We start from the raw sequence: 481,429 nt of genomic DNA, 5'->3' as shown, positions 1-481,429 counted from the left end.
ACTTTCCCAGTAGATCCAGAAAAAAAATGAAAAATAAATACACAAATACTGTTGTAATGTAAGCATTATGAAAATAAGTAATACTAATTAGGGTAATGGTAATTTAGCAATACTCCTGCTAGTGAAAGCTGTTTGTAAAGAGAGATTGTTTCTGGGTTGCGGGGTTTTAGTTCCGTTCTTTTCGCACAGTGCACATGTGCGTATAGCTCCCCCACCATGCACCGTGGTAGAAAAGACAGGAAGTAAAACCCCGCAACCCGAAAGCAACCTCTCTTTACAAACAGCTTTCCGTAGCGGGAGTATTGCTATATTACCATTATCCTAATTTGTATTAACTTATCTTTAAAATGCTCACATTACACACTTCTCCCCCTTTAAATTCCAACATTTCCCAAATGTAAATAAACTGGGAAACAAAAATCAGTGGTGTCATTATCTTGTGTACCTCTGAAACTTATACTAGTGTCTCAGTAACAGCTTACCAATACAAAACACCTGAAAAATGTGGCAGATCCAACATTCAGTCTAACAAAGGAAACTGTCCATTCAAATATTCAGTCTGTAAAGAGGTTTGTGAGGGTGCTGTGCTGCAACAGATGAAAATTATGAAATCTAAGTACAGGAGCTGTCTTACTGACAGACACCTCACAGACTGTCTATCTGTAGTTATGAGCCAAATTTCAGGGAACCAGCAGAAAGTATTCAGCCCCAGACATTACACTGAGTGCAACAGTCAATTTTTATTCATTTATTTTTCATGTTGAAATAAAATTAAATAATGAAACATAGACTTAAAGGTGTTGTAATGTGAGTATTATAAAAATAAGTAATTCTAATTAAGATAATGGTAATATAGCAATACTCCCACTACGGAAAGCTGTTTGTAAAGAGAGATTGTTTCTGGGTTGCAGTGTTTTGCTTCCGGTCTTTTCTGCCCAGTGCGCATGCGTGTGACTAAATGATTTAGTAGGTTGATCTTGCCTTTCACTAAGGCCGAGGTAGGGGATCTTGGGCTTAAAAAGGTTGGCGACGACTAAACTACAGGAATAAAATTTTGAGTAACATTCTATCATCTGAAATAATAATAAGCATACAACACAGAAACAGTCCCTTCAGCCCACCACCTAGTACCTATGTATACGCATCCCATTTAACAGCACTTTGTAGGCAGCCTACAATGCCTTATCTCATGCAGATGCTTCTTAAATGCTGGAAGTGTACCTGGCTCCAACTCCTGCTCTCTGGTTCTTGACATACTGCCATTGGGATAGCTTTCTTCCTTCTTCTGTCTATCAAATCTTATGCATCTCTGTCTGCCTCCACCAACCCACCCACACCATTTCTGTTCCAAGGTAAAAGAATTCCTTGCTCTTGTAGTCTGTAACCTGGCAAATGAAGTCATGCATTCTGAATGCCTTCTTCCTGTGCTGCTACCTTCAGTGATCCTTTGGCGTGTACTTGCTAATGCCTTTTGTTCCTTCAGTAGTCCATTCAATGTAAAATTTATGACCAGAGTATATACATGTCACCACATACAACCCTCAGGTTCTTATTTCCTGCAGGCATACTCAACAAATCTATAGAATAGTAACTAAACAGGATCAATGAAAGAGCAAAAGCATAGAAGACAACAAACTGTTGAAATGCAACTAAAATAAATAGCAATACATGATAAACACATGAAATAACAAGATAAAGAATTCTTGAGGTGAGATCATTGGTTGTGGGAACATCTGAATAGAAGAGTATAATCATCCCTCTTTTGTTCAGGAGCCTAATGGTTGAGGGGTAGTAACTGTTCCTGAACCTGGTGGTGCGAGTCCTGAGACACTTGTATTTCTACCTGAAGGCAGCAGCAAGAAAAGAGCATGGCCAGGGTGGTGAGGATCTTTGATGATAGATTCACATTTGACCCACTCCTCCAAAAACAAAAATCATGTCACGCTTCTCAGGATCTACCGTGCCCTACACAACTTATCAACTGAGTACTGTCACTTTGTAGCCCAAGAGTACACTCTTCTCCAGGGGTTCCCAACCTGGAGCCCACAGACCCTTCAGTTAATGGTTAGGGTCCTTGGCATAAAAAAAATTGGGATCTTCTGCTCTTCAAAATTAGTATCACCAATTTTCAGGTCATACCTCTCACATTCTCATCTAGATCACTGATTTATTGAACAAGCAGCAAGGATCCCAGCACTAAGCCCTGTGGTACACCACTGATCACAAAAGCTACCTAATTTGGGGCACAGTTTGAAATAGGGCAGGCATATTTAGCTACAGCAGAAAGAAACATCTGAGACAAAACTCACTAAAATGATGGCATCCTCGATTCACGTTTAAAACTTTTTCAGGGTCAAAGAAGTTGTTCAATAGCAATAATAATTTAGTAATCCACTAAAACTCAATGTGTTCATTCATGAGGGCTTCTCCAATATTTTTTAAAAGCAAAATAGCTTGTTTTGATTGAGTACAGTATCATGTTAAGTCACAGATACATAATTTAATGTCTACAAAATAAGCGACAATGCAGCCTCTAATGAACATTTCCAGACTTCCACTTAAGTTTGACGTAGTAAAGAGGCAAGCATTCTCAGCTTTCCTGTCCTTGCCACCATAGAAAGATGAAGTGAAAGTAAATTGCTACTGAAAATAACAAAAGTAAACTTTTAGATGATTGATTCACATAATTTTTGCAAGCATTTAATACTCCTCCATCTTGCTACCGCTTTTTCTTCTCAAGATACTCATATTTCCCATATCTTATGTTGTTGTTCTTATTCGCACCTTGTGGCATATAAGGTGGCCTTTTTGCTGTATCCATAGCATTTGGCTGTTTGTCCACAAGGCCAGGTTGCTAGGTCAATGCTCAACCCAACATGGATGGAATGCAAGGAGCTGCTGCGTTTGAACTTGGGACCATTTGCCTCAAAGTCCAGTGCTGATACCACTATTCCACTGGCCAGCTGATAGCTTATGGAGCTGGGTATTCATTTTTGTTTTGTAATACTCATGTGAATCACCTCAAGATGATTTACCACACCAAAGGCACAATACAAATATAGATAGTTGTTTTTACTCACCCTTCTGCTGGTTAACAAGCTAGTCAGAGTTTTCATGAGCAAAGCAAGCACATGATGCTCAATAGAAATAGATTGATAGTTAATTATTATCTTGGGATTGGCTGGACTTTTCAGCTCCAAACAAGCAGGTGTTTATAATGAGATTATTAAAAAATCATTATGCTTAATTAAAAATCTTGTAACATCTTTGAAACAGGTGCATTTGGGGCATCTGAAACAGTCCAACCAACAGTGCATTTCTGGAGAAACTGGAGATTAATTTGCATCAATAATTACCTTCAGGATATCACAGTATGTGCCTCTTCATTCCAAAAGTCTAAATGTTCTACAGCTGCTTATCATTTAATGGCATCAGACTCAAAAGACTAGGATGAGAGAAATTGTCCTGTGATTAGGCTGGGGATTGCTGGGCAGCTTGGCTTGAAGGACTGGATAGTGCTGGAAGGCCCTTTGAGCTATGCTGCCCCAGCAATCCTGATTAACCCTAACCTAATGGCCAATTAACCTACTCGGTGTGTCTTTGGAGTCTTTCAGAGAAAACCCACGCATTCCATCAGAGTTGAACTCAGAACTCCAGAATGCCCGAGCTGTAAGTACCTGCTTCTATCACCTCCCAGAGCGTGAGCCAGATTCTGACCAAACAGGGTGGGGGAAGGAGGGAACCTTCTTTAGGTCCTCTTCCACCCCCTCCAAACCGATTCTCTCAGTCTAGACATCTCGGCTATGGAGAAAAAGTTTCTACAATATGTATATGCCACCATAACCATAAATGGGTTTCTTCTTCCCAGCCCCCACCCCCAGCAAGGTAAACAACCCAAACATAACATGTCATAACTTGGGCAACTCATTATCTCCTCTGCACCCTCCCCAGCAATAGTATCCTACCTGTAATAGTGGTAACTGGACTGTATGTACTAAACTACGGCCTAACTAAAGTACCATAGTAGAAAATTGCACAACTTACTGAGCTCGTTTACTCTCTCCTCCCTCCTCCCTCCTCCCCCCCCAATGTCTTGGGAGTGGGACCACCTTCACGGGAACTGCAGTGATTCAAGAAGGCCTGTCATCATCATCGTCTCAACGCAATTGGAGATGGGCAACACATACTACATTTACCTTTGACACCCACAGTCCTCCAAACATTATTGATGAGACCAATATCAAGTAGGGGGAAAAATCTCACTGTAGTCTAGTCATTATTTGTAGGGCTATCTCTTGGTTTCTTTCTCATTTTCCTCATTTACGTCCCATAATTGAGAAGATATGCCATACCAACACACGCAGAATGCTGTTGGAACTCAGCAGGCCAGGCAGAATCTATTGGAAAAGAGTACAGTCGACCTTGCCGGCCGAGACCCTTCAGCAGGACGGCATCGGGTGAAAGCTGATTTGCGAGAATCTTTGTTTTGTTTTACCTACAGCAATTATAGAGATTTGCAGACAGGAGAAAAATCTGCCGAAACTGAAAAACGGAACACACACACATAATGCTGGAGGAGCTCAGCAGGTCAGGCAGCATCGATGGAAAAAGAGTAAACACTCTACGTTTCGGGCCGAGACCCTTCATTTACTCTTTCTATAGATGCTGCCTGGCCCGCTGAGTTCCTCCAGCGTTTTCTGTGCGTTGATAAAGATTTACATATTAATTACGTACAATCAGCAGCGCATACTGGCTCCCTCCCAATTTTCCGACTATATTTTGAAGATGGGGTGGGGTCCACTTTGCAATTCTCTTCACACCCACCGCGTCGGACAATGAGGGGCGTTGAGAACTCGTGGGGCATGAGGAGTCAGTAAGTATCTAATAAAATTCAAATGACACAAAAGACAGCTACAAAAATGACGTGGTGTTCCCTTTCACCCTTTCACTCCTGAATGCGTGCACAGAAGAGGTACAAACTCTCACCGAGAGGAGACTGACATTCGATTCAAGGTCCGATCAGAGCGGGCAATACAATGGCGCGAAATGCTTTTATTGTAACAAGGAAAACAAGCCCCCCAGCATACAACCACGATCTAAGCCTATTTAATGGCAGACCAAACCCTATAAACGTCAAATGAATCCTGAGACAATGTTTAATGGGTGGTGCCTGACTGGTTGAGATCCTCCAGCATTTTGCGTGCGTTGCACGATATTTAATTACTTTTTTTATGTACTTAAGCATTAGCTTGCACACTATCATCTGTCAATCTATGAGCTGCTATAACCATAGACTTCGACATTTATTTAAAATTCCTCTGAAAAATAAACAATAAACGTCGCTGTTGCCAGGGGCGACCATCGCTTAGGTTCAGCAATTGATCCAGTGAGATCATATTTATCGGGCTCCTGGACCACCTGTAATTCCGGGCTGGATTAATGGAAGCGTTCTCCTCCAGAAGGATCTCATTTGTTCTCTTCGCTGGACAGGATCTGCTGTAACGTCGGCAGCTATTAGAGTCATCGCAGCAAGTCAACGGGAGCACACGGCAGGTGTTAGAAAAATCCTGAAACAGCGCATTGTCAAACCCTGCCCTTTTAATTGTAACAGCGAGGAAGGGGGGGGGGGATGACAGACTAATTTTTATGTACTACCTCCAGAGAAAGTGCATCCCTACTGAGGGATGTTTGCTGCTGTGGGTTTGGTGTTTCTATATCGAAAGGATGAAGGTGGGTTATAAATAGAAAATACGGTTCTTCAGCAATACAATGAATCATCACTCCCTATCCTGCCTCCGTTACTCTTAATAATGTTCTTGGATGTTGACCTGGGTGGAGCATTGGCTGGGACGATAACGACGTAAGCGGCTTGGAAAAGGTTCATGTGTTTTTATGCCTCCTAAACTCAGTCAAAAAGAAATCTGCACGTCCTCGTGGTCTATTGTTTTTGGTCAGACATTCCGCCGTTCAAAATCCGAAATTAGACGCAAGTCTTGCGCATTATAATGAGGGAATTCACCTCCAATACGCGCCCCTCGGTCGCGCTGAAATGCAGATATGGGTTTCATGTTTAAGGAGCTTAGGTGTTGTTCATGTTTATGTATTTGTTTCGAAGACATAACCGTCATGATTTCACACCCACCGAAATAAAAAATGATTTTTTTAATATACTAATTACTTTTTTTTTATTTACCTTCCCCTTCGCCGTCGTTGCCAAGCCTAACGTCGAATGTTCTTTTCTGGAACGAGCTTAGCTTTCATTCAGGTTGCCATGGTAACCGAAGGGTTCGCCACTGTAGCACAGGATTATTTTTATCCTGAAATTCTTCAAAGGTTTTATTGGAGTTGTCACCATGGAGAGCAGAGCATGGGTACAGTAGAGGTGGAGAATTCCCCACAGGACAGAGAGAAAGGGGGATCAAAGGCTGCTCACATGAAGCTCCAGAGACCTCTCAGAATCGGGTTTAATATCGGCAGGCCTATGTCGTGAAATTTGTTATTTTGCAGCAGCAGTACCTTGCAATACATAGTAATAAAACTATAAATTACAATAAAAGTGTAAATTTTAAAAATAAATAATAGTGCAAAAAGAAGAGGGAAATACAGAATTGTTCATGGGTTCATTATCCATTCAGAAATCTGATGGTGGAGGGGAAGAAACTGTTTCTGAAGTGTATGTCTTCAGGTTGCTGTACCTCCTCCTCGACAGTAGCAATGAGAAGAGGGCATGTCCTTCATCATGAATGCCGCCTTTCTGAGGCATCACCTTTTGGAGGTTATGCACATACGGGAAGACATCAAAGCTTTCTGTTTCTTTCCGGACACCAGAAACCCAACCAGTTCCCCTCCACCACCACTCCCCTCCATCTACCAGAATTGTCCTCGGTCGTAATAATTTCTCCTTTAACTCCTCCCACTTCCTTCAAACAAAAGGTGTAGCCATGGGCACTCACATGGGTCACAGCTATGCTTGCCTTTTTGTCAATTACGTGGAACAGTCTATGTTCCAAGCCTACACTGGTGGCCGTCCCCCACTTTTCCTGTGCTACATCAATGACTGCATTGGTGCTGCTTCCTGCACCCATGTGAAACTCATCGACTTCATCTACTTTGCCTTCAAATGCCTTCAAATTTACCTTCTCCATTCCCAACACCTTCCTCCCCTTTCTTGATCTCTCTGTCTCTGTCTCTAGAGACAGGTTATCTACTGATGTCTATTATAAACCCATGGGCTCTCACAGCTACCTGGACTATACCTCTTCCCACCCTCCTACTTGTAAAAATACCATCCCCTTCTTTCAATTACTCTGTCTCTGCCACGTCTGCTTTCAGGATGAGGCTTTTTGTTCCAGAACGAAGGAAAAAGAAAGAAAGGGGCTTCCCTTCCTGCACCAGCAATGCTGCCCTCAACTGCATCTCTTCCATTTCACGCACAGCTGCAATAACTCCATTCTCCCGCCTCCCTACCAGGGATAGAGTTCCTCTTGTCCCACCTACCACCCCACCATTCTCCACAACTTCCGCCATCTCTAACGGGATCCCGCCACTAAGCACATCTTTCCCTCCCCCCACCCACTTTCTGCTTTTCCGCAGGGATCGTTCCCTGTGCAACTCCCTTGTCCATTTGTCCCTCCCCTCTAATCTCCCTCCTGACATTTAACCTTGCAAGTGGAACAAGTGCTACACCTGCCCCTACACCTCCTTCCTTAATACCATTCTGGGCCCTAAAAGGTCCTTCTAGGTGAGGCGACATTTCACCTGTGAGTCTGTTGGGGTCATATACTGTGTCCAATGCTCCCAGTGTGGCCTCTTGTATATTGGTGAGACTCGACATAGATTGCAGACTGCTTCACCGAGCACCTACACTTTATTTGCCAGAAAAAGCGGGAACCGTAGTGGCCTCTCATATTAATTCCACTTACCATTCCCATTCCGATATGTCAGTCCATGGCCTCCTCTACTGTCACAATGAAGCCACACTCAGGTTGGAGAAACACCTTATATTCCTTCAGGGTAGCCTCCAACCTGATGACATGAACATCGATTTAGAAACATAGAAAACTTACAGCACAATACAGGCCTTTCGGCCCACAAAGCTGTGCCAAACATGTCCTTACCTTAGAAATTACCTAGGGTTACCCATAGCCCTCTATTTTTCAAAGCTCCATATGCCTATCCAGGAGTCTCTTAAAAGACCCTATCGTGTCCACCTCCACCACCGTTGCCAGCAGCCCATTCCACGCACTCACCACTCTCTGCGTAAAAAACTTACCCCTGACATCTCCTCTGTATCTGCCTCCAAGGACCTTAAACCTGTGTCCTCTTGTAGCAACCATTTCAGCCCTGGGAAAAAGCTTCTGACTACCACATGATCAATGCCTCTCATCATCTTGTACACCTCTATCAGGTCACCTCTCACCTTCCGTCGCTCCAAGGAGAAAAGGCTGAGCTCACTCAATCTATTCTCATAAGACATGCTCCCCAATCCAGGCAACATCTTTGTAAATCTTCTCTGTGCCCTTTCTATAGTTTCCACATCCTTCCTGTCGTGAGGCAACTAGAAATGAGCACAGTACTCCAAGTGGGGTCTGACCAAGGTCCTATATAGCTGCAACATTAACTCTCGGCTCTTAGAATCAATCCCACAATTGATGTAGGCCAATGCCTTCCTAACCACAGAGTTAACATGCACAGCAGCTTTGAGTGTCCTATGGACAATCTCACACTCATCTGGGTTAAACTCCATCTCCCACTTCTCAGCCCAGTTTTGATCCTATCAGTGTCTTGCTGTAACCTTAGACAGCCCTCCACACTATCCACAACACTCCCAACCTTTGTGTCATCAGCAAATTCCACTTCTTCATCCATGTCATTTATAAAAATCATGAAGAGTAAAGGTCCCAGAACAGATCCCTGAAGCATACCACTGGTCACCGAACTCCATGCAGAATATGACCTGTCTACAACCACTCTTTGCCTTCTGTGGGCAAGCCAGTTCTGGACCCACAAAGCAATGTCCCCTTGGATCCCATGCCTCCTTATTTTCTCAATAAGCATTGCATGGGCTACCCTATCAAATGCCTTGCTGAAATCCATATACACTACATGTACTGCTCTATCTTCATCAATGTATTTAGTCACATCCTCAAAAAATTTAATCAGGCTTGTAAGGCACGACCTGCCTTTGACAAAGCCATGCTAACTATTCCTAATTGTATTATGCCTCTCCAAATATTCATAAATTCTACCTCTCAGGATCTTCTCCATCAACTTACCAACCACTGAAGTAAGACTCACTGGTCTTTAATTTCCTGGGCTATCTCTACTACCTTTCTTAAATAAGGGAAAACATCTACAACCCTCCAATCCTCCGGAAACTCTCCTGTCCCCATTGATGATGCAAATATCATCGCCAGAGACTCAGAAATCTCCTCCCTTGCCTCCCACAGGAGCCTGGGGTACATCTCATCCAGTCCCAGCGACTTATCCAACTTGATGCTTTCCAAAAGCTCCTGCACATCCTCTTTCTTAATATCTACATGCTCAAGCTTTTCAGTCCACTATAAGTCAAGGTCCTGTTCCGTAGTGAATACTGAAGCAAAGTATTCATTAAGTACCTCTACTATCTCCTCCGGTTCCATACACACTTTTCCACTGTCACACTTGATTGGTCCTATTCTCTCACGTCTTATCCTCTTGCTCTTCACACCTTCATCAATGTATTTAGTCACATCCTCAAAAAATTTAATCAGGCTTGTAAGGCACGACCTGCCTTTGACAAAGCCATGCTAACTATTCCTAATTGTATTATGCCTCTCCAAATATTCATAAATTCTACCTCTCAGGATCTTCTCCATCAACTTACCAACCACTGAAGTAAGACTCACTGGTCTTTAATTTCCTGGGCTATCTCTACTACCTTTCTTAAATGAGGGAAAACATCTACAACCCTCCAATTCTCCGGAAACTCTCCTGTCCCCATTGATGATGCAAATATCATCGCCAGAGACTCAGCAATCTCCTCCCTTGCCTCCCATAGGAGCCTGGGGTACATCTCATCCAGTCCCAGCGACTTACCCAACGATGCTTTCCAAAAGCTCCTGCACGTCCACCAAGGCCTTCTCATGGCCCCTTCCGACTCTGCTAATTTCATTCTTAAACTCCTTCCCGCTAGCCTTCTAATCTTCTAGATCTCCATCATTACCTAGTATTTTGAACCTTTCGTAAGCTTTTCTTCTTGACTAGATTTCTTGAATTTCTGGTAATGGCCCTCTCTGTCCCCCTTGCCTTCCCCACTCCCCATCACCTTTTCCCTCTCTCACCTTCTTACCTGCCGAAAACCTTTCTCTAGTGCTCCTCCCCCCTTTTCTGTCTTCCATGGCTTTCTGTCCTCTCCCATTATATTCCCCCTCTCCAGCCCTGTATCTCTTTCACCAATAAGCTTCCCATCTCTGTACTTCACACCTACCCTTCCTGGTTTCACCTATCGCCTTGTGTTTCTCCCTCCCTCCCCCTCACCTTTTAACTCTACTCCTCATCTCCTTTTTCTCCATTCCTGCTGAAGGGTGTCGTCCCGAGACGTTGACTGTTTACTCTTTTCCACTGATGCTGCCTGGCCTGCTGAGTTCCTCCAGCATTTTGTGTGTGTTGCCTGGATTTCCAGCACCTGCAGATTTTACCCTGTTTGCCTTTTGAAGGTTTCCTGGACGCTAGGGAGGCCAGTGCCCATGATGGAGCTGGCTGAGTCTACAGCTTATTGCAACTTTTTCCAGTCCAGTGCATTAGCTCCCCAATACCAGATGACAACGCAGCCAGTTAGAATACTCTCCAGGGTACATCTCTAGAAACTTGCAAGTGTTTTAGGTGACATACCAAAACTCCTCAAACTCCTAATGAAATATAGCAGCTGCCTTGCCTTCTCTGTAGCTGCAGGCGATATGTTGGGCCCAGGATAGATCTTCAGAGATGTTGACCCGCCCCCCCCCAGGAACTTGAAGCTGCTCACCCTTTCCACTTCTGATCTCCTGATGAGGACCAGTGTGTGTTCCCTCAGCTTAACCTTCCTGAAGTCCACAATCAATTCCTTGGTCTTACTGACACTGAGTGCAACACCACTCAACCAGCTGATCTATCTTGCCCCCTGTACACCTCCTCACCATCAGCTGAAGTTCTGCCAACAATAGTTATGTCATCGGCAAATTGATAGGCGGTGTTTGATCTGTGCCGAGCCACACAGTCGTGGGTGCAGAGGGAGTAGAGCAGTTGGCTAAGCAGGCATTCTTGAGATGCGCTAGTGTTGATTGTCAGTGAGGAGGAGATATTGTTTCTGATCCACACAGACTGTGGTAGCAGGCTTTGGAGCTTTTTGATTCGAACTGAGGGTATGATTGTGTCGAACACTGAGCTGTAGTCAATAAACAGTAGCCTGACGTAAGTATTACTATTGTCCAGGTGATCCAAGACCGAGTGGAGAGCCAGTGAGATTGCATTCGCTATTGACCTTTTGTGGCGATAGGCAAATCACAGTGGGTCCAGGTCCTTGCTTAGGCAGAAGTTGATTCTAGCAATGAGTAATCTGTCAAAGCACTTCATCACAGTAGATGCCAGGAGTGCCATTGGGCACTAGTCATTGAGGCATCTTACCCTGCTCTTCTTGGGCTTTGGTATGTCGTTCAACAGATGGGAAGTTCCTCATCTCCATTCTAAAAGGACACACCCTCTACTCTGAGGCTGTGCCCTCTGGTCTTAGACTCTCCCACCATAGGAAACTTCCTCTCCACATTCACTCTGTCAAAGTCTTTCACCATTTGATACGTTTCAATGAGGGCACTCCTCATTCTAATGACTTACTAGAATAATGACATAGTCTAGTGAATACAGGCCCAGAGCTATCAAATGCTCTTATGACAAGCCGTTCAATCCTGGAATCATTATCGTGAACCTTTGAACCCTTTCCAGTTTTAGCACATCCTTTCTAAGATAAGGGGCCCAAAATTGCTCACAATACCCCAAGTGAGGCCTTAACAGTGCTTTATAAAACCTCAGCATTACATCCTTGCCTTTATATTCGCATCCCCTTGAAATAAATGCTGACATTGCATTTGCCTTCTTAACCACAGACTCAAACTACAAATTAACATTTAGGGAATCCTGCACAAGGTGCCCCAAGTCCCTTTGCACCTTACATTTTTGAATTTTCTCTCCATTTAAAAAATAATCTATCCTTTCATTTTTTCTACCAAAGTGCATGACCGTACACTTCCCAACACTGTGTTCCATCTGCCACTTCTTTGCCTATTCTCCTAATATGTCTAAATCCTTCTGTAGCCTCTCTACTTCCTCAAAACTACCTGCCCCTCCACCTATCTTTGTAACGTTTGCAAACTTTGCAACAAAGCCATCAATTCCATCATCCAGGTCAGTAACATATAACATAAAGAAAAGTGGTCCCAGCACAGACCCCTGTGGAACACCACTAGTCACCAAGGGCCATTCAGAAAAGGCTCCCTTTATTCCCACTCTTTGCCTTTTGACAATCAACCACTGCTTTATCCATGCTAGAGTCTCTCCTCTGTCTATCCTGTTTATTATTTCTTCAAAGATTTCCAATAGATTTGTCAGGCAAGATTTTCTCTTGAGGAAACCATGCTGACTGTGGCCTATTTTATCATGCACCTCCAAGTACCCCGAAACCACCCACCCTCTTAACCATCAATTCCAACATCTTCCCTGCCACTGAGGTCAGATGAACCCACCCATAATTTCCTTTCTTCTGCTTCTCTTTCTTCTTGAAGAGTGGAGTGACATTTGCAATTTTCCAGTCTTCCAGAACCATTGCAGAATCTAGTGATTCTTGAAACATCATTACTAATGACTCCACAATCTCTTCAGCCACCATTTTCAGAACACTGGTGTGTAAACCATCTGGTCCTTGTGATTTATCTACCTTCAGATCTTTCAGTTTCTCAAGAACATTCTCCCTAGTAATGGCAACTACTACACCACGGACCCCTGACGTTCTGGAACTTCCTGCTAGTGTCTTCCACAGTGAAGACTGATAGAAAATACTCGTTAAGTTCATCCGCCATTTCCTTGTCACCCACTACTACCTCTCCAGCATATTTTTTCAATGGTCTGATACCCATTCTCAACTCTCTTTTACACTTTATGTATTTGAAGAAACTTCTGGTATCCTCTTTAATATTATTGGCTAGCTCACTTTCATATTCCATCTTTACCTTCTTAATGACTTTTTAGTTGCCTTCTGTTGGTTTTTAAAAGCTTCTCAATCCTCTAACTCTCCACTAATTTCTCTCTATTATATGCCCTCCCTTTGGCTTTTATGTTGGCTTTGACTTATTAGCCACTGTTGTGTCATCTTGCCTTTAGAATGCTTCTTCCTCTTTGGGATGTATATATCCCATTGCTTCCAAAAATTTCAGCCACTAACCCTGCCAGTGTTCTTTTCCAATCAATTTTGGCCAACTGCTTTCTGATGATTTTGTAATTCCCTTTACTCCACTATAATACTGATACATCTGACTTTAGCTTCTCCTTTTCAAATTTCACGGTGAATTTGATCATATTGTAATCACTTTCCCTTAAAGGTTCTTTTACCCTAAGCTCTCTAATCAATTCCAGTTCATTACAATCCAGACGAGCTGATCCCCCAGTGGGTTCAAGCACAAACTGCTCTAAAAAGCCATCTCATAACCATTCTAGAAATTTCCCCTCTTGGGATCCAGAACCAACCTGATTTTCTTAAACTACCTGCATATTGAAATCCCCCATGACTATTGTAATATTGCCCTTTTGGCATGCATTTTCTACCTCCCATTGTAATTTGTAGACCACATCCCTACCACTGTTTGAGGGTGAGTATATAACTCCTATCGGGGTCTTTTTACCTTTGCAGTTCCTTAGCTCTATCCACAATGGTTCAACACCTTCCAACTATATGTCACCACTTTCTAATGATTTGAAATGACAAAGATAGGGAAGGCATCATGATGCACTATTTCATGCCTGCTGATGATGGAGCCTAGCTCCTGCAGTGCCTGCCGATGTTGGCCTGAGTTAGAATGTACTCCGCCGCAAGGAAGACGGCAGAAAGCTCTCTCAGCAGATAAAAACGACAACATTTAACCACTAAATGTTCTAGTTCGGGTGAGCAGGACTGAGACAGAATCGCCACGTATGTGGGCTACAATGAGTTAATTATAAAGCATATTCCACCTCTTTTGCCACGAAAAGACTGAGCTGTCCCGTCTTTACGTGAATGTTGAAGTCATCGAGCCACAGCACTACATCCAAAACGTTGGGGGATAGCCATGTGTCCATGAAGCAAAGTACACAGCAGTACCTGATGTCCCTCCGGTACAACAATCTTGCTTTGAGGTCTTCAGTTTTATTTTCCAGAGGCTGTACATTCACCAGAAGGATAGTAGGAATTGTGTTTCAACCTTACTTGCAGCCTAACAAGCTTTTCTTGCTTCCTTCTTCTTAAAGAGGAATTGTACTTGCGACCTGAGTAAGGGAGCCATCTACTTAGCGTATTGACAGATTTTTAAAATATATTAAAATGATATTGCTTACTGGACAACCCATGGCTGTGACTGTGGATTCAGCTGTAGAAGTCCTGAATGGGAATATATGATGATTCCCATTGGAGCTACATGCTACATAAGAACATAAGAAATAAGAGCAGGAGTAGGCCATCTAGCCCATTGAGCCTGCTTTGCCGTTCAATGAGATCATACCTGGCCATGGACTCATCTCCACCTACCTGCCTTTCCCCATAACCCTCAATTCCCCTACTCTGCAAAAATCTATCCAACATGGTTGTAAATATATTTACTGAGGTAGCCTCCACTGCTTCATTGAGCAGAGAATTCCACAAATTCACCATCCTCAGGGAAAAGCATTTCCTCCTCATCTCCATCCTAAATCTATTCCCCTGAATCTTGAGGCTATGTCCCCCAGTTCTTGTCTCACCTACTAGTGGAAACAACTTTCCTGTCTCTATCTTATATATCCCATTCATAATTTTATATGTTTCTATAAGATCTCCTCTCATTCTTCTGAATTCCAGCGAGTACAGTCCCAGGCGACTCACTCTCAAGTCGCCCCTATTCGAAGACATCTATCAGAACAGACCTCTTATAGAACGGTGTCTGTAAAACGCTCCTCACAGCTCAGGCCCCATTGTGTTTGTCTCTTGAAGGAGCAGACATTTCCCAAGGCAGTTGCAGTCACGCTCAGCTGGTCACCTTCCCTATTCGGACATTGGAACATGAACACACAATGGCAGAGGGAATGCTCGGCTACTCCCCAGCTAACAAGAGACACGAGAGGCCCTCACACACATACACAAAGGCATGAATGTGAGGTTACCACAGCTGAGCAGTGGAGAATGGTCAAGGTTTCTTCATGCCATTAAGACAAAAATTAGCAGTATGAAAGAATATTCTGCATTTTATTTGATAAATGTAACTATAATATGCCCAATGAACCTGACAAAATGCAGGAAAACATATCATGGTTACAAGAGCTTTGCAGGTACTGGAAATCTTGAGGAACAGACATAAAATACTGGAGGAAGTCAGCAGATCAGGCAGCATCAGCCAGTGGAACATTTGTCCGCTCTTGGACTGCATTCCTTGGAGTCTAGAAGAATGAGGGGAGACCTCATAGAAACATTTCGAATGTTGAAAGGCATGGACAGAATGGATGTGGCAAAGTTGTTTCCCATGATGGGGTAGTCTAGTACAAGAGAGCATGACTTAAGGATTGAAGGGCGCCCATTCAGAACTGAGATGCGAAGAAATTTTTTTAGTCAGAGGGTGGTGAATCTATGGAATTTGTTGCCACGGGCGGCAGTGGAGGCCAAGTCATTGGGTATATTTAAGGCAGAGATTGATAGGTATCTGAGTAGCCAGGGCATCAAAAGTTATGGTGAGAAGGCGGGGGAGTGGGACTAAATGGGAGAATGGGTCAGCTCATGATAAAATGATGGAGCAGACTCGATGGGCCGAATGGCCGACTTCTGCTCCTTTGTCTTATGGTCATCTATGGAGGGGAATAAACAGTCAACGTCCTGTCCTGAAATATCAACTGCTTCCATAGTTGCTGCCTAACCTGCTGGGTCCCTCCAGCATTTTGTCTGTGTTGCTCAAAATCCGGGACAAAGCTGTCCACTTTATTGGAGCCCCACCCACCAGTTTGAACGCTAATTCTCTCCACCACCAGGCCAAATCAAGGTAGCAAGGTCCAGAGCGGATCAGGGTGGAGATTTAAGAGCAGGACCGAATCGGGAAGGACAACTACAGGCCGAATCCGGGCAGTGGGGTCCTGGCCCCAGAGCATGTCGAGGCGATTGAACCCGGTGTTTGGACATGGATTTAGGCGCCGGGCCGAATGGAAAAGGTCAGGGTGTCGGGGCCCGATGCGAGGGACAGGTCAGTTTGGATAGCTGTTCCATGACTTGGCCTGGTGATGAACTACGGGATTGTCTTTGCAGACTTCAGCTCAGAACGCTATATGCCCGTGGTCATTGTTTGCATGATGATTTCTTTCTCTCTGCACATTGGGTGTTCGACCATCTTCTTTACTATATGGGATCTTTTATTTTTTTATGGGTTCCTTTGTACGGGCCTGATGTGTTTTTTTTTTCTCTGCATATTGGGTGTTCGACGGCCTTTTTTTAATATGGGTTCTTTTGGATTTCTTTGTTTCATGACTGCCTATTAGGAGGTTGTATAATGTATAAATACTTTGATAATAAATGTACTTTGAACATTGATGCACTATCAGTTTCTCCAAAAGACTGGAAGTAGAGTAAATACTGAAAGGCTTTTATTAACAGTACAATGGATCCACGTCCATGCTGTATGTCTGTCCTGGACTGAGGGAGGAGCACTGGCACAATCGCCTTTATTCAGGGGTCTGTGGGAGGAGCCACAGGAGCAGTCAGCAGAGGGGCGTGTCCAGGCATGTCCAGACAGGTAACCCAGTTACAACCTATATACATGGTTTGCCACAAACATTGAAGACTAACAATTGCATGCACTCCAGCTGCTAGCTATAACTTCTGTGACAGCACTTCCAAAACCTATAATCTTCCTCACCAAGGAGGATAAGGAAGGGGACAACAGGAGTTATGATTGTTTCCTTCAGCATTTGGTGCAGTCACTTCTTCCCAAACGGATTTTAAAGTTGATATCAATTACTCGCAGGATTGCTGATGATTAGTAGGAAGGAAACGTGTCTGTAAATAATTGAAAAACAGGCACAAATCTCTGGGAGAACTCAGCAGCTCAGGCTGCTTCTATGAAGGGGAATAACCAAAGGTTCAGGCCAAGACCCCTGGTCAGGAAGAGAGAATGAACAGTTGGGTCTTGGCCCAAAACATCAACTGTTCATTCCCTTTCATTGACCCGGTGAGGTCCTCTAGCACAGGGGTTCACAAACTGGGGTCCACAGCCCCTCAGTTAATGGTAGGGGTCCATGGCATAAAAAAGGTTGGGAACCCCTTTCTAGCATTTTTTGTGCATTGCTCAAGATCTCCAGCATCTGCAGAATCTCTTGTGTTGTAGACGATCGATGACATCTGCTCTCTGGATAAGATTGCACTTGCAGAGTCTTGAGGGTGTGATGTGAGTGAAGCCCTCGATGTAACCCTTTTCTCCGAGGCCATTCTTTTGTTTGTGCGACGTGACAGGAAGGGAGGAAGAGTGGAAGGTTCCACTTACAGAGGAGCAGCTGCTGGTCGCGGGAGGTGGAGGAGGAGAGAAAAATGTCACTCGGAAAATGTCCTATCCACAAAATCACTTGGAAGAGTATTCTGTTGTGTCTTTCTAAGCAAAGAGAAATGTGCAGAGGGGTTCTACTTCTCTAAGGAGATGCTCTCCGGACCCTTAACCATCTTGGACTCATAACTGCAGAGCAGTGCCTGGATTGCACTGCAAGGAAAGGTAGGAGCATTGTTTCTGTTAACTTCTCTTCCTTTGGGCTTGTTGAAGCTGGGTGTGAGGAATTCACTAACGTGTTGCCTTTTGCAGTGAAACGGGCAGAAAGAAGCTCTCTACTTAAGTAGAGCTGAAGTTGTGACTCTCCCAGTGAGCAGCAGACGCTAAGACAAGTTGTCAAGGGTTGCGAGTATCCGGTGTGCAGTATACTCCCCCTAAGTTAAGACTTCCACAGGAGAATCTGGTGAGAAGTTTCACTCTGGAGTGTTCATCCACTCACTACACCAAACCAAAGTCTCAGGAAAAAGGTATCTAAGTACCTGGCAGGGTTGATAATCAGACCCATTGCCACCCTGAGCATTATGCAACAAAAAAATGAAGGTCATGAGTTGTTTCCGCTATAATATACCACTGGGCAGGTGTCACCTTTACAATGTGATAACAACGCTGCCTCAGCCTTTGTCAGAAGCTGGGAAGCAGGAGGGGAAGTACATAGAACAGCACAGCACAAGACAGGCCCTTCAGCCCACAATGTGGCTAACTAGCTAAAAAGAAGTAAACTTAAAAAACCCCCAAAAACTCATCCGTCCGACCTACACAATGTCCATTTCCCTCCATCTTCCTCATATTCATGTGTCCACCGAAACTCCCTTAAAAGCCTCTAATGTAATTGCCTCTACCACCATACCAGGTAGCACATTCCAGGCATCCATCACTCTGAGCAAAACACTTAACTCTCACATCCCCCTTGAACCTACCCCCAATCACCTTCAATGCATGCCCTCTGGTATGAGATATTTTTACTTTGGGGAAAAAGAAACTCCCTGTCTACTCTATCTATGTCTCTCAAAATCTTATAAACCTCTCATCAGCTTGCCCCTCAGCCTCCATCACTCCTAAGTAAACAACTAAGTAAATGAATGAGAACCCTTTTAAACTTCTAGTAAAGAAGCCGGGCTTAGAGAAAAGTGGGGGAAAGGATAAGACAGTACAAACAAAGGAAGATACAGCATTTGAAGCTCTTGTTGCTCTCCCTACTCCAGGCGAGTGGCCAGGTAGTGATTACAATAAACAAGGTACAAATCCATTCACAATTTCTCAGCGAATGATCAGCTTACACCTGCTTGCTGCAAGATCTGGACAGCATCAAGGAAAAGGCTGATAATATTCATAACTCTCATCCATGCCTTATTATCCATTCTGATATACACCTGGTATCTATAGTCTTGTCTTTCCAGTCCCTTCGGACTCCCTCTAAATGTTCAAGATGCGTGTCTTCCTCAGTATCCTCAGGTTTAGTGATTCCATCATTGATGACTATGTGCTCAGTACCCAAGGCCCTAACCTCAGGAATATCATTTCTAAATGTCTCTGCCTCATCTTACTCCATTTAAAACTCTCCATTGAAGAGGTCATCTCCCTAACATCACTGTTTGTGGTGTGAAGTTCAATCCTGAGAACTCTCACGTTAATCAGTTAAAGCTTCCATATTGTTACATGCTCATTATTATCATCATGTGCCATGTCGTATGACATCATCATTACGTGCCATGTCATGTGACATCAGTATTATGTTCCGTGTTGTGTGACGTGGGCAATCATGGTCTCCATGACCATGATGGTTCTTGGCAAGTTTTTTTACAGAAGTGCTTTGCCATTGCCTTCTTCTGGGCAGTGCCTCTACAAGATGGGTGACCCAGACATTATCAATACTGTTCAGAGATTGTCTGCCTGGCGTCAATGGTCGCATAACCAGGGCTTATGATGTGCACCAGCTGCTCATATGACTATGCACCACCTACTCCTATAGCTTGACCTGACACTGATCGGTGGGGGGGGCTAAGCAGGTGCTACACCTCGCCCAAGGGTAACCTGCAGGCTAGCGGAGGGAAGGAGCGCCTTACACCTCCTTTGGTAGAGTTGTATCTTCACCCCACCACCCACATAAATTGCTGGAGGAACTAAGCAGGTTAGGCAGCATCTATGGAGAGTAATAAACGGTTGGTGTTTCAGGCTGAGACCCTTCATCAGGACTGTGTTTCTCTGGATCTCCAGCATCTCCAGGATCTCTCGGTTTGTTTACGGGGTTGTTTCTTGTGCTTGCAGCATTTAGACTTGGCCAACATTGTGCGGCCTTGCCTGTGATCTCCTAAATGATGCCTGACCTCGAAAGAAAGGACACAAGGGCATATACAGTGCAAAATGAGATGGAGCACTTTCAAGGTGTAGCAGAAGTCTAAATCAGTTATTTAGTTCTTCAGGCAATTATTTTATTTGCTGAGATCTGCACAAGATGTGGCAGTTCATGCCTGCAGATTGAAATTCCCTTTGGTGCCCTGTTTGGGATTTTTCTGCTGCAGCGCAAGTTAATCATGTTATTTTGACTCCGTCCCAAGATATTTAGAAAGCATGATTGTGTTCCATATCTTTTTTTTTGATTGTGCAGTCTCTTTAGAGTGAAGCAATTTATAATAAAATCTTGCAGAATCAAAGTGCTTTCAGAAATCCATAAAAAAGGGGATTAAGATGAAATGACTGTTATAATCCATTGAAGAAGCAAGCAAGCTCTCACCGGGAATGTTCCCCTTGAATCAGCAGCATTGAACATATAATGCAGAAGCAGTGACACATTATATTGTGTGAGGAGACAGAGGAATGGAATTTTCCAAGTCAAGTGTAATGCACAAATGTCGTAGGAAAGCAGCATCTACCACCAGAGATCTTCAGCATCCTGGCCATGCTCCTTTCTCACTGCTGCCATCAGGTAGAAGGAACAAGAGCCTCAGGACTCACAACACCAGATTCAAGAACAGTTACAGCCCCTCAACTATCAGGCTGTTGAACAAAAGTGGATAATTACACTCATCTATTGATATGTTCCCACAACAAATGATCTCACTTTAAGGACTCTATCTTGATACTTAATGCTCTCATTATTTATTGCTATTTATTTATAGTTGCATTTCAACAGTTTGTTTTCTTCTACACTCTTGCTCTTTCATCGATCCTGTTTACAGTTACTATTCTACAGATTTGCTGAGTATGCCCGCAGGAAAAAGAATCTCAGACATGTATGTAGCCTGATAATAAATTTTACTTTGAACTTTGGGAGCTATAAATCCAAAGTAAGTTTTCTCCTCTCCTGCTCCAAACAATGATTCAATGGTTTGATTTAATATCAGAGAATGTATACAGTATACAACCTGAAATTCTTACTCTTTGCAGACTTCCACAAAACGGAGAAAAAAAACAACCAAAGAATGAATGACAAAAAATGTTAGAACCCCAAAGCCCCCCTCCCTCTCAGGCACAAGTAACAGCAAAAGCATCAAACCTCCCCAGATTTTCTCCAACAAAATGCATCAACCCCCCCCCACCCACCATGCAGCAATAGCAAAACCCCCCAGAGACCATATCTAGAGTCCACCAAAAACTACTGTCCATCCCAACACTTCGACATCTCGGAGAGGCTCCCTCTCTCTCTCACTAGAGCGGGAGAGAGAGAGAGAGAGAGAGAGATCACTCCTGCCACGACGAGAGGGGAGATCTCCGGCTCGCTGTTTCAAAGTTATGACCTGCTATGTCGTTTGTCTGAGGCCCCAGACTCAAAGAATAACAGACTCTCACTCACCATTGAGAGAGGGAGAATGCAGGGGTAATTTGGTGTAAGTAAACAAACCAATACAGTAAACGATAGATTCTTCAAGAAGTGCAGAAAAAGCCGAGGATTAACCTGGTGAGGTCTCTATGGAATCTCACGACTCAGCACTCTTGTTATGTTTGTAACTTCAAAACGTTAAACTAATGCAAAAGAGGACACAGGAGTCCAAAATGTGAGCCTAACTGAGTGTTTACTTTAAGCGAGGCGTGCACGTCACAAAGTAGTATGATGATGTATACAATTCATGCATCTTTACATATACCCATAACGAACTATATAAAGAACAAAGAGTGCTTAATCAAACAATACAAGATTACACAAATATTACTGAAATACACAACAATTCTAAATGGGGCTGATTTTTAACCTGCTCCTGAAGATGAAAAGGAAACAAAATTCGGTAAAAAAAATAATTAAAGTAAAAATCTACAAATTTATCTTCTAGTTCTTAAATTCCACTGCATTATGTCTATTTAAGTAAAGTGGTGATCTCCAAGCAAAGTGATGAGGGATGATAACACGACTGGGCTGCTCAGTAACGTGGCGGCTGGTCCAATGATTTACGGTGACAGTGATCACTGATCGAGGTTCGATTCCCGTCACTGTCTGAAGAAGTTTGTAGGTTCTCCACGTGACCGCATGCATTTCCTCCTCGTGCTCTATTTTCGTCCCACATTCCAAAGATGTACAGTGCTGTGTAAATGTCTCTGGCACATTCACGTATGTAACTAGAGTGTCTACGTCTTTTGCACTGTGCTGCATTTGTCAACATGGAGCGTAAAGTGAGTTGTAGATCTGGCAGGAGCAAAAGATGTTAGGAATGGCAAGGGCAGTGTGCCAGGGGAAGAGTGTGGGACAGTTGGCAGAGCAGGAGTGCCGGGGGCGGGGGGAGGATGTGGGTACAGATGCACCCAGCCCTGAGGCACCAGGCAAGGCCATTTGATCAAGTCTCAGAATTTCATCCTTGCTTTTATATTCTAGTCCTCTTGAAATAAATGCCAACATCGCATTTGCCTTCCTTATCACCAACTCAACCTGCAAATTAACCTTTAGGGAATCCTGCACAAGGACTCCCAAGTCCCTTTGCACCTCAGATTTTTGTATCTTCTCTCCATTTAGAAAACAGTCAACACTTTCATTTCTTCTACCAAAGTGCATGACATACACTTCCCAACACTATATTCCATCTGCCACTTCTTTGCCCATTCTCCTAATCTGTCTAAGTCCTGCTGTGGCCTCCCTATTTCCTCAAAACTACCTGCCCCTCCACCTATCTTCGTATCACCTGCAAACTTTGCAACAAAGCCAATCATCCAAATCATTGACATTTAAGGTAAAAAGAATCAATCCCAACACGGCCCTGTGGAACACCACTAGTCACCGCCAGCCAAACAGAAAAGGCTCCCTTTATCAGCCACTGTTTTATCCATGCTAGACTCTCTCCTCTAATACCATGAGCTTGTAGCTTGTTACGCAGCCTCATGTGTGGCACCTCGTCAAAGGCCTCTGAAAATCCAAGTACACAACATCAACCGATTCTCCTTTCTCTTTTTCTTCAAGAAATTCCAACAGATTTGTCAGACAAGATTTTCCCTTGAGGAAACCATGCTGAATACGGTCTGTTTTATTATGTGCCTCCAAGTACCCCCAAACCACATCCTCAACGATCAACTCCAACATCTTCCCAACCACTGAGGTCAGACTATCCCTGTAAACAGCCTAAGTGCTACACCTGCCCATTGTGTCTGTCTCCGAAATACTTACCCACTAAGAGATCATTTGCCTGACCAGGTTCATAGCTTATTACTTCAAGATGGTCTGTCTTCATATATGTCAGAAATCTTTCCTGGACACACCTAACAAACCCTACCCCATCTAAAACTTTTGCACTGAAGAGATGCCAATCCATATTAGGGAAGTTGAAGTCACCCATTACAACTACCCTGTTATTTTTCCAAAATCTACCTCCCAATCTATTCTTTGAAGTTCCTGTTGCAATTGGGGGCCCTATAGAACACTCCCAATAGAGTTATGGCTCCCTTCTTGTTCCTGACTTTCACACACACTGACTCTGTAGACAATCCCTCCAAGTTGTCCTCTCTTTCTGCAGCTGTAATGCTAACACTGATTAGCAATGCCACCCTTCACCTCTTTGACATCCCAGTCGCTGCCCATTTTGAAACATCTAAACCCTGGAACGTCCAGCAGCCCTTCCTGCCCTTGTGCCTGCCAAGTCTCTGGGATGGTCACAGCATCGTACCTCTATGTACTGACCCATTGCTCACCCTTGTTCCTGATCCTTCTTGCATTAAAGTAAAAACATTTTAACATCCCGCAGTCTGCATTTATGCCCTATCCACAGCCCATCCTTCCTCACAGTCTCTCTACAAAATTGCATCTACCTGTACACCAACTGCTCCATTATCTGAGCTCTCACTTTGGCTTCTACCCCTCAGCCAACCTGGCTTAAACCTTCCCCAACAGCTCTAGAAAGCCTGCTTGCAAAGACCATCAGTCCCCCTTAGTTTCAGGTGTAACCTGTCCCTTTTGCACGGGTCATACCTTCCCCAGAAGAGATCCAAGTGATTCACAAATCTGAAATCCGGCTCTCTTCAGCCACACATTTATCTGCCACGTCATTCTATTCTTACCCTCGCTGGTGCTGGTGCTTGAAAGATTGCTGCCTTCGAGCTCCTACTCTTATAGCTTCCTCCTCCGCTCTTCAGAAACTCTTCCTTTTCCCCTAGCTGTGTTGCTGGAATCAATATGTATCACAACCTCTGGCAGCTTACCTTCCCCCTTAAGAACGCTTTCCACCTGAACTGAGACGCCCCTTACTTTGGTCCCTGTGAGGCAACATCCGGGAGTCTCTCTTACGTCCACTGAATCTCCTGGCTATTCCCCTAACTATTGAATCTCCTATCACCACCGTTCCCTTCTCCTTCTCTTATGAGCTACAGTGCCAGAAACCCAGTCTCTGTGGCTTCCTCCTGGTAGGTCATCCCCTCCAACGGTATATAAGGAGGTGTACTAGTTATTGAGAGGAAAGGCCACAGGGGTACTTTGCACTATCTGTCTATTCCCTTTCCCTCTCTTGACGTTCACCCAGGAACCTGCCTCCTGCAACCTAGGGGCGACTGCCTTCCTGTAGTTCTTGCCTGTCTCCTCCCTTATTCTCCCAACTGATGCATAGATCAATCGGCTGCTGCCCCAGTTACCTCAGCAGAACAAGGCAGCGTGGAAATCTTGTGGATGGAGGAGAGAAAAGAGAGGGTGGATTAGTCCCTGCTCTGTATCAGGCAGTAACACAATACTCCTTTGCCGAGACAAGGGCGTTTCACTACAAAGCTCAGCGGTTAACTATCTGCAAATAAATTACTGGAAATCTACTACAGTATAATTCTTTCTTCATTGGCAATATTTGTGCTAAAATTCTATTTGCCAGGTTCAGAGCCTTTGATTTTTTTTTAGATTAAAATAAAGTATTGTAAATTTACTGATGTTTATGGGCATTTGCCTCACTGTGGCATAACATCAGTGAAGTATCTAATTGGACTGTCAAAATGCTTAACGAATGGGTGATTGGAAATTCATTGTTATTTAAGGTTCTCTTTGGTCCAGGGAAGTAAATGTAGCATAAATAATATGAACTGTTGATAAAAAGAACTCATTTACTGTTCTTAATTGCATTTACAGTGTGATCTTAATCGAAGTTTCAAAGTACATTTATTATCAAAGAATGTATAAATTATACAACCTTGAGATTTGTCTGCTTACAGGCAGCCACAGAGCAAGGAACCTGAAAGAACCCAATTAAAAAGACTAAAGACCAGCCCCCGCAGAGAAAGGGGGAAAAAAACAACAAATCATGCAATCAATAGAAGTGAGCAACAACATTCTAAACCAAAATAAATCCTTAGATCTGCACGCCGGGCAGTCCAGAGTAGGCCCAAAGCATTGGTATCAATTCATCATATCAGCAGCTGGGGCAGTCTTCATAGCGTCTGCACCATGGAGAGAGGAGTGAACATCACAGGACAGCGAGTGAAATTGGCTTCCGCCTCCGATCCCGACACCCTGTCCTTCCAGTCTACCTAGGGTGGCGTTTAAATTGTCCAAGCCGCAGCAAAACACACCGGGCCTAGACCACGCAATTTCTAGCCTTTTGAACTACCAGTAGGCTGTTGCACGCATTTGGTAACATCACCTTAAACAGGAAATTTAATGCAGTAAACCTTAATGTAGTAAACCAGCACACAATACATTTCTGTGCTATGAAATGATTTTTTCCCCGAATTAGTAAAAGAGGTTAAGAGAGGATGTCTAAAGGGTAATTGATGCACAAAATAATGAAGATGCTTAGCACCTGTTGGGAGGGATGTTGATGACCAGAACTTCTCATGGACGGTCAATGAGGGAGTGAATTGGTTACTCTCTTCCCAGATGCTGAGCACTTTCATCTAATCCTTTTTTGTTGATTTCAGTTTTCCAGTATCAGCAAGATTTTTGTTCTGTGGCACTGTGAAAGTGGTGGGTTTTATCATCATCATCAAACGCCATGTCATATGACATTCTTGGCAAATTTTTCTGTTGAAGTGGTTTGCCATTGACTTTTTCTGGGCAGTGTCTTTACAAGACGGGTGACCTCAGCCATTATCAATAATCTTCAGAGATTGTCTGCCTAGCGTCAATGGTCGCATAACCAGGATTTGTGATATGCACCAGCAGTTCTTACAACCTACCACCTCCTGCTCCCATGGCTTCATGACCCTGAACGAGGGGAGCTACATTGCCCAAGGCTGACCTGCAGGTTAGCGGAGGGAAGGAGCATCTTACACCTCCTTTCGTGGAGACTTATCTTCACCCATCACCCAATGGGTTTTTCAATGGCTTTAAAAGTGAGAATAGGATTGGATGGCATTCATTAGTCTCGCGAGACTATGGATCTGCGCCTGGAAAGTCTTGCTTCAGTCTCTCCAGGGTGTAGGCCTGGGCAAGGTTGTATGGAAGACCGGCAGTTGCCCAAGCAGCAAGCCTCCCCTCTCCATGACAGCGATGTTGTCCAAGCGAAGGGCAAGGGCTGATACAGCTTGGCACCAGTGTCGTTGCAGGAGTTGCCAGAACGAGGTTGTAAGCAACGTCGGACTGCCTTAGGGACTCCAGCTCCAGATTTGTCCTCAGGGTTTACTCCCGAAGCCTTTCCCATGAGTGGGTATGGCCGCAGGGCAGCGGAGGTTTGAAATCAGAGTTTTCCCTCTCTTAGATGGACTGCCTTCCCAGGCTGACGAGCTCCATCTACCCGAAGCGCTGGTTTTAAGGCGCCAGGACCCGTCTTCGCCCCTTCTCCTGTCAGTAGAAACAGTTCCACTAGACACGAGAAGGCCAGGAGTTGGACTAGGATTAATCCAGGAATAGGATTAATTAGGGAAGAAATTTTGGTGGGAGTTTGGTGCTAAAAACCTCGAGAGTGTGCGGGAGAAGGTGCAGAGTGCAATCAGGAGAAAAGGAGTGAAAACAAATCTGAATCAGTGTCAGACTCAAAGCAGATGCATAGAAAAAGGCAAGTCCATCTGTAGCATCTTACAATAATCCAATGCACCCCCAAACTGAAGACAATTTCACTTTTCCGCAAAGTGTGAGCACTCCTCCCACCTTCACAATTTTGCTGATCATTCCCATCCCACTCCATTTCCCATTCCCTACCCACTCTAGAGCTTATGGAGGTCCACTGGAAAACCCAGATACGTCACGTTTCAAGATGCACATCTCCTCAACCCTCCCCCCTCCTCAGAGAGCAAGGAACGCAAGTGAAAAGGGAAATTTATCCATCAAGTCTGATGCAACACACACACAGAGTGTTGGAGGAATTTAGCAGCATCTACGGAGGGGGAGAAACAATCAAAGATTCAGGTTAAGGTCCTTCATCAGGACTTCATCAAAACAAAAGCTCAATCTGGATGATTGTTTCTTACCCATACTGTAGCAGTTACTAGAAAACAAACCAAAAGCATGGAGAGAGTGAGCACGGGAATTGACACTGTGATGCACTTCCAAATAATTGAGTTCCGAGTCAAAAAATGTATGCTTGATCTTTTGTCATGAAACCAGCAAAGATGAATGATCTTCTAGCGATACTACAAATGAATGAAACTATTAAAATTTGCAATACTGTATAATGAATAAGAGTAAATAGCATAATTAAGCAGTCAATAAGAAAATATCATCCATGTCCCCGGCTGCCTCTAACTAAGCTAAACTAACTAGTGTGAATACATAACTATATTTACTTGCTCCTACCATTCCCCAACCCATGTGACAAATTACTATCACCCATAATAAATGCACAGCACAAAATACAATACAGACAGATAGAAAATAGATACCGGGGTCCTACACATAATTTATGCATTACATTGAAATTGTGCTTCATAAGATCATCTTTAAGGGAAATAAGTAACATAAACATAATGAACTTTCACCCCTAGTCAATCCATAATTCACTGTATGGAAAGAAATATTTATCAGAAAAATAGTAATTTTTTCAACTTTTCTGCCCTCCAAGCCACTATTTCCTTCTTGGAAAGTCTAATATAAGTTCCAGCTGAGAGGGGTTTGTTCAGGCTTCAGGAAGTTGGATCTGAGTATAAATTCAGTCAGAATGAGTGAAAGCTCCCGATATTTGGTGCCAATCAAGTTGAAGTTAACACCTTTTCTCATCACATTTACAAAAATGGCTGCTGTGGGAAATGGAGGCATCACATCACTAACATGGATTAGTTGCTATAGCTAGTGTTTTGTTGGCCTCAAACGTTTTCTTTTGTGCAACATGGAAGGAAGATTAGAAACCGTATAGTCAGTACCCTTGCTATATTTGTCAAGACAGGGCATTCTTCAGATAATCTGAGTGGTCATCTAAAGACTCATCACAATGGAGCATGAGACCTACTGAAGGGTCTTTCTGGGAAACATACTGCCCTGGAGGAACTTTGCCTCTTGTGCTCAGGTTTTACTTGCAACAGTCTGCTCAACAGCCATCGCCATGTGATTTTCAACACATTATCATTGGGGTGAATATTCATTGGATTTGTTCGTTCATTAAGTGCTGTGTCATATGATACGGGCAATCATGGCTGTTCTAATACCATGATTGTTCTTGGCAAATTTTTCTTTCGAAGTGGTTTGCCATTGCCTTCTTCTGGGCAGTGTCTTTACAAGACAGGTGACCCCAGCCATTATCAATACTCTTCAGAGATTGCCTACCTGGCGTCAGTGGTCGCATAACCAGGACTTGGGACCTGAACCAGCTGCTCATACAGCCATCCACCACCTGCTCCCATGGCTTCACGTGACCCTGATTGGGGTCCATGCAGGCATTATGCTTTGCCCAAGGGTGACCTTCAGTCTAGCAGAGGGAAGGAGCACTTCACACCGCCTTTGGTAGAGACATATCCCCACCCCACCACCCAGTCATTGGATTGGCAGGGTGAAAAAGATCTGGTTCCATGACCAAAAGCCTTGACTTTAAGAAGATTGTAATGTTCCTAGGGAATACTGAGTTCATACCCTGGAAATCTGAGTTGCCAATCTTGCCTTTCTTTCAATCCTGTCTCTCTGATGATAACATCATAATCCCATGTGCTAATCAATGTTGTAAGTTTATCTGCCTTACCAGTCAAACTCCTTACATTAAAATAGATTCAATTTGGTCTTCCATTTCATCCACGTGCCTTGCCAAAGCCATTTCTCTCTGCCTTCTGGACTAACTTCAGTTTTCCTTCAATGTGAATCTCTCATAACTATTTCTTTATTTCTACATTCCAGCAAAGAACTGTGTCAGTTTTGATGAAGCCATGGGAGAAGGTTCCTCTCCTCATCATGTTTTTAAAAGCAAAAGAGGGCTAGAAGAAAAGAACGTCACATTTAATAGTGATAGAAGGTATAATCTATTTGTTAAAAAAAATTAAATTCAAGGCTCTTGTCCATGGAACCAGAATTTTTTCACCCTGCTAATCCAATGAATGGGTGGTGGGGTGGAGATATGTCTCTACCAAAGGAGGTGTAAGGGACTCCTTCCTTCCACTAGGACAAGGTGGTTAGCCCCTGCTTATCCCCACAATCAGGGTCATGTGAAGCCATGGATGCAGGTTTTTCATTATGTTTTTAAAAGCAAAGGAGGCGCAGAAGAGAAGAAAATGATATTTAATGGTGATTGAAGGTATGATTTATTTGTTTAAAAAAATTGAATATGAACTACCGGAGCATTGCAATGTTTGTAAGGTAATCTTTGGATCAGGCATGATCCAGGTAAATGATGAAGCATGTGAGAGGGACACCTCTGTTATGACCCCTTCCATAATTTTCAATGATGATTTAAATCAACTGATTGATATTAATTAATCTGATTGATGAAAATTTGCAGATTTTCTCTTTTTTGTAAATGATGTTAATGTAAGTTTTCCCTTGGTTTATTCCACAGCTACCTCGAGATATTGTTAACGATTTTCCATAGACGTACATAAATGCTGTTAGAGTCAAACTTGCTGGGAAATGCTAATAGCTCTTGCATCAAGTATCACACTTCATGCCTGTAAGACAAATTAAGGCAGGGTTCCTTATGAACTCGTCTTTGGGTTTTTTGACATGTTCCAACATCGGAAACTAGGTGGTATCCAGCAGCAGGAGGTGAACTTCTTGCAAATTTCCCAGCACCCGTGTTGCAAGAACAGTGAATCTCTTTGCCAAATGAAGAGGAGCAGCTGAAAGGGGTTGCACAAGTATTGCAAACCACAAGGCTTTAAATTTATTGAGCTGTAGTGAATTTTTTTTTTAGTGGTTGTAAATGTTCCAAGTTTTTTTTTACTTCTTACATTTTAATAGGTTTTTTTTAAAGAAGAGTTCATTAATTTAATTTTAAAATATTTTGAATGCCAGAACCATTCAAGTACGTCTTTGACAAGTTTGACAGGGTGTAGCCTCACTGGTGGTCAAAGTCTTTTTAACTGTTTGGCAAATTAAGTTTGATTTGGTATGTCTACGTGATGACATTAGACTGCATAAAACCTGCTGCTATTCATTCAGGTTCATCCTTAACCTTGTAGGTAAATGTTTCGGGTCAGTGGGTATGATGGTGCAGTTAACTATCCTCAAAATTCCTGTTGACCTGTGAACAAAGTCACTAGAGAGAAGCGGCTGGTAGATATGAAGTAATCTTTTATTTGACAACATGAGACACATCAGGCATCATATTGACGCACACAAAATGCTGGAGGAACTCAGTAGGTCAGGCAGCATCTACGGAAAGGAGGAAACAGTCGACGGTTGGAGCTGAGACCCTTCATCAGGATTGGCCCAAAACACTGACTGTTTATTCCTTTCCATAGATGCCGCCTGATCTACTAAACTCCTCCAGAATTTTGTGTGGGTTGCCTTGGATTTCCAGCATCTGCAGATTTTCTTGTATTTGTGCGAGGCATCCTATTGAGACCTTTGCAGAGGAGGAGGCCTGTTTGACCCAACATTACATGACACTTTATATGCTAAAGATCAAAGGACAATTCTATAATTACAATGTATCTACAATGCTTCCTTTGAATTACATATAGTTTTCACACCTCCATCGCACCCACGCTCCAGACAATGATAAACAACATTGTCTGGTTTTTCAATTAACTGGCTTTTTCACAGATCTAGGAACCCATTGTCCAGAGCTGCAATTTTCAGATCTGAAGACTGGTTGCTGAAGTTAATGACTTGCTGTATACCCCAAGTCCAGAGTATGCTCTAACACTGCCAACATTATCTTGAACAATCAGAGTACTAATTATTGTTGACACAATGTTACATTATAGATAACATAGACACATGCTTCCAATTTCAGCCCATTGATTGCTTTATATTCAGTGTATAGCAATGTAAATTTACACCAAATATGGCTGGTATTGGAAAATTTATTAAGGAATAACCACAAATTTAAGACTTGTGAATAAATCTAGTTAACAATGCTAGGATATTTTTATGCGGAGACTAGTAAGTATGTGCAACCTGCTATCCCATTCACCTAATTTTGAAATAATGTAGGTATTCAAAAAGTAGTCAAAGTACGTTTTATTGTCAAAGTATATATGCAGCATACAACCCTGAAATTTGTCTTCTCCACAGACAGTTACAGAACAAAGAACACGTTCAAAGAAAAACACCAAACACCAAGCATTAAATCCTCCTCTCCAACCCAACACACAAAAAAAAACAAAAAAAGAGTGAAAAGCAAAAATGATAAACAGAAATTCGAAAGGCATACTTAGTACAGTTCTGCTCAATGTTCAATATCTCCAAGCTGCCCTGATTCAAAAATCATGGAGGAATATAGGAATAAAAGGATACACTGGATAGGTGCACTTCTTGTTAACCAGGGAATCAAAGATTCCAAGGAACAGCAAGAAAGTGTTGAGTCCAAGTTCAGATTAGCCAGGGATGACACAGTGTTGTAGCTGGTAGAGCTACTGCCTCGTGGCTTCCGGTGACCTGGATTTGATCCCAATTCCCAGTGCTGTCCGTGTGTGCTGCCCATGTCTGTCTTGTGACCGTGGATGGTTTACCGCATGTGGTTTCTTGCGGGTGCACTGGCTTATTTTAGAATCCCAAAGATATACAGGCTGGTAGGTTAACTTTCCACTGGAAATGTGCAGGTTAGTGGTAGAATCAGTGGGAAGTTGATTAAAAAGTGGGGAGAAGTTAAAAAAAAGACGTGGCTAAAGTGGAATTAGTGTAAATAGACAGTTAATGAGTGGGGTGGACTTGGAGGAGCGAAAGGCCTGTTTTTCTTTTTTCTTTCTTTTCTTCTCTCTCACACACATATCTATTGAAGGGTAGATCTGGCTAGATGGACCACAGGACATAATCTCTTATTTTTTATGCTTTTATTGTTGTGCATTTAACATTTAAATAATATTTGGATAATCTTGTATATATATTGATTGATTAAGCATCTTTATTCATGTAAATAATTCGTTACAGATTATATATATCATCATATTACCATGTGGTGGGTGGCGCCTCACTTAAACTGAAACATGAAGTTAGACCTGGTCCATATTTCTGGACTTCCATGTCTTGCTTTGAATTAGTTTAATGTTGTGAGGTTACAAAACATAACATTTATGGTGATAGAAGGCTTATATCAAGCATTCATTTCTTCAGGGTGCAAAGCCTGTTTTTCCATCCATTTTATGTAATCTTATGTCATTAATAATCAGTATCCCACTTTTGGGCCAGATCGTGGCGTAGTGGCATCAGCACTGGACTTCAAGGCAGAAGGTCCCGAGTTCAAACCCAGCCGGGTCCCAACCTGGGCAGCAGCAATATCTGTGTGGAAGGAAGGCCTGGCGATCTACTTCCGATTCTTGCCATGAAAACCCCATGGTCCATGAGGTCACGCGGAGTCGGACTTGACTGGACAACAATCCCTCTATTAATAATCATGCAAGTACTACAATAACAGTGATTGGACCATCAGATTTAGAGGTGTGAAGATAAATACGAATCTGTATTTCTGACAAACTGTTTAATATATGGAAATCATATGAAAAAGCAGTTGGCTATTACTGATTATCTCTTTCGATTCTGTGTCTTTTAATTTGAGACTGGAATTCAGCACTAAGGATGGCGGGGTGGAGATACCTCTCTACCAAAGGAGATGTAAGGTAATCCTTCTCACCGGTAGCCCAAAGGTCACCTTTTGGCAAGGTGTAGCACCTGCTTAGCCCCCGATCGGGTGAAGCCATGGGACTAGGTGTTGGATGGTCAAATGAGCAGCTGGTACATATCACAAGTCCTGGTTATGTGACCACTGGCACCAGGCAGACAACCTCTGGAGTATTGATAATGGCTTGGGTCACCCGTCTTGAAAAGACACTGCACAGAAGAAGGCAATGGCAAACCACTTCTGTAGAAAAATTTACCAAGAACAATCACGGTCATGGAAAGACTATGATCGTCTATGTCATACGACACAGCACATAATGATGATGATGAATGAATGAATTCAGCACACGCACTCCTGTTACTTTATGTCAAATCTAATCTAAAATAAAAATAATTGAACTATCTATTTCCTCCTACTCACTGGTGAACATTTTTTTCTTTCTCCTACCTATTTTCATTGCCTGCGTTCCTCTGTTTTATCACTTCATTGGCGAGGTATTCCCACAATGACAAAATATCATTGTCCTAACTCAATATCCCTTTTTATCTTCCCACAGTTGCCAGGCAATCTGTTAGTTCCAGCAACTTTCATTCATACTGTCTCTGCTGCTGATCAGGATGTGCTTAAACCCTTAGGAATGACTGAGCTGGAAATTGTAGAGAAATATTTCACACCCTCTTTATATTAATGTATCACACATGGAAGCATAATGTGACTCTAGCTGCCAGAGTTACTCATTCCAATCTTACCCTATTAGAGGTATTTTCTTCATTCAACCCATTTCTCCCCCACTTTCTCTACTACTGAAATCTAACTCATCTCAGACCTGAAAGATTAAGTCCATTCTTTTATCCACAAACCTTGCTCAATCAGCTAAGTGTTTCCAGAATTTTCAGTTTTTAATTCCGATGAAGCAGACAGAAATCAGTGGAATCTGATACAGTTTGTATATTTATAGGAAGAATACTTAAAATGTGATGTTGATTATGATGGAACACAATGGAAGTTTCATGCAGAGCATATAAAGTACAAAGCCTGTCCCCGATGGAGGGAATTCCTGTTATTGGAAAGAAATGGGTGATTACGACACACTAAAACTTTCCAAGGTGTTTCACAGGAGCTAAATCAAAAAGAAGTTGACATTGATTTATGTCTGTAGATACTAGACAGATGGTCAAAGAGAAGTTTTAGTTACGTCTCAAAGGAGATGAAAGATTTATGGAAGAAATTCCTGGAGTTTAAATTCAAGGCAGCTGATGGGACATCTGCAAATGTGGGAGCAATTAAAGTTCAGCCAGGACTTGGGGAGTGTAGAGATGTGAAAGGCTTGAATGCAGAAGAGTGTGACAACAGAATGAGATGAAGTTTTGAGATGTTGCTTCAGTGCATGCTGACAAATAGCAATGGTTGTACGTAGTTGTTCTTGTATTTATAGTTGAGATTTACGTGAACTCACCTCCAAGCAACCATAGCCTTCATTCACAACTGAACAGAAAGGATGATACAAACTGTTTACCAAGATTGTGGCATCACAGGTAAATAAAGAGAGCTTTTGGTAGAGATGTAGGCAGAGAAGGTAAAGGAAGGAAGTAGAATTAACCTAGTTATATTTCTGGCACTTATCCTTGTAAGCGGAACAAGTGCTACACATGCCCTTACACTTCCTCCCTCACCACCATTCAGGGCCCCAGACAGTCCTTCCAGGTGAGGCGACACTTCACCTGTGAGTCGGCTGGGGTGATATACTGTGTCGGGTGCTCCCGATGTGGCCTTCTATATATTGGTGAGACCCGACGCAGACTGGGAGACCGTTTCGCTGAACACCTACGCTCTGTCCGCCAGAGAAATCAGGATCTCCCAGTGGCCACACATTTCCCATTCTGACATGTCTATCCACGGCCTCCTCTACTGTAGAGATCAAGCCACACTCAGGTTGGAGGAACAACACGTTATATTCCGTCTGGGTAGCCTCCAACCTGATGGCATGAACATTGACTTCTCTAACTTCCGCTAATGCCCTGCCTCCCCCTCGTACCCCATCCGTTATTTATTTATTTATATACACACATTCTTTTTCTCTCTCTCCTTTTTCTCCCTCTGTCCCTCTCACTATACCTCTTGCCCATCCTCTGGGTTCCCTTCCCCCTTTTCTTTCTCCCTAGTCCTCCTGTCCCATGATCCTCTCGTATCCCCTTTGCCAATCACCTGTCCAGCTCTTGGCTCCATCCCTCCCCCTCCTGTCTTCTCCCATCATTTCGGATCTCCCCCACCCCCTCGCACTTTAAAATCTCTTGCTAGCTCTTTTTTCAGTTAGTCCTGACGAAGGGTCTCAGCCCGAAACGTCGACTGTACCTCTTGCTAGGGATGCTGCCTGGCCTGCTGCTTTCCCCAACAACTCTTATGTGTGTTGCTAGTTATATTTATATTTGCATTTGCACAGTTTGTTGTCTTCTGCACTCTGGTTGATCTTTTATTGATCTTGTTATAATTCCTATTCTATGGATTTGCTGAGTATGCCTGAAGGAAAATGAATAGGAGGGTTGTATATGGTGACATATGCAGTATGTACTTAGATAATAAAATTTACCTTGAACTTTGAAATCTAAATTGAAATTGAAAATGGTTGCATTGTGATTAGCATAAAGCTATGGAGTTCAACCCAGATAAGCGTGAAGTGGTTCATTTTGGTAGGTCAAATTTTGATATTAATGGTAAGACTCTTGGCAGTGTGGAGGATCTGAGAGATCTTGGGGTCTGTGTCCATAGGACACTCAAAGCTACTGCGCAGGTTGACAGTGTTGTTAAGAAGGCACTTGGTGTGCTGGCATTCATCAACCGTGGAATTGAGTTCAAGAGCCATGAGGTAATGTTACAGCTATATAAGACCTTGATCGGACCCCACTTGGAGTACTGTGTTCAGTTCTGATCACCTCGCTACGGGAAGGATGTGGATAGTATAGAGAGTGTGCAGAGCAGATTTACAAGGATGTTACCTGGATTGGAGGGCATACCTTATGAGAATGGGTTGAAACAAACTTGGCCTTTTCTCCTTGGAGCGACGGAGGATGAGAGGTGACCTGATAGAGGTGTATAAGATGATGAGGGGCATTGATCAGGTGGATAGCCAGAGACTTTTTCCCAGGGCTGAAATGGTTAACACTAGGGGGCATAGTGTTAAGGTGCTTTGAAATAGGTACTGAGGGGATGTCAGGCGTAGGTTTTTCAAACAGAAAGTGGTGGGTGTGTGGAATGCACTGCTGGCGATGGTGGTGGAGGTGGATACAATAGGGTCTTCTAAGAGCCTCTCAGATAGGTACATGGAGCTTAGAAAAAAGAGGGCTATATGCTAGGGAAATCCTCGACAGTTTCTAGAGTAGGTTACATGGTCGGCCGAAGGGCCTGTAATGCACTGTAGATTTCTATGTTCTTTGACAGCACCAGTGCCCTGGGTTCAATTCCCACCACTGCCTGTAAGGAGTTTGTTTGCTCTCCCTATGATGGTGTGGGTTTCCTCCCACAATCCAAAGACATAACGTTTAGCAGTTTAAATCATAAGGCATCCTTTCTTTTGGGTTACAACCTGCTTTGGTTGGCACCATGTGTAATGAAAAAGTTGGAGCTGGAAGATTTATTACACCCACCAGATTACTCAAATTTGATTAACTCCTCAAATTTGTCTGTTCCAAGAAATTCATCTTCATCTTGCACTTCCTTCAAGACATCATACAAGTCACAGTACTAACCAAGAAGTCTTTAACAGGACCAGTTCAAGTGAAGACCAGTATCAATGACAATGATCATTGTCCCTAAGCTTTTCCTCAGTCTTTCATGCTGTGATGTTTCACTTTATCTCCAACAGACTTTGTCTAGGAATCGAGTTCTTCTTCAGAACTGTTAGGAAAATGTTCAGCCACAGCTATGCTCCAGAACCAAAGTCAGTTAAACATCAGTAGTTGCAGTACTGCAGCCAAAATGCGGTATACACCTGATGCTTATGGTTGGAAGCCAAGCTCCAAGACATCAGCAACTCTTTATCAAGAGGATGGACCTTCCACTGGGCAACAAGAGCTTCACCAAACTGTCTCTTCTGCGTCGCTCTTCCTTCCAATAACAGGGATTCATAAGGACACACTGGAAAATGGGCATACCTCGAGTATGTAGAGTATGTCGACCAAATCCCATATTTACATAAGGAAGGCATAGTGATGAAATCTCCATTATGGTCAATGCACCAGGACAGCCTTTAGTTAATAGAGGAAAAGGTTATTTAAAGGTCAAAGCTCAGACCTGGCATAAAACCCCTGGTCTACAAGACAGCAGTAACTCCTGCCCTCTGAAATGCCTTTCATACCAGGATCTCCTGCAATGGGAACCTCAAAATGCTGGAAAAATGTCCCCAGACTAAGGGAATCAATATAAGGGTTCCCTCCCAGGCTACTATCTCCAGTATGAATCCCCAGAAACTCTCAGTTACCTGTGTTAGACTGGCAACATCGTCCGCATGCCCAGGGTGTTATTCCTGACTATTCCTGGCTCACTAGAGAAGAGGATTCAAGGATGATGTTCAAGATTCCCAGGAGAAGTGCGACAGCCCCATCAATTCCTGAGAGCCTCTGACCTATGACTGTTCAAAGTGAAGGAGAATTCAGATGGCTGTTAAACAGTCAATTCAAGATGACCACATGAGGAAGAGATGGGCTATGTAGGTTGCAGAATGAGCCCCCACTGCCCATTCAGGCAGTCACACCAAACCCCACCTGTGGAAGAGTTTGCAGTTTCCATATTGACCGCATCAATCACTTCAGACCTGAGAAAACAGGACTGAGAGCAGATCGTTATGGATCTTGAGACTCTGGTGCCTCTTAGCTACATTTTAATGGTCTCCTTCTGTGACTGTTCCATACCCAGCTAAAGCATGATCAATTTCATTTTCTTGTAATTTATCTTTTTATTGAATTCATCGTCAAACAAACATTTCCATAAGATGTATTTCAGATACTATACATATATATCGTATAATCATATTTGTCACAAATTTCCACATAATATTTATCTGATGTATACACTTATAGAAAGAAGAGGAAAGGAAGAACAATCGAAAGGAGAAAACTATGTACAAAGTAGGAAGTGATCTTTTTTTTACAACATATTCATTGACTTGTGAGAATAAAATCAGGCCTATGAAGTGTTATGTAGTTAAACCATTTTTTCCAGTATGAATAAAATTGTTCCAACTTATGATTAACAGATGCTATCATCTTCTCCGTTTTGTAAACGTCCATTGTAATTTCCATCCATGCATTTAAAGTTGGGCTCTCCTGTGATAACCATTTCCTGGTAAGAGTCTTTTTACCAGCCACCAGCAGTGCATTCATTAAATATTTATCTCTTTTCAACCATTCTTGAGGTATATACCCAAAATATATGGTCCTACTCTCTAAGGGTATTTCACATTTAAAGATGTCTTGTAGGGCATTGTGTATCCCACTCCAATAGTCTTTGATAACGGGGCATTCCCAGAAAATATGATAATGGTTTGCATTCTGATTTCCACAATTTCTCCAGCAAACCGGGAGGTTACTATCATAATGGGATTTCTGAGAGGGTGTAATAAAATATCTTTTCAAGGTTTTCCACCCGAACTCCCCCCATTTCTGTGAACTGGTACACTTCCATTGGTACCTCCATATTATTGTCCAGTCTTCCTCAGATATTATTATCCCTCCTTCCTTCTCCAATTTTGTTTTAATGTATGAAGTTGAATGTGTTTTAAGATTTGACAAACCCTTATACACGCTTGAAATTATTCTACTACCGTTGTCTGAATTATATGCTTTTCTAAACAGCTCTATCAGACATGCACTTGCCTTGGTTACATTTTTAACCGTCCTATTAACATACTGTTGCATCTGTAAATATTGATAAAAGTCTTGTTTTTCTAATAAGTGTTTCTCTTTGAGCATTTCAAAACTGAACTGTGTTCCTTCTTTCATTATATTGCAAATAGCTGTTATTCCTTTAGCTGTCCAGTCCTTAAATCTAGCATCCAGTTTATTTGGCATAAAATCTGAATCAATGCATACCATTTAAGAATTGCAATGTCTCTCTCTAGTTTATATTCTGTTATAATAGTTTTCCATATTTTAAGAGTCCATTTCACCGACGGGTTGTCAATATTTTTTATGTAACTTTGTAGGTTGTTATCAGCCAAAATTGCCTGTATGGGGATGGAAAGTATCCTCTCCTCAATGTTTTTCCATTGAGCGTCATATGATGGGTTGCCCCAGCATGTCACAGCTCTCAACTGTGCTGCAAAATAGTCTCTAAGAAAAGGTAGACCCCATCCTCCCTTTTCCTTGGCTAATTGCAAAGTTTTGAGATGAACCCTAGGCCTTTTACCTTGCCATATATATCTTGATAGTATCTTGTTCCATTCATTGAATTGATTTTGGTTAATCTCTACAGGTAAGGTCTGAAAGAGATATAGTAATCTGAGCAGTAGATTCATTTTAATAGATTCAATCCTTGAACTGAGACCAAGAAAAGGAATTAGGTTCCACCTTGTTATATCTTCCTTCATTTTTTTATATATAGGCTGATAATTGCATTCTGATAATTTTGCCAAATCTTTTGGCATAATGATCCCCAAATATTTGACGGACTCTGTTTGCTATGCCCAAAGATATCTACTTTCAATTTCTCTTGGTGGGCTATAGTTAAATGAACGTAGTTGGGTTTTATCTGTGTTGATCTTGTATCCTGATAATTGGCCATATTGTTCAAAGGATTGCATCAATTTAGGTAAAGAGTATCTTGGTTGCCCTAGATAGATCAAAATGTCATCTGCGTAACAGGCCAATTTATGCTCTGTCCCTTTAATAGTAATTCCCCTGATATCTTCATTTTGTCTGATGTATTGAGCTAATGGTTCCGGCTATAATGTGAAGAGTAGCGGTGACCATACACAACCCTGTCTCGTGCCCCTTTCTAGGGTAAAACTATTAGATAACTATCCATTGATTTTAATCCTGGCAGGGGTAGTAATAGGCAGGTGTGAAGGAATAAAAGATCAGAGTGGGGGATAGAGGTGGGGCTGCGGATTTTGTTCACTGGAAGGAGAAATCAATATTTATACCATCAGGTTGGAGGGTATCTAATTAGTTATTTCTGTGAAGTTCACTTGCTCAAATTTATAAAGTGGGCTGCTCTCTAAAAAGAGAAATTGACTGGTGGAATGATTTGTTTCATACAAGTACGTTTTAATGAAAGCAAAGTCAGTTCATTCCCCAGCATCCCCCTGGAGTTACAGCCAATGCTATTTTACTTGTGTTCTGATCACCCTCCAGGGCAAATACCAAGTTGTCTGGTGAGAGTGGGCCTCTTCACTTTCTCTCTCAACTTACCAAGGATGAAAAACATCTGGAACTACTAAGCACATACAGCAGACCACAGAGATCTTTGGAGCCTGTCCTGCAGATATTTCACGTCTCCATTTATCTCCTCTCACAGTTGCTGGGGTCTCATAAAACACGTTTTCCCCTGCTGGAAATAGACATCAGTGCCAGGGATGCCGGGGGTGACTCTGTGTCACTCTAACCATCCCCATACATTGTTTTGACTACTCAAAGCAAGGCTTCTTGAATGGCAAAGTATAAACAAGTCAGAGTAGTCTCCTGAGCAGAGACAGACTCGTAAAATTTTGTGGTTAGTGTCATGGACCAGATGCACAGTAATTAAATGGAACTCCTTCTGATTTATAAAACTCAGGAGATACTTAAATTTCCACTTTGATGCATGAGTTTCAAGGGCACTATGTGCCTGGGACAGCCCTGCTGGCTTATGAAAGTTGAGTGCACACTTCTTTATGTAGTGCATTTTTATTAAAGAAACATGATACAATGATGTAGCTATCCAGATAGAGTATCCATCACTGTCAGGATACAGTGATGCACACCTGATTACCACTGTGTCTGAGTTCAGCCAAAAAAAAGTAAGCTTATGACATGGAAGGTGGCCATTTTGAATCCATGTCAATTCACAGAGCAAACCTGTTCTGTCACCGAGTTTTCCTTTGACCTATTCTCCTCCCTTTCCCATTCGCTTTCCTCCTAATCCTCCCACCCACTCACACACAACGGGTAATGTACCGTAGCTAATAACCTATCAACCTGCACGGCTTGGGACCCGTGAGGAAACCAGAGCACCTCGGAGAAAACTGTGCCGTCAATGGGAGAACTTACAAAACTCCACACAGTCAGCACCTGGGGCTGGGATCGACCGTTCATCGCTGGGGCAGTAAAAAGTTCAAAGGTCAAAGTAAATGTTATTATTAAAGCACATATATGTCAATATATACAACCTGGGATTCATTTTCTTATGGGTATACTCAATAAATGTATAGAATAATAACTATAACAGAGTTGATGAAAGACTGCCCAACTAGTGCGTTCAGCCAGAGTGCAGAAGGCAACAAACTCTGCAAATGCAAAAAGAAAGAAGTAATAATAATAAATAAATAAGACATAAATATCGAGGACATGAGATGAAGAGTCCTTGAAAGTGAGTCCATTGGTTGTGGGAACACTTCAATGACAGGCAAGTGCAGTAAGTTATTTCCTTACTAGATACATCACTTGTCAGTCTTTACTGTCATTGCCAAGGTTATAATCCCAGTTGAAATGAGCTGCAGCTGTACAGGCACTGTAAATCCAAGGGAGGCAGAGTTAGAGACAAAAGCAATACTTAAAGGATGTCCGGGTGAGATGCATGACCCCAAAGCAGAGGGTTCCCAACTTGTGGTCCACGGACTTCATGGTATTGGTCCATGGCATAAAAAAAGTTGGGAAACCCTGATCTAAATCAATTATACTCCATTCTCTTAATCCGCAAGTGAAATACAAAGAGATAACCAGAGGAATATTATTCCCTTACTCATTTAAAATATAACATTTCTAAATTACAAAAAGGATTCCTTCACAGTCTACAGAAAATGTGGACCCAGGCAATGGCTTAATTGACACTCTGGGCCTGTACTCCCTGGAATTCAGAAGAATGAGGGGTGGCGTCATTGAAACCTACCGAATAGTGAAAGGCCCCAACAGGCTGGATGTGGGACAGGATGGTGGGAGAGACTAGGACCAGAGGACACAGCCTCAGAATAGAGGGGTGTCGTTTTAGAACAGAGAGGGGGAGGAATTTCTTTAGCCAGAGAGTGGTGAATCTGTGGAATTCATTGCTACATGACCCTGTGAGGGTCATGTTTTTTGACTTCTCCAGTGCGTTCAACACCATCCGCCCTTCTCTGCTGGGGGAGAAGCTGACAGCGATGCAGGTGGATGCTTCCCTGGTGTCATGGATTCTTGATTACCTGACTGGCAGACCACAGTACGTGTGCTTGCAACACTGTGTCCGACAGAGTGATCAGCAGCACTGAGGCTCCACAGTGGACTGTCTTGTCTCCCTTTCTCTTCACCATTTACACCTCAGACTTCAACTACTGCACAGAGTCTTGTCATCTTCAGAAGTTTTCGGATGACTCTGCCATAGTTGGATGCATCAGCAAGGGAGATGAGGCTGAGTACAGGGCTACGGTAGGAAACTTCGCCACATGGTGTGAGCAGAATTATCTGCAGCTTAATGTGAAAAAGACTAAGGAGCTGGTGGTAGACCTGAGGAGAGCTAAGGTACTGGTGACCCCTGTTTCCATCCAGGGGGTCAGTGTGGACATGGTGGAGGATTACAAATACCTGGGGATACGAATTGACAATAAACTGGACTGGTCAAAGAACACTGAGGCTGTCTACAAGAAGGGTCAGAGCCGTCTCTATTTCCTGGGAGACTGAGGTCCTTTAACATCTGCCGGATGATGCTGAGGATGTTCTACGAGTCTGTGGTGGCCAGTGCTATCATGTTTGCTGTTGTGTGCTGGAGCAGCAGGCTGAGGGTGGCAGACACCAACAGAATCAACAAACTTATTTGTAAGGCCAGTGATGTTGTGGGGATGGAACTGGACTCTCTCACGGTGGTGTCTGAAAAGAGGATGCTGTCTAAGTTGCATGCCATCTTGGTCAATGTCTCCCATCCACTACATAATGTATTGGGCGGGCACAGGAGTACATTCAGCGAGAGACTCATTCCACCGAGATGCAACACAGAGCGTCATAGGAAGTCATTCCTGCCTGTGGCCATCAAACTTTACAACTCCTCCCTTGGAGAGTCAGACACCCTGAGCCAATAGGCTGGTCCTGGAATTATTTCATAATTTACTGGCATAATTTACATATTACTATTTAACTATTTATGGTTCTATGACTATTTATTATTTATGGTGCAACTGTAACGAAAACCAATTTCCCCCGGGATCAATAAAGTATGACTATGACTATGACTAAGGTGGCTGTGGAGGCCTCATTGGGTGTAGTGAAGGCAGTGGTTGATGGATTCTTGATTGGTCAGGGCATGAAGGGATATGAGGAGGAGGCAGGATATTGGGGCTGACAGGGATAATGGATCAGCCATGATGAAATGGCAGAGTAGACGCAATGGACCAAATGACTTAATTCTGCTCCTATATCTTATGGTCTTCTGCTCTATGGTCATACACATTATGGAATTTCTCTTGGAATATGTGCAAGCTTCCTATAATGCAGGGCTCCCAATCGTTTTTATGCCATGGACCCCCACCAATAACTGAGGGGTCCATGGACCTCAGGTTGAGAATGCCTGCTAATGCTTGCTTGGGTCAGAAATAGGAAACAATTTGCATTTCTGTGCTTTTTTTGCGGCACAACTAGTAGAATTTCAGCCTCACGTCCCAGAGACTCAGGTTCATTCCTGACCTTGGGTACTGTCTCTGTGGAGTTCTCCGTGCATATTCTCCGTGCCACTAAATTCGGCAGGTGGACGATGGCGCTTAATGGAGGCTCCTTTGCTTGCATCTTTGGAATCAGCTCTATCTCTTTCTTTAATATCTTTTTTTTTCCTTTTCAGGGTTCTTTTGAAGACCCTGGCCTGGAGTCACACTCTGACTTCGATTCTTTGCGGGAATGGGACCCGCTCTTGGGGGCCTCACAACCGGCTGCGTTTCGATATGCCAAGGACGCGGTCTGGAAGATTAGCGCGCCTTCAGGGTGCCGGATTTTTGTGGCTCTGGAGGTGGACCGGTTCGAGGTCGGTGTTACAGTCTGGTGCGTCCTGGGAGACAGAAGATCGTAAGCAGCGAGCTGGCTGCTGGCTATGTGCCCAGAGACCTAAGTTCTTTGGGCACAGAGCTCGGAAAAAGCGACGCAATGGAATTTTAACACCATAAATCGACGAGTTCTTTTGTTACGTCTCCCCTCTCGCTGTGAAATGGTGACATCTCTTTTTCCCTTATTAGGGAGAGAGGGAGAGCCTGTGGTATGTCGAATACCGGGTGAACGAGTGTTGTTGGGGTACTGCAAGTCTGCGTCTTTATTGCTGCCATAAGAAATAGCAGCAGGGGTCGGCCATCTGGCCCATCGAGCCTGCCCCGCCATTCAATAAGATCATGGCTGATCTTTCCGTAAACTCAGCTCCACCTACCTGCCTTTTCCCCATAACCCTTAATTCCCTTACAATGTAAAAAGTTATCTAACTGTATCTTAAATATATCTAGTGAAGAAGCCTCAACTGCTTCCCTAGGCAGAGAATTCCACAGATTCACCACTGTCTGGGAAAAACAGTTTCTCCTCATCTCCATCCTAAATCTTCTCCCCTGAATCTTGAGGCAATGTCCCCTCACTCTAGTCTCACCTACCAATGGAAACAACTTTCCTACTTCTATCTTATCTATCCCTTTCAAAATTTTCTATGTTTTTATAAGATCCCTTCTCATTCTTCTGAACTCCAGAGAGTATAGTCCCAGGCGACTCAATCTCTCCTCATAGGTTAACCCCTTCATCTCTGGAATCAACCTGGTGAACCTCCTCTGCACTGCCTCCAAAGCCAGTATATCCTTCCTCAAGTATGGAGACCAGAACTGCACATAGTGTTGATGAACTCCAACCATGCTATCAACTTCAGAGGGTGATGGAGATGGGAGGCCATTGATGACCTATGCTCTACTGGGAGCTAAAGCCCAGGTAAGTAGGTTCATACCACTGGACCTGACATCTGAGGTCAAGAGAGTGGAACTGCCCCAGTGCAACGGATTTTCCACTTTAAAAAACTCTCCTGCAAATGTTTCCTTCCATGGTCGGATACAATAGACAACAACCACCATTGCAAATGGATGGTTGACAGTCAGCACAAGATGGCTGGCCAACTAGTCTGTATCTCTCTAAGACTATGACAGTGAGATTTGTTGGACTGAGCCCAGCCACAACGTTGACCTGTGGTAGAATGACCTCGGCCAATTGGGCTAAAGCAATAGTTTAAGAGTACAGGGTTGTTGTTCAACGTCTGTCTGCCCACGTCCCTTGTTTATCTGATAAAGCAAACAAAGGGTAATAAAATTAATGTGTTAAGTGGAAGCGAGACAAAGTGTGTTGACATGATTGAAAAGTGTGAGCAATAATCATGCAGAAATGTGCCTGACTTAATTGCAGAGAGATGGAGTATTCTGTGCTGTTACAACTGATGAGATCATGAAAAGAAGTGGTCTTTTCCAAGAAATGGAACAGAGGTTCTTTATAATTGATGGACCACCTTTGCTATTTATTCATGGGATGCAGGTGTCATCAGCGAGTCCAGCAGTTATATGTTACCACTGATAAGATGCTGGTGAAATTGTTTTGCAAATCTTGCCCAGTGTGTCACAATGGAGCACTGCCATGAGGAAACAGCACTCATTGTCAAGGACTACCACCATCCAGGCCATGCTCACCGCTGCTGTCAGGAAGGAGCTACAGGAGCCTTAGGGTCCACATCACCAAGTTCAGGAACGGTTATTACCTCTCGACCATCATGCTCCTGAACCAGCGTGGATAACTTCACTCACCCCCATATCACTGAACTGATTCTACAACCTATGGACCCACTTTCAAGGACTTAACTCTCATATTCCCAATATTATTTATTTACATGTTTGTTTGTTTGCTTTTTCCTTTCTTACTTTTTGTAGTTGCACAGTTTGTCTTCTTTTGCATATTGGTTCTCAGTCTTTGTAAGTAGCTTTTCATTGATTCCATTGTATTTCTTTATTCCACTGTGAATGCCTGTAAGAAAATGGATTTCAGGGTAGTTTGTGGTGACATATACATACTTTGATAGTAAATTCACTTTGAACTTTGTCAAGTGTAGACTTCCAGAATTGATCCACCTACAAAGAAATGGCAATTTGGTTTCTAGTCTGGATACTGTAAAACTTGGATGGGAGATTGTGGGTGGTGGCATGACAGGAGCCATATCTCCAGGTATATGGAATACTGATGCATGAGGGTATTAGAATCAGAATCAGGTTTATTATCACTGGTATGTGACGTGAAATTTGTTAACTTAGCAGCAGCAATACATAATATAGAAGAAAAAATAAATAAGTAAATCAATTATGGTATATGTATGTTGAATAGATTTTAAAATCATGCAAAAACAGAAATAATATATATTTAAAAAGTGAGGTAGTTTCTCGGATTCAATGTCCATTTAGGGATCGGATGGCAGAGAGGAAGAAGCTGTTCCTGAATTGCTGAGTGTGTGCCTTTAGGCTTCTGTGCCTCCTACCTGATGGTAACAGTGAGAAAAGGGCATGCCCTGGGTGCTGGAGGCTTTTAATAATGGACGCTGCCTTTCTGAGACACCGCTGCTTGAAGATACTTTGTGAGCTAGATGGAGCCAACTAAATTTATGACCCTTGGCAGCTTCTTTCGGCCCTGTGCAGTAGCCCCCTACCCCCATACCAGACAGTGATGCAGCCTGTCAGAGTGCTCTCCATGGTACATCTATAGAAGTTTTTGAGTGTATTTGTTGACATGCCAAGTCATTTCATACTCCTAATGAAGTATAGTCACTATCTTGCCTTCTTTATAGTTGCATCGATATGTTGGGACCAGGTTAGGTTCTCAGAGATCTTGACACCCAGGAATTTGAAACTGCTCACTCTCTCCACTTCTGATCCCTCTATGAGGATTGGTATGTGTTCCTTCATCTTATCCTTCCTGAAGTCCACAATCAGTTCCTTTATCTTATTGACGTTGAGTGCCAGGTTGTTGCTGCGACACCACTCCACTAGTTGGCATATCTCACTCCTGTACGCCCTCCCGTCACCACCTGAGATTCCACCAACAATGGTTGTCATCAGCAAATTTATAAATTGTATCTGAGCCATGCCTAGCCACACAGTCATGGGTATAGAGAGAATAGAGCAGTGCGCTAAGCACACAGCCCTGAGGTGCACCAGTGTTGATGGTCAGCGAGGAGGATATGTTATCACCAATCCACACAGATTGTGGTCTTCCAGTTAGGAAGTTGAGGATCCAATCGCAGAGGGAGGTACAGAGGCCCAGGCTCTGCAACTTATCAATCAGGGTTGTGGGAAGATTTTCCCACTTACTACCCCACAGAGAAGAGCAGTACAGAGGAAATCTGGGGGACATGGCAGCCAGAGATCCCCAAACGTGCCTTTGAGCATCCATTCCTTCCAAGAGCTTTGCAAATTGCATCTGATCACGCCTTGAGGTGCTCGACATGAGAGGTAACAAAGCTGAGGAGTTGTCAAGTTCCACCCCCGCCAAACCTGTCACATACCAGTCCTGCTGAATGTGATGAAGAGTTGATCACTAACCTTTTCGCTGTTGTCTTACTCAAAGCAATCAAAGATTTTTTTAAATATATATTTTATAGGTCCTCGGCACCATCAACAAAGCCAACGTTATCCATCCTAAATTACCTTTGCAAAGGTGGTGTGAGCTATAGATACCACATATGGACAGTGAGGAAGAAGGCAAGTATCTTTACCACATCTGTCCATTCATTTGTTATCCACCACAAACTAGACTTTGAGGACCTGGCTAGCACCATCTTCGTTGGGGCTATTAAGCCACTCTTATTGATAGACATTGAACTAGCCCACCGAGAGATCATTCTGTACCTTTGATTATCCTCTCCTTACAGTAGATTTCTACATTACGCAGGGCTACACATTCAGGTTCTGAATTCTTCTCATACTGACAAGAATCTAGATGCGGCAGAACTGGGGCGAGACGGGCAGAGACAAGGCGGAGCCTAGGCCCAACAGCGAGGGAGGACCTGAGGCTTGATCGATTTAGGTGCTGAGCCGAATTGGAAAGGTCAGGTACAGGCCAAATCGATGCAGCAGACCCCAGCTCTGAGAGTGAGGAACGACCCGGGGTTTGGACGAGTTAGGTGCAGGGCTGATTGAAAAGTTCAGGGTGGGGCCAGAGGCGAGGGACGGGCCGGTTCAGCTCACTGCTCCGCGAGGTTTACTCGTCTCTGCGCTGAACCGAGGCTGCGGCCTGCAACTAACGGGCTTCTGTGGACTCACTTTTATGAACTTCAGTTTTGAATGATATTTGCTGACTTTTATTGTTTGTCCAATTTGTTTTTTTTCTCTTCATGTTCATGTTCAGCAATCTTTTTTTTGTTTGTAATGGGTTCTATCGGGTTTCTTTGTTGTGTGACTGCCTGTAAGGAAATGAATCTCAGGGTTGTATGAAGTATACATACTTTGATCGTAAAGGTATTTTGAACTTTAAACTTTTACTTATGAGAAAGGTTTTGGATAATTCCTTTGATAACAATGGACACCAATGATTATGTTCTGTTCTGTGTTGACAGACAATGATGTTTAATCATTTGAGTCTATTCGGCATCAATTTTTTGGTTCTTTTTCAGTCCCACCCTCATTTCCATGTTATTGCCTATAATCTTGTAGCATGTTAATGGAGAGAATGCAGGAAATTGGGAATTCCAAAAATGTGTCAAGTTTTTTCAAGGTTCTATTCAGAGTCTTGGGTTGCAAAGTGGAGATACATCTCTACCAAAGGGGGTATAAGACACTTTTGCCCTCTACTAGCCTGCAGCTCATCCTTCGGCAAGCTATAGCACCTGCTTAGCACCCCACCCCCCAAACCAATTAGGTTTATGTGAAGCCATGGGAGCAGGTGGTGGATGGTCGTACGAGCAGCTGGTACACGTCACAAGTCCTGGTTACGCGACCACTGACGCCAGGCAGACAATCTCTGAAGAGTATTGATGATGGCTGGGGTCACCCATCTTGTAAAGACACTGCCCAGAAGACAGCAATGGCAAACCGCTTCTGAAGAAAAATCTGCCAAGAACCATCATGGTCTTGAGACTATGATCACTCATACGGCACAGAACATAATAACGAGTCTGTACGAGTCCATTACTATAGACGCATGGCCAAATAGGCTGTACAGTGAGGTTACACATTCACACATAGTTCATTTGTATCTAGAATTCATCCGTGACCAGACCAGTGGAATGTGTTTTGCAGACAGAGCATAATGTGATGTAATGGGACTATGCATGTACGGCCCCTCCACATGGGACTAAATTTCCAAATGTTGGGCTTCTGATAAAGCTCCGCATGAATTATTTTAATTAAGATGAAAGCCACGACAATCCAGCAATAGCACACAAGGCTGGATGCGAAACAGGATAAAGAAAATCTGTTGTATGAATCACAGTGGAGTAATTCTGCAATCTATAACCAAGATCCCTCTGCTGGTTCAAGTTTATGCATTGCAATTATTTTCAATGATAACTTAAGAACAGCAGACGTTTTAAATATAATTATGAGAGGCAGGAGGATAACTGCAGCTACTGGTGAGAAGCATTCTGCCAGCACAGCTGTTCTTCCGATTGTGTATTATAGAAAGTTTTATAGGGAACGAGACAATTAAAAAAATTGAATTGGCAAGGTCGATTGACTGACCTGATCTGACTTTGATTTAGTTAGTGCAGTGTAAGCAGTTCATCCTCCTTCTGAAGGAATTCAATGGTCAAGCAACATCTGTGGGGGCAGACGGATAGTTTCAGGTGAAGACCCCACATCAGGAATCGACCCCAAACATCATCCATCCCACTGCCTCCATCGATTTTGTTTGTTCCACTGAGTTCTTCTAGCAGCCTGCTCTTTGCTCTAGACCCCAGCTTCTGCTATCTCTCGTGGCTTTCATATCCTGATTATTGTGGAGTCGTGACTTACAGACCAGTCATTTGTTATGTGTTGTATGACGTGGACGATCATGGTCTCATGACCATGATTGTTCTTGGCAAATTTTCTGCAGAGGTGGTTTACCATTGCCTTCTGGGCAGTATCTTACAAGATGGGTGACCCCAGCTATTATCAATACTCTTCAGCGATTGTCTGATTGTATGCCTGGCACACACACACACACACACACACACACACTCAACTGAACACCACTCCACTCCCTTTGCAATTTTTGCTCATTTCTTTCTCAATTCCTGCTAAAACATTGTTTACATTGTTTACATTTACATTTACATCATTCATTATTATATTGTAATTTGTCCTTTACTGTGCCTATTGTCTTGTTTATTAATTATTGTACTGTCTTGCACTGTTTTATGCACTTTATGTAGTCCCGTGTAGGCCTGAAGTCGAATGTAGTTTTGTGTTGTTTCAGGTAGTCTAGTGTAGTTTTGTGTTGCTCAGGTAGTCTAGTGTAGTTTTGTGTTGTTTCACGTAGTCTAGTGTAGTTTTGTGTTGTTTCAGGTAGTCTAATGTAGTTTTGTGTTGTTTCACGTAGTCTAGTGTAGTTTTGTGTTGTTTCACGTAGTCTAGTGTAGTTTGTGTTGTTTCAGGTAGTCTAGTGTAGTTTTGTGTTGTTTCAGGTAGTCTAATGTAGTTTTGTGTTGTTTCACGTAGTCTAGTGTAGTTTTGTGTTCTTTCACGTAGTCTAGTGTAGTTTGTGTTGTTTCAGGTAGTCTAATGTAGTTTTGTGTTGTTTCAGGTAGTCTAATGTAGTTTTGTGTTGTTTCACGTAGTCTAGTGTAGTTTTGTGTTGTTCCGTGTTGTTTCATGTAGCACCATGGTCCTGGAGGATTGTTGTTTCGTTTTTACCGTATACTGTACCAGTAGTTATGGATGAAATGACAATAAAAGCAACTTGACTTGACTTGGCATCAGTGGTCACATAACCAGGACTTGTGATGTGCACCAACTGCTCATAAGACCATCCACCACCTGCTCCCATGGCTTCATAGGACCCTGATCGGGGGGCTAAGCAGGTGCTACACCTTGTGTCCAAGGGTGACCTGCAGGCTAGCGGAGGGAAGGAGTTTCTTACACCTCCTTTGGTAGAGACGCATCTCCACCCTGCCGCCCAATGTTTTACAGAGGAGGGTCTGTTAATAAATAATTTTGTCTTCTATGTACGCTTCAGTGAATGATTTGATGATTTGGAATCTGGTCTCTGGTTTCAAGTCTACAAGCCTTGTCTGTTCACTGTAAATCAATGGGCAATATTTGTCTCTTGATATTTTACCAAGTATTGTGCCCTGTGTCCGGGTGTACTCTCGAGACGCACTGTGTGAATGTTTGCTGCCAGTCACAATATCTAATTTGGTAAAATATACTGTAAATGTTGCCAGAGAGAATCAGGAAGTAAGCCACATGTCTTGGTAATGTCAACTGGACTATGTTTACTGAATGAAATCTATGCTAAAAACCTACTGAATGCATGTACTTTCTCAGTTATAATATTGCTGGTTTAGACTTTTACTTCCAGTTAAGTAAGAGGGCAGTGGTCAACAAGTATGTGTGGTCTAGATTTATATATATGTAGATTGGTCAATCTCATTGGCAAATTATGCATGGAAAGAGCGGTGGCAAAGTACGAGGGCAGGCAGTGGGGCAAGTAGCCGAGTGGAAAGAGTTGTTTGTCCAGCACTGGACTCATGGACAAATATGACAAGCTCTGACAGAAAAGCTGATGTGGAAGGAATAGACTCCATGCATTTCTGACCCGCTGAATCCGATGGTCATTTACTTTAATTGGTAAATTGGTAAATCAGTTTATTGTTGTCATGTGTACTGGGGTACAGTTCTCGGCTTGAAATGCCGGCTTTTTATTCACTGCCATTGATGCAGCCTGACCTGCTGAGTTCCTCCAGCATTTTGTGTGAGTTGCTTTGTTTTACATGTCATCCATACAGATGCGGTGACTAGTGGGGTACCGCAAGGCTCAGTGCTGGGACCCCAGTTGTTTACAATATATATTAATGACTTGGATGAGGGAATTAAATGCAGCATCTCCAAGTTTGCGGATGACACGAAGCTGGGCGGCAGTGTTAGCAGTGAGGAGGATGCTAAGAGGATGCAGGGTGACTTGGATAGGTTGGGTGAGTGGACAAACTCATGGCAGATGCAATTTAATGTGGATAAATGTGAAGTTATCCACTTTGGTGGCAAAAATAGGAAAACAGATTATTATCTGAATGGTGGCCGATTAGGAAAAGGGGAGGTGCAACGAGACCTGGGTGTCATTATACACCAGTCATTGAAAGTGGGCATGCAGGTACAGCAGGCGGTGAAAAAGGCGAATGGTATGCTGGCATTTATAGCGAGAAGATTCGAGTACAGGAGCAGGGAGGTACTACTGCAGTTGTACAAGGCCTTGGTGAGACCACACCTGGAGTATTGTGTGCAGTTTTGGTCCCCTAATCTGAGGAAAGACATCTTTGCCATAGAGGGAGTACAAAGAAGGTTCACTAGATTGATTCCTGGGATGGCAGGACTTTCATATGAAGAAAGACTGGATGAACTGGGCTTGTACTCGTTGGAATTTAGAAGATTGAGGGGGTATCTGATTGAAACGTATAAGATCCTAAAGGGATTGGACAGGCTAGATGTAGGAAGATTGTTCCCGATGTTGGGCAAGTCCAGAACGAGGGGTCACAGTTTGAGGATAGAGGGGAAGCCTTTTAGGACCGAGATTAGGAAAAACTTCTTCACACAGAGAGTGGTGAATCTGTGGAATTCTCTGTCACAGGAAACAGTTGAGGCCAGTTCATTGGCTATATTTAAGAGGGAGTTAGATATGGCCCTTGTGGCTACGGGGATCGGGGGTATGGAGGGAAGACTGGGGCGGGGTTCTGAGTTGGATGATCAGCCATGATCATAATAAATGGCGGTGCAGGCTCGACGGGCCGAATGGCCTACCCCTGCACCTATTTTCTATGTTTCTATGTTTCTATTACAAAAGTGCACTAAGTTTGTACAGAGGAAAATAGAATAGAATAGAGGTCTATTGTCTTTGCTCAAGACAACGAGATTGTACTGTTCCTCCAGTCTGTGCAAAACAGATACTTACAATGCATGTGGTGTGGCTTATTTTTTTAAAATCCCGTATTTACATGCAACAGGTAACATCGATAGTCCATAGCACTCAAAAGCCATTGGCATGCTGGGGTGCAGCATTACTCAGCCCTCCGGAAGAAGCTGCCTTTCAGTCTCACTGTCTTGGCTACGATGTCGCTGTGTCTTCTACCAGATGGCAGGAGATTGAACAGACAGTGTCTGGGATGGGATGGGTTTTTAATGATGTTACGAGCCGTAGTAATAGAATGCAAAATAAAATGTTGCAGTTACAGAGAAAGTGCAGTGCAGGCAAATAATAAGAATCAAGTCCATGAAAAAATAGATTGTGAGGTCAAGAATCCATCTTATCGGACTAGGTGTCCATTCAATATCCTTATTTCAGTGGGATAGAAACTGTCTTTGAGAAATAATGGACCCGGGCAACTTCTATAGGATAATCAAGAGCACTAACTAAACAATCTTCTATTACTTTGTTCAAAAGTTGACGAAAGACGTAGCATTCCATGTCAGGTTGACACCCAGTTCCTACTTATTCATGGGAACTCTGTCACTGATTTAATAACAGCTTCATTTCTAATTGTTTGATTTTCATTTTTGCTTTTGAATTGCACCCTTACTGAAATGGTATCACAATGTTGTTAACCTTACTTGTTTGATTTATTTTGTAATTAATTTGATGCATCACCGTCTAGTATGGGGTTGGGGGGGGCGCCATTGCACAGGATCAAAATAAGCTGCAGAAAGTTATGAACTCAACCAGCTCCATCATGGGGACCAGCCTCCCCATCATCCAGGACATCTTCAAGGGTGATACCTCAAAAAGATGGCGTCTATCGTCACCCAGGACATGTCCTCTTCTCATTGCTACCATCAGGAAGGAGATTCAGGAGCCTGAAGGCACACACTCAATGATTCAGGAACAGCTTCTTCCTCCCTGCCATCAGATTTCTGAATGAACCCAATGAACACTACCTCACTATTTTAAAAAAAAATTTTCTCATTTTGAACTAGTTATATTTTTTACTTTTTAAATATATATACTTCTTACTATAATTTAGTTTTTTATTATTCTGTATTGCTGCCACAAAACAACAAATATCATGACATATGCTGGTGATATTAAACCTGATTCTGATGATTGTACAGTACATGCAGAGTTGCATTGGATCAACGACTTGTATCAAATTTGAGCATCACAATTCAGCTTTATTATTTTCTTAGATACTGTAGCATCAGGAGAAAGTTGAATAAGGACTCACTGACATTACTTCTGCTACAGAACAATCAAATGGTTATATCGGGCTACGTGGGAAGATTTCAACCACTCCATGTGTGTCACATCATATCTGGCATTATCAAGCTAATGCTGAACGGAGCAGTGATCTAAAGCCAGAGGCAGAGAAACTGAACTAGACTCAAATGAGTTTAGATGAGATCAGACAAGCCACCACATGCATGAAAGCAAACTGATTATTTCATATTCTGTCTACAGTGCAAACCAGTGACTGCTAGTAACACGCAGGCTCTCAAATTTCACCTCTTCATTCTATCATTCAGGGACTCCAATAGAAAGGAAGTTATCTGATGTTATAAGCACATCACTGTTCCCACAGTAAGATGGGGGCATGGGATGGCATGGTACTTTTGATATTGTATACAATCACCATCTTTCCTTCTTTGGAGATGAAAGCAGTTCAATCAATGTTTCAAACCCTGTGGCTTTAGGAAAGAAAAATTGGTGCAATTTCTCCCATGACTCATGTTTTATTAACAAGGCAGCATGGTGATTGGCTGGCTTTAGAAGGCCATCGACAATCTGATAGATAGATATGCAAGTTATGCAATCAATAGAAGAGAAATTTATCTGCATTTCATTCACGTGAAGAGTTGCTGTAGTCAAAACGTTCAGCTTGCTTAAGATAAACCTAAATACAGTAATTACTAGTAAAAAAAATGTGCCAGCTCACTGTTAAACCAATCCAAAACCAATTTTGTTGTCCACTCTTTCTGTATTGCTTTCTTCAGATATTTCTCATAAACTGGAGCTCGTCCAAACCTTTGCCGACTGTATTTTCATGTTGTTTACTTTTCTATGTTGACTGCCAGATATGTGATGCCCAGATTTTATAATCTTCAGCCTTATTTTTAAAACTCGCACCCTTAAATTTCGGCTAATAGTACAATTACAAGACGCTGCATTCCTCTAATTCTGCTCTCTTATTCATCTGGTAAATGAACATTGCGTTGATGTTCCTTCTAAGAGAAGGCCCAGAACTGTACATAGGGCTAACTAAGGCTAATTTGGACTGCTGTATATGTTGTGTAAAAAACAATTATCACTGCAGGAATGGGAAAACGTGACCATCTCTATCTGGCGATTTCTGGTCACTCAGAAACAAAAATGAGGGAGAAATTTCAGCTGTTAGAGCTGGAGGAAAGATGAGTAGACCATAAAAAGTATAATATAATAGATTCCAGTAAATTGGGACATAATTGGGATCAGTACATTTTGGTCTGAGTAAGCGCCTGACCCAATGAAAGTTTCATGGAATTAGTTAAAAAGGTATAAAAAAGACGAAATGGGCAACAAATTCTGTATTCAAATGAAATACAGAACAAATTAGGACACTACTAATAGTACTACTGTACTATAAAACTGTATTAATTCTTAATAGTTATCAATGGAGGAACTTAACCAATGTACACAATAAATAAAATCAGCTCAGACACCTAATACAGATAATGTTCTGCTTTCAAACAATGATTGCATCCTCCAAATCTTCATTTTCTTCGTAACTTTTAAGATGAATGTTGATACTTCCAACTTCCATAGTTTCTAGCTTGTTGGAAGTAGTAAAATCCTTTCATTTTCACTCTGGGATATTACTGACATGTCCAAGCCTGAATGCCTGAAACTGCAATGAGCAAAGCAGATTGGAATTGTCTTACTGCTGATTTCTTGCCAACAATCAGTGACAAAAATCACTGCTTTTTGAACGCAAGCACACACAACTGACGCTATTTAAAAACTGTTTGCTCTAAGCACAGTGTAAAGTCTGATGGCCATACAGGTGCACATGACTGAGGCTGGTTAGGCACTTTGGCAACGGTTTCCTGTCTCAATTAAGCAGCATAGTGCCCCAAGTAAATTAAGGAAATCCCAGCAATTTTATCAATTAACTTTTGTTCTTTAAGAGTTGTCCCAAATAAGCAGATGTCACGGGTACAGCAACCTTAATGGCACTCTGGCCATCATAAATAAGCATCCAACAAGTTTTAGCGATCTATGTCGGGAGACTGAAACAGTAGAGCATATCCTTATTTCACGCCGGAAATTTGCACAGGGAAGGCAACAAATGTTACAACAATTTTGCAAAATAGGACTGGTAGAGAACAGTGTTAAAGGTTTATTGGAGTGTGGGGAGAGTGATCAGGGGAGGAAATGGTTGTTTAGTTTTTTAAGGGCGATGGGACTGGAAAGACGGCTTTAAAGCGAATGGACAATGAGGGACAATAAATCATGAAGATGGTAGTAATGCAACAGTGTGGATGCCAACTGCTGTAAAAACTCAAAGAAGAAGAAGAAGAAGCAGATGTCCCAATTAACCGATGGGCCAATTAACCAGAATCCACTGTATATTACATGGTGCGCTCACTTATTTCAACGCCACATAAGTTGCTGCCCCCACAATGAGGTTACAATCAATTTCTATGCCTAAGCTTACAGTAAGATGACAGCGTGCTTAGACACAGTGGCCATCTGGGTCCAAGGAAAGGTGTAATTGTTCATCTTCTACATCTTTTTCACAATCACAAGACACTGCTGGAAATTAAGAACACCAAGTCCTGCAGTCTACCCCACTGGTGAGTTGCTAGACAGCAGTGGAGTTAGACTTGACGCATGCCTGGAGAAGGCATCAGAGGTGGTGTGCATTCCTACGGATGGTGCAGGTGATTGTCTTGGACATTTTTGCTACGATCGCAAGACCCTGCTGAACATTGGTAATGCAGAATACTGCAAGTCTGTTTCACTGGTTCATTGGCAAGACCGACAGTGGGGGGAGATGCATTGCCTCGGTCATTGCGTGGAAAAGGACGTGTCGGGGGGGGTGATGTCGCCTGTGGTGGCCGCTGGAAAGGAGACACTGGAGCCAGCTGTGTGCCACTGGGCTGGGGTCTGGCCCCTCACCGGTGCAGATCTCCAGTGTTCACTCAGTGGAAGAAGAACTGGATTGCATTCTCTGCGGCTGCATTTGGGGGAGATGCCTGTTTGGCAGAAACATGGCTTCAGGAAAATAACCAGCTGGGGTGTCCAAGACTTCTGCACTGCACTGGAGTAATTTTATGTATTGCACCGTACTGCTGCCACAAAACAAAACCAGATTTCATGATGTATGTGAATGATGATAAACCTATTTCTGATCTGGGTCTCTATTGTGGACTGAGAGTGGGAAGGGGGCAGGAAGAGGGGAATCATGGTTGCGAAAAGGGGAAGGGAGAGGGGAGGGACTGGAAAGCACCAAGGATCAATAAACCAGTTGTAATGATCAATAAGCCAATTGTTTGGAATCAGTTAACCTTGCCTCGTGTCTCAGGGCTGGGGGTGCCCGCACCTGGCCCACCCCCTGCTCTGGCACTCAGCCTCCTGTGATGCTCCAGCCTTGCCATTTGAAGGTTCAAAGTACATTCATTATCACAGTATACAACCCCAAGGTTCACCTTCCCTCAGATAGCCACGAAACAACAAGACACTGTGGAACCCACTCAAAGAAAAACGTCAAATCCCCAACGCACAAATGGCAAGAAACGGGCGAGAAACACAATATAAGACATCAAACCACAAAGTCATTGAAATTGTCTAGGAATGTTGACTCTTTGCTCTTGCCAAATTTACATACTTGCTCTCTACTCCATGTTGACAAATATAGTACTTTGCAAAAGTCTTAGGGACCGCTAGCTATATATACATACACAGTACTGTACAAGTAATTGCTAGTGGGATAAAATTTTCCCTGAGAAACCAATCATGCTGTTTCACTGTCAATAATGGAGTGGGAGACTACTCTTTGTAGGTACAAACTGTACCTCTGTAAACACCGAGACTTGAAAGAACACTAAGCTCATTTCCTGAAACCACCGGTCAATCTTCTAGCCCTCCCCAAGCTCCCCCAGACACTGCCGTCCTCCCCCCTTATGTGAATTTCTTGAGAAGCCGAGCAGAATTTGTCATTTCATGTAATTGCCAATTAGTAACTTTCAGATAGTTCCCAATACACCACTGTGCAGAAGCTGACCTGAATCTCAACGGCAGAAAAATATAACCATTCTACCAAAACAAAAGTTATGAGTAGAAAGCAGAAAAAACTGCAGATGCTGGAAGTCCAAAATGAAAGCAGAAATTGCTGGAGTTCTCTACAGGTCAGGCTACTCTTGTGAAGAGAGCATCAGAGCAAACTAAAAGGGCGATTTCTTTTTTCTCTCCACAGATGCTGCCTGGCTTGCTGAGTAGATGTAGCATTTTCTGCTTTTGTTTGAGAAACCAACAGATATTCTGTGCAGACAGGACTGATGTGCAAGCCCAGTTAATCTAGGTTTGTTGATTGCAACTGTCAATGGAATGAATATTTCACAGCTGCTTTTGACTTAACCACAAATTGACTGAGACGTCAACTGTACTGCTCTTTAAATAAACATGATAAAAATAAGAAAACAGTGAGATTCCCTGGAATGAAAATGAATGATGGACAAACGTCTCCAGTAACAACAAACATTCAAACTACACTAAAAACAGAGATGGATTGCCCCAAAGGTTATGGCTTAATTCCAAGGGACTCTGGGATCACTGTATCCAGTGCTGGGATCCCTGTATGCAATGCCATGATCACTGTATCCAACACTGGGATCACTGTATCCAGCCAAAAACAGATCTGAGGAAATGATCTACATGGATAGATATTGAAAACAGCAATCCAAAATCAAACAAACTCTTAAAAGCTGTTATCTGAGTTGTTCTTGCTTACATTGCCATCCAGGGGTCGAGATAAATCCAGTCACATGGCACAGAGAGAAAACAAAAGACAAAGATTTTGTTAAGAAAAGTTTTATCTTCACAGGATACTAAACACAGTTTTTTTTTGGATAGCTTGGCAGCTGCTGAAATTAAATTCATTAAAGCGAAGTAACTCAAACCTCTTGGGATTGTGTTGCAATTAATTTTGTCTGTTTCCACTGGGGACGTGGAAAACTTCATGCTGATTGTTAGATTTGGTGTTATTAGCCAGTGAGGTGTTGCCGTGTGGGGTACTTCATTAGCAATGTGTGAGAAGTGAAAATAAAATCACAAACAGTTGGAATTAAGTCATGGGCAATATTGAAAAGTGTCTTTTTGTGGGGAGCAACCATTGTATTTTAGATCTGTAAAACTATACAGAGCTGCTGGTAATTTTGCTGCAGTATCCATATAGAAAAATCAAAATTAAAAACAATTTAGAGTTCAGTTAATTTCACTTATTTTACCAATTAATATTTAGGAAGCAAATATGACCCTCAATAGAGGTACCATATTAAAATGATGATGTAGTGTGACATATTTGTGTATTTTCACTGTCTGTTGGTAATTCAAACAATCATTTTCAAAATCTGTCAACAAATAAATCTGAATCAGAATCAGGTTTAAGGCATTTGTTGAGTAATTTGTTGTTATGTGGCAACAGTACATTGCAATACATATTAAAACTGTAAATTACAGTAAATATATATATTTTAAATACATATTTACGCGCAGAGGGGGAGCTGGGGGGGGGACTTTGGGGTTCTCATGTTTACTGTCATTCATTCTTTGAGGCACTTCTCTGTTTTCATGGATGTTTGTGAAGAAAAAGCATTTCAGGATGTATATTGTACATTAAATTTGACCTTTGAACCTTTGAAACGCTGGCCGTGGTGTAGCGGCATCAGCACTGGACTTCAAGGCGAGTGGTTCCAGGTTCGAATCCAGCTGGCTCCTTTCACGCTTTCCACCCATGGTGGGTTGAATGTTGTGCTAGCAACTTGGCTTTGTAAAAAAAAAACGACGAAGAAATGCTAAAGAAACAGCAAGGTTGCCCCCTGATGCACCACAAGGTGCAGAAAGGAACAACAATATATTATAAAAGTTCAATTAAAGAAGTAGTTCAAAAAGAGAAAAATAAAGTAGTGAGGTAGTGTTCATGGGTTCAATGTCCATTCACAAATCGGATGGCAGGGGGAAAGAAGCTATTCCTGAAATGTTGTGTGTGTGAAAATATCTGTCAGAATTTAACAGATAAAAGAGAAAACTTGACTCTTGGCAGAATATGTCTCCGAAGACGAAGGCCCCAAATCCTTGGCCTTGCCTATTGCCTGTTGCCGGGGCCGGGGTCGAAGCTCTCGGCAGAGATGGCGCTCGGTGCTTGGTGCCGGAGAGCTGGTCGGAGGCTCAGAGTTTTCGGACGGACTCGGAGTCGCACTATAGTTGGAAGCTTCCAGGATGCTGCATCGACAAGTTTGCGGCGCTGGAGGTTCACCGTCTGCGTGAGATGATGGGACTTTTGAGAGACTTTTTACCGTGCCATGGTCTGTTCTAATCAAATTACGGTATTGCTTTGCACTGTTGTAACTATATGTTATAATTATGTGGTTTTTGTTAGTTTTTAAGTCGGTTTGTCATGTGTTTCCGTGATATCATTCTGGAAAAACATTGTATCATTTCTTAATGCATGCATTACTAAATGACAATAAAAGAGGACTGCGTGTCCTCATAATCATAATAATCATATGTCTGATGAATAGTGAGCTGACTTCTCAGAATGCGGTGTGGCCCAATCTCAGTGACTTTCTGTGCTGCTGTGAATTGTGGGATCACTTTAGTAAACAAGAGACCCCAAACCCAAGCTCTCTCCAGCAGGGAGGCAAATATTGCCAACAATGCATATCAATAAACGACAAGGACTTTCAACACTGGTGCTCACAACACAAGGTGGTCCCCTGGGCTATCACTGGACAAGGAAGAATATTTTCTGTAAAAACAGAAAAATGTTGCAAGTACACAGGAGGTCAGGCAGCATTTGCAGAAAGAGAAACAGATCTGAGACTCTTTATCAGAATTAGGAAAGAGAGGAAACAAGTTGTTTTTAAGTTGCAGAAAATGTGAAGGACGATGGATAGGTTCAAGTGCAAGTCCAAATGGGTTCACAAGATAGTTAGAAGCAAGGTGGAATTGGCTATTCCCAATATTTACAGAAAGAAAGAGCAAAGTGTGCATAATCCATAAGACCGTAAGACATAGGAACAGAGAGGCCATTCAGCCCATTGAGTCTGCTCCACTATTTTATCATGGCTGATTTATTATTCCCCTCAACCCCATTCTCCTGCCTTCTCCCTGCAATCATTGTCACCTTTACTCATCAGGAACCTATCAACCTCTACTTTAATTACACACAATGACTTGGCCGCCACAGCTGTCTGTGGCAATGAATTCCACAAGTTCAGCACCCTCTAGCAAAAGAAATTTCTCCTCATCTCTGTTCCAAAGGAACACTCTTGTATTCAGAGGCTGTGCCTTCTGGCCCTAGATTCCTCCACTGTAGGAAACATTCTCTCCACATCCATTCTATCCAGGCTTTTTAACGTTCGAAAAGTTTCAATGAGATTCCCTCCCGCCCCGCCCAGTTCTTCAATGTTGAGTCCGGAAGGCTGCAATGTACTCAGACAGAAGATTGCATGTTATTAAGACTCCATTGGGTCCCCTTGTCAAAGCACAGGAGGCCGAAGGCAAAATGATCAGAATGAGAGTGAGTTATAGAATCGAGGTGGCAGGCAAGAGGAAGTTTAGGATCACTCCTGCAGATGCTCAGCATGCTGTCTGTGATTAGTTTCTCCAATGTAGCGGGGCCATATTGCGAACACCAAATGGAGTACACTGTTTTGCTGGAAATGCAAAAGGATTGCTGCTTCACCTGTTCGTGTCCTGAGGTGGATGGAAGGGAAAGGGTTAAAGAGCAGGTGTTTGAAGTCCTGTGGTTACACAGGAAAGTGTCATTGAATGAGATTAGTAGGAATGGGGGAGCAAACAATGGGTTTGCAAAGGGACTGACCCTCCAGATGCTGAATGGGGAGAGGAGTGGAATATGCATCTCCCTTCTGTTACTCTGGAACAGAAAGGACTAATCCGAGGTTTGATCGTTTTTAAGCAATGAGCCAGATTAGAAAGGTCAGAGCGTCAGGGCCGGAGGCGAGGGACGGGCCGGTTTGGCTCGCTGCTCCACGAGGTTTTCTCGTCTCTGCGCTGAACCAACACTGTGGTCTGCAGCTACCAGGCTACCGGGTCGGCTGCATTCAGGAACGAGCTTTGTGGCTACGGGCCCACTTCTGTGAGCTTCAGTTGTTTGCTTTTCCTGTTTGCATAATTTGTTTCTTTTTCTGCACATGGGGTGTTTGATTGTCTACGTTTTTTAAAGGGTTCTATTGGGTTTCATTGTCTTGTGGCTGCCTGTAAGGAGACGAATCTCAAGGTTGTATAATGTATATATACATTGATAATGAACGCACTTTGACCTGAAGTGCAGGAAAGGAGATAGTTAATTGACAGGCCTGTCAACCTGTAACCTGTGGAACTTTGACAAAGACACCACTCAGGATGATACCATTTTCAGTCAGAAAACTCAGCATCCTTAAAGAACAGAGTCAGTGGGGAAGAGATTAAAATTATGTACCTGCAGGGAACCTGAGGGAATGTGGTTGCAGGTAAAATGACTTACCTGCAGGACACCTGGAGGAATATGGTTATGTAAAATAGGGGAATCTGGAGGAACGTGGTCACAGGTAAACAAAATCACACTGGCTCAGCTATTATTGCTTGTTAACCTCTTCATGCCTTTATCAGCACAGAATGGCTTACTCTCAACCAAGATGGTGTCCACAGGGCCCAATAGCGCCAAGTAAGTGGAATTCTTGGGGGACCTAAAACTACACAGGGACTACAACGAATAGTGAGACCTCCGTCACTCAACTTGGATCTTGGATATTAGGCAGAAGGAGCAGGAATGTGACAGATCTGGGCAGAACTAACACTAGTCTCCAACGCTGTGGAAGAAATCCAGACGTACACCTTGCCCCACTCCAGAAGCTCTGGAAGCTGAGAAGACATGAGAGGAACAAACTGTCCTTGAGAGATTATTTACCTTAGTCCCCTTCAAAGTTCGAAGTACATTTATTATCAAGGGATGTGCACATTATACATTATCGGTGTGAATCCTCGGGGATTGCAGAGAGATCTTGATCAGCTGGAGAGTGAGCTTGAAGAATAGCAAATGGAGATGTTGTACTTTGGGAAGACAAATTAAGGCTGGAATCTCACTGTGAATGATAGAGCCCTGGTGAATGCTGTAAAGCAGAGGGACCAGGGCATGGTTCTTTTGAAGCGGTGTCACAGATAGAGAGGGTGGAGATAAAAGTTGTCGGCATACTGCCTTCCGTCAGTCAGGACAATGAGTAGGGAAGTTAAGATGTCATATTGTGGTTGCATAAGATGTTGACGAAGCCAGATTTGGAATGTTGTGCTCAGTTTTGGTCACCCTGATGCCATTAAGCTGGAAAAAGTTCAGAAAAGACTTACAGTGATATTGCCAGGACTCAAGGGACTGAGTTATAGGTTGAGCAGACTCGGACGTTACTTATTGGGGCATAGAAGAAAGAGGGGTGATCTCAAAAAGGTATACAAGATCACGAAGGGCATTGAAAGGGTGAATGCCCAGTGTTTTTCCCATGGTTGGGGATCCAATAACTTGAAGCCATAGGTTTAGTCATAGTCATAGTCATACTTTACTGATCCCGGGGGAAATTGGTTTTCGTTACAGTTGCACCATAAATAACTAAATAGTAATAAAACCATAAATAGTTAAATAGTAATATGTAAAATATGCCAGGAAATAAGTCCAGGACCAGCCTATTGGCTCAGGGTGTCTGACCCTCCAAGGGAGGAGTTGTAAAGTTTGATGGCCACAGGCAGGAATGACTTCCTATGACGCTCAGTGTTGCATCTCGGTGGAATGAGTCTCTGGCTGAATGTACTCCTGTGCCCACCCCGTACATTATGTAGTGGATGGGAGACATTGTCCAAGACGGCATGCAACTTGGACAGCATCCTCTTTTCAGACGTCAGAGAGACCAGTTCCACCCCCACAACATCACTGTCCTTACGAGTGAGTTTGTTGATTCTGTTGGTGTCTGCTACCCTTAGCCTGCTGCCCCAGCACACAACAGCAAACATGATCGCACTGGCCACCACAGACCCGTAGAACATCCTCATCATCATCCGGCAGATGTTAAAGGACCTCAGTCTCCTCAGGAAACAGAGGTGAGAGGGAAGAGATTTAGTAGGAGGGGACAACATTATCACCCAGAGGGAGGTCTGTTCATGGATTGAGCTGCTGGAGGAAGTGGTTGAAGCAGGTATATTAACATAATTTAAACAAGACATCCACTTATGTTTAAAGAGAGTATAACCACTAAAAGGTATAACAACTAAAAAAAAAGTGAATTAAAAAAACGTGTTGTCTGGAAAATCTATTTGTCTGGAACCACCATGCCAAAGTATTGGAACTTTACTGTACAGGTGACCACCACATTACAGCCATTTAGGTAACAGAAATTCACCCCACAGAGTTCACAGGTCACCTCCCAAAAACTTGAGCTGTGGAATGACATTAGCTTTTATGGAGCAACATACATCAAAGTTGCTGGTGAACGCAGCAGGCCAGGCAGCATCTATAGGAAGAGGCGCAGTCGACGTTTCAGGCCGAGACCCTTCGTCAGGACTAACTGAAGGAAGAGTGAGTAAGGGATTTGAAAGCTGGAGGGGGAGGGGGAGATGCAAAATGATAGGAGAAGACAGGAGGGGGAGGGATGGAGCCGAGAGCTGGACAGGTGATAGGCAGAAGGGGATACGAGAGGATCATGGGACAGGAGGTCCGGGAAGAAAGACGGGGGGGGGGGTGACCCAGAGGATGGGCAAGAGGTATATTCAGAGGGACAGAGGGAGAAAAAGGAGAGTGAGAGAAAGAATGTGTGCATTAAAAAGAGTAACAGATGGGGTACGAGGGGGAGGTGGGGCCTAGCGGAAGTTAGAGAAGTCAATGTTCATGCCATCAGGTTGGAGGCTACCCAGACGGAATATAAGGTGTTGTTCCTCCAACCTGAGTGTGGCTTCATCTTTACAGTAGAGGAGGCCGTGGATAGACATGTCAGAATGGGCATGGGATGTGGAATTAAAATGTGTGGCCACTGGGAGATCCTGCTTTCTCTGGCGGACAGAGCGTAGATGTTCAGCAAAGCGGTCTCCCAGTCTGCGTCGGGTCTCACCAATATATAAAAGGCCACATCGGGAGCACCGGACGCAGTATATCACCCCAGTCGACTCACAGGTGAAGTGATGCCTCACCTGGAAGGACTGTTTGGGGCCCTGAATGGTGGTAAGGGAGGAAGTGTAAGGGCATGTGTAGCACTTGTTCCGCTTACACGGATAAGTGCCAGGAGGGAGATCAGTGGGGAGGGATGGGGGGGACGAATGGACAAGGGAGTTGTGTAGGGAGCGATCCCTGCGGAATGCAGAGAGAGGCGGGGAGGGAAAGATATGCTTAGTGGTGGGATCCCGTTGGAGGTGGCGGAAGTTACGGAGAATAATATGTTGGACCCGGAGGCTGGTGGGGTGGTAGGTGAGGACCAGGGGAACCCTATTCCTAGTGGGGTGGTGGGAGGATGGAGTGAGAGCAGATGTACGTGAAATGGGGGAGATGCGTTTAAGAGCAGAGTTGATAGTGGAGGAAGGGAAGCCCCTTTCTTTAAAAAATGAAGACATCTCCCTCGTCCTAGAATGAAAAGCCTCATCCTGAGAGCAGATGCGGCGGAGACGGAGGAATTGCGAGAAGGGGATGGCGTTTTTGCAAGAGACAGGGTGAGAAGAGGAATAGTCCAGATAGTTGTGAGAGTCAGTAGGCTTATAGTAGACATCAGTGGATAAGCTGTCTCCAGAGACAGAGACAGAAAGATCTAGAAAGGGGAGGGAGGTGTCAGAAATGGACCAGGTAAACTTGAGGGCAGGGTGAAAGTTGGAGGCAAAGTTAATAAAGTTAACGAGTTCTGCATGCGTGCAGGAAGCAGCGCCAATGCAGTCGTCGATGTAGTGAAGGAAAAGTGGGGGACAGATACCAGAATAGGCACGGAACATAGATTGTTCCACAAACCCAACAAAAAGGCAGGCATAGCTAGGACCCATACGGGTGCCCATAGCTACACCTTTAGTTTGGAGGAAATGGGAGGAGCAAAAGGAGAAATTATTAAGAGTAAGGACTAATTCTGCTAGACGGTGCAGAGTGGTGGTAGAGGGGAACTGATTAGGTCTGGAATCCAAAAAGAAGCGTAGAGCTTTGAGACCTTCCTGATGGGGGATGGAAGTATATAGGGACTGGACATCCAAGGTGAAAATAAAGCGGTGGGGGCCAGGGAACTTAAAATCATCGAAAAGTTTAAGAGCGTGAGAAGTGTCACGAACATAGGTCGGAAGGGATTGAACAAGGGGTGATAAAACAGTGTCGAGGTATGCAGAAACGAGTTCGGTGGGGCAGGAGCAAGCTGAGACAATAGGTCGGCCAGGACAGGCAGGTTTGTGGATCTTGGGTAGGAGGTAGAAACGGGAAGTGCGGGGTGTGGGAACTATAAGGTTGGTAGCAGTGGATGGGAGATCCCCTGAGCGGATAAAGTCGTTGATAGTGTGGGAGACAATGGCCTGGTGCTCCTTAGTGGGGTCACGATCGAGGGGTAAATAAGAGGAGGTATCCGTGAGTTGTCGCTGTGCCTCGGCAAGGTAGAGGTCAGTACGCCAGACTACAACAGCACCCCCCTTATCAGCGGGTTTAATAATAATGTTAGGATTAGTGCGGAGGGAGTGGAGAGCAGAGCGTTCCGAAGGAGTGAGGTTGGAATGGGGACAAGGTGCGGTGAAGTCGAGACGGTTGATGTCCTGTCGGCAGTTGGCAATAAAGAGATCCAGAGCAGGCAGAAGACCAGAGCGGGGTGTCCATGAAGAAGAGGAGGGTTGAAGACGGGAGAAGGGGTCATCGGTGGGGGTGGAAGAGTCCTTGCCGAAGAAGTAGGCTCGGAGACGGAGACGGCGGAAGAAAAGTTCCGCATCATGGCGAACACGGAACTCGCTGAGGTGTGGGCGAAGGGGGGCAAACGTGAGGCCCTTACTGAGAACAGAGCGTTCTGCCTCCGACAGTTGAAGGTTGTAGCTATGGGCACCCGTATGGGTCCTAGCTATGCCTGCCTTTTTGTTGGGTTTGTGGAACAATCTATGTTCCGTGCCTATTCTGGTATCTGTCCCCCACTTTTCCTTCGCTACATCGACGACTGCATTGGCGCTGCTTCCTGCACGCATGCAGAACTCGTTAACTTTATTAACTTTGCCTCCAACTTTCACCCTGCCCTCAAGTTTACCTGGTCCATTTCTGACACCTCCCTCCCCTTTCTAGATCTTTCTGTCTCTGTCTCTGGAGACAGCTTATCCACTGATGTCTACTATAAGCCTACTGACTCTCACAACTATCTGGACTATTCCTCTTCTCACCCTGTCTCTTGCAAAAACGCCATCCCCTTCTCGCAATTCCTCCGTCTCCGCCGCATCTGCTCTCAGGATGAGGCTTTTCATTCTAGGACGAGGGAGATGTCTTCATTTTTTAAAGAAAGGGGCTTCCCTTCCTCCACTATCAACTCTGCTCTTAAACGCATCTCCCCCATTTCACGTACATCTGCTCTCACTCCATCCTCCCACCACCCCACTAGGAATAGGGTTCCCCTGGTCCTCACCTACCACCCCACCAGCCTCCGGGTCCAACATATTATTCTCCGTAACTTCCGCCACCTCCAACGGGATCCCACCACTAAGCATATCTTTCCCTCCCCGCCTCTCTCTGCATTCCGCAGGGATCGCTCCCTACACAACTCCCTTGTCCATTCATCCCCCCCATCCCTCCCCACTGATCTCCCTGCTGGCACTTATCCGTGTAAGCGGAACAAGTGCTACACATGCCCTTACACTTCCTCCCTTACCACCATTCAGGGCCCCAAACAGTCCTTCCAGGTGAGGCATCACTTCACCTGTGAGTCGACTGGGGTGATATACTGCGTCCGGTGCTCCCGATGTGGCCTTTTATATATTGGTGAGACCCGACGCAGACTGGGAGACCGCTTTGCTGAACATCTACGCTCTGTCCGCCAGAGAAAGCAGGATCTCCCAGTGGCCACACATTTTAATTCCACATCCCATGCCCATTCTGACATGTCTATCCACGGCCTCCTCTACTGTAAAGATGAAGCCACACTCAGGTTGGAGGAACAACACCTTATATTCCGTCTGGGTAGCCTCCAACCTGATGGCATGAACATTGACTTCTCTAACTTCCGCTAGGCCCCACCTCCCCCTCGTACCCCATCTGTTACTCTTTTTAATGCACACATTCTTTCTCTCACTCTCCTTTTTCTCCCTCTGTCCCTCTGAATATACCTCTTGCCCATCCTCTGGGTCACCCGCCCCCCCCCCCGTCTTTCTCCCTAGGCCTCCTGTCCCATGATCCTCTCGTATCCCCTTTTGCCAATCACCTGTCCAGCTCTCGGCTCTATCCCTCCCCCTCCTGTCTTCTCCTATCATTTTGCATCTCCCCCTCCCCCTCCAGCTTTCAAATCCCTTACTCACTCTTCCTTCAGTTAGTCCTGACGAAGGGTCTCGGCCTGAAACATCGACTGCGCCTCTTCCTATAGATGCTGCCTGGCCTGCTGCGTTCACCAGCAACTTTGATGTATGTTGCTTGAATTTCCAGCATCTGCAGAATTCCTGTTGTTTTTGTTTTTAGCTTTTATGGAGGTTAAGTTTATATAAGTAAATAAACAAACACAGAAGCTACTTTTTTTCACCTTGCATTTTTTTGACGTGTAGATGACGTGGTTTAGCATGCAGAAAAATTGTGAAAATGGACTACTTTCTAAGAAGGCAGCACCCATAGAGCAGGGGTGGGGGGTGGGGGGTGGAGGGTCAAATGCACTATCTATATAATTTATCATAAGTTCTATTGTAGGTTTGTGCAAATAAAACGAAGTGGGGCATTGTATCTTTAAGAAAGAAACATAACACGTTTTATTGGAGTCTGAAGCCCGAACACAAGGCGCGCTAAAAACTCTTTTTCATAAATACGTCATCACATCAGACCTGCCCCTTAAAGCAAACCCCAACTCAGTGTTGGTGGTTGTGAATTATGTATGTCTCCACCAATTAAATTACCCGACACTATTCTGCGTCACTACGGCAGCTGATTCAAAGTACAAAGTAGATTTATTATCAAAGTATGCATACATTATACAACCTTGAGATTCGTCTCCTTACAGGCAGCCACAAAACAAAGACATCCAAAAGAACCCATTAAAAAAAATAAACATCCAATGTGCAGGCAGAGAGAGGAAAAACAAATCTTGCAAATGATAAAACTAAGTAAATATTGAGTCCATAAACACTAAGCCCAGAGCAGATAATCAGACTGTGATCGTATTGCTTTGCAGGGTGACATTATTGCTTATTTTCCTACAATTTCTTAAACTCTGCCCTAATGCCTGCACGTATTGGTAATCGATAGCAGTCAGCTGTTGTCAGCCAAGATGCTTAGTTATAAATCTTTTAAACAAAGGAAGATGACGCTGGTTAAGGTAAACAAGAGGGTAAATGAGACTCTGGGGAGAAGAAATAAAATCGTTGCGGAACAGTTGCAAGGAGCTGATTGATAGGCAATCAATAGATGCATTCTGATACACAGCCTTCATCCTCTGTGGAGCTGAAAAATTCCAATCTCTAACCATAGCTTCATTTTACATTTAATAGCAAAGGTCTCAAATTAGGAATTATGATTCTCATCATCATCATTATGTGCTGTGTTGTATGACATGGATGATCATAGCCTTGACCATGATTGCTCTCAGCAAATCTTTCCTACAGAAGTGCTTTGTCATTCCCTTCTCCTGGGCAGTGTCTTTACAAGACGGGTGACTCTAGTTATTATCAATACTCTTCAGAGATCGTCTGCCTGGCGTCAGTGGTCGCATAACCAGGGCTTGTGATGTGCACCAGCTGCTCATACGACCATCCACCACCTGCTCCCATGGCTCCATATGGCCCTGATCAGGGGGGCTAAGCAGGTGCTACACCTTGCCCAAGGGTGACCTGCAGGCCGGCGGAGGGAAGGAGCGCCTTACACCTCCTTTGGTAGAGACGTATCTCCACCCCACCACCCAATCACAATCATCCTTCCCATTATAGTATTATTTATTCTCTCAATGATTTCAGAACAGTGCACCTGGGTGAAGTGAAAATCGTTCTGAATTATGAACACTCAGTACAAATGGAGAAATCCTTAACTGCTCCAAGTGTTCTCTTCGCATGATCCTCTGCAACATCACTTTCGATCTTCAATAATCTTTTCACAATCAATTTAATTGACATCACCTTCAGACAACAGTGTTCATCCTTACACCCTCACAGGACAGGCAGCATTACCGAAATGCCTTGTGTTAAGGCTTGATTTAAAGATGCTATATTTCAGGTTTTTTTGTTGTTTGCTTTTAAATTATAGTAGTGTTTTATATATGGCACCGTACTGCTGACACAAAACTATGAATTTTATGATATATGTCAATAAATCTGATTATGATTCTGAAGTTTATGCAAGCCGTGATGTCACTTGAGGTAGGGCTGCAGGATTTTTAATGTTCAAAGTTCAAAGTAAATTTATTATCAAAGTCCATGTTTGTCGCCATATACAACCCAGAGATTCATTTTCTTGTGGGCATTCTCATAAACCCACAGCAGAATAATAACCATAATAGAATCAATGAAAGACTGCACCAACTTGGGTGTTCTACCAGTGTGCAAAAGACAATAAATTCTGCAAGTACAAAGAGAAAGAAATATTAATAATAAATAAGTAAGCAATAAATATCAAGAACATGAAATGAAGAGTCCTTGACAGGAGTCCATTGGCTGGGGGGACATTTCAGTGATGGGGCAAGTGAAGTTGAGTGGAGTTACCTCCTCTGGTTCAAGAGGCTGATGGTTGAGGGGTACTAACTCTTCCTGAACCTGGTGGTGCGAGTCCTGAGGTTCTTGTACCTTCTGATGGCAGCGGCGAGAGGAGATCATGAGCTGGGCGGTGATGGTTCCTGATAATGTCCATCTGAATAAGGGTTATTTATGGTCTCATCTGCAGTCTGGCACCTCCCACTTTGTGGCAGCCTTCGAGCAGTGCGTTCTTAATGCTGTTCCCCATTGGGAAATATGGATTATATTATTTATTTGCGACTGGATTATTTTTGTGCTACCATAACTATATGTGCTGGGGGCAACTGGTGGGACTGTATTTCGCACCTTGGCCCTGCTGGAACACTGCTTCATATGGCTGAGGTCATGTGTATGGTTGAATGACATTTAAACTTGAACTTGGGCTTAGAAAGGATACAATTCCACCCATCTAATTCCATTTTCAGCAGGGGAAATAAGAGGAATATGAGGAGAAAGTCGATAATTTTAAAAGGTTATTAAGAAACCTTTTGATTTATACTCATATGAAAAATAAATATACAATATATTCTCAGGAAGAAAATAAGTGTAAACTTACCTCTCTTCAAACAGGGTAAATGCTCGACCACATCCCATCACAGGGACTATACTGCCACCTACTGCTCTGGATGATGATTCGCTTGATCCCTCCTGCAAAGGGAGGAATTGTTTCTGGCCTTCCTCAGAACTGGAGCAGATAGATTTACTGCAAGATGGAAAAAGATCACGTTGATTAATAGCTTAAGATATCTGACCTAAAAGGAGCAGGTAAAAAGCTGGCATTGGTTACACTGGCGGGAGGAACTCATAAGGAAGCTGTTATTCAAAACTCCGAAGGGGGAGAGATAAATTGTCCTTGATGATATGTTGAAGATTTCCTCCTGCAGGTCAGAGACTCAAATTTAAAGAGAGGTTTTGTGCATAAGATAATAGTTGTGTCACCAATTATCCTGGAGACAGGTTACATAGAAAGAAAACAATAATGGAAATGGGTTTTCCGAATTTAACAATAGAACATAGAAGAGTACAGCACAGGAACAGGCCATTTGGCCCATAATGTTGTGCTGTACTAGCTGAAAAGCAAGTCCAAAACTATTTCCTCCTACCTACAAAATGTCCATATCCCTCCATCTTCCTCACGTCCATGTGCTTATCCAAATGTCTCTTAAACGCCTCCAATGTACTGTAACACACATCAAAGTTGCTGGTGAACGCAGCAGGCCAGGCAGCATCTCTAGGAAGAGGTACAGTCGACATTTCAGGCCGAGACCCTTTGTCAGGACTAACTGAAGGAAGAGCTAGTAAGAGATTTGAAAGTGGGAGGGGGAGGGGAGATCCAAAATGATAGGAGAAGACAGGAGGAGGAGGGATGGAGCCAAGAGCTGGACAGTTGATTTGCAAAAGGGATACGAGAGGATCATGGGACAGGAGGCCCAGAGAGAAGGAAAGGGGGGGGGGAACCCAGAGGATGGGCAAGGGGTATAGTCAGAGGGACAGAAGGAGAAAAAGGAGAGAGAGGGAAAGAATGTGTGTATATAAATAAATAACGGATGGGGTACGAGGAGGAGGAGGGGCATTAGCGCCAACTCCCCCTAATGTACTGTATTTGCCTTTACCACCATACCAGGCACTGCATTCCGGTCATACATGACTCTGATTAAAAAAATTATCCCTCACATCTCCTCTCACCCTCAATGCATTCCCCCTGGTATTAGATGTTTCAACCCTGGGAAACAGATACTCTCTGTCCACTCTGTCTATGCCTCTCGTAATCCTATAAACCTCTATCAGATCTCCCGTCAGCCTCCGCCACTCCAGAAAACAACCCAAGTTTATCCAGCCTCTCGTGATAGCACGTGCCCTCTAAACCAGGCAGCATCCTGGTAAACCTCTTCTGTACCCTCTCCAAAGCCTCAATGTCCTTCCTATCGAGGGGCGACCAGAACTGTGTGCTGTATTTCAGATGTGGCCTAACCAGAGTTTTACAAAGTTGCAGAAAACCTCTTGACTTTTGAACTCAGTGCCTCAACTAGCAAAAGCAACCATTCCATAAGCCTTCTTAACCTGGGTAGCCACTTTCAATGAGCTATGCTTTAGTCTGTCATACGGACGTTTAATACCACAGATGCTGAAAAATTGAAATAAAACAGAATATTTTGAAATACTCAACAAATCAGGCAGCATATGCAGAGAGTGATACACAATCACATTTCAAGCCAATGACTTTTCTTCTGAACTGTTGAAATGCCCGATGAAAAGTATATTTCACTCTCCACAGATGCTACCTGACCTGCAGAGCATGTTCACCTTTCACTGATGGTTTGATCCTAAACAAAAACAAAATCTTATTTTTATGCACATAAGGGAAGATGTATGTTTATCAATTTACAAGAATTTAGGTCTCACTCAGCTGAAGGCAAAGTCACACTGAGGGGAGATCTGATAGAGGTTTATATGATTATGAGAGAGGTAGATAGAGTAGACAGGGAGTATCTGTTTGCTAGGGTTGAAATGTCTAATACAAGAGGGCATGCATTGAAGGTGAGAGGGGGTAGGTTCAAAGGGGGATGTGAGGAGTAAGTTTTTTATTCAGAGAGTGGTGGATAGCTGGAATGCACTGCCTGGTAAGGTGGGAGATACAAACACCTTGGAGGCTTTTAAGAGACATTTAGATAGGCACAGCAATGTAAGGAAGAGGAGTGATATGGACATGGTGTAAGTAGGAGGGATTAGGTTTTTTTTAAATTTACTTTTTAGCTGGTTCAGCACAACCCTGTGGGCTGAATGGCCTGTAATCCTACTGCACTGTTCTATGTTCTATTAGTCAGCAGAGCGGCAAATGCGACCTACAGGCATGTTGTTAAATCTTCCCATTCGGCAGAAGAGGTGGAGCCAAAAGGATTGTTGGGTGGGGGAAGAAGAGGAGGAATTAATCATTTAAAAATAGAGAGTGCAAGCCTAAATCACATCAGGTGCTGTTTTTAAGGTCATGGGCTTTGAGGTGTCCAAGAACCCCACCGTGGAAAGATGAGACGTAATTAATGTATTTAAACTTTACCGTGCCCATGGTCTGCTCTTTATCAAATTATGGTATTGCTTTGCGCTGTTGTAACTATATGTTATAATTATGTGGTTTTATCACTTTTAGTCTTGGTTTGTCCTGTGTTTTCTTATGATATCATTCTGGAGGAACGTTGTATCATTTTTAATGCATGCATTTCTAAATGACAATAAATGAGGACTGAGTGTCCTCATAATCTAATCTAATCTAAATCAGGCTCCCAGAATATTATAAGGGGCCTGCAGAGGTTTATCTGGGTGCTGAAAGCAGTTCGATGGAGGCCGGAACTGCTTGTTATACGAACTGAGCTCCAACACAGCTGATAGGCTGAGAGGGTTATCCCTGTTCCTGGCAACACCCTCTGACATTGCTGGCTCCCTCTGCCCCAAGCCCAGCTTTCTTCTTGCTGCCTTGACTGCGGAATACTTCATTCTCGCCACTAATCAGATCTCAAACCACACCCAAACGTTGTTGGGGACCATCCCCGGGGGTGGGGGGGTGGGGAGGCACCTGTTTGCAGCCTCTCAGCCGTCAGGTTGTTGGGCTGGAGGTGAATGAACCTATAAAACTCTGCAGGATTAACACAATTTTGGGCAGCTCTGGATTCCGTGGTTCTTTCTGAAGGCACTGACCGTCCAAAAACCCGGAGCCCTTATCCTGCTATCAAGAAGGCCGCTGAAGTGCAATCTTGTCACGAGTTTTGCTTCCTATACCAACATAAAATACAATGCAGTTCCAGATTCTGGACGTAATCTTGATGCCCAACAGGTTGGCCACCAGGGCCAAGGCTCCAGAAGTTTGTTCATTTAAATTAGTCAAACAGGCTTCAGGAGCCAATCAATTCAATGCATGTTTAAACTACCTCCTGGGACTCAATATCCCTTTGGAATAACTCAGGTATTTATAAAATCTCAAAATAAACCTATTTTGTAAAACAAATACAAGAAATACAAAACAGTATACTTTGAATAATAAAAGGGACCTTTTGTGGTCGGATGCTAGAATCTAGTGGAGTACCACAGGGTCGGTGTGGGGTCCTCTACTTTTCACATTATATGTTAATAATGGAATTGATGTCTTTGTGGACAAGTTTGGGGGTGATACAGAGACAGGCGGAGGGGCAGGTAGCTTTGAAAAAGCAAGGAGTGGGCGGAAGAACTTGGACAGGTTAGGAGAAGTGGCAGATGGAATACAGTGTGGGGATGTGTATGGTCATACACTTTGATAGAAGGAATAAATGCAGAGACTAGTTTCTAAAAGGTAAATGAATTCAGAAACCCGAGTTGCAAACAGGCTTGGGAGTCATAGTGCAGGATTCCCAAAAGGTTAACTTGCTGGTTGAGTTGGTGGTAAGGAGTGTTAGCATTCATTTCCAGAGAACTAGAATATAAAAGCAAGGATGCAATGCCGAATGAGGCTTTATAAGGCATTGGTCAGGCCACGTTTGGAGTATTGTGAGCAGATCTGGGCCCCAAATCCAAGAAAGAACATGATGGCATTGGAGAGAGTCCAGTGAAGGTTCACAACAATTATCCCAGGAATGAGAATTTTCAAATATTGAAATGCCTAGATATAGTGGGTGTGGAGAAGATGTTTCCTATGGAGTCTATGACCAGAAGTCACAGCCTCAGAATAATGAGGTGTCTATTTTAAAAAAAGAGATGAGGAGGAATTTCTTTAGCCTGAGAGAAGTGAATCTGTGGAATTCATTGCCACAGACAGCTGTGGAGGCCAAGTCATTGGGTATATTTAAAATGGAAGTTGATAGGTTCTTGATTAGTCAGGATGTCAAAGTTTATGAGGTGAAGGCAGGAGAATGGGGTTGAAAAGGATAATAAATTGGCCATGATCGAACAACAGAGCAGACCTGATGGACCTAACGGACTATCTCTGCTCCTATCTCTTATGGTCTTTTAGTCTTCTGAAAGGGTTAATGTATGGCAGCGTTTTATAGCTCTGGTTCTGTATTCATTGGAGCTTAGAAGAATGAGGGAGGATCTCATTGAAACCTATTGAATACGGAAAGGCCTAGGTAGAGTGGACATGGAAGGAATGTTTCCAATAGTGAGTGAGTCTAGGACCAGAGAGCACAGAACTTAGAATAGAAGGACACCCTTGTAGAACAGAAAAGAGGAGTAATTTCTTGAGCCAGAGAGTAGTGAATCTGTGGAAGTCATTGCCATAGACAGCTGAGGAGGCCAAGTTATTGGGTATATTTAAGATTGAGGTTGATAGGTTCTTGACTAGTAAGGTCATTAAATTTTACAGGGCCAGGGCAGGAAAGGGAAAATAAATCAGCCATGATTGACTGGCAGAGCAGACTCGATGGGCCAAAAGGTCTCATTCAGCTCCAATGTCTTATGGCTTCATGGTCTTATAGTAGATGGCCTTCTCACCATTCATTATATCGTGCCATCTATACACTCATGGCCCACTGCCTTGTGGGCAGCCTCGGGAGAGACGAAGGCTGCGGGAGTAAACCCAGACAGCAAATCTGGGGTGGAGCCCCTCCCTAAGCCGGTTGGACATCACCGAACATCCTTCTGGCAGCTTCAGCTGCTGCCAAACATATTGCTTCAGAAGCTTTCCTTTGGACTGTGCCAGTGAGGCCGAGAGGGGGACCTTGACGACTGGGCATCTCAGGATCTCCATGCCTTCCACCCAGGATTGACATCCATTGTTCTTTGACACAGACGAATGCCACAATCATCAGCGTCGTCCACTCATAATACAAGAAATTTACTAGATAAAATTCCTGAGTAGTAATAATGGAGGTAAGCATTCAATACACGCAACAGATTGAGTCTTTTTAATGCACAGAGAGGCGGGGGTTGCACTAATTACAATTGACTGGGTTAGTACTTGGTATCTGCGATGCTTCATTTTCTTTTGTAATTTTTCTTCTGACTTACTTGCCCCAATTGTTCCTGTTCAGATTGAAGGCATTGCTGACGAGGTCAATGTTTATCACCGTTTCCAAGCTGCCCTTGAGAAGCAGGCCGAGGATGCTCCAGAATCAAAGTCCTTCACTTGTTGCTTGAACTGAATTCAGAATGATAGTTTCCATTCCTGTGAGATTCAGAGATTGGCGTTCGCATTGTTCGTTGCTGTCTGTTAAATCCATTCATTGTCCACGCATCAGGTGGAATGATAAATCTTACCTTCTAAATTCCCTTGAACGGAAAAGCCTACAAAGAGTAGTGGATGCGGCCCAGTCCATCACGGGTAAAGCCCTCCCCACCATTGAGCACATCTACACAAAGCGTTGTTGCAGTGAAGCAGCATCCATCATCAGGGGCCTCCACCATCCAGGACATTCTCCCTTCTCGCTGCTGCCATCAGGAAGGAGGTACAGGAGCCTCAGGACCCGCACCAGCAGGTTCAGGAACAATTATTACCCCTCAACCATCAGACTCTGGAACTTCAGTCAATTTCATTTGCCCCATCATTGAAATGTTCCCTCAACCAATGGAATCACTTTCTCTTCACTTCATGCTCTCAAAATTTATTGTTTTCTTTATTTATGATTATTATTTCTTTATTTTAATACTTGCACAGTGTGTTGTCTTCTGCACTCTGATTGAATGCCCAAATTGGGAGGTTTATTATTGATTCTGTTACGGTTATTATTCTATAGACTTATGGAGTATACCCACAAGAAAATGAATCTCAAGGTTTATATGGTGACATCTATGTACTTTGATAATAAATTTACTTTGAACTTTAAATATCCTTAGTAGAACTTAAGTTTGAACAGTGTGCTAGTTTATTATCCAAGTCGATTGGTCATGAACAATAAAGGGAGCGACGAGCCCTGAGAACTGCTGGAGGGGATTTTATTTTGCTGGTGACAGATATGCCATGCCCTGGCAGTCCCATTTTAAACAGCAGTAACAATAATTTCTTTCATATTCTTTCCACTGCTGAGGTTATTCTGACTGAAAACTTCCTTGGGTAAACACTGCTGATCACCGCGTGCAGATGAAGAGATGGTTTTGGGAATTTTAAAGAAAAACTTTGGATTCCTTGCAGATAACAAAGAGTAGTTCATGTTGTAATTATAAGGAAGCCGGGCAGCTAATTTGATCTCAGCAAGCTCCCACAAACAGCGGCGTGGTGATCTATATTAACAATTCTAATTATAGAACAAATATTGAAAGCCCTCAATGGTTCTGGGGGGGGGGGCGGTGATGGGACCTCAAGATTACTTTATCCGCTGATCCTCATTGCCACACAAGCTACGCAACGATTACACGAAACACGATGATTTCACTTATGTTCTGGCTTAACAAACACATAAAATAAAGGATTTTATTTTTATTTATTGTTTATTTACTAATTGACACACTGAATGGAACAGGCCCTTCGAGCCACGCTGTCCAGCAATCCCCTGTAGCCTAATCACGGGACAATTTACAATGACCAATTAACCGACGTCTTTGGACTGTGGGAGGAAACCGGAACACCTGGAGGAAACCCACGCGGTCACAGGGAGAACATACAAACTCCTTACAGGCAGTGGTGGGATTTGAACCCTTATCGCTGGTTCTGTAAAGCGTCGTGTTAAGGTTGTTATAGCCAGGGGTGGTGGCGGACAAGCTCCCATTACCCACTAAATACTCCCAATGGTGTGAGCCTCAAATAGCCTCTGACAACCAAGTACTGCTCCAGGCCTTAGCTACAATTACTCCAAAAGACTGGAAGTAAGAAATTTGGCCTGTCCCCTAAAACCCTCACTAATTTTTATAGATGCACCATAGAAAGCATTCTTCTAGGGTGCATCACAACCTGGTATGGAAGTTGTCCTGTCCAAGACCGGAACAAGCTGCAGAAGATTGTGAACATCACATCACACATCACACAAACCAACCTTCTGTCCGTGGACTCACTTTACACCGCACGCTGTCGGAGCAGTGCTGCCGGGATAATCAAGGACACGACCCACCCAGCCAACACACTTTTCGTCCGTCTTCTCTTCAGGAGAAGGCTCAGCAGATTGAAGACTTGTACGGCCAGATTTGGGAACAGCTTCTTTCCAACTCTGATAAGACTGCTGAACGGATCTGGGCCGTACCCTCCAAATATCTGGACCTGCCTCTCGGTTTTTTTGCACTACCTTACTTCCCATTTTTCTATTTTCTATTTATGATTTATAATTTAAATCTTTAATAATTACTAATTTTAACTATTTTTAATATTTTTAATATTTGTAATCCAGGGAGTGGGAAGCGCAGAATCAAATATTGCTGTGATGTCTGTACATTCTAGTACCAATTGTCTGGCGACAATAAAGTATAAAGTATAGAATAAATACTGAAAGGCTTTTATTAACAGTAAATGGACCAACGTCCATGCTGAGTATCTGTCCTGGACTGAGGGAGGAGCAGTGACACAATCGCTTTTATTCAGGGGTCTGTGGGAGGAGCCACAGGAGCAGTCAGCAGAGGGACGTGTCCAGACAGGTAACCCAGTTACAACATATATACATGGTTTACCACACCCAGAAGAACTGTTTCTACTGACAGGAGAAGGGGCAAAAGTGGGTTACTGGCACCTTAAAACCAATCGCTTTGGGCAGATGGGGCTCGTCAGCCATGGTAGGCAGCTCATCAATGAGAAGGAAAACTCTGGTCTTAAACCTCCTCTGCCTGGTGGCTATACCCACACATGGGAAAGGCTTGGAGTAAATCCCAAGGGAAAAATCCAGAGCTGGAGTCCCTAAAGCAGTCTTACACTGAATTTGATGCAGGCTGGTACTCGTGCAATGCTGCTGGTGCCAAACTCTGGTGTTCCTTTAGGTTCAGCAAATGCATGGAGAGAGGGAGCTTGCTACGCAGGCAACAGCTTGCTCTCCATATTGTACTGCCCAGGCTTACATACTTAGACAGCTAGGGTGTAACACCCATGGTCAACCATGACCGACGGAGGCCTCATCATCACGTCTTAAGCACTACGCTACCATGTCACCTCTTTTTCTCAGTATTTTGCCAAGAAAACCACGCTGCCTGAATAACAAGTTCAATATCCATAGATAACTTCCTGAAGCCAGAACTTGTATAACAGAATTTGAGATCGGACCCATTTAGGCCAGTTCGCCTCCTGGCTGCACTCTTCAGTGTGCACGGTTGGAAACCATCCTTTCTAAATCAATACATTTATGTTGGCAGCACCGAGTGATGAGAAGTTCCTTCAAGAAAATTATACTTTGCTCTTCCAGTAGAAAAAAGTATCCAGTTAGAATAGCTCAGGTCTTTTAAAATCTCCAAAACAACCCAGGTTTATGAAAAGAAATGCAGAACTGTACAGGGCTTTTGTTAAATTTGTTGTATTTATCCAGTCTATTGCTTCATATTGTGTTAATATTAATGGGTAAAGCTCTCCCAACCATTGACAATTCTACATGAAACACCATTGCAGGAAAGTGGCGTCCATATCAAGGATGCCCACCACCCAGGGTCATGTTCTCTTCTTGCTGCTGCCATCAGAAAGAAGGTACAAGAGCCTCAGGACTCGCATCACCAGGCTCAGGAACCCTCAACCCTTGAGCACTTAAATCAAAGGGGATAACTTCACTGAAACTCAGTTGTCCCATCAGTGAAGTATTCCAGCAACTAATGGACTCACTTTCAAGAAATCTCCCTCTCATGTTCTCGATATTTATTGCTTAGTTATTTACTATTTGTCTTTTGGTATTTGCACAGTTTGTTGTTTTCTGCACTCTGGTCGAACGCCCAAGTTGGGCAGTCTTTCATTGATTATGTTATGGTTATTATTCTATAGATTTATTGAGTATGATCACAAGAAAATGAATCTCAAAGTTATATATGGAGACATGTATGTACTTTGTTAATAAATTTACCTTGAACTTTGAAGTCTATTAATTCACAATAGTCAAATAAGTATGTTCGATGTTCAAAGCATCAGTGTCAGTTATTCGACCTCTTTAAATAACCGCAGCCCTTCATGTCCCGTGGCAGCAGGAACTTAGATTAGATTAGATTATGAGGACACGCAGTCCTTTTTTATTGTCATTTAGTAATGCATGCATTAAGAAATGATAAAATGTTTTTCCAGAATGATATCACAGAAACACATGACAAACCGACTGAAAAACTGACAAAAAACACATAATTATAACGTATAGTTACAACAGTGCAAAACAATACTGTAATTTGATAAGAACAGACCATGGGCACGGTAAAAGTCTCAAAGTCTCTCGAAAGCCCCATCATCTCACACAGACGGTGAACCTCCAGCGCCGCAAACTTGCCGATGCAGCATCCTGGAAGCATCCGACCACAGTCCGACTGAGTCCATCCAAAAACTCCAAGCCTCCGACCAGCTCTCCGACACCGAGCACCGAGCACCGAGCACCATCTCTGCCGAGCACTGTGACCCCGGCCCCGGCAATAGGCAATAGGCAAAGCCAAGGATTTGGGGCCTTCCCCTCCGGAGATTCTCGATCGCACAGTAGCAGCGGCAGCGAAGCGGGCATTTCAGAGGTTTCTCCAGGTGTTCCTCCGTGCTTCTCACGGCTGTCTCCATCCATAGGTTGCAAATCTTTCCCCAAAACAGTGGCTGCTCCACGATTAGTGCATCCCTAAGCATGTTCTCCTGCAGCCTGGAAATTGCTGTTCACTTACAGACATTTCATCCCGCTGGAAGACCAATACGTTTCTGGCAGGCCGAAGAGAGAGTCGATGATCTTCCAGCAGCAAGCAATGTTTGTTCGAAAAGACAAAGGAATGGAAAGAAATGCTTATATGAACTGAACTGCAAAATGGACCCCTGAATTGTTCAGTAGTGAAAGAAATCCCCTCCACAAGCTCAGGGTATTTCAAAGCACCTCGTGGTCAATGAAATCGTGATAAATGGAGGTGATGCTGATATGCAGCAGTGAAGCTGACAGTTTGCACGCTTCAAGCCTTCTCAAGCAGGAGCAGAGAGACTGTGTTAGGGAATCAATGGGTCCAGAAATAAGTCCCCTGCTCCTGAAACAATACTACAAAGACTGTTGGAGCCTTCTGAGCAGACTGTGCACTAACAAGACAGTAGTTATCAGTTTGAGTTCTGCATGCAACCACCAGTCCCATTTTAGTTCACAAATCCATGCACTGAACACCATATTTTTCTTTAAGCAACACACATACAAAAATTGCTGGTGAACGCAGCAGGCCAAGCAGCATCTATTAGAAGAGGTACAGTCGATGTTTCAGGCCGAGACCCTTCGTCAGGACTAACTGAAAGAAGAGATAGTAAGAGATTTGAGACTGGAAGGGGGAGGGGGAGATTCTTTAAGCTATTTTTGCCAAATTTCCTGAGTATTATCAGAAGTCTAAGTGCATATCTGCAATATGCACATGTATTTTGCAACAAGAAAAGACTGAAACCCAATGTTTAGGCATTGATCTCGATCAGAATCAGAGTCAGATTTAATATCATTGACTCATATAGCGTGAAATTTTAATCTAAATGAGTTTTGATGCAAGGGCTAATTGATTCACTTACATAAAGCTCTGTTTACATAAAGACCTACTTACACAATGAACGCTGGCTGGTGGCGTAGTGACATCAGCGCTGGACTGCGGGGGGGGAGGTTCCGAAGTTCCGAAGTTCAAACCCAGCCGGCTCCCCCCGGCACGCTTTCCATCCATGCAGGGTTAAGAGCTGGTGATCTCTTGGTGAAAAAAAACTCACCTGGCAGAAGGCAATGTAAACCACTGCTGTAACTTGCCTCGTTAGTGAATTCCAACTGCGTCAGAACAGCGCGGGAGGATGTCGTCCACTACCTGGAAAAATTCCGGATGCGACCTACATTACTACATAATGACTTGTTCTGGGCCCACCATATAAATGTAATTGCAAGGAAAGCACAACAGCACCTGTACTTCCTCAGAAGTCTGGGGAGATTTGGCATGACACCTAAAACCTTGACAAACTTCTCTAGATGTGCAGTGGAGAGTGTATTGACTGGCTACATCATGGCCTGGTATGGGAACACCAATGCCTTTGAATGGAAAATCCTACAAAAGCTAGTGGATTCAGTCCAGTACGTCACGGGTAAAGCCCTCTCAACTATCGAACACACCCACATGAAACACTGTCGTCAGAAAGCAGCATCCATCATCAGAGTTCCTCACCACCCAGGCCAGGCTCTTTTCTCGCTGTTGCTATCTGATAGAAGGTACAAGAGCCTCAGGACTCACACCACCAGGTTCAAGAACAGTCACTACCCCTCAACCATCAGGCTCTGGAACAAAAGCTGATAACTACACTCATCAATTGAGATGCTCCCACAACCAATGAGCTCACTTTATGGACTCTGTATCTTGATATTTCATGTTCTTCCATTTCATTCTATTTCATACTCATTATTTATTGCCAGTTATTTATATGTGCATTTGCACAGTTTGTTATCTTCTGCACTCTGGTTGATCTTTCATTGATCCTGCTTACAGTTACTATTCTATAGATATGCTGCGTATGCCCGCAAGAAAATGAATCTCAGGGTTGTATGTGGTGACATGAATGTACTCTGGTAATAAATTCCATTTGAACTTTGAACTTTATCATACTTTAATTTCTTTAAATTTTAACATTCTAAATGACAGACAGATAACATGCTGAACTGCAAAATGAACTCCTGAATTATTCAATAGTGAAGTCCCAAAGCATAACCTTTTCCCTTTCTTCTTACTGACTCCTTTCTGATTACTTGAGTAAGTGAAACCCAGGGCAGTAAATCAGATCAAATAAAAGACATTTCTGAGCTGTCATCAACAGCAATATAGAGTTTGTGTGTGTTTAAAAGAGTTGCCTTTTTGCTGAGCACTTTCCACAGCTTTGGCAAGCGGCATAGTGATTTGCAACCAATAACTTTCTCAAGGTACGGAAGGTGTTGTTTAATATGCAGGTGACAGCTAAAGTGCACACAACACTGCCCACACAAAGCACTGGGATGAATTTCTAATTGAGCTGTTCTTTTGCCAATGGATGATGGATTAATGTTGGACATTGCACAAAGGGAATTCACTGTTCTTTGATAACAGTGTGCTATAAGGTCACCTGCACTCACCCAAACAGAGGAATAAGACCTTGGTTTATGGTCTTTTTCAAAAGATGTTTGTGTGTGTGTGTGTGTGTGTGTGTGTGTGTGTGTGTGGCTTGAATTCACATATTCCTAAATCAACCCTAAGCATAGGTCTGGTTTGCTCGATATATTGCACAAATTTTGGCTACACATGGACATTTTCCCAAGCTTTATACAGTTCCATTTGATTTGTAGAGTTTTTGATAATATGACAAATAGATGTCTTGATACAGGTAAGAAATTGTGAAGATGTCATCTTCCCCTTTATCTTCATCATCACTTTGACAGAAAATGTACAACAGGTGTACACTATCTGCAGTTTAGATTAGATTAGATTATGAGGACACGCAGTCCTCTTCTATTGTCATTTAGTAATGCATGCATTAAGAAATGATACAATGTTGTACAAGTTAGCTGTTTTTGTTCAAACCTCTCCCATCAAGATCCTACAGAAACACAAGCAAATCTGCAGATGCTGGAAATTCAGGCAACAAAAGGTGCTGTCTGGCCTGCCGCATTCCACCAGCATTTTGTGTGTGTTGCTTGAAGATCCTACAGGAGGTAGGTTAGGGAGTAGAATGGAATAAAGGCCCTTAGGATTCTTCCAACTTTCATTTGTGTTGTATTTGTGAGTTATCTCCACGGCATCCATTCCATAACTGAGTACTTTTGTCACACTGAACACATGTCCTATCAGATCTGAAACATCCATAGCAATAGCCTAGATGGGAAGTGAGTTCCAGATCGCCAGGACTATTTATCTAATGGAGAATTCGGTGATGCACCATGCTTTATTGACTCATATGAGTTCTGCAGGCTTCTGTGCACGGCTTTATATAACTTTAGCTTCTATAAATGATAGGCCTTTACCTTTAATCTACTTTCAAAATACTTAAGAGGTAAATAGGCGGAAGTGCAATTCCAAGCATTAGGGGCTCTGGGAGTGGTTCTATTTATCTTATTTATTGCATCTATCTGTCTATCTACCTATCCATCCATCCATCCATCTATCTATCTATCTATCTATTAATCTAACCACTTATCTATCTATGTATTAATTATATATTTATATAGAGATTTAATACAGTAACAGGCCCTTGCAGCCCAATTAACTTCTAACTGATATGTCTTTGCAATGTGGGAGGGAATCAGAGCTCCGGGAGGAAACCCATGAGGACACACAGAAAGCATAGAAACGCTTTACAGTCCGCAGTGGGAACTGAACCCAGTCTCTGGCACTGTAATAAATAGTGTTACGCTAACTGCTACTCTACTGTGCTGCCCTCCCCCCGAAGCTAATTTTATCACCATCTTCTTTGTCAAGAAGAAACTGTGAACATATCATAGAACCACTGCAGAGACCACTTGCACCCTGTGTGACCACGTTGGGCAGTGTGCAGCTCCTGCCTGTCGCTTGTTATGGACCTGTTTTGTGAAGTGTCTCTCTCTCTAACGGTGCCTGAAGCTCACTGCTCCACGACATCCAGTTCAGTTTGTGTCGCTTGGTGGATTTGTCCGCACTAGACAGGCAGAAAAACCACAAAGCTCGTGCACGCATGGCTGGTTCCAAGTCACAGCTCTCAGCTTTGTATGTTGTCGAATGGTTGCAGTAGGGTCGAAGCGGGTCACTGGGCTGAAGGGATACAGATATCTCAACTCCGCTGAGAAAATGCAGAAGAAACAGTCTGGTGTCAGGTTTGGTGGCCTGCCCAGCAGAGGTGATTGAGAAGGACAGAGTATCGATACAGGGATGAAATCCTAGGAGGGGACACAGGCATTGTTAAAAACTCCATAGATCAGGCTATTTGTTGTGTGCTGGCATTCATTTTGCACATAGTCACATCTAAAAATATTAACATAAGCTTTTTTTCCTTCATCCCCATTTTCCAACTTCGCATTACATTGTAATTCTTGGACTGCCATTAGGTAAAACGATAGTGAGTGATACCTGGTACAGTATCGTGCAAACATCTTAGGCACATGTAAAAAAAATCTATAAAGCTATCATGCTTTCAAAAATAATGAAATGAAAAGCTTCTAAATATCAAACAAGTTACTATGAATAGCAGCAAACAGTAAAAAAACTAAGTTAAATCAATACTTGGCGTGACCACCCTTTGCCTTTGACCCTGCTTCAGTTCTCTTTCACTATTGTGTAGTGTTTATATTAAAAAGAATCTGCTGGTAGATTGTTCCAAATACCTTGGAGAACTTGCCACAGTCTTCTGCAGTCTGTGGCTGCCCTGTTTGCTTCTGTTGCTCCTGGTAATCCCAGACAGCCTAAGTGTTGAGATCAGAGTTCTGTGGAGGCCAATGCCACCTGAAACCACATGAAAAATCAAGGGTGCCTAAGACTTTTGCACAGTACTCTATATTTCTGTTACAAGGTCAAACGAAGGGTGTTAAAATAATGTTGGAAATTGGTGTGTGAACATAGATACTTTCATAAAGTAACAGGGTATTTTATATGGGAACAAACTGGAAAGAAAATTTGATGACACCTGAACGACAAGGGAACAAAGCGATTCTGGATGACCAATAAGGTGTTTATTGAGAATCACTTAAACAGGTATTTTGGATGGGGTAGGGACAATACAAAGGTACATGAAGATGGGAAGACGCTCTTTGCAAAACAGGAAGAAACCAAAAGGCAGACATAGACAAGAAAGCCAGGGAAAGCATTCAGTTATGGGCCCCATATCTAAGAAAGGATGTGCTAGCATCAAAGAAGGTTCATGGGAGGTTTATGTGTAAATCCCAGGAAAGAAAGGGCTAACATTTGAGGAATGTTTGATGGCTCTGGGCCTGTACTCTCTGGAGTTTAGAAGAACAAGGGGATCTCATTGAAACCTATCGAATATTGAAAGGCCTAGATAGAGTGGGCATGCAGGGAATGTTTCCAATAGTGGGAGAGCCTAGGCCTCAGAGAAGAAGAGAAGTGATGAATTTCACTAGCCAGAGATGGTGTATCTGTGGAATTCATTGCCACAGAGAGTTGTGGTGGCCAAGTCATTGGGTAATTTGTAACAGAGGATGATGGGAGCTTTGTTAGTAAGGGCAGCAAAGGATATGGGTAGAAAGCAGGAGAATGGAGTTAAGAAGGAAATATATATCAGCCAGGATTGGATGGCAGAGCAGACTCAGTGGGCTAACAGGCCCAGTTCTGCTTCTGTGTTTTATGGTCTTAAAATCCAAATGGCTGCTTTACTAAATCCTTGCAGATCAAGAGATCTTTACCCTGTCTGTCCTGGGTGTAACTAGAAGCCAGCAATGTGATTGCATCTTGATGGCCTCCGAAATGACCACCTAGTTACTTGCCAATTAAAGACAGACCTTAAGTGCTGACCTTCCCGGCAACGTCCACGTCCTAGGGAGTGAATGAAAAACAAATAAATAATCACCGCCCAATCCCACAGCAGCCCAGCCTTGCAATATTGAAGTCTGCATTCCAAATGGACCAAAGTTCTAATCTGTGGTGCTTCCTCCTTTTTACCGTCCTCAGAACCATCTCCTTCAGTCACCAAACTTACCCAATATGCTCACATAGTCTATGCTTCAGCCAAAATCCAGTAGTGCATTCCACGTCCCCACAATTGTTGATGTAAAAAACGTTCTCCCTCTGATCCACGTCCTCAGTCCATTAAATGTAATTTTACTCGGAAACTAGATACAGTGAACAAGCAGAGACTAGAGGCCAAGAAAGGGAACAACGTTATAGTGAAAGGCATGGTTGCGAATGTGAGAAACATTAGGAATAAGGTTCTAAAGTGACTTGGCAGTGAAGAATTACGGTATAGCTGAAATAAATGAAATGTGCCACATCTCAGACAGTGTTAATGAATAGAATCTAAGGGTGCAGAGTGTTTAGAAAAGAAACAGTGCAGACAGGAAAGGCGGGAGTATGACCCCATACGTTAAGGAAACCTGAGACATCAGACAAGTTGAATATGAGGAGATTGAAAGCTATGAAATGAATTCCTTGATGAGAAGGGAATAAATCTAATGTAATGAGTATCTGGTTAGTGTTAAATGATAAATTTTTGCTTTATGACGTGATAAGAAGGATATGTGAACACAGAATATTTATTTAATGGGTGAATTCGATCAACCAGAAGTAGTTAATGCCCAGGTGGTTTTGGAGTCCGTGATAATAAACATAATGGTTGACCTAGAGTGGAAGACAATTCACTAGAGGCAAACACATCTTGATATGGTCGCAGTTAGTGACCCAGACAAGCTGTAAAGGAAAGAAATCACTGCGGAGGCGATAGATGCTGCAGCAGAAGCTAGATTTTAAAATAAAATGAAATGTTTAGACAAGGTGAATGGGACTGTGTGAGAGGAAGGGGGTTACTCAACAAGGGAAAATGAGATGATGAAGGATTAATGGTGAAATTAACAATGACGACGAAGGGGAATAAGCTGGCCGGTGGTGTAGAGGCATCTGCACCAGACTTCAAGGTGAGTGGTCCTTGGTTAATGTAAGGCTCCATGGCATAGAAAGAAAGTTGGGAAGCCTTGCCTTAGGGATCAGTACTGACACCAGTCGAGCTACTGCCTTATAAACACAAACACATTTGCAGATAATAGATAACTAAGCAGATGAAATGTAACTTTATCTGCTAAATCACTGATAGGAAGAGGAAAATCAAGGGGCAATCTCTGATTTCCGGGTGTCCAATGCTTCACTCATTGTCGTGGAGAGTGTAGCCATGAAACCAGTCAGCACGGATCATAAGAGCATCCACAATGGAGAAAGAGAATGGAGCCCAAACAGAAGGTCAGGTCTTTACCGGAGGGTGAAGGCCTGTTGGAGCGCGTATTCAAAGAATTATCTTTACCAGAGCTGCAAGTGTGGAGTCCTCCAGTGAAGGCCTCCATTGACTCTCCTCCAATGGACCATAAACACAAGAGATTCTGCACAGGCTGGAGATCCTGAGCAACACCCACTATGCTGGAGGAACTCAGCAGGTCAGGCAGCATCAATGGAGTGGAATAAACCAATGACGTTTCAGGGTGAGGTCCCTCATCAACCCTCATCATTCCCCTCCATAGATGCTGCCTGAACGGCTGAGTTCCTCCAACTTTTTGTGTGCTGCTCCAATGGACCAAATGTCTTGATATTCATTCTTTACAGTGCATGCTCAAAGGCTCCCTCGCTTCTTCTTCCGGGTGCTGTCAGGTCTCAGCAATTTTCCATCTCTGGGTTCTTTCAGGAGTTCATGAAAAAGTGAAAGACTTTGATTCTTCATGATAGTTTATTTTAATGTTTAAACAAAGGAACAGATACTCGGCAGACAGAGTAACGGTGATACAAAGCAGAAATTAAAGAGATTCAATATGGCACTTTTGAAAAAATGTAGCTTGTGTGTGTGTTGCTTTTGGAAAATCTATCACCTTCATACCGTAGATAACAGAATCCAATCAAAAGGCTACCCAATTATAACACCTGTACAATGTGCTAACACTTAGCCAATTAAAAAATGAAAATGCGTCAAACCATCATGTAACCTTTGTACCGCCGTCTGCCAGTAAGTGGGGCCGAACCATGACATAAATGCATGAATTTGTTAGCAAAAACTATGATTTTAGTTTTGCATTAATTCAACTAATACCTGATAAAAAGTGTAACTGATTCTAACAATGTCTAATTCTGAAAACACAATGCTCAGTTGCCCCGTGGGGGAACAGACTGATGACTCCTGGACTCTTGGATTTCTCCTATTGCTCCCAGGAAGACCCCCTCCAATGCAAACCCCCGTTGTGAAACAGAAGTTCCTCGTTGAGATCTGTTGCCTTCCAGTACTGCTGGGGGAATTCCCTTCCAGCTCCTGATTCTATGCACGGTTAACCTTTGCGTATTGTGTGCATAAGAAAACCATCAGCCAGAAAAAACTGGCACCAGTTCCCTGGGCAGTGCAATTTTGCACAACTTCTCAGTCAAGTTTGACGTTCCACTTCACTGTGACTTGCTGAGCTGAGGGAAGAGTTCAATGCTTTGAGATAGATCTTAATTAAGATGCTGAATCCAATGTCATTAAGCAGAGGAAAGAAAGTATAATACTTTTAGCCATCAGATTTTTACATCTAACTTCTCCAAGGATTTTACCATATTAGTTTCTTAATAAATATGGTACTGTGCAAAAGTCTTAGGCACATATATACAGCTAGGGTGCCTAAGACTTTTGCATGGTACCGTAGTAATCTCATGTATTGCACTGCACTGTTGCTGCAAAAAAGCAAAAAAAATTCATGATATATGTGAGTGATGATAAACCTGGTTCTGATATGGGCCTATATTGTGGACTGAGAAGGGGAAGGGGACAGGAGAGGGGAATCAGGGTCGGGAAAAGGGGAGGGAGCGGAAAGCACCAGAGAGACATTCTGTAGTGATCAATAAACCAATTGTTTGGAATCCAGTGACCTTGCCTGGTGTCTCAGGGCTGGGTGTGTCCGTACCCCACACCACCATCCACCCCTGGCACTCTTTCTCTGCCACCTGCCCCACACCCCTCCTGAGGCACTCCTCCCTCAGCATTCCCAACGTCCTTTGCTCCCGCCAGATTTACAAACTCGCTGTCCGCTCCACATTGACAAATACAGTACTGTGCAAAAGTGATAGGCACCCCAGCTACCTATATGTGTCCAAGACTTTTCTACAGGACTGTATATCATTGCAAAACCATCTGCATTACTCATAGCAGCAACGCAGAATGTTATCTGTTACGACAGCGATATCCCAACCATTTCTCTTTCTCTATGAAAATGTAGTCAACATGCTTTAGGTAAAATGATATGCAAAAGCCTTATAAATATCAGCACAAACCATTCCAAATAACCCACGGGAGGATTCCTGTGGGCAGCAGAGGATAAACACTACCAGTAAGTTACTTATCGATTTGTTGTTTCATGTCATTGTTTGAAAGCCTCTGAATTCTTCATTTCTCTGGAGGAATTAAGTTTAGGTAATGTTTCACATTTTAAAAAAACTTTCTTCTGAAATGGCATTATTAGTTTTGTTATGGCAATTTTTCACGAAGGTCTTCAAGACAGTTATTCTCACAGAAGCAGCCTGGGTGAGCTGAATTGCTCCAACCCAATTTAGACGCTTAAGTGAGTCTGAGAATTCTCTCACATCAGCTCCTCGTTCACTTTGCTTCGAAAAAATATACCGCTAGCAGGTAAATAATTAGGGTAAAAGATTTCCTCTTAAGTATGTCCAAGCCAAATTTGAAAATCTAGGAAAGTCAGACATTGGCGTGTATCTGCTCCTCAACTACACTCTTAATTTGAGCGCAGTGGCATGGCAATGCATGGGGGAGGCTTCCGAGACTCCCTGTCACACTCGCATAATGGTTTTGACAGACAGTGAGGTTCTCTGCTTGTGGATACCTTCAGCATTCTCAAAATACATATTAACACTCAGGATGTGTTAAAGCAAGGAAAGCATTGTTAAACCAATTTGTATTTTACATCTAAAATCACAAAATGTTCATGTCCTAGAAATGAATTCCAGCTTTAAAATGAACTCAGGTGAAAAGTTTTAAATAATTGAATTTCCCTCAGCCATCCATGTCTTTCATTCATTTGAACAGTAACTCTGCAGCTGAACATGATATAATGTGTAAAGATTCATTTTATACAATAGAGTGTAAAAGTCTTGGACACACGTAAATAGCTAGGGTGTTTAAGACTTTTGCACAGTATGCTAGTAATTTTATGCATTGCACTGTACTGCTGTCACAAAAAAAATCACATTTCATGATATATGTGAGTGATGATAAACTTGATTCTGATATGGCTCTCTATTGAGGATTGAGTGTAGGAAGGGGGCAGGGAGAAGAGAATCAGGGTTGGGAAAAGGGGAAAGGAGAGGGGAGGGAGCAGGAAGCACCAGAGTGATGTTCTGTAACGATCAATATACCAATTGTTTGGAATCAAATGAGTTTGCCTGGTGTCTCAAGGGTGGGTGTGTCTGCACCCGTGCCCGTCTCTGCCCCTGGCAATCCTTCTCTGCCACCTGATCTACACCCTTACCGCCCTCGCCATTCGGAACATCCTTTGCTCTCGCCAGGTTTACAGACTCACCGTCTGGCCAACGGGTTGGCCCAAATAAAGTAGCAGTCTTTGATATACAATCACAACCATGACCAAGAAAGCTTGTTCTTCAAGAGGCTAAAGAACTTTGGCATTTCCCCCGTCCACCCTTATTCTAAGCATTCTAAGTAGATGCATAAAAACTTATTGAGGCAAATTCTCTGTCTGTGACCACAAGAAACTGTAGAGAGTTGTGGACACAGCTCAGTTGGTAACAAAAGCAGCTTCCCCCCATGGACTCTACTTATATTACTCACTGCTTCAATAAAACAGCCAGCATAAAGACCCAACTTGCTCCAAATGTTCTCTCTTTTCTTCTCTTCCATTGAGCAGAAGACACGAAAGACTGAAAGCACATGCCATCAGGTTCAGGGACAGGCTGTTCTAACACTATTGAATGGATCCCTGGTACAATAAGATGGAATCTTGACCTCACAATCTACTTTGTTAGGAACCTTGTACAGGGTTGATAACCCTGCACTGCACTTTCTCTATAGTTGTTACACTTTATTCTGTATTATTATTGTTTTATCAAGTTCTACCTCAATGCACCACGTAATGATTTGATTTACCCGAAAAGCATGCGAGACAAGCTTTTCACTGTGAAAATAATGAACTAATTCTAATTCCATAATTCTAATTCCAGTTCCAACATTCACACCAACAAACACCGGGGTTATTTTCTTTCCATTTCAATAGGGGCTGAGAGCTGAAGAGAATGAGCTAGCTGATTGTACACATTGTGACAGATTTTCAGTTGCAATGGCTTCAGTAGAAAAGGGTATGTGATGAGCGAATGATTGACAGCTGTCAGTTTTCCGCATTCGCCAAAAAGAAAAGCACAAATCGCGTCACTTTCTCTAATGTTAACATTGCTAAGACACCACTCTGAAACATAAGCATTCATATTGTGCACAATTCTCAGATTTCCTTGCATTAAGAAATGTATCAGCATTCTGTTCTTGGGAGGAAAATGGCTCGAGGTTTGCAGTCTGCTTGTTCTTGTAAGTAGTTTTGGGCTGAATTGAGAATGGAAAAAGAAACAGGAGAAAATCTGCAGATGCAAGCAACACACACAAAATACTGGAGGAACTCAGCAGGCTAGGCAGCACCTATGGAAAAGAGTACAGTCGACGTTTCGGGCTAAGATCCTTCGGCAGGACTGGAGAAAAAAAAAGGAGTCAGAGTAAGAAAATGGGGGAGGGGAGGAAGAAATGCAAGGTGATTGGTGAAACCCGGAGTGGGGAGGGCCGAAGTAAAGAACAGGGAAGTTGATTGGTGAAAGAGGTGACGGGCTGGAGAAGGGGGAATCTGATAGGAGAGGACAGAAGGCCGTGGGAGAAAGAAAGGAAGGGGGAGGAGTACCGGAGAGAGGTGATAGGAGGTGATAGGAGGGCAAGGAGGTAAGGTGAGAGAAGGAAAAGGGAATGGGGAATGGTGAGGGGGTCATTACTGGAAGTTTGAGAATTCGATGTTCATGCCATCAGGTTGGAGGCTACCCAGGAGGAATATAAGGTGTTGCTCCTCCAACCTGAGTGTGGCCTCATCGCAACAGTAGAGGAGGCCGTGGACTGACATGTCAGAATGGGAATGGGACGTGGAATTAAAATGGGTGGCCACTGGGACATCTCTCTTTTCTCTGCTCGATGAAGTGGCCTCCCAATCTACGTCAGGTCTCACTGATATACATGAGGCCACACCGGGAGCATCAGATAAAGTAGATGAACCCAACAGATTCGCAGGTGAGGTGTCGCACATAACTTTTGTTTCCACGCAGCTGGAATAAAGATAGATGAGAAAAAGTTTACAAAGTGTAAAAGATTTTCTTTGTTGTATGTCTTCCATTAGACTCTCCAGTTAATAAATAAAATCAAAAGTATGTGATTTTTCAATTTTCATTCTAAATATTCGTAGTATGCTAATTACAAAAAAAAATTAAAGTCATGTAAAAATTTCCTGCGCAGAGTAATGGTTGGTCTGTACAGCTGTAACTAAAATTAGAGAGAACGTTGGTTGGCATTTAACCATTGCCCATTTGGCCTACCATTTGAAACCTAGTTCCTTTCTAGGAATGACTGTATTCCCTTCCTCTTTGCTGTGCTGGCACTAATGGTGATATGAATCAGCTTTGAGAGGACTTTTGTCAATCAAAAAGTCCGCTCTGTTTATGATTATTATCAATAACAATTGGATCACCTGTATTTTTTTCTCAACATACATATATTTATGCTTTTATTTTATCATTAGTATTTGCCAAACCACATGTGCTAAAGTACTATTTTAGCCTCAGAAAAATAAATTGGATGGTCCAGATGTCAAATCTGATGTATAGTGGAAGCAACGTTCTAGTTCAGTAAACACTTGGTGACAAACTGAGCGACCTGCCGTCAAGTGTGAAGGAGAGACTATTGTTCTAGGCAGACTCCAGATCATAGCAACAAGGATTATTAACCGCTTCAGATCCGTCATTAGAAAAAACTGGCGTGTGGGCTTTCCAGGAAAGACCAGGTATCCTTGCGTCTTAGACTTTTCAGCAGATAAACAGGCCCTCGGAGTTTTTGCATCTATCAAACAGCCATTTACACTAACCTTCATTTCTTCAACCCACATTCTCATTAACCACTACCACCACCCCCCCCCACCGACACCAGATTCAATAACTCATACACACACACACAACACCCAAAGGGCAGTTAATTGGAGCCGATTAACCAAGCATCAGCCTGTCTTTGGGATGGAAACTGGAGCACCTTGGGAAATGCCATGGAATTACAGGAAGAATCTACAAACTCCACACAGACAACATCAGAGATCAAGTTGAACCTGAGTTCCTGGAACAGTGAGGCTGCGTCTCTACTGAGCTGGACAACTAACCTAGAGGTGATTGCAGTCAAGGCTTTATTTATTTTGTCACTCTCCCCGAGTCTCAGTTCTGCATTGTAACCAGTCGCTGTGCTCCAAATTCTGGTCTGAACAATGTGAAGGACGGAAAAAGAAGCACGAGCACCGATCTTTGACGGTGGCATTCCCAGCAACGCACATTGTCAACAGAGTGCTCTCGTTCCTACCCACACCTTGTTTGGCACATCAGGCGGCAACTTTCCCATTTCTTCAGCGTTTGTCTGTTTTACGAGGCCGAGTTGCTAGATCGAAGCTCAACCCAGCAGGAATGCAGAGTACGCAAGGAGCTGGCCGGACTTGTTGTCCCAAAGTCCGGGCTCAGATACTACTACATCACTGTCATAGTGCTCTAAGTGTAGAGGGGAAAATGGTACTGAAGTTTTTATAATGTATTTGGCATTTTGTTGCTGACCTTCACATTTATTTGACAATAGACAATAGACAATAGGTGCAGGAGTAGGCCATTCACCCCTCAAGCCAGCACCACCATTCACTGTGATCATGGCTGATCATCCACAATCAGTATCCAGTTCCTGCCTTATCCCCATAACCTTTGATTCCGCTATCTTTAAGAACTCTATCCATCTCTTTCTTGAAAGCATCCAGAGACTTGGCCTCCACAGCCTTCTGGGGCAGAGCATTCCATATATCCACCACTCTCTGGGTGAAAAAATTTTTCCTCAACTCCGTTCTAAATGGCCTACCCCTTATTCTTAAACTGTGGCCTCTGGTTCTGGACTCACCCATCAATGGGAACATGCTTCCTGCCTCAAGGATGTCCAATCCCTTAATAATGTTATATGTTTCAATCAGATCTCCTCTCACCCTCCTAAATTTCAGTGTAGACAACCCCAGTCGCTCCAATCTTTCCACATATGACAGTCCCGCCATCCAGGGAATTAACCTCGTGAACCTGCGCTGCACTCCCTCAATAGCTAGAATGTCCTTCCTCAAATTTGGAGACCAAAACTGTTTTAACTTCCAGTGGGTTAAATCCCCAGAGACTATTTGCCTGTGTTAAGACTTTGTGTAAGGCAGCAAGAATTGCGACGGAATTGCTGCAACATTGTCCTCATCGTACTATGTGGGAACTGATGACCTGACTGAGACGCATTTATCACCAGGTGATGATCTCAGGAATCAGCCAAGAGAACGGCAGGCCGATGTACAGAATGTAAAGATTAGCAAGGAGCTATTCTGGGCCAAATCAACACTCATACCAGAATAGTTACAGTACATCGGCAGCGGCTACTTTTTGGAACGTGCTCAAGACACGGTCGCAGACGGAGCTGGTATCGCTGTCGCTGTTGGAGTGAACGATTCGGAGTGGAGTTTCGGTGCCCGTTCACCTCAGCCGAGTGTGAGGTTGGATCACTCCAAGTGCCGAGCCGATTTGGTGAGATAGAGAACGGCTTCGGGCTGTGCAATTCGGGTGTGTTGCCACACCGGGATCTGGGTCCTGGAGCAAGGCACCGCTCGGTGCCTGGGCTATTAAAGTGCTGGCCCAGATTCAATTTGAATCACAGCTTTGTTCTCCACACTAACTACACTACAGAAATTGGCCGAAAGTCAGTAAAGGATCTGTATAGAATGCAGGTGGCGGACTGGAGATAAATCTCTACCAAAGGAGGTGTCCCTTCGCCCCGCTGGCCTGCAGGTCACCCTTAGGCAAGGTGTAGCACCTGCTTAGCACCCCCACCCCCCACCCGATCAGGGTCACATGAAGCCATGGGAGAATGTGGTGGATGGTCATACGAACAGCCGGTGCGTATTGCTAGTCTTGGTTATGCGACCACTGACGCCAGGCTGAAGGGTATTGATAATGGCTGGGGTCACCTGTCTTGTAAAGGCGCTGCCCGGAAGAAGGCAATGGCAAAACACTGGGGAAAGAAAAATTTTCCAGGAACAAACATGGTGAAAGGCCATGATCGCCTACGTCATTGGGCATGGCCCATGATGATGATGATGATAACAGAATGCAAATCTGTCGTTTCCTTTTTAATCTAATAATTGCAGTATTTTAATGTTTCTTGATAAACTATAAGCACATAAGAAACGGGAGCAGGATTAAGCTAAGTGGCTGCTTGGACCGATTCAGCCACGGGATAAAATCATAGTTGATCAAGCTTTAGCTTCAGTACCGTTTCCTGCTCTCTCTCCCCACACAAACTGTTAAGCTCTATTGGCACACATGTTTCATCCACTCTATAAAGAATCCCAAAATTATGGTCACTTCATTTATTTTGGTCAAATTCCCCCATAGAGTCAGTAGTTTAACCACAGAGCACTTCATTAGAACAGCTACATTGGTGAGGAAATAGCAGATTGCAACCAATTACATTAAAAGATAAAGGATCACTAACACTCAAAGGGACATAATGATTAAAAGCTTCTGTCGGGAATAGGCAGAGCAATCTATTGCTCACAGGGATAATGTTTCCACAAGTCTCAGAGGAAACAAAGGGTTTGTTAATTAGATTGGTTTATAAGAGGTCCAAAAGTTATGTTAATAATCCAAATCAAGGAATTGAGTTTCTTTAAAAAAGAATAACTTTGGAGTTATTTGTAAAGGTGATTTCAGAGCTTGGTGAAAGGAGAAAGCTGCCTTTATCCAATCCTCTTGTGACGTTGGGATGAAATACCAGCCAGCTGTTGCTCAGCCTGTAAGTAAAGCTATTCACTTGTTAGAACTGCTAATGCAGCATCGGGTTACAGAACTAGGCCTCGATTACACTTGGGACCAGATTGAATCAGGTTTATGAGCATAATTCCAATGATGGCGACTGGGGGCTCCGATTCAATTAATATAATAAAATAAAGTAAATACCCAGTGGCAGTGCTGAAACGTCATGCGCCCTGTGGGCCTCGGCAGCCTGCCGTAGAGCACTGGACTTCCAGCTTTCTCGAGCATGTGGATTTGCTAATTGGTGCCTCAACAAGAGTCATTAAGCCCTTGTGCTTTCTGTTAAATCTTGTCAAGTTAATTGTGAGCGGCACGGGTTTTCTGCTTTCTATGATTATTTAATGTGGACTCCTGTTTAGCGTTTTTCACGGAGCCCTTGTGTTGAGAATGATTCGTCTCGCGGTGTTGCTCGGCAGAGCTCAGTCGTTGCTAGCGCTCACCCCGACAATGAAACATTAAAAAAAAGCATTTCTGCTCCACCAATTCCCTTAGAGAGAAGGAACTCTGTTATCCTTACCTAGTCAGGACAGTATGTGGCCCATGACTCATAGAGGTGCGGTGAACCCTGAATACTCCCTTGAATGGCCCGGGAAGTCCCTTCAGTTACACAAAATTGCAGTGAATTCTTTAAGAAAGGATCCATCATCCTCAGGGAATTCAGGACAGGAATTACTGTTTAGTCGCCAGCATATCTCTTGAGTATTGAAAAACTTACCATGCAGGAGGAAGCAATTCATTCATGCTCTCTGTGTTCACCTTTGGTAGGCCATTCTAGAGCAGGGGTTCCCAACCTTTCTTTTAAGCCACGGACCAATATCATTAAGCAAGGGGTCCAAGGACCCCACCTTCTGAACCCCTGTTCTACAGCTGTGCTCACTAGCTCATAATCTCAAAATCCCTAATTTTTCCCTGTTCAATATGCCTCAGCACTTCTTCCCTTTGGAATAGTCTTCCTCTTACTCACCTCTTCAAGAGTCCCTCCTTAGAAAACTGAACGAGGCAAGGAAGTGTTGGTGTGACCACTCTTACTGGTGCCCTTACTGCAGGGTTTAGTAAATTAACTGGAACTGAATTCCCGAGTTGCCCTGGTGGGATTTGAACTCATAAGCCTGGGTTAGTCTGTGCCCGCCGACAATGCTGCCCAGTCCCCGTTTAACATAGAGCAGTCCAGCACGGGAATGGGCCCTTTGGCTCACAATGTTGTGCTGAACCAGCTTAAGTCCAAAAAAACCCCAAAAACTAATCCCTCCAGCTGCATCACTGCCTGGTTCAGAAATTGCACCATCTCGGATAGCAAGATCCTGCAGCGGATAGTAAGGTCAGCTGAGAAGATCATCGGGGTCCCTCTTCCTGCCCTTACAGATATTTACACCACACGCTGCATCCGTAAAGCAAACAGTATTATGAAGGACCCCATGCACCCCTCATACAAACTCTTCTCCCTCCTGCCATCTGGAAAAAGGCACCGAAGTATTCAGGCTCTCACGACCAGACTTTGTAACAGTTTCTTCCCCCAAGTCGTCAGACTCCTCAATACCCAGAGCCTGGACTGACACCAACCTACTGCCCTCTACTGTGCCTATTGTCTTGTTTATTATTTATTGTAATGCCTGCACTGCTTTGTGCACTTTATGCAGTCCTGGGTAGGTCTGTAGTCTGGTGTAGTTTTTGTGTTGTTTTACATAGTTCAGTGTAGTTTTTGTATTGTTTCATGTAGCACCATGGTCCTGAAAAACGTTGTCTCATTTTTACTGTGTACTGTACCAGCAGTTATGGTCGAAATGACAATAAAAAGTGACCTGACTTGACTACACAATGTTCATATCCCTCCATCTTCCTTATACAGTATTCATGTGCCAATCCAAATGTCTCTTAAAAGCCTCTAATCTATTTGTCTCTACCACCATTCCAGGCATCCACCACTCTGAATAAAAACTTACCTCTCACATCCCCCTTTGAACCTATCCCCCTCTCACCTTCAATGCATGCCCTCTGGTATTAGGCATTTCTATCCTGAGAAAAAGACACTCCCTGTCTATTCTATTCCTGCCTCTCATAATCCTATAAACATCTCCCCTCAGCTTCTGGCGCACCGGAGAAAATAACCCAAGTTTGTCCAGCCTCTCATGATAGCACACGCCCTCTAAACCAGGCAGTATCCTGATAAACCTCTTCTGCACCCTCTCCAAAGCCTCAACTTCCTTCCTATAGCAGGGTGTCCAGTCCCATTTAATCAAGGACTTGCCATTGGCATGTCAATAGCACACAAGCCTCACTGCAGCGCAGAAGGAGTTGAAGTACTCAAAGGTGCCTGACAGAGTGGAATAAAGTACATTAGCTAAAGAAGACTGATCCTGGAGTGGTTCCTAGACCTGGAAAACATCGAATGGAAACACGAGAGAATCTGACAATGCTGGAAATCCAGAGCAACACCCACAAAATGCTGGAGGAACTCAGCAGGTCAGGCAGCATCTACAGAGAGGGATAAAGAGTCAACATTTCAGGTCGAGACCCTTCATCAGGACTGGTAATGAAGAGGGGTCCCAGCCCGAAATGCCAGCTCTTTACTCATCTCCATAGATGCTGCCTGACATGCTGAGTTCCTCCAGTATTTTGTGTGTGTTGACCCATCGAGTGGAACCTGTTTGGTAATTTCCCTTTGAACAAACATAAAACACCCATCTATGTGTCAGTGAGAGTTGAGACAGTGACATCATACGACATGTCCTTGGGGTGTAAAATGGGTAACCAGGGTTTACTTGAAGTGGGTGCAGGGGGGAATACAAAGTTCAAAGTTCAAAGTACATTTATTATCAAAGTATGTTTACATTGTACAACCTTGAGATTCATCTCCTAAAAGGCAGCCACAAAACAAAGAAACCAAAAAAAAAACATTAAAAAGACAGTCAGGCACCCAGTGTGCAAGGGAAAAAAACAATACATGCAAACAAATAGCATCCTGAACTGAAGTCCACAAAGAGTTTGTCCATGGACTCTCAGTTCAGTGCAGAGCCAAGTAAGTGCTACAGGGCGACGAGCTGAACCAGCCCGCGCCCCCCCCCCCCCCGTCTTGGGCTTCGACACCTTGACCTTTTCAACCTGGCCCAGCCCCTAAATCGTTGTCCAAACATCGGGTTCTGTTGTGTCAATACACTCTGGGGTCAGGACCCCGCCACCTCAATTTGAATTTGTGGAGGATGGATTGTAATGGGTAGTGAGGTCTAGCAAAGCCAAGAGCATTACATTCCTTATTGAAAATATAGTCATAGTCATTCTCAACTAATGCCAGTGCCTGGTATAATGTTTAAAAAGTCATATTGGTTCTTAAAATTATACATTCAAAGGATTCGAAGTATATTTATTACCACAGTATATATATATATATATATATACATACACACAACCTTGAGATTTGTCTGCTTATAGGCAGTCGCAAAGCAAGAAACCTGAAAGAACCCAATTAAAAATAAAAGACCAACACCCAATGGACAGAGAAAGAGGGGAAAAAACAAATCATGCAAACAATAAAAGCAAGCAACTTAATTCCGATCCAGATTGAGTCCATAGACCCAAGTCCCAGAGTAGCTGGAGTAGGCCCAAAGCCTTGGTCTCAGTTCATCATATAGCGAGGTGAATTCCCACGAATTTGGCAGACACAAAGCCAGAGCAGCCTCTCAGCCTCAGCGCTGGGGAGAGCAGAGTAAATCGTTCACAGAGCAGAACCCGTTGGGGCTCGACCGCTGCCTCCTGGCGTGTCATGTGCACACCAGGGAGTTTTTCAGAAACGGAAGCACGTAGTGTGAAAGGGGCAGTTTACACACATTTCAAGGAGTGTGTACATACAAAATTGAGACAGAGGCCATTTCCAGCGATTCACTGGAAAATAAATGAACTCATAATCCCAGACGTAAAGAATCCATCTGCTTCATTGAGTTGGTCATTTTTCTTTATTGGAATAATGTATTATATAATAATGTATTAATGGATGGTGTTCCACAACTCACAGGGGTAGACAGGACCTCAGTCCTGGGAACAGCACTGATAAAAATGGCGCATATTTTCTCCTTAGGATTATCTCTAATAATGTTATTTCTCCATAACTTGTCACTGGATATTTGATCCACTTTAATTTTATTCGTTATCTTCAGCCATTGTACTTGCCAAGGTTCCCACTTGCTTAAGGATCGTGTTGACCCATATTATATTGTTCAGATATCCTTTTTTTTTGGCTTTACATTTGCTCTGAACTGGTCTTGTGGAAGTGGAATTACTAATAGGCACATGAATGTGAAGTTACACTTGGAATTGCCTGCCTTTGGGCTTCCACTTGACCAATGTCAATTTACACTCATTAGCATTCACTGGACAGTAAAAGTCAGGAAGCATCATCAGGAAGCAACTCGGTCATGAAAAGCAAGTCCAATTCATACTGCATACGTCTTCCTAATATATGAAAATTAAAATTTTAAATTAAGCCATCTAATAATTCATCATACATATTAGTGAGAAGCATTTGGAAACCTGCAAATTTTCTGTTTTAAGGTGACATGCAAACCTCTCAAAACACATTCAATCAAGCTGAGATAAATTTTTTAATTTATTGCAGAGTAGGCTCTTCCTTCCCTTTGAGCCACATTGCCCAGCAACCCCTGATTTAACGCTAGCCTAATCACAGGACAATTTACAATGACGAATTAACCTATCAATCGGTAGGTCTTTGGACTGTGGGAGGAAACCAGAGCACCTGGAGGAAACTCACGTGGTCACGGTGAGAACGTACGAACTCCTTACAGACAGTGACGGAAATTCAACCCGGGCCGCTAGTTCTGCTTTTGGGATGGAACTTGCTCGGCCTCTCACCTCCGACCACTTCCCTCCCTCCCCTCCTACAGTCAGCGTTAAGCCTCTGTGTGAGGCCTCAGCACAGAGATTCAGGTCAAGTTAACCTCCGTGGATCTACAGAAAACAAGAACTTACAACGGAAAGCACAGACAGTTTACTATTAGCAACAATTCTGGTCTAGTAGCTCCATAAAATCTGTTCTCCTCTAGGAGGAACCTGAAAATATTGCACTCATCAAGTATTTATTTATTTATTAAGATAGAGCGTGACACTTTGAGCCACGTCGTCCAGCAACCCCCTGATTTAATCCTAGCCTAATCATGGGACAATATACAATGATGAATTAGCCTACCCTCTTTGGATTGTGGGAGGAAACCAGAGCACCCAGAGTAAACCTACACAGTCAAAGGGAGAACATACAAACTCCTTACAGACAGCGGTGGGAATTGAACCCGGGGTGTTGTGGCAATTTGCAAGTGGTGTTAGCTAAGGAACCTGAACTGCGCCTGACCGACCTCGAAATTTTATGCTGGATAGGCAATCGGATATTACAAAAAATAAAATCCTGCATCTCAATGGATTTCTTGAATTTTGTTATCTCCAGCCACTTTAAACAGACATTACTCACATTTAAGGGAATGTGTATACATGGATAGAGGCTGTTTCCGGGTGATTCACTGTGAAACAGATGAAGTCATAAAACTTTAGAATAATCCCAGACATAAAGAATCCATCTGCTTCATTGAGTTGGTCATTTCCCTGTATTAGAATAATGTGTGAGGGTTCATTTGGATTTCTTTGTTTTGTGGAGATTGTATAATGCAGTGGTCCCCAACCTCCAGGCCGTGAAGCATAAAGGGGTGCAGTGGTAGCCGGGACGCACACAGAACATCCTTAAGAAAAAAGCCGAAATAAACAAGCTAATTAATTAGGTGCCGCCCGGCACGTAAATGTCAGCCCAGATCAGAGGTGATTGCCGATTTCACTTGCTCTGCGTGATGTTCACTCCTCTTTCCAGGGCGCTGGAGTCTTTAGCTGTTCCATTGTTTGGTCAATTTAAACGCCAGCCCAGACAGGCTGAAAAGACAGGGCTGTCTGGATCGAGGTGACATGTTGAATCTACACAAACTTCTAATAAAGTATAGGCACTGCAGTGCTTTCTTTGTAATGACAGTGACGTGCTGGTCCCAGGACAGATCCTCTGACACTTTTCAGAGAGAGAAACGTTGATCCTTAAAGTTATTTACCCTCTCCACCTCAGTTCCTCTAAGGAAGACTGGCTTCTGGGCAGCACCTAATTAATTAGCTTGTTTATTTCGACTTTTTTCTTAAAGATGTGCTGGGTGCGCTCCGGCTACCGCTGCACCCCTGCATGCTTCGCGGCCAGGTATCGGTCTGTGGCCTGGAGGTTGGGGACCACTGGTATAATGTATACATACTTTAATAATAATTGTACTTTGAACTTTGAACTTTGTATTCTCTCTGCCTCTAATAAACCCAGGTTACCCGTTTTACCCCCCCCAAGGACACGTCATGTGATGTCACTGCTGCAACTCTTGTTGACATATCGATGGGTGTTTTATGGTCATCCAAAGGGAAGTTGCTGGGCAGGTTCCAGTCGTTTGGTCAACACACACAAAATGCTTGAGGAACTCAGCATGTCACATGGATGTTGCTGGGGAGTCAATCATTTATTACCCTGGGCATTGAATAGATGACGGATTAGCTTGGTTTTCCATTAAGGTTAATAATAACATGCTATTTGAAAGGACAGGGATAGATTAGGAACAGGAGTAGGGTACTCAACACTTCAACCCTACCCTGCATTTATTGAAGTTCAAAGTTCAAAGTACATTTATTATTGAGGAACATATATGTCACCATGTACAACCATTGTCTTGTGGGCATATGCAATAAATCTATAGAATAATAACCACAACAGAATCAATGAAAGACCACCCAACTTGGGTGTTCAACCAAAGTGCAGAAGACAACAAACTGTGCAAATACAAAAAGGAAGAAATAATAAATAAATAAATAAATAAACAAACAAACAAAAAGTACGGAGAACATGAGATGAAGAATCCTAGTAAGTGAGCCCATTGATTGTTGGAACACTTCAATGATGGGGGCGATGAAGTTGAGTAGACTTATCCCCTTTGGTTCAAGACCCCGATGGCTGAGGAGTGATAACTGTTCCTAAACCTGTTGGTGTGAGTCCTGAGGCTCCTGTACCTTCTTCTTGACGGCAGCAGCGAGAAGAGAACATGAGCTGGGTGGTGGGCGTCCTTCATGATGGATGCTGCTTTCCTGCAACAGTGCTCTGTGTAGACGTGCTCAATGGTGGGGAGGGCTTTCCCTGTGATGGACTGGTCCTTATCCATCACTTGTTGTAGAACTTCCCATTCAAGAGCGTTGATATTTTCATATCAGCCAAGATGATAGTTGATCTGACTGTAACCTCGTCTCTGGGCTCCTGTCCTTTCACACCTCCTTGCTTACCAAGAATGGGCCTGGCTCTGCCATTAATGTGTTCACAGTTTCTACTTCCACCACCTCTGTTTCAAATGGGCAGCCCCTTTCATTATTCCAGATTCTCCCACTAGAGGACGCAACCTTTCCACCTTCACTGTGTTCAAACCCTCCCTCCTCCCAAAATCCGATATGTTTTAATCCCATCCTCTCTTCCGGTTTGGTTTTCCAGTAGGTGCAAATGGAAGTGTTTGATATGAAGGAACCTCTCATTTGTACTGAGCTCCGCTCATTAACCCATTTACATCTAGGGTAAATTTAACGATCAATTTGTCCCCAACCTATGAAGTCTCACCCCCAGGTTCGAGACCGGAAGAAGCTGCAGAAGATCGTGAACACAGCCCAGCACATCACACAAACCAATCTTCCATCCTTGGACTCACTTTACATCGCACGCTGACAGAGCAGTACTGCCAGGATAATCAAGGACACGACCCACCCAGCCAACACACTTTTCGTCCCTCTTCCCTCCGGGAGAAGGCTCAGGAGCTTGAAGACTCGTACGGCCAGATTTGGGAACAGCTTCTTTCCAACTGTGATAAGACTACTCAATGGATCCTGACCCGGATCTGGGCCGTACCCTCCAAATATCCGGACCTGCCTCTCGGTTTTTTTGCACTACCTTACTTCCCATTTTTCTATTTTCTATTTATGATCTATAATTTAAATTTTTAATGTTTACTATCGATTTGTACTCCAGGGAGCACGAAGAGCAGAATCAAATATCGCTGTGATGATTGTACGCTCTAGTATCAATTGTTTGGCGACAGTAAAGTATAAAGTATAAAGTATAAAGTGATAGAATGTTTGCTCTGTCAATAATATCATCTTAAATATATCAATAGGTTCAAGGAGTTACTTTCCATCTCAGGCTAATGTCAAGCAGGCTTTAGATGATCTGAGCAATGGGATCAACATGCACGAAACAGCGCACTCTAACCCCTTCACCATCGTCTTGGGGGATTTTAACCCCTGAAAAATCACTAAGCAATTGCCACCAACAGATCATTTGCAATAGCAGAGGAAACAACACACTGGACCATTGCTACACTGCCATCAAGAAAGCCTACCATGCTATTCCACACCCTCACTTCGGGAAGTCTGATCACCTGGCTGTACTTCTACTCCCTGAGTATAGGCAGAGACTGAAGACTGCAGCACCAGTTGTGAGGACCAAGAAGGTACGGACAGGAGCACCTACAGGACTGCTTTGAATCAGTGGACTGGACTGTATTCAGGGATTCATCTTCGAACCAGCATGAGTATGCTGCAGTTGTTACTGACTTCATTAAAACCTGTGTGGATGAGTGTGTGCCCACAAAGACTTACTGTACATTCCCAAACCAAAAGCCGTGGATGAACCAGGAGGTATGTCATTTGTTGAAAAGCTAGATCTGTGGTATTCAAGTCTGGCAACCCAGGCCTGTACCAGAAAACCAGGTATGATTTGCTGAGGGCTATTTCAAGGGCAAAGAGACAATTTTGAATGAGGTTGGAAGCAACATTGGATGCATGGCTGGTCTGGCAGGGTCTGTAAGACATTACTTCCTACAAAGAGAAACCCAATAGCATGAATGGCAGCGATGCTTCACTACCAGATGAGCTCAGTGCCTTCTATGCACACTTTGAAAGGGAGAACACAACTACAGCTGTGAAGATCCCTGCTGCACCTGATGATCATGTGATCTCTGTCTCAGAGGCCGATGTTAGGCTGTCTTTAAAGAGAGTGAACCCTCACAAAGTGGAAGGTCCTGATGGAGTACCTGGTAAGGCTCTGAAAACCTGTGCCGACCAACTAGCGGGAGTATTCAAGGACATTTTCAACTTCTCACTGCTATGGGCGGAAGTTCCCATTTGCTTCAAAAAGGCAACAATTATACCAGTGCCAAAGAAGAATAATGTGAGTTGCCTTAATGACTATCACCCAATAGCACTCACATCGACAGTGATGAAATGCTTTGAGAGGTTGGTCATGACTAGACTGAACTCCTGCCTCAGCAAGGACCTGGACCCATTGCAATTTGCATATCGCCACAATAGGTCAATGGCAGATGCAATCTCAATGGCTCTCCACACGGTTTTAGACCACCTGGACAACACAAACACCAATGTCAGGATGCTGTTCGCTGACTATTGCTCAGCATTTAATACCATCATTCCCACAATCCTGATTGAGAAGTTGCAGAACCCGGGCCTCTGTACCTCCCTCTGAAATTGGATCCTTGACTTCCTAACCAGAAGACAACAATCTGTGTGGAATGGTGATAACATCTCCTCCTCGTTGACAATCAACATTGGCGCCCTCAGGGGTGTGTGCTTAGCCCCCTGTTCCACGTCCTCACTTCCGGAAGTCTGATCACTTCAGACTTCCAGAAGTGGTAACGACTTACTTAACAGTGGAATATTAAATATTGATTATGTTTACAGTGTGTGGTACAACTCATGCCTGAGATCATGAAAATGGCAGACTATCCAAGGACCAAGGATGGAAAGGTTGCTTCTTTAATGAGGCAATTCAGTGAATTACTGGTGGAAAAGTTCTCCGGGCAAAGCTGCTCCAATCTGACTGAGCTGGAGTTATTGACAGGCTAATAAAGGCTTGAGATGTCCCAGGAAGATCACTCACTACTACTGGAACGTTATTATCCCACTTTCAGCATCGGGCTGCTGCCCGGAGTAACCATTTGGTTACAGGTCGTGCTCGCTACTGTAGACCTAATGCTCAGCAGAAGATTATTCACGTGAGAAGGAGATTCTGGCTGGTGTTGAGATCAGGAGAAATAGCTGCACAACTAGCTTTGATATATGTGCATTCTGAGTGTGGAGCTCCTGACTGCTTGAGGAATTTTAAAGCACCTTGTGCAATAATGAAGGTTAACATACGGCACAGCAAAACAGATGTCAAATCTCTCTGGCTTTATCATGTCTCTACCGAATGATGATTCCCCCAGAGCGATTTTCATCCAAATATTGATTTTTTTCATTTCCTAATATCCTGTATACAAATGCTCTTGTTAAATTGTGTCATTTAAACCGTTAGAACTAGAATTATAGCAATAAAATGAGAAAGTCTTCAGAACAACCCACACAAAATGGTGGAGGAACTCAGCCAGTCAGGCTGCACCTACGGAAATGAATAAACAGTCAACGTTTCAGGCTGAGATCCTTCTTCAGGACTGAAAAGGAAGAGGGTAGCCTCCAACCTGACAGCATGAATATCAATTTCTCCTTCCAGTAACAAAAATCCCTCCTCCTCCCCTCTTCTTCTATTCCCCATTCTGGCCTTTTATCTCTTCTCTCCTGCCGATCACTTCCCCCTCGAGTCCACTCCTCCTTCCCTCTTCCTCTATTTCCCACTCTGGCCACTGAGCTCTTCTTACCTGCCTACCACTTCCCCCGGGATCCCTCCTCTTCACTCTCCTCTCCTATCAGATCCCTTCCTCTCCAGCCCTTTGTCTTTCCCACCCACCTGGTTTCACCTATCACCTTCCAGCTAGCCTCTCTTCAGTCCCCCCACCTTTTTATCTACCGCCATTTCCCTCCCTTTTCAGCGTTGATGAAGGGTCTCGGCCCGAAACATCGACTGTTTATTCATTTCCATAAATGTTGCCTGACCTGCTGAGTTCCTCCAGCATTTGGTGTGTGTTGCAGTTTTATCAACATGTTGCTCGTGGTGGACAGCAGTAGTACAGGGTATTAAAGTGCTCTAGGCATGCAACAGTAGCCTGTATAGTGGAATGATCTTTGTGTGTCTGCTGACACACAATAATGCTGTTGAGTACCAGCAACTGTTATTGTATGCCAGTGGGCACGTGGCCAAGTGGTTAAGGCATTTGACTAGCGATCTGAAGGTTGTGAGTTCGAGCCCCAGCCGAGGCAGCGTGTTGTGTCCTTGCTCTGTGACAACACCGGTGCCAAGCTGTATTGGCCCTTGCCCTTCCCTTGGACCGCATCGGTGTCGTGGAGAGGGGAGACTTGCAGCATGGGCAACTGCCGGTCTTCCATACAACCTTGCCCTGGAGAGTGAAGACTTTCCAGGCGCAGATCCATGGTCTTGTAAGACTAACAGATGCCTTTTTAACAGTAATCAGACCGGACGGACGGTGCACTACAGGTGATACTATCTGTATTTATGATACAACTGACATTGTATGCTATTACATACAGTAGTCAGACTGGACCGAGGGTATACTACAGGTGAAACTATCGTTATTGTTGGAAACCACTGTTTTTCTAAAAACTTTGTATAAGATGATTTAATGTAAGCCTGAAGTTGTATTTTAATCATTTGTACTTTTCAACAAGCACATGTATTTCTCACAGTATCTGGTGGGTCGTCCCCACTTACTGGCAGAAAACTGTATAGCAGCTGCAAACAAGAGAAAATCTGCAGATGCTGGAAATCCAGGCAACACACACCAAATGCTGGAGGAACTCAGCAGGCCAGGCAGCATCTGTGGAAAAGAGTACAGTCGATGTTTTGGGCCGAGATCCTTCAGCAGGACTGGAGAAAAGAAGATGAGGAGTCAGGGTTAGAAGGCAGAGGAGGAAGAAACACAAGGTGATAGGTGAAACCAGGAGGTGGGAGAAGGGTGAAGGAAAGAGCTTGGAATTGGATTGGTGAAAGAGATACAGAGCTGGAGAAGGGGGAATCTAATAGGAGAGGACAGATGGTCATGGAAGAAAGAGGAAGGCGATGGCGGGCAAGGCGATAAGGTGAGAGAGGGAAAAGGGGATGGGAAATAGAGAAGCCGGTGAGGTGTGCATTACTGGAAGTTCAAGAAATCGATAATCATGCCATTTGGTTGGTGGCTACCCGGACAGAATATTCCCACTCCTCCAACCTGAGTGTGGCCTCATCGCAACAGTAGAGGAAGCCATGGACTGACATGTCGGAATGGGAATGGGAAGTGGAACTAAAATGGGTGGCCACTGGGAGATCCTGCTTTTTCTGGCGGATGGAGCATAGGTACTCGGTGAGGTGGTCTCCCAGTCTACGCAACACACATCAAAGTTGCTGGTGAACGCAGCAGGCCAGGCAGCATCTCTAGGAAGAGGTATAGTCGACGTTTCGGGCCGAGATCCTTCGTCAGGACTAACTGAAAGAAGAGCTAGTAAGAGATTTGAAAGTGGGAGGGGGAGGGGAGATCCAAAATGATGGGAGAAGACAGGAGGGGGAGGGATGGAGCCAAGAGCTGGACAGGTGATAGGCAAAAGGGATACGAGAGGATCATGGGACAGGAGGTCCAGGGAGAAAGAAAGGGGGAGGGGGGTGAAAAACCCAGAGGATGGGCAAGGGGTATAGTCAGAGGGACAGAGGGAGAAAAAGGAGAGAGGGAGAAAGAATGTGTGTACATAAATAACGGATGGGGTACGAGGGGGAGGTGGGGCATTAGCGGAAGTTAGAGAAGCCAATGTTCATGCCATCAGGTTGGAGGTTACCCAGACGGAATATAAGGTGTTGTTCCTCCAGCCTGAGTGTGGCTTCATCTTTACAGTAGAGGAGGCCCAGTGAGGCGACACTTCACCTGTGAGTCGGCTGGGGTGATATACTACGTCCGGTGCTCCAGATGTGGCCTTCTATATATTGGTGAGACCCAACGCAGGCTGGGAGACCGCTTTGCTGAACACCTACGCTTTGTCCGCCAGAGAAAGCAGGATCTCCCAGTGGCCACACATTTTAATTCCACATCCCATTCCTATTCTGATATGTCTATCCACAGCCTCCTCTACTGTAAAGGTGAAGCCACACTCAGGTTGGAGGAACAACACCTTATGTTTCGTCTGGGTAGCCTCCAACCTGATGGCATGAACATTGACTTCTCTAACTTCCGCTAATGCCCCAACTCCCCCTCGTACCCCATCCATTATTTATTTATATACACACATTCTTTCTCTCTCTCTCATTTTTCTCCCTCTGTCTCTCTGACTATACCCCTTGCCCATCCTCTGGGTTTTTCCCCCCTCCCCCTTTTCCTTCTCCCTGGGCCTCTTGTCCCATGATCCTCTCATATCCCTTTTGCCAATCACCTGTCCAGCTCTTGGCGCCATCCCTCCTCGTCCTGTCTTCTCCTATCATTTTGGATCTCCTCCTCCCCCTCCCACTTTCAAATCTCTTACTAGCTCTTCTTTCAGTTAGTCCTGATGAAGGGTCTCGGCCCAAAACGTCGACAGTACCTCTTCCTAGAGATGCTGCCTGGCCTGCTGCGTTCACCAGCAAATTTGATGTGTGTTGCTTGCATTTCCAGCATCTTCAGAATTCCTCGTGTTTACATCTCCCAATCTATGTCGGGTCTCGCCGATATACAAGAGGCCACACTGGGAGCACCAGATACAATAGGTGACCCCAACAGACTCACAGGTGAAGTGTTGCCTCACCCAGAAGGACTGTTTAGGGCCCCGAATGGTAGTGAGGGAGGAGGAGTAGGGGCAGGTGTAGCACTAGTTCCGCTTGCAAGGATGACTGGCAACAGGGAGACCCATGGGGAGGGACGACTGGACAAGGGAGTCACATAGGGTGCGATCCCTGTAGAAAGCAGAAAGTGTGCGGGGGGGGAGGAGGGAAAGATGAGCTCGATGGTGGGATCCCGTCGGAGATGGCGGAAGTTATGGAGTTACAGTTGCATACACCGTTCTCATTTTTTACTGGCTAAGTATTAGTGCATTACCCACGTGACATAATTGTGCAACCAGCGACTGGTTTAGTCTATCTAACGAATTCTTTCCTCTCTCAATTACAAAAATGATCGATTTTTCAGAGGTGCCATCTTCGCCTCTTTTTCCTCTTTTATCCTCTCACTCTTTATTGTTCATTCACCTCTCTGCTTTGTTTCTCAGCTCTTTATTTAGTTTGCTTAGTATCTGTACTTTAAAATAAATGATAGTTAAGAACTTAAGACTCCTCACCATTCCTGACTTCTGGAAGAACCCTAAGGATCAGAAAATAAACAGAGATACAGCCGTGCTTATGATATTGTATAACTGATGTTGTATGCTATTACATACAGGAGACAGACTGGACCGAAGTTATACTACACGTGAATCTATTGGTATTTATGATATTGTACAACTGATGTTGTATACTATTACAAACAGGAGACACACTGGACCGAGGGTACACTACAGGTAAATCTATTGATATTTGTGATATTGTATACTATTACATACAGTAATCAGACTGGACCGAGGGTACACTACACATGAAGCTATTTGTATTTACGCTGTACCCTGCCAATAGTGTTCACACTCAGGCTGCATCGGAAAGTATTCTTTGGTTTAGTGAATACTTCACGATCGCGAGAAAATATCTGACCCTAATCACTGAGCATCTTCTCAGAAATATTTCAGTCAATGTCAAACTATAGTCAGCAATACGTACGGAGCCATAGGACACTAGGTCACAGGTGTAGTTAAACAGATCTCTTAGGATGGTGAAGACCAGCCTGGGTGAAGCTATATATCTGGAATGTTTTCCTTTAGTGTTGAGTAATTCACGTGTTCCTAAGAAGTTGAAGAAATCCAAATGTGATTGTCACTGTAAAATTCATAAAAGGCAGGAAGTGAGATTGTTGTATGTCTGATAACATTTATTTTTATACTGTCGCTTAGATACCATGATAAAAATTGAAATACACTTTAGTGTACATAACATGGATGCAGTGCAAAGTACCATATATTCCAGGGCCTGACTTTAGACAGAGTTATCACAGTGAAAGCAAACACACTTCATTTGAAAATTCTCAGCAAAAAGAAGCTCATTTGCTGTTTTTTTTTAACAAAACACTTTTATAAATAAAAAACTGGCAAACAGCACTTGGCCATAGCAGGTCACTGACTGGTGCTGATATAAAGACTTGTGTTCAGCACACGAGACCACTTTATAGAATAAGTACAAATCATGATACATTCACGAACTGCAAATATTGATGCCCACTATAGAGTGAACGTGTGTTTAAAAAAAAAGTCACGTTGACAAGTTATCGAAAATGCTTACAAAATCAAATTTAAGGCAGTATTGATCTACACGGGCCACTCCACCACCTCAGCATGTATACAGAATGCAAATATATACATATAAACAGAATCCTCACCTACATACAGTAGTTTCAACTGTAAAATACATGGACCAATTACTCTGATACGATCATGCACATCTTTGTAGCATGCACCAATATTTGATGTGACCTCACACTGTACAATATATTCAGAATATAACAGGATACACTGACTACTGTAAAATCTTTGCATTTAAATCACTTCAGCTGAGCTGTCGAGGGCAACGTAGAGCTAAAATCCAACGTACGAAATGTGCCACAAGAACGATGGCTTTAGTGCAATTAAACAGCAGCGATGGCATGGTATCTTGATCCTCTGTCACCGCATGCGGTTTTCCTCCCCACCCACCCCCTTTCCACTGCACCCCAGCCCACTCGTCCGCTGACATGGGTCACTGTCTGTCTGCAAGCGTCACTACGTCACGATGTACAACACTGGCGACTGGAGGCACGCTTCTTGGCATTCAAGCTTGAATTTTTTAAAAAGAAGTTAAGAAGATTGTCCACCCGCTCCTCAAGCTGTTTACAAGCCCGAGGTTTCTGTTTTTTTTTCCTAACTGCTCTATGTTTCCACTATCCTTAGCGACAATTAATCTGGTAGAACATGACTTAGTGCGAGGTTTGCTGGGTGTGGAAGTAATTGGTCGGGCTAACTCACGGTGGCCAGCCCTTGCTTCACGGTTTTTTAATGCTGCATTCAGCAAACATCTCGGAACAGACGGAGCCTGGGGGACCCTTGCAAAACGTGAGTGATAGAAACAAATCGAAGAGTTCTGAAGAACTGCAGTGCAGGGAGAGGCTTAACACAGGGGGAAAATCTACTTCACACCTATCCCAATGCAGTGGCAGTTCTTAAATGTATTTGTAATTTTGACAAAAAGTAATAAATTTGTTGGAGATTTACCAGCTTTGCTTCAGGAAATATATTTGATTCAGCTCCCGATGCATGACTGAGCACCTCTGGATGTTTTCTTACGTTGGTGTTGACACTCCCTGGTCCTAGAACTAGTACCATATCATGATACAGTATATATTAGATTTTTTTAGATTATGAGGACATGTAGTCCTCTTTTATTGTCATTTAGTAATGCATGCATTAAGAAATGATACATTATTTCCTCCAGTGTGATATCACAAAACACAGGACAAACCAAGACTGAAAAAACTGACAAAACCACATAATTATAACATATAGTTACAACAGTGCAGAATACCATAACTTGATGAAGAAGTCCATGAGCACAGTAAAAGTTCAAAGTTTCTCAAATGTCCCACATCTCACGCAGACAGGAGAAGGAAGAAAAACTCTCCCTGCCATGCCGACCACAGTCCGACTCCGAGTCATCCGAAAACTTCGAGCTCTGATCAGCTCTCCGACACCGAGTACTGAGCGCCATCTCTGTCCGAACAATTCGACCTCCTTCTCGGTCGCCAAAAGCAGGCAAGGCCGGGGATTTTGAGGCCTACCCTCTGAAAGATTCCCGACCACACAGTAACGACAGCAGCGAACGAGCGTTTCAGAAATTTCTCCAGATGTTCCTCTCTGCTTTCACGTCCATTCTCCATCAAATCAGAATTGTCCATGGCCCCTATTTAACAGATACGATATCATTTTTCACCGGAGGGTTGCGCACACGCGGCACGCCACCATCTTCTCCTCCTGCCTATTACGTTATAAATATACAATAACTATGTGGCACATGAATGACAGAAGTAAACTGAAGACTTCAAGAACTGCAGTGTAGGGAGAGGCTTAACAGAGTGGGGGGGAAGGAATATACATACATATATATATTTTATACATAGGGGGTGTGTGTATACATATATATATATATATATATATATATATGATATGGAGGATATAGTATATCCTATAACATATTATAACACTCTTACTATATTGGTTCCTTAAGGTTGTTATAGCTAGGGGTGATAATGGGGACAAGCTCTCACTACATATTAAATGCTCCCAATGGCGTGCACCTCAAATAGCCTCTGACAACCAAGTCCAGCTCTTGGCCTTCAACCTTGTTGTAGGGTTTTGGAGGGCTATGTTGGCTGGAGTCAAGGCTTTATGCTTTGGCACTTGGCAGAGTCACCAATGCCAGACAGGTCAAAGGGTAGAGGCTAGAACAAGAGTGGTCCACCGGTCCTCCAGGTTCGGGGGTTCAGCTCGGGGTTGGTAAAAAAACAAAACGGTTACGGAAACAGCAAATGAAGAATCCTAAAGGGACCTTCATTGCTGCTCTGAACGCTAGCGGTGTAACAAGCAAATGGGAGAAACAGCACCAGTGGTCAAAGTCCTCATCGATACAGTACATTAATATTCTTTTTCTTACTAAAAAGAAACTGGCCAGGCTTTTGATCTGAGGGAATAGTAATTACTTCCATACACAGTAACCAAGATGCAGCCTGAATACTACAGACAAGAGAATCTCAGGTTGGTGCAAATTTCCATCAATCCACAAGCAGACTATCTGGAAAGTAGACTAGATAATAAATCAGCAGAATACACTTAAGCAATTTGTTCATAAATCATTAAAAAGAAAAACACAGATGATGGTGTTTGCCCCATGGCATCTGCGGCTCCAAGACATCACTTCACTGCAATAATAACCTCCTGACAAAGGAAAACAGATCACAGCTCAGACTCCAGCTGGCAACAAAATACGTAATACTGCCGTATGCTGTGGTTCCACTGAACACGTTTACAGCGGTAGAGGGATGTGTTAAGCTGATGCTGGGGTCAGTGGAGCAGGCCCCACCTCAGCACTGAATCACTTTACAGACATTTATTACCGTTGACTTCCTATGTTAACAAAACAACTTTTCCTGCTCTTGCACTGCAAGGTGCCTTCCCTCAGCCTCATCACATTAATAATAGTTGAAATCTCCTTTATCCTTTTCCCCCAAAAGTTGCTTTGTTTGTGATAATGATCATCCTAGCCCAACAAGTGTCACTCATAGGCCTCTGCGTGCACGTTTTTCAATTGGCCGAGATAAATTGCACAATTTGTCCTCATTTAGATCCACAGCACCCCTAGACCCATCCGTGGCACACTGCACATAGTGCACACACTGATGTCTCATATCGGATAACAGGAAATGACTCAGGGAATGGACATCTCATTGGCCCACTTCTCTTTCTCTCTGCTTTCAAAAGCTTGATGAGCACGTTCCAGGTCTCGTACGATGTCCAGAAGCCTGGTCGCCACGGCCGTCCAGCGATCATGGAAGGAGCCCCTCGCGTCTATGCCAGCTGTTTGAGACAAGGTTTTGTTAGTTGTGAGTTTTCAGAGCAACCCAAATAAACACTTCCTCTTGATGTAAAGATAATCTTATGTTGTTGATGTTAATAAACATTTCGTAACTTTGAATTTTAAACCATGAAATATTCAACACCATAAGACTTAAGGAGCAGAATTAGGCTATTCAGCCCATCAACTCTGCTCTGCCATCCCATCATGGCTGATTTATTATCCCTCTCAACCCTATTCTCCTGTCTTCTCCCCGTAACCTTTGATAGCCTCACTAATCAAGAATCTATCAATCCCTGTTTTAAATATGCCCAATGACTGGGCCTTCATAGCCGTCTATGGCAAAGAATTGCAGAAATTCACCACCCCTAGCTAAAGCAATCTCTTTTCTAAAAGGATGTCCTCCTATTCTGAGGCTGTGCCCTCTGGTCTTAGACTCCTCCACTATAGGAGACATCTTATCCACATCCACTCTATCTAGGCCTTTCAATATTTGATAGATCCTTGATGAGTGTAGCACAAGACTATTCCACCAGGAAACTGGCACAGATTGGGACTATTCTTGCCTTTTCTGTTTGTTTCTTGAGAAACTGGAATCAGTTTAATATCAGAAGCTCTTCCCGAAACATTTGGTATGTCTTTCCTGGCTCCTATACTTCCTTCTTGATGGTAACAATGAGAAGAGAGCATGTCCTGGGCGATGGGGGCCCTTAATGATGGATGACACCTTTAGAGGCATCGAAGTTTGAAGATGAATTGGATGCTGGGGAGGCTGGTGCCCACGATGGAGCTGGCTGAGTTTACAACTCTCTGCGGTTTATTTCAATCCTCTGCAGCAGCCCCCTCCCCGTACCAGGCGGTGATGTAGCCAGTCAGAATGGTCTCCACGGTACATCTGGAGAAATTTGCAAGTGTTTTTGGTGACATACCAAATCTCCTTGAACTCCTAATGAAATATAGTCACTCATCAAACAAGAAACTTTCACAGTACTGAGTTTTTTTTTGCAAGTTACTCTTTCTAAAAACACTTCCTTTGAAATTGGGAGCATATGGATTTTTGAAGGAATGTGGTAGCCCCATTTTATTGTGTTATAAACTCTTTCCAAATATATTATGAATAACTTTACCATGTGTGGCTACGAGAGCACCCTTCTCCCTATACTTCATTTCTCAGTTCTCAGTCACCCCACAACCCACTGAAGAGTTTCCCCAGCTTCCCCATCGTCCTGACTCTGACTGAATCTCCCACCTGGCTGTGAGTCACTGCCCCCGAGCAATGGCCATCAGGAATGCAGTAGGGTCTGGGAAGAGAGAGCCTGCTGGGCTTTACCTGCCTCCTCTGCTCTCTGTTGACAACTTTAATGAGAAGAGCTCAACTCCCGCAATGAGACAGCCCACCACTGTCAAATGGCTGAAGGTGAACAAATAACTTGATGGAAAATTGGACTCTGTACGTGGTGCAATAAGAGTTTCCGAGATTTAACTGCAATAATGGCTTGACTCAGGGACTAACTTACTTCAGCATCTTTCCTCATCTTCCATTCTGTTCAAAGTAGCAATGTAGTATCCCTTATCAGTTCTGAGAACATATTAGATTTTTTTAAACAAACTGAGATATCATGGGCAGATTCAAAAGCATACACAGTACTCTGCAAAAGTCTTAAGCTCCATAGCTATACATAAATATGTATCTAAGACTTTTGCACAGTACTGTAGTAATTTTATATATTGCATCATACTGTTGCCGCAAAAAAGAAAAACAGATTTTATGACATATGTGAGTGATGATAAACCTGATTCTGCTATGGGTCTCTATTGTGGACTGAGAGTGGGAAGGGGGCAGGAACTGGGGATTCATGGTTGGGAAAAGAGGAATGGAGATGGAGAGAGGAGGGAGAGAGGAAGGGAGGGGGGAGAGGGAGATGGAGGGAGAGAGGGGGAGAGGGGGAGGGAGAGGGGAAGGGAGAGGGGAAGGGAGAGGGGAAGGGAGGGGGAGGAGAGGGAGAGGGAGAGGGGGAGGGAGAGGGGGAGGGGAGGGGGAGAGAGGGGAGGGAGAGTGGGAGGGGAGGGGGAGGGGAAGGGAGCGGGGAAGGGAGAGGGGAAGGGAGAGGGGAGAGGGGAAGGGAGAGGGGAAGAGAGGGGAGGGGAGGGGAAGAGAGGGGAAGATGGAGGGGGAGGAAGTGGAAACATTCTGTAATGACCAATAAACCAATTGTTTGGAACCAAATGATCTTGCCAGGTGTCGCAGGACTGGGTGTGTCTGCATCAGCGTCACCCCACCCCCCCACCCCGGTACTCCTTCTCTGCCGCCTGTCCTGCACCCCTCCCACAGTGCTCCACCCCTGCCATTCCTAACACCCTTTGCTCATGCCAGATTTACAAACTCACTCTCCGCTCCACGTTGAAAAATATAGTACTGTACAAAAGGCTTAGGGACCCTAGCTATATACATGTGCCCAAGATTTTTGCACAGTACTGTATATTATATTAGAGGAGGTTGTAAACCACTCCTGTGAGTTATGATATCATTAGGGCTCTCTACAAAATAGCCTGAACTTCAGTGTTTGCTGCTACATAAAGCCTTGATTGGTATTGGTATTGTCACAGGTATCAAGGTACATTGAAAAGCCTGTCTTGCATACTATTAATACAGATCAAACCATTACACAGAGCATTGAGCTAGAACGGGTAAAACAGTAACAATGCAGAACAAAGCTATCAAAATGGTGCAGTGCAGGTAAATGATAAAGTGGCAAGATTATAACGAGGTAGCTGGTGAGGCCAAGAGTCCATCTTATTGTACAATATGTCCATTCAAGGATTGGATTAGAGTGAGATAGAGGCTGTCCTTGAGCCTGGCAGTATGTGCTTTCAGGATTTTGTATCTTCTGCCTGAGGGGAGAAGGGAAACCGTCCTTATGCTGTCTGGTTTACTGAGGCAGCGAGAAGCATGGACAGAGTCTATAAAGGACACTCATGTCAGACCTCAGCTAAACTACTGTGAGCAATTCTGAGCGCCCCACCACAATAACTGGCCTGAGAGTCTGAGCTCCAAGTTCGCCAATTATGAGGAGAGTTCACAAAATATTTAAATGTAGAGGCTGGAATTTAAGGTGAAGAATTATTTCGTTGAAGATGCAAAAGGGATTGATAAACAAACAGAATATTGTAAAAAATATGGAACTCTCCTCTGCAAATGGCAGTCAATTGTTAATTAGTAGATAATTGTTAATAAATTATTAAGAGATTTGAGGAAAAGGCAGTTTTAAGATCTCACAGAACGGCTGAAAAGCTCCAGTTCCTATTTGCTTATAACATACGCACCTTTCACTCAACAGTATTATTAAAACATTTTTAATAACTCTCTACAATGAAAATAGTGTTCAGAATGGTGCTAGTAATTTACTAATCATAAGGCTTAATAATTTTAGAAAGCAGCTTTTTTTCTTGAAAATGTTTCCATTGTGTAAAAATTACTTTACCCTCGTTAATTCCATCACTGTCCATTCTTTCCTCCTGCTCCTTCGCTGTGTTTGAGTCTAAAGATTCAAGGTACTTCTTTCTAAAAACAAAAAAAAAACAAGGTTAGTTTGGTTTGAGTGTACAATTATTTTAGTTACAGTAAATATATTATTAATTGTTTAATTTGAAATAATTTCCAACTGACAATGATTATTGTCTGTCACAATTCAAAAAATAATAATTACTGTCGATTCTATTAGAAACTTCAGTGAAAAAAGCACCAGACAAAATAAATACCATTTTTAATCAATAGAGATAGAGCAGAATTCCTGGCCAGTTACATCTTGTGGAATCAATGTTTTATTTTTAACAAGTTATTTTAAACACAAGAATGTATTTCAACAAGCATTTCTGTCAATGTAATGTAAGATTTGCCATTTAAAAAATAAAGATTGCAACACCTTAACTTCAAACCTTTCATTACCATTAACTGTTAAAGCATTCCAATTAACAAAAAGTTCTGATTCTTTAAAACCAGCTGAATTATTTGTTTACTATACCAGTTCTTTCTGATATTATGAACAGATGTTAACTTTGAAGGAGGAAATTTATGTGATTAATTGAAAAACCACATTCGTTAAAGGTACTAAGTCATTTGAAACTTCACGCTTCAACTTACTGCTTGATAAGCAGCACACACAAGATGCTGGAGGCACTCAGCAGGCCAGGCAGCATCTATGGAAAAGAGTACAGTCAATGTTTCGGGCCGAGACCCTTCAGCAGGACAGAAACGTTCCGAAATGTCAACTGTACTCTTTTCCATAGATGCTGCCTGGCCTGCTGAGTTCCTCCAGCATTTTGGATTTCCAGCATCTGCAGATTTTTCTCTTGCTCGGTATGCAATGACTGCCATCTAGTGGAATAGTTTATGGTTTCGCTATCTGGTATTTTGGGTACTTTTTGATTTCAGTTTGATTGAGCAATTGACTTTACCAAGAGAGAGTGGTGCAAGATGATGGTAACGGCAAACACAATATGTGTCTGATCGGTTCACATATTGTGGTGAAGTATTACCTGTTTTTTTCCTCATGGAGATAAATCTATTACCATTTATGGATTGAGATACAGTGCAGAATAGGCCCTCCTGGCCCTTCGAGCCACACTGCCCCTGATTTAATCCTAGCCTAACTATGAGACAACTTGCAATGACCAAATAACCTACCGAACAGTACATGTGGGGGAAACTGGAGCACCCGGAGGAAACCTGTGTGGTAATGGGGAGATTGTACAAATTTCTCACAGGCAGTGTCTGATAATTAAGTCAGCTTTGTGCATTGCATTTTTATTCCTACCATGGGCATAAATACTGTAAAACATGGATAAGCACTTAACTAGGAGGAAGCAGGAGGAGAAGATGGTGGTGTGACACAGCGCGCGCAGCTCTCCAGTGAAATGATATTGTATTTGTAAGTAGGATGCCGTGCACAATTCTGATTTGATGGAGACAGACGTGAGAAGCAGAGGAACATCTAGAGGAATTTCTGAAATGCCCGGTTCGCTGCCGCTGCTACTGTGCGATTGAGAATCTCCGGAGGGAAGGCCCCAAAATCCCCGGCTTTGCCTGCTGCTGGCGACCGAGGCTGAGGTCGAAGCGTTTGGCAGAGATAGTGCTCGGTACTCGGTGTTGGAGGGCTGATCAGAGCTTGAAATTTTCAGACGACTCAGAGTCAGACTGTGGTCGGGCATGGCAGGAAGAGTTTTCTTCCTTCTCCCGTCTGCGTGAAACGTGGGACTTTCGAGAGACTTTGAACTTTTTTACTGTGCCATGGCCTGTTCTTCATCAAGTTATGGTATTGCACTGTTGTAACTATATGTTATAATTATGTGGTTTTTGTTAGTCTGTCCTGTATTTCTGTGATATCACATCGGAGGAATATTGTATTATTTCTTAATGCATGCATTACTAAATGACAATAAAAGAGGACTGCGTGTCCTCATGATCTAAAAAAAACTACAAAGTCCTGTACTACTACTGAAAGTAAAATCGAAAGCTTTTCATTATTTGCTTCGTTCATTCTCAACAACTGCAGTTTTCTTAGTTTTATATCATTCAGTTTTTTTTGTTGTACATTGTATTGAAATTTGGTTTGAGATTTAAGAGTTAGAGGCATTCCTAAGGAGTCTGTAAACTCTTGCATGAAAACTGGAAATAAGGAAGGGAGAAGGGGGGGAGAGAGAGAGAGAGAGGAGAGAGAGAGAGAGGAGAGAGAGGAGAGAGGAGAGAGAGAGAGAAAGTGAGGGATGGAGGGAGAGAGGGAGAGGGAGAAGAGAAGGAGAGGGAGAGAAAGAGAGAGGGGGAGGGAGAGAGAGGAGGAGAGAGAGCATTGCAGGTCCAGATTTTACACCACTGTTCCCTCTAAGCTGTGCGGGTGCATGGCCGCACAGTAACTGCAATGCTCCGGCGCACATAGCCTTTGTTGCCACGCAGCTGGAGCTGGTCACAGCTGCAGCGAGTTTAGAAAATGTGAAAAATTTTATTTGTTGTACTGAATTTCATTATACCCTACAATTAATAAATAAAATCAAATGTATGTGATTTTTCAGATTTCATTCTAAATATATATAGTACACCTATTACAAAAAAAATTTAAAGTGCCGCTCAGTTTTCAGGCCGTGTAAAGATTTCCTGCTCAGAGCAACAGTTGGTCCATACAGCTGTAAAAAAAATGTTAAAGGGAAGGTTGTTTTACACCATTATTACGAGCATTTGATTGGGCCAAGATATTTCTGTGTGACTCCAGAATAATTAATGGGACATCAATGAACTCCCTTGTCAATGTCTATAGCTCAGTTGTAATGGCAGTCAGGTTGGATCTAGCAGCCCTTTTGAGAACAGTGACTTCTCATGATAGTCAATTGTGGGATAATAGAAAGCCCCAGGAACCAAAGCTCAAAGTAAATTTATTATCAAACTACATATATGTCACCATATACTAACACGAGATTCATTTTCTTGTGAGTACACACAATAAATACAAGAAACACAATAGAATCAATGAAAGACTACTGCCAATAGGACGGACAATAAAAAAGAGCAAAAAAGACAACAAATTGTGTATATACAAAATGAAAAAAAAGAAATAATCATATATTAATAAGCAATAAACATCAAAAACCATGTTAGAGGTGAGGCATTAAGGATGTCATTGATAATTCCCACTCTGTATGTGATATGGGAGGTGAAAGGTAATTTTATCCTCTATTATTCCTATTTCTCCATGTAAGTGTAGCTCAGACCTGCGGTCGCTCGTTGCCAACAGCTTTCTAACAGCTCCCCAGTTGCATACTCTTCATTCAGTATATGATGAGGTGATAGAGCACGGTCCCCAACCGTCCCTACATTATCTCAGGGGACATATGCACTGACTAAGCCAGCACTGCAAACTCAACACAGAAACTAAACACCCGTTTACTTAAATATAGAGGAAAAAATGTAAACAACTTATTATTTGTACATGTGACAATAAACTTGACTTTGACTTTATGTCTAGTTTAATTGTGTTCAGTCAAATTATTAATTTTCAATTATTCTGAAACGATCTTGTGCTTGAGCTTTTGCTCAATATTTCAAAAAAATGTTTAATATCAGAGAATGCACACAGTATACAACCTGAAATTCTTACTCTTCACAGACATCCACAAAACAGTAAAAAAAAACAAGGAATGAAAGATAGAATAACCCCAAAGCCCCCTTCCCCCCCCACACAAAAGCTGCAGCAAAAGCATTAACTCTCCCCCTCCCCCCACTTGCTCCACCTAAAGCATCAACTCCTCACCCCACACTGCACCCATCATGCAAGGAATAGCAAAGCTCGCAGACACCATGGTCTGGAGTTCATCAAAAACTAGTGTCCAGCCCAACACCTTGACATCTCAGACAGGCTCTCTCTCTCACTCACTAGCAATGGAGAGAGGAGCAACGAGAGGGGAGACCAGCAGCCCGCTATTGTAATGTTACAATCGTGGCCGAGTTCCCCGACTCGAGAACCAATAATGCTTTGATTGTTTTAGTAATTTCCAAATGTCAAAGTCATTCAGAAATTTTTCATATTTAATATTTTGGTATGTTTGACAGTTAACTAAATCAGAGAATGTGATTTCCCTGGCTGTCAAAGTCTTTCACCTCTTTTAAAAGTGTTGTGTTTAAACCCCATTGATGCACTATTGATTACTCCAAAAGACTGGAAGTAGAGTAAATACTGAAAGGCTTTTATTAACAGTAAAATGGGACCTCATCCGTGCTGAGTTTCTGTCCTGGACTGAGTGAGGAGCAGTGGCACAATCGCCTTTATTCAGGGGTCTGTGGGATGAGTTACAGCAGCGGTCAGCAGAGGGGCGTGTCCAGACAGGTAACCCGGTTACAACATATATATATGGTTTACCACACCCACATAGCGGGAAGCTGGAGGAATCAACACCATGGGGGTTGTGGAAGAGACCAACTGGTATCCCCCACACTGGTCTGTTATGAGCCTGGAGGGTTTATTGCTGGCTGCAAGTCGTCTTCTGCTTTGGTATTTATTGGCTTATTACTGGCACGTGTACCAAGAGACAGAACAAGTCATTATACAGGGCTTTGAGCTAGAATAGGCAAAATAACAATAGTGTCGAATAAACTATAAGAGATAAGAGCTACCAAAGAGGGGCAGTGCAAGTAAATGGATCAGGTACAAGATCATAACAGTAGTCTTAGAGATACAAATAAATAAACAAATATATATGTATTTCTATCTATATCTACATATGGAGAGAAAGATACAGATAGACAGAGAGAGAGAGAGAGAGGGAGAGAGAAAGAGAAAGAGGGAGAAAGAGAAAGAAAGAAAGAAAGAAAGAGAAAGAGAGAGCCAGCTAGGGTGCCTAAGGCTTTTGCTCAGTACTGTATTTGTCAACGTGGAGTGGAGAGCAAGTCTGTAAATCTGGTGGGAGCGCAGGATATTGAGAATGACGAGGGTGGAGTGCGGTAGGAAGGGTGCGGGACATGTAGCAGAGAAGGAGTGCTGGGGCAGGTGCAGACACACCCAGCCCTGAGACACCAGACAAGGTCACTTGATTGCAAACAATTGGTTTATTGATCATTACAGGATGTCTCTCTGGTGCTTCCTGCTCATCACTCACATTTGTCACAAAATTTGTGTTTTTTCTTGTGGCAGCACATAAAATTAGTACAGTACTGTGCAAAAATCTTAAGCACCCTAGCAATATATATATGTGCCTACAACTTTTGCACAGTATTGTAACGTGAGGAGGTGCTGGCAGATAGTAACAACATCCTTTCCCATCTGGAGGCAAATCTAATTCATACAGTAACTAACCAAGTTTTAAATTAACTCACATTATACATTCATTCTTTCTAGGGACATATAAAGCCCTAAATTACATTAATGCTGAAACTTTAAGTCTTTTAGATTCTCCCCTTCCTGTGACCCCGTTAGAGCTTCAGGATGTAACACCGCAGTGGGGGAGAGGAACAGAGCGTACCCATGACTTACTTCAGCTTTTCTCTGCCTTGCAACAGCTGCTTGTAAATGGTCTGAGTCTCAATGTCAGGGTCGAGAGGGTCACTCCAGTCTCCGAGAGTTACGGCGGAATGTGTGCGGCTGCATCCCTGCACTGTTAAGCAAACATAAAGCATTCAACATAGACGGACAATATTGTAGACACTATGCTATGTGCTTTTATCTCGTTATCAGTCTATACTTTATTATTCCAACTTAGTGTACCGTATATAAAAATGTGTTTTCAATGGAACGTGCCACAAAAACCACTGCACAAGCGTGACATGCTCACAGATGTGATTGTCTTTATCAACTGAACCATGGTAATTGAATGCAATGTTTTCACTTGAGTTAATTAAAATATAATCAGTTCGCTGAGATGGCAAGAATAACCAAACTTACTGCAATCACTACATGCAAGCAGACTGATTAAAATGTACCTGCAAAATAGATTAAATGAAGAGGTGTACGCTTCGTGGCCACCTGCTGAACCTAATAAAGTGGCCACTGAGTGTACATTTGTGGTCTTCTGCTGCCGTAGCCCATCCTATTCGAGGTTCAATGTGTTGTGCGTTCAGAGACACACTTCTGCACACCGTGTGGTTATTTGAGTTTCTGTTGCCTTCCTGCCAGCTTGGAACAGTCTGGCTACTTTCCTCTGACCAAAACATTGTTGCTCAAGAACTGCCACTCACTGGATGGTTTTTCGCTTTTCACAACATTCTCTCTAAACTCTAGAGACTGTTGTGCGTGAAAATCCCAGGAGATTAACAGTTTCTGAGATACTCAAACCATCCTGTCTGCCGCCAATAATCATACTACAGTCAAAGACACTTAGATCATATTTCTTCCCCATTCTGATGTTTGGTCTGACCAACTGAACCTCTTGACCATGTCTGCATGCTTTCTTGCATTGAGTTGCTGCCAGGTGATTGGCCCCCACCACCCAGCACAATGCTCTCTTCTTGCTCCTGCCATCAGGAAGTGGGGACGGGAGCCTCAGAGCCTAGACTACCAGGTTCAGGAATAGTTATTACCCCTCAACCATCAGGCTCTCTAACCAGTCACTCAACTTCACTTGCCCCCCTACCACTTGTTCCCCCTATCTACAGACTCACTTTCAAAGACTCTGCATCTCATGTTATTGATATTTATTGCTTATGTTTATTATTATTTATTTTTCTTTCGTATTTGCAAGGCCTTTCATTGATTCTATTACATTTCTTAAGGTTGTATATGATGACACATTCAGTATTTACTTGATAATAAATTTACTTTGAACTTCGATTGATTACTTGCATTACTTCTCAGGTGCATAGGTTACCTAATAAAGAAGCCAATGCGTATATAATCAGATCACTGAGGGAGCAAGGGTAACCAAGCTTACTGTAATCACTATATTCAAGCAGACTGATTAAATCATCATTGTAATCATTATATTTGTTCTATTATTTGCTTAATTATTTAAAATAATATTTAATCAATATATTTATCTATTATAAAAATTATATGAAGACATTTAAATTACAAAACCATTTCCATTCATGCGCCGGTCGTGCATGCAGCCTGGTACAGCCGTTCCGATCTATTCTTACTTTCTTCTTCTTACTTTTTAATTTACGTTATTGTTTGTATTTTTTTTCTCACGGTAACACGTCGAAGCTGCAGCCTCTCTAACATGCTGGTAGAGAGAGTTTTATTTGGGTTTTCTTTAGTGCTGGAAATGGTTACATCCCGACACGTGGGACAGAAGCAAGGTCGCATTGTGTATTCCACGGACCAGCAAATACCGACCGGCTTAGCGAACAGAGCGGTGGACACCGCTGCTGAAATCCGGAGGAAAACACACAGAGGATGCAGAGGGGGATCACAAAGCCGAGGAAAGAGGACCGGGTCGAGACAACAGAGACTTATGGAGAAGAGGAGTTCGGTGGGTAATACCGTTCCGGCTGACCGGAAGTGCACTGAGAGCAGTAAGCGTAAAGGAGTTGGGTGCTTACTGATCTGGTTAACAACGGATGGTGCAATCCGGGGCATATTACGATCGAGGAACGTGTTTGCAGACTGGATATTGAACTTTTTACTGTTGGATTTCGGCCACATTCCACCGTGATACAACACTGGGCGGCACGGGAGGTCGTTCCTGCCTGTGGCCATCGAACTTGCAGCTCCTCCCGTGGAGGGTCAGACATCCTGAGCCAATAGACTGGTCCTGGACTTATTTTCCATCTGGCATAGTTTGCATTTTGTTGTTTGATTGTTGGTGGTTTTTGTATTGCTATATTTACACTCTACTCTTGGTTGGTGCGGCTATAACGAAACCAAATTTCCCTCGGGATTAATAAAGTATATCTATCTATATATCTAAACTCTATTTCGCAAATTCTTTTGTGTTTAATTTTTCTTTTGAAAAATCATTTCACTTCCTGGTTATCTCCAAAGAAATACCTACCCAGTTAATAGTGTCAAAGTCACAGTAAGTTTATTACCAAAGTACGTGTCTACCTTAAGATTAATTGGGTATAAACTAAAGACCCATCTTGAAGGGAACATGGGTGCAAATGTATTACACACATATTTGTATGCACTAAATCCTTTTTCACATACTTGTAATTCACCTGAATTTCCCTCTTCCTTTATAGCTGTCTATGCACCCCAATGCATATTAACTCACATGAATTGCTCCACACCCAGATTAACATGCCACTGGTGCACTGATTTAAAATAGGTATGTAATTAAATCAAAATTCTGGGCAGAACAGGGAACAAGATACATTTCCAATAAATTATTGCATTTCTTTCAGTATTTAAAAACATTATTGAGACTTGCTTGGTGTTTTTATGTTGTCAATATACATCTAATTAAAACTAAGAAACTTTCACAACTTTATATTCTGAAACACTGGTGAAAAGTTTGTCTTTGGATGTTAAACCCATAGTTGCACAGTGGCTTTATTGCACCCAGTTGCCTATAATGCTGCATCGGTATCATGCTGGGAATGCAGCAGGTCAGGTAGCATCTTTGGAAATGAATAAACATTTGCCGTTTTGGCCCGAGACCCTTCTCAGGACTCGGCCCGAAACGTTGATGGTTTATTGATTTCCATAGATGCTGCCTGACCTGCTGAGTTCCTCCAGCATTGTGTGTGTGTTGCTTTGGATATCTAGCATCTGCAGACTTCATTGTGATTAGTATCTTACTGTTTGCAAAATTTCCAGGCAACATAGCCAGTGTACATAAATGATAGATGACCTAAAACTTTAATTTTCAAAGTTAAAGAAAGAATATGAACTCGGAGTCTGGTGCTTTCCTCTAAACCCATTGAATGATATTGAATTGGGTTTGGAATAAACTTAACATATTGGATAATGGTAAAGAAAAGGAATAATTAAGAGGTGTAAAAGTAAGTAAATCCCCTGGATCAGTAAACCCACATCCTAGAGGTGAAAGTGAGGTGGTCTGCTGACTTTACTTCTGCAGCAGCCTCTACGACAACTAATCCGACACTAATCTTTAACAATGGAGGCAGAGAGCAACGTAGAAATGCAAATCAGTTGGACTGAAAATGGTTGTCGGCAAAACACTAGAATCCAACAAAAGAACTAAACTCAGCACTGAATTTAGATACACTGGAACAACTGAAAATGTCTAAGAATGTTGTTATTCTTCACAGCTATTCTCATCCACTAAATTCAATGGAGAAGTCAGTTCTAAACTGGAGCAGGGTGTTGGAAAGAATTCCCCATTTGGAAGTGCTGAGGGACCTTTGCAACTTCCTGCTTCCATTCTGAAGCAGCTAATGAGACCGGGAATATCACTGGAAAACTGCTGGAAGTAATGCACAGCCACTTCATGACTTCTGCACATGCAAAATTTCCAAAGTTGCTGTTAGTTACATAGAAGATGTCAGCAGCTCCAGTATACAGGTAACTGCTGATATTTCTCTGAAAAACCTGACGAGGGATTATTGATAAGTTTGTGGCCTAAGGTAGAAGGAGTCAGTTTTAGAAAACCTAGCACATTTATTTTTCAACATAGCCCCCTCCTACATTTACACACTTAGTCCAGCGGTCGTGGAGCATACGGATCTTGGACCTCCAGAAAGCGCCCACAGCAGGGGTGATTGATAAGTTCGTGGCCTATGGCAGAAGGAGATGAATTATACAGCTCTCATTACATGTACATGCAGTTCAATGCTTTGAATGGTGATGCAGAAAGTTTGAAGTTAATAACTCATCTCCTTCTACCTTGGGCCACGAACTTATCAATCACCCCTGATGCGTTATTAACCTCAAACTTTCTGCATAATCACTCAAAGCATTGAACTGCATGTGCACGTAACAAGAGCTGTTTAACTCATCTCCTTCTACCTTAGGCCACAAACTTATCAATCACCCCTGCTGTGGGCACTTTCTGGAGGTCCAAGATCCGTATGCTCCACGACCGCTGGACTAAGTGTGTAAATGTAGGAGGGGGCTATGTTGAAAAATAAATGTGCTAGGTTTTCTAAAATTGACTCCTTCTACCTTAGGCCACGAACTTGTCAATCACCCCTCTATAGTACAACAATTTCTTATAAGACAGATCAGTACTTGTAGATTTTATATATTAAACAATAGGCCTGGAGACCACTTATGCTTTGAAAAATCAGCACAGTGAAAACTCTTAATTAATCATCTTGTATTGGTATTTGCTTAGAAAATAAGCTCTGATTAGCTGTGCTAAGTGCTCTGTGAATTCATGTCAGTAAATTGTACTTTGCTTCTAAATTCATTCTCTTTACAGTGAAGCACTCTGAGTGCTACCACCCAGGAATGAATTATTGGGTGAATTAACCAACTACTAAATGGTGAGATTTGCTGATCATTGGCCAGAGAAATTACAGCACACTGGGCAAAATTTTTTTCAAAAGTGTTGCTTCCTCAGAATTTTTTTTTTGTTTATGATAGACCTATTGAAGCTGAACACAAATACAATTTCACAGTAATTGTACCACGTAGCAATTTGGATAATTCCCATATCCTTTGGTTCTCCCTGGAAAGTGAAGATCTATGAATGTCAGCCGTAAATATATTCAATACAGCAACCCTGCAATAGATACATCACACTGTCTTTTCATTGGTCATTTAACACAAATTTTGAATAGTTGGAAACTGATCAGTTTAAAAAAGACTAATTTGGTGTGCGTGTTGCCTTGGATTTTCAGCAACTGCAGCCTTTCTCGTGTTTCTAATTTATCTCAGTTTGCCTTCTGTTCTAACTGAGTCCACTAACCAATAAGTTACCCCAAATTAATTTTATACTTCATACATTTTAACAAATGTATGACCTTTGGAAAATCCATGTATACTAAATCTACCAGTTCCTCAAGCTACAGTACTATGCAAGAGTCCTGGGCAAACATATATAGCTGGGATGCCAAGAGTTTTGCACGGTACTGTAGCAATTTTATATATTGCACTGACTGCTGCCACGAAAAAAACTAATTTCGTCACGTATGTGAGAGATGATAAACCTGGTTCTGATATGGGTCTCTATTGTGGACTGAGAGAGGAATCATGGTTGGGAAAAGGGGAAAGGAGAGGGGAGGGAGCAGGAAGCACCAGAGAGACATTCTGTAATGATCAATAAACCAATTGTTTGGAATCAAATTACCTTGTCTGGTGCAATGTTTCATCTAATTTGTAATGACCAGTGTGCGCAAAAATCTAGTGCTGTGCAATTTTTTGCCTGGTGACAACATGTCTGCACTGAATTTTTAAGTGGAAGTAAACCTGAAGGTATTCTAATAAACTACCAAATCCAGTTTGTTGTTCATTGTTCAAAAGAAATGAAATAATACACAACAATGAGTCTTATTTCTCAAATATTATACAACAGCATTTAATAATATAAATTTTTTCACATGTTATTAAAGATGTTTGAAATGATCAAGCAAAACTTATAAAATTTTTTAAAATTAAATTAAAATTACAAACACTGTCAATAAGAATTTTGGGTTTGATCGTTTTCACTCTTGTTCATCTGCACTCTCACAAAACATATGTAGCGGATAATGAAGGATTTTCTTGCCAGAGCTCTTGTACAGCATCCATATGTGATTTGCTTGCTAAATGACGCATTAAAAAGTCAGGTTTCTAAACATTACTCCACTTACGCAGGTAACACCAGTTTCGGTATTGTACATAAATATTTCTCATAGCCACACATTCCTGACCTCATGAGCTTTCGGTGTAGCAATTTCTACTGTTTCATTCAGCCATTTCGCTTAAAGTGAACTAGCAGTTCTTTTGCACTTCACATCTTTTCCTTCTTTGGAATTCAAAATTGTGAATCAACGATTTCTTCAATAAAAATAGTTCAAATAAGCCAGTTCTAAAATCTGCAGCCAAATCATCGCAAAGTCCACGTTGTCAACACCGTCCGCATCAGAAACCGGAAAAGGAAATGTGATTGTGTACCAACAAGGTAGAGGGTGACAAACCTTTTGTGCGCAGTTTAAATTCCTTTCAGCGCTAGTAGCAAAAGGTGTGTGAGCCCGCACATGCGCACACCTTAGACGAAACATTGGCCTGGTGTCTCAGGGCTGGGTATGTCTGTATCCTGGCACCTGTCCCAGACCACTCCTGTGGTACTCCACTCTCACCATTCCAAATATCCATTGCCCCCACCAGATTTACAAATTCGCTCTCTGCTCCATGTTGCCAAATACAGTACTGTGTAAAAGTCTTAGTCACGCTAGCTATATATATCTATCTCTAAGATTTTTGCACAGTACTGTATTTTCTAAATGTAATGCCCTAGTCGTTTATTTTAATGTACTACAATTTACAACTTACCTAAGAAATATTTGTTCAGTTGAGATAACGTAGTGATGAGAAAAATATAAGAGAAAATACTTGAATGCTCTTGTGAATGACTGCTGTGACAGGAAAAACTCAACACTGAGAAATATTATGTCAGCCAGAAATTAAACTTGTAAGGATTTGACTTGCCGATTGACTTAATGAAATTTTGTCTAAAGGGAAGTCACATTTTCATTCAACTAACCATTTTGCTCCTAATTGAAACTGTCCATCGATACATGAGCTCTGTTTTAATGGGGGAGATTGTTGCTAACATACCAGTTCTATCTGTGTGCAGACAACATGTCCAGCGGTTGCTCCTATAAGAACCTGGATGAAAGGAAGGAAGCATTCGTTGATTGTAGATACTGGCTTTCCTGATAGCCGACAGCCACTGATTCAGTTCATTCACGTTCTAAAACAGATAATAGGCAGGTCAGATCTAAATATCAAAAGGACATGTCACGATCCTATTAGTTCTTATGTCATTAGGTAGTCATTTAAACACACACATTTTCAGCTATTTCACTTTACTTGTCTTTCTCTAAAGAAAGCCAGCATGCATGGAACAATAGTTAAAATATGATTCATTTGCAATACCAGCACTGAGCTGAACTGAATATGCCTTGACTCTTAAGATTATATTCTATGTTTTCAACTTTGTTTTGTCATTTGCACAATTTTTTTGCGTGTTGGGGGGCGGTTTGATGTTTTTCTATGAACAAGTTTTCTGGTTTTCTTTGTTTCCTGGTTGTCTGTGACGAAGACGAGTCCCAGGGTTGTGTACCATATACTCTCTCCCCTCCCCCACCTTTTAAATCTACTCCTCATCCTTTTTTTCTCCAGTCCTGCCGAAGGGTCTCGGCCCAAAACATCGACTGCACTTTTTTCCTAGATGCTGCCTGGCCTGCTGAGTTCCTCCAGCATTTTGTGCATGTTGCTTAGATTTCTCGTTTGTAAGCTATGTACATACTTTGATGATAAACATACTTTGAATCTTTATGTATTTCTAGAAATACAGTGCAGAATATGCCCTTCTGGCCTTTCAACCTTAGCCTAATCACAGGACAAGCTACAATGACCAATTAATCAGTTGGTACGTCTTTGGACTGTGGGAGGAAACCAGGGCACCCGGAGAAAACCCACATGGTCACAGGGAGAGCGTACAAACTCCATACAGGCAATAGAGGGAATTGAACCCGGGTCACTGGCACAGTAAAGCATTGTGCTAACTACTATGCTACCATGTCACCCTAGTTATATCCCATAACAATAACAAGAAAGGCTGTTTGTGATTATCAGTTCTTTGCGAAGTACACAAAGGACATTTCTCAAAAGAAGAATACGCTTTTACTCTGGATTTTCTTCTTTCTCCAAGTCATTGGGTAGGTATGAGGGTAGAGTCAGACTGACCTTAGAGTAAGTTAACAGGTCCACACAACATTGTAGGCCAAAGAGCCTGCACTATGTTGTACTGCATCCTACATTCACTGATTACAGGTGAGAGAAAGTCCTTCACACAACACCCATTCATCCAGTACTGGTCCTTCTAGAGCAGGGGTTCCCAACTTGGGGTCCACAGACCCCTTGGTTAATGGTAGGGGCCCATGGCACAGAAATGCTTGGGAACACCTGATTTTATCACAACCACGAATTCAGCAGTCAGTGCTTGTCGAGACTTGGTCAGAACACAGCAACGCTTCGCTGCCTGTTTGCTTTTGGCCTTCCCTGAGAAATTGGACTTTTGATTCAACTGACTTTGAATTCTAGCGGTATTCGTTTAATGTTTAGATTCAGCCGCAGTGTAGGCTTCATTTCCTATTTGAGAGTTTTGTTAACGGCCCAATTTAGCCTAGCGTTTGTTGTTTATTTTCCCTTTAACACTGTTCGCAATAAAGTTTGTGAACTATCGACCTACTTCAGTGTCTCTCACTCCACACTTGGGCCATATCCGAACCTGGTAACAGCAAGTCTCGACCCCTGTCACAACCACGTATTCAGCAGCAAGAGCTTGTCAGATGTTACTGTGGCTCGGGGTAGCACTTTCCCAAAGCGAACTGCTTAACCACTGAGACGCGAGCATCTCCAGCCTGAAGCAAAGTCAGCATCTTCACCAGGTACTGTTGGGTCTCTGTTTATTTCTGATCCTTAGGGTTCTTCCAGGAGTCAGGAATGACAAGTAGTCTTAATCCCAAGATTTCAATTTATTATAGAGTAAAAACAAACATACAAATACTAAGGAAAATAAATAAAGAGCTGAGAAATGACGCTAAGAGGTGTATGGATATGAAGACAAAGGAATAAAGAAGCCAAGGTGGCTCCTCTGAAAAATCTATCATAAGGGAAATTCCTGAGATAGGAATGAATTGATCAATAGGCTATATTATTAAAACAATTTCTTTATTAATCTTTTTATTGATTTAAAAAGAGCATATATACAAACAAGAGGAGAATTACCTCAAATATATATATATCAGTAACAATACAAACAGTAAGTATTAAGCTAATATGTAGTATATAACAAAAAAGAAGACAGCTAATTCTCCTCTTATCAATTCATAGAGAGAAAAAGAAAACTTTAAATTTTTAAAGTGAGAAGAACCCCCCCCCAACTACACGATATAAAAAAAGGGGGGAAAAAGGACTGGGCAGTCCATTCTGAGGATACGACCAAAAAAAAAGGAAAGACTTTCAGATCAAATCTAAAACTTCGAAAAAAAATTGGAAGAGTAAAACAATTACATCGTGTGGGTCATGTGCTAATATTTAGACAATGAAAAATGAGAAAGGCAATAAATTGTTAGTTTAGCTGCTATACCGCTTTTTGCCAGTGAGTGTGAAAATACACAAGCTTGTTAAAAAAGTACAAATTTTATAACAAGTATTATTAAAACACAGTGGTTCCCAACAGTAACATACCCCTGCTTCATAGAATCTGTCTTGTGTCATCTTCCACCATTACAAGCTCTGTGCTACTTTCTTCCATTCATAATGCTACTTGGCACATAGTAGTAGGCCCTCTATTGCTCAGGGTCGACCACAGATGTTGCATCCTAGCTATCTACACAAGCCAGGGCAGTACAAATGGAGAGCAAACTGTTGCCCACTTAGCAAGCTCCCCCTCTCCATGCATCTGATGAACCCAAAGGAACGGCAGAGACTGATACAATTCGGCATCAGCAGCGTCACAGGAATTGCCAGTCAGTGTTGAACTCAATATTTTTCCTCAGGGTTTACTCCTGAAGCCTTCCCCACCAATGGGTACAACCTCAAGGCAGTGGAGGTGTGAGTTTTCCTTCTCCATGATGAGCTGTCAACCACGGCTGCCGAGCCCCATCTGTCCAAAGGGATTGGTTTTAGGGTGGCAGGAACCCACCTTTGCTCCTTCTCCTGTCAATGGAAATAGCTCTGCCGGGCTTAGTAGCTAAGCCACACGTGAAGCCCAAGAGTTGGACTTGGTTGTCTGAGACTATTTGAGATGCACACCATGGGGAGCATTTAATAGGTAGTGGCAGCTTGTCCCCATTACCACCCCCCAGCTCAGAACAACCTTAGGGAACCAGCAGATAGTGAAAGGAGGGAATGCCAATAGATCGGGCTCCAAATTATGACACTCGGGAGGAATATGCCTCTGCTGCTCCACTGTTCAGTGACCCCAGCAGTGTTCTTGTTGTATTTATAACTGAAGAAAAGAGAGTTTTATCTCTTCTGCAACCCTGAAATGGACAACAGATTTCAGTTTTATATCTGTCCCAGCTCATGTGGTGGTAAGCTGCCCGATATCAGACCAGCCCAAAGCAGGGCCAGTATTTTCCTGCAGATCATTCAGGCTTTCCAATGACGAAATGTACCGGTTATAACAATGCCAAATGAGGCTGCTTCCACACTTATTCCAGATTATATTAAGTTGTTCAGATAAGATGCCAGTGTGTGACAGAATCAGACTAGTGTGTCAGGAGCCCTATGGGCCTCTGTGGCTTGCCATTGAGCGTTGGGTTTCCCCGTTACCCTAGCAACTGTATTTACTAATTCTTAGGGCCGCTAAGCCCTGGTGCTTTCTGTTTGATCTTGTCAAGTTAATTGTGACTGGCACGGGTTTCCCACATCCTATGATTATTTGAAGGGGCCTCCTGTTTAGCGCTTCAGCGGAGTCCTTCTGTCTGTGGAGGATGATTTGTCTTGCGGTGTCGCTCTGTCGTGCCTCCAAGGCTCTGCTGGTACTCCTGTGTCCAACCTCTTGCTCCCATCTCTTCAAGGGGAGTCTGCAGTACCTCCGTTCCTGGGCCAAGTCATTGCCAGCGCTCACTGTGTCGAAGCATGCCGTTCCTCCGCTGTCTGAGTCGTTGTCGATGCTCACCGTGACAAAGTATGCTGCTTCTCCATACCTGGGCCCAGCCCTACCAGCGACCAATGTGACAGCTGTTCACAGGCAGGAATCAGGGAGGAAGACCCTGGAATCATCTCAGAGCAGTTACGATTGTGAATGAGAATAGAGACAGGAAAGATCAATCAGGCACATACCATTTATCCTCTTTGTTCCAATGTGGACCAGGTGGTATTTCTCTAAAGTTAAGTCAACACTCCAGGAAAAACTACATTTAAAGTGAATACTGTTACCTTCTGGCACCATGCTGTACAATGTTGTCCCTTTCGTTTGTTCTTTTGATAAATATGGCTTGTCGTGTTCTGTCTGTCTTTGGTGAGTCATTTCATAAGATAATTTCCGAGCAACCTCAAGCCTCAGTGTGCTTCTCCTGGCAACATACTATGACCTGAAGATGGTTGGAGCATACTATTTATCTATAATATTGGCTGTGCAGAAACGTTGTTGCCTTAAGCTTACCCCTCTTTCTAGATTTGTATCCTGTGACTACTTGCTCTCTGTATGTTGCAAGAAGGCATGTTCTAGAGGCTGTGGATATCTCTGAAAGAAAATCAGAGTTTGAATGTCCACTGACGTTGTAAGCCTTACTTTTGTTTAACAAATTACCTTTGTTTGTTGGTTTGAGCTGGCAGCTAGTTTCCAGTACCTTAGACAGAGACTGGCTCAAATAATTGTTGCATTACCATGAGATGGCACTAGATGGCACACCATCTCTGATAGCGACTATAACAGTAGGCTTTACAGACCCCAGTGCACCGACTTCAATATTAGGCAATGCTGGCACTACAAGAGGAAAGGGTCTCGGTGTCCTTACCTTGCACTGGATGTACATTATATGAGGCTGTGCCTCACTGTCCTGCGTGATGATCTGCATCATGTGGAGCTGCTGGAAGGCATTTTCGTCGACTCGCTCGACTGCACAGATGCGCTGGATTGGGATGGACGACCTCGACTGACGTGCGTCATATAGAAAAGAAACACAAGTGGAGTGGGCCCTGTGAGTTCGTAGACCCTGGTTCAGCAGCTCATGTCTAATTCAGGCCCAGAAATGGCGTGTTATCAGAAAAGACTCAAATATAATTTAAAAACCTGGATTTGGAAGATTATTCTTAATTATGTGTCCACCAAATTAAAAGGAAGAAGTTCACTTACATGTTTGTGTTGACTCTGTAAACCAGGGGTTCCTATGCTTGTTATACCATCGACCCCTACCATTAACCGAGGGGTTGTGAACCCCCTTCTCTAAATAAATGACAAAGCTGAGCATGGAGCGTAGGAGAATGAGGGGAGATTTGAACAAGTTATACAAAATTATGAGAGGAGCTGTAAAAATTGTGTGGCGGGGTGGAGATACATCTCTACCAAAGGAGGTGTAAGGCGCTCCTTCCCTCCGCTAGTCCATAGGTGTAGCACCTGCTAAGCCCCAGATCAGGATCACGTGAAGCCATGGGTGCAGGCAGTGGATGGTCGTATGAGCAGCTGGTGCATATCACAAGTCCTGGTTATGCAATCTCTTAAGAGTATTGACAATGGCTGGGGTCACCCATCTGGTAAAGACACTGTCCAGGAGAAGGCAATGGCAACCCACTTCTGAAGAAAAAATTTGCCAAAAACAATGATGGTCAAAGACCATGATCTGCCACATCATATGACACGGCACACAATGATGATGTGATATGACACGGCACACAATGATGATGTCATACGACATGGCACACAGTTTGGTCAACTTCTATAAACTGACCACGGAATCCATGCAAGCTGCAGGAAGAGGCACTGACACCAACAGGTTACTAAGCAACAACACAGGACGGTGAAATTATACATTAAACCACACCACGCACCTTACTGAAACAGCAAGTGGCAGCGAATGAAAGGGACAGAATTAATTTTATTGAGGCAAACCATGCTGTAGGATATGGGAGCCATGTCTTGGATCCTGCCTATCCCGTTCCTGTTCTGTTGGTTTGCATGTTTCTCAGGGTATCAGGGTAGAGGCAACAGGAGCAGAGCAGATCTGCTGGCTGGTGTGATCTAATTAGTTCCGCGCTCTTCATTAGCTCATGCCTTCTAGCTGCATTTCCCTTTGAATCATCTTCAGGAAAGAGACAACAGTGCTTAAAAACTGATTCGAGCTCATCGCCAATGTAATCACTACCATCTATAAGACCACAAGACACAGGAGCAGAATTGTGTCATTTTGCCCATTGAGTCTTCTCCGCCAATCCAACATGGCTGCTTTACTGTCTCGCTCAACTCTATTCTCTTGCCTTCTCCTCATAACCTTTATATCCTTACTAATCAAAAGCCTGTCAATCTCTGCTATAAATATACCCAATGACTTGGCCTCCACAGTTATCTGTGGTGATCAATTCCACAGACTCACCACTCTCTGGTTAAAGAAATTCCTCTTCATCTCTGTTCTGAAGGAACGTCCTTCTGTTCTCTCTGGTTCTGACTTACTCGGATCAAAGGGTCTGATAGTCCTGTGGCTTCCATGGCAGGACATTCAGAACCTCCCAATTCAGAGAAAGACAGGCTGCCTCATTCTGTTTGTAGCTCTCAATCTAACTGACACCAAACAAGCAGCATCTTAAATAAATTCTCAGCACAGGGTGAAACCAGATTATTGATAGCTAAGGCTGGTTCACGACAAGCTGTAAGCCGTGGTATCATTCAATACAATGCGCAAACAAAAAAATTAAAATTTACATTTTTCATAGAGAAAGCAATTTAAGATTGTTGTAAACAGGGGTGGTAGTGGATATAATCTCCCACTACCTATTAACTGCTCCAAACGGCATGCATCACAAATAGCCTCTGACAACCAAGTCCCTTCCTAGCCTTCACGTGTGGCTTGGCTACTAAACCTGGCGGAACAGTTCCTACTGATAGAGGGGGCGAAGGCAGGTTACTGGTGCCTTCAAACCTCTCACTTCGGGCAGATGGGGCTCGTCTACAGCGGTTGGAGAAGGAAAAGGAAAACTCTGATCTCCAACCTCCGCTGCCTTGCAGCTATACCCACTCATGGGGGAGACTTCAGGAGTAAATCCAGAGGAAAGATCCAGAGCTGGAGTCCCAAAGGCAGTCCTACATTGAGTTCAATGCTGACTGGCAACCTCTGCGACAATGCTGGTGCCAAACTGTATCGGTCTCTGTCGTTCCTTTGGGTTCATCAGTTGTATGGCGTGGGGGAGTGTGCTCTCCATATCGTACTGCCCTGGCTTGTGTATCGAGACATCCAGGATGCAGCTTCCATGGTCAATCCGATCAATGGAGGACTCACTCACTCACAGAGAAAGCAATCTCAATCAACAGAATCTTAGTGTTGTTCAGACCAGAAATTTAAGTATTGTATGATGCAGGATTGTTTTTCCAAAGCCGGTCAGCGCTAGCAACTGGGCCTCCTTTTTTGTAACCAAGTGCAAGTTCCAAGACAATGTAAGCTATTCAGCTGGAGAGTGAGAAGGAGGGAGAGACAGGTGGACAACAATGAAGGAGGACTGGAGAGACGGAGCAGGGAGATAGAGATAATGAGAAAACAGAGATGCCAGAAAGGTGGAGAAAGTGAAAGAGAGATGGAGTGATGGAGAAGATAAAGATGGAGAGAAAGACACACAAGGAAAGATGTGTAAAAGATACAAACGGTGAGAAAGAGACTAAGGACAGAAAAACAGAGACTAGCAGTGAGAAAGAGAAGCTCAAATTTAGACTGAAAGACAAAGAAAAAGGAAAAAAAACAGAGAGAGAGTGAACAAACAAGGAGGGGGAGGAGAGTGGGAGAAGAGCGAGAGAGAGAAGGAGCATTCAAGTGCATATGCAGAAAGATCATGAAACAAAATCCAGAAATCCATCAGAATCTGTTGGAAGGGATCAGAGTTTAAGCAGAATACACATTTTCTCCCTGTGTGGAGTGCTATCTACTAATTCCCTAACCATGTTATTAAGGGTAGAATCATTTGGCCTTCTCTTTAAGTTAAAAATGGCCTTCTTCAGAATTGCTTTTCTTCCTAAAATAAAGTGGAAGTCTTCATGTATAAGTAACATGATTCCATCGCTGGTAAATGAGACTATCTTGGAAGGAACCCTGGCACAGATTGTCACCACTGCTTCACATTAAACTATGCAAATGGACAGGATCAATGACTACAGCAGATTAAAGCATACTACAAACTTACATCAATTAAGATAAAAAATAACATCAGACAACAAAGATTTTGCTTCCTGAATACTTTTGGGTATATCTTATGGATATTGGACTGCTGATCATGAAAATCACCATGAAATTTCCCTATCACGCACCATTTTTTAAAAATCACCCATATTTGCTATTTCAATTCATAATTCAAGTCAGAATAACTGATGCTAAGATCAAGGAAGGCATTTTTGTTGGTCCACAAATCAAACAGGTAATCAATGACAGGCAATTCGAAGAACTTCTAGTGGGACCAGAGAAAATCACAAGGAAAGCATTCCAGAACGAGGGGGTCACAGTTTGAGGATAAAGTGGAAGCCTTTTAGGACCGAGATGAGGAAAAACTTCTTCGCACAGAGAGTGGTGAATCTGTGGAATTCTCTGCCACAGGAAACAGTTGAGGCCAGTTCATTGGCTATATTTAAGAGGGAGTTAGATATGGCCCTTGTGGCTAAAGGGATCAGGGGGTATGGAAGGAAGGCTGGTACAGGGTTCTGAGTTGGATGATCAGCCATGATCGTACTGAATGGCGGTGCAGGCTCAAAGGGCCGAATGGCCTACTCCTGCACCTATTTTCTATGTTTCTATGTTTCTAAGATGTTGTTGAAGATTTTCTTTGCAACTACAGAGCACCAATCTACGTGCAGCTAGTTGACAACATGCTTCAGACATACAAAACCATGAAGTGCAACATGTCACTAAAGATTCACTTTCTGCATTCCCATTTGGACTCCTTCCCCGCAAATCTTGGCACTGTCAGTGATGAGCATGGTGAAAGGTTTCACCAGGACATTGCGGTCATGGAGAAACAACATCAGGGCAACTGGAATCCATTTCAATGCTGGCTGATTATTGTTGGACACTTAAGCGAGAAGCTCAGTCACTGAGTACAAACGGAAGTCATCAATGAAACATTTTTTAGCCTACTTGAACTATTGCGCAACATCGGCGCCATTATGCAATATTATATCCAATAAGAGTTCTTGTTTCTCCAAATTCTTACGTGATGCAAGTAGTCTGAAGTTATATTTGTGTTCAGCTTCAACCAGTCTAAAAAAATTCTGAGGAAGCAACTCTTTTGAAAAAAATTGTTGCCCACTGTTATTGGAAGCACATAGTAATGATATTGCATAGTATGATGTATGTGTCCACAGAGTGTGGTAGTATCTCTGGGAGTCATGGGAAACAATATGACGAGAGCTGATTCTTATCTCAGCCTCAGGTGTTTTAATGCTGCCAGATTCCCCCTGGGATTCTTCCAGAATTCATTCCACATATATGCTGGACTGAGCAAGCAGAGCGGACGTTATTTTTCCCCCGTAGGTAATTAAACTGGATGGATATAAGCAACAATCTAATAGGATTGCAACTGACACAAAATGCTGGAGGAACTCAGCAGGTCAGGCAGCATCCATGGTAATGAATAAGCAGTCGACGTTTCGGGCTGAGACCCTTCTTCAGGACTGAGAAGGAAGGGAGAAGATGCCAGAATAAAAAGTTGGGGGGAGGGGAAGGAGGTTGGCTGGAAGGTGACAGGTGAAGCCAGGTGGGTGGGAAAGGTCAAGGGCTGGAGAAGAAGGAATCTGGTAAGAGAGGAGAGTGGACCATAGGAGAATGTGACCCTAGGGAGAAGTGATCGGCCAGTGAGAAGAGGTAAAAAAGGCCAGAGAGGGGGACAGAAAAAGAGGGGAGGTGGAGCAATTTAAAAAAAAAATCACCTGAAGGAGAAATCAATATTCATGCCATCAGGTTGGAAGCTATTTGTCACCATTGCTGATGCTATCTTTATAATTCCAGATCTGTTTAAGTAAACTTAAATTCTCCAGCTGCCATGGTGGGATTTGAACTCATGTCTCTAGATCAACAGTTCATATACATGTTACTGGTTCTGTAACCAAGCCATGATATTACTATACCAATCAGAAAGGTCAATTACTATACTCAATCAAGCTGGTTGCAACCAGCTCTTGCCAGATCAGAGTCCAAGGTTGGCTATGTGTTGTACAAAGTCCCCATCCAGCATTTGGCAGCCGGAGGGCAAGGACAGGGTGGGGAAGGGTCTGAGGGCAGGATTTCCCTGCACTAGGATCACACCACTCTGGAAGATGAAACGAAGGGATGCTGTGAGAATGTGCGTCAGTCATCAGAGAAGTGGTAGTCAACTCCAAGCGTGAGGGAGCTGGAGGAGGAAAATAACTGGAACATTTGGAGAGGAGGGAATGGAATTTATTTTTATATATATAGTGTCGTATTCCTTTACAAAGAGGTCAGAAAGTGTGAGGAGAATCTGGGAGATCGTGGTACCCTGATACTGCGCAAGATTTTCCTCATGATGAAAAGGTGGGTGCTAGAGAGGCACATGTATGGCATGTTTCCAGTCCCTGTGAACAACTAGGCCAGGGCTGTCTGGTGTTGGTATGTATCAACCCAGTGTAAAATTAGAATCACAATGCAAACTGAAGAAAACCAATAAAGACCACACATTCCCTATTCACAGCACATCAAGCAGTGAAATACATCTTATACAACAGCTGTTGCTTTCTCCCTTTAATTAATTATTCAGGTTTGCATTGCCTCTTGATCATTTTGTTTGCTCTATTTGTAAAAATGGGGCAGTGCTCAAGCTTAGAACATTTTCCTCAATGCCATTTTGAAATTACAATTGGAAAATACTTCAAACATTCAAATGACATTCTTCTGTTTGAGATTTCAGTGGCACACCAACCCATTTCTCTTAAATGAACTAATGCTGTGGTTAAACCAACAGAGAAACGTGCATAAACAAAAATAATTCAATGTGGCCACAGTCACGCTCCACAGTAGCCCTGTCCCGCTGAAGGCAGTTAGGCTTTACAGCACATGCTATAACTTCCTGAGCTGTGATTGATGCATAGGAAAAGCTGAACAATCTCGTTGAAATGGAAATAAATTTCTCCATTTAATCAAAAACAAACCGGGAACACAGTTAGCATGCTCCTGGAAAGCCTGCTGTCAAAGATTTCAGAAACACCACACTGTGTATGACGTCCATCTCATCTCAACAAAGTTCTCAAAGAATATCCATAATATTGAAGTGTCATGTTTCTGGCACACACCTCGGCCATAGCTGGTACCAGGCCTCATGCCGCGGGCTTGCCTGTTGCTGTACTCTGGAGGCGGTGCAGTGCGGTGTCCGTGCTCAGTTGGGGGCTGGCCTCTCCCGTCAGTGCTGCCCTCTAGTGTTGATTGGTGGAATGACAGGCTGGATTGCAGTGGGGAGCCGCGGACTACCAGGGATCTGTACAATCAATTCGTGGGATATGTCGCTCAGGGTCTTGTTTTTTTTTTGTGTGACTGTTGTTTTGCTCGCTATCTTGAATGTGCTTTGTATGCTTTGCACCTTGGCCCCAGAGGAAAGCTGTTTCGTTCAGCTGTATCCATGTATGGTTGAATGATAATTACACTTAATCTGATTTGATTCGACGCAAATAGAATACACTCAGGAAGAATTCAAACCTACTGTGATCATCAACTGTTGTAATAATTGTTTCTTTCTTTAAGACCTTATTTTAATTTTGAACATTCCAGTTTCAAATGCAAGTTTGGTTATAACACTCAGTGTCCTTAGTCTCACTGCAATCTTCTTTGGGTAATTAAACAGTATGATTCATGAACTAAATTTGGACAGCCCAGTTCAGACCGGCAATTGACTCTATGCACTAACTAATGTTGAAACATTCCAAGAGGACCCACTCAGCTGTCTACATTGTGCCAGAAACCAGATCTGTGTTGTCAAATCCACCCAGGATTGACTAAGTCCATACACACCTAAAATCACTACTTATTCAATAATTCCTGACGCCAGCTACAGATTCTCAACCCAGCCCGTAGAACCAACAATTCCAAACATCACGCTATGGAACCGATAACAAATATGATTGGTGTGTAAACACACTTGCGATGAAGGATACGCAGAAGTTTTGGATAAATCTTCAACCAGAACGGGAAGTTTTTTTTTCACACAGAAGCTGGAGATTGAACACCGCAGCTGCACATCAAAAATTGAGCTGATTGAATAAGATCATAAGGCATAGAAGTAGCATTAGGCTATTCAGCCCATCTTTGGAAACAGCAGTAATTCAGCCAGACATAAAGCCATTGAGTTGATGAAGGTTAGTCAATTGCCAGAACTGATTGTCTGCTCCCCCTTCCAGGATTACATCGATGCCTGAGAATCCCTGGAGAAGGGCATGCAGTCAGCATCATCACTAGGTGCCATGTCGTATAACTTAATGAATTAGTAAACGACAGCCTCGTGAATAATGATTAACGACTTTAGTTCAAATCTCACTTATAGGTGAATTATACATCATCATCATGTGCCATGTCGTATGGCATCATCATTATGTGGCCGCGTCGTATGACATCATCATTATGTGCCGTGTCGTATGATGTGGGTGATCATGATCAACGACCATAATAATTCCTGGCAAATTCTACAGAAGTGGTTTGCCATCGCCTTCTTCTGGGCAGTGTCTTTACAAGACGGGCGACCCCAGCCATTATCAATACTCTTCAGGGAGATGTCCTGCCTGGTGTCAGCACTTGTATAACTAGGACTTGTGATATGCAGCGGCTGCTCATATGATCATCCACCACCTGCTCCCATGGTTTCACGTGACCCTGATTGGGGGGTAAGCAGGTGCTACACCTTGCCCAAGGGTGACCTGCAGGCTAGTGGAGGGAAGGAGTGGCTTACACCTCCTTTGGTAGAGACGTATCTCTATTCTGCCAACCAGATGGAGCATCGACAGGTAAAATGGGAAAATTCCAGCATCAGTGGGCATCACAGGGCCCAAGTGTGACCTGGATTTGGGTAACTTTGTTACACATAAGTTGAAACTATTGACTGTAAATAGTATCGTGGAATACTGTGGTATTGTAAAAATGTGATACTATAATCACTGAATACATATCCTTTAGAATGGGGGGCCTTAGTCTGGTTCAAAGTGAAAACAGCCCTGAAAAATTAAAGTTAAAAGAAAACTAGTCTAGATCATTTTGTACGGGTGATGTTCAAAATGAATGCAACCCTTTACTTTGAAAGGTTTGTTTTAAGACAGGTCCAGACAGTGCAGTCTCGAAATGTGTGAATCATATATCATTGTTACAGCTCTCCCCTCTTACCTGCCAGTCTGAAGACTTGGCGTATGACAGACTTTCACTGCTGAGCCAGAAATAGCGCTTTTTAAAAGTGAAGCGGGTGACAAGGTTTACACCCTCAGCTTTCCTCTTGTACAGGTAACCCTCCTTCATGATCACTGAAGGGTGGAACACCAGGCGTTGCTGCAGGTCAGTAGCTAGGGAAAGACAAGACAGGTGAAGTGTGGTGCTCTTTCTGCGGAGATCTCAAGAGGATTCTTACGAGAAACAAAGTTCAATTGTTCTATTTGATAATACAACCTGAAACTCTTGCTCTCTGCAGACCTCCTCAAAACAGAAGAAAAACCCCAAAGAATGAATAACAGAGAAAACCTATGAACTCCAAACCCCCCCCCCACACACACACACACACACACACAAGCAGCAGCTAGCAAAATCAACCCTCCACCCCCATTTATTCTAGCAGGAAGCTTCAGAATCTCACCACCCACCACGCAAGCAACAGCAAAGCTCCCGAAAAGAGATCATGGGCTACAGTCCAAGAAAAACTACTGTTTATCCCAACAGTTCAACGTCCCTCAGGCTCTCTCTCTCTCTGTCTCTCTCATGAACAAGGGAGAGAGGTATCACTCCTTCCGCAGCGAGCGGGGAGGCAAACAGTCACTCTTTCGATGTTACAGTCCCCCAAGTCGAGAATTGGGAGGGGGGGGGGAGAGAGATCTATCTCTCTGTCTCTCCCACTCATTCACACTGGGGGACAACTAATTTTAATGAACCACTCCCTGCCCTACCACGTTACACATTCCCAGATTCCAGTTATTTCCCGTGAGTATCAAAGGATAAGAACTGTTGCAAAGCACACATAGAATTCTAATTTAATTACATTTGGTAATCCTTTGAACATTGTTAATGAGGTTATACAAAGGTATAACAGCACCAGTGATATAGATTTGTTAAGGCAGCCCTCATTATTTGTATCTTTTAATCTCCCCTCTCACCTGGGACCATTTTAATCCCCACTCACCTGGGACCACTTTAATCCCCCCTCACCTGGAACCACTTTAATCCCCCCTCACCTGGGACCGCTTTAATCCCCCCTCACCTGGGACCACTTTAATCCCCCTTCACCTGGGCCATTTTAATCCCCCCTCACCTGGGACCATTTTAATCCCCCCTCACCTGGGACCATTTTAATCCCCCCTCACCTAGTGAATTTCACAAGTTCTTTTTCTCTGACAGAATTTGCTTCTTCCCGTTGGGCACCACATCAAGCACTGATAAGTACACTTTTTCACCAAGGAGAAGTTCTGAAGTTTGAAACCTTTTGCAAAGGAGTTAGAAAGAAAGAAGCTGTAATTGGAGGCATTTTATAACATTAAGTTTCAAAATTGGAATATCAGCATTGGGGATTCAGCAGCTGATGCAGAGAACAGAAAGATGTTAAAAGCAGCAGGAACAGAAAACCTGAGAAAAAGATTACAAATGCTGAGAATTCTCAACACACGAGGAAGAATCTGCAACTCTGTTAAAACACAGATATCACAGAAAAGCAGGTAAGAACTAAGAAAATTATATTCAAGGCGGAGGTTGACAGATTCTTGATTAGTCAGGACATGAAGGGATACGGGAAGAAGGCAGGAGATTGGGGCTGAGAGGGAAATGGATCAGCCATGATGAAATGGTAGAGGAGACTTGATGGGCCAAATGGCCTAATTTTGTTCTGAAATACGATGGCCTTATGTTCTAAAAGAAGCCAAAATAAAAAGAAATGGATTGAAGAAGATATAAGACGAGCTGTCGTGTTTTCAAGAGAAGATAGATGCTTAACCAAGGAGCAATCCAGCATAAAGGTTTTGGGAGTCACATTGGCAGAAACAAAAGAAACTTTAGACACTTATGATGCACGGTGAAAATGTCAACAGTTGCCAATGCCTAGAACCTGGGTAGATAAGAAAAGAATGATTAAAGTACCACTGATACCTCAAAACCATAGATAATGAAAGAAAAGCAAAACTCTGTGGATGAAATCTGGAAATAAATTAGTAGATAGCAGGACAGGTAATTCATGTGAACAGAGGGAGAGAAAGCCAGACACAGTGGTAGCGACAAAAAAAAGCCACTGCTTTAACCATCAGCACATCACGAATCTGATAACAAATCTGTGGTTTCTGCACAAGTTATTTGACATGGAAATTCTAAAAGTGCATCTGGTGACTCAGCCGTCCTTCACACATTGCAGCTTTCTTCACAACAGAACTAAGGGAAATCATTTGGAATTATGTCAATTTCAGATGCGTGCAAACAAATTCTCCTTTTGTAAATCTGTTGTACCGTGTTGCATGAGCTCTGATTGCCATGCTAAGAGTTTACTGAGAGCTAGCAAATTCACTTGCCCAAGCAAACTTATTTTACGTTCAACATCCTGGCTCCTGTACCCAAAACCTCATACAGTTGTGTGCTGGGGCAGCAGGCTGAGGGTAGCAGACACCAACAGAATCAACAAACTCATTAGTAAGGCCATTGATGTTGTGGGGATGGAACTGGACTCTTTCATGGTGGTGTCTGAAAAGTGGATGCTGTCTAAGTTGCATGCCATCTTGGACAATGTCTCCCATCCACTACATAATGTACTGGTTGGGCACAGGAGTACATTCAGACAGAGACTCATTCCACCGAGATGCAACACAGAGCGTCATAGGAAGTCCTTCCTGCCTGTGGCCATCAAACTTTACAACTCCTCCCTTGGAGGGTCAGACACCCTGAGCCAATAGGCTGGTCCTGGACTTATTTCCTGGCATAATTTACATATTACTATTTAACTATTTATGGTTTTATTACTATTTATTATTTATGGTGCAACTGTAACGAAAACCAATTTCCCCCGGGATTAATAAAGTATGACTATGACTATGACTATGACAAAAAAGACCCATCATTGACAGATGACTGTGCTTGCGTGCTTGTTCTCTTTGACTGGAGTTCATGGACTCCCAGGTCCTTGTGCAAATGAACACATTCCCCAGCCCATCACCACTTAAGTATACACTGTCTTTCCAGTTTTCTGAATGGAGTGGATAATTATATATTCATTCAATCTTATCCTACATCGGCTATACGTTTTCCCTCTCAGTTTGTCTAAATCACATTGAGACCCACTTTATCCTCCTTACAACTCACAAGCCACTCCACTGTATTTTGTTTGCGAACTTGAAGATATAACATATCATTTTCTAAAGGTCCCTTAACGGCCCGATCTCAATACAAGACGTATTCAAGACTGTTCCTTCATTGATTCCTGACCAAACCAATCTAAAAGAGCACCTCTTATACAAACGGTCCTAGTTTTCAATTTCAAATCATCCCTCAAATTAATAATTTCAAAATGTCAATTCTTTTCTTGCACTAGGCATTTTTGCCATATATCGTAATGGCATATCTTTGCACTGTACTGCTGCCACAAAACAAATTTCACACCATCTAAGTCAGTGATAATAAATCTGATTCTGAAATTGACTATTAATATTCTCTTGTTTACTTTCACTTTTTTTAGATACAGCACGGAATAGGCTCTTCCGGCCCTTTGAGCTGCGGATTTAATCCGAGCCTAACGACGGGACAATTTACAATGACTAATCAACCTACCAACCAGTCCGTCTTTGGACTGTGGGAGGAAACCGGAGCACCTGGAGGAAACCAAAGTGGTCACAGGGAAAACACACAGACTCATACAGGGAGCGGCGGGAATTGAACCCTGGTCTTCGGTACTGTAAAGTGTTGTGCTAACCACTACACTATCGTGAAATATAAAACAGAGCAACAGGTTAAGGCCAAAGGTTTCATTTGGAATTTTGTTTTCTTGCTGTCCATACTGACAAGCAGGATACACACATTTCGTTTTAACTACACTGGGCATTCCAGCACAAAGCTTAGTTACTGGATTATATGGCTATTGTAAACTCACATATAAACCTGTCACATGTGCAAACGCAGGTCTTATTCCTTCATTAATATGGATTACAGGAGGAATGGAGATGGGCTAACCCCTATTGACATCAATGGATCTGGGGTTGAGAGAGTAAACAGCTTTAAATTCCTCGGCATACACATCACTGAGGACCTCACATGGTCTGTACACACTGGTTGTGTGGTGAAAAAGGCACAACAGTGCCTCTTTCACCTCAGACGGTTGAGGAAGTTTGGTATGGGTCCCCAAATCCTAAGAACTTTCTACAGGGGCACAATTGAGAGCATCCTGACTGGCTGTATCATTGCCTGGTATGGAAACTGTACACCCCTCAATCGCAGGACTCTGCAGAGAGTGGTGCGGACAGCCCAGTGCATCTGGAGTTGTGAACTTCCTATGATTCAGGACATTTACAAGGACAGGTGTGGAAAAAGGGCCCGTAGGATCATTGGGGACCCAAGCCATCCCAACCACAATCTAGATTAGATTAGATTCAACTTTATTGTCATTGGGCCGAGTACAGATACAAAGCCAATGAAATGCAGTTAGCATCTAACCAAAAATGCAAAGAATATTGTTATTTACAAAATAACTGCGAATAAAAGTAAGTGCTACAGCACACAAATATAAAAGTACTGAGACAGTACAATATGGATGCAATACTGCTTAGCGCTGTGATGTGAGGTTCAGCAGTGTCACAGCCTCAGGGAAGAAGCTCTTTCTGTGCCTGCTGGTGCAGGAGCGGAGGCTCCTGTAGCGCCTACCGGATGGGAGGAAAGTAAAAAGTCCATGGTTAGGGTGAGATGCATCCTTGATAATGCTTTTCGCCCTGCCCAGGCAGCGTTATCATCCAGCTACCATTCCAACTGCTACCATCCGGGATCCGGTACCACAGCACAAAAGCCAGGACCGACAGGCTCCAGGACATCTTGTTCCACCAGGGCATCAGACTGATGTAATATATTGTACTCTATATTACATTGACTGTTCTATTTATTATAAATTACTATGATTGCATATTACACATTTAGATGGAGACGTAACGTAAAAATTTTTACTCCTCATGTATGTGAAGGATGTAAGAAATAAAGTCAATTCAATTCATTGCCTCCAAGAGGATCACAGCTTTCTCATGGTTTGGAGGCTTGCGTGCTTCCATGACCCAGGGAACGATGTTGGCTGGAGTCAGGGCTTTAAGCTTTGGGTCACCCGTGTCAAACAGGTCAAAGAGTAGAGGCCAAACTAAGAGTGGTCCACAGGTCCTCCAGGTTCGCAGGTTCAGCCCAGGACTAACAGCCCTGACTGGTAAAGCAAAATCGTTATGGAAACAGCAATGAAGAATCCTTCTACTTCTGAGTGGCCAAGGATAGACCGAGATAGACAATAGACAATAGGTGCAGGAGTAGTCCATTCAGCCCTTCGAGTCAGCACCACCATTCATTTTGATCATGGCTGATCATACACAATCAGTACCCTTTTCCTGCCTTCTCCCCATACCCCTTCACTCCGCTATCTTTAAGAGCTCTATCTAACTCTTTCTTGAAAGCATCCCAAGAATTGGCCTCCACTGCCTTCTGAGGCAGAGCATTCCACAGAACCACAACCCTCTGTGTGAAAAAGTTTTTCCTCAACTCCGTTCTAAATGGTCTACCCCTTATTCTTAAACTGAGGCCTCTGGTTCGGGACTCCCCCAACATCAGGAACATGTTTCCTGCCTCTAGCGTGTCCAATACCTTAATAATCTTATATGTTTCAATAAGATCCACTCTCATCCTTCTAAATTCCACTGTATACAAGCCCAGTCGCTCCAATCTTTCAACATATGACAGTCCTGCCATCCCGGGAATTAACCTTGTGAACCTACGCTGCACTCCGTCACTAGCTAGAATGTCCTTCCTCAAATTTGAAGACCAAAACTGTACACAATACTCCAGGTGTGGTCTCACCAGGGCCCTGTACAATTGCGGAAGGACCTCTTTGCTCCTATACTCAACTCCCCTTGTCATGAAGGCCAATATGCCATTAGCTTTCTTCACTGCCTGCTGTACCTGCATGCTTACTTTCAGTGATTGATGAACAAGGACACCTAGATCTCGTTGTACTTCCCCTTTTTCTAACTTGACACCATTCAGATAGTAATCTGCCTTCCTGTTCTTGCCACCAAAGTGGATAACCTCACAGTTATCCACATTAAACTGCATCTGCCATGCATCTGCCCACTCAGCAAATGAGATGGAGGACCTTCATTGCTGCCCTAAATGCCAGCAGGCATAACGGGCAGTAAGTAAGGAATATGGGCATTGGGTACCTGCTATAACTATAGCGAATCATTTACAGGCCCTTGATGATATCCTATCATGCCTCTTTAACTTCGGAAAAGCCGTGCTAAATAAATAGCTGACTCTATACCTATATTCCCTCTGTGCAGCTCATTCATATTTCTCTATCATTATGCCACCAACTTGTTTTGCTGATACAGTTTTTCCTATATGATGATGGGCAATGCTGGAAAGCTGCTACAAGTGCCTCTCAGAGTACAGTTGAAATGTCATTAGATAACATTGTCGTAGGCCTGACATAAGTCACACTATGGAAGGAGTGCAAATTTCTTTCATTAAAAAATTAAGGAACTAGATGAAGTTTTGCAATAATACAGCAACTATTTCCAGTTTTTCTTAATGTATGTATAACTCTTGGGTGACGGGGTCTCTACCAAAGGAGGTGTAAGGTGCTCCAGGTGATGGGGTGGAGATGCGTCTTTACCAAAGGAGGTGTAAGGCACTCCTTCCCTCCTCGAGCCTGCAGGTCACCCTTGGGCAAGGTGTAGCACCTGCTCAGCCCCCCAGCCAGGGTCACATGAAGCCATGCGAGCAGGTGATGGATGGTCATATGAGCAGCTGGTGCACATCACAAGCCCTGGTTATGTGACTACTGACGCCAGGCAGACAATCCAATCTCTGAAGAGTATTGATAATGGCCAGAGTCACCCATGTTGAAAGACACTGCCCAGAAGACAGCAGTGCAAACCATTTCTGTAGAATTTGCCAAGAATTTTCATGGTCATAGACCATGATCACCCACATCATACCACACAGCACACAATGATGATGTCATATGACAGCACATAATGATGATGTCATACGACACAGCACATGGTGACGACGATTCACCTCTAAGCGTAAGCGTACATGGTGAGATTTGAACTAAAGTTATTAATCATTTGACAAGAGGCTATCGTTTATTAATTCATTAAGTTAACTATTCTGTTACTGCATGCAGGTAAAGGTTTAAGTCAGAGGTGAACGTCTGCAGTCTTTCTCTCCAAGAACAATTAGTGGTGGCCACCAGGTATTTGTTGGAGTTAACACAATTGCCAGCAGAGGGAGTAGGGTTACATACACTGCCAAATCATACATGTACTTTGAGAAAAAGGAATGATTATTCATCTCTCAGGAGCAACTATATCAACGGAATGAGTTGTTGGCATAATGATACAGAAATACGAATGAGCTATACTGAGGGACTATGGGTACAGAGTCACTTACTTTCTGCTTTTCCAAAGATAAAGTGGCATGACAGGATTGTATCAAGTGCCAGAAAGTGATTCTTCTTGTTAGTTAAATCAACTACCCAAACACAAATTAGGAATCATAGGGCCATATAGATACAGACCTTTCAGCCCACTACAAGATGTAAAACAAGGTTGAAGAAGTACAGTGAAAATTTACAAGGATGTTGCTGGGCCTGAAGGACTTGAGTGAAGGAAAGATTGAATAGGTTAGGACTGTGTTCTTTAGAACGTAGAAGATTGAGAGGTGATTTGAGAGAGGGTTACAAAATTATGAGGGGTACAGACAGGATAAATGCAAGCAGGCTTTTTCCACCGTGATTGGGTGGGAGTACAGCCAGAGGCCATGGGTTAAAGGTGAAAGTGAGAAGTTTAAGGAGAACATGAGGGGAAACTCCTTCACTCAGAGAGTGGTGAGAGTGTGGAATGAGCTGCCAGCACAAGTGCTCATGAGCTCAATTTCAACATTTAAGAAATGTTTAGATTGGTACATGGATGGTAGGGGTATGGAGGGTTATGGTCAAGGTGCTGGTTGATGGGAGTAGGCAGTTTAAATGGTTCGGCACAGACTAGATGGGCTGAAGGGCCTATTTATGAGCTGCACTCTTCTACAACTCTAACCCCTTACGCTAAAGTTATGTTCTGGGTTTTGGATGTACCTGTTATGGGGTAATGATTGTCACTATTCACCATATCAACCTGAAATGAGGCTTATTTGATAAAACCAAACATAAAAATTGAGCATGGAAATACAAAACTGACATTGAAAGTTGTAAATCTGAGCACTGTACAAATGCAAGATGGTGAAAAACATATTTGACACACAAAGGTGGCAGTTATAAAGTTGAGGCCCAACAGACACGTGTTGACATCAGATGATGCCAGTACCATCCTAAAATTCTAGGGCTCAATAGACTACTGACAGTTCCACCTTCCATTTTACTCTGTCCGTGAGCTCCAATATTAAACTCAAAGATGGGTTGACTGGTGGATTCAAACTGGCCTGCAGAGGCCTGAGTTTGTCCTTTGTAAAGACCCGGGGATCCAAAAGGAGCATAGTGTGAGCTTTTTTGCTCCCTCATTGTCCATTCCCATTAACTACGTTCATTAACATCTGGACATTCTTGAACAGGCGTTCCAGGATCTTGAAGAATATTGGTTTAGAAGGCTCCAACAGATTTAAGGTATTTGCATTAAGTCCATTTTCCATCATTTTGTGGTTCTAACACTGTACTAAATGGAAGAGAAATGGAACGAATTCAAGCGCTCAGAATGGCAACCAAAGCCACGATAGAGCCCCTCAGAATTAATTAAACCACTATTTGCAACCCGAAAGGAATTCCAAGGAATAAAGTCCTCACTTATTCAAGCTTTTTTTTATAACTCAGGTCCTCTAGTCCTGGCAACATCCTTGTAAATTTTCTCTGTATTGTTTAAACCCTATTTACATTTTTCCTGTAGATAGGTGATCAAAACTGCACGCAGTACTCCAAACTGGGCCTCGCCAATGTCTTATACAACTTCAAGTGTTAAGACAAAGAACCTAGTAGTCGGTAGCCTACTTGATATCATTTTTGTTGCAAGAGGTAACAGATTAGGCCATGATGTTGGGTAAATATAGTGATGAGACCCATTATATTTTGGGACGGGGTCTACAGAGGCCCAGTTCCCCCACCCTGCCTGATCTCATATCAGGTTGAAGCCTTGTAGCCAATGGAGGGAGAATGTCAATATTTTACTCAATGTGTCCCTCATCTATATGTAAATCAGCCACATGGCCTTCAACACATGCAGTGAACAGAAAGAGCTGCCCATGGGATGGACTGCCAAACCCTGTCAGGTGATTGATGGTGAAAAGCTGCTAAGCCGTAACTATAGGGAAAAAGGGCCCTCGCCGTCCAGTTGGACATTCTGGCCCAGTTGCACTACTGCAGGCTATATGTACAATTTCTCTTTAGTTGCCACCAAATCGAGGCAGCGGGCCTGAGAGCGGGAAAAAAGCCAAAGTTTGGCTGCTGGAGCAGACTTCGAGGTGTAGAGCAGAGTTGAAGAGGCAGGGCCCAGGCCGGAGACCAAGCTTTGATCGACTTAAGCGCCCGGCCGAATTGGGTGGGTTGGCTACGGACCGAACTGAAGCAGCAGGTCCAAGGGCTGAGAGCGTATCAAAGTGGCAGGCCCCAGGCCCAAGACTTGCTGTTCGGCCTACTTAAGCACCGGGCAAGATTGAAAAGGTTAGGGTGTTGGTTGGGGCTGGAGGTGAGGGATAGGCCACCGTTCAGCTCACTGCTTGGCGAGGTTTACACATCTCTGCCCTGAACTGAGGCTGTGGCCTGAAAATAACAGGCCTCCAGACCTGCTGCAGGGATGACTGGCTTCGTGGCTGTGCAGTCACTTTTCTGAACTTCAGTTCTGAATAATTATTTGCTTACTTTTATTGTTAGCACAATTTGCGTTTTTTCTGCACATTGGGTGTTTGATGGTCTATTTAACGGGTTCCATTGGGTTTCTTTGTTTTGTGGCTGCCTGTAGGCAGACGAATCTCAAGGTTGTATAATGTATACGTACTTCAATAATAAATGTACTTTGAACCTGAAATATTGACAGTTCCTTTCGGTCCCATACATGCTGCTCAACCCACTGAGTTGCTCCAGCAGGTTATTTGTTGTTCCAGATTCCAGTGGCTGCAATTTCTTGCGTCTTTGCCTGCTTATACTAAGTGTGCATGAGAGAATCAGCTGATAGTTTCACCCATCTGTGCGCACTTGGTTCCACCAATTATAACAGAGCTGCCCTATAGCCCGTGAGACCCTGCTCCTAGTTCTTCCCTCAGAGCCATGGTGATGGCAGAACGGCACGACAGGGATTCCTGGGCGCTTTGAAGACGGTTGTCCTGGAAGTTGGCTGCCACTGGTCTCCCAATGCCGTCAGTCTTCAAGGCTTGGCTCCCATCGCATCTCGTCGGATCCAGGGATCCCCCGAGCCCCTGACGTGACGACGTGACACACCTTGTACCTCAGCACCGCGCACAGACAAAACAGTTCCACTGCAGCGCGTCAGTAAGAAACAAATCGTTGCTGACATCAAGGCCCGCGTGGCTCAGGCATCCAGACTCACAGGCGGTGCTGCCCGCACAGACTTGCAGGATATCAGTTGAAAGCTACCCTGCCTTAAATGTAAGCCTAGGAAAGCGTCACAATTGAGTGATTCACTCCAAGTCCATGACATGAGCCTAGAATTTTACCCCCTTTGCCGTGCTTTCAGTGAAATACTTAAAGTCAAGCACAAGCCCAGAAATACCGAATCACCCTGGCAACCTGTATCTCAGCAACAAGCTGCTTCTCAACGAACAAAATCAAAGTGAGAGGAAAGATTTTGTCAGAGATTGTCTCTGTAATGCTCTAAATCTAATTGGCAATATCAAGCTAATATTAATATTCACTCAAATTCTTAGATTTAGTATTGGTGTTGAAGGGAAAGAAGGGCATTGTGAGGTCTAATGTGACAGCAGCCAACCACAGACAAAACCTAGAAGCAGAGACGTAGAATGCTGCAGTGACAACACCCAAGTTTCAGAAACTTTATTAATTATTTTATAGCGTGCACCCATTGTTGTAATAGAAACGGGATTTACTTCTGGCCATTAAGTCATAGAAAAGTACAGCACAGAAACAGGCCCTCCAGCCCATCTAGTTTGTGCAAGCCATTTACACTGCCCACTCCCATTGACCTGGACCGGGACCACACCCCTCCATACCTCAATTATCCATGTCTCTATCCAAACTTCTCTTAAATGTTGAAATCGAGCTTGCACGCACCACCTGTGCTGGCAGCTCGCTCCACACTCTCGCCACCTTCTGAGTGAAGAATCTTCCCTTCCTGTTCCCCTTAAGCTTTTAACCTTTCACCATTAACCCATGATCACTAGTTGTAGTCCCACCCAAACAAGAGATGCTGGAAATCCAAAGTGACACACACACACACACTCAAAATACTGGAGGAACTCAGCAGTCAGGCAGAATCTATGGAGAGGGTAAGATGGCACCAGCATACAACGCTCCCTCAGTCGACATCTTCCGGAGAGCCGCCGGGAAAATGTATATTTTATCTCTTTTACGTCTGTTTTTAACCTTAAATGTGTTTCTGGGTCTGTTAGAGCCTGTGATATACAGGAGATCGTTAGAGCGATCCAGCACTTTGCTGTCTCCAACAAGATTCCGGAACGTGAGCACGTACTCGGACGGCCTCAAGGTGAAGAACCTTAGAGATGGGACGTGAGCCGATGTCTGACTCCATTTCACCGATAAAGGCATTGAGGAAGATTGAGACGTTGAGCTGAATGTGGAAGGTGAGCAAGAGTTCAGCGTTGACTGCCTGCCTTTTGATCGCTGCCGGAGCAGGGGTCTGTGAGCGGCCTATCACTGTGCGGCTCACTGTGGCAGGTGGGTAGGCCCCTCTGCCTCATGTGGTGTCGGTGATGTCAGAGGATGTTACCGTGGTTCTGTGTTAATGGATTGGACTATTACGTTTATTTACTGTGGATTTTTTCAGACTTTTTAATTTTTTTATATATATTCTATGTTTTTTGCCCGTTCCTTTTCAGTTGTGTTGTCCATGGGAAAGGGGCTTGGGGGTTAATGTTCTTGATGCGTTAGTGATAAGTTTTTTGTGCAGTGGGAGGGGTTGTCGGGGGGTTAATGTTCTTGATGCGTTAGTGATAGTTTTTTTGTGCAGTAGGAGGGGTTGTCTGGGTGTCTTGATGCATTTTGTGCGGGCAGGAGGAGCTTGGGGAGGGGTGTCAATGTTCTTGTTGCATTTTGTGCGGGGGAGGAGGTTTGGGGGTTGATGATCAGGATACCATTCTTCTTTTGTGTGTGGGGGGCGGGGGTTTGATGCTTCACTTTGAATGACTTTCATATTCTTTCTTTGTTGTGTGGTTATCTGGAAAAAACAAATCTCAGAGTTGTATTTGGATACATACTTTGATAATAAATTAACCTTTGAACCTTTGAATAAACAGTCGACGTTTCTGGCTGGGACCCTTCTTTAGGGCTGAGAAGGAAGTGGGGGGGGGCCGCCAGAATAAAAAGGCGGTGGGAGGGGAAGGCGGATAGATGGGGGGAGATAGGTGAAGCCAGGTGGGTAGGAAAAGTAAAGGGCTGGAGAGAAAGGAACCTGATAGGACAGGAGAGTGGACAATAGGTGAAAGGGAAAGAGGAGGGGACCCAGGAAGAAGTGATAGGTAGGGGAGAAGAGGTGAAAGGTCAGAGTGGGTAATAGAGGAAAAAGGGTGGGAATTTGCTGTTGGATGTACTGTTAGACCTGTGGATAATCATTTTATTCTGTAATCAGGACCTAGTCTGCTACTTAATTAAGTCTTTCTGTAACCACCATTTTGCTATCAAAATGTAGTTATTGTGGTGATCTCATCAACTGAGAATATAAAGCTGTACTCGGGTTGATTACTTTTGACAGGTCTCCTGGTGCACACCAGATTTTTAATAAATCTCACGTTATTTCAAACACAAACTCCGTGTGGCCTTTCAGATTGCTCCAAGAGTATATGCTGAAATAAAAGCAGAAAGTTTCAGGGAAGCTCAGCAGGTCAGGCAGCAGAGTTATAGAGACCTACAGCAGAGAAACAGTCCCTTCGGCCCAAACAGCCCATGCTAGAAATGCTCAGCAGGTCAGCAGCAGAGTTATAAAGACCTACAGCAGGAAAAGAGTCCCTTCAGCCCGAACAGTCCATGCTAGAAATGCTCAGCAGGTCAGCAGCAGAGTTATAGAGACCCACAGCAGAGAAAGAGTCCTTTCGGCCTGACTGGTCCATGCTGACAATGATGCCCATCTAAGTTTGTCCACTTTGCTTGCATTGACCCAACCCTTTCCTATCCTAGTACCTGTCCTGTAAAGGCTGTTAATGCACCTGCCTCGACCACTTTTTATTTATTTATTTATAATAGGGTTTCCCAGCCCTTTGAGCCACGCTGCTCAGCAACCTTCCGATTTTAATCCCAGCCTAATCGCGGGACAATTTACAACGACCAATTAACCTCCCAATTGGTATGTCTTTGGATTGTAGGAGGAAACTGGAGCCACTGGAGGAAACCCGCACGGTCACGAGGAGAACACACAAACTCTGTACAGACAGTGGCGGGATCTGGTAGCTCATTCTGTACACAGACCACGCTCTGGGTAAACATTTGCCCTTCAATTTCCTACAGTATCTCTCTTCTTTCACCTTAAACCTACTGTATCTTCCTCAGTCGTCAATTTCCTGGCCAGGGGAAAGATGTGAGCATTCACCCTCATCATTTATACATCTCTATAACATCATTCCTCATCTTCCTGCTCTCCCAAGAATATAGTCGTAGGCTGATCGGCCTCCCTCTCTATAGCTCAGTCCCTTGAGTCCTGGTAATATCCTCATAAATCTCCGCTGCACTCTCTCCAGCAGATCAGGAGTATCATGGAATTAATGTCAAAACTGCAAGAATTAAGAATATAAACAAGTCTTAAATTCAGCAAAGGAGAGGGCTAGAGCAAACAAGCTGAGACTGTATAATATGAGATGCTGAGCTTCCTGGAAATTTGATGTTGCGGTGTTTGCCGAACTTGGCAATTAATTGAACACCCCAATATCAAATGCCTCAAACTTAGCCACCAATATTCACCAACATCCTTCCTAGAAATCTCAAACAAAGGGGAATGCTGGAAATTCTCCTGCTGATGATAAACTCAGCCACTGTAAAAACAACAAACAATTCTAGTAATTTCAAATCTTTTAAAATTAAAACATTTGGTTTTCCACTTCTGCGCGCCAGGATTCAACAACCTGATTGCCGAAAAGAATCTGAAATAGTGCACAGAATTTTTCGCCTTTATAACTTGTTCATATAAATGGTAGATGGAAGACCACAGCGAGAGCTCTTGGGGAATAGAATTCGCTTGTGGGCTATCATAGAATCAATAGTCTGAAATAGCTTCCTTCCACATCATAAGGAAAGTCGTGAGCATCTTCCAGTCACGTAGAAGATAGAGAGGGGATTTGATAGAGGTGTGGAAAACTATGAGGGGTATAGGTAGGGCAAATGCAAGCGGGCTTTTTCCACTGAGGTTGGCTGGGACTACAAGAGGTCATAGGTTAAGGGTGAAAGGTGAAAAGTTTAAGGGGAACATAAGGGGAAACTTCTTCACTCAGAGGGTGGTGAGAGTGTGGAAAGAGCTGCCAGCAAAAGTGGCGCATGCAAGCTCGATTTCAACGTTTAAGCGAAGTTTGGATAGATACATGGATGGGAGGGGTATGGAGAGCAAAGGTCCCGGTGCAGATCGATGGGAGTAGGCAGCTTAAATGGTTTCAGCATGGACTAGATGGGCTGAAGGGCCTGTTTCTGTGCTGTGCTTTTCAATGCTCTGTGACTCTATGACTCACTTCTCCAGTGCAGAGTTGTGCACCATCTCACCTCCTCACATCTCTTCCGAAATTACACTTATCCATCTAAATAATCCTGAAGGATGGCGTACCAAATTATATAGTGACCGCTGATGATTCATTAATGAGAATATAAAGGTGGCAGGAATCCTTTTCAAGATGTTTGATTGAAATCAGGGGTTCCCATCCTTTTTTATGCCGTGGTTCCCCCACCATTAACCGAGGGGTCCATGGACCACAGGTTGGGAACCCTGGCTCTTAATGGTCCTTATGGTAGCAGCACCTCCTTTGAAAATCAGTTGCCATGACATCAGGGGAACTTGACTTTAAATAAAACATATTTAATGCTGGTACCTGGAAATGCAAATTGCCCAAAGTCCTCTGCTGCCTCAACCCTCCCAATAAAATATTTTGGTTAGATTGATTTCTAGGGGATTATGCCACATGAGTAAAATGAAATGTTGACGGCTGGCACTGTAAAATCCACATCAAGCTGTGAATATGAATAAACCTGAATTTGATCATTGTGTATGTAAAGCTGATCGCATACTGAACAGCATTCATCTCTTTGATTCAAGCACAATATTGCGGAGAAAACTTCCTGGCACAAGACTTGTTTCAAGAAATAGTTTTGAAAAATGATTGGAGAGCTATGGGGAAATTTGCTTGAAAAATAGCTTAGTTATTAAATAATTTCCAGCATGTTTGCCAGGGATTGATGTTACATTTGGTGGAGATTTTCATTTCTAATTTTAGGAAAATTACATTTATTTATTGGTCCATTTGTTTATTCAGAGATACAGCACGGAGTAGGCCCTTCTGGCCCTGCGAACTGTGCCACCACAGTAACCCCTGACAACCCTAATTTAACCCCAACCTTATCAAGGGACAGTCTTTGGAAATCTGAGCACCTGAGGAAAACCCACGCGTTCCACAGGGAAGACGTACAAACTGCTTTCAAATGGAATTAAACTCCCAACTCTGACACCCCCAGCTGTAAAAGCGCCGCGCTAACCACAACGCTACTGTGATGTCCTTAACGCACCTTAAAACTTTGTAAAAGGAAAAGTTTATATTTATTATTTGTGATGTCCGCTTCCTGAGTAGAAAATGTCAGTCACCGCTAATGATGTAAATGAAAACTTTACTTCACGCTGGAAGGAGTTCCTATTTAGGAACTTTTTACTTTGTGACAAATTACATGCGGAGGTGTTATCCCAGTTCAATAAATCAGGTCACTGAAATCAGTGACAGTTAGAAACTAATTAGAGCTGTCACTGTAGGAAAGACATGAATGTCTCGTTCATGATTAATTATTTACAAGAAAGCCAAGAAATTTCCTCAAAAGCAAACCATACAAAGTGCATTTGTTCAATAATCACGCAAACAACAGGAATTCTGCAGATGCTGGAAATTCAAGTATCACACATCAAAGTTGCTGGTGAACGCAGCAGGCCAGGCAGCATCTCTAGGAAGAGGTACAGTCGACGTTTCAGGCCGAAACCCTGACGAAGGAACGTTGACTGTACCTCTTCCTAGAGATGCTGCCTGGCCTGCTGCGTTCACCAGCAACTTTGATGTGTGTTACTTGTTCAATAATCAAATTGTTTTGCTGCTACAATTAATTCTTGTGACGAACGCCGTTATGGTAACAGACCGACTGTCGATTACCTTCTGATCGCAGGTGGGTGCTCTGCTACTGGAGAGGGGAGACTGTGTGGCCTATCACTGTACCCGGAGGTTAGGCCTCCGGGTCTTTCTCTGTCGTTGATTTTGGGGGATGTAACTGAGGTTCTCAGAGTTTACGGATTTGGACTATGGATTTTATTTTCATTCTTAAAGTTTTTATATTCTGTGTTTCCACCTGTTCTTTCTCGTTTATTTTGTGCAGGGGGAACGGGATTTGGAGGATGTTCTTCTTGTGGTATGTTGTACGGGGGGCAGAGGGTCTGGGGGTCAATGTTCTTGTTGCGTTTTTTTTGGTTAGTTTTTTGTGCGGGGAGAGGGGGGTTTGGAGCCCGATGTTCTTGTCACGTTTCATGCTGGGGGGAGGGGGTTTGGGGGGGATTGATGTTGTTGCTGCATTTTTTTTGTTAGTTCCTTTGTGCACGGAGAGGGGGATTTGGGGGACAATGTCCTTGTTGTGTTTCGTGCAAAGGAGGGGGGCATCGTGTTGCCATTCTTTTTTGTCTGGGGGTGTGAGTTTGTTGTTTCTCTCTGAATGACCTCCATGGTTTTTCTTTGTTTTATGGCTATCTGGAGAAGACGAATCTCAGAGTTGTATACTACATGCATACTTTGATAATAAATTAATCTTTGAAACCTTTTAAAGGTACCAAGTATTTCCTGGGCTGGGACTTTGTGAATTTGAAATAACTATTGTGCAAATATCAGCTTCACTGAGGATACAAGAGTTCAATTATTTTTATCTATTTTATGCCAATATGTTACTGTGTGCTAATTTTCTCTGTATCTAAATGAATCTATAAATAAATAAATCTATAAATCTACCAACCACTATCGAAAAATATTGACGATTTTTTTCAAGAAATCGTTTTGAAGAATGATTAGAGATTATGGGGAAATTTACTGTGGAAAATAGCTTAGTTATTAAATAATTTCCAACACATATTTGTCAGGGACTGATATTACATTCAGTGGGGATTTTCATTTCCAGTTTTAGGAAAACGTTATGTATTTATTTATCCGTTTGTTTGTTTGTTTATTCAGAGATACAGCACAGAGTAGGCCTTTCCGGCCCTTCAACCCGTGTCACCCCAGCAACCCTCGACAACCTTGGTTTAACCCTAACCTAATCACCAATAACTTGGTATGTCTTCGGACAGTGGGAAGCAACCTGAGCACCTGGGGGAAACCCACACCTTCCACAGGGAGGACGTACAGATGCCTTACAGATGAAGTTAAACTCCTAACTCTGACACCCCCAGCTGTAACAGTGTCGCGTTAACCACAACGCTACTGTGGTGTCCTTAACGCACCTTAACATTTTTTAAAATAAAAAGATGAGATTTATTGTTTGTGACATCCGCTTCCTGAGCAGGAAATGGCAGTCACTGCTAATGACGTAAATGAAAACTTTACTTCAGACTGGAAGGAGTCCCTATTTACATGCGGAGGTGTTAACCCAGTTCAATAAATCAGGTCACTGAAATCAGTGACTGTTAGAAACTAATTAGAGCTGTCACTGTACGAAAGACATGAATGTCTTGTTCATGATTAATTATTTACAAGAAAGCCAAGAAATTTTCTCAAAAGCAAATCATACAAAGTGCATTTGTTCAATAATCAAATCGCTTTGCTGCTACAGTTAATTCCAGTGACAAAGAACTATTTTAATTTGTAATGCAATATTTCATACACAGCAGTTATAAATATTCAGTTCCCTGTTATAGTAAAGGTACCAAACACATCCTGGGCTGGAATTTTTTGAATCTGAAATAACTGTTGTGTGAACGTAGGTGGTGGGTGGAGATACGCCTCTACCAAACGAGGTGCAAGGCGTTCCTTCCCTCCGCTGGCCTGCAGGCGTCACCCTTGGGCAAGATGTAGCACCTGCTTAGTAACACCCCCCCTCACCACCCCCGATCAGGGTCACGTGAAGCCATGGGAGCAGGTGGTGGACGGTCGTATGAGCAGCTGGTACAAGTCCTGGTTATGTGACCACTGACGCCAGACGGACAATTTCTGAAGAGTATTGATATTGGCTGGGATCACCCATGTTATAAAGACCCATGTTATACAGAAGAAGGGAATGGCAAAACAGGTATGTAGAAAAAATTGCCAAGAGCATTCATGGTCATGGACAGACCATGGTTGCCTACGTCATATGATACGACACGTAATGAGGATGATGATGATTGTGTGAATATCAACTTTACTGAGATTATGAGTTCAACTTATTTTATGCCAATATGTTACTGTGTGCTAATTTTCTCAGTGAATTATCTAAATGAATCTATTAATAAATAAATGCCTTCTTTGGCAGCCATTCTATCTGCCAACCACTATCTTAATATATTGCCTAGTAACTGTTTGGAACTTCTTCTTCATACCCCTCAGTAAAAAAAGACGCTGGATTATTGTAAAAGCCTGCAGGAGGAATTCTGTGCTGTTTGATTTGCTGAGTTCCTTCAGCAGTTCCTTCCTTCCTTTTATCTCTAGATTCCAGCATCTGCCATCTCTTGTGTCTCTATTTGGGACGCCATGGTGGCGTGGCGGTTAGTGTGACACTATTACATCTCGATGGGCAATAAATGCCGGCCTGCTTGATAACATCCATACACTGGGGTTGAAAAGAGACCTCTCCATCTAATGTCACAGAACAAACACTGGAAAGGAGGATGTGTACATCACCTTTCAGTTTTCTCTATCCCAAATGCATTACAGCCAGCAAAGTACTTCTGATAAACACTAGTGATTCTGCAGATGCTGGAAATCCAGAACAATGCACACAAAATGCCGGAGGAACTCAGCAGGTCAGGCAGCATCTGTGGAAAGGAATAAGTCCTGATGAGGGGTCTCGGCCTCAAACGTCAGCTCTTTATTCTTTTCCATAGATGCTGCCTGACCTGCTGAGTTCCTCTGGGACAGGATTCCCAACTTTTTCTTATGCCATTAACCAAGGGGTCTGAGGGCCTGCTCTGGGAAGTTGTGGGGAACTAAAGTACTTTTGAAGTGCATTTCTGCTGTAATGTAAGAAACAAATCAGTCAGTTTATACATAGCATGCTTCCACAAATCCAATGTAGTGATGATCAGACAAATAAATATTTTTCCAAAGAACAAATCAGGAATGGTTCCCTTCTCTTCGAAGTAACAGCAGATTTAGCATGTGCTTTGAAAGAGCGGTGCCTCCAACAGTGAAACAATAACACACTGGAACCACTGCCCGGATATTTGTGCTCCAGTGTCTGTAGAGGAGGGTTATGCATCTGAGCCCAGAGTGCTTGCAGCTCACTGATACTCTGGACAATGCCTGCCTTGTAAGAAGGTAATCAAATTACGGAGCATGTAATTAAATTTAACATGCACCATATTGTCTTCATTTAATTAAATAAAAGACTCACCATTTTCATTATCGATGTCTATTAATTTATCAAGGAAGTCCTTCACGCAGCTAACACTCTGCAAAATGAAAGGGTGTAGGGGAGTCATCCAGAGCTCTTTACCATGTCCCAACTGAAGACCCAGGTTACCGATACACTGCACAGCCTGAAAGATTAAAACACAGATAAACCCGTCACTGCTGGAATACCTTTTCCCTATCCATGTGTCTGACAGAATTCATGTTTAACTTTATAGACCACATGCAGTGACAGAGAGATAGAATGAGGACCGTAGATACAAGGTCAAATGTGAAAGGGCAGTAGGTACAAGGTCAAGTGTGAAAGGGCAGTAGCTACAAGGTCAAATGTGAAAGGGCAGTAGGTACAAGGTCAAACGTAAAAGGGCAGTAGGTACAAGGTCAAGTGTGAAAGGGCAGTAGCTACAAGGTCAAATGTGAAAGGGCAGTAGGTACAAGGTCAAGTGTGAAAGGGCAGTAGATACAAGGTCAAATGTAAAAGATTCAAGCTATGCCACCCAGTAACCTCTGGTTTAACCCTAGCATAATCACAGGTCAAGTTACTATGACCAATTAACCTACCAACTGGTACGTTTTGGACTGTGGGAGGAAACAGGAACAGTGGAGGACACCCACGTGGTCACAGGGAGAAGATACAAACTCCTTACAGGCAGTGGTGGGAATCGAACCTGGGGTCTCTGGTACGGTAAAGCATTGTGCTGACCACTGTGCTACCCTGCCGCCCCAGTGTCAGATGGCTGGATGAAATAGACTTCATCCATTTCTCGTGTTAAAATTAATTCACTGGCTACCGTATTTGAACTGCAGCTTGTCTCTGTTGAATGCACTTCTGAATTTGAACTCCTACTGCATATAAACCCTTGTCATTCTATCTTAATCAGTAGTTTTGCTGCTTTTGCCTGCTGCTCTGACAGAAGATCTTACCTGAAACATTAATCTGAACTTTCTCTCCAGCATTTTTATTCTATTATTGACATAATCAAGAGAAACCGAACCAGCTAAAACTTTTTCACAAGGTACACTTGGAAATAACATTTGTATTGTATCATTGTTGTGCAGGCTGAGCAGGAAATTGCTGAAATCACAATGGAAACTTGAATGAATAATGAATTAGGTGGTGTCATGGGGAATGCAGACAGGAAGCAGCAAATTCAGTTTGCCACTGGACCATTTAATCAAGGATGACAACTGGGATAGAATTATCTTTGTGTAACAGTAGAAACATATTGAAAGGATGATGAATGCCCAAAGCCACCAAAATATGTGCTCTTTGAAGCATGGCAACAGAAGTACTTTTAATAAACAATACAAAATGATGTAACTGCAAAATCTCTGACCTGAAACCAAGTGCATCAAAGTTAATTAAAGTAATGCACAAGGCAAATACAATATTCTCAGTGTCTTTCTGTACTAATTCTTTCAGCAGGAATGAAAGCACACGCCACTGGTTTATATAATAAAATAACTTACAGGTATCATCTTCTATGTTTATCAATGGTGGGAAACTCCTATCAAATGACTAATAATATTACCATAATAGATCTGTTAGAGTATAAGCAAAGAAAATTAGAATTTTGAAAATGAACAATCATCATCATCATTATGTGGTGTTGGTGATCATGGTCTATCTCCATCCGTGACCATGATTGTTCTTAGACCTGAACGTGAACTGTAGATTAAATTTAAAATGCAGCTCTGGACAATAGGTTCCTAGAGCTGTTGATCGAAAAAACAGAAAATGCAGATTGACATTTATTTTGGTTGTCTGGAGTGTGGGTGCGAAGAAGGAGGTGTGAAAGCTATATGTAGTTCTAAGGAAGCATTGTAGATGCATTGTAAATATAGAATTGCCCTGTGATCTTTTAACATATAAAATGTCATGCAATGTCAGATTGAGCAGGCCTCTTCTCTCAATATGATGCTTGCTATGTTTCATTTTTTCAAATAATTATAGGCATCCGTTAGTCTCGTGAGACCATGGATTTGTGCCTTGGAAGGTTTCCAGGGCGCAGGCCTGGGCAAAATTATATGGAAGACCGGCAGTTGCCCATGCTGCAAGTCTCCCCTCTCCACGCCACTGATGTTGTCCAAGGGAAGGGCACTAGGGCCGATACAGCCTGGCACCGGTGTTGTTGCAGAGCAATGCGTGGTTAAGTACCTTGCTCAAGGACACAACACGCTGCCTCAGCTGAGGCTCAAACTAGTGACCTTCAGATCACTAGACGAATGCCTTAACCACTTGGCCACGTACCAAGTGTCAAATAAAAGACTACTTCATATCTCCCAGCTATGTCTTTCCAGTGACTTTGTCCACATTACAACATTTTCCATGAAATCCTTCTCCATACTATCACCAATTCAACTTATATTGCAGTTTTATGAGTATATTTTTGTGCAGTTGGGTCAAGTGCAACATATACTCAACCTCCATCGTCTGGAGCCGTGAACCCTTCTTCCACCACAGACACCACCTTCTAACAGTAATTATCACTGGTGAAGCTTCTTGCTGAGAAATGTGGTGTGGTTCAAAGGCATAGTGATTATGGTATGTGCAATGCACGAGTTCAATATGAATTGCATTTCTGGAATAGCACTTGAAAATCTACAGGAAGGCCACCAAAGTTTTGTTAAAATCCATATTACTTTTACTTATATTTCACCGGAAGACAATTGTAGTCAGCACGTTACATAACATGCCCTCTTCAACTTACCTTATTTAGTTGAAACATCATTATGGACAGGCCAAAAAAAAAAGGTTGTTTTGCCAGGATGACCACTTTACGAAGAAAATAAAAATGAGCAAGTCAAAACTAGACATGCTGATCATTGCTGCTGAGTATTTCCTCAATTCTGGACCAGCATTTCCTGGAATATTATGTTGGTTAAGTACCAGCGTGAAAAATTACCACAGAATATGCTTTCATCACTGCCTACCCAACCAAGCCAGCTGGTGGTGTAGTAGCATCAGCACCAGACTTTGAATTGAGTGGTCTAGGGTTCAAATCCGGCTGGCTCCTTGCACGCTTTCCATCTGTGCTGGGTTGAGTGTCAACGCCTGGAACTGCCCTCATTAACACAGACAGAATGCTGAAGAAAGGGCGAGGCTGCCTCAAGGTGCAAAGAGAAGCATCAACAACTCAACCAAGATTTCACTCAAAACCCCAAACAGTGTTTTACACTGATCACACTGTTGGCAATAGCTCACATTCATACTGTGTCTGCATCTACCTGATTCTCTGCAGTAAACAGTTCAGGAGAGGAAAAAAATGTCACCTTTGCTAAAAGCAGCAGTGTCCTTCCCGTTCTTTTATCAGCGTGATGATCTCGGAGACTGAAGAGTTTTGGTGTTAGGATAGCTGGAGCAAAGAACCTCAGAAACAGGAAACCACTAATAGCCAAGTACTTCACATCCTAGAAATAAAATTTTAAAAATAACATATATAAATGCCTATCACAATCAGGGACCAACCATCAGCCCACTCTCCGCTTGTAAAGGGAAATAAGTTTAAAAGTTCAAAGTAAAGTTACTATCAAAGCACACATATGTCACCTTATACAACCCCGAGATTCACTTTCTTGTGGGCATACTGAGTAAATCTATAGAGTATTAACATTACAGCATCAATGGAAGACTGGCCAACTAGGGCGTTCAACCAGCGTGCAGAAGACAACAAACTTTGCCAATAACAACAATAATAAATAAGCAATTAATATCGAGAACAGGAGATGACAAGTCCTTGAAAGTGTTGCATATTTAATAGTTCAATAATATTTGTTTGATTAAGCATTCTCGTTCGTTTAAATAATTACAGGTTATATATAAAAATACGTAAACTGCATACGTCATTACCATGTGATACGTTTGATAAAGTAAACTCAAACTAGACCCATATTTTCAGTTTCTTGAATTACTTTAATGTTTTGAAGTTACAAAACATAACAGAAGGTGACTCCATAGGTTGTGGGAACATTTCAATGATGAGGCAAATGAAGTTGAATGAAGATATCCGGATGAGGGCTAGTTACTGCTCCTGAACGTGGCGGTGAGAGGCCTGAAGCTCCAGTACCTTCTTCCTGAAGGCAGCAGCGAGAAGGGAGCACGACCTGGGTAGTTGTTATCTGATCACATTCAGACTCTGTACACCAGGTTAAATGATCCAATTGCATCCATCTGCTGGCTTGAAATCTTTCAGTGGTGCCATCGCTAAGGAGCCCTGGTGAAGTCTATGAAGATAGTTCCCCTTTTCTAGGAGTTAATTGCATTCTGCTTCACTAGATCTGTGAAGCAAATTGGAATTAACAATAAAGAACACAGCAAACTCACATTAAAGGACAAGAGACTGCAGATGCTGAAATCTGGAACAACGCACAAAGAAGCTGGAGGAAGGGTCTCATCCTAAGATGACGACCGTTTATTCATTTCCATAGATGCTGTCTGACCTGCCGAGATCCTCCAGCATTTAGTGTGTGTGGCAGCTGGAGGAACTCAGTCAGGTAGGCAGCATCTAGAGAGGAAAATGGACAGCCATCGTTTCAGGCAACACATCCAACATGCTGGAGGAACTCAGCAGGCCAGGAAACATTATGGAGAAGAGTAAACAGTTGACATTTTGGGGTGAGACCCTTCATTGAGACTGGAAAAAAGAATGGGAAGTCAGAGTAAGAAGATGGGGGGAGGGGTGGAAGAAGTACAAGGTGGCAGTTGATAGTTGAAACAGGAGATGGGGAGGAGTGAAGTAAAGAGCTGGGAAGTTGATTGGTGGAAGAGATTAAGGGTTGGAGAAGGGGTTATCTGATAGGAGAGGGCAGAAGGCCATGAAAGAAAGGGAAGGGGAAGGAACACCAGAGGGAGGTGATGAACAGGGAAGGTGGGAGAGGGAAATGGGAATGGGGAATGGTGAAGGGATGGGGGGCAATTACCAGAAGTTCAAGAAATGGATGTTCATGCCATCAGGTTGGAAGCTACCCAGACGGAATACAAGGTGTTGCTCCTCCAACTTGTGTGTGGCCTCATCGCGGCAGTAGAGGAGGCCATGTTTCAGCTTCGAGAACCTTCATCTGCACCGATTAAAGAATACGATTTCCATACTATTTCAGACACTCAATATGATTAAGGTAGAAATTGTGATGTTATGCATAAACTTTGAAAAAGAAAGATAGTCTCTTTCTTTAGGATTGATTCTTCTCCATATATCAATCAAATTTAAATCTTTCATCAAGGAGAAAGTTAAATCTACTACCTTCGATTTTATAACAACCTTGGTTGATCTATCTAAGACTGGGTCTAAGCAAATATTAAAGTCTCCTCCAATTAATATTTTTTCATGTGCATCCGCCAAATTCAAAAAAGCTTCTTGTATGAATTCTGCATCATTTTCGTTTGGTGCATAAATATTCATAAAAGTCCATAGTTCAGAAAAAAGTTGACAATGTATAATCACATATCTCCCCGCAGAATCAGTTATTACATTTTGCATTCTAATTGGTAACGTTTTATTGATCAAAATTGCTACTTCCCTCGCTTTTGAATTAAATGAAGCCGCAACAACACTACCCACCCAATCTCTCTTTAGTTTCTGATGTTCTGTTTCTGTTAGGTGCGTTTCCTGTAAAAAAGCTAAATCTATCTTCATTTTTTTAATATGTGTTAAGATTCTTTTTCTTTTCACTGGTCCATTAAGCCCATTAACATTAAAACTCAAAAAATTCAATAAATTAGTCATTATTCTTAACAAAGTTACTCCAATCTAAAACATTACTTATCTTCTCAACTCTCATAGTTCCTTGGGGAATCTCTTTAAACTTCACCATGTTGCTATGTGTTTCCCTCCCAACCTTCCAGGCAAAGAGAAAAAAAAAGATAGAAAGAATACAAAAAAAGAAAAAACAAAGTACCCCCCCCACTAATGTTGTGAATGAAAGATACACAACACTACCCCCCTCCATTTTACGGGTCGTGGCAAAAGCCACACTTGCACACATGATTAGCGTAGCAATTGGTCAGTGCTTCTTCCAGCTCCCCCGCAACAAAAAAAATTATATATATATATAGACAAAATTAGTGTTACTATTCCCAACTAATATTCCTCCAATTTTAACCTTTCTTAGCCCCCTCGTATAATTAATAATATATTTATACATTCATCCACCTTCAAAAATCCAACAAGTCCATTCTTTGACCTAATCTTCATCTTCAATCTATCTCGCTCCCCTGGATTTGTTCTATTCCCATAGACATAAAACTTACTCAAGGATAGATTTTTTTCTATTATCAATGCATATTCAACACAGAGTGAAAAATATGGAATATAATGCAAGAATATTATCAGATCATTCTCCTTTATTAATGACAATAATAATGGATGATAAGGAAGAAGTGGCTTATAGATGGAGATTTAATTCAACATTATTAAAACGTCATGATTTTTGTGATTTTATGAAAAAGCAGATTCAATTTTTTTTGGATACAAATTTTCATTCAGTGGATGATAAATTTATATTATGGGATGCGATGAAAGCATATCTTAGGGGCCAGATAATAAGTTATACGTCTAAAATTAAGAAAGAATATATGGCAGAACTAGATCAATTGGAAAAAGAGATTACAAAAATAGAAAAAGAATCTCAAAGATATATGTCAGAAGAACAACGAAGGCAACTTGTCAATAAGAAGTTACAATATAATACACTTCAGACATACAGAATGGAAAAAGCAATTATAAGAACTAAACAAAGGTATTATGAGTTAGGTGAGAGAGCACATAAAATTCTTGCCTGGCAGTTGAAAACAGAACAAGCTTCCAAAACAATATATACAATTAGAACAAGGGCAAATAAAATATCTTATAAACCTCTTGAAATAAATGAAACCTTTAAAAATTTCTATTCTGAATTATATCAATCAGAATCCCAAAATGATGTTAATGAGATAGAAAGGTTTTTATCACAAGTATCTCTTCCAAAATTGAATTTGGAAGAACAGAAGGAATTAGATATGCCTTTTACATTAAAAGAAGTTGAAGAAGCTTTAGGATCACTCCAAAGTAATAAATCTCCAGGAGAAGATGGTTTTCCACCTGAATTTTATAAAAAATTTAAAGATTTATTATTTCCTCTCTTTATGGAACTAATACGTCAAGCAGAAAAGATACATAAACTTCCAGAATCTTTTTCAACAGCGATTGTAATAGTATTGCCAAAAAAAGACAGAGATCCTATGAAACCAACATCATACAGGCCTATTTCTTTATTGAATACGGATTATAAAATAATAGCAAAAATTTTATCGAATAGATTATCTAAATATTTACCAAAATTAATACATATGGATTAAACAGGATTTATTAAAAATAGACAATTGGCAGATAATGTAACCCGGCTACTCAGTATAATTCATTTGGCACAAAAAAGGGACGAGAAGAGTATAGTAGTAGCCTTAGATGCAGAAAAAGCATTTGATAGATTAGAATGGGATTTTTTATTTAAAGTATTAGAAAAATATGGGTTAGGAACATCTTTTATAAATTGGATTAAAACTTTAAATTCTAACCCTAAGGCTAAAGTAGTGACAAACTCTCAAATTTCAACACCATTCCAGTTAAAAAGGTCAACTAGACAAGGTTGTCCATTATCACCTGCTTTATTTGTACTGGCAATAGAGCCATTAGCAGAACTAGTCAGAATTGATCCAGATATTATGGGTTTTAGAGTTAATCAGGAGGAATATAAAATTAATCTTTTTGCCGATGATGTTTTGATTTACTTAACAAACCCACAACATTCGTTACATAAATTATCTTCTAGATTGGATGAATATGGGAAGGTATCAGGTTACAAAATAAATTGGGATAAAAGTGAAATTTTACCTCTTACTAAAGGAGACTATAGTCAATGTCGATTAGTAACCCAATTTAGATGGCCGGTAAATGGTATAAAGTATTTAGGTATAAGACTTGATAATGATGTAAAGAATTTATATAAATTTAATTATTTACCACTATTGAAAAAAATTCAAGAAGATTTTGACAAATGGATGATACTACCAATAACATTAGTAGGTAGAGTCAATGTTGTAAAAATGAATATATTTCCTAGATTACAGTATTTGTTTCAAACATTACCAATACAATTGCCACAGAAATTTTTTCAAGAGTTAAATAAATGTGAGAAAATTTCTTTGGAAAGGTAAAATGTCAAGAATATCATTGGAAAAATTGACATGTAAATTTGGGTTAGGAGGGCTACAACTTCCAAACTTTAAAAACTATTATAAAGCAAATCAACTTAGATTTATTGCATCTTTCTTCGATGATCGAAAACCAGCATGGATTAAAATAGAATTAGACAAGATAGGAGAAAATAGACCTGAAGATTTTATATATAAATGGGAATCTAAATGGATACGGGAAAAGAAAGAATCTCCTATATTAACACAGTTGATTGATCTATGGAATAAGATAAATGTTGATAATGAAACACAGAAATCTCTATTAGCAAGGAGACCTTTGTTCCAAAACAGACTTATTCCTTTTACAATGGACAATCAACTTTTATATAATTGGTACCAAAAAGGGATTAAATTTATAGGAGATTGTTTTGAACGAGGTATATTGATGTCATTTGAACAATTAAAGGATAAATATAAAATATCAAATAATACTTTCTTTTGTTACTTTCAATTAAGGGCTTACTTAAAAGGTAAGATGGGTCAAACAATGTTTTTGCCAAAACCTAATGAAATTGAAATTTTAATTCAAAAAGGGAAAATTAAAAAATTTATTTCTTGTATGTATAATTTGATTCAAGGACAGACAATTAAACAAGGAACCCATAAGTCAAAGCAAAAATGGGAAACAGATCTGAATATTAATATTGATGAAACAAATTGGCCAAGACTCTGTCTTGACAGTATGACAAATACAATAAATGTTCGAGTTAGATTAGTACAATATAATTTTTTACACCAATTATATATTACACCACAAAAAATAAATAGATTAAATTCAAATCTATCCGATAAATGCTTTCGGTGTAATCAAGGAATTGGTACTTTTTTACATTCTACTTGGTCTTGTTTTAAAATTCAACCCTTTTGGATAAATTTAAGAGTCTTATTGGAACAAATTACTGGAACTCAACTTCCACATAACCCTGTATTATTTCTAATAGGTGATATTGAAGGGATAAAGCCGAAACTTAAATTGAATAAATATCAGAAAGAATTTATAAAAATTGCATTGGCAGTAGCTAAGAAGACTATAGCAGTTACTTGGAAATCTGATTCGTATTTAAGTATGGATTGTTGGAATAATGAAATGGCTAGTTCTATTCCACTCGAAAAAATTACTTATAATTTAAGAGATAAATATGTAACATTTTTGAATATTTGGCGCCCTTATTTACAAAAGATAGGATGGCATATTTAAGTGCTCCGATAAAGATCTTGGTCGCTTGGGGAAAGTAACGAATAATTATACCAAATTAATTTTGAATCCCATGGAGCATGTGGAAACCTTCCTATACCCAGGCGGCTCTTTTTTTTTTCTCTTTTCTTTCTTTTTACGTAGGACTATATATGCGGGGGGGGGAGGGTAGATTTTATCTTTTCATGTATTCTTTTTGAAAACTCAATAAAAATTATATTACAAAAAAAAAGAAAAAGAAAGATAAACTCTCCTACTAAACTGGAATAATGAAATAATTATTCTGAGATAATATGACACTTCCAAAATGCACTTTTCTGGGTCAGACCAGCCTTTAGTATGAATAATGACTTCATATGCCACTAATAATGCAGTTACATTTCATTCAATGATGCATTACTTTTAAATAATTCCTACAGCATGAATTTAGGTCCTGAAGGTTTCGGCAGGGCTCTGTTCCCTGAACTGTTCGGAACCTGAACAGTCTGAAATACAGAAATGTGACAGCAAACTGAGCTCCCAAGTAGCAGGAGATGTGTGCAGCTTTGCAGCGGCAAGCAAAACTACACCATCAGTCTCTTAAATGCTCATCCTCGTGTAGAGAATGTACATAAAGTCGGGCATTTGTAAACTATAATTGAGTTCATATCAACTCAATGATTTCAAAAAGCATTTTCATTTTTGATAGCAAAGTATCGCTGAGAGCAGTTTCTGAATTTTTAATAGCACATCAGGCCCCCAAAAGTTGCTATCAATTTCACAACGTAATGGCAGCTTGACGGGAAGAATTGACGTCTTTCTTTCAACTACTCCATGGTTTTCAGTATTTTCTGTCTATCTGGAGAAGACAGATCCCAGGGTTGTATTCTGCATACATACTTCGATAATAAAATAAACCTTTGAACCTTTGAAAGCATTGAGAGTTTCAGCTACAAATTGTGTGCAGAGATTCTTTTCAGAAGAACATTATATTCTGGGGACAGATTCATAACTTATCAAACCACATTCACACTGGAACTCAAGTGTACTTATACTGCAACATCTTGTTTCTCTTAATCTTGTTAGACAAAACAGAAAAAGATAACCAAACTCAATAAAATGAGACCACTTGGCCCACTGTCTTTGAAAAAAAAAGCTCTCCAATTACACTCCATCTACTTCACAGAGATATCCCGACAGTGTCAGGTAGTTTGGGAGGTCTGCCAGCTTTCCTATGTCGTGTGCATGTCTAGTTCTATTTTGCCATAAATTAAAAGAAAGCAAAGACAACACTGGGACAAGCTGTCACTACTCACAAACTATGTGCCATTAATGGCTTCAGCAACATTTCAACATGAAAGCAGATGTGCAAAGAATTAGTTTCTCAGCTTTTAAAATATACTTTCAATTCCCCAGAGTTTGGGAGCTCAGAGCACCAATAATTCAGCGTTTGAAACACAATATTTTTGAAATCATTTTCACAGTTGGTTATGACAGTGAAGGTGGCTTTGTTGCTCACTGGGTAATCTGTACATGCTTCCCGGACTGACAGCAGAAATTGTAACGATGACTCATTCAGAAGTGTCAAAACCAAAATAATCATTTCAATTTAATGCTGCAATAACTGGTTTTCTAAGTATACGTGTCTCAGAAAGACTTAATATTTAACATTGCTTAGATGTACTTCCAGTGTCATGGAGGACTACAGCACAAAAACAGGCTCTTCGGCCCTTCTAGTCCATGCTGTAATATTATTCTGCCTGGTTTCATCGACCTGCACCCAAATCATTGCCCTCCATCCCCCTCCCAACTATGTACCTACCCAAACATCTCTGAAATGTTGGAATCAAACCTGCATCCGCCACTCCTGCTGGCAGCTTACATCACCCTCCGAGTGAAGACGTTCCCCTCATATTCCCCTTAAGTATTTCAACTTTCACCCTGAACCCATGGCCTGTAGTTGTAGTCTCACTCAACCTCAGTGGAAAAGGCCTACGTGCATTTGCCCTATCTGTACCCCTCATAATTGTGCATACCTCTATCAAATCTCCCCTCATTCTGCTTTGCTCCAGCAAATAAAGTCCTAACCTGTTCATTCTTCCTCTGTAACTCAGATCCTCAAGTCTGGGCAACATCCTTGTAAATTTTCTCCTTTAATCTTATTGATACATTTTCTGTAGGTAGGTGACCAAAACTGCAACTACTTTTCCGTCAGTTTAACTAAAATTAACTCTACACATGCTGAGCTACTGGATCTGAATGAGCTCCATGCTGTACAACCTTGGTGTCTTATCTGATCCCAGCATGAACTTCACTCTCCAAATCCCGTTCCTTTCCAAACCAACCAAATCACATTTTTGCCATACTGCCTCTCTCTCCGTCCCTCTGCCACAACTTCATCTCAGTCATTCCCAATGCTGCTGAAGCTCCTCCTCATTGTTTCATCACTGCCAGACCTCTTCTACACCCTTGGCACCAGCCCCACCAGGTCATTTTACATACACTTCCATACTGCACCATGCAGTCGCTTCTTTTATGCAGTTCTTCAGGACATCTGCCATATTAAAAGCTCTACAGGAATTCACCTCAGATCCTTCTCAAGCCTTGAGCTGTCAGAGCAACAGTGAAGGCTTGGTTCCGTTCCTTTTGTTGGCTGCTTCCAGGAGCAATCACCTGCTCCACAATAAAATTTGTCATAAGTGATACATTGAGATGCCCAAGACCAAAATATTCACGAGAAAGTTATTCAGGGTGAGATCATTACATGGCCTAAACAAAAGGATCCTCTGCTGGGTTTCCAAACATTTCTTTAAACCATGAACCAATAGCATTAAACAAGGTGTCAGTGGACTCCAGGTTGGGAACCCACGCCATAGTACAATAGTCTCTGTTTTATTATTTCATACATTATTATTGCACATTATTGCAAATTATTACACATCAGTAAATTATTATTGTGTGTACTATTATTCTGTACTTTATTATTAGTCAAGTCTGCACACTACTAAGTGTTTTTTTTTAAGTTGCTGCTGTAACAAAAGAATTTCCCACTCGGGATCAATAAAGTATTTATTATTATTATTATTATTGTTATTTAGGAAGTCAATTAACAGCTCATGCTGCACTCTGATAATCATTGGGGTTTCCTATACCTGGGGACTTGAAAAGGAAAATAAATCTCGATCTGCTCATTAGTCTCTCCCCTGTCAATTCTATTGTTAGGCATTGTTCACTGAGGCTGAACTATTTCCAAGGACAAATGGAAACACTGTGAGGAATTGTCAAACTTGTTTTGGAGGGGTTTTCTTTCGTGGACTTCGGTTCCTAGCAAGTATGTGATAAGGTGATCTGGCCCTCCACCCACACATGGTCCTGAACTCAAACTGTTGGGGTCATAATGCAAGAATGGGAGGCGGGGAAATCAGCACAGGGTGGTGGTGCCAGTAGTTGAGGGCAGGAGTTGCAAGGTTAAGAGGAGACAGGAATATAACTAACCAAGTCATTCCTCTTATACATTCCACCAGTGCTTGAACTTTGGTAGGAAGTGAGATGAGGGGAATGCGTTCAAGATAGAGGGGATCAGTAGGATGAAGGGAACTTGTTCATGAAGTCAGACAAAATTAATTACAAGGTGGTTGCCATCTGCAGCAACTTAAATCACTGTAATCCAGTATCACTGTTTCAATCAAATCTTTATCAATTTATGGTGACGTTTAAATTTCTAATTAATTTCAAGAGGTTACAAAAGCATAGCATGCTGGAGGAACTCAGCAGGTCAGGCAGCGTCTATGGAAACGAATAAACTGTCGAAGTTTCAGGCCGAGACCCTTCATCAGAACTGAAAGGAAGAGGGAAGATGCCAGAATAAGAAGGTAGGGGGAGAGGAATGAGGCTGACTGGGAGGTGGTGGGTGAAGCTGGGAGGTAAAGGGCTGGAGAAGAGGAGAATCTGGTAGGCGAGGAGAGGGGATCATGGGAGAAAGGGAAGGAGGGGGGCACCAGAGGGTGGTGATAGGCAGATGATGAAAAGAGGTATGAGGCCAGAGCGGGGAAATGAAGAAGAGGGAAGGAGGAGGGGGAAAATTACCAGAATTTGGAGAAATTAGGGTGGAGTCTACCTAGAAGTAAGTGTTGTTTCTCCAACTTGACTGTAGACCCATCATGGTAAAAGCAGAGGCCACAGTCTGACACGTCAGAACAAGAGTGGGCATAGGAATTAAAATGGTTGGCCACTGGGAAATTCTGCTTTTTGTGGATGGAGCTGATGTGCTCAACAAACCAGTCCTCCAATCTATGCCAGGTCTCACCAATGCAGAGGAGGCCGCACACAGTAGACAGCACCAATAGGTGAGGTGTTGCCTCACCTGGAAGGACTGTTTGGGGCCCTGAATGGAGGTGTAGGAGGAGGGTGAACGGGCAGGTGTAGCACTTCTGCCACCTGCAGGGCTAAGTGCCAGGAGCGAGTTTAGTGGGGAAAGATGAATGGACAAGAGAATCACGGAGGGAGCGGTGGGAATGATATGTTTGGGTGGTAGGGTCCATTGAAGATGGCGAAAGTTGTGTAGAACGATCTGTTGGATGTGGAGGCTCCTGGCATGGTAGGTGAGGACAAGAGGAACTCTATCCATCTCAAGCCCATTCTCCTGCCTTCTCCCTGTAACTTTTAATGCCCTTAGTAATCAAGAACCTATCAACCTCTGCCTTACATATATCCAATGACTTAGCCTCCACAGCCATCTGTAGAAGTGACTTCTACAGACTCGCCATCGTCTGGCTAAAGAAGTTCCTCTTCATCTCTGTTGTAAAGGGATATCCTTGTATTCTGAGGCTGTGCCCTCTGGTCTTAGACTCCCCCTATTACAGGAAACATCCTCTCCACAACCACTTTATCTAGTTCTTCCAATATTCGATAGGTTTCAATGAGATTCCCCCTCATTTTTCTAAATTCCAGTGAGTACAGGTCCAGAGCCATCAAACGCCCCTCATATGTTAACCTTTTCATTCTTCTTGAACCTCCTCTGGATCCTCTCCAATGCCAGTGCATCCTTTCTTAGATATGGAGCCTGAAGACTGCTTACAATACTCCCAAGTGTGGTCAGACCAATGCCTTATGAAGCCTCAGCACAAATTACCCGCTTGCTAGGAATTTCTCCATATTCAGCTATCCCTTTGCTGGGACTCACCTCATTCTCAGCTTCTGGAAACTGCTCTTCCACGCGTTTATGTAACTGTTTGAATACCACCCGCATAACAGAGGGGCACTGCTCTACCGAACCCACAATGGCATCCATCACATCGGTCAGGTAGGACTGCAACATCTCCTGGCTGCATTCTCGCACATTGGCTTCCGAGGGACCTCCTTTGAAAGAGATTCTCCTTTCAAATCAATAAAAAGACATTATTCATTGTAGATAGTCTCAACATGTGATCCTTGTACTCTGCTTTTTCGTCTGTTGGAAATATTAATTTCAATGAAAGTCTATTATGCACATGTTCAATCACTGCTCAAATAGACCGGTATACACTGTTATGTTTGTTCTTAATAAAGGCAAGCAGTGTGCGCAAAAGCGCTAACACATATTTAGTTACAGTCATGGCTTCAGGTCAAATTGAGCGCGTGCAACCAACTCATGGCCTCAGCTGGACCTGAGTGCGCACATCCAGCTCACTGATGTCACTTCCAGTTCTGGGGTGAACCACCCGCACTGCACACTGGGAACTGAAGTTCTTTATTAAATGCACACATAATAACACACACCCAGATCATTTACTTCAATGTCTTCAAATATTCAAACAAGAACAGAATTCGAGTAAGAACAGAAAGTATATCAGATTCTAATATATAAAAAAGGGAGTGACCTTTATCTTTACAGATAATGTGTGAGCAGATTAATTTGGTGAATTGGGGTTCCTGTTTATGACAAGGTGAAATGTTAAAAATTGGAGTTGTGCTGTTCCATGGGAAGCAGCAGAATGAATTATGAGAAAGGTCGTATCCTCAGGTCCTAATCTTGGGCTGGTCTCCATGGGAACATAGCCTAGGAAAGCATCCCTGGGATAAAGGAGAAAATGTAGTGGGGTCAGTCTGGGCTCTCCACCCTTTCCATCCAAATCCACCATCCCAGACGCAGAAGCTAAGCAGGTTCCACAACTATCACCCAAGGGCAAATCCATGGGGTAGGAAAAGGAGGAAATTAACCTAAAAAAATTGAGTGAGTTCACTGCTAACAACAAGCACCAAGGAAATGGTTACAGTATTCCTGAACCACGTCTTCATAATCGTACCCAAATAAGCTTACGGCCGATGCCACTTTGTGCAGCAAAGATGATGCATAGAAAGCTTAAAGTTAAGAATCTACATAGGAACAAGGTCACAATTTTTTATTAATTTTTAGAAATGCAAGCTCAAAAATTGTATGTTTGAATTGTGCATTAATAAATGAGGCCCGATGAGAAGTAATAATAAGCTAGATTCTGAAGGCATATGCAATAATTTAAAGTGGTAAAAATGCTTCAAGGTACCCTCAGATCACTGAAGGACAAATATTCCTGCAGGTTTTATTATAATAAACTGAATCAATAAAATGCAAGTGGGCAGATTATTTATGTTAAGAAACTGATTGATTAAAAGAGGATGAAACTATATTACATTTAGTTTAAGGAATAACTTCTTTCTTAAGTAAGTTTTGTTCTGCACCAAACATCATATGTTGGTTCAGTGTCGATACAGGAAGTACGCTGTAAAGCTCGGGAGACCTAAGTGTGTGTATTTCAGAGGCTGGGTGAGGTCAGATGCTGTGGAGGCGTAGGAGTGGACATAATGATATAACGTTTCATTGTTGGCTTGATAATGTAGAGCAGGGGTTACCAATATTTTTATGCCATGGACTAATACCAGTAGGCAAAGGGTCCGTGAATGCCAAGGTGGGAATCTTTGATGTACAGAGATTGCCTATTACACAGAGTACATGAGTTCAAATCCTCATGGTACATTCAAAGGGAACCAAAATTAGACTATTTTAAAATTGCTTGGGTCCATAGACTGATGTGGATGTGTCCTCTCCCCCACCCAATATTACCCCTCCCCTAGGTCAAGCCTACTCAGGGTCAGATTGAGCTTTAATCCATAAACCTTCGGACCTCAAGCTGTTGGGTATCCAAACAAGATGACTCACCAACTAGCCACCCAGGAGTTAATACCACTAATCCCTCAACATATCAGTTCAGACCATGGATGCTGACTGACTTTCTGAGTCTTTCTGACACTAATTTTTTTTTTATTGTTTCAGATTTCCAACAATGGGAGAGCATGACTTTTTACGTTTATCCGAAAGTACTTTAACGATCCCATTGCTCTCTAAATTTTACATCTTAATCAAGGTACTGGTGTACCTTCAGGGCTCACTGAAAGATGAGGTTCTGGCCCAAAAGACTGTACAAAGAGCAGGAACTTGGAAATCAGTTTAAGATGGAATACGAGGATACAAAATATTAAATATTCATCCCTGACGCATGTTTTCAATGCACAGAGCCAGATTAGTACATTGTGTGCCAGTCTAAAAAAAAATAGGGTTTACCTTGTTATCAGAAGTGTAACTTAGCGACCACAGTAAGTCAGTTTTATGTGTGCTGTGTATTTATTGATTCAGTAATATTTGAGTAATCTTGTATATATATATTGGTTGATGAAGCATTGTTGTTTCATTTAAATAAATCATTATGAGTCATATGTATAAATGCCGGCCGGTGGTGTAGTGGCATCCGCACCGGACTCCGAGGCGAATGGTCACGGGTTCAAATCCAGCCGGCTCCTTGCACGCTTTCCGTCCGTGCTGGGTTGAGCATCGAGCTGGCAACTCGGCCTCATAAAAAACAGACAGATGCTCAAGAAACAGCCAGGTTGCCGCCTGACGTGCCACAAGGCGCGGAAAAGAATAACAATATGTATCAATACATGAATTGCACAAGTCATCACGCCACTATGTGATTCATGCACACCTCGTTTAAAATAAATACAGAGTTAGACCACCCCCCAGTCCTGGGCTCCCGTGTCTTCCTTTGAATCACTTCAATGTTTTGAAGTTATAAAACATAACAATGTGGATAAATGGCAAGCTATTAAATAGTTTCATTTCTTGCATCAAATAAAATTCAGTGTAATTAACTTCTTGTCCTGTTTCGATTCTAAGGGAAGCCTTTGTTTTGGATTTAAGCCTTTAAACCTTCTCTTAAGTATGTCATCAGTATTTTGACAAAATATTAAGAAGAAATGTGTATCGTCAGTTATTTATGCTGATTACTAAGTTCATGTAGAAGTAATAGGCCACAACAGCACATTCATTTCGACAGGACTAGAATATAAAAGCAAGGATGTAATGTTGAGACATTATGAAGTACTGGTGAGGCCTCACTTGGAATATTGTGACCAGTTTGGGTTCTTATCTGAGAAAGAATGTGCTGAAACTGGAGTGGGTTCAAAGGTGGTTCACGAAATTATTCCATGATTGAACAGCTTGTTGCATGAAGAGTGTTTGATGGCTCTGGGCCTATATTGGGGTGACCGCACTGAAATCTATCGATCCGCGAAAGGCCTTGATAGAGTGGACGTGGAGAGGATATGTCCTATGATGAGAGTGTCTAAGACCAGAGGACACAGCCTCAGAATAGAGGGGTGTCCTTTTAGAATGGAGATGAGGAGGAATTTAGCCAGAGAGTGGTGAATTTTTTTGTAATTTGTTGCCATAGGCTGCTGTGGAGGACAAGTCTTTATGTATATTTAAGGCAGAGGTTGACAAATTCTTGATTAAACAGGGCATGAATGGATATGAGGAGAAGGCAGGAGATTGGGGCTGAGAGGAAAATTGGATCAGCCATAATGAAATACAGAGCAGACTTGATAGGCCAAATGGCCTAATTCTGCTCTTATATCTTATGGTTGTATGGTCTTATATTGTATATTATGAAGTTGCATGATTAAATGTCAATTGCCCAGCTGGTGAAATATGATCACTTCCATAATTGTGAAAACTCACAACAATTCCCATCCCTGAAGTGTTGGTAGGGTATGTGAAAACACAGGTATAAAAGGGCGATACCTTATTTTGTTAAGGTCTATCTTACAAGGATCCAGTTCGATGTATTTCTTCTCATCAAAAATGCGGTTAAGCACTTGCCTCAGCACTTCATGTAAGTATGGCATTCCCACCAACTGCAAGAAACGAAAGTGACATTTAAATTAGTGCATCGGCAATCAAGTTATAACTTTTAATTTACTTACTAAAAAGTAAAGAAATATCCATTGAAAGGCCCTCTACCTCTTAGCGAATAAAATAATACACAGTCCTTAATTTTTCAATACTATTATAAATTTATTTTATCATTACAATGAACTTGTTGCAGAACAGTTGCACAGTATATTTCCTCATGCTAATCACTTCTGCCAGGGGAACTGGTGGATGATGGTTTGATTTCAACATTTAAGAGACATTGGATAAAGGTTTGGCCTATATACAAATGTATTTAGTGTGTTTCCATTCCTGATATCCTATATGTGCTTGCTATCTTGTACGTGTGAGGTCTAGGCCTCAAGCCGCAGTGTTGCCTGTTTACAGCTGCCCGGAGAGAGGTGTCAGAACTGGTGCACTCCACCGGGGGCTGTATGGCACCAGGCTAGAGTCAGTGCTGCCCCCCGGTGTCCACTAGGCAGATGACAAACAAGCTCCGTTGTGGTTGCCTGTAAATTTTAGTGGTGTTGGTCAGCTTAAGTTTGGACAATTTTATTGAGTAGCTGTACCTTTCTATCTTATACCTGCTGTGTGTGCTTTTTTCCGTGCATGACTGTTGGTACTGTGTTTTGTACCTTGGCCCCAGAGTAGTGCTGTATCATTTGACTGTATTTGTGAGTATTCATGTTTGGTTGAATGACAATTAAACGAATTGAATTGAATTGAATTGAAGTACCCGGTTGGGAATGATAAGGAGGGCTATGGTCCAGGTGCAGGTCAATGGAACTAGGCAGAATAATGGTTTGGCATGGACTAGATGGGCCAAATGGCCTGTTTCTGTGCTGTAGCTTTCTGACTCTATGACTCTTTCTAATTTTCTACTGCAGAATTTACCAATAACCATAAATATTCAGATGATTAAAAGCAATAACTCCACTGCAATTTGGGCATCCTCGGGAGAGATGAAGGCTACGAGAGTAAACCTAGACAGCAAATCCAGAGTGGAGCATTACTGAACATACTTTCGGCAGCTCCTGTAGCCAAGCTGGTGCCAAACGTATTGCTTCATAAGCTCTCCTTTGGCCTGCACTGGTGAGGCCGAGAGGGGGATCTTCACGACTGGGTATCTCAGGATCTCCATTACTTCCGCCTAGGCTTGTGATGATGATCATCATCACCCATTGTCCTTTGAGGTAGACGGATGCCAACCAACAGAACTCTGATTACAAATATTAATAACATAGAATAGTACAGCACAGTACAGGCCCTTCGGCCCACAATGTTGTGCCGACCCTCAAACCCTGCCTCCCATATAAACCCCCACCTTAAATTCCTCCATTTACCTGTCTAGTAGTCTCTTAAACTTCACTAGTGTATCTGCCTCCACCACTGACTCAGGCAGTGCATTCCACGCACCAACCACTCTCCGAGTAAAAAACCTTCCTCTAATATCCCCCTTGAACTTCCCACCCCCTACCTTAAAGCCATGTCCTCTTGTATTGAGCAGTGGTGCTCTGGGGAAGAGGCGCTGGCTATCCACTCTATTTATTCCTCTTATTATCTTATACACCTCTATCATATCTCCTCTCATCCTCCTTCTCTCCAAAGAGTAAAGTCCTAGCTCCCTTGATCTCTGATCATAATCCATACTCTCTAAACCAGGCAGCATCCTGGTAAATCTCCTCTGTACCCTTTCCAATGCTTCCACATCCTTCCTATAGTGAGGCGACCAGAACTGGACACGGTACTCCAAGTATGGCCTAACCAGAGTTTTATAGAACTGCATCATTACATCGCGACTCTTAAACTCTATCCCTCGACTTATGAAAGCTAACACCCCATAAGCTTTCTTAACTACCCTATCCACCTGTGAGGCAACTTTCAGGGATCTGTGGACATGTACCCCCAGGTCTCTCTGCTCCTCCACACTACCAAGTATCCTGCCATTTACTTCGTACTCTGCCTTGGAGTTTGTCCTTCCAAAGTGTACCGCCTCACAGTTCTTCGGGTTGAACTCCATCTGCCACTTCTCAGCCCACTTCTGCATCCTATCAATGTCTCTCTGCAATCTTTGACAATCCTCTACACTATCTACAACACCACCAATCTTTGTGTCGTCTGCAAACTTGCGAACCCACCCTTCTACCCCCACATCCAGGTCGTTAATAAAAATCACGAAAAGTAGAGGTCCAAGAACAGATCCTTGTGGGACACCACTAGTCACAATCCTCCAATCTAAATGTACTCCCTCCACCACGCCCCTCTGCCTTGTGCAGGTAAGCCAGTTCTGAATCCACCTAGCCAAACTTCCCTGGATCCCATGCCTTCTGACTTTCTGAATAAGCCTACCATGTGGAACCTTGTTAAATGCCTTACTAAAATCCATATCGATCACATCCACTGCACTACTCTCATCTATATGCCTGGTCACCTCTTCAAAGAACTCTATCAGGCTTGTTAGACACGATCTGCTCTTCACAAAGCCATGCTGACTGTCCCTGATCAGACCATGATTCTCTAAATGCCCATAAATCCTATCTCTAAGAATCTTTTCCAACAGCTTTCCCACCACAGATGTAAGGCTCACTGGTCTATAATTACCCAGACTATCCCTACTACCTTTTTTGAACAAGGGGACAACATTCGCCTCCCTCCAATCCTCCGGTACCATTCCTGTGGACAACGAGGACATAAAGATCCTAGCCAGATGCTCAGCAATCTCTTCCCTTGGCTTGTGGAGCAGCCCGGGGAATATTCCGTCAGGTCCCGGGGACTTATCCGTCCTAATGTACTTTAACAACTCCAACACCTCCTCTCCCTTAATATCAACATCAACCTCACTCATATTGTCCTCACCATCATCAAATTCCCTCTCATTGGTGAATACCGAAGAGGAGTATTCATTGAGGACCTCACTCACTTCCACAGCCTCCAGGCACATCTTCTCACTTTTATCTCTAATCGGTCCTACTTTCACTCCTGTCATCCTTTTCTTCTTCACATAATTGAAGAATGCCTTGGGGTTTTCCTTTACCCTACTTGCCAAGGCCTTCTCATGCCCCCTTCTTGCTCTTCTCAGCCCCTTCTTAAGCTCCTTTCTTGCTTCCCTATATTCCTCAATAGACCCATCTGATCCTTGCTTCCTAAACCTCATGTATGCTGCCTTCTTCCACCTGACTAGATTTTCCACTTCACTTGTCACTCATGGTTCCTTCACCCTACCATTCTTTATCTTCCTCACCGGGATGAATTTATCCCTGACATCCTGCAAGAGATCTCTAAACATCGACCACATGTCCATAGTACATTTCCCTGCAAAAACATCATCTCAATTCACACCCGCAAGTTCTAGCCTTATAGCCTCATAATTTGCTCTTCCCCAATTAAAGATTTTCCTGTCCTCTCTGATTCTATCCTTTTCCATGATAATGCTAAAGGCCAGGGAGCGGTGGTCACTGTCCCCCAGATGCTCACCCACTGAGAGATCTGTGACCTGACCTGGTTCATTACCTAGTACTTGATCTAGTATTGCATTCCCCCTAGTCGGCCTGTCCACATACTGTGACAGGAATCTGTCCTGGACACACTTAACAAACTCTGCCCCATCTAAACCCTTGGAACTAATCAGGTGCCAATCAATATTAGGGAAGTTAAAGTCACCCATGATAACAACCCTGTTATTTTTGCACCTTTCCAAAATCTGCCTCCCAATCTGCTCCTCTGTATCTCTGCTGCTACCAGGGGGCCTATAGAATACCCCCAATAGAGTAACTGCTCCCTTCCTGTTCCTGACTTGCACCCATACTGACTCAAAAGAGGATCCTGCTACATTACCCACCCTTTCTGTAGCTGTAATAGTATCCCTGACCAGTAATGCCACCCCTCCTCCGCTTTTTCCACCCTCTCTATCCCTTTTAAAGCACTGAAATCCAGGAATATTGAGAATCCATTCCCGCCCTGGTTCCAGCCAAGTCTCTGCAATGTCCAGTACATCATAATTCCATGTATGTATCCAAGCTCTCAGTTCATCACCTTTGTCCCTGATGTTTCTTGCATTGAGGTACACACACTTCAGCCCTTCTACCTTACTACCTTCACACCATTTATTCTGCTTCTCTTTCCTCGAAGCCTCTCTATATGTTAGATCTGGCTTTACTCCATGCACTTCTTTCACTGCTCTATCACTCCAGGTCCCATCCCCCTTGCAAATTAGTTTAAACCCTCCCGAACCATGCTAGCAAACCTACCTGCAAGGATATTGCTCCCCCTTGAGTTCAGGTGCAACCCATCCAATCTGTACAGGTCCCACCTTCCCCAGAAGAGATCCCAATGATCCAAAAATCTAAAACCCTGCTCCCTGCACCAACTCCTCAGCCACGCATTCAACTGCCATCTCCTTCAACTCTTACCATCACTGTCACGTAGCACTGGCAGCAATCCTGAGAACGTCACCCTTGAGGTCCTGTTCTTCAGCCTTCTGCCTAATTCCCGAAACTCACACTTCAGGACCTCATCCCTCTTCCTGCCTATGTTGTTGGTCCCAACATGTATCACGACTTCTGGTTGCTTTCCCTCTCGTACCAGGATGTCGTGCACCCGGTCAGAGACATTCCGGACCCTGGCACCCGGGAGGCAACAAACTATGCGGGTGTCTTTCTCACGTCCACAAAATCTCCTGTCTGCTCCCCTGACTATAGAGTCTCCAATGACGACAGCTCTCCTCTTCTCCGTCCCACCCTTCTTCACCACAAGGTCAGACTCAGTGCCGAAGGCCCTGCCACCGTGGCTCACACCTGGTTGGTCGTCCCCGCCAACAGTATCCAGGATGGTATACTTATTATTCAGGGGAATGGCTACAGGGGTGCTCTGCACTACCTGTCTTCTCATTGATAACAATTGAGATAGTGATAGTAAGCTCAAAACATTTGGCCAGATACTAACAGTGCAATCTAACCAAATGCAATGAAAAATAATGGAATATTTATCCTCAACGAAATATCTTAAGTGTATAAGTTCCCAGATGAAAATGAATTTTTGGACTCAGTCTTAATGTCTCTTGACCTGCTGTGAGCTTCAAGCTGGAGATCAATTTGAACTTTCCCAATGTAATGTGCAGTCAGAACTTTGGCAGCACTTCACATGTTTTATTTTTAATCTACTAGGTCAATCTGCAATTCTTTATCACAGCCTTGCCCGCTCAGGATAAAGGAATGACTCATTCTTTTAATTAAGATATGCACAGACACACAGGACATTTTGAAATTAATGCACAATTGGCCTATTAAAATTAATTTAAACTCATTATCCATCAATTATTTCTTTGACATAGACAGAAGCATCCCAATGCACAGAGGCAAAATCAAAGAAAAACAATAGGATGTTAAAGCCGAAATTGAAGTGTATTTTTCAGCTGTGTGTTTTTGACCACTTTAGCTGAAGGCCAAATCATGAATATAGCATTAGGTTGTTCTGCACAAAGCATATTTAATTATCAATATCATTGAAGCTATTAAATGTTCAAAATTAGGCTCCTTTCTGTGAACAAATTACACCCCCACCCCACCTTCCTCTGTTCTTCACTCAGAATTTTCACTTCTCACCTAACTGTTACTTCCCCCTGGATCCCCTCCTCCTTTCCTTGTTTACTCTCCTCTTTTTTCAGATTCCTTCTTCTCCAGCCATAACCATAAGACCATTAGGAGCAGAATTAGACCATTTGGCCCATTGAGTCTGCTGCGCCATTCAATCATGGCTGATCCTTTTTTCCCCTCCTCAGCCCCACTCCCCAGCTTTCACCCCGTAACCTTTGATGCCATGGCCAGTCAAGAACCTATCAATCTCCACCATAAATACACCCAACAACCTGGCCTCCACTGCTGCGTGTGGTAACAAATCCCACAAATTCACCGCCCTCTGGCTAAAGAAAATTCTCCGCATCTCTGTTTTAAATGAGGCTGTGCCCACTTGTCCTTGACTCTCTCACCATGGGAAACATCCTTACCACATGTACTCTATCTAGGATTTTCAACATTCAAAAGGTTTCAATGAGATCCACCCCCCCCATCCTTCTAAATTCCAGTGAATACTTTTTTATTCCCAGAATCATCCTTGTGAACCTCCTCTGAACCCTCTCCAATGCCAGCACATCCTTTCTTAGATAAGGAGCCCAAAACTGTTCACAATACTCAAGGTGAGGCCTTACCAGTGCCTTAGAAAGCCTCAGCATCACCTCCCTCCTCTTGTATTCTAGACCTCTCGAAATGAATACTAACATTACATTTGCCTTCCTCACCACGACTCAACCTGCAAGTTAGCCTTTAGGGTGTTCTGCACAAGGATTCCCAAGTCCCTTTGCATCTCAGATTTTCTCTCCATTTAGAAAATATTCTGCTCATTTATTCCTACTACCAAAGTGCATAACCATGCATTTTCCAACATTGTATTTCATTTGCCACTTTCTTGCCCATTCTCCTAATCTGTCTAGGTCCTTCTGCAGCCTACCTGTTTCCTCAACACTACCTGCCCCTTCACCAATCTTCATATCATCTGCAAACCTGGAAACAAAGCCATCCATTCCATCATTCTAAATCATTAATAAACATCATAAAAAGAAGTGGTCCCAACACCAGCCCCTGCAGGACACCACTAGTCACTGGCAGCCAACCAGAAAAGGATCCTTTTATTCCCACTCGCTGCCTCCTACCAATCAGCCAATGTTCTAACCATGTTAGTAACTTTATTGTAATACCATGGACTCATAACTTGGTAAGCAACCTCATGTGTGGAACCTTGTCAAAGGCCTTCTGAAAATCCAGAAATACAACACCTACAGCATCCCTTTTATCTATCCTACTTGTAATCTCCTCAAAGAATTCCAACAGGTTCGTCAGGCAAGATTTTCCCTCAAGGAAACCATGCTGACTTTGTCCTATCTTGTCCTGTGTCACCAAGTACTCCATAACCTCATCCTTAACAATTGACTCCAACATCTTCCCAACCACTGAGGTCAGGCTAACTGGTCTATAATTTCCTTTCTGCTGCCTCCCTCTTTTCTTAAAGAGTGGAGTGACATTTGCAATTTTCCAGTCCTCTGGAACCATGTCAGAGTCCAATGATTCTTGAAAGATCATTACTAGTGCCTCCACAGTCTCTAGTGCTACCTCCTTCAGAACCCCAGAGTGCAGTTCATCTGGTCTGGGTGACTTATGTACCTTTAGGTCTTTCAGCTTTTTGGGCACATAACAGGAAAGAAGTCATCTCTCTGACACAGTGGTGTAAAGAAAACAACCTCTCCTATATGTTGCAAAAACATATTGGTTGTGGATTACAGGAGGAATGGAGATGAGCTAACCCCTATTGCCATCAGTGGATCTGGAGTTGAGAGTGTAAACAGCTTTAAGTTCCTCAGCATCCACATCACCAAGGACCTCACATGGTCTGTACACACCAGCTGTGTTGTAAAAAAGGTCTCTTTCACCTCAGACGGTTGAGGAAGTTTGGTATGGGCCCCCAAATCCTAAGGACTTTCTACAGAGGCACAATTGAGAGCATCCTGACTGGCTGCATCACTGCTTGACATGGGAACTATACCTCTCTTAATCGCGGGATTCTGCAGAGAGTGGGGCAGACAGCCCAGCGCATCTGTAGTTGTGAACATCCCATGATTCAGGACGTTTACAGAGGTTGTGTTGGAGCATGACCAAGTGGTTAAGGTTTTCGTCTAGTGATCTGAAGGTCACTAGTTCGAGCCTTGGCTGAGGTAGTGTGTTGTGTCCTTGAGCAAGGCACTTAACCACACATTGCTCTGCGATGGCACCGGTGCCAAGCTGTATGGGTCCTAATACCCTTCCCTTGGACAACATCGGTGGCGTGGAGAGGGGAGACTTGCAGCATGGGCAGCTGCCGGTCTTCCATATAACCTTGCCCAGACCTGCGCCCTGGAAACCTTCCAAGGCACAAATCCATGGTCTCATGAGACTAACGGATGCCTAACAGAGACAGGTGTGAAGAAAGGGCCCGAAGGATCATTGGGGACCCGAGTCACCCCAACCACAATCTATTCCAGCTGCTACCATCTGGGAAATAGTACCGTAGCATAAAAGCCAAGACCAACAGGCTCCAGGACAGCTTCTTCCACCAGGCCGTCAGACTCATTAACTCACTCTGATTTGAGTGTATTTCTATATTACATTGACTGTTCTATTTATTATAAGTGATTATAAATTACAATGATTGCACATTGCACATTTAGACGGAGACGTAACGTAAAGATTTTTACTCCTCATGTATGTGAAAGATGTAAGAAATAAAGTCAATTCAAATTCAAATTCAATTCAGATTCAACCTTCTCCTTTGTAATAGTAACTGCACTTACTTCTCTTCCGCCCACACCCTTCAACATCTGGCACACTGCTAGTGTCTTCCACAGTGAAGACTGACGCACAATACTCATTTAGTACATCTGCCACTTCCTTGTCCCCTGTTATGATTCCTCCCGCCTCATTCTCTCGCAGCCCTATATCCACTCTCTTCTCTCTTTTAATTTTTACATACAGTACTTGAAAAAACTTTTACTATCCACTTTGATATTGTTTGCTATCTTGCTTTCACATTTCATCTTTTCCCTCCCACTGATTCTTCTAATCGCTTTCTGTAGGTTTTTAAAGCTTCCCAATCCTCTATCTTCCCGCTAATTGTTGCTTTGTTGTATGCCCTCTCTTTAGCCTTTCCCAGCTTCTCCCAATCTCCTTCCAGTTCATCTCTTCCCCACCCCCCTCCTTTTTATTCTGCCATCTTCCCTCTTCCTTCTCGGTCCTGATGAAGGGTCTTGGCCTGAAACATTGCCTGCTTACTCTTTTCCATAGATGCTGCCTGACCTGCTAAGTTCCTCCAGCATTCTTTGTGTTTCAGCAGCAATGTGGCTTTCTGAAATGAAAAGGGCTATGATGACAAATGTTAGGGGGTGCTTTACGTCAAGTTTGGAGACTCAGGGCCACACATTTTCTAAAGTCACAATCTTTCCAAAGGACAAGAATTAGAGCAATTTAGTAGAAGTGTGATCACTCGAGTCAAGTCTGAAGTTCTACTAAGGGGTTGTCTGTTGGTTGGTCCTCAGTTGGCTGTAGAGGGCGATCTGGGATCAACATAATCTGGTGCAGTGTGGGCAAGGGTAAGTGGTGACTGTGGTTATTGACTGGGTCTATTGATTGTTCGTTCTCTCCTCTCGACCTGTCGCTTGTTCTCTGTGGCATAGTGGTTTATGTAGTTCCTGTGAGTATATTCTCATCATGTGCTGATGCAAGAAGATAGTTGGAGAATTTCCCAAACCCACCCGAGATGGCTGAAATGAACTTTTGCAGCCACATTAGACTTTTCAAAAGAAAACGCACTCAGGGAAATTAAAGGGCTGAAAGTACTTGATATCTCAGAAACATAGAAACATACAGCACATTACGGGCCCTTTGGCCCACAATGTTGTGCCGACCATGTAACCTACTCTAGAAACTACCTAAAATTTCCCTACTGCATTGCCCTCTATTTTTCTAAGCTCCATGTACCCATCTAAGAGTCTCTTAACAAGACCCTACTGTATCTGCCTCTACTACCTTCGCTGGCAGTGCATTCCACGCACCCATCGCCCTCTGTGTGAAAAACATACCTCTGGCATCCCCCTTGTATCTACTTCAAACCACCTTAAAACTATGCCCCCTCGTGTTAGCCATTTCAGCCCTGGGAAAAAGCCTCCGGCTATCCACACGATCAATGCCTCTCATCATCTTGTACACCTCTATCAGGTCACCTCTCATCCTCTGTCGCTCCAAGGAGAAAAGGATAAGTTCATTCAACCTATTCTCATAAGGCATGCTCTCCAATCCAGGCAACATCCTTGTAAATCTCCTCCTCACTCTCTAAGTTGCATTTTTTTACTTTTCTGAAAGCAAAGGGCATAGTGTGGTCCATTACTGGGAGACTTGGGGAGACATTCATTTTTCTCGTATTCGCAGGAAAGGAGAAAGGCCTGAAGCAACCACCTGCTTTACACCCTCCGAACCTTCACACTCATTGAGGCTGACTGGAAAATTAATTCTGTGGTATAAATTGGCTGCTAATTTCCTATCAGCAGTTCCATGCTATCCTTCTCCCAAGTCTAATTTCACCCACATTGGATGAAGGGGATACAGCAATCAGGGTGCGGGCTGATTTTGCAGAGCTGCTGTCATATCCACATGTCTTCCGCAAATTCTAATGGGCTAGACTGTGCAGTAAGCAAGACATTAAGGAACTGAGGAAGTCTGACAGGAATTCCAGGAGCTCTGCAGTGAAAAGCAGAATTCCGTGGGCTACTTTCCTCTGGCAGGTTGCATTTGTGACAAACCTTGCCAATAGGCACACTACTAAAAAAGAATGCAACAGTGCAAACGCAGTGTATCTATCCACCATTTACACTAAACCTATTTGAAAAGATACTTGGTGCAGCAACTTGTCTGAACTATTCCGATAACGAGCAAGACCCCCTCTTGTTACATGGCTTCCAATTTAATTAATACAGAACAATGCTCACTGGTCAGCATGGATGATTTGGGCCGAGTGGCCTGTTTCCATGTTGTATAATTTTATGATTTTATGGTAAGGCTGGTGCATCCATATATACAGCTAATGTGTGACAAAGACAGTCTTCAAGCTTTAACGTTACCATCAGGAAGGAGGTACAGGAGCCTGAAGGCACACATTCAATGATACATGAACAGCTTCTTTCCCTCTGCCATCAGATATCTGAATGGATATCAAACCCATGACACAACCTCACTACCTCTTATTTCTTCTTTCCCACTACTTACTTAATTTAACCATGTAATGAATATTCATACTGCAATCCACAGTATTTTTCTCTATATTTACATACTGTATTATACTGCTGCTACAAAGTTAACAAATTCCACGACATATGCCAGTGATATTAAACCTGATTCTGATTGCAACCTTGTGAGTCTATTTTGCACTGTTGCAGGAACTGCCTGACTGAAGTAGTGAGCGTCAAACCTTCTTAGAGTTGCCCCTCTAAATAACGCTCTTCCACAGTTATCGACGGCAGGCTGGTTATTAAAAAATAAACAAATCATAGGGGATCTTAAAAATTAACCATCCACTCCTCTTGAATGACTAACTGTTTTTCCTTATAGATGTGAATAGATCTCAGTCATTACTTAATGTCCCAATCCTTCTGGTAGTCCTAGTCTGGGCAGACTTGCATAAAACCCGGTTCTGTGCCTCCTTAGTTGCCTGAAGAGATCTATGAGATAGCTACAGATTCTGCCACAGATGCCAGGAGGTCCTTATTAAGGTTAAATGAGTAGGAGTTCAATCTTCTGTTGATGTTGGGCTTCTGTGTGCTCTCGGCAAAGGGACTCAAGGGGTAGTAATGAGAACAAGGCATGACCTGGGCGATCGGGGTCCTTAATGATGGACACCACCTATTTGAGACATCGCTCCTTGAAGATGTCCTAAATACTATGGAGGCTAGTGCCCATGATGGAGAGGATTAACTTTACAACTCTCTGCAGCTTATTTCGATCCTGCGCAGTAACCTCCCGACCCCCATACCAGATGATGGTACAACCAGTTAGAGTGCACTCCATGGGTCAAAATAAATATATGGAAAGAAGATTTGGAAAAATAAAGGTGTTTACCTTCATAAACTGTTCCATTGCCTTGGAGGCCAAAGAGTTCGATCTGAAAAGTGTGTTTGGATCAGCTGCATGAAAATAAAGAAATGCATATGGTTGAATAACTCTTATTAGTAAAACTAACACCAATCTCTAGAAATGTGCAGCATACTGCATTTCACCTGTTCCTGAATTGAAATGAACATTTCTTTGTGATTTTTTTTTCTCTGTAAAACACTTTGAGTAGATTAGGATGTAATGACATACAATTTAAGCCGCTGCAGCAATTCTCACTTCACTGCATAAAGAAAACATCTTAGCATTCTGCACCATTTTCATCTTGAGGTATGCAATTGCTAATTAATGAAGAATGATACAAACACCTCCACATTCATAATTATACCATCTTCTAACTCTAAATGATCATTAGCTCCGCTGGTTAGGTTAAACTCTTTCCTGATGCGCAACAGGCGGAAGTTAGGATGACATTTATGTGCGTGGCTAAGCAGAGACTTAAGCCTGAATGACTTCAACTTTGGCCTATCTGGACAGCAATGACATTTCATCAGCTTTAATCAAGCTCAGGGGTTCTCAAACTTTTTTCTGCCATGGTTCTGCAAGGGGTCTGTTGGCACCAGGTTGGGAACCCCTGGTCTAGCTTTAAGTATCAAACTCTTTAACACTGCTCTGAATTTAATGTACATCAGGCTGGGACCCCTTGAGATGAGAAGAGTGATGAAATTAATCAGAGTGAATGAGGTGAGTCCGCATTGGAAAAGGGTTAATTTGAATGTTCCTCGGTTCTGCTCTTGGACCTCATGTAAGTGCTACCAGTCGGCTCCTTGGCTAGTTTCAGCTTCAGTTAAGGACTGGCCAAGTAGATAGATGGATTTTACTCGAATCAGAAACATTGGGAAGACAGGTGTGTTGTAGGAGGATGGCAGGGCGTAGAAGTGGGAGGGAGATTGATGCAAGGCACATGGGACAGAAAGGGCCTGTTATTTTCATATGTTCTACTGAGCCCCACATACAAACAAAAACGTCATTTTCGGTGATCTGGTCATTTGTAACCACAAAGGACCACCTGTTCAAAAGCAGATTAAAATTTCTATGGGTTCTGCGTACACCATGGCATCCCACAATAATTAACACTGCCACCAAAACTTATAAGTTTTATGATCAATGTTACAGATGACTCCTGCTCCTTCCCCAGTTGTCGGTGAACTTAAATATTCCTGTAAATTTCTCCTCAATCACAGAAGCATGATGATTTGATGAATAATTTAAATTTTAAGAGTTATCCCGGAAAAAAAAAGTTGATGAAAATGCTATCACAGCTCTGAGAGTGGTGCCCAACCATAATTCCTCCCTCCTATCGTAAATACATATTCAAACTGTAATGCACAATATATATTGGTTTCTCGTTGACTCTCATGGAAGAGGGAGAAATCCCAGAACGAACAAAATAGTCATCCAACAGTAGGTAAATCTCGGGTTTTCTAAAAAGCTCATTGTTAAATTTCCAAGGTACTATAACATTTCAATATTTTTCTCTCAGCTATATCCCTAGTACAGGATAACTCCCCATTAATTCCAAAACCGGAAACCTTCTAAGGAAGCTCTGGTCATCAGCCTAGACAATAGGAGCAAACTAAGTGACCAATCAAATTGAAGAATTCTGACACGGCAAATCAGGAAAGAGAAAGATCCCATTCATACAACTTTTAACATTTTGCAGAGTAAGGAATAAAGACCTTTAAAACACTTTAAAGTATTATTTCAAAATCCAGGAAATTTTGAAGAAATTATTCTGAAGGCCTGAGGGTTCACACTTGAATAGTTTATAAGTCCCAGGGAGGCTGGTCAGAAGTAATTATCAGTAACACAAGAGATTCTGTAGGTGCTGGGAATCCAGAGCAACACAGACAAAATGCTGGAGGAACTCAGCAGGTCAGGCAGCATCTGTGGAAATCAATAAATGGTAGATGTTTCAGGCCTGGAAAGGGGGAAGACACCAGAATAAAAAGGTTGGGGGAGAGGAAGGAGGACCAGCTAGAAAATGTGCAGAAAAGGTAAAGGGCTGGAGAAGATAGCATGGAATCATGGGAGAAAGGGAAAAAGAGGGGCACCGGGGGAGGTGACAAGCAGGTGAGGAGAAGAGGTAAGAATCCAGAAGAGATGAGGTGGAGGGAAACAAATTAGTGGATGGAGAAGTCAATATTTATGCCATTAGGTTGGAGGTTACCTAGATGGAATATGAGGTGTTGTCCACATCATGGCAAAAGAGGAGGAGGCCATGGACCAACATGTAATTATCACAAGTACTTACACTCAATGGCCACTTTGTTTGGTGCTTCCTGTACCTAATAAAGTGGCCAGTGAGTGTATGTTCATGGTCTTCTGCTGCTGTAGCCCTCAAGATTCGACATATTGTGCATTCAGAGATGCTCTTCTGCACACCACTGTTGTAACGTGTGGTTATTGGAGTTACAGTTGCCTTCCTATCAGTTTTGAATCAGTTTGGCCATTCTCCTCTGACCTCTCTCATTATCAAGAAACTTTCACTACAGAACTACTGCTCACTGAATGTTTTTTTTTTGTTTCTCATGTATTTCTCTGTGAACTCTAGAAACTGTTGTGCATGAAAATCCCAGGAGATCAGCAGTTTCTGAGATACTCAAACCACCCTATCTGGCACCAACAATCATTCCACAGTCAAAGTCACTAAGGTCACATTTCTTCCCCATGCTGATGTTGGTCTGAATGACAAATGAACCTCTTGACCAGGTCTGCATGCTTTTATGCATTGAGTTGCTGCCACACGAGTGGCTGATTAGATATTTGCATTAACGAGCCCGTGTACAGGTGTACCTAATAAAGTGGCCACTGAGTAGAATTGAAATCTCAGTTGCACTTCACTTCAACAAGGCATAACCACCTTCAGTTGGCCTGGAGGGAGGATGGTGAATAAAATGTAGAAATGTCCATCTGTTCCAATTCCACACTGATTATTCTGGCAGGGTCTGTAATAATGACACCAGTGAAGGAACAAGTTATCATTGGCAGCGTCCTCTAGACTTTTCGGCTTAACTACCCAGGTGTAACTGGCAATGTTTCAGATTCTTTTCCAGACTAGAGACTGTGATGCTGAAAACTTTAAAGTTAGAATCACATACTCTATCCCAATGGACCCTGAGGCAATGCTGACTTCTTGACACATGGACCTAGATCACAGCTGAGCAGCCAAAGTGGACCAACAGGTAGAACATGGAAAATTAGTCCACACAGTCCAGTAGAACAGTACCAATAACTTGCTGGCACCAAGCGCAGCTTCAGGGGCAGGCCGCTCGTCACTGGAGATCAATTATAACGGAGGTCAGACATCAACAAGCCCTCAGGGGAGGGAGACAGGGAGAGGGGGAGAGGGAGAGAGGGGCAAAGAGAGGGAGGGGAGAGAGAGAGAGAGAGGGAGGGGGAGACAGGGAGGGGCAGAGAGAGGGAGAGGGAGGGAGGGAGGGGCAAAGAGGGGGAGAGAGGGAGGGAGGGACATAGAGGGGGAGAGAGGGAGGGAGGGGCAGAGGAAGGGAGAGGGAGAGGGAGGGAAAGGGGGAGTGGGGAGAGGGGAAGAAAGGGAGGGGGAGAAGGGAAGAAGGGGAGGGGAGAGGGGAAGAAGGGGAGGGGGAGGGAGGGGGCAGAGAGAGAGAGAGAGAGAGAGAGAGAGAGAGAGAGAGAGAGTGCAAATGAGTCACTATGCCAGCCCCAGTTCCAATAATGTATTGAGAGGAGACTCATACTCCTCCACAAAGCTGCAGAGCCTGGCTGCAGAGTGCCATGAAAATGGACCCAGCAAGCATTCCTTGATAATTAAGTGTCAGGTTCATTGTCGACAAAGTATCAGGCACCTAATGTCTGACTGCTTACGTTCCCACACAGAATGAATGTCGTCTCGCTGCAAGTATCCAAGTAAACCTGTAACATATACACCAAATTTGTACAGTTAATGAGTCTCACAGTCAAATAAGCACAGAATGGCGTAGTTCTGTTACGGTTAATCCAGTATAAACATGCTGTGACAGCAAGACTGTTGTAATGTGTGGAATTGGTGCTGTTACTTTTTCCTGTGGTTGAGCGAACAATGATAAATGCAGAGCTGAGGTTTCCTCAGTGATGGGGAGTGCAATATGCTCTTCTGTGTTTGTAAAGCACAGTCTGGCAGGAGAAATCAGAAACCCCTTCAGCACTTGGTGATGCAGCTTGTAGTAGACAATTCTATGTTCGGTATTGACTGGCACTAGCATCGTAAATTATGACGCAGCTTTAGAATCCTTCACAACCAGTGAATTACTTTGAAAGGAAAGTATCTGTTGCACAAGCAAGTCTGGCGGAGATCTGCATAAAGTACAGCCCCAGCCTCCGCACAGGTGGCGAATCAGCCATTAACGTGTACTCGGCAGTGTAGGATGAGACCAAAAGCCACAAACCGCAGTGTTGGTCTCTACTGAGAACTCGTTTCATGAATTTTCTTTGTAACGTACCCAAGAGACCAATAGAATGAGAAGAAACTGGGACTAGAGCTGGAGCCCAAATTTCTTGTAGGAAGGAACCTTCATCGCCCCTTCAACAACCACCCATATGAGGAGAGCACTTTGTACATTGTAGATGCATTGGCATTATTATTCTTTGAGAGCCACTGTATGATCCTGCCTGTTGAATCATGAATGGTTATGTGCAGGGTTTGGATTGGCTAGTTGATGCCCTCTTATGGGACAACATCTTGCCCAAAAGGTAGTAAAGATGGCATTAAAGTTACTCAGGTTGGGCCCAAGGTCCTTGTAACAATGGTCTGAATATTCACAAGAGGTACTCCAACCAGATTTACTCAGAGTTTTGATGAAGAGTCATCAACCTGAAATATTAATTTTGTTTGCCATCCAGCCAGAGGCAGAGACAGATCTACTGCAAATTTCCAGAAGCTGCTGGAAGCACTTAGCCCTTTCAGATTTTATCACATTGTTATCAATAATGTCAGATTTTACAATGCCTCAAAGTGCTCTACCTACTGAAGTGGAGTGACGAGCTTGTAGAAATGCATTGAACACATTCCAGAGCAGGGATCAATTTCCCAGTGATCTAAGATCTTTGAATTATAAATCACGCCAGCCAGAACGGTCAGAGCCAATTTCAACTTGTGAAATTACCATTGTTCATTTGCTCGTTGTGTCATATGATGTGGGCGATCATGGTCTTTGACCATGATTGCTATTGGCAAATTTTTCAGCAGAAAGGGTTTGCCATTGCCTTCTTCTGGGCAGTGTCTTAGCAAGACGGGTGACCCCAGCCATTATCAATGCCCTTCAGAGATTGTCTACCTGGCATCAGTGATCACATAACCAGGACTTGTGATCTGCACCAGCTGCTCATATGACCATCTATCATCTGCTCCATGGTTTGACGCAATCCTGATCCGGGGGGGAAGCGCTAAGCAGGTGCTACACCTTGCTCAGAGGTGACCTGCAGGCTAGCGGAGGAAAGGAGCTCCTCACACCCCTGTATCTCCACCCCACCATCCAGAAATGACCATGCATAATTTTTAAAATGTTTTCACCTGAGGATGGTAAGCATCCAGAACTAACTGTTTGAAAGGGTAGTTGAAACAGAAACCCAAAATACAATCAGAAGTGTCTTGGGTACATCCCGAGAAAGCTGGTTCCTGCAAGGTTGAGGACCTGCTGCCGAAAGGCGGGGGCAGGGTTGGTTGCTGTATTTCATCCAGATGTGCTTGGCACCAGCAGAACATTAGGCGGAAACACAGAGTCTTGAAGGGGGTTCTAATCACAGAGGTTCGATTAGACCCGACAGGTGCCCAGCAAACACTTGGTGAATGGATGAGCATTCACTGGACTCAAATCATTGTCAGAATGAGGAAGTCAGCTCAAAGTGGGACATCAGTAAGCCAAGTGAAAATTCGATGGCAACGACTGAAAACTTACAGAACTAAATTTGGATCTCCAGTGATGCAGCTTGAACCCATCCATAAATGCTGAACTTGCTCCGGAATAATGAAGATGTGTACTAGGAGGCAGATGCAGCAGCTAATCCGGCTACTTCATCCATTTTAACATTGATCACCTTTTGACAGAAGTGGTAAATATTACAGGTAAGATAAATTTTAAGATACAGAAAATGGGAAGGAGGGAAGAAAGGGAAGAAAGGGGAAGTTTTATGATTAGGACAGAATAAAATACCAAAAGGTGTTTGACTGATAAAAAAAAGAGTGGTAAAGACCTAGGAAATAACAAAAACTTGGTCTGAAAGGGCTGTGGCTACTTATAACACATGATCTGCTTCGTTATGCAACACTCACAAAATGCTGGAGGAACTCAGCAGGTCAGGCAGAGTCTATGGAAATGAATAAATAGTCGACGTTTCAACGTTTTGGGCCGAAACCCTTCATCAAGTCAGGAAAGGAAGGGGGAAGACAGCAGAATAAAAAGGTGGGCGGGGGGGGGGTGCGAGAGGATAGCTAGAAGTTGATAAGTGAAGCCAGGTGGGTGGGAAAGGTGACGGGCTAAAGAGGATAGAATCTGATAGGAGAGGAGAGTGGACCATAGGAGAAAAGGAAGGAGGAGGGGTCCCAGGGGGAGGTGATAAGCAGGTGAGAAGAGGTAAGAGGCCAGTTTGGGGAATAGAAGAAGAGAAGAGGGGGAGGGAATTTTTTTACTGGAAGGAGAAATCCATATTCATGCCAGCAGGTTGGAGGCTACCCCGGCAGAATATAAGGTGTTGCTCCTCCACCCTGAGGGTGGCCTCATCGTAGCACAAAAGGAGGCCATGGACTGACATGCCAGAATGGGAATTTACATTCTCATTTCTGATAAAAGGCTATTTATATGGAACATTATATCTGTCTCCACAGGGGTTGGCCTGACCTGTATGGTTCCAGCTTTCTCTGCTTTTCAGATCTCCAGCATCTGCAGTGACGAAGAATTCAATAATCAGAACTGGAAATTTGACACAAATCTCACATCTTTGACGAAGTGCCATCAAAGAACTCTAATTTACCTCGTTGCCATGGAAATTATATCGTCTACATCTGCACGATGAAACAATGGAGTCTGTAAACATTTCAATGTTTTTCTCAAGCATCCTGAGCATAGACAGGAGAAGGAACAGGTTGCTTGCTGAATGTCTACCAGCCCACAGTGGTTTGGCCTTTCCCATGGAGATGTTGTGTGCATGGGTGTAGGGTAAGCATCTGAGGTGGGACATAGTTAGCCATTAAAGCTCAATTTGCCCTCTGCATTAACAGTGCATTGATGCAGATGGGAATGTGGTGAAAGTCTTGGAATTGTCTACCTCAGAGGAAATGGTTATTCTGAGTCTTCAAGATGAAGGTAAGAGACAAATGGAGATTTGGAGGATACGAGGACAAAGTGAGAGAGTGGATTTGAGGAACAGGATCTGAATTGACGAGCAGGCCTCTCCTGCTTCTCATACATCTCTTCACATGTTTGGGTTGAGTTGTTCTCCGACCTTGGCAATCCATCTGCAAACGTTTCGTCATCATACGAAGAGGCGTCATCAGTATGCTGCTCATTTGTGGTGTGTCCTCCGAATGCTTGTCCTTTATATACTTATCAATCAGCTCAAACTAACTCAACCCAACCATCAACCACTCAAGCAACACATTTTGTGACTTATTACCGTTTCTTCATATCTTACTCCACTAGATGTCCCCTCCCTGTTAGAATGAAACTAGACGGTGGAAGGATAATGCTAAGGGATCCTTCAGATTATAGATTAGTGCCTAACAGTCCTGAATATGCAATGCCAAAATAGCTTTTTGTAATCTTGAGAGGCAAATGTTCAATAGCAATATCTTGCTATTAGCTGTGAGAGTCTGTACTTGAATCCCAAGGACAACTGGTTTGTATTCAAAGATTGATTGACTGCAATGCATAAATGGAAAAGCAGGGAACAAAGGTTCAAAGGTTCATTTATTATAAAAGTGTTCAACTCAGAATTTCTTCTTCTCCAGATAGCCACAAAACCAAGAAAGAAAAGAGCAGGTGCACGATTATCAACCCCCAGATCTCACCACCCCGCACAAAAAAACAAACAAAAATAGAAAGGCACATCATCTCCCAAATACCCTCCGCCCCCCCCACACACACACACAAAATCCGAGAAATATTGCGTGAAAAACACAGAATATAAAAGAACTATAAAACTGAGAAAGAAGTCCGTAGTCCAAACCAACATCCAAAATGCAGAAACCCTGGGCAACATCCTCCAAGCACAGCGGCTGGCCTTTCCCTTTCTGTTGCAGAGCAATCTCGCTAGCGATAGAAAGGCAGTCTTCCTCTCCGTAGCAGAGCAATCTGACCAAGGATAAAAACGCAATCTCCCCTCTCTGTAGCAGAGCAATCCTCCAGCAATAAAAAGGCATCTCCCCTCTCCGTAGCAGAGCGATCTTGCCAGTGATAAAAGGTAGTCTCCCCCCTCTGGCGGCAGAGCAATCCCCCAGCAATAAAAAGGAAGACAGCCGGTGCTCACCTCGATGTTTCAATCTTGCTTGTCACTTTAATCAGCGAACAACGGAAGCTTTAGTCAGTGAAATGGAGTCAGACATTGACTCGCACCCTATCCCCCAGCTTTCTCGCCATGAGGTTCCAGCACGCTGCCCTCCGCCTCCTGAAATCTTCTTGGAGACTGCAGAGCGCAGAAACACCACTACGATCTCCAAAATGCAAATCACAGGCTCCAACAGTTGCAGAATCACAAACATAAAAGACATAAAAGAAGTGAAATATATGGTTTTACGATCTATCCGGAAGATGTCAATCGAAGGAGCGTTGTACATCTTGACCACATGCCCCATGGCAGCCAATGCTCTCCTTCAATTAGTTTGTGAGTGATGGTGGCCTTGTCAGTCAGATTGAAGGAACAGTTAAGGCTCCAAAGTGAAGCTTCATATCTGATTGATTGATTCCCTGGTGCATAATATAACCATAACCAAGATGTTATTTTCTGTTGCAAACACGAGGAAATCTGCAGATGCTGGTAGATATATTAGTAGAGCTACTAGGACTTGATGTTTCAATCCCTATGGTAAGTTGGCACTCTCGATGTTGGCAGTGGGCTTGGAGTGGTGACAAGGAGGGTGGGTACATCATCGGGGTCATCAGGTGGGCACCCTCCTTCTTTGACGTTTCGTTGATAAGCCCACAACGTCTCCAGAGGGCACAACGGTGCTACCTGGCATCCCAGATACACCCCCCTCAGTTCCATACCCTCCTGTCTTCATCTTGCAGCCCAGTTGTTGTCTTTCCTTTTAATCCAAATCCAGTTGCTGCTTTCTTCTGCTGCATTTGATAAGGACTTGATTGCTTGTTGGAGGGAGTGACCCCCTCACCCCCATCTTCTTCAATAGACTGGTCGTAGATGTAGCAACGAATCCCCTGCATCCCACTTCTACAGGGAAAATCTTGATCTTCCAGCCATTCTGGGCAGCTTCAGTTGCCAGTTCAGAGTACTTGGTCTTTTTCCTCTCATAAGCTTCTTCGACACCATCTTCCCATGGTACTGTCAATTCCACAACATATGCCAGCTTGGCCGTTGTGGACCACAGGACCATGTCTGGCCAGGGTGTTGTACCCACAATGTCTGGGGGAAACACAAGCTTTTTTTCCAGTCCACGTCCATTTTCCAATCCTGAGCAACCTGCAGAATACTTACATCTTTTGATGTTATTTGGTGCTCTGGAGGTTGGCCTGCTGGTACAAATCGTGTGATGTGGACATTTCTTGCCGATGTTTGTGGGAGAGCGTTTGTGGTGATTCGCCTCCATTCCAAGATTGATGCCAGCTGTCTGAGAACTTGGTTATGCCGCCAAGTGTACCGCCCCTGGGTGAGGCTCATGGTGCATCCTGTTAAAATGTGCCTTAGTGATCCAGGTGCTTGACAAAGAGAGCAATCGGGGTCTTCTCCCCACCACTGGTTCAGGTTCTGGGGTGCGGGTAGGTCATAAGTGGCTCTGATGACAAAACTTAGCCAAGATCCCTCCATCTCCCAGATGTCACGCCAGCTAAGTTTCCACTTTTCCAGGCTCTCCCAATTAGTCCAATGGCCCTGCTTGGTCATTGAGACGGCCCTGGTGTGTCACTCTGCCTCCTCCTGTCTCCTCAACTCCTCCATCACGAGTCGTCTCTTCTGCACTGATGTTGCCTTGTGCCATTGAGGAGCCTTTGAGACAAGCCCGAGCCCGGCTCTCCCATGTTGGACTTGGCCAACCACATCCCTGAAGCGAAGAGCAGACTTAGCACTCTGAACAGCTTCAGATGGGGTCCACGTCCTCCCCATTGCCACACGGGGGGCCGCTGTTCGAATAACAGTATCCTCAGATTCAGTGAGGGTAATGACCAACCTTGCTTTGGTGCATTTGAATTCTTCCACAAGACTTGCAATTGGTAATTCCAATTTGCCATTCCCGTACAGTCCAACAGGACTTGAGCATTGTGGAAGTCCAAGCCACCGTTTTACATGTGTGCTGATCGTTCTTTCGAGCTTTTCAACCTTGCTGATGGGGATTTCATACACTGTTAAAGGCCACATGAGTCTTGGGAGTATGCCAGACTGGAAGCACCACAGCTTGAGTTTTCCTGGCAGCAAGGTCTTGTTGATGCGAGCTATGTACATGATAGTATCCTTTTTGAGTTGTTCAAACTGCTCAGTGTCCTTGAGCTTAGCAATTCACATTTTGAAGTAAAAAATCCTGTCAAAATGCCTTCCTCTTATTGTACTTTATATTTAGTTTGCTTAAAATAGTTAATAAAATAAAAGCCTAGAATTGTGTTTCTTTCTTAAAATAGATGGAAAAGTTAATTATATCATGAATTCTCTCTTCCAAATCCCAACAATCTGCATTGCGATTGCATTCATATGCAGTCTAAGGAGAAAGTCGTTATGGCATATAGTGCTTTATCAAAACCTCAGTATTCTCTCATGAAGGAAAGGCACCTTAGGTTTAGTGTGGCCGCTATTGAAAATGTTCAGTCAGGCCAAGGTGGCCTTTGCTTCTGTGCTGAAGGAAGGAAGATGGTGAACTAATCTTTGGTTACAGCTCAGTTGCCTTTGGAATTCAAGTGAAAGGAAGACAGTTCAGTTGAGCATTTAATGTGCATGGTTATACCAAAATATTTAGAATATTTTGACATGATGTGTCTGTTTAGATCAGTGTTTTTATGCTTTTGTTCAGTACTGTAATAATAATTCACCTATAATGCGATTGGCAGGCTGAGATTTTCTCTATTGCAATGGGAAGGGAGTAAGATTACAGGCTGGTTACTGCACATGGAGAAACCCTGGACAGTAATGCATTCTTCTGAGTAGATGGTATCTGAAAATTTTAAATCATATGGCCTTCCTGGAACACCAGTGGGTAGTAAATATATACACAGTTTGCACATGCGGCCGCTCTAATTTGCCTGATGGAGCAACAGGTCCACAGCAGATGCCATCTCACTGGCTCTTCACTCAACCCTGAGACATCTGGACAGCAAAAATGTATACATCAGGATATTCTTTATTGATTACAGCTCAGCATTCAATACCATCATCCCCTCAATAAGTCCCAAGACCTTGGCCTTAATACTTCCTTATGCAATTGGATCTTCGATATCCTCACTGGCAGACCCCAGTCATTTCACATTGGCAACATCTCCTCCATGATCTCCATCAACGCAGGTGCACCACAAGGCTGTGTACTTAGCCCCCGCTCTACTCGCTTTACGCTTATGACTATGCGGTTAAGCACAGTTCCAATGCCATATTCAAGTTAGCTGATGACACCACTGTCACAGGCTGAATTAAAAGTGGTGAGGAATCAGGAGGAGATTGAGAATCAGAGTGGGTGATGACGTTACAACAACCTCTTACTCAACATCAGCAAGACCAAGGAGCTGATTATTGACTTCAGGAGAAGGAAACCGGAGGCCCAAGAGCCAGTCCTCGTTGGAGGATCAGAGGTGGAGATGGTCAGCAACTTTAAATTCTTCGGTATTGTTATTTCGGAGGACTTGTCCTGGTTTGGAAACACCAATGCCCTTGAACGGAAAATTCTACGAAAAGTAGTGGATAGGGCTCAGTCCATCACGGGTAAAGCCCTCCCAAACATTGAGCACATCTACATGAGATGTTCTCACAGGAATGCAGCATCCATCATCAGGAACCCCCACCACCTAGGAAATGCTTTCTTCTCAGGAAGAAGATATAGGAGCCTCAGCACCTACACCACCAGGTTCAGGAGCAATTACTGCCCCTCAAACATCAGGCTCTTGAACCGAAGGAGATAACTTCACACAACTTCACTTGCCCCATCATTGAAATGTTCCACAAGCCTTGGACTCAATTTCAAGATCTCTCTAGCTCATATTCTATATATTCATTGCTATTTATCTATCTATTTATTCATTTATTTATCTATTTATCTTTGTTTGTTGGTTTATTATTTATTCTTGTTGTCTTTTGCACACTAGTTGAATGCTCAGGTGGTCTTTCATTGATTCTGTTATGGTTATTATTCTACTATGGTTCATCGAATACGGTTGTATATGGTGACATATATGTATTTTGATATTAAATTTACTTTGAACATTTATTGGGACATGGGTTATACTCTCGGGTTAAGCAATTAACTAACTCTCAGAAAATCAGGCAGCATCTATGGAGGGGAATAAACAGTCGCTATTTTGGGACCTAATGAAGGGTCTTGGTCCAAAATGTCAACAGTTGGTTCCCCTCCATAGACGTCGCCTGACTTGCTAAGTTCCTCCAGCATTTTGTGTGTGTTGCCCAATATTTCCAGCATCTGCAGAATCTCATATAGTGCTTATAACAAACTCTCAGTCCTAGTGCAGGGTCCCGACCCAAAACGTCAATCATCACATTGCCTCTCTAGGTGCTGCCATGAACCCAGGAACAGTATACATTGATCACCCCACGTGTTTTTGTTCCAACTGCAAGAAATAGGTTTCATCCTGAAGGTTTTGGTCACATTTTCCTTTATTAATACCAAAGACCCTTTATTCAAAGGCTCTCACAAGTGCAATTCCTTGGTCTGTTTCCATAGTAATGGTAACCTAATCACTGCTAATTAATGAAATACTCAATTAGTCACAGAGGCTTTGTCTGTTCCAATGTTTTGTTTTCCCACACAAAGTGCTGCACATTGCCTCTCAGCTTGCTGCTTGACAATGGCAGCCACAGTGTTACATGGCGGCATTACTTTGTCTCCGAACATTTAGATGGCTGTCTGTTTCTTGGCAGATAACAGTTCAATCAGTCAACCAATGCACTGCTTACAATTCAAAGTAAATCCCCATTGGGACTCATTAATATATTAATGACGAGCTGGGAGGCCTTTGTTAAAATAAACCGCACAGAATGACTTGGCATCGAATCATTGTAAGATTCACAGAGTTAACATTTTCCTGACTTCAGATTAGCTTTGTCCTAAAATGTTTTTCTCCCTATTGTCAATATTTCAGTTTTTAATTTTCAGTATTAATTCAAAAGGAGATTGATGCACTTAAGTGCAATTTGGCCCCATATGTTTTGCATTTTATTAGAGTCGTAGAAAACTACTGCTCAGAAACAGGCCCTTTGGCCCATCTAGTCTGTGCTAAACCATTTAAACCGCCTACTCCCATTGACCTGCACTGGGACCATCGCCCTCCATATCCCTACCATCCATGTGCCTATCCACACTTCTCTCAAATGGCGAAATCGAGCTCATATGCACCATTTGTGCAGTCAGCTTGTTCCACCACCCTCAGAGTGAATTAGTTCCCCTTAAACTTTTCACCTTTCACCCTTAACCCATGACTTCTGGTTGACCCACCCAACCTCAGTGGAAAAAGCCAGCTTGCATTTTCCCTATCTATACCCCTCATAATTTTGTGTACCTCTATCAAATCTCCTCTCAATCTTCTACATTCAAAGGAATGAAGTGCTAACCTGTCCAATCTTTCCTTATAAATCAGATCCTCCAGTCCCAGCAATATCGTGTAAGTTTTCTCTGTACTGTTTCAACCTTATTTACGGAGGAATCTTTCCTCCCTGTGTAGGAAGACTGACTAGCCAGTCAGTCTTCGTGGGTCAATATTCATTAAAATAATAGGAAGAAGAAACACTTTGTACTGATGACAGATCCCAAAGTAATAATAACTTCATTAATATCGCACCTTTCCTACATTAAGATGCAGGCTCAAAGTGCTTTACAGAGATTGCAAAGATAAATCAATATAGTCATAAAAATATGAGACAAAATTAAATATCATAGTTAAATTCAAATATTATACAGAATAAAATGTAATTTAATATACAAATTACATAAATTTAATTAACATCTACGGGCATTAAGTAATCCTTTAAGTAAGCCAAATTTTAAAAAGTAGGTTTTTAGAAGTCTTTTATAACGTTCCACAGTACTAGCCTGGCATATCTCATGTCAGTAGAGTATTTCAAATTGTTGGTGCATAAGAATACTAGTTCTTATATAGTATGCTTGACTCTAGGAACACTAAGCAAACCAGTATTCACAGATCTAAGATTCCGATTAGGGATGTAAAGCAATAGACCGAGGAGCTAGAATGATTCAAAGCCTTATATGCAGTCAAGAGTTTTTTAAAAAAATTGATCCTAAAGGACACAGGCAGTCAGTGTAACAATGCCAAAGCCAGTGAAACGTGCTCAGATTTTCTTTTTTTGGTTAAGATTCTTGCAGCTGCATTTTGAACAAGCTGCAGCCGATTTATATCTTTCTTAGGCAGTCATGAAAAAAGTGCATTACAGCAGTCTAATCAACTAAAAACAAAAACGTGGATCAATTTTTCTGCATCTTGAGACATTATAAGAAATCGAACTCTTGCAAAGTTTCTTAAATGAAAAACACAGTCTTAATTATAAGGTTAATATGTGATTTGAGAATTAGTTCAAAGTCAATAATAAAGCATAAGTTCTTTACTTCTGGCTTGATTTGTAAGGCCAGTGATCAATTTTTTTCTAACATTCACACGTTTTTATTGCTATCAATAATCAAACATTCTGCTTTTTCCTTATTTAGTTTAAGGAAATTTGAACTCTCATATTCTATGATGTTAGTAAGGCACCAGACCAGATGGTTTTGAGCAGGGGTTCCAAATTTTTGTGTCATGGAGCCTTACCAATAACTGAAGGGTCCATGGACCCCACTTTGGGAATCCCTGCTTTACAGCTTCAGGGTCATCTGGTGTAATAGACAAATGCAGTTGTGTGTCATCTGCATAGCTATTGTAATTCACCTAGTGTTTTGAAATAATCTGACCTATTGGGAACGTGTAGGGTGAGAACAAGAACAGGCCAAGAATTGGTCCTTGCAGCACAGCAAACACAATGTCGTGGATGTTCGATGCACATTCACCACAGCTAACAGTGAATTTTCTGCCTGTTATACAAGTTTGAAAACAGCTTATCGCCACACCAGAAAGACCTACCCATTGACCAAGGCCATTTACGAGAATGCTGTGATCAACAGTGTCAAAATGCTGCACTAAAATCTAAGGGAACAAGAGCTGCTAAGCATCGGCTTTAAGCCATAAGTCATGAACTACTTTAAGCAAAGTCATTGCTGTACAATGATTTGATATCAATGCGTGAAAATGTAGCCTGTTCTTCATGAATCCTTAACTAAGAGGTGTAATTAATTACAATTAAAAGCATGCCTAGTAATTGGCTTTGAATTTCCAACATCTCTTTGTTTACACACTGAACACAAAATGTTTATTCCTGTTAAGTAAACATCCTATCCCGTTTACACGATGAGGAATAGGTGCTATATATCCATTGAGCTGAACAGCTTCATTTACGCCCTGAGCAATTTTGGCAATAACGTAGAGCTGAGCATGCGCAAAGATTTGCAGAGCGGCAGGGCAGTGTAATGGTTAGCATGATGCTTTACAGTACCGGCAACCTGGGTTCAAATCCTATTGTTGTCTGTAAGGAGCTTGTAATTTTCTCCCCGTGAATGCATGGGTTTCCTCCGGGTGCTCCAGTTTCCTCCCACAGCCCAAAGGCTAACCGGTTCGTAGGTTAATTGGTCCCGTGATTGAGAGAGGGTTAAATCGTGAGGGTTGCTGGGCGATGCAGCTCAAAGGGTCAGAAGGGCCTACTCTGCACTGAATCTCAACAAACAAATAAATAAATAAATAGGTAAGCTATGACGTGAGAAAAAAACTCTATCCAGATCATGTTGGTTTTCCAAAATCAGAAATGGCCGGAAGCACTCAGCAGTTCAGATAAAATCTAGGCAGGCAGAAATAATAATTTAGATTGATGATCTTTTGTGAGACTGAGGACACTTTGGCATAAGTAATGCTTTAAGACATAGAAAAATGGAGAGGGGAGAGTTGTGAACTCAGCCAGCCTCATCATGGACACCTTCAAGGCATAATGTCTCAACAAGATGGCGTCCATCGCTTAGGTTGCCCATCACCCAGGACATGCCCTCTTCTCATTGCTACCACCAGGGAGGAGGTACAGGAACCTGAAGGCACACACTCAACAATTCAGAACCAGCTTCTTCCCCTCGGCCATCATATTTCTGAATGGATATTAAACCCATGAACACTACCTCACTACTTCTTTTCCCCTCTTTTGCATTATGTATTTAATTTAACTTTTTCAATACATATACTTACTGTAATTTACAGTTTTTTTAGATTATGTATGGTAATGTACTGCTGCCGTAAAACAACAGATTTCACAACACGTGCCGGTGATATTAAACCTGATTCTGATTCTGAGGTGAGGAGAAAGCCTGTGGTAAAATGGAAGGCAGAAGTGGGTGTTGGTGGAAGAGAAGACCAAAGGGAATGGTCCCTTCAACATGCTGATGTGGTAGGGTGGAATCACATTAGAATCACTGTCCAGGGTTTCCTCAGGTGCAGTGACCGACCTGTGATCTTTCTCCCTTCCCACTTCAACAGAGAAAATCTCAGTCTGACAATCACATGATAGGTAAACTGTCATTACAGCACTGAGCAGCAGCATTAAAAGCACTAATCGTACTAAATTTCTCATCATTATTGTATAATCCAGTGAAACAAACGCTCAACAGAACTGTCTTACTTTCACTTGAATTCCATGGACAACTGATCTGAAACCAAAGACTAGGTTTCCAGCTCCCTTCCTTCAGCACAGAAGCAAAGGACACCACATCACATACAAAAGCAGTCATGTTGAGACAAAGGTGGTTGAGATAAAGCAGCATTTGTCACATTGACTCCCTCTCTAGATTTCATGTGGCTACAATCACAACACATATGCAATGAGGGATTTCCATCTGTTTTAAACAACTTGAGCCTACACAGCTGATGCACTTCCCTCACACTCTGCCCAGGAGTACTCCTTGCTCCCCATTCCCCGTGTTACTACTTCTCTCTGCTTTAGTGTGGCTGCAACTACCTTACTCTGTGTCCTCCAAGACAGACCTGATACGAGTCCTTGGTGGAGCTCTTAAAGTAAATGCAAGAAATGCCGAGCAGTCAGGGGGAGAAAGCAAATTCATGTTTCACAACAACACCCATTCTTCTCCACACCGACAGGGTGAAAATTCCACCTTCTTCTTCCAACAGTTAGTTAGTTCCTGACGGCTAATTCTCTCAGTAGAGGCAAAGGCTATGGGAGTAAACCCAGACAGCAAATCCGGAGTGGTGCCCCTAAGGTGGCTGGACGTCATTGAACATCCTTCTGGCAGCTCCTGCAGCCAAGCTGGTGCCAAGGGTATTGTTTCATAAGCTCTCCTTTGGACTACGTTGGTGAGGCCAAGAGGGGGATCTTGATGACTGGGTATCTCAGGATCTCCATACCTTCTGCCCAGGCTTGTGATGATGATGATCATCACCCATTGTCCTTCGAGACAGATGGATGACAACCACCAACCACCACCACATTTTCACTTAACGTGCTTCTCCCTTTGATCCTCAATGCTTCAATTACCATCTAGAAGCTCCCCTCTCTCAACTATTAAGTTTCCCAGTTAAGCCTTGGAAGTGTCTGAGTCATCGTCATAGAGTCTTAGGAAATTACAGCACAGGAACAGGCCACTCATCCAGTCTGTGCCAAACCACTTAAACTGCTTTTTAAACTGGCTGATCTTAAAGCTGAAAAAAAAACTTGAAAAATTCAAGCCTTAAATATAATCATGCTAGCGAACGACTTAACCACACTTTCAGCAACAAATCACATAGAAGAGAAACGATGAGCAATCAAAGTGAATGTTACTGCAATCATGTCCTTCCAAGTTTTGAGGAAATCAAGATAATAAAGAGCTGGTTTACTGCTTTTCACCACGTCCCCATCCACATCGATGCACGATCATTCTTTCTACGTAAGGTCAGAGGGCAAATTGAACTTTAATGGCTAATTATGTCTCACCACAGATGCTCACCCCACACCCATGCACACAACATCTCAATGGGAAAGGCCAAACCACTGTGGGCTGGTAGACATTCAGCAAGCAACCTGTTCCTTCTCCTGTCTGTGCTCGGGATGCTTGAGTAGTAATTAAATGTTTAGAGGCTCCATGGTTTTCAGTGTGCAGATGTCGGAGAAGGTCGTGTTTCCAAGGCAACGGGGTAAATCCGAGTACTTTCATCAAACAATGTGAAGTTTGTCTCAAATTTCCAGTTGAATCCTAATTATTGATGTGGCAGCTATTCTACATCAAGGCAGATGCTGTAAATCTGAAATAAATGCAGGTCAGGCAGCCTCTGTGGAGATAGACATCGTGTTCCAGATCAATGACCTCTGATCAGAAATGAGGAAATAAAGAAGTGGATCATGTGGTACTTTACTGAGGCAGCGAGCGGGATAGATAGAGTCCACAGGAGACAGGCTGTGCTGTGTCCACAACTCTCTGCGGTTTCTTGTGGACACAGGTAGAGCTGCTGCCATACCGAGCTAATGTGCAAACGAATAGGATCTCCTCTGATGCGCCTCAATAAAAATTGATAAGTGTTGACGGGGCCATGCTCAATTCCTTTAGTTTGCTGAGGCAGCAGAGGTGTTGGTGAGCTTTCTTGGCAATGGCATCTACGTGGATAGACTGGGGCAGGCAACTGGTGACATTCACTCCTGGGAACTTAAAGCTCTCAATCTCTAAACCTCAGCAATGTTGAAGACAGGACCATGTACTCCCCACCCTCCACCCCTTCCTGAAGTCAGTGACCCACTCCTTCATTTTGCTAACATTGAGGGAAAGGTTGTCGTCACGACACCATGCCACTAAGCCCTCTGCCTCCTTCCTGTGATCTGACTCGCCATTTGTGAGGTACCACCCGCAAACCTGTAAATGGATTTAGGGCAGAATCTGGGTATGCAGTGTTTAGGGGGTAGAGCAGGGGGCTGAGGACACAACCTCGCTGGAGCACCAGTGTTGAGAGTAATTGTTGCAGAGGTGTTGACTATCCTTGCTATTGGTCAGGAAGGCAAGATCCAATTGACTTCTAGGACTTGGAGCATGGTGATGGAATTTTAGACTTAAAGGCAGAGCTGTAGTCAGCAAACAATAGTCTAACGTGGGTGTCTTTACTGGCCAGATGCTCCAGTATAGGGCCAGGGAGAAGGTATCCACCATACACCTGCTTTGGCAGTAGGTGAATTGCAGTGGCTTGAGGTAGTCTGGGAGGTTGTGGTTAAAGTGTGCCATGACTAGCCTCTTAAACCATTTCCAGACCAAGATTTTTGTAATTCCCTAGCTATCTACCACTCTTTTTCATTGCATTTAATTATTTTATTCTGCCCCAGTCAGAAACCTTCCCTTTTCTTCCCTCCGCTAGCCTCCAGGTCATCCTTGGGCAAGGAAGGTGTAGCACCTGCTTAACCCCCCAACCCCTCATCAGGGTCACATGAAGCTATGGGAGCAGGTGGTGGACGGTTGAAAGCAGCTGGTGCAGATCACAAGTCCTGGTTATGCGACGACTGACACCAGGCAGACAATCTCCAAAGAGTATTGATAATGGCTGGGGTTACCTGCCTTGTGAAGACACTGCCCAGAAGAAGGCAATGGCAAGCTACGTCTGTAGAAAAATTTGCCAAGAACATTCACGGTCATGGAAAGACCATGATTGCCCATGTCATACGATACGGCACATAACGAATGAACAGTAAGGCTTATTAAAGACAAAATACATTTGAGAAGGAAAAAGCTATCCTTCTAAATGATAAGAATTAAAACCTGCTCCCATGACTTCTGGACTGATGAAGGAGGGAGGTTTTAAGGCAAGTGGCTGTATTTTGCAATAATGGTCAATTATGAATATGTTAATGAGAGAAGACAGAGGAAATAAACAGCTCTATTAGGAACTTGACTCCAGTGGCATGACAACATAATTAACATCAAAAAACATCCAGGGAATACAGTAAACTGGCTGTGTATCAAACAGGGAAAACATCTGTTGTGGCCTTAAAAAAAATACCTACTTTTTTTTTAAACATGACTAAGATTTGTGATTTATCAGCCAATACAAGTAAACAGAGGAGAATCTACGGCCAAATGTACCATTAGAGTCTGTCTATCTACCCATCTATGTACTTATTTATTGAGATACAGCGCAGAACAGGCCTTTCCAGCCCTTCGAGCTGCATTGCCCAGCAATCTCCTGATCTCCTCGGGAGTCTGCAGAGATTTGACATGCAATCAAAAACCTTGGCAAACCTCTATAGATATGCGGTGGAAAGTGTGCTGACTGGCTGCATTACGGCCGGGTGTGGGAACACCAATGCCTTTGAGCGGAAAATCCTACAAAAGCTAGTGGATTCGGCCCAGTACATCACGGGTAAAACCCTCCCACCATTGAGCACATCCACATGAAACGTTGCCATAGAAAAGCAGCATCCATCATCAAAGATCCTCACCACTCAGGCCATGCTCTTTTCTCACTGCTGTCATCAGGTAGAAGGTACAAGAGCCTCAGGACTCGCACCACCAGCTTCAAGAAGAGTAACGGCCCCTCAATCATCAGGGTCTTGAACGAGGGGGTAACTACACTCATTCTCGTTCTGTTGTTCCAACAACCAATGATCTCACTTCAAGGACTCTTTACGTTGTTATTTCACGCTCTTGTTATTTATTACTCTTTATTTATATTCGCATTTGCACAGTTTGTTGTTCACTGATCCCGTTACAGTTACCGTTCTATAGATTTGCTCAGGATGTTCGCAAAGAAAAAGAATCTCAGGGTTGTATGTGGTGACATGTATGCACACTGATAATAAATTTCACTTTGAACTTTTGAACTTCGATTTAACCCTGGCCTAACCACGGGACAACCTACAATGCCCAATTAACCTACGAACTGGTATGTCTTTGGACTGTGGGAAAAAAACGGTGCACCCAGGGGAAATCCACGCGGTCACAGGGAGACTGTTCAATGGTTCGATAGCTCAATTTAGAATCAGAGAGTGTATACAACCTGAAGTTCTTACTCTGCACAAACATCCATGAAACACAAAATAACCCAAAGAATGAATGACAAAAAATGTTAGACCACCCAGAGCTCCCCTCCCCCTCCCACGCACAGGTAGCAGCAGAAGTGTCAACCTCCATCTCCTCCTCCCCTCACATGTACAAGCTAAAGCACCACCCACCATGCAAGAATAGAAAAGCTCCCAGAGACCATGACCTAGAGGCCATCAAAAACTACTGCCCACTTCAATATCTCAGACTGGCTCTCCCTCTCACAGTGAGAGGGGAGACCAACAGCTCGCTGTTTCACTGCTACACCTGCCGCGTCACTTGTTGGAGTTCCCTGACTCGAGGACCAACAGACTCTCACTCACTATCAAGACAGAGAGAGACGAGAGAGAGAGAGAGAGAGAAGGAGAAGGAGGAGGAGGAGGGAGGAGGAGGAAGAGAGAGAGAGAGAAAGAGGGGGGAAGAAAGAGAGAGAATGAGTGAGAGAAAGAGAGGGGGAAGAGAGAGAGAATGAGAGAGAGAGAGAGAGAGAGAGAATGAGTGAGAGAGAGAGGGGAGAGAGAGAGGGCAGGAGAGAGGGGGAAGAGAGAGAGAAAGAGAGGGTCGAGAGAGAGAATGAGAGAGACAGAGAATGAGTGAGAGGGAGACAGAGGGCAGGAGAGAGGGAGAAAGAGGGAGGAAGAGAGAGAGAATGAGTGAGAGAGAGAATGATAGAGAGAGTGAGAGAGAATGAGAGAGAGAGATAGACAGATAGAGATTGCTCGAGTGCAGGGGCTTTCTTTAAACAGCGGTGTGCACCGCCCTGCTTTCTCAATGTTTTATTCTCCTGAGGTGTTTCAGTTGGCAACAACAGCGAGGAATTGTGTACACACCCCGAAGGCGCACATCTTCCAGGCCGCACCTGGAGATCTCAAACACCAGGCTGCTCAGTGAGTCTGCGAGTGAGAGCCCACCACTCATGAAGAAACGTAGTTTGAGCTCCTTACAGGCAGCAAATCATCAAAGATTTTAAGAATTAAAGCCAGTGGAAATTATTGTACAGCACCTAGATGATGTTATGCAGCTTTGCACAAATTAGGATTGAGAACAGAAATGTTTCTAGAATGAAATGCTCCTTTATAAGATTGTGAGACACAAATACTGAGACAAGGTAAATGATGTCACGTGCTCTCTGCAGTGGCTGTGAATTAACCCCTTAATGTCCTGGAAAATCTATTAAGTAATCACACATGAAATAAGTTTCCTTCTAAGAATTATGAGATAAAACACTCAATAAATTTACTTGGCAAAACACAAAGGAAATGATTAATGGAGGAAGTACTTCAGACTAATTTCTTCCTTGTAAACTATTATGATTGTTTTAAAGTCTTGTGAGTATTCCATTACAGTATTCAAAATGCTGAACAAGTTTTAATGGTCAGCCCTATCCTGAAATCTCTGTGAATAAATTCACTTGCAAATGTTGATGTGTGCAACAGTTCATTTCTTTTAGGCAAAGATACTAAGAGCTTTGGAAATGTAACCAGAAAAATGAAAGTGCTAAAAAGACTCAGCTGGACAGGGTGTAACTGTGGAGGTAAAATTAGTCCCCCCTCACCGACAATTAATTCATGCTGAAGATTCCAGCAATTTTTGTTTTTATTTTAGATTTCCAACATGCACAGTATTTTTCCATTGTTAGCAATGTGCTATGCTTCAAACCTATTGCAATTAACTAGCATCTCAATCGACAGAGATCTAGATCTACGTATACTCAGCTGGAGATTGTGCGTAAAGATTTTTACTCCTCGTGTACGTGAAGGATTAAGAAATAAAGTCAATTCAATTCAATACGTCAATGCATTCTCCCACAAGTTCAGCATTAGCATAAAACAGCTTCTGCTTAAAACCAGTACTAATTATATGAGTATAAACCGAGGCTGAGTGTCAAAACTGAGTCCACAGTGAGCGGTTCATTTCTCTTTGATGGGGTATCCTGTTTCAGTATTCACATTGTGCTGAGAAACCACTGCTTGAAGAAAGCAATATCTGAGCCATTATTACCAATTATCACCCAACAGAAAGTCTGGATTTGGAGAGAGAGAGCCTGTCTGAGATGTTGAAGTGTTGGGATGGACAGCAGATTTTGAGGGAGTCTGGATCATGGGTCTCTGGGAGGGGGCTTTGCTATTGCTTGCACAGTTGGTGGAGAGGATTGATGCTTTTGCTGGAGCAAGTTGGGGGAAGAAGATGGGGAGGGCTGATGCTTTTGTTACTGCTTGTGCATGGGAGGGTGGAGGGTGGGTTTTGGGGTTCTAAGGTCATCTGTCATTCAATCGTTGGGGTTTTTTCTTCTGTTTTGTGGATGTCTGTGAAGAGTAAGCATTGCAGGTTGTATTCTGCATACATTCTCTGATATTAAATTGAACCACTGATGAACTGAACTGTGACATATAGCCTACAACTCTGATATTTGGAAGAGGTGTTGCTGCTTCACTCTGTGAAGTATCTTTAGGCAAGGAGTATGCTACTTTCGCTGTATCCATTTGTGCGTGTTTTCTTTTGCCAAGCAGGTTCACGTATTGGCTTCTCAACACTGTCATCATTTCACACTCAAGTTTTGCACCAGGAATCTTGAGACTCCCTGCGTACATTGTGTGACTGTATATAAACCTTTACCTCTTTCAATATTTATTTACTGTGTCTCAATACATTCATAAACTCATTGCAGCCATTGTCTGGGCCAAGCCTCCTGACAAGCAAAGTCAATTCAACCTTGGTTTTATTCAACCAAATTAGCACACTTTAAAAATGATTGGTGCACAATTTGCTGTGCAACATCCCTAAACATGTACGCATCTTTCTGTCGCCTTGGTTCAAATAGGGTAAGAAACTCATGGGTCTGAGCCTGCACCTCAAGATGCTAGTGCAAGATGCAGAGTGCATTACAGAAGTGTTGCAAAAACAATATTGCTGTTCAGGGAGCAAGTCCCTTATAGTTCTGATCACCCATTCTGTATGCGGTGGTGTGGACTGAGAGCAGCAATGGACTACACTCTACCACAGTCTTTAACCTCATGTCTCAACATACCTTTGAATTCTATCTAGACAGAAGATCAGCAATGGGGTAATGAGGAGTGCAGAAGAACACACCAGAAGTAGCAGTCCACCTGAAAATACAGAGGAACTAAACTACAGCGGCCGTCCCAGTGCTTAAGACTTGCACCCCAGAACTAATTGAACTTCTGTCCAAGCTATTCCAATATATGCATCCATCCAACAATGTGGGAAACTGACCAAGTACGCCCTCTTCCCAAAAAGCAAGAAAAATCTAATCCAAGCAACACACACACACACACACACACAAAATGCTGGAGGAACTCAGCAGGCAGCCAGGCAGCACCTATGGAGAAGAGTATACAGTCAAAGTTTTGGGCCAAGACCCTTCGAAAGGACTGGAGAAAAAAGCTGAGGAGTAGATTTGAAAATTGAGAAGCAAAAAGTGATAGGTTGAAGCAACACACACAAAATGCTGGAGGAAATCAGCGGGCCAGACAACATCTATGGAAAAGAGTACAGTCGACGTTTCGGGTCAAAGCCCTTCAGCAGGACTGGAGAACAAAAGCTGAGGAGTAGATTTGAAAGGCGTTTCTCTCTCCCCTCCCCCTACCTTTCAAATCTACTCCTCAGTGTTTTTCCTCCAGTCCTGCCAAAGGGTTTCGGCCCAAAACATTGACTGTTTACTCTTTTCCATAGATGCTGCCTGGCCTGCTGAGTTCCTCCAGTATTTTGTGTGTGTTGCTCCAACCTATCACCTTCGTCTATTGTCTATCGGCTTGCTGAGTTCCTCCAGCATTTTGTGTATGTTGTTTGGATTTCCAGTATCTGCAGATTTTCTCTTGTTTGTGATAGGTTGGAGGCTACCCAGACGAAATATTAAGGTGAGGTTCCTCCAATCCTGTATCTCTTTCACCAATCAACTTCTCAGCTCTTTACTTCATCCCTCCTGTTTCAGGTTTCACCTATCACCTTGTGTGTCTCTCTCCCCTCTCCCCACCTTCTAAATCTACTCCTCAGCTTTTTCACTCCGGTCCTGCCGAAGGGTCTCAGCCTGAAATGTCGGCTGTACTCTTTTCCTTAGATGCTGCCTGGCCTGCTGAGTTCCTCCAGCATTGTGTGTGTGTGTGTTGCTCAGATTTCCAGCATCTGTAGATTTTCTCTTGTTTTTAAACGTCCAATCCAGGTAAGTACTGATCAACCAGTCTACTCTTTACTGATGCAAGCTATCACATGAGGTATTTGCCTATAACTTATTCAACGATGGCCCAGTCGGGGCTTCACCAGGGCCACTCAGCTTTACTGAAAGGAGATGAATTCCAGAAGAGAGGTCAAAGTGACTGGCTTGACCCAGTGTGGTGGTGGCCTCTTGGCAGAACTGTCAATCAGCATCAAATGGAACACCGCCAATTGCTGGCATTGTGCCTTGCACAGAGGAAGATAGCTGTAGTTGCTGAAGATTAATCGTCTAGCCCCAGGCGTTCCTCAGGGCTGTGTCCTAGTCCCTGGCAGCTATTTTCAGCTGCTCTATCAATGTTTTCCCTTCCAGCAGAAGGTCAGAATACAGAAGCTCACTGAGGACTGAGTTCCAGATGAAGCAGGAACTCAGTATGTGGTAAGTTACATTCACGTCATAAACGTGCTTGGCGACGACCATCTCCAAAACACTTGTGTGGTATGTTTCTCATCAGGATTCTGCAATTTCTCACTTAATGGTTAATGGCCGCTCAATGCTCTGAAATTGCTTCAATGCATAAGCATAATGGAGACTTTCAGGGACAGATGGATTTATTTTCAAAGGCAGAATGTAATGAGATCCTCAGAAGCTGTGAATTTATGGTCAGTGGATGAGCACAAGTACCTCGGGTCAAGAATGATGAGTTCGGAGAAGGACATAATGATACGGAAGGCGCTGGCTTGGAGGGCTATGAACGACATGAAGGAAATCTGGAAGTCGAACCTGACCAGAGGGCTTAAAAAGAGGATTTTCATAGCAGTCATAGAGTCCATTCTCACGCACGGATGCGAGACATGGACACTCACCAAGACGATGAGAAAGTCTCTAGATGGTTGCTATACACGAATGCTCCAGATGGCTCTTGATGTGAGTTGGCGACAGCACATGACGAACGTCGAGCTCTATAACAACCTAACGATGCTCTCCACTAAAATTGAGGTGAGAAGACTGCAACTAGCGGGGCACTGTCTACGCTACCCCGAGCTACCTGCCAGCCTAGTCATCATATGGGAGCCCAAGCACGGGAGGATGAACCCTGGGCGCCCTCCCAAGACTATGGTCAACACGCCCCTAGAAGACGGCTAATGTAGATGAACTGAACACACTGATGAGGGAGAGGGGGAAGTGGAGAATCCGTCATCGTGCCCGACGCCTGCCCCCTAGGCCTGAGTCGACGTCGTAGTAGTAGTAGTAGTAGTAGGAGTGGATGAGCACAGCAGAACCACTGCTCTGTGAGGTGTCAACGTTGCAGCTTAAAACTGCACCCTAAAGCATTTGAATACAACATTTGAAGTTGAATACAAAATTCCTTCTCTAGTTACTCAATGCAACATTGAAACAGCAGATGGAGTACCCTTACAGGAACACCTACCAGGGATAGACGTTGGGAGGTCAGGCACAAGTGCCTCCATTCTCTGCCATTCTGGGTTATCCACCCAAATCTCTGTTCCCCGTACACCAGGTATTATGGCAAGTGGACTGGCATTGAGGAGTTTCCTTTTCCTTTATGACCCAGATAAAATGGGGAGAAAACATCTTGTGGCAGTATCCTCATGGAAAGATGTTATAGGTAAATGCAGTGATATACTATTTTTACCCAGAGACAAAATGCTGAATCCCACCACAATGCTGGGAAATTTAAATCCAAGCAATTACATTCATCTGGAAGCAAAGGCTGACTGTGATAATGGTGGCCTGTTGTATAAGCCCATCTTGTACTCTAATGTCTGTCAGGGAAGGAAATCTGACATCCTTACCCAGTATGGCCTTCGTACGATTTCAGAGTCACTAGTGCAATTGAATCTGAGCTCTACGCTACTTTTGGCCGGGCAACAGATGTTAGCCTTGCCAGCTGTACCATCAACATTCAGTGAACGACCTGGTTAGCAAGCTTCTGATTCTAAAATTACAGATTCGGTGAAACGGTTGGTAATTCTTCCTAAAAGAAATCATACTTGAAGAATAATAACATTTCCAAAGCAGTATTTTCTAGCAACATTCTGATGGTCCTTTCAAACAGTAGATGATTTCCAAAGTACCCACCCAGACCTATTGCATTTTACAGAATGACAAAATTGCTGGCATGCCATTGGTATAGCTAAACAGTGAGTGGCCCCTTTGTTTTTTGCATTTTAAACGCAGACAGTTTTGATGAGACATTCCCCTGTTGCTGCACGGTAGATCCAGGGTTCCCGACCTTTTTTTATGCCATGGGCCCCAGGTTGGGAAACCCCAGTGTAGATAAATATCATCAAGGTGGCACGGTAGCGTAGTGGTTAACACAACGCTTTGCAGTACGGGCGACGTGGGTTCAATTCCCACCGCTGTCTGTAAGGAGTTTGTACGTTCTCCCCGTGACCGCGTGGCTTTCCTCTGGGTGCTCTGGTTTCCTCCCACAGTCCAAAAAACGTACTGGTTTAGAGGTCATTATAAAATGTCCCATGACCAGGCGAGGATTATATCGGGGAATTGGGCAGCATGGCTTGAAGGGCTGGACTGGCCTATTCTGCGCTGTATCTTTCTTGCTCAGCAAACAAATAATAAATAAACAGACAAACAAACAAGCAGGTAAACAAATAATAAATAAATAAATAAATATCACATAGTTACAGATTTGCCAACAATTATGCAATCCAGAAAATCCTCCTGTATGTTACAGCAGTGGTCCCCAACCTCTGGGCCACGGACCACTACATTGCCGCGAAGCATACAGGGGTGAAGTGGGAGCCGGGCCGGAGTGCACCCAGCACATCTTCAAGACAAAAGCCAAAATAAACAAGCTAATTAATTAGGCAATCGCCTCTGATCTGGGCTGACATTTATGTGCCAGGCAGCACCTAATTAATTAGCTTGTTTATTTCGTTTTTTTTCTAAAGGATGTGCAGGGTGCGTTCCAGCCACCGCTGCACCCTTGCATGCTTCGCGGCAACGTATTGGTCCGCGGCCCAGAGGTTGGGAACCACTGTGTTACAGAATTTGTTCTCTTCACAATTCAGAATGCACTTTTGAATCCAATACTCACTTGTCTTGTACACTTCTCTCATATTGAGGTAGTCAAGGAATGGTACCACAAGGCCCTGGCCAAGGAACAGCTTCACCAGAGTCACAGCCATGTCTTGCCTGCTCTCCACAGTGGTAACCTCTTCTAACATGGTGAGAGGGGTGATGTCCTCAACCTGGGAGAGATCAGAAGGAGTTCTCAGTAAGCGCAAGCTCTTGAACAGATTATTTCCTGGTGAAGATCCAACTGTTCCTGCACTGAGTGACCTCATAGTTTACTTATAGAGAAATTAGATTAGGTTAGATTATGAGGACACTCGGCCTCGTTTACTGTCATTTAGAAATGCATTCATTAAAAAATGATACAATGTTCCTCCAGAATGATATCACAAGAAAACACAGGACAAACCAAGACTAAAACTGACAAAACCACATAATTATAACATATAGTTATAACAGTGCAAAGCAATACCGTAATTTGATAAAGAGCAGACCATGGGCACGGTAAAAAAAAGTCTCAAAGTCCCGATAGACTCATCATCTCACACAGACGGCAGAAGGGAGGAACTCTCCCTGCCATGAACTTCCAAGTACTGCCAACTTGCCGATGCAGCACCATTGGAAGCACCTGACCGCGGCGGACTCTGAGTCCGTCTGAAAACTTCGAGCCTCTGACCAGCACCTCCAACACAGCCTCTCTGAGCACCATCCTCTGCAAGCACTTCGACCCCGCCCCAGCCACCGAGCAACAAGCAAAGCCAAGGACTCGGGGCCTTCCCCTCCGGAGATTCTGGACCACACAGTAGCAGCAGCAGCGAGACAGGCATTTCAGAAGTTTCACCAGATGTTCCTCCGTGCTCTCACGTCCGTCTCCATCAAATGAGGATTGTGCACGGCATCCTACTTGACAAATAACAGACATCACCACCGGAGTGGCCGTTGTGAGCTGCGTCGTGCCGCCATCTTCTCCTCAGAACTTGGATCACCCCACTTGTTGACTCCAGCACCCAGACCCCAGTTTAAAAAAAATGTTTGCATATCATCAGTATGTGTTAGCCACGTGTGTTATGACAGAAGGTAAAAAACTGCCGGAGTCACTTCGCATTTTCGTGCAAGGAAGTTTATTAGGTGTGTCAAAAATTAGCGGAAATCGTAAAAAGAAAACTGCCAATATTTACAAAAAGATATCTACCAGAAAACACAGTAATAGCCCCATTATTGTCCAGTATTAAACTCCTGGCAGCCCCGGTCTCTCTCTGCCAATGAGAGCATTTGTTAAGCACCAGGACATCCCATCTTTAATTACCCACAAAGTTAACTTAAGGTGACACATGATTTGGAAATTGATGCACCCCACAACGTAGTTACACTCATATTACAAAACAAACAGAAGTTATCTACCTGAAATACAGTATACAAACAACATATACACATCCCCATCACTAACGAAGTGGATGTTCCGCTGGGTGTGGTGGGAAGGGCATCATAAAGCCAACACGAGCGTATTGGCTCAGTTTAGGACCCATTGAGAACATGACAAGGAAGACACGGAAGCGCGTACACTCAGCACAATAACAGCAGAATGACCAGGCTATATGTGTGTGTGCGTGTGCGTGTGCGTGTGTGTGTGTGTGTGTGTGTGTGTGTGTGTATGTGAGAGAGAGAGAGAGAGAATGGCGTGTGGAGGGAGTGTGCTTACCGAGCGCTCTCCATCACAATATGTCCACCTTGCATTGAGAAGTAAGCTGAGGAGGCATGAAAGATATCCAGGAAACTGCCTCCAGGGGTTAAGCCAATGTTAAGCTATATAACATGTAGATGCTCTCTATAATTGAAACAGCCAATAACTTTATACTGACGGCTGTAATATATCAGAGGGAATATTGCAGTCAGTAGTTATAAAAGCACTAGCATTTACAACGTATTATGCGCCACATAGAAAGCTAAAATTGGACTCATAAAGTTGACATATCAGACCCACTGAATAGGTTTATTGTTTGACATATTTCACTCCAGCACCAATGGGGATTAGCACTACACAGCTACTTGGTTTCTGTGTTTAATTCCATTGCAATTCTGAAGCAGTCGACCCCAGTAAATACGTTGACCATATTCTTATCCTTCCTAGCCCCATCCACTTTCTCACTTCTTCTTCAATCCTTCTTTCTCAGTAATCCAATTTCCAATTCAATTTTCTTTTTGACTGAGCAATCGGAGTTTTCAGCTGCTTGTAGAGAGCTGGGAAACAACATGGGTACAAGGTGGTGTTGATTTTGTTGTTTCTGAGGCTTTCTCCTGCTGCTATGGATCAATGCCATCATAGGCAAAACCCTCCCCACCCCTGAGCACATCTACAAGGAGAAAGCAGCATCCATCATCAAGGACTCCCTCTGTTGTGTTTGTTCTTAATAAAGACAGACAGTGTGGTAAAAATGCTGACACATATTTATTTACAGAACACTCCAGTCACGCTGTCAGCTTGACCTGAGTGCGTGCAACCAGCTCACTGATGTCATTTTCAGTTCCGGGGTGAACTGCCCGCATTGCACATTGGGAACTGAAGTTCTTTATTATGTACACACATAATAACGCATCCTCCACAACATCTTGGCCATGCTCTCTTCTTGCTGCTGCCACTGGGGTGGAGGTACAGGAGCCTTAAGTCCCACCCCAGCAGATTCAAGCACAGTACCCTTCAATCATCAGTCTCCTGAACCAGAATGGATAACTTCACTCAACTCAACTCAGAACTGGTTGTTTTTGTATTCACATATTGGTTGCTTGTCAATCTTTGTTTATGCTGGGCGGCAGTATTAGCTGTGAGGAGGATGCTAAGAGGATGCAGGGTGACTTGGATAGGTTAGGTGAGTGGGCAAATTCATGGCAGATGCAATCTAATGTGGATAAATGTGAGGTTATCCACTTCGGTGGCAAGAACAGGAAAACAGATTATTATCTGAATGGTGGCCGATTAGGAAAAGGGGAGGTGCAACGAGACCTGGATGTCATTATACACCAGTCATTGAAAGTGGGCATGCAGGTACAGCAGGCGGTGAAAAAGGCGAATGGTATGCTGGCATTCATAGCAAGAGGATTCAAGTACAGGAGCAGGGAGGTACTACTGCAGTTGTACAAGGCCTTGGTTTGCGTGCAGTTTTGGTCCCCTAATCTGAGGAAAGATATTCGTGCCATAGAGGGAGTACAAAGAAGGTTCACCAGATTGATTCCTGGGATGGCAGGACTTTCATATGATGAAAGACTGGATCGACTAGGCTTATACTCACTGGAATTTAGAAGATTGAGGGGGGATCTTATTGAAACATATAAAATTCTAAAGGGATTGGACAGGCTAGATGGAGGAAGATTGTTCCCGATGTTGGGGAAGTCCAGAATGAGGGGTCACAGATTGAGGATAAAGGGGAAGCCTTTTAGGACGGAGATGAGGAAAAACTTCTTCACACAGAGAGTGGTGAATCTGTGGAATTCTCTGCCACAGGAAATAGATGAGGCCAGTTCATTGGCTATATTTAAGAGGGAGTTAGATATGGTCCTTGTGGCTAAAGGGATCAGGGGGTATGGAGGGAAGGCAGGTACAGGGTTCTGAGTTGGATGATCAGCCATGATCATACTGAATGGCAATGCAGGCTCGAAGGGCCGAATGGCCTACTTCTGCACCTATTTTCTATGTTTCTATGTAGAGTTTATTAACAAATTGTATTGTATTTCTTTAGTTTCCTGTAATTGTGCAAGAAAATTAATCAGAATCAGGTTTAATATTACTGAAATTTGAAATTTGTTAACTTTGCAGCAGAAGTACAGAAGTATATTTTTCTAAATATAGAAAAAAAACTGAATTACAGCAATTATATAAGGTATATATATTAAATATGTCTCATTAGTGGGGCAGCGGTATGGTTGCATTGTTTATTCCAGGGACCAGCTGATTGAGCTTATGCCGGCCGGTTTAGCGAGCAGAGCAGTGGACACCCCGGCTGAAACCTGCAGGAAAACACACAGAGGATGCAGAGGGGGATCACAAAGGCGAGGAAAGAGGACCGGGTCGAGACAACAGAGACTTACGGAGAAGAGGAGTTTGGTGGGTAATAAAATGCACGAGTTCACGGCGCTAGCCAGGCATCAGAGAACATTTTGGGAGTGCAGTGTTATGTGTTTTACTGGAACGGGGCTGCACGAGGACATACCCGATCAAAACTTTTCCATGGAGAGCTTCCAGACCATTCGAGCTGACCAGAAGTGCACTGAGAGCGGTAAGCGTAAAGGAGTTGGGTGCTTACTGCTCTGGTTAACAACGGATGGTGCAATCCGGGTCATATTACGATCGAGGAACGTGTTTGTAGACCGGATATTGAACATTTTGCTGTTGGACTCCGGACACATTCCACCGAGATACAACACTGGGCGTCACAGGAGGTTGTTCCTGCCTGTGGCCATCGAACTTTGCAGCTCCTCCCGTGGAGGGTCAGACACCCTGAACCAATAGGCTGGTCCTGGACTTAATTCCATCTGGCATAGTTTGCATTTTGTTGTTTGATTGTTTGTGGTTTTTGTATTGCTATATTTATGCTCTATTCTTGGTTGGTGCGGCTGTAACAAAACCCAATTTCCCTCGGGATCAATAAAATATATCTATTTATCTATCTATTTATCTAAATGGTCAAGTTGAAATAAGTGCAAAAACAGAAATTTTAAAGAAAGTAGTGGAGTAGTGTTCATGGGTTCAATGTCCATTTATAAATTGTTCTTGAATCGCTGAGTGTGTGCCTTCATACACCTGGTAGTATATCTCAAAGTAGTATATGGTCACACACACACAAATATATATACATATATCCTATATACAAAGTCTCTCCATTAAATCCTCTTCTGTTCAAAGGCTCTCTATGCAAAGACAATCGTGTTCCAAACACTCAATTAGCTGATGACTTCTCCTTGAATTGTGTTTCCGCAAACTGAGTCATTTGACCTTGAATAAAACAAAACATCCACTCTTTAACTCTCTAATTCCTGCCACAAGAAATGTGCCTCACAGAAATAGATGTTGTCATTGATCGGAAATGCTGACAGTCAATGCATCTTTGTTTCAAGGAGTATTCTGTGATCCAGTGTGTGCTCTATATGGACTCTCTCATCTTTCCCTCAGCTCTGTCGTGTACTGTATCTATTACACTGGATCACTTACACAAAGCTGTGCAATTTCTTATTGTGCACCCCCATACTTACTGCGCCTCTGGTTCAAAATCAAGCCTATCCATAAGACCACAAGACCAAAAGACAAAGGAGCAGAAGTTGGCCATTCGGCCCATCAAGTCTGCTCTGCCATTTTATCATGAGCTGATCCATTCTCCCATTTAGTCCCACTCCCCCGCCTTCTCACCATAACCTTTGATGCCCTGGCTACTCAGATACCTATCAATCTCTGCCTTAAATACACCCAATGACTTGGCCTCCACTGCTGCCCGTGGCAACAAATTCCATAGATTCACCACCCTCTGACTAAAAAAATTTCTTCGCATTTCTGTTCTGAATGGGCACCCTTCAATCCTTGAGTCATGCCCTCTCGTACTAGACTCCCCCATCATGGGAAACAACTTTGCCACATCCACTCTGTCCATGCCTTTCAACATTCGAAATGTTTCTATGAGGTCTCCCCTCATTCTTCTAAACTCCAAGGAATACAGTCCAAGAGCGGACAAACGTTCCTCATATGTTAACCTTCTCATTCCCGGAATCATTCTAGTGAATCTTCTCTGTACTCTCTCCAATGTCAGCACATCCTTTCTTAAATAAGGAGATCAAAACTGCCCCCAGTACTCCAAGTGAGGTCTCACAAGTGCCTTATAGAGCCTCAACATCACATCCCTGCTCCTATACTCTATTCCTCTAGAAATGAATGCCAACATTGCATTCGCCTTCTTCATCACCGACTCAACCTGGAGGTTAACCTTAAGGGTATCCTGTACGAAGACTCCCAAGTCCCGTTGTATCTCAGAACTTTGAATTCTTTCCCCATTTAAATAATAGTCTGCCCGTTTATTTCTTCTGCCAAAGTGCATAACCATACACTTTCCAACATTGTATTTCATTTGCCACTTCTTTGCCCATTCTTCCAATCTATCCAAATCTCTCGACTCTCTGTTTCCTCAACACTACCGGCCCCTCCACCTATCTTCGTATCATCAGCAAACTTAGCCACAAAGCCATCTATTCCATAATCCAAATCGTTGATGTACAATGTAAAAAGAAGCGGCCCCAACACTGATCCCTGTGGAACACCACTGGTAACCGGCAGCCAACCAGAATAGGATCCCTTTATTCCCACTCTCTGTTTCCTGCCAATTAGCCAATGCTCTATCCACGTATGTAACTTTCCCGTAATTCCATGGGCTCTTATCTTGTTAAGTAGCCTCATGTGTGGCACCTTGTCAAAGGCCTTCTGAAAATCCAAATCATCATCCACTGCATCTCCCTTGTCTAGCCTACTGGTAATTTCCTCAAAAAATTGTAATATTTGTCAGGCAGGATTTTCCTTTAAGGAATCCATGCTGTATCCACTTAAATACATATTCAAATATTTTAGAATCTAAAGCTACAACAGCTTGTTTCATCACTTAACAACAATATAAGTTCCTATAGCACCTTTTGTATTTGCAAAGGTGTATACTGTTAATTGCTTTAAATTAACATCCATCCATCCATCAATTGCCATGCTGCCTAGCAACCCCTGATTTAACACTAGTCGAATCACGGGACAATTGACAATGACCAATTAACCTACCAACCGGTACGTCTTTGGACTGTGGGAGGAAACCAGAGCACCCGGAGGAAACCCACGCAGTCACGAGGAGGATGTACTAGCTCCTTACAGCAGCAGCGGGAATTGAACCGGGGGTCACCTTTACTGTAAGGCGCTGTGCTGGACACTACGCTACCGTGCCGCCCCCGTATTCATGACACGGCAGTGTAGCGGCTAGCATCACGCTCTTACAGCACCAGCGACCCGGATTCGGTTCCCGTCACTTTCTGTAAGGAGTTTGTACGCTCCCGCCCGACCACATGGCTTTCCTCTGGGTGCTCCGGTTTCCTCGCACAGTCATTCAGGTTACTTGGTTAATTGGTCCCATTGGTGTAATTGGGTGGCACAGGTTCGCTGGGTTGGAAGGACCTGTTACCGTGCTGTATCTCTAGATAATTAAAAATTCCAGCCCTCAGTCTGACTGTTCTCTCTAGTTGCTCCCTTGGTGATTTCAGTTATAGACCCACTTTACTTAATTGGCTTGTGATTTATAAAGCAATGGTTTTAACCACAGCATTAACTTTGCCGGGAAGCTCTCTGTCTTCACGCCGATCTATTTTATTTCTGCTGCCCATAAAGCATTCTGATGATGAGAATTGAAAGAAGTTATTTGCATCAGCTGTCTTCCAGCATCATGAAATAACCTAGTCACTGCTCAGGAGTCCTATACATGCATAATTGGTCTTAGGAATCTGTGACATTGAAAGACACCACAATTAACAAACCATCAATTGTAAAAACCATATTCCACATGACAGCTTTGGAAAATCACCAGATTACAAATCTTCATTATGAAACAGCAAAAGTTCTCCAAAGCTGATTCAATTGCTAAGCACCATTATGTCAATAAACTGTTGAACTGTATTTTAGTCTCTGCTCAGTCCATTTGGGAAGCAAAGTTTGATTATTGTTTTGGTTGTTGCAAACCAATGCAAAACTCTGGGCTAATTGGGCAAGAAAATAATTTTTCAAAAAATGGTCACAAACAATAATAATGCTTTTGTTTTTGTCCTTTCTTTTTTAAATATTTATAATAGAAGGGATTTTTGGCTTTTAAAAGTCTTATGTCAGTCAGCCACATGAACAAGTTTCAGGAAACTGGAAGAGTCAGTTAAGTGACATCAAATGGAGGTATACCTACCTGTATTTACTTATTACCTCGGGCAGATGGGGCTAGTCGACCGCGGTCGGCAGCTCATCTAGGAGAAGGAAAACTGACCTCAAACTTCCGCTGCTTTGTGGCTTGGGCAAGGCTTCGGGAGTAAACCCGGAGGGAAAAATCCGGAGCTGGAATCCCTAAGGCAGTTCTATGCTGACGGGCAATTCCTGTAACACTGCTGGTACCAAACTGTATCGGTCTCTGCCGTTGCTTTCGGTTCACCAGATGCATGGAGATGGGGAGCTTGCTCCATGAGCAGCAGCCTGCTCTCCATATCGTACTGCCCAGGCTTGCATATCTTGACCGCTAAGACACAACATCCATGGTCGACCCTGACCAACGGACGCCTCAGACAGACTCGTTAGTAAGTATATATGCTTAGGGTTATTGATAAGAAGCTGGAAAGCCCTTGTGTCCAGTGTTGCTGCTTAAAGACGTAAAGGCTAATAGGATTAAAAATTTATTTAAGCTGCAGAAAAGAAATTAAAAAACACAACGAGCACTGGAAATTTGGATTAGAAACATGCCTGAAATACCCAGTGACAAACTTCATGCAGAACAACAGTGCTTAGTCCTTTCTAACACAATCCAGGCATAATGCTTGATAATGCATCAAGCAGGGAGTTTCTTTACCCCACAAGGGAGAGTGAGAGTATTTTTACACTGCCTTTATGGTTTACAACTTGAGCACCTACCCAGTTCAGCGAGTCTGTGGATTTGAGGCTTGCATCATAAGCTTGTGACGACTTGGCCAGAGTGGTTCTTCTGCTCAAGACACCAGTAGCATCACTCTGAAAGAGAACATAAGATGGCGCATCACAATTGTTTTAGAGACTGAGCAGCTGTTAGTGGATTTTCAAACCTAAACTCAACATGAATTTTACATTTGGATATGCTTAGTGGCCATACCACAGCACTCGGCTTTGAGCTTACATTTGATTTTATACATTAATTTAATTCACTTGCCGATACAGCAGCGACATAGAGGGGCTGACCACAGCCACAGCTGAGACGGTGACAAGCTCACCTCTGTGTGAGCTTTGTTGGTACACGTCTCTCTCCAAAGCCTCTAGCACAAATCTGGGGCTGTCGGCAAGTGCTGCCTTGTCAGAATTAGCCCTTGTAAGTGGATTTAGAAAGTTACATGACACGGCGTAAAAAAAAATTGGTGATTTCTCCTGGAACCCTGGTCTGGATTTGCCTCTCAGCCGACATCGCAGAACATTCAAATATTTCCATCATTGGTTTCAGATTTCTGAATTATTGGGATCTCCTCTGACCTAAAAGGACAGGTTACGCTTGAACCAGAAAGGGACCAATATCCTTGTGGGCCAGTTGGTGAGGGTTTAAACTAATCTGGCAGAGGGGTGCGAACCAGAATGATAGGGCTGAGGATGGGGCAGTTGGTACACAAGTCGATGCGCTGTGTAGTGAGACCGTGAGGAAGGGCAGGCAGATGAAAGGGGAAAACTGCAGTCAGTGGGATGAGCTGAAGTGTACAATGGGGGCAAAATCTAAAAGAGTGATGAACACAGGACTGAAGGTGTTATCTTTCAATGCACGCTGTGTATGGTATAAGGTGGATGATCTTGTTGCGCAGTTAGAGATTGGCAGGTATGCAATTGTCGGCATTACTGAGTCATGGCTGAAAGATCATAACTGAGAGCTTAACATTGAAGGACACACGTTGTACAGAGAGGACAGGAAGGTAGGCAGAGGTGATGAGATAGCCCTGGTGGTGAAAAATGAAATCAAACCCTTAGGATCAGAAAATGTAAAATCCTCATGGGTAGAGTTAAGAAACTGCAGGAGTAGAAAGACCATGATGGTCTCCAAATAGTAGCCATGATGTAGCCAAGTTACAATGGGAGATAGAAAAGGCATGTAAAAAGAGCAATGTTACTATAGTTATGAGGGATGTCAATATGCAGGTAGATTGAGAAAATCAGGTGCTGGATCTCAAGAGAGGGAATTTGTAGAATACCTATGAAATGGCTTTTTAGAGCAGCTTGTGGTTGAGTCCACTAGGGGAAAGGCAATTCTGGATTGGGTGTTGTGCAACGAACTAAATTTGATTAGGGAGCTTACGGTAAAGGAATACTTAGGAAGCAGTGATCATAATCTGATAGAATTAACCCTGCAATTTGAGAGGAAGAAGATAAAGTCAGATGTATCAGAAAGGGAATTTCAGGGGCTTGAAAGGGGAGCTGGCTAAAGCTAATTGGAAGGGGACACTAGCAGGGAAGATGGCAGAGCAGCAGTGGCTGAATTTTCTGGGGGCAATTTGCAGGGTGCAGGATAGATACATCTCAAAGGTGAGGAAGTATTCTAAAGGGAGGATGAGGCTATCCTGCCTGACAAGGGAAGTCAAAATCTGCATGAAAGGAGAAGAGAGTGCATATAATATAGCAAATATTAGTGGGATGTTAGAGGACAAGGAAGCTTTTAAAAACCAATGAAAAAAGCCATAGGGAGATAAAAGATGAAATATGAAGGTAAGATAGCCAAAAATACAAAAGAGGATATCAAAATATTTTTCAAATATATAATGAGTAAAAAAAGGTGAGAGTGGATATCAGAACACTAGAAAATAATGCTGGAGAGGTAGTAATACGGGATAAAGAAATGCCAGGTAAACAATAAGTATTTTGCATCTGTCTTCACTGTAGAAGGCACAAGCAGTATACCAGAAATTCAAGATTCAGAGGGCAGAAGTGAGTGTAGTTGCTATTATTAAGGAGTAGGTGCTTGGGAAGCTGAAAGGTCTGAAGGTAGACAGGTTACCAGGACCAGATGGGCTAAACCGCAGGGTTGTGAAAGAGGTAGCTGAAAAAACTGTGGGAGTGTTAGCAGTGATCTTTCAAGAATCACTAGATTCTGGAATGGTTTCAGATGACTGGAAAATTGCAAATATCATTCCACTCTTGAAGGAGTGAGGGAGATGTTACAGCGAGCTGAAACAACCAATGCCTGTTGGTCAGTTGACAACCAATCCCAGGCTGACTTTCATTATTGATTGTTCTTCCCATCAACATCTTCAATATTCTTTGAGTAATCAATTTAAATAGTCGTCCCTTGGGGTGTACTGTTGAGTTTTGAGATTTTTGTAGGTGCATGGTTTTACAGAATAAAGGAGTATTTTGAGTTCTGGCTTTGTTCTACCCCCTAGCTTCGGGTCTCATCAGAATTATAGGTGAGTGAACACAACAGAAGCAAGAAAATTATTGGCCAGTTAGCCTGGGAAGACATTGTCCAATATTATGGACGAGTATTTGGGGTACTTGGAGGCACATGATAAAATAGGCCAAAGTCAGCATGGTTTCCATAAGGGGAATTCTTTGAGGACATAACAGGTAGGATAGACAAAGCAGAGTCAGTAGATGTTTACTTGAATTTTCAGAAGGCCTTTGACAAGGTGCCTCACATGACGCTTCTTAACAAGATAAGAGCCCATGGTATTACAGGAAAGATACTAGCATGGACAGACAATTGGCTGACTGGCAAGTGGCAAAGTGTGGGATCCATTGCCACAGACAGTTGTGGAGGTCAATAGTATGTCTTCTATCTTCAAAACATTAAACTAATTCAAAGGAAGACATGGGAGTCCAAAATGTGCATCTAACTTCATGCTTACTTTAAGTGAGGCACACAAGTATCACATAGTACCGTGATGTGATATGCAATTCATGTACATATTGTAATGAATTATTTAAATGAACAAGAATGTTTTGTATATACACACACACTCACACACAAGAGTACTCAAATATTACTTAAATATGAAATACACAACAGCCAAGTCATTGAGTTTATTTAAAGCACAGGCTGATAGGTTCTTGATTATTCAGGGTGTCAAAGGTTACAGGGATTATGAAGACACTCAGTCCTCATTTATTGTCATTTAGAAATGCATGCATTAAAAAATGATACAGTGTTCCTCCAGAAAGATATCACAGAAACACAAGACAAACCATAAAACTGACAAAACCACATAATTATAACATATAGTTACAACAGTGCAAAGCAATACCGTAATTTGATAAAGAGCAGATCATGGGCACGGTAAAAAAAAGTCTCAAGTCCTGATAGCCTCATCATCTCACACAGACGGTAGAAGAGGGAAACTCTCCCTGCCATGAACCTCCAAGCACCGTAAACTTGCCGATGCAGCACCATTGTAAGCACCCAACCGCAGCGGACTCTGAGTCCGTCCGAAAACTTTGAGCCTCCAACCAGCCCCTCCGACACATCCTCTCCAAGCACCATCCTCCGCTGAGCGCTTCGACCCCACCACAGCCACCAAGCAACAAGCGAAGCTGAGGACTCGGGGCCCTCCCCTCCGTAGATTCTGGATCACACAGTAGCAGCGGCAGCAAAGCAGGCATTTCAGAAATTTCACCAGATGTTCTTCCGTGCTCTCATGTCTGTCTCCATCAAATCAGGATTGTGCACGGCACCTTACTTGACAGATAACAGACATCACCACCGGAGTGGCCGTTGCGAGCTGCGTCACGTCGCCATCTTCTCCTCCCGCAGAAGGCAGGAGAATGGGGTTGAAAGAGGTAATAAATTAGCCACGATGGAATGGTGTAGCAGACTCAATGGGCTGAATGGCCTGATTCTGCTCCTGTGTCTGGTGGTTATTCCATTTTGCTATTACTGCATTTCCTACCGTAATAGTAAACGGATTTCTGAAAGTCCCTCATGGCATGAAGCATTTTGGGGGATTCTGAGGTAATAAAAGGGAGCTTCATAAATGTAAACATACACTCAGTGGCTATTTTATTTTATTAGGCCTGTACCTCATAAAACAGTCACTGATTGTATGTTTCTGGTCTTTGGCTGCTGTAGCTCAACCACTTCAACGTTTGATGCGTTGTGCATTCAGAGATGCTCTGCTGTACGCCACTACTGTAATGATTGGTTATCTGAGTTACAGTCAGCTTGAACCAGTCTGGCCATTCTCCCTACCTCTCTCATTAACAAGGTGTTTTCACACACCAAAATGCCGCTCACTGGATTTTTTTTTTGTTTTTCGCTCCATTCTCTGTAAACTCTGCAGGGATTACCAAGCTGGGGTTTACAGACTCCTTCGTTAATGGTAGGGATCTATGGCATAGAAAAATTTAGGAACTCCTGCTCTAGAGACTGTTGTGCGTGAAAATCCCAGGAGATCAGCAGTTTCTGAGATACTCAAACCACCCCATCTGGCGCCAACAATTATTCCACAGTCAAAGTCACTTAGATCACATTTCTTCCCCATTCTAATATTTTGGTCTGAACAACAACTGAATCTCTTGGCCATGTCAGCATGCTTTTATGCAGAGTGCTGGCACATGATTGGCTGATTACATATTTGCATTCATGAGCAAGTGTAGCTAATATAGCGGCCACTGAGTGTACATAGAGAATGCGAGTGTTATAACAAGTGGAACAGGTTTGAGGCATTTGCTGGCATTCTGAACATGCTAGAGGAGTGAACATAAATGCCATCTTAAGCTTGCTCCACACTTCTGTTCCCACAATCAGATCTTCATTATTCCATCTCTGCTGTCAGAATTCCAACCCTGTTATCAGCAATTGTGCTATCCTTTACCAGACAATCCTTGTTTTGGTTCAAGGCACTGAGTCTATACTGCCGGAGCAATAAGTGATCTGAGGTCGTTATTTTTGCCTCTATTCAATGCTTTTTTAAAATGTTGTTGTTCATAATATTATCTATCTATCCATCGGTGAAGGAATTTCCCAAACTTAACTCTCAGTTCAGTCCACAGGCACTGCCTATTCTGCTTGTTTCTTATTCAATTTCAGCTGCCAGTGCTGGCAAGTTGAGCATTTATCGCTCAATGACAATTTGCCCCGATGAGGTGCTGGTGAACCCAGCACCTGACCTGCTCTTGAGGCCACGGTATTTACGTGGCTGATTCAGTTAAATTTCTATCTCCAGTAGCCATCCACTCCTTCCCAGGATGCTCATGACGGATGTCCTGGTGAGGATAATGCAACTGAGCATCAAGAGTATGTAGTCATACCCTTGTCTTGTTGGAGATCATTATTATCAGGCCCTTTGTAACATGAATAACTGGTGCCACTTCCCAGCCGCGCGCTTGAATGCTGTCCAAGCCTTGTTGCCTGCAGTCACGAGCTGCTCCATGTTTCTAAACAAACAGAAGTTGGGCATTGTGCAGTCATCAGTGAGCACCCCCTCTTCCTCACCCTCCAAGTCAATGAAAGTCATTGATAAAGCAGCAACAGATAGTTTGTCCTAAAACACTACTCCAAGAACAGTGATCTCCTGTGTCAGGCTGATAGACCTCCCAACAATCAAAAACACATTACACCTTTCCTCAGTCCACCAAATGCCTTAGAACCTCTTCTCCCCGTTTTCTCTCCATGCTGACCATGTAGCCTCTCCACACAGTACTGATGGAGGGTTTGACCCAAAGCTTCAATGATTCCTTCCTCCCCCAGATGTTACTTATCCAACTGAATTTTTCCAACCAATTGTTCGTTGCTTCAGATTCGAGCACTTGCTGTCTCAAGGAAGTATACAGAGCATCACATAGAATCTGAAAAGTTGTATCTCTCGTTCCTTCACCTGTGCATTATGTGCCATGTGGGCGATCATGGTCTTGACCATGACCATGATTGTTCTTGGCAAATTTTTCTACAGAATTAGTTTGCCATCGCCTTCTTATGGGTGGTGTCTACAAGACGGGTGGCCCCAGCCATTATCAATACTCTTCAGAGATTGTCTGCCTGGCGTCAGTGGTCACATAACCAGGACTTGTGATGCGCACCAGTTGGCCATACGACCATCCACCATCTGCTCCCATGGCTTCACGTGACCCTGATTGCGGGGCTAAGCAGGTGCTACACCTTGCCCAAGGGTGACCTGCAAGCTGCTGGAGGGAAGGAGCACTTTACACCTCCTTTGGTAAAGACATATCTCCACCCTGTCGCCAATCTCATTCCTTAGTGCACTGAAATATCACTGCATTTCAGCTCTAAATTCAAAACCCGATTCCCTCTCACAAAAAGTCATGGCATTAGCATAATTGTTTCACATGGTCCTGTGAGGAAGAAAATGTAAGAAGTAAAAGATGTCCTCCTGGGGTGAAGTGTCTCATCATGTTGGAGAAGAGGGTCATCTTTCACAGGTACGAAGTGGCTGATTTCTTCAGAAAGTTGTCTTTACCAGTTTGAGCTCAGTCTTAGAAATGTGTCAGTGTCTCGAGTGCACTGGAAAATGCCTCTGGAGAGGCTACTGATATTTCCTTTATGTGACTTCAGCAAGTTAGTGTCTTGTGGCTGCTACTTGGCAGTTGCCTTTGGACATGGGAGCTCCTGCTTATGTTGGGAAGGCTTCACACATGCATTGTACAAGTCTCATCATCAGGCGATGTCCTACACTGGCAAAAATGTCACATATGATGATATAGACACAAACCAGAAGTAGCTGGTTCAATTTTGCAAATGACCCAATTTCCCACAGAAGCAATCTTTAACATGACTTACTCAAGTCTTTGGATTACCTCAGTGAAAAAAGTGCCATCCAATCTAATTTATAGACAATAGTTTTTCCAAATTACCAAACTTAAAATTGTCACAACCCTATTATCACCCTTTACTACCTCTATAATCTTGCAGAACAAGGTGCTTCTTCACCTCAAGCAATTTAAAGATTCCATACAAACCACTTCACCATCACTTTCAACGTTAGGTCCTAAAGTTTGCTATTCTTACACTAAACTTCTCTGATTTTCCATTTTTTTCCATCTAAGATTAGTTTTAAACCCCATCTCCTTGATCAGGTTCGTGATTCTCTCCTTAACAATTCCTTCTCAGTTCTAGTGTTAACTTTTAGCTGATTATGCTCCTGTAAATCCCATTTGAACAAACTCACACATTGAAGTCACTATATAAATGAAAGTGACGGTTCCATTCTGAATGGTGCCCCACCTTCCGTTCTGAATCTTGTGTTGGTACCTTTAAGACAGTAACTTTCCATATATTACAAAATTTGTCATTGAAAAATAACATCGCATTGTGAGTCTGATACCTAGGTTCAATTCCCGCTGCTGTCTGTAATGAGTTTGTACGATCTCCCCATGACTGCGTGGGTTTCGTCCAGGTGCTTCCGCTTCCTCCCACAGTCCAAAGGTGTACCAACTGGTAGGTTAAATGGTCATTAATTAGGCGAGGGTTAAATTGGGGGAATGCTGGGAAGCGCAGATCGAGGGACTGGAAGGGCCTATAACGTGCTGTGTCTCAGGAAGTAAATAAATGAATAAGGTTGCCAGGGATTTAAAAGTTTGAAAGGAATGAGTAATAACAAGGAATAAATAGCATCTTTTTGAACCAGCATAGAACATATGAGAGCACAGCTCTGTACAAGTCCTTGATCCCACATTGTCAGTGCTGACTCTTTAATTTACTCCTAGAGCAATCTAACCCATCCCTCCCAACACAGGGAAGGGTTATATTGATCTTTCATTCATCCTAGCTCTACCACCATCCCTTGGAACTCACTCCACACACCCACCACTCCCTGTGTGATAAGCCTGCATCTGATATCCCCCTATACCTTCCTCCAATCACTCTAACACCATGCCCTCACATATTCGCCATTTCCACCCTGGGAACAAGGCACTGACTGTGCACTCTACCTGTGTCTCTTACCATCTTATAAACTTCTATCAAGTCACCTCTCATTCTCCTTCACTCCAAAGAGAAAAGCCCGAGCTCACTCAGACTTTCCTCATAAGACACGCTCTCTAACCCAGGCAGCACCCTGGTAAACCTCCACAGCATCCTCTCTAAAGCGTCCACAAACGTCAAGAGGAAGGAGGAGAAGACAGCGATGTGACGCAGCGTGCGCAGCCGTTCCGAATGATATCGTATGTGTTAACTAGGGGCCGTGCACAATCCTGATTTGATGGAGACAGACGTGAGAAGCATGGAGGAACACCTGGAGGAACTTCTGAAATGCCTGCTTCACTGCCGCTGCTACTGTGCGATCGAGAATTTCCGGAGGGGAAGGCCCCAAATCCTCGGCTTTGCCTATTGCCTGTTGCCGGGGCCGGGGTTGAAGCGCTTGGCAGAGATGGTGCTCGGTGTCGGAGAGCTGGTCGGAGGTTCGGAGTTTTCGGATGGACTCGGAGTCGGACTGTGGTCGGATGCTTCCAGGATGCTGCATTGGCAAGTTTGCGGCGCTGGAGGTTTACCGTCTGCGTGAGATGATGGGACTTTCAAGAGACTTTGAGGCTTTTTACCGTGCTCATGGTCTGTTCTTTATCAAATTACGGTATTGCTTTGCACTGTTGTAACTATATGTTATAATTATACGGTTTTTGTCAGTTTTTCAGTCAGTTTGTCATGTGTTTCTGTGATATCATTCTGGAGAAACATTGTATCATTTCTTAATGCATGCATTACTAAATGACAATAAAAGAGGACTGCGTGTCCTCATAATCTAATCTAATCTAATCCTTCTCATAACAAAGCGACCAGAAACGAACACAATACTCCAAGTGAGTAACCAGAGTTTTACAGAGCTGCAACATGTCAGCGGCTATATTTCATTAGGAGTTTGAGGAGATTTGGTATGTCACCAAAGACACTCACAAATTTCTATAGATATACCGTAGTGAGCATTCTAACTGACTGCAGCATCCTCTGGTATGGTGGTGGCGGGGGGGGGGGGGGGAGGGAGTGCAGGGTGCACTGCACTGTATCAAAATAAGCTGCAGAAAGTTGTGAGCTCAGTCAGCCCCATCATGGGCACCAGCATCCCCAGCATCCCCAGCATCCAGGACATCCGCAAGGAGCGATGCCTCAAAGAGGCGACATCCATCATTAAGGAACTCCCCTGCCCCCCACATCACCCAGGACGTACCCTCTTCTCATTGCTACCATCAGGATGGAGGTACAGAAGCCTGAAGGCACACACTCAATGATTCAGGAACAGCTTCTTCCCCTCTGCCATCTGATTTCTGAATGGACATTGAACCCATGAACACCACCTCACTGCTTTTTTTTCCTTTCTTTTTGGACTACTTACTTAATTAAAAAAAAAATTAAATGAATATATACTTCTTACTACAATTTACAGATTTTATTAGGTATTACAATGTACTGCTGCCTCATAACAACAAATTTCATGACATATGCCTGTGATATTAAACCTGACACTGAATGTGACATTACGTCACAGCTCTCGAAATCAGTCCTCCGACTATTTTCTTAACAGGAAGAAAATCAAGGAATCTGAGGTGCAAAGGGACTTGGGAGTCCTTGTGAAGGTCAACTGCAGGTTGACTTGGTGGTGAGGAAGGCGAATGCCATGTTAGCATTCATTTCAAGAGGTCCAGCATACAAGAGCAGGGATGTGATGCTGAGGCTTTATAAGGCACTGGTGAGGCCTCGCCTTGAGTACTGTGAACAGTTTTGGGCCCCTCATCTTAGAAAAGATGTGCTGGCATTGAAGAAGGTGCAGAGGAGGTACACAAGGATGATTTCAGGAATGAAAGGGTTATCATATGAGGAACGTTTGATGGCTCTGGATCTGTACTCACTGGAATTTAGAAGGATGAGGGGGAATCTCATTGAAACCTTTCGGATGTTGAAAGGCCTAGACAGACTAGATGTGAAAAGGGTGTTTCCCATGGTGGGAGAGTCTAGGACAAGAGGGCACAGCCTCAGGATAAAGGGGCATTTCAAGACAGAGATGCAGAGAAATTTCTTCAGCTAAAGGGTGGTGAATTTGTGAAATTTGTTGCCACACACAGCTGCAGAGGCCAGGTCGTTGGGTGTATTTAAGGCAGAGATTGATAGATTCCTGATTGGACATGGCATCAAAGGTTATGGGGAGAAGGCCAGGAACTGGGGTTGAGGAGGAGGAGGAAAAAAAAAGAATCCGTCATGATTGAATGGTAGAGCAGACTCGATGGGCCAGATGGCCTAATTCTGTTCCTATGTCTTATGGTCTAATGGTCTTATGAAGTAATGAAGCTCAACACACCAAACACCTTTTTAACCCTATCAAGCTGTGCAGTAATTTTGAGGGATCTACTGACGTTAACCCCAAGATCCCTCTGTTCCTCCACACTGCTTAGAATCCAAGCACTAACCCCCACTCCGCCGTCCATTTCGACCTTCCAAAGTGAGTCACTTTTCGCTTTTCCAAGTTGAACTCCACTTGTCACTTCTCTGCCCAGCTCTGCACCCAATCAATGTCCCATTGTAATCTAGGACAACTTTCAACATTACCCACAGCACCACCGACCTTCATGTCATCTGCAAACTCCAGCGATATAACTGCTGTGGCTGTCAAACTGTAATCCCCTCCTATGGACTTTGCTCCTTCATCATAAATATCTTGCTATTCTATGACAGCTGTCATGTGCAGAGATACGGCAGCTTTTACAGCATAATAAAGATGATTGCCACTGAGTGTTTCAGGCATCCAAGTATAGATATATTCTGCTCTGTTAGAATGGTTTATGTTGAATTAATTGTGATCATTCCTACCAGCCAGTAATTGCCAAAATGAGAATATAAGAGTCAGATATTATAATTTTCTATAATAACCCTTAGAGACACTTTACATTCAATTATTATTTAATAATTAGGCTGCATTATCAAAAGGAGGCAAACAAGCAAAAAAATAACATTCTTTGGAAGTGATCCACCCAGGGAAACACTATTTACTTTTCAATACCTATAATTGCTCTCATATGTTTTCTTGGAGAGAAAGGACTTGTAAACATTTACAGCTGGCAAGGATGTAATGTCAAACCCCATGGCTGCTCAGATCTCATACTGGACAGAGACACGTCGCAGTATTTCTTTATTGAAACATTCATCTCTGTGCCAGAAGCTCATAACAGTGCTGAGTTGGAGAAGTTATTACCTGAGAAATCTGCTAGTCACAGATGTCAAGTAAAAGCAAGAAAACAACAAGCAACACAAGTATCTGGATTTAGAGACAGAGTTTCTGGTGGCACCATCAATACAAAATCCTTTCAGGGCCACAAACTGAATTTCTGTGTGCATGTGTCTACGTAAGCAAAACCTTATGTAAACAGCAGTTGCTGTAGGTCATTGGGCTTACCGGGAGTAGATTGCAGATATTTTTGATATTGTATAACTCTAAAAGATGGAGCGCATACCAGTTTTCTGAGATACATACCCCACTAGAAGATTAAATTTAGAGAATACGTGTGAATTTATATTTGCATTGAAAATCATGCCAGCAATCTTGGTTGGTGTAAAATACATCAGCACTTTTACAAGTGGGCGTATTATAATCATGTTTAATTAACAGAAATATTTTCCACCATCTGCGTCATGAATGCCTATTATTGTGGGAGTGAAGGTAGAAGATATGAAACAAGGATGGGATGAGTATGGGGCATATAGATATCAACCAGCATGTTGCGAGAGGGACTGAACGCACACATCAAAGGGCTCATTCACGGCACATAAAATTCTTTTTCTAGATATGGAACCTGCCTCCTTACTGAAAGGTAACAGAAATACCACTCTACAGAAAATATGAAAAGAAGATTGACTAGAATTCTGCCGAGAAGGAGGGTTTCAGGTATTTAGGGTGAGGCTGTTCTCTCCATAACAACGTTCAAAGTGAATCTATTATCAAAGTACGCAGCTGTCACTATATACAACCCTGAGACTCAGTTCCTTGCAGGCATTCACAGTAGAACAATAGAATCAATGAAAAGCCACACACAAGATGGACCAATGTGCAAAAGGCAACAAATGGTGCAATTAATAAATAAGTAAACAAACACTAAGTATCGAAGACATGAAATGAAGAGTCCTTGAAAGTGAATCCATCGGGTGTGGGAACAGCTCAGTGTTGGGGGGAGTGAAGTTATCACTTCTGGTTCAAGAGCCTGATGGTTGAAGGGTATTAACTGTTCCTGAACCTGAACCTGGTGATGTGATTCCTGAGCTTCCTGTACCTCCTGCCTGATAGCAGGAGCGAGAAGAGAGCGTGGCCTAGGTGGTGGGGGTTCTTTGACGATGGAAGCTGCTTTCCTGTGACAGCGCTCCGTGCAGATGTGCTCAGTGGCTTTACCCATGATGGAATGGTCTGTATCATTACTTTTAGTAGGCTTTCCCATTCAAGGGCGTTGGTGTTTCCATACCAGGCTGTGATGAAACCAGTCAGTAAGTCTCCACCACACCTTTATAGAAATTTGTCAAAGTTTTAAGTGACATGCTGAGTCTTCACAAACTTTTAGAAAAGTAGAGGTGCTGATGTGCCTTCTTTGTAATGGCACTTCAGCGTTGGACAAGTCCTCCGAAACAATAACACCGAGCAATTTAAAGTTGCAAACTCTCTCCACCTCCGATCCCCAGATGAGGATTGGTTTACGGACCTCTGAGTTATCCTCCTGAAAGTAAGAATAAGCTCCTTTTGGTCTTGCTGACATTGAGTGGGAGGTTGTGGCACAACTCAGCTAGATTTTCATTCCTCCTGTATGTTGATTCATCACTAACTTCCATTCGGCCAAGACAGTAAAGTTAAATACAGCTTTGGAGCTGTGCTTAGCTGCACAGTAATAAGTATAAAGTGAGTAGAACAGGGACTAAGCACACAGCCTTGTGGTGATCCTGTGCTGATGGAGATTGCGGAGGAGATGTTGTTGGCAATCCAAACTGGCTAGGGGCTGCAAGTGAGGAAATCGAGAATTTAATCCAAAAGGGGACATTGAGGCCAAGGGCTTGGAGCTTATTGATTAGTTTTCAGGGGATGATAGTATTGAATGCCGAGTGTAGCCAATAAAGAGCGTCCTGACGTATGCATCTTCACTGTCCAGATGTTCCAGGGTTGAGTGACAAGCCAATGAAATGGCATCTACTGTTGACCTGTGGTGACTGTCGGCAAAATGGAGTAGATCCAAGTTGCTCCTCAGAGAGGAGTTGATATACTTCATCACAAACCTCTCAAAGCACTTCATCTCAGTGGATGTAAGTGCGACTGGATGGTAGTCATAGAGGCACGGTACCATGTTAACATACAAGTTTAGAGGCAGAATTAGGAAAGGTATTCAGAAATATGAATATTTTTGACCCCACGCTGGCTCCCCTCTTACCTCTTCTCTTTTCCTCACCTGCCTACACATCCTCCGGTAATCCTTCTCCTTCCCTTTCTCCTATGGTCCGCTCTCCTGTCAGATTCCTTCCTTTTCAGTCTGCTACCTTTTCCACCTTTCATCTCGCAGCTTTTCACTTCATTCCCCACCCAAGTGTCTTCCTCCATACCTGGCTTCGCCTATCACCTTCTAGCTTAAACTCCTCCCCTCCCCCACCACCTTATTCTGCTTCTCCCCCTTTCTTTCCAGTCCTAATTAGGGTTGCCAACTGTCCCGTATTAGCGGGGTCATCCCATATATAGGGCTAAATTGGTTTGTCCCATACAGGACCGCCCTTGTCCCGTATTTCCCCCGCTAAGGTAGAGCGTTCCTATGAAACCGTCCGTAAGCTGAAATGGTGTAAAGCGAAGAAGCAATTACCATTAATTTATATGGGAAAAATTTTTGAGCGTTCCCAGACCCAAAAAGTAACCTACCAAATCATACCAATAGCACATAAAACCTAAAATAACACTAACATATAGTAAAAGCAGGAATGATATGATAAATACACAGCCTATATAAAGTAGAAATAATGTATGTACAGTGTATCAGAATCGGGAAGATTAAGCCAAAACTGATTCGTAGAAAAAAATCGGCACGCACACGCAAGCGCACACAGGTTCCCGCGCAAGGCTTCATGGTCATGGTAGTCTCTCTCGGATTAATCACAAGTGTCCCGTATTTGACTGCTACTTTTGTCCCTTATTTGGGAGTGAGAAAGTTGGCAACCCTAGTCCTAATGAAGGGTCTCAGCCTGAAACTTCAACTGTTTATTCTTTTCCATAGATGTTGCCTGATCTGCTGAGTTCCTCCAGCATTTTGTATGCATTACTCTGGATTTTTAGCATCTGCACTATTTCTTGATACAACGATATGAAGGCTATAGACAGGGTAGATAATGTGAAGTTTTCTATTGAGCAGCAGATTAGAACAAGAAGACACGTGTCCAAAGTAATGGGCAGAAATGCCAGAGTGAGAAGGGGGAAATGTATTTATATGGCTAGCTATTGTGATTTGGAATGTAGTGTCAGGCAGTGTTGTCCAGCACGCACTATCAAAGGAAAACCAGAAGTTAGGAGTAAAAAGCTTGCATAACTATGGGATAAATGAAAGAGAGTGAGATTTTCTCCTCTGTTTCAGAATTTTGTATAGTTTATTGTGGGATTACTTATTGGAAGAAGTCTGAAATCCTCATCGATGATCATACATCAATTATCATCAAAGTTCAAAGTAAATTCTATTATCAAAGTACATATATGTCACCATATACATCCCTGAGATTCATTTTCTTGCGGGCATACTCAGAAAATCTATAGAATAGTAACTATAACAGGATCAATGAAAGATCAACCAGAGTGCAGAAGACAACAAACTGTGCAAATGCAAATATAAATAAATAGCAATAAATAATGAGGTGAGATAACGACATAAAGAGTCCTTAAAGTGAGATCATTGATTGTGGGAACATCTCAATGGATGAACAACTGAGTGTAGTTATCCATTTTTGTTCAAGAGCCTGATGGTTGAGGGGTAGTAACTGTTCTTGAAACTAGTGGTGCAAGTCCTGAGGCTCTTGTACCTTCTACCTGATGGATCGGAGAAGCTTAAAGCTCAGACCGTTATACTGTACTGGCACTTTGGTGGAAAATGCACTTACTAGTGATTCATCCTGCTTTAAAATTACAGTCATCTATAAGGTTATTATAAAGTAATCTTACATCAATTAAAATAAGTTAAGAAAATGACACCATAGATTTTTACTTTGCTCTCTAGTCACTTTAAATTTGCTTGTCGCCTACATTTTTCATTACACTTTTCAAATGTGGGTGTCATTGGCAAATGCAGTATTTATTTTTCATCCTGGTGTTCCCATGGACCCGATGTCTTTGCTCTTAGTTGAAGAAGCTATGAGTTTGGGAGGAGCTGTCGAGATTCAAACACACACAAAATGCTGGAGGAACTCAGCAGGCCAAGCAGCACCCATGGAAAACAACCAACAGTCGGGATGTTTCAGGCCGAGACCCTTCACCAGGACCCAGCGATTGAAAGCGTGGATCCAGGGGAGGATAAAGTATCAGACAGGTCTTTTGCAAGCGGTGGAGAGAGAATCCTGGAGTTGTGGCTGTGACTGGGATAGGGACACCAGTCACAGCTGGAGAAGCAGCGGGAGAGGCAGTCTATTGATCGTGAGTACCTGGGGTCCTCAAAGGGTCCTAATCAAGGAGTTTGAAAACAGAAGTACATTTATTATCGAAGTGTGTATGCTGTGTACAACCTTGAGATTCATCTTTCTACAGGTGGCCATGAAACAAAGGAACACCATTGAACCCATTCAAAGAAAACATTAAATACCCAACACACAAAAAAAGAACAAATCGTGCAAATGGCAAGAAACAAGCAAAAAACAGACTATAAAACATCAAAGTCATTGAAACAGTCTAGGAATATCCTATTTAGTTCAGTTCAGTTCAATTTAGCATTGTGTCATTCATTGACCACAGGCCACAGAGCCAGTCTGCCCTGATCAAAATCGCACAAAATAGCGATAAAAAGAGGAGTAACCAGAAATCAGAAACACATCATAACATGAACTACAGAGTTATCTAAAAACAGGTCCAATCCACAAACTGCACCGATCAAACCGTGCTCAAGACCCAAGACTCTGGCAGCATTGAGTGAGAAGGAGAGAGAGAGATTGGTCAAATGCAGGCAAACGGTGCAAAACACCCGCTCGCCTTCTGCTCTGGCCCTTGCTCGACACTTTAATCAGCGAGGTTGGCGGGAAATGGGATTGATCATGGGCTCGCACCCCGGCTCCAGGCTTTTTGGCCTCCAGGCCGTACACTCCACTCGAGACCTCACTGAACTCCCTCGGAGAAAGCAAAGCGCCAGATCTCTCAATCGGCCTGAAAACACGCCATCAAAATGTAAATCACGGCTTCTAATAGTAGCAGAATCATACTTGAAAGAAGAAGTGCCTGAAGGACATCGTCACCTTGGGTCGCGTTGTTCTCTGGTCCCATCTCCTCCAGTGCTGGGTAAGAGTAGGCTCGAAGAATAAGTGTGTTTTTTTTCAGTTTTATTTTTACTGAGATACAGTGTGGAATACCCTTCAAGCTGCACTGCCCAGCAAACCCCGATTTAACCCTAACCTACTTACAGGATATCATTTACAATGACCAATTAACCTACCAACCAGTAGGTCTTTGGACTGTGGGAGGAAATGGGAGCACCCGGAGGAAACCCACACAATGCTGGGGAGAACATACAAACTCTTCACAGGCAGCGAGGGAAATTGAACCCGGGTTGCCTGCACCGTAATGCGTTGTGCTAACCACTATGCTCCCGTGTCACATGCATTCAATGGTGGTGGTTGGAAGTGAAAATAAAGTGGGCTTTTTTTGTCCTGGATGGCATTGACTTTGCAGAATGTTGTTGTAACTGAACTCCATGTACAAACAGATTACTTCTTCACACTCCAGATTTGTACTTCCTACATAGCGGAAAGATTCTGGGATATCAAGAGGTGACTCACTCACCCCAGTTATGATTATAACCATTGGAATTTATTGTACCTGATGCCTACAGACTTTGGGTTTCTTGGTGCCATATCTGATCAAATGCCAAGGTGATATCCAAAGCAGTCACCCTTGATATTAGCCTTGTAAAATGATACATTTTATTGAAATTTTATTTTAAGTGACCCGGCTGGTGGCGTAGTGGCATCAGCGCCGGACTTCGGGATGAAAGGTCCCGAGTTCGAATCCAGCCGGCTCCCCTGCACGCTTTCCATCTGTGCTGGGTTACCTGGTGATCTTTTTGGAAACTCACCCGGCAGAAGGCAACGGCAAACCACTGCTGTAACTTGCCTCGTACGCGGTTCCCCTCTACGTCAGAGAGGCGTGGAGGGAAATCGTCTGCTAACCGGAGAAACTCCGGATGGGGCGTACCTTTCTTTTCATTTTAGGTACATTGCAGAATGATTTTGACCTGAATCCATGTCAGAGCTATATGGACCACTCAGTGAATTACTCACCATCAAAGCAGTGACTGCTGGTCGCTAGCCCATCCTGGGACATATGGGGTGTCCAGGGAGGGGCAGCACCTCTGGTGAAGGGGATTGTCGTGTCCATTCTGGGGCAGCTCACTCATCTTTGGTCCCCGCTGGAACCTCAGCTCTCACCTGTGGCTCCAAGTAAGGTGCTTGCATGCGACAGTGGCCACACCCTAATATACAGTTTCGGCAGGTGGGCTAAACCGGACGAGGGTCGCCGGCAGCCTCATAGCCTGGTGAGATAGGGACGTGACTGCCCTAGCACGTGAAGTCAGCCCCGGCGGACCGGGCGGATGGGATCTACAGTGAAATCCGACGGCCAGCAAGGTGGCAGCACAATGCTTCATGGACAGCGAAGGGCACGACAACGATCAGAAGTCGTCATGGCCATCCACTGCAACCAAGGAAGACCGCAGTTTATGGCAACTACTTGCACCACTGAACCCGGACTTCCGAGGCCGCGAGAGTGGAACTGCCCCAGAGCACTGGTTTGTCACTTTTCAAAACTCCCCGGCACAGGTCTCCGGTCACCATTGGATACAGTGGGCAATCAACACACTGGGCCAAAGTGAGAGCTACCCGGGTATCTTTTTGCAAACCAAAGATACCGAGAAAAAATTCAGTGGAGAGTTTCCTGAATCTCCCAGGATACTGTTGGCAGAAACCACTTGAGAGAGACATTATCACTGATAATTCCAAACAACCAAGCCATGGGTTCTGCACTCCCACATACAAGGGGGGGGGATTTTCCCAGGTCTGATCCAGAGGTACTCGGTCACCTGAGTAAAATCAAGATGAGTTAGGTGGATTCCTTCACTACTCTTTTTGCAACCCATGTGCCCAGGTACAAACCCAGGAAACACCGCCCCCCCCCCAGATGTTGCCAGGGTTTCACATCCACGAGTACTGTTCAGCTCTTCTCATTTAGGACTCCTTTCCCGCTTTTGCCCTCCCTCCACTTGATTCTCTGCTACATTCTGCCAAGATTCGACCTTTAAAGAAACTAACTGCCTGTTTACTCAAAGCCAAATACCAACCAACAAGGCAGACCAGACCTAACAATCAGATTCACAGACCCCTCAATTAATGGTAAGGCTCCATGGCGTAAAAAAGGTTGGGAAACCCTGACTGAACATATTATTAATCTCTGTGGCTTATATTCATCTCATAAAAGCAGGAAAACAATGTTAATTCTGTTTCATTGAATTCAAGAAAAGGCAGTTCTGAATTAAATTATTCTAACATTTATGGGTTAAACTAGATACAACAATTGCATTGATTGTAATGTGCAGTATTAATAGACAATAGACAATAGGTGCAGAAGTAGACCATTCGGCCCTTCGAGCCTGCACCGCCATTCTGAGATCATGGCTGATCATCTACTATCAATACCCGGTTCCTGCCTTGTCCCCATAACCCTTGATTCCCCTATCCATAAGATACCTATCTAGCTCCTTCTTGAAAGCATCCAGAGAATTGGCCTCCACTGCCTTCTGAGGCAGCACGTTCCACACCTCCACAACTCTCTGGGAGAAGAAGCTCCTCCTCAACTCTGTCCTAAATGACCTACCCCTTATTCTTAAACCATGCCCTCTGGTACTGGACTCTCCCAGCATCTGGAACATATTTCCTGCCTCTATCTTGTCCAATCCCTTAATAATCTTATATGTCTCAATCAGATCGCCCCTCAATCTCCTTAATTCCAGCGTGTACAAGCCCAGTCTCTCTAACCTCTCTGCGTAAGACAGTCCGGACATCCCAGGAATTAACCTAGGGAACCTAAGCTGCACCTCCTCCACAGCCAGGATGTCCTTCCTTAACCCTGGAGACCAAAACTGCACACAATACTCCAGGTGTGGTCTCACCAGGGCCCTGTACAAATGCAAAAGGATTTCCTTGCTCTTGTACTCAATTCCCTTTGTAATAAAGGTCAACATTCCATTAGCCTTCTTCACTGCCTGCTGCACTTGCTCATTCACCTTCAGAGACTGATGAACAAGTACTCCTAGATCTCTTTGTATTTCTCCCTTACCTAACTCCACACCGTTCAGATAATAATCTGCCTTCCTGTTCTTGCTCCCAAAGTGAATAACCTCACACTTATTCACATTAAACGCCATCTGCCAAGTTTCTGCCCACTCACCCAGCCTATCCAAGTCACCTTGAATTCTCCTAACATCCTCATCACATGTCACACTGCCACCCAGCTTAGTATCATCAGCAAACCTGCTGATGTTATTCACAATGCCTTCCTCTAAATCATTGACGTAAATCGTAAACAGCTGTGGTCCCAATACCGAGCCCTGTGGTACCCCACTAGTCACCACCTGCCATTCCGAGAAACACCCATTCACTGCTACCCTTTGCTTTCTATCTGCCAACCAGTTTTCTATCCATGTCAATATCCTCCCCCCAATGCCATGAGCTCTGATTTTACCCACCAATCTCCTATGTGGTACCTTATCGAATGCCTTCTGAAAGTCAAGGTACACCACATCCACTGGATCTCCCGCGTCTATCTTCCTGGTTACATCCTCGAAAAACTCCAATAGATTAGTCAAGCATGATTTGCCCTTGAATCCATGCTGGCTCGGCCCAATCCTATCACTGCTATCAAGATATGCCGCTATTTCATCTTTAATAATGGACTCTAGCATCTTCCCCACCACTGATGTTAGGCTAACAGGGCGATAGTTCTCTGTTTTCTCCCTCCCTCCTTTCTTAAAAAGTGGGACAACATTAGCCATTCGCCAATCCTCAGGAACTGATCCTGAATCTAAGGAACATTGGAAAGTGATCACCAATGCATCCGCAATTTCCAGAGCCACCTCCTTTAGTACCCTAGGACGCAGACCATCTGGACCTGGGGATTTGTTAGCCTTCAGTCCCATCAGTCTACTCATCACCGTTTCCTTCCTAATGTCAATCTGTTTCAGTTCCTCTGTTACCCTATGTCCTTGGCCCATCCACACATCTGGCAGATTGCTTGTGTCTTCCCTAGTGAAGACAGATCCAAAGTACTTAATAAATTTATCTGCCATTTCTCTGTTTCCCATAACAATTTCTCCCAATTCATTCTTCAAGGGCCCAACATTGTTCTTAACTATCTTCCTTCTCTTCACATACCTAAAAAAACTTTTGCTATTCTCCTTTATATTCCTAGCTAGCTTGCGTTCATACCTCATTTTTTCTCCCCGTATTGTCTTTTTAGTTAAGTTCTGTTGCTCCTTAAAAATTTCCCAATCATCCGTCTTCCCACTCACCTTAGCTCTGTTATATTTCTTCTTTTTTAATGCTATGCTATCTCTGACTTCCTTTGTCAACCACTGTGGCCACTTTCCCCCCTTTGAATCCTTCCTTCTCCGGGCGATGAACTGATTTTGCACCTTGTGCATTATTCCCAAGAATACCTGCCATTGCTATTCCACTGTCTTTTCTGCTAGGATATCCGACCAGTCAACTTTGGCCAGCTCCTCCCTCATGGCTCCATAGTCTCCTTTGTTCAACTGCAATACTGACACTTCTGATCTGCCCTAATCCCTCTCAACTTGCAGATAAAAACTTATCATATTATGGTCAAGACCTCCTAATGGCTCCTTTACTTCAAGATCACTTATCAAATCCTGTTCATTGCACAACACTAAATCCAGAATAGCCTTATCCCTGGTCGGCTCTCGTACAAGCTGCTCTAAAAATGCATCCCGTAGGCACTCTACAATCTCCCTATCCTGGGGTCCAGTACCAACCTGATTTTCCCAGTTCACCTGCATGTTGAAATCCCCCATAACTACTGCGGCATTTCCTTTGCCACATGCCATTGTTATCTCCCCATTCAACTTGCACTCAATATCCATCAATATGGTTGTTTTGATGTGTCTATTGTGGCAGTGTAGTGGGCAGTGCTTGTCGCTCTCACTTTCAGTTTCCACCGCTGGCTAGCAGTCTTGTGAAAAGGAGAGCTGAATGTGTGAGTCTCTCCCTGCCAGTACACAGCCTGTCCAACAGCAAGCCTCGTGTAGTGCCTCCTCTCTGGTGACACATGGAAACTGAACTACAGAGGACGGGGAGGAGGTCTGGCCCCTGCACATGTAGCACGCAGGCCCACCGGTGTGTGGACATGCCCTGGTGCTCGCGAACCAGATCCCCAGCTACGGGTACATAGCCCCACTGCCTTGGAGGCAGCCTCAGGAGAGACGAAGGCTACGGGAGTAAACCCAGACAGCAAATCCGGAGTGGAGTCCCTAATGTGGCTGGACATCATTGAACATCCTTCCGGCAGCTCCTGCAGCCAAGCTGATGCCAAATGTATTGCTTCATAAGCTCTCCTTTGGACTACATTGGTGAGGCTGAGAGGGGGAACTTGATGACTGGGCATCTCAGGATCTCCACACCTTCTGCCCAGGCTTGTGATGATGATGATAGTCACCCATTGTGCTTTAAGACAGACGGATACTAACGCACTAATGTGCAGTTGAACCATACCTATCTTTAATGTAAATAATAATCCAATTTCACTGACCTAGTTATAATTCACTGCCAGTCATACTGCTGAGCAATTATAAACCTAGCCAGGTCACCATATCATGAGTGGGTTGAATGAGCTTAACGTAGAGTATACTGTATTGCCTGTGATTACCTTGTACCTTTGAAAGCCTCCAAGAGGTGTGGTGCACCGGGTATACTTTCATTTTATCAAATCAATATACTTTCACTATAATCTATTTGTATATTTCGTAAATGCAGTTTCCTATGTTGACATTTCAGGTTTCAGAAAGGATCAAGTTTATCATCAGGTTTGTTAACTTAGCAGCAGCAGTACAATGCAACACATGATAATATGCAAGTACAGCAGGCAGTGAAGAAAGCTAAGGGCATGCTGGCCTTCATAACAAGGGGGATTGAGTATAAGAGCAAAGAGGTCCTCCTGCAGCTGTACGGGGCCCTGGTGAGACCACACCTGGAGTACTGTCTGCAGTTTTGGTCTCCAAATTTGAGGAAGGGCATTCTTGCTATTGAGGAAGTGCAGCGTAGGTTCACAAGGTTAATTCCCGGGATGACGGGACTGTCCTATGTCGAAAGATTGGAGCGACTGGGCTTGTATACTCTGGAATTTAGAAGGCTGAGAGGAGATCTTATTGAAACATATAAGATTATTAAGGGATTGGACACGCTGCAGGCAGGAAGCATGTTCCCACTGATGGGTGAGTCCAGAACCAGAGGCCACAGTTTAAGAATTAGGGTAGGCCATTTAAAACGGAGTTGAGGAAAAACTTTTTCACCCAGAGAGTGGTGGATATATGGAATGCTCTGCCCCAGAAGGCTGTGGAGGCCAAGTCTCTGGATGCTTCCAAAAAAGAGATGGATAGAGCTCTTAAAGATAGTGGAATCTTTAGATAGGTAGATAGGTTATGGGGATAAGGCAGGAACTGGATACTGATAGTGGATGATCAGCCATGATCACAGTGAATGGCGGTGCTGGCTCGAAGGGCCGAATGGCCTACTCCTGCACCTATTGTCTATTGTCTATAATATAGAAAGAAAATAAATAGAAATAAGTAAATCAATTTCAGTAGGCGTATATATGTATATTAAATAATTTTTTAAATAGTGCAAAAACAGAAGTGATATATATATACATTTTAATAGTGAGGTGGTGTTTATGGGTTCAACGTCCATTTAGGAATCGTAGGGCAGAGGGGAAGAAGCTGTTCCTGAATTGCTGAGTGTGTGCCTTCAGGCTTCTGTACCTCCTTCCTGATGGTAACGATGAGAAGAGGGCATGTCCTGGGTGATAGGCATCCTTAATATTTACTGTTGCCTTTCTGAGCCATTGCTGCTTGAAGAGGTCTTGGATATTATGGAGGCCAGTACCCATGATGGAGCTGATTAATTTTACAATTGTCTGTCAGTCCTGTGCAGTAGCCCACCTCCCCCCCAGGCAGACAGTGATGCAGCCCGTCAGAATGCTCTCTACGGTTCATTTATAGAAATTTTCGAGTCTTTCAGGTGACAAACCAAATTTCTTCAAACTGTTAATGAAATATGGCCACTGTCTTGCCTTCTTTATAGCTGCATCGATACGTTGGGACCAGGTTAGATCCAGGTTAGACCGGTGTGTAAAAAGGGCTCGAAGGATCATTGGGGACCCGAGTCACCCCAACCACAAACTGTTCCAGCTGCTACCATCTGGGAAATGGTACCACAGCATAAAAGCCAGGACCAACAGGCTCCGGGACAGCTTCTTCCACCAGGCCATCAGACTGCTTAACTCACAATGACCCAACTGTATTTCTATGTTATATTGACTGTCCTGTTGTACGTACTATTCATTATAAATTACTATAAATTGCACATTGCACATTTAGACAGAGACATAATGTAAAGATTTTACTCCTCGTGTATATGAAGGATGTAAGTAATAAAGTCAATTCAGTTCAGAGACCTTGAGAGCCAGGAACTTGAAATTGCTCACTCTCTCCATTTCTGATCCCTCTGTGAGGATTGGTTCCTGTTCCCTCATCTTCCCCTTCCTGAAGTCCACAAGCAGCTCTTTCATCTGATTGACATTCAGTGCAGGGTTGTAATCAATGCCACCTATTTAGGCTTCCAGTACATTGTCAGAGTTGACCTCTTCTTTTTTTAAAATAGAGGTTGTACATTTCTTCTTCAGTGCAGAAAAAGCCACAGCTCCTCCCACACACTCTGTATGAACATTTATGGTTGTAATTCTGGCTCCCAGTCAAACATTAACCAAAATATTTACTTTGCTGAGCACCTCCTGCATCCCTGTCTTCCTGGTTTGTACAAGGGCCATAGGCCTGGTGCTACATCAATCAATGATATACACACTTACATTTTATTACTTGACTTACTGTCAACAAAACTGAATCTTTGAAGTTCCACTGGAGCCTGCTTCCTTAATATTAACAGAACAATTGGCAGAGCAATTCTGTAATGGATTTAATTCTGAATTGCTTCATTTAATTTTGAGCACTATTATCCCTTATTGTGTACCTTTTTGGCTTTAAAGAACCTCTTGTATGCAACCAAACTGGTTTAATTCCTCAAGGTGATTAACTTGAGAAGCTCAGAGGAAATGGCTGCAACCTTAAAAGACTTTTCACGCTAAATCAGTCAAATTTTAACCAATGAAAGTTAGTAAAATAAAAAAAACAAAGGCTGACAGAAATACAGCATTCATCTAAAATTCAGCTGTCAATTTTACCCTTGTATATTTTGACAACTTTTAATCATATAGAAACCATTTTGAAGCCACACTTTCTATGTTTGTGATTTCAAACCTCTAATTATGTTGTTCAATCATTAGCACACAAAGCTATTTGGAGTTCCCTTGAAAAACAGTTCCCAGTGAAAAACAGAATGCTGCCATGAGGCTGAGAAATCCCCACTGATGTTTACTACCAACACCAAGGAATCTGGAACTGAGCCACTGTTGTTAGACTTTAAACAGGAAATCTATTGAAACCTATTCAACCCTCACCCAAGCAAAGAAGATGAGTCAGCTCGGTCATACACCAACCAGGCTGAAAGTCAAGTAAACAATCCATATTCAATCTCCAGGCTTCCTTAACTTCTCTCCTCTCCATTTTATTTTGTGAACATCAAACTTCAACATTCCCTGTCCCCCCCAAACAGCCCAACAGTCTGTGATGAATGTCACAAAGAGTTAATCAACATAACCGACTGGGTTAGCAAATCTGCTAGGTATAATTTTCATAAATAAGTTGATGATTTCTAAAATATTTTGCATACACAGTTGTATTATACTTAATTATTAAAAAGCCCCTTGTAACGCCACTGTAGTATGCAAAGCCTCTTTATAAAGCCAAACTCTTGTCAAAACCATATTTGGATTTAATTATGAACTGTTTCATTTAATTTGGAACAAATATTACTGCTGCTAATTAGTTTATTCAGCATCTTTTCTTGTTGAAATGAACGAACATCTGCTACAGGAACCGGTAATCATTCAACAAGTTCAATTAGGTGAGGACCTGAAATTATAGATAGTAAAATCTACAGAGCATTTAATTCTCACTACAATCCTACAACCTATTTCAAAGTTCAAAGAACATTTTATTATCGAAGTACATATATGTCACCATATACAACCCTGAGATTCATTTTCTTGCAGGCATACTCAACAAATTTATAGAATAATTACCATAACAGAGACAATGAAAGATCCCTCAACTTTGACATACAACCAGAGTGCAGAGGACAACGAACTGTGCAAATGCAAAAAGAACAATAATAATAAATAAATAAGCAATAAATATTGAGAACATGGGACAAAGAGTCCTTGAAAGTGAGTCCATTGATTGTGAGAACATTTCAATAATGGGCCAAGTGAAGTTGAGTGATGTACAAGATGCATGTATTATCAAAGTAGGTATGTGGTATACAACTCTGAGATTTGTCTTCTCCAGATATCCACAAAACAAAGAGAACCATGGAAGCTGTTCAAAGAGACACCAACCCTCCCATGCACCAAAAAAAAACAAATCATGCAAACAGCAACAAGAACATCAAGCCCGTCACGTGCAAAAAAACAAATTGTACAAATGGCAACAAGAACATCAAATCTCGCCCCATGTGCAAAAAGCAAATCTCTCAAACAACAACAAGAACAACAACCCCCACCCCACGTGAAAAAAAACAAATCACGCAATCGGTGACAAGAACGAACGGGCAAAAACACAGAGTATAAAAACATAAAACTGAAAGAGTCCTAGTGAACCACAATCTAATCCACAAAGCATGGACCCAGAACTTTGGCATCATCCTCCAATAACATTTGTGTAAGATGACGGGAAGAAGAAGCAGCCATTCAGCAGCATGGAGTTGAGTTACAACAACACCCTGGAAGCTCAATACCATCCAGGGTGAAAAGCCCATTTTATTTTCATTTCCATTTCCATCCACTACCCTAAACATTGATTCCCACCACCATTGAATGCAATTCATCTCATCAGAGGTTGCTTTTAGAATAAGTATCTGGAATTGAATTTGTTAGTCTGATAGTAAGATATGAATTGGAAAAAAAATGCAACTAAAAGTTCATGGAGTATTGTGCTTACAGGGGGCTTACACAACTTAGAACTTGGCCAGCATATATCCCATGGCTGTGTTCATAGTCAAAGTCTACCAATCAATAATTTTTCCACTTTGGAAGGAAAAATGGAAGATCAGATTATTATGTAAATGGTAAAAGACAGCAGCATGCTGCTGTGCAGAGGGACTTGGGCGTGCTTGTGCATGAATCGCAAAAGGTTTGCTTGCAGGCTATTAAGAAAACAAAAGGAATGTTGGCCTTCATCGCTAGAGGGGTTGAATTAAAGAGCTTGGAGGTTATGCTGCAACTGTACGGGGTACTGGTGAGGCTGCACCTGAGTATTGCGTGCAGTTCTGGTCTCCTTACTGGAGGAAAGATATACTGGCTTTGGAGGTGGTGCAGAGGAGGTTCACCAGGTTGATTCCAGAGATGAGGGGGTTAGACTACGAGGAGAGATTGAGTAGCCTGGGACTGCACTCGCCGGAATTCAGAAGGATGAGAGGAGATCTTATAGAAACATATAAAATTATGAAAAAATTAGATAAGATAGAGGCCAGGAAAGTTGTTTCCACTGTAGGTGAGACTAGAACTAGGGGGCATAGACTCAAAATCGGTAAGAGTAAATTTAGGATGGATATGAGGAGGAACTGCTATTCCTAAAGAGTGGTGAATCTGTGGAATTCTCAGCTCAATGAAGCAGAGGAGGCTTCCTCAGTAAATATATTTATGACAAGGTTGGATAGGTTTTTGCATAGTAGGGGAATTAGGGATTATGGGGAAAAGGCAGGTGGGTGGAGATGAGTCCATGTTCAGATCAGCCATGATCTTATTGAATGGTGGAGCAGGCTTGATGGGCCAGATGGCCGACTCCTGCTCCTATTTCTTATGTTCTTATGTGTGAAGTTCACAACAATTATGCAACATAGACAAGGCATTTAATATATTCACAGTGAAATGTAGAACATTGTAAGACATAGAAAGAAAAGGTCTTGAAAATCTGTAGAAGTGAGGTGAAGAAAGAAGGAAATACATTTTTATATCCTTATTTATGATCATCAGTATGATTTCCAGCCAACTGTAATGAAAGACTGGAGGAACTCAGCAGGCCAGGCAGCATCTATGGAAAAGAGTAAACAGTTGATATTTTGGGCTGCAATCCTTCATCAGGCTCCCGATGAAGGGTCTTGGTGCAAAACATTGACTGTTTATTCCTTTCCCAAGGTGCTGCTTGACCTGCTGGGTTCCTTCAGCATTTTGTGTGTGTTGCTTTGGATTTCCAGCATCTGCAGAATTTCTTGTGCTTGCAACTCTAATAACTGTTTGTTCCTATGCAAGTGAGACAATTTTTAATTGAATACCTGGATCTCAAGTGAGAAATTGTGAGAAACGTTAAGCTGCAGGGGGATCATTGGTCCTAGCAAAAGGTGACTTGCAGGCACAGCAAGTAATTATGAAAACTAACAGAGTGTAACTGTTCGTTCCATTACACAAACAGCCTCTCCTCCATTGACTCTACACTTCCCACTACCTAAGGAACATAGCTAGTGTAACTGAAGAACCCACTCACGCTGGTCAATCCCTCTCCTGTTAGACATAGATACAACAGTCTGAAAGGTCCAACCAGCCTCAAGAACAGCTTCTATCCCATTTGTTGTGAGAGTTTTGAATGGACTTCTCATACGTTAAACAGTGAACTCTCAATCTCCCAGTCTACCTCACTGTGACCTTTGCTTCTTATTTCAAGACGGTCTTCTAATTTGTCTTGTTATTTGAGGAGGGTGTTCACATGTTGGAAGCAGGTCAGACAATGTTTACTCAACCGACACTTAAAACAAGCAGGTTGTCTTATAACCATATAACCATATAACAATTACAGCACGGAAACAGGCCATGTCGGCCCTTCTAGTCTGTGCCGAACTCCTACTCTCACCTAGTCCCACTGACTTGCACTCGGTCCATGTGGATAGATTGAGCAGGGTAGGCTTGTTTCTACTGGTATATAGCAGACTAATTAAAATAGATAAGAGTTAGGCTCAGACACTGTTACCCCACTGTTATAACTATTCAACAGTCCCCTGGTATGATAAGATGGACTCTTGATCTCATAGTCCACCTTGTTTTGATCTAGCACCTTACAGTCTATCTGCACTGCACTTTCCCTGTAGCTGTTACACTTTACTCTGTTGTTATTTCACCTTATATTGTCTCAATGCACCGTGCAATAATTGATTTGGATGAATGGCATGCAAGGCAAGTTTCTCACTCTACCTCAGTATCTGGTATAGTAATAAATTAATTCCAACTCCAATTCCAAAACCTCACAGTGTGGATGTGAGGGGGATGCTTCCTCCTGAAGGAGAGCTAGATTATAGGGCACTGTTTAAAAGTAAGGGGGGGCACCTCTTTAAACTAAAACGAGGAAAAGTTCTCTCTCTCTCAGAGAAACATAAGCATTTGAAGCTCTCTTCCATTCCACAGACTTTTCCCCTTATCTAAAAAGACATAGAGTTACATTGGAAGCAGTCTAAACAAGATTCATCAGGCTGATGAAAATCAAACCAAAATGTGCATGTCTTAAATACAATTCATCAGGTCAGTCTGCATTTGTGGAAAGAGAAACAATATTAATGTTTCAGGTCTGAGGCCCATTGTCAGAACTGCAGACATCCCACCTCTCCCGGAAGATCCGGGAGTCTCCCGCAAGATCCGGGAGTCTCCCGCATATCGATAGTGGCTCCCTGACGCCCGGAAATTATATACAATATCCCGGAAACAGATTTTTTTGAGAGGGAGAGGGAGAGCGAGCATCCTGATTGGTCTCTCTTCGCGCTAAGAGTGCTCCCCAACCACCGGCTCGTGAGGAAACAATATGATTTGGCGATATGAAACGATATGAGTCATTTGCACCTTTCCTCATTCCCTGTCACGCACTGTTAAACTTGAATGAACACGAGGTCATTACCCACGCGTCATCAATGTCAGCGCGGGAAAAAGATCAACTTCTCGAGCTTGTAAATGACGGCGGGCTGAAAAGTATGTTTGACATAACATCTCTGCCGGCAATCTGGATCAAAGTCAAGGCTAAATATCCTGAGATAGCCATGAAAGCACTGAAAACGTTGCTTCCATTTCCAACATCATATCGCTGCGAAGCGGAGTTTTCTGCAATGAATGCAACGAAAACTAAATTGCGGAATAGACTGGACATAAGGAACCCCCTTCGAGTATCGCTGTCTCCCATCACCCCTCGATAGGACCGTCTTGTTGCAGGAAAACAAGCCCAGGGCTCGCACTGATACAGTGATATTGGTGCGTTGCAATGATTTTATATGTTCATACGGGGAAAATGTGCACTGTGTATTTACTATCCAAACGTTACTTAAAATATTATGATGCTATTGACTTATCACCTATATTCCGGTCATGATTAACACCGCCCCCCCCCCCCAGCCCGCCGGTCGGCTGGTCCACAAGAATTAAACTGGTTTGTGGTGCAAAAAATGTTGGGGACCCCTGCTAAGTAGACTTACCAGTTTTCTCTGTGGGCGAGCTTTACAGTCGACCTCAAAAATAATGACAGTGTTGCTCACTGCACTGTTTGCAACAGTGACTTTTCTATTGCCCATGGTGGGCTAAAATGTAAAAGACATGTTGAGGTGAGTTTAACAGGTGTCATTCGTTCATTAGCATAGCTAACGTTATTTAAACTAGCTGGCTGGCTGCTAAGGAGCTACTCTATTGATGTCCTACATGATGAGGCCAAACTCCCTGTAGACTTGCTTAAAGTTGTAATAGAATAAACATGATAATATAATATAAGTACATATTTTAATGTCACATTTGCTGCACATACCCAACTTGGTTTACAGATTAGACAAAATCACTAAACAAAGTATTACATTCACCCTTGGAGGTCGACGGGGGAGGGGGGTATATGGGGATATGGTGTTGCGGGGGGGTGGAGGTGTGCTACCTCCCTGAAATGGTGGTGGTACCTCCCTGAAATGAGTTTTTGCAGGGTGGGATGTCTGGAACTGAAAAGGATTATACTATATATGACAAACGATAGATCACTGAAGAACACTAGTCACAGACCTCCATCCAGAATGAATCCCCTCTATTTTCTATGGGCAAGCCAGTTTTTGGATCTAATTAACCAAATCACCTTGAATCCCCCACGTACTAATTTTCTGGGTGAGTCTACCATATAGGACCTTGTCAAATGCCTGGAATGTTGTTAAATCCACGTATACAAAATCCACTGCTCTACCATCACCAATCATCTTGATCACCTCCTCGAAAAACTCAATCAAATAAATCAGAATTGACCTGCACCACACAGAAACATGCTGATGGTTCCTAATTAGACCATACTTTGTTAAATGCTCTTAAATCCTATCCATGAGTTCCCTGACTTATCCATCAATAATTTTCAGGACTTTTAATTCTTAAACAAAACAACACTAGCTACCGCCAGTCCAGCAGCATCGTACCTATGACTAGCGAAGATACAAAGATCTTCTCAAGGCCCCAATAATCTCATCTCTCACCTTGCTCAGTAACCTGGAGGATATCCCAAACGGCCCAGGGACTTATCCACCTTAGGGTTTTCAAGAGACATAACGCTACCTCTTCCCTAACCTCAAAATTCCCTGGCATCTGGGCCGGCTGGTGGCGCAACGACATCGGCGCCGGACCCGGGAGCGGAGGTTCCCGAGTTCAAAACTAGTCACGTCCGCTCCTGAGTACGTTTTCCATCCGTACCAGGTTGAGTGTCGAGATCGCAACTCGACCTCGGAAAATAAAAAAAGGGAAAAATACTGCGGAAATGTCTGTGTGAGGGGTGGAGCGCCACACAGTCTCTCTCTCGCTCCGCGCCTTGTAAAACCCATGAAAAAGACATCATCACCGACGCACGCACACACAGGCATATACACACAGACTCGCAGGCACGCAGGCACACGCCAAAGAAAAAATAATAAATAAATAAATTCCCTGGCATCCTAGCATGTTCCATCTTGATCTCACCACCATCCAGTAGCGTAGCAGTTAACACAACACTATTACAGCTCGAGGCATCGGAGTTCAGAATTCAATTCCAGTGCCGTCTGCAAGTTGTGTCTGCATGTCCTCACCATGGAACGCGGGAACTTTTCCTCCCACACTGCAAAGACGTACCGGGTAGGTTAACTGGTCATTGTAAATTGCCCTGTGATTTGACCAGGGTTAATCGGGGTTGTCGGGGATTGCCGGGGCGGCCCGGTTTGAAGGTCCGAAAGGGCTGGAGAGGCCTACACCATGCAGTACCACTAGATAAATAAACAGATATCCAGCTCCTTGCTAAGTACTGGTGCAAAGTACTTACTTGGGATCGGACCTTGGATTAACTGAGTACTCATTGAGTCCTGGGGTACAGTATTTTGTCCTTCTCGGAACAAGCTATGCTTCAGTTATCGCTTCCTGCAAACAAAGCAGCACTCCAGCAGTACAGTACCGTAAGCAAGACAACAGCCGAAGGGAAATGGGTGAAATCTATCTGCTTCTAGCTTATCAAGAATCCGGAATCCTTCAGCTCAATGTACCTCCCAGCGTTTTGCAGACTCCAACCAATGATGGCAAAGGTATTAATGAATATAATAATATAGACAATAAATAACTAGAGCAGAATGCAAAGACATCAGAAAAGAAACAGTCAAGGCTTAATATCATTGGCATATGTCACAAAATTTGCTGCAAACACACAAACACACACACACACGCATCACACACACCCATTCATATCTATATATATAACTTTTAACTTTTTAAATATAAATATTTACTTCTGTAATTTACTGTTCTTTTATTACTATGTTTGCAATTTACTGCTGCCACATAACAACAAATTTCACGACACTTGCCGGTGATATTAAACCTGATTCTGGTTCAGGAAAAGGCAAATAGGTTTAACTTCATAATTGGTACAGACATGATGGGCTGAAGGGACTGTGCTGTACCATTCTATGTTCTATGCAGTTACAGAAAGGCATAAGAATGAGCCTGAAATTAAGGTCTTGCATTAAGGCTTGGCCAAGTTCAGTAGCATAAGACTGGGAGCAGTTACTTAAAGGTACTGTAATTCTGCATTTGACAAATAAGAGTCATTAAAAAGTGGAAGAGTGAAAATTCAGGTCAGTTGTCCCGAAAAGATGAAGGATAAAGATAAGAAGTCCAAGGAACCATAGGTGTTAAGGGATATTGAAGATGGATAAAGATAAAACTTAGTGAAATGGATATGGGGATGAAAGAGAAAGGTTGAACAGATTTGGTCTTTATTCTTTGGAACGTAGAAGGTTGAGGGGGGACTTGATAGAGGTATTTAAAATTATGAGGGGGATTGATAGAGTTGACGTGGATAGGCTTTTTCCATTGAGAGTGGGGGAGATTCGAACAAGAGGACATGAGTTGAGAGTTAAAGGACAAAAGTTTAGGGGTAACATGAGGGGGAACTTCTTTACTCAGAGAGTGGTAGCTGTGTGGAACGAGCTTCCAGCAGAAGTGGTTGAGGCAGGTTCGATATTGTCATTTAAAGTTAAATTGGATAGCTATATGGACAGGAAAGGAATGGAGGGTTATGGGCTGAGTGCAGGTTGGTGGGACTAGGTGAGAGTAAGAGTTCGGCACAGACTAGAAGGGCCAAGATGGCCTGTTTCTGTGCTGTAATTGTTATATGGTTATATGGTTATATGATAATCCTCTTCATTAGCTGGGGCAGAGAATGTAAAATCTGAGGAGATATACAGTACTGTGAAAATGTCTGAGGCACATTTATATACCCAGGGTGCCTAAGACTTTTGCACAGTATTGTAGTAATTTTATGTATTGCACTGTACTGCTACTGCAAAAAAAATTCATGACATACGTGAGTGATAGTAAAACTGATTCTGATATGGGTCTCTGTTCTGGACTGAGAGTGGGAAGGGAGCAGGGAGAAGGGAATCATGGTTGAGAAGAGGGGAAGGGAGAGAAAACACCAGAGAGACATTCCGTAGTGATCAATAAACCAATTGTTTGGAATCAAATAACCTTGCCTGGTGTCTCAGGGCCGGGTGTGTCTGCACCATCCCCTTCCCCACCCCTGGCTCTCCTTCTCTGCCACCTGTCCCAGACCTCTCCCGTGGTGCTCCACCCTCACCATTTCCAACATCCTTTGCTCCCGCCAGATTTACAAACTTAATCTCCACACCACATCAACAAATACAGCACTGAGCACAAGTATTAGGCACCCTAGCTATATACATGTGCCTAAGACTTTTGCACAGTATTGTAGGTTGATGTTTTTTTAGGCCATATCTTGAATAGGGAATTCTGATCATCATACTGAAGGAAACACAGGATTGCACTGGATAGTGTGCAGAGGAGATTCATCTGGATGTTGCCTGGGATGAAGCGTTTCAGTTAGCAGGAGAGATTAAGTTTGTTTTCCTGGTGCAGGATGACTTGTGAAAGTATTTATAAGTTAACTGTGACATACGTTTAACAGAACCACACTGTTCTGTGTACCTCATACTTGTTCAGGTCGTTCATTACACCCGGATCTGGGCCGTACCCTCCAAACATCTCGTTTTTTTTGCACTACCTTACTTTCCATTTTTCTATTTTCTATTTATGATTTATAATTTAAATTTTTAATATTTACTATCGATTTGTAATCCAGGGAGCGGGAAGCGCAGAATCAAATATCACTATGATGATTGTACGTTCTAGTATCAATTGTTTGGTGACAATAAAGTATAAAGTATTAAGTATAAGGCAATGAATGCAGGAAAGCATTTTATTTACCACAAAGTACTGGGCTATTGATGAAGATGCGAGAACAAAAGTGTCTCGACCCAAAAACGCCCAATCTCTATTTTGCTCCAGAGATAGTGCCTAACTCAGAGTTCTTCAGCAGGTTGTTCTTTTTTTGGTCAAAACTCCATCTTCTGTGGTATTTTATATCTCTCTTTAAAATGTTAATTCATTTTCAATTATCTATTGCAGTCGAGGTTAAAACAAACTTTAAAACACTGTTCAACTGAGAAAGAAGCACAAACATTTCCTAAATTTGACCGGATCTGACACATAGACAATCAGAATAATCGTGCTCGGTTCAAACCTGCTTGTTAATGTACAGGGTTCAATATACTCACTTTAGATGCAGCAATTACAGGTTCCACTAAGATGTCAATTAGTGGCTGATAGTACATTGAAGGTAGTATCCGGTCTTCTGCCAACCTGACTTTTAATCGTAATGCTCCTAATTTTCCACTGGGAAAATAAAAAGTATCACTAAATTAGAAACAATTCTAATTAACTGCTTCTAGCAAGTATTTTGTATTTATCTATACAAATTAATTCTGAACTTTTTTTTACAGAAGTTTTATTCATTGGAAGCAACTCCTCAAAAGTTTCTGCAATAATGCTCCCCATTCGAAGCCCAATGGCAAGATTGCTAAACACGACTCAATTTGGCAAGCTAAATTTACGGCGCACCAGTCAACCTTGATTGGTGTGCAGGGGAAATCAAGGGGGCAGCTTTCACGGGCGTTGATGATGTCCTTTGACTCAGAATGGACTCACATGGAAATCCAGTGAGATCCTGAAAAGTGCCCAGCAAAAGTGCAATTCTTTGCGAGATCTTGGCCATACTCCTTACAAAAATTGCTATGAATGAAAACATTGAACGTTCTTTTGCCCAAAGTTGACAGAGAACCGGATGGCCATGGAAAGGTTTCATCAAAGTTTATTCTACCCAACACTGTGTTCCCAAATTCTCCTCATATGAACCTAAGTGGACCAGTTACTGACAAAGAGGACTCACCACAAATTCATCGAAAAACTGTTGGAACTTTGGGGTAGAATCATTTGTTCCACAATCAGACATTGCACAGTTTTTATTCCACCAACCTCTGAATGTTAGGCAGGTGATCTAATTATAGTGGCTTAAAATTTTGATAAGAAAGACAGACAGAAACTATTTCCTCTGATGGAAGATTTGAATGGATGAGAGCATCATTTATCAATTAGGGGTAAGCTCATTTAGGATTGAAATCTGGAAGGATTTTTTTCCCAAAGGTAGAGATCAGGAACTTGTGAAGTTGTGGAATCAGGGTGAAATTTGAAGATGGTTCCACTATATGAAGGCATAGAACAAATCTGACAAAATAGTTCTTAGGTTCAGTTCAGGCATGGAATCTCGCGGCAGATGAGGTTCCAAGACATAAATGGCCTTGTGGTTTCAAGATTTGAATGCTCTATTTATGTTTCCAAGACAAGAATGGCCTTATACTCAATGCTTCCAAGACAAGAATGGCCTTCTCCTTGGAGGCAGCGAGTGGGAATAAAAGGGGCCTTTTCTAGTTGGCTACCAGTGACTAGTGTGTTCCTCGGGTCATGATTGGGACCGCTACTTTTCACATTGTTTGTCAGTGATAATGGATAATGGAATTGATGGCTTTTTGGCAACATTTGTGGATGATACGAAGACAGGTGGTGGGGTAGGTAGTGCTGAGGTAGTAAGGCAATTGCAGCAGGACTTGGACAAATTTGAAGATTGGGCAAAAATATAGCAGATGGAATACAGAATTGGTAAAAGAAACAATAGTGCTGACTATTATCTAAATGGGGAGAAGTTTCAAATATCAGAGATGCAGAGGGACTTAGGAGTCCTCGTGCAAGACTCCCAGATAGTGAATTTACAGGTTGCATATGTGGTAAAGAAGGCAAATGCAATGTTGGTATTGCAAGAGGAATGAAAAATAAAAGCAAGGAGATAATGCGGAGGCTTGAGAAGCCACTAGTCAGGCTGCACTTGGAGTATTATCAACAGTTTTGGGCCCCATATCTCAGAAATGATGTGCTGTCATTGGAGAGAGTCCAGACGAGGTACACAAGGATGATTCCAGGAATGAAAGGGTTAACATATGAGGAGTGTTTGGCAGCTTTGGACTTGTACTCACCGGAATTTAGAAGAATGCTGGAGGATCTCGTTGAAACCTACCGAATATTGAAAGGACTGGATAGGGTAGATGTGGAGAGGATGTTTCCTATGGTGGGGGTATCCAGAACTAGAGGGCACAGCCTCAGAATTGAGGGGAGATCTTTTAGAACTGAGGTAAGGAGGAATTTGTTTTTTAGCCAGAGAATAGTGAACCTGTGGAATGCTCTGCCACAGACTGCGGTGGAAGCCAAGTCTGTGGGTATATTTAAGATGGAAGTTGATAGTTTCCTGATTGGTCAGGGCATCAAAGGATATGGTGAGAAGGCAGGTGTATGGGTTTGAGTGGGATCCGGGATCAGCCATGATGGAATGGCGAAGCAGACTCGATGGGCTGAATGGCCTAATTCTGTTCTTATGCCTTATGGACCTGTGGTCTCTATCTATGTTTCCAAGCCATGAATAGCCTTATGCTCAATCTATATTTCTGTACAAATTAAAGATTAAACTCTGTCATGAGCCTTGTGGCCCATCAGGCCAGTGCTTATGCCGGTTTCCGTGGCGTGAAGCGACTGAGAGTACGAGACTCCCCCCAGATAGGACGCCAGTCTATCGCGAGGTTAACCCCCAGCATTTTTGCCAGTACCCATTCTCAGCTGGGTAGATTGGAGCATTGTGTGGTTAAGTGCCTTGCTCAAGGACACACACGCTGCCCCGGCCGAGGCTCGAACCCACGACCTTCAGGTCACTAGTCCAATGTTCTAACCACTTGGCCATGCACCACACTTTCTGTACAAATGTCACCACTTTAATACATCTAAATTATGAAAAGTAAGCTTGCTTCCATGGAATAAATTGAATAAATTTTGCAGATTCCCAGCCTATGGCTGGAAACATCAGAAAGTTGAGCTATTAGTGGATGCCCTACCATCACCACTGACATTGTGATGATAAAGCATTGTCTGTACTTGTCTTGCAAACTTATACCTGTGGTAGGTAGCATCTCCCCACAGAGAGACAAGGTGAAAGAATTACTCTCCCTACTTGAATGGTTCATAATCTGCCCTATTTGTACTCATGATACTCTCCTGATAATGACGACATTACAGACCATTCTGGGGAAAATGGCCTTGGCAGGTACCCAAAATTATTTATATAGACAATGAAGCTTTGCACCTGCCAAAGAAATATTCTTTGAAGCTCCTTGGTTAATTAGTTGAAGGACTTATAAACAAACATCTTAGGAGCTTTTTCGAATAAAAGGTTTTTGTTTCGTTCAGATACAGAATTATCTTGTGTCATCATTAAGAGAAGACGAGATATAGGGATGATTATTCAAAAAAAAATCTGTTGAAACGAGCCCGGGTCTAATGAAACGGAAAATATGCAACTGGGCAGTCTTAGCAGAGAGACAAATTTTAAATTTATAACATGTTATTTGAAAGTTTGATTAAATCCTCTCTGAGGTAGTGAGGATAACATTTAAAAGGTTATTCCATGTGGATATGTTACCCGTAGGAAGCATTAAGCAATGGCCATACACAATTCAGCATGCAAAATATACTTCTTAAATACTAATCCAATCTGTTCACTATGATGAAAGATCAAAACACATCATGAAATTTTTTTTTTAACTGCAGATGCCATAAATCTGAAATAAATACAGGAAATGCTGTAAAATCACTACAAGCCAGGCGGCATCTGCGAAGAGAGAAACAGTTAACCTTTCTGGTCAAAGACCCTTCATCAGAGCTGAGAAAGAGGAAAAAAAAGGTTAGTTGAAGTAGTGGAAAAGGTGGGGGAGAGTGAGGAATGGAATAAAAGGAATATCTGTAGCAGAGGGAATTGAAGGAACATTTGAGACTTCAGAGACTGCAGATGCTGGAATCTGGAGCAAGCAACAACCTGCTGAAGGATCTCAAAGATTCAAAGAACATTTATTATCAAAGTGAATATGCAGTATACAACCCTGAGATTCATCTTCCCAACAGACAGCCATGAAACACTATGGAACTCATTTAAAGAAAAACTTCAATCCCACCCCAACACACAGGGAAAAAAAAACACAAATCATGCAAACTGCAACAAAAAAAGAGCTTAAAACACAGAATATAAAACACAAAATCGAAAGAGAGTCCAGGCATATTCAGTTCAGCTCAGTGTTCATTATCTGAAGGCTGCCCCAATTCAAAATCGTCCGAAATAGTAACGAAAAAAAAGGAGCAACCTGAAACCAGAAACACATCGTAATGTGAACTGCAGAGTCTAAGTGACAAACCGCGTTGACTAAACCTTGCACAAGACCCAGAACTCCGGCACCATCCTCTGACAGCATCGAAGGAGAGAGAGAGAGAGAGACCATTTGAACGTGGGGAGCAGTGAGTATGAGGGAGAGAGGGCGAGACTGTCAAATGCAGACACATTCCTCTGGCAGCAGGAAGCAAGGGGCTGGTAGACAGCGCTGAACACCCGCTTGCCTTCCATACTCGCCTCGTTGATTTCAATCTTCCTCGACGCTTTGATCGGCAAGATCGGTGAGAGATGTAGCCGATCATGGGCTCGTGCCCCTTCTTTAGCCTTATTGGCCTTGAGGCCACACCCTTCGCTCAAAGCCTCACTGAACACCCTCAGAAACAGCGAAGCACGAGGTCGCTCAATCGGCCAAGAAACACTCCACCAAAATGTAGACAACAAGCTTCAACAGTAGCAGAACCATATTTGATTGAAAAAGAAGTGAAGGAAATAGTTTTGTGAACCGTTTGGAAGACATCACCCTTGCTCACGTTGTTTGCTGGTGCCATGTTCTAAATCAGCTGGAATCAGCAGGTCAGGCACAGATGCTGGGGGGGTGGGGTAGGAAATGATGATTGCGTTGAGAATGATGCAAAGCGAATAAAAAAGATGGGGTTAATGTGGTGGGGAATGAGGAGAAGTTAATGTCATGAGAGAGCAATAGGAGAGAAAAATTCCAAGAGGGGGTAGGAGGACAGACCTCCAAGAGGACCATAACCTTGTTGTAGGGTTTGGAGGGTTGCATGCCTCAATGACCTGGAGTGCTACATTAGCTGGAGTCGAGGCTTTAGGTTCTGGCTCTTGGTAGGGTTACCCATGCCAAACAGGTAGAGGACAGACTAAGAGAGGTCCACCGGTCTTCCAGGTTCGAGGGGTTCAGTTCAGGGCTAACAACCCTGACTGGTCAAACAAAACTGTTACGGAAACAACAATGAAGAATCCTTCTACATCTGGGTGCGACGGTGTTCCCGAGTCTCCACCTGGGACTTGTACGACGGACAGTAGTGAAAACCAAGAGCAGGCTACCGACATGATGGAGAAAGCCCTGAGCACCACCAGAGATAGGAGACCTTCATCGCTGCCCTAAACACCAGCGGCATAACAGGCAATGAGTAAGTAAGTAAAATGATAGAAGGTGGTGTCTATGAAGAAGCAGAGTGTTGGAAACGGGAGATAGAGTCATCAAAGAATAACTAGGTTGAGATTAATGTGGACTGAAGGAGATCCAAAATGTTGGCAATTCCTTTCCCACTATACATGAGTGGACAGTAAAACTTCGTTGTTTCTGTAGTATAGTCTGACTCATGTTGTATAGTCTGTCTCACTGGGGTGTACCTGGCAAGCCAGAACATGGAAGCAAACAAGAAAAAGAGAGCAAACAACAGGAATTCTGCAGATGCTGGAAATTCAAGCAACATACATCAAAGTTGCTGGTGAACACAGCAGGCCAAGCAGCATCTATAGGAAGAGGCGCAGTCGACGTTTCAGGCCGAGACCCTTCGTCAGGACTAACTGAAGGAAGAGTGAGTAAGGGATTTGAAAGTTGGAGGGGGAGGGGGAGATGCAAAATGATAGGAGAAGACAGGAGGGGGAGGGATGGAGCCAAGAGCTGGACAGGTGATAGGCAAAAGGGGATACGAGAGGATCATGGGACAGGAGGTCCGGGAAGAAAGACGGGGGGGGGGGGTGACCCAGAGGATGGGCAGGAGGTATATTCAGAGGGACAGAGGGAGAAAAAGGAGAGTGAGAGAAAGAATGTGTGCATAAAAATGAGTAACAGATGGGGTACGAGGGGGAGGTGGGGCCTAGCGGAAGTTAGAGAAGTCAATGTTCATGCCATCAGGTTGGAGGCTACCCAGACGGAATATAAGGTGTTGTTCCTCCAACCTGAGTGTGGCTTCATCTTTACAGTAGAGGAGGCCGTGGATAGACATGTCAGAATGGGAATGGGATGTGGAATTAAAATGTGTGGCCACTGGGAGATCCTGCTTTCTCTGGCGGACAGAGCGTAGATGTTCAGCAAAGCGGTCTCCCAGTCTGCGTCGGGTCTCACCAATATATAAAAGGCCACATCGGGAGCACCGGATGCAGTATATCACCCCAGTCGACTCACAGGTGAAGTGATGCCTCACCTGGAAGGACTGTTTGGGGCCCTGAATGGTGGTAAGGGAGGAAGTGTAAGGGCATGTGTAGCACTTGTTCCGCTTACACGGATAAGTGCCAGGAGGGAGATCAGTGGGGAGGGATGGGGGGGACGAATGGACAAGGGAGTTGTGTAGGGAGCGATCCCTGCGGAATGCAGAGAGAGGGGGGGAGAGAAAGATGTGCTTAGTGGTGGGATCCCGTTGGAGGTGGCGGAAGTTACGGAGAATAATATGTTGGACCCGGAGAACCCTATTCCTAGTGGGGTGGTGGGAGGATGGAGTGAGAGCAGATGTACGTGAAATGGGGGAGATGCGTTTAAGAGCAGAGTTGATAGTGGAGGAAGGGAAGCCCCTTTCTTTAAAAAATGAAGACATCTCCCTCGTCCTAGAATGAAAAGCCTCATCCTGAAGAGCAGATGCGGCGGAGACGGAGGAATTGCGAGAAGGGGATGGCGATTTTGCAAGAGACAGGGTGAGAAGAGGAATAGTCCAGATAGCTGTGAGAGTCAGTAGGCTTATAGTAGACATCAGTGGATAAGCTGTCTCCAGAGACAGAGACAGAAAGATCTAGAAAGGGGAGGGAGGTGTCGGAAATGGACCAGGTAAACTTGAGGGCAGGGTGAAAATTGGAGGCAAAGTTAATAAAGTCAACGAGTTCTGCATGCGTGCAGGAAGCAGCGCCAATGCAGTCGTCGATGTAGCGAAGGAAAAGTGGGGGACAGATACCAGAATAGGCACGGAACATAGATTGTTCCACAAACCCAACAAAAAGGCAGGCATAGCTAGGACCCATACGGGTGCCCATAGCTACACCTTTAGTTTGGAGGAAATGGGAGGAGCAAAAGGAGAAATTATTAAGAGTAAGGACTAATTCCGCTAGACGGAGCAGAGTGGTGGTAGAGGGGAACTGATTAGGTCTGGAATAAAGAAAGGGGCTTCCCTTCCTCCACTATCAACTCTGCTCTTAAACGCATCTCCCCCATTTCACGTACATCTGCTCTCACTCCATCCTCCCACCACCCCACTAGGAATAGGGTTCCCCTGGTCCTCACCTACCACCCCACCAGCCTCCGGGTCCAACATATTATTCTCCGTAACTTCCGCCACCTCCAACGGGATCCCACCACTAAGCACATCTTTCCCTCCCCCCCTCTCTCTGCATTCCGCAGGGATCACTCCCTACACAACTCCCTTGTCCATTCGTCCCCCCCATCCCTCCCCACTGATCTCCCTCCTGGCACTTATCCGTGTAAGCGGAACAAGTGCTACACATGCCCTTACACTTCCTCCCTTACCACCATTCAGGGCCCCAAACAGTCCTTCCAGGTGAGGCATCACTTCACCTGTGAGTCGACTGGGGTGATATACTGCGTCCGGTGCTCCCGATGTGGCCTTTTATATATTGGTGAGACCCGACGCAGACTGGGAGACCGCTTTGCTGAACATCTACGCTCTGTCCACCAGAGAAAGCAGGATCTCCCAGTGGCCACACATTTTAATTCCACATCCCATTCCCATTCTGACATGTCTATCCACGGCCTCCTCTACTGTAAAGATGAAGCCACACTGAGGTTGGAGGAACAACACCTTATATTCCGTCTGGGTAGCCTCCAACCTGATGGCATGAACATTGACTTCTCTAACTTCCGCTAGGTCCCACCTCCCCCTCGTACCCCATCTGTTACTCATTTTTATGCACACATTCTTTCTCTCACTCTCCTTTTTCTCCCTCTGTCCCTCTGAATATACCTCTTGCCCATCCTCTGGGTCACCCCCCCCACCGTCTTTCTTCCCGGACCTCCTGTCCCATGATCCTCTCGTATCCCCTTTTGCCTATCACCTGTCCAGCTCTTGGCTCCATCCCTCCCCCTCCTGTCTTCTCCTATCATTTTGCATCTCCCCCTCCCCCTCCAGCTTTCAAATCCCTTACTCACTCTTCCTTCAGTTAGTCCTGACGAAGGGTCTCGGCCTGAAACGTCGACTGCGCCTCTTCCTATAGATGCTGCTTGGCCTGCTGCGTTCACCAGCAACTTTGATGTGTGTTGCAAGAAAAAGAGAGAATGCCAAACACAGTTGACCAGCCCTGATACAAAGAGGAAGTTGGATAGTTCAGTATTGAGTTCTGCTGGCTGCAACGCGCCCAGATGAAAAATGAGCTATTGTCCCTCAGTCTTCTGTTGGGCCTCATTCTAACAATGCAGGAGGGTCACAGACAAAGGGGTCTGAGCATGACTGGGATGGTGAATCACAATGGTACGTAACTGGAAGCTTAGGGTCACCATGTGGTCTGAGTACAGGTGCTCAGCAAATCCATCACCCAAACCGCATTGGGTTTTCCAATGCAGAGCAAGCCATGCTATAAACATCTAGACCATTGCACTTGAATGGAAGGAATGCAAGCAAATCACTGCCTTACCTGAAAAGACTAATTGTGTCCATACATTGCCTTTGTTCCACCCACTGCCCTCCCGTATCCTTCTCTGCTTCTTACGGTAATTTGCCTTCTCTCTTTCCCACCTCAGATGAAGGGTCTTCCCCCGAGACATTAACTGTTTCTCTTTCCACCCATGCTGCCTGATCTGCTGAGTTTTTTTTAAGCATCTTCTATTTTTAATCAAAAAAATCACTTTGGATTAAACACAAGTAGAACATCATCTCAAATACCGCTTGCAGGCAGAGTAAAGATGGATTCAGTTATCTAAGGAAACTTCTGTTATCTCGAGTATCAAGGAGAAGGATTTTTCAAAGGCACTGTCTTCTTTCTACTGAATCTGTTGAACCTCTGCTTTGCTTCTCAGCTCCTCACTTAGTTTCAAATGCTTTGTATCTTTGTTTAAACTTTAAAATAAAAGATTGTGAACAATGAATGATCTTTAAGGCGGCACGGTAGTGTAGTGGTTAGCACAACGCCTTACAGCGAGAGCAACCCAGGTTCAATTCCTGCCACTGCCTATAAGGAGTTTGTATGTTCTCCCCGTGACCGCGTGGGTTTCCTCCGGGTGCCCCTGTTCCTTCCCAAAGACCTACCGGTTGGTAGGGTAATTGGTCAATGTAGATTGTCCCGTGATTAAGCTAGGATTAAACAGGTGGGTTGCTAGGCAGCGTGGCCAAAGGGCCAAAAAGGCCTATTCCACACTGTATCTCAAACAACAAATAAACATTTTACCTGGGTTCATTCCTGTTGCTGCGTGTAAGGAATTTGTATATTCTCTCCATGATCGCGTGGGTTCCATCCCACAGTCCAAAGACTAACTGGTTGGTAGGTTAATTGGTCACTGTAAGTTGTCCCGTGATTAGACTAGGAATAAATCACCTTACATATAGGCTAATGTCACTCATTCAACGTACAATCAACCTCTGGTTATAAGCTATCGTATGTATCTATATTTATTGAGGTTTTTTTTATTAATACTGTGTTATTGATCTTTTGTGTGAGTTTTCTTGTGTGCTGCATCAGATCCAGAGTAACAATTCTTCCGTTCTCCTTACAGTTATGTACAGGAAATGACACTAAACAATCGTCAATCATGAGTGATCTTCACGTAATAGTGGAGATCTGAATTGGTGAGAGAAACAAGAATCACTTACCCTGCATCGTCTTCCTTCTTTTCAAAAGGCAAAAGCCTAAACCAGCCCCTGGTTATCTGAGTCTTCTGAAGTGCGTCCAAATTAAAGTCAATCTAGTTAGGGAGAGAAAAAAAACACAGATATTTTCCTTGATAAATGTGCATTCAATGGTTAGCGATGAGAAAACAAGCACAGAGCATATTGGTTTGGTGTTTCCTGTCAGATCTGGGCTTTCTGCTTGGTGAGTACACCTCAACCTGCAGTCCCCCCATCAAAGGTTGAAATTAATATTCACCCTCTCATGGAGCAACTCAGCACAGAAAGAGGTGCTGCAGTCCGTCTCATCCACACGGGGTATTGTTCCTACGTTCATTAAGTGCCGTGTTGTATGACGTGGGTGATCTTAGTCTTTCCATGACCATTATCGTTCTTGGCAAATTTTTCTACAGAAGTGGTTTGCCATTGCCTTCTTCTGGGCAGTGTCTTTACAAGACGGGTGACCCCAGCCATTATCAAAACTCTTCAGAGATTGTCTGCCTGGTGTCGGTGGTCACATAACTTGTGATACGCACCGGCTGCTTATACGACCATCCACCACCTGCTCTCATGCCTTCATGTGACCCTGATTGGTGTGTGTGGCGGGGGGGGGGGGGTAAGCAGGTGCTACACCTTGGCCAAGGATGACCTGCAGGCTAATGGAGGGAAGGAACACCTTACCCCTTCTTTGTTAGAGACATATTTCCACCCCGCTACCCTCTAACTGTTGTACTTGTCTACACCAGTTCCATATACCTGCATTCAGTCAGTCTTCTTGGAGATTCAAGTGCTTGCCTGAATACTTCTTAGATTTTGTGAGCATCTCTGCCACCTCCTCAGGCAGCATCTTGTCCACGTGAAAGATACCCCCACTGGGATCCCCTTGGATTAAGTGCTGCAGAACCGGTGAGTGAAGGGGAACTGGAGGATGTGACCTTGAATGAGGGAGGAAGCCCACACTGCAGCCTCAGCCTTTGCACACGTTCCAACAGGTATGAGGTTCATGCAGCCTGTCGGGGAGGGATTCCCAACCCTTTTTATGCCATGGACCAATACCATTAAGCAAGGGGTCTGTGGACTCCATGTTGGGAACCCCTGCTGTAGAGGCTATAGGGAGGATGAACAAACATCACAGTTCTGTGGTACAGGAGCCATACACTCGAGCTAGCTTTGCAGGTTCGGCCAAAGTTCGCTAGTTTAGCGAAATGAAATGTAATTTCATTCTAACGTGCAGCTTGACCAAGCTGATACAGGGACAATGTTTTGCTAAGCTGGAGTACTTTGAACCAAGTTTTACAAGATCAAAATACAAGCATTCTGTACTGAGATTAGCAGAAAATCCCTCACTCAAGAGTGCTGAAGAAGCTAAGTGATGAAGTATTTTCATAACAAGGATTGATACATTGGTAAATTTTACACTTAGCACAGGAAAGTGGCACTGAGGTAAAAGACCAGCCCTGACTTCATCAAGAGTGGGTGCGAGGTGCTGAGTGGCCTACTCATTCTACTTACTATCATCTTATACAAGGCAATCACAATGGCTTCTGCAAAACCACATAATTTACACCGTCACTTTAATGTACAAATATCCCAAGATGTTCTGGAATGAAAAGTAAAGTAGATCAAGCATTGTTGTAAGGCTAGTAGGCCAAAGGCTCAGAGACAGGTTTCTACTGAAGACTTTTCAGTCTGAGGCACAAATGATTTGGGACAGAAGAGGCCAAAGCTCTGTGAACTTCAGTGGAAATGAGATGGTGGCGAGGATAAGGATTTGCAGGTGGTCTTAAGAACTACACACAGCCAAGCAGAGAGCCTGAGAGGACGTCAGGGTAGAAGTTCAAAGATCAAAGTGAATTTATTATCAAGATGTGTACATGTCACCGTATTCTACCCTGAGATTCACTTCCTTGCAGGTAATCACAGTAGAACAAAGGAATACAACAGGACCAGTGAAAAAGGACACGCAAAGACAACCAATGTGAAAAAAAAGAGATTTATTGGGTAGGATGAGCTGAGGCTGTGCAGGGACTGTATACAGCACAGTGAGGAGAATTTAAATGAGACACAGGGAGCTGCTGTAGATCAGGGAGAATGGGAGTCCAAAGATCAAAGTAAATGTTATTATCGAAGAACATATACGTCACCATATACAACACTGAGATTCAACAAGACAGGCAAGGACAAATTCCCGCAGCAGCAGATTTAAGCAATGTTTTCTGTCTTCTGAGCAACTAGGAGGGATGTCAGTAGGCGGAGAGGGAAGATATTAAATCAATAGTTAACAACTGACAAAAGGACGTTCAAAGTTTTGTGGTAGGTCTGGGAGGCACACTACACAATCTTCATACGTGAAGGTAGATACATTCTGAAGCTGTGGTCTGAGCCACACAGGATGCTATGACACTGCACAGTCTGGTTTAGCTAAAGCATGTACCAAAATGGAAGAGGGAAGTCAATCCCAGGCAGCAGAAGCCAATCCTGGGATTAAAAAGTGGTGACTTAGCTCTTTGCAACACTGAACTGTAAGAAATCTGGGCTAATCCATAACTTGACATCAGAAGGCAAGGACGGTGATGGGAAAAACAGAAGCGGAGCTAGATTTCACCGACAAGCATGCAAGAGCTGATTCACAGGGCAACATTGGTTTGAGCCGAACTTATTTAGTGGTATATTAAATACAGTTATAATTTGCTCTTTTGTACTGGTGTTGTAGTGTAAATTCACAGCAGAGTGTAAAGATGCAAATGATTCACATTATTTTAACTAAATCATGATAGGGATTCAAACTAAAATTCAAATGGTTCCTCCCATGAAGAAGCCCTGATGCACATCTAACAGGTACACCTTAAAATAGGAGGTTGTTCTATTCCAACAATCCCATCAAATTGTCTGCGGCCCGCAGCCAGATGATGAAGGCACAACACTGGGTTCGGCTGAACTGAACTGGATTGAATATGCCTGGGACTCTTTTGATGATTTTGTGCTTTTTTTTTAGAATTAGATTATGAGGACATGCAGTCCTCTTTTATTGTCATTTAGTAATGCATGCATTAAGAAATGATACAATATTCCTCCAGTGTGATATCACAGAAACACAGGACAGACCAAGACTGAAAAACTAACAAAAACCACATAATTATAACATATAGTTACAACAGTGCAACAATACCATAACTTGATGAAGAACAGACCATGGTCACAGTAAAAAAGTTCAAAGTCTCTCGAAAGTCCCACATCTCACGCAGACGGGAGAAGGAAGAAAACTCTCCCTGCCATGCCCGACCACAGTCCGACTCTGAGTCGTCCGAAAACTTCGAGCTCCGATCAGCCCTCTGACACCGAGTACCAAGCACCATCTCTGCCGAACGCTTCGACCCCCAACCTCCGTCGCCAGCAGCAGGCAAAGCCGGGGATTTTGGGGCCTTCCCTCTGGAGATTCTCGATCGCACAGTGGCAACAGCAGCAAACCGGGCATTTCAGAAGTTTTCTCCAGATATTCCTCTGCTTCTCACGTCTGTCTCCATCAAATCAAAATTGTGCACAGAACCCTACTTACAAATACGATATCATTTCACAGGAGAGCTGCGCGCACTGTGTCACACCGCCATCTTCTCCTCCTGCTTTGGTGCTTTATATTGTGTTTTTCATTCTTTTTTTTTGCCATTTACGTGATTTGTTCTTGAAACCCCTTTTTACCGGGCATCTCTAGAAACACAGCTGGCTACTCCTTCTCTTACAAGCCAATGGACTCAGCGAAGAGAAAACTACCTTTCTCGAACTCCACGCAACCAGGGCCGATACGACTTGGGTCCCACCAGACTGGGAGAGCCGGGATGTTTCGACCACCCGCACCCCAATCTGAGCAAAAACTGTGTAAGTGCTGTCCCCTTATAATTACCCATCGGCAAGTAATAACACCTCATACAATTATAAAGAAATCGTATTTACAAATTTCAGCTTTATTGAACAGTTAGTAGGAAAATGAAAAGAAAAATAAAATTAAAATGGCCCATTACAGTTAACTCAGTTCAAACGTACAAGTTGGAGCTCATCTTGAAGTTGTCTTCAACTCACCCTCAGTCTGTATGAAAGCACACACCACCTTCCAAATGTTGCTCAAAATCCACCTTCAACAAACCAGCTCCCCCATGGGAGTATTGGTCCTTCCTCCTTGAAGCCATTCACCTGCGCAAAGCACCTGGTGCAACAGGGACAGCATTCTTCTGGCAAAAAGACCTCAAACCAGCGTCCGTCATAAAAACCTCTCCCCCCAGCACTATCTAGAACCTTCTCCCAAATCCACCATCCTGATTGGCTGACACAACACTCCTAAGTTGAACAACATAGTCCCTTATCTTTAGCTCAAACCCAAACAAGCTAAAAGCAGAATAGACTGCTCTTACAGAACTGCTAAAATGAAATACCTACTGCACAGCAGTAAAAATATTAACTTTTTTTTGCGCGTTGGGGGTTTGATGTTTTTCTTTGAACAGGTCTCATGGTTTTTCTTTCTTCGTGGCTGTCTGTGGAGAAGACGAATCTCATGGTTGTATACTGCATACGTACTTTGATAATAAATGTATTTTGAGTCTTTTAATTGGTGCTGTACCTGTATCACTACAAGGAAATCATTTTCACTTTGGCATAATATAGCTTGAAATCTGAAGGGTTTTACAGAAAAGTGCAAATAATACAAATACTTTTTATCAAGGTTTAACACATGGCTACGCCAGCCATGTTCTACATTTTGAACTCAACACACAGACAACCTATGTGGTGACTTAGAGACGCAATAATAATAGTGCACTTCCTTTTAATGTCAATGCAGCCACCGCTCTATATGCTGCAGAAGTTTTAATGCTGCACAACAGGAAAATTAATGTAGTGCAGTTGAAAACACAGAAGATTGTTTCCTTTGATGGCAGGAAAGGTACAAGATCAATCACATGTAAAGGCTAGGAACAGCAAACAGTAACACCAAATGATTTCCAAATCGAAGAGTTCCAGCACTTATTATTTAAGATATAATTTCCTAACCATTGTGAAAAAGAAAGAGCCAGAAAGTTCCTCTGCCACCAAAATATTAACAGGAATGTGAATTATCATTTAAGCACAGCCTCAGCTGAAACCATCTCACAGGAACAGGAAATTTCTACCCATAGTGATGGGGATGATAATGCTGCGTATTTCAAAGCACCCGGCACCAGGATACCAAGTTTGCTCTGTTCCCCAAGCACAAAATACACTGTAATGGTCCTTAGAGTAGCTAATATCACCAATAGTCAGTGAACTTATTAAAAGAACAGAACAAAGCAATTGAACCTCTTGGAAGTCTTGATAGTTTGTGGCATAGGTCAGGAGCCTGATGGACTACCCACCTGGATGACTCTAGCTCCAACACACAAATTTGGCATTACCCTGAACTACGATATCCTCTTGATTTGTGTCTGATCTTAATATTCTCATTCATACCCTCTGACTCTGACACTGACTGTTCATTACTCCAAGCCACAACTTCTATCTTCTACAAATGCTTTGAAACATTCTCGACTTGCGTCTTCCCTTCCTAGTCACACATCATCCTGATTTGGAAGTCTATTTCCATTCCTCTATTGTTAAGAATGTGGGATTGCAGGGAAATTATACTCCAGTTAGCCTGACCTCAGTGGTTGGGAAGGTGCAGGAATCCATTATTGAGGATGAGGTTATGAAGTACTTGGGGGCACATGATAAAATAGGCCAAAGTCAGCCTGGTTTCCTTAAGGGGAAAACTTGACTGATAGATCTTCTGGAATTTTTTGTGGAAATAACAGGCAAGATAGACAAAAGGGATTCAATGGATGCTGTTCGCTGGGATCTTCAGAAGGGCTTTGACAAGGTGCCACACAATAGACTGCTTAACGAGATAAGAGCCCATGGAATTACAGGAAAGATACCAGCGTGGATAGAAAATTTTCTGATTAGCTGAAGGCAAAAATTAGGAATAAAGGTGGCCTTTTCTAGTTGAATGCAGGTGATTAGTGGTGTTTCATAGGGGTGGTATTGGGATCACTTCTTTTCCTGTTATATGTCAGTGATTTGGACCATGGAATTGATGGCCAGGTTTACTGACAAAATGAAGATAGGTGGAGGGATGGGTAGGGTTGAGGAAGCAAGGAGTCTACACAAGGACTTGGACACATTGGGAGAATGAGCACAGAATTGGCAGATGGAATATAGTGCAGGGAAATGTATGGTCATGAACCTGGGTAGAAGGAATAAAGGTGTAGGCGTTTAGTCAGTTTTAAAAGGGGAGAAATTTCAGAAATCTGAGGTGCGCAGAAACCCTAAAGGTTAACCTGCAGGAAGGCAAATGCAAGGTTAGCATTCATTCCGGGTGGTCTAGAATATAAGAGCAAGGATAAAATGCTGAGGCTTTATAAGGCCTTGGTTTTATCGCTCTTGGAGTATTGTGAGCAGTTTTGAACCCCTTACCTAAGAAAAGATGTGCTGGCATTAGAGATGGTCCAGAGGAGGTTCACAAGAATAATTCCAGGAATGAAAGCATTAATGTATAGGAAGCCTATACTCACTAGAGTTTAGAAGAATGAGGGGGGAATCTCACTGAAACCTATTGAATATAGAAAGGCCTAGATAGAGTGGATGTGGGAAGGATGTTTCCTATAGTGGGGAAGTCTAGCACCAGAGAGCACAGCCCCAGAATACAGGGGTGTCCATTTAGAACAGAGATGAGAAGGAATTTCTTTAGCCAGATTATAGTGAATCTGCACAATTCTATGCCACAGACGGCTGTGGAGGCCAAGTCATTGAGTATGCTTAGAGTGGAGGTTGATAGGTTCTTGATTAATCAGGGCATTAAAGGTTCCCAGGAAAAAGCATGAAAATGGGGTTGAAAGCAATAATAAATCATTCATGACGAAAAGGCAGAACAGACTCAATGTGACAAATGGCCTAATTCTGCTCCTGTGTCTCATGGTCTAATGGCCTAAGGAAACTGCAGATACTGGAATCTGGACTATATCAGAATGCTGGAAGATCTTAATGGATCAGGCAGAACCTGCAGTAGTAAAAGATGCAAGGCAAATTTTTGTGTCTATTTAGGACTGAGAAGGAAAAGGAACTATCAGCTGTATATCACAGTACCAGGCAGGTAGATGATAGGTGGAAGCAGGGCTAGGAGAAACACACTTGTCCACCGAGTTTTCTTCTCCCCTTGTTCTCTTCGCGCATCCCACTCCCTCCACCTAGTCCCACCTGCCCATCACCCCCTCCGCATCTGGTACCTGTGCCCATTCTTCACCTACCAGCCCGTCCCTTCCACTCACACACTGCTACATGCTAGAAATCTGTTTTCAGACTTGATGCGGGGTGTTGACCTGAAACGTCGACTTACGCCTTTTGCCTCCACAGATGCTGCTCCACTTGCTGAGTTCTTGCAGAGTTTGGTTTTTGGTTCATTTATAATGTTGCTGGCTCTAAATTCTGCAACAAGACCGTGAAAGTATTTTACTCAAAAGTTTGTGCTCACCACCACCTTGTCAAGGACAGTTAGTGATGGCTAATGAATGTCTGCCTTGGAGCAATGTCCATATCTGCTGTTTATTGACTACAGCTCAGCATTTCAGAATCAGAATCAGGATCAGGTTTATTATCACCGGCATGTGACATGAAGGTTGTTAACTTAGCAGCAGCAGTTCAATGCAGTACATAATCTAGCAGAGAGAGAAAAAATAATAAATAAAATAAAACATAATAATAAATAAACAAGTAAATCAATTACTTGTATTGAATAGTTTTTTTTTAATGTGTAAGAAACAGAAATACTGCATATAAAAAATAAGTGAGGTAGTGTCCAAAGTTTCAATGTCCATTTAGGAATCAGATGGCAGAGGGGAAGAAGCTGTTCCTGAGTCACTGAGTGTATGCCTTCAGGCTTCTGTACCTCCTCCCTGATGGTACCAGTGAGAAAAGGGCATGCCCTGGGTACTGGATGTCCTGAATAATGGACGCTGCCTTTCTGAGACACCACTCCCGAAAGATCACCTGGGTATGTTGTAGGCTAGTGCCCAAGATGGAGCTGACTAGATTTACAACCTTCTGCAGCTTCTTTCGGCCCTGTGCAGTAGCCCCTCCATACCAGACAGTGATGCAGCCTGTCAGAATGCTCTCCACGGTACAACTATAGAAGTTATTGAGTGTATTTGTTGACACGCCAAATCCCTTCAAACTCCTAATAAAGTATAGCCGCTGTCTTGCCTTCTTTATGACTACATCAGTGTGTTGGGACCAGGTTAGATCCTCAAAGATCTTGACACTAAGGAACCTGAAGCTGCTCACTCTCTCCACCTCCGATCCCTCTATGAGGATTGGTATGTGCTCCTTCATCTTACCCTTCCTGAAGTCATTTAACACAATCATTCCTACAGTACTAATCAAAAAGCTCCAAAATCTGGTCCTCTGTACTTTCCTCTGCAATTGGATACTCGATGTCCTCACCGGAAGACTACAGTCTGTGCCGATTGGTGATAATATCTCCTCATCGCTGACAATCAACACTGGTGCACCTCAGGGGTGTGTGCTTAGCCCACTGCTCTACTCTGTCTATGCCCATGACTGTGTGGCTAGGCACTGCTCAAATGCCATCTGTTAGAGTGGATTTCTTTTTGGGTAGATGATTTGTTAACACTTAAATGACTTTGGCCACCAGACTTCTATTTTAACTGTTTGACAAAGGACTGTGGATTGAGTCCACCACAATGGGCTTCCTAAAAGGTGTAAATACCAGATGCTGTAGTTTTGAAGACAGTCTTATCTATACATTATAAATATTAATTCTCTCCTATGTTAGCACGTCAAATGCCAAATAAATGTATTGTGGATTGAACTAAAGGCTGTAGATAGCAACACAGACATGTTGGCGTCAGAAGGAAAGGATGAAATCCGAAGGTGTGATGTTTGTATGTAACTTCAAAAGGAAGCGTTGTCTGTAACTTTTTAAGTAGCGATTGCCTTTGTGTTTAGCATATAAATATCAAGCCCACATTTTAGCTAGCAGACCTTTCTGTGGAAAGCGTCTCCATCCGTTAAGATGCCTGCTGTACCTTGTTGTGTCGAATAAAGAAGCTGCTTTGTGTCTACCAGTGACTCTGTCTCTCCGGTAATTTGATCCATGATACAACAATGCATCTACAAATTTACTGAAGACACAACTATTGTTGGCAAAATTTCAGATAGTGACAAGAAGGTGTACAGGAGTGAGACACATCAGCTATATCAGAATAATCAGTGGTGTCACAGCAACAACCTTGCACCCAGTGTCAATAAGACCAAAGAACTGATTGTGGATTTCAAAAATGGTAAGATCAGGGAACACGCACCAGTCCTCAAAGAGGGATCAGAAGCGGAAAGAGTGAGCAATTTCAAGTTACTGGGTGTCAGCATCTCTGACGATCTAACCTGGGCCCAATATGTTGATGCAGTTACAAATAAGGCACGGCAGTGGCTATATTTCATTAGGGGTTTGAGGAGATTTGGTATGTCACCTAAAACCCTCGCAGATGTACCGTGGAGAGCATTCTAACTGACTGCATCACCATCAGATGGCGGGGGCGGGGGGAGAGCAGGGAACTGCACGGGATTGAAATAAGCTGCAGAAAGCTGTAACCTCAGTCAGCTCCATCCTTCCCAGCATCCAGGACATCTTCAAGGAGTGATGCCTCAACAAGGTGGCATCCATCATCAAGGACCCTCATCAGGACATGCCCTCTTCTCATTGCTACCATCAGGAGGGAGGTACAGAAGCCTGAAGGCACACACTCAGCAATTCAGGAACAGCTTCTTCCCCTCTGTCATCAAATTTCTGAATGGATTTTGAACCATGAACACTACCACACTACTTTTTTCTCTCTTTTTGCACTGCTTATTTAATTTAACACAAATATAAATACAGTGCCATGCAAAAGTCTGGGCCCCCCCGGTCAAAATTTCTGTTGCTGTGAATAGTTAAGTGAGTAGAAGATGAACTGATCTCCAAAAGTCATAACGTTAAAGATGAAACATTTTTTTTCAGCATTTTAAGCAAGATTAGTGTATTATTTTTGTTTTGTACATTTTAGAGTGAAAAAAGGGAAAGGAACAATATGCAAAAGTTTGGGCACCCCAAGAGATTTGAGCTCTCAGATAACTTTTACCAAGGTCTCAGACCTTAATTAGCTTGTTAGGGCTATGGCTTGTTCACAGTCATCGTTAGGAAAGGCCAGGTGATGCAAATTTCAAAGCTTTATAAATACCCTGACTCCTCAAACCTTGTCCCAACAATCAGCAGCCATGGGCTCCTCTAAGCAGCTGACTAGCACTCCGACAATTAAAATAAATGATGCCCACAAAGCAGGAGAAGGCTATAAGAAGATAGCAAAGCGTTTTCAGGTAGCTGTTTCCTCAGTTCGTAATGTAATTAAGAAATGGCAGTTAGTAGGAACGGTGGAGGTCAAGTTGAAGTCTGGAAGACCAAGAAAACTTCCCGAGAGAACTGCTCATAGGATTGCTAGAAAGGCAAATCAAAACCCCCGTTTGACTGCAAAAGACCTTCAGGAAGATGTAGCAGACTCTGGAGTGGTGGTGCACTGTTCTACTGTGCAGCAACTCCTGCACAAATATGACCTTCATGGAAGTCATAAGAAAACCTTTCCTGCATCCTCACCACAAAATTCAGCTTCAGAATTTTGCAAGGGAACATCTAAACAAGCCTGATACATTTTGGAAACAAGTCCTGTGGACTGATGAAGTTAAAATAGAACTTTTTGGCCACAATGAGCAAAGGTATGTTTGGAGAAAAAAGGGTGCAGAATTTCTTGAAAAGAACAGCTCTCCAACTGTTAAGCACGGGGGTGGATCGATCATGCTTTTGGCTTGTGTTGCAGCCAGTGGCACGGAGAACATTTCACTGGTAGAGGGAAGAATGAATTCAATTAAATACCAGCAAATTCTGGAAGCAAACATTACACCGTCTGTAAAAAAGCTGAAGGTGAAAAAAGGATGGCTTCTACAACAGGATAATGATCCTAAACACACCTCAAAATCCACAATGGACTACCTCAAGAGGCACAAGCTGAAGGTTTTGTCATGGCCCTCACAGTCCCCCGACCTAAACATCATCGAAAATCTGTGGATAGACCTCAAAAGAGCAGTGCATGCAAGACGGCCCAAGAATCTCACAGAACTAGAAGCCTTTTGCAAGGAAGAATGGGTGAAAATCCCCCAAACAAGAACTGAAAGATCTTAGCTGGCTACAGAAAGCGTTTACAAGCTGTGATACTTGCCAAAAGGTGGTCTTACTAAGTACTGACCATGCAGGGTGCCCAAACTTTTGCTTTGGGCCCTTTTCTTTTTTTGTTATTTTGAAACTGTAAAAGATAGAAATAAAAAAATAATCTTGCTTAAAATATTACAGAAATGTGTCATCTTTATCTTTATGCCTTTTGGAAATCAGGTCATCTTTTACTCGCTTAGCTATTCACAGTAACAGAGATTTTGACCAGGGGTGCCCAAACTTTTGCATGCCACTGTATATACATGTAAACACACACCTCTTACTCTAATTTACTGTCATTTATTATTATGTATTGCAATGTACTGCTGCTACTTAACCACAAATGTCATGACATATGCCAGTGATATAAACCTGATACTGATTCTGAATACTGAGTACACAAACCTCTTGCTTTATTGAATGGGATCTATATCCTAACTAGCAATCTTCTGTGGCTCCGTGTTCCTTAAAAATCTTGGGTATCTATCTCAGATTCAAATTAATTCAGCTCATATCTACCTCCTTTTACAGTTGAGATCCATGGCTCTACACAGCTTTATGTGAAGAAATGTTTAACTTCTCTCCTGAATAGTCAGGTGCTGATTTACAGGTTATCCTGCACTCCCACAACACCAGTTTACCTCTGTCAATCTCAAATCCACAATCTAATCACCCATCTGCCGAGAAATTATAGAAAAATTCCTCACGATTTAACTCTTGGAGACCTGCTGAATCAGTACTCCTTCCAATGGAAATATGTCCCTGCTCAGTTGCCGTGACCGAAGCTGCTATCTAGATGTGGCAAGCATCTCCTCCCTATTGCTTTGCAAATCTAGTTATAAAGGCTGGCATTCCATTAGCCTTTCTTTGATACTATTTTCATGCAGAGCCACTACACAGGTATCGGGCTTATTAAAGTTCCCGCTGTGTAAAATCAGGGCCATGCACCATGTTGGAGCCAGAAATACAGAGATTAGGCATTTGTTTCTCATTATCAGCCAGGAAAGTAAGAAGACAGAAACACGGACTACTAGAATCTAACCATCCCCAGTGGACTGAGACAATAACAGAGCGAAGCTGAATACCAGCAAGACAAATGAGACAGATCAATTCTGGCATCAAGTACTGTTGCTGTGATATTAATGAACAGAATGAGAAAATATGTAACCTAAAAACCTTTCAAAACTAGTATTTTAAATCTGAATGCGTTTGACTAGAAAGCAGGGTGCTGTTTTGTACTGCTTCATTTGCATTCTCACAACTGGTACGACTCTTCCGAAGACTCAGGTACTCAATTATCCACTGAAAGTTATTATGTGGAAATGCAAAAGCGTTATTCTTGAGTGGGTCACCTTGAAGTGATTAAAATGCTCTGCTCTTGCCACTGGTTTTGATTAGATTCCTGCTTCCTGCTCCAGTGCAGGAACAGTCGGCATGCCATGGGGGGAGAAAAATTGTTGTTAAGTGGCGCAAGACTGAGGCACATTTCAGATTGTCATAGAAACAGGCCTTTCGGCCTATCTGGTCAATGTTGCCCAAGATTCCCATGCAAGTTAGTCTCACTTGCCTGCATTTGACATATATCCGTCCAAACCTTTCCTATGCATGTTCTGCACTTGTCCCAAATACCTTTTAAGTACATTTAATATGCGGGACTGCAGCAAATATTATGTTGGCCAAGCTGGGACAAAACTATCCACAAGGATGCATGAACATTAACTGGCAGTCAAGCGGCATTGCTAACTCTCCCTGGTTTCTAACCATGAAGTTCGAGTGGGGCACAAGTTCAACTGGCCACCAGTGAAAGTCGTGGCACAAACAGACCCACGGCATGCAAGAGAACTCCTAGAAGCGTGGTTTTCCGCGACCAATTCTGTAAACAGACATGTAAACCTCGATCCTATTTATGACCCAATGCGGGCAAAATTCCAGACCACAACACACAAAGTCCGCTACACAGCCAATCAACAATGAGATCTCCTCCCCGCATCGTAACCAAGTTTCTGAAATGACGACCAATCAGCTAATTAAAAATATATATTAAGGCCAAGCATTTGGAGGTGACAGCACACTGGTGATGTCTCCCCGTACGGTGACGAAACATTTGCAAGTAAATTGCCAAGATTGGAGAAAAACTCAACCCAAACAGCTTTTAAATGTTGTTAATGTACGTGCCTTGACCACTTATTCTGGGAGCTCATTGCACATAAGGACCTCACTCAGGAGCCCTCAGGTTCCTATTAAATCTCTCCCCTCTCACCTTTAACCCGTGCCCTCCGGCCCTGGGAAAATAACTGCACTTTCACCTCATCTGGGGTGTATGGGATGTCTAGGGAGGGACAGCACCTCTGATGAAGGGGCACGTCCTGTCCATTCTGGGGCAGCTCACTCACCTTTGGCCTCCACCAGACACTCAGTTCTCACCCCTGGCTCCAAGTAGCTGTTTGCACGCGACAGTGGCCACACCCCAGTACACCGCTTTGAAAGGCGGGCTAGGTAAGGGATGCCGGTGGGCCTCATGTCCTGGTTAGAGAGGGACACGCCTGTCCCAACATGCAAAGCCAGACTGGGCTGATGAGATCTGCAGTGAGATCCAATGGCCAGGAAGGCCGTACTGCAACGCTCTGCGGAGAGCGAAGGGCGTGACAAGGCACAAGAGGCATCACAGCTATCCACTGTAACCAAGGAAGACCCCAGTTTGTGACGCTGGTTTGTACCACATGACCGAGGCTTCTGAGCTCGAGCTGATGGAACTGCCCTAGTACAACGGCTTTTCCTCTTTTAAGACTCTCCTGCACAGATCTCCTGTCATCGCTGGACACAACGGATAACCAACACCTTAACTGTACCCCTCGTGAGTTTATAGACAGAAAAGTTTATAAAATATGTCTTACTGTTCAAGTCAAACCCTTCCCTCATTGTAGATGACTACTGCCACCAACAACCTTGCAATAATGGTTTTCAATATATAATATGACTTTGAAGTTATTCTTGCCCCTCTTCCACTTGTTTTCTGTATCCTTGACAGAGAACTCCAAGGTTGGGCTAAATTTTCCAAAGGCCAGGAGCATTTTTGGAGGGCTTTTGGATGACCCTGTGTTTGGATGATTTAAACGCCAGGCCAGATGATTGAAAAAGTCGGGTATCGGCACCGGAGGCGAGGGTTAGGAGGTTCTGCTTGCTGCCTCGCGACGCTTGCTCCGCTCTCCACTGCAGTGGGGCTGAGGCCTTGGGCCTGCTCAAGCTGGTCCAGGCCCCATTTTGCTACACTGTGTGATGAACTGAGACTGAGGCCTTGGGCCTGCTCAGGCTGGTCCAGGCCCCATTTTGCTCTGCTGTGTGATGAACGAAGACTGGGGCTGTGGCCTGCTCCAGGCTTCGTGTCTATGGACTCACTTTCGTTCTGAATGACGTTTGATCGCCTTTATTGTTACATGATATGTTTTTTTTATTTCTCTCTCTGCTGATGGGTGCTTGTTGGATTTTTTTAAAACGGGTTCTTTCAGGTTTCTTGTTTAGTAGCTGCCTGTAAGACGTATCTCAAGGTCACGTAATTTATGCATACTTTGATACTAGCTGTACTTTGAACTTTAAACTTAGGGAAATGGGTGGATGGTGTAATTTGCCCCCACCATTGATAAATTCAGTAGAAAGGATCTAAATTTGTGCACTGGGATTGCTGGATTCTCAGAAACACATCCATCCCTTGTGGACAGGAACAGCAGGAGACCAGATAAGAAAACCCTGATGGTGGAGGTGCACTGCGATGCGTAGGCCTAAGGTCTTACTTTGCTCCATTCAGTCATAAATAATGATAACCGAAACTGATGAGGAACAAAATAATGATTTCAGGCAATTGTCCTACTTTGTAGAATTGCGATTGTAGCAACTGAAGGACGAAACCAGCCTTTTCGTTTGGGCCACTAGGTCAGGACAGTACCTGCCTGAGCCACTGTGTGCAGCCTCTCCCCAAAGAAGCTCCATGAGGAAAGGCTGCCTGAGGATAAACGGTCAAACTCCCCCTGCAGACGGAAAAGACGAAGTAATAGCATGCTGAAGGAGGGAAGAGGAGAGGGAAAGAAGGACAAGGGTCTGGTTCTACCACAGACCAGAGGAGCAGCTCACCAACGATCAGGGGTGGAGCCCACCAGCAAGGTCCAGTCAGCATTTCGGAGCTGGAAACGGAAGGAACCAGTGCGATCCCACTAGCGTGGGAGTGGTGAGATCTACCCCTGATGAAACTTAACAACCAAATTTTCTTTATAGTTCGAACAGCCAATCACATTCAGCGTGAACCTAAGATGATATGGCTGCATCGGTCCACACAGTCCTTGATCCAAGAGTACTTGGGTGTGGCATGGTAACATAGAGGTCGCCGTAATGCTTTACAGTGCCTGCGACCCAGGTTCTCCCCATGACGTTGCGGGTTTCCTCCGGCTGATCTGGTTTCCTCCCACATGCCAAAGGCAAGCAGTACAGCTAGGAGGTTAGTTGGCCATTCGGATGTATTTGGGTGGCACTGCCTCACTGGGCCAGAATGACCTGTTACAGCACTGGGTCTCTAAATAGCACCAACTGTTGGACACACAGAGTGAAGACTGCACAAAGGACAGATGAGAAATAGCTCCCACTAGGCTGAGAGATAGAGAGCACAGTCTATATTCTGTATCTTGTAAATGAAATCCTCCTTTGAAAATTTTTAATGCATTACTTTGGAACAGTGGGTGGTGGGGTGGAGATGTGTTTCTACCAAAGGAGGTATAGGGTTCTTCTTCCCTCTGCTGACCTGCAGCTCACCCTTGGGCAAGGTGTAGCACTTGCTTAGCCCCTCCGGTCAGGTCACATGAAGCACTGGGAGGAGGTGGTCGCACGAGCAGGTGGTGCGTATCACAGGTCCTGGTTATGCGACCACTGACGCCAGGCGGACAATCTCTGAAGAGTATTGATAATGGCTGGGGTCACCCGTCTTGTAAAGACACTGCCCAGAAGAAGGCAATGGCAAAGCACTTCTGTAGAAAAACTTGCCAAGAACAATCATGGTCAAGACCACGACTGCCTACGTCATACAACACGGCACATAACAACCATCACGGCACTCTCGTTTTTCAGTGCGCCTGCTGTATGTTTTTGTAAAGGCAACTATGCAAAATTGCATTTCTGGAAGCAGAAAGTGTTCTCGCACTGCAATTGGCAACCAACACAAGCTGCTGCCACTGTCAGTGATAATTTTGTGAGAAGCAGTCAGTCTGGGAAGCCAGATCAGTTGTAGGGCTGGCCGCTCAGGACTTTCAGGGAACAGATCACGTAGGAATTTGTGAATTCACTTTCTTACCCCCCCAGTGGCGTAGATCGTGATCAACAGTCCAAATGGATTGCATATTGCCGCTGTATTGCAGAAATGCCGATTATTGCACTGCAAGTGGAGGGGAATGTTGGAACACATATTTAGACACAATTCACAAACAAAACAGATGTTTCTGCTGCATTTTATAGCTTGGTAACTTCAAGCTATCAATAATGATATTTTATGCATCCCGGGGCATTTTAACATATACTGTGTACACAGTGAAATTACACTGACAAGGTGCTCACTAAGACTCTGATTGGCGGGTGCAGAACTGGAATTGACAAGGTAGGCTTCAGCAAACTGAATCCACCAGCATGCTCCAGTCTAGTTAAAATCATCACCTGTCATCCCTGGGAATGGGCTACAGCAGATGAGAGTTAACAAGGTTCGCAGTAAATGATAAACGTGCTTTGACTGTAATCTGCAAAAAAAAAATTACCTAATTGCTCATCTTCATATCTTCAGTCTGACAGTGAAACTCACAATTTGGAAGCAGCAAATGAAAGTGATAAGTCGTCGTCTATGAAAGTTGACTTGTGATGGGGGGGGCGGAGGTGGGGAGCGCATGAAAATTGTGAGGTTCGGGCTCCAGCAGAGAGAAATGATTTGCTTCACAGGCTGCGAGTAAGCGTGGGCGTCCTGACTGTTCTCCTGTGCAGCTACTGTGGAACTATAATTTAAAATAATGGTCTGGCGCATCTGGAGTGCGCTTTTAATCTCTTCTCTGTTGCATGAGACACCGACGGGAAGCTGTGACGCAGGACAAAGGGTTCCTCAGCAGGCTGTATGAGAGAGAATACCTATTTGAGGGCGTTAGGTTTCAAATGCTTCTCATTAAAGACGGTGCACATTTCAAGATTTGAAATTTGCATTACATGTTGGGATTTTGACATTTAAGCAATATGAGTTAGCCTGAGACCTGACACGTCTATTTAAAAAAAACGTCATGAATCACCCCAGAGAGATAATTAACAAACAATTTTTAAGAAAGATCTTAAACCTTACTAATTGCTCATAGCCACAGACAGTCTGCTACAGGTATAGTTATAATATAGCACCAATTAATCCTTTTGAGTGAGAAATTTAATCAAGGCTTTATCTTTCGTATTGAGCTTTGAATATGCTAATCAGTTAAACAAAAATATCTTAATTGCCAGTAATGGGATCTGTTTTTTGTCTTACAGCAGATTCAGGTTCAGAAAATTACTGCGCTTGTCACAAGTGCACATATCCATAAGATCATAAGATATAGGAGCAGAATTAGGCCATTTGGCCCATCGAGTATGCTCCAGCATTTCATCATGGCTGATCCATTTCCCTCTCTGCCCCAATCTCCTGCCTTCTCCCCGTATCCCTTCATGCCCTGACTAATCAAGAATCTACCAACCTCTGCCTTAAATATACATAAACACTTGGCCTCCACAGCTGCCTGTAGTGAAGAATTCCACAGATTTACCATTCTCTGGCTAAAGAAATTCTTCCTCATCTCTGTTAGCAGCGTTTCTCCCCAACAAATTTAGATCTTAAGCAGAATAGATTTATTCAACCACAAAGCTGCGTAGGAGAATTTGACCTTACCAATAGCCAAATTTAGCCTTCTACTGCTGTTTCCTAGTGATCTACTTCTGGCTAAATTTTCCCTGCCCCCAGCTGCGTGCTGATGTCTTGAGGCACATTTTCACCTTTAATAGTCTTTAACAGTTATCGAAACTCTCAATGTAGATCTCCAGGTGGAATCAACGTGGTGGTGGGGAAGAATTCCTTGGCAACTAACTTTAAGCATGAGCAAGAAATCAATGTAACCTTCATTTTGATTTCAATGTAGTGATGTTGAGATACTTCCGAAGATACGCTGGGACGCATCATCAGTGACGTAACCTGGGGTCATCGGGTGTTTCGGGTCTTTCAACATCGGACGCTCTTGTCCAGGCGACTCAGCCAGGGTTGATCAGGCCCAAACACAGAGGTGACCACAGATGATAACTGATACTCCTACTACGAGGGGTGATTGATAAGTTTGTGGCCTAAGGTAGAAGGAGTCAAGTTTAGAAAACCTAGCACATTTATTTTTCAACATAGTCCTCTCCTACATTTACACACTTAGTCCAGCGGTCGTGGAGCATACAGATTCCTCCTTTGTGAAGTCGGCATCTTGGACCTCCAGCAAGTGTCCACAGCAGGGATGATTGATAAGTTTGTGGCCTAAGGTAGAAGGAGATGAGTTATACAACTCCCGTTACATGCACGTGCAGTTCAACTCTTTGAGTGATTATGCAGAAAATTTGAAGTTAATAACTCATCTCCTTCTACTAGTGTGCTAGGTTTTCTAAAATTGACTCCTCCTACCTTAGGCCACGAACTTATCAATCACCCCTCGTATTTTAGCATTTATGATCAAGAGTGGATTTCTTGCTTCAGTTCTGCTCAATGGTGCAGCAGATGTCCTCCATAAAGTAATAAAGAATTTGCAGCTTAACACCAGCGTTCCACCTAGTGCCTTACTATCCCCAACACATCAACGACAAATAATGCTTTTTCACTGAAACTTCCCTGCAGTGACTCCTTCCACTTCCCTGCCCCTGTTGTGTATTTGATATTTCATAGTCATTGTCATACTTTATTGATCCTGTTTTTGTTATAGTTGCACCATAAATAATTAAATAGTAATAAAACCATAAATAATTAAATAGTAATATGTAAATTATGCCAGGAAATAAGTCCAGGACCAGCCTATTGGCTCAGGGTGTCTGACCCTCCAAGGGAGGAGTTGTAAAGTTTGATGGCCACAGGCAGGAATGACTTCCTATGACGCTCTGTGTTGCATCTCGGTGGAATGAGTCTCTGGCTGAATGTATTCCTGTGCCCACCCAGTACATTATGTAGTGGATGGGAGACATTGACCAAGATGGCATGCAACTTAGACACCACTGTCAGAGAGTCCAATTCCATCCTCTTTTCAGACACCACCGTCAGAGAGTCCAATTCCATCCCCACAACATCACTGGCCTTACGAATGAGTTTGTTGATTCTGTTGGTGTCTGCTACCCTCAGCCTGCTACCCCAGCACACAACAGCAAACATGATAGCACTGGCCACCACAGACTCGTAGAACATCCTCAGCATTTCAATAATATTTGAGCAATCTTGAATACATACTGTTTGATTAAGTATTTTTGTTCTTCTAAATAATTAATTATGGGCTATATGTTACTATTACAAGTTACTGTTTTACTATTCTATAGAATTGCTGAGTATGCCCACAGAAAAATGAACCTCAGGATTGTACGTGCACTCTGATAATAAACTTTACTTTGACATTATATGTATAAATATATTGATTACCTATAGCATATGCCACCACGTGACACGTGCACACCTCATTTAAAGTAAAGATGAAGTTATGCCCGTGTTCGCGGACTCCCTGCCTTCCATTGAATTAATTTAACGTTTTGAAGTTACAAAACATGCGATTAACATATTTTACATATAGCCAGTAATTATTTAAATCCACAAAAATACGTAATCAATGTATATACAAGATTACTCAAGTATTATTGAAATATCAGATACACAGCACTCCTGTGGTACCACACTCTCCAAGCACACCACATCTCCCTACTCCTGACCACCATCACATCCATTACCAACAGCTAAACATGTTAACTATTCATTCGCTTGAATAAGTGAAGTCATATCCATGTTCGTCACTCAGGGCGAGGATGCAATTTGGGTCTAAAGCTTGAAGGTTCATTTCACACCCACCAGGATGAAACCGCAATTGCCTTTTCTTATTTATTGCACACCATTAGAGAGTTACCCAGGCAAGATTCTAATTCCACTCCCAGGGGTGAAGAGAAAGACACATCAGTGATCTACCCAGACACAAGGGAAATACACAGTCCATTTACCTCATCCAGATTTTCATTTTGCTGTTCACTGAGCAGCACGCTGACAGAGACTCTATGTTTTATTCATTACTCCGCTCTATTTTTTCATACAATTGATGGGTTTTGCAGATTGGTGGTGCCAAATTCTAAAGCTTGTTCACATTACGCAAAGAAACAATCTTGACCTAGTTTAAATCCAAATAGCTGTTTCAGCACCGAAACTCTTTTACATTCAGCCTTGACAACTGCAATCAAAACAAAATGCTCTCCATATCCTGTTACTATTAGACAATAAAACCAAAAAGGTATAGGAGCAGAATTAGGCCGTTCAACCCATCAAGTCTGCTCTGCCATTTGATCATGGCTAAATTATTTTTCCCTCTCAACTCCCCATTTTCCTGCCTTCTCCCTGTAACCTTGACAACCTTACTAATCAGGAACCTATCAACCACCATGTTAAATATACCCAAATGATTTGGTTTCCACCCATATATGGCAATTAATTCCACAGATTCACCACTCTGGCTAAAAACAAATTCCTCCTCATCTCATTCTAAAGGCCTTTGATCTTAGACCCTCCAACAACTGGAAAAATCCCCTCCATGTCCACTCCAGACCTTTCAATATTAAATAGGTTTCAATGAGACCCCACCTCATGCTTCTAAACTCCACTGAGTTTAGGCACAAAGCCATCAAACATATCTCGTACATTAACCCTTTCATTCTTATGTTAATATTTGTAACTCATAATCAGAATCAGGTTTATTATCACTGGCACGTGACATGAAATTTATTAACTTAGCGGCAGCAGTTCAATGCAATACATAATTTAGTAGAGAAAAAAGTAATAATAATAAATAAAATAAAATAATAATAAATAAACAAGTAAATCAATTATGTATATTGAATAGATTTTAAAAAACGCGCAAAAGCAGAAATACTGTATATTAAAAAAAGTGAGGTAGTGTCCAAAGTTTCAATGTCCATTTAGGAATGGGATGGCAGGGGGGAAGGAGCTGTTACTGAATCGCTGAGTGTGTGCCTTCAGGCTTCTGTACCTCCTACCTGACGGTAACAGTGAGAAAAGGGCATGCCCTGGGTGCTGGAGGTCCTTAATAATGGATGCTGCCTTTCTGAGACACCACTCCTTAAAGATGTCCTGGGTACTTTGTAGGCTAGTACCCAAGATGGAGCTGACTAGATTTACAACCTTCTGCAGCTCCATTTGGTCCTGTGCAGTAGCCCCTCCATACCAGATAGTGATGCAGCCTGTCAGAATGCTCTCCACGGTACAGCTATAGAAGTTTTTGAGTGTATTTGTTGACATGCGAAATCTCTTCAAACTCCTAACAGCCGTTGTCTTGCCTTCTTTATAACTACATCAATATGTTGGGACCAGGTTAGATCCTCAGAGATCTTGACACCCAGGAACTTGAAACTGCTCATTCTCTCCACTTCTGATCCCTCTGTGAGGATTGGTATGTGTTCCTTCATCTTACCCTTCCTGAAGTCCACAATCAGCTGTTTCATCTTACTGACGCTGAGTGCCAGGTTGTTGCTGCGACACCACTCCACTAGTTGGCATATCTCACTCCTGTACGCCCTCTCGTCACCACCTGAGATTCTACCAACAATGGTTGTATCATCAGCAGATTTATAGATGGCATTTGAGTCATGCCCAGTCACACAGTCATGTGTATATAGAGTAGAGCAGTGCGCTAAGCACACACCCTGAGGTGTGCCAGTGTTGATCCGCCAGCGAGGAGGATATGTTATCACCAATCCGCACAGATTGTGGTCTTCCAGTTAGGAAGTCGAGTATCCAATTGCAGAGGGAGGTACAGAGGCCCAGGTTCTGCAACTTCTCAATCAGGATTGTGGGGATGATGGTATTAAATACTGAGCTATAGTCGATGAACAGCATCCTGATGTAGGTGTTTGTGTTGTCCAGGTGGTCTTAAGCCGTGTGGAACTCCTCTCCAACGGTAGTGTCAAAGTGCATAACCATACACTTCCCTACCTTGTATTCCACCGGCCACTTCTTTGCCCATTCTCCCAACCTGTCCAAGCTCTTCGGCAGACTCCCTACTTCCTCAACACTACATTGCCATCATCCATAACCATGCCAAAGAGCCATCAATTCCATCATCTAGCATATAACGTGAAAAGTAACAGACTCAATACTGACCCCTTCAGAACACCACTAGTTACTCCAACCAATGAGAGAAGGCCCCCTTTATTCACACTCTTTGCTTTCTGCCAGTCAGCCAATCTTCTACCTGTTGTTGCGTGAATGAAGTCACCAGAGAAAAGTATGGGTAGATACAAAACAACTTCTTTATTCAACAAAACAAAGTATAGCAGGCATCTTGGGGAGACGCTTTTGGTCGAAGGGTCTCACCGGCCCAACATGGTGAATATAACTTGGGCATAAATTAAACATAAATAATACACTTATTATACTGTATGTTGTGAGTGACTTTTACACCAGTGTAAGTTCATGATTTAGGTTTAATTTATAAACATAAGAAAGTCTGCAGATGCTGGAAATCCAGAACAACACACACAAAATGGTGGAGGAACTCAGCGGGTCAGAGAGCATCTAAGGAAATGAATAAACAGTCAACGTATTGGGCTGAGACACTTCTTCAGGACGGAAAAGGAAAGAGGAAGATGCCAGACTAAAAGAGGGGAGGCGGGATAGCTGGAAGGTGATGGGTGAAGCCAGGTGGGGGGGAAAGATAATGGGCTGGAGAGGAAAGAACCTGATAGGAGAAGACAGTGGACCATGACAGAAAAGGAAGGAGGTGGGGACCCAGGGAAGGTGATAGGCAGGTGAGAAGAGGTAAAAAACCGGAGTGTAGAATAGAAGAAGAGGGGAGGGGGAGGGATTTTTTTACTGGAAGGAGAAATCAATATTCATGCCGTCAAGTTGGAGGCTACCTGGACGGAATACAAGGAGTTGCTCCTCCACCTTGAGGGTGGCCTCATCTTCTGAGTGGTGCTGTGTACCTGTGATGTTGCCACAGGTAAGTTTTCCCCTTGCACCTGTGCGTACGACGATCAACTCAATTGTGACTTAAGTTCGACGACACAACAAACAGGTAAGGGGGCAAATGAAACCTGATCCTAATCCTTCTTTGCAAAAGGTTTAGAGCAAAGGAGCAAAATCTTTTTGTTGTAACTACACAGTGACCCCTAGCCTATGGGGATGGAGGGGGGGAGGAGGAGAATGTGTGGTGGGTTGCGTTTTTCACAGATATGCGTAAGCCCTGGACACATTACCTCTCCAATACACACTAGATAATTTCTAGCCCATCCCCTGCAGCACTGACATATTGGAATATAATAGATTAGATAGGGTGCACAACCCCTGTACGGAAATAATTACCCATTCTAAAATTCAACGAGTGGCTACACTCACATCCTTTATAGTACATTGATATCTTTGATGGTTTTCTTAATGTTTAATATGTAAAACCAAACTGAAGCAACTACTGTGATGGAATATTTAAAAAACAAGGACACATAACTAGGCTCAGCACACTTGTGAACTTGTCACCTTCTGAATAGCCAAACATCTGTTTCATAAATGAAAGTTTACATTGGGGGACAGTAAACGGGAGCGGGAAGCACAGAATCAAATATCGCTGTGATGATTGTACATGCTAGTATCAATTGTTTGGCGACAATAATGTTTAAAGTATAAAGTATAAACGTCATTCAGAAACAAGTGTCAAGTCAAGAAAAGTGGCACCTCACCTTTCCCAGAAAGTCATTCTTCCCCACCATATCCCAATCCCAGACTTCCACAGTGAATGTCATTTCTTCCGTTGGCTTGTCCCCCTCCAGTTCAAACTCAAACACTTCGTTCCAGTGAGGAAAACGAGTCTTCTTTATAGTCTAGAGTTGCAAAAGAGTTGAGATGTTACAAAATAAAATCAGACTGAAGTATTTCATTTTGCTGAGCGAACTTACCAAGTGGATGTCATACATTCTAGGAAAATTGCCTAATTATGAACTTAAATTTAAGGAGAATTTTGAAAAAAAATAACAAGTGGAAAGCAAGTGAACATGCTATTCTTCAAAAATAAAAAAACAATTCCTGATGATTAAAAAACTTCTTTTTCCACAGTTACACACACAAACTGCTGGAGGAACTCAGCAGGTCAGGCAGCATCTACAGAAAGGAATAAACAGTCAATGTTTCGGGCCGAGACCAGTCTACAGGGCAGATGTTAATTTGCCACTATGGAATGCTGGAAATTTCATTATTATATCCTATGCACAAGGCAGCATTTTTTTAACTGACCAATTTTTCCCTCTGGCCCTTCAGGTTTGTGCGGTGAAGATATGTCTCTGCCAAAGGAGGTGTAAAGTGCTTCTTCACTCTGCTAGCCTGCAGGTCACCCTTGACAAGGTGTAGCACCTGCTTAGCCCTCCCGATCAGGTTCACATGAAGCCATGGGACCAGGTGGTGGATGGTCGTTTGAACAGCTGGTGCATATCAAGTCCTGGTTATGTGACCACAGGTGCCAGCCAGACACTCTCTGAAGAGTATTGACAATAGCTGGGGTCACCCATCTTGTAAAGACACTGCCCAGAAGACAACAACGGCAAACTAGTTCTGCAGAAAAATTCGTGAAGAACAATCATGGTCACAGAGACCATGATTGCCCATGTCATATGACACGGCACATAATGATGATGTCATACGACCTGGCACATAATGATGATGTCATATGACAGCACATAATAATGATAATGATGCCCTTTATTAAACTTTCCCTCACTAACTCACACTTTCTGTTACAATATAATTTACTTTCCTCTCCCATCCTGTTAGCTTCTGTGCATTTTTTTTTTTGCAGCTATTAGACCCGAATCGGCTCCTGCTTTATCCCAACTGTAGTTGTAACTTCAGTCCATCTTTTCCCTTTTATTGAGAATTCTAGACAGATTGGTCCTTGTCTTCCAGTTCCAAGATGGAAAGGACAGAGCTGGAAATTTGCAACAGCGCCTCCAGAGCCCCTCTTGCATTTTCCCCAGTTTGCCCATAAAACTTAAGACACAGGAGCAGAATTTTGCATTTTGGCCCATTGGGTCAACTCCACCACTCCACCATGACTCATTTATTATCCTTCTCAACCCCATTCTCCTGCCTTCTCCCTGTAACCTTTACCACCCTTACTAACCAAGAACCTCTCAGCCTCCGCTTTAAATACACTTAAATCACGTGGCCTCCACAGCCGTCTGAGGCAATAAGTTCCACAGATTCACTACCCTCTGGCTAAAGAAATCCCTTCTCGTCTCTCTTCAAAAGGGACATCCTCACCAGCTTAGCTCAGTTCTCACTCTTTACACACCTCCGATTCTCTGTTAATTTTATACTCTTTTTGAGTCATTTTGTTGAGCTACATTACTTATTTATTTAGAGATAAAGCACCGAGTAGGCCCTTCCGTTCCATTGAGCCCCACCACCCAGCAACCCCCGATTTAACCCTAGCCTAACCACAGGACAATTAACAATGACCAATTAACTCATTGACCCAGTATGTCTTTGGACTGTGGGAGGAAGCTGAAGGATCCGGAGAAAACCCACGCATTCCACAAAGAGGACGTCTAGACCCCTTACAGATGACATTGGAATTGAACTCTGAACTCCGACGTCCTGAGCTGTAATAACGTCACCACCTTTCTCCCTCTGACACCTGGCTAAAGAGTTCTGCATTTGGGGGTCTGTTTATACCAAGAGGGTTCAGTGATTGTTACTGAACTTTGAAACCTGATTCGTGACCAGCAAAGGAATCTCAAGAAACCAGCAAATCATACTGTGGAGTTTCCAAATCAGAAAATGGTACAAAGAATGATTCACATCAAAAAGGCACCATCTCCAAAACATGGTAGAATGGAGATCTCAGTCATAGCCAGACCTGGATTAAAGATTCACTTCTGAACACCAACACCACAGGATGATCCTCACCTTTTCTTCCTTTGTCTCCACTCAGTCTTGGGCTTGCAATCTGGGGTCCATATAAAAGGCATAAAAAAGGAAGGGTTCCTCACCTTCCTAACCTTTTCACGCAATGGACCAAAATTATTAAGCAAGGGGTCCATGAACCCCAGGTTGGGAATCCCAGATTCAGCAAAACAGGAGAACGAATAGGCCTCATGACTCCTTGAGCCAATCGTAACTCAACTTCTATCACTCCGCATCTCAAAGTTCAAAGTAAATTTTTCAACAAAGTATGGATATATTATATGACCTTGAGATTCGCCTCCTTACAGGCAGCCACAAAAGAAACCTCAAAAGAACCCATAAAACAAAAGAAGACCATCAAACACCCAACATGCAGAGAGAGGGGGAAAAAAACAAATTGCGCAAACAATAGAGGTAAGCAAACATGAGAAAATCTGCAGATGCTGGAAATCCAGGGCGACACACACAAAATGCTGGGGGAAATCAGCAGGTTGGGCAGCTTCTGCGGAAAAGAGTGAACACTGCAGGCTGAAACCCTTTGTGACTTTTACTTGGGAGTCCATATTTGACTCGGGCTCGTGGATGCAGTCCCAAAGGTTTCTGATTTCATCCAGCCTGGTCTCCACAATGCCTGGACTGCAATGCTTCTGAACTAACGCCGCTGGGATACAAGGGTAGATTGTCGGATCGACACAACTCAGTCGAATGTGTACCTCTTGGCTTCTTGACCCTGGCTGAGTACAGCACCCACTGTAGATCACATTTAAACACTTCCACCTAAAATAAAACCCACATTGTCTTTAGTTTGCTTTTATCTTCTCCTCTCCCATATTTCTTATACATATAATAATTCCTTTGAAAGTGTAAAAGCAGAAACATACCAAACAGCTGAGATGGATTTTTTTTTAAGATACAAGGAGCCAAACCGCACTGAGAATAGATGCGTGTGCACTTCTTTATCCATAATCTTGACACATAATTTCAAAGGGCAAGAAGATTAAACAATTTACCCCATGAGAATCTGATTAAAGTGATATTTGAATGTCTGCGGTAGGATACTGCTTCTCAACTCCATTGCCCCTTGACGTGAAAATTGATCAAACACAGATCTTCAAAATTGAACACACAGTCCTAGTGATGACGAGCTTATAGTGTGATTCCAGTGGAAAGGTGAGGGGAGGAATTTATGGAATCAAATAAATTTACAGTAAATACAGGTCACACTAATGATTCAATAAACAGTCATTTTTTGTTTTGGCACTGGATCTGAAATCAAATGTGTTAAGTCAAAGCAAACTCTGTGTGCACATCAAACAGCCAAACTCAAGCTCCAAATGAAGGATGCAAAGGCTTTTTTTTAATGAGCAGTGCGCTAAAAACTGAATTATCACAAGATGCAATGTGTCAGGGGCTACAAACATATAATTACAAACAAAAAGCCACATTGTGAATTTATATTTAGTGATTACATCTTGTATTTTAACAGAATTGTCTCTGTTATATGTACATGCCATCGTTCGTAAGAAATTTAAAAGCAATCTTGACAAATTTGATTATAAAAGTTAAACTAAAATGTAATTTGGGCCCATTGTAGTTGTCAATCTAAGCAACGTATTTAGAATTTTTGTGGAAAATAATGGAATATTGATGGGAAAGCTCGTTCAGAGCTGATTGAAACCATGTGGCACTGAATAGTAATTCTATTAGCAATTTATTTAATCAATATTATTTTTGATTCACCATCAATGCCATTTTAAAACATATTATCACCTTGATTTATTTCAGGTGCTTGAGCTTCTAGCGATATGATTGGAGACATCTTTTTCAATGATTGTGTGGTTCAATTTAACATCAGAGAATGTATACAGTCTACAACCTGAAATTCTTACTCTTTGCAGACATCCACAAAGCAGAAAAAAACCTAAAGAAAGAGACAGACAGACAAATCGGAACCTCACAGCCACTGCAACTACCACCACACACACACACACAAGCAGCAGCCAGGGTATCGACCTTGTTTTGGTTTCTGATTTAAGATTACCAATCACAGGTGCAAATGAGGATATAGATTTTGTAATAAAGAAGAAACTACCTATTGGATAAAACTTTAATCAAATATTATGCTTCAAAACTCTATAAAGTATTTGTTATAGTCAGTGACAGCCCTCTGATGAGACAATTGATAACTGGCAGAAAATTAAAATAAGAAAAAATCTGGAAGGAATTACCTTTGACCTATTAACAATCTCTAAGGATAATTTACCTCCTTCAGAAATTCTGCAATTGAAACTGTTCAGTTTCTGGGCAAAAGATTATCACTACAACCAGAATTCACTGAAAAGATACTTGTCTGTTAATTGTCAATTGTAACTTATAGTCACCAGCCACTTTATTAGGTAATTCCTGTTCCTAATAGAGTGGCCGCTAAGTGTATGTTCGTTGTCTTCTGCTGCTGTAGCCCATCCACTGCAAGGGTCAATGTGTCGTGTGTTCAGAGATGCTCTTCTGCACACCACTGTTGTAACACGTGGTTATCTGAGATACTGTCACCTTCCCGTCAGCTTGAACCAGTCTGGCTATTCTCCTCCAAACTCTCTCATCAACAAAGCTTTTTCATCCACACAACTGCCACTCACTAGATTTTTTTTTGGTTTACACACCATTCTCAGTAAACTCGAGAATCAATTGTGCATGAAAATCACAGGAAACCGGCAGTCTTGAGGTACTCAAACCACCTGGTCGGGCACCAACAATCATTTCATGGTCACAGTCACTTAGATCACATTTCCTCCCTATTCCGATGTTTGGTCTGGACAACAGCTGAACCTCTTGACCATGTCTGCATGCTTTTATGCATTGGGCTGCTGCCACACAATTGGCTGATTAGGTATTTGCATTAATGAGCAGGCGTACCCAATAAAGTGACTACTGATTGTAGACTATAACTGGTTCTTTGCAAGAAGAAGACTATAAGGCCCCAGCACTAGTCCCTGTGACACCACACCAATTTTTACAGAAGAATAATCTGAGCAAATGCACTTTTCAGTAAACATACAAAATGCTGGAGGAACTCGGCAGGCGAGGCAGCACCTACTGAAAAGAGTTCAGTTGACATTTCAAGCTGAGACCCTTTAGCAGGTCCTGCCAAAGGGTCTCGGCCCCAAACGTCAACTTCACTCATTTCCATAAATGCTACCTGACCTGCTGAGCTCCTCCAGCATTTTGTGTGTGTTGCTTGAACTTCCAGCATCTGCAGATTTTCTCTTGTTTGCACTTTTCAGTATTCCAAATGACTGATTTAAAAGAAAATTTGCCATAACTAAATTTATTCCAATGATAACTGAAGGAAAAAAGGGAAAAAATTCACGGAGGCTTCATTTTTATTTGCCTTCTGCTTTAATTACCAAGAAGCTAAAACAAGGATCATTCCCTCAGTGCATCGAATGCATAATTATTTTTAGATAATTCAAATGAGTCATGAAGTGAGAATTTAAGCTAATTCTGTCACAAATTATTAATGCTTAATGTTCTAGGAGTCGTTAGATTCATAGCTGTGGGAGTGAAGAGCAGTTGGAAATTAGTCAAAATTCCTGCAATCAAATAAATTATGCAAGAGATTGTATATAGACATAGTCATCCAAAGTTTTGTGTGTTTGCGATTGAGTAATGGAACAAAAAGTCTGATTTACTCGTAGTCATTTGCTTCAGGATTTTACTCTGGATGAACCCAGTTCAGAAGACCTCTGTCTGCATCTTGTCCAGTAGATAAATGTAGAGAATTACAAAACACCAAGAAAATCGGAATCAGATTTAATATCGCCAGCACATGTCATGAAATTTGTTAATGCTACGGCATCAGTACTATGAAATACACGATGAGTAAAAATAGAGAAAAAAACGACGTCAAGTATATTGATTGATAGCATCCGTCGATCTCAACGGACAATGGAAAATGACATTGGGGTGACCTCCCCAGGGCACAAAGTATGGAGATCCTGAGATGCCCAGTCGTCAAGATCCCCCTCTCAGTCTCACCAGTGTTGTCCAAAGGAGAGCTTATGAAGCAATACATTTGGCATCAGCTTGGCTGCAGGAGCTGCCGGAAGGATGTTCAATGATGTCCAGCCACATTAGGGACTCCACTCCGGATTTGCTGTCTGGGTTTACTCCCGTAGCCTTCGTCTGTCCCGAGGCTGCCCACAAGGCAGTGGGGCTATTTACCCGTAGCTGGGGATCTGGTTCACGAGCACCAGGGCGTGTCCACACACCGGTGAGCCTGCGTGTTGTGTGTGCACAGGCCAGACCTCCTCCCGTAGGTATATGTATGTTTATTAAATAGTTACATAAAAATAAATAGTGCAAAAAAAAACAATAAAAAAGTGTTCATGGGTTCAATGTCCATTTAGAAATCAGTTGGTCTTGAAACCATGAACACTACCTCACTACTTTTTTATTTCTGTTTGTTTTTTGCACAACTTGCTTTATTTATTACTGAAATGAAAAAGTTACTGATGGCTTCATTTTACAAGATACTTCGTTAATTAAACTAAACAATTAATATAGACAAGTTGATAGGTGTTTTTATGTCCAATTCTAATGATGGGATAGACTTTGTCAAAAAGAATAATTGGGTCTTATTGGAAAAATTATCCTCAATTAAAAATATGTGGAGATATTAGTGCATAGATTTGCTGACAAAGGCCATATGGCATGATTTGACAATCTCCAGAGCCTGCTGGCTAATTTATCCTACAATGTATTTGGCTATTCACAGACAAGAACTCAGCCTAAGTTCCCCCATTACACTGGACAACACATTTTTTCGAATGTGTTGCTTCCTCAGAAATTTATTTTTATACTAGACCACTTGAGGTTGAACACAAATATAATTTCAGACTACTTGTATCACACAGGAATTTGAGAAACAAGAAGTTAACTTTTCTTGAATATAATGTGCTTAATTGCATCACGATGCTGACACCTTGCAACAGTTCAACTAAGCTAAAAATGTTTTGTTGATGATTTTCGTTTGAACTCAGGGTCTGAGGCTTCTCACTTAAGTGTCCAACAATAATCAGCCAGCATTGATTGATTCCAGTTGTCCTGATATCATTTCTCCATGACTGCAATGTCCTGGTGAAACCTTTCATCATGCTCATCAGTGACAGTGCCAAAATTTGCAGGGAAGAAGGAAGAAGTCTAAATGGGAATGCAGAAAATGAATCTTTAGTGACCTGTCGCACTTTATGGTTTTGTATGCTTGAAGCATGTTGTTAACCAGCTGGTGATCTGCCAAGAAAATTTTCAATAACATCCTTGAATACCTTCCATGCAATTTTCTCTGGTCCCACTAGAAGTTCCTTTGAATTGCTTGATTTTTAGACCAACAAAGATGCCTTTATGTTGTTATCAATTATTCTGACTTGAACTATGATTAAATAAAGCAAATAAAGGCCATTGAAAAATGGTGCAAGATAGGGAAATTCCATGGTGATTTTCATCATTAGCAGCTCAAAATCCATAAGATACCCCCAAAAGTATTCAGGAAGCAAAATCTTTGATGTCTTATGCTATATAATGACCCAAAACATAGGTAATTCCTTTCGCCCCCAAATGCTGCTCGAGTTCCTTCAGCCATTTGCTTCTGGCTCCAGATTTCAGCATCTGCAATCTCTTGTGATTCCATTTCACGGACTCTTTTGGATATGGATATTAATTCCCTGTCAACATCACCATATGTACCCCAGTGGCCAGTTTATTAGGTACACCTGTATTCCTGGTCATTAATAAAAATATCTAATTTGCTGCAACTCAATGCATAAAAGCATGCAGACATGGTCATGAGGTTCAGCTGTTGTTCAGACCAAACATCAAAATGGGGAAGAAATGCGATCTAAGTGACTTTGGCCCAACAGAATGATTGTTGGTGGCCACGAAGGAAATGGACAATACATGATTTGAGTCAAAACCCTTCAAGTGGACACTATAGGCTTGGTACATAGGTTCTGGTATTGTTTCTGGTCAGTGTGCTGTGTCATCTATAAAAGGCATCCATTAGTCTTGCCAGACCATGGATCTGTGCCTGGAAAGTCTTCACTCTTCAGGGCGCAGGCCTGGGCAAGGTTGTATGGAAGACCAGCAGTTGCCCATGCTACAGGTCTCCCCTCTCCACGACACCAATGTTGTCCAAGGGAAGGGCATTAGGACCCATGCAGCTTGGCACCAGTGTCGTCGCAGACCAATGTGTGATTAAGTGCCTTGCTCAAGGACACAACACGTTGCCTTGGCTGGGGCTCGAACTCACGACCTTCAGGTCACCAGTCCAATGCCTTAACCACTTGGCCACATGCCCACATCTATAAAGGTGACCTAAATAATTGAGCAGTTCAAAGTTCAAAGTGCATGTATTATCAAAGCATGTATACACAATACAACCTTGAGATTAGTCTCCTTACAGGCAGCCGTAAAACAAAAACCTCAAAAGAACCCACCAAAAGAGAAAAAAAAACATCAAGCACCCAATGCGCAGAGAGCAAGAAAAAAAAACAAATTGTGCAAACAACAAGAGCAAGTAAATAGCTTCAGAACTGGAGCTTTCTGAAGGACACGAAGTCAAGCTTCGCAAGGAACAGCCACTGTCCACTCCAAAGCAGAGTCAACATTGCGAGACCACAGACATGAAAGTAGGCACCACTGCAGCCGGTTCTGCTCATGAAGCAGCGAGCAGAACTGGCCCATCCCTCGCCTTCAGTTGGATGAAAACATATCCCAATCACAACCTGCTCCCCTGTGATGAAAACAAATACAACACACAATGGAAGTGGATGCTTGCATACCTGCAGTAAAGAATCACAAAATTGCAACGGTCCTCACTGGCCTTCCCTTCCCTGTCCAGGACACAGAGGCTAACCGGCCAGTTGTGGAGTGGCTACTATTTAAGCACATTAATCGGGACAAGCTTGAATGATCTAACCTCTTTCGGGCTACAAAGTGACATAGCACTTTGGTTTCCAATGTTTATTTGTAGTGTACAACACACCTCTTGATTTTCCAACATGGAACGTAATATCATTCCAGTTAAAACACAAAATATTGCAAATGTAGAACTGAAACAAAGACGGAAATGCTGAGAATGTTCATAGTGTGAAGTTGTGGAATTCAGAACTGAGTTCAAGTGCAGCAGTGTTCCTCTGCGGCAGATGTTCTACAAGCCTACATTTCAGCACTCGGAGTCTTCCACAACCCACGGCGACGAACATTTTCAGTATCTTCTGCTTCTTATTTGGGATTTCCACTACTTTTCCTTGGTAATTTCTGGTTATTGTGCGTGCACATAATAAGGAACTTCAGTTCCTAGTGTGCAGTGTGGGTGGTTGACCCCAGTACCAGAAGTAATGTTAGGGAGCTGGTCGTACGTGCTCGAGGAGGAACTGGAGTGTTCCGAATAAAATGTTCTAGCATTTAGCCACGCTGTTTGACTTTACTAAGAACGGGCATAATAATTTTTCGGACTTTTATTCTGTCTTTTATTCACACACCCCTCTTGTTCACATCGTGACCTCACTTGGCATTTCACTCCATGTGCCATTTAATTTCACTTGGCTTCTACCTTACTACAGACTCCCACAATCCCCCTTTCCAGAGCTTAACAATGATTTGTCTCTAACTTTACTAAATTGGTAGATCATTAATCTGACACCTTAACTCTGGTCCTGTCTTCACAGATGCTACTAGTCCTGCTGAATATTTTGATGCTTCAGTGCAGAGGTGACAAAAAATTAAAAGCTAATCTGGAGGACCTGGACCTCCAAGTTCAGGAGGTGGGGTGTGTAGGGGTTCAGCTCAGGGCTAACAACCCTGACTTGTAAAACAGAATTGTTATGGAAACAGCAACGAAGAATCCTTCTACATCTGCATGCAATGGTATGGACAGACAAAGCTGGAAAGCCTTCATTGCTGCCCCAGTATGCCAGGGGTGCAACAGGCAGTAAGATATCTTTAGAATAGAGTACGCCCTAAATTTCCCAGTTTTATTTCATTATTGCTGGGAAGTTCATTGTTTCTCCTTTCAGATAAAATAAATTCAATATGCAGGTGCATGAAATCACACACAAGAGAAAATCTGCCGATGCTGGAAATCAAAGTAATGCACGCAAAATGCTGGAGGAACTCAGCAGGCCAGGCAACATCTGTGGAAATGAGTACAGTTGGCAGCTTGGGCCGAGACTCTTTATCAGGAGTGTCCTAGTGAAGGGTCTCGGCCTGAAACGTCAACTGTTTACGCTTTTCCATAAATACTACCTGGCCTTCTGGGTTCCTCCAGCACTTTGTGCGTACTAGCTGCGTGAAATGTTGGTTAGGCCGCACTTGGGGTATTGCATGCGATTCTGGTGACTCCACCGTAGAACAGATGTGGAATTATTGGAAAGGGTGTAGAAGATATTTACCAGGATGCTGCCTGAATTAGAGGGTACAATCTATAAACAGAGGTTGGGTACACTTGAATTTTTTTTACTCTCTGGAGCATCAAAAACTGAGGAGACACTTGATGAAAGTTTATAAGATTAGGAGAGGCATAGATAAGGGAGACATGCGGAATCTTTCTCACAGGGTAGGAACATCAAGTTCTAGAAGGCATGCATTTACGTTGAGAGGGGAAAAGCTTAAAGAAGTTCAGGGCAAGCCTTTTTTTTTACACAAAGTGGTAGATACCTGGAAAGGGCTACTGAGAGGAGTGGCGAAATCAGATACAATAGTGATGATTAAGAGTCTGATGGATTTACACATGAATATGCCAGGAATGGAGGAATACAGATCATGTGTTGGTACAAGACAACAAGCTTAATTCGGCATCGTGTTTGTCGCAGACACTGTAGGCCGAAGGGCTGACTCCTTTGTTATACGTTTCACGTTCTACTTCTCACTTGTAAACAAAAGCAGTTTGACGTTAGCCATAATCAAGAGTACATGAGGCAGAAGATTCACAGTAGAGCAACTTACGGCTGTTTCTGTAGTCTTGCTGTTAAATACCACTCTTGCAAATGGGTCTGATGTGCCCGAAATATCTCGAGGTGCAAGATCTCTAGGGAGATAAAAAAGAAAAACATCCATGATATTCTTTTAATTCTCACTCAACTAATTAGCACTGACAAATAGATAAAAGACTAAACTCATCAGGAGAACCTAAACTCCAACATATTACACAATAGGGCTCACAATCCCCTCCTCAATTTGTGCCAAAAGTATAGGTGAAGTGTTAGTGTGATTTAAAGTGACCTGACCTAGTAAAATGGTCCCTCTGTTGGGGATTCCTCTTAGTTCAAAGTTCAAAGTAAATTTAATATTGAAGTACATATATGTCACCCGCCATCTACTGCCCTGAGATTTATTTTCTTGCAGGAATTCACCAGTAGAACTGAGGAATACAATAGAAATGAGCATAAGAAAGCCTAATACTGGGAGCTGGTAGAGCAGTGCCAGGAAAAGGGGTGGAGGGCACGTTGTGAGCCTATAGAGGCGGGGTGTAGAGGTTTTGGTGGCTGTTTGCTCTGTAGAACGTACTCTCTCCTTGGCTTTGTGGGGGCTTCAAAGAAAAGAGTCATCAGGACTGCCACAGAGGCTGCTGAGTGAGCCTCCAGATGGCCATGGATCAAGAGGTGTGACCCGTGGACTAATGCTGCCAGGACACAAACCAGGGCCTGATCAAACCTGGCTGGGTCTCCTGGGCAAGGATGTCTGGTGCTAAAAGACCCAAGATACCTGATGACCCCAGGTTACATCACTGATGATGTGTCCCAGCACATTCTACCTCAGCATCAATGAAGAGCTACACAGAAACACTGACTGACGAACAACCAATGGGCAAAAGAAAACGAACTGTGCAAATTAAAGGATAAACTGGATCAACTGAAGGCATGAGTTGTAGAAAGTGAGTCCACAAGGTTGTGAAACCAGTTTGGAGTTGAGGTGAGTGAAGTTCTCCACTCTGGTTCAAGAGCCTGATGATTGAGGGGGTAATAACTGTTCCTGAACCTGGTGGTGTGGGACCGAAGGCTTCTGTATCTCCTTCCTAACGGCAGCAGCGAAGAGAGAGCATGGCCTAATGGAGGTGGCCCTTCATGATAGATGCTGTTTCCTTGTGACAGTGCTCCATGTAGATGTGCTCAATGGTGAGGGGGGCTTTGCCTGTGATGGGCTGGTCTGTGCACACCTCTTTATGTAGGCCTTTCCATTCTCAGGGATTGGTGTGTCAAGATGCTGTCCACTGTACATCCACAGAAGTTTGTCAAAGTTTTAGTTGACATGCCAAATCCACGCAAACTTCTAAGTACAGGCACTTACAGTTCTTTGTGACTGCACTTATGTACTGGTCCCAGGACAGATTCTTTGATATGATAACGCCAAGCAATTTAAAGTTACCGACACACCCCACCTCCGAACCCCTAATGAGGACAGGCTCATGGGCCTCCACTTTCTTACCCCCGTTGTTCAATAATCGGCCCTATGGTTTTGGTTCCAGGGCTGGATGAAAAGGTAGATTTCCGGCAAATCACAAAAGCAGATTGTGTCTCATCTGACTTGGGCGATGCAGGCCTCCCAGTAATGAGTTTGACTGAACTAGATTAAAACTCTTTGGAAATATTACAAGAGTGGAGTGATCCAATTTTCCACCAGCAGACTAGTAATCAAGAGGTTTGCAGTTAAAGCAGTATGTGTAAAGTTTCAGATGTGTACAGAACCTCATGGCCCGTGAGAGTGGAATTACCCTGTGAATGCACTGTGAAGTGTTGAGGAATTGTTGAACATGACTGTGTGGAAAGCTTAAAATGGAGAAGATGGCGGCAAAGAGTGGAAGGTGGAATCTTTGCATTCCACAAGTGAATTAGAATTAGATCTGCTCATTAACAAATCAAAAGTGTTGCACTGGGTCACAGTTGCATAGCAGGTTGGTGTAATGGCATAACAGTGCCAGCAACTCAGGTTCAATTCCACTGCTGTCTGTAAGGAATCAGTACATTCTCCCCGTTATCATCTGGGTCCTCTGGTTTCCAAAGACATTTGGGTTAGTAGGTTAATTGGTCAAATGGGTGTAATCAGGAGGTGTGGGTTTCATTGTGCTGGAAGACCCTGTTACCATGTTGTCTGTCTGTCTGTCTAGGTACCATATCTGATGTGGACTTTGGTGACCGTGGTTTTCCATACAGATCTATCCCTCGTTCTTTGGATGACTTCCATTTCCTCGATGTGTAGCCACCTGGCATGTTGTATCTCTAAGTACAATTAAATCAAAAAATCCTGACACGATGCAAACCCAACCTGATCTGAGCGCAGATAATCTAAGATAAAGGAATTAAAATTGGTTTATTATTGTCACATGTACCAAAATACAGTGAAAAGCTTGGCTCGCATACTGTTCATACAGATGACAGTGGAAGGTAGAACAAGGTAAAACAATAACAATGCAGAATAAAGTGTACCAGCTACAGAGAAAGTGCAATGCAGGACACAATAAAGTTCAAAGTAAAATTTATTATCAGAGTACCATATACAACCCTAAGATTCATCTTCTTGTGGGTATACTCAGCAAATCTATAACAGGATCAATGAAAGATTAATCAGAGTGAAGAAGACAAAGAACTGTGAAATACGAAAAGAAGAAAAACATAATACTAATAAAAAAATAAGCAATAAATATTAAGAACATAGATTTAAATGTGCATTGCTTAGAGGGAAGTTACATGTTGTAGATAGCTGTGAGAATAATTCAAAGGGAGTATATTTAAAAGAATATTTAGAGCTACTGTCCGCAGCCAACAAAACATCGCCAATGATCACCAGAACAATCTTGTACTGCACCAATAAGGTGTAAGATTATAATCAGGAAGATTGTGAGGTCAAGATTCCAATTTATCATACTAGGGAAGTACATAAAAGTTTTAAGTTGTTTCCAATTTAAAGAAATAAGTAAGGATTCATCAAACAGCACTTTTCCGAGTCTCAGATCACTGAACACTTCACACCCATGCAAGTCATGTTTGCTGCTGTGGTGAAGGGAAAGTTGTGGCTATCTTGTGCACAGAAAGCTCCCACAATCAAATATATGATAATTAGCCCCAGGTAATGAATTTTAAGTAACAGCGGTTGAGAAATTGATAATACTCAGACAGTTCCAGCTGCTCCTGAGTACCATTAGTCTTTGAAGACCACCCACCCCCATTCCCCCAGGACAGAGGGGAGAAACAGAGCCTCATTTTAATATTTCTTCTGATTTATGAAATCTCTGAGAGTGCAGCATTCCATTAGCAGATTTTTCTCTCTATTTAAATTGCTGAAGGTAGCTTCGAACCTGTCACCTTCTGGCTCAGAAACACGACTGCTTCTAACTGAGCCAACGCTGACACATCCCACACGACCAGGCTTTTTTACTTCCCTCCCTCCAAAGCTCTGGAAATAACATCTGAACAATGACTAATGTCTGAAAGAGCTTTTTATGATACAGATCCAAAGGGGGATAAATGTCAAATTGTGATATGGCACCAGAGCATCACTTGACTTTCAGTAGATGCCAGAGCACAGAGATCTCACTGACACACTCACGTGATGATGTGCCTGGCATTTAAACTCCTGTCAATGCTGTGACCTTTTCTCTGCTATGTACACTCATTTATAACCATCATTAAATACGTTCCAGTGATGAACAACACAGGTAAGCACATAACCCTTACATTGCCAATAAATAAGGAAAACTGGTACGCAAGGATTGTGCAATGACCTAATGACCTGAAGAAGATAGCGCCAGCGAACATCATGACCAAGGGTGACGTCCACCGGTTCGCGACACTACTTCTTTCACTTCCTTTACATCTTCTTTTTCTTTCAAATGTGGTTCTGCTACTGTCAGAGAATAGGATCGACATTTTAGTGGTGCGTTTTTCGCGATCCGGTGCTTTGCTGCCTCCGAAAGTGCTTCGAGCGAAGCACGCGGCCTCGAGACCAGGAAGCCTGGACATGGGGCACGAGGCCGAGATCGACTCCATTTCTCGCCGATTAAAGTGGAAATTGAAATCGAGGCGAGACTGGAAGACGAGCGAGTGTTCAGGCGGGCATCTCACTCGCTGCTGCTGGAGAAAGGCGTCCTGTGTGTGACGGCCTCTCTCTCTCTCTCCCTCTCATTCACTGCTCCCAGAGATGGTCTCTACATTCAGATGGTCTCTCTCTCTCCCTCTGTGTCAGTACCTCCAGTTGAACTCTGTCTTTTTGTGTGTTTCCCCTAGCTGTCAGTCTGTGGTTCTGTATTGCCATGTGCTCCTGTCCCCGCTCCTGCTCTACTCCGGCCCCTGTATTACTGAGTACTCCGTCTCTCACCTGCTTCTCATTATTACCTGCATTGCTGCCACCTGTGTCTCATTGTGCTCCACCTATCATCTGTCTCTCTGTTTACTGCTCAGTGTATTTCAGTCCTGTGTTTTCACCTCTTTGTTGATAGATTGTGCCAGTGAATTTTCCTTAGCCCTTCCAGCATTTGTATCTGTACTCTGTCTGTCTGAATATCAACTCTGCCTGTTTCCTGGTTCTAGTTTTTGGATTTCTCTGCATGTTTTGATCTCTGCCTGAACTTTGGCCTGACTTTGTTTGTACCTTGGGATTTGTTACTCAATTACTATCACTGTGTGCACAGTACTGGGTCTGCGATTGGATCCCTGCTCCGGCACCCGGACTCTCTTGCTTGATTCTGCCAGAGGATTGTGCTGGAGTCCTGGGTCTTGTGATTTCTGGATTGGACTCTGTAGTTCACATTACAATGGTTCAAAGAAAGCAATGGATTGCATAATTGTTGTGTTGTGCAAGTATGTCAGAGTCTGATAAAAATAATTTGTTGGTTATTGTAAAAAGTGTTAAACCACGATGCTTTAAGGGGCTACTTTATTTACCAGTTGAGTACTATGCTCGTGTACTGTCGATGAACTCCTCTGTCAGTAACCATTTTAAACTAGTACACAGTTTTATACTACAGGTTTCCCCCGCCATCTGAAGGTACAGCGTTCCTATGAAACGGTTCGTAAACTGAAATGTCGTAAAGCGAAGAAGCAATTACCATTTATTTATATGGGGAAATTTTGTGAGTGTTCGCAGACCCAAAAATAACCTACCAAATCATGCCAAATAACACATAAAACCTAAAATAACAGTAACATATAGTAAAAGCAGGAATGATATGATAAATACACAGCCTATATAAAGTAGAAATACTTCTCTACAACGATTGCCTGCACAGATCTCCGTAGCGAAAATCTCACGCAAGCGCTGTTGGCATAAATGCGCTCTCCAGTAACCTTTAAACTATGAAGCTGCCAAATCTACCAAATAACACGTAAAAATACACAACCGATATAAAGTAGAGATAATGTGTGTACAGTGTAGCACATCTTTAAGAAAAAAGTCGAAACAAACATGCTAATTAATTAGGTGCCGCCTGTAATTGTTGGCAGCACCTAATTAATTAGCATGTTTATTTTGGCTTTTTTCTTAAAGATGTGCTGTGTGCCTCCCGGCTACCTTTGCATTCTCCGCGAATCGGTATCTGTCCGTGGCCTGGAGGTTGGGGTGGTGGGACACTGGGGTGTCATCTCATCGTCTGTTTCCATTAGAGCAGGCAGCTCATCTTCTTCTATCTCTGCCCGCCTCGATGTCGAAGGTCGAGGTTCGTTGTCTGCTGTGGCTGATGTGGAAGGCTTGCTTGACTGCTGAGCCTCGCGCATTTTTCTATCACACAGTTCTTTAATAAAGACTCAAACGATCCTGCAAATATCCCCTAAACCGACGTACCCTTTCAAAATTAAAGTCGTACTTTATCATTACTCATTCGGTTTCGATTGTTACCCTTTTTTCTTCCAATTGCATCAGCTCTTCATCTGTCAGTTCTTGGTGATGGGATGCCAAAACCTCTTCAACATCATGTTCGTCAGCTTCCACAAGCCAAGCTCATTTTGTCCTTACTTCGTTCACCATGATCAAAATGCTTAATTATGTCTAGTTTTACCGTAAGTGTAACACTCTTACGAGCTCTTTCAGGCTTTTCCGATACCATAGAACTCATCTTACAAACGGCTGCTCACAGGCACGTGTTAAAGCAAAGCAGTTGTGAATCCAGGGGAGAGCAGCTGCTCGGGGCGGGCGCTGATTTTTTATCGCACGCTGAATTTCTTCTTCGTAACAGTGAAAACACCTTCTGAAAGCAAAAATAGGGTACTAATGTAGGTCTTTCGTAACAGTGAGGTTTCGTAAAGCGAACGTTCAAAAAGCGGGGGACACCTGTACTGTAGTAATATTGGTAGGATTCTAATTTGTTCTGTATTTCATTTAAATACATAATTTGTTACTCAGTTGAATAGTAGTTCATATTTTTATACCTTTTTCTAACTATTTCCATGGAACTTCAGATAATTGGGAACTTCATATAATTAGATAACTTCAGCCACTTAGTTGGGCCAAAATGTACCAGTCCCGATGTGTCCCAATTAACTGGAGTCCACTGTATACTTCAGCTGATTTCTCTTCATTCACCACACTGGATACATTGTCAAAGATCAACCATTGACTACTCAGATGTGATTCATTTTTCACAAATCTAATAAGTTGAGATGAGAGGGCATACAGGAGTGGGATATACCAGCTAGTTGAGTGGTGTCGCGGCCACAACCTTGCACTCAGTGTCAGTAAGACCAAAGAGCTGATCATGGACTCCAGAAAAGGCAGGATAAGGGAACACAAATCAATCCACATAGAGAATTCAGAAGTGGAGAGAGTGAGCAATTTCAAGTTCCTTGGTGTCAATATCTCTGAGGACCTAACCTGGACCAAACATATTGATGTAGCTATAAGAATGGCAAGACAGCGGCTATATTTCATGAGGAGTTTGAGGAGATTTGGTTTGTCACCTAAACACTTGAAAACCTCTACAGATGTACTGTGGAGAGCATTCTGACAGGCTGCATCACTGTCTGGTATGGGGAGGATGGGGTAGCTACTGCACAGCGTCAAAAGAAGCTACAGAAAGTCGTAACATTAGTCAGCTCCATCTTGAGCACTAGCCTCCATAGTATGCAAGACGTCTTCAGGGAGCAGTGTCTCAGAAAGGCAGCATCCATTATTAAGGACCTCCAGCACCCAGGACATGCCCTCTTCTCATTGCTACCATCAGGGAGGAGGTACAGAAGCCTGAAGGCACACACTCAGTGATTCAGGAACAGCTTCTTCCCCTCTGCCATCCGATTCCTAAATGGACTTTGAACCTATGAACACTAGCTCACTTTTCTAATAAATCTGTTTTTACACTATATTTAATTTAACTCTTTAATATATATACACGAACATTTGTATATATACACACACTTACAGTAATTCATTTACCTATTTATTTATTTTTCTATATTATCATGTATTGCATTGTACTGCTGCCACAAAGACAACAAATTTCACGACATATGCCGGTGATATTAAACCTGATTCTGATTCTCAAGTTCCTGGTACATGAGAAGTAATTTTGTTTCCAGTTTTCCACTTATTCTATGTCTGGATCCTGATAAAGGACATTTTGGTGAAACTGAGAGAATGCTGACCCCTCAGCACGACCATCCCTTGGTGAGCAATTTTCACAGTGGCACTGAAACCATTTACAGTTGGCAAACCCAGCAGATATTAAAGAGACTCTGTCTGTATTTAAGGAAAAGCTATCAGGATGTTTTGCATCCAAGGTCATTCCTTGATCTCCCACAAAACCACGTCACTGAATCTAAAGTACCTCAGAATTGACAGAAGTTGCAGATGAAAGCCATTCTACAAGTAAAAACAGGTGAACTAATATTTGTTTTCACCTTTCCCTCTTCACAATTATTCAGGCTTCACTATCCTGGGGTTGGACTGAACAGTAAGTCCACTACATTTTACTTCTAAAGTTAATTAATTTACAGGTTGTGTGTGCTCTCCCTCTCACTCGCTGCTGCAAGAGAATGATGCTGGAGTCTTGGATCTTGGACAAGCTTTAATCGACTCGGTTTGTGGATTCACACTGCAGTTCACGTCATGATGTGTTTCTGGTTTCTTTTTTATTGTGATTTTGTGAGATCTTGATCAGGGCCGACTGGCTCTGTGGTCTGTAGACAATGAAAAAATTGAACTGAACTGAACGTTCCTAGACTGTTTCAAGAACTCTGTGGTGTGATGTTTTATGTTCTGTGTGTTTTTCGCTCTTTTTTTTTGCTTTTTGCGTGATTTGTTCTTTTTTCACGCGCTGTTTTCTTTGAGTGGGTTCCCTGGTGTTTCTTTGTTTCATGGTCGTCTGTGAGAAGCATAATCTCAGGGTTGTATATTGCATATATACTTTGAATCATTGGTAGTATTTATTGACCATGCCCACTCCCCTTGAGAAAGAGATGGTGAACCCCTGGTGAATCAATATATCATGGTACAGGCTCAACCCTCCACTCTCCAAGTCATGGTACAGGGGATGTGAGATAGTCATTTGAACAGTTCGGCATTAAAATGCAGGTACGTCAAGAAGCCCAGAGGGCAGAGGAGAAATACTTTATCAAGTGTGAAGTTGTAGCACTCAAGTCTTGCGAAACAATGTGTGGTGATAGAGCCAAGCACCCCGGAAGAGGAATGGGAAAGAAAGGTATTGCTTTCTCAGCACGCCAGCTCAGATATAGAAGCAACTCCAAATGTAAATGAAAGATGCCTGTTTGCTATTTTTTTCAGTCTTTGGGTTGAGTTGCTCTCCAATCTTGGCAATTTACTTGCAAACATTTTGTCACCGTACTAGGTGACATCATCAGTGTGCCTCATCAATTGTGACGTGTCTACCCAATGCTTGGCCTTTGTATACTTATGAATCATGAATATCAACTGGCCGTCAAGCGGCAGGACCAACTCTCCCCCATCTCTACCCATGAAGATTGAGAGGTGCACAAGTTCGACAGGGCATCAGAGAAAGTCATGGTGCAAGCAGACACGCGCCGTGCTAGAGAATTCCTAGATGGGTGGTTTTCCGCAAACATTTCTATAAGCAGACATGTAGATCCTGATCCTATTTATGAGCCAATGTGGGCAAAATTCCAGACCACGATGCACAAAGTTCACCACACAACCAATCAGCAATGGGATTCCACTCAGGATCAATAAAGTACATACTGTTATTATTATTATTATTTCCTCCCCACATCACAATTGAGTTTCCAAAATGACAACCAATCAGGTGATTGATAAGAATAAAAAGGCCAAGCACTCGGAGGACACACCACAATTAACAATGCACTGATGACATCTCCTCGTATGGTGACGAAATGTTGGCAAGTAGATTGCCAAGACTGGAGAACAGCGCAACCCGTTTCCATATTATTTCTAACTTCAATCTTTCTTTGGATGGCCCCATGTGTTTGTTTCCTTTGTTGTTTCTGTCTTTTTCTGTTCTTTTAGTTATCTTTCAAATCTGCTTTAAGTTTCATGAATCTGGGCACATAACCAGCACAGATGTAATCAGTTGCTATGGGTATTTGTATGACAAAGAGTATTCTGTTTAAATTAGCCCCAGTCAAACAATCAAAATGCTGCATTTCCAATGCTGATTGAGTGCAGGTCTGGTTCATTTCTTACATCTACACTGGACAGGAAATATTCTGATAATTGGAAACAAAATTTATATGAGGATAACTTAAGATTGCTTAAGCCAAAACAGATTGTCAAGAAGAATAGATTTCCCCAACTAAGATTAAAATCTGGAAGGATGAGTAAATATGGAAATACTTCCAATAAAAGCTGATCTGCGGTCATAAATAGGTCTCTTTTCTGAATCTTCGTTTTGGTGAATACATTGGTTTCAGCCAAACAACTTATTAATAATTTTACTGAACAGCCTGGGGATGAGAATAAGAAACAATAGACTTCACATGTCTACCCAATCTCTTCAGTATCGGGGGATGTGGTCCATCTGGTACTAGTGACTAATTGTCCACCCAGCGTCATTACCAGAGGATTTAGGAGTTTATGCCTAGAATCCCAACCACATAGAGTTAGAGTAAAATTCATCTAAAGGAAACAGTGTAAGTTGAGTTAGTGATGGAAATAATTTCATTACAGATGCAGTCAATAATTAGTATACAGTCCTCTTCCTTCACGCACTGTTTTGGATATCAGTGGGTTAATGGAAGGCAGGGGACAGTTGCTTTGGTGCAAGGGTTAGAACAGCATTTTCAAGTACCCTCAAATCTTTCAGGTTTCCAAGAATTCTAAGCAACACTCACAAAATGCTGGAGGAACTCAGCAGGTCAGGCAGCACCTATAGAAATGAATAAACAGTCAGCATTTTGGGCCGAGACCCTTCTTCAGGACTGGAAAGGAAGGGGGTAAGATGCCAGAATAAAAAGGTGGGGGGGGGGAGAAGAGCATAGCTAGAAGGAGATAGGTGAAGCCAGGTGGGTAGGAAATGTAAAGGGCTGGAGAGGAAGGAATCTGATTGGAGAGGAGAGTGGATTATTTAACTCTGCTCAAGACCAATATAGTTAGGAAGTTCTCTCCTGTCATTCTACACATCTCAGTGCTATTATTTTAATAAGCCTTCCATAAAACAACTAATGAGAGGTCAACAACCTAAACTGACCTGCGGTTTCAAAATTTTCTTCATCAAAAGTGTATTTCAAATGACACTACATACAGAAAAATTCTCAATTAACTCTGTCGTCTTGCAGATTTACAAGCACAAAAAAAAATCTGCAAATGCTGGAAATTCAGAGCAAAAACACAAAAAGCTGGTGTAACTCATGGATGGTCGGGGTATGGAGGGCTATGGTCCTGGGGCAGGTCAATGGGAGCAGGCAGTTTAAGCGGCTCAGCACGGACTGGATGGATCGAAGGGCCTCGATCTATACTGTATTCTTCTATGACTCTATAAGTGAGCAGGTCAGGCAGCATCTATGGAAATGGTGGATTTACAATTTTCTTCCCTCCGCAACTCAGTTAGTTAGCAGGTGAACAAGCAGACGCTGGCTAGAGAATTAATACAGTTGTCTTATCTTCTTCTGAGAAGTAATATGGCAGAATTTACATGACTTCTTCTTTGAAAAAGCAATCAGAATGCACTGAAACCAAAATAAAAAAGCAATGCATCACATATTCCTTAAAGAGTTGATCTTATGCCATAGTTAACCTGCTAGGCATTTGGTTAGATTTCAATTGAAAGCACACTGCTCAAGATTTGTAATGAGCATGTTGGAGTAAGTGGAAGCAGATTTGTTTTTAAAATAGCCTACTGTTTTAAAAAGCTGTTAAACTGTTAGTTTCGAGTGCATTAATATCTTTGTTAAACAGCTGTTGAAGGAATTTTTACAGGCTTTAATAGATTTGCCTCTAATCATTTACAATTAGAGAACAGTTTAATATATGGATTTGATTTAAATAGATTTACCGTTGACACTTGTCAACCAGTTAATTGGATATTGTGCAGAAAAGCTGACTCGCATTAAACAATCTACTTCATAACCAAGAGTAACCAAACAACAGCACCTTCCTCCAGTAAAAGCTAGCTAGTTTTTGCAGAAAAATGCACTGTGAAGGATGGTCACATTCAAAGCTCAAAATTCAAAGTACTTATATGTCACCTTATACAAACCTTAGATACATTTTGTGCGGGCATACTCAACAAATCCATGGAATAATAACTATAACAGAATCAATGAAAGACCACCCAAACTAGGGTGCTCAACCAGAGTACAGAAGACAACAAACTGTGCAAATACAAAAAGAAAGAAATAATAATAATAAATAAATAAACAATAAATTGAGACAAATAGTTCTTGAAAGTGAGTCCATAGGTTGTGGGAGCATTTCAATGATGGGGCAAGTGAAGTTGAGTAAGGTTATCCCCACTGGTTCAAGAGCCTGAGGTTTGAGGGGTAAGAACTGTTCCTGAACCTGGTGGTGTGGGTCCTGAGGCACCTGTACCTTCAACCTGATGGCAGCAGCCAGAAGAGAGCATGACCTGAGTGGGGGGGGGGGGGTCCCTGACGATGGATTACTAAGTGACATGGTTTCACCAAGACTGAAAGGCAGCAACATTTTCCAGTCATCTCCACTCTTACTGGCTTCTGCACCATCATCATACACAGCAAAGTAAATGTGGATTATCATTCTGCATCATGGAAGTTAATATCAATGTAGTCTTACAAGGTTAGAGCTTCAAAAGAATGTAATTGTTACAGGGTGTACTGACACACACCTGAATCCAGATGTGGAGGAACAACAAGTTCCAATGTTGAGACAGAATCAAGAGTTTATTCATCAGAACTCCAAATCAACTTCAGTGGCTTGACTAAGTGACACAACAAGGTGAACAATTCTCGAAACACACACACACACACACACACACACAAGGACCTCGCGATCAGCACTAATTGGGAGTCCGCTCTAAATAATCACAGTACAGGGAAAACCCATGCCAGTCACAATAAACTTGACAAGATTAAACAGAAAGCACAAGGGCTTAATGAGTCTAGATAAGATGACAAATTTACAAATAAGGTGCAAGGCCAGCAGAGCTCATGACAGTAAAGGACTACAGCTGAACATTTGTTTCCAACCTCAACAGGATCTTTTCTCCCTTTCTATGAAGGTAAATAAACATTTAAGTACATTGTTTATTCCTACGTTTGCTGAGGACCACTGACCTGGAGAACAGCTTTCATCGCTGACCAAGTCAATTCACCTTCTTCCTTTGAACTGAGTGACAATACTCAAAATGACTCAGAGAATAAAGGAATTAGTTTTAAAGGTGCAAAGGCCATCAAGGTTTAAAGTTCATTTCCTATAGAACTTTAATGGGCATTTCAAAAGAAAATTGAGCAAAAGGACAGTTCACAAAATAATAAAGCGTGGGGGATTTTTCATCCTGTAACATGCACAAATAACGTTTAACTTGCTTACACTCAGGAACAAATTAACCCCAAGAATTTCGTGCTGGTTCAAAATGTAGAGATGATATCCCAGATGCTATACTCAATATTCAGCTGAAATCTGCCCTGATTTTAGAATTAATCATCCATAACAAATGACCAGTGTTTGAAGCAAGAAATTACTAAGTGAGTGGAACTAATTAACTTGGATTTTGAAAGGTCAAAATAATATAAAGATGGATAAAGTTTGCCTTCCAGATAGATTTGAATTTAATCTATTTATTTTTTGTGGTGTAATATATAATTGGTGTAAAAAATTATATTGTACTAAAATTAATATACCTCGCTCAAAACAATCTCCTATAAATTTAATCCCTTTTTGGTACCAATTATATAAAAGTTGATTGTCCATTGTAAAAGGAATAAGTCTGTTTTGAAACAAAGGTCTCCTTGCTAATAGAGATTTCTGTGTTTCCTTATCAACATTTATCTTATTCCATAGATCATTCAAGTGTGTTAATATAGCAGATTCTTTCTTTTCCCATATCCATTTAGATTCCCATTTATATATAAAATCTTCAGGTTTATTTTCTCCTATCTTGTCTAGTTCTATTTTAATCCATGCTGGTTTTTGATCATCAAAAAAAGATGCAATAAATCTAAGCTGATAAATAGATTAAATTCAAATCTATCTGATAAATGTTTTCGATGTAATCAAGAAATTGGTACTTTTTTACATTCTACTTGGTCTTGTTTTAAAATTCAACCCTTTTGGATAAATTTAAGAGTCTTATTGGAACAAATTACTGGAATTCAACTTCCACATAACCCTGTATTATTTCTATTAGGTGATATTGAAGGGACAAAACCGAAACTTAAATTGAATAAATATCAGAAAGAATTTATAAAAATTGCATTGGCAGTAGCTAAGAAGACTATAGCTGTTACTTGGAAATCTGATTCGTATTTAAGTATGGATCGTTGGAATAATGAAATGGCTAGTTCTATTCCACTTGAAAAAATTACTTATAATTTAAGAGATAATTATCTAACATTCTTGAATATTTGGCGCCCTTATTTACAAAAGATAGGATGTCATATTTAAGTGCTCCGACAAAGAATTTGGTTACTTGGGGAAAATAACGAATAATTATACCAAATTTATTTTGAATCCCATGGAGCATGTGGAAATCTTCCAATATCCAGGCGGCTCTTCTATTTTTTTTTCTCTTTTTTTCTTTTAGGTAGACTACATATATGGGGGGGGGGAGGGTTAAGGGGAGGGGGGGTGGGTAGATTTTATCTTTTCATGTATTCTTTTTGAAAATTCAATAAAAATTATATTAAAAAAAAGTTTGCCTTCCAATTTGAAACAGGAAGTCATATAATGCAGAAGGAAGTCAAATGGCCTTTTGTTCTTCTGCCAGCTCAGTGAAGGAGATATCCAATTAGTCAGGCTCCTCCTGCAAAATGGCACATTCAATTTTACCTGAATGTTGTCATAGGAGAGGCACAATGTTCAAATGCTATTTGAAAAAAGTAAGTTTTAAGAAGAGTCCATATGAGAAGTTTAGATACAGATTAGGCATGATTGTCTCATCAAAAGGCAGCCTTCCCGGCATTGTCCATGTCTTAAGAGTCATTTTAAAATAAGGTTGATTGAAAAGGTAACATCTGCATTTCCAATGTGTGTCCTCTCTATGTAGAGTTGGTTAGGATACTCCTGTAATGCCAGAGTTGTAAAATCATCCCTTGTTGTCTTCACTTGGTTGTTCACAAGCAAAAATTCCAAATGCTTCGTTTATGAACGTTTATTTTCTATTTTCTGAGAAAAAAAAACCTCATGGATAGAAAAATAGATTTCTGAATAGAATAGACTCAAATGCCTAATTTGTGGCTTTGAAGAGAGAGTTAGTGGATATCATTAGCATCTCTCCATGACCAGCTCTCCCTAGTCTCTACCCATGAAGATTGAGTGGGGCACAAATTTGACTGGACGTCAGTGAAAGTCATGGTGCAGACAAACACACAGCATGCAAGAGAATTCCTAGAAGCATGGCTTTCCGTAAACGAACATGGAGACCTCAATCCTACTTATGAGCCAATGCAGGCAAAATTCTAGGCTACAACGCACAAAGCTCACTGCACAACCAATCTCCAACAAGGTTTCCTCCCTACATCACAATTGAGTTTGCATAATGACAACCAATCAGCCGATTTTCTAAGACAAGAGGGCACAAATTCAGGATTGAAGGACGTCCATTTAGAACAGAGATACATTGAAATTACTTTAGTCAGAGAGTGATAACTCTGTGGAATTTGTTGCCACAAGCGGCTGTGCAGGCCAAGTCATTGGATGCATTTAAGGCAGGGATAGATGGGTTCTTGATTAGCCAGGGCATTTCAGGGTATGGGGAGAAGGCAGGGGAGTGGGGATGACTGGAAGAATTGGATCAGCCCATGATTGAATGGCAGAGCAGACTCGATGGACCAAATGGCCTACCTCTGCTCCTATATCTTATGGTCTTAAGACTGATAAAGGCCAAGCATTTGGAGGGCACACCACAATGAACAGTGCACTGATACTGTCTCCTCATATGGTGATGCAATGTTTGCAAGCAAATTGCCAAGATCGGAGAACAACTCAACCCAACCATAAAATCTCAATCCATTATTATTCCTGAGTTGTCACTCTGTGTGTATGAGTAGTAGTTTGGTAAAGTGCACCTCCTTTATGAGTACACAAGTCCCATTTCAGAGGGCCAATAATGTAATCTGGACCAAATCTTGTCAGAGGAGTTTCCTTTTGGGTAAGAAGTTAATCCAAAATTCAAGAGGTAATTCCCCTTAAATAATGCTGAACTCCACTTGAATTATATTGAATAGTAACATACTGACCAGAATCAACCTGTCAATTAACCTTCAAAAATAGATTAAATGTTTATGGGCATTGCACTGCATACATTTGTTACTGCTTGCTTACAAAGTAGAAACTACACTTTAGAACAGGGGTTCCCAACCCTTTTTTATGCCTTTTTTATGCATTAACAGAGAGGCCCATGAAACACAGATTGGGCACCCCTGCTTTAGAAGATTATTATAAATACATAAATGATGCAGGTATAGATCTGAAATCATGAAATTAAATAGCGGATATACTCAGCAGGAAAGGAGCAGCTTTGCATAGAGGAACAGGATTACTGTTCTAGGATGATGACCTTCTATCAAAAGTTACTGACTGCTAGTGAACTAACTTTGGTCGTGAACGTCTTGCCTGTGGTAACACTCATGTCAGTAGATCATGGCTTTAAGCCCCACTCAAGTGACTCAATCACACATGTCTAAGATGGGAGGTGCAACTATGTTGGATACAAGATGTACTGTGGATGCTGGACGTGCTAGAGCAATACACACACTGTGCTGAAGGAGCTCAGAGGGTCAGGCAGCATCAATGGACGGGAATAAACTATTGACATTTTGAGCCGAGATCCTTCATCAGGACGGCTATGTTGGAGATGCGTTCTTTCTGTTGATATGCAAGTTCAAGTTTGATGATCTTCCAGTCACCCAACAACATTAATCTTTCAGATACCTTTGGCTGGCTGAGTGAAAGTGCCATGGAGATGACATTCATTCATTATCCACCATGTCATGAGGTGAGCGATCATGGTCTTGGCCACGATTGTTCTTGGGAAATTTTTCCACAGAAGTGGTTTGCCATTGCCTTCTTCTGGGCAGTGTCTTTACAAGATGGGTGACCCCACCCATTATCAATACTCTTCAGAGATTGTCTGCCTGGCATCAGGGGCTGCATAACCAGGACTTGTGATATACATCAGCTGCTCATATGACCATCGACCACCTACCCTGGTTTCATGTGACCCTGATTGGGGGGCTAAGCACTTTGCCCAAGGGTGACCTGCAGGCTAGCGGAGGGAAGGAGAACCTTACACCTCCTTTGGTAGAGATGCATCTCCACCCCACAACCCCATGTAGTTTGTTAAGTTAGGCAACTGCAGTTTCTACTCTTCTCTCAAGTACCATCTGTCTTCTTGCTGGAGGTGCACAAGATAATAAGAGGAAGTGGACAGACAGAGACTATTTCCTAGGGTGGAAATGGCTAATACAAGGAGGCGTAATTTTAAGGTGAATGGAGGAAAGTATAGGGGGATGTCAGAGGCACAGAGAATGGTGGGTGATTGGAACGTCCTGCCAGGGATGGTGGTTGATGCAGATACATTAGAAACATTTAAGATACTCTTACATAGGCACATGAATGATAGAAAAATGGAGGACTATGTGGGAAGGAAGGGTTAGATTGATCTTAGAGTAGGTTTAAAGTTTGGCATAACATTGTGGGCCAAAGGGCCTGTACTGTATTGTTATGTTCCAAAGGATAGTGGTGAATATTGCTGGCTCGGGTTGAGGAATTTAATGTTGCGATGTTTGCCAAGTTTGGCAATTAACTTGCTGACAGTCGAGGCGACATCCTCAGTGTATAGTCGTTGGTGTTTCTCTCTGGGAGTGCTCGTATTTATATAGGCCCCCACTCGCTTGGCTCAGTCCTGATTGGCTACCCCTTCGGTTGACCTTCGAATTCTACTGGCTCGCACTTTTTTGGCTCTTAGGGGTTCTACTTCGATATGCTTGTTTACGGAGTTACTTTAAACTGGGATATCAGTTTGTGCTACTGAATATAATAAGGAAGAGGCTGCTTTGCAAGTTCAACTTGCTAAACAAAACCAACCATGCAAATCTGTGATAAGGTGCATAATTTCTTCCTGGAAACAATGTAGCTCAAGTTTACTAGAGGTACTTACCTATTGATCCATAAAGCTACACCTACACAGCTCCTTCAGCTGTCATGGCTAATTCATTCTATCTGCCCACTCATTTGACAGAAGGCCAAGACGGCAAGCAAAGGAGAAGAATAGAACATCAGTTCCCATATTAAGAAAACCTTTTTTAGAGGTGCTATTCAGCGATGATAGACAACTGTTTATTTATGGTGATCGAATTTCGGGCAGGTGGCTTGGGTTTCTCACAGTCAAAAGGAAATCTGCAGATGCTGGAAATCCAAAGCAAAATGCACAAAATGCTGGAGGAACTCGGCAGGTCAGGCAGCATCTATCAAAAAGAGTAGATGGTTTTTGATGTTTTGGCCGAGACACTTCTTCAGGACATGGGGGGAAGGGGTGGGAGATACCTGATACCTGAATGAAAAGGTGGGGGGAAGATAGTTGAAAGGTGAAAGGTGAAGCCAGGTGGGTCAGGGGCTGGAGAAGAAAGAATCTGCTGGGAGAGGAGAGGGGACGATAGCAGAAAGGGAAGGAGGAGAGGACCCAGGAGGAAGTAATAGGCAGGTGAGAAGAAGTGAAAGATCAGAGAGGGGAATAGTGAGGGGGGAATTTGTTCACCGGAAGGAGAAATTGATATTCATGCCATCAGATTGGAGGACACCCAGACGTTGTTGCTCCTCGACCAAGGTGTTGCTCCTCCACTCTGAGGGTGGCCTCATCTTGGCACAAGAGATAACCATGGACTGACACGTCAGGGTGCAATTTTCTGCTTTTGCTTATGATTCCTCCACACTGAGGTGGGAGGAGGAGATGGTAGCGTGCCTGCGTGTGCGCAGCCCTCCGGTGAAAAATGATGTCGTATCTGTTAAATAGGGGCCGTGGACAATTCTGATTTGATGGAGAATGGACGTGAAAGCACAGAGGAACATCTGGAGAAATTTCTCAAACGCCCGTTCACTGCTGTCGTTACTGTGTGGTCGGGAATCTTTCGGAGAGTAGGCCTCAAAATCCCAGGCCTTGCCCGCTTTTGGCGACTGAGAAGGAGGTCGAATCGTTTGGACAGAGATGGCGCTCAGGACTCGGTGTCGGAGAGCTGATCAGAGCTCGAAGTTTTTGGATGACTCAGAGTTGGATTGTGGTCGGCATGGCAGGGAGAGTTTTTCTTCCTTCTCCCGTCTGCATGAGATGTGGGACATTTGAGAAACTTTGAACTTTACTGTGCTCATGGACTTCTTCATCAAGTTATGGTATTCTGCACTGTTGTAACTATATGTTATAATTATGTGGTTTTGTCAGTTTTTTCAGTCTTGGTTTGTCCTGTGTTTTGTGATATCACACCGGAGGAAATAATGTATCATTTCATAATGCATGCATTACTAAATGAAAATAAAAGAGGACTACGTGTCTTCATAATCATAAATGTTTACAAATGGATAAGGGATTCTGCAAGGGGTCAGGTGGGGAAAATAGTACCTTACGTGTTTAATATTCTTCCAATTCAAAATCAGTTTCTACATACTTCAGCTCCACAGGAATTTCAACATTCCAGTGACAAGGCTGAGTAATACCTACAACAATCAAATTTTAGTTCATAAGGAGGAGCTGGCCAGAATACTTTTCTTTGCTGGTAATGAACAATAAACACCGGTGTTTAGTAGCCCAAGAAACTGAAGTCAGCTGTTCATGTATGCACATTAAAACAAAACAGGGAAATAAAGACATTTAAATGTTGACAGGAAAATTGTCAAAGGGAATACATTTGCCAGCAATTTTCACAGCCTGATAATAACAAAAAAAATTAGAACTGGTTCTTCTTGTGATCGTGAAGCCTTTTATCATTAGTCATCTACTTGACTGCAAAAGTGGTTTTTCTTCCCCATAATTCAGAACAGTAAATTGTAATTCTTGATGAACTGACTGCTCGTGTTATGATGTGGAGTTTTCACATCACTGTTACTCACTTTTGTCCTCTGCCTTATTTTGATTGACAAGTTACATCCACTATCTCCATTCTGCAAAATAGAATTCGGGCACTTATTTCCTACTCAGGCACAATCAACAGATTCTCAGCAACGCAGAAGGACCTCACCTACAAAGTGAGTGCGCCGAAAGTTTTTCTCGGAGGGTGGCACGGTAGCACAGTGCCTGTAAGGAGTTTGTACGTTCTCCCCATGGCCACGTGGGTTTCCTCCGGGTGCTCCGGTTTCCTCCCACAGTCCAGTTGATCATTGCAAATTGTCCTGTGATTAGGCTAGGATTAAATCGGGGATCGCTGGGCAGCATGGTTCAAAGGGCTGGAAGGGCCGACTCCGCAATCAATAAGTAAATAGATAGAGAGATGAATAATTAAATAAATAGATAAATTTGACAACCACATGTAAAAGTGCCTTCTCATTAACTATTGCCATCAACCACATGAAATTTACCCCAAACATTTCAAGTTCACAATTTTTATTTAACAATTCATACTGCATAAATTCTTTGATGCATTTTAAATGATAAGTATAGGCTTTCACTCAATAGTCATGTTTGTTCTCTTATCAGAGGATCATGGGTAAAACAATCAGACCGAGGCCTATTTGCACTGATGGATGCATTCGATCGATCCATAAGATGGGCGGGGAAGCTAGTCCTGTTGTCCTATCCAATACTTATCCCTCAAAGAGTTTGTCAAATGTGTTCAGGAAAGTTTCCTTAATCAGTACATAGAGGCCCCAACTAGAAAGAGTATGAAACTATATCTCCCATTAGGGAATGAGATAGGGCAGGTGACAGAAGTTAGTGTGGGGTTTAACGACCATAATGCCATTGGTTTCAGGGTAACTATGGAAAAAGATAGGTCTGGTCCTCGGGCTGAGATTCTAAATTGGAGAAAGGCCAATTTTGTTGGTATCAGAGAGATTCTGGCAAGTGTTGATTGGGACAGGTTGTTTTCTGACAAAGTGTATCTGGTAGGTGGGAGGCCTTCAAAAGTGAAATTTTAAGAGCACACTTTGTATTTTCTGTCAGAATAAAAGGCAAGAATAACTGGTTTAGGGAACCTTAGTTTTCACGAGACATTGAGGCCCTGGTTAAGAAAAAGAAGGGGGAGTGTAGCAGGCATAGGTAGGTAGGAACAAATGAGATAATTGAGGGGTATAAGAATGCAAGAAAACATCTTAAGGAAATCAGGAGGGCGAAAAGAAGGCATGAGGTTGCTCTAGCAGACAAGGTGAAGTAGAATCCTAAGGGTTTCTACAGATATATTAAGAGCAAAAGGAGAGCAAGGGAGAAAACTGGTCCTTTGAAACATCAGAGTGGTAATCTACGTGTGGAACCGAAAGAGATTGGGAAGATCTTCAATGGATTTTTTTGCATCTGCTTTAACTTGGGAGATGGACACAGAGTCTATACATGTGAAACAATGCAGCAGTGAGGTCCTGGACACTATAAAGATTACAGAGGAGGAGCTGTTTGCTGTCTTGAAGCAAATTAGGGTGGATATATCCCCAGGGCCTGACAAGGTGTTCCCTCGGACTCTGTGAGAAGGAGGTGCAGAAATTGCAGGGGCCCTAGCAGAGATATTTAGAACATTATCACCCACACATGAGGTGTGGCAGGATGGCTAACGTTGTTCGACTGTTCAAGAAAGTCCAGGCCATTCATTCAGCATTTTCATTTGATGTAATTTGATCATTTCCAAACTTGTTTTATCTCTCTGTCCTGTTGTTGGAGGGGAATGGAGTCGTCGACACTAAGGTTTTCTTCTTTTCCATTTTTAAGTTGTTAGTTTTGCCCAAGTCTTTTCGTTTAGTTGATTAATTTTGTTTTTCTTTGGGGATGGGGTTTGCTTTTTTTTTGTTTTGTTTTTTTTTCTTTTTCATGATTTTTTTTTCCAGTTTTTTTTTTGCTTTGTATTATCCGTGGTTAGTTCTACGTGTTTGGGAGCTTTGTTAATTTACACTACTTGGTTTGGCAATTACTTTTTTTAAGTGTAACAATATAGCTCCTACTATTTGTATTATTGCTATGTTTTGTTTCTATATTTTGAAATTAATAAAAAGATTGAAAAAGAAAAAAAAAAGTCCTAAAAATAAGCCAGGAACTATAGGCCAATGAGCCTGACACCAGTAGTGGGAAAGTTACTGTAAGGTATTTTAAAGGACCAGATATATAAGTATTTGGATAGACAGGTACTGATTAGGGACAGTCAATGTGGTTTTGTGCATGGTAGGTTATGTCTAACTAGTCTTATAGAATTTTTTGATGAAGTTACCAGGAGCGTTGATGAAGGCAAAGCAGTGGATGTTGTCTACATGGCCATTAGAAAGGCCATTGACAAGGTCCCACATGGGAGGTCGGTCAAGAAGATTCAGTCACTAGGCATTCAGGACGAGTTAGTAAATTGGATTAGACATTGGCTTCATGGGAAAAGCCAGAGAGTGGTTGTAGATGGTTGCCTTTCTGACTGGAGGCCTGTGATTAGTAGAGTGCTGCAGGGATGGGTGCTGGGACCACTGTTGTTTGTCACCTATATCTATGATCTGGATGATTATGTGGTTAACTGGATTAGCAAATTTATGGATGATAGCCAAGATTGGGAGTGCAATGAAGAGTGAGGATGACTGTCAAAGCTTGCAGTGGGATCTGGACCAGTTGGAAAAATGGCAGATGGAATTTAATGCAGTCAAGTGTGAGGCGTTGCACTTTGGCGTGGTCATCCAGGGTAGGATTTACACGGTGAATGGTAGGGCACTGAGGAAAGCGGTAGAACAGAGGGATCTGGGAATACAATCCATAAATCCTTGAAAGTGGTGTCGCAGGTAGATAGGGTCATAAAGAAAACTTCTGGCACATTGAGCTTCATAAATCAACGTGTTGATTACAGGAGATGGGATGTCATGTTGACGTTGTATAAGGATTGCTGAGGCCAAATTTGGAGCATTGTGTGCAGTTTTGGTCACCCACCTACAGGAAAGATGTAAATAAGATTGGAAGAGTGCAGAGAAAATTTACAAGGATGTTGCCGGGTCCTGAAGACGTGAGTTATCAGGAAAAGTTGAATAGATTAGGATGTTATTCACTAGAATTTAGAAGATTGAGGGGAGCTTTGAGAGGTATACAAAATTATGAGGGGTATAGATACAATAAATGCATGCAGGCTTTTTCCACTGAGGTTGGGTGAGACTACAACTAGAGGTTCAGCATGGACTAGATAGGCTGAAGGGCCAATGTCTGTGCTGTAGTATCCTATGATTCCATGACTCAATGAAAGAAGAGAATTTAATTCTCTTCTTTAAGAAAGAAAACAAGCCATCATCTCAATTCTTTTGTGAAACCTCGCTTGGAGTTTCCCACCGTTGCCTGCAAGGAGTTTGTACTTTCTTGCCATGACCGCGTGCCCTCCGGGTGCTCTGGTTTCCTCCCACAGTGCAAAGACGTACAAGTTGGTTGGTTAATTGGTCATTGTAAATTGTCCCATGATTAGACTAGGGTTAAATCCGGCGATTGCCGGGCAGTGTGGCTCGAAGGGCAGTAAGGGCTTATTCCATGATTTTTGATAAATAAATAAATAAATTGGCCAGCAAATTTCGAGAGTTCTGCATTTCGAGAGTTTTTCAACATATATTAAATATTTTCAAGAGTGTGAAAAGGATAATTGCAGAAATGGGTTGGCCTTTTATTGCCGAGAATTTGATTACAACAACAAAATCGGTTTTCAAACTGATTGTCAAAATGAATCCACAGAACTTTAAAACTATTCCATGTATTTTAGTTTGCTGCTATCTGTCATAAAACTGTTTGAATTTGTTTGTGGGAACTGGGTACCTCTGGAAACACAAGAACTGAGGGGAGTCGAAAAAGGCAAATGCTTTTAAGGACCTGGAGTCACATATGAACCAGACTGGGTATAAAGTGCCAGATATCCACTGTGAAGGAACTCTTTTAATAATTCAATAAATTTGTGCTTTCTGTAACCAAGACAAACGTTTTGTTACAAATGTATTCAATTACTTTAAATTCCACTGCCACTAGAGTGGGTTTCTAAATTATAATCTGGATAAACCCAGGTTTCCACATACCAGTCCAGTAAACTAATCTTTATGCTGAGCAACAGGAATTCTGCAGACGCTGGAAATTCAAGCAACATACATCAAAGTTGCTGGTGAACGCAGCAGGCTGAGCACAACTTTGAAAGTTTCTAAAACTTTTATATTTCTTATTAGCCTTCCTGATAGCAAACATCCCATTAGTAAAATTCATTTTGTCTCTAAATTTGTATTGACAAGTGATTCTAATCTTAAGGAAATCTGACAGGATCTTTTTAATGGAAATAATTTCACAGGAACTTATAAGTGACAGGCTATTAACAGAGGCCTAAAGAGAATCCATTAAATCTACTCAGTCAGCCAACACAAAAAGGAAACTAATGCACTCAATTCTCTGAACTATGGGTAAACGGCAGCTTTGTGTAAGTGTTTGGCCTTCCTCTGTGAATCCAGACATATTCATAAAAACACACAGAGAATGGACATAGCTTGCTAGTTTGCCATCAATCAAAGCCAATTGCAAGCCTATATCTCTGACTACATCCAGAACACTTCTTTTAATCGGCCTTCTATTACTCTCCTATCATCTGACTCCATGGAAAAGGGCACTTTCAAATACAGCAGCAGCCAGCCACCTATAGCTAGAATTTTCATGTTGCCAGGATACCTGATTTCCGCAACTGATTCGGCTCGTTATCTGAATTACTAATCGAAATATTCAGAAAAACAGAATGTACTACATGAATTACCTGAAGATTTCTGACAGATTCGACAGCCTCAGCTCCCTTGTTATAGAATCAAGCCCGACAGCGCAATTATAATGAAGCATCATCGTAATCAGAATTTTGTCCATTTTTCAATACCACACTGTCAAATATTTAACTGAGGTGAAACAGTCTGTATCTATACATCTAGACATAGCACTACAAATTATGGTCATTACTATTGTGATATTATAAACATAATTTTGACACATGAAAATTATTTTGTCATTATGATGCAATTTTTAGAATTTACAGTGGACTGTAGAAATATAACAACATATTACTATAATTCTTATATTCCCTGATTCTCCTCCAAAGCAAGTCATCTGCTTACACCCACGCAGTCAATGGTGGTTATAAATCTCAGGGCAATTATATCTATTCTCAATAATCCCTCAGCACAACAAAGACAGTAGAGTGTTTAATACCCTTCATATGGCTTTTACTGCCTGGAACACTGCAGGTCAATTTCTTGGCTTACTTAGAACCGAATCTAATTTTAGTCTCCCCATTGTAATCTGAATTAAATTCAGTTCAATATTTTAGTGTTAAATATGAATGCTGCACTAATACTCAATTAAAATTTGATTTTATATTGCCTTTGCACAGCTACAACAAGACAAAGAAAGCTGCTGACAAATTATAACATCCTTTGTGTTTTATGATAAATTAGTATTCACGGGCCAAATATTCCTGGAAACAAGTAATGTTATAAAGGCTGGGTAATTAACTGTGAACCAGGTGGTCACCAGGTTGGGCCCTGCTGGATTTAGAGGCAAGACCCATTCTGCAGATTCTGTCCCCATTTTTTCAGCCACTGACAGCGCAAAATGAGAGTACAGGTGGGTGCCAGCACCAAGAGTTGGGACCGTGTGTGACCCAAATACAGATTAAAAGTCAGGGAGAAGATCGGCAAACTTGAACCGAAGAAAACTTGAAGGCTAGAAGCAATGGGATAAGGGCATCCATGCAGACTAATCAGGACAAAGGAATGCACAGAAGATCACAATCCAAAAGGCATTCCAGATTTTAGCATCAAAGGGACAGTTGTAGAACTTTTGTCGAAACTAATCTGAAGTTCTGCACCCAAGTTCAGGAGTTGCATCTGGGCTCAACCCCACCTTCTGATCATGTCTGTGTGGAACTTACACATTCTCCCCGTGACCATGTGGGTTTCCCCACCAAGTGCATCCAGATTCCTCCCAGAATGTCGCTAGGTTAATTGACCGCTGTAGATTGCCCCTGACGTGGTAAGTGGTAGAATCTGAGCACGTTGGTGGGACTGTATTGGGATGAAGGGTATGGATTTAACACTGGTAACCATGCAAAAGAGTGTCAGGCTGGAGGGTTGTAACTAGTGCAATGCCCCAGGATCAGTTCTTTTCACATTCAATTATTTGTTTTTGTATATTAATGACCTGGAGAAAGAGGCAGAGTGCTAAGAACCCAAGTTCATAATAACATGGAAATAGTTGAGAGGCTATGTTGTGATGAGGATGTATGGACCCTAGCACAAGATGGAGATTAGTTAAGTGAAAGAGTGAAAATTTGGCAAATAGAGTTTAACATGGGAAAAGTCAAGTTTATTGTCATTTAACTATATTCATGTGTACCGCCAAACGAGACAAAGTTTCTCCAGACCAGGGTGTAGAGCACAGTAGTACACATAAGATACATACGACGCTCAATAACTTGGGAAAGTGAGAATTAAATCAAGAAGTGAATTACGTGTAAGTAAACAAAGTAAGTGGCCGGCCGGTGGTGTGGTGGCATCCGCACCGGACTTGAGACGAGTGGTCGCGGTGTCGCGGCTGGCACCTTGCACGCTTTCCATCCGTGCCGGGTTGAGCGTTGGGCTAGCAACTTGGCTTCATTAAAAAAAAACAGACAAAAATGCTAAAGGAAAGGCAAGATAGCCACCCGATGTGCCACAAGGTGTGGAGAGGAACAAGTAAAGTGCACAGATTAAGTACTGTAGGGTACAGTACAAATTATCCGGTGACACTTCCAATGTGATGCAGCAGGGAGTTCGAATTGCCTGAGGAAAGAAACTGTTTCCCATCCTGACCGTTCTTGTCTTTATGCATTGGAGTTTCTTGCCTGATGGTAGACTGTAAAGAGGATGCTGGATGGATGGGTGGGATCCTTGATAATACTAAGGGCCCTGCATATCCAGTGCTCCTGATAAATGTCCCCGATGGATGGTAGGGAGACCCCTATGATCCTCTCGGCTATTCCCACAGTCTTTTGTTGGGTTTTCCAGTCTGATACTCCGCTGCTCCCATGCCAGATGGAGATGCAGCTCGTCAGGATGCTCTCAATGGTGCTCCTGTAAAATTCTCTCAGTTTAGATGGAGGAGGGGAGCCTCCTTTGCCTCAAATCTCCTCAGAAAGTGGAGACGCTGTTGTGCCTTCTTATTCATGGAGGTGATATTGAGGGACCCAGCTGAAGATATGCATTTTGCTGAAAGAAATATAAAATTAGACTGATATCTAAATGTAGAAAGAACGCAGAGTCATGAAGAACAGAGGGTTGTAGATGTTCTTGCGCATTAATCACCAAAAAGTTAGTGGGCATGTGCAGTAAATTGCATGTTGGCCTATGTTGCAAGAGGTTTGGAGTTCAGAAATAGGGAGGCGCTGTTACAATTGTACAGTTTTGGCCCCTTATTTAAGGAAGAAGTTCAGATTACATCTGACCTCTGGGATATCATTTCCATCCCTTTGATTCCAAACTCGAGGACATGAAATCCAGCTGCTCGTTGGCCTTTTGGACTGTGAGGTGGAATAGGTGCGACGGGCCAAATGGCTTCCATTTATGAGTGAGGAAATATGAAATAGTTACAAATATGTTGATACATTTGCTTTGAACGATAATGCAGAGTCATCAGAATGATCATCACCATGTGCCATGTCATATGACCTGGGTGATCATGGTCTTCTGTCTGTCTTTAATCTCAGAAGTTCCAATAAGCTCTTCAAAACTTTTGCCCGTCCATCCCTTGATGCAACTCATGGAGATCAAGCGATGTCAACCGCAACTTTCGAATGGTACCAGAGTTTGAATGGTTAAACAGGTTTCATGCTGTTTCTTTGTCTCCAGGCTGTCTGCAGGAAGACAAATCTCAGGGTTGTATACTGCATACATACCTTGAGTCTTTAAATGATCAGGGTGAGTTGCATATAATTTAGTGTATGTGCCCTTTCAAAGTGGAGTGATAAGCTAAGTGAGATACTTCAAGCCTTTGAGGGAGCTCCGGAGGAGATGAATTTATCCCGTGAGGGACTGAGGTGTCGAGGGCATGTGAAGGCCTCAGTTCACTGGTTAGGCTGCAAGGCCTTCCTCCACGGACCACACACAAACATAACAGAACAGAAGGAGGAGTAGGATATTTAGCACCATCGCTTCGTCCGCCATTAAAAGCGGGACTTCCGGGTGCCCACCTATTTCAATTTACTTCTCATTTCCATTCCGACATGTCAGTCCACAGCCTCCTCTACTTCCACAATGAGGCCACACTCAGGTTGGAGGAGCTGCACCTTACATTCCATCTGGGTAGCCTCCAACCTGATGGCACGAACATAGGTTTCTCGAACTTCCGGCAATTGCCACCCCCTCTTTCTCCTTCGCCATTCCCCATTCCTGTTTCCCTCTCTCACCTTATCTCCTTACCTGCCCATCGCCTCCCTCTGCTGTTCTTCCCCCTTCCCTTTCTCCCATGGTCTTCTGTCCTCTCCTATCAGATTCCCCCTTCTCCAGCCCTTTATTCCTTTCACCAATCAGCTTCCCAGCTCTTTACTTCACTACCTCCCCCTCTCCGGGTTCCATCTATCACCTTCCACCTTGTAATTCTTCCAACCCTCCCCCCACCTTCTTCTCCTGACTTCTTCCCCCTTCCTTTCCAGTCCCGATGAAGGGTCTCGGCCCAAAACGTCGACTGTTTATTCCCCTCCATAGATGCCGCCTGACCTGCTGAGTTCCCCCAGCACATTGTGTGTATTGCTCTAAATTTTCAGCATCTGCAGTACCTCTCATGTCTAGGATATTTTAGCCCTCCAGCCTAACCCACTGGTCTCAACTCCTCTCCTGTGCCGATCTCCAATAACCCTCAGTTCCTTCATTTTTCACACACGTAGCTATTTCCACCCTAACTATATCTGTTGATCTGACCTCCACCACCTTCAGCAGCAAAAAAAAATCCAGAGAGGGCACAGGCATGCCATCTACCAAAGCTGAAGCTCTCACTGCTTTCTCTGTGGAACTAGGAACCAGCAGGGAGGGTGTGTGGGCTAACACCAGTGGGGCACTCCAACCAGTCCAGGTTGTCTCCAGCTGAAAGCACTGCTGTCCCGAGAGATCCACTACATTATACTGAATGATCGCTTTTGGCTGCATCGAGTGGGTATGGTAATCCAGGACAGCGGGAGCATGACTGGCCAATTCTGTTGTCGACAAACCTCAGTGAGCACAAGTAATTGAGATCGACAGTTCATAAAGTTCGGCTGTAACTCTGCTCCTTGTGTGTGCAGCAAAGAAGTAAGAAGGTACACTGGCCTTCATGGCAACAGAATCTGAATGCAATTGCTGAAATCCACAGATACCTGATGAGTTGTAATTGTAGTCGTATTAATTGTAGTATAATAATTAGAGGGCTGGAATGTAGGAGTCATGTATTCTGTGCATTCCACATTTATTACATAACTAGTCACATGAGCGGGGGCATGGTAAAACCAAAGGGGGATAAATTACGTATTCATGCTTATTTCGTGGCAGTTTGTAGCTTGGGACTGCAGAGGTCCTACCTTTGCTGACTGCTGAGATAACATTTAATAATGCTTCTTTGTTTGTTTTCTAATTGCTAGTAAAGGATCGAAAGGAACTTGACTCTTTGGGGCAATCGTTGGAGCCGTGGATGTATCACGCAACTCCGTGGGGACGCAGGCTGGCAGCAATTGTTTTGTTTTGATTTTGGATCAATTTTGCCGCTACACCAAGTGTTTTCGCGCAATTCTTGATCCCCTTCAGCACCTGTCACTGACAATAATACTCCAGATCATTGTCCTGGACTGTTGGCGCGTCATTCTTAGATCGAGCTGGAAAAGACGGGACATTTTGCATTTTTAGCCCAGCCGGTGACCTTCACTGAGGGCTGAAATGAAGCTAAACCGGCCGCTGTCACTGATGCCTAGAGGAGAATGCAAATCTCTGTCAGAATTCTTGCCAACAGAAGTCTCCCATTTTCACACACAGAGTGGAAGATGTCACTGAGTCCCATAAATATGCAAGATGCTCAGTTGACCTCATAATTCACAAGTTCGTCAAAGTTACAAATGAATTTTGAACAGCAACTTAAGCAGCATTAATATTTATGATATTCAGCAAGTCTCAGCCAGTTAATTTTAATGATGGAAGTTTCAGAATTCAGAAGCTGCAATAAAAAAGGAAATCTCAGTTTTATAGCACCTATTACAGAGATTTATTTATATAGTGTTCCAATGACTTCCCATTTATCAGGAGCTGCTTTCCTACAGTGTCAGAATCATGCCAAATACACTGATTTCCCCATGCCAACTGCACCCTCAAACCACTGGAGGAATAAATGGCCATCACAGGCCATTAGTGACAACTTTGTTGCCTTTAACTTCACTTTTTAATTTTAAAAATATGCATGATGAAGTAATGTTGGTCTCCAGCATGGATTTTCATGGATAAGTAAGGGGTACTATGGCTCAGGGAGTCCAAGCGCATCCCATTAGAAATCCCCTGCAGCCCAATTCAATCCATTTTGCATCTTCAAATCCTTCGTTCATAAAAATTGCTCATGTTTTAATTTAGGTCACATGAGATCCACGCTGAGTTGAAAAACTAGATCCAAAACTGGTTGGTCATGACAGAGAGAAGTTGAACAACGTCATCTGACCTCCTCAGTTTGTCGGATGATTGCTTTTGTTACACTAATGGCTAGAAGATCCATATTATTGAATTGGAAAGAGATTAACCCTACTACTACATTTCAATGGTTTTTTCCAAACTATGTCTTGTTTAAATTTAGAAAAAATTAGAAGCCTCATTTATGTCCCTTCTATTAAATTTGAAGCGATTTAGAGACCATTTATTCATATGATGTAATTTGACCCTTTCCAATTCTATTTTGTTACTCCATATACGGGGAGAGGAGCGGAGTTAACGACACTAATGGTCTTATCTGAAGTAGCATAATAGCCCATTCTTTTTCTTTTTTTTTTCTTTAGTTTAGTTTTCTTCTAGTTGGTTTAGTTTTTTTTCTTTTTGGGTGTAATTTTTTTTTCATGATATTTTTATATTTTTACTTTATATTTTCCTATATTATATTTGTACTTTTTGAGATTTTGGGAGGCTCATTAATTATGTGTCAATTGAGTTTATACTTGCATAAACTATTTATCAATAATGTAATCCCAATTGCTCTGTGTCTATTTTCTGTAATGTTTATGATGCTGAAATTAATAAAAAAAAGATTGATAAAGAGAGAAAATAAAAGAGGAGTTACTAGCAGAGGAATGCCTTTCTGGCTGGAAGTTTGTGATGACTGGTGCTCCTTAAGGATCAGCGATGGGACCTCTGCGTTTGTAAGTCATATGTATCTATCACTTGGATGCAAACATAGGTGGTTTGATGAGTAGGTTTGCAGATAACATGAACATTGGTGGAGTGGTAGGTAGAAAGGGAAGCTGTCGGACTATACAGCATGAAGTATACATCAGATGGACATTTGGATGGAGAAGTGGCAGGTGGAGTTTAACCTAGATAAGTGTGAGGCGATGCAAAGCATGTACACCTTTCAGAGAGAATACAAGTCCCAGACGTTATCTCTTCACCCCTCTCCCATCAGGCAAAAACTACAAAACCCTGAAAACACATATCTATCACCAGACTCAAAGACAGTTTCTATCCCACTATTATCAGACCCTCGAACAGACCTGATGTACGATAAGATGGACTCCTTGCCTCACAAACTTCCTCATTATGACCTTTTACTTTATCATCTACCTGCACTGCACTTTATCCTGCATTGTTACTGTTTTATCTCAAGGCATTGTGTAATGATTTGATTTGTATAAACAGTTTGCAAGATAAGCTTTTCACCGTATCCTCTACCTGTGACAACGATAAACCAGTACCAAATCTGAGCAACACACCAACAATGCTGGAGTAGCTCCGCAAGTCAGACAGCATTTACAGAGAGATATAAACAGTTGAAATAAAGGCCAAGCCCCTTTCATCAGGACTGTGGCGATCCTCGGGTGCAAGTCCATTGCTCCATGAAAGTAGCAGCGCAAGTGGGTGGGATGTCATGCTTTCCTTAACCGGTCAGGACATTGAACCCACAACTTGGAAAGCTACATTGTACCTGTCTAAAACTTAGGGGAGGGTCACATTTGGAGTGCCGTGTGCAACTCTGGATGCTATACTGTAGAAAGGATATGAAGGCTTTGGAGACAGTGCAGAAGAGGTTCACCAGGATGTTGCCTGGATTGAGGTGCATAGATACAAGAGATTGGACAAACTTATTTTCTCTGGAGTGTTGGAGGCTGAAGGAATGGGAACGACCTGACAGAAGTATATAAAATTATGAGAGGCAAAGATAGAGCAGATAGATCATTTCCCATGGCAGAAATGTCTCTCTCACACACACACACACACACACACACACACACACACACACACACACACACGGTATAGGCTTAAGATGAGAGAGGAAAAGTTTAAAGGAGATTAGCAAGAAAAGAATCTTCCAGCATCTTATGTGTGTTGCTCTGTATTTTCAGTAGTGGTAGATGCAGTGCCAGACGTGGTGGCAAATACAACATCAACGTTTAATAGGCAGCTATAGACTCATGAGGGGTGGTGGAGTGGAGATGTGTCTCCACCAAAGGAGGTGTAAGGTGCTGCTTCCCTCCACTAGCCTGCAGGTCACCCTTGGGCAAGGTGTAGCACCTGCTTAGTCCCCCCAGTCAGGGTCACGTGAAGCTATGGGAGCAGCTGCTGGATGGTCGTCTGAGCAGCCGGTGCAGATCACAAGTCCTGGTTATGTGACCACTGATGCCAGGCAGACAATCTCTGAAGAGTATTGATAACGGCTGGGGTCACCCGCCTTGTAAAGACACTGTCCAGGAAATGGCAAAGGCAACGCACTTCTGTAGAAAAATCTGCCAAGAACAATCACGGTCGTGGGAAGACCATGATTGCCCACATCATACGACACAGCACATAATGAATGAACATGAACTGACAGCAAGTAGGAGGATACAAACAATGTGCAGACAATGGAGATAATTTAAAGTGGTATCACATTCAGCACATTATAGGCCAAAAGGCCTGCCCCTGTGTTTTACTGATCTATATTACTAATTTATTCTTTGCTTTCATCTTGGCATTGTCCATTGCAAGCTGGTGTCAATAAATTTCAAAGATAACTCAAAATGATTAGAATTCTTCACAAGTCTGCTGGAAGCCAGGAAAATGTCTCCAGGCCTTTCTATGTCCTTGTTGAAATGTGCCAGGGAAATATAATTTGACTCCATTTGGGTCTGCAATAAATTTACAGATTTTATACATATGCACAGACACACACACGTCCTTAAGCGGAGGAGAGATACTCTGTCAGACTGCCAGCTTACTGTCTATATCTCAATGCATGTCCCTGGCTGTTAGTAATGACTCAAACCAAATTCGTGAAGACCTTTTCCTTAATACCTCCAAGAGGCCCATAACCTTGTCGTAGGGTTTGGAGGTTTGCGTGCCTCAATGACCCAGCTCTTGGTAAGGTCATCCATGCCAAACAGGTCAAAGGGGAAAGGCTGGACTAAAAGTGGTCCACTGATCCTTCAAGTCTGGGGGCTCAGCTCAAGGCTAACAACCTTGACTGGTAAAACAAAATTATTACGGAAACAGCAGCGAAGAATCCTTCTACATCTGAGTGCGATGGTGTTCCTGAGTCTCCACCTGGGACTTGCATGATGACAGTCGTGGAAACCAAGAAGAAGCTACTGACACGACGAAGGAAGCCCTGAGCACCCAAGAGATGAAGGACCTTCATCGTTGCCCTAAATGCCAGAGGCATAACGGGCAGTAAGTAATTAAGTTTTCCTTAATAAAAGCTGGCAGGAGCCCGTCCACTACCAGGAAACTCATCAACTGAGCAATTCGATCAACTTCATAATAAAAGCAGCAAATTTCTGCGCGAGTCCTGATGAAGGGTCTCCACCCTGAAATGTCGACTGTTTATTCACTTCCATAAACGCCACCTGACCTGCTGAGTTCCTCCAGCATCTTATGTGTGTTGCCCTGGATTTCCAGCGAAATCTCTTGTCGTTAAGATATTCCTGGCTGACATTTTCATGTGCTGCAGCATGCATTGACATTAGCACCAAGTAAACTGTGCTCTGGCAAAATGAAGACTTTAACAACAAAATGCTGCATTTACATGCTGATCTTAACATGGAAAAATAATCTTTGATATGTCTCAACTCATAATGTGCAATATGTCAAAGCAGAAAATGTTGGGAAGTACTGAACATAAGCAGTATGTGTCAAGGAGGAGAGGGAGATTGAAGAAAAAATGTTTATGGAGGCTATTCTGGAATTCAGGCCCTAAACAACTAAAGGCTAAGGGCCAATAGTTCAAAGTTCAAAGTCCAGAGAGTGGTGCAGACAGCCCAGCACATCTGTAGATGTGAATTTTTCACTATTCAGGAGACTTACAGATACTGGTGCGTAAAAAGGGCCTGAAGGATCATTGGGGACCCGAGGCACCCCACCCCACTAACTGTTCCAGCTGCTACCATCCAGCAAACAGTACCGCAGCATTAAAGCCAGGAGCAACAGGCTCCGGGACAGGTTCTTCTACCTGGCCATCAGACTGATTAATTCACGCTGATACAATTGTATTTCTATGTTATATTGACTGTCCTATTGTACATAGAATTCATTACAAATTGCTATAAATTGCACATTGCACATTCAGACAGAGACATAACGTAAAGATTTTTACTCCTCATGTATGTGAAGGATGCAAGAAATAAAGTCAATTCAAAGTGAGGATACTATTGGGTGGCAGGGTGGAGATACGCCTCTACCAAAGAAAGTGGAAGGCCCTCCTTCCCTCCACTAGCCTGCTGGTCACCCTCGGGTGAAGTGTAGCACCTGCTTAGTGCACCCCTCTCTCCCCGACCAGGGTGACGTGAAGCCATGGGAGCAGATGGTGGATTGTCGTATGGCAACTGGTACAAATCACAAGTCCTGGTCATGTGACCACTGACACCAGGCAGACAATCTCTGAAGAGTATTGATAATGGCTGGGGTCACCCGTCTTGTAAAGACACTGCCCAGAAGAAGACAATGGCAAACCACTTCTGTAGAAAGTTTGACAAGAACAATCATGGTCATGGAAGGACCATGATCGCCCATGTCATACAACACGGCACATAATAACAGAACGATGTGTATTATGTACAACCTTGAGGATCATTTCCTTACTGTCAGCCACAAAACAGAGAATCCTAAAATAACCCAATAGAGGTGAAGACACCCAAATGTGAAAAATGGAAAGAACAAATTGTGCAAAAACAAACAGGTATGCAAATAACATTCAGAACTGAAGTTCTGAAATGGACAAGGAAGGAAGAAGGCTTCAGGCACTAGGGGAGAGGAGAGTGAAGATTGAATCGGGGCTGGCAGATGATAACTGGAGGAAGTGTGGAGCAAATACTGTACTCTGAGAAGAGAGGAAAATGAGAAGTGGAACCATATAAGAGGGCTGATGGGTAGAACATAGACAAGCTGTGTTATGGAAATATATAGCATTCCTCTCTTGCCTGAATCCATAAACAATGGGCAAAAGCAAAGAGATACACATGAACTATATCAGAATGAGTATAATTCAGCCTCTGAACAAGGAGCAGAGATATACTTTCCACCATATAACGAACTGTTTATCTGACACAATTATAACGTCAGATGTTGCTTGCTATGTGGTTGAAAGCAGAACAATGCAAGCACAGAGTAAAATCTTGGAAAGGCATTCTGTATTTGTACGTAATCCCGTAATATGGCAGCACATTTGAATGCAACGGCTTCTACGCAGTCTACCAAAAATGGTATTGTCTTTTTTAAATATATTTTTTACTGCTGGACATTAAGAACTTAAAGTACTGCAGGTAACCCCATCAGTGAGTTGCTCGTTGGTGGAGGGACTGAAGGAGCTGGATTTGGTGCAGGCAGTGATGCTGCCTGTATCAGAGAGACATCAGTACATGAAGGTGGTGCACAGTCTAACAGACAGTGATCACATTAGTCTATTTTTATTTGATCGCAAGACCCTGGTGGACATTGGTGGTATGGACTGCTGCAAGTCCACCTCATTGGTTTACTTGTGAGCGGCAGGGCTGGGAAGTGGGTGAGATGCATGGCCTCAGTCGTAGCGAGGGCTCAGCATCAAGCTACAGCGTTCCCTGTTGGCAGACACCCGGAGATTGGGGGGGGGGGGTAAGCCGTCGGAGCTGGGCATTCCACCGAAGTGCCGGAGGCGGTGTCACACGGCGTCCATGCTGGAATCAGCGTTGCCCCCACAGTGCTCACTCAGTGGAGGATAAGCTGTACTGTAGACTGTAGACTGCCACAACATGCATGGACTCAGGAACTTGGACGGCATTTCAGTTTGTGTGACTGCATTTTACTGCCATCTTTTCTGTGCTACATGTGTCTTGTGCTGTGTGTGACTGTGTTTTGCACTTTGGCCCTGGGGTAACACCGTTTTGTTTGGCTCGGTTCATAGGTATTTATGTTCTGTGTGGCACTGTGACAGTGTGAATAGGCTTAAAAATGCAAAGCATTTTTTCTTTGCAAGTGATCCTTCATAGATCAAATCTGTCTCACCTAGCTTCGATGAGATGGCACTTGAGGACCCTCGTCTGCCGGTCTCGGAGAATCTCTAAACCCAGGTGTATTTCTCCTTGGATCTCCTCATCTGGGTTAATTCGAGTCAGATTTATCCAGTTGTCAATACCTAAAAGACAAAAAAAGAGTTAATTTCCCCAAGCAGTAAGGCTGATCAACACCTCCACCCACACTACACACCTCCAACCACCACTACTTTATCATTTCCTGCCAGAAACACCTTACGTACACACACACTCCTGTGCCTAGCGTCACTTTACGGGCATACAATCAATCTATGTATATAATTATCCCTTATATATGTATATCTATTGTGTTTTTATAACTATGATTGTGTTCCTTATCTTACTGTGTTTGTTTGTTGTGCTGATCCAGAGTAATAGTTATTTTGTTCTCCTTTACACTTGCACATCGGAAACGACAATAAACAATCCTGAATCTTGAACAGCACTTACCAAAAGAGATGCACATAGTGGCAATTCCAAGCAGGTTCCAGCCCAATGCCTTTCATGGGGGGCGGCGAGCTCAGTTATTGTGCCTCTTATGATAGTGAAAAGTCATAAAGATCTTACGTTCTATAAATACATCCATCCTGTTACTGCACATTACGCACACCCAATAGTGAGGCCGATAAATGGGAAATGCAGCAGTCCTCTCTTATATAATTCCACTTACCCCCTTCCTTATCAGAGTCAAGCTGTAGCACCTCTTGCGCCTCCAGCATCTGACTCCCAATTCCAACCACCCCCCTCCCCACCCACAGCTCTATCTGCCTGCCACCTCTCACTCCACCTAGGACCATCGTGTGCCTCACCTTGCCCTTCTTTTCTGGCTGCCCTCCCTCCTGATGCAGGGTATCGACCATAACGTTCACCATTCCCTTCCCTCCACGGAGGCTGCCTGACCTGCTGGGTTTATCCAATGGTCTGCTTTTTGTTCCAATTCTCCAGCACCATTGTACTCAAATAAGACCATCTGCATGTGAAAACCGGGTTTCGTTCACCGGTAAAGGCTCTCATCGTTCGGCATTTCAGCCAACCCACCTCTCTCGCGCTAAGTACTGCATACTGCTGAGAGCTGATTGCTAACACAGCCTCTTGTCGAACTATGTGTGGTCAGCAATCAAGGGAAACCAGTAAACCTCTCCAGCAAGCAGGAGATCCATCTTACTAATGCTGTAACAGGTAATTCTGATAGACACACCAAGTCACAATGCTGAACCCACAGAGGGACTAGAACCCATTTAATATTTTTAAGTTAAGAGAAAACTTCACAAATACTGCCATTAAATCTGTACCTGTACTTATCTTTTATTGGTTTGAGCAGCAGGATGAATTATTAATGGCAAAGTGAGTTCCTTAAAGCCTTTTGATTCAAGCTGACAGTGATATCACTAACCACTAACACTCCATTTTTCAAAAGGTGCCAGGTCCATTGGATCACACAGCGAGCACATGAAAATTTAGACCAAGAGTGAACATGATCATACCACACCCTTCAAGACTTTTCCTTCCATTTCCAAGTTCAAAGCAAAATTTATTATCAGAGAACATACATGTCACCACATACAACCCTGAGATATCTTTTCCCCCTGCGGGTATACTCAGCAAATCTATAGAATAGTAACTGTAAACAGGATTGATGAAAGAGCAAGAGCATAGAACAACAAACTGTACGAATGCAAATATAAATACAGAACAATAAATAACAAGGTAAAGACTCCTTAAAGTGAGATCATTGGTTGCGGGATAAATGAGTGTAGTTATCCTCTTTTGTCTAAGAGCCTGATGGTTGAGGGGTAGTAACTGTTCTTGGACCTGGTGGTGTGAGTCCTGAGGTTCTTGTACCTTCTACCTGATGGCAGCAGTGAGAAAAGAGCATGGCCTGGGTGCTGAAGATCTTTGATGATAGATTCTGCTTTCCTATGACGGTGTTTCATGTAGATGTGCTCAATGGTTGGTAGGGCTTTACCTGTGATGTACTGGGCCAAATCCACTAAATTTTGTGGGATTTTCCGCTCAAAGGCATTGGTGCTCCCATAGCAGGCCGTAATGCAGCCAGTCACTACACTTTCCACTACACAACTATAGAAGTTTGTCATTTCCAGGGTTTCAAGTATAACGTTCCATTTCAGTTAAATAAATGTAAGATCAAACAGGCTCTATAATGAATGGGTAAACTCCTTGGCCAAGTTTCCTTTACCATAGACAAAGTGGTCGGGGAGAAGGAGCAAATCTACCTCCCATTCTCAAAGCGTCACATTTGTAACCAGTCTGAGTGGCGTAGTGGCATCAGCACTGGACTTCAAGGCAGAAGGTCCCGAGTTCAAACCCAGCCGGGTCCCAACCTGGGCAGCAGCAATATCTGTGCGGACGGAAGGCCTGGCGATCTACTTCCGAATCTTGCCATGAAAACCCTATGGTTCATGAGGTCACGAAGAGTTGGACTCGACTGAACAACAACGAAAGACATAGAACAATTGTACAGTTTGGTAGGTGAGCCACCTTATTGACTGGGAGCAGCACTATACAGGAATGGAACACCTTCACTTTTATAGATCAGGCATCAGGTTATCCAGCCATGGTCTATTCTGGGTGACTACCTGAGCGCACAGCAGACTCTTAATTTGCCGCCTGTGCATCAATTATCCACATTTTCTCTACTTTGCGATGTTGGATTTGGAGTTACTTATGAATATCATTTCTCCAAGAGGACCACAACCTTGTCGTAGGGTTTGGAGGCTTGTGTACCTCAATACCCGGAGAGCTATGATGGCTTTGTGCTTTAGCTCTTGTTGGGTCACTCATGCCAAACAGGTCAAAGGGTAGAGACCAGACTAACAGTGGCCTACCAGTCCTCCAGGTTCAGGGCTAACAACCCTGACTGACGAAGCAAAATTGTTATGGAAACAGCAATGAAGAATCTTTCTACATCTGAGTGCAAGGGCACTCCTGAGTCTCCAGCTGGATCGTGCATGACTGACAGTAGTGAAAACTGGCAGGAAGCTACTGACATAATGAAGAAAGCCCTGAGCACCACCAGAGATGGAGGACCTTCATTGCTGCCCTAAACACCAGTGACGTAATGGACTGTAACTAACATGAATGCCACAGATGATCAAAGGAACTTCTGTTGTTCTGACATTGAGAGTTATTTGAGGCCATCTCCTTCATTCTAGTGTGGTCCTTCAGGCTTGATGCTGTATTGTCAGGTACAGAAGGTTTACCCCCCATTAAAGAGGCATTTTTGATTGACCCATCCATGAATTGATTTTTCCTAATGATGGACTTCCCACTGTGATGACACTTAGTTTAAATTAGATAGAGCAGCGATATTCCCAGTGTTCATCATGCACAGTTCCCAGCCAACTCACCAAGATGATGTTACGTTTATTAACATCAGGGATGTTCCAGATAGGGATAGGGATAGTCTGGGTAATTATAGATCAGTGAGCCTTACGTCTGTGGTGGGAAAGCTGTTGGAAAAGATTCTTAGAGATAGGATCTATAGGCATTTAGAGAATCATGGTCTAATCAGGGCCAGTCAGCATGGCTTTGTGAAGGGCAGATCCTGTCTAACAAGCCTGATAGAGTTCTTTGAGAAGGTGACCAGGCATATAGATGAGGGCAGTGCAGTGGATGTGATCTATATGGATTTTAGTAAGGCATTTGACAAGGTTCCACATGGTAGGCTTATTCAGAAAGTTAGAAGGCATGGGATCCAGGGAAGTTTGGCCAGGTGGATTCAGAATTGGTTTGCCTGCAGAAGGCAGAGGGCGGTGGTGGAGGGAGTACATTCAGATTGGGGGATTGTGACTAGTGGTGTCCCACAAGGATCTGTTCTGGGACCTCTACTTCTCGTGATTTTTATTAACCACCTGGATGTGGGGGTAGAAGGGTGGGTTGGCAAGTTTGCAGATGACACAAAGTTTGGTGGTGTTGTAGATAGTGTAGAAGATTCTCAAAGATTGCAGAGAGACATTGATAGGATGCAGGAGTGGGCTGAGAAGTGGCAGATGGAGTTCAACCCGGAGAAGTGTGAGGTGGTACACTTTGGAAGGACAAACTCCAAGGCAGAGTACAAAGTAAATGGCAGGATACTTGGTAGTGTGGAGGAGCAGAGGGATCTCGGGGTACATGTCCACAGATCCCTGAAAGTTGCCTCACAGGTGGATAGGGTAGTTAAGAAAGCTTATGGGGTCTTAGCTTTCATAAGTTGAGGGATAGAGTTTAAGAGTCGCGACGTAATGATGCAGCTCTATAAAACTCTGGTTAGGCCACACTTGGAGTACTGTGTCCAGTTCTGGTCAGTTCAGGAAGGATGTGGAAGCATTGGAAAGGGTACAGAGGAGATTTACCAGGATGCTGCCTGGTTTAGAAAGTATGCATTATGATCAGAGATTAAGGGAGCTAGGGCTTTACTCTTTGGAGAGGAGGATGAGAGGAGACATGATAGAGGTGTACAAGATAATAAGAGGAATAGATAGAGTGGATAGCCAGCGCCTCTTCCCCAGGGCACCACTGCTCAATACAAGAGGACATGGCTTTAAGGTAAGGGATGGGAAGTTCAAAGGGGATATTAGAGGAAGGTTTTTTACTCAGAGAGTGGTTGATGCGTGGAATGCACTGCCTGAGTCAGTGGTGGAGGCAGATACACTAGTGAAGTTTAAGAGACTACTAGACAGGTATATGGAGGAATTTAAGGTGGGGGCTTATATGGGAGGCAGGGTTTGAGGGTCGGCACAACATTGTGGGCCGAAGGGCCTGTACTGTGCTGTACTGTTCTATGTTCTATGTTAATGCACTTCATATAACATCAGAGATCACAGCTAAGATCATATGTTGCTGGGATCTCATTTCTGTTGCATCCTTACAACAAAGGGCTGGATTTTACACATGGCAGTAACTACCCAAATTTGGAAACATTTTTCATTTGTGATGGCAGCCACCTACAATGGTGAGATGCCTCATATAGAAGGTAAGCACTAATTGAGCCAAATGGCAGGTTTCTATGTTGCAGATTCTAGGCTTTTAGATTATGAGAACACTCCTTTTATTGTCATTTAGAAATGCATACATGCATTAAGAAATGATACAATGTTTCTCCAGCGTGATATCACAGAAAACAAGACAGACCAAAGACTAACACTGACAAAACCACATAATTATAACATATAGTTACAGCAGTGCAAAGCAATACCATAATTTGATGAAGAACAGTCCATCGGCACAGTAAGAAAAATAGTCACAAAGTCCCGAGTCGATCGATTCCCGAGTCCCTGATAGCGGCGGCAAAAGGGAGAAACTCCCTGCCATAAACCTCCAGGCACCGTCAACTTGCCAATACCTTGGAAGCAGCCAAACACAGCCGACCCTGAGTCTATCCGTCCGAAAACTCCGAGCTTCCGAGCAGCCTCTCTGATACAGCCTCCCAAGCGCCATCCTCTGCTGAGCGCCTTCGACCTCTCCCCCGGCCGCTGAAACATGCGAAGTCGAGGATTTCAAGGCCTTCAGCTCCAGAGGTTCCGGTTACCACACAGTAGCAGTGGTAGCAAAGCAGACATTGCAGAAGTTTTCCAGATGTTCCGCTATGCACTCACGTCTGTCTCCATCAAATCAGAATTTTGCACGGTCCCCTACTTGACAGCTAACAGATACTCATCACCGGAGAGGCCACACATGCTGTCGTCGTACCGCCATCTTCTCCCGAAGTGTATAAAGTTCCTACTTCCCTCTCACCCCTTGAGCAAGGAGAACTCTGTGAGAAACATCAGTTAACAATGCAAATTTCTACAGAATCCTATGAACCAGAAGCTCCAACCCGGGGGTCCATGGACCCCTTGCTTAATGGTATCGGCTCATGGCATAAAAAAAAGTTGGGAACCCCCTGCAGCAGAGGGAGTACCACTTGGAGAAATCAGGTGTATTAGCTGACTCGAGGACGAGTGAATTTGATCCACGTATTACCTTTGAACGCTGATTTTCAAGGAGATCACTGAGCCCTGGGGCAGTAGTTTCAATTTATACAACCCCTATTATGCCCAAATTATGAAAAATTGGAATTGTCATTATGTACAGTAGCTTTACTCTTTTTTAGTTAAACACTGTCTCATTTTATCAGTATCATGTACGTCAGAAAATAAGGCGTAATCCCACATAAACAATGGCATTGCCAAGAGGAGGTAAAACTGAATCCGACAAATATTGACAACTTAGACCCTAAGGAGAAATTCTCTCTCTGGCTGTTAATTCTTAAAGCTTCTGATTAATAACAGACACATAGATTGTGAAGTTCATTATATGCAATTCATCTGCCCTACATTATAATACCCCCAAGCACAGAAATTTGTTTTTTTTTCTTTCTCTCTTTTAGGGAAAACTCAAAACAAAACGTTCAGCACTCGATTTCTTGACATATTGTTTTGAGATTGTGCTCTGACCGTTCACTTTGATTGGAGCGGTCTACACATAAGAAGCGACATGCAACGTTAGATTGAACTGAATTGAGTATGTCTGGACTCTTTCCATTTTGTGGTTTATATTCTGTGTTTTACGCTCGTTTCGGGGGGCAGGTTGGCCGTTTGTTGGATTTTTTTTGCGCGTTCGCGGGTGGGGTTTGACATTTTTCTTTGAAGAAGGCACTTCTGTAGAAAAATTTGCCAAGGACAATCATGGTCATAGAAAGACCATGATCACCCACGTCATATAACACAGCACATAACAGACGAACATCAGCTTCAAACTTCAAAGCCAAAGTGATGTGAGTATAACTAACACGTACTTGTTCTAAAACCTATCTGAAATTCCTCTGACGATTTATTACACCTGCTCAAAATTAAAGGGGTAAAGGTCATGATTGTATAGATCACATGAATACACTACTTACACTTTAAAATATTGTCATGAGGCAATAGAGATACCATAACTGGCACCAGTAGTTTGACTGCATATGCTTTGCGGCCAAGTTGGCAGAAGATGTGAAGGAGATGGCGGGGCAGGTAGCGTCGAGGAAGCAGGGAGTCTGCAGGAGGACTTGAACAGATTAGGAGAATGGGGAAAGAACTGGTAGATAGGATACAGTGTAGGTAAGTGTATGGTCCTGCACTTCGGTAGAAGGAAAAATAATGCAGACTAATGATTAGTCATAGTCATAGTCATATTTCATTGATCCCCGGGGAAATTGGTTTTCGTTACAATTGCACCATAAATAATTAAATAGTAATATGTAAATGATGCCAGGAAGTAAGTCCAGGACCAGCCTATTGGCTCAGGGTGTCTGATCCTCCAAGGGAGGAGTTGTAAAGTTTGATGGCCACAGGCAGGAATGACTTCCTATGACGCTCTGTGCTGCATCTCGGTGGAATGAGTCTCTGGCTGAATGTACTCCTGTGCCCAACCAGTACATTATGTAGTGGATGGGGGACGTTGTCCAAGATGGCATGCAACTTGGACAGTATCCTCTTTTCAGACACCGCCGTGAGAGAGTCCAGTTCCATCCCCACAACATCACTGGCCTTACGAATGAGTTTGTTGATTCTGTTGATGTCTGCTACCCTCAGCCTGCTGCCCCAGCACACAACAGCAAACATGATCGCACTGGCCACCACAGACTCGTAGAACATCCTCAGCATCGTCCGGCAGATGTTAAAGGACCTCAGTCTCCTCAGGAAATAGAGACGGCTCTGACTCTTCTTGTAGACAGCCTCAGTGTTCTTTGACCAGTCCAGTTTATTGTCAATTCGTATCCCCAGATATTTGTAATCCTCCACCATGTCCACACTGACCCCCTGGATGGAAACAGGGGTCACCGGTACCTTAGCTCTCCTCAGGTCTACCACCAGCTCCTTAGTCGTTTTCACTTTAAGCTGCAGATAATTCTGCTCACACGATGTGACAAAATTTCCTACCGTAGCCCTGTACTCAGCCTCATCTCCCTTGCTGATGCATCCAACTAAGGCAGAATCATCAGAAAACTTCTGAAGATGACAAGACAAGATTAAGACAAGATTAATCTGCTGACTGAGTTGGTAGTGAGGAAGGCAAAAGCATTTGTGTTCATTTCAAGAGGACTAGAATACAAAATCAAGGATGTAATACTTAGGGTTCATAAGGTATTGGTCAGACTGCATTGTGAGCAGTTTTGGACCACTTATCTAAGAAAGGATGTGCCAACATTGGAAACAATCCAGAGGTTCACGAGAATGATCCCAGGAATGAAAGAGTTAATGTATGAAGATTGTTTGGTTGCCCTGGGTCTCAATGAAGCTCAGGAGAATGAAGGGGGATCTCATTGAAACCTACCAAATATTGAAAGAGTTAGACAGAGGATGTTTCCTATAGTGGTTGAGTCTAGCACCAGAGAGCACAGACTCAGAATACAAAGACATCCCTTTAGAACAGAGATCAGAAGGAATTTCTTTAGCCAGAGCATGGAAAATCTGTAAAATTCATTGTCACAGACAGCTGTGGAGGCCAAGTTATTGTGTGTATTTAAAGCAGAGGCTGATAGCTTCTTGGTTTTTGATTGTTAAGAGTATCAAAGGTTATAAGGGAGAAAACAGGATAATGGGTTTGAGAGGAATAATGAATCAGCTGTGTTGGAATAGCAGAGCAGAGTCAATAGGTCAAAAGGTCTAATTCTGTTTATAGTCTTATAGTTTTATCAGAAACAGAATTAGAATCAGGTTTATTATCACCGGCATGTGACGTGGAATTTGTTAACTTAGCAGCAGCAGTTCAATGCAATACATAATCTAGCAGAGAAAGAAATAATAATAATGATAAATAAAATAAAACATAATAATAAATAAACAAGTAAATCAATTACGTATATTGAATAGATTTTCTAAAATGTACAAAAACAGAAATACTGTATATATTTTTAAAAAGTGAGGTAGTGTCCAAAGCTTCAAAGTCCATTTATGAATCGGATGGCAGAGGGGAAGAGGCTGTTCCTGAATCGCTGAGTGTGTGCCTTCAGGCTTCTGTATCTCCTACCTGACGGTAACAGTGAGAATAGGGCATGCCCTGGGTGCTGGAGGTCCTTAGTAATGGACGCTGCCACTCCCTAAATATGTGTAGGAATAGTACTCTTTCATATGTAGGAACAGACTGCAATTCAAATAAACAAGTTAAAATTTAATGCATGGCATTAATATGCATATCAATACACTAACTTTACTACATAAAAATGAGCCGATTCAATCTCTAGTTGCAATCTTAACAGCATTGTGGTCAGCGAAGATGAAATATATTTATCAACGTCTAATTGTCTATTTAACTGCAATCCCTGTTAGAAGAAAACTAAATTATTTGAATGGAGCACCAAATTTATCCAGACATGTTTTATGCAGTGTAACCTCCCATCAACCAAACGGCCAAAACAGCCATTCACCCTGACTCAGGCGTCCAGACCCAGCTCATCCACATTGACCTGGGTTGGATGTGGAAAGCTGATCTCATTACCTCTCCACACTCAGTTCATCTAAAACTTACATCATTTAATTTAAATATTTAATGGTATAAATATTTTTCTGAAAAAACCTATTAATAATATTTAAACTTTAGTTAATTAAAACAAATTAAAAATGTTACAAATCAGAAAAAAAAAATTAAAATGAGGCATTTAGCCCCATCGCCTCCTGGCCAAAAATCTCATTGAAATAATGTGAATTCCAGTATTCGGCCAACACGACCTAGTAAGCAATCAGAGAATCTCTAGTGTGACGTTGTTAGATTGCTAGTTGGGAGATGCACTGTTATCCATCTCTTGGCACTGAATAACTTACATAAGATAACTACAAATCTACAAAATTCCAAGTGTTTATTGCAGGGAATGCCGGTAATTCCCTTCAGAAGAATTGAACGCAGCCTCCAGAACTTAGTCCACTGTTTCCAGCTAAAACTCCAAATTCAAAGATTCAGAGGACATTATCAAAGTACGTATGCAGTATACAACCCTGAGATTTGTCTTACTCACAGACAGCCAAGAAAATAAAAAAACGATGGAACCCCTCCAAAGAAAAACATCAAACCACACCCCCATGCTCAAAAAAAACATATCACACAAACAGCAACAAAAAAAAAGAGTGAAAAACACAGAATATAAGACACAAAATCGAAAGAGTTCAGGCATATTCAGTTCAGCTTTATGTTGTTTTACTTGTCAGTAGTTTTATACAGTAATTTTCAGACATCTTGAGTAAGTTATTCAGTGCCAAAAGACGGATAACACTGCATCTCTCATCAAGCAATCTAATAACATCACACTAGAGATTCTCTGATCAGAATCGTGTTTAATATCACCGGCAAATGTTGTGAAATTTGTTAACTTAGTGGCAGCAACACAATGTAATACATGATAAATATAGAATGAATAAATAGATAAATAAATCAGAGTAAGTATATATGTGTATATTAAAAAGTTAAATTAAAAATAGTAGTGTAAAAACAGAAGTAAGTTAGTGTTCATGGGTTCAATATCCATTTAGGAATCGTATGGCTGAGTGGAAGAAGCTGTTCCTGAATCACTGAGTGTGTGTCTTCAGGCTCCTATACCTCCTTTCTGATGGTAGCAACGAGAAGAGGGCATGTCCTAAGTGGTGGGGGTCCTTAATGATGGACACCGCCTTTCTGAAGCACCACTTCTTGAAGATGTCCTCGATACTACGGCGGCTACTGCCCATGATGGAGCTGATAACTTTACAATGATCACATATTAAGCAGGTCTGGCCTAATACCGGAGTTCCCATTATTTCAATGAGATTCTTGTCCAGGAGCGAGAGGAACTAAGCATATCATTTAAATTTTTTTTTTCTGATTTGCAAGATTTAAAATTTGTTTTTAATTAATTGTTTATGTTTTATTAGTACTTTTTTCAGAAAAATATTTACACCATTAACTGTTTAAATTAAATTATGTAAATTTTATATTAACTGATTGGGAAGAGCTGATGCGATCAGCTTTCCACATCCAACCCAGACGGACCAAATCGGACACAGGTATTAACTACTGATGCTAGCAGCAATTAATGGCTGACTGCTTTCATGAATTAAGCTCCGACTCCAGTCATTTCTCAGGCAAAGAAGAGAAATAGTGCCATGTAAAGAGCTGATGGAGGAGGTTGTGACCTTTTTGTGAGAATTAACCAAAACATAATGATGAAGAAGTATGCACATTTGCAAATTGTTGCCTAAAAAGATTGTTGCTTTTGTTGAGTCGTCGTCAAACTATCACCCCAAAATATCAGTTGCTTAACTCTCATTCAGTGGAGAGAAAGTGGGTGCAGCTGGGATCAACACAAAATATTTAGCCAAACAGGAAGCAATAAAAATGCCCTTTCTGTTTTATATGCAACTATTCGTCCTAAAATGGTTCGCTCATCTCTGAACTTACATCAATAAAACTGCTCTCATTAGGAAATTCCAAAATGTTTTGGTACCTTCTGAGGTAATTATTGGTGCAATATGGGAAAACACAGCAGCCAACTTCCACAAATAGCAGCAAGATTATAACCAAGTAATCCGTTTCAGCCATTTTGATTGAGAGTTAAATGAGACCTGGTCACCTCCTTGTTCTTCACTGAAGAGCATCATGGGATTTTTAACATCTACCTGAGAAGTCAGGCAGAAGCTACACAGCATGTCACAGATAATTAATAGCAAATGGCATTATTTTAGATAGAGTATAATTAGCACATACCCAACTGATAGACTAGCAGCTGAATCCCTGGAGCCAGACTGATTTAAACTATTTTAGGCAATATTCCTGGTGTCTCTACCTGAGAATTCATTCAATTGTTTTTGGTAACTATACTTCCAACGGGTAGAAACAGCAGTCGTTGTTTCTGAAGAGAATAAAAATATTTTGTTGTTATTGTGGATGAAAGGAGCTGGAGGGAACTAAACCTGGTGCGATAAAAGCAAAGGACTCTGGGACTCTATACACTGCAATTGGACTGCTGGACTATCATTGGATCAAGTATGTTAAAGAGGGTCCGGCTGGTGGCGTAGTGGCATCAGCACCAGACTTCGTGGCAGATGGTCATGAGTTCAAACCCAGCCAGGTCCCAACCTGGGCAGTAACAGCATCTGTGTGGAAGGAAGGCATGGCAATCTACTTCCGTATCTTGCCACGAAAACCCTATGGTCTGATCAAGTTATCTATGATAGAGGGTGGAAGCTTGCTGCAATTAGCTGCTTCAGATTGCCCGGACAAGCTGATCAAGCCCAACGCTTTGCAACATGAGAGTCCATTGTAATATTTTAAATACAAAGCATTACTCAAATAGAGAAGGAACACCCAGCATTGTTTGGTGCATGAAACACAACCTCTCATACTACATACAGTACTATATTTGACCCTGAATATACAGCCATGCAAGTGTTCATTTACTCACTTCCTCCCATGCTATGTCGCTATGTCTGTGGAAAATCTCATTCCGTCTGGTAACTACAAACATGCTGAGGAACGCCCTGAAACTTGGTGCTCTGTGAGGAAGGACCACAGTGTAGCATTCTTCTCCTACTGAGGGGGGGGGTGAAATCGGCAGAGGGGGAGGAAGCCCCTCAATTTTTTGTAGTAGTTAATATAAACTGCAGTGCCACACTGAGGGGCAGCAGCAGTGCCAGGACAGTATGGAAAGCGTTGACCTTATACAGAATGAATGAAAAGGCACGGAATAGTTTATTCTTGTAAATATTTTTTATTACGAATAAAGTTTTACAGGCATCCGTAAGTCTCGTGAGACCATGGAGTTGCACCTTGGAAGGTTTCCAGAGCTCAGGCCTGGGCAAGGTTGTGTGGAAGACCGGCAGTTGCCTATGCTGCAAGTCTCCCCTCTCCATGCCACCGATGTTGTCCAAGGGAAGGGCATTAGGACCTATACAGCTTGGCACTGGTGTCATCGCAGAGCAATGTGTGATTAAGTGCCTTGCTCAAGGACACAACACGCTGCCTCAGCCAAGGTTCAAACTAGCAACCTTCAGATCACTAGACGAATGCCTTAACCACTTGGCCACGTGCCAAGTTTATTTTGTTAATAAAGAACGTGTGCCCTAAATAAGCATGCCCAAAGTGAAGTTCATGGTGAGACAACCCCCTCGAAATTTGATTTTGTCGGCTTGTAGTAAAAGGCGTCGAGCAAAAGGCTTGGGAAACGCAGAGCACAGCATCTTTGAGTCAGCAACCATGAACTTCTGCACTAGGGTGCCACGGGCAGGAAGCATGAGCCCGTGTTGAGGATTATGGTGGCCTTCAGCTGTTTTCCTTCCATTTCTTTTGCCCCATTTCAGGGTGATGCAGAATTGGAAAGGTCAGGCGCATGACTCGAGATGGTGGGGTGCAGGCCCCAGGGCCTACCGAACCAACAGAACCCGATGTTTGGACGACGGTTTAAGCACCGGGCCAGAAGGAAAAGGTCAGGGTGCCGGGGCCCGGGGTGAAGGACAGGCCTGTTTATCTCGCTCCTCCGCGATGTTTACTCGGCTCTGCGCTGAACTGAGTCTGTGCTTCGCTCCTGCGGGCGGTCTCTCTTTCGTGGACCTCAGGTCCGAATGCTATTTGCTTGCTTTTATTGTTTGCACAATTTGTTTTTTTTTCTCTCTGCACGTTGGGTGTTTAGTAGTCTTCATATTTTTTAGTGAGTTCTTTTGAGGTTTCTTTGTTTGGGGGCTGCCTATAAGGAGACGAATCTCAAGGTTATATAATGTACCCACACGTTGATAATAAATGTACTTTGAACTTTGACAGCAGAGCGTATACTGAGGTCTTCAGGGGACAGTAGTGTAAAATGCATTGCTCACTGCCCTCTCTAGGTGTGTCCAAGGAGGAAAATCACTAAAACAAAGTAAAACCACACCTAATCTACCCCTCCATTAACTCCTTACATACAGCTGAGGATCAGCACATCTCTACAGTCTCGGCTGGAGTTCACAGTCATCCTTAGTTCTGATATGAGGGGCTGAGATCTCAGCATCAATTGTTACTGTGGGAATTGCAAACGGGAATACATATCGAGGAAGAATCCAAATAACTGCATCTGAACTCCTTTTTTTGATGGGGATGAAGCTGTTTGCAACAACAGCGCCAAGATCCAAGAGACAGCACTTTGCCTCTAAGTGCTCCCAAGGCTCCCTTTAGCCCACTACCGTCAAATGCTTGAAGTAGAGATTCTTCCCCAACATGGATGCAACACAAGCAGGGCAGACTCCACTTCTGAAAGTCGGCTCCATGGAAATCAAACTAAATCAAGAATATTAAACATATTGAACACAATTTCCTAGGACCTTGATAAAGAGAAACTATCGGCTCCAGGAAAAAAAAACACACGGACCTTAACAAAGTACTTGCTGTATCTCCAATTTTGTCTTTCACACACTGGTAGAACGCCCAAGTTGGTGCAGTCTTTCATTGATCCTATTATGGATTTATTGAGTATGCCCGCAATAAAGCCGTCTCTATTTCCTGAGGAGACTGAGGTCCTTTAACATCTGCCGGATGATGCTGAGGATGTTCTACAAGCCTGTGGTGGCCGGTGCGATCGTGTTTGCTGTTGTGTGCTGGGGCAGCAGGCTGAGGGTAGCAGGCACCAACAGAATCAACAAGCCCATTCGTAAGGCCAGTGATGTTGTGGGGATGGAACTGGACTCTCTGACGGTGGTGTCTGAAAAGAGGATGCTGTCCAAGTTTCATGCCATCTTGGACAATGTCTCCCATCCACTACATAATGGACTGGTTAGGCACAGGAGTACATTCAGCCAGAAACTCATTCCATCGAGATGCAACACAGAGCGTCGTAGGAGGTCATTCCTGCCTGTGGCCATCAATCTTGGGAGGGTCAGGCACCCTGAGCCAATAGGCTGGTCCTGGATTTATTTCCTGGCATAATTTACATACTACTATTTAACTATTTATGGTTTTATTACTATTTAATTATTTATGGTGCAACTGTAACGAAAACCAATTTCCCCCGGGATCAATAAAGTATGACTATGACTATAAAATAATCTCAGGGCTGTACATGGCGATGGATATGTTCTCTGATAATAAGCTTACTTTGAACTTTGACCTCTGCACAACATTGTTACCTTCTCACGTTGATTTCCCATTGCCTTACCCCTGGGACTTCAAAACTAAACAACTTTCACACAATTCAACTCAATATTACCCTGCTATCTTCCCGTAATCTCTCGCTGTCTCTCCCTCTGGAAATGTTTCCATTGCGCACTGGCTTCTCCCACTACACCCGCCTTATCGGTATTTTTATTAATCTCTGTAAATCTCTCATTCTCCAGGATATGCAATTGGGTTTGCATGTATAACCTTGTCACCATCAATCAAGTCAGACAACTGAAGCATTTCCTCTGAGGTCCTCTTAAAAATGGTTCTTACTTTTGGTGCAAAATCAACGTAGCAGGTCAGTAAATCTTACTTCTAACACTGAGAGATAAAATTATTGCACTTGTTAAAATATAGCACGAGAAAATATTCCTCCCAAATAAATCATGATTCGGGAGACCATCAGTTTAAAGCAGGTTATGAATAGAAGAAATGGACACTTTACTCTCAAATCATATATTATTCTTTAAGCAACACACATCAAAGTTGCTGGTGAACGCAGCAGGCCAGGCAGCATCTGTAGGAAGAGGTGCAGTCGACGTTTCAGGCCGAGACCCTTCGTCAGGACTAACTGAAGGAAGAGTGAGTAAGGGATTTGAAAGCTGGAGGGGGAGGGGGAGATCCAAAATGATAGGAGAAGACAGGAGGGGGAGGGATAGAGCCAAGAGCTGGACAGGTGATAGGCAAAAGGGGATACGAGAGGATCATGGGACAGGAGGTCCGGGAAGAAAGACAAGGAGGGGGGGACCCAGAGGATGGGCAAGAGGTATATTCAGAGGGTCAGAGGGAGAAAAAGGAGAGTGAGAGAAAGAATGTGTGCATAAAAATAAGTAACAGATGGGGTACGAGGGGCAGGTGGGGCCTTAGCGGAAGTTAGAGAAGTCGATGTTCATGCCATCAGGTTGGAGGCTACCCAGACGGAATATAAGGTGTTGTTCCTCCAACCTGAGTGTGGCTTCATCTTTACAGTAGAGGAGGCCGTGGATAGACATGTCAGAATGGGAATGGGATGTGGAATTAAAATGTGTGGCCACTGGGAGATCCTGCTTTCTCTGGCGGACAGAGCGTAGGTGTTCAGCAAAGCGGTCTCCCAGTCTGCGTTGGGTCTCGCCAATATATACAAGGCTACATCTGGAGCACCGGACGCAGTATATCACCCCAGCCGACTCACAGGTGAAGTGTTGCCTCATGTGTGTTGCTTGAATTTCCAGCATCTGCAGAATTCCTGTTGTTTGCGTTATTATTCTTTAATAATGTTTTGATTCTAAAACTATGTTGGAAGTCTTCAATGTCTTTCTATCACTTAGAACTTCTCACGTTTCGCAAATACAGTCAACTTCATGCGGTCAGATGGCCTGATTAAATGAGCGTGAAATCTGGAAAGAATCCCCATGTCTAGCATAGTGGTTAGCACAACGCATTACAGTACCAGTGACGCGGGTTCAATTCCTGCCACAATCTGTAAGTTTGTTCGCTCTCTCCGTATTTCTTCTGCAGTCCAAAGACCTACTAGTTGGTAGGTTAATTGGTCATTGTAAATTGACGGGTGATTAGTCTAGGATTAAATGGGGGGATTGCAGGGCAGTGCGGTGGGAAAGCCTATTCTGCACTGTACCTGAAAGAATAAATAAACACTTCTAGTGTTAAGCACAAGCTCTGTTTGGGTCCATTGCATTTATACCTGCTTCTCTTAAGTCTTCAGGCAAACCCCAAGAGGAATCTCACACAGAATCTCAAATAAAGCCTGCTTTGAAATATCACCTTAAGCACGCGTTCCTCCAAAAGAGGAGGAACAATAAGAGCCACAAACAACAAAAAAAAATCAAAAGGAAAGATCTAAGAGCAGTAAATTCTCTCCTTTGTGTTTGTTCGTCTTTAGCTGTTAAATTAATTGCCAGAAGTGCAAGCTGGGGCTCCCACGCATTCCGTCTGCACTGCTGGAGTGACAATCTTTTTGTAATTAAGCTTAAAAAACATTTCTCCCACTTGCTAATGGGAATTGGCAATATAATCATAGACAAATTATGAGATTTATATAAGGAGGAGAAAAGAAACCCACAGGCTTTAATTAGTGTAAATTAAAAATAAGTACAAATTGTTTGTATTGATTTTTCTAAACAAATCTAGAGGATTACAAAATCTGTGATATGAATTTCTAATATGTGCTAGATAGCTGGTATTTAATTTTGCTCTCGGTTCCCTTGTCTGGAAATTTATTCCCAGTCAGTGTCACACTGCTTTGAACTTCTGGAGAATGTTCTTCAGAGACAAAGGTCAATATGCTGAAGTCACATACTGAAGGATTTAGACCCACTAAACAAGGATGAATTTCTTAGCAACACACACAAAGTGCTGTAGGAAATCAGCAGGTCAACCAGCGTCTAAGGATGGGGTTCTTAACCATTTTTATTCCATGGTCCCCTTAGGCAGATTTTCCTACAGCTTAGTTTGCTGATCGCTCTCTTTACTCTGCGGTAAAAGAACGGCTTTTGAACGCGCCTGCTCTAATTCCAACTCTCCGGTTACTCACCTCGTAAATGAGCTGCAAGGTTCTCCTTGTCGAGAGAAATCTTCCCAATGACGTCATCATGCCTGCAAATTTGAAATGGAGAAACATTTCAGTGGAAGTCCGATTTTGTGAAGGTGTACCCCATTTCAGTACAGGGCTGGGTTCCCACTATAAAAATACAGGTAGAACGTCAGTCCTGTATTCCAACCACTGAATGATTTAAATTCTACATGTTTGATATAAATAGGCATTCCTATTAGACATGAATATTAATAATAGATATGAATATGACTGTTAGATATAAACATTAGAATAAAATTACATTACTCTCTCTCTCTCTCTCACTCTGTAGGAGTGAAATAATTCAAAACATTTCAGAATCAGACTCAGGTTTAATATTACTGGCACATGTCATGAAATTTATTATCTTTGCAGCGATTTACTTACTGTCTGTTATATTGCTGGCATTTAGGGCAGCAATGAAGGTCCTCCATCTCTGTCTGTCTGGAAGGATTCTTCATTGCTGTTTCAGTAACGATTTTATTTTTGGACCAGTCAGGGTTGTCAGCCCCGAGCTGAACCCCCGAACCTGGAGGACCGGTGGACCACTCTTAGTCTGGCCTCTTCTACCCTTTGACCTGTTTGGCATGGGTGACCCTACCAAGAGCCAAAGCACAAATCCCTGACTCCAGCCAACAGAGCTCTCCGGGTCATTGAGGCACACAAGCCTCCAAACCCTACGACAAGGTTGTGGTCCTCTTGGAGGCTTTGCAGCAGCAGTACAAAGCAATACATAATAATAGGAAAAATGTGAATTACAGTAAGATAGATATATATATGTGTAAAGGGGTTTTGTCTTTTATGTTACTGCATAGGCTAATTAAAATGGCTTCTTTGTTACGTTATACTTGGCAATGCTTCTTTGTTATGTTAAATGCTGAGAAAGCTCTTGTGCTAGCAGCTTGTTTTGGGTTAGAGTGTGATAAGAATATGTTACGAACTAATTGGGATAGTTGTTATGTTTCTGGTGTATTTGAAGATATTGTATGCGCGGGGTTTGGGGGGAGAAGGCGGGAGAGAGAGAGAGACACAGAGGATGGACCAGGTGCTGTGATGTCTGCTAACGGGGTCGGACCCCAAGCAGGGCGTTCGGCGAGGAGAGGAGACGGACTCATGTGGAGCGTCTGGTCGACCACCATTGCTGGTCCCAGGCGACCGGCCGAGGTGGTCCGAGGGGTCGCAGGGTGAAGAAGAAGGATCCTGAGCTCCAACTGTTTGTGCACGAAGAAATTGAACTTTGATAAGTGTGGTGCCTTTTATTTTCCTTTTATATTTTATTCTCTAATAGTTATATAGTTCCAGTAATATCTATAAACTGTAAATCATTTAATCGTATCTGGTGTATTGTCTGTTATTTGGGCGGGGTGGGGTACATCACACAGCATCCACACAAACTGATTACCCAGTTTGGCAGGGCCGAGGGCTGTTTCCCTAGACGACAGTGAGCCAAGTGACCCTGAGGCTGGCCAGGGGGGCTACGTATATAAATTAAATTAAGTAAGTTGTGCAAAAATAGGAAAAAAAGTAGGGAGGTAGTGTTCATGGTCGTGTTTGGACCTATTATCTCAACAAATTGTCCAGAGTTCATTTTGTGAATTTAATTCCAAAAGAGGTGTTTATTATCATCAGTCCAGAACTTTATTTAATTTTTTTATGGAGAATTAATCATTTCTGGAATGGATATCCCCAAATGAAAGTGATTAATTTCAAAACATTTGCTGAGTGCGCTGTGCTCTCACTCTCAGATGTTAAATGGCATTCCTTCTACATAATGCGGGCATGAATTATCACCCACAATCATGTGCAAAGTGCATCAATCGCTCCAAGTGATATGCAAATTTAGGCTTTGTAATCCCAGGAATAACTGATCCAACAGTTTACACTGTTGTGATGTGAGCAAAATCACTGGAGAGACACTGAAGTTAGTGGCTATAAAAGTGTTTATTCAACAAAAACGAGCAATCGACATCATATTGAGATGCTCCTGTAAGAAGAGGCCCTCCTGGCTCAATATTACATGACATTTTATGTTAAAGATCAAAGGTAACAGAAGGACAATTCTATAGTTACAATGTATCTACAATGCTTCATTTGAATTACATATACGTAGTTTTCAAGCACCTCATTCATTGCAGCCACATTCCAGACACACAAAACGAAAGTTAATCAGCATTGTCTGGTTTACAATCAACTCCAGTCCACAGCTCCAGGAAAACTATTGTTCAGGGCTGCATTTTATATTCAGTCTACAATCCACATTCAGGTCTGAAAACTTGCTCCTGTTAAAATTAGCATTTGGTATATACCAGAACTCCTGAATACACCCTAACATATATGTATGTACACCTATTTTCTTGCCAAAACTTGACAACCAAACTGGTGTATCAGTGTATCATGGGAAAACAATACTTGTCTCTGATATTGCTTGGTATGCAGAAAACTTAAACTTTGAGCCCAATAACCAGAGATAAGAGCTGCAGGTTATTTTAATCTCTATGAAGGTACAAACAATGTACCGGATTGTCAGTAACTTCTGTCCTAATTTTAAACTGGTAGCTCAGTTTACTGTAGGTGGGCTTTGATGTCAGTTCAAAGCCACCCTGCTGAAAAAGAAAATAAAAGAGATCATGGAGATAAATTATCTCCTGGGTCTTGAGTTACAAGGGTGGGGCAATTTCCTACCCATTACAAACACACAATTAGGTTACTCAGTCCCTGCATCCATTCAACCATATTGTAAGTGATCAGACTGTAACATTCCCACCTAAACCTTGTAACATTTCATTCCCTTCTTTATCAAGAGATGATCTAACTCTGCCTGAAACATATAGGACTCTGTTTCCCTTTGAGGAAGAATTCCAAAAACTTCTAACCCTCCAAAATTAAAAAAAAGCACCTCTGACTCCTTTTACTCTTAGTTCTAACCTCATATAAGGGGAAAAATCCTCCAGTTCTTGTCTGGACGTTTTCAGGAGCTTACTTCTATTTATTTATTGAGATACAGCGTGGAATAGGGCTTTCCAGCTCTTCGAGCCTCACCACCCCGCAATCCCCGATTTCATCCTAGCCTAATCACAGGACAAGTTACACTGACCAATTAATCTACCAACTAGTACGTCTTTGGGCAGTGGGAGGAAACCAGGGCACCCAGAGGAAACTCACGGGGTCATGGGGAGAATGTACAAACTCCTTACAGGCCGCGGCGGGAATTGAACCTGGGTCGCTGGTACTGTAAAGCGTTGTGCTAAACACTACACTACCATGCCGTCCTTTTCCCTTTTCTAAACGTCATCAGGTACAATCCTAGCCTTTCCTCATAAGACAACCTGACCACTGTACACATTAGTCCAGTAAACTTTCTTTGAATTGATTTCACTGTATTCATATCCTTCCGGAAATAGCAAGCCAATATTCCAGAAGTAATCCCACCATTGTCCAATCTAACTGAAACACTGTATCTCCACAAAATACCTCATAATAATTACCCATGTAACATGTGGCACAAATTGCCCAATTTTCTGATCATATACCACACACAGGATCAACCGCCTGAGATGATAGGTAAAGCTCTATATTTTGCTGGTAAATATCCTCCAGACAATCCAAGGTCACATTTTCATCTTACTTTTTAGGATACTTCTTGCCCTGATTTACCCCTCTGTTGTCCACACAGCCATTTACCATGCCACACTAGTAAACTGCCCAGAAACATCATTATAACGCATCATGGGGGGAGGGGGGATCATGCGCCATCATTTGCACGAGAGATACTGGAAATCTTGAGGAACACACACAAAATGCTGGAGGATTCTGCAGGCCAGGTGGTATCTATGGAGGGAAATGGATAGTTGACGTTTCAGGCTGAGACCCTTCTTCAGGGCTGGAAAGGAAGGGGCTGATGCCAGGGTAAGAAGGTGGGAGGAGTGGGGGGGAGTGCAAGCTGGCAGGTGGTAGGAAAGTCAAGGTGAGGAGAAGATGGGTGGGTGGGGAAGGGGGGGCAATGTGAGAAGTTGGGGGAGGTGTAGGTAGAAGCAATAAAGCGCTGAAGAAGAAGGAATCTGATAGGAGAGGACAATGGAATATAGTAAGGGAAAGGAGACGGGCTGCTGAGGGAGGTGATGGACAGACCATGAGGGTAGGGTAGGAGAAGATAAAAGGTAAGAAAATGAGACAGGAGGAACAAACTAAAATCTGTCTCTTCCTAGAATAATTTGGACGGGTTGATTTCAGCATTTTTGGGGGAAAAAATACCAGAGCTCAAACTGGTTGAATTGCTCAATGGTTATTACACCTTTACCATTGGTTTAACCAGGCAGTTGTCAATGTGGCTCTTCAATCCTACGTTTGGAGACCTGTGTATTCCTTACTCTTGATTTCAATGGAACCAGATTTCAGAAGCAAGAACAGAAAGTGCTGCTCTGGATGTTTGGGCCTCAAAATGGGGGTGAATTTAAGAAGAGTGTTTCTAAGACCCGGGCAATATGTTTTAGCTCAAATCATCCTCTATATAAAGGCATCTAGTCAAGTGCAGCCAGTAGAAGTCACCTATTTGAACTATTCCCCAATCATCTTCTTTGGGCTCTCAAATTTTCTGATGATACCTGCAACAATAACGTGGAAGTTGCAGAACATCACCAGACACATTTTACATGCACTATGCAAAAATGTCCTCCTTGAGAACCACACCCTTGTCATGGGTTGGAAGGGTTGCGTGCCTCGGTGACCCAGAGAGCTACATTGGCTGGAGTCAGGGCCGTGTGCTTTGGCTCTTGGTAGGGTCACCCATGCCAAACAGGTCAAAGGGTACAGGCCAGGATCAGTGGTCCTCCAGTCCTCCAGGTTTGGGGGTTCAGCTCAGAGCTAACAGCCCGAGCTGGTAAAACAAAAATTGCTATGGAAACAGCAATGAAGAATCCTTCTACATCTGTGTGCGACAGAGGACCCTGAACCACACCTGGGACACAATAGAGAAGATGGCCAAGGACAGAGAGAGATGGAGGACCTTCATTGCTGCCCTGAACACCAGTGGGATAACGAGCAGGAAACAAGCAGGCAAAAATGTCCTGATGTAAGATCAATGACCTGAAAAAATAATTATTTCCTTCCCACAATTGCTGCCGAATCTACGTTTTGTTCTGTACCCTTAGTGATTTGTATAAACAGCAATATGGGCGAAATAATTACTGAAGGGACCAGATTGTAAACTTGCAAAAGAGCTGCTTGTTTGATGTTTAATAATGAAAAAGCTGCCAGCTCTGCAGCTTCATGGCTTTATGGGCCTTAGGTCACAACTTGCAACCCAGCGCTAAGATGGGATACATATCATTTTGCCTTTGCAATCATTTAAAAAGGCAAATTATGCTTTATACTTTATTGTCGCCAAACAATTGACACTAGAGCGTACAATCATCAGAGAGATATTTGATTCTGTGCTTCGCACTCCGTAGATTACAAATCGATAGTAAATAGTAAAAATTTAAATTATAAATCATAAATAGAAAATGGAGAAGGGAAAGTAAGATAGTGCAAAAACCAGAGGCAGGTCCGGATATTTGGAGGGTTCGGCCCAGATCCAGGTCAGGACCCGTTCAACAGTCTTATCGCAGTTGGAAAGAAGCTGTTCCCAAACCTGGCCGTACGAGTCTTCAAGCTCCTGAGCCTTCTCCCGGAGGGAAGAGGGACAAAAAGTGTGTTGGCTGGGTGAGAAATTATTGCAGATATGGGAAATTTGAAATAGAGATAGGGACATTTAAATGATTCAAAGTTCAAAGTACATTTATTATTGAAGTATGTATCCTTTATACAATAGAGTTTTTTTAAGAGACTCTTGGATGGGTACATGGAAAATAGAGGCCTACGTGGTAGGGAAATTCTAGGCAGCTTCTAGAGTAGGTTACATGGTCAGCACAACATTGTGGGCCGAAGGGCCTGTATTGTGCTCTAGATATTCTACGTTTCTAACCTTGATTGATGGACGGGGAGCAGTTGCAGATTTTTCCATCGATTTGAGCACCTATTTGCCGTACAAGCACGCAGACCTTTGTGAAAACCCTGGCTGGCTCTTGAGGTGGAGCCTAGTGACACAATCGAGAATGTCAAGGCCAAGATACAGGATAAAGAAGGGATCCCACCTGATCAGCAGCGTTTGATCTTTGCTGGTAAGCAGTTGGTAGAAGGGTGCACTCTCTCCGACTACAACATCCAGAAGGAGTCAACCCTGCACTTGGTGCTGCGTCTGAGGGGGGGCAATTATTAAACTGTTGTAATTGGCTTTTTTTTGTGGGTAGTGTTCTTGCCTCTAGCTTAAATTTTTGATTCATATCTTCTCATACCATTCAAAATAAAATTGTTGCAAGCTTAACCTTGAGATTCATCTCCTTACAGGCAGCCACAAAATAAAGAAAACAAAGAACATTTAAAAAAGACCGTTAAAAAAACAAAGTACAGAAAGAAAGAAAAAAAAACAAAAAGTGCAAACATTAAAAATAAGTAAATATTTTTCAGAACTGAAGTTTACAGAAGTGAGTCCTCAGACACGAAGCCAGGCCTCACTGCAGCTGGCTCAGAAGCAGGCCACAGCCTCAGTTCAGTGCAGAGCCGAACAAATGTCGCGAAGCAGCGAGCCAAATTGGCCTCCGGCCCCAAACATCCAGATCTTTTCTTGGGTAAGGCAAGTGGATGAAAGAGAAAATGGAAGGTTTTGTGGAAGGAAAGAGTTAGATTGAGCTTCAAGTAGGTTAAGTGTCAGCACCCTTCATGTGTCGAAGGGCCTGTACTGTGCTGTACTGTTCTATGCTCAATGAAACTAAAGTTGCTAAGAATACTGACAGGCAGCTAGTAGTCGTGGAAGTGGAAACAGGAACAAGGTCTCAGGTCAATGATCTTTCATCAGAACTGGAAGATTAAGGCATATGTTTTAAGGTGCAAAGTTGGATGGACCATATATCTAGATACAAATAAAGATACACAAACAAAACGCTGGGGGAGCTCATCAGGCCAGGCAGCATCTATGGAAAAGAGTAAACAGTCAATCCTTCGGGCTGAGACCCTTCATCAGGACTGGAGAGGAGGAGGAGACGTCAGAGTAAGAAGGTGGGGGGGAGGGGAGGAAGAAGTACAAGGTGGTAGGTGTTAGGTGAAACTGGGAGAGGGGGAGGGAGTGAAATTGACTGGTGAAAGAGATAAAGGGCTCGAGATGGGGAAATCTGATGGAAAGGACAGAAGACCATGCAAGAAAGGAAAGGGTGAGGAGCACCAGAGGGAGGTGATGAACAGGTGAGGAGAGTGGGTGAGATTAGGAGACAGGAATGGGGAATGGTGAAGGGGGACAATTACCAGAAGATTGAGAAATTGATAAAGATTGTCCAGGTGACACTTTACTAAGAAAAGTTGTAGAGTTTTTTAAAAAAAAGTTGGAACTAAGACAGGGGTTCCCAACCCTTCGGACCCAGGGGGCCCTCGGTTAATGGTAAGGCTCCAGGTGGGAACCCCTGGACTAAGAGATTATAACTGTTATAAATCTGAAACATGCTGGGAATGCCCAGAAAATCAGACAGCATCTGCAGAGAATGAAAATTTGGCCTGCTCTGGCAGTGCAAACTCATCCCTTTTTTGGCAGACAACTTGCCTAGAAGTCCAGAAGCTGAGTTATCTATGTCTGTTTCGTGCACAATTCACAGCCCCTCAGCACGAATCCTCACATTTCAGGACACAGTCCAAATGCTACTGCTCCATTAACCAGCACCTCTGATAAATATCTCGTTCACTTTCTAAAATCATTCAGCTGGTAAATTAAAGGATGCTTTATTAAATAAAGTGCCTACAGTCAAAACGACAGGCAGGCAACAGTAAAACAGAAGAAGTCTTTCTCCCTAAACGTTATTACGAAGCTACGATGGCACCAGACGGCAGCTTCTTTGAGCTCAACCGCAAAAACAGTTAATTTCTTCCTATAACGTCTCTTTTTTTTCCTTTTCAAGGTGGACAGGGTCCTGTCAGAGTCCTTGGTCTACAGCTGCACTTAAACAGCGGTTCTTTACGGCAATGGTTCCCGCTCCCGGGGCTCACTGACCAGCCATTTCTCGATATCCCAAGGACGCAGCCTGGAAGACATGCGTGCCTTCAGGGTTCTGAGGCTCTGCGGCCCTGTGGACGAGTCGATTCCACGCCAGTGTCGCAGACTGAAACATCACGAGAGAAAAACAGAATATCACAGACAGCAGCTCAGCTGTTGGAGGCCTCTGTACTCAGATCACTCTCTCTCTCTCCTCTCTCTCTCTCTCTGTCTCTCTCTCCTCTCTCTCTCTGTCTCTCTCTCTCTCTCTCTCTCTCTTTCACTGGATGGTGGGGGAGAGTTTGCTGCCGACTCTCATTGGAGAATTCAGAAAAAAAAGTGACATAGCAGACTTTAACGTTGCAATCAGCTCACTGTTTTTTGTTTTGTTGGTCTCCCCTCTCGCTGTGTCACATCTCACTGCCCGTGTGTGTGTGTGTGTGAGAGAGAGAGAGAGAGAGAGAGAGAGAGAGAGAGAGAGAGAGAGGGGAGGGGAGAGAGGGGAGAGAGGGGAGAGAGGGGAGAGAGGGGAGAGAGGGGAGAGAGGGAGAGAGGGGAGAGAGGGGAGAGAGGGGAGAGAGGGGGAGAGAGGGGAGAGAGGGGAGAGAGGGGAGAGAGGGGAGAGAGGGGAGAGAGGGGAGAGAGGGGAGAGAGGGGAGAGAGGGGAGAGAGGGGAGAGAGGGGAGAGAGGGGAGAGAGGGGAGAGAGGGGAGAGAGGGGAGAGAGGGGAGAGAGGGGAGAGGAGAGAGGAGAGAGGAGAGAGGAGAGAGGAGAGAGGAGAGAGGAGAGAGGAGAGAGGAGAGAGGAGAGAGACACTGTGACATGTCTACTTGTCGAGTGAACAATAGTTTTTGTTGGACTGCAGATCCTGGTCTCTCTTTGGGGGCTTTCCTATTACTTGCTGGGTGGAAGGAGGGTGCGGATGCTTTTTGCTGAAGTATGTGGGGGAGGGGGAGGGTTGACGCTTTCCTGCTGCTTGGGCGTGGGGGCAGGAGAAGGGGCCTTAACGTTTTCACTGTTACTCATTCTTTGAGGTACTCTTCCGTTTCTCGTGGGTGGTTGCAAAGAGCGAGAATTTCAGATTGGTTAATGTGTACGTCATCGTCACCAAGGAGGACGTTAGAAGGGCCTTTCTGAACATAAATCCAAGGCAGGCGATGGGCTCAGATGGCATCCCAGGACGGGTTCTCCGGGCCTGTGCAAGCGAGCTAGCTGGAGTGTTTGCTGACATCTTCAACTGCTCCTTGCTTCAGTCTAAAATCCCCTCATGTTTTAAGAAGGCAACGATAATCCCAGTGCCAAAGAAAAGCAAGGTGGCATGCCTCTCGGTTTTTTTGCACTACCTTACTTCCCATTTTTCTATTTTCTACTTATGATACATAATTTAAATTTTTAATATTTACTAATTTTAACTATTTTTAATATTTAATATTTGTAATCCAGGGAGTGTGAAGCGCAGATTCAAATATCGCTGTGATGATTGTACGTTCTAGTACTAATTGTTTGGCGACAATAAAGTAAAGTAAAGTATACTTTCCCGGATATTAAATGGAGCACTCTGAACCATTTGTACACAAAATGCTGGAGGAACTCAGCAGGCCAGGCAGCATCTATGGAGGGGGAATAAACAGTCGACATTTCAGGCCGAGATACTTCGTCGGGACTGGAAAGGAAGGGGAAAGATGCCAGAATGAAAGGCTGAGGGTAGGGTAAGGAGGATAGATAGAAGGTGACAGGTGAAGCCAGGTGGGTAGGAAAGGTAAAGGGCTGGAGAAGAAGGAATCTGATAGGAGAGGAGAGTGGACCATAGGAGAATGGGAAGGAGGAGGGGACCCAGGGAGAGGTGATAGGCAGATGAGAAGAGGTAGGAGATCAGAGTGGAGGACAGAAGAAGAGAGAAAGGGGAGGGATCTTTTTTATACTGGGAGAGAAATTGACATTCATGCCATCAGGTTGGAGGCTACCCAGATGGAATATAAGATGTTGCTTCTCTACATTGAGGGCGACCTCATCTTGACACAAGAGCAGGTCATGGACCAACACGTCAGAACGGGAATGGAAATTGGAATTAAAAATTATTACAATGTGCACAGAGCATAATCCTTAACGGATGAGAAGCCAATATTGCACACTTCACTTACGCTGAGCTTCCTTGAAACTGTTAGTCTGAGATCAGAGTGAGAGCTGAAAAATAAATTAATTGGCAACTGGAAATTTAGTAATCAGTTTAATACCTTTGCACACACAACTCAAGTTTTACCTCCTTACAAAACACCTCGCCAATGATTGACTGAAAAAGTTGATAAATAATCATAATAAATAATTATAAATATTTATCATTTAGGGAGTTCCATGGCTTTCTTTGTTTCGAGGCTGTCTGTGGAGAAGACAAATCTCAGGGTTGATTACTGTATACATACTTTGATAATAAATGTACTTTGAAATTTTGAACTTTGATTAAATGACATTTTACCTACTGCCATGGAAATGATTAAACTATTTTAGATATCTCTCAGTTTCTCCTTAATGATCCATCACACAATGATCAACTAATCTGTATCCCAATAGTGTTTATTTGATCCTACATCACGTATATTACACTGTACAGGTTAGAGCATTACAAATAGACTTCATTTGGCTCTAGGTGATAACAGTAGATGCTAGCATACACGCTGGATATAAAACAGGAATCAACTCAACACTAATTTGTCATGGGTACTTTCTGTCTCAGTATTAATTCTTACATAAGCATGCTATAACCAGTTGGAAGATGAATGAATGGTTAATGGGTTATGTATTATTGACACAGAGGAACACTTTCAACCTAAGAGGCAGGCTTACAAATAGGATCTGTATTTTACAAGTGGCACACAACTTAAATCTTTGCACTATTAATTCATTATTGAACTATTTATTTACTTTTTTATATTTCTTATTGTAACTTACAGTATTTTTACATTTTGCTACAAAACTACATGGTCTATCATCATCATCATCAGGTGCCATGCCCAGATCGAGCTTTAACTGCCATGGCCCACACACTCCTGTTTCGGGTCAAGTGGATCAATTCATTGGTATTCATTTCCAGTTCTCTGGCTGCTGTCTCCATCATCATTTGTCTTTGTCTTCCTCTCACTTTCTTCCATAATTACCGTGCATTCTAACTCCTCTTTCCTAATCACATGTGTCCAATGAAGTTATGTTGCCTTTTCATGATCTCATACATTATTTCTCTTTTTGTACTTGCTCTGTTCATGACATCCTCATTAGATATTTGTTTCATCTATGATATTCTTTCCATCCTCCTCAAAAACCACATCTCTGCTGCTTCAATTCATTTCCTCATGTTACTAGATATTGTCCAACGTTCTGATCCATATAACATAACTGGATAAACGTAACATTTCAGTACTCTGAGGCGGGTTGTCATGACTAGTTTAGTGCTGGTCAGTATACTCTTCATTCTCGTAAAGGTGTCTTTTGCCATCCCTATTCTTCTTTTGATGTCTATGTCGCACCTGCCATCTGATGTCACCCAGCTTCCTAAGTAGCAAAAGTTCTTTACTTGTTTTATGTCTTCCCGGTTTACTTTCAGCCTGCAGACAGGATTCTCCTTCTTTTTAGATATCACCATACATTCTGTCTTTTTGCGATTGATAGCTAGACCCATTTTTGCACTTTCTTCAACAACTATATCAATTAAGTTTTGTAGCTCTTCCTCCGTACTTGCAATTAACACAGTGTCATCCGCATATCTGAAATTATTGATGTCTTCACCGCCAACTTTGATTCCCAAGATGTCTCTTATTTTTTGTAATATTGTTTCACTGTACACATTAAACAAATCAGGGGAGAAAACATACCCTTGTCTAATGCCTCTCTTGATTTTCGTAAATTGACTCACTTCTCCATCTATTCTTACAATGGCAGTTTGTTCCCACTACAGGTTTCTGATTAGGCGGAGGTCTTTCGAATCTAGATCTAGAGTTTCCTGTAATATTTCAAATAACTTACTGTGTTTCACTTTATCAAATGCTTTTGTGTAGTCGATAAAACAAACAAATCGTTTTGCACTTGAATAGCTCGTTCTGATAGTATCCTTAACATCAATATCGCGTTTCTTGTACCTTTGTCTTTAACAAAACCACATTGTTCTTTACCTATTTTAGCTTGTATCTTACTTTTAGCTCTTGCCATCAAAATTCTTAGAAGTATCTTAGTGATATGACTCATTAAACTTACGGTCCTATGTAATTCACATTCTTAGAAAGAATGATAAATACTGATTTTTTCATCCCTTCTGGTATTATTCCAGTCTCATAAATGTCATTGATTAAATCAGTAAGTTTTTCAATTCCATAATCTTCAAGGGCGATAATTTGTTCTATTACTAATTCATCAGGACCTGCTTCCTTTCCTTTCTTCATCTGATTTATTGCATTACAAACATCAGATTTTAAAATACTTGGACCTTCAATGTTCTCCTTAATTTTTGGTTTTTCGCCTCGATTGTCTTCAAACAACTCCTGAATATACTCAGTCCATCTGTTCATAATCTCATCTGTGATACTGATTCTATTTGAATTTATTATACCAGATCCATAATTTCAGTCTCCATTTGACTTCAATTTTTCAATCCAGTGGGGCTACAGCAGTGGTGCCAGAGTTCAAAGTTCAAAGTAAATTTATTATCTAAGTACATCTATATCACCATATACAACCCTGAGATTCATTTTCCTGTGTGCCTACTCAACCAATCGATAGAATAGTAGCTATAACAGGATAAGTGAAGGATCAGCCAGAGTGCAGAAGACAACAAAATGTGCAAATGCAAATGTAAATAAATAGCAATAAATAATGAGAACATGAAATAACAAGATAAAGAGTCTTTAAAGTGAGATCATTTAGCTGTGGAACATCTCAATGGACGGGCAAGTGAGTGTAGTTATCCCCTTTTGTTCAACAGCCTGATGGTTGAGGGGTAGTAACTGTTCTTGAACCTGGTGGTGAGTCCTGAGGCTCTTGTACCTTCTACCTGATGGCAGCAGTGAGAAAAGAGCATGGTCTGGGTGGTGGGGATCTCTGATGGTGGATACAAGGAATTCTGCAGATGCTGGAAATTCAAGCAACACACATCAAAGTTGCTGGTGAACGCAGCAGGCCAGGCAGCATCTCTAGGAAGAGGTACAGTCGACATTTCAGGCCGAGACCCTTCGTCAGGACTAACTGAAGGAAGGGTGGATGCTGCTTTACAACAGCATTTCATGTAGATGTGCTTAATGGTTGAAAGGGTTTTACCCGTGATGTACTGGGCTGAATACACAACCTTTTGTAGGATTTTCCATTTAAAGGCATTGGTGTTTCCATACCAGGCTGTAATGCAGCCAGTCAATATACTCTCCACTACACATCTACAGAAGTTTCAAAGTTTCAGACGTCTACAGGTGTCCACAGACTCCTGTGGAAGTAGAGGTGCTGCCGTGCTTTCTTCACAATTGAGGGGACTACTCACATTGAACAAATATTTATGTAGGGAAGCATCCAATTACGGACCAGTTGGTTTAACTTTCATAGCGGACAAACGATTTGAATCAATTCCGAAGGACAGCATCAGCCTTCAATTCGAAAGGGACAGATTAATCATGCCAACATGCATTGGTTAAGATACTTTTGGACAAACTGATCAAATATTGAAAGGAGGGAAGATAAAGTAGTGGGATTGATACAAAGTAATGGTCTTTGGTATGGCTTCTGACAACGTCCTATATTAAAAGCTGGTTGAAAAGCTAGATTTGAGGGAGACCATGAGGTATGAATCATCATGATTCTCCTTGTTGTCTCAACATCATGTGCTGACTCCTGAACAATAGTTAGACTCACTTCAGAGTACTTTAACCTGCTGTCTTTTCAGCTATTTTTTTTCCAGAAAACATCAGCTATAATCAAATGGCCAAAGTTGAACTTTATGGAACTTCTAACCATTTTCACAAACTAACTTTCAAGATCCGTACATCACCACTATCCCTTCAGGATCCCAGCTTCTCACCTCCAACCCGTTAGGATGTCTCAGTAAGTCAACTTTGCCATGCAAGCAGACGCTTAGCTGTGTCGCTTTTTTTCCGCTTTAATTGCTTCATCTCTCCATCCCCTCCCAAAAATGAGATGTGTGTGTCCCGCATCTTCTATTCACTAACGTTTCAGCGGGAGTTGTATGACGTGGCTAGGTGGAACGCTTCAGTCCTTCAATTGACCTCCCATAACCCGTTTACTGAATGTCTCCTTTACCGTGTGCAGTAACCTTTCTCCATCTGAAGCTGAGGGGTAAGGAGGGAGCACGGTAATGTAGCGGGTAGCTCAACAGTATAATGGCTCAGGGAGCCTGCAGTTCAATTCCAGTGTCATTCCACAAGCAGTCTCTGTACGTCCTCCCTGTAGAATGTGTGGGTTGTCTCCGGGTCCTCCAGTCTCCTCCACAGTCCAAGGGCATACCAGGTAGGTTAATTGGTTGCTGTAAATTGTCCCGTGATTAGGTTAGGGTTAATCGGGGAAGTCTGGGGCAGTGTGAGTCGAAGGACCAGAAGGGCCTACTCCGTGCTGTACCGCTAAAGTTTAAAAATAATAAAATGGTATCTCATTGGTTTATGTGAATAATTCAAATTGAAGCAACCTGAACTGTCGGTTTTTACTTAACATATTCCACTTGAGAGGTCAGTTTGTGGCGTAGACAGATCTTAACTCCTCTCTTGTACATCCTGTGGTGCACAATAACATGCTTTATTTCTTGCCATTTTGAGTACCGTCTGTGACAATATTGGAATTGCTGACCGTGAAGATTAAGCTCAAATGAAGATATTAAGTCCTATTTGATATAGGTAGCTGTGGGTACCTTCACTAAAGACAGGGTAATACTGTAGCCAGCTACTCTTCAAAGGATAGATTACTTCCTTGTTTATCCTCCACATCGAATGTAGCTGCTAATACCGACTACTTGACTGGTGGCTTCCCTCTCCCTTCCATGCAGGGGATACTACCAGCTAACAAAGTTGTTTAAGCACAGTCCATTTATTTTTAGTGATACAACTTTAAATGTAGCCAAAATTCTTAAAGCAAATTTAAAACTCACAGAGGATTTCTATCTTATAAAAGATTTCCACATTACAAACGATTTCTAAAACACAAAGGATTTCCAAAAACACAGGTACAATTCCCATAAACTAAAAAGACATACCAATGAGTTGTAGACGAATGAATTGTCCTTGTAGAATTTGAAGGCGGAGGAATAGATTCTAGGTCATCCTGTCTTTCTGTCATTCTTCTTGATGTTCTTTGACCATTCCTAACAAGCCGGATTACTCCTTTATATTTATACTGGTTTTTTTTTTGTCACTTGGGTGACTTCGCATGCATGTGATATTTTTTCAGATATCCTGACACAACGATGGTTTAAAAGCTTCTAGGGACAACGTTCCTAGACACCCACAATTAATGCCATGAACGCTAACTATCTGAATACACAAATCTTCCAACTATTGATACATCAGCTATTTGATGTGCTAAGCGATAGTATCAATCTGCTCTGCAAACTTTCTTGAACTAAATAACTTTGCCAGTGTTGTCTGGTTTGCAACAGGCTGATTAACATAACACCTTGTTTTTAGGCTGCATTTCTTGGGTAGTCAGCCCTGTGCTGTAGGTCAGCAGTCTATGGTCTATAGACATTGCTGCTTGTTTGCAAAGCTATCCTTTTAACTTCAGACTGATTATTGAAGACAGGCAACTTACATTAGAAACTGAAGCCTGGCTCCTGTTTATGACAAGAAGCTGATCAAAAACAATGGCTGGAAGCTTAACTTGCTCAAAAAGGACTCTTGGATTTCTAGAAGTGTCAGCTGCTATGTTCAGAAAGCTGAGCTTGGCAAAATAGAAAGGCTCCCCAACCCTCAACAGTGAATATCCATCACAAAACAATAAAAGTTATTTGCCCCGTGTTCAGATGCTAATCAATATAGGCCAACTTTAAAGTTAAAGTTATTTCCACACCTGACATGGTACCTAAGAAATGTGTGCTCTGCAACCCAACACATCTGTTGACCTTCAGTATCCATGTCCATGCCAGAAAGATGGACAGATCACCACTGTCTACAGTCGCAAAACTGAAATGTAATACTTGGAAACCTCCAATAATATTCCTTTGTAATTCATTTTATACAGCCTTGATTGGTGGACTTTCCATGGCAGCTGTGATGATACGAGTTTTGTGGCCCTTGATGCACACGTATAAATCCTTGAACATTGTTCAGGTGCTTACTTAAACATAACCAATAATGCATTCACCTAAAGTTCATTTTTCTGACTTGTTCTCACACATTCAACCAGTGTCCTCCTAGAAGAGACAGTCTTGAGACATAATTGGCCACAATAATCCATGACCTTGCCTTTTACTCATTACAGGGGACCACACATTCTGCTTTTGCCCTACTGTTTGCTAACACAGCTTCTTCACAATTTTCAATTCTGGCCAACACAACTTGTTAATCTTCCACTTACATATTCACTTGTAAAATCTGCACTTGTGCCAACAATCATATCAATGTTTCTATTATTAATTTTTATTCCAATTTTGAAATGGTTGTTTTCATTTTTAACACCACTTATGTCATATATGACATTTAAAATTGACTTATTACATTATTCACTCCCTCAATGTTACGCAAACCTCTCTTCTGGTGCTCTTTCCCTGAGGATACCAGTCTGCCGTGACTGTTTATAGACTTGTTGTTTTTGTATATAGAGGCTATGTATCTTTGTTCTCTTCGTTTGTGACAGCCTGATGCTCTGTTAGTGCAGTGAATAGTTCTCTTTGTAAAGCATTCCACCAGATCACTTCACACACTGCGCACACTCACATGACTTAACGTCAATCTTGGGCTCCTGTCTTAGCTCCCAACATTGGCCAGTGTTGCAGTTTTGAAGTTCAAAGTACCTTTATTATCAAAGTAGCTATACTTCATACAACCTTGTGATTCATCTCCTTACAGTCAGCCACAGAACAAAGAAACCCAGTCGAGCCTGTTAAAATAAATGAATGCCATTGAGCAGAGAAAACAAAAACAAATCATGTACACAATGGAAGTAAGCAAATGACATTCAGAACTGAAGTTCCCGAAAGTCCACAGAAACCAGTAAGTTGCAGGCCGCAGCCGCAGTTCAGTGCAAAGGCAAGCAAGCCTCCGAAGCAGTGAGCTGTAGTTCAGTGCAGAGTGAACTATTGATCTTCCTGCACGAGATTGTTTTGCATTCGTAGACGGTATTCCAGTACCCACAGCAGTGGGCAGCACAGCGGGACGGCTGTTACAAGTCACTGCTCCACAAATCCAAGGGTTCAGTCGTGACCTCTGGTGCCGTCTGCCTGTGTGCCGTCTGCATGGGTTTACCAAGCATGCTTTGGGCCACTTAACTAAGAAAGGACACTGGAGAGAGTTCAAAGGAGGTTCATGAAAATGATTCCAAGTTTGAACGGCTCATCACATGAAGAGTATTTGATGTCTCTGGGCCTGAATTCACTAGATTTCAGTAGAATGACAGGTGACCTCATTCAAACCTATCAAATGTTGAAAGGCCTTGATAGAGTGGATGTGGAGAGGATGTTTCCTGTTGTGGGAGAGCCTAGGGCCAGAGGACACAGCCCCAGAATAGAGGGGTGTCCTTTTAGAATAGAGATGAGGAGGAATTTCTTTAGCCAGAGTGTGGTGAGTCTGGGGAATTCATTGCTATTGCACCTTTTGTCTTATATGACACGTAAATTTCATAACATAGAAGAAATTTCTGGCCCTGTTTTTACTAAGTTGATGCCTCGCAGTCACCTCTGGTCCCTTTCCAAGCACCTTCACCCTGACCTCCTCTTCCACAGCGTTAATCGCCATTTAGCATTGTCTCACTCTGTGACAACTACTTTGCTTCACGTTCAGATTTGTTTATCATGTGCACATTAAAACATACAGTGAAATGTGTTACTTGTGTTAAAATCTAACACACACAAGGATGTGTTGGGTCGGCGTATATTCCGGTACCAACGTGGCATGCCCACAATGTTAAGCTGAACAATACAGAACACAACAAAACAGAACATACCAGCCAACAAAGCAACAACAGCTAGACAAGCCTCATGCCTATTCTCGTCCACCCACACAGTTCTAACCCCACGCCTGACAATCTCCTTCAGCCACCAGCCTCCAGCAGAATCGTGGATTCACAGATACTGTGCCTTCAACTTCCCCATTCGCACACTCAGGACTTCAGCAGTTGGGCGTCAACCCTTGGGCTTCAAGCCACCTTCGGAATTCGACCTGGGCTTCCGATTTGCCTTTTGGCTTCGATCTGAACTTCCGATCAACATTCGGGCTTTAATTTTCGGTATCGATCCAGGGCAATAATGATGAACAAGGATCCAAGGTCCAGGCCTTGATCTGCGGACTCACCGACGACAGGGCCCGAACACTAGGTCTCAAACTCTGCTCTCGTGATTCACATACTTTGTGGAGTCACCGGCCCCCGTTCCTTCTGCCAACATGGCACACCGATCCTGGAACACACTGGTGACTCCAGTCCCTGTCCTCACTGGACCATATCCTTTAATGCCAAGGCTTAGCCTCCGGCCTGTCCAATAAATCCTCCACATCCCTGTCCTTAAACCCTAATCTAGTCCATAACTCCCCCCTCTGTCTTTAAAAACATCCCTAAATTTTTATTATAGGCTTGACTTTGTTGCCACTACCTTTTTTCTTGCTTTCCTTGAGCATAATTTTTAATCATAGACTTACTCTGATTAACTATTATGCAGACACCCAACAGTCAAAATGTTTTTTTTTATCACTTTTAATGGTTACGATCTGTTGCCCATTTCATTTTCAGTGTGAAGTACATGTGTTCAGCTTAAATTTGGAGTTTACAGACATGGACACATGACACACAGATCTTAAATAAAGTGTGCACGGTTTATTTAAGGTCTGTTCACAGACTAATCATACCTCCTAGATTCACATCTGGATTGTTTATATAGAGACAAAACAAACAGGCAGGATCCCAGGACCAATATGTGCAGTATACCACCGTTCACAGGTATTTGATTGCAAAAGCAGTCCTCGACCATCTCCTTCTGCCTCCTATTACCAAGCTAATTTCAAATCCAATTTGTCAAGTTGCCCTGGATCTCATGGGCTCTTACCTATTGGACCAGTCTGTGAAGAGCCCTTAAATAAATCATGCCTACTTTATTTAACCCAAATTACTTAATACTCAAGAATTAATGTTCTGACCTGGAGTTATACGACAAGAAAACAGGCAATTTACAGGAGCTTTAGTAATGACCTCAACAACGTCCATGTAGACTATATTAACTGCGCCATCCCTTTCAACACCCTTTGTCACCTCATCTAAAATTTAATTTGAGTCATTCATACAGGATTCCCCTTAACAAAGCCTCACTGAATAGCCCTGATATATTTCTGCCTCTGCAAATACAAATTAATTCAGTCACTCACAAAATTTCCCTGCCACTAATATTACACTCTAAGGCTGATAAGCAACTGGCTCATCTCAGCTGCTCTTGCCTTATTCGCTCACCTCCAGTCACCTGGTGACTCTTTTGTGCCCAAAGGTTTTAAAATTTCTGCCTTGCTTCCCATGTCTTGTCATCATTTTTTGAATGCTCAACAGTGTACAACAGCTGATTAGATTATGAGGACACCAGTCCTCGTTTATTGTCATTTAGAAATGCATGCATTAAGAAATGATACAATGTTCCTCCAGTATGATATCACAGAAACACAGGCCAGACCAGGAATAAAACTGACAAAAAACACTTAATTATAACATATAGTTACAACAGTGCAAAGCAATACCGTAATTTGATAAAGAGCAGACCATGGGCACAGTAAAAAAAAAGTCTCAAAGTCCCGATAGACTCATCATCTCACGCAGACGGTAGAAGGAAGAAACGCTCCCTGCCATGAACCTCCAAGCGCCGCCAACTTGCCGATGCAGCACCCTGGAAGCACTAAAACATAGCGGACTCTGAGTCCGTCCGAAAACTTCGAGCCGCCGACCAGCCCTCCGACACGGAGCACCGAGCACCATCCTCTACCGAGCGCTTCGACTCCGCCCCGGCCGCTGAGCAACAAGCAAAGCCGAGGACTCGGGGCCTTCCCCTCCAGAGATTCTGGATCACACAGTAGCAGCAGCAGCAAAGCAGGCATTTCAGAAGTTTCACCAGATGTTTCTCTGCACTCTTACATCTGTCTCCATCAAATCAGGATTGTGCACGGCACCCTACTTGACAGATAACAGATATTCATCACCAGTGTGGCCGCTGCACGCTGCGTTGCGCCGCCATCTTCTCCTCTCCTCCTCTCTCTCAACTCTCTCCTGAACTCTCTCAAGTATTTCCATGAACTAATATTGCAGTTCAACGCAACACATACAAAATGCTGCAAGAACTCAGCAGGTCAGGCAGCAGCTATGGAAAAGAGTAAACAGTTTTGGGCCGAGACCTTTCTTCAGGAATGTAGTTCATCATTGGGTTAAAGATGGCTGGTAAAATATGGCAGTTCTGGAGCAAAGTGCTGGCATTTAACCCTATTGCTATCTGTGTTCCAAACATCAGTGCATGCATACCCACATCTGTAAGTTCCAAACAGGTCCCAGCTGGCCAATCTGCTAGATCCCTCAGACTCCAGCATACACACTGAACCATTGGCTCCCAGATCCAGTGGCAAGTTCAGCCTGGCAATGGGCTCACAAGAACGGGGACTTAACAGCAGCAAGAATGAAACATGAAAATAATGCAAGTTACTTATTTTTAGTGGTCTTTGCTGAAATTTATTTTTAACATGTCTTTATGTATTTGGGTGATGTTACTACTTTCATAATTTTAACAATACTTATAAGAGGCCATCCAAGGCATTACAAAACTTATCAACACTGACAAATGGGAAATTCAGATGTTCTATATTAGTGCAGAAGGATTACTTCAGCTAACTGGGTCAATGGGTCCATTAGGGTGATCATCTATATCTTTTGATGAAAAAAGGGCTGATTTATTTCTAATACAAGAAATTCTGCTGGAAATCCAAAGTTGATTTTCAGATTGGGAATGGGCAGTAGAATTGAAGTGGCCACCACTCACTTTAATTCTACTTCCCATTCCCATTCCGACATGTCGGTCCACGGCCTCCTCTACTGTGGCGATGAGGCCACATTTAGGTTGGAGGAACAACACCTTATATTTCGTTTGGGTAGCCTCCAACCTGATGGCATGAACTTTGAATTCTCAAACTTCCGATAATTGCCCCCCCCCCGTTCACCATTCCTCATTCCTGTTTCCCTCTCACACCCTATCTCCTTACCTGCCCATCACCTGCCTCTGGTGCTCCTCCCCCTTCCCTTTCTTCCATGGTCTTCTACCCTCTCTTATCAGATTTTCCCCTCCTCCAGCCCTATATCATTTTCACCAATCAACTTCCCAGCTCTTTACTTCACCCCTCCCCCTCTCCCGGTTTCACCTATCACCTGCCACCTTGTACTTCTTCCACCCCTCCCCCCATCTTCTTATGCTGACTCCTCCCCTTCATGTCCAGCCCTGGTGAAGGGTCTTGGCCTGAAACGTCAACTGTTCACTCTTTTCCATAGATGCTGCCTGACCTGCTGAGTTCCTTCAACATCTTGCATGTTGATTCTCTCAACATGCTTGGACATGGTGAATTGATTTTGAATTTGTTTAACCAGGAAAAACTGGGCTACTTCAACCATACATGATGGGACATCATTAAGCCTCACCTTCTGTTTCTACCCAGGCAAGACGACCAGAAAACAGGCAAACAGAAAACATCCGCATTATGACCGTTTAGGTTGCAGAAGTGTAGCCTTACAAAATTCACAAAGAACTTGACAAACCGAAAAAAATACACTCTCACAGAAGTAATGTGAATTAATGCAAATAAATCAATGCAAATTTTATTTTCAACTCGCATTTCTTGGCACGTGCACAGATGACGTGGTTTTGCAATCTGGAAAATCATGAATCGGACCATTTGCAAGGAACAACTAATCCCTGTGTTGCCTGTAGCTCCCGCATATTGTTGTAATATAGGATAGATTATTGATACATGTTAAACAATGAGCTAGTGAAGCATATTTTTCCAGCCTAAACAGGCAAAATTTTTGGCCAGAAATATGGCTAATGGCTATAACATGATAAATGAGTCGAGGTTATTCTAATATTCAAAACCAAAACCTGTTAATGTTGGAAGTTTAGTACAACTGTATCTGATGGTGAGAGTCCTAAGCCTCTTGTTTTCATCTCTGCAGAAGATACCAGCCCTGCTGAACATTTCCAGCATTGTCCAAGTTTATTTCAGAATTTCTACATCTGCAAACTCTCACTTCTGTTTAATAACTGAAAAGCTTATTTGAAATAAGCCCCCAAAGGTTTTCCTCCTCCCTAAATTAACGGTGCTGCACAGATACAAGATTTACAGTGACGAACAATGAATTTCAATGTGTTAGAATTAACATCTACCTGGTTTGCCATAGAACCACACTCACACCGGGATGAAAAAATACAAACGTAATTCATTTGTTTATGTAATTTCCTGATTTTGGACTTTGACCGAGTTTTTTCACTGAACTTGACTCATTACTGTAGTCACAAGAACAGCAAGAGTGAAAAACATTATATCTACAAAAATGGACTCAATACCATTCCTATGTTGTAAAAACCTCTTCTACCCATAATTGCAATACATACACAAACCAAATAATGAAGTTGCAAGTTTTTTTTTTAATCAAGCACAAACAATTATGCAATATTTTAATGAGTGACTAATCATCATATTGATATTTAAATATTAACAAACTACTAATTTTTTATTGAATGGCAGGATGGAGATGCATCTCAACCAAAGGAGGTGTAGGATGCTCCTTCCCTCCGCTAGCCTGCAGGTCACCCTTGGGCAAGGTGTAGCACCTGCTTAGCCCCCTGATCAGGGTCCTATGAAGCCATGGGAGCAGGTGGTGGAAGGTCATATGAGCAGCCGGTGCAGATCACAAGTCCTGGTTATGCGACCATTGGCACAGGGCAGACAACCTCTGAAGAGTATTGATAATGGGTGGGGTCATCTGTCTTTTAAAGATACTGCTCAGAAGAAGGTTATGGCAAACCACTTCTGTGGAAAAAAACTTATTTATTTATTGACCTACAGCGTGGAGTAGATCCTTGCGGCCCTTTGAGCCACACTGCCTCGCAATCCTGCAATTTAATCCCAGCCTAATCATGGGACAATTTACAATGACCAATTAACTTGCCAACCAGTATGTCTTTGGACTGTGGGAGGAAACCAGAGCACCTGGAGGAAACCCACACGGCCACGGGCAGCAGGCAGCAGCAGAAACTGAGCCCAGGTTGCTGGTACCATAAAGCACTGTGCTAACCACTACACCACTGTGCCATCCCAAGTCTGCCAAGAGCAATGGTCACCCATGTCATACAACAAGGCACATAATGAAAATGATGAATTTTTTTTTTTAAAGGTGTCAACAAGCTTAAGGTTAAGCTCCTGTCTTTCAGCAGGCATTGCTTTTGCTAACATGGAAATCCAATTTTTCTTTTGGGACGTGCCCTTGGATAAATACTTAATGAGTTAATATGTGGAGAGCTATGGACCTAGTGGTGAAACGTAAGATTTTTCCACCACCACAACTTCAATGAGCAGAATGGTATGTACCATAATTTTACTTATGATTCTGCCTCCCATTCTCTTCTTTAGGGTGCCATTGAGGGGATCTATAGGCAACATTTTGAAGATAATTGGAACAAGGTCTACAGGACACCTACTGTCGTCTGGTTTCTCTGTTCTGCTTACACACAAGGAAATTAAAATAGCAAATTCACCTGAAATCGAAGCTCATTTTCTGCATTCAATCAGTCAAATTTCCTGGTGGAACTAGTCAAGAGTTGGGCTGCACTAAAGGACATTTTCGAGGGATGATTACATAAATGCAGAAACAATACAATAGGCACAAGTATTGGCGAACATCGGTGCCAATATTTAGCGCCAACATTTATTGGCACAGAACAGTGATATTTGAAGCTGGCTTTTGATGGTTTTTCAGTTCAGGACTAACAGACCTGACTGGTCAAAAAACAACTTGTTATGGAAACAGCAATGTTCTGTAGCATCCAGGACATCTTCAAGGAGCGATGCCTCAAAAAGGTGGCATCCATCATTAAGGACCCCCATCACCCAGGTCATGCCTTGTTCTCATTGCTACCATCAGGGAGGAGGTACAGAAGCCTGAAGGCACACACTCAACGATTCAGGAACAGCTTCTTCCCCTCTGCCATCTGATTTCTGAACGGACATTGAACCCAAGAACACCACCTCACTACTTTTTTTTATTTCTATTTTTGCGCTACTCAGTTAATTTAACTATTTAATATAATGACTATAATTCTCTTTTTTTCTATTATTATGTATTACATTGTACTGCTGCCACAAAGGCAACAAATTCCACAAGATACGCTGGTTCTGATTCTGATGAGGAATTCTTCTATATCTGTGTGCAGCACTATGACAGAGATGGAGGACTTTCATTGCGGCCCAGACACCAGAGGCATAACGGGCAGAAATGAGGTGAGTACCTTGGAATTTAATGGGTACTCTGCGCACAACCGCGTTTTAACATTCTTACCTGGAACAATTTAACCAGAATAGTTAAGGATATGTGTAAGCTGCCTGTTCTCATTTCTTTGCCTTTGCCGTACTAAAAGCCTGTAAAATTATAAGATAACTCCTAAAACAGCACTGAGAAACAAAGGGCATTTTTTTCTCTAACATCACTACTAGCCATCAGTGTAATCTGTAATAATTATTTCCAGGCTGTTAGAAATTAAGAATCAGTTGAAACTTTCTTGAAAACTCTCAAAAACTTACCAATAACCAGAAAACCCACTTACCCGATGGTATCTTCATCCATAACGTAAAACGAGAGGTTGTGGAAACCCATAGGGAGGTGGAGAGTATATTCTTCGCCCCAGAATGGATTTAAATCCCGCCATACTGTAGCAGTTCTAAATATGAACAGAGTGGTAATTAAAACGTTGCAAGCTGTGAACTACAATCTAAAACAACTCATTCTCACCTTTGTTTCAGCCTGACTCTAATCATAGATACAGGAAGCAGGTTTCAAATTAGAACCAGCACACAAAGATGTGGGAGTTGCAGGCACTACTGTAGAAGCAAGTTTCAGTCTTTGAGAAAGTCACCAGGTGAAAATTGTGTCTGTCTGTTCAGCTGAATCTTAAAGGAGCTCATATCACTGCTGAAAAATGAACAGCTTCGAAGTCTTTACCAATATTCTTTATGCAATTAACCCATTCAAGAATAATTAAACTAAACTTTTACCTCCATGCGTCCATAGAATTGATACCCATACAAAACAGCTTTGATCATCATAATCCAATTCAATTCAAGTTTAATTGTCATTCAACCACGAATACAGCCAAATGAGACAGCTTTACTCTGGAGTCAAGCTGCAAAACACAGTACCAACAGTCACACACAGCACAAAGCACACACAAGATAGCAAGTACAAATGGTATCACAATCACACAATAAAACAGTCCAAACTCAGGCCATCAATCTGCTGTCAACCACAATAGAGCTTGTCTTCTGCCAAGCAAACAGGGGGAGCGGTTGGGGGCAACATTGACTCCAGCCTGGACACCGAGCCCACACCACCCCACGGTGGAGCACACCGGTTCCGATGCCTCACCCAGGCAACACTGCGGCATGAGGCCTAGTCCTCGCGTATACAAAATAACAAGCACAGACAGAATATCAGTACAATACAACCACACAGAATATAGATGCATATAGCCCAGAGCGTTCATTCCATTGAAATCTCCAGTCGACCACAATAGAGCTTGTCCTCTGCCGACTCCAGCCTGGATGCTACGCAACACTGCCCCTAGTGGAGCACACTGGCTTCAATGCCCCTCTCAGGCGACACCGAGGCCCGAGGCCTAGTCCCCGAACACACAAGATAACAAGCACATACGGAACATCACTAAAATACAACCACGTGAAACATACATGCATAATCAGGCACTGGACTTATTTCCTATGTTTTGGGGAAACATGTAGGACCTTCAGCCAGATTTGTCTGGAATAGGGATGACATAATTAGGCCTGTTCTTGCATGTTCATAATTTTACTGAGCAGATGAATGAAGAATTAAGATGAAGCACAGAGCAAGGACATCTGATCTGAAAATAATCAGTACTCTGCTGTTCCAGCCACAATCTCTGACTGAAATGTCCGGTCATATGGAGAGAGCCTCCAAAGCTACCTTCATCACCAATTAAAATTTAAACGCTCAGCAAGTATGGTTATAACATCTGCGCCATTTAAACATCTACCACGTGGATTTAAAATGCAGATGGGGAGGGGACACTGGTCATAATTTTCTCTGGTTTTAGACCAGATTAGAACGAACAATATCAGGCCGAAGTCTTGTGAGAGAATGGATATTATGACAAGTTAGTTAGTTACCCCCCTGTTACGCTGCAGGCGTTTATGACAGTAATGAAGTTCCTCCATCTCTGTCTGTCCTTGGCCATCTTCTCTATTGTGCCCCAGTTGTGGTTCCGGGTTCTCATTTCTGCCTCTACGGTACTGTGCCAAGTTGTCTTTGGTCTCCTGCGTTTTCTCCGCCTTTCGGGGGTCCAATGAAGTGCTGCCTTGATGTGATGATGGAGTTGGCCCCTCTTCTCACTGATGTTCAGCGATTCCTTCATTATGCCAGAAGCTCCCACTACTGTCAGTCATGCAAATCCCAAGTGGAGACTCAGGAATACCATCGCACACAGATATAGAATTTCGCCGTTTCCGTAACAATTTTTTTTTGACAGTCAAGGTTGTTAGTCCTGGGCTGAACCCCTGAACCTGGAGGAGCAGTGGGCCACTTTTAGTCTGGCCTCTACCCTTGACCTGTCTGGCATGGGTGACCTTACACAAGGCCCTGATTCCAGCCAATATAGCCCTCCAGGTCATTAAGGCACGCAAGCCTCCAAACCCTATGACAAAGTTGTGGTCCCCTTGGAGAAGATTATGACTTTCTTGGACAAAATTCTAAATAATTTAACTGAACAAATTAAAAAGCAAAAGTACAATGAAAGAACTGTCAACATAGAGTACAAAAGTTGGGAGCTCTGAGTTTAAAGAGTCAGAGTCATACAATTAATTGAGAGTATTGTGTGCGTTCTTATCACAATACTAGAGAAAGGGTCTGATAAAGCTCGAGAAGGTACAGGAAAGATTCACAAGGATGTTGTCAGAGTTCGGGGCCTGAGTTGTAAGAAGCGACTGGACAGGCTGAGGCTGTTTTCCCTGGTGCAAGGAATGCTAGGGCTAAAAAGGTCGACAGAGGCACATGTGAAATGAGCAGTGGAGTCGAAAACTAAAGGGCATAATTTTCATGTGAGAAGCTAAAATTAAAAGGGGACCTGAGGGACAAGATTTTCACATAGAGGCTGGTGGATGTATGGAACATGTTGCCAAAGGAGATAGTAGACACAGATACAATGATGTTTAAAAGACTTTTGGACATCTATGTACTTTGATAATAAGTTATCTATGTACTCTGACGATAAGTTATCAAAGTACTCTGCACTTTACACTTTGGTCCCAAATTTCTGTGTCTTCAAATGTTTTAAATTATGACTAAGTAACATCAAATGGTAACATGTGTAGTGCACAGTATCAATGCCATTGATAGAGATATGTTAAAGTCGCTGCCTGGCCTGCTGCATTCACCGGCAACTTTGATGTGTGTTGCTTGAATTTCCAGCATCTGCAGAATTCCTGTTTATAGGGATATGTTTGCTGCTGCAAATACAGCTCTATCAAAGATAATGTGATCATGTTCATCGGTGTAAATTGTAAAACACATTGAGAATGGATGTAGCGCGATGTAAAACAGCAATAGATTCATTAAATCTCTACTTCCTTAGAAGTTTGGGGAGATTCAGCCTGACATCTAAAATGTTGACAAACTTCTATAGATGTGTAGTGGAGAGTGTATTGACTGGCTGCATCATAGCCCGGTATTGAAACACTTTTGAATGGAAAATCCTACAAACAATAGTGGATTTGGCCCAATACATCATGGGTAGTGCCCTCCAAACCACTGAGCACATCAACATCAAACACTGTCATAGCAAAGCAGCATCTACCATCAGAAATCCTCACTATCCAGGCTATGCTTTCTTCTCGCTGCTGCCATCAGGTAGAAGGTACAAGAGCTTCAAGACTTCCACCAACAGGTTCAAGAACAGTTACTATCTCCCAACATCTGGCTCTTGAACTGAAAGGGAATAACCTCACTCAACGTCACTTGCCCCATCATTGAAATGTTCCCACAACCAATGAGTGCACTTCCAAGGTCTCTTCATCTCAAGTTCTCGTTACTTATTGCTATTTATTTATATTTGCATTTAGTCTGTTGTCTTCTGCACTCTGGTTGATCTTTCATTGACCCTGTTATAGTTCTTAATCTATAGATTTGCTGAGTATGCCCACAGGAAAATGAATCTCAGGGTTGTACATATATGTACTTTGATAATAAAGTTTATTTCGAACTTTGAAATTGAAATCTGCTGACAGATGTTGAATGCTTTGAAGACAGTAAGTAACACATACACTCTTTGAATATTTGAAGAACAATCCTTCAATGAATAAAGTAGTAATATCATAGTCTGTGAGTAATACAAGGCTGACAGAAAAATAAAACCTTCAAACATAAAGATAACCTTCGACAAAAGGATGCCTTCTACACTAGGGTCTCCCAACCTGGCGTCCAAGGACCCCCTTGTTTAATGGTATTGGTCCATGGCATAAAAAAGGCTTGGAATCCCTATTCTACTCAAAACCAGAGGCCACCATCATGGGACTTCTACTAAATACTCAGGATTTTCCTCCCTTCATATTCACATAAACTAAAAAGAAAATCTATTTAACATTTTGATTACCTGTGTGCTGAAGGATGCTGTCAATTCTCAAAACAACGGGTGTGAAGAACCTGAATCATTTGTTTGCATTTCAGAGCAACAATAAAATTTTGTCTTACTTCATCAGGAAATACGTGAAGTTAATAAGGCGTCAAATGGAAAATCATTTCAAAGAGGTGAATAAACAGCTCATTCCTCAGGAAAGAAAAAAAACTAAAGATGCCTCATTTGCTTTCCAGCAGTCTCTGATACCAGGACATTGATCTGAAATGTTAGCTCTGTTTCTCTCTCTACAGATTTCCACCTGGCCTGCTGAGTAATTCCAGACTTCTTTTTTCCTCCTACTTATTATCTCTTCATATTCGGAGGCCTCCAGTGGTCAGGTCGACCATGGATGCTATGTCCTACCTATCTCGGTACACAAGCCTGAGCGATACAATATGGAGAACAAGTTGTTGCCCAGGCAGCAAGCTCCCTCCCCTCTCCACGCTTCTGATGAACGCAAAGGACCAGCAGAGACCAATACAGTTTGGGACCGGCAGCGCCACAGGAGTTGCCAGTCAGCGTTGAAATCCAACTTCTTCATGTTAGTTAGCAATGAACAAACATCAAAATGGAACATAGAGTAGCAGGTGTTGCTGCTAAACAAGAAATGACCTCATCCTGCCTAGATTTACAGAAGGTGAACACATTACTTCTTGTGCCTGTCTGAAGCTGTCATCACCTTGTATGTCTGAATATGTGGGCGTAGTGCAACTATAATTTCAGAACGACTTATCTGAGTATACAAACTAAATGTATGTGGAAGTCATATTCAGTTTTATACATGCAAATGCAAACCTTATTAATAAAAGCACTGAAAGTATTACAGAGCGAATCCTAGAAGTTAAGCATATCAGGAAAACTTGCCTGACTTAAATAAGCTTCTAAAACTTAAATGCTCGATCATATAAAAATTTAAAGATTGACTAAAAATAGCAAGTCAGATCACTAAACCCACTGGAAATGCCAAATTAAAGTATAATATCTGAGTTTGGGTGGCAGGATGGAGATATGCCTCTACCAAAGGGGGTGTAAGGTGCTCCTCTCCGCTGGCCTGCAGGTCACCCTTGGGCAAGGTGTAGCACCTGCTTAGTCCCCCCAGTCAGGGTCACGTGAAGCCATGGGAACGGGTCAAATGAGCAGCCGGTGCATGTCACAAGTCCTGGTTATGTGATCACTGATGCCAGGCAGACAATCTCTGAAGAGTATTGATAATGGCTGGGGGTCACCCGTCTTGTAAAATGGCAAAACATTTGTCCCATCGTGTCACTCCATCATGTTCCCTTGAGACCCTTACTAATCAAGACACTGCCCAAAAGAATACATAGATTTCTATATTATAATGAACATGAATGTCTCCACTGAAATGTATCCCAAATAAGTCATTGTGACGTTATAGTGGCAAACTACTTCAGTAGAAAAATATGCCAAGAACAATAACGGCCATGGAAAGACCATGATCGCCCATGTCATATTCCACAGCACATAACAAACAAATGAACAAATATTTGAGTAAAGATGTTAGGAAAAAATTGTTGAGAAATTCAACCTTGCCTGTTTACCCTGGTGCTGTGCACCAGGCACCAATAAGTTGTACAAGAATCGTGAGAAATCACTGCACGCAACTGCACTGAACTTCCAGGAATTTTGCCACTTACGTGCACACATCTTTGCACGTGGATGAAAACTGTATACCAACAATCCCTCAAAGTCTGACAGAGTTACACATTGGACAGCATCTCAGTGAAGGTGCTCATGCTCATTATGACATAGAAATCAATGTACACTGAACGGCAAAGCAAATGCAGAGATGAATCTATTGGTGTTAGAAATGTGCTTCATATTCTATCAACATAAAGATGTAGCTCTATAAATTTCCAATAATAATTCTCCCATAGAAAGATCTGGCATACAACCAGGAAAGAAGGGAAAAAGGATGAAACTATGTTTGAGATACTTTTTGTAGCAGTGAAGATTGAGTTATTAAGTATGTTCATCCATCCGGTAGACCTTTGCACTAACGTGGTAGGAAAATATTTTGAAGATGTGGACACCATCCCTGCGAGTGGAACATTGATATCTGTGAAGTACAGAGGCAACTAATGCCATTCTGCTTAGTAGTAATTTCAAAAAGGCTACAGAGCTCTTTTTAATCTGATATCTGTGTCCTGTATCAGAATCAGAATCAGGTTTAATATTACAGGCAAATGTCATGAAATTCGTTGTCTTTGAGTTAGCAGTACAATGCAATACATAATAACCGAGAGACTGAATTACATTAAGTGTGTGTGTGTGTGTGTGTAGATAGAGAGATAGATAAAATAGTTAAATTAAATAAGTAGTACAAAAACACAAACAAAAATTTAGTGAGGTATATCCATTCAGAAATTGGATGGCAGAGGTGGAGAAGCTGTTCCTGAATCGTTGAGTGTGTGCCTTCTGGCTCCTGTACCTCCTCCCTGATGGTAGCGATGAGAAGAGGGCATGACCTGGGTGATGGGGGTCCTTAATGATGGATGCCACCTTTTTGAGGGATTGCTCCTTGAAGATGTCCTGCATACTACAGAGGCTAGTGCCCATGATGGAGCAGACTAAGTTTACAGCTCTCTGCAGCTTACTTTGATCCTGTGTAGTGGCCCCCCCACGCCCCCCCCATACCACACAGTGACGCAGCCAGTTAGAATGCTCCCTATGGTACATCTGTAGAAATTTGCGAGTGTCTTCGGTGACATATCAAATCTTCTCAAACTTTTAATGAACTATAGAGGCTGCTGTTCCTTCTTTGTAGCTGCATCGATATGTCAGATCCAGGATAGTTCCTCAGAGATGCTGACACCCAGGAGCTTGAAATTGTTCACTCTTTCCACTTCCAATACCCCTATGAGGACTTGTGTGTGTTCCCTCGTCTTACCCTTCCTGAAGTCCACAATTAGATCTTTGGTCTTACTGTCGTTGAGTGCAGGGCTGTTGCTGCGACACCACTCAACTAGCTAATAAATCTCACTCCAGTACGTCCTCTTGTCACCATCTGAAATTCTGCCAACAATAGCTGCGTTGTCAGCAAATTTATAAATGGCATTTTACCTGTAATGGGTGTAGAGGGAGTACAGCAGTGGGCTAACCACACATCCCTGAGATGCGCCAGTTTTGATTGCCAGCGAGGTGGAAAGGTTATTTCTGATCCGCACAGATTGCGGTTTCCCGGTAAGGAAGTTGAGGATCCAGTTGTAGAGGGAAGTACGGAGGCTGATAGGTATCTTTGGCCTAGCAGCCAGCCTTTGCTATTTTTCTGTCTGCCCACTTCATAATCTTAAGTAGCTGAACCAAATATGGCCCATAATCTCTTATCTAAAGAAAGAGATAATTGCTCACGTGTTTCAGCGTCATGTTGACTGAGGTGAACATCCAGAAAAAGCTCAAAGATAAGCACTTAAACCAGGAAGAAACACCCAGAGGATATCTTCAGACTTCTAATATTTTTGCTTCCAATAAGAAAACTAAAATCATGATCCAATTTATTTTGAAATTGGAGTAAGACGGAATGACTACTTTAGTGTGATTTTCACAGTACTAGTTTCAGGAAAGGATTCAACAGTCTGAAAACCAGGAGATATCTCTTGTTATTTACAGCCTGAGTACCGTTTAATAAATTAGTAATTGTTAAAGATAGCCACTAACTCACCTCAACTCTGAATGGATTCCACAATCTCACTTTCAAGGGCTCTACAACTCAAATTCTCAGTATTATTAATTTAGTTTTTTTTATTTGTATAGTTTGTCTTCAATTGCACACTGGTTGTTTGTCAGCTTTTCCTTTTGTGTTGATTTTATTCGACTGTGAATGAATCTAAGAAAATAAATTCCAATGTAGTATATAATGATATTTACAGTACTGTGCAAAAGTCTAAGGCACATATATATACCTAGGGTGCCTAAGACTTCTGCACAATACTGTAGTAATTTTATGCATTGCACTGTATTATCTCAAAAAAAAACCATGACATATGTGAGTGAGGATTAACCTGATTCTGATACGGGCCTCTATTGTGGACTGAGAGTGGGAAGGGGGCAAGGAGAGGGCAATCGTGATGGGGGAAGGGAGAGGGGAGGAAGCAGGAAGCACCAGAGAGATATTCTGTAATGATCAATAAACCAATTGTTTGGAATCAAATAATCTTGCCTAGTGTCCCACATCCACACCACCCCTGCTCTGCCAGCTGTCCCACGCCCCTCCCTGGGTGGCCCACCCACGCTATTCCCGACATCCTTTTCTCCTGCCAGATTTACAGATTTGCTCCCTGCTCCATGTTAACAAATGCAGTATTATGAAAGGTCTCAGGCACCCTAGCTATATAGCGTCTAAGACTTTTGCACAGTACTGTATCTCATGGATAATAAGTTTGCTTTTAACTTTGAATTAGAGAAATGAAATAATGGCAACCCTCTGATGTAACAGCAGTTATCAATGGAACTGAAAGACCAGCGAGCTCTGGCAACCCAGTTTCCCTGCATTACAGACGATGCTCCACATTTGAATTATCCTGATCACAACAGAAACAAGCTCTCTTCAGTCTGCTGGAAGTGTTGGGAGGGGTGACGGTGGCAGTGAGATCGAAATAAGTAATGATATAATCTGACAATCAACGGCAGATTGAATAAATGAACAGGAGAAAGTCCGCAGATGCTGGAAATCCAGAGTAACACACACAAAATGCTGGAGGAACTCAGCGGGTCAGGATGAGGTCCATCATTGGAAATGAATAAACAGTAAACATTTCAGGCCAAGACCCTTTTTCAGGAATAAATGAAGCCTCTTCAAATGATAACAGGTTATTAATCTGAAATGTTAACTCTGTTTCTCTCTCTCTCTCCCCCTCCCTCTCCCTCCCTCTCACGACATCCAGCAATTTCAGACTTTATTTTAGAATTTCTGCATCTGTAGTTCCTTGCTTTTCTGAAGGAAGACCTCACTAGTATTAGGACTCTGCACTTTGCTCTCTTCTCTGCTCTGACAAAATGCCCTTAGATTTACGCCACACATTTAATAAATTTATATTTTGAATACAGCTCTCATAGATTGATATAGATTTCAGAGAAGGGTAATAAATATGAAGGTTGTTGGGTTGGAGGTATCTTTCTACCAAAGGAGGTGTAAGGTGCTTCTTCCCTCCGCCAGCCTGCAGGTCACTCTTGGGCAAGGTGTAGCATCTGCTTTGCCCTCAGATCAGGGTCACGTGAAGCCATGGTATCAGGCGGTGGATGGTCTAATCAGCAGGTGGTGGATATCAGAAGTCCTGGTTATGCATCCACTGATACCACGTAGACCATCTCTGAAGAGTATTGACAATGGCTGGGGTCACCCATCTTGTAAGGACACTGCCCAAAAGAAGGCAATGGCAAACCAGTTCTGTAGAAAAAATTTGCCAACAGCAATCATGGTCATGGAAAGACCACAATCACCCACGTCATACGACACGGCACATAATGTGTCACGGGAGAATGAATAAGAAATGCCTGCACGCTCTTCCATTCTGTGGTGTTGACACAAAAATGTTCTAAAGAAATAACATCAAATTATCAGGTTTTGAATATCGTCTGGCATAAATGGGAAACTCATTTTTCACTGACTCCTGTTATGTGAAAATTGGAAACATTAAATATATTTGGTCCTAACTTTTGCTTAAAAGCTAATGGCATCTGAATGACACTTGTGTTACGAACATGAAAATCGGCCAGCAACATGCTATGAGTGGGAGACTGCCAATGAAACGTGAATCTCCCCATTTCAGTTTCAGCTGCACCACTCCACAATTCATTTTACAAATAAAACTATCTCCCATTTCATCTCAAACAAGAGAAAATCTGAAGATGCTGGAAATCACAGTAAATCACACAAAATGCTGGAGGAACTCGACAGGCCAGGCAGCATCTATGGAAAAGAGTAAGCAGTTGACATTTCAAGCCGAGACCCTTCATCAGGACTGATGCAGTCTCAGCCTGAAACATCGACCATTTACTCTTTTCCATTGATGCTGCCTGACCCACTGAATTCCTCCAGCAGTTTGTGTGTATTACCTCCACTTAATCTCTCTGAGTTGAAAGTTGAAAAGTTCAAAGTAGATTTTATTATCAGAGTACATACAACTCAGCAAATTGATAGAATATTAACTGTAAACAGGATCTATGAAAGATCAACCAAAGTGCAGAAGACAGCAAGTTGCACAAATGCAAATGTAAATAAATAGCAATAAATAACAAGAGCATGAGATAACAAAATAATGAGTCCTTAAAGTGAGATCATTGGTTGTGGGAACATCTCAATAGATGGGTAGGTGAGGGTAGTTATCCCCTTTTGTTCAGGAACCTGATAGTTGAAGCTGGGGGTGTGAGTCCTGAGGTTCTTGTACCTTCTACCTGATGGCAGCAGTGAGAAAAGAGCATGGTCTGAGTGGAGGAACTTTGATGATGGATGTAGCTTTCCTGCAAGTGTTTCATGTAGATGTGCTCCTTGAAACTGCTGTATTTGGATATTAATTTCCTATTGAGCACAAAACTAGAAAATATTTCTTGTAATTTACAGCCTGCGTACTGCTACAATAAATTGGTAATTATCAAAGATAGCCAATTATTCATTTTTGTCCAAATCCTGAATAATATTAAGGTGGATTGCAATCTCCTTCTTTCAGATTGTGAACTGCTTCAGAAAATTGCTTTCCTTTTTGTTCCATCTTACTTTGATCCCTACACCTATACCTACCAAAGGAGGTGTAAGGGGCTCCTTCCCTCCGCCAGCCTGCAGGTCACCTTTGGGCAAGGTGTAGCACCTGCTTAACCCCCCCCAGTCAGGGTCACATGAAGCCATGGGAGCAGGTGGTGGATGGTCGTATCAGCAGCTGGTGCATATCACAAGCCCTCGGTATGCGACCATTGACACCAAGCAGACAATCTCTGAAGCGTATTGATAATGGTTGGGGTCACCCATCTTGAAAAAAACACTACCCGAAAGGAGGCAATGGCAAATCACTTCTGGAAAAAAATTTGCCAAGAACAGTCATGGTCATGGAAAGACTATGATCACCCACATCATACAACACAGCACATAATGAAGAAAGGAAACTCGGCTTGGCACTAAATTTAGCATCAAATTTCAGCACGTCTCTCTACGAATGCTGCCTGACTGGCTAGATATTTCTAGCAAGTCTGGAAAACAGGTTCTAGCATTTAGAACTGTTGAAGTGTCCTCAACTTGAGCCATTAACTGTTTCTTCACTTCCACAGGCACTGCCTGGCTGTTCGAGTTCTTTAAACATATGCACTCTTCCAGAATTTTTATTGTTTTCCATATCTATGTGATTCCAGATAGCAGTTAGACCTGACTTGTTAAATTTCCTTCAATTTGGCATGAGAAGATCGCCCAAAAACCTAAAAAACAATGGGAGGGTCGAACACTCATACCTAGTCCACCATTCAATAAGGTCACAGCTATACTAGACAGAAGAGATCCTGCAATACACACAAATGCTGGAAGGAACTCAGCAGGTCAGGCAGCACCTATTGAGGAGACTTGATGAAGGGTCTCGGTCCAAAACATCAACTGTTTATTCTCCTCTGGAAGATGCTGTCTGACGTCCTGAGTTCCTCCAGCATTTTAGCTACACCAATCTTCATTTCCCTTTATTCGTTCAGTGGTCCAATAATCTGCCAACACCTATCTTGAATATATTTAACAACAGAGTCTCCACTGCCCTCTCAGACAGTTTACTTCACAGACTCCCTGTGTCTAGGTGGAGAAATTTCCACTTAACTCTGTTCTTAATAGCTGACTGCATTCACCCAAAATAGCTGAACAGCTAAATGTATGGAATTCTAAATAATTATTAGAGAATACTTAAAAAGGGATCATGTTTGAAACAAAATCCAAAATTATATGTAACCATGTACGCATTTGTGACACACACAAAATGCTGGAGGAACTCAGCAGGCACTGCAGCATTATGGAAATGAGTAAACAGTCGATGTTTTAGGTTGAGATCCTTCGTCAGGACTGGAAAAAAAGTGTTAGAGTGTGTGCATTGGTAGTAAGGCCAGCACTAATGCCTGCCTCTGGTTCCCTCTTCAAGCAAGCCACATACTCAAACCACTATAGTCCTCACAGTGCAGTAACCTCGATAGGTAGGGAATTCCAGGATTTTGGCCCAGCAACAATGACAGTATGGCCATATAATTCCAGGTTAAGGTTCAATGCAATCTGGAGAGCATCTTCCACTAACAGAGAGAAAACATAACGATTGAATAAAGAATAATGAAGTATAAAACCATAAGACAAAGGAGCAGAATTAGGCCATCGGTCCATCAAATCTGCTCCACCACTCCATCATGTTCTTTTGAGAACCTTAATAATCAAGACTCTGTCCAGAAGAATGCAGTGGTAAACCACTTCTGTAGAAAAATTTGCCAAGAACAATCACAGTCGTGGAAAGACCAAGATAGCCCACGTCCTATGACACGGCACATAACAAGTGAAATAATCAAGAACCTGTCAACCTCCGCTTTAAATATACCAAATGACTTGGCCTCCACGGCTGTCTGTAGCAATGAAAAACAGCACTGGACTGCCACTGGACTCCACGAGGAGGAAAATATCCACAAACTTTCAGAAAGAAAGAAAGGATTTCTTCTGCCATCTTTAAAGATTTTAGGGATTAAAGTGCACGGAGACGAGCAGAAAGACAGGTTTGATGTTATATTAATCATTATTGACTGAGTCATAAGGGGCCTTCGGGAGGCTAAAGCAGATCCAATTTTTGCTCTGGGTTAATATTAAAAACCTTGTTGGCAACAGCAGGAATGAGCTCTTACTATGGCAGATAGTTCTCCTTGGTGGAATATTTAAATCCAAGTCATTAGCTTCTTCAAAACGTAAAGTTTTGGAGAATTTAAAAATATGGATTTGAATATTATAATATCTATAATATATCATTATAATATTAAAATATTATAATATTGTCAATAGAAAGCATGATCTGTCAGACCTTGAGATATAATCCTCCATAAGGACTACAACCTCGTCATGGTTTAGAGCAGGGGTAGGCAACCTTAAGCACAAATGAATTTCTAACATGTGTTATTCATTAATTGGAGGCAAAGCATAAATAGATGTACTTAAGTGCATAATTCCCATATTTCAAGTTTTTTTATGGCATTTATCTGGCCCACCGTCCACTCATTAATACGCGATCCAGCCTAAAGAGGCAAAAAGGTTGCCGACCCCTGGTTTAGAGGCTTGCGTGCTTCAATGACCCAGAGAACTATGTTGGCTGGAGTCTAGGCTTTATGCTTTGGCTCTTGGAGGGTGACCCATGCCAAACAGACAATAGACAATAGACAATAGGTGCAGGAGTAGGCCAATCAGCCCTTCGAGCCAACACTGCCATTCACTGTGATCATGGCTGATCATCCACTATCAGTATCCAGTTCCTGCCTTATCCCCATAACCTTTGATTCCGCTATCTTTAAGAACTCTATCCATCTCTTTTTTGAAAGCATCCATATGCACCACTCTCTGGGTGAAAAAGTTTTTCCTCAACTCCGTTCTAAATGGCCTACCCCTAATTCTTAAACTGTGGCCTCTGGTTCTGGACTGACCCATCAGCAGGAATATGCTTCCTGCCTGCAGCGTGTCCAATCCCTTAATAATCTTATATGTTTCAGTAAGATCCCCTCTCAGCCTTCTAAATTCCAGAATATACAAGCCCAGTCGCTCTAATCTTTCGACATATGACAGTCCCACCATCCCGGGAATTAACCTCGTGAACCTACGCTGCACTCCCTCAATAGCAAGAATGTCCTTCCTCAAATTTGGAGACCAAAACTGCACACAGTACTCCAGGTGTGGTCTCACCAGGGCCCTGTACAGCTGCAGAAGGACCTCTTTGCTCTTATACTCAATCCCCCTTGTTATGAAGGCCAGCATGCCATTAGCTTTTTTCACTGCCTGCTGTACTTGCATGCTTGCTTTCAGTGACTGATGCACAAGAACACCTAAATCTCATTGTGCTTCCCCTTTTCCTAACTTGACTCCATTTAGATAATAATCTGCCTTCCTGTTCTTACCACCAAAGTGGATAACATCACATTTATCCACATTAAACTGCATCTGCCATGCATCTGCCCACTCACCCAGTCTGTCCAAGTCACACTGCATTCTCATAACATCCTCCTCACATTTCACACTGCCTCCCAGCTTTGAGTCATCGGCAAATTTGCTAATGTTACTTTTAATTCCCTCATCTAAATTATTAATATATATTGTAAATAGGTCAAAGGGTAGAGGCCAGACTAAGAGCGATCCACTGGTCCAGCTCAGGGCTAACAACCCTGACTGATAAAACAAAGTTGTTGCGGAAACAGCAATAAAGGACCCTCGTACATCTGAGTGTGACAGTATTCCTGAGTCTCCACCCAGGACTTGCATAACTGACAGTAGAGAAGCTCCTGACAAGACGAAGGAAGCCCTGAACACAACCAGAGATGGAGGACCTTCATTGCTGCCCTAAACGCCAGCGGCGTAACGGGCAGTAAGTAAGTAAGTTGTGGGAAAATACTCCACCCCCTCAACTATCCTATAGCATACAGCTGGATCTCAGTTCTCTCCAATGTTAGAGACTTCCTTGACTGAGAGTGAGACTTTGAAAAATGCAAGCTTATCCAATGGCGATTAAAAAACAAGCATTAAATGTGCCGGGAGTAAACTTCAGAGCTAATCCCAATGACAAATTACGTTACAAAAATATCAAACCATTGTGCATTATCTATTGATTTGACCATCAGTACTAACAATTTAAAAAGGAAGCATTCTGTTGAAAGAAAAAGTTTTCAGAGTCAGCTGGATTTGATGCTCCAAAATATTAGGTGGAACTAACCACAATGCTTGCACTAATCATGTTTTCCTGTTTTAAGATTTCCAGCTGAATTCTGGCGTGATACAATGGGATACTATTAAAATGGCGCAAGTGAACATGATGAGGCAAGGGGCAGTTCAGTTCATTTCAGGAGATTTTTATCAACATACAAAAACTCTCAAAATTATACAATGTGTGGCAGTGACAATGATGGGGAATCCATCCTTATGCTTCTCAACCAGTGTTTGGCCTTAGACACTCGACACAGCAGAACTTTAGCAATGATATGTTGCTTTTGGTGAGTATGAAAACAGGGCCAACACAAATTCTTCAAAATAAAGATGCCAGCATTCACAGAAAGCAAGGTAAAACATGCCAAGTTAACAATCAATGCAAGATAAAGATGCCACAAGTGTCAGAGTGAATATATATGTAGGAACAAAATACTTTTCAGTTCAGTTCAGGTGTACAAGATGATAAAATTGGTTAGCCAGAGACTTTTCCCTGGGGCAGAAATGGCTAATAGCAGGGGGCACAATTTTAAGGTGATTGGAGGAAAGTATGGTGGGGGGGTGTCGAAGATTAATTCTTTACATAGAGGGTGGTGGGAGCATGGTGTGAGACACCACAGCTAGGAGCAGTGGCGGAGGCAAAAACATTTAAGAAACTCTTAGGCACGTGGACAATAGGAAAATGGAGGGCTATGTAGGAAGGAAGGGTTAGATTGACCTCAGGGCAGGTTAAGAGGTTGGCAGAGCATAGTCGGCCTGTTACTGTGCTATAATGTTCTATGTTCTATGGATGTAGTTATAGACCTAAAATGTAGTCTGCTTTCTTTATAATTGCTGATAAATTGCTGCTTCCAGGTCTCCATAGTATCCAAGACATCTTCTAGGAGTGGTACGTCAGGAAGGTGGTGCCCATCATCAAGGACCCCCACCACCCAGGACAGGCCCTCTCCACAATGTTGCCGTCGGAAAGGAGGTACAGGAGCCTGCAGGCCCACACTCAGTGATCCAGGGACAATTCCTTCCCCTCTGCCATCCGATTTCTCAATGGACACTGAACCCATGAACACTACCTCACTACTTTTTTATTTCTGTGTTTTTTTATACTACTTGTTTTAACAAAACTATTTAATAGACAGTGAAGAATCAACCACATTGGTGGAACAGAAGTCATATATGGACCCGACCTGGTCAGGATGGTAAAATCCCTTTTCTGGAGGGTATTAGTGAACCAGTTCAGTTTTTAAGATAATTCAGTTGTTCCATGGCTATTCAATTCTGAATTTAATTAGATTGATGCAAATCATATAATAACCACTTTTTTTTTCCTGCTGTAAGCACTTCATAATCCTAATTCTTTCACAAACTCCTTTGTCATCCTTCCAGCATTACCTTACAGAGATTTGTATCGGATTCTGTTCGATAAATTTGCTCTAAAGCATCTGCTCTATAAAAACACTTTGGCACGGCTGGGTAGGGTTAGCATAATACTATTACAGAGCCAGTGACCGGGTTCAATTCCATTGCTGTCTATAAGGAGTTTGCACGTTCTTTCCTCGAGTCCATGGGTTTCCTATCAGTGCTCCAGTTTCCTCCCATATTCTAAAGACGTACGGGTTAGTAGGGTAATTGGTCATATGGGTGTAATTGGGTGGCATAGGCTCATTGATCTGGAAGGGCCTATTACCAAAAGACCATAAGATATAGCAGTAGAATAAGGCCATTTGGCCCATCGAGTCTGCTCCATTTCATCATGGCTGATCCAATTTTCCTCTCAGCACAAAATCTCCTGCCTTCTCCCCAGATCAATCAAGAATCTATCAACCTCTGCCTTTAATATACATAAAGACTTGGCCCCCACAATGCTGCATATCTCTAAATTATAAATCTATTACACAGGTTGCTGATCTGCAGGTGAGGGATATAGAGGAGATGGCGGCACGACGCAGCTCACAGCAGCCACTCCTGTGGTGATGTCTGTTATTTGTCGAGTAGAGTGCCATGCACAATCCTGATTTGATGGAGACAGACGTGAGAGCACAGAGGAACATCTGGTGAAACTTCTGAAATGCCTGCTTCGCTGCTGCTGCTACTGTGTGGTCCAGAATCTCCGGAGGGGAAGGCCCCGAGTCCTCGGCTTTGCTTGTTGCTCGGCGGCCGGGACGGGGTCGAAGCGCTCGGCAGAGGATGGTGCTCGGAGAGGCTGTGTCGGAGGGGCTCATCGGAGGCTCGGAGTGTTTGGACGGACTCAGAGTCCACTGCGGTCGGGTGCTTCCAATGGTGCTGCATCGGCGAGTTGGTGGCGCTTGGAGGTTCATGGCAGGGAGAGTTCCTCCCTTCTACCGTCTGTGTGAGATGATGAGGCTATCAGAACTTCGAGCTTTTTTTTAACCATGCCCATGGTCTGCTCTTTATCAAATTACAGTATTGCTTTGCACTGCTGTAACTATATGTTATAATTATGTGGTTTTGTCAGTTTTAGTCTTGGTTTGTCCTGTGTTTTCTTGTGATATCATTCTGGAGGAACATTGTATCATTTTTTAATGCATGCATTTCTAAATGACAATAAACGAAAACTGAACTGAACTGAAATTACCTGAATCTGGATAGGCAGAAGGGAGTTTAAAGCTGGGGTTAGGACAAACACAAAAGCTCTATCAATATCAATGCATCCGTGCTGAGGGACTTCTCAAATGGATTTAAGAAGGTAAGATCTAGGAGCAAGAGTGGGTCACTTGCCAGAGCTCGTTCCAATATTCATCAAAATCATGGCTGATCTTGGGAAAATATGGATCTGCTTGTTCCACTCTACTGAATTTGAGTAAGTTCAGCAGTTACTTATTACGTCCGTCTTCAGACTAAAAATCTGAAAGCTGGTTTAAAATAACACTTTCAGGTGCACGAAGTTTAAAGTAATATTTCACAGTCTTTCAATATTTAGAAGTGTGCATTCTGGCTAGGGACTCATATGGAAGGAATAGAAAATTCAACAAATTCTCCTGAGCTCGAACATTAATCTATTTTTGGGAGGTGCAGTGTATGTGGGGAGGCTTTGATGCAATCTGTAAACATGGTATCTGAATTTTAGGTTATTTGGAACTAAGAAAATGTTACAAATATTACTTTTGCTCATGAACAGAAACTGGTCTAATTAAATAAAGTACCATCATAAGCTGAAGTCATCCTGTATAACAACATGTCCTTTCTATGGTGAATACGAAGAAATTTAAATAATTCACCCAAGTGACCTTGTAACATAGTTTGTTCGTTCTGTGTCGTGTCTATGACATAGAGGATCAGTCTTTCCATTCCCATGATTGTCCCTGGCAAATTTTTCTGCAGAAGTGGTTTGCCATTGCCTTCTTCTGGGCAGTGTCTTTACAAGACAGGTGACCCCAGCCACTGTCAATACTCTTCAGAGATTGTCTGCCTGGCGTCAGTGGTCGCATAACCAGGACTTGTGACATACACCAGCTGCTCATACGACCATCCACCATCTGCTCCCATGGCTTCACGTGACCCTGATTTGGGAGGGGGGGGGTCTGAGCAGGTGCTACACCTTGCCCAAGGGTGACCTGCAGGCTAACGGAGGGAAGGAGCTTTGGTAGAGACGTATCTCCACCCCAGCACCCAAGCACCATAGTACTTCAGAGAGTTGTTCGACTAGCATTATAATCTCAGTAGTAAGTCTCAGGACCACGTCTTCCGATAAACAGTGAGGGTGTTTATTGGGGATTTGTTTACTTACCAGTTGAACGTGTCACTAAGGAGATGACACTGGTTAGCAGTAGTCAATACTGTAAGATCTCGTCAAGGTGGTAATTCTCGGTAATGAGCTGTGTTATATTTACCCATGATGGGTGCTAGTGATATGAAATTTAAGACTACAGAAAATGCTCAACAGTCAGACAGTTTCTGAGATGGGAGAAACATAATTATTGTTTCAGGTTTATGACCTTTCATCAGGAACCAAATCTGTTCAACAGCTGCAGCACCTCTGTTTTTGTCTATATACAGTACTGTGCTCAAGTTTTGAACACATATATATAGCGAAGGTTCCTACGGCTTTTGCACAGTCCCGTAGTAACTTTATGTATCGCACTGTACTGCTGCCACAAAAAAAAACACATTTCATGACATATGTGAGCGATGACAGGAAAAGGAGATAGAAAATGGTGAAGGAGGGGGTGGCATTACTGGAAGTTTGAGAAATCGATATTCATGCCAGCAGGTTGGAGACTACACAAAATGAATATAACCACTTCCTATCCCCTTTTCACTCTCTCATGTCATCTCCTTGCCCGCCCATCACCTCCGTCTGGTGCCCCCGTTTTTTCCTTCTTCCTTGGCCATCTGTCTCTTTCACCAATCAACTTCCTAGCTCTTTGCTTCATCCCTCCAAGTTTCACCTCTGGCCTGGCGTTTCTCTCTCTTCTCCTCCTCAGCTTCTTTTTCCCTCCTGTTCTGTGGAAGGATTTCGGCTCGCAACGTCAACTGTGCTTTTTTTTTCCCATAGGTGCTGCCAGGCCTGCTGAGTTCCTCCAGCATTTTGCGAACGTTGCAAGGTGTAGTTAAACCAGTGCATTTAACTCAACCATTCAGAGGTTGAGTTCCCACGTGGCAAAAAATGCTTTTAGCCCTACAGTAAATGGCAAATTCACCTTGTCAGTCTCCCAAACATTCGGGCTCATAAACCAGGCAACGGCAACTCGGGGGAGCGTCTGTACATATACATGAAATATTTAAAAATCAAATTGTTCAGAATCAGAATCAGGTCCAATATCACTGACACATGTCGCAAAATTTGTTTACTTAGCAGCAGCAGGACAACGCAATACATGATAACAGAGTGGAACAAAACTGTGAAATATGAATATTAAATAGTTAAATTAAATGAGTAGTGCAAAAAAAGGAAATAAAAAAGTAGTGAGATAGTGTTCACGGGTTCAATTTCCATTCAGAAATCATATGGCAGACGGGAAGAAGATGATCCTGAATCTCTGAGTGTGTGCCTTCGGGCTTCTGTACCTCCTTCCTGATGGTAGCAATGAGAAGAGGGCATGTCCTGGGTGGTGGGGGTCCTTAATGACGGACGCCGCCTTTCTGAGGCATCTCTCCTTGAAGATGTCCTGGGTACTACGGAGGCTAGTGCCCATGATGGAGCTGTCTAAGTTTACAGCTCTCTGCAGCTTTATTTCGATCCTGTGCATTATCCCTCATTCCACAGATGTGGCTCTGGCTGAGTGTTTCCTGCAGTTTCTGCTTTTGTTCCGTGTATTATTTCTTTACTTTTTTAAATTTAGGGATACAGCATGGTAATCAGCCCTTCCAGCCCTCGAGCTGACCAATTTCAACAGCGACCAATTAACCTCCCAACCGGTAGGTCTTTGGACTGTGGGAGGAAACCGGAGCACCTGGAGGAAACCCACGCGGTCACAGGGAGAACGTACCAACTCCTTACAGACAGAGACGGGAATTGAACCCGGGTCACAGTCACTGTAATAGCATTATGCTAACCACTACACTATCGTGCCAACACATTTAATAGGCATCTGTTAGTCTCGTGAGACCATGGATTTGCAACTTGGAAGGTTTCCAGGGCGCAGGCCTGGGCAAGCTTGTATGGAGACCAGCAGTTGCCCATGCTGCAAGTCTCCCATCTCCATGCCACCGATGTTGTCCAAGGGAAGGGCATTAGGACCCATACAGCTTGGCACCAGTGTCGTCGCAGAGCAATGTGTGGTTAAGTACCTTGCTCAAGGACACACACACTGCCTCAGCCAAGGCTCGAACTAGCAACCTTCAAATCACTAGACGAACACCTTAACCACTTGACCACGCACCAACACATTATTGGTCCAGCATTGTCCAGTTTGCTCCCAATACAGGCTCCTGTAGACTTCCAGGGACAAGTAAGAACAAGTGCATTTTGGATCAGTCTAGAGCATTTGCCCAAACTTCCAGAAGCTCTGGTCACATTTTGCCCCCTTCCCAAGCCTAGCAACCTTAATATCAGCCTTAATTTAGGCACTTTTTTAAAACCAATCCATAATCCATACATGCCCTTGGAAAGCCAGTACCTCACTGAGCGAGGCTGGATTTTACAAACTGATAATTCATTCAGTTCCCTCTAAGGAGCAGGAACAGGGCTTCTACAAACAGAGAGCAACACGTACAAAAAGCTAGAATAACTCTGCAAATCAGGCAGCGTCTGTGGAGAGGGATAAACAGTCGACGTTTCAGGCTGAGAACTTCAGGACTGGGAAGGAAAGGGGAAGAAGCCAGAATAAGGAAGTTGGGGGGGGGGGGGGAAGAAGTACAAGCTAGAAGGTGATAGGTGAAACCAGGGTGAAGGGGAAGGTAAGTGAGTGGGAGTGAAGTAAGAAGCTGGGAAGTGATAGGTGGAAGTGGTAAAGGACTGAAGAAGAAGGAATCTGATAGGAGAAGACAGTGGACCATAAAACATAATATAAATTCCACAACCATAAAAGCTTTTGGTGAGACTGCTTGGACTCGCCTGTTCAAACCTTAAGAGAAAAACAGTTCTCTAGCTTGCTTTTACTATTGAAGTATCAGAGAATGATATTTTTAAAAATCAACCATGCTAAAATTGTAGCTAATTTGAATGGTGGTCACACATTAGAAATAAATAAAAAGTTCAGACAATTCTTCATGCAAATTGCAATATTTATAGAGTCAAAAAAAATTGGCGCAGAGAATATAAAGACTGAATTTTTCTGAAGGACCGTGAATGGAGCGGGTAGCATGGTAGTGTAGTGGTTAGCACAATGCTTTACAGCACAGGCGATCTGGGCTCAGTCCCTGATGTTGCCTGTAAGGCGTTTGTGCGTTCTCCCTGTGACCACGTGGGTTTCCTCCCACAGTCCAAAGACATACTGGTTGGTAGGTTCATTGGTCGGTATAAATTGCCTTGTGAGTAGGCGGGGGTTAAATCGGGGGGTTGCTGAGTGGCAGGGCTCGACTGGCTGGAAGGTCTATTCTGCACTGAATCTTAATAAAGAATTATTAATGCTGCCTACTAGAAATAAGAACGCCTTCTTGTCCAGTGCTACCTCTTACCACTGTCCCTACTGTCAGCCTTGCATGACCTTCTCATATCATCACTTCCAACTGCCTATCCATGGTACTGATCCCTCCCCACCCCACCCCAGGGTTCACATCACAGCCTTCCCACTAAATGTACACCAACACTTGCCCTGGCTCCGTGGCCGTCACCTGGGCCACACAGACGTCACTCAGGAACAGTATATCTCAACGTTTATCAGGAAGGGAACTATTGACTTTCTCTGACAGTGAACGCAGAACCTAGTCTGACTCCATTATAGCCCTGGTCCAATCTGAACTGAACAGTAAACTTGCAACACACACACACACACACACACACAACGTGCCCTGGCTTTGGTCGCCGGTTGGTCCCCACATTCCCTCACTAAAGATGGACTACACCGTCGCCATCGCCGAGCATGCTGCAGACGCAGAAACGTGAAGACATGCTTCAGACACTCTTTTGGGACCACCCTGATCATTCAACCTGAATTATGGGGTCATGCAAAGACCACCTATGGAGGGGTCGGGCGGTGGCTCTCAAATATTCCTCCACGTGTCTGCACACCCTGGGGCGGGTACTCGCGGCGCATGGTAGTACAGGATATGGTTTCAACCAGCCATGTAAAGCTGTACCGTAGCCTCGGCATTATTTGCGGGTTCCTGCTAAGTGAATAACGCTGCAGCTGGCTAACATTCGCCGAGGGAACGGAAACTGCGGCGTCTCCGCTCACTTCTCGGCACCGAAAATAGACAACTGCGAAGACAGCGTGGATAATTCCGGCATGACACGCCTGCGAGAAAACACAGTGCACTAGACGTCCAGCTGTCTCCGAAAGGGTTCCCTTGCAACAAGTCACTCAGATTAAGAGGAAAACTTGCATAGATTTGCAATTAAAGATCGTGTACCCGTCTCGGAAATCTCCTCCCATCAGACACGCGCCTTGACGCTCCAACACGTCCAGGGCAATAAAATAGGTCACTCACCTGGCCACCACCTCGTTGTCCACCTTAACCAGACAGTAAGGATCGCTGGTACCAGACCTGAAACAAAGGCAAACGATACACAAACGTTATAACGGCAAACCAACTTGTCCCTGTTGTTTTCTACAATGCAGGTAACAGAACGAAAGGTCTACAAGGCGAGAAACTTACACGTCCTTTGCCGGCAAATTTCTTCCTTCGATAATACGAAAATACAAGCACGTATTTTTTGCCATGCCGGCTGTTCACGGTGAAAAGTTTTTTTGTAATTTATATAGCGATGTTGCAGTACTTGGCGCTTGTTGGATTCATCCTCGCGGCGGGGAATGTTGCTTGGCAGTCGGCAAGCCCGACAGGCTGCCCTCCTTTGCTCAGTTCCGCGACAATTCTGGAATCTCTTTGCTTGCTGTGCAACTGGCAAAGTCCGAGCGGTCGATGAGCCCAGGGCAGGTGGAGCCGAGGCTAAAATCTCGAAAGGTCGACTCCTCGGATCAAGTTGCACTCTCGCTTTCCATCAGGACCGGAAATTGGAGCCAGTGATATCAGTGGCAAAATTGTGTGCTGTGTGTGGGATTTGGCAAGGTTTGAATGAAAGCAGCCACAGGCAAGAGTTAATATCCTCGCTAGGTAAGGAAATAACGTCCTTCTCCGTTGGATTGGGGAACTCGTCTGCCTCTTACCGGCAGCACAGCGGGATTGCAGAGCTAAAGTATGTTCTGGCGACAATTCTGTTCGTGCTGAATAACCTTTCATCAACTTGCGAGTGTGTAGTGTGACGGGAAAAAAAACACAGGAGGACGGATGCTGGAATCTGGAGCACAGACAACCTGCTGGAGGAATTCAGCGGGTCGAGCAGCAACTTTAGGGGCGGGAACGTTCTACGTTTCGGGTCGAAAACTCGCTTCGTGGCTCATTAAGAAGAAAATAAGCCCTCGTCCTTGTGAAGGATCTTGGCCCCAAACGTCTACTGCTTATTACTTTCCGTAGATGCTGCCTGACCTGCTGAATTCCTCCAGCACATTACCCTGGATTTCCGGCATCTGTGGAATCTCTTGTGGTCCCTATTGGGCTTACAAGAAAATTATGGGTACACATCAATGTTATCCCAATAAAGTAAGGCCTAAATTTGCAGTAAATTCAATTAAATTGCAACACCATCCTTACACTTTGCGAAGAGAGCTTTGACATTTGTTGCATTTTCAAAGCTTCTTTGTTCTATTATTATTTTAAGTATCAGTGGAAAACAAATCTTAGATTTGCAAGCTATCCATACATTTCAAAAGCTTAAGTACCTCAAAGTAATAGAAGGGTAAAGCAGCAAGAGAATGCAAAGGGGAGGGGTGTTACACAGTGGGAGGTCAAATAAAGTAATTTCCGCTGCTGGCAGTCCCCACAGATTTATTATATTTGTGTGGCACACCCTCAACTCCAATAATGATTGTTCCAAAAGTCAAAGATATGTTTTTAATTTTTTATCAGCAGTTAGCAAATGTACAAACTTGACGCAATGAAAGTTAAGTGTAGCCAAGCTTAGCGTAACTGAGTGATCAGTGAAAGATATGACATCTGTCAGTCACCAGCTGCAATATATGCTCCCAAGTTCTTGCCTAATAGTATCATATCTCCCCCACCCCACCACGCCAATTAAATATTTTCCCAAATTGTCTGCTCCTATCCCTCTCCAGCACTAGGGTGAAGGAGATAGAGTTGTGCTCACTACCTCCAATGTGCTCTCCCACCCAGAGATCTGACACCTGACCAGGTTCATTTTCCAATACCAGATCAAGTATGGCCTCTCCTCTAGTTGGCTTATCTTCATATTGTGTCAGGAAACCTTCCTAACAAATTCCACCCTATTTAAGAGCCTTGCACAAAGGAGATGATGCGTTTCACCGCAAGTTTCAATGTTTTGATGTATATGTGACAAAGCTGATTGTTTTTCACCTTCTGAATCCGAGCAGGGGAGTCTGATCTTCGAGACGTCCAGTGCTGTTTCCAGGACACTTCAATTTCTTGTCATCTTGGACAGACTAGTTGCCATATCAAACTGTGTTATGGAACATAGAACAGTTCAGGACTGGAACTGGCCATTCAGCCCACAATGTTGTGCTGAACCAGCTAAAAAGTAAATTTTAAAAAACCCAAAAACTAATCCCTCCTACCTACACAATGTCAATATCCCTCCATCTTACCCATATTCATGTGCCTATCTAAACCTCTCTTAAAAGCATCCTGGTGAACCTCCTCTGCACCCTTTCCAAGCCTCAATGCTCTTCCTATAGTGGGTGACCAAAACTGTATGCAATACTCCAGCTGTGGCCTAACCAGTAGCAACATAGCCTCTTGACTTTTGAACTCAATGCCTCGACTATGGTGAGAAACTACAGTTCAAGATGGCTCGAAATGGAGAGGGATCACTCAGGATGTCACTGAGAATGCATTCTCTATCTGTAGCAGATTGAAGCCTAGTGTAAAAAGCGGAAGTGATGCACCTCCTTCTGGGTAGCCATCCTCCGAACCCACCGAGGACCTCCTGTCCCATGTGTGGCAGAGACTGCAAGTTCCACTCTGGCCTTATCAGCCAGAATCAGAGACCGAAGAACTGGAGAGGAAACAAGTGACTCTCCACCCCACAGCACCACTGAAGAAAAGAGAGATGACCCAACAATGGTGCTTCTCCTCCAGGAGTCGTGGAATCATTTGGTGGGAACACGTTCAACATTTTGCCGGCAAGGTAAACACCTGAAGACAAAACTATTGCTGCAGATTTGGGTCAACTCCTTTCTGAGATGGTGTGGAACACTTCTGCCGTTTGCTTGATTGCCGATTTTTTTTTAGATCAAAAAGGATTAGCAGCTGAGAAGTGATCCCTCAGTTCACACCTCAAACCTTCTTCCTTCCCTCAATGCCCCTATCCCACCTTACTGACCTCACCCAACTCTGATTCCTGGAATTAACCTCAACATCTGTCACAACTATGGGCTCTGCTGCGGGGTCTACGTGCTGGCGCAGGTGGGGCACAGAACAGATTCAGCAAGCTTGCTCATGAGTATGCATCTCTCATCTAATTACTAATTATGTTATTTAACTCCCTTCTTTCCATTCTAGTCTGGTTGAGACTTGACCAAAAGCACAGCAACATTTATGCTCCTTGCCTATCCTTATCCTTGCCCAGGAAAGAGGACTATCGTTTGGTCAAGTGCTGTAAAGGAGCAGTATTCATTTAGTTATTGCTTTCAGCTGTAGAGTTGGCATTTGACTTTCAGTTTGAGAGTTTTAGTTCGCAGCCCTGTTGGTCAAGTGTTTATTTTTCTTTTCCTTTAAATCCTGCAATAGTATTGAAAGTCAGTGAACTGTTGACCCATTTCAGTGTCTCTCTCCACCCTTGGACCATATCCAAATGTTTTGATACATCCACTGGATTCTTTACACACGGCTGCATCCCGAATAGTAATCTTATAACGTGGAGGTGTTCATTGTTAATGATAAGATGCAAAATAACTGTAAAAGTTGAGCCTCTGCTTTAGAATCGCATAGAATCTGGTTTTGCCTCTGCAATTCGTGGAGCAGTCTCTTTGAAATGGGATACATTATGATGTTATTATTTAAGTGGCAATTAGACAGCCATATGAACTTTCGGAGGATGTAGACAGATGAGGTTAGTTTAACTTGGCATCTTAGTCAGCACAGATACCATGGGCCGAAGGGCCAGTTTCTCTGTTATATTTTTGTGAGTTCTAAATGTTCCATGATTCACCCAGGCAATCTTGACTTCTATCCCATTTTTTTGGAAGGTAATGAGACTAAAGCAATACTTTCATTATTTACCTTTTTGAGCATCAACTGAACCATCAATACCTCGAAAATTAATCATCAGTTTAAAAAAACACACAAGACCTTTGCTGACCTTGACAATTTGTGTAATAGATGAACAAATTTCACCACATTAGACAGATTGCAGGTGGCTTAGGCTTCATATTTCATGGGGGAAAAAATAGCATATGAGGAGATTACTATGGTTGAAAAACATAATTGTTCACAAGTAGTAGGGAAGTACCTGCATTTAAAATTCCAAATGCGGCGCATAATGAGAGACGTGGAGAACGACAAGAGGCAGAAAATTGACTGCTGCAAGGGTGCAGAGAGTAAGGAGAACTTCTCAGTCTCTACAGTAAGAACCTTGAACTCCTACCACTGAGGTTGTTTGGGACTACAACTAGTGGTCATGAATTAAGTGTGAAAGGTGAAAGGTTTGAGGGGAACAGGAAGAGAAACTTCTTCACTCAGCTCATAGTGAGAGTGTGGAACAAACTGCCAGCACAAGTGGTGGATGCGAGCTTGATTTCAATGTTGAAGAGAAGTTTGGATAGGTACATGGATGGTAGAACATAGAACGTAGAATAGTACAGCACATTACAGGCCCTTCGGCCCACAATGTTGTGCCGACCCTCAAGCCCTGCCTCCCATACAACCCCCCACCTTAAATTCCTCCGTATACCTGTCTAGTAGTCTCTTAAACTTCACTAGTGTATCTGCCTCCACCACTGACTCAGGCAGTGCATTCCACACATCAACCATTCTCTGAGTAAAAAACCTTCCTCTAATATCCCCCTTGAACTTCCCTCCCCTTACCTTAAAGCCATGTCCTCTTGTATTGAGCAGTGGTGCCCTGGGGAAGAGGCACTGGCTATCCACTCTATCTATTCCTCTTAATATCTTGTACATCTCTATCATGTCTCCTCTCATCCTCCTTCTCTCCAAAGAGTAAAACCCTAGCTCCCTTAATCTCTGATCATAATGCATACTCTCTAAACCAGGCAGCATCCTGGTGAATCTCCTCTGTACCCTTTCCAATGAGGTACGGAGGGCTAAGGCCCAGTGCAGGTCGATTAAATAGTTTGGCAGGGACTAGATGGGCAGAAGGGCCTGCTTTTGAGCTGTACTTTTCTATGACGTGCAGACCCCAAGATATTCCTTTACTTTCCACCTCATGAGGGAGAGGAGCAGAAAAATACTGGTGACGCATTTACACGCTCTTCAGGGCACCATGCTGAGAGTAAATATCAGGCGTGTGTAGTGAACATTAATAAAGATGTCAGTTGTTTTGGCCATTTCGTATCCATTGTCCACTTGTACCTGAATTCCACTGTATTCTGCAAGGAAGAAGTTAGATTTAGACAACAATCATGGCACATCCTGCTCAAATGATATGAGATGTTTGGTCCCATTTTCATAAATGTAAATTTTGTTTTTGGCAGAAGTGAGGCACCTGCATCCCAGGTCAAACCCTGCTCCTCAAAATCCCTTCAAAGCCTTCGATGATCCTACCCAAGGTGAGGGTGAAGCTGAGCATCAAAAACAGGTTGAACGGTGACAAGAGTGGATCGTTACTGAACTTCAGTGGCGTTCAGCCGCCAACTGGCCAAAATTCAGAGATCGTCTGGAATTTTCACAGAGAGATCATTTATATACTGTTTGGCTTGTACGGTAAGTGTTTGGTTTTGCAAATATCAGAGTTACAGCTGTCTATAAGATATTGGTTATTGAGGGGAGAGAGACCCTCAATGGGTGTATCCGGTACACAAGTGGATCAAATCATACTCAGTATTATGCTCAGTCCTCACAGGTACACTCTACACAGTTACCCCCTTAAACCCATCTAAAACATAAAATTATGCAATAAATTAGCTACTTAATCAACGTTTAGCTTGAAATTCAAATAACTATCACTTAAATGTGACATTACAACTGAGGTTAATTAGGATTATATTTATTAAGTACAAGATTAATCAGAATTGCATTTAATCAATTTACCATCCTCATTATCACATAACTAAGGAATTTCAACACAAGGTCAATTCAATTCAGAATATTTTATGAGCTTTTCCAGGAATGCTATTATATTTATTTATCATGAATTTCATTGTACTGCTGCCATGAAGTTAACAAATCTCATGACATATGTTGGTGGTATTAAATCTGATTGTGATTCTTCAACATTGTCAATGTGATTGTTCTGCGAGATCTCCATCTGAGCATCTATTACCTTACAGTGATAAACAATGAGCTGATTTTCAAATTGATTATTTTATTTTATTGAGACAGTGTGGAATCGGCTCTTCCAGTCCTTCCAGCCGCACTGCCTCGCAATCCCCCGATTCAATCCTAGCCTAGCCACAGGGGAAACTGCAATGACCAATTCACCTACCAACCGGTACATCTGTGGGAGGAAACCCAGACATCCATGGGGAAAACATCCAAACGTCTTATAGGTAGCAGTGGGAATTGAACCCGGGTCACCAGTGCGGTAACGCATTGTGCTAACCATTATACTACCACACCGCCCCACGGAGTCAGTGCCTGTGGCCACAGCTTGATTGAGCTTGTGTTTTAACTTTCTGATGGACTGCTGCCATTTGAATAAGAAATGCATGCTCTGCCTCCTCCATGGAGACAAGAGAGACGAACCAACTTGTCTGCCATTTGAGTGAAGCACATTGACAGCATCGGAGAGATAAAGACTTCAATGCACAGTAACGTAGAGTTCCGCCGCCTGAGCGCTGGCATCAAGAGTTGTCTGAGAGTGAAGTTACAGTCCCCCAAGAGGACCACGACCTTGTTGTGGTTTGGTAGCTGGCATGTCTCAATGGCTGGAGTCAAGGCTTTGTGCTTTGGCTCGTGGTAGGGTCACCCATGCCAAATATGTCAAAGGGTAGAGGCCAGACTAAGAGTGGCCTACTGATCCTCCGGGTTCCAGGGGTTCAGCTCAGGGCTAACAACCCTGACCAGTCAAACAAAACTGTTGCGGAAACAGCAACGAGGTATCCTTCTATATCTGTGTGTGACGGTATCCCTGAGTCTCCATCTGGGACTTGCATGACTGACAGTAAACTGAGAGGAAGCTACAGACAGGATGAAGGAAGCCGTGAACGCTGCCAGAGATGAAGGACTTTCATTGCTGCCCTAAACACCGACAGTGCAACGGGCAAAAAAGAAAAGTTACTGTGGTCATTAGGTTATAATTATTCAGGATAGCGAAAGGCAGATCCGTAAAGTTAATATCTTCAGGGAAGATGAAATTGCAATAGTCTCAATTACAAAAGGCCTCAACTATTTTTTCTAAAATTGTGACTCTTTTACTGATTGAAGGGAATAAATTTTGTAGTTTTTCTAAACCAGTTGTAGCAGCCTTAACCTACTTTGATCAGTAAATAGAAAGCAAAGTAACTTCACGTAAATTCTCTATTAGCAGTGTGCTGTAAACGAAAAACGTCAACCAGGAAAACAAAGTTTACTGAGATGTTGTCCAACGTCGATGACAGAAGGTGGTGGCTCCACCCCAGTCTATCACAGCAAAAGCCCTCCCCAGCACTGAGTACACCTACAAGGAATGCAGCCACAAGAAAGCAACGTCCTTATCAAGGACTCCCACCATCCAGGCCACACTCTCTTCTTGCACCTACCATCGGGCAGGAGGTTGAGAAGCCGTAGGTCCCACACCACCATGTTCGTTCACCTACAACCATCAGGCTTTCGAACCAACGTGGAGAACTTCACTCTCCACCTCTCTGAACTGAGTCTACAACATACAGACTCAATATCAAAGACCCTTTACATCTCAGGATGGAAGACAGAGAAAAGCCTTCAGGATATTAAAAGCCTGATTGAAAAAGTACGATATTCTCAGTGATCCGGAAGGCCCCTCAGAATGGTGAAGAGACATCGGGAGAACATGTCAAGTCCATCTAATGGGAACCTAGACCCCAAGTGCAAATTAAGGACGGAGTGTATAGCATGCCAAGCAACTGTCTTCCTGGGAACATTATTCTTTCTACCGAATGTTGAAAGGACTAGATAGGGTGGATGTGGGGAGGATGTTTCCTATGCAGGGGGTATCCAGAACTAGTGGGCACAGCCTCAAAATTGATGGGCGACCCTTTAGAACAGAGGTAACAAGGAATTCTTTTAGCTAGAATCTGTGGAACGCTCTGCCACGGACTGCGGTGGAAGCCAAGATGGTGGGTATATCCAAGATGGAGGTTGATCGGTTCCTGATCGGTCAGGGCATCAAAGGATATGGCGAGAAGGCAGGTGTACGGGATTGAGTGGGATCTGGGATCGGCCATGATGGAATGACAGAGCAGACTCAATGGGCTGTATGGCCTAATTCTGCCCCTATATCTTATAGAATCTCCTGTTGGAAGTCTTTTTCAATGATGTGGCCTGCTCACCAGAGTAACTGAGCAGACGGAGAGCACCAGTGCTGGGGTTATTGGTCTGGGAGAGGAAACCTGCCAGGCTCTACTTGCAGCAGAAGTCCACAGGGCCCACACTGGCCTCATCGGCCACCTCAGAACCCACAGAACTGGAGCGGAGGCAATGTCTGTGAAGAAAGGGAAGTAGCAGTTGTTGGAAGATGGGATTTCTCAAAGAGTCTTCGAGTAATAAAACCCAGAAGTGTGCCCCACCCATATTAATCCCATTTACTAATACTAGGTCTATGAGTCTTAGCAATTCAAGTACTTTTGGAGATACTTTTTAAACGATGGAAATGGCTCTGCCTCCACCACTGCACCAATTCAAACTCAAACTCTCATCGAAGTGAAAAAAGTCTTCCTTCCATCTCCCTAATCCTTATTTTAAACCTCTGATCTCTGCTGTAAATACATATGGAAAAGTTTAAATTCATTAATCCTATCTATGCTCCTCATAATTTTGTCCACCTCTAACAGATTCCACCGCCCCCCCCAACCTTCTCCACACCAAGAGAAACAAACCCAGCCTATCGGTGTCTTCTCACAATTGAAACACTTCATTCTAGGCAGCATCCTGGTGAATCTCTTCTGCAGCATCCCTTGTGCAATCACAGTCTCTCCATAGCAACACACACACAAACTGCTGGAGGAACTCAGCAGGCCAGGCAGCATCTATGGAAAGGAGTAAACAGTCGACGTTTTGGGCCGAGACCCTTCATCAGGACTGGAAAGGAAGGGGCGGAGTCAGGATAAGTAGGTGGGGGGAGGGGAGGAAGACGTACAAGGTGGCAGGTGATGGGTGAAACCGGGAGATGGGGGAGGGGTGAAGTGAAGAGCTGGGGAAGATGATTGGTGAAAGAGCTGGAGAAGAAGGAATCTGATAGGAGAGGGAAGGAGGAGGAGCACCAGAGGGAGGTGATGGGCGGGTGAGGAGATAAGGTGAGAGAGGGAAACAGGAATGGGGAATGGTGAAGATGGGGGTGGGGCATTTCTGGAATTTCAAGGAATCGATGTCTGTGCCATCTGCGTGGAGGCTACCCAGATGAAATAGAAGGTGTTGCTCCTCCAACCTGAGTGTGGCCTCATCCTAGCGATAGAGAAGGCCATGGACCAGCATGTCTGAACGGGAGTGGGATGTAGAAGTGAAATCGGTAGCCACCAGGAGATCCTGCTCGATGAAGCAGTCTCCCAATCTACGGCAGGTCTCACCAATAGAAGGCCACATCCCTTCGATAGGGTAGTGACACAAAACTGCCGCCTTGATGTGACCTTGCCCGACAGTTTTCTACAACTTTGCTACAGTTATATTCTATACCCTGGCTAATAATTTCTCATATCTTCTATGCCCTAACCGCTCCATCTACCTGTGCTGCCAGCTTCCGGATTCTTAGACATGTGCACCAAGATCCCTCTGTTCCTCAATATACTGCCAGGACCCTACCACACGTAGTGTTTGCTGTACGCTTATCTGACCTCCCAAAATGAGGCATTTCACACTTATTATGATTAAATTCCATCTACCATTGTGCTGTGAAAAATTCCAGACTGTGACCATCCCCACTATCCACCACACCAGTTCTTGTGTCATCTACGAACCCACCCAGCAAATGTTCAGTCCAATTTGCCAATACGTCTTCAACCCCATGGGCTCTAGCCTTTTGGACCAGACTTTGAGGATATATTCATTAATCTCGTACGAAGGTCATGAACATTGTGACACTGCTTCAACATCGGGGTGCAACTGGATCCTCGATTTCCTCACTGACGGATGATTTCCTGCCCAGTCAGTTTGGATTGGCAACAACATCCCCACAATCTCTGTCAGCACAGGTATACTGCAAGGCTGTGTACTTGGCCCCCAGCTCTGCTTGCTTTATATCTATAACTGTGTGGCTGAGCACAGATCCAATGTCATACTTAAGTTTGCTAATGACACCACTGTTGTTGGCCAAGTCAAAGTGGTGGCAAACCAGCATATAGGAAAGAGATTGAAAATCTGGTTAAATGGTTCCTCAACAATCAGCAAAACCAAAGATTATTGACTACAGGAAGAAGCAGCCAGAAGCTCATGGGCCAGTGTTCTTTGGGGATTGGAGGTAGTGTTGGCAATATCATATCAGAGGATCTGTCCTGGGAACCACATGAAGTGTTGTAGCAAAGAAGGCATGACAGTACCTCTATTTCTTAGTTTACACAGATCCAGCGGGTCATCTAAAACTTCGACAAACTTCTATAGGTGCACAGTGGAGAGTATCCTGACAGTCTGGTGCAGAAACACCAATGCCCAAGAACAGAAGATCCTACAAGAAGTAATGGACACGGCCCAATCCTTCACAGATAAAGCCCTCCTCACCATTGAGCACATCTACAAGGAGTGTCTTGAACAAGAGAACACCATCAATAACCTCCCCACCCCCCCCCCACCACCATCAGGCCATGCTCTCTTCTCACTGCTTCCATGCTTCCATCGGGAAGGAGGCACAGGAGCCTCAGGTCCCACATCACCAGATTCAGGAACAGTTATTACCCTTCAACCGTCACGTTCCTGAACCACCCTCAATAACTTCGCTCACCTGGTCCAGAATCTCCAGAGAAGGCTCTGAATCCTCAGTTTTGCTTGTAGCTCGGCAGCCGGGGAGGTGTCAAAGTGCTCGGCAGAGGATGGTGCTCAGAGTGACTGTGTCAGAGGGGCTGGTTGGAGGCTCAAAGTTTTCAGGCGAACACAGAGTCCACTGCAGTCGGGTGCTTCCAATGGTGCTGCATCGGCAAGTTGGCGCGCTTGGAGGTTCATGGCAGGGAGAGTTCCTCCCTTCTACCACCTGCGTGAGATGATGAGTCTATCGGGACTTTGAGACTTTTTTTTACTGTGCCCATGGTCTGCTCTTTATCAAATTATGGTATTGCTTTGCACTGTTGTAACTATATGTTATAATTATGTGGTTTTGTCAGTTTTAGTCTTGGTTTGTCCTGTGTTTTCTTGTGGTATCATTCTGGAGGGAAGTGCTAGCCGTTCACATAACCGGACCTTGTGAACAAGTGTTCAAGCAATAAAGAGCATGGTTGTGTGGCCTGGATAATGACACTGTAATAATGAGCTCAGACCATGAAAGGTATGTGTGGTAGCTCCATATCCGATCCATGCAGGTTAATCGTGGCTGTGTGGGCACGTGGCCAAGTGGTTAAGGCATTGGACTAGTGACCTGAAGGTCGTGAGTTTGAGCCCCAGCCGAGGCAACGTGTTGTGTCCCTGAGCAAGGCACTTAATCACACACTGTTCTGCGACGACACTGGTGCCAAGCTGTATGGGTCCTAATGCACTTCCCTTGGACAACATTGGTGTCGTGGAGAGGGGAGACTTGCAGCATGGGCAACTGCCGGTCTTCCATACAACCTTGCTCAGTCCTGGAGAGTGAAGACTTTAGGGCAGATCCATGGTCTCGCAAGACTAATAGATGCCCTTACTTTAATCGTGGATGACCATCTCACTGCAGATTTTCTTGTATTATCCAATTTTGCTCCTCAACAAAACTTTGATAATTGAATATTTCTGATGGAAAACTACATCTTCTGCATTTTCTTTGAATTTTTTTTGCCATTTTAGGCTCAAAGATTTTAGACTTTTGGTAACATTTGACTGCTTTTGTTCACTGACGCTGCACCAATCTTGAACCTTGAGCAATTTTAATGGATGAAGGCACAGTTTCTGTAGATGCTGGGCTCTGGAGCAACAGACAATCTACTGGAAGATCTCGGCACGTCAGGCAGCATCTGCGTAAGGAAAGGAACTGCCCGTGTTTCGGGTCAAAACACAGTCCCGCTGAGATCCCCAGTAGACTGTTTATTGCATTTTAATGAATGAAGTTGACATCAAGATTTCAAAAGGACGCAGACAACTGCTGTTTCATCGACTTTCATTAGAGACCATCCTGAAACCAAACAGGAGTTCGAAATAATTCGGTTCAAAATGTCAAGGCCGCATGTAACTGACGGAAGCAGACTTCTCCAGAAAATAGAAAGAAGTCTTAAATGGCTTAAGAATATTAATTAAATTGAAAGCAGCACACACTGTCCTTTCTGAAAATATATCGATTATCTGGCAGCGGCACAGGAATATAATAGATTAATTGTCAGGAAGGTGTGTGGTGACCACTCCATTGACCTGGAAGATTACCTCCGTTTTACTTTCCACAGGTGCTGCCAGTCTGTCTGAGGGTTTCCAGCATGCTCTGCTTTTAGTTCAATTAGAAAAGATTCTTTGTTAGTAGAGTGAGGGAGTATTTGCATTTATAAAACCAAATTATGTTCAAAGACATCGCTTGTAATGAATGAATTTAATGTGTGCAGGCTATTACCCAGCACAGCAAGTTCCAATAAACAGCATGAGGTCACTGTTGTTTTTTTTCCCACTTTTCTCCCTTGACAAATAGCCTGTCATCTTGATTCGGAGCTGTTCTGAACATGAGGAATGAACTATCATTAATTCCTGTCAGTCTTATTCACCCTCTGGACTCCGGTTTAACCCAGGCATTGTCCGGAGTTAATTCGCACTGTGAAGTCCCAAGATGGCCCTGGAGAAAACCAAAAAAAAAACCTGTGCACAAACTCCAGCTTGTGACTCACTACGCATTACGCCGCTGGCGTTCAGGTCAATAGACAATAGGTGCAGGAGTAGGCCATTCAGCCCTTCGAGCCAGCACCATCATTCACTGTGATCATGGCTGATCATCCACAATCAGTACCCTTTCCCTGCCTTCTCCCCGTATCCCTTCACTCCGCTATCTTTAAGAGCTCTATCTAACTCTTTTTTGAAAGAATCCAGAGAATTGGCCTCCACTGCCTTCTGAGGCAGAGCATTCCACAGAACCACAACCCTCTGTGTGAAAAAGTTTTTCAGCAGTGAAGGTCCTCTATCTCTGTCTCTGTAGAAGGATTCCAGTCCTGCCGAAGGGTCTCAGGCTGAAACTTCAACTGTACTTTTTTTCTATAGATGCTGCCTGGCCTGTTGAGTTCCTCCAGCATTGGGTACGCATTGCTTGGATTTCCAGCATCTACAGATTTTCTCTTGTTTGTAGAAGGATTCTTCATTGCTGTTTCCATAACAACTGTTTTTTGACCAGTCAGGGTCGTCAGCACTGAGCTGAACCCCCCACCCCCCAAACCTGGAGGACAGGTGAACCACTCTTAGTTTGGCCTCTACCCTTTGACCTGTTTGGCTTGGGTGACCCTACCAAGAGCCAAAGCACAAGGCCCTGGCTCTGGGTCATTGAAGCATGCAAGCCTTCAAACCCTGCAACAGAGTTGGAGGTGCGGCTAGTGTGGGTACCTTTAAAAAGTGACATTACAGAGTGGAATGTATTCCCACACGCCTCCCGCCATTTAGTCCGAGTGATAAGATATCTGTTTGAAACTTAATCCTCCGAATGTACCGTCATTATGCGACAGCTCTTCAACTAGTCACTCCCACTGTTGGACAGCCGTCAAAGTGAAGCATTAACCCCGTTTCTTACACCGCAGGTGCTGCCTGACTTGCAAGAGGGTTGTGGAGTCAGGAGTTTCTGTTGGTATTTCTGCTCTTCAGGATACACGCAGCACGAAGCCACCGCAGCAAATGTCACACCTGCAATTATTGCTCCTGATTACTGACTGTTCATTCACCAGTATCTTAACGTGACCTATCATAAGGAAATAATCAAACTTGGATTGCTCCTTGGTGAATGCGAAAATAAAATTGAAGTTTGAAAGGCAAACGGGTGTTAGAAGGTGAGAATGAGACAGCAAAAGGACTTCCAGTAAACAGGGTCAAGAGCTGGGGAAAGCAAGATGATGTGCTGGTGTAGGTACCGACTGGTGCTTTTCCATAGGGAAGTACTAGGTAAAGGGTTTGGACGGGCTTAAAAAAGGGGCATCTTTTGGTGCAAATTGTCTACGGGCACTTTATGCTGCGGGTTAGCCGCGTGTGTGCACCCAATAAGCAGAATGAGAATTATCGGGCTATTTGGGGTGCCGGGGGGTGGGGAAGGAAGAAATTACTTGTGGCAGGCCTGGCCCGCTGTGTGAGAGTGAGAGAGAGAGATCTACGGCTGAGTGTCCGAAAACCTGGGATTCTTGCAATCTCCAGGCACAGAGCTCAAAAAAAAAGCAACGTAACGGACTTTTAACGTCGTAAACCAGCGAGTTGTTTGTTATCGCAAACACAAGGAATTCTGCAGATGCTGGAAATTCAAGCAACACACATCAAAGTTGTTGGTGAACGCAGCAGGCCAGGCAGCATCTCTAGGAAGAGATACAGTCGACGTTTTGGGCCGAGACCCTTCGTGACGAAGGGTCTCGGCCCGAAACGTGGACTGTACCTCTTCCTAGAGTTGTTTGTTATGTCTCCCTACTCGCTGGGAAAATGGAAACACCTCCCTCTTCCTTAAGGAGAGAGAGAACCTGCGGTATGTTGAATGGCAGATGAAACGCAAAGTCTTTGGGGTAACTGCAAGTCTGTGTCTTTGGTGTTGCTTTGCTCGCACCTGAGTGCTCGGTGGTGGGTGCTGATGCTTTTTTTTGCCAGTGGGGGGAGGGGGATTGTTGCTCGCTGCAGCTTAAGAGCGGGAGGGGAGTGCTGGGGGGACTTGGGGTTCTCACATTTAACTGTTGTTCACTCTTTGGGGCACTTCTCTGTTTTCATAGTTGCTTGCGAAGAAAAAGCATTTCAGGATGTATATTGTATACATTTCTCTAACATTAAATTGACTTTTGAACCTTTGAGAGAGAGAGAGAGAGAATGAGTTAGAGAAGGAGTGAGAGAAAGAGAAAGAATGAGAAGAGAGTTAGAGAGAGAATGGGTGAAAGAGAGAGAATGGATAAGAGATAGAAAGTTAGAGATGGAAAGAGTGAGAGAATGAGTGAGAGAGAGATGGAAAGAGTGAGAGAGAGATGGAAAGAGAGAGTGAGGGAGAGACAGACAGACAGAGAAAAGGCTGCGTGAGAGATTGTTGGAGATCTGTGGTTTCCTTTGGCATTATGCAGGCCAGCTCATTAAGTGGATGGTAAGGATTATTTTGTTTTCTGTAGTACTATCAAAGAACATGGAATGAATGGTGACTTAAATCATTTCCATCTCCTACACTGATCACAGCCTGGTATGGGAACACCAATACCCTTGAACAGAACAGCCTTCAAAAAGAGTTGGGTACAGCCCAGTCCATCACGGGTAAAGACCTCCCCACAATTCATCACTTCTCCATGGAGCAATGTCACAGGAAAGCAGCATCTATCGTCTAGGACCCCCACCATCCAGGCCATGCTCTCTTCTCACTGCTGCCAACAGGAAGGTGGCACAGGAGCCTCAGGACTCACACCACCAGGTTCAGGAACAGTTATTACCCCTGAACCATCAGGCTCCTGAACCAGAGGGGAGAACTTCACTCACTCCATCACCGAACTGTTCCCACAACTTAGGGACTCATTTTCAAGGACTCTTAATCTCATCTTCTTGATATTTATTGTTTATTTATTTATTGTTATTATATATTTTTCTCTATTTGTATTTGCACAGTTGGTTGGCTCTTGCACATTGGTCGTTTGTCCATCTTGTCAGTGTGGTCTCTCATTGTGATACTTTGTATTTGCTATGAATGCCTGCAGGAAAATGAATGTCAGGGTTTTAAATGATGACATCTCTGTACTTTGATAATAAATTGACTTTAAACTTTAGAATTTTGATCTCACCACCAAAGTCTGTGCATTTAGCGAAGCACAGAGGAACTCCAGTTTTTATTTGTTTGAAGGCTGGGGATGTTCTCTTACGTTAGAGATTTAATACAGTCAGCAAGATGGCAGCACGTACGATCGCAGTGGGTTCTACAGGGTCGACCAGAGGTGGTATTGTCCTTTTTTAACATATTTTTTACGATCGCAAGACTTTAAGAACTTGAAGTAACTGCAGATCTACCCTATCAGGGAGTTGTTCATTGGGGGAGAGGAACAGAAGGGGCTGGACTTGGTGCAGACCGGGCTACTGCCTGCGGGCGGCAGAGAGGTGTCAGAGGGGGTACTGTGCAGTTTAACAGCGAGTGATTGTCCTAGTTGCTTTTCTTGTGACAAAAGACCCTGTTGGACATTATTAATGTGGAATGCTGCAAGTCCGATTCACTGATTTATTGGCGGACGCCAGGGGTGGATGACGGGGAAGCTGCGTGGCCTCAGGATTTTGGACTACATTTTTTTTGGTGTGACTGCATTTTTCTGATATCTTACATGTGCTTGCTATTTTATATGTGCAATATGTGCCGTGCTGTGTGTGACTGTTGGTACTGTGTTTTGCACCTTGGCCCCAGAGTAACACTGTCTCATTTGGCTGTATTCGAAGGTATTCCTGTATGGTTGAATGACAACTAAACTTGAACAAGACAAACTTCCTCGTACTGAGCATCCCTGTCTATGGAATTCTGATTTAGTGGATAAAACTCCTTACAGAATTTCATTGGGATTGAACTCCAATCTCCAAAACACCTCGAGCTGTAATAGCTTCACGCTAACCACAATGCTGCCATGGCAGCCAGTAACGTACCTTTACCTCCATCCTTCAGATTGTAATGACTGTTGTCATAGTGCTTAGAGTGTGGTAGCCTTCCACTATCAACGTTGCCCTCAACCGCATCTCTTCCATTTCGCGCACGTCCACCCTTACCCCATCTGCCGTGCGCGTGGCCTTTCCGGTGAATGATATCTGTTATCTGTCAAGTAGGGTACTATGCACAATTCTGATTTGATGGAGACAGACATGACAGCACGGAGGAACATCTGGAGAAACTTCTGAAATGCCCGCTTCGCTGCCGCTGCTACTGTGTGGTAACCGGAATCTCCAGAGCAGAAGGCCCCGAATCCTCGGCTTTGCTTGTTTCAGCGGCCGGGGAGAGATCAAAGGCTCTCGGCAGAGGATGGCGCTCGGGAGGCTGTGTCGGAGGGGCTGGTTGGAGGCTCAAAGTTTTCAGATGGATGGACTCAGTGTCGGCTGTGGTCGGCTGCTTCCAAGGCATCGGCAGTTGTCGGTGCCTTGGAGGTTTATGGCAGGGAGTTACTCCCTTTTGCCGCCCGCTATCGGGGACTCGGGAGTCGATCGGGACTTGAGACTTTTTTTTTTACTGTGCCCATAGTCTGTTCTTTATCAATTATGGTATTGCTTTGCACTGCTGTAACTATATGTTATAATTATGTGGTTCTGTCAGTGTTAATCTTTGGTTTGTCCTGTTTTCTGTGATATCACTCCGTAGAAACATTGTATCATTTCTTAATGCATGTATTCATTTCTAAATGACAATAAAAGAGGACTGAGTGTTCTCATAATCTAATGTAATCCTCCTGCCACCCTACCAGCAATAGGGTTCCTCTTGTCTTCTCCAACCACCCGACCAGCCTCTGCATTCAGCACCCAATTCTCCCTAACATCCGCCATTTCCAACAGGATCCCACCACCAAGCACGCCGTTCACTCCCCTCCCCCCCACTTTCTGCTTTCCACGGGGATCGCTTCTTACACAGCTCTCTTGCCCATTCGTCCTTCCCCACTGATCTCCCTCCTGGCACTGACCCTCGCAAGCAGAACAAGCGCTACACCTGCCCCTACACCTCCTCCCTCACCACCATCCAGGGCCCCAAACAGTCCTTCAAGGTGAGGTGACACTTCACCTGTGGGTCTGTTGGGGTCATCTATTGAATCCGATGCTCCCAGCGGCCACCCATTTTAATTCCATTTCCAACTCCCATTCCAACATTTCAGTCCATGGCTTCCTCTATTGTTACAATGAGGTCACACTCAGGTTGGAGGAACACCTTGTATTTCGCATGGGTAGCCTCCAATCTGGTGGCATGAACATCGATTTCTTGAACTTCTGGTAATGCCACCCACCCCCTTCACCATTCTCCATTCCCTTTCTCGTCTTATCTCCTTACCTGTCCATCACCTCCCTCTGGTGCTCCTCCTGCTTTTCTTTCTTCCACCTTCTGTCCTCTGCAATCAGATTCCCCCTTCTAGACCCCTGTATCTCTTTCACCAATCAACTTCCAAGCTCTTTACTTCACCCCTCCCCCGTCCCAGTTTCACCAATCACCTTGTGCTTCTTCCTCCCTTCCCCCCCACCCTCTTACTCTGACTCCCCTTCATTTTCTCTCCAGTCCTGATTCAGGGTCTCGGCCCGAAATGTCGACTGTACTCTTTTCCGTAGATGCTACCTGGCTCACTGAGTTCCTCCAGTGTTTTGAGTGAGGTAGCCTGGATCTTCTCAGTTTGTCACAGAAACAAACTATTGGGTCGATTACTGGATCTAACTGGTCCAGAAAGCCATCCACTTTGTCTTGTTTCAAGCCTCATTGCATCCTGATGCTCTGCTCAGCACGTATGGTTTTTCAAGTCTCGACAGGGGGTATGGGGTGACTGCTAACCAACTGAAATCATGGAATTAGAATTTATCACCCTGAAGACTTCCCTTGCATCTGCCATCCCCACCAAGAACACCTCTTGGTAACCAGTTCAGGAATGTGCATTGTGCCGGGCAACTGCCAAAGGGAAGAAGTTTGCCACAAGAGCTACAGGAACTGGGATTAATTTAAGTTTTAGCAACAGTCACAACAACACCTCCCCTGACGCTGCCCCCCCCCCACGAACACAACTCAAAAATTAGACAGTTGCTATCTATAAATGACCATGCCAGACTCAGAGTAAGAGCCACTCAGACACAGCTGAGCAGACATTTGAGTAGTCACAGGAAGTTCGACTTGCAAGTGACAAACTTTGAGCGATGACTTCGGCCCATCTGAGCATCGGAGCTTCTTCCCCGGAAAGAGGGTCTGCTCCCAACCCCTGCCACTGCCACAGTGAGTCAACATTTAGATTATGAAGACACGCAGTCCCCTTTTATTGCCATTTAGCAATGCATGCATTAAGAAATGATACAATATTTCCTCTGGTGTGATATCACAAAACACAGGACAGACCAAGACTGAAAAAAACTAACAAAACCACGTAATTATAACATATAGTTACAACAGTGCAACAATACCATAACTTGATGAAGAAGTCCATGAGCACAGTAGAAGTTCAAAGTCTCAAATGTCCCTCATCTCACGCAGACGGGAGAAGGAAGAAAAACCCTCCCTGCCATACCTGACCACGGTCCGACTCTGAGTCATCCGAAAACTTTGAGCTCTGATCAGCTCTCCGCCACCGAGTACTGAGCGCCATCTCTGTCCGAACGATTTGACCTCCATCTCGGTCGCCAACGGCAAGCAAAGCCAGGGATTTTGAGGCCTTCCCTCCGAAAGATTCCCGACCACGCAGTAATGACAGCAGCAAATGAGCGTTTCAGAAATTTTTCCAGATGTTCCTCCATACTTTCACATCCGTCTTCATCAAATCAGAATTGATAGAGCTGCCATGGTCTGCATGCCGACTTTTCCTGGAAGTTACACATTTTAACCAAAACAAGTGCAAGATATACTTCTCAGTTGTCAGGAATATCCCTGCAAGGAGTATTTGCACACAGATATTTTCCCTTTGAAAGACGAACTTTAATCGGATTCATTAAGGACCAGGGCATTCAGCAAACCCTTGAGGAGTTCACACTCTGTAAAAATATTAAGCACAGCCACACACTCAGGAAAGACAAAACATCATACAATCAGAGTCAGATCTCTGTGAAATGAACAATTGATGATAAACTATTGGTGATTTCATCTCCGGCAGTAGGGGAGTTGGAAGGCTGATTCTTCACTGCTGTTTGAGCATGAGATGGAGGGGGTGACTTTGGGGTTCTAACATTTTTCTGTCATTCATTCTTTGGGGTTTTCTCTGTTCTGTGGAGGTCTGCAAAGAATAAGAATTTCAGGTTGTATACGTCCTCTGATATTAAATGGAACCATATGAACCACTGAATCACTGAAGTGTAATAAAATCGATAGTTTAATTTAATCCCTAAGTGTAATATAACAAAAAAAACAATAGGACAGTACAGGCGACCCAGATTCAATTGCCACTGCTGTCTGTAAGGGGTTTGTACATTCTCCCCGTGACTGAGTGAGTTTCCTCCGGGTGCTCCGGTTTCCTCCCACAGTCCAAAGACGTACCAGTTGGTAGGTTAATTAGTTATTGCAAATGATCCCGTGATTAGGCTCGGGTTAAATCAGGGGATTGCTGGGTATCACAGCTCAATAGGGTTGTTTCAGATCCCTCATTAGGAGATTGCCTCATCTTCCACTTTATTATTATCATAGGCTTATATACAGGGTATAAATGCCATGAAAATGAGTTTCCTGCAGCAGCAGCTAAATTAAAAGACAAGGAGAAACATAAATTAATATAAACTTATCATCATTATTTGCCAGGTCATATGACGAGGGTGATCATGGTCTCATGACCATGATTGTTCTTGGCAAATTTTTCTACAGAAGTGGTTTGCCATTGCCTTCTCCTGGGCAGTGTCTTTACAAGACAGGTGACCCCAGCCATTATCAATACTCTCCAGAGATTGTCTGCCTGCGTGGGAAGGAGCGCCTTACACCTCCTTTGGTAGAAACATACCTCCACCCCATCACTCGATAAACTTACATTAATATAAATTATGCATAACTTATATATGTGCAAAATAAACATCATAACACCCACGCAAGGGCAAGAGAAAAATAAATAGTCTGCAATGTTGCCATTAGTACAGCAGTGCGGTTTAGTTTCCTGTTTCAAATGCACATCCTGGAATGCTGGTAGCCTATAGATTTGTGCAAAGGTCAAGGGCCATATCTAACTCGCTCTTAAATATAGCCAATGAACTGGCCTCAACTGTTTCCTGTGGCAGAGAATTCCACAGATTCACCACTCTCTGTGTGAAGAAGTTTTTCCTCATCTCGGTCCTAAAAGGCTTCCCCTTTATCCTCAAAATGTGACCCCTCGTTCTGGACTTCCCCAACATCGGGAACAATCTTCCTGCATCTAGCCTGTCCAATCCCTTTAGAATTTTATACGTTTCAATAAGTTCCCCCCTCAATCTTCTAAATTCCAGAGAGTATAAGCCTAGTCGATCCAGTCCTGCCATCCCAGGAATCAATCTGGTGAACCTTCTTTGTACTCCTTCTATGGCAAGAATGTCTTTCCTCAGATTAGGGGACCAAAACTGTACTCCAGGTGTGGTCTTACCAAGGCCTTGTACAACTGCAGTGGTACCTCCCTGTTCCTGTACTCGAATCCTCTTGCTATGAATGCCAGCATACCATTCGCATAATAAATAATAAATCCATAATAGAATAATAACAATAATAGAATCAATGAAAGACCACACCCAACAGGACTGACAAATGGCCAATGTGCAAAAGACAACAAACTGTGCAAATACAAAAAGAAAGAAATAATAATAATAAATAAATAAGCAATAAATATTGAGAACATGAGATGAAGAGTCCTTGAAAGGAGTCCATAGGTTGTGGGAACATTTCAATGTTGAGGCAAGTGAAGTTGAGTGAAGTATCCCTGATGGTTGAGGGGGTAATAACTTCCTGAGCCTGGTGGTGTGAGTCCTGAGGCTCCTGTACCTTCTTCCTGATGGCAGCAGCGAGAAGAGAGCATGGCCTGGCTGGTGGGTATCCTTGATTATGGATGTTTTGCTTTCCTGCAACAACACTTCATGTAATGGTGGGAAGGGCTTTAGCTGTGATGGACTGGGCCATATCCCCTACCTTTTGTAAGGTTTTCTATTCGAGGGCATTGGTGTTCCCATACCAGGCTGTGATGCATCCGGTCAGTATACTCTCCACCACACAACTATAGAAGTTGGTCAAAGTTTTAGATATCATGCCGAATCTTCACAAACTCCTAAGGAAATAGAGGCACTGCTATGCTTTCTTTGTATTTTTCAGTTTATTAATAAAATATTGTTTACTGCTAAATTGTCTCCACTGCTCTGCTTGTGGGTTAAGCCTCATCTACATTTCCTGACAGAAGTTTCAGCACAAGGAAATATCTCCTGCCTGTTATGTTTCACAAAGTTAAAGAAGGGACTATTATTGACTTGGTTTTCACCCCGGCTCAGCCGCTCAGTTGGAGCATCACAGTAGCTTTACAGTTAGCGTAACACTTTACGTTGCCAGCGATTGAGTGTCAATTCCTGCCGCCGTCTGAAAGGAGCTTGTGCATTCTTCCCATGACTGTGTAGGCTTTCTCTCTCTCTGTGTTCACGGGCAGGTTAGGGTTAATAAACTGGGGGGCATGCTACATTCGCCAGAATCATGCAATACTTGTTCAGGCCATTGAGGCAAATGATACATTTCACTGTATGGTTTCTACGTACATGTGACAAATAAAGCTAATCTAATCTAATATCATCTAAATTACAATGATTCCAGTGCACTTTGCCTGTTCTACTTTCTGCAAACTCAGTGCAGTCTAAAACTCTGATGCCCGTGCCCTAACTCACACAATCCTGCCCACGAAAGCAAAGCCTTGATTTATTTTTCATATCTTTGCTTTCAAATACCACTCTGCTTCTGTCCCTCCTGATACCCGTGATCCCCTCTGGCCTCACAACGGTCCGTGATCTCTACGCTTCCCCAATGTTGGCCCATCAATCAGCCCGAATTTAACACCAAAGTCCCTCAGCTTTGGCTCTTTGCCTTTGTAATTTCTGATCCCTCACCACCTCCCCACCACCCCTTAAAAACCATAGGCCTATGTCTTGTCTCCATTCTAGATCAATAATGTTACTGTGAAGTGTTGTAGAGTCTGGTGGTTGTCCATCATATCTGATGACGACAGGAGACCTGTGCGGGAGAGTTCTTAACGTGGAGAAGCTGTTGCACTGGGGCAGTCCCACTCTCTCGATCTCACAAGTCTGGATCCAGTAGTACAAATAAGCATCACAGACTGGGGTCTTCCTAGGTTCAGACTTCTCGGATGATAAGATAGACTCTTGGCCTCATGATCCACCTGGCTATGATCTTGCACTTTATCATGTACAGTTTTTCAGTAGCTATTACACTTTATTCTACAATGTTATTGTTTTACCTTGTTCTACCTCAGTGCTGTGTGTAATGATTTGATCTGTATGAACAGTACGCAGACTTTGCACTGTATCTTGGTACATGTGGCAATAACTGCAGGAGAAACTTAACTAACCTTCTGCGTTATTAAAATCAGCTTCCCTCCGGGCGAAGGCTCAGGAGCTTGAAGACTCATACGGCCAGATTTGGGAACAGCTTCTTTCCAACTGTGATAAGACTGCTGAATGGATCCTGACCCGGATCTGGGCCGTACCCTCCAAATATCCAGACCTGCCTCTCGGTTTTTGCACTACCTTACTTTCCCTTTTTATTACTTCCCCTTTTTATTACTTCCCCTTTTCTATTTATGATTTATAATTTAAATTTTTGCTATTTACCATCAATTTGCCCTCCAGGGAGCGCGAAGCGCAGAATCAAATATCGCTGTGATGATTGTACGCTCTAGTATCAATTGTTTGGCGACAGTAAAGTAAAGTATAAAGTATAAAGCTTCCTCTGCAAGGGACCGGTGTGGTGTCAGTGTGACCCAGACCAACCTGAGGGTAAATCTCACCAGAAACAAATGATTCCAGTGCTACATACTGGTTAGCACAACGCTGTACTCTGGGAGGAGTTTGTACGTTCTCCCCATGACCACGTGGGTTTCCTCCGTGTGCTTCAGTTTCCTTGTACATTCCAAAGACGCATGAGTTAGGGTTAGTAAGTTGTGGGCCGGCTATATTGTCACTGGAAGCACAGTGACACTTTCAGGCTGCCTCCAGCACATCCTCGGACTGTGTTGGTCATTGACGCAAATGGAAGCATTTTTACTGTATGAGTCAATGTTTCTATGAAGAAAGGAAGGGAAGGGAGAAAGGAACAAGGGAAGGGAAGGAAAGAAAGAAAGGAAGAAAATCTCTGTAATATATCGATCTGTAAGTGTTGTTTGAGCAGCTGGACTTGAGCAGTAGTAAGGCAGAAAACTACCCTCCTCAACAAGTCTGTCTTTATTAACGACTGGCGTTAAATCACAGAACAGTGCACAAAATTGTTAGCATTTTGGACATGGTGTAGATGAATTTCCAAATCTTTCCAAAACGTAGAAGGGGACATAATAGTGCTGCTAGCTCAGTTGCAAGTTCAATCCTGACCTGCTCATGCTGTCTGTGCAAAGTCTGCACGTTGTCGCTCCCCTAGGGCAGCAGAAACCCATGCAATACATTCGTGCACAAACAAGAGAAGATCTGCAGCTGCTGGAAATCCAAGCAACGCACTCAAAATTCTGGAGGAGCTCAGCAGGCCTTCTGCAGGGTTTCGGCCCGAAACGTCGACCGTACTCTTTCGCATCGATGCTGCCTGGACTCCTGGGTTCCTCCAGCATTTTGTGTGTGTTGCAATATGTTCATATACTGATACTCCCTCTCAACCTACTTCTGCTCTTCCCCCCCCCCCCATGCCTCTTGGGAAGGAGAATTCTCTTGCTTGAACCATTCCTGAATCGAAAAGGATTCACACTGTTTTCAATAACCTTTCAATCTCGGCTGTTTGTTCCCATTTGAATCAGTGGTCCCACTTTCATTAAAAGGAGTTTTGATTGGAGATTGCAGATGTTGGAGCGTGCTTCCTGCTACAATCCAGGACTGGCCGTCACTTCCTTGCTTTCGATGGTAACACTCCTACTTTTGGACCAGAGCAATGCGTGGCGGAGTCTGGTTCCTGCTCGGAACTGGGGCCTACCTTCTTGTGGTGTTAGCTGTTAAAACGTCCCAACTCTTCTCTTCACAGCAAGTAATTATTTCATGAGCTAATTCTCAGGGATATAATGAAGGGACATAGAGTAACCCCGGGACAAAGAGCGAGCAGCTCGCTGGGCCTTCCTGTGCTGAAGAGATCGAAGAGCACACAAGGGGAGGTTGATGATAACGAAAGGAATGGGCCAACAGGGTTCACATTAAGTACTTGTGTATGATAAATAATTACAACATGACACATTGAGGATCAAAAAGGAAGCAAAGGCATTTCTGGTGATGTGGAGCATTCTTTCTGGCTGCATTAGGGGCGGGGAGGGGAGGGGAGGGCTACTGCACAGGATCGAAATAAGCCTCAGAAAGTTGTGAACTCAGCCAGCCCCATCGTGGGCACCAGCCTCCCCAGCATCCAGGACACCTTCAAGGAATGATGCCTCAGAAAGGCAGCATCCATCATTAAGGATCCCCATGCCCTCTTCTCAGGGCTAGCATCAGGGAGGAGGTACAGGAGCCTGAAGACACTCACTCAACAACTCAGGAGCAATCTCCCCTGCCATCAGATTCTGAATGAACATTGAAACCATGAATGCTACCTCACTACTTTTTAAAAAATCTTTTTGCACTGCCCATGTAATTTAACTTTATATATATACTGGCTGTAATTCACAGGTTTTTATAATTATGTATCACAATGTACTGCTGCCGCATAACAATAAATTTCACAACATATGCCAGTGATACTAAACCTGATTCTGATACTGATTTATATTATCGACTCTGGTATGGAACCAAGGAAGGTACAAGGTGGATTCTGCAAAGGGAAAAAGGTTCAACTTTATTTATATTCCATGTGTGAAAATTCTGGGTTTAATGGATAAAATTTTAGCTTTTAGTACAACAGCAAAGACTTCAATATTCCTGATGGTGATTCCTGAAGAGGGATCTCGGCCCGAGACATCAGCTGTTTACTCTTTTCCATAGATGCTGCCTGACCCTCACTTTGTGTGTGTGTTACTTCAATATTCAGTCTGATCAGTGCCTAAGTAACATTATATGAGGAAACACTACCATCTAGTGGCTGTCTGGGAAATAACTTGCCATTCTCCCCTGAACTCAATTAGCATTAAGAAATTGGTATACTTTCACAGATCCAAGCACACTGGGCTACGACCCAGGACCACATAAATTCAAGAAGCAGAACTGAAATTCGCTTAGAGTCATCTTGCTCCTCAAGGGCTTGATAACACGTCTGTGGTGTGCTAAATGGCACATATGTAGACCAGCTCTCTGTCTGACCAATTGCCTGAGGGTATGACATGCAAAAGTCATTGTGTCAATGTGCAGTACATACTTATAACAACCAATTCACCCTTTCCTGTACAAACCACAATAAAATGTATTACTGCAATGGGACTTGTTGGTTCAAAAGCACTTAAGTGCGTGTTGGTTATCCATCGTATCCAACAACAACAGGAGAACTTGAATGAGAGTTCTTAATGTGGAAAAGTCGTTCCACTCTCTGGACCTCAGAAGTCCGGGTGCAGTGGTACGAGTAGTCGTCACAACTAGGTCTTCCTTGGTTGGAGTAGATGACCGTGCCATTTTCTGTGCCTCATCACGTCCTTCACCCTCCACGGAGCATTACAGTGCTGCCTTCCTGGCCCTTGGAGCTATCTCACTGTAGATCTCATCGGCCCAGTCCACCAGAGCTGGCTTAGCATGCTGGGACAGGCATGTCCCTGTCTCACTGGGGCCTGAGGCCCACCGGCTACCCTCACCTGGTTTAGCCCACCTGTCGAAGGGGTATGCCGGGGTGTCGCCACTCTCGCGTGCAGATAGCTACTCGGGGTCAAAGGTTAGAGCTTCTTCTTCTGACTTTTAATGGCGGGTTTCAGTCCAACTTAAAGGTGCGTTGCCACCACCACTGGACTGAAGTGTGGTGTAGAAAATTGGGGAAGAAAACTCTGACTGGTTATTTATCAAATAAAAACTAAATTACCCCAAAAAGCCGTATAGATTGTAAGTAATGAAAGACAATACTGTGAATTCAATTAAAGTCACTACCAAAACTTTGGAAGTCATCCAAAAAACGAAGGACAGATCTGTATGGAAAACCATGGTCACCAAAGTCTGCATCGGATATGGTACCTAGACAGACAGACAGACCAAAACTTAATAAAGTTTTTAAATGAAAACTATCAACCCCCAAAGATCATAGTGAAGTCTTCATTTGATTTATTTCAACCTTACATGCTTCATATTGTAATAGAATGTGTTCATCTCTTTCATAATAATGACAAAACCTACACATCCCAGAGTAATGTTTTCCAACAAAGTAGAAGGAATAATTAAGCATAGTATGCCCAATTCTAAGTCAAGTCAATATAATTCCTTCTCTTCTGCCATCAACCCAACAGTTCAATGTAATTCTGTAAAGGAGTCTTCCCCTCATGCCCATTATCCCACAGGTCTTGGCATAATCCCCTAATTCTTAGCCCCACCAACTTTAGCTTCTGAATTGCTAAGTGGAAGGTCTATATCCACAGTTGAAACTTTAACAACTTTTTTTTGCTAAACAATCAACCCACTCATTCCCTTCAGCACCTCTCTGTGCAGGGACCCATGAGACATGAAAACCAATACTTTGAATATGGAATAAAGTCTGAAGGGCTTCCGACAGTAAACCTGACCTTCTGCTAGAATGACTCAACAAAACCGAAAAAGTATCCCAACAAATTACAACTTTGCAAGGACAAATTGTCTCCACCCACCGTTAGCCCGAAATGATGGCAACCATTTCTGCTATATATACAGATAAATGGCTAGTAAGATGTTTCTTTATTGTTACCTGTAATTCAGGCACAAAAAACAGCCACACCAACATTCTCAGTTAAATTATCCAACAGTAAAAGTGGTTAACATATCACAATTTTCTGAATGAACAGACTCTCAGGCATATCAGGATCCTTGGACTTCATTACATCATGCAACCTGAAATCAACTGAAGTCATCGGAAAAAAACAAGGCAGGGTTACTGAGAAAGCTAAAGACATATTGCGTAATTCCAGCAAACCCATATTCCTGGTGTGATAAGAACCCAGCCACCCAGAACGAAAATCATTCTTCCTGTGATGTTCCCAACAGTCTTTAACAGGGTGATCATTTCTCTGACCCTTCAAACTAATCCAAGTTAAACAACTTTAACCTCCACAGCTGTAAGGGTAGGTGTCCTATTTCAACCAGTAAGGAGACAACCTTACTGCACCACAACACAGTCTTAAAGCCTGTGCTTGTATCACATCCAAACACTTTGAATTTGAGGATGAAGCTGATCCATATGCCACACAGCCGTCATCAAGCACAGATCTAATTGAACAAATATAAATGGCCAACAAAGATGTTGGTGTAGCACCCCAAGAACACCTACCTAGACACCTGAGAATATTTAATGCCCCTTTACATTTGTCAATGATTTTACGGATATGGTGCTTCCATATCGGCTTATTATCCAGACGCATGTTGAGGATCTCACCACTGACACCTCTCCAAGAGCTTAACCATATAATTTCAAATCAAGTGCAGGTCCTCTTTGTAAAATACATAACTTGTGTTTTAACTACTCAAAGCTGAAAACCCCATCTATTTGCCCATTGTTCAACCTTAGTAATCGCTAATTTCATCCTATATACAGTTAATTTGAAATTTCTACCACTAATCCATAAAGCTCCATCATCTGCAACACACATCAAAGTTGCTGGTGAACGCAGCAAGTCAGGCAGCATCTCTAGGAAGAGGTACAGTCGACGTTTCAGGCCGAGACCCTTCATTTACCCACCCCAGTGCCCATCTCAGAGAAAATATTATTAATCATAATATTAAGCAATAAAGGGCTACAAATACTGCCTTGTGGGGTCCCATTCTCTATCTCATAGAAGCCCAGATATACCTTACCTGCATAGATTGTCCAAATAAAAAACTCGGGAAAAAAATACAGTCCTCCCCTCACTCCTAATTTCCATAATTTCCTTCCATAACATATCATATGCTTTTCCTAAATCAAAGAATATTGCTATTACAACTTCTTTATTTACCTGTTCTTTCCTAATATCATCTTCCAAACATCAGCTGAAAACAATGTCACCCTACCCTTCTGAAATGCGCTCTGGTAAAACACTATATCAGCTCTCTTTTCCAAACTATAATTCAAATATTCTATTACCAGACATTCCATAAGTTTACACAAATGGGATGTTGGTGAAATTAGTCTATAACTAGAAGGATCTGATGGGGGTTTCCCAGGTTTTAGAATAGGCACTAATACTGCCATTTTCCAGGAGGAAGAAAGATGACCTAAACTCCAAATATGATTCAAAAATTCTAGTATTGTTTCTAGAGAGTTGTTAGTCATATGCTCAAACATACAGTAGCATATATCATCCTTTCCTGGAGCCTTCTGAGCTGTACTATTAATAGCTCTCTTAAATTCACTCAAAGAGAACTCCACGTCACTAGTACTATCACGGCTACAGCTGGCTTCCAACACATCACGGTATTCGCTTAGAGCCTCAGCTCTGTATTGTTTAGCCTCTTCACTTAAATTATCCTGATTATGAATTGCAGCAAATAACCGAGTCAGTAAGTCAACCTGCTCTATTTCAGTGACAATGGGTTAGAGCTGAATATCCGATGGGGGGAGGGGGGGTAGTCAAAGATTAGTGAGCTGCCCCAGAATAGACACGACAAGCCCCTTTCACCAGAGGTGCTGCCCCTCCCTGGACACCCCACCATAATATAAGCACCACAGTAGTTTAGTAGTTATGTTGTTAAACATAGAACATCCAGAGAGTAGAATTAATTACCTAGAGCCATGAATCCAGATCTAGACATGGGAACAGGAATTCAATTCATTTAATAAATCGGTAACAAGAATGCGTAACCATGACACCACAGATTACCCAGGGGAAAACCCAGTCTGGTTTACTAATATCCTTTCTGAATTGAAATCTGCACCTTACTCAGTCTGTCCTATATATGATTTCTCCCCCTTGCTTTCCAGGGAAGGGTCTCGGCAGGAAACGAAGACTCTTTATCTATTTCCATGGAAGCTGCCTGACCTGCTGAGTTCCTCCAGCATTTTCTCTGTCTGTGTGTGTGTGTGTGTGTGTGTGTGTGTGTGTGTGTGTGTGTGTGTGTGTGTGTGTGTGTGTGTGTGTATGTGTGTATGTGTGTGTGTGTGTGTGTGTGTGTGTGTGTGTGTGTGTGTGTGTGTGTGTGTGTGTGTGTGTGTGTGTGTGTGTGTGTGTGTGTGTGTGTGTGTGTGTGTGTGTGTGTGTGTGTGTGTGTGTGTGTGTGTGTGTGTTGTTTTGGATCTCCGGCATCTGCAGATTTTCTTGTATTTGTGACTTCAGGCCATATGTGAACTCATCTAGACTCAGGGCAACAGCTCCAACCTTTCCAGTATTGGACGAGTAAGGATAATATATTTTACAGTACTTGAGAGCAAAATTAATTTATTGCTGTAATTGTTAAGACAATTTCTTAGATAGCTACAATCGAACCACACCAAACATTTCTCGCTCTGCTAATTTTCAGCTATTAATAACATTTATGTTTTTGGAGAAATAAAAGCATTCATTCAGGTTATTCTGTATATCATGGCTTGCTCGTTTCCAAGGGCTTCCTTCATGCACTCCAAAGCAGAGGCATCACATTTGCACTTTTAGTTTACCGGTTATCACTGCAGGTCTCACACAGGGCTGTTCTCAAAGCAGTAATTGCTTCTGCTACACAGAGTGCTGGAGGAACTCAGCAGGTCAGGCAGCATCCAAGGAAATGAATAAGCAGTCCGCGTTTTGGGCCGAGACCCTTCTTCAGGACTGGAAAGGAAGTGGGGAGACGCCAGAGTAAGAAGGCGGGGGGGGGAGGAGAAGGAGGCTAGCTAGAAGGTGATATGTGAAACCAGGTGGGTGGGAAAGGTCAAGGGCTGGAGAAGAAGGAATCTGATAGGAGAGGAGAGTGGACCATAGGAGAAAGGGAAGGAGGAGGGGAGCCAGGGGGAGGTGATAGGCAGGTGAGAAGAGGTAAGAGGCCTGAGTGGGGAATAGAAGAGGAGGGGATGGAATTTTTACCAGAAGGAGATATTAATAACATTGAAGGCGGGAGGAGAAGATGGCGGCACAACGCAGCGCGCGCAGCCTCTCCGGTGAAATGATATCGTATTTGTTAAATAGGGTACAGTGCACAATTCTGATTTGATGGAGACAGCCGTGAGAAGCACAGAGGAACATCTGGAGAAACTTCTGAAATGCCCAGTTCGCTGCCGCTGCTACTGTGCGATCGAGAATCTCCGGAGGGGAAGGCCCAAAATCCTCGGCTTTGCCTGCTGCTGGTGGCCGGGGCTGGGGTCGAAGCGCTCGGCAGAGATGTTGCTCGGTGTTCGGTGTCGGAGGCTCGAAGTTTTCGGACGACTCAGAGTCGGACTGTGGTCGGGCATGGCAGGGAGAGGTTTCTTCCTTCTCCCGTCTGTGTGAGATGTGGGACTTCCGAGAGACTTTGAACTTTTTTTACCGTGCCCATGGCCTGTTCTTCATCAAGTTATGGTATTGCTTGCACTGTTGTAACTATATGTTATAATTATGTGGTTTTTGTCAGCTTTTCAGTCTTGGTCTGTCCTGTGTTTCTGTGATATCACACCGGAGGAATATTGTATCATTTCTTAATGCATGCATTACTAAATGACAATAAAACAGGACTGTGTGTCCTCATAATCTAATCTAATCTAATATTCAGGTACACAGAACATTCAGACTGAATATTTAAGGGGGCAGAAAGCTCCTTCCAGTGGCCATGCTGACTAACTTCACCCTCCGAATGCCGTTGCATTAAACTCGCAAGTCTCGAAGGAGCTAACCGTCCTCCTGTTTTCAGATCATGGCTGATCCTGGAGCTGTGCTGAGCCATTGGATTGGAGAGGTAAGCCCCAGAAGCTGCTGCTAAAACCAGGCCATGGCTTCACGGGAACCTTCATGGTCACTGGAAGACTGTGGCAGGGGGGAGGACTGGGCTCTCCTCCTCATCTTCTTACAGATTTCACAAGGAAAGCAAATAAAATAATTAAAATTCTATATCTGGAGAATCCCAGCACAAAGCTGGCTTGGGATGGACACTTGCTGCAGTGTATCCCTCACTATTGCAACGACCGCAATCCCAAAAGCCTTGTACGTTTGCCTTCGAGGCAGAAGGTTCAGGGTTTAAGCCCTGTGATCATGAGCTGGTATTCCAAAGGAGTACTCTGGGTGAGGAAGACTGTGTTGCTGGAACTACTCCCCCACAGATGTGATAGAGTCATACAATCATACAGCATGCAAACTGGCCCTTCGGCCCAATTAATCCCTGCCAACTAAGATTTCTATTTGCCTATACTTGGCCCATAACCAATGCTCCCTCTGAGCTCTGCCTATGTGCATGCTCACATAGCTTTTGCTCCCAGTGCACAAAGGAATTTAAACTGTGCGTAAAAGGTTGCCACCCTCCACCTCGTTGGCATGTTAAGTAAATCTCACGATGGTACACAGTCACATTTCCTTTTCCGGTTTCCGATGCGGGCGGTGTTGACAACGTGGAGTTTGCGGTCACTTGTCTGCAGATTTTTAGAACTGGCTTATTTATACCGTTTTTATTGAAGATTTTAGTACAGCGCGCACACGTTGTTGTCACTGGGGGGGGGGAACGCACAGCACAAGATTTTTGCGCACGCAGGTCCTTAGAGGGAACGTTGCCCATAACCCTCTATACCTGCACCTTTTAAATTTTGTTAATGTCGCTGCCTCGACCACCACCCTCTGGGTTAAAAGGCTGCCTAATCAGGTTCATAATAAGCCTCTCCCCTCTCACCTTAAGCCTATGTCCTCCAGTTCCTGATTCCCCAGCCCTGCTCATTCAACCTACCTAAGCCCCTCATCATTTTACACATCACTCTGCTGCCTTCCAAAGGAAAAATTCCAAACCTGCCCATACCCTCTCTGCAGCTCTGTCCCTTGAGTCCTGGCGACATCTATACAAAACAGAGCTCTATCTACTCACCCAGGCAGATGCAAAAGATCTCATTGTCCAATGGTAAGACAGCACTCAAGTTCTCACCAGGACTTGTCCCTCCATTCACATTCCTAATAACAGATCGTCCAGAAATTATCATACTGCTTTTTGTGGCAGTATCTGCTCACAAATTCTCTGTAATTTCTTCCTACTTTACAACACTGGATACACTTGTAAACTTCATCAATGAGATTCAAGATTCAAAGAATCAAAGTACTTTTATTATCGAAGTATGTACACAGTATACAAACCCTGAAATTCGTCTTCCCCACCGACAATCATGAAACAAAACCATAGAGCCTTTTCAAAGAAAAACATCAGCAAATAAAAAATCAAGAAAAAGATTGTGCAAATGGTAACGAGAGAAAAAAAAACAAGCCTTAAACAGAGAATATAAAACACAGAATGGAAAGAGTCCAGGCATAGTCCAGTTCAGCACAATGAACATTATCTGCCGGCTGCCCCGATTCAAAATTGCCCGAAATAGCAACAAAATAAAGAAACTAGAAACTTAGAGGGAAACAAAAATTTGGGGTGTTTTAAAATGGACATAAAAGGGGTTATGTAAGTGCCAGCATTTTCTCCTTTGCCTTGCAGTGAAATGAAAGGACCCCCTTTGCCTCTGGGAAGGTCTCCCTGCTGCCTGATCCAGGAGCACTAACTCAAATAGACAGGACTAATCCAGAATCTGTTCAATTCCAAGAGACGCAGTAGGATTGTTTAAAAAGTGCCCACCCTCCCCCCATTCCACCTGGCAACTCGAATAATATTATTATTTCAATGCGTTGACAAGAATCTAAGTCGTACTGTGTAGTGACCAGATACAGAGAAGCCATGGGTATCAGTTTGCTCAATGATTTTGCCTCACTTTGTTGTGCTGAACAATGGGAAGATTTTTAAAAATTCCATTTCCTTCTGTTACTTCGAATGCACTTGATTGTTTTGAAGATACCTCTGAGTACACTTGGATGTTTTTGTGTTTTGAATTCAGTTTCAACTTCTTATTCAGTTTCAGTTTCCAGACATGGCATCATGGCCTACTTAAAATAAACTCTTGCATTATATCTGTTACGTTATCGGACCAAAGAAGGAAGATGATTAGGAAAAAAACAAGTGAAATTTCTTTGAAAATTCAAAGAAAAGCATCACACAGATCATCCATATGGGTTCTCAGCATAAACATCCTATTAAGCCATGGGATGAAACGAAGATGGAAATATTTCTTGTTAATCCCCTATCGTCTCCATGGAAACAAGATGGAAACCTGAAAACCAGCATGCTATTTTATACGGAAGTCCTTCGCGCCTTTCACAACTTCCTGTTGTGAGTCATCCTCTGGAGGCCAATTCTCTTTCAGCCACTTATTTGGGGATGTCTGAGCGTTGACACAGTGACAACACTTCAGCGAGGGGGCAGTCCCACTGTGAGTCAGTTTTCCTTACAAACCATGCCAGCTGATAGCCTTGTGACTGTCACGGGATATCGTCCCTATGTACGATCTGCAATCAGTGCTATTTTGTTAGCTACCTCCTATACCCAATAAAAAGGCTATTGAGTCTTTGTCCGTGCTCTTCTGCTGCTGTAGCCCACCCACTTCGAGGTTTGACGTGTTGTGCATTCAGAGATGCTCTTCTGCGCACTGCTGTGGTAATGCACCAATTACTTAAATTGTCTTCCTGTCACCTTGAACCATTCTCCTTTGAACGCTCTCATTTACAAGGAGCTTTTGCCCACAGTATTGCTGCCTCAGGGATTTTTTTTTGTTTCCACACTATTTTTTAATCTATTTATTTATTTATTATTGGCATACAGCATGGAGTAGAATCTTCTGGCCCTTTGAGCCATACTGTCCAGCTATTTCCCAGTTTAATCCTAACCTAATCACAGGACAATCTACAATGACCAGTTAACCTACCAACCGATACGTCTTTGGACTGGTGGGAGGAAACCGGAGCACCCGGAGGAAACTTAAGCAGTCACAGGGGGAACGTACAAACTCCTTACAGGCAGTAAAGCATTGTGCTAACCGCTACGTTAACTCTGGAGACTGTGGTGAGTGAAAATCCCAGAGGATCAGCAGTTTCTGAGATACTCAAACCTCCCCATCTGGCACCTGCAATCACTCCACGGTCAAAGTCACTTAGGTCTCATTTCTTTCCCCTGTTCTGATGCTTGATCTAAACAACAACTGAACCTCTTAACCACGTCTGCACACGTTTATGCATTGAGTTGCTGCCACGTGATTGGCTAATTGGATATTTGCATAATCGAGCAGGTACACAGGTGTACCTAATAAGGTGTTCATCAACCTTACACCTTTCCCCCTCCATGCCAGCGCCTGTCATCCACCTAGTCCTGACTGGTTATGGAGCATTATTTTTTGAAAATACTGCAAACACTCATACTTAAAGCCTGTTACAGTAAAGCCCCAATTGCATGTCACCTTTGGGGATTTAGAGAAGCCAGGCTGATAGATTTCCCAGAGCATGACATACAACGATTATTTTATAGCACTTGCTACATGTGTACAGCAGTCTGATAAATTCTCCAGTGAACCCATGAGTTTAAAGGGAGCCGGGACAATACAAGTACTCTGCACCCCCAAAGCTAAACACAAGCCTACCCATCACTCTGAGCTCTAGTGTTCTACATCTCTAGCACAGTCCATTCCTCAGCCCCAGCCACATTCTGGATCCTTGGGCTCTAGCCACGCTTTCTCTTTATGTTCTGGACCCACAGCTCAAATTCTAGACCAAGGAGTAAGCCAGATGTTTGGGATTCTTGAACAACCAGGCGCCAGATTGTCGGATTTTTACTACAAACGCGTTGAAATTGTCCAAACTAAACGAAACGAAAAGCCCTGCTCATCATGCTCTCGTCCATTTCTTCGGCCCAAGCCCCGGGGGGGGGGGGTTAACCCCACCGGGTGGGGTTCAACGTTCTCCCTGTGACTTGCGTTGAGCTTCAACCAAGCGAGGCTGGTCCCCTCCCTTATCTCAAAGATGTGCGGGCGAGGAGGTTAATTGGCCACGGTAAATTACCCCTAAAGTGCAGGTGAGTCGTAAAAGGTAGAGAGTAAAAAAAATGTGATTAACATAGGATTATGTAAATAGGAGTTCAATGGCCATCATACACTTTGTGGGCTGAAGGACCTCTTTCTATGCTGTGTCTCTCTAAACTCCATGCTCTATGACTCACTAAGGATATGCTGGCCATTAATCAGAAGATCTGTCTATTATATTTCGCATTTTCACTTGCATGAGTTCTTCGTAATGCCAGAACGAATGATAGCACGGCTGCAGTAGAGAAGGAGGCATTCGAACCCACTACATCCCCGCCAGCTGTCTGCCAGAGCAGCTCACTGGTTCCAGATTCCAGCTTTTCCACCGTGGACCCTCTCCACCGCGCACTTCTTCCTGTCGGCCCGCAATGGAAGCTGCTCCCAACGCACCCACAGGCGGCGGCCTCATGCTCCTTTCTCACCACTCCCCAGAAGAACGCAGGAAAGAGCTGTCGAAGCCGGGACCGGATTATCCTTGACCTTGCTAGTCAAAGAGCAGGCTCAGAGACTCACTCACTGATGGCTGCTTTATGTTCTGATGAAATCTGAAGCAGAACAGTAAGTACCTGAAGATCATTGCACTGAAACTCTGACCATGCTTCACCCATTGATTCTGAACGATCTGCAGGGTTCGTCCAGAATTTCTGGTTTAAGTCAACTTTGATATTTGTTAAAGAGCTTCTGTGCATTCCTCTTAGCGCTGTTACAGCACCAGCAATTCGGGTTCAATTCTGCTTCTGTCTGTAAGGAGTTTAAAAGTTCTCCTCAGGAGCATGTAGGTTTCCTCACAACGCTCTGATTTCCTCCCGCATTCCAAAGACATACGGCTTAGTGGGTTAATTGGTCACATGGGTGTAATTGGGCAGCACGGGGCTCGTTGGACTGGAAGGGCCTGTTACCGTGCTGGATCTCTAAATAACTAGATAATACAAGGCTTGATGTGGTGGGAAGACATATATTTCATAAGTCAAAGTATTGAGTACAGGAGATAGGATGTTACGTCACATGTATAAACCAAATTTGGAGCATTGTGTGCCTACAGGAAGATGTAAGCATGTTTGAAAGAGTGCAGAGAAAATTTACAGGGACATTGCCAGGTCTGGAGGAAAGATTGAATAGGTTAGGAATTTATTTCTTGGAACGTAGAAAATTGAGAGGAGTTTTAATAGAGGTATACAAAATTATGAGGGGTGTAGATAAGGTAAATACAATCTCAAATGAGAGAAAATCTGCGGATGCTGGAAGTCCAAGCAACACACACAAAATGCTGGAGGTACTCAGCAGGCCAGGCAGCATCTATGGAGAAGAGTAAACAGTCAACGTTTCAGGCCAAGACCCTTCAGCAGGGCTGGCAAAGGGTCTCGGCCTGAAATGTCGACCGTATCCTTTTCCATAGATGCTGCCTGGTCTCCTGAGTTCCCCCAGCGTTTTGTGTGTGTTGCTAGGGGAAATGCAAGCTGGCTTTTTCCACTGAGGTTCTGTGAGACCACAACTACAGATCGTGGGTTAAGTGTGAAAAGCAAAATGTTTAAGGGGAACGTGAGGGGAAACTCCTTCATTTTGAAAGTCATGAGAATTTGGAACCAGTTGCAGAGCAAATGGTGCACGTGAACTGAATTTCAACATTTAAGCGATTTAAGGATAGGTACATGGATGGTAGGGATATGGAGGTTTATGATCCCAGTGCAGATCAATGGGAGTAGGTAGTTTAAATGGTTTGACATAGACTAGATGGGTCGAAGAGCCTGTTTCTGTACTAAACTTTTCTATGACTCTATGTCTCTATTTGGGAATGAGACCCAACCATACTTCTTTGCCACTTGCAAAGCCTATTTCATCCGGATCAGATCGCATCGGTGGTCATTCATGGCTGAACTTCTGCCCATCAGGAAGCTGGCCAGCCACTTCCACGCTCAATTCACCAGGGCATAGTTGAAAGCTTCCCTGTGTCATTCACAGAGACAGTCCCCACACTCTCCCCGTACCGCTGGACTCTACTGTAGTTATGGGTAGAAGGCAGGAGAATGGGGTTGAGGGGGCTAGTAAATCAGCCATAATGAAATGGCAGAGCAGGCTTGATGGGCTGAATGGCTGAATTCTGCTCCTATGGTTCATGGTTTTATGGACTTATAGTTCAAACACCTGAGCAACAAGTCACAGATTCCCTCCACTGGTGTCAGGAGTTGGTGCTTTTGGCTGCAACTTGTAACTAGTGCTGAGCACCCATCCAAACAATAGGAGTGTATTATACCCAATAAGGTTGTGGCACGTGGCCAAGTGGTTAGGGCGTTGGGCTCACGATCTGAAGGTCGTGGGTTCGAGTCTCAGCCAAGGCAGTGTGTTGTGTCTTTGAGCAAGACACTTAACCCCGTAATGCTCCAGTCCACCCAGCTGAAAATGGGTACCAGCAAATGCTGGGGGTTAACCTCGTGATAGACTGGCGTCTTATCCGGGGTGGGGAGTCTCGTACCCTCAGTCGCTTCACGCCACAGAAACCAGCATAAGCACCGGCCTGATGGGCCACAAGGCTCAGGACAGACTTTAACTTTAAATCTCTCAATAAGACTCGAGTTCGAGGGATTGCAGTTTAACACAGTTTACGCCTGCTCAAGAGCTGTATATGAAAACTCACCGCTGAATACCGCCTCTTTTTAGCAAGCTTCATGTTGCAATTGCTGCCTCACCGATCGTCCCTCTGCATTGGACTAGACCAGGGTATGTGGTTAGGTGGTGTACACGCAGGTGTTTCCGTGTTTCCCCCACCCCGCTACTTTCCCTCACGTCCATGTCAGCTTTGGCTACTGCAGCCCTGCCTGCCGCAGAGAGAGGTGCCCTTCCCGGCGATCGGTGTGGCAAATACATACCAACCGGCAGCTTCAAATGCAGCTCTCGTGGTGCTGTGCAATTCCAAGTGCAAAGCATTCCCTGAACTAATTTCTAGCCAATATTGCTCGGGTCCAATTAGGGCATGTGGCACATTTAAAGTCTGCTGTTCAATATCTAGCCAACCTCGATAATTTCTCTGGGACCTCCAGATAATTTCTGTTGTGCAGAGGTATTGGGAGGAATCTATAAGCCTTCAGCAGTTTGTGGATTAGTACTAGCAGACGTCTAGAGTCGTGTTCATGTTATCTTCAACAAAGAGAGGCAATGAGGGGAGATCGTATACAGGGACCTGAGGGGAATTTATTCACTCAGAGGGTGATGTGAGTGTGGAACAAACTGATAGCAGAAGTGATGGATGCGAGTTTACTTGCAACTTTTAAAAAAGAAGTTGGGATAAGTACATGGATGAGAGGAGTACGGTCCAGCTGACGGTCGATGGGGCTAGGCTGAAAAACATGTTGGCATGGTCAAGATGGGCTGAAGGGTCTGTTTCTGTGTCGTCGTGCTCTATGACTCTCATATTAATAAGTAAAATTATTCTGGGAACATACTTTTCATTTACAGGAAAGGCAGATTATGTGCAATTAAAAACAAGTTTCTTTTTTATAGAATGAATGCAATCCAGGAATTTTAACTAGAGAAAAACTCCTTAAGTATGTCAAAATATATTCAAATATATTCAAATAAGGGAGTTGGCGTTAGTCTGGAAAGAAGCCAAAAAAAAATTATTTATTATTTTCAGCAGATGGATCCCAATTCTAATGGAAGCGGTTCAGTTTTCTGCTCCATCCATTCTGAGACGCTTTGTCAGTGCCTTGATCCTGGTAAGAGCAGGGTTTTAGGAACTTAAAAACACATTGAACAACCATGTCAGGAACTAGTCTGTGGGTTCTGTGAGAATACAGTGGCTTAGCTTTCCATTTCTCAACCATTCTTCTCCAATCTGTATATACGTCGAGCAACATAACCAATGGCGTCCCAGCAAAGCGACAACTAAATGTAGCACTGTTGTTCCTCACAGCACTGTACTGAGCTACGCGGTACCTTTCTTCAGGAACTACTGGGACCCTAGTATCATGGGAAGGAAGTGTTCGCAGTCTTGGCCTGCACGTTATATTTGAAAAGGACAAATAAGAAGCATTCTTTCCCCAAATGGGAGAACCCGGCCTGAGGATAAAGGACCTAGGGCCAGAAAGAATGGAATGAATCCTTATGAATCTCATTGGAACCTATTGAATGTGGAAAAGCCTTAATAGAGTGGATGTGGAGAGGATGTTTCCTATGATGGGGCAGTCTAAGACCAGAGGACACAGCCTCAGAATGGAGGGATGTCCAACTTAGAATGGAGATGAGGAATTCCTTTAGCCAAAGGGTGGTAAAGCTGTGGAATTCATTGCCACCGGTGGCTGCGGAGGCCAGGTCATTGGATATAGTTAAGGCAGAGGTGGATAGATTCTTGATTAGTCAAAGCAGGAGGGGACACAGAGAGAAAACAGGAGACTGGGGCCGAGAGGAAAATGGATCAGCTGGGATAAAATGGCGGAGCGGATTCGATGGGACAAATGGCTTAATTCTGCTCCTATATCTTAATAGAAAGGTGTGGTGTTCAGCTGTATCCTACCCCTTCATCCTTCCCAATAGCCATATCTCCTATTCTGACCCCTAACCCCTGACCCCTCCAGGCCTTTCCTCAAGGGTCAGATGAAATCAGTGGTAGTCTAAGCATAAAGAGGAAAAACAAAAATGAGGCTGATTATTCAATATTTAGAGGCAAGAGTTCTCCTCACGCTGGGGACTAGGTCTGCAAACTTCAGTGGGTGTGTGCCTGTTCCCAAATGATGTTCACTTTAATTCCTCTTATTCCAGTTTTGCTTTGTAATGAGAATGACAGCAATCAAAGTTTAAGTGGTGTTGATCAGTATCAGAATGCTTCTGCAACAAAGAGGCAACATCTGATAGAGAAAATCTGCAGTACGTTGTGGCATCCTCTTTACCTTTTCCCATACCAGCAGCAAATTAAATTGTTTTTCGTAGTTACAGATCAAAACAGCACAGTTTCTTTGATGTCACCACAAATGCGCTTCAACATTACTGGTAGAGGTTATTGAGTAATAACATTGCAAAAAAAATAAAAAGCATTATGAAAGGGTTTTATTGTAAAACATACCACATGACTTGTAACAAAAGTTTACTGGAAAAGATTTTAGTGGGCATCTTTGAACAGGATGGCAAGGTGAGCTATTGTGGTTTCTGTGCTGGGATCTCCAGTCTACTCTAGTACAATAAGTCTCCCATCCCTTCTTCAGCAACAAAAAGTCCCTCATGAAATTGGTTTGAAGAAAATTCTCCCCTGTGGCTTCAGGTTTTAACTCTTATATCAGCACCAATTGGACTTAAATTGGTAGTTTGATTCTAACAGGGAATTGTTGGTACAAAGAAGCTCTCGGTTGGATAGCTTAAAGATATTAGCACTGGAGTGGAAGAACTTAGCTAATTCCAGGAGACCACAGGACATAGAAGCAGAATTAGGCCATTCAGCCCTTCAAAGTGGGTTTACTGGTTTATTTTCCCTCTCAACCCCATTCTCCCACCTTCTTCCTGTAACCTTTGACACCCTTACTAATAAAGAACCAATTAGCTTCCACTTTAAATATACTCAAATAACTTGGCCTCCACGGCTGTCAGCAGCAATGAATTCCACAGACTCACCACCCTCTGGCTAAAGAAGTTCCTACTCATCTCTGTTCTAAAGGGACATCCTCCCATTCTGAGTCTGTGACCTCTGGTCTTAGACCCCCACGCTACAGGAAGCATCCTCCCAATGATCACTCTATCTAAGTCTTTCAATATTGAACGTTTCAACATCTGAATTTAGTAAAAAGTGCGTAGCCACTTCGGTGGTGATGTCTGTAATCTGTCAAGTAGGAGACCGTGCACAATCCTGAATTGATGGAGACGGACGTGAGAGCACGGAGGAACATCTGGAAAACTTCTGAAATGCCCGCCTCGCTGCCGCTGCTACTGTGTGGTAACCGGAATCTCCGGAGCTGAAGGCCCCGATATCCTCGGCTTTGCGTGTTTCAGCGGCCGGGGAGAGGTCGAAGGCGCTCGGCAGAGGATGGCGCTCGGGAGGCTATTGAAGAGGCTGGTCGGAAGCTCGGAGTTTTCAGACAGATGGACTCAGTGTCGGCTGTGGTCGGCTGCTTCCAAAGTATCGGCAAGTTGACGGTGCCTGGAAGTTTATGGCAGGGAGTTTCTCCCTTTTGCCACCGCTATCAGGGACTCGGGAGTCGATCGACTTGGAGACTTTGAGACTTTTTTTTACTGTGCCCATGGTCTGTTCTTCATCAAATTATGGTATTGCTTTGCACTGCTGTAACTATATGTTATAACTATGTGGTTCTGTCAGTGTTAGTCTTTGGTTTTCTGTGATATCACCCCAGAGAAACATTGTATCATTTCTTAATGCATGTATGCATTTCTAAATGACAATAAAAGAGGACTGAGTGTTCTCATAATCTAATCTAATCCTGGCAAGGGTGATGGGTGCATCTAAACCAGGGGTTCCTAACCTTATTTATGACATTGAGCCCTGCCATTAACCGAAGGATCTGCAGACCCCGGGTTGGGAACCACGGCCCTAAACATTCCTGTGATTAGAAAGGAGAGCTGATCGTGCCAGATTCAGCTCAGATTCAGATTTAGATTTATCTATCACGTGTACATCAAAACATACAGTGAAATGTGTTGTTTGTGTTAATAACCAGCACAGCTAAGGATGTGCTGGGGCAGTCCCCAAAACCTGCCACTCATTCTAGGCCAACATGAAAGTCAGCTGAACATTCTTTCTGCATGGTCTTCACAAATAGTGGGAATTCCGTGAACGGGGGAGCCGGGGCAATGGGAATTTTGTGAGGATCTGATTTTAAAGAGCTGCTGGTCTATTTGGCCATACCAGGCTGCCTTGAGGAAACAACGCGAGATGTTCTGATACAGATATCGTAGTTGAAGCTAGGTCAAAATTTAAATATGATTAATACAGAGAGGAAATGCCAAAGAATTTACTATCTTTAAACATAGTAAAAGAGTATCCAGCATCAGAGAAGCGAGGGGAGCTTTCAAAGGCTTTATCTAGGAATCCAAGAGTAATGAGGTCATGTTAAAACTAGATTAAATACTTGTTCATGGCTGCAATACTATGCACAGAGAGGTTTTACAGGTCATTTGCATGGATATCACCTGGGAGGAAAGATTGGTATTAAGCAGAGATGAGATGGACCTGGGTTTGGGATTCCTCCTTTTGGAGCATGGAAGATCAAGGGGAGATTCAACGGAGACAATTAAAATATTGCGAGACTAGAATAGGTAAATTGGAAGGGCTCATTTCCTTTTACAGAGAGGCTAATAAGTAAAGGCCTGTCATTCAAGGATTAAAGTTCAAAGGTCAGAGTACATTTATGACCAAAGTATGTATACAGTGTAGCTGTAGTGTTAGCTTAGTGTCGAAGAGCCCTGATCAAATTGCACAAGTAGTGAAAAGAAGTATACAAAAAAAAGCAATTAATATGGGATTTGAGAAGCACTTGTTCGATAGTTCACGTATTGAGTTTATATCTCAATACCTATGAAACTTCAACTTGATCTTCTTTGATTCAGCCATACATAGTCAGTGGTCACTTTATTAGATTCCTCCTGTACCTAACAAAGTGTCCACTGAGCTCACATTCATGGCTTCTGCTGCTGTAGCCCATCCATTTCAAAGTTTGACGTACTGTGCATTCAGAGATGGTCTTCTGCACACCACTGTTGTAATATGTTGGTCAGCTGTAACGAAATCTTTGTAATTCATCTTTGTATCTTGACTGACCAAGATATTTGTTCTACAACGTATTCCATTTCTATTTCTAAAGTAACAAATTTGTGATCATTTTCATGCTGATTGTGAGATATAACTACAATTTTTTGAAAGGCTTGTTTAGCATTTTGTCTCCTTTTATTGATTTACTCGTCAAACTATTGACAAAATATTAAAATTATTAAGACTGTAGAGCCAGAGTTTGGTCAGCATGTTGTAGACCAGTTAATAAAGGAATCAGATGCAGTCGGACACTAAAAATTGATGAAGATAAATCTGATTTTTGCTTGGGAGTAAATTTGTTTATTCATGTTACGTGTACGTAGGTGCAGTGAAAATCTTGTCTTCCAAGGTTATAGATCAATTTGTTACAACAATGTATTGAGGTAGCATAAGGAAAAGCAATATGAGTGTAAAATAGTCTTACAATTCATATAAAGTGCAGCGCACATAGGTAGTGAGATGCAAGTTCACAAAGTGAATTGTGAAGTCAGGAGTCCATCTATTCTACTAGGGAAACTTTCCCTAGTTTCCTGTGGTGGGAGTATCCAGATCTAGAGGGCACAGACTCAAAACTGAGGAGTGACCTTTTAGAACAGAAGTAAGGAGGAATTTTTTTTTTTAGCCAAAGAATGGTGAATCTGTAGATTGCTCTGCTACAGACTACGGAGGAGGCCAAGTCCGTGGGTATATTTAAAGCAGAAGTTGATAGATACCTCATTGGTTGGGGCATCAAGGGATATGGTAAGAGGACAGGTGTATGGGGTTGAGTGGGATCTGGGATCAGCCATGATGGAATAGTGGAGCAGACTCGATGGGCTGAATGACCTAATTCTGCTCCTTTGTCTTATGGTCTTGTGGTCTTATGAACTTGCCAGCCATTTTCCTGTGACTCCGCTCATTAACAAACATAGGACTGCCACTCAGCAGATGATTTTTGTTCGTTTTACGTTCCGTTTTCCAGAGACTGTTGTGCGTGAAAACCTCAGGAAATCAGCAGTTTCTGAGACACTCAAACCACACCACCTGGCACCAAACAATCCTTCCGTGGTGAAAGTCACTTAGATCACATTTCTTCCCCATTCTGTCATTTGGTCTCAACCACAATGGAACCTCTTGACCATGTCTGCATGCTTTTGTGCATTGAGTTGCTGCCACATTATTGTCTGATTAGATATTTGCATTAGCGAGCAGCTGTACCTAATAAAGTGGCCACTGAGTGTATCCTGTACATTTAGCATCAAGTAGCACCCAGACGTTCAAACATCAATATCCAGGCTGACACTGTGGTGCAGTACTGAAAGTGGATTCCAGTGACAATGTCATTTAGATGCAGCCTTCAACCAAGATTGGCCCCTCTCAGGACAACGTAAAAGACTCTGTGGCATCATTTTAGCTGCTGAGTTATCACCAATGTCCTGGCCTATGTTTAATCCTCAGTAAATACGAGGGGTGATTGATAAGTTTGTGGCCTAAGGTAGAAGGAGATGAGTTATTAACTTCAAACTTTCTTCATTATCACTCAAAGAGCTGAACTGCACGTGCATGTAACGAGAGCGTCTTGGACCTCCAAGTGGTCCACAGCAGAGGTGATTGATAAGTTTGTGGCCTAAGGTAGAAGGAGATGAGTTATACAGCTCTCGTTACATGCATGTGCAGTTCAACTCTTTGAGTGAAAATGCAGAAAGTTTGAAGTCAATAACTCATCTCCTTCTACCTTAGGCCACGAAGTTATCTATCACCCCTGCTGTGGACCACTTTCTGGAGGTCCAAGATGCCGACTTCTACAAAGAAGGGATCCGTATGCTCCATGACCACTGGACTAGGTGTGTACGTGTAGGAAAAATAAATGTGCTAGGTTTTCTAAAATTGACTCCTTCTACCTTGGGCCATGAACTTATCAATCACCCCTCTTATTTCAAAATAGTGATTTGATAAGATGCAGTACTTCGTTGGTTAGGATGCTGTAAGGTAATGCAAGTGTAATCACTCATTTATATATTTTTAATCTCATCTTTATAAAGTGAGCATTCAGTATTTTTTTAAGTAGTTACTACTACATAGACCAGCTAAGAGGACCACTAACTTGTCATAGAGTTTGGAGGCTTGCATGCCTGAATGACCTGGAGAGCTCTGTTGGCTGGAGTCAGGGCTTGATGCTTTGGCTCTTGGTAGGGTCACCCATGCCAAACAGGTCAAACGGTAGAGACCAGACTAAGAGTGGTCCATCAGTCCTCCAGGTTAGGGGGATCAGCTCGGGGCTAACAACCCTGACTGGTAAAACAAAATTGTTATGGAAGCAGCAATGAAGAATCCTTCTACATCTGAGTGTGACGATATTCTGGCGTCTTCATCCAGAATTTGCATGGCTGGCAATAGTGAAGAACAAGCTACTGACATGATGAAGGAAGCCCTGAACACCACCAGAGATGGAGGACCTTCATCGCTGCCCTAAATGCCAGCAGTGTTAACAGGCAGGAGAGAGATTAACTAAGCAAATGACAAGCTTATCAACCTAAAGCTGTCCAATCAACAAAATGAAGCAAACATTCAAATAACACTGGACAACAAAAATTTTGCTTCCTGAATGCTTTTGGGTGTATCTTATGGATTTTGGGCTGCTGAACATGAAAATCACCATGAATTTCCCTATCACACACCATTTTTAAAAATCACCCATAATTGTTCTTTCAATTCATAATTCAAGTCAATTAAAATGTTGCCCACAATGTAAGCTGAATGGTTTTCTATCTTATCCAGGCGTGCCTGGGCATGGTTAGGCAGGACGGATGCTGCATGGCAGGACAGGTTTTGGAAAGGCTGTAGATTTCCGTGAAGAATTTCAATATTTGAGGTAGATCTTTCCCAGAATAATTGATGCCAAGGTTAAGGAAGGGCGTTTTTGTTGGCCCATAAATCAAACAGGTCATCAATGACAGGCAATTTGAAGAACTTCTAGTGGGACCGGAGAAAATCACATGGAAGGCATTCGAGGATGTTGAAAAATTTCTTGGCAACTACAGGGTGCCAATCTACATGCAGCTGGTTGACAACGTGCTTCAAGCATACAAAACCATGAAATGCAACATGTCTCTAAAGGTTCATTTTCTGCATTTCCATTTAGACTTCTTCCCTGCGAATCTTGGCGCTGTCGGTGACAATCATGGTGAAAGGTTTCACCAGGACATTGCAGTCATGGAGAAATGGTATCCTGGCAACCAGAATCCATCAATACTGGCTGATTATTGTTGGACACTTCAGCAAGAAGTCTCAGACACTGAGTACAAATGAAAGTCATCAATGAAACACTTTTTTTGCTTAGTTGCACTATTGCTAAGTGTCAGCACTGTTATATAATTAAATGCATTATATTCAATAAAAGTTAATTTCTTGTTTCCCCAAATTCCCACGAGATACAAGTAGTCTGAGATTATATTTGTGTTCAGCTTCAAGCGGTCTATCATAAACAAAAAAAAATTCTGAAAAAGCAACGCTTTCAAAAAAATTTGAGTGTCATTTGAGGTAAAGCAGTTGTCAACGTGGGCCAAGAAAATGTGTCATCTCAATGCTAATGTAAATCACTCATTTGTATATTGTGATTTCATTTTATGCATATACCAATAACTAAATTTTCATTGCTGTACATTTGACATCTGTAGAATTGGATAGAGTTGAGGTGTTCTTCATCACCTCAATCAGCAAAAGACTCTCTATTTCCCTTTTACTTGTTTTCTCTTCAAAATCACTCATTCAAATTCAGACACGTCCGCCTAATACCAATAGTTTGGCACTGAGTCTAGAACAATTTACAGCACCTGTCCAACTATTCCATTCTTTGACAGGACCTTCCTCTGTTATTCCTGAAGGAACACACCCTGGTTAAACAGAGAATATACTCGTTTTTTTTTGTAATTTATTTTTTATTGAATTTCATCATCAAACAAACATTTCCATAAGATGTATTTCAGATACTGTACATAAATATTATATAATCATATTTGTCACAAATCTCCACATAATATTTATCTGAGGTATACATTTATAGAAAGGAGAGGAAAGAAAGAACAATCGAAAGAAGAAAACTATGTACAAAGTAGGGAGTGATCTTTTTTTTACAACATATTCATTGATTTGTGAGAATAAAATCAGGCCTATGACGTGTTATGTAGTTAAACCATTTTTTCCCAGTAGGAATAAAATTGCCCCAACTTATAATTAACAGATGCTGTTATCTTCTCCATTTTGTAAATGTCCATTGTAATTTTCATCCATACACTTAAAGTTGGGCTCTCCTGTGATAACCGTTTCCTGGTAAGGGTCCTCACCTCAGAGTCGTAAGGTTGTACATATGGGTCCCACTCCAGACATTTGAATGTTAAAATCTAGGCCAATGCTCTGGTGTAATGCAGTGACAATGTCATTTTGATGTGACGTCAAATCAAGTCTCCTCTCAAGTGGAGATAAAAGATTACATAGCACCATTTTAAATAAAATCTGCTCAAAGTTCCACTCGCCCTTACCCCTGGCACTTTCCGCTACCATTGCAGTAGATGTAATACCCTACACCTCTTCCCTCACCACCATTCAGGGACCTTAACTGTCTTTTCAGGTAAGACAAAGGTTTGTAGGCATCTCCTCCAAACTTGTCTACCAAATGGGCCGAAGAACACTTACTGTTCTATGTTTTATGAAAGGGGGTGGAAGGGGTGGGGACAACCAATAGTTTGCATAGATTAATATCGCCAGTTTTGCAGCCTGCATTTTTAAAGCTCATCAGACTGCTTGTTATAAGATCTTTGAATATTTCCCACAATAACTGAGCAACTGTAAAACAGACTGAAATTGATGCAACATCTGTAACTATCCTTTGCTCAGTCTATTTAAGGTAGAAATTTCCCTGCTTTTGCTGGGAGAGGTTAATGTAGTTTCAATCACGTTTCCCCCCTTCTTTAAATAGATTTATAATTATAAAGCATTTGTTTTCTTTAAGCAGATATATGCAAGTCCCGGGTGCATTCCCACATTCTCTATACAATTCACTGACTAGCAAGAGGTGTTGTCAAGGAAAGTTCTTATTAGTCAGTCCTTACAAATTTTAAGGGTTGGTATGTCTTAGCAAGCAAAGCTTACAAATATGCAATAGAGCATTTACAGAATCATCGCAAGCCAATCAGAATCATACCAAATGCCATTTTAGTTAAAAAAAAAAGTCAGATTTGCATGATTCAGCAGTAAAATCTTATCATCTTTGCTGACTTTCCAGTTCCGGCAAACGCTGGTAAAATGATAGCAGCTTAAAGTTAAATGGAGATAACTCAGAGTTTGATTACTTGAATTATATCTTAAAGATATCCGTTATCAGATGGACAGCATCACTGTAACTTATTAAATAACTTACCAAATAAATTATAAATTATCAAGTAAGTCTATAGAGTGACTATGGCATTATTTTACTGTAAGATGACAACCAGTGGAAATAATTTTTCCGGTAAAATCTACATTGATTAGTATAATATCACAATTTTTTTCATTGTTTCTCACTTTATTCTTATGAGGTAAAATTAAATCTTTTTCAGAATCCCAGACAATAAATACTACAAATGAATCATTCCTCTGCCAGGTGGAATGAATGTCAAATGTTACAACAATACTAGCTTGCTTCAGATGTGCTTGCTTTCCTAACACTAAGACTGCAAGAACTACTCAATAGAGATAACAATTATAAGAGACCTGGAAATATTCAGCAGATTAAGCAATATCGGTACCAAGAGAAACATTCCAGATTGATGGCCTTTCACCAGGGCTGATCATTGGCTTGGAACACTGACTGTTTCCCTCTTCACAGAAGCCGCCTGGCTTGCTGAGTGCTTTCAATGTTCTCCATTCAAAAAGCTTAAACCTTGTGCCTTTGATCATGGATGGTCGACAGGTCTGTGTTCTGAGGGGTTCTAACAGCCTTAAGTCTGCAGAGAAAGTTCCCAGTTCAAGAAGTCAACGCCATCAACAAGCTGAGATCTACACTATGTTAGCATAGTGAGCACTTGTTAACAAAAAGGTGCTTCAACTAAATAATCATTGTTCGTTAAACAGTAAAAGAAAGAAATACCACAGGCCGCAAAAATAAATCCTTTCTTTTTTTTAATGTGTTTTTAATTTACTTTTGTTCTTCATTGTGTAACCTTCTGGCTGCGAAATCCATCTCTGGCCCCACCAAACGTATGAGATTGAGGTGCACGACCTCCTGTTTGTGTGGATGCTGTGTGATGTGTTACCCTGTTACAAATCAGTACCGCGAGATAACAGACAGTGCACCATATACAATTAAACAATTTAGCTTTATAATTCTTAACTTGACTAAAGGGTTAGTGAAGTAAAACGAGAAGAAAAGGGCCCATTTTAATGAAACAGTCTAATATGCACAAGATGGAGCCCACGGCTTCCTTTCCGCTGGCCCTCCATTGACTTCCCCAGTCTTCGTCGACTCCTGGCCCCACTCCAGCCATCCTGGTGTCTATGACCTCTCCCTTCTCTCTTCATCTTCCGCCAAACAAAAGACCCAGATCACCTCGGTCTCAGGCACACAACAAGAAAAAACACTCCCTTCATTGAATGGCGCCCATTCCAAAGCCCCTGTTATCTCTAGGTGTAACCCAAACACTGCTGCTACAGAAAATCATCACATTACCAGTGTAACCTTCCCCAGGGTATTACAATAGTTTCAGCATCTTAGTGAATTTCTAATAATGGATGGTCAAGGAGATGAATTTTTTTTCTTACAAGAGAGCCACCAAACATAATGGTTGCAAATGTATTAAGAAATTCCCATGCGGAAAGTAATTAATTCTGAGTAGTGATCTTAAACGTGGCATGCAGAAGTGCGTGCGTTTCCAGAAATACACTGCCTAAGTTTTGAATCCTGCAAATGCCCCAGGTTCCAAAAAACCAGAGGACATGGGTTAAGGGTGAGGGGGGAAAAGTTTAAAGAGAACATTAGGGGGGGTTTCTTCACACAGAGAGTGGTAGGAGTATGGAATGAGTTTCCAGACGATGTGGTAAATGCGGGTTCTTTTTAATATTTAAGAATAAGTTGGACAGATACATGGATGGGAGGTGTATGGAGGGATATGGTCCGTGTGCAGGTCAGTGGGACTAGGCAGAAAATAGTTTGGCACAGCCAAGAAGGGCCAAAAGGCCTGTTTCTGTGCTGTAGTTTTCTATGGTTTCTATGGTTCTATGGTTTCTAAGGTGGTGGCCATGAAACATGTCCACACTTGCAACCAGAAGCAGGCTTGACACCATTACACTGCCATGTTGGGAATGTGTAAGGCAGACAGACCCTGGGCTCAAGCACATGTTGGTGGGATGCAAGTTTGCAGCACAGCGTCTGAGCAATACCGTCACTCTTGCACTGATAAACATGTATTGTGTAGGTCGAAGCATCTTCCATCAGTGCTCTTTAAAGGAACTATTTCTGAGTTGACTGGTTTTGGGCTGCTATTGATTTTTGGTGTTTTCCGTAGAAGTGCTCTGAAGGAATTAATGATAAGGTACGGCCTGGGTCAACCATTTTTTGATGCCTTCAAGATTTCTACCCAAGCCAGTTATTCCCACACATAGATCCATCTGTTGTCCTCAGAGTTCAACATGACTGAGGGAATGAACCGACGGGCTTTGGGCTCAGTATTGACCCGCTGACTAAACGTGCATGGGTTACATAGAGGAGCCATGAGTTACGTCAACAGTTGGCCCATGTCATCCAAGAGCTATCTGGTGATTGACAAAGTGAGGCAGGGGCTCAGCAAGACAGACTTACCGGGGCATTGCAGAAGGCTAGGATGAGAGTGTTGACTTAGCACTCCCATGACTACTGCTCCAGTAGACTTTGCCTTCCAACGCTGAGGTGGTGTGGTTTGGCGATCAAACTATCGGGCCCTCAGAGGAGCTCACAAAGCCGTTGGTTGTGAACCCTGCTCATTATCTGCGATCAGCACCTGAGAGTTGCCAAATGACTGCTGATGAATGGGTGTTTTCTCAGAAATCTGCCTCCCAGAAACAAGAAAAAAAGAATGCCCTATCACCAGATACATGTCCCATTCTTGAAGAAATAGATCTGACCCAGCTTTGACCCAGGGTCTGGCTGGGATTTAATGGAATTGAAGCATTTCCTTTCTTCGGTTTCTTTCTCGATATCGGCCTATCCTGCATTTCTGTCCTTGATCTCATAATTCACTTGCACTTCGAGGTAGTTTCTCTCGCTTGACACGTAACCATTCCCTCCCATTTGTGATAAAATTAATGCATTTAATCATGTCCTACCTTCAAAGTTTCAATGCAGTTACCCTGTTTTTCCCTCTAGAATGTCCATACAAGTTAAACCAAGAGCTGTATCTCCTTCCATTCCATCTAAATCACTTCAAAGATTTCAAGATTCCTAAGTATGAAAGAATGTATAAATTATACAGCCTTGAGATTTGTTTGTTTATGGGCAACCACAAGGCAAGAAACCTGAAAGAACCCAATTTTAAAAAAATTAAATAAAGACCAACAACTGATACGTAGAGAAGAGAAAAAAAACACAAATCATACAAACAATTGAAGTGAGCAATAACACTCAAACCAAAATGAGTTCTTAGGTCCGAATCCTGGAGCAGCTCGAAGTAGGCCCAAAGCCTCGGTATCAGTCCATCGTATTAGCGGGCATGGAGCACAGCAGCCGGGCGCAGTCTTCAAAGCCTCAGCGCCATGGAGAGAGAGGAGTGAACATCGCGGGAGAGTGAGCGGAATCGGCTCTTGCCTCCGGTCCTGACACCCTGTCTTTCCAGTTTATCGTTTAAATTGTCCATATCATACCTTGCAGGCAGAACTAGTGTGAAAGACTCCAGGCCTGGCCAACGTCGCCCAGTGACTTGCTCTCTCACTTCAGGCTCTGCATTGTCTCCATGGAGGGAGGAGGACAGTTGCAGATTAGGTCAAGACGCTTCATCTTAACCCAGAGCTGTTATGGTCCATGTTCCTCTGCAGGTGCTGCCTGACACACTAGTTTCTTCCAGCAACTTGTTTGTTGCTCCAGATTCCACTGCCTGCAGGCTCTTGTGTCTCCACTGCTTAATCTCATCGTGATGGGTGTAATAAATGTCTGAGAGATGATTGTCCCATATTAACTGATCTCAGCATCCCCTGGTATCATTGCACTTGTTCCAGCCATAAAGTAAAACGGTTCAAATGATTCAACTTAACATCGGAGAATAACAACGTGAAATTCTTACTCTTCGCGGACATCTGCGAAACAAGAAACTCCAAAGAATGAATGATAGTAACATCAGAACTTCAAAGCCTCTCCCTCCACCCTCCCATGCCCAAGCAGCAGCGGAAGAGTGTTCCATCTTAAACACCCAATCCCGTTCTGTGTTTAGGGGTGGCAAGGTAGGGTAGCGATTAGTGTAACACCCTACTATGGCACCAGCGTACCGGGTTCAGTTCTGCCGCTGTCTTCAAGGAGTTTGCATGTTCTCCCCCCATGACGGTGTGGGCTTCCTCTGGGTACTCCCGTTTCCTCACATGCCACAGAGCAGCAGAGTGGCGTAGTGGTTAACGCAAAGCCATTACAGCACCGGCAGTCCACGTTCATTCCTGTATTGAGTTTGTACGCTGTCCCCGTGACCATGTGGGTTTCCTCCGGGTGTTCTGGTTTCCTCCCACATTCCAAAGATGTACCAGTTGGTGGGTTAATTGGTCACATGGGAGTAATTGAGTGGCGTGAGCTCATTAGGGCAGAAGGGCTTGTTACCGTGATCTATCTTTAGATAAAAAAAAATCAGCAAAGCAGGCAATATCTATGGAGCTATCCATTTTCCTAGCCAACTGGTGGCGTAGTGGCACCAGCGCCGGACTTCGGAGCAAAAGCTCCTGAGTTCAAATCCAGCCGGCTCCCTTGCACGCTTCCCATCCATGCTGGGTTGAGCGTCGAGCTACCAACTTGGCCGCGTAAAAATAAGAAAGCCTGCTAAAAAGATGCTGACATGACGTCCCAATGATTCCACTCGGAGTTAAGGGCTTTCTTCTTCTTCTTCTTCATCCATTTATCTCCGTAGATGCTGCTTGGCCTGAAGAGTTCTTCCAGCATTTTGTGTGATGATCTTGAGTGATATTAGATCACGGGCACATTTTTGGTATATTTTCTTTTCTTGCTGGTGGTTTGATGTTTATTTTTAGAAGCTTTTTGTATGACGCTTGGCTCCGGGGTTGTACACCTTATGGGTTCTTTATTTTTCCTCACTTTTCTGCTTACTAGATTTTTTTTGTTATCACAAATTTTTTTTCAATCTTTAAGATAATGTCTTTTTTGAGACTTGTTACTTCAATGTACTCGTGTTATTTCTTTTGTATAATATAACAACAAAAAGATTTGAAAAGAAGATCATGGGCACATGTAGTAGGTATACTGGTGAAATTTCCCCAGACCAAAGCTCACAGCAAGTATCAGTGAAGTTCCTCCATGTTCATTAGAGACCGGCTTGTGTACGCTCTTGTTTAATAGCTGAGCAAGATTGTTCTTCCTTTTTCTGATACTCCTTCTGTAGTGTCAACTCCCTATCATCAATGTGTCACCGCACAGGCTCTGCTGTCACCTGATTCACTTGACCACCTGTTAGTGAGTGTTCAACCTACACCATTCCCACATTCTTCTCTGTCAGCTGTCTGGGTGGCTCACACCACTCTTTCGGATGAAAATGGCTAACTGAAGGCAGCACTGCATCCTGCAACAGAAGCTTCAGTGTATTGAATTTGCTGGGCCTGGCTTCAGGCTATCTTTCCTGATCAAGTGAACATAAAGGTGACTTAATTTTGACTGATAAAGTAGCTAGTAGTTTGGTTTGCTGCCAGCAAGTCGTCACTACGCTTCACCATCTCTCCCTCGCTCACTGCCACTGAGGGAAGGACCCTGCGCTCGAATGGTCTCGCCCCCTCGATGCTCCCTTTTCTGTTACTAGTTTGCTGCTTTGGGTGAATTTGAATCAAGGCAGCCTACAGATAATGAACAATGAGCTGAACTGAATACGGACCCTTTCACATTTGTGATTCTTTTTCTGTGCTTTCGCTCATTCGTTTTTGTTGCCGTTTGTGTGTGTTTGGGGGGGGGATGTGGTGATATTATAGCTACTGTTTGCACGATTTGTATTTTGCGCGGGGGGGAGGGTTGATGTTCTTGCTGCCATTTGCGTAATCTGTTTTTTGCACGGGGGTGATGTTCTTATTGCCGTTGGTGCGATTTGTTTTTTGCACGGGGGGGGTTGATGTTTTTTCTCTGAGCGGGTTCCATAGATCTCTGTGTTTTGTGACTGTCTGTGGGAGAAGACAAATCAGGGTTGTATACTGCATGCATACTTTGACAATAAATGTACTTTGAATTTTAAGCTGGACTATTGAAGAGTCCTGAGCCGAAATGTCAACAATTCCTCCCCCTCCTCCCACACTACCCGCCCCACATGCAGCTTAAATATTCAAAGACTGTTTCCGCCTCATTTTGAGGAGGAAAATTCCAAAGCTAACAGTGTTTTGAGATATCTTTGCTAAATGGCGACCTGTATTTTAGCGCATTGGTTAGCGTAACAAAATTACAGCACCAGCTGTTGCTGCCACTGTCCGTAGCGAGTTTCTACTGTAGACTGTTTGTTTTGATGTACCTTTGATGCATAAAGCTAATCTTCATTAAATGGTTAAATAGTAGCCCCAAGCTCTAAGTCCTCCCACAATAGAAGTCACCTGCTCCGTAGCCTCCCTGTTCAGACCCTTACAGATTGTATATATTTCCTCTCACGAGTCTCTCTCCAATTTTTTCCCATTGAGCTACCGTGGCCAAGTGGTTAAGGTGTTCGTCTAGTGATTTGAAGGTTGCTAGTTCAAGCCCTGGCTGAGGCAGCGTGTGTGTCCTTGAGCAAGGCACTTAACCACATGTTGCTCTACGACGACACTGGTGCCAAGCTGTATGGGTCCTAATGCCCTTCCCTTGGACAACATCGGTGGTGTGGAGAGGGGAGGCTTGCAGCATGGGCAACTGCTGGTCTTCCATACAACCTTGCCCGGGCCTGCACCCTGGAAACCTTCCAAGGCGCAAATCCATGGTTTCACGAGACTAACGGATGCATATATATACCATCCCATTCCAGATACTGGTCCAATAAGCCTTATAACTTCTTCCAGTGTCTTGATATCCTTCCTTAATAAGAAAACTAAGACACCATACTCCAGTTGCAATCTCACCAATGCCCTGTATAACTGAAGCATAGCTACCCACCTTAGCATTCAATTCCCCTACTAATCAGCTACACAACACAAAGAAACCAAGTTGCTTCCATCACCTTCAACAGCAAGAGGTCAAGTGTAATCTCTATTCCCATTTTCAGTGTGAATATATTTTAGCCCACCCCCCCCCCCCAGTCTTCTCTGGACTCCAGTACTTGGTGTCCAGATAAGAGGGAAGAGAAAAGTTTGAAGTGCAGCAGGAACATTTAGTTTTAGGTTCAAAGTTCAAAGTACAAACTAAGTTTTATTCTCAAAGTACATATATGCATCTCACCATAGACAACCCTGAAATTAGTTTTCCTGTACGCATACTAGCAAATCTATGGAACAGTAGCTATAACAGGATCAATGAAAGATCAACCAGACAACAAACTGTGGAAATGCAAATATAAATAATCTTCTAGATCTCTGTCACTACCTAGTTCGTTGAACCTTTCGTAAGCTTTTCTTTTCTTCTTGACTAGATTTTCAACAGCCTTTGTACACGACAGTCCCTGTACCCTACTATCCTTTCCCTGTCTCATTGGAATGTACCTATGCAGAACGCCACGCAAATATCTCCTGAACATTTGCCACATTTCTGCCGTACATTTCCCTGAGAACATCTGCTCCCAATTTATGCTTCCAAGTTCCTGCCTGATCGCCTCATATTTCCCCTTACTCCAATTAAATGTTTCCCTAACTTGTCTGTTCCTATCCCTCTCCAATGCTATGGTAAAGGAGTAGAATTGTGATCACTATCTCCAAAATGATCTCCCACTGAGAGACCTGACACCTGACCAGGTTTATTTCCCAATAACAGATCAAGTACAGCCTCTCCTCTTGCAGGCTTATCTACATATTGTGTCAGGAAACCTTCCTGAACACAATTAACAAACTCCACCCCATCTAAATCCCTCGCTCTAGGAAGATGCCAATCAATATTTGGGAAATTAAAATCTCCCACCAACACAACTCTGTTATTATTACACCTTTCCAGAATCTGTCTCCCTATCTGCTCCTCGATGTCCCTGTTTCTATTGGGTGGTCTATAAAAAACACCCAGTAGAGTTATTGGCCCCTTCCTCTTTCTAACTTCAACCACAGAGACTCAGTAGACAATCCCTCCATGAGATAATAAGAGTCCTTAAAGTGAGATCATTAGTTGTGGGAACACTTCAATAGATGGACAGTTGAATGTCCCCTTTTGTTCAGGAGCCTGATGTCAGGTGTCGGCTGTACAATATGTTAAGCAGATTAATCTGCTGAAAATAACGCACATAATCATTAATTGATCATTTTGATCTTTTGCACTACAAAGTCATCAGAGTGAGTTAGAAAAGCATGAAACCATAGTAGATGAGATCTGATTAATAGAACTGATTGAATAAGTAGATGAGCAGATATCAGCAAAATTGAGAAGTGAAGACGTGCTGAGAACCTGAATGGAAGGTCGTCTGGTGAAAGTTCAATGATCTGAAACAGTAACCCTGGTTTCTTTCAGCACTGGTACTGCCTAATCTACTGGGTATCTCTAATATTCCCTGACTGTGTGAAATAAAATCAGAAGATGTATATCTACAAATTAAAAGTACATTTTTCAACAGTTCATAGATTGTGTTCATATCATCATCGTTACATGCCACATCAAATGACATGGATGATCATAGTCTTCCATCTATCTTTAAACTGAGAACTTCCACTCTATCCATGACCATCTTTGCTCTTGGCTAGTTCTTCTACAGAAATTATTTGTCGTTGCCTTCTTCTGGGCAGTGTCTTTGCAAGACAGGTGACCCCAGCCATTATCAATACCTTTCAGAGATTGTCCGCCTGGCATCAGAGGTTGCATAACCAGCTGTTCATACGACAATCCAACACCTGATCCATTGGCTTCACGTGACCCTGATCAGGGGTGGGGGGGATGCTAAGCAGGTGCTACACCTTGCCCAAGGGTGACCTGCAGGCCAGTAGAGGGAAGGTGCACCTTATACCTCCTCATAGCTCCACCACACCACCCTATGTGCACATACACTATAGTCTATCTTAATGTGCTTAGATCTTGAAATGTAGCAATGTTTATATTTGAGTCAGAAAAAGCCAAAATTATTTAGCATCCATGGAGATGGAGTCAGATTTAACATTCCAAGACACTGACCTTCCACATAGTATAGTCATAGTCATAGTCATGCTTTATTGATCCTGGGGGAAATTGGTTTTTGTTACAGTTGCACCATAAATAATTAAATAGTAATAAAACCATAAATAGTTAAATAGTAATATGTAAATTATGACAGGAAATAAGTCCAGGACCAGCCAATCGGCTCAGGGTGTCTGACCCTCCAAGGGAGGAGTTGTAAAGTTTGATGGCCACAGGCAGGAATGACTTCCTATGACGCTCTGTGCTGCATCTCGGTGCAATGAGTCTCTGGCTGAATGTACTCCTGTGCCCAGCCAGTACATTACGTAGTGGATGGGAGACATTGACCAAGATGGCATGCAACTTAGACAGCACCCTTTTTTCAGACACCATCTGCTACCCTCAGCCTGCTGCCACAGCACACAACAGCAAACATGATCGCACTGGCCACCACAGACTCGTAGAACATCCTCAGCATCATCCGGCAGATGTTAAAGGACCTCAGTCTCCTCAGGAAATAGAGACAGCTCTGACCCTTCTTGTAGACAGCCTCAGTCCAGTCCAGTTTATTGTCAATTCGTATCCCCAGGTATTTGTAATCCTCCACCATGTCCACACTGACCCCCTGGATGGAAATAGGGGTCACCGGTACCTTAGCTCTCCTCAGGTCTACCACCAACTCCTTAGTCTTTTTCACATTAGGCTGCAGATAATTCTGCTCACACCACATGACAAAGTTTCCTACCGTAGCCCTGTACTCAGCCTCATCTCCCTTGCTGATGCATCCAACTATGGCAGAGTCATCAGAAAATTTCTGAAGATGATAAGACTCTGTGCAGTAGTTGAAGTCCGAAGTGTAAATGGTGAAGAGAAAGGGAGACAAGACAGTCACTTGTGGAGCCCCAGTGCTGCTGATCACTCTGTCGGACACACAGTGTTGCAAGCACACGTACTGTGGTCTGCCAGTCAGGTAATCAAGAATCCCTGACACCAGGGAAGCATCCACCTGCATCGCTGTCAGCTTCTCCCCCAGCAGAGCAGGGCGGATGGTGTTGAACGCACTGGAGAAGTCAAAAAACATGACCCTCACAATGCTCGCTGGCTTGTCCAGGTGGGCACAGACACGGTTCAGCAGGTAGACGATGGCATCCTCAACTCCTGGTCGGGGCTGGTAGGCGAACTGGAGGGGATCTAAGTGTGGCCTGACCATAGGCCGGAGCAGCTCCAGAACAAGTCTCTGCAGGGTCTTCATGATGTGGGAGGTCAATGCCACCGGTCTGTAGTCATTGAGGCCGCTGGAGCACAGCGTCTTCGGCACAGGGACGAGGCAGGACATCTTCCACAGCACAGGAACCCACCGGATCCTCCGGCTCAGGTTGAAGACATGGCAAAGTACTCCACATAGCTGAGGGGCTATGTACAAAGGATAGGCAGAGACATTGGGGTGAATCGTCTACTGGATCTTAAATGAGAGGACACTTCTAGAACAGAGGTTTTGACACAGACATCCACATGGCATGGCCCTAGCAACTGGACCACTGCACTTACTGTATGAAATCCTCATGGTGTCCAGTGTTGCCTCTAATTTATAATGACCAGCGCGCGCAAAAATCTTGTGCTGTGCAGTTTTTGGCACAGCGACAACAGCATGTGTGCACTGAATAATTCCTTCAATAAAAACAGTATAAGTAGGCCGGTTCTAAAACCTGCAGACAAACTCCACGTTGTCTACACTGTCCACACCAGAAACTGGAAAAGGAAACATGATTGTGCACGAATGTGAAGTACATTATGCGTGCCAACGGAGTGGAGGCTTTTGTACGTAGTTTAAATTACTTTGTGCACTGGTAGCAAAAGATGTGTGCGCACTTTAGAGGGAACATTGATGGTATCCAACAGGTCTGGAAGGAACTATTCCACACTGTATCTCCAAACAAAATGAATAAATAAATATACCATGTGGAATGTAGACTGTGCCCAGTGAAATCAATAGGGGAAACTGCTTGCAGGAGAAAGATAAAGGTTTATTGTTGAATTAATTGTGACGAAGTACACATAGACTAAGATGTTGACTGTCCTGTGCTATCACCAGTGGGATCAACAGTTGATCTGCCACCTGTCTTCAAGAGAGAGATAAGTAAGACAATGGAGCAGCATTTGGAAATGTTAATGAAGAGACGAGGGAGATTAACGGAAGGAGACACTGGTCTAGGTATTGTCAAGACTGGTTTGCTTTGAACCTGAACTGTTTGAAGTGATGGACAAAAGTGGGGGATAAAAAGGGACGGATTCGCTAAGGCAACAGACACCACACGAGACACCGCTTACGACACCACGAGGTATCGAGACCCTGGAAGCGGTGCGCCCCCACAAGTCGGTGGGAGTTTTGGAGGGCTGATCACGGGACCAGCCATAGACGCACAGGGTAGAAAGGTACGGATCAGCGGGAACCTAGTGTGTGTGTCCACCCTTGCCTGGGTGCCGGGTTCACCGCAGTGGAACGATCGTATCTGAAAACAGAGGGGTCACAGTCGGTGACCTCAGAAGACATTACAAAGGGCTTACCTGAAAGCTAACTGCGAGAAATAGCAAAGGTCTGTTGAATCCCATTTTGAATATCAGCATTCGCTCTCTCTCTCTCTCTCTCTTCAACGGCACAACAACGATTGCTGCGAACTGAACTAAACTGATCTCTGTCACTTGTGATTGAACATTTTACCCCTAGACTGCAATAGAGCTTGATTGATCCTATTATCCTAGTTCTGTGTACATGTGTGTTTATTCATTGCTAACCTGTTGCATTTATATCCTTACTATTAGAGTACTGTGTTGCTTATTTCTTTAATAAAACTTTCTTAGTTCCAGTAATCTAGACGCCAACTGAGTGATCCATTTCTGCTGGTTTAGCAACCCAGTTACGGGGTACGTAACATAATTAAGTTTTAATTATTTCAAATGTGTGAGAGAATAGAGCCTCATCACCATCTCTACAGCTCATTACCAATACTGGCAGAAGCCCTTTCTCTGCCCACCTCCCTGTTCAGGAACATCCCCAGACCCCAACAGAAGGAGCAGTGATCCCGGGCACAGGCAACTAGTGAACTTAGGTAAAGGGAGATTTCTTCCAAGGGTTATTTTTTGCCTCTCCGGAGAAGAGGAGTAGCTCTTGAAACAGATCTTCAGCATCTCCTTTCTTGGAAGTTTGTTTTATAATTGGACTAGTAGGTTATGTTCTCGTTTTTGAATTTGCCTTTATCTACATCTGGGTGAAGTTGCTTCTTGCAAGTGTTAGTCAAAGGACAGTGATTTTTTTTTGATGCCCATACAAAAAGAAATCGGTTTAATCCATTGCGTTAGAGAGTATGAATCCCACATTGCAAATACCACTTGTTCTCCCTCGTCTAATCATGCACTTGACCGTCATATTGTTATTTTTTTATCTTCAGATCTCATTTCAAGAGAATTAAAGTGGTTAAGCCTAAAGTTTCAAGCAGGCAGAGTTCATTGTGATCAACAAAGGGTTGCATTTCCTGCTAGACTTGAAATGTTACAAGAATGTGATGTGCTGATATATAAGAAGACTAAACTGTAGAATTCCCCTTTTGATTAACCTAAACTTCAGAGTGCCAATGCAGATTGCTACACTTATCAGAAAGCTGGGTAATCTACCCACTACAGATAATAAGTGCCCTTTGTATTGTTTAACTTCTCTGAAGTAATACCAGCTAAACTAAATTCCTGATAACTTATAATGTGGCTATGATTATTACTGTTATTATTATGCCACCGATAACTGAGCTGCAATGCTTCAAAAGCAAAAGATGTTCCTTAAAAATGTTAATGAAAGCCTGAATTCTCAAAATGCATTGCCAATTATCTCAAAACACTTCATAATTCTAATTCTATGCAGATGGTTGACTAGAGCATCAGTGGAAATTTACTTAGATGCAAAAGGTAATTCAGAAATCAAAGATTGTTTGGAACAGAGAAGCAGGCGTAGAAATATATCCCTGGTGATAAATATACATCATGTTTTGTCTCTGAAACTCATTCCACTAATATAATGCCAAGTGTGTTATCAACAAAATTCAGGACAAACATTATTATTCCATCGCAAACAACAGGAATTCTGCAGATGCTGGAAATTCAAGCAACATACATCAAAGTTGCTGGTGAACGCAGCAGGCCAAGCAGCATCTATAGGAAGAGGCGCAGTCGACGTTTCAGGCCGAGACCCTTCGTCAGGACTAACTGAAGGAAGAGTGAGTAAGGGATTTGAAAGCTGGAGGGGGAGGGGGAGATGCAAAATGATAGGAGAAGACAGGAGGGGGAGGGATAGAGCCGAGAGCTGGACAGGTGATAGGCAAAAGGGGATACGAGAGGATCATGGGACAGGAGGTCCGGGAAGAAAGACGGTGGGGGGGGTGACCCAGAGGATGGGCAAGAGGTATATTCAGAGGGACAGAGGGAGAAAAAGGAGAGTGAGAGAAAGAATGTGTACATAAAAATGAGTAACAGATGGGGTACGAGGGGGAGGTGGGGCCTTAGCGGAAGTTAGAGAAGTCAATGTTCATGCCATCAGGTTGGAGGCTACCCAGACGGAATATAAGGTGTTGTTCCTCCAACCTGAGTGTGGCTTCATCTTTACAGTAGAGGAGGCCGTGGATAGACATGTCAGAATGGGAATGGGATGTGGAATTAAAATGTATGGCCACTGGGAGATCCTGCTTTCTCTGGCGGACAGAGCGTAGATGTTCAGCAAAGCGGTCTCCCAGTCTGCGTCGGGTCTCACCAATATATAAAAGGCCACATCGGGAGCACCGGACGCAGTATATCACCCCAGTCGACTCACAGGTGAAGTGATGCCTCACCTGGAAGGACTGTTTGGGGCCCTGAATGGTGGTAAGGGAGGAAGTGTAAAGGAAGTGTAATTATTATTCCATCCTTGTGATATGGCAATTTTTACAACCCAACGATTTCATTACAAAGCTTGCCCCATAGCATTTATTGCTATGATTTATCTAGTGTTGAAATGCTGTCATTGTGGGAACCAATGAGTTCACACTTATAAGCGAATAATTCTGATTTCGATGTATGTCACCGGAAGTAGGCAATGCGGGCTAATGGTGCCAATCCTCAGCTTGCAGCACAGATTGCAAAGTTTGGCCTCACACAGCAGAATTCACATCACCAAGGTATAGATTCTCAGGATGAAAGAAGTTTGATACTTAGTTCCTGGTTCAATGAGGAATGCAAATGGTTGTGCCAGGAGCACCATCAGGTGTACCTAACGGTAATGAGGTGTCAGCCTACTGATGCCGCAACTGTAAGGGTCGCGAGCGAACTCGAGGGCAGGCACCAGAGAAACTTCGGCAACTCAAACTAAAGATTTATTACAGAAATTAACTAGAAAGAGTAACAAGAGCTCAGGCGAACTATACAGAGTCTGGACGAACTGAAATCACTCACGATTCACAGAAGAACTCGGTCTCAGCTTCACTAGACAAGGAACCACAATGCCAGAGCAAAGAGGGGTCGGCATGGCCTTCCCTCCCGAAATACACCCTGGAGCACGTGGGAATGCAAGGCATTGAAAATACCGTCCTAATTAAATTGTCCCAAAATACCGTGCTGATTAAATTGTCCCAGATAGCCGTGAAATACAGACATCGATCCTCACCCCATGCATGAAAAAGGAAAAGAAACAAAACTTGCCATCTCCAAAGCCCCAGCCCCTTCCCTCGCACAAAAAAACTAACATATCGCCCACATGGAAAATGGCAGCTGGAACATCAAATCCCAATAAAAGTGATAAATACAAAGAGAGCTTAACAATCCCCATGATCCCAACTGAGACACCTGCAAAACAAAGTGAAAACCCAGAGCTAGTCCAAAGACAATTGGACATAAAAGGTAAGTAATGTAGACCCACAAGGTGACACTGGAAAAATGCAGTCCATATACTAACTGATAAAAAAAAATCTCTTTTTTAAAAAAAAAATGACCCCTGGTTG

The 481,429-nt window shown here is 43.0% G+C and overlaps 1 protein-coding gene across 1 annotated transcript; it reads right to left on the bottom strand.

Moving 5' to 3' along the window:
* Positions 1 to 113,551: 113,551 nt before the first annotated feature.
* On the bottom strand, positions 113,552 to 417,905 carry LOC134338523 (rasGAP-activating-like protein 1). The gene is made up of 22 exons (XM_063034413.1): positions 417,261 to 417,905; positions 417,093 to 417,149; positions 394,037 to 394,150; positions 368,934 to 368,995; positions 351,267 to 351,396; positions 314,817 to 314,898; positions 303,599 to 303,739; positions 279,280 to 279,371; positions 269,469 to 269,586; positions 234,698 to 234,793; positions 226,052 to 226,205; positions 197,267 to 197,331; positions 185,451 to 185,563; positions 181,539 to 181,731; positions 170,229 to 170,366; positions 166,939 to 167,083; positions 146,916 to 147,088; positions 138,369 to 138,506; positions 133,450 to 133,585; positions 126,319 to 126,439; positions 120,787 to 120,866; positions 113,552 to 117,306 (listed from the first exon to the last, which is right to left on the bottom strand). Exons 1-22 carry the CDS (start codon positions 417,323 to 417,325, stop codon positions 117,158 to 117,160), a joined length of 2,562 nt encoding a protein of 853 aa, XP_062890483.1. The 5' UTR covers positions 417,326 to 417,905; the 3' UTR covers positions 113,552 to 117,157.
* Positions 417,906 to 481,429: the final 63,524 nt, after the last annotated feature.

The sequence above is a fragment of the Mobula hypostoma genome, chromosome 27 (assembly GCF_963921235.1).
Source record: "Mobula hypostoma chromosome 27, sMobHyp1.1, whole genome shotgun sequence".
Lineage (NCBI taxonomy): Eukaryota > Metazoa > Chordata > Chondrichthyes > Myliobatiformes > Myliobatidae > Mobula > Mobula hypostoma.
This window is presented reverse-complemented; position numbering and strand designations above follow the sequence as displayed.

What these genes read in the sequence shown, in the direction of transcription:
- LOC134338523 (XM_063034413.1), bottom strand. Translation starts at nt 417,325, where the DNA reads ATGGCAAAAAATACGTGCTTGTATTTTCGTATTATCGAAGGAAGAAAT. An exon ending in TGCCATCTCATCGAAGCTAG is followed by an intron (nt 314,899 to 351,266) that starts GTGAGACAGATT and finishes TTATCTCCCTAG; the next exon opens with AGATCTTGCACCTCGAGATA. An exon ending in TCTGCACACAGATAGAACTG is followed by an intron (nt 126,440 to 133,449) that starts GTATGTTAGCAA and finishes TTTGCTTAACAG; the next exon opens with TGCAGGGATGCAGCCGCACA.